Source organism: Podarcis erhardii, assembly GCF_964252035.2.
Source record: "Podarcis erhardii genome assembly, chromosome: 6".
In the NCBI taxonomy this organism is placed as follows: domain Eukaryota; kingdom Metazoa; phylum Chordata; class Lepidosauria; order Squamata; family Lacertidae; genus Podarcis; species Podarcis erhardii.
Window position 1 is genome coordinate 13,730,799 of NC_138510.1, and position 531,280 is coordinate 14,262,078.

At 43.7% G+C, this 531,280-nt stretch overlaps 12 protein-coding genes and 4 long non-coding RNA genes across 42 annotated transcripts; 9 read left to right on the forward strand and 7 right to left on the reverse strand.

The window, feature by feature from the left end:
* The first annotated feature begins 557 nt into the window (after positions 1 to 557).
* On the forward strand, positions 558 to 8,275 carry LOC309345110 (large ribosomal subunit protein uL15-like). 2 transcript variants are annotated; one of them, XM_081868169.1, is made up of 5 exons: positions 558 to 700; positions 3,407 to 3,470; positions 5,088 to 5,163; positions 6,824 to 6,998; positions 8,102 to 8,275. In XM_081868169.1, the coding sequence occupies exons 1-5, from the start codon at positions 698 to 700 to the stop codon at positions 8,228 to 8,230; spliced, it is 447 nt and encodes a 148-aa protein (XP_081724295.1). In that variant the 5' UTR covers positions 558 to 697; the 3' UTR covers positions 8,231 to 8,275. The 2 variants fall into 2 exon arrangements, with proteins under 2 accessions (XP_081724295.1, XP_081724294.1); XM_081868168.1 differs by lacking the exon at positions 558 to 700 and adding an exon at positions 1,431 to 1,481.
* A 477-nt stretch (positions 8,276 to 8,752) lies between these two features.
* On the reverse strand, positions 8,753 to 54,563 carry ZNF831 (zinc finger protein 831). 12 transcript variants are annotated; one of them, XM_081867453.1, is made up of 7 exons: positions 54,430 to 54,542; positions 46,692 to 46,773; positions 21,804 to 26,024; positions 21,045 to 21,196; positions 17,229 to 17,401; positions 13,571 to 13,656; positions 8,753 to 11,375 (listed from the first exon to the last, which is right to left on the reverse strand). In XM_081867453.1, exons 2-7 carry the CDS (start codon positions 46,734 to 46,736, stop codon positions 10,581 to 10,583), a joined length of 5,472 nt encoding a protein of 1,823 aa, XP_081723579.1. In that variant the 5' UTR covers positions 46,737 to 46,773; positions 54,430 to 54,542; the 3' UTR covers positions 8,753 to 10,580. The 12 variants fall into 12 exon arrangements, with proteins under 12 accessions (XP_081723579.1, XP_081723583.1, XP_081723578.1 ...); XM_081867457.1 differs by lacking the exon at positions 46,692 to 46,773 and adding an exon at positions 37,671 to 37,727 and having other exon boundaries at positions 54,430 to 54,531; XM_081867452.1 differs by lacking the exon at positions 54,430 to 54,542 and adding an exon at positions 48,894 to 50,905 and having other exon boundaries at positions 46,692 to 48,432.
* Positions 54,564 to 54,857: 294 nt separating this feature from the next.
* LOC309345072 (androgen-induced gene 1 protein-like) lies at positions 54,858 to 64,636 on the forward strand. 2 transcript variants are annotated; one of them, XM_081868114.1, is made up of 6 exons: positions 54,858 to 55,033; positions 55,815 to 55,958; positions 58,233 to 58,334; positions 60,172 to 60,287; positions 63,546 to 63,697; positions 64,566 to 64,636. In XM_081868114.1, the coding sequence occupies exons 1-6, from the start codon at positions 54,863 to 54,865 to the stop codon at positions 64,589 to 64,591; spliced, it is 711 nt and encodes a 236-aa protein (XP_081724240.1). In that variant the 5' UTR covers positions 54,858 to 54,862; the 3' UTR covers positions 64,592 to 64,636. The 2 variants fall into 2 exon arrangements, with proteins under 2 accessions (XP_081724240.1, XP_081724241.1); XM_081868115.1 differs by having other exon boundaries at positions 54,858 to 55,030.
* A 12,785-nt stretch (positions 64,637 to 77,421) lies between these two features.
* LOC309344995 (aurora kinase C-like) lies at positions 77,422 to 96,855 on the forward strand. Of its 5 annotated transcripts, XM_081867994.1 has the most exons (10): positions 77,422 to 77,482; positions 80,373 to 80,542; positions 85,048 to 85,117; positions 85,563 to 85,638; positions 89,100 to 89,169; positions 89,738 to 89,929; positions 91,468 to 91,606; positions 94,789 to 94,937; positions 95,125 to 95,299; positions 96,257 to 96,855. In XM_081867994.1, exons 2-10 carry the CDS (start codon positions 80,505 to 80,507, stop codon positions 96,428 to 96,430), a joined length of 1,083 nt encoding a protein of 360 aa, XP_081724120.1. In that variant the 5' UTR covers positions 77,422 to 77,482; positions 80,373 to 80,504; the 3' UTR covers positions 96,431 to 96,855. The 5 variants fall into 5 exon arrangements, with proteins under 5 accessions (XP_081724120.1, XP_081724122.1, XP_081724121.1 ...); XM_081867996.1 differs by lacking the exon at positions 80,373 to 80,542 and having other exon boundaries at positions 77,450 to 77,482; XM_081867995.1 differs by lacking the exons at positions 77,422 to 77,482; positions 80,373 to 80,542 and adding an exon at positions 83,106 to 84,832.
* A 4,174-nt stretch (positions 96,856 to 101,029) lies between these two features.
* Positions 101,030 to 112,467, forward strand: PRELID3B (PRELI domain containing 3B). Its single transcript, XM_081868152.1, has 6 exons — positions 101,030 to 101,397; positions 102,981 to 103,149; positions 104,341 to 104,430; positions 105,994 to 106,064; positions 108,979 to 109,081; positions 110,704 to 112,467. The coding sequence occupies exons 1-6, from the start codon at positions 101,366 to 101,368 to the stop codon at positions 110,821 to 110,823; spliced, it is 585 nt and encodes a 194-aa protein (XP_081724278.1). The 5' UTR covers positions 101,030 to 101,365; the 3' UTR covers positions 110,824 to 112,467.
* A 14,247-nt stretch (positions 112,468 to 126,714) lies between these two features.
* TUBB1 (tubulin beta 1 class VI) lies at positions 126,715 to 142,717 on the reverse strand. Of its 2 annotated transcripts, none has more exons than XM_081867896.1 (4): positions 142,514 to 142,717; positions 133,213 to 133,321; positions 131,827 to 131,937; positions 126,715 to 130,494 (listed from the first exon to the last, which is right to left on the reverse strand). In XM_081867896.1, the coding sequence occupies exons 3-4, from the start codon at positions 131,885 to 131,887 to the stop codon at positions 129,401 to 129,403; spliced, it is 1,155 nt and encodes a 384-aa protein (XP_081724022.1). In that variant the 5' UTR covers positions 131,888 to 131,937; positions 133,213 to 133,321; positions 142,514 to 142,717; the 3' UTR covers positions 126,715 to 129,400. The 2 variants fall into 2 exon arrangements, with proteins under 2 accessions (XP_081724022.1, XP_081724021.1); XM_081867895.1 differs by lacking the exon at positions 142,514 to 142,717 and adding an exon at positions 136,015 to 136,267.
* Positions 142,718 to 142,749: 32 nt separating this feature from the next.
* Positions 142,750 to 168,109, forward strand: CTSZ (cathepsin Z). Of its 2 annotated transcripts, XR_014157983.1 has the most exons (7): positions 156,676 to 156,861; positions 160,127 to 160,290; positions 161,555 to 161,734; positions 162,508 to 162,658; positions 164,104 to 164,266; positions 166,280 to 166,810; positions 166,848 to 168,109. XR_014157983.1 is itself a non-coding variant. In XM_081868077.1 (6 exons), the coding sequence occupies exons 1-6, from the start codon at positions 142,972 to 142,974 to the stop codon at positions 151,680 to 151,682; spliced, it is 903 nt and encodes a 300-aa protein (XP_081724203.1). In that variant the 5' UTR covers positions 142,750 to 142,971; the 3' UTR covers positions 151,683 to 154,462. The 2 variants fall into 2 exon arrangements, 1 of the variants encoding a protein (XP_081724203.1); XM_081868077.1 differs by lacking the exons at positions 156,676 to 156,861; positions 160,127 to 160,290; positions 161,555 to 161,734; ... (2 more) ...; positions 166,280 to 166,810; positions 166,848 to 168,109 and adding exons at positions 142,750 to 143,102; positions 144,546 to 144,709; positions 146,055 to 146,234; ... (1 more) ...; positions 150,236 to 150,398; positions 151,569 to 154,462.
* LOC309345161 lies at positions 154,063 to 156,549 on the reverse strand. The gene is made up of 2 exons (XR_014158034.1): positions 154,701 to 156,549; positions 154,063 to 154,668 (listed from the first exon to the last, which is right to left on the reverse strand). It is a non-coding gene; the product is annotated as an uncharacterized lncRNA (long non-coding RNA).
* On the reverse strand, positions 168,069 to 186,182 carry NELFCD (negative elongation factor complex member C/D). Its single transcript, XM_081867746.1, has 15 exons — positions 186,059 to 186,182; positions 184,554 to 184,666; positions 184,296 to 184,405; positions 183,680 to 183,789; positions 182,482 to 182,589; positions 180,512 to 180,664; positions 179,946 to 180,076; positions 178,662 to 178,827; positions 177,221 to 177,355; positions 176,403 to 176,542; positions 174,360 to 174,474; positions 172,658 to 172,753; positions 171,060 to 171,200; positions 169,742 to 169,871; positions 168,069 to 169,229 (listed from the first exon to the last, which is right to left on the reverse strand). The coding sequence occupies exons 1-15, from the start codon at positions 186,131 to 186,133 to the stop codon at positions 169,195 to 169,197; spliced, it is 1,758 nt and encodes a 585-aa protein (XP_081723872.1). The 5' UTR covers positions 186,134 to 186,182; the 3' UTR covers positions 168,069 to 169,194.
* Positions 186,183 to 203,516: 17,334 nt separating this feature from the next.
* GNAS (GNAS complex locus) lies at positions 203,517 to 369,011 on the reverse strand. Of its 6 annotated transcripts, none has more exons than XM_081867938.1 (12): positions 368,759 to 369,011; positions 295,892 to 295,964; positions 269,194 to 269,248; positions 268,989 to 269,108; positions 241,307 to 241,404; positions 215,147 to 215,201; positions 213,741 to 213,814; positions 213,233 to 213,291; positions 212,815 to 212,935; positions 211,351 to 211,481; positions 209,364 to 209,434; positions 203,517 to 207,255 (listed from the first exon to the last, which is right to left on the reverse strand). In XM_081867938.1, exons 1-12 carry the CDS (start codon positions 368,994 to 368,996, stop codon positions 207,109 to 207,111), a joined length of 1,242 nt encoding a protein of 413 aa, XP_081724064.1. In that variant the 5' UTR covers positions 368,997 to 369,011; the 3' UTR covers positions 203,517 to 207,108. The 6 variants fall into 6 exon arrangements, with proteins under 6 accessions (XP_081724064.1, XP_081724065.1, XP_081724067.1 ...); XM_081867939.1 differs by having other exon boundaries at positions 204,092 to 207,255; positions 209,364 to 209,431; XM_081867941.1 differs by lacking the exon at positions 368,759 to 369,011 and adding an exon at positions 299,936 to 300,084 and having other exon boundaries at positions 204,092 to 207,255; positions 209,364 to 209,431.
* On the forward strand, positions 222,882 to 227,669 carry LOC309345183. Its single transcript, XR_014158067.1, has 2 exons — positions 222,882 to 223,087; positions 226,881 to 227,669. It is a non-coding gene; the product is annotated as an uncharacterized lncRNA (long non-coding RNA).
* Positions 369,012 to 382,177: 13,166 nt separating the features above from the next.
* On the forward strand, positions 382,178 to 441,069 carry LOC309344776 (piezo-type mechanosensitive ion channel component 2-like). The gene is made up of 51 exons (XM_081867426.1): positions 382,178 to 382,285; positions 383,468 to 383,569; positions 383,835 to 383,877; positions 384,091 to 384,280; positions 386,231 to 386,423; positions 386,932 to 387,145; positions 389,103 to 389,265; positions 389,854 to 389,968; positions 390,470 to 390,603; positions 391,800 to 392,063; positions 392,902 to 393,013; positions 393,392 to 393,573; positions 394,927 to 395,075; positions 396,866 to 397,033; positions 397,609 to 397,650; positions 399,323 to 399,355; positions 400,815 to 400,918; positions 401,233 to 401,396; positions 402,715 to 402,891; positions 403,445 to 403,591; positions 403,869 to 404,069; positions 407,102 to 407,306; positions 407,528 to 407,629; positions 408,606 to 408,771; positions 409,638 to 409,881; positions 410,292 to 410,388; positions 412,153 to 412,315; positions 412,857 to 412,946; positions 413,977 to 414,068; positions 414,995 to 415,066; positions 416,313 to 416,425; positions 417,505 to 417,613; positions 417,967 to 418,038; positions 418,982 to 419,151; positions 420,234 to 420,403; positions 421,153 to 421,398; positions 422,819 to 423,077; positions 424,803 to 424,991; positions 426,565 to 426,736; positions 427,340 to 427,466; positions 429,171 to 429,318; positions 431,137 to 431,351; positions 432,222 to 432,380; positions 434,243 to 434,390; positions 435,273 to 435,461; positions 436,457 to 436,549; positions 436,779 to 436,948; positions 437,406 to 437,522; positions 437,813 to 437,892; positions 439,778 to 440,006; positions 440,561 to 441,069. Exons 1-51 carry the CDS (start codon positions 382,279 to 382,281, stop codon positions 440,814 to 440,816), a joined length of 7,566 nt encoding a protein of 2,521 aa, XP_081723552.1. The 5' UTR covers positions 382,178 to 382,278; the 3' UTR covers positions 440,817 to 441,069.
* A 476-nt stretch (positions 441,070 to 441,545) lies between these two features.
* NPEPL1 (aminopeptidase like 1) lies at positions 441,546 to 459,244 on the reverse strand. The gene is made up of 12 exons (XM_081867796.1): positions 459,052 to 459,244; positions 452,886 to 453,071; positions 451,594 to 451,764; positions 450,755 to 450,844; positions 449,676 to 449,757; positions 449,403 to 449,545; positions 448,317 to 448,394; positions 447,041 to 447,141; positions 446,100 to 446,223; positions 444,502 to 444,678; positions 443,991 to 444,101; positions 441,546 to 442,664 (listed from the first exon to the last, which is right to left on the reverse strand). Exons 1-12 carry the CDS (start codon positions 459,199 to 459,201, stop codon positions 442,506 to 442,508), a joined length of 1,572 nt encoding a protein of 523 aa, XP_081723922.1. The 5' UTR covers positions 459,202 to 459,244; the 3' UTR covers positions 441,546 to 442,505.
* A 9,872-nt stretch (positions 459,245 to 469,116) lies between these two features.
* Positions 469,117 to 487,930, reverse strand: STX16 (syntaxin 16). Of its 3 annotated transcripts, XM_081868046.1 has the most exons (9): positions 487,538 to 487,930; positions 480,895 to 480,906; positions 476,660 to 476,767; positions 474,941 to 475,081; positions 473,680 to 473,842; positions 473,231 to 473,322; positions 472,418 to 472,561; positions 472,045 to 472,125; positions 469,117 to 470,663 (listed from the first exon to the last, which is right to left on the reverse strand). In XM_081868046.1, exons 1-9 carry the CDS (start codon positions 487,616 to 487,618, stop codon positions 470,559 to 470,561), a joined length of 927 nt encoding a protein of 308 aa, XP_081724172.1. In that variant the 5' UTR covers positions 487,619 to 487,930; the 3' UTR covers positions 469,117 to 470,558. The 3 variants fall into 3 exon arrangements, with proteins under 3 accessions (XP_081724172.1, XP_081724171.1, XP_081724173.1); XM_081868045.1 differs by lacking the exon at positions 480,895 to 480,906 and having other exon boundaries at positions 487,484 to 487,930; XM_081868047.1 differs by lacking the exon at positions 480,895 to 480,906 and having other exon boundaries at positions 487,538 to 487,928.
* A 438-nt stretch (positions 487,931 to 488,368) lies between these two features.
* On the forward strand, positions 488,369 to 496,254 carry LOC309345206. The gene is made up of 3 exons (XR_014158093.1): positions 488,369 to 488,425; positions 489,085 to 489,215; positions 494,985 to 496,254. It is a non-coding gene; the product is annotated as an uncharacterized lncRNA (long non-coding RNA).
* A 407-nt stretch (positions 496,255 to 496,661) lies between these two features.
* Positions 496,662 to 497,505, forward strand: LOC309345209. Its single transcript, XR_014158096.1, has 2 exons — positions 496,662 to 496,984; positions 497,298 to 497,505. It is a non-coding gene; the product is annotated as an uncharacterized lncRNA (long non-coding RNA).
* The last annotated feature ends 33,775 nt before the right edge of the window (positions 497,506 to 531,280 follow it).

Consider the following 531,280-nt stretch of genomic DNA (forward strand, 5'->3'; position numbering starts at 1 on the left):
GGTTTTTTGGATGTTGGGCGATAGACCAAGCTTTTTGTAAGCTTCTGCAAAGGCATTTAGGATGATTTGGAGGTCATCCTCTGTGTGGGAACACACTAACTTGTCATCTGCATATTGAAGCTCTTTGACAGAAGTTACCTTACTCTTTGCTTTCAGCCTGCTCAGATTAAAGAGCTTTCCATCTGCTCGAAAGATGATTCATATCCCGGTGGGGACATATCTGGGAGTAAGAGCCCACTGAACACAACAGGATGCACTCATATGCAGACGTGCGCGGGGCTACGCTATGGGGGGGGGGGGAGCAAGAATTCTCAGCATCTGGGACCATGGAGCCCATAGAGAACCGAAAGACCTCCCCATGTGCCGCTCTAAACTTTCCCCCCCACCTCTACTAAAACCGCGATCTATGCAACAAGCGCTTCTGACTCTTCTCAGCTGCTATTGACGGACCGCGACGCGTTTTGTTTTTTCTTGGGACCACGTGATCAACGGAACGCCGCCGCGCGAAAGAAGCCGGCACCCAGAGTATCGCGAGACTCCCCTCTCTCATTCTCATTCTCATTCTCCGCGTGCGCGCATCGTTTACAAGGCCCATCCCCGAGGGGGGCTTTGAGACCTCGCGATAGAAGGGCTTTCCTTCCCGTCAAATCTCGCGAGAGGAGCGCTCTTTCCCTTTTATCTTCTTGGAGCCGCCAAGATGGTAGGTGGCGAGTGAGGCGCGGGCGCCGCCTGAGGAGCGGGGCCTGGTGCTCCGGCGCCTCAGAGGCCGTTTCTCCCGACGGAGGGTGGCCGCGCGGGGACTTGGCCGCCAGGGAATGGCGGCTGCCTCTCGGTGGGGGGGTGGGGGGGGGAGGTTTCTCGGGGACTTTTACCAACAGTGAACTCAAGGCCGGGCTCTGCACTCGGAGCCCCCTTCGCCCTCGGGCTGTCCTACCTCGCAGGGTTGTGGTTGGAAAGACAACATCCACGACGCGCTTCCCTGCCTCCTCCAGCTCCTCGGGACAGGCGCTTCTCCCTACGGCTTTCTTTTGAAGCCCCCCGGCCCATGGTGGGGTGGGGTGGGGTTGGGTCTTGTATGGAGCAGCCCCACCCCCAAATATCTGTTACTGACCTGCTCCTGTTACAGATAGGTAGCCGTATTGGTCTGCCATGGTCAAAACAAAATAAAAAAATTCCTTCCAGTAGCACCTTAAAGACCAACTGAGTTAGTTCTAGGTATGAGCTTTCGTGTGCATGCACACTTCTTCAGATACTTCAGAAACCTGTCTCAGTTTAAGGGATAGCTGGGGGGGGGTATGCTCTTTAGATCAGGGGCTCCTAAACTCCGGACTAACTAGAAAGTGGCTCGTGAGGTTCACTCAGGTGGCCTGCTGTATGTAGCACGCCTGTAAAAATAAAACTTCTAAATCGTACAGCATCTGCCGCAACACTTTGCCATTGCTCCAATGAGGAAAAAGACCATCATCAAGTGGTCTGACAAGGTAAAGGGACCCCTGACCATTAGGTCCAGTCGTGACCGACTCTGAAGTTGCGGCGCTCATCTCGCTTTATTGGCCGAGGGAGCCGGCGTACAGCTTCTGGATCATGTGGCCAGCATGACTAAGCCACTTCTGGTGAACCAGAGCAGTGCATGGAAATGCCGTTTACCTTCCCGTCGGAGCGGTACCTATTTATCTATTTGCATTTTGAAGTGCTTTCGAACTGCTAGGTGGGCAGGAGCAGGGACCGAGCAACAGGAGCTCACCCCGTCGTGGGGATTCGAACCGCCGAACTTCTCATCGGCAAGCCTTGGCTCTGTGGTTTAACCCACAGAGCCACCCATGTCCTGGTCTGGCAAGACCCCGCAGCAATTTTTGAGTGTTTCATGGGATAAAAATATTTGCGTAGAGGTCCAAAAGCATTTTCTTTCTGAAGGCTGCTCCAATGCCTTATGTTTCTGCTCTTTGCAATGTGACATACGTAGGTGTCCCTACTAGGCATCGGTGAACAGGTTTGCTTAGTTGACCTCTGGGGAGAGTTGCTTTACCTGCTTTTAAGAATAATAATTTATTATTTATACCCAAGCCACTCTGGGTGGCTCTCAACAGAATACTGTATTGAAAACATGATATAACATCGAACATTAAAATTTTTCCTAAACAGGGCTGCCTTCAGATGTCTTCTAAAAGTTAGTTGTTTTTCTCTTTGACATCTGATGGGAGGGCGTTCCACAGGGAGGGCGCCACTACCAAGAAGCCCCTCTGTCTGGTTCCCTGTAACTTGGCTTCTCGCAGAGAGGGAACCGCCAGAAGGCCCTCAGCACTGGACCTCACTCTCTGTGCTGAACAATGGGGGTAGAAACGCTCCTTCAGGTATACTAGGAAATATACCACATGCCAATGAGGTGCGACACAGGAAACTCACACCAAGGCAGATGGTTCAGTTGGGTATTTTTTGGTGGGCAGTGGCTCTCCAGGACTGGCAGAAATTCCCAGCCCTACCTGGAGGGGAGATGCCAGGGATTGAACTAAGAGCCATTTGTGTGTGCTCTACCATGGAGCTATGGCCCTTCCCATGTTGAGTGAGGAAGGTCTGAAGGGGCTTTTAGTCGTGTTTGCTTGATTGGGAACCCTACTTTAATCAGGAAACCAAGCTGCACATTCAAGTGAAAGGCTGCTTCAGACCTCAGCTCAACATGGGAAGGTCAGGAAATGAACAGGCAGGGCTGGTGCACGTGGGGATATTAGGGGTTGCAGAGGGTTCTACTCCCATATTCAGGTGAATGTCTGAACATGCCTATATACTATTATTGAATCCAATCGTAATAGCCTGAAAAGACCGCTGACCTGAAGGGATTTATTTTATTTATAGGTATATTTATTTTATTTTATTTACATAAGTTTTAGTGTGGCTTATCTTGCTAGCTTAGTATGGCTAGCGCTATAGCATATTGATGCATATATAGTATGGTATCCGTACTAGTATGGTGGTTAAAGTTTCAGGCTGCAGAGACCAAGGTTCAAATCCCCACGCAGCCCTGTGGCTCACAGGGTGATCTTGGGCTGATTACAGCCTAAGGTAGACACAGGAATTTTTGAGGATAAAATCAGGATAATGGTGTATATGCCATCCTAAGGTGAGAAAAAAATATGAGATTACTTATTTACTGGTAAGCACCACTTGAAGTGCATTAAACAGTCATAATACAGCAAACATTGAAATTCCAGTGTCTTCAGAAAAGGTAAATGGGAGGCACACATTAAACAGGCCTGTAAATCTGATTAAGGTTCATAAGCAACTGTTCCAAGCTGGAGATCCTCCACTGGTGTATTCCAATCATTTGTTGCTTTTTGAAACATCATGCTACATTTGTTCTTCTTTCATTGGGCACTGATATAACATGCTGTCGTATTGTCTTTTTCTCAAGCCTTCAAGACTGAGGAAGACCAGGAAACTGCGAGGTCACGTCAGCCACGGCCATGGTCGTATTGGTACGTGTAGAAGCAGCTTCCATGTATAACTGTTTTGCTACTTAAATCTATTGTTGCTTCACAGGGTTTTGGAATCTTCTCCCCTGGTTATCAGGTGACTTGAACCTAAAGGGAAAAAAGGCTTTTTGGTGTCTGACACTTGTATTTTTCCGCTTGCTCGCCCCCTTTTTAATAAAACTCCTGAGTCTAGTTGCATGGAAGTAAAGCATATGATTTATTTATTTTTATATCGCCTTTCACCCAAAGATCACAGGGCGGTTTACAATATAAAAACACAAAAATATATAGCATAATTACAAACTAAAACAATAACACTCCCCTTCACACACACTTTTTAAAAGGCCATAGATGGTTTAATTAGCCAAAAGCCTGGGAGAAATGTTTTTGCCCGGCTCCTAAAGACAGGTAACAAAGGTGTCAGGCAAGCAGAAAAGGCCTATTCTTTTGTTGCTCCCTTCTGGACCTCTGGCAGAGGATGCACACGAAGAAGGACCTCAAACGATGATCTGGGTCAGTTCATATGGGGATAGATTGTCCTTGAGGTGTTAGCTGCTAGCAAAGACTATCTTTCCATAGCTACAACCACCATGCCTTTGGGGTCCAGCTTGCACATTCCAGAATGAATACAAGCAATGGGGAAGAAGTTCCTTAGTACCTACTTTATCTCAGCCAGGGTTTCCCCTTGCTAATCTGAGGTTGAAGCTCTTTGCAGGAAAACAGGTAACAGAGAAGTTTTAATAAGTGTATTTAGCGTAGCTCTTGAGTCAGAACTGTTATGAAATGCAATATGGTTATTGTATAGAAGAAGCAGAGATAAATAGCATCAATAGTAAATATAGGATTGCTTATTAACAAGTTCTGCTTCACTCCTTGACTCAAATGGGTTTACCATACCTGGTGCCTAAACTTGCATAGGTTTCCCACATCCCTTCACGCCTTGTTCTAAGAACCCAAAATGGCATCCACTACATGGCCTCTGGAGCAGTTGTAGCCTAACCATATATTTTTAGGCAGGCATTGGGGACACTGAACAGGTAAAAGAACTACCGTCCTAAGTCCTGCTTTGGGTAACTAATTATACTTCCAGTTTGCTTAGAGCTAGTGTAGCATGAATGATGACATAACTTTAGAAAGTGGAAATTCCAAGTTTCTAGAAATGTGGTCTGGAGAAAGTAGATCTCAGTGCTTTGGTAGCCTGATAAAAAAAATTGAGCTTTTTAAAGCCATAAACTGGAAGTCGACCTTGACTGTTAAGGCCAGTAGGGGTGCAGCTAATCACACAGCAGACCTGTAGCCTGATCCTTTGCAGGTTCACTGATTCATACAAAGGCTGAACTCCTAAATGTTTACTAGAGGGAAAACACGATGGAACTTCTGAGTAAACATGTGTAAAGTTGTGCTCTAAATTCTTGGACAGTTAACTCCTCTGTGATAGTATGGGTGTGTCTGCAGGCTTAAGCTTGCCTAAATCTTGTGTTGGATTGTGGTCTTTAAGTACTGGTGATGATAAACATTTAAGCTGGCAGTGTGTGTGTGTGTGTGTGTGTTTCTGTTTCTGTGTTTCTTTGCTTTCTTTAAAGTTTTTTAAAAATATTTTTGTTTGATGTTTCTCTTTAGGTAAGCATAGAAAGCATCCTGGAGGACGTGGTAATGCTGGAGGCCTGCACCACCACAGAATAAACTTTGATAAATAGTAAGCTAGCCCTTTTTTCTTTCCTTCCCTTCATTTCTTCCCTCATCAACACCCCCCCCCCAAAAAAAAATGGCACCAAAAAATAAGTACCTATGTAGATTCAGCAGTTAAGAAATACCGTTTTCAAATACTGAACTGTGTTTAAGGAAAGTATACATGCATTTTATTGCAACAGCTGTGGAAAGCTTGAACTTTCATCACTTGTGGCTTCTCAGAGCTCTATGGAAGCCAGTAAGTACAAGTCTATATAAAGTATATTTAGTATCTGCTTTCCTAATGAATTTTATTTCAAATAGTTTTGGGGAATACAGTGGGATTCCCCCAGCCTTTCAGAGCAAATTCTTTTGGTGGAGTAGGCTGCAAGGGGAGAAGAATCCCCCCAATTTGCACAATCAGAAGTGTGCTGCAGGAGGCCAATACGATTGGATGGTCCCCCTTGTTTTGTTTAGTAAATATTAGCAAAATATGCTAAATAGGACCTCAGGTCAATACGGGGCATTAGAAAAATTTCCAAAGAAGTTACAATGATAGTTTTCAAATGTAGGAAGCTGCCCTATACAGAATCAGACCATTGGTCTGTCTAGATGAGTACCGTTGACTGACTGGCAGTGACTCTCCAAGGTTGCAGGCAGGAGTCTCCTCTAGTGTTACCTGGAGATGTCGGGGATTGAATTTAGGACCTTCTGTGTGCAAATCAGATGGTTTACCACTGAGCTACCTATGGCCCTTCCAGAAAATGAAAGTGCTCGCCCACTTTTTATTACAGTGGTACCTTGGTTGTTGAACTTAATCCGTTTGACTCCTGAAACGGTTCGAAAACCAAGGTGCAGCTTCTGATTGGCTGCAGGAGCTTCCTGCACTCAAGTGGAAGCCGCGTCGGAAGTTCTGAAAAACATTTGCAAACCAGAACGTTTCTGGGTTTGCAACATTCAGGAGCCGATATGTTTGACAACTAAGCTGTTCAGGAACCAAGGTACCGCTGTATTTGGACTTCAGGTGCACTTAGTATCATAAAACATACTGGCTCAACACAAATTTCTTTTTTAGCCTCTGGATTCTGGCTTATTTCAAATGTACACAGACATGTAGAATAGCAATAATCTATCTCTTCCAGTCCATGATATACTGTCATGCACAATCTTTTTCATGCTTTTATCTGTTCCCCTGAGAATTTGGCAAGACAATGAAGTTGCATATTTACAAATAACTGAGACTAGAGTCACATCTAGATATTGTCAGTTATCATGGTGTGCTATAGTGCTCAGAGAGTAACAACTGACTTTTATTCACGGACTGTGCTCCGCATAGTACAGTCAGCCACCAGGTTAGTAACAGAGTAAGGTTACCTCAGAGTAAGAGATGTGGGTCGGCACGAGGGTGCAGACAACAATGTCTCATGTAGAGCTTTCTCCTTTCTCAATATTTGCCTCATCTTTGTACCCTGTATTAAGAAAGCAGCTTACTTAAAAGCACTGTGAGCTCATGGCTGACCTCAGATTTGAACTAAGAATGTTTGCCTCACACCTTTTGCTCTTAACCTGTGCCAGATATTTTTGTCAGTAAACCTAGACACGGTCATCCAATAAACCCAAGTATTGTTGCTCATGGATTTAAAAATGCATCATGCAGTGATTTTTCAGTTTGTGATTTTTCTTTCTAGCCACCCTGGTTATTTTGGAAAGGTTGGTATGAGACATTACCACTTGAAGAAAAACCAGCACTTCTGTCCCACAGTCAACCTGGATAAACTGTGGACACTTGTTAGTGAGCAGACAAGGCTAAAGTATGCCAAAAATCCAGCCGGATTATCACCTGTAATTGATGTTGTGCGCTCAGTAAGTGTCAAAAACTTTTGAATGAACTTTTTATAATGATGCAGAGCTTCCCAAATGTTGCTTTTATATGTGCTTCCTATCATGTAAAAACCAAGGAAGGTCTGCATAATTTGACTACAGTAGGCCTGCCCAGACCAAATGGGAGTTTGTCAGTCTCTTGGATTTCCTACCTGTTGGCTGCATCTGGCTTGATGGGGCATAGATTGTGGAGACCAAGCTATAGGCCAGGCTTGCACAGTCTGTAGAGTGGGCATTTTTATATTTCATTTCAAAAGTGATTGCATTACTTAAATTTATTGTAGGTTTTACCGTTTGTTGGTTTGTCAGAAAGAGCTAAACCATGAGCCTGTGTTTGGATGAATGTCATACCAAACCATGGTGTTATGTAGTGTAGGGGCAAAATGACCAAGGAACGACAGTCTCCACTTTGGGAGCCTGCTTGTTTGCAATAAGCCATGGCTTGTGTCAGCGTTATGAGTGAAATAGACATATGTTGCGTATTGTAAAAATGCAGTTGTAGGATACTGGTAACCCCATAACCCTGGAGTTTGAACAGCTAATTTTCCAATTAACAAAACAAAGGCAGTGCCCATTCAATAGACTTGGCTCTTTCTATTACTCATATACTAAAAATATGGTGAGACTTCGTTGTATGTCTGTAGATACTATAATTGTATAGCCAAAGGGGGGGTGGTAAAAAGATGGAACGTTTGTCTTTCTGTCTCTTTACATTAACTACACACTTTCAAACAACTTTTGTTTTTTTACTTTAATTGCCCCATATTACCCAAATATTCTGTTGGTTGGAATGCACAGCTAAAGAATACTGAGACTCATGCTGATGGGCATAGTGAATATCATGAAGTAGCAAGCACACTTTAAACTGCACATGTTCCATTACACTGTCAAGTTTCTATTTTCTGTTTCCTCCCTTGTAGTCTCTAGTTCTACAGCTTCCCTACTAGGCACAGTTTGTTTACTTGCAATATTTCACAAAGTGTACATAATCTTATAGTTTTATTGGAACTGATCAGTGATGTTTGGTAAAAAACTTGGTACCTTCTGGGCTTGCTGACGATTCTTCTATCTTTTTATGCTTTTAGGGTTATTATAAAGTCCTGGGCAAGGGGAAACTGCCCAAACAGCCTGTAATTGTGAAAGCGAAGTTCTTCAGCAGAAAAGCAGAAGAAAAAATAAAAGCAGTTGGTGGAGCTTGTGTGCTAGTAGCATAAGGACTTCTCTATGTGCTCAGATTTAAATAAACATCATTTCAGATACCTTGTATTCTCATTTTAATAAGCTGTTGAGAAAGACTGCTAATTCGAGTGCCTGCTGGCTTGTTTACAGGAGACAAAACCTTTTCTAATGTACCATATTTACTTGAATGTATTGCACACCTTTTTTGGCCAAATTACATCACAAAAATTAGGGTGTGCATTAGATTTGATGGCGCCAGCAAATACTTTTTGGGTTTCAAGGTTTTGAAAATTGAGGCGTGCATTAGATTTGCGTAAATGCAGCATCTCCTGGCATTCTTTTCTTTCAGCAAGAAAAGGTGAGAAGGCTCAACAAACGTTGTCGACTAACCATTGTACATTATGCATCACGGCAAGATGCAAGGTTGTCATTTAAGAATAAAGGGGGCAAATTTCACATCCAGTCATGATCGTTATGCTACAGTTAACAAATGGAGCTGAATTGACTCTTATTGTCACTCTGAAAAAATACCAACATCCATGACTGGTAGTCTTCACTTGGAATTATGGTAATGTTTTAATAAGCACAAGATTTCATGACGATAGAAAGGCTATTTGCAGAGCATATGTAAAACCCACCAAGAAACACCTACTAGAAAGTTTCTAAGACGATAGTGCATACCTCTGTTACACGCCTTTCAACAGAGCATACGTAATTCTGAACTAGTTCTTCGGTAGAAGTAAAAAAAAAATTTTTTAGGTTTGGTAGGCTTTTTTTCCACCCTGCACCATTCAGTATACTAAGAATCAATACAAAGCTCTTACAATGTGGTTACCAATTTGGCAAAGTATAAAAAGTCTGCATTTACACAGTTGAAAGGAACAATAAGAAGTCTGATCATTTTTCAGCCCTACATATCTTATGGGTGTGCTGCTTTGCTTTTTATTGTTCAGTAATATGTGCCTTTCCTAGGTATGCAGACTTGGGGCCAGCAGGAATAGGTGGCCTACAGGGTTTTGTTTTTACAAATTTTCTTTTGATCAAGGAGCCAAGCAGTTCTGAGTTTCACATGAAAGATTCATTGCCTTGTAACATAGCATCAAAAAGTATTCCAAAACTGTATGAAACACTAAATATAAAACATGAATATAATACAATAGTGCAATTGCGTTCTAAAATTGGCATCAATTCAAATTAGTGTTATAACAAAATTGAGTTCAGTTTAGAAAAATTCAATTTGACCAATTGGACTTTGTACATAGAAGCTGGTGAATCTTCACTGAAGTGCGTTTTGCTGCTGCACTAGTTCAAAGACTGGACTAGCACAAAAACTGGGGGAAGGAAATGTGTTTTGGTATTTTACATTCAAGTCCTGGGGCTTAAACAAAAGAACAACAACCCTGTTGAACCTAGAAAACAACTCAAAATATTCCAATTTAAGAAACCTCAGGAAATGTTCAACACTGGTGAGCCATGTTACCAGAGCAGTGGGGGATATAAAATATTCAAATTCTATTTCAGAAGGCACAAAACACAAAGCAAAAGATGCTTGTGTTGTCTGTCACAAGGGAGCACGGAATATTTATGCAATATGGAAAAGCCGTAGGATGTCTTAAAGGTGCAGATCTCCTCATGCAAAAGTCTAGATGGAAAAACTTGCAGAAAAGCAGCAGCAGGGAAAACAACTCCAGAGTTGGTGACACTCAAGTGTCAACCCTCAAATTGCACATGGTCTCTGCCTTCTACTGTATCAACATAAGAGACTGACCAATAGCATTGAGCTTACAACAAAACTTGAAGCCAGGAGCTATGGAGATGTTGGTTTACTATGCGGGGACCAACTGCTTCCTTGCTTCATATAAAAGTATTAACACATCTAAAGAAGCCAAACTGAGGTCAGGAATGTGTTTTTTTTCCTGCACTTAAGGTGGAGGATAAAGGCAGAATGACAATTGTCTGATCCTTACAGGACTTCCTAGTGATCATGCCCCTCTATCAGGGGTGGAGAACCTCAGGTCCAGAGTCTGAATTTGGCCTTCAGGCCAGCTTTCAGGACTCTTCCCCAAGCCACTTCCATTGCCAACCCTATTCTCTGATGTCAAGTCCTTTTGGTGGGGTAGATAATGCTTCTTGCTTGCCAGGACAGAGGCGTGGATGTAGAAACCTGATTTCTGCATGACTGGAATGTCGCTTGCTGTACAGAGGTAAGAGTCGTACACCCATTTCTCTGCCCATTTAGCCTTTGCTTCCACTCACCTTTTGCATCTAGCCCTGCCAACCACTAGTATGTGGCCCCTGGAAGGTTTCCCAGGAGAGAATGTGGCCCTTTGACTGAGAAAAGGTTTCCCACTCCTGCCTTATCTTCAACAGCAGATGGGCTAGTCACTATATTTCTATAATCAGCCTGTCTTCATCATCACTGCTGCTTATGTCGTCATATTCCACGTGAGCTTGTTTGCTCATCACTTCTAAGCTTTGTTTTTTGTAGAGTTTCGATAGTGTTCCAGAGCTAGCTATGAAAGTAGAGGGGTTTTTGAAAGGAGGAAATCCAGGTTTAGAAAGCTTTCCTTGATCATTGCCTGGTTTTGTAGAGTGGATGTTCTTGTCTGTACAACTACAATGGCCAGGAGAGCTGTTGGTCTCCTGCACAAGCCCTGTACTATGTAAAGGATTACTTGAAAATGATGTACCAGTAAGCAAATTTGATCCGAACAAAGCAGGACATGGAGTTTGGAAGGTGGGGGCAAGCTGCTCTTTTAGAGATGGATATAAATCCCCACCTGTGGGTTTTTCTTTTCTTCCTGTGACATGGACAGAGGGCTCTAAGTCGGTAAAATTTTGATGCTTTGATTCTACATTATCACAGTCTGCATTTGATTCCACAAATATAGGACTAATAACCTTTGAATCCACAATGCTGTGTGAATGGCTCTTGCCTGAAACTATCAGTTCAAAGTTGCAATGCTCAATGGAAGGCCAACAATCGTCAGAAGTAAGATCTGGCTGTGGTTCTTCCTTAAATATTCCTAAGGCGTTGACATCAAAGGTGTTTGCTTTTTCCACTACTGCATCAGTGGCCAGTGTAAAGGAATATGTTGCTTTTGAAACATCTGGAACTGCAGGCATCATCTGAAGAGAGAGACTGCCCCTGGAGTGTTCATTAGCAGACCCAGGAACTTCCTACCAGAGAAGGAGATGAAATTATCAATTCATTGAATTCACTTTCAAATCCAAAGCCACTAAGTGCATTGTGTAAATTAAATAACTCATTTAATTACACTGACTGCAGCCTTACCCAGAAGTTAGTCCCGCAGAATTCTATGGTGATGACTCCCAGGTAAGTGAGGTTAGGATTGCTGTTGCTGGGCAGTATTCAGTGCACTCTTTCTGTCACTGCAGGGACATCTGGCTGTGTAATGGAACTTCCCCTCCCTCTCCTCTTTCCCCCAACTTAACTAGTTCTGGGAGTGTCCCAAACTCACTGTTATAGATGGTGTGAAGTATTCAGCAGGAGAGGAAGGGAAAGTTGCACAAATTAAAATACCGTATTTTTCGCTCTATAACATGCACCAGACCATAACACACACGTAGTTTTTAGAGGAGGAAAACAAGAAAAAAAATATTCTAAACAAAACAGTGGATGTATGATTTTTGTGGTTCATGCTGTGGCCACAAACATGTGATCTGACAGTGAGTTTGGAGTAGCTCAATGCAAAAATCCTGAGGATCCATGTGGATCCATACTTTGTAACCACGTTTTTGCACTGCGGCCCCAGGCAACACTGGGTGCGTGATTTTTTTGGTGCAAGATGTAGCCATGGACATGCTATGTGATCTGATGGTGAATTTGGGGTGACCCAGTGCAAAAATCCTGAGGATCCATGTGGATCCGTGCTTTGTAACCACGTTTTAAGTGGGGAGGGAAGGAAAAGCACTCAAGGGACAAGGAGCACGCGTGGGGTGGGTAGAGAAGGATGCTGCTAATAATGCAGAAGAGGGGTTTAAGGGGAGAAGAAGCACGCGTGGGGTGGGTGGAGAAGGATGCTGCTAATAATGAAGAAGGGGGGGTATAAGGGGAGAAGGCTCCTCTCCTCTCCCGCTTTGCTCCTTTAAAGCAAGCAGGCTCTCTGTCCCTCTCTCCTCCCCACTCAGCGGCTCTTCTCCCACTTTGCTGTTTCAAAGCGAGCCACGGAGGAGGGAAGGAAGGGGAACCATGGATCCTCTGCTCACGAATGCAGCAGATCCCCCCCGCCACCCATAGGCATTCGCTCCATAACACGCACAGACATTTCCCCTTACTTTCTAGGAGGAAAAAAGTGAGTGTTATGGTGCAAAAAATATGGTACTTGCACTAAAGTCTTATTTCTTCAAGAAGTCTACTAAGGGCCCATGCTGAAGGTTATTTTCTCACTGCAAAATGGCTTGCAGTAAGTAGGCACCTTCTGGAAAAGGAATGTCATGCAACTTGTTCTTGTAAATGGCATCTGTTTAACTTTGGGGGATGACACATTCATGAGATAAGTTTTCATATGGATAGCCATAGTGTCTGCCAAAATTCATCTTGTAATACAAATATCTTTATTGGAAATGGAAGATCACTGACCATCACAAAAGACTACCATTTCGTTTCCCCTCTTCTTGTCATAATATTAAGAAATAAGTAGTTCTGTTAGTTCAATAAGTTTTCACGGAACAAGTGAACTTTTCCCTCTCCTCTCCTTCTACACCCCCCCCCAATCTGTTCTGGAGTTCCTCCAACCCTCTGGATCAAAATTAGGGGAGGTGCATAGAGAGAAGAGGGGTACTTCCATTGCGTGATAGTTCTAGCACTAACAAGTCTATATGGCTGTCCTACACCACAGGGCCAGTTCCAAGGTTCAGGTGTTACTTTACAAGGTGCTTAACAATTTGGGTAGAGGATAACTCTAGGATCCCTGCCTGATTACTGAAGTCTTTCTTATCACTCATGGCTCAGATGCACAAATCATTTCCACCAGGAACAGTGTGTTTAGTACTGTGGGACCAATTTCATGGAACTTTCAGTTGAGGTCAGCCAAGCCCCTTCCCTACTGAAGTTCTGGTACTTACTGAAGACTTAAAAAAAAATCCAGTAGCCATTTTAATTTAAGTTTGATTTTATAGTTTCAACTGATGTTTTATTTTTTGTATTGTACTTTTAACTTGTTTGTTTAATGATTTAATTAAGTATTATTAAGTTGAGTACCGCCAAAAATATCCCATTGCTTTTTGCGAATATTAAAACTATCCAGGGGGGAATGGCTGGTTTATCAACTACTTGTCCTTTCAGCTTTCAATTAGTCCAATGTTACTTGAGTTACCAAGAGTTGAAAAGGTATTCCCAAATGACACCTTACTTCTTTCATCTGGTTCTTTTTCACAGAGGAAGCAGCTTTGTCAGTTGGGGCATAAGAAGTCTCCTGCTGTAGATTTTGGTCATTCCCTGTTTGGAAAGAAAACAGAGACACCGTGATTAACAGGCTGATTTTCATTTTCCACTTTTTCTGGGCAAACAGGTTCCAGGTGGCTTCCACTTAAGACTTGAATTCATAGTTAGTGCTATTCAGAATGCATTTGACAAATGAAATTTTACAAGCAGTTGCTTAATATTTTAAACCTTTATTTATGTAGATGTTTTTGCCACCTTAACTGCTTGTGATGTCTTGGAATACATCAATGTATTTAAACATCTCTGTGAGGCAGGCTGGGCTATCAAATTTAGTTTACCATGTCCAAAGCCAACATTTATCTGCACTTCAATGGCAACATCATCATCATCATCATCAATTAAATTTGTATACCACCCTTCATCCTGAGATCTCAGGGCTGTTCACAACTCAAAATTACAATATAAAAACACAAAATACATAATAAAAATAAGAACAAATGCAAACACAAACCAATAATCTCCCCTCCCACAACACATTTAAAAGGGCATCAGATTTCAGTCAGCCAAAGAGTTTGGTTGAAGAGGAACGAGAATTCTGAATTGCAGACCAACAGGTAAATGAAGTGGAAGCTGGGAGCAGGGAGGAGTGCAAATGTGGGTGAAAGTGTCCAGAATTAGGAACAAGGGGAGTAAAAACATGTGTCATGCTTTGAAAGGAGTTGTCACATCTGGGAATGGTACCTTTTAGCCATCACAGATGACAGATGAGTTGGAAGTCGGAGAAGGAAAAATGGAATGCCCCAAAGGAATAACACACAGAAACAAAGTAACCAGGGAACGTATGATTAAACCTATTAATACCCTTTTTTAAAACATGATGGAAATAATGGTGTAATAATTCTCAGCTCTATAGTCCATGTTTTCATACTTCCATCCATGGAAGCTGAAAGCACGTTATTGTAAAATCCATCCTGTGTAATACTGTCAGCCTTATAGTTTCAATCTAAATGATCAAGAGAAAGGCTGGGAAACAAATGCAATGCTGGATCCTTTAGCAATAGAAAAGCTGGGCCTCGTAGATACTCATCCCTTGAAAAACAGCTTACACTCCTTAGTGCAGCAATTACTAGTTCATGTCTCCAAGGAAACCGGTACCAAAGAGCTAAACAGAGATGATTAAAAAGGGAAAGATGTGGAAGCAAGGAGAATCTGTGCTGAAATGGAAACTGCCCCAAGCCTCTGCTTTAATTCAAAGACAGACAGTGTTAAGTGGGGACCCTGGGACACATGAAGTCTCACTGCTATAGAGATGGAGAGCCTGTGGCCCTCAACGTGTTGTTGAATCCCAACTCCCATCAGCTCCAGCCAGCACAGTAAATGATGAGGAATGATGGGGGTTGTAGTCCAACAGCAGGAGGAACACAGGTTCCCCATCCCTGTACTAGCACCATATGTGGCCCAATGGGAATTAAAGTACTTCTGAACTTGACTCAGAATTAATGCAAGTACATTTGTCACGGTCTTGGTATCGGTTGTCTGGTACCAGACACCTTGACATGCCATTTCAAATCTGAATACAGTGGTACCTCGCAAGACGAAATTAATTTGTTCTGCGAGTTTTTATGTCTTGCGATTTTTTCGTCTTGCGAAGCACGGACTTTGGGAAAGCTTCAAAAATCACCAAAGCCTTCAAAAACCTCAAAAAAGGCTACCACACCGCGTGCTATGAGTTGCTCCTCAAAGTGAATGCACGGTTTTAAGAAAAAGGAAACAAACTTGCAAGACAAAGGAAACAAACTTGCAAGACGTTTTCGTCTTGCGAAGCAAGCCCATAGGGAAATTTGTCTTGCAAAGCAACTCAAAAAACGAAAAACTCTTTCGTCTTGCGAGTTTTTCGTCTTAAGAGGCATTCGTCTTGCGAGGTACCACTGTACTTGTGCATCCCTTTTAAGCAGTGTAGTGTTAGTACATACAGTGACAGACCTGGCAACTTAAGACGGCATGGCCAAGAATTGGCATATTCCAAAATTTTCACCTGCATCCAAGAGCAAATGTTCTATTACATGCTTACTTGACGTAATTAAGAATGTGGCATGTAACCATTTGTGCCAGGGCTATCTTTCTTATGAGCCATGAATTAAGAGGAAAAGATAGTGAAGCTGCCATGAAAATTGCTGTGGAGGAATGTCACTTGAACATGACCATCCAATGCAGCGCTATGTAAGCCTCCCACCAGCACAACAATTTAAGCTTGCGCACTGGGCTTTTATCGCCATTGCCTGTCCCCTAAATCTATTCTAGGAGTTTCCCCAACCCTCCAAGGCTTATTTGGGAAGCGTGTAGGGAACACATGGGGAGTCCTATTGCACAAGTGAAAAATCTTGTGCTGACAGGAAGAGAGAACTAGGTATTTAGCAGGAGTCAGCATCCCTCTGTGAGCAGAGGCAGAGTGAGGTGGGTGCGGTACACCCCGGGTGCCAACCCTGAGGGGGGTGACATCGCCGCAGGCACACACACCCCCCGGATGCTCCCTACTGCTGGCACACACCCCTGGGACATGCACCACTGGCAGAGTACCCCCCGCCTCTGTCTGTGAGAGAGATTGAACTTGGACCTTCTGCATTTAAAGCAGCTACTCTCCCACTGACCTACGAGCCCTTCCCAAACACATGTAGTACACATGAATGCATGAAGCAGTAAGGAGCAGCTGCACTTGACCTGAGAATAGTCTGGGGTCAGTCACCAAGCCATCCAGCTGGACTGGAGTAATGATGTGCTTCCAGTTACTATCTCCTGGTGAGACCAGAGGGACATCACCTGGGTGTGAGTCGTGAAGGCCACTCCCCGCAAGGCCCTTTCCATCCAGCCAGGGGGTGGGGTCCAGACTCACCCAGCTCCACTAAAGAGGCTCCTGGTGAGACCAGAAGGACATCGCTATGCCTGACAACAAACCGTAACTACTGGATTATTCTGCCCCATTTTTTTGTGCCTGCCAAACAGCCGTGTCATGCTTATTCTATTCTCTTGTTAATCATGCTGTTTTAAATGTGTGTTTTATATTTGACGTCACTTAGCAATTTATTTATTTTTTGGAAATGTTTAAGATTTTTTTTTATTACTTTTGTTTGTGTTAAATATGTGTTCTGTAGTTGACCTCCTTTGTAATGTTTTATTTTGAAATCTTTAAGCTAATATTTTAGTTTTCTGTTAATTATGTTGCTTTGATTGTATACTCTATATTTGATATTCTTCTGACTGTGTTATTGGTGTTTTACTGATGTTTTAATATTCTGTCAACTGCTTTGAGATTTTTCTTAAAAATATAAAGCAGTACAGTGGTACCTTGGGTTAAGAACTTAATTGGTTCTGGAGGTCCGTTCTTAACCTGAAACTGTTCTTAACCTGAGGTACCACTTTAGCTAATGGCGCCACCTGCTGCCGCCGCTGCGTGATTTCTGTTCTCATCCTGAAGCAAAATTCTTAACCCGGGGTACTATTTCTGGGTTAGTGGAGTCTGTAACCTGAAGCGTCTGTAACCCGAAGTACCACTGTATAGAAATAAAATGAAGAAGAAGAAGAAGAGGAAGAAGGAAGAAGTCGTAGCAGTCAAGGAGAGCTAACCTTACCTTGAGAGGCTGTTGGAAGACAGGACCATTTTCCACAAGGTTCATGGCTGTCAGATGTGTGGGAATTGGGACACCTTTTGGGGGTCTCCAGGGGCCTGTTTGCTGGCCAGCGTTGCTTGCCCAGTCTGTTGGTTTTCAGCAGAATGTGTCTATGTCCATAACTCCCCTTATATCTACAAAGTAAAATATACAGGTTTATGTCTTTGGAATGCTTTATGACCTTGTTTTCCGAGGGGCACATCTCATCACAAGCATTGGAGGGCCCTTCCAGATTGGTGCTTTTTGTGCAGGTGTGTTCTGCAACATGCCACGCAATAACTGTGCATTAGTGATGGATCTACACTGGACCATCCACACATGGTTCTACTTCATTAGTCGTTCTGTGGTGCTTCTCCAATGTTACCACATTATTGCCATCTGCAGGGGAACTCCTGCACTGAAGTGCCAAAAAAAAAAAAAAAAAAAAAAGCAGAACCAGGAATTTAAAAACCCAACCCAACCATGTATGGTATAAAAAGTTACTGGATTTCAGCAGGAAGTTATGGGACATGCACAGATTGGAATGTACAGCAGTACGTTCACCCTGAAACCTAGTGGCTGAAATGGAGATTCCAGCTCTAAGCAACATTCCAGCCCCGAAAGACAACAGTTCACAGAAGCAGATCAAACAAGAGTGGGAAGCATACATCTTGTGGGTCATCAGTCTTATGCGGCTTTTGTATGAGACAACAGGTTCTTAACATTCCAGCTTTCATCTTTTAGACTCTAAAATGACTGAAAAGCAGGATAAAATATGCTTTAAATGACAAATACTGAAAAAAATTGCCTTTCCCGTTTTGTAATGAAGCCATTATTTGTTCTATAGTGCTTGCCAGTATCTTGAAATCAATAATGTCACACATGAAAGCATATCTGCAATTTAACATTAATCCAGTTAATGTCACCAAAGAGGCGATTTACCCCTGCTGAAGACTTGGCCTCAAGACCCATACGTTTTGCTTCATTATTGTAAACTGAAATCTGGTGTCCAATCGAACCCACACATAACTCTTTCTTGAACTTAGTTGCCTATGATGCCAAAAATGCCAGCTAATCTTCTACTTGGGACAAGGGTAGCCACATAACATGTGTTCTAAGTCAGTGTTTCCCAACCGGTGTTCCGCGGCACACTAGTGTGCCGCGACACGTTGCCTCGTGTGCCGCTTGGGAAACACTGCTCTAAGCGAGAGGGGACTCTGCTTAGGCTGCATCCGCCGTGCGCGAGGGAGGCGCTTCCTCTCGTGAGGGAGGCGAGAAGAAGGGAGGCGGGGCCGAGCAGGCGGATTGGCCCGGCGGTGGCCGTGACGTCACCCTGCGCGCGGCGGCAGATTCGAAACTCCTCAGGCGCAGGAGCGGCTGGAGCAGGAAGGCCGCTCTGCTTGAGAGGAAAGAGAGGGAGCCGCCGCCGCCGGGATGAAGAACACCGTTCCGCGGAGCACCGTGAAGAAGCTGCTGAGCAAGCACAAGCCGCACTTGCCTCAGGGTCTTACTGCCCACCCGCCTCTGTTTCCTTGCTGTGCTTGCTCAAACGGAACAAAGAGCAGGGAAAGCCCCTCCCCTCCAGGCAAGCAGGCAGGAGGGAGAGAGAGAGAGAGAGAGCGTGCGAGCTGGCTGGCTTGGGTGAGTAGGTGAGGGAAAACTTTTGCCTTCCTTTCCTCCCTCCCCGTTATACCCCTCTCCTGCATTCTTAGCCAGCTGCTTCTCTGCACACCCCTCTCGTGCTCCTTGTCCGTTCTGTGTTTTTCCTTCCCTCCCCACTTAAAATGTGGTTTAAAAGCATGGATCCACATGGATCCTCAGGATCTTTGCATTGGGTCACCCCAAATTCACCAACAGATCACATAGCATGTCCATGGCTACAGCCTGCCCTCCAAAAATCACGCACCCACTGTTGCCTGGGGCTGCAGTGGTGCAAAAATGTGGTTACAAAACATGGATCCACATGGATCCTCAGGATCTTTGCATTGGGTCACCCCAAATTCACCATCAGATCACATAGCATGTCCATGGCTACAGCCTGCCCCCCAAAAATCACACACCCACTGTTGCCTGGGGCTGCAATGGTGCAAAAACGTGGTTACAAAACATGGATCCACAGGGATTCTCAGGATTTTTGCATTGGGTCACCCCAAATTCACCATCAGATCACATGTCTGTGGCCACAGCATGAAGCACAAAAATGATACATCATTAATATTCACTGCCCACGGCGGCAGCCAATCGGCTGCCGCAAAGGGCGGGCCCTCACAGGTTCACTGAATAAAGTATTTTATAATTTTTCATATTTCTGTTTACTTACTATTTCATAATAAAGTAATTATAAAATACTTTATTTGTGTTTATTTGATTCCTATTAAAGAGAGTTACTTTATATATAGTCAATATAGGCACAGAGTTAATTTTTTAAACATTTTCTAATGGTGGTGTGCCTCGAGATTTTTTTCATGAAACAAGTGTGCCTTTGCCCAAAAAAGGTTGGGAAACACTGTTCTAAGTCACAATGTGGCTCCATATGTATTCTTCACTTTAAGTGTTCTTGATGATACCATCTGTTTTGTCTGAGTTCAGTCAGTTAGGATCAGAAAGCAAATTCTCGTCCAAAAACCATTTGGCCTAATTCAGTTTTCTTTTAACCATATTGCAAATGGCAAGGGTGACTTCATGCGTGGTCTAATCTGATGTTACTACAGATATGAGATTCAGGACTACACTCAGGCTAATCACATTGTGTTTTATGGCAGCTCTTATGTAACATTATACGAGCACTGCAATTAAACAGTGCTCGTCAAATTTCAGGATTTATCAGCCATGCTGAGGTATAAAAGCAGAAGATAACTTCATCTGTACTTCCTTTGGCATCTATTATTTGCTATCTCCTCTCCCACCTTCTTTGTCACCTCTCTTTCTTCTCTCTCCTTTACAATCTCAGTCATTTTGTTTTCACGGGGGAGCCAGAGAATAGTTAAAGGTAAAGGGACCCCTGACCATTAGGTCCAGTCATGGCCGACTCTGGGGTTGCGGCGCTCATCTCGCTTTATTGGCCGAGGGAGCCGGCGTACAGCTTCCGCGTCATGTGGCCAGAATGACTAAGCCGCTTCTGGCGAACCAGAGCAGTGCACGGAAACGCCATTTATCTTCCCGCCAGAGAGGTACCTATTTATCTACTTGCACTTTGACATGCTTTCGAACTGCTAGGTTGGTAGGAGCAGCGGCCAAGCAATGGGAGCTCACCCTGTCGCGGGGATTCGAACTGCCGACCTTCTGATCAGCAAGTCCTAGGCTCTGTGGTTTAACCCACAGCGCCACCCGCGTCCCAGTAGAGAATAGTTACGGAGACAAATATAATCATAAATAGCCAGGACCAGGGGCAGCCCATCCCGTTTCACCACCTGAGGCAAAATAGGAATGTACCGCCTTGTGCATGGCTCCCTTGCTTATTGGGGTTGCTGAAGCACCTCGTTTACCATGGTCTCAGGAAGCTCACAGGAACCTCTCCAGAGGTGGCAGTGGGGGAACACCCGAAGCAGCCACATCAGGAAAGACCAGCCCTGACCAGGTACAAAGTCCAGTTTTTCACATTTTAGTTGCTGTTGCAACGAGAACACCATCAATGAAACTTTTACCCACAGAGTTACACACATGCACTTTTGTTCTGAGAGAAAAAGACATCAAGAACAGTACATCTGGAGCTACCACCATGCCATGTTTGTGAATACTACATATATCCAGAGAAAATGATTTTTCTATTAGATTGAAGCTAACCCCGATATTTCTCACCGTTTTTGACTGATCTTCATTTTTTTCCTTTTACGGCTTCTCTTTCCTTTATTGGTTGAGAGTCCTCTCACTTTGTTAAGCTTTTCTTTTGCCTCTTTTGCCTCTGGAATGTCTTTTAACAGCACATCAAATCCAGTTGTTGTAAAGCACTGCTACAAATATAAAAATAAAACAAAATGGCAAGATAAATGTAATTTTTTAAACCACCAAAATTATGGAAGAATTTAACCCATATATAGAGCACTGAGAGCTCAGAGATCAGGGACGGTAGCAGCAGGTGCCCAGAGGACTCCCAAGTAGAGGGGAAGAAGTGAGCAGGCTGAGGGTATATTCCACAAGGAAAGGTGTTCATAGGAGGGTGAGATGCTGCCAGTTATGCAGGCAAGGGGTGACATAACTGGGCTCCTGAGCCCCACAGGGGTGCTGCAGAAAGAATGTAGTTGGTCAAGGGAGCCGTGGACTCAAAAAGGTTGAAAACCTCTTAGTTAGATACTACAACCCATGGAAAGCATGTCATAACTGTGACTGAGAACTCTATTAAGGTAGGAGATCACCCCCATGTTTTAAAGCATCAACCAGTGTTTGTCATGGATGGCCCCATGGCCCTTGGATATCAGAGTACGAATCAATCATACGCTGCTAGTATTAAGTACTAACAAGAAAACATCTGAGCATGCTCCTTAACCACCATTCTTCCATTTTATTCTAGGTACAATGTGACATTCCTCTATTTGGGAAGGAAGGGAGTAAAGGAATTACCTTCTCCATCTGCTGCTTCTGTGAAAAGCAAGTGAGTGGTGCTTTGGGGGTCCCAGCCGTCAAGCCTTGGCTAGCAGCCTTCTTGGTACTTTTCATTTGGCAAAAGGAAAGACTACGTTTTGACACCATGCTTTCATTTTTGCAGGTATGCAGGGAAGAATAAGCAGAATATTTCTTCTCCATCTGCTCAACAGGAAGAGGGAGGTTTCTAGATAAGCAACACCACGTTAACTGAGGCTCCGCATTTAGAGTTGGGAAGGATATATTCAAGCTCGGAACTTTCAAGTTTCCCGCACGAGAAACTGCACTTAATTGGGACAGAGTGCAGGCTTCCTTTTGTTGGGTGCAGAGCACATGGCAATAAAGCGTGTCCGAGGAATGGCAAAGGCATTTGGAACTATCGGCCGAACAGCTGGGCACATCTTGAAATCCTGGGAAAGGGTTAACAGCCGACTGCCATTCCGTGTTTTTTGTGTCTGTGTTTCCACAAAAAACTGCCCTTTCCACCAATGAAGACACAGATAGAACCGAACTGTTCCCTGAGTGTATTAACTGAAGGGCGGGACTCTGCCCTGTCATGTCCGAAGATATAAGAAACCCTCCTCTATACATAGATGTAAAGCATATTTTCCCCCCTGGCATCTGTGATGTACAAACGATCACACGTCTATCCCCTTCCTGGGGTAGCTTTTGATCACCTAAATGCTCTCCGTTATTGGCTCCTTTCCCCTCATCTTTCGTCTTCTCCTTCTGCCTGACATTCTGAAGATGGCATCTTCTGTCCAACCTAGTTGTGATGCTGGTGGTTTCTAGGATAGCTGGTGAGCAAACTACCAGAGACTTCAGCGTTGTATGTACTTCCCCTTTTAGCTCTTTTGTTCTGTTCGGATGACTCAGTTCCAATTGAAAAGGGCACAAAAATACATCTGTGGAGCTGGTTCCAACTGATCTATTGTTACTGGCAAGGGAAGAGGAGTTAGTTGACGTGCAGGGCAGTGAAATACAGGGCATTTCCTTTGACACTCCTGCTAGAATTAATGGCATGTCTGTACTATTCGCTTCTTGTGCACATTTTAGGATATACTTTGGGAGAAATTCATTTTTCTTTAGATGTGGAGCTGCTTGATCAACTACTATATGCTGTGTGTCGGGTGGTGCTGTATCTCCACTCTGATATAACATTTCTGTCCCCGTTATCATCAGACATGGGTTTTCTGTCAGTTTTTGTAAAGCAGATGAATTGCGGGTGTGCTCCTTTTTTATCCCAGCCTTGAGTTGTTCAGAAAATGAAAACGCTGGTACACTTGCTTCATCAGTGAGATTAGCAACATCACCCTTATTATTAGAAACCATTATGGGATATTTGACCGCTTCCTCATATTCCATGTTGCCACCTGATGCATTTACTCCTACTGTTCCTGTCTGCTTTTCTCCTTTAACTGAGTGACTTACTGATACTGGAGCAACCATATTAAGAAGTTTGTAATGGTCTAGCGGTTTCACAGTTCTCTCTTCTGAGCTGCTGTGACCAATACTGACTTTTAGTTTTGTATTTTCTTTGCTCTTCAGTTTATCCACTTTTAACTTTTTTCTCTCTGAGGGTAACTTTTGCAGTGCCTGCACTGGCTCACTGCTGTCACACTGGTGTGGTGCTAAGCCCCCCTGCTTAAGTTGAAAGCTTTCTTTTCCACCAGTATCTTCTCCTTTGCAGGTCAAAATATCATCATGTAATGGGGGCAAAAGTTTAATAAATTCCTCTTGTATAATTGTCTCCTCTGAGCCAGTATTATGCAAGCTAGCAGTGTTTAATGAGGTAACAGTCTCTTGATCTGTGGCTTGCTGAAGTGGGAACTTCAGTTCACAACTGGTACTTAAAGGCTGGACCTGAGTGTTGCTATTTGAGTCTTCCTCTGAAACACCCAATTCTTTGCATCTGTGTTCAAGAAGTGTTTTAGTCATATCACTGTGTTCACAATCACTGACAGTATTTGATGTTTCCATTGATTCTGCAAAGCTCCTTGAACTCTCCTGTAAGGAAACACATTGCAATATAGGACTACTGATAGAATGGCCTTTCAATTCTTCAGTATTCAGTTTTGCCGAAATGGCTACCATTGTGTTGCTTCTGCCTTCTCTTGGCAGAGTAACTCCCTCCTGACTCGTTGTTTCCTTGGCATCCAAATGGATGCTTGAAGCATCTGTCTTATTTTCCTTTGGTTTCTTGGTCATTTGACTGCTTTTCATTTTCTGGTAGATTTTCTTAAATGTCTCATCCCCATAAACCTGCCATTTTTCCTGAGAGAACATTTTAAATTTCCTTTGACTGGGTTTCTTATGCTTTGCGTTTGCTCCTTCCCCCCCAGCTCCAGGCTTTTTAGTGCCTTTCATCTCTTCCGAAGAAGATGAAGATTCAATCACGTTACTTAGCATTAAGTCATCTACTGCCACCTGCCTGACAAGTGCTCGGGGGTGGCTGTTAGGAAAGCCTGCTGTACTTGCAGCAAAGTTGTTGCTATGCAATAAACCAGAAAAACTTGTGTTTGGGGACATTCTAGCGAAAGAAGTTAATTTTGAACTATCTATTTGATCCTGTACCCTCCTAGTACTCTCAACAAAAGGCAAAGAGTTACTTCTGGTAACAGGCACGCAATCAATTGTCGTAGAGAACTGAGTGGGGACCGAGTGAAAAAACAATGGCTTTGATTTTTCCACAGGTGTGAATATAGACTTGGCTGAGAACAGAGAAAGATTCTTTTTTCTGTTTATGTCAACAGGCCGTATGTCAAAATGGAACGAGTCTTTATACGTATAAGGCATCGGCAAGTCAATGCTGCCCTGCTTGGACAGGACTGTTTTCCTGGGTCTAACATTGTCCAGTTGGGTGTCATCCACCACAGCTTTATTTTGAGATATTAGCTTTGAGATATGCTCCTCCAATTTCTTTTTCTCAAATGTTAAGGCTCCTGGTGCTTTCTCAGCCAAATCTACTTTTGAGCTATTTCCTGCTGGGTACCTGAGGTTGCTAATGGCTGTATCACTTTCTGACTCTATGCTGTGCTCACAAAGACTGTGCAGAGGGCTGGGAGACAGCATCTGCTGTTCCACACTATCAGAGCGTGACAGGTATCCCGAGTCAGTGCTTTCACATTTCTTCAGCTTGTAGTCTGGAGATCTGCTGTCCCATAGCTTCTCCGAGTACGTGGCTTGCTGCCTCTGTAGAGGACTGTGCTTACTGACAGTTGGAGACCTTTGCTCCTGGATCTTTCTTCTCTGGAGCGAATTCAATGGATCTTTCATGGTCTCTTTCTCAAGGGCATTCTGATTTAGCCCTCCATGATAATTGTCCGCTGTCATCCACTGGTTTTCAGATCCAAGGAATAAAGCATTCACTGGTGGCAAAGAAGCATCAGGAAGGTGCTTCTCCCTAGTTAACACATCAGTGGACTCCGAAATGGCTTGTTTAATCACTGTCCTTGGCTGGTCACAGTTTCTATCATTGGCTTTTGTTGTCTGGAGAGCTCCAACACTTTCAGACACCTTCTCATTCTCTTCTAATGTACTACTGTTGTCAGATTCTGAGGGCTGCCTGGCATTGTTTACATGTGTTTGGGATCTCCTATGTTTATACAGATTGCTTTGAGTTTTAAATGCAATGCCACACGTAGTACACGGAAAAGGTCTCTCACCTGTATGTGAGCGCATGTGTTTCTCAAGAACACTTGGTTTTAGGCAATCACGGCCACAATGTTTACAGAGGTACTTCCCAGCACTTTTGGATTTCCCTGGGCTTCCAAGTGGCACGCACGGAGAAGGATTTTGTGGCAAAACCGATAAACCACTAATTATATTTATTGTCCTAGGTTGCTTTTGAATGACTGCCTGAAGTTGATCTGTCCCCTCTGAATGTAAAACTGGGCTTACGATTAAAGGCATATTAGTGCTGTCTAAGTTGATACTGGTTCGGCCTGTGGGCAGTCTGTTGTTTGGATGATGACATTCTGCCTGGGTAGGTTGATAAAGTGGTATGGTAAGGGCTTTCAGATATATAGTCTGGGAGACACCTTGTTCTGGCTGAAGGACCACCGGACTCAGTGAGAGATTTGATGCTGCTGGCACTGCTTGAAGGCAAGAGAGCTGAACTGGCTGATCTTTTAGTGACGCCGGAGGACAAGGAAGTCTCTGCGCCTCCATTCTCTTTATGTTATGCAACTGTTCAATTGTCTGTAGAAGAAATAAAACAGAAGCCGTTAAATTGAAATCAACACTATGGGTTGGAAGAATTAGTTCAATTTAGATCTCATTGACAGCATTCTGAAAACTTGTCAAAATTTAAGTCCAATTGATATCAAAGAGGCCTAAGAGACAGCTGAGTCTGGATCCATCCCCCTGTTTATTTCCCACATTCTGAAGTTAGATGTCAACTGTAGCTTCTGGTCTTCTCAAAGGAATATGGGCCATTGTGGTAAAGAGAACAGTGGACTAGATGGATCTAATATTGCAGGGTTCTTCTTATGACAATTCACAGTCATTTTTTAAAGAAAGCTGAGTATTAACTTTGATATTTAATTTAGCTGTCACTGGGAAACAATGCTCTAAACATTCCTAAAAAGAAAGCCAAATGTCCTGATCCCAAAGAAAACGAACTTACAAAACTTACATTTTAATCAGCACCTGCTGGTTTAAACTACAACTGGATGAAGGCAGGCCTCAATTATCAGGAAACATGAGCCAATAGACATTCAGGGACTTGGTTTTGCTTATAAATCTGTCATGCACTGTCACTAATAAAGTAGAAAATATCAAGCTTTCACGGACCAAGGCTCAATGCAGTGCCTAAAGTGAAATTGAAATGGAAGTGGCAGAACACTAGCCGCCCCATAAAACTCATAATATTAAATACTGATGGCTGTGTGTCCTTACAAATTGGTAACACATCAGTTTTAACTATTTTAAGTAGACAAGATATATTCTAGAGTTTGACCTTAAAATTAATTTGCAACACAAATGTCAGGTTAAAGGGCAGGGCGCCTGTGTCTTTAAGAGCAGTGGAAAAGGAAAACCTTTGTCAAGCATGGAATAGAGAGGTGAGAAGCTTCTGATACTCAACTTCTATTGGAGTCGCCAATAGGAGTTTCCTCCTGTGCCAAAGGGGAGGGACGCGGGTGGCACTGTGGGTTAAACCACAGAGCCTAGGACTTGCCAATCAGAAGGTCAGCAGTTCGAATCCCCGTGACGGGGTGAACCTCTGTTGCTCGGTCCCTGCTCCTGCCAACCTAGCAGTTCGACAGCACGTCAAAGTGCAAGTAGATAAATAGGTACCGCTCCGGCGGGAAGGCAAATGGCGTTTCCATGCGCTGCTCTGGTTCTCCAGAAGCGGCTTAGTCATGCTGGCCACATGACCTGGAAGCTGTATGCTGGCTCCCTCGGCCAATAAAGCGAGATGAGCGCCGCAACCCCAGAGTCGGTCACGACTGGACCTAAAGGTCAGGGGTCTCTACCTTTACCTCACCTGTGCCAAAGACCAGCTTGGGAAGGGCTTTTCATTGAAACAGTATCAGAGGAATAATTGGTTAACACCTCCCTCCCCATAGGTTGTATCCCCAATTCTGAGAGCACCTGCCAGCTATGTGCAATTTAACACATATACATGTAACACCATGTCACTTCTGCAAGTGTACATGTAATTCTTGGCCCTAAACATGGCTACTGCACTGAAAGTTTTCACAGAACTGTTTCTGACCAACAGCCCCCTCTATCAAGACCCCCTCCAACAGTCTATCTAATATTATCTGACATTTGGCTTTTCTTCACTCAGAACTGTCTCCTGCCCCAATTATATTATCTGAGGTCTTATGCATGAGTTGCTATCTGCATTTGCTTATCATGCCCCCCCTACCCTCCAATTATTAGATTTTAAACTAACCATTATTTTGGCTTGCAAACCACTTGGGAGTGTATTGGCAGAGAAATGTAAATAAATAAATAAATAAATAAATAAATGTGCTCACACAATGGCTTCAAGCTAGCCACTATCACTGCATGCACACAACACATGTACTGGAAAAATGCATTTTAATGTGACTCCCAGCCTGAAGGATTGGCATTAATTAAAGGTCAAAGGGTCATAGTATAATACAGTGGTGCCTCGCAAGACGAAAAGAATCCGTTCCGCGAGTCTCTTCCTCTAGCGTTTTTTTCGTCTTGCGAAGCAAGCCCATTGACGGCTTAGCGGCTTAGCGCTATTAGCGGCTTATCAGCTTAGCGGATAAGCAGATAAGCGGCTTAGAGGCTTAGAAAAAGGGGGGGGAGGGGAAAAAACCCGCAGGAACTCGCAAGACATTTTCGTCTTGCGAAGCAAGCCCATAGGAAATTCGTTTTGCGAAGCACCTCCAAAACGGAAAACTTTCGTCTAGCGAGTTTTCCGTCTTGCGAGGCATTCGTCTTGCGGGGCACCACTGTATAGAATATAATATTACACACATGGTGTGAAGCAGCCATCCTCCTTGATGCCAGCAGTTCAATGTTTTCCAAAACAAGCTGATGTTATCTTGCTTTGTGGCATCCGGTGTTTTTCACATTTTTGTCTTTTTGTTGTTCTCCCTGTTCTGAAGATTCTTCTACAGGATAGACACAGTGTGCTCCTTTACATGTGGAAACTGTAGTATGGTCTACACATGCACCAGAATGAGAGGGAAGAGTGGACTGTACTGCTTCCAGCTGCAAATGGAGTATGATATTTCTGAATGTTTATATTACATTATAAAAAACCCCAACTGTGAAAACACTTAGCACAGAAATCCTTGTACGTTTTTTTTGATATCTTGTAAGTTTCAATGGGCTACTAGGCTGACAATTCATCCAATTCTCTATGTATAAAATGTAAAAAATATACTGTAAAAAAACACTACAGTATATCCGTTTGTTCATTTATTTTACTTAACAAAACTTACCATAATTCCCAAAAAATGTGTTTAACCCAAGAATGTATTTTGTTTTTTACTTTGTTATGTTTTTCTGTGTTTTTATACTGTAAACCACCCAGCAATGCTCGGTGGTTTAACATTTTGTTAAACCGATCCCTCCAGTCTCTACCATCTCGTAGATTTGATCCCAAAGTTGCCAGTCCAGCTTGGATCATCCTTTTTATCCTGCAACAACCTATAGTTTAAACTATCGTTGTCTTTCGTAATAAGTTGTACATTCTTTTATTCTAGGCACTGGTCTCTGTCCAGTTACTGATTCCCCCTAATACACTTGTGCCCTACTGTAAGTGTAATTTACCATTTAGCATAACATGACTCTTAGCTAAAGGCCCTGAATTATGAGATAAAGGCAGTAAAAGGAATTTTGTAAGATATATTATCTCTGGAATTTCTCCCTTCTCTGCAGCGCAAGTGGAGAATCTGCATGCTGAAAAAGGCCAAATGTTATTTTAAAATAAGTTTCCTTCCCTCATGATTGCTGTAAAAAAATCTGAAAAAGTGGATTGCCTATGCTTTTTCTTCAAGGTTTCTTCAGTTAAAGAAAGATGCTTTATCAGCATTTTGAATCCCAGCCAAAGTGTGCCCCAATTACATTTTAAGCTTGCACAGGCACAGACTGTACCTACATGGGAACATACAGCAAGAAGCTGAACTTGTTTCTCTTTGACAGAAGGATGCTGGGCTTATGGCCAACATACATCATTCATATACATCATTAATTCTGTAGAGCTTAAAGTTATCGGCAATGCACCCCTTAAAATCAATTGCAAAGCGTTCATTTAAACATTACCCATAAGCCCAGAATTTACTGAATAAGGGATGATTTTCTAATTGTTTGGAAAGATGAACCAAATACACCATATATGGACTGTTCAGAATATTTTTATTCAATGGGACAAAAATTCAACCTAGAAAACTTCACAAAAAAGGTTTGTTCTAAATGCACCCATTTGGTTTCCAAACATAAGGAGTTTTTCACAAAGCCAAGATGTTGCAAAACCTATAGACCAGAAATTATTTGCTACTAGGAAAATTACTAATAAGGACTTAATACAACCAAAAAGATTCTCAGGAGCTGGGTGTTAATTGGAAGGTATTTCCTGAAGAATCCAGCCAGGATGCTCTTAGGCTAACTTGGGACTGCCAGGAACACGCTTTTATTTGTTGCTTGGTCCCGCTTCAGTTCTGCAAGGAACTTATCATGGTTAGTGTGTGGAGCCATATTAAACTTGTGAATAAAATGCCTCAGGGATGTGATGTTCCCACACCAACAGCACGGGAGGTTTTGGAGCCCGGTGTGCTTGCAAAACTTGCTTGGTAGACTTTTCTTTTTTCAAGAACTACCAGGGTAGCAAGGTAGCATGAGGATTGGTGGGAGCACTGAATTTTGGCCCACTGCGTAACAAGGCACTGGGCAGCCCAGTATGAAACATTGGACTGCCATGACCCAGCTGCTTGGCCTAGCACTGCACCTCTTTAGTTCCATCATGCCTTTGCCTTTCTTGGTACTTTATTTTCTTGTCCAAGTGAATCTCTCTGTAAGGAATGTTTGGAAAACATTCACGTTTACATGCATTTTTAATTTCAGGGTTGGCACGGGGGGGGGGGGGGGACAAACAGCTGAGAAAAAGACACCCTGCTGAGACCTGAGTGTCACTCACTGATCTATTCTTCCTTGTGGTTTCTCCTTCTCCCGCCTCTGTTCCAGGCCTACCATTTGTTTATTTATTTAACCAGCCAAGCAAATGGCATCATTAAGCAACAGAGCATTTTCATTTGATCTTTCAGCCACAGTGTGCTCTGTTCTGCTGTCCTAAATTTAATCAGCAACATCTCCAGCTTTGCTCCACACTGAGACGAATTTATCTGGAAAAATCTTGCATTTGCACTTCAGAGCATACCATAATAATGCTGAATATAAAGGGCACAAGCATTCAGTGTTGGACTGGAAAGCAAACAGCAGGTTTTGAAAGCCCAACCAACACCAATTTATTTGGACTCCGCAGCACAGGGAAAGTAGAAGCTTGTGCTAAAAGTGAAAAGGCAATTTAAAATAAAAATAAAAATATATGACTTGCGTCAGACCTTTGTGTGTCAGATTTAAACGGGGGAGACCCAAATTTAAATCCTCACTCACCTATTAAGTTCCCTGGGTGACCTAAATCTATCATGAAGAAACCTATCATATTTCACATTAGGATCACTGTAGGCTCTAACTTTGAGAGCGCCATGGCAAAATGCCCGCCCTCCACAGTGGTGAGCAGAAACACCACCATCAACAGTGCAATCAGCACCAGGCTCCTGCAAGGGCACTAGCACCCCTACAATGATGGCAGGTGGTGATGCCTATCCCAATGAGGTGGTAGAACAAGGTTTGTGCACTGCGCTAGTTAAAAGAAAGGTGGGAAACAAATGTACCAAATACCCCCATCAAATGCAAGAAAATAGGATTACCTATGCACTAGTGAAAATATTTGAAGTTGTCTTGTGCTGCAAACTCTGGATAATGCACAAAAAGCACCAGTGTTTATTTCTCCAGCAATTCCAGATAAGTAGAGGGTCCTTCATGAATAAGCATAAGAGATATACCTTTGGTGAAGTTCTAGCTTAGGATGTCCACAGTCAATTCTTGGCTGCATGGAGAATTATTTTGATGTTCTTAGTAAGTGCTCTTCAGCTGTTTGACAGACAATAATAATGACTGCTCCAATGGGCCTTAGCAAATACAACCCACACAAACATTAAATGTTCAGGTGACTGGGTGGTTGTTTTCAAAAGCTAGTCCAGGCATCTTAGAGTCAGCTGAGAGATTCCTCATCTTTTGGCAATGTCTCACGTACAGAAAGCATGTTCAGTGCTTTGCACATGCATGCATGCACAATCATTCTGCTTTTTTCACATTTCTTTAAATACACACTGTGAATGGCATATTGGGAAATCTCACAGCTGAGTATCTGAATACCTCTTTAAATGCACACACTGTGAATCACATACTGAGAAATCTCACAGCTGAATATCTGAAGGCAGGAAACAACCTAACTATTTGGACAACCAGAGCTTTATATATTGACGTAGATCAGCACAAAGGTTATATGTACACTACTGCACAGTGGTAACTGTAAAAGGCAGCCATGGGTTGGAGACAAAAACACTGGGAAAAGATCTCACACCTCTGCTGAAGAACCATCTCATACTAAATTGGTGTGCAGGGATCCTAAAGTGCAGGACAATGTCTCCTTTTCTTTTTGAAAAGGAGGGGTATGAAGAAAAACAGAAGGCAGGGAGAGAGAGAAAGCGAGGGATAAGAGGGCTCATCCACACCAGCTTCTCTCATGCCTAGAAAGCATGTTTCCAAGGGGTTTTCCACTTGTACTGTGCTTTCTAGGCAAGAGTCCCAGTGGTTTTGCTTTTCCTCACCACTTTCCCTTGGAAAGGATATTTCTGTTCCACCTTAAAAGGGAGCAGGATGTTTGAGTCACAGAGTCTGCATATTTCCTGTTCACAGGATGTTTCTGTTTTGATAGAGCTGTTGTCTCTCTCTCTCTCTGTGCCTGAACACGCAAGCAGGCAGTCATGTTTTTTCTTTGTTCTGACCGACGCTGAATAAACTTCTAAATAATGCTCTCCTGCGTGCATCTTTCGCTGTGCAAATTCTGCTGATAGAGCGTGCATCAACTCTGGAATGTGGCAAGCTATTTTCTGGAGCTCGTGTCGCTAATTGCTGATACTGTATCTACTGGAGATCGATGGATCGTCCGGAGGCGACGTGGGGGCCATGATGGGCTTTATCTCCCTGGCAGTATCCCAACACTCTTTAGCAATAAATCAGAACTGACGGCAATCCACAGAAAACCCATTGCCATTTGCTCCGATTCAGAGCTAAACCGCTGGTTTTCCTGGGGGAAAGCGGTGGGGCAAACGGAAGTGTGGATAAGGACACAGAGAGACAACGGTTACATAATGGGGTGGGTGAGTTGAAAATAATGTCAATATATTTCACATCTGGCAGCCTATGTGCCCCTTTGCTTTCAGAAATTGCATGGGTAGACGAGTCTATAAAGCCCAGGACTCAGAGGAGAGTGGCTTCCTATACAATCATAGAATTGTAGAGTTGCAAGGGCACAATGGGTCATCTAGTCCAACCCTCTGCAATGCAGGAATGTCAACTAAAGCATCCACGTCAGGTGACTATCCAACCTCTTCTTAAAAACCTCCATGGAATAGGAGGAGAGTCCACCACCTTTCAAGGGACTCAGTTCCACTGTTGGACAGCTCTTACCGTCAGAATGTTCTTCCTGATGAATACAAGTTCGCACCATCATCCATGTGAGTTCTTTAGATAAGTAAAGATGTGTATCATACTCCTCTGTGTTTCCTCTTTTCCAGGCTAAACATAGCCAGCTCCTTCAACCGTTTCTCATAAGGCTTGATTTCCAGACCCTTTAAAATCTTGGGTCCCCCACCTCTGCACATTCCAGCTTGTCAGTATCCTTAAATTGTGGTGCCCAGAACTGGACAAAGTACTCCAGGTACGGTCTGATCAATGCAGAGCAAAACAGTACTATTATGTCCCTTGATCTTGCACCTCACCTGAAGAGACTCCAGCAAAAAAGGTCTGAAAAGCCCTTCATGTACATATACTGTAGTAGGCAAAATGCAACCCTCTGAATCCTTGCCAATTTTTAGTCATCTGATCCTTACTTCCTTTAGGTGATCATAGTTAAAACAAACTATGGTTCCCCAAGTTTGGACATTACAGGAAAATGAAAACTTCTGCTTCGTAACAGCTCCCCTTCGTGAATGTAAAGAAAGAGGAAATGGGAACACACGATTCTAAACCCTATGAAGATTCATCCTCATGATAAACTATGGTTTATTGTTAAGTCTGAATCCAGGCTTGCTGTCTTTCACTGCTCAAACAATGCAATGCAAAGAACCTACTGACTTTCATTTCATGTGGGACCTGTGCATTTATGGTTGCACAAAACGATGAACAAGACCTCTAGCTGTCACTAAGAGATATAAAACCTAAACATACCTTTTAGTGAGTGGCATATCCAAGTTTTACTGATACAAGCTATGGCCAGGTTCACATTTAACGCTGAGACAAACCATAGCTTAAGCATGATCAACCAAATGTCCAGGTTACAGCTGAACCTAGGGTCATTTGTCTTTACTTTGGGAACCAACTCTTTCATGCTATGCCATGGTTTGACTTTGTATTGCATTCACACCAGGTGCCTAAAATGTTCCCCTAACCTTTGAGAATTCTTGGAGTATAGATGAGGGCCCTGTAGACTTGGAGGCAAACAAATGGGCAGTGCTCTTCATTAGGAGTACAACTTTTATAAGCATCTGAAGCTTATGATTTTGGTTTTAACACTCAAACGCAGCCATAGAAAAATGAGCATTCAAAATGCATGGAGATCCACCAAGCTGGACAATAAGAACCTTTTGTATTGTACTGCAGTCATTTTCTCCTTTATGAGTACTATATCACATTTCAAAATGAAACGGGAGACTTCATGCTCTGAAACTCAATCATGCGTACTAAAAGAAAGAGCCACAGCTCAGTGGCAGAGAACATGCAAAAAGGTCTCTGGTTCAAACCCCCCCCCCCCCCGATAGCCTCAGGTAAAGCTAGAAAAAACTCTTGCCTGGAACCCTGGAGAGCAACTGCTACTTAGATTAAGGTTACCAGATTTTTTTCAAAGAATCTGAGGACACTTTTTTTAAAAAAAGAGAAAGAAAAAAGTTTTTTTAAAAAGTTTTTTTAAAAAAGTAATCTCTTCTGTGATCTCCTCTGTCGTGCAGCCTTCCTCTGGGCCCCGGCCTGCTCTCTTGGAGTGCTAGCTGCCGTGGAGTAGGTTCAGGTCGGTCCTGGGCTTGGTCACATGTCCTTGCCCTCCCGGTGCTTTCCTACCACTCCTCAGCGGTGGAGGCACAGCAAGGTCAGGGCTCCCCTCTTTTTTCTCCTTCCTCTTTCTCTCTCTTCCTTCTTCTCCTCTCCTCCTCCTCGTGTCGGCTCCGGGTTTTCCTGGCCAGGAGCGCCGCTGGGCAGTCGCCCAGGCGCTCTCGCTCCTAACTCGATTTGGGTTGCAGGGGGGAGGATCAGCGGTTCCCAGTTGACAAGCCAGGCACCCTGGTTCCCCCTCAGCTGTTGTAGTGGCAGCAGCAGTCTCAGCAGCTCGTAGCCAGACTGGTAGCGCAGTTGGTTCTGGCTGGCTTCAGGAGCTGCTTGCTGCCATGGCACCCACCATTTTGCCTCACCAGAAGTCCCCATATGATGCGTCTTGTGCCATTGAACCAATCACGCAACATTCATTCCCTAATAAATCTATAACACTTAAAATATCAATCCAGGGGCATTAAATGAAAACTGGAGACATTCCGGGGACAGATTTTGTCCGGGGACAGCTTTGTAAATCCAGGAACTGTCCCCGGGAAACAGGGACGTCTGGTAACCATAAGTTAGATGGGCCAGATCTGACTCTGGGTATAAGGCAGCTTTCTATATATTTCTATGTAAAGGCCATTTCTCAAAAACTAAGTGCTAGAGATATATGAAGTAATACTTGAGGTATTTAGGAGGGGCAAAAGTTAAATTTTGAAGTTTTGGGATATTTTAAGCACGTGTCCTGCTTTTTGTACCTAATACAGCTCTCCAGCATGTTGGGGTTCCAGCAAGTTTGTACTGCAGCATACAGTATTTCCTGAACAACAAGAAGTCGTGTGAGGTTGTTTATAGATGCCACAAAATCAGCCTAGAATAACTACATACATTGTCTTCAGGTCAGTTCTGTGCCTTGCTTCTTAATAAATATGAAGGAGCAACTGAACAAGTATAATATTGTCAAACAGATCAGCTATTCCAGTTTCTTCCCTCCAATTTCCTCCTTCACTTACAATAACTATGGTTACCATTACTGAAATCCATAGTTCGTTTCCATGCCACAGTTGGAATGTACACTTTGCAATGGGCTTGGGATTCTGGTGCACAAATTATGGTTTGTGGTAATGCTAAGCAAGCATAGTTTGTCTGATTTGGATTCAACAGTGAACAAGTTATTACAAATTAGAAAGTGAAGGAGGGGATCAGGGCATGAGTGCTAAGGCACAACACACAACCTCAATAGTAGAACCATGATACAACCAGACCACTGCAAAAACAGGGCATAAGAAGTATGTTTTGTCTTTAGTACCGTATTTACTCTAGTCTAATGCCCCACTGAATCTGATGTGCACCTTAATTTTCACAATGTCATTTGGCCAAAAAAAGTGAGCTTTAGATTCGAGTAAATACGGTACAACACAGTAAGCAATCTACGGAGCAGATATTCAAAAATAAAGTTGCAGATTTCTGAGCTAGAGTAGAAATATTTCCCCTGCTATCTATTTCAACTGCAAACAATTTTCTTCTGACATTTCCCATTTTTTGTTCGCTATTGAAATTGGTTTCATCCTCCAGTATCTTATAGCTAAAAGTTTCAGTGCAGTTGTTGACAATACATCCCAAACCTTATTAATGGACCAATTGCTGTAATATTCTCTTTTCAGGACCAATCTGTGGGCCTGATTTATGGTACTAAATAAACCATACTTCCATGAGATTATTGGGTTTGGCTGTCTCCAGCGCCTTTGCTAACAAAGCCTGGCAGCCCAGCATTCTATTTCTAAATTACCAGTAACCAAGGAAGCTCATTGTCCTTATAGCATTTGAATCTAGGTTACAGACTTTATATATCTGTAAATGTTAAAACCATTTTGAATAATTAATTAGCCTTGCCTATGATTCACCCGAGACAGCTTGTAATATCAAAATGTGCTAGAAACTGTATTTTGTTCTAGTAAAATATACATGCTTATGGAAGTTTACAAAACATGCTTCAGTCATGGGAGTGGCAAGACTTTCTATAGATACTGTAGCAAACATCTGATAACAACCTTTGCTAGTGCCACAATACAGTCCCATCAGTTCTTATTTTAACATAAAAGCATTTATCCATTACTTAACTCTTATCCTAGAGTAATAAAAGTCACTTCAGAGCATGCAATAGGATGACAGAGCAAATTATTACAATTAGTACAAAGGACTACAGAGCAGATTCTAAAGCCGTTCATTAAAAATTCAAAGCAAAGGAAATAAGAATCTCTGATTCATCTCAGTATGGAAGAAAAAAGGCATTCTTTATTTTTACTCTCCTGTTTGATCATTTGCAAAGCTGGAAATTTCAAAATCTGACCTCAGTAAAAACACCCTTTGCACAATAAGTATTAAAGCAAATATTGTTTAGAGCACTTGCCTTCTCCTTGACCAATGTTAATTCAATATGAATATTTTTCCCATACTAATTCTAGCAACAGTACTCATGAAAACTAAATTACATAAAGTATGCACGATTTAGGTTATTTTCATGGCAATTAAATTTAGATTAGTTCTTTTAAAGGAAAAAAAAATCTTATACATGTGTTCAGCATTTTCATAATAAACTGCACAAACAAGATTCTTCCTGCAAATGTGCGTAACAGGGAGTTTCAAGTTATTCTGGTCAAAATCACTTATGCTTTACAGTGCCAGAAAAGAGTTAACTGTCTTTAGCATGCATACCACACATCAACAGGCTTGCTTTTCTATAAGCACAGAAACAAACCTGGTCCATATTTCAAAGTTTCTGATGCTTGAGCAAAAAGTGCAAAATATACCAGTAATAAAAGCCCTATTTAAGGTTCCTTGTTTTGGAAAAAAAAAAGTGCTGTGTGTGTCAGAGAAAAGCAACCATCCTAACAGTCGCTGCATTAAAATACCCACAACTTAGCCCTTCTTGTTCTTTGCAGTCTCTCATCAAAGCTAAGCAGAGAAATTAACAACAAAGCTCTTGCTAACCTTTAGATGGCTAAGTCCATAGGCCAGAGGTGTGCTTCAGGTTTCTCTGGGAAAGCGCTGGAACAACAACAACAACAAAGGATTCAGAGTCTTCTTTTCAATTGTTCTGGCTCTCTTTTTTAAAATGTGAAAAAAAAAACGATGCACAGAAGGTTTGGTGGTGGGCGGTGGGCTTTGGGGTGGGGAGGGAAGAAGAGGGTGATTTCAACCCACATTTGGCGTGGGAAGAGTTTTAATGGCTCTAGCTGGTAATATGGTTTTCCTGCTACAGTGTCTGTACTACTGCAGCTCTGTGTGGGCGTAAAGAAATGACACGACTGGGTTTCAAACCATTAGAGCAACATTTGCAAACAGATTTAAAAAAAACCATCAGGTACAAATGAAAAAAAAAAATCCTTTTTTTCCACTTTAAAGATACAGCAGGACTAATACCCTTTCAATCCATCAGAACCCTCCTTCTGGTCGTGTAAAATACAAGCATCAGCTGCAGTACATAGGAATAGACTTGGTAACTTTTTCATGTAATAAATGTTGTATGGATTACTTCTGTGAGCTCTTTGTTAGGTATTTCAGAAGGCATTTCAGCCATTTGTTCCATTATGCTCTCTGTAGTCATTGCCCTATGTTCTAATTCCAATTCCAATTCCAAGCTCCAAGTGCCCTCACTTACATAGCCCAAACAGTAACAGCCCCATACAAAAGAGAGGCATCAGCAGACTGAGTGAGGGTAATCTCAAGGTTTGCATAACTGGGAGAGAGAGACCCTCCAAAGAGAGTCTAGTGGGAACTGAGTGTGCTCATGCTCATAAAGGTAAAGTTAAAGGGACCCCTGACCATTAGGTCCAGTCATGGCTGACTCTGGGGTTGCGGTGCTCATCTCGCTTTATTGGCCGAGGGAGCCAGCATACAGCTTCTGGGTCATGTGGCCAGCATGACTAAGCCGCTTCTGGAGAACCAGAACGCCGTTTACCTTCCTACCAGAGCGGTACCTATTTATCTACTTGCACTTTGACGTGCTTTCGAACTGCTAGGTTGGCAGGAGCAGGGATCGAGCAATGGGAGCTCAAACCGTCGTGGGGAATCGAACCACTGACCTTTTGATCGGCAAGTCCTAGGCTCTGTGGTTTAACCCACAGCGCCACCCGCATCCCTGCTCATAGAATGTTCATAGAATGCTGGCAATTGTGAGAGGGGGGAGGGGAGGGATGGGCAATGGAATAGCTGGAAAAGTAAGATGTCAAAAACACAGACACACAACACATATAGTGCCCCCACTCACTTTATCACAATCTAGAGAGTCTCCTACATGAAAAGGGAGGCTTCCCCCTCCTCCACCAGACATACACATACACTTTCTTTGTTGCAGGATCCCAGTGCTATGCACAGTACAAACAGTAATTTTAATTCTCTGAGTGCCTGTTCTTATGTAGCCAAAACAGTACTATCCACACAGAGAAAGGTATCAGCCAGCTTACTGGAAGAAGCTCATAGTTTACAGAAATACAAACAATATTTAGGAAAAAATATCTGCCCCCCCCCCAAAAAAAACCACAATTGAGGACTGAGCATGCCCAGTGGTCATGGAATGCTGTGGACTGGAGGGGGGCATGGAATTTGAGTATCCTTGAAGAGGGCAGGGTTTCAACCAGCGACGAACAGGGATGTTCCACACTAATACATTTTGTTGCAGGTCCCACTTGCATAAAGATAATTTTTAAAGAATGATGAAGTTTTTCCACTTGTGCACAAAAGTGAACTATACAAATATTTATTGGATAATATAAAACAATACTTTTGAAATTTGAATAAATGAAACCCTCAACACTCCTCTATGGATGCAGCAGGCAAAAATATTATTCTCCAACAAGGCCTTTGACTGATTAACATCTGATACCCTTTTAAATATATTTGTGAGAGGGGATGGGGTTTGTTTTTGTTCTTGTTTTTATTATGTATTTTATGTTGTATTTCAATGTTGTGAACCACCCTGAGATCAAAAAGAGCTACTAGCTTGTAACCACAAAGATGAAAGGAAATCAGAAACAGAAGCAACTAACAGTTCAAAAACCAAACCTGAATTTCTATGTTAAGCTCCCAGGAAATGGTGCAGAACAGGTGTAGAATAAGGACGTTATTGGGGGGAGGTAGCCTAAAACATGCAATTATGTAAATATCCTCAAAGGTCTAGATTAGAGTGTGCCCCCATCCCACAAAAAATATTTTCTCAGACTAAGAGTAGCTTCCCCAAAGTAAAGCAGCTGTGTCTACAGATAAATAATGACCTTCATAAATGAGGAATGGAGCCCATTCTTTAAACAAAAACATTTTATAGAGTTCTTCATTCAAATTTCTACTGGTGAAATGTGTATCAAGGCCATTTATAACAATTGTGAGAACATTTCAAGCGTGCAAGTCTCTGAACCCAAAGTGCAATTTACTGCCTCAGAGTTCTGAGATATTTAATCCAATATCAGGACTGCAATGATTCAACGTGATTTCAGACTGAGAGGACAGTGACTGTTCCCCCACTCAGAGGCATGTTCCTCCACTATCTTTGTTAATTGACAGTCTAACTTAATCCAACTTTCAGCAGTACACAGAGAATCATACTATTTCCATTCTGCACATGAGGAATTGTGTGTTTAAAAAAGCACCTGAAAATTCAAACGAAGCTTGAAGTGTTCAACCAAAGGTGCTAGCTTTGTACCTGGTGGGAGTTTTTTAAATGGGCAGAGATATATTTCATCATGCAGTCTCTCACTGATATATCTCAGGTGGTACAATTTCATTAAGATTATCACATGGCCTTGTCAAGTAAAAAATTAAATTTCTTCTTATGGTTCTGTTTAGCGTACAGTCATCATATTCCCTCATTTTAAAAGTCTTCTGGAAAACATTTTCTTATTATGATTACACTTTCTGGTTATTCTAAATCAATATACAACTGTTCTCTACTGCAGACGCTGTTTAAATAGCCTCTTCAACTTTATTCCTCTCAACCACTCTCCCCCCCACCCCAATTTTTCTCTTCCTCCTTCCCTTCCAGCTCCCCCATCTACATGAAATCAGGTCAAGAGCTGCACGTGACTCTTGGAACACAGGGTTGGAACACAGGGTTCCCAGCCCTGGAATAGATGAAGTTGAAACTCCACAAGATGCCTTATTATTCAAATCAACAAATCTCACATGTACTATGCTGCTAGTGTTCAGCTGCTGCACAAATAATTACCTGTCAAACTCTTTGACTGCATCAAATCAATGGATACATGCCTCTTTATCATAGCCATCAGACAGTCAGAGTTGTAATTGTATGTGGAATTTGGCATCCAAACAGGATTTAGGAATGACATAGGAATCTGCCTTATACCATAGATCCATCCAGCTCAGTACTATACAGTGACTGGTAGTGGCTCTCCATAGTTGTTTATCAATCCTTTCCAGGGAATTCTGGGAATTATAGCTCTGTGAGATGAATAGGGGTCTCTTAAAAACTCATCACCCTTAACAAGAGTCCCCAGGATTCTTTGGGGGAAAGCCATGACTGTTAAAAGGATAAAACTGTGCTTTAAACTGTGCGGATGTGGCCATATACGCCACTGGATCTAACCCTTGGAAAACATTCATCAAGCTCAGCAAGTCACAGGATAGGAAGACAGGTCCTCTTATGGATCAGTAACTGGTCAAAGAACAGGAAGCAGAGAATAGTAATAAAATCAACAGTTCTCATGATGAAAGGATGGTAAGTTTTAATAGCACTGGAACCAACAAAAGTTGTTAGCTGCCATTAAAGAGCAAATTAAAAGGGTAAAGGGACCCCTGACCATTAGGTCCAGTCGTGACCTACTCTGGGGTTGCGGCGCTCATCTCGCTTTATTGGCCGAGGGAGCTGGCGTACAGCTTCCAGGTCATGTGGGCAGCATGACTAAGCCGCTTCTGGCAAACCAGAGCAGCGCAGGCAAACGCCATTTACCTTCCCGCCAGAGCGGTACCTATTTATCTACTTGCACTTTGACATGCTTTCGAACTGCTAGGTTGGCAGGAGCAGGGACCGAGCAACGGGAGCTCACCCCGTCGTGGGGATTCGAACCGCCGACCTTCTGATTGGCAAGTCCTAGGCTCTGTGGTTTAACCCACAGCGCCACCTGTGTCCCAAAGAGCAAATTATTTTGCTACAAATATTCATTATCTTGGATTTGCTGTCAAGCTCACTAAGATTCAAGGAATCATAAATACTCACTTTCCCTCCCTTCACCCACCCCAATTTGACGAATCACTGCAATTAAATATAAGAAAGAAAATTTCAGGCTCTTGCTAACTAATCTAAAGCAACCTAATAGGTGAAGCATCTTAATTCCATTACACTGGCATCTTGAGTATTTTCACTCTCCCATTGACACACTAATAATTCTTTGAACTCCTACAGCTCATAGCACTTCATGAATAAAGGTCTCAGAGCACTTCATGAATAAAGATTAATTTTTACCACTTGTGTTCTGCACATGCATAATCGAATAATGGGTTCTTGGAAAGTAGAGTCCTTGCTATTATGTTTATAAGAGTGTTAATCTGAAAGAATAGAAACACTGTTAACTATTATTATACAAGAAAACATCATAAAATATTCCTTCCAGTAGCACCTTAGAGACTAACTTTGTTATTGGTATGAGCTTCCGTGTGCATGCACACTTCTTCAGATACCCGTGCATACACACGAGAGCTCATACCAATAACAAACTTAGTTGGTCTCTAAGGTGCTACTGGAAGGATTTTTGTTTGTTTGTTTCAACTACAGCAGACCAACACGGCTACCTACCTGTAATCATAAAATATATCCACAAAATCAGGTATTCCCATGATTATCATCAGTGTAACTTCTGGGGGGGGGGTCAGTTTTTAATTGCTCTGCAAAAATGAAGCATCTTTGTGAATCTTGCTGGAAATGAGGATATAGTTCCCTTTTGAGTTCACTTTAAAATAAATAATTGTACTTCCATTTAGAGAATTGAAAATATATTAGCAAAGAGGACTACAGAAAAACTTTCTACCAGCAAACAGATTAAACAAGTCCTGGCAAAACTGATAGTTGTGTGCATAGGATTAAAGACACAGCTAGCAAAGACACTTAACTTGCTCAAAACTGCGAAGAATTTTGCTTGGCAAAAATTCAAAGCACCATGGAAACAAATGAAGTCATTGGCACCAAATAAGCCTATCCATTCTAACATGGTTTTATGGAGAATGTATTGAAAAGATTTGGAGAAACAGTATCATTACTGTATACGGATGAACTGATCTATATTTAGCAGTGGCCAAACCTGTTCCAGGTCATGCCTATCTTGAAAAACCTAGAGCCAGTTCTCAAAAGGGAACAGCATCCATGCAATCTCTCCTGGAAGTCACAAAGATGAAGTGGTGCTCCACTGTTAACACTCCATGATCTCCAATCATGGTATGATGACAAACCAGATCCAATGGTACCAATTTAGCTGCAGTTGCACACGCAGAGGTTTCAGCTACTAAAACAGGATTGGAGACAGCACCTGTCATGTTTGGATAAGTGAATTTTTGTATAACGAGCATTTTGGATGGATGTACTATATTTTTGAATCAAAGAATGTGACAATGCTGCAGTTCCCATGGTCGCCAGTAGGTGACCATACCAAAGATGACAGAGCAGCAGGCAGGTAGGTAAGCAGTTGGCCCAGATGAACTGCAAAGGAACAGCTAAGGCAAGCCAGGGCAGCCCCTGAGCAAGCTTACTGCTCTGCTGCTGCAGCTGCATACCTCATTCCAGCAACACAGTGTCTGCCCCAGCAGCATCAGGTGTCAAGGAGGAAGAAAGTGGCAACAAAGCAGGCCTGTCACTGGAAAGCTGCCCCAGCAGGCAAGCAGCCTTGGTCATGAGGAGGTAACCAGAGGCAGGCAGGCGGATCAGTGTGCAGTGTGTTTTGCAACCCATCCTACTTTCCATCACTGCCACTGGTTGCTTTGGGAGATAAGGTATGAATGGGTAGGCCAGCAGATTGAGTGGGGAAGACAGGTGGCTGAAGCAGGATTTCCCATACCTCCTATTCTGTCTCCCCTTTGCCAATGAAACATGGAATCTCCAGTACACACATGGAATATGCCCATTCTCAACTTTCAGACAGTCCCGCATTCAGTGTAACATCTGCGACTGCTCTGGACATGAATTTATTTAGACTAGTTAGTCACTTGTTACTTGAAGGTCTGAAAACAACTTACAATATATTTAAAAACAAACATAAATAAATTATAACATTAAAATAATTCATACAAACACCTACCGTTCATTCAAACACACACAGAGCTGTGTATACACTATGTATAAACTGCAGCAAAAACATGTAGTTTTCTCATTCCCTAATCATTCATTCAATCTAGTGGACTTGTAACAGAATTGGTGCTATATGAACTGTTCCTCTGAAATCTGTCAACAGTCAGACAGCCCTATTCTGCACTAACAGAAGCATCCAAACTCTTTTCCAAGGCAGCCCCATATAAAGCACGTTGCACTAATCCAATCTTGATTAGTAGATTGTAGTCCCGTTATCACTGTAGTGCAGTTATCCCTGTCCAGACAGGGTCATGGTTGGGCCACCAGCCTAAGCTTATGGCACTCTATACCACTGAGGCTACCTGGGTCTCAAGTGACAGCAATGGATCGAGGTGAACCCACAAACTACAAACCTGATCATTCAGAGGGACATCCCCATCTAGAGCAGGCAACACAACATTCAGCTAGAGAAAGGAAAGTTAATTTAAAGTTAGCAGGAAAGTCAAACCCACCCAGGAGCATCTTGTGTTCGTAAAAACATACGAAGTCAAAACATCTAAACTGACATCAGTTAAATTCATAGATAACACTCTGTTTCATAGTGAAAACAGTCATTAGTACAGCAGGTGCATTCATGAGTTGCCCACTGTTTCACTTATATCCCTATGGTAAAGACAGGCAGCTAATTGTTCCTCAGCAACTATACTGCATTTCAAAAAAGGATCACATGTGCACACGTTCCTTGCTATGGTAACAGCACCTGCACAACAGCCTACTGTGACTAATTCCTTCCGGATGACTTCTCTTATCACATCTGCAAATCTTTTTTTCTGCATGTAGCCATTTACAGCACACAGACTTTTCATGGCAGCTAGAGTACTGTAACTCAAGAGCAAGCACAGTAATTCTGTGCTTCCTATATCACTCACCCTACTGTGCTCACTGAGCTCTTCTTTCCACTGAGGTTTAAATTTTTAATTCACAAAAATTCAGCAAACAGCAAAGCAGCCTGCAACACAATTTTTAATTACTACACATTTTTCAGTATTTTAAAACTTAAAAACTGAGACAAGGTTGAAAAGGTGATGTATACGTTTTAAATAATTGCCAATTCCATATTAATAGTGTGTGAAGTGTATGAAGAATACTGCACAAGACACAAAACTGGCACAATTCCTGCTCAGATGGCCTATATTTGCTTCATTCACAATAAGTCACAATAAATCACAGGACATTTAAAATAATGGTTTAATCATGAAAGTGCCTCCCTGCTGCCACATAGGTTCACACTGCTCCAACAAGTCATGATTGGACTGGGTTCATTTGTTCCCAACAATCCATGAGGTCAGAAAAAAACTGAACTTAAAAGAATACAATTTTGTACCTACCCACACATCTGTTTCATTTACTTCAAATGGGCTTTTAGTGCACATCCGCTAGTAGAGAACTGTGTATAAGTAAGAGAAAGATGATAGGAGAGGCCAAAATGAACTGAACAAAAATTATGATTAGTTGCTGCAAATTTAGGAAGTAGTTACTTATAGACTGAGATGTCAGTTTTAGTGGCATGGATGGAAAGGGTCTGGGAGTAGAAAGAATATGGGTTTGCACTGAGAATGGAATGGACTGACAAGAGTCTGACTTATGATTATTTCTACATATAATGTGCAAAAAGGAAAACTTACCTGAAGCACACCAAATTATGGTCAAATCTGGCCAGGATCTTGCATTCTCATTTGCTTTCTTGAAGCCCCATCCAGATGCCAAAGAGTTTAGAACTACTCTTCTCATAATATTTTCCCCCACTCTTTACTTACTATCTCAAGCGAGGCAAGAAGCCATCCCAACCCACACTATCTATGAGTGCTGCATCCTTCAACCTCAGTTTTTATGCATGTCTGTTTTTCTCAGTTGTCAGGGAAACACTACAATTTCTATTGTTGCAGCTTAGCATCTAGATCAGTATTACTACGGACAAAATGGTTTAGAAACATAAAGGCAACTCATTTAATTTCACTGTTTGACTAGAGGCCAGGAATCATTCTAACATCTATGCAATCTTCTTCCATTATTAAAGAGTTTAAAGAGCTTAAGTTCACAGAAAATTTGTTTGAATGTTTCAGTCTATATGAAGCTTTTATTTTTTTACATATAAGCAATGCTGTCTATTTTAAGCCTGTAATTTAATCCAAATAACACATATGAAAGATGTTACCATGAAACTACCTTTTCCAAAAGCAAACACATATACATTTCAGAAAGCAGATTCATTTTATTTAATAAGTAAAAATTAAGTCAGAGCTGTCTCATACTGCATACTAACTGCTAACCAAGGTGATGTATCATACAGTCATAATAATCTGACTCAGTATCAGGGAATTTTGGAAGGTTCGCTATTACAAATTCCTCCTCCCCTTTCTCCTTACTCTTGTTTAGTGATACTCTCCCTCCTTTCCTTCTTTGAAACAAACCCCAGCTTACCACTGCACCCAAACCAACAAGCCATGATTTGTTCTTGATCAGAAGCCATGGTAAAACCCTGAAGTTTCTAAGCTTATTATTATTATTATTAATTATTTGTACCCCGCCCATCTGGCGGGGTTTCCCCAGCCACTCTAGGCAACACACATTCTCCCCAACCTAACCCCCCGCTTCCGGACTGATAAGGCATGAGTGGGCTAATTGTTTCTTCCCTCCCCAACCCCAACCCCTTCAACATTCTGTACCTCTTGAAACCATCTTATTTTTGGGTGGCCCCATTTGACTTCCATGCCGATAGCAAATCCAGGTCAGAAAGGCCCATTATATCTGAAAACAGAAAACATATGCATTTTGAAATCCATTTTTAAATATAAAATTCAAGTTGCATTGTATACATTCATAGAAATACATTAATAGAAATACATATGGGAATCCCCCAAAGCACTGAAGTGTATGGTGTCATGAACAAAGATGCTTGTGCCTCACTGACTGAAAGTAGCAAGTAATTAAGATACTTCCCAATAGACTGTAAACCAAATGTACACTTACTCAAATTTACCATAACTAGGAAAGTCTAAAAATGGGTTGTTTTCATCTCTCTGAAACTGGGAGCCAGGTCTCCCAATAACAGAAGCCAGCAAAGCGAGCCAAAGCACAGATGGGAGACAATATTGGCCTGTAGGAGTTTCACCTTCATATACTTCAAGCGGCCTCTGGGCCAATTCAAAATATGCAAATGTGTGCGTCCCTTCCTAAACTGTACAATTGAGGTTGCTGGTTTGAGAATCATGTCTGAATGATCCATCAAGAAGAAATTCCCCAAACACAGAAAACTAGATGATCAGGAAGGAAGGAAGGAAGGAGGTTCAATTGCTTTTCACTTGTGTAAAAGCTTCCTTCACAGGATGACCTTTTTTTACACATTCAAACACTGTCAGAAGTGGAACAGCCAGCAGCAATGGATATTATTTCTGCATATTTAGGAACATAGGAAGTTGCCTTATACCACTGCCAGACAAGTTATCTGTCCAGTCCAGCTCCATTTTACTCTATTCAGTGGCAGAGCTTCATGCTCCGGCACTGGGGGGTGGAGAGCAGGCGGAGACGGGGCTGGCGCACGTCCTGGGGGCGTGGTGCACTGTTTGCGCCAGCTGGGGGGGCAGCTGCAATGGCACCTTGCTGGGATCGCGCTGCTGGGGCGGTGTGCTCCCCCCACACTCCTCTTCCTCCGCCAGTGACTCTATTCTGACCAGAAGTAGATCGCCAGAGTCTCAGGTAGTGATCTTTGCATTACCTATTGCCTAATCCTCAAATGGAGATATGCCAGGGTTTGAACCTGAGATCTTCTGTTTACAAAGCATGTAGCGAGTGATGGTCCCTCCCTGGTTCTTAATTTGAGGAGGAAGATTTGCAGTCAGCCAGCGACATGCATATGCTTGAAGCATACAAGCTATCTTATTATAACTGTATATATAATCAGATGAAATGTGAAACAACAAACCCTTGTAAGGATACCTATATACACATGATTGTACAGTATCTCAGTACTCAAGCATACACAATTTTACCAGGCTTGTATATGGCCATATTGTAAAAAATCTGTCACTTTTTTAGCTTTCATGTAGTTATCAGTTGTCACAGTAACACTAAGATTCTCCCTTTTGCACTCTAATGTCTAGAACTATGTTTCCATAGTTACAGAGAAACCTTAGTAATTCGGCTGAGATTTATAACAGCATTTATTTTAACTTATCACTACCAGCAATAGCTACGGTATGTTTTACAAAAGATGTCATCAACAACTTGGGGGCCAGCTGATAGCACTAGCTAAAGAATGAGGAAAGGGCAATCTTGCCTCCTCTGTTAAAGCATTGCACAGCTGAAAATTTAAAATATTAGCCATTAAAAGAACCCTGCAGGATTTGATGCGTGACTCAGCTAATTATCCCATAAAGAGAGCCCTGCAAGATCAGATCAAAGGTCTACCTAGCCCAGAATTCCATTTCCTCTTGCTCAATCCAGCCCACAAGCAGGATAATAGCTCTCTCATGCTTATGTTGTTGCTTATGAAGAAGCAGAAGAAGAGTTTGGATTTGATATCCCGCCTTTCACTCCCTTTAAGGAGTCTCAAAACGGCTAACATTCTCCTTTCCCTTCCTCCCCCACAACAAATACTCTGTGAGGTGAGTGGGGCTGAGAGACTTCAAAGAAGTGTGACTAGCCCAAGGTCACCCAGCAGCTGCATGTGGAGGAGCGGAGACCCGAACCCGGTTCCCCAGATAACGAGACTACCGCTCTTAACCACTACACCACACTGGCTCTTACGAGCAACCAGTACTCAAAGGCATGACTTTGATTCTGGAGATAGCATATGGCCCTCATGACTAAAAGCAATGGATGTGCTTAGGTTGCAACCCTATACCCAGTAATTTGCGAGAAAGCTTCACTGAACTCAGTGGCAATTGTTTTTGAAAGGTATGTATAGGGTTATACTGTTCAACATCATTTAAAAGACGGTACTGTACATAAGGTACATAAACTCCTAAAGAATCTGGCAATCCATGATAACTTCACAAGTGGCAGGGAGCGGCCCCCCAACAGCAGCACAACAAGCTGCTGCAAAATGGAGGAACTACGACTCAATGCACTTCTCAGTACAAGGAGTATTATGTCTCCTTGTTCACTCAGCTGTAGACTGAAACAAGAACTGATACCTGCATGGTATTTCTCTATGTGTCACCCAGTTGTACTTTGTGAAAGCATGTCCATACTAAAGAAGATTTACAGTTGCTCATGTATTTTATTCTGCTTGTTGCTTTCAGGACTTAAAATGTACATGGCTCAGGTATTTTATATATTGAGCAGTATAGAAATTCATACAAATAAATAAACCAACCCCAATACAACGCTCTCACACTTACCATGGCATATATACTTAGAGAAAGTGAGATCAAGAAACAACAGTGTCTTATGTCTGAAGTAATGGCTTAAGAAGATGAGGCCTTTTAGCAGGGACTTAGAAGAACTTGACAGAGATTTACAGTGACACCTCAGGTTACATACGCTTCAGGTTACAAACTCCACTAACCCAGAACTAATGCTTCAGGTTAAGAACTTTGCTTCAGGATGAGAACAGAAATCATGCTCCGGCGGCGCAGCAGCAGCAGGAAGCCCCATTAGCTAAAGTGGTGCTTCAGGTTAAGAACAGTTTCAGGTTAAGAACGGACCCCTGGAACGAATTAAGTACTTAACCCGAGGTACCACTGTATAATGTGCCAAAAATGAGCTATCTTTGTCAGCCAAATGATCAGAAATAGGTTCAGGACAAAGAAAGTATTCATTTGTACAATACAGTGGTACCTCAGGTTTCAAACTTAATTCGTTCCAGAGGTCCGTTCTTAACCCAAAACTGTTCTTAACCTGAGGTGCGCTTTTGCTAATGGGGCCTCCTGCTGCCGCCACGCTGCCAGCGTGCAATTTCCATTCTCATCCTGGGGCAAAGTTCTCAACCCAAGGTACTACTTCCAGGTTAGCGGAGTTTGTAACCCGAAGCGTTTGTAACCCAAGGTATCACTGTATATAATTAACTTACAAAATCCATTACTGTGAATCATTTAGATACCTTAAAAAAGGATTAGACTAATTTGTACAGGATAAGTTTATGTTATTAATAGGTAGATGTTCAAAAGCAGTACACATCCAATTAGTAAGAAGTTCTAAGATTATTTGGCTGGGGTAGTCACACAAAACACGGGTTCACAGCACAAAACTACGGCATCAGTTTTGGGGGAATCCTGAATTTTGGGGTCACAAGTTAATGAAGCCCTAAGGAGGCTGCAGCAAGAGAGACTGTTGCGAATATGACAAGGGCAGAACTTACAAGTCTATTAGCAAATCAACAGGAGACACTTAAGGATTTAATTAAGACCCTGCTGTGCCCTATGGAGGAGCTATTTCAGGGATTTAACACCAAGCTTGAAGCTCTGACAGAATCTACAACAATGACAAAATTACAGGCACATGTTGAAAAATGTACCCATATTCACAGCTGAAAATATGGAAATGAGAAATAAACTAACGGATTTGAATAATAGTTCTAGAAGACATAATCTTGTTTTTATTTTTTAAAGAGTAAGCTAAAAAGGGGGGCTCCACACAATTTATTGTTTCATAGCTAACAACAATACTCCCTGATTTGAAACTATATATGGGTGATTTGGAGTGTTTCTATAGAGTGCATTGCTCCAAACCACGAGACAAAAACTGCAAACTAAATGAGAGCAATTCAAATAGCCAGACTACTCTGCCACCAATTGCAAGCTCCTCTATCCAACCCAACTGTAAAAAAAACACAGCAACTAGCCCCTTTTGAGAAACAGGAGGATAATACAGAGTGATAGTTTCTGCAATCCATAAAATACTACTCCAAGACACTGTAGATTTCCACAACACAACTAATTAAAGAACAATGGGAACCAGATTCAACGCAATGGTCCATCACACTGTCAAAATCACCCCTTAACTCAATTTTGCCAGCAAAAAGGAGCTCACACTACAACTATAGATGATATTTAACTATAGGTTATATTTAAATCACTCAGTAAAACATAGGAGTAATGTACAGGTCCACCTTCTCCTGTACCATTCTGCACCTACCCTCAAACTGGTTCTTTAGCGTGCGTTTATCACCTATACAGCGTGTATACATTTGACAAGCAATGCTCACCTTTTGTGGTTTCCAGTCATTTATTTCTTCCCCGAATCCCATTTGCAGCCTCAATGTAGCATACAGGCGACTTGCTGGCCATAACATTTATATCATGGCGTGCATGTGGGTTCACTATGCTGGGAGCATCCAGCATATGCAAAGAACTGCTTGGGGCTGTGATGCTTCCTTAGCAGGCTTACACAGCAAGGGTAACCAATATGGTTGACTAAAACTTTCATTATCTCTGCTCATTGGCTATGCTGGCTGGGGCTAATGTGAGTTGGGAATGCAACAACATAAATCAACTTAAATGTAAAAAAATTGGGTAACATAGTACTAACAAGTCTAGTAAGACTCAGTGGCAGCTACACTGGCGTATTTGTTATATTGACAGCAGCAGAAATACACTTGTGTAAATTGGTAATTGACTCACTCCATTAGTAAAATCTTTAAATAATTTTAAATAGGAGAATTACATTATGCGTAATGCTCAAGGCAGGTATTATTCCATCAGCTTTGCAATAGTTGGGTATAGTTAAAGTATGAAAAATCTCAGAAAGATAAACATTTCTGGAAGTTCAGTCAGAGCGCACCATAAATATGTACAAAAATGCAATGGATTACTCATCAGAACATAGTCAGTTATACAAGAACACTAGTTAAGATTGACTATCACAAAAGTTTATGTCTGTCACCACGGAAACCAATTCTGCATTGCTATTTAGCACCCTCTAGTGTGCGGTTGTTATGTGGCATATTTCTTTTATCAGTAAGAAATCAATTAGGTAATCTGCATACCGTAACAATATTTGGGAAAAGGAACGGGTAATGAGAAGAAAAAAGAAGCCATATCAAGAGATTATTAATGCTTGATGGTTTCATACAAAATACATGTATCTGGAAGTCACGGTACACTGACTTGCATCACAGCATGTTAGCAGTTCCTGCATATAGATACAAGCCCATGTACAGTGGTGCCCCGCAAGACGAATGCCTCGCAAGACGAAAAACCCGCTAGACGAAAGGGTTTTCCGTTTTTCGAGGCGCTTCGCAAGACGAATTTCCCTATGGGCTTGCTTAGCAAGACGAAAACTTCTTGCGAGTCTTGCGAGTTTTTTCCCTTTTTTTCCCTTTTTCTAAGCCGCTAAGCCGCTAATAGCCGCTAATAGCGCTAATCCGCTAATAGGGATGCTTCGCAAGACGAAAAAACCGCTAGACGAAGAGACTCGCGGAACGGATTATTTTCGTCTTGCAAGGCACCACTGTATATTTTTAAAGATGAAAACCTAACACCAAGAATGTTCAGATAGAGCAAAAATTAGTAGTTAAATAACAAGACTCAAGATTTAATATAAAGTAAAAATCTAGTTATCCCCAGAAGTTCGAATTAAAGCTCATGATACCCTGTAGGATAATGCAAATGTCATTTGAATCAGACAAATAAAACAAATCCACCTTTCGTTACTTCTTTACAAGTTATATATTGTTTCTTATAAAAAGCTATACAATAAACAAGAGAGACAAGCAGCATGGTAGCCACAGGGACTGTATGGTTCACATCACCTTCCCTACTTTCAGTTCTTCCATATTTTCAAAATTATGAATGATGGTCCTTTAGTGAAGAATGCTAACAAGTCTTGTATATCTATTGTTCTGAAGTCAGCATTATTGTACACATCACTTTTTTCTGACTTAAACACAACAGATAATTATTTAAAGAACAAATATAGCCAGACGTTTGTGATCATAGTTAAATAAATCATAACTGTATGTGAAGAACAGCATCAAAGTAACAGAACCTGTTAAAAGCTATTTTGCAAAGTTAGTCCATTTTCAGCAAGCATCACTTATGCAGAGGTTTAGATTAGACAGATACTTGAACATTTACACCACTGAATTAAAAACTAATTGTTTTAGTTTTAAATCAAAACGATTGAGTGTGAAGAGTGTTTTAGCTATTTTGGTTCTTATAACCCCTAACATGTAAGCCATTATTTAGCAGAAATTATACTGCTATGAACATTATTTTTACAGATTGTTGACGTTATTAGACATTATTTTGAAAGGTGGGATCTACTAAACTGTGGGACAGGATAGCTAGGGCTGCTTTACAAGACAACTGCGGAAATCAGTGTGTCTCCTTCTTACAAACTGAAAAAGGCTCCCAACCATCATGAGATTTCAGCCAAGGCTTGGAACAAGCTTGTCCAGCATAACACACTCATTGCAATCAGCAGGCAGTGCAACCCACCTATCCACCTTCAATAGCATAGGATTATCATGGGCAGCAACCGCTCATCCTTTAGGTCATTGCACTAATAACCGGAGGTTTGGAATAATGCTAATTGATAATGCCTGTCATCCTTCATGAATTTGTCTAATTCCCTTTTCAAGTCACCTAAATCAGTGGGTCTAATCAATGCTTGGATGAAGGATCGTCCTAGTGTATCATCCTACACTGCCAACACTCTTATACTTGAGTGATAGGATACAAGTGTTATAAATAAGTCTTGGGGAAGTGAATACATACAGTTTATATGCTAAATACAAAATGGAATATTTAAGAAAACAAATGAAGCCCATCCCACTTCTGAGGGAAAAATGCAGATTACAAAAGCACTTTTTAAAAATCTACGGTTGATAAGTGGTATCATGTGCATCTAAAACTTGATTAGGAACAGCTGCCAAATTTGGTGCTGAGGACAGGACTGGTGAAAGCACGTTCAGCAATGAGATACCCCCTGGGTCTTCTGCAAATATACTGCACCAAGGAAGATAAAACTCAAGCCTATTTTATTGTGGTTTTAACCTTCTGTATGTTTTAAAATTACAGTTGTAAAAATTTTAGTGGTCATGATATTGTTTTGCTATCTTTTTCTGTAAACAGCTTTGATATTTTTTCCTACAATCAAACTGGTGTAGAAACTTTATTAGACAAACTTCTAGAACTCTTTAGGAGGTAGCGTGGTCCAAGTGGAAAAAAGCAGGACACTTAATAGCTGCGTTTAAAATAAAAAATTGAAAAAGGCGATTTCAGCAGGGGTACCTTGCACTGACAGCCTCTGGCGTGAGCAACCCATCCTTCCCTGCAGCTGTCAAACAGGGTCCAAATGACGACGCGCCCACCCCCGTCACAGCTCAAGCCCCGCCCACAGCATCCAGGCGAGGTCAGGACCATTTCCAATTTGGGGGCGGGGGTGAGGATCCGAGAAGCGCTGTCAGAGCGTGAAACCCAAGTCAACCCCTGCCATGGATCAAGTGTTTTGACTGCCTACCTGCCACGAAGGTTTCTCGAAGAAAACACGGGGCGAAGGAGGGGGGGGGCGGCCCTGACCACCTCACTGTGTTACCACTACCCCCACCCAAACATAAACAGGGGAAAAGACAGCGCAGTCGCTGACATGGTACGGTCCACCCTCTGTGAGGTGAGGAGGCGTCGCGAGGAGCCAGTCAGGCTCCCCTCCGTCGAGGCAGAAAGGCGCCAAAAGATGGCGGCGGGCGGCTGAGCGCCGACGACCTCCTGCAGCGCCTGCGCAGTGGGCACCATCGGCGCGAGAGGCCGCCGTTGGTGGCGCCTCGGCCTCGAGGGGCTGCGGCCCGGACCCGCCATTCCAGCCAGCGCGGGCGGATGGGCAGCCGCCGCCGCCGCCGCTTCTCCACCACATCCATACGAGTCCCCTCGCCCGGCGTAGCGCTGGCTGAGCCACAATGGCTGTGCCGCTGCGGGGCCAGCGGGCCGCGGCGCTCCTACATTTCCTCTGCTTCCTCTGGGCGGTTTTCGCCGTCAGCCAGAACGCGGGGTTTCCCAGGTCGGTCCGCAAGGAACCGGACGTCACCTACGGGGGCTCCTGGAAACACCTGACCTTCCTCAACCAGGTGGTGGTGGTGGCGGCGGCGGCTGCGAAAAGGGAACGAGGGAGAGCGGGAGGGCGCCGCGCGTGCGCAGACGGAGCGCTCCTTGGCCGCACGTGCGGGGCGGCGCGCGCGGGAAGGTGGGGGAGGGGGAGAAAGAGAGAGAGAGTTGAAATAGGTTAGGGCGGGTGAACCCGCTGAGGTAAATTTAGTTTCTTTTGTGTGTCCCTTCCCCGCGTCAGTTTTATAGCAAAAAGTGATAATTAGTTATGCATCACCCTAACTCGCATCAGTTACTCCTAAGTACGCTATGACTCGCATGCTCCGTTTATTATTGTTGTTGTTGTTTGTTGAGTCCCTGTCAGGGGAAAAGGCGGGCATAAATAAATAGATAATGATGATTTCCCCCCCAAAACGGACTCAGAGCAATTTTAACACATAAAATCTTGTTTACGTTAAGATACAATGTTGCTGAGGGAAATATAAAGGCCTTTAGATAATAGATACACTAAACCAACCAGTAATATGCTTCAAATTATTTTCCTTGGCTGAGTATGCCTAATAAACATTTAAAGCGCAGCCAATGAATTCTGGGAACTGTAGTTTGCTAAGAGTGTTGGGAATTGTAGCTCTGTGAGGAGTAAGCAAGCTACAGTTCCCAGGATTCTTTTTTCAGGGGGTGGGTGGAAGCAATGTGCTTTAAATGTATGGTGTGTGCATCCCTTGTTAAGAAACTAAACCAGAAAAGGAAAAAATACACATACTGAGCCCCATGTGTATTTCTAATAGCTTCTTTGTGATTTCATAGGTTCTACAGACAATCCTGTATCTGTTATGTGTCATATCTGATACTGTAGCTCTGTGCATGCCTTCATTAGAGAAAAGAGTATCATCACTGGTGGTGCCTCTCAGAGATTTCATCTTCTCTTCGTATGTGTTTCCTATTGGCTTAGTAAGTAACTACTGTTTCTATTATTGAAATACGTGTGTACTATAGAACAGCGCTCCTCATACCTGATGTATCCTGATGTTTGGAACTACTTCCATTATCCCTGCTGGCTAGGTCTGATGGGCGATGTTCTCCAGATTTCTAAAAGACTGTCACAAAGAGCCTGGCATGTCTAAATGAAACCAACAGCATTGATCATTCTTAAAATACAAGAAGTAACTGTTGTTGTTGTGTTGTTTTCATTTAATTATCTTGCTGCATTCCAAGGGTGCTGAGTAGATTGTCACCTGGTATATTTAAAAAGGGATGATTTCCCTCCGAATGGTTTGAATCTAAGATGAGTGTGGGGCTTTACAAATCCCATTCTTAAAACCCACCACATTATCATTTAAATCAGGAAAAACTTTGCTCTGAGAAGAAGAGCCCAGATAGTTCATTTTTAATAATTAAGCCAACAGACCTATAGAACAGTTAATGATAGCCTAGCACGAGCATTCATAGATGCCACTGGGGAAAGGCTAGTAGGTTCAAGACTCCCTCCAGGTATCTAGTTCCCAGTTTGGTACCCCCTCACCATTGAGGCTGGGAGCCTCAATAGCACCCCTCTGGAGGCTTTACCTGGGGCAGAAAAACCGGGTAAAAAGAAGCAGTAGGGAAACCTGGTTTCAGTAAGAATAGCCTGTCCAAAGCTACTATTTGCATTTCAGTGAAAGTCTGCATTGGCATCTCTGGCAACTTCAGAGAACATTTTTGGCAGGACTGCGTGGGAGAGAGAGTGTGCATAAGGGCTTGTCCACATGAGTTTACTGTTCTGTTTGCAACTGTTTGTCCATTTAATTTGCAAAGCATACATATTACTCCCAGACTACACCAATCTTGATACTTTCCCCCTGTAAATTTAGGTCTATCTGATAAGGAGATAATCCAGTAAATTGGGAAATTGGGCTTCAAGATGCTTTCCTTGGGGTCACAAAAAAATTTGTTTGTGTTTTAAGGTGGGTGCATCATTCATCACTTTCTGCTACTCCCCTTTTCACATACACTGCTTCCTCAATGTTATTTATTTATTAAGAATTTGAACAGCGGGCAGTAAAAGCAATCAATTCCATCACCATAATGCATTAATGAAAACTTTGACAGCCATATTACTGAATATTATTAAATTGTTATTGTTCATATATTATTGAAACATATATTTTCACAATTCTCTGAGTCTTTGATGGGTTCATCCTCTCATCCTGTTCATTAATAAAATCAATAAAATCAGACAAAGTTTCTTTAAAAAAAATTGTTGTTGTCCTTGTGCCTGAACTTGACTAGTTAGTTTTTTCTGACTAGTCAATATAATTATCCATGCTTCTAATGATAGGTAACAATAGATAATGAGTCCTTCCAGCATGATTGCACAACTAGCATATGCGCTGCTACAAACAAAAAAGCAAGCATTTGCTTATATGGAATTTCAATATTTTGTCTACTGAAGATTGTTGACTGTATTTTAATTTCTTTTCTAGCTGTGCTCACAACTATTTCCAGTATGCTACTGAATGTAGGGTTGTAGCCTTATCTGTGTGTGTATATTTTCTTTTGCTCCCTCAAGATTTGCACAAAACCAGAAAACTGTACATTAAACATTCTTCACCAGATATTGTACAGCTATCTGATAAGTGTGCTTTGAGAATTTACAGTTATGACTGTGCTGCTTGCTCCCCTCCCCCCCCCCACACACTTCCTGGTTGGGAAAAACTTAAAAGTTCACACCAAGCTAACTGCCAATGGGCCCTTTCAGTACTTAATTGGCATAACAAAATAAACAAATTAGAAGGTGACAAACACAGGAGGGAGCCCCTGCTGGTATGAAGGGGAAAGTCTGAAGCTGTACTTCATATACAAATGCAAATACATTTCGATGTGGAATACTCCAGTCTAATTCAAATGGGGTGAGAGGGAAAGGGATTCATGGCTAAATGATGCTCAAATGTGGACAAACACTTAAACTCACTACTTAGGTTTCCTTGCAGCTATTTATTTGCAAAACAAGAAAGCTTGAACCTTAATACAGAGTGTTTGATGCTAAGTTTTTTTATTATTTTTATCTGGAGAAATAGAAGAAAACTATATTCACAATAGTCAGGTTTTATTCACTGTAATAAGCGAGCTGCGGTAAGAAAGAAGGGGAAAGGTTAACAAATACTTTGATTTGGAAAAACATTAACTGTCTATTGTTACTATTTGTCTGAGGATACAAGTGTTAATTGTCAAATGTTTTAATGACAGTTTGTACCTGTTGCTTTCTGGAGCCTTTACGTATATGACAGAGAACTAGTGTATCCTTTACAGCTGGATGAGGTTAATCCAATTTGGCTTAATCATACTATGGTAAGTGTACACCATTTGTTTTTCAGGTATCTCTTTTGCTGTGTTCAGTTCATTTATTGTTTATCTGATCATAATATTTTGCAGAACTTAGGTATAAGGGTCAGTTCAAATGTAACAGGTGAAATGATTATTTAACATTGTGTGCATAAGCTGTGGTGAACCTTTGGGTCATGTGTTCCCATTTCCTCTTTTGGAGCATGCCAAAGATGAGATCAGAAGCACATGCTTCTAGGATTAAATTAAATGGACCACCCTGTTATGTCCAAACTACTGTGGGGCACACAGCAAGAACGCAGCCACTGAATCCTGTGGAATCTCTGCACACAGGAATTTGAATCCCCTTATACCACTTTGCAAACATATCTCTCATACATTATTTGGACTCTACAGCAAAGGGAAGGAAGGAGAGGGCACGTAGCACATCATTCAGGTAGCCCCATTTAAGATGTATAGCTCCTTATTCCCACCATAAACAGACGACATCATCCACTCACCCTTCCTCCGCTGCTAGCTGCTTCATATAACCACTGAGCCTCTTGGACTTGCCGATCGGAAGGTCGGTGGTTCGAATCCCCGCAACAGAGTGAGCTTCCATTGGTCTGTCCCAACTCCTGCCAACCTAGCAGTTCGAAAGCACGCCAGTGCAAGTAGATAAATAGGTACTGCTGTGGCAGAAAGGTAAACTGTGTTTCCATGTGCTCTGGTTTCCATCACGGTGTTCCGTTGCAGCAGAAGCGGTTTATTCATGCTGGCCACATGACCCGGAAAACTGTCTACTGACAAACACCGGCTCCCTCGGCCTGAAAGTGAGATGAGCACCGCAACCTTATCGTCGCCTTTGACTGGACTTATCTGTCCAGGGGTCCTTTACCTTTTACCTTTTATACCAGACAGCCCTTGTCTCACTTGTGCAGGCTGAGACTACTCCCTGACATTCCCCAGAGCCTGCATGAAAAGAGAGTGGTGGAGGGGTCACTACCCCCACCTACTCCACCAGTCAAAGCGAAATTGAACTACGGTGTGGGAAAGGGTTATTTTATATCCTAACTCTAAACAACAAAGTCAAAGCCTCTTTTGGACATTCTCAGGGCTAGAATAGGCTCTGAAAGCAAATGTATGTATGTGGTTGACAACCAGTCAAATGTATGTATGTGGTTGACAGTCAAATGTATGTATGTGGTTGACAACCAGTCACCCCAACAGAACTCCTGGGCCTTTGAAAGAGACAGCAGAATAATAGGTGTAGCAGGTCATGACAGCGGCAGATTTAGGGCAGTGCAGATGATTCCCCTACTGAGCTGAGGGGACTAATAACAAAGTCTAACCCATGTTTATACAGGTACCTATTCAAAGTTGGGGGGGCACCAAATTTTGTCCTCACTCAGGGTGTGATATTACGAGTGATTGCCAAAGAAGAAGACTTAGCTTGAGGAAACTGAGCTAAGGAACTGCTTGTGTCAGGGAGGAAACCACTGTGGCAAAGAATTAATAAATTTCCCAAGATGGATCAGACAGCCATAGAAAATGATGCCAGTAATTGCCAGCTGATTGAAAATTCTCTCATCTGCCACTATTTTGTAACTGCTGCTCCCCTGCATATGACAGTGGACCTCAGTCATTTTCAACCATCCTAAGTGGGCCCTACGGGTAGTAAATTTGAGAACTGCTAAGCTAGACTATAAAAATATTTACTTGGAATAAAACATGGAACAGAAGTTCAAAAAACTGTAATTTAATACAACTACTGAAAACAATACAACAAACAATAAAACTTTGTTTTGATTTGCCATATGTTTCCAGCACTTATATTTGTGTGTGTTTGTGTTTTGTTTTTTAGCATACCACCATCCTCCCACTGCTTTTCATAGAATTGTTCATTTGTGATCATAAGTATCCCCGTAGATGTAGAGGAATTTTGGGACTTTGCGCCTTTGCAGTTGTATACCTCTCATGGTAGGTATCAAGTATCTAAATAAATTTTAAAAAGCATAGGAAGCATATTGTGCATGCTGCCTATTGGAATCCGTATGTTTAATGGCTTCTTTCAAATAACTATTTTAATATATTTATCATGTTGATCTCAAGATACTTTAAACGTACAACATCATTTTATCATAAATTGTCTGATAAACTCATCTAGTATAAAACTATATGAAAATGCTTATATTCAATATTCTATTTGTTTCATACAATTAATAAAATTAGAGCAGAGCCTCCCAAATAGTTGTTGGTTTTGTCTCCTTTCTCTTAAACATACCATTTTAACAAGTTTAAAGGTCATGGCAGTGTTGGTATCTTATTAAGCAACTCTTGTTTCGTTGATATTTTATGAATGTGCCATTTAGCAGCTATTAACATTTTTGCTGTTATCAAATTTCTCAGTAAATTATGATGATCTGATCACACATCATTTTCAAAATAGCCCAAAAGAATTTGTAATTGATGCAGTGTAATTATACAGTGAAACCTCTGTTTTCGAGCATCTTGGAAGTCAAACATTTTGGCTTTCGAACGCCAAAAACCCAGAAGTAACTGCTTTGGTTTTCAAACAATTTTCGGAAGTCGAACGTGCCATTTTGAGTTTCCCTATTGTTTTGAGGCTTCTGCTTTCAGTTTTAGAACATTTTGGAAGTCGAACGGTCTTCTGGAACAGATTACATTTGAAAATCGAGGTTCCACTGTATTACATTTCTAACAATTTTTTGCTTCTTTGAACTAATTTTCTGTAATTTGTTGGAATGTTTATGCAGCCATAAAATATTGCAAGTAAATATTACACTGCTAATGCCTATTGCTCCATTACCATTTACAGTGGTGCCCCGCAAGACGAACGCCTCGCAAGACGGAAAACCCGCTAGACGAAAGGGTTTTCCGTTTTGGAGGCGCTTCGCAAGACGAATTTCCCTATGGGCTTGCTTCGCAAGACGACAGCCCATAGGGAAATCTCCGGGACAGTGGGGAAGCGCAGCTCGTCTTCCCCGCTGTCCTCGGACCTCCTCCGAAGCCTGGCGGCGGGGCGGGGACACCTCCTCCCGCCGCCGGGCTTCGGAAGGATGCCCCGATGCCGGGCGGGGAGGCGGGAACGCCTCCCCCCGCCGCCCGGCATCGGAACGATGTCCCGAAGCCGAGCGGCGGGGCGGGAAAGTCTCCCCCCGCCGCCCGGCATCGGAACGATGTCCCGAAGCCGAGCGGCGGGGCGGGAAAGTCTCCCCCCGCCGCCCGGCATCGGAACGATGTCCCGAAGCCGAGCGGCGGGGCGGGAACGCCTCCCCCCGCCGCCCGGCTTCGGGGCGGGAAAGCCTCCCCCCGCCGCCCGGCTTCGGGGTGGGAAAGCCTCCCCCCGCCGCCCGGCTTCGGGGCATCGTCCCGATGCCGGGCGGCGGGGCAGGAACGCCTCCCCCCGCCGCCTGGCTTCGGGGCATCGTCCCGATGCCGGGCGGCGGGGCGAGAAAGCCTCCCCCCGCCGCCTGGCATCGGGGCATCGTCCCGATGCCGGGCGGCGGGGCGAGAAAGCCTCCCCCCGCCGCCTGGCATCGGAACGATGTCCCGAAGCCGGGCGGCGGGGCCGCGAAGCCTGGGCGCGCTGGCAACTCTCCGCAAGGAGCGCTCCCGCTGCTTGCGGAGAGGTCCGCGAAGCCTGTCCTGGACCTCTTCTGAAGGCAGGCGGGGGGCAAAAGTCTTTGTCCCCCCTGCTTGCCTTCCCAGGGGCTTTTAAATCGCCCGGACAGCGGAGAAGTCCTCCGCTGTCCCGGGCGATTTTAAAATGCCGCCCGCCAGAAGAGGTCGGGGGAAGGCGGTTTCCATAGGAACGCATTAATTGATTTTCAATGCATTCCTATGGAAAACCGTGCATCGCAAGACGAAAAACTCGCAAGACGAAGAGACTTGCGGAACGAATTAATTTCGTCTTGCGAGGCACCACTGTATTTAATTACCATAAGCATAGTCTTATTATCATTACTTTGATCCATTTATGCAAGACCTTAAAATACCATTTCTGTGGTAGCAGGCACAGATTAATTCTAGTGTAGCCATTTAGTTAGTATTTTTGACTAGGTAAATTAATTTATCATGAGCAGCGCACAGGCAAATAGCTTTTTTAGTTTTAAATTTTGACAACAGATGCCACATGTAGCTGGTGTAAATACACAGTTCAGAAACTGCATATCATTCCTTTAGGTTCCTAAGACTAGAAGCTTGAGGGCTCAATAAAGCTGCCCTTCAGTGCCCATTACATTAGCTTCCTAAGCATGCAGTTGCTGGAGCTCTGAAGAGGGAGCTATATACTGTATTTTTCGCTCTATAGGATGTACCAGACCACAATACGCACCTAGTTTTTAGAGGGGGAAATCAAGAAAAAAAATATTGGATGGATCCCGCTCGCTGCCTTGGCTTCCTCTTTAGCCTTGCACAGCCTCTCCAGCCGGGAGAGGCTGTGCAAGGCTAAAGAAGCCAAGGCAGCCAGCGCTATCCATTTTCTATGAGGAGGGAGAAGGGACTGATTGGCTGCGTCAGTCCCTTCTCCCTCCTGGGGAAAAGCCCGCAAGAGCTGTGTGGAGCTTGTATGTGGTTCTTGGGGGCTTTTCCTGCCTGCCTCCCCCTACATTTGCTCCATAAGACGCACACACATTTTCCCTTACTTTTTAGGAGGGAAAAGGTGTGTCTTATGGAGCGAAAAATACGGTACTTGTTGCTGTCTGGTGTTTTTATGGTTCTGTGGTTGGTATGCTGATAGAGATTATAGCCATAGCTACCTCAAACCAACCTGCAAACCCATTTTTAACCATGTCAAGCATTAATTATAAACCAACTATACATGGTGGGAAGCATTACATTAGATTTCACATGCTTTATACCTCTTCTAGATGCTAAAAAGTCTTCACAAATACTTACCAAGCCCCATTTCACTCAGAAATTTCTGTTGAATAATCTTTATTTTTTAATGAAGAAAAATTAGTTGTTTTGGGAAATGAGATGATCTAGCAAAAGTAAAATACTCATAGGTCATATGGTCCTCTATTTAAATATTGCTTTCAAGTATGAATTGTACTTCTATGTTTTTAAGAAAATCCAAATTTATGCACTTAACTTACAGTTTTATATTTGAAATTATCAGCAAATATAGAATAGTTTTTCCATGCAACTTCAGAAATCAACTATCTACCTATAAAATTTATGGCTATTTGTGACTCTGTCTCCCCTTGTTTCTAGGATCATGTGGGTAAACCATGCAAGTGGGATTTGGGCATATCCAGTTTTAGGAGTGCTCAGTCCATTAGGACGGGCAATATTTATCTCCATATCTTTTCTTATAATGGTAATCTTCTACTTCGTTGGGGAGCAACTAACAAAACGCTTGTGGGGTAAGTAGGATTTTTTTGTTTGTATTTTCAGTGCTGTAGCTGGCATAAGGAATGGACTTTCCCAATATTCAATGCATAAGTGAGGAAAAGAGTCATTTAAGTTGGTTCCCCAAGAACGACTGAAGTCATAAAGTCACTTAACCTGGGAGTAGTTTCAATGTATTCAATGAACTTTTGAGATGACTTGTCTGAGACTGAGCTGTGAATGTGTTCAGTCAGATGCAAGTTCTGTTTCACTTGTAAAAAGACTATAGTGATAAATGCAATACCTCCTGGGTGCACTTCTGTGCACTGAAGGGATTCCCACAGGCATTTTGCTGAGCCTTCCCTTTCACCCCAAAGATTCTTGGCCAACCACTCTGCCACTGTACTAAATGCTTTGCAACAGCTTGACCATTTCAGACCTCATGAGGTGCTCCCACAGTACACATAGTTATCTAGAAGCCCGGCACACAAGCCACTTCCACAGTCATCTGAAATACTCTGTGCACTGAGGACTTGGAGAGAGGTATGTCACTACATAGCTGCATGTGAGGTCCAGCTGGAACTCACATTAACATGAATAGCCCAGCACCAGCAGTTACAAGTGGGGGGAAGCAGAGAACCCAGAAGAGCATAGGTTGTCAGTTAGTGGGTCAGGATGCACCTCCTGGTCTTAGCCTGAGTTGAGTCACAACATCAGCACTACCACTATACAAATATATGGTACAAAAATTAAGAAATGGTTCCCTAAATTCGTGTTAAAGGAAGTGGGTTCCAGGTCTGGAAACACAGAACACTTCTCCAGGGGAGCATTTGTGGGAGGGCTCTACATTCCCATATGTAGGAAAATATTCTAAAATTTAGTGTTCTTTTCTTTCCCTTCCAGCAAAACGTAAAAGGAAATGCACATAGAGAAGAACCTGGGAAAAGTATAAGGTCATTAAAAGTGCAAGCTCACTTATGGAACAGAGTGAAACTTTCATCAAGATAAAAGCATTCGTAAAAACCTCTTCTTAAAGATTAAGTATACTGAAAATGGCCTTTTCTCAGACACGTAATGTATAGTGCCATCAAAATAGAAAGTGGGGAAATGTACCAAATCAGAGTAACAGTGCTTTAAACAAAATTACTAACTTTGTATAAGAAAATTGGGTATATATAAGTGAATTACATGCATATTTAATACGTGCATTATACCTGGTACCTTAAGGCAGTAGGTTTTCCTTTTGTGTTTGTCGCTATCTTGTAATTGATTCCTACCAGTAGCACCTTAAAGACCAACTAAGTCAGTTCTTGGTATGAGCTTTCGTGTGCATGCACACTTCTTCAGATAACATCTGGTATCTGAAGAAGTGTGCATGCACACGAAAGCTCATACCAAGAACTGACTTAGTTGGTCTTTAAGGTGCTACTGGTAGGAATTTGTTTTGTTTTGACTATGGCAGACCAACACGGCTACCTATCTGTAATTGTAATTGATTGGTTTTGATAGGCCAGTTAAGTACAGACAGAGCATATGCACAGATAGTTGCACGTGTTTTGTTTTGTTTTATTTATTTATTTATTTATTTATTTATTTATTTAATTTAAATACCCACCCAAGAAGTGTACACAGTCAGGCAATTGTAAATGTTCTTGTGCAATTTGCTGGTTATTTGCAACTCTAGGAGATCAAAAGAAATATATAGAAGCTCTTGGTGCACCCTTAATAGCATACTGGAAGAGAAATGAAAGCAAGAGTATACCAGAAATAGTTACAAGAATAAGGGTGGGGGGAGAGGAAGTAGTGGGCATAGAAAGGGAAGTAGTAGAAAGTGGCAACTGATCCAGTCACCTCAAAACACTGAAACAAATAATCTGCAGCATCTAGTGCACCAGTGTGGAGTCTGATTTCCCACTATTGCATTATCCCCATATTGGGTAAACCCACTTTTACAGGGGGGAAGCATTGAGATTTGTGTTGTTTGACTGTGGACTGTGCAAATTAAATTGGAACGCAAACAGTTGCAAACACACAGTAGACCACGGTTACCAGATGTCCCTGGATTCACCAGTCTGTCCCCGGACAAAGTCTGTCGCCAGAATGTCCCTAGATTTTAATGTCCCCTGATTTATGCCTGGGGACTTCCAGCGAGGCAATGATGGTGGGTGCCATGGCAGTGAGCAGCACCGGAGGTCCCAGCCATGTCAAAGTTCCAGCCAGCCAATCTGCTGGTTGGGGGGGAGGCTATTTAAACCAAGGCACGAGCCAGAGAGCTTCCTTCTAGCTCGCTTCCTTGATCAATGCTCGCCCTGAAATCGCGTGGAGCCACCCGCAGAAGAGCCCGCGGTGCTCTGCTGCTGCAGGCTCTGTGCACCTGAGTTGGGGGGGGGGCAAGTGAGGCGGTGAAGAACAGGAGAAGCCTAGAAAAGAGCTGTGCTGCAGAGAGAGAGACAGACAGACAGACAGACAGAGCCTTGTGTGTGTGTTTTAATGCGTGTTTTCCCAAGCCCAGCGAGTGCCTTTACTCGATCTTTCCCCCCCCCTCTTTTTTGGGGGCGTTTCTGTGTTTGTAGATTGGCTTCTCCGCCTGCCTTGTGTCAAGGTGCACGCCTGACGACTTTGGGGTTCCCCCCCTAAAAAAGGTGAAGAACTCTGGGCAACCCTTTCCTAAAATAATAAGGCATGAAATTTAAAAAGTATCCCCAGATTCCTTGAAAAAAATCTGGTAACCATACAGTAGAGTCCAATGTGGACAAGCCCTTAGTTAAAAGGTTAAAATAAATACGGCTCTATACTGTCCTTAGTAGGGCTAATAAAGGTGAGTGGGTCTTTATATGTGTTGCATTTTAATACGTTTTGACATGTTCTGTTCCTTTCCCTGAGCCTGTGAGCAAGACCCAAATACAAATTCACATAAATAATCTTGGTGAATGTGAACTACAATCCTAAATGTTCCAAAAATACAATCCTAAACGTTCCCATAAATGTGTCAGTCTTAATCAATCATGAATCTGTATAGGACTAAGGATGCAATTTACCTCTCTTTAAATAATTATAGTATATACAAGTGGCTGTCAGGGTTGTGGCATGTAACAAGATCCAGTTGATTAAATCCAGTCTTTTCTTTCTGATGAAGGCCAGGCAACCTTTCCCTTAGAATTAATCCAGAATGAGACTTTTGAATATTTAATTTCAACAAATATCCCTTTCATCTCAGGTCTTGTGAACTAAAACCTTGGATGTGAATATGCTGAGTCGTGTAAGAGGAAAGGTCTGTCAGTGGCTGCTAGGCATTGTGGCTGTGCTCTTCGCGGTTGGAAGTAGTGTTCTTAATAGCCATTGCTGAAAACCACAGGAGAGAGAGTGCTCTTGTATTTGAGTCCTGCCTGTGGGTTTCCCACAGGCATCTGGCTCGCCACTGTGAGAACAGGATACTAGACTAGATGCACCATTGGTCTGATCCAGCAGGCTTTTCTTACTTTCTTTGCATGACTTAAATCTTTTGGACATTGTTTTTAAATGTTTTCAAGCATAGTGTCCAGAATGTACAAAGCAGGTGGAACAAACTAATTAAAGACCTACTTGCAGTGGTGGATTTAACTTCAGGGCAGCATACAGGCATAGACAGCATTCTCCTCTATGTTTGACGGTGCAGCATTTCCAGGCCTTTCAGATTATATTTCTCATTGTAAAATCTTGCTGTGTTTTTCCCCAACGGTAATAAAAATCTTCTAGCCAAATGTAGCCTATAAATCACGAAGAGCATGCAGTAGGCTGAATACTCCTAGAACTTCTATTTTGTGGTAACATATCTGAAATGTTTCAGAACTCCTGCTGAACCTGCTGCCTCCTGAGATTTAAACTAAAGGGCCCAGAGAACTTTTAGTTCCATCAAATTAAATAAGACATCACATCAAACAAAGCTTTGGTTAATATATATTATCTGTCAGAAACTCTGACCTTATATTAAGAACTCATATTTTAAAAGTCAAATGTTAGTGTTCATTTTATAATCATTGTTTTATTAAAGATTTTCTTGATTTACAAAAGTGTGTGCAATATCTCTCGTATATATTTTTTTTCATGTAATATTTTTACAAATCACTTTCATTTGTTGAGACATTGGGAAGAAAAGGGGGAAAGAGGTGGAGGGGAGGGAAAGATGGGTGGGGGCGGGGTCTGTGGCGATGTTTCTATTTTACTTAATATGTGTAGGGTTTGGTGTCTGCGTTGCTTGTGTAGGTTCTTTGCTGTTCACTTGTGTTCCTTTGGTGATGAGAGAGGTTGGGGTTGGCCTAGGGTGTGGTTGTTCATTTGTGGTTGGCTGTGGTGGTCTTTGTTTTCATGTGTGAGTGGGGTGGGTGGGTGTTTTGGATCAGGTTTTTATAATGATTTTACAATCATTAGAAGATTGAAAATAAAGTATTGATGACAGCCTTGCATGCCATTGGTCTTTTTTCTCCTTGGGTGCATTTCCAGGTGGGTTCTGCCCACCTGGAAGACCTACTTGTTCTGAACTGCCAACTCATATGGATGTATGTAATCATGCACATGGGCGTAGCCAGGATTTTTGTTGGGGGAGGCAGGACTTTTGTTAGGGGGGACAGAATAACTAAGGAGATAGTACAAGAATACTTGGCTACTTTAGATGTATTTAAGTCTCCAGGGCCAGATGAACTGCATCCAAGAGTATTAAAAGAACTGGCAGATGTGATCTCAGAACCACTGGCAGTCATCTTTGAGAATTCCTGGAGAACAGGCGAAGTCCCGGCAGACTGGAGGAGGGCAAATGTTGTCCCTATTTTCAAAAAGGGGGAAAGAGAGGACCCAAATAATTACCGCCCAGTCAGTCTGACATCAATACCAGGGAAGATTCTGGAGCAGATCATTAAGCAAACAGTCTGTGAGCACCTAGAAAGGAATGCTGTGATCACCAATAGTCAGCATGGATTTCTGAAAAATAAGTCATGTCAGACTAACCTGATCTCGTTTTTTGACAAAATTACAAGCCTGGTAGATGAAGGGAACGCAGTGGATGTAGCCTACCTTGATTTCAGCAAGGCATTTGACAAGGTGCCCCATGATATTCTTGTAAAGAAGCTGGTAAAATGCGGTCTTGACTATGCTACCACTCAGTGGATTTGTAACTGGCTGACTGACCGAACCCAAAGGGTGCTCATCAATGGTTCCTCTTCATCCTGGAGAAGAGTGACTAGTGGGGTGCCACAGGGTTCTGTCTTGGGCCCGGTCTTATTCAACATCTTTATCAACGACTGGGATGATGGACTCAAGGGCATCCTGATCAAATTTGCAGATGACACCAAACTGGGAGGGGTGGCTAACACCCCAGAGGACAGGATCACACTTCAAAACGACCTTGACAGATTAGAGAACTGGGCCAAAACAAACAAGATGAATTTTAATAGGGAGAAATGTAAAGTATTGCACTTGGGCAAAAAAAATGAGAGGCACAAATACAAGATGGGTGACACCTGGCTTGAGAGCAGTACATGTGAAAAGGATCTAGGAGTCTTGGTTGACCACAAACTTGACATGAGTCAACAGTGTGACGCGGCAGCTAAAAAAGCCAATGCAATTCTGGGCTGCATGAATAGGAGTATAGCATCTAGATCAAGGGAAGTAATAGTGCCACTGTATTCTGCTCTGGTCAGACCTCACCTGGAGTACTGTGTCCAGTTCTGGGCACCACAGTTCAAGAAGGACACTGACAAACTGGAACGTGTCCAGAGTAGGGCAACCAAAATGGTCAAAGGCCTGGAAACGATGCCTTATGAAGAACGGCTAAGGGAGCTGGGCATGTTTAGCCTGGAGAAGAGGAGGTTAAGGGGTGATATGATAGCCATGTTCAAATATATAAAAGGATGTCACATAGAGGAGGGAGAAAGGTTGTTTTCTGCTGCTCCAGAGAAGCGGACACGGAGCAATGGTTCCAAACTACAAGAAAAAAGATTCCACCTAAACATTAGGAAGAACTTCCTGACAGTAAGAGCTGTTTGACAGTGGAATTTGCTGCCAAGGAGTGTGGTGGAGTCTCCTTCTTTGGAGGTCTTTAAGCAGAGGCTTGACAACCATATGTCAGGAGTGCTCTGATGGTGTTTCCTGCTTGGCAGGGGGTTGGACTCGATGGCCCTTGTGGTCTCTTCCAACTCTATGATTCTATGATTCTATGATTGGTCAGTTAGTTATTTCTATGGTTTCACTTGATCCGGGGGGGGGCACCTGCCCCCCTTGGCTATGCCCATGATCAGACACACACATTCTCTCTCCCCCCCCCTCTTTCTGACTCTTTCTTCATCCTCACTGTACTCAAACCTCTCCCTTTTCCATTCTTCAGCTGCCTTAAGTGACAGATGTGTAGCCCTAAAATATTCTCTTGTATGAAGGTACTGTATCCAAACGTCTTCCATTGTTTAAAACTGTCATTTTCTTCTCCATCCCTTCTTTACCCAAACTTTCATTGTTTTAAGCCACCGTGTTTCCTCTCTGTGTCCCTCCTTTCTCATCCCCATGCCATAGTCAACACTGTTGTTCAACCTGCCTTCTCTTTTGCTTTCCTACCCTACCTTGACTTCATGCAAACCTAAGATAATGGCACCGCACATCTTCCAAAGGGTTGCACAATAATAGCCTTACATTTTATTTATAGGAAGAAGGGGAGGGTGTATGTGTGTGTGACAGCAACAGCAACAACTTGAAGAAACGTTGCCACTCTAAAAGCAACCTTGGCATAACCTTTGGTGGAAGAAGCAATTCACACAAATGCACTCCCTCAGCAAGGAGTCTGACTTCATAGCCCTGTATGAGATGACTGTGTGGGAATTACCTGCCTGGCCCCAAAGTAAAAACTTTTAAATTCCATTGATTTCAAAGGGGGGAAAGTGCTCACATCTCTCCTGCTTCAACCAGCTGGACTTGAAAGAGCTTAATTTGGGTGTGGATCACACCCACTATTTCATTAAATTAACTAGAAGAAAGAAAATCATACATTATTTTCAGGTAACATTTCACAGAAAATTTTACAGTGTAGGATTCTCAAATGAGCAAACAAATCTCATTTTAACACATTATTCGGATCAAAGCCACAGATTTAACACCCAGACCATTGGGACATTCTACATTCAACCCTGTTATAATGCATGGCAGTTTCAGCTCAGCATCAGGTTTTTGACATCTTGCTAATTGTTTCACGTTGTTGTCAATGATAGGCTTACCATGAAGCATTCATTGTGAAGTACTTGGTTCAGGCAGCTGGTTCTCATTTTCTTGCCTCCGTTGTCCTCCATCTCTGAATCGTGGTGTTTTGCTTTAAATGAATTCCAGTCCTGAGCAGTCATTTTGCATCAGGTATAAAAAAGTTAAGTCCAGCAGTGATTCTTGGTACAGTATTCTTCATATTAAGCATACATTACTGTTGCATGAATATTTAAGATTAATCTATCAGAAAAATGATTATAAGTACAAGGATATCCATTGTTAGAATCCAAAATGTTTTCATAAACTACATGAGTTTTGGAAGGGATATTATGACTCATTCCTGAGAGAATGAATCATTAAGAGAATGTTCCACAGCAAATATGTTGCCCTGTTACTATCAGTTAGAAATCTTTCTTCATTACAACATTCTACCATTTATCCATATATTCTCCAGCCAGGAAGGGGAAATCATTTTCCTTTAAGTGAAATCTTGTGTGATATAAACAGGGTATGAGAGAGCTAGCATGTTGAGGACATAACTACAGGTGTCAATTTTGAATTCCAGATGGGCAGGGTATAAATAATAAATTATTATTCTTAATTATTTATTTTAGCTGCATTTCACTCTATTCTTTGAGAACAGTAAACCTAGCCATTTTTGTTTTGCTTGTGACTTCTGTCTCTGAGCTTCAGGATGTTTTAGCCATACGTATACTTCAAGAATTGTGCAGGAACATCAAACTAACATTTAAGACTAACAACTCTGGATTGCTATTCACATGGTGTTCTTAGCCTAAAGTTATCTATTGTACATTGTATACATGATCTGAGAAATATACCCCACTTTCAATCATTATTTTCAACCATGTTTGATTTGCCTTTAAGCTGAAAATTCTAGCGTCTACTCCAACTATTTTTCGGTCGTGGCTTACAGGATTCAGCCTGTCAAGACTATTCACTTCACTGTTCATAGATCAGATAAAGTATATTATAGGGTTGTCAGTTGAGCACCTTCACATCCTGTTCAAATAAATATTTAGTTAAGTTGGTTGTCTCAGTGCTCTGCAATGATTATTGGCTGGCTGACACTGCTTTTTAAATAGCTTTGAAATTGCTCTTTTTTTCCTTCTATGAAGGGATGCAAACTCATCTGGCTTTAGAATAAGACACAAACGAGGCATAAGGCCATATTTATTTGATCTGCTTTAGGGAAGAAATCTGGCTGCAGAGTTTTGAAAACTTGTATGGCTGCATCCAAGTACATACTGATATCTTCCTCTGCCATGGATAGAACTAGATTGATTTTTTGATATCCAAACACCAACCTGATTTTTTGTTGTGGCAGAACACAGATGTATTCTTATTCATATCCAGTCATATAGTTTGAAATGTAGGCCTTTCTTCTATTAACAGAGAACCACTTCATAATACTATTATATATTTATATGGTTTCTTCTACATTCATATATTTAAATCAGTGGAAGTTCCTCAACTCAGGGCTTATCCACAGTCCCTTTTGTCCTGATGCTTTCCCCTGGGGAAAACTGCTCTTTAGCACTTTAAAGAGAAAATTGCTCTTTAGCAATTTGGATTTTCTCCAGGTTGACATTTGCTACAATATAGCGCCAAAGAGCAGATTTTCCCTGGGAAGGAGTGGGGCAAGTGGCAAATGGCTTGGACCTGTGCCTAGAAATTGTGGGTCAAGCAGGAAACCACTCGAACACGGGACAAGCATGTGGACGAGCCCTCAGTTGAAAGTATAATTTCATAGTAAAATTCAGAGATCAAGCAATCATCCTGATACAAAATTATCTAATTATGTGAGTCATCTGCAGTAGCTGATATATTATTTCTTGGGGCTCACACTATCACATTCTTGAGTGACAAAAATAGTCCACCCACAGATAAGAGCACATGTACTGACAAAATTACAGTATGAAATGCATACAGCCAAATAGCTTTACTCACACACTCACAACATACACACACACACTCCAGGAATTTTCCATATGTTATCAGTGGTCATTGTTTGTGCCACTGCAGCTTCATGAACTGGTGTTGGAATAGGAAGCTTTTTCAGGTCAAAGCTATCTGTGTGCTTATGTCCGCTGTTCAGTATTGGTAACTACCAAATAATATCCAGCAAGAACATGTTTAATTCATGAGCAAGAAATTTAGTGATTAAATTGTTATTGTGCAGTGCCTTCAAGGTGTATGATGCATTACAGAATAGCGTAAGCAAAAATTCAGTTTCCTGCCCCAAGGAGAATGCAGTGTACACTGGAGAGGGGCACATGGAAAGAGATGCATTCTTCTAATACTAGAATTTGGTTTCACCCAATGGTAATGATTGGCGGCAAATTCAGAACAGGCAAAAGGAAGTGCTTCTTCACAAAGCACATAATTAAGTTTTGGAAGTCACTGCACAAGGTGTGATAGCAGCCACTACACTGGATGGCTTTCAAGTGGCGGATAAGTAGCCGTGTTACTGTAGGGCCATAATGATAACTCTCACATCCTGGAAACAACAGCAGGGGAAAAGCTATTACATTCACAGCTTGCTTTACAGCTGCCGTGGGAAATATGGTGCTGAATTAGATTGATCTGATCAAGCAATGCTCTTCTTTAAATTCTTCTTTTTGAGAAGTAAGTGGCAGATTAGTATAGAATCATAGAATCATAGAGTTGGAAGAGACCACAAGGGCCATTGAGTCCAACCCCCTGCCAAGCAGGAAACACCATCAGAGCACTCCTGACATATGGTTGTCAAGCCATATGTCAGCTTCATCCCCTCCAGTGGCCTTCCTGTGGACTCTGTTGCCACAGACACCACTTTTCCGTAGCTCATTAGCGACCGAGTGATGGGCCAGCCTTAGCAGGATGGGTGCAAAGCAGAGGCCTTTGCATGCTCACCACTGGAGTGCAGCTTGCAGCAGAAGGGTGAATATTTGGAGTTTCAGCTTGCAAATGCACCTGATTAATCTCTGCAATCATTTGTAGCACAAATTGACCAGATACCACACTCCTAATTGTTTTTGTTAAAAGGGTTGTTTACTCCTCTCTCCGCTGCCCCAGGAATGAAAAGTGAAGGTTGGAATACATCCCTTAACAGTGAATTTCTGTTATTCTGGAAAAATTCTTTGAAAAAGCTGCAGCCGGTAGCATGAGTCATGCAATATGTGTGTTTCATTTCAAACATGGTGAATCACTTTTTAAATTGAAATGATGCATCTATCATGAGCAGATTTTTTTAAAAAAACACCTCCACTTAAGAAAGTTGTGTGCCATCTGCATAGGACATTTTGGTGTTCTGAAAAATGTACGGAATATAAATGCATGTGAGCACAATCTGCTGTCTTTTCATTTAATGTCTTAAAGAAGTCAGAGGCCAAATGTGAAAGAATTGGTTCACTTGAAAACATTACATCCTGGCTAGACTTAACAGATGTTGTTAATTGATGGAAACAGTTGAGTTAGTGCAATTCTGCATTCAGGTGAGCTGCTGCCTCCGGAGGCAGAGCATAGCCATCCCTGCTAGCAGCCAATGATATCTCATCCTCTTTTAAAGCCATCTGATTTGTTGGCCATCAAAGTTGATAGTTCCATCCATTCTTTTGGTCACCCTGCCTTCCACCCTACCAATGAATCATCAACAGTCACTGGCAGTAACCAAGGGGTGGGGAGCCTATGTAACCCTCCAGATCATGGGTCAGCAAACTAAGCCCCGCTGGCTGGATCAGGCCGAATTGCCTTCTAGATCCGGCCTGCGGACGGTCCAGGAATCCAGGCAACCAACATTGTGCGCTCGCTATGGCAGGCTTGGGGATCAAAAGTGAGGCAGGTGGCTGCTCAAGACAAGCCCCTTCTTCTGTTGCGTGCATGCAGCAATCTTTTCTTCTGGGGTGGGGAAGAGGGAAAGGAGCCACAGTTCGGATTTCCACCATGGAGCTGCTGGCAGTTGCAGCGGCAGGGGCTCGCCCGCCAGTGTCTGTGGCGGTGCTCCCTGCAGGGGGAAGCGGGGACCGCCTGGGTGGCTGCACTCCGAAGCAGTTCTGCGCTCTGCTGGGGAGGCCGCTTGTTAGCTACACGGTGCGAGCCATGGAAAGGTAAACAGCCGCCACCGCCTCATCTTTCCTCACACAGGGAAAAGAACATTTTTGCTTGAGTGGCACCGGCCTGACTTAGCGTGGCCAACGGCTTTTCCCTTCACCCACACATGCGCACACGCTCTCCAGGGCTGACAGGAATGGTGCGCTTACTTCCGCCCCCACCCCGCCTTACGAGAAAAATAATAACAGTCAACGTGTAAAATGCAAAGGAAGCAGTGTGGGTGTATGAGGGAACACACACCCCATCACTTTTTTCCCCAAATTGTTTTATTGAATTTTCACATTTATCACAAAAATAACATAACAAAACACACAACAAAGAAAAACACATTACACTACAATAAACTAAACACAAAGAAAAATGGTTTCTTCAAATACCTAATTCTCATTACATTGACAACTGACTTCCTCGAATCCCCGCTAACTGAATTTCATTATATCACCTATATAACAGTTCTCCAAATTCATATTTCTGATAATACCCCCAAATCACATTTGGGCAACGATGGGGTTGGTCCCAATAAGGGTTTTTGCCAAAAATGCAGGTTATAATCATGGCAACATATAGTCCAGCCCCCCCACAAGGTCTGAGGGACAGTGGACCGGCCCTCTGCTGAAAAAGTTTGCTGACCCCTGCTCCAGATCTAGTCAATATTCTGTCTCTCATCAACCCCAACCAGCGTGGTCAATGGACAGAGATGATGCAAACTACAGTCCAACCGCACCTGGGGAGTGCCAAGCTCCCCATCCTTTCAATAAACGGAAAATATTGCTCTTTCGGCCTACACGAAGAAGAGAGAACTGGGCATTTTTGAACAGGCTTTCCTTCCATAAAGGGCTAGACTCTGCCTTCAAAAGGACACACATCACTCCATCTGGGGATCATCTGCGTGCAGAATTTGAACATTAAAAATGTTTCACCACAGATGTTTCTTCCACCATATGTTCCTTACATCTACTGAAGAAAATGCAACATCTTGAAAGGATTGCAACAGCCAAACAAGTGTAATTTATTACTTTTATTTGAATTGCCTGCAACAGAAGAAAAACACGCCTACAAGAATGCAGGCTACAAAACCAACAGCTCATGATTGGCATTTTTAAAAACAATTTTAAAAATGTTGAAGCAAATGGGAAGGAAACAGATTAGACACACAGCTATGTTTTTCCAAAGCAAACTTTTCCAAAGCAAACCCATCCCAGTATTTTTATAATGACTTCTGAATCATGTTCTTTTTCACATTGTTTGATGATTGGTAATCATCATCATCATCATCTGTCCCATCTTGCCTTCCATCAGCCTTCAGAACCAACTGTTAATATTTCCTGGATAAAGACACAGATTTATATGCCGGTTTTGCATTTACACAAAATTTAAGATAAAATTGTGTGGAACTGACAAGAAGAGGAAATATTCTGATAAACTATACAGAAGTTGTTGTTGTTTAGTTGTTTAGTGCCTTACGCCTCTCAGTTTTCCTTTTTACTGTTGCAGATACACATTTTCCTATTGCAATGCCCAATACTGGAGTTATTTGAAACTTGTGTTGTTGTTGTTGTTTAGTCGTGTCCGACTCTTCGTGACCCTGTGGACCAGAGCACGCCAGGCACTCCTGTCTTCCACTGCCTCCCGCAGCTTGGTCAAACTCATGTTCGTAGCTTGGAGAACACTGTCCAACCATCTCGTCCTCTGTCGTCCCCTTCTCCTTGTGTCCTCCATCTTTCCCAACAGAAAGTTGTTAGTAAAACAGAAGTTAGTAAAACACAAACCTGCCTTTGAAAGAGCTGGTTTGCTGCTGCTGCTGCTATTAAACAAAACATTAATGTGTTTTAAAATGCCAGTGCTTCTTCTCAATTACTCAATTACACAATTACCCAAAAAACCCCCCACAAAACAGCCATCCTGCAGCAGCTAAAGATTTTTTTCCCCCAAGTATAGCCCAATTCAGCCCAATGTGTAAATAAATGTGTCTTCGGAGTGGCATTAAAAAAAAATGACCAACAGGAGTTATACAGTGGTACCTCGGGTTAAGAACTTAATTCGTTCTTAACCTGAAACTATTCTTAACCTGAGGTACCACTTTAGCTAATGGGGCCTCCCACTGCCGCACGATTTCTGTTCTCATCCTGAAGCAAAGTTCTTAACCCGAGGTACTATTTCTGGGTTAGCGGAGTCTGTAACCTGAAGCGTCTGTAACCTGAGGTACCACTGTATATTATTTACCTTCCCACCAGTGCGGTATCTATTTATCTACTTGCACTTTGAAGTGCTTTCGAACTACTAGGTTGGCAGGAGCAAGGACCGAGCAACGGGAGATCACCCTGTCGCGGGGATTCGAACTGCTGACCTTCTGATCAGCAAGCCCTAGGCTCTGTGGTTTAACCCACAGCGCCACCCGTGTCCCTGTTCTTAATCTGCCTTAGTCTATCTCAGCAGAGAGATGGCAAATCTTGATTCCCAAAGGCTCTCTCCTTCCAAAAATGTTTCCTAATATGGTTAGTTCCCATAGCAACATATTGCCTGTACTGTACTGTACTTGGATAACTACTTTAGTCCAAAACCGCTATCTATGCCTAACGAAAGATGTGCTGGACCAGGCCTGTCCATTTTGAGCCGATTACCCTTCTGCCCTTATCTCCTAACAACATAATTCACGTTCTCCTTGGCTGCTGCTCTAGTGGGGGTCTAGCTGCCTCCCTAGTCCTCACTATTATTTTCTTGTCGTGCACCAGAATAAAGATCATCTCAACTTGCAGGAACAGGATGGGAGAAGACACAGCACCTCCTGATCTACCTCTTGTCTTCCTTTTTCTAACATTGGCTGTGACAGTGCGAACTCAGCAGTTGCCAGCAGATCAGACGCTGCCCTTGGCGTAGTGAACACATTCTGACAGCCACTTAGAACAGCAGCTGGCACCTCTGTCCATGAGTGGCTCTATTCCCCAGCCCAAGCCAGAGCCAGCTGTTTCTGTTAGGTTCCACTCAAATAAAAGAGCAACTTCTGTGCAGATCGTTGGCAGCATGGAATGTGCATGCAGCTCATAACAGCAGCACAGGAACTTTACTGGGGCAAAGAAAAGACTAAATGAAAAACTCTGCCTGTCCATGATGATGCAGACCTAACTGAACCCAATGACCTCCATACGCCACTCAAGTATTGTTATGTACTGAAGTTCTCACCCTGGGCCAGCAGGGGGATAATGTAGATAGTTCAGGTCCACATATGCAAATAAGGGATCAAAAGTGACGTTCAGTGATTGGCTAGTTACAGAAAATGGTTACTGTTGCGTTCTAGTGGAGCTCTATATAAGCAGGCTGGCTGAACCCTTCAGTTCAGTTCTGTTCTGGCCTGTGAATAAACAAGAGCTGTTTGAAGAATCGCTGTGTTGTCTGATATGTTCACCCACAGCTTAACAAGAATGATCCAAAAACTGCACCAAAAATGCTTGTGAGTTTTCTCACATCTTCCTTCACATTTCTTCCGCTGCAAGTATATCTCACTTTTCAAACCGTTGTACTTGTCTGGCATGAGGTCACATAGAGCAGGTTATCTTGAACCTCTTCAAGAACCAGGACCTACTTTTAACCCAAACCTGCATTTTGGGGGACCCATTTCTTAATATTTTGCCATATTTTTGCATGGTGGTCGTGCTCCTGTTGCGACCCAGCTTGTATCAGGCTGCAGGCCACTAGTGGGTCTCAACCCACCAGATGAAGACCAGTGACATACAGTCACCCAAGGGCCCTTCCAGATATCCTTTTTATTGTGCATTCAATGTGATCTGTGCTCATGATGGTATCAAGGCAGTTATACACAGTCCTGTTTTCAATATAGCTGGCAGCTACAGAAGTTTCAGGGCAGACATACTATTTTGTTTCTAATCAGTGTCCACCAGTTACTTCCTGTTGAAATCTTGCTATTTTTCATGCCGCAAAAGTTCTAGCTTTTTAAAAAACCACTTTTGTTGCTTATAGAAGCATAGAATTACAGAGTTGAAGAGGACCATGTTGGTCATCTTGTCCAACACTGCAATGCAGGAATCTTGCCCACAACCATATTATTATTATTATTATTATTATTATTATTATTATTATTATTAATCCAGACAGAAAAGTTGTTGAGCTTTTCTTTTGGGGCCTTTTGATTTTGGGGTTCCAAATACTTTTTTTTAGTATTGCCCCCTCCCAAAATGCTGTTTTCCAGCTATTTTTATGGGGAAATGGCACTGCAAATGAGAAATGCCACAGATATTAATTAAGAAGGCAAGGGATAAGGGGGAAAGGGGAATAGTTTTAAAACGCCACGATCCCTTGCTCACCCAGATTCCATTTTAGGATTCATTCCTATCCCTACACACACAGTAAGTTCCATTGAACTCAGTAGGATTTGCTTCTGAACAGATATGCCTAGGATTGCATTGTAAATATCTGAATAATTCAGGGCTTATATTAAATGAAACAGTGGGAGGGTCAAGATAGGATCTCTTGGTTTGTTTAAATTTAAAAGCAGCCATTCTAGGAGATTAGATCAGGGCCATGACACTAAATGGGGGGCAGCTTTCCTTGCGCAGTTTCCCCAAATCTAACCTTCACACACACACCCTAAAAGCTTGCTATTTGTTCAGGGAAGTTTTTAAAATCTGTGATATTTTAGTGTATTTTTGGTTTCTATGGAAGCAGCCCAGAGTGGCTGGGGAAACCCAGCCAGATGGGCAGGGTACAAATAATAAATTATTATTATTATTACAGGACCAAAGCATGCAAGTACTCTGAATTAGTCCTAAAAATGAAAGCTCTTTATTTAAAAACAAAAATAAAAAAAGCAAATGAAATAGCAGAGGTGGAAATTAGGTGGTTCCCAAAAGGATTTCCCATGAAAGAAAAATCCAACCCCAACCCCCCCCGCATTCAACAATGTTTTTGTGTTGTTTTACTTTTAAGGGTATGTAGGATTTATTGGGACGCCGAAGCCTGTTTCGATCTAGAGCACCATAAGATACTGGCATTAGCCAATATCTGTTTTATAACTGTTATAAAACCATTCCCAGCCAACAACGTTACAAAACGAGTTGGCTAAGACTGAAGAGTCATTCTGGGCAGAATGTGGTATGATAGTTGATGAACAGCTATAAATAATGGCAAGCCACTAGTTATCAGTCCAACAGTGGCTTTCCACAATTAATTATGTTCGTCCTGCACCATTCACAGCACTGCTCTGCCCCCTGGTGGAGAACACTCCATGAGGCCACATTCAAATTAAGCCATAAATTAACACAGGATGGATACAGTTTTAGCTGAAGCCCTTTTTAAAAGGTGATTCCATCTACAATGCATACCCGTTCCATTTTTGCCCTTGAAAAACAGAAGTTGCACTTTTTCTTGTAGAGTTTCAAAAACCTGCAAAAGCTGCTGACCAGAACCAACAGAGGGCATAAAGAATTTGAGCTGTCTCAAACCAAAACAATTTTCTAACTGCAGGCCTGAGAAATTACATACTGGAATGCTGCTCTAGACCACATGTGCTGCCATGACCCTGCAACTGATTACTCTTACAAGTGAGTCCCATAGAGTTCAATTGGACTTACTCTCTAGTAAGCTTGTTCACAACTGCTTCCTTGCCTCCAGGGCCTGCCCAATGCCTTTTGGTGCCTGAGGCGAACCACAAAACCCACACCCACCATGCAACCTGACTAGGACATTTTCCATGTTTGTACAGCACCAAGCACTTGCCAGCTCCCAGCAGGGCCAGTGGTCAGGGATGACTTGACTCCCCCCACACACACACTTTGCCTAAACCTACCTCACAGGATTAATGTGGGAATTAAATTATGAGGGGCAGAATCCATGCACACCACCTTGAGCTCCAGGGATTAGAAAGTGGGGGCACATGAATGCAATAGATCCATTGTAGTCCTGTAATAGGGACGCGGGTGGTGCTGTGGGTTAAACCAGAGCCTAGGACTTGCCGATCAGAAAGTTGGTGGTTCAAATCCCTGCAATGGGGTGAGCTCCTGTTGCTCGGTCCCAGCTCCTGCCAACCTAGCAATTTGAAAGCACGTCAAAGTGCAAGTAGATAAATAGGTACCACTCCAGCAGGAAGGTAAACGGCATTTCCGTGTGCTGCTCTGGTTCGCCAGAAGCGGCTTAGTCATGCTGGCCACATGACCCGGAAGCTGTACGCTGGCTCCCTTGGCCAATAAAGCGAGATGAGCGCTGCAACCCCAGAGTCGGCCACGATTGGACCTAATGGTCAGGGGTCCCTTTACCTTCACCTTTAGTCCTGTAATATTTGAAATACGAAGTCAAGTGGAGGAGGTGACCAAGGCAAAAATCAAGGAATCAGGTGGTGGAAAGCAGAAGGCGAGAAAGTGAAAGGATGGGCAGGCAGAGGAGGAGATGGCAAGGTGGACGAGGAAGCTGCTGCCCCACTTGGACTTTATAAGGCAGGATTGTCGTAGGTACTGCGTGAAGCTGTGGCAGAAGTGGGGTAGTAGCTGGCTGCTCTCCTATAGCCCTGCTGCTCTCTGGGAGCTTGGCGAATAGGCTTGCTGATCTCATGGCACCTTGAGGACAAAGAAGGGAAGTATCTATGGCAACCCCGCCATGCAAAGCAGCATTCGGGCAGCGGCTTCCTTTTCTTCCTCAGTGCCACTTCTCTTGGGTACCGCCTGAGGCAGCTGCCGGCTCTGCTTGTCTCTTTTCTCTTGAACTGGAGGTCACACTGACACCTCACCTGGTTGTAAACTGCTTCGCAAACTTTGTTGGGTTCCTCTTTTATGTCCTTACACATTGAACAAATAAAGAATTCACGAGTGAATGCTAGGGTTGCCAACTTCACTGTCCCTGCTCTGCTGCCTTTAAGAACAACTTGACACACACAAATTTGACAGATGCAGCTTTGGAGAAAGCTCCAGCTACTTACTTTCTGTTTGTCAGGCTTTTGTTAAAGGTACGGTAGCAGGACCTGTTAAAACAATTGACAGCCCTAAGCCTGGTGGAAACTCAAGCTGTTTAGCCTTAGAAGCCTTGGCCCAGGAAAAAAAAACAAGTGGCAAATGTATTAATATCAGATCAAAGATTAGAGCCACATCTGTACACCATCAACATTTTATAGAAAAACAGTACGCCTTTTAGCTCTGCTATGTTCATCATTCATGAATTTGCCTTTTCCATACCCACCAACATTTCTCCAATGAAAATAGGGATGTCCCATTCCATAATGATAATTTTACTATTTATACCCCACACATCTTACTGGGTTGCCCCAGTCACTCTAGGCAGCTTCCAACATATGTAAAAACATAATAAAACATTAAACATTTTTTAAAGAAACTTCCCTATACAGGATTGCTTTCAGATGGCTCAGGGGTCGGATAACTCCATACCCTCCAACATTTCTCCAATGAAAATAGGGACATCCTAAGGAAAAGTGGGACATTATGGGATCAAATCAGAAACTGAGATGGCTTCTCTAAACCAGGGACATCCCTGGAAAATAGGGACACTTGGAGGGTCTGCTTTTCACATCTGTTCCACCCCATGCTAACTGATCTAATGAACCCTCTCAATTGTCCTTTGCTGTAGAACAAGCAGCAAATTTGCATGTTCACGACTTACCCAGATGGACCTTTTTAAAAAATTGCTTTCAAGAATGAGGTTTGTGATGAGTCAACAAAGATGATTAAATGCAAAGGACATTTTCCCTGTACCTTTAAAAGTTGTAGAAGGTTGGGAGGAGAGCAGAATTACAGCTGCAGTTGCCCTCCACACCCTTTTATGGCACATAAAAATTCTGTCATTTACATAACAAGTGAAATAGGGGTGGGAACCTGTGACCTCTTACTTAACAAAGTCATCACAGTCATGTTTGATTTACAGCTCTGGTAAAGAACATTCCATGCTTTGAGGCATTGCCACTGGTAGCTATATTATGAGTTTTATTTAAGGCAGGGCTGGGCAGCCCCTCCAGGTGTTGTTGGACTCCCAACTTCCCTCTGCCCTGGCCAGGTATGTCCCACAGTCAGGCACAATGGGAGCTGTAGCTTCTCCATCCCTGTACAGTGGTACCTCGTTCTGGAGGTCCGTTCTTAACCTGAAACTGTTCTTAACTTGAAGCACCACTTTAGCTAATGGGGCCTCCCGCTGCCGCCACGCCGCTGAAGCACAATTTCTGTTCTCTTCCTGAAGCAAAGTTCTTAACCCAAGGTACTATTTCTGGGTTAGCAGAGTCTGTAACCTGAAGCGTATGTAACCCAAGGTACCACTGTATTAAAGGCATTGGAGCCTTGAAACCCTATGTACCTAGTTGTTCAACTCCCAGAAACTGTGTGACTTTAAGAATTGATCTTGGCTCCAGTCTTTGCACCTGAATCCATTTGCAATGCAGAGGAGAAAGGCCTGAGCTGATAGGACAGTGACTGTAGAAAAAGCCTGCACTAAGGCTGCTACTGAAATCCTGCTTTTTTCTGGAGTCCCAAAGAACTCTGCAAATTGGTTTGGTCTATTAGGTAATGAACTATTAATATAGGAGTTGCAGGGTGGGTGGGATGCTATGCCAAGTAACCTAGCTCTGTAGATTTTAAGAGAACAAGTACTTTCTGAAGGACATTAATTTAAATATAATTGAATGCTTTCTAAATGATGCATTTTGAAAAGTTTTTAGTGCTGATATTTTGGCATAATTGCTTGTTTTATGTGATGGGTTTTCAATTACCTGGGATTAGACATCATTGCTCTAGTTCATGGGTAGGCAAACTAAGGCCCGTGGCCCCATCGCCTTCTAAATCCGGCCTGCGGAAAGTCCGGGAATCAGCGTGTTTTTACATAATTAGAAGGTGTCTTTTTATTTAAAATGCATCTCTAGGTTCTTTGTGGGGCCTGCCTGGTGTTTTTACATGAGTAGAATGTGTGCTTTTATTTAAAATGCATCTCTGGGTTACTTGTGGGGCATAGGAATTCGTTCATTTTTTTTTCTTTTTCAAAATATAGTCCGGTCCCCCACAAGGTCTGAGGGACGGGGGACTGGCCCCCCACTAAAAAGTTTGCTGACCCCCCGCTCTAGTTGAACCAGTTCCCGTTCAACAAAGAGGGTATATAAGTTGTTGGGGATATTAACCAGATTCTCACTCCCCATCCTGCCTCAGCTGATTTAAATGAGAAGGTAAATTAGTGCATTCCTGTTCCATACAACAATGCATTTCTACTCCATGCAGGTACACCTGGTGCCTTCCTTTGTTGCAATTCCCAGAGTGACAGCAGTGTTGATGCAATGCAGCAAAAAAATAAAAGTGTTATGGAGATTGGCTGTAGCTCAGTGTTAGAATAACTGCTTTGAATGTAAAAGGTCTGAGAGTCTCTCATAGGCAAAGGTGCCAGCTTCTCCAGAGGATTGAGAGGGCCCAGTGCAATATTGTATGGAGCTTGGAGCAGAGCTGAACATCCTATGAAAACTGAGAGGGGCTGGCCCACTCAAAAAATACTTGGGGGGAGGGACTGCTTCAGTCCCTAGGAGTCATCAGCTTTTCTCCCAGGTATCTCCAAGGTAGTACTGGGAAAGATTTCCCCCTGAAACCATGCAGAGACACTGCTGGTCAGTGTAGACTGGGTCTGGGCAATCTCAGGTATTTGTATGTATGGCCATCTTCTCCCCCCCCCCCATCTGACGCATATCTCTGATCTCAAGTGTAGGGCAGGTAAAGGTGTGGCTCAGATGAACAAGTGGCAGCCTTAGAGTGAACTTCTGATTGTGTCTCTGCAAGCAGGAATAGGAACTGGAATTGGCAGCACTTGTACTGAGTGGAGCTAATCCCTGCCCAAAGTGGGGCTTCCATTTAGTAGGAATTGTGGTAGCGGGGCATAAATCAAAGCCAGGGCTACAAAGGAAGATTTTGGAGTGCATTTAGAGGCTGCTTCCAGTTTTTCCTTTGAAACTGAATCACCTAATGTCATGTGACATGACATCAGGAGATTCAAAAACGGTCCTCAAAAACGTGTGTGATAATAAATTAGCAAGGCTTTATTGTAAGATGCCACAAGACTTTTTTACTTTTTCCCTGTGTAGCTCCTTCTTCCTGCATTGGAAGCCCAACATAGCCTGTTTTGACAGTCAAAGCTCAGCTCAGGAAGAAATCGTAAGTTTTTGCTCTTTGTGTCTCAGGTTCTGAGGTGTATCGGGCCTTGCCCAAGTACCAAACTTCCAACATACAGCAACCCAAATTCCAGACAAGTTGGTGCAGGGGCATCCCTACCATTTGGCAAACTGAGACAGTCCCCCACAGTGGAAATGCTGGGAGCAGGCAGAGGAAGCCCAGTGGGTATTCTTGTCTGGAGAACAGAGCTGTCTGTATGCTACACAGCCTGCCTAGCCACACCCAAACCATCCAGTTGCCTCAAGTGCAGTGGTTTATACTATCCTGTAATTAGTGCTTAAGTAAGATTCAATTGCCCCTGGGGAAGGTGTCTAAGAAGAGCCCTGCTGCATCAAGTCAAAGTCCTATCACGTCCAGCATCCTGTTTTCATAGGCAACCAGATAATCTCTTGGTTCATCCCTTTATGCTTTTATTCCTAAAACAAAGATGGCCAGCTCAGCGGTACAGCAGACACCTGTAAGAAAACAACTCAACAAAGACAAAGGAAGATTGGAGCCAAAAGGTACGTTGCTTGCCGTTTCATACTGTATGTTGTTCTGCATCTGTGTTGTTTTGACACAGAGCCGTGTGTAAGCTCTCTGGTAAGCTCTCTGGGCTGGCCTGAGATATTTTGCTGTCAGAAGTGGAATACAAATGGAACCTTCCACCAATCAGTTGTACACCAGAAGAGGGAGATGGCCTTATCGTGAGAGGCTTTCTGTTTTTTTCCATCTTAGCAGAAGTTTATGCTTCTGTCTGAGGGAAACATATTCATTAATTAAGAGGGGTAAATTAGAGTTCCTATATTTACAGTAAACTCTCTTCAGCTGGCTTTTTTTTATTATTATTATAAAGGTAAAGGTACCCCTGCCCGTATGGGCCAGTCGTGTCCGACTCTAGGGTTGTGCGCCCATCTCACTTAAGAGGCCGGGGGCCAGCGCTGTTCGGAGACACTTCCGGGTCACGTGGCTAGCGTGACGAAGCTGCTCTGGCGAGCCGGCACCAGTGCAGCACACGGAAACGCCGTTTACCTTCCCGCTATAAAGCGCTACCTATTTATCTACTTGCACTTAGGGGTGCTTTCGAACTGCTAGGTGGGCAGGAGCTGGGACCGAAAGACAGGAGCTCACCCCGCTGCGGGGATTCGAACCGCCGACCATGAGATCAGCAAGTCCTAGGCACTGAGGTTTTACCCACAGCGCCACCCACGTCCCTATCTCTTCAGCTGGCTTTTAGCTTGCTTGCACTCTTTGTTGAACCACCTGGAAGATCCCACTGATCTTCTTGAGCCACTGTTCTTGATCTCAGTTCTCAAGTGGTCTTGCAACCTGTCATTCAAGATCTTAAATAAATCCATAGCCTCAGCAGCAGAGGTAGCTGAGATAATAGCAGTATGAATAGCCTTTAAGTCATCTGTATGAAGAAGGAGAGTCAGTGCTAGATTAAGTACTGGGGTTCACTTAATACTATTGCCTACAGTCACACCTAAGTTTGCATTACAGATTGAGTTTTGGGGGAAGAATGATTAAATACTGGGCTTACTAGTACCATTGTTAAAGGTAAATGATTGCTTTCAATATTATGACCCACCTCAAACTCCATGACAAACTAATACGCAAATTGTGAGGTCGCAATATAATCTATCACACTGCTTCCATGCTTTGTAAAGTCGGTATATTCCCCAGGCCAATCTCCCTCTATCACACCATTTAATATTAGCAAGTCCCTCCACCTTACAACTTGGGCTAAACAAAGCCCTGAATAATTACATCTATGATCTTTAGACAGACGGGAGGTACCTCTGGCAAAGTAAATATCTGGTTCCAGAATCTGATTGTAATGGGTGTACAAATTTACACTGACGACTCCCATGTGTGCATTAAAATACCCTGCAATGATAAACACCGCAGTAGGATATAGGGATTTGATGGATTCTATATTTTCTAGTTCTGTCCAGATAGTATTTACAGTAGTGTTTTTGTTGTTGACAAGGTGGTATGTAGATGTTAATCAGCATTAAACATACTTTCAGAACTATAACCAAGACAGCAGTTGCAAATGGGTTGCATGAAATCATGGCTGCTGTAGTTGCATTCAACTTTGTGGAGATGAAACATGTTAGACCCCCACTAGCCCTACAACCTTTCATTGAGGGAGTGGCTGTCTATGAGTGACATTTGTATCCATTAAGCAATATGGAGACATCTTGCCATGCTTCTTGTAGCAGAACCATCAATGTCATGTCTGAAAAAGTCATTTCAGCACTTTGCAGCAGAGAATCCCATAAATGTATCTCATTGGGGGCACAATAATAAATGAAATAATGAGCAATTTGCCTTTTCATGATATTCAAAATAAGCTTCCTGAGGTAACTGCCTCATTCTGCCTGAGCTTCCTGTACCTTATGATGCAACTTCCACCTCTCATCCCAATAAGCCCCAAACTTAGTAGGAAAAGATGGCTTCCCTTGTGCTTCAAGATGAATTAGTTATTCTTTTCTTGAGGACCATGTAGGAAATTTGAGGTCCACTCTTGCATTTCTTGGCTCTGTTCCTTGTCTTCTGCTTCTTCATGTCTTCTTTAGGATATCTTTCTTCTGTCCTGCTTCCCAAGCACATGGTTAAACTATGGAATCTGCTCCCACAAGAGGCTGTGATGGCCAGCAACTTGGATAGCATTTACAAAGGAAATGACAAATTTAGGGAGGATAAGGCAATCAGCGGCTCCTAACTCTGATGACTATGTTCAATCTCCACTGTTGGAGGCAGTAAGCTTCTGAAATTCCAGTTGCTGGAAACTGCAGGAAGGGAGAGTGCTGTTGCCCTCGGGTCCTGCTTGCAGGCTTCCAATAGAAAACAAGACGCTGAAACCGATGGCCTCATCCAGCACTCCTTGTGTCCTTAGTGCTGCACTTACTAGTTCTTTCCAGAACTGGAGATCTTTCTTCTGTCTTGATTGCTTTTATAATTCTCTAATTCTCTCCTCCTTTAGTACAAAATTATGTGCCAGTACACTGATTTCCTTATTGCTCCCTTCTCTCTTAAGCTGTGTTTTACGATAGCAATCCTGTAAGCAGAGAAACAACAGTATACCTTCCAGCATATTAACAGTAATGTTTGGTTTGTCATTCTTTTGTAAAACCACTGCAGTGCAATTTAGTGTTTCCTCGGGAGGCTTAAATCACCTTGGAGCCTCTTGTACTGTTTGTGGAGGAGAAACATTTGTAATTTAGATTTTTGCATTCACTTGATAAAGCTAATTGAAACAAGAACTCCTTAGCTGCTTATGTAGAAAAACACCCTGAAAAAGGATGCTGAGTGTGAAGCAGCAAACATAGGCAACCTTTAGTCTTAGATTGCTTTTATAAAGCTATGTCACTATGTGTGTATGTGTTTTTATTGTAGGCAGAGCAACTACAAGTGGTAGTCATGGAATGGGTGGAGATCGCCACACCTTTCTGCTGATAATTTCAAACATGCTTGTTTTCTTCTTAGTGAATGATTTTGTGTCTTTCTGTTTGTAGTTATATAGAGCTTTAAGTATGATAGCGAGTTACATAAGCAAGTTTGCCCCCCGCCCAAATGGAGGAATCAAATTCTTAAATTATGCTAGTTAAGGACAAACAAAAGTGGTTCAATTATATAGTTTGAACAGCTTTTGAAAAAGTACTTGTTAAGTATACAGTGGACCCTCTAGTTACTCTGGATATGGAACTTTCAGGTTACGAACACGGCAAACCAGAAAGTGTATACTTCCAGGTTTTGCCGCACGCACATGCGCATTCAATCACGCCATGCGTGTGCGCAGAAGCAGCACCTCTGCCTACGGACTTTTCAGGATGTGGACGGACCCCTGGAATGAATTTAATTCGTATTCAGAGGGTCCACTGTACAGCAATTCAGTTACATGAAAAAGTACTTTAACTAGATCCGTAACTACTGCCCATCACATCATGCCTCTAAGTTGCTGCAATTGTTGTTGCAGAAGAAAATGCATCTCAAGAAAAAGTATCTCAAGCAAATGCCAAACATGACTCTGGTTCTCTGCTTCCCAGGTAACTATTTAAAAGTGTCTCGTGATGACTATTACACTGGAGGAATCTTCTGCCATGTTGCAGTTAAGAATGGCTTTGATACCGAATTAGAAACTAAGTGTGTGTATCTTGTACACACATTATGCTTTTTTCTGTGGTTATGTACCTTTTGTCAACCTTTGCCTTTCTTCTAGTTTCTTTACAGGTGCAATATCTTGATGGATGTTTGTTTAATCTTCTCAGTGGCATATTTGAATCATAATGCCCCTGATCAGTCATAAGAAAACTGCCTTGCATTTACGTGTCAGTCTACTCCAGCATGTCCTGCTTGGACTACCTGTGACACCTCTGCCCAAGTCTTCAGAGTTCTCCCCCTTTACATGCTACACACCTGTGCAGATGATGTGAGCATGGTTACTGAGCACATTGGCCAACTTGCCCCTGAGCACATTCACGTGGGTCCATCATCTTGGACAGCAGCAGTGCTACATCAGAGATGGGGATTATCCAGATATTATCATGCTGGTAAAGGAAATGTATGGTACTCTTGGTTTAGTAATTGATTTTAACTGCCCCCTTTGATTTACAGGAAAATGTGGGGCACCTCAGACTTTGAATTTGGCAAGCCACTTGGCAAGGGGAGATTTGGAGCAGTGTACTTGGCCCGGGAGAAAAAAACTCACTTCATCTTGGCCTTGAAAGTCATTTTCAAATCACTGCTGGAAAAATCTCAGCTAGAGCACCAGCTCAGAAGAGAAATAGAAATCTTAAGTCACCTCAGGTAAAGCAACTGAATGCAGAGGCAACTGCCTCAGAGTCAGACCATTGGATAGCCATCTGTCATGGATGCTTTAGCTGAGATTCTTACATTGTAGGGGGTTGGAGTTGGTGACCCAATGATTGGTTCATCCAGTACTATGTCTGTGTTAACTGGCAGCAGCTCAGAAGTTTCAGACAGTAGTCTTTCCTAACCCCACCCGAAGATGCTAGGCACTGATTTTTTAATGTGTCTCCTTCCCCCCCCCTTTTGTTTTAATATATCTGTGTGGTTTGGTGAGTTGGTTGGTTGTAAGTCACTTTGTGTTTCCTTGGGCAAGATAAAGCGGCTAACAAATTTAATTAATAAGCGTATTTTTCGCTCTATAGGGCGCACTTTTTCCCCTCCAAAAATGAAGGGGAAATCTGGGTGCGTCCTATGGGGCAAATGCAGGCTTTTGCTGAAGCTTGGAGAGCGAGAGGGGTCGGATGTTCAGGAAGACATCCGCAGCCTAGGCAGCCCTGCGGGAACTCCCGCAGGGCTGTCTAGGCTGCGGATAGCAGCTTGCTTCCCGGAGCGCCGGGCACGCGGAAAGCAGAGCACCCGGTGCTTCGGGAACACATCTGCAGCCTAGGCAGCCCTGTGGGAGTTCCCGCAGGGCTGTCTAGGCTGCGGATAGCAGCCTGCCGCCCAGTGCGAGGGGCGCCCTGAAGCAGAGCGCCCCTCGCACCGGGCAGACATTCCGCAGCGTGGGGAGCCCTGCAGGAGTTCCCCGCAGGGCTCCCCACACTGCAGATAGCAGCCTGCCGCCCGGCGGGCAGGGCGCGCTGAAGCAGAGCGCCCCGCGCGCCGGGCAAACATCGGCCAGCCCCACAAGCTCGGGGGACAGCAGGGAGGCACAGCGCTGCCATCCCGCTGTTCCTCGACCTGGTTTGGTTTCCCCGACCTGGTTTGGGGGGGGGAAATAAAAGGGAGGGGGAATTCCTTTATTTCCCTCCCAAAAAACTAGGTGCGTCCTATGGGACGAAAACTACGGTAAATTATCAGCATCATAACAGCTACAAGGTAGGGCCTTCTGCATGCAGTGCAGATGCTTAGCACTGAGCTAAGGAACCTTGCTATGGCCGGGCATGTTGAGGAATTATAGTCCATCAGGATCTTGAGGGCCACGCGGTCTGCATACCTGCTCTGTGCTAAATCTGTCAAAACATGGAAAGCCTCATTATCCCCTCTGAAACATTGTGTAGATGTTATGTAGTCCAAAACATCTGGAGGACACCAGGTTGGTGCACCTTAGTTACAGCTGCAATCTTATGCCCGCCACCTGCCTAAGAGTAAGCCCCACTGAACATAATGGAGATTTGCTTCCAAGGGAGCATGCACTGATTGATCCAAACACAACTTGTATCTCAATAGTATCTTCTTCCTGGATGCGGCAATTGGTTAGTACATTCATTTGTAGACCGTGTGTACTTTGTCTACCTATCACAGCCGCTTACTTCTTATGTGACCTAAACCACAGGTCCTCTCCTTTTTTCCTTTAAACAAAAAAATCTGCCTAGACACCCAAATATCTTAAGGATGTATAACTACTTCCATGACCAGACTCGGGTTTTTCTGATGTTGGAATATGCTCCAGGAGGAGAACTGTACAAGGAGCTACAGAAGAAAACACACTTTGATGACATCAGAACAGCCACTGTGAGTACAAATGCAAAGGTTACTGTTCTACACAAGGAGCTGGCTGGAGATGAAGTACAGTAATGCAAAACATAGAACATATGGCTGGTGAGCTTGGAGTAGTCAATATTTATTGGCGGGGCAGCCTTTCCCGTTTTGCCACTTGAGGATTCAGTCACCCGAGGCCGCTGCTTCAGTCCACCTCATGGGTGAGCCAACCCTGTTTGTTGGCCTAATGTGCCTCAGAGGGTGTAGATATTCCTTAAAGAAAACCTGATAGGTAAATGTATTGTGAGGAGAGCAAAGCCAAGCCCGTTTATGTGTGTCTGTCTGTGTCGTCTTCTGATTTGGTTCTACAGCTGCAAACCAACATACCGTCTATGATGTTGAAGCAGCTTTGACTGGCCCCAAACATTGTGAAATAACCAAGCCATGGCTTTCAGAGATGGAGAAGGACATTTGGGCATAAAGGATGGCATAGCCCATTGCACCAGTGCTTAAGGTCCAGCCTGTTAGCATATGGCGCTTTTATGCAACAGCAGAAGTTGCCTTTAGTGAGAGCCTTTGATTGGAGCATGCCTTTCATTGGAAGGTAATCAGATTGAGACGGAGTATAAAATAAGAAAGCTTATGCTTATTAACAGAAGGACATTCTGGAAAGGAAGGAATTCTATTTTTTAAAAAATAATATTTATTAACATTTTAAAAACTACAAAAGAAAGAAAAAGAGTTAACAAAACAATACAATACAATACAAAAACAAAAACACCACACAACACCAACACCATAATATTAAATTAACAAAACAAAATAAACACAATTTAAAACACATCCAATAATTTCAGTATCTTGTCTTTCATTCCCTTGTTTCAACGACCTCCTCACACTTCCCTTTTTGTATTCCACTTTAATTGTTTCAGCAATTCCTTTCCATCTTCCTCTGTTTTCTAACCTTATTTTTTCCCTTTAATATATATTTGTCTTAACATATTTTAACCTTATTTTCCCTTTAATACTCTAATAATCTATTTGTACTTAATTCCTTGTAACATCTCTACTAAAGCCATATAACTCCTTTCCAACATTTTTCTAACACTCATTAATTTTACAATATTTTTATAAATAGTCTTTAAACTTTTTCCAATCTTCTTCCACCAACTCTTCTCCCTGGTCTCGGATTCTGCCAGTCATATCCGCCAATTCCATATAGTCCATCAACCTGGTGATCTTCTGTCCAATGCTCTTAACTCTTTTCCAAGTCCCTTCTGCGAGTCTTCTTCATATTTATACATGAACTTTACTTTGTCTTCCACTGATCTTATTTTTATTTTCCTTCCTTTGAAGCTAAAGAGTAAATCTTGGGGAAACTCCCACCTAAAGATGATTTTATTCCTTCTCGACAGGGCAACCAAATCTCCGTAGTTAAATCTAAAATCCAAAAGGTATTTCAGAACGTCTTTCAAAATTTCCACTCTTAATTGTTGTTCTTCTAAGTTCTTCTGGTAGTTCCAACAGTCTCTTATTTTGTTCTTCTCTTTTTTCCCTCCTCTTCCAAATCCAAAGGCCCTCACAGTTTTAATCTCTTCTTGACCCAAGTCCTGGTCCCAAAAATCATCGAATTCCTGTGTGGGGAAATCTATCAAACTTTCCTTCTCTAGTTCAGGTAGGGCTCTGATCCTCAAAGTCTGATTTTCTTTAGATTCAATCATAGCAGGCATCAACTTATGGTCATCAAATTGCATCTGTAAGGCTGGGACTCACTCTCTCTCCAATTGTGTTACTTTAGGTTCAACAGCAGTAACTTTCTCCCTAGCCTTCTCCGCAGTTTGCCATGTCAAAGTAGATTCCTGTATCAATTTCTGAATAGTTTCTGTATTGGTGTTCACTTTTTGTCCCAAATTATCAATTTTGGTAGTTACCACATCCACCTTTTTGTGAAGCTGTTCCAGTGAGTCACTTATCTTACATAATAAAACCACTAAGGCCTCTTCTGTCGACATTCTCAACCGATTCAAGGTCCCCAGAATCTCACAGCTTTTTATCTTGCAGCTGGAAATTCCCCCAGCTCAACTCTTGTGACAGTTTCAAAGGCTTCCTCTAGAGGGAAACAGTTTCTATTTGTATTAGTCCTTTTAAACTCAATTCAAACAACAAAGTTAGTTTCCATTTTCTGTTACTTTTACTCCTTTTAAAACGCAGAGACAGTGGAAACAATGTTTTCCTTATTTAACTAACTGTCAGTGAATGTTCTAATCATGATCAATAAGCACTGGAAAGGAAAGAATTCTATAGTCCTAGCTAACTAACTAGTTGGAGAAACAAAAAAAGCCATACTTGCCCCTTTGCTTTCAGAAGATACATCAAGGATGGCCTCATACTCAATCCAAGTGTGAGAAATAAGTTGCAAACAGGATGCAACCTAAAATGTATCAATCTAAACTGTAAAGGATATGGCGGTTAGCAAAGAGGTTAAAAGTACAGGGCTAGTCTGGGAATCTGTAGGTCCTTTTATCTGTTCAAACTCCATACAAACCTCTTTCTGCAAGCTGAGTTGCACCCAAACTTCAGACACAGCAGACTTTAAGGTCATCCCCCTGTGACCACAGATTTAAGTTTCTTATGACTTTGATTCAGTTGAAGAAGTGGACTAAAGAGATCCCTTTTGAGAAGAGGAGGTGCACTGAATTTAATATTTACTTCCAGACCCCATTAGTAGTTCTCCAAATGAAGTTCTAGCCTAAGGATGAGAATCACCAAAAGCCACATTATCTTGGCTGGGGGGGAAGAGGTTGGAGTCTGCCTACCAGTGGTAGGTGGAGCCAAATCACAAGTGGGTGGGGTCAGAACATCATGTGCAATGGTCAAGTACCTTACGCCATGGGATGAAATACAGCCCTCCAAGCCTCTCTATTTTGCCCTTGTAACTCTCCTATGCAACACCCTATTCCAGGGATTTTTTTCTGATACTGACACAATGGTTGGCCAATCAGCGCTATGTAAACCCAACTCTTTCTACAGTGGGAAAATCATAAGTTTTCTACCCAGACTCATAGAGGAAACCTTATTGTGCATTACAGTAGCAGTGAGTGCACTTTTAATCCAGTCTCACTGCTAAATTTATGTACAGTTGCATGCAGTCTTGGTTAACAGCCAGAATTAACTTACCTATTTTTTTTTATTTTCTGCGCATCAAACATCTACAGTATATGGAAGAAATATCTGATGCTCTGATGTACTGCCATGCTCTAAAAGTGATCCATAGAGATATTAAGCCAGAAAACCTCCTGTTAGGATTAAGAGGGGAGCTGAAGTTGGCAGACTTTGGATGGTCAGTGCATGCTCCATCACTTAGGTATGTATAGATATATTTTAAGAATTCAATACTGTTGGGAAGAGTCATGTGAGCAAAATATTCACCTGCTAAATTTCTATTTGGCAACTGTGAAATGCAGAATGTGTCCTGTTAAAAGCGAACCCATTTTAAACTGGATTTCAACTGGCAATTTTAAACTGAACCCATTTATTTTTTAAAAAAATAGGAGGACAACATTCTGTGGCACTGCAGACTACCTTGCTCCAGAAATGATAGAGGGGAGTCCACACAGTGAGAATGTCGATGTGTGGTGCGTTGGTGTCCTTTGTTACGAGTGTCTTGCAGGATATGCACCATTTGAAGCACCAACACAGATGGAGACTTTCAGAAGAATAAAAGATGTATGTTCTTCTGAACAAAAAGCTTTGAGAGTAAATGGAATTTGCAATCTACAGCTTGAAACTTGGGCCCAAATGTTGATGGTTTATCCTTGAATGGGCACATTAGGTTATAGCATCAAGCTTAAGAGCCATGAGCCAGGATGGCTAACCCACAATCAAGATCTGCCCCCACCCGCCAAATCATGTGGCCTGCCAACCCTTGATGCTTTTTCCTCAAAATCTAGTCAAGAGATAACATCCTCTATTATTTAGAGCACACTTTTTAAAGGGCAGAGTGCTTAATCTTCCGATTAGGAAATAAAAGAGCCCCCAGCTGTGTTTTTACATAAGTTCTTTGATCTCAGATCTTAGCACTAAGTGCCACAGAAGATGAGCCCTCTGCCTGCTCTTGAAAGAGTAAAAGGCAGGGTTTCCTCCCACCCACAACACTGGAGTGGAAAGAAATGTGTGTGTATACCAGAGTTCTGAGAGACTTCGTGTCTGGTGTGTGTGTACTGCTTGTTTAATGAATGCCCATGCCTAGTGTGTGGCTGCTGGTACATATACATGACCCGGAAAGCTGTCTGTGGACAAAGGCAAGCTCCCTCAGCCTGAAAGCAAGATGGGTGCCACAACCTCATCATTGCCTTTGACTGGAATTAACTGTCATGGGGTCCTTTACCTTTTTTTACCTTTTATACCCTGACCATAGCCCCACAGACATGTCGCCCTTTGAGGGATGGCAGTTAACATAACCCTATTTGTAGAGGTGCTGTACAAGATACATAATTGACAAGGTCCTTGTCCAACAGTATGAGCATCTTAGGGCAAAGCTGATGTGCAGATAGGAAAGCTGCATGGGGGTGGAGAAGCAGATAAACTGGCACTAGGGTAATGCATTCAACTTTTTTTAAAAAAAGCAGAAGACACAACTAGCTTCATAAGAAAATGTAACTTAAAACATTCTTTTCTTCCAAGGTTAACTTTTCATTCCCTTCTTGGGTGTCAGATGGAGCCAAGGACCTAATATCCAAAGTACTCAACCGTACACCTTCCCTGAGGCTTCCCTTGAAAGAAATAATAGCGCACCCATGGGTTAAGACCAACTCTAGGAGAATTTTGCCACCTGTCTACAATGAAACAGAAGAGTAAATGCCTGTGTATATCCAGAAGGCTGTTGATTACTCCACATGTGCATCTGTCTTTTTAGATAGTTGGCTGCAATGTCAGACAGCAGATGAACCAGAATATCAAGCTTCTGTTTTCTGCTAAACCAGGTGTGAGAAGCCAGTGCCCCAGCAGCTGATGTTGGAATCCATCTCCTATCTTCCCTGACTGTCGGCCATACTGACTAGAGATGGGAGTTGGAGTCTAACAACATCTGGAAGGCCACAAGTTCCCATCCCTCCTAAACCACTCTTTTACAAAGAATTATTGTCACTACTTAGCTTGTAAATTTACTGTTAACTGTGGAACTTTTATGAACTGATATAATGAGGAAGAAAAAAAGCTAAACTTTGTATAATTTTAAACTTTGTATAATTTTAAAGAAATAAACACTTGCTAATGAATCTCAATCTAGCTGCAAGTTGGAAAGATGGTCCAGAGCTAATGTTTAAGTATGCAGAGCTTTCTCAGGATCACTATGTTGAAGAATTGATGTCAAAGCACATACAGTGGTACCTCGGGTTACATACGCTTCAGGTTACATACGCTTCAGGTTACAGACTCCACTAACCCAGAAATATTACCTCAGGTTAAGGACTTTGCTTCAGGATGAGAACAGAAATCGTGCTCCGGCAGCATGGCAGCAGCAGGAGGCCCCATGAGCTAAAGTGGTGCTTCAGTATAAGAACAGTTTCAGGTTAAGAACGGACCTCCGGAACGAATTAAGTACTTAACCCGAGGTACCACTGTACTTTACTGTACTGCGGCCAACTTAAGTGTTTTAGTGTTGAGAAAGCTTTCAAGCGCTCCAGAACACTTATGTCAGAATTAGATGTTCAGTTTTCAAGGAAAGGTAGAGGGTTCAAGATATAATGAAAAGGCCAAACATTTGCTTTGCAACAGTCTTAAGATGGAAGACACAAGGTGTTATGTGTATCTAGTTAGGACAGGTTGTACTAAGTGCAAAATGATTTCAGGTTCTATCAAGGGCTACTGTGATGGGACAATTGGCCACTCTTCCTTTGAAATACAAAGCCAGCAGTAAATCGGATATTTACAAAAGTGAGAAGCAAAGAATCAGAAGGAAGAACTATTGGCTACCTAAACCTAGATGTGTGTTTCAGTCATTTTCATTTTGTATGATCACCTTCTCTGGTCGAATAGGACCTAATGCTGACAGCTTTCTGCTGGGATGGTGTCTGGTCAAAAGGATGGATAGTGAAGACACCCATCTATGTTGCTCAGAGTCTTAAGATGCTGTATAGCAGGCAGAGGCATACCTAGGGGTTAGAAAACCTGGACCCCGCTGGTAGCGCAGGCCAGAGTGGATGCAAAAATTCCCTGTTAGGCATTTGAGTCCTTCCACAACACCTGGAGTGCGCGCACACACATTGCTCAGCATTCCAGTGCAAGGGATCCTAGGTACACCTCTGATACGAATGGGAAAATTCAGGCTCTCCAGCCTCACCACCCCGTTTACCAGTCCTGCTTTGCATCTTCCTTGAGTGGTTTTGCCTGCCTTGAATGTTTCATTGAACTCTGATAATGCTACTTGCTTGCCTGGGTGCAGGCTAGAGTGGAATGTGTGTATGTGTGTAGAAACTAGTGTACTACTCAAAGGTAAAATTTGCATTCACTTTTGACACCTGCCCTGTGCACCTCTGGCATGTGGTCCTTGGATGATAGTCTGGAAGGACTGCAGCACTTAGTGAAAATGGTTCTGTGTCAGTGCTCTCTACTAGATGCTAGAAGTGGCCAAGGTCAGCCATCTCTTCCTGAATATCATCTTAAAAACAAATGGTAGTTGTACTGGCCTAGTTTTTTTTTTTTTTTTAAATTGAAAAACCATATTAGGTCTAATTTATTTCTAGTTGTTTTATTTCTTAAAATTTATATACTGCTGGATTGTAGAAAAAACAATAAGAATACCACTAAAATATTTACTACCATAGTTTAAAACATACAGAAGGTTAAAACCACAATAGACTAAAAGGAATTAAAATGCCTACAAACTTTCTACAAAATAAAGGTATTACCCTAATATAGGTGCTGAAATGCATCTGAAGACTAGGAACAATTCAGACTTTGTGGCTTCAATTTCAGCCTGCTTTCCCATTCTCCTTTCTTCTACCTTTGCTTGATATTCAACCTACTAAGGAGCTCTGTACAACTCAAAAGGCTTGCTCACTATTTGATGACATTTTTAGCCTAATAAAGGCACTACCCTACTGTGGTTTTTAGAAGTTGGCAAGTTCTGTTCTGACTGCACTCCACTCTCAAGTACGTGAAGCATCTGTGGAAGAAGGCTGATGACATGCCAAATAACTCACATGAACAATGCCACCTGTGAATGCAGCCTTAGACACCAGACTTAAAAGCCAAGCAGAACGACACAATATCCCAGATCCAAAGTGCCTAGAAGAGATGATAAATAAGAAATGGAAGGCTTCTTGACCCACTACCCTTAAACCTTTCCCACAGGTAATTTCATAGGGGTTACAATAGTAAAAACATATTGTGGACATTATAAATTCTTTTCCGAAAATGTCACATTTTCCTGTTCAGTACTTGTAGCAACAGGTTACATGTAAGCATTAAAAAGTAATGTTAAAACCACCTGCCCAGAAACCGCATTACCTTGGCCTGGTAGTATACTTCCAGGGGACTATTTACCTGTGGTTGTTTAGGGCGCTGCAAAGTTGTGTTCTTCCAATAACCCCCTTTATAGCTAATTGATATATTGCAATGAGCCTACAGTATTCCAGGGCTGTCCTGTTCAAGGAAGAGTGTAGAGGATTAACTTAGCAATAAATATATATTTTTTATTGTGGCCCAATATAACTATGCACTCTGGTTTCTGTAAATATTCCAAATAAAAGCTGGTTCTTCCTCCCCACAGCCATCTATTTTTATTGTCCAAGCCACCCAGAAGTATTTGCATTCCTCAAAGCAGACTCCTTTCAAGTAACATTCCAGATGCCATAGTAATGTCATACCTGTTATTGGTAGCTGTGTTACTCTGTTGTAGTTCAAACAAGAGCGCTGCAGCACCTTAAATGCTAATGTTTTTACAGTTGCATAACCTGTGCACCAGTTAAGATGGCAAGAGGGTCATTCCACGCCAAATCACCTTATTTTAATACTCAACCGTGATCTCATGACTCAGATTTCCTTAAAAAAAAATTATGTGTAGATACCTATGAGATAACCTCAAATTAATTTTGTAAGTTTTTTTGGTCCAAAATTGGGCACAGGAGAATTTTTTTTGAAATGTCGACTTTCACGAGATTTAGGCTAATGCAATTTCTGCATCAGTTTAGAAAAATCCTCCTGTTTCTCTTATTTTTTCAACCAATTTGGCTTATTCTGGTATCAAAATGAAGCTAATTGTGGCCTCTTTCAAAATAAGATACAAAAATGGCATTAAGTGCCACAGAAAAGGGTCACTGACCATTCAAAGTGATTTTTTTGTCATTTTATTCCTGGTAGGTCTGATAAGCCATAGCTCGCAAACCACAACTAACACATACGGTATATCATACTTTTTTTGTAGAATGGGCTAACTACCAGTCATACCTCGGGATGAATACGCTTCAGGTTGAGCATTTTCGGGTTGTGCTCCGCGGCAACCTGGAAGTAACAGAACTGGAATAATATTGACTAGTTCTTTGGTTTTATCACCAACAGTGGCTTTAAAAGATTTGTCAGAAACTGAAATCTGCTCCACCAAAAGGGTTCTTTTGTCCAATGGTTTGAAGAAGTGGTTCTTTCTGGTGCCACCTACTGATAATGAATTATAATACGGTCCCTTCAGAAATTCTTCGTTTGCACCCACCTCAGCCGATGGTGTGAAAAACACCTGAATTCCCTTTATGTTTTTGGAAGCAAATTCAAATAAATCTTGTGCATTCAAAATTTGTCCCTCTACAGTTCTCTGAAGACTTGCTCTCCTAGCAAAACGCCTAATCGTTCCTCCTACTCCATTGCACATTTTTATCCAGCATACTTGGTTCTCCCCTACGCCCGACCATTTTATCCTCTGAACAATCCTGTGAGGTAGGACAGGCTGAGAGCAATTTGCTGGCTCAAGGTCACTGAGGTTTCAAACCAGGGTCATCTGCCAGACCCGACATCAAACTGACATTGCACCACTCTTGCTTCTGGGCCTATTTATTTTCCCCCGATTGGGAAACACCATTACCTGCAATTTTATTAAAAACCTCACTCCAGTCACTGTAGCACAACTTAGCCTACCTCACAGGGTGGTTGTTGTGGCCGGGGGGGGGGGTTGAAAAGCGGTGAAAGAACGTCACCTTGAGCTCCTTGAATGAAATAAACATTATTATAAACATAATAATAAATAAAGTTAAAATAAAATAAATACAGTTGGGGACATAATTGTGGTGGTGCCAGGCCTCCCCCTGCCCCATGCAGCACTGAGGACCTCAGCTAAATGGGGCAGGGGGGTCGTCATCGAGAGTCTTGCCACCGCGCAGGCGCGCGGGCGTAGAAACCGTTGGGATGGTGCGCACGCGCGCTAGTGCGGCTCGCGCCCTGCCGGCGCCCGAGGCCCCTCTCGCTCTCAAGGTAGCCGAAGGAAGGATGGCTTCAGTTCTGACGTCGCCCAGCCGGTGAATAGGACGCCGCCCTATCAGACGTTTCCCTAGGTGCTTCGCCCCTCCCACTTCCCCCCCCCATCACGGGCGGAGCAGGCGCACTTGAGAGCAGGAGGGGAACGGTCACCCGGCTCTTTTCGTCCCCTCCCCCTCCGCCTCAGTCCTTTCTCAGATCCGTCAGTCAGGCTGGGCGGGCGGGCGGCTCGGAAGGGCGTCGCGAGGCGCGGGGGGCGTCTGAAGGAAACCGAGGCTGCCGAGAGGCACCCCCCCCCCACGCCTCCATATTCCTCCTCCGGCCGCCGCAATGAAGATCTGGACCTCTGAGCACACCTTCGAGTGAGTAGCGGGCGGCAAGATGCCGCGTTAAAGCGGGGAGGGGTCGGGCGCAGCGGGAACTCGGCCTCTGAGGGGACACCCGAGGAGCATCTCCTTTGGGGCAAGGGCGGCTTTGACTTCACTTGGGGGGTGGAGAGGGGCAGGGGCGCGCTGACCTTTAAGGGGCTCCCCCTCCACCCCCTAATTATCCCACACGCACCCCCGAAACAGCTGCCTTGGGCGAGGGGGCGTCTAATAATAATAATAATAATAATAATAATAATAATAATAATAATAATAATATCTTTATTGTCATTGCCCCCTCTCGGGAACAACGAAATTACTTGGCTGCTCCATTTACCCAGGTAGGGCACTCCACTCAAAATATAATCTTTTATAATCTTTTTTAGGGGGGGTTAAGGTTCCTACTACCCCACAGAAGTGCATGCGCTTCTTCTCCCTCTCTTGCCCCCATTTCCCCAGCGTCACGAATTGTCCCCAGCTCTGTTTTGGTCACCTATGGAAACCTTTCAAATGGGGCATAAAGAAGAAGAAGGGGGGGGGATCAATTGTAGTTATTCAGGCGCTGCTGACAACCTTTTCCATCGCCAAGGTTGGTTTGAGGGTATAGTAGCAGCAGCACCCATCTCGTCCCTCTTGTCCTCTTCACCCCCCAAAAAAAATCTATTAGGGAATTTTTTTATTTTTAAAAAGCTGCAGCGATCTGGGTTTTAAGAGGAGGAATTGAAAGCAGAAAAAAAGTGGGCTCCTTTTTGTTTCTTTCACAGGTACTTCACTGGATGCTTATATCAGTGAAGCAGCATTACATCATATTTTGCAGTGCATAGTTGGTATCTTTCTTCCCATGTGGCTGCGGCTAAGCAACTGTCCTGAGGATTAGTGCAATTTTCTTGTCCACATTTTCTGTGCTGATGGTAGCCCACCACCTTCTTGGGTCTGCCATGGCCAAGTCCTCTTCTGCAGTGTTCTTATGGTGTCTCCCATTCCTTGGTGTAAGGAAATGCAGGCTGGAAAATGGGTGCTGAAGAACTGCATCAGGCGCCTCCCCCACTCTGCAAGCAGTGAAAGGCCTTCCTTTCATTCTGTGCAGGCTGCACGTGTTTAGCCATGCTCTGTTCCAGCAGTTGCTGTTTGAAAAACATGTTTTTCACCGACTGCTGCAGTTGCTAGGTTTGGCCATGTGTTGATTTTATTGAGTTTTCTTTTGCTCATTATAAAAGTCCAAGGATCCAAGCAGTATTTGGGGTTGAAATGGATTCAGGGCTGTGTCTTGATTGTCCCAGAATTTGAATGTATCTTATTTTGGAGTTGTGTCTTAGGCTTTGTAGTGCTCTTCTTTCTTTTGTGACCAACCTGATCCTTAAGCTGCTTTTAAGACTTCATTTTTGCTTATTTTTATGATGCTTTTTGCACAGTTTACATTATATAGTACTTGAAAGAGAATTCCTTGAGAATTCAGTGACAATAGTATGTGGTGAATTGGTTGGCTCAGGTTCTTAGCTAAATCTGAGACTATCTGCAGAGCTTATTCCTATGTAACTAACTGAAAAGTGCTTATCTTCGTTTTTGTTTTAATTTGACAGCCACCCTTGGGAGACAGTTACTACAGCTGCTATGCAGAAATATCCAAATCCCATGAATCCCAGCGTGGTTGGAGTAGATGTTCTGGACCGGCATGTAGATCCCAATGGAAAGTTACATAGCCACAGGTTGCTCAGTACCGAATGGGGGATGCCATCAGTTGTAAAATCAGTACGTGTCCATTCAGGATGCAGGACAAATATCTGACTTACTTTGAAATTACACCCATTTGACCTTGGTTTTTATGAAATACAGTGTAATGACCTCCTCTGAAAGTGGTATTTGGGGATCAAGTTAGCTTTGCATTTCACTCTTTCACAATACATTATTTGGATTTTCCTGAACTGTTCAGGGTACAAATTAATAATTTCTGTTGGGTTTATTTACACCATAATTACATTGTATTTAGGCCTGGAAGGAACTGGTGGCTTTGTTGAAAGGTGCTGTCCATTCATTTAGCATTTTATAATAGCAGCTGATCCATTTGATAAATATTTGTGTATATTTAATGAATAAATAAAGTGAGAGTCTATCAATCCAATAGCACTCCAAACAGTACCTCCTACAGAAGTCAGAAACTCTTTGTGTTGTCCACTTCATTTGCATTGATTGATAGCCTGAGTGTTCCTACTCACTTAAAATAAATAAATTCAGCTGGTTAAATCACTTTAATTTCAGCTAGAAAAATATTAAATATAGAAATCGCTTAACAAGTCAAGCTCCATAATACAGTGGTTTGTTGTGCTGTACATTCTAGGTACATGCAAACCAAACCGTTGACTAAGTTCTCGGTTATCGAGAAACAGGCATGATGTGACTGACCCTAGCAGCTGGTTGGTAACAAGTAAAAAAATTACCAAGACATAGCTGATGGCTGACCATCAGAACTTCACAGTAAGAGTGTTGCATAATTTTGCCATTTTCAGCATGGTTTTTCCAACTGTAGGGTGAATCCTGCATAGATAATGAGTAGAATGAATGCTAGCAATAATACCTGATTTTTTTGGGGGGGTGTTAAGTGAATGGCTCTGTTCAGATGTAAGCCCATAGTTTCCTGTTGTGAGAAAAGGACTGCATAAGCCTTAGGCTTTTTTCAGCTAGTCACAAATAAGGAAAGAGAAGAAGTGGAGAAGTGCTTTACAATTACAATAATGTTCAGGTAAAGGGGAAAAACAATACAAGGAGCAGAAATCAGATCGTAATTCAGGTACATGAAATGGAACAAGAAGCCATTGTCACTAAACTGGCAACTATTGAATATACATCTCAAGATCTGACTAGATATCTTTTTGTCCTGTCTTGTACACAAGTTGATAATGAAAATAGGCCTGAAATATATAATGCCTGATGTTTCTCTCCTAGCTTATTGGTGCTTGTAGAACAAGGACGTATGTACAAGAACACTCCATAGTTGACCCAGTAGAGAAAGTACTGGAGCTCAATTCTACTAATGTAAGTATTAATAAAACTGTTTAATCTTTATACTTTAGTTCATGCATGCAAAAATATATTGGAAGTTTTTTGTAGACTTATTTGGTAGCCTTTTATTTGAGCATATAAAACGTGCTTAGATTTTTTTGTGGAGCTGTTCTGACATTTCTTGTTCAGAAGCTGAATGAACAGGGGAGACACTTCTTAGTGGTATACACAACATGCAACTTTTCTCTCAGATGTTTTTGTGCCGTGTTATACTGACTTGTACTTATTTTGTGAATTGTCCGTATGACAGTCTTTTGTGACTCTGGCAGCATTTAGCATCAGGGATTTGTTTCCAGTTCCTGCTGCATTATATGTGATGTAATCTGAGTTGGGGGAAATGTAGTACAGTGGTGCCCCGCAAGACGAATGCCTCGCAAGACGAAAAACCCACTAGACGAAAGGGTTTTCCGTTTTTTGAGGCGCTTCGTAAGACGAATTTCCCTATGGGCTTGCTTCGCAAGAAGAAAGCCCATAGGGAAATCTCCGGGGACCTCTTTTAAATGCTGGCGGTGGGGAGCAAAGCCTTTCCCCCCCCCCTCCGGCCTTCAGAAGAGGTCCAGGAAGGCCGGCGGGGGCCGAAAGGCTTTGCTCCCCACCGCCAGCATTTTAAAAGCGGTCGGGATAGCAGGGAAGCGCTTCCCGCTATCCCAGACGGCTTTTGAAGGCAGGCGGGGGGGGGAGCAAAGACTTTCTCCCCCCACCGGCCTTCAGAAGAGGTCCTGGACCTCTTCTGAACGCCGGCGGGGGGCAAAAGTCTTTGCTCCCCCCTGCCTGCCTTCCCGGGAGAGCGGAGAAACGCAGCGCTTTTGAAGGCAGGCGGCGGGGGGAGCAAAGACTTTTGGACCTCTTCTGAAGGCCGGTGGGGGGCGAAAGTCTTTGCTCCCCCCCGCCGCCTGCCTTCAAAAGCCGTCCGGGAAAGCGGAGAAAGCGCTGCGTTTCTCCGCTCTCCCGGGAAGGCAGGCAGGGGGGAGCAAAGACTTTTGGCCCCCGCCGGCCTTCAGAAGAGGTCCAGGACCCCTTCTGAAGGCCGGTGGGGGGCGAAAGTCTTTGCTTCCCCCCCCCGCCTGCCTTCCCGGGGGCTTTAAAATCGCCCCGGGACAGCGGAGAAGTCCGCTGTCCGGGCGATCTTAAAATGCTGGTGGGCGGCAGCGCTGTCGCCCGCCAGCATTTTAAAAAAGTCCTCTGCTGTCCCGGGGTTTTTTAAAATGCTGGGGGTGGGAAGAAAAGCCCTTGTCCCCCCCCCCAGCCTTCAGAAGAGGTCCTTAGGAACGCATTGATTGATTTTCAATGCATTCCTATGGGAAACCGTGCTTCGCAAGACGAAAAACTCGCAAGACGAAAAAACTTGCGGAACGAATTACTTTCGTCTTGCGAGGCACCACTGTAATGTCTACCTTAGAGAAGACTGTTGTAATATCATGGAAACACTGTGCCCCAGCTGTAGTGGCTTCAGATGCCATAAGTGCATAGCCCTTTACATATCTTATGGAATTTTATAACAGGAAGATTTGATATATAAATTAATTTTTTTTCTAGATTTCATTTACAAATCTGGTGTCAGTAGATGAGAGATTAATCTATAAACCACATCCTGAAAAGCCAGAAAAGTAAGTAATTGATTTCTTTAGAGTTTTACTTTAAACCATGGGTGGGGAATCTATGGTCTACAAGCCTAATTAGGCCCAGCACAGGCCCCAGTTGGGCCCATGAGGCAATTTTCCCCAAGCCACACCTACTGGCTTCACTCTTGACATCATATGTGATATCAGGTAAGGTACAAGTGGAGATGTGCCTACCATTGCACAGTTCAGAATGTTAAAATTGAGCTCCCATTTTATCCCACTGGCTGGATCTGGTTCCCCATTCTTGCTCTAGACCAGTGGTTCTCAAACCTTTTTCTCTGGGCCACACTTTCAGAATAAAAATTTGCTTGCACCACACTGTTTTTTTAATTGATAAGAAATACATTGGAAAACAAAAAGAAACAACAAACAATGTGTGATTTATAACATAGAACACAACTACTTTATAATACGGTCATGGGACATCCAGAAAGTATAAAACAATGCAACTACATAGGAAATCAAATCTTTCCCAAAATATAGTAGTGATTGCCCTTTAATCTTCCTGCCGAACTTGCCATCCTCTCCTGCCACACCAGTGAGGTGCGCTGCAGCCTTTGAGAACCACTGCTCTAGACCAGGGGTGTCAAACTCAAATTCATCGGGGGCCGCATCAGCAGTTTGGTCACCCTCAAAGGGCCGGTTGTATCGGCCTAAAATATTTGAGCAGGCTGAGACCCCCGAAGTTGATGGGCTTTGAAATTTAAATGGGGTGTGTGTGGCATGTGATAAATTATGTGAAGTTCGAGCTGGTCTTTGACCAGTAATAAATTATGATGATGGTGATGTGAGGTGGGGCCTACCTGCCCCCCCCCTCAATATTTTATTCAGGCTGACATCCCTGTTATGAAAGCTGACTAAAGTCTGCCCCTGTGGTGATGTATCATAACATTGTGCAGGCCCAGTCTGAGGACCTTTACCGGACTGCGTCTTGTGGCTGGGGTTTGTCTGCGCTTTCTCTTCCTTCTCCGCCTGTTGCTGCCTCCTCCCTGTGCCAGGCGCTGGTGGTGGTGGGGAGATGTGCCGGTTGCACCCCAGTTTCTGACGGGGGCCAATGCTGCTTGCTCCTCCCTCTGCTTTGCAACACTGCAATATATCGCTACCGTATCACAACATCACTATCACAATGTTGAAAAGTTGGTATCGTCTGCTTTTAGGGGCTGAGGGGCTTACTCAGTAGGGACAGGGGCACTCCTAGGAATTTATTGGATTTCAAATTCCTGGATTTCAAATCCCATTGAGGGGGGGGGCAGGGGCGGACTTTGGTAATATGGCAACCACCCTGAGTGAGGACAAAATTTGGTCCCCCCCCCCAATAGAATAAATAGGCATCATTATCATTATTTTGTGCTCCCTTGGCTCGGGGCGGGTGAGGTGCCCGCACGGCCCCAAATCTGGTGCTGGTGGAGGAAGCACATTTCCACGACGGGCAGCTGCCCCTGTGGAAGCACATTTCCACGACGGGCAGCTGCCTCCCCATGCCCTCCGTGGCAAGCCGAGGCTGAGGGGGACGTTCGCTTGCCCAGGCGCCGGGCTCCCGTTCACTTGCTCCGGCGCGCCCGCTGCAGCCTTGCTGCCAGCAGCCGCCGGGGAAGCCGGCCGGCCGGGCTCGGTGGGGCCCGCCGGCAGAGGGTGGCGCTGCGCCTCGCCTGGGCGTGCCCTGCTGGCACGTTGTTTCCCACGCCGCCTGTCCATGCTGCGCTCCCGCCTCCATCTCGGCTTGCTCCCTCCCGTCCTCCGCCTCCGCGCCTCGCTTGCCAGACTTGCATCCCTGCCCGGCGGCGCAGCGGAGGCCGAGCATGGCGACAGCAGCGGCTGCTGGGGCGCGCGGAGGAGCGTCCGGCCGGGCAGCTCCGTTCCGCTTGCTGCTGCTGCTTGTGCTGGGCGCCTCCTGGGCAGCACGCCCGCCGGAGCGACTGCCAGAGACGCGGCAGCCCGCGGGATGAGGCGGGCAGCCTGCGGGGTCGCGCCGGCGGAGGACCTCCGGAGGCGGCCTCTCTGCTCACCACCTCCTTCGTGCTGAAATGCGACACGGCGCACAACCAGGCGATGGTGCACTGGACGGGCGAGAACAGCAGTGTGAACGGCGGCTACACGAGCCACATGACGAGTTCTCGCGGGCCGGATTCGGCCCGCGGGCCTTGTGTTTGACACCCGTGCTCTAGACATTCATTTAAATTTATAGTCTGAGGTTTGTGAGTAGGTCACATTCAAAATGACCAAAACAAGCTTTTTTTCTACCATGGTTTCTTGTAATGAATGTAATCCCATTTGCTAGGATTGCTGGCGCTGGGAGTTTTCAGTAATGGCATATTAATGTCTCTTTAGGTAGGATAAGAACCTGTTATGCTATTGTGCTACCCCTTGAGTGTTCTCCTGTTTTTCTTGTCGACTGTCTAATGTTAAAGGATATAGGTGCCTCTGCCCTAAGTGAGCCTCATTCTCATTTCCTTGTTTCCATTTTTCTCTTGATTGCTATAACTGACTTCAAACAATTACTTACCTTGAAAACTTGCAGAGCTGTGCGCGGCAATCTGGTTCCGTGGGTGTGTGTGTGTAACTGCTCAGTTCTATGGAAAGGAGGAAATGACAAAAGGTGCTGTAAGAGTGGTGGTTAGATTTCTCCCACAGATTCCCATTCTTACCATTAATGTGTACAATTGTGGGATATTGGCATTTCAGTATTCTGGAGCAAACTATTGCTTAATCTCCTCATGACCACTTCGTTTTTGTTTGCTCCAGCTCTTGTAAAACTATTTCCCCCTTTTTAAAATAGTTGATTGGTTAATAGCAGAGCACCTAACTATACTTTGATGCATCTGTGCTATTTGGGAAGATTTTACTGCAGTAACAGAAATTTGAGAAGTAAGTTGGTAAACCATTATTCTTTTTTCCTTAGAACCATTTTGACCCAAGAAGCAACAATTTGTGTGAAAGGCGTTAGTGTCAGCAGTTACCTGGAAGGACTAATGGAGAACACAATCTCTTCTAATGCTAAAAAAGTATGTAGTCAGCTTTTATGATGTGTAAAAAAGGGAGATGGAGATATTTTAGAATTCGCATGCAATGCAATGCTGTTGCAGCTGAGTGAGAACTTGCAGAATTCCTAAGTCAAATTGACTGTAAGTGTACTACATAGTTGTAGACAAAGAACCAATCACCTAGGCCCTGATAATGCAGTATGGAGATAATACTAATCTATCTTAGTTGGCTATAACTACCATGTGGAGATAGAACCAGTAGACGGTGGGGAGCATGAAGGCTCCAGCTCCATCTAGATTGAGAAGTGTGGGTTGGTTGGCTAGTTTAAAGTGTTGGGTTGACAATAGGTCTAATACATCCATGAATGTTCTAAGCCATATCAGAGACTCTGGCAAAAAAAATTAATCAGGCTTTACAGGTCAAAACCAGTACTTTAAACTGGGGTCAGAAACTAATTGGCAGCAAGTACCTTTGGGCCCTGGGACGTGGGTGGTGCTGTGGGTTAAACCACAGAGCCTAGGACTTGCCAATCAGAAGGCTGGCGGTTCGAATCCCCGCAACGGGGTGAGCTCCCGTTGCTCGGTCCCTGCTCCTGCCAACCTAGCAGTTTGAAAGCATATCAAAGTGCAAGTACATAAATAGGTACCGCTCTGGCGGGAAGGTAAACGGCATTTCCATGCGCTGCTCTGGTTCGCCAGAAGCGGCTTAGTCATGCTGGCCACACGACCCGGAAGCTGTATGCTGGCTCCCTTGGCCAATAAAGCGAGATGAGCGCCGCAACCCCAGAGTCGGTCACGACTGGACCTAATGTTCAGGAGTCCCTTTATTTTACCTTTGGGCCAGGGTTGGTATTATGTGCTGAAACCATCTTGCCCCACTGGCTGCTGAAGTCTGCCCCAGTTACAGTTTCCAAACAATCTTCATAGGCAGCCCCATGTATAATGTGTTGTAGTTAACAGTTAAATAGTTAACTGAAGTGTATATAGGTGAATTGCAGACTAAAGAGCTCTTTAGCTAGAGGTGAAAAACTCAAATTCAAAGAGCTTTTTGAGCTCTAGTGTATTTAGTGCATTGCCTCACATAGGAGTTAATCTCCCATCTTTCAAAAACCATTTAGTATGTAGCCTAAGTGAGTTCCTGCTCAGGGAATAAATCCAAAAGCCATTGGAAACTGCAGGAAGACAATATTAACTCTGCCTTGACCTGATCTGCCTGACTTATGATAAATACAGCCAAAAAATCCTCTACAAACAGGGAAGTCTTTTGAAATTGCATCTAAAACTTAAATTGCACCTGATTAAAGCATCCAGGAAGAGTGTTCCAAAGTCTGGTAGCTTCCACAAAAAAGGCCCTATTCTTTAGGTGGAAAGGCACGGAATAGAGCTGCTGTCTAATATTAGAGCAGGCAATCCTTAAGCCATGTGTGGTGTGTTTATTACAAGGCCTAGCTGGCACTAAATCATTATATATTAGGCCAGACAATTAACTTTAGGTTAGAATAAAATTGCTGTGCTTGTATTTTATTACTTCATTTATGTTAGATACATTTTTGCAATGCAAGCTAGATATATTGCATGTCTCCTCCATTTCTTGACTAGATAGGAAATTAGAACATTTTTAATCAAGCTGTGTGTGTTCTCAGGGACGTGAAGCACTAGAATGGGTGATCAACAAACTGAATGCCGAAATAGAGGAATTCACTTCTTCAGCAAGAGGAAACATGAGGTCTTCTATGGCAGCCGCAGCCTTTATGGAGAAATAAAATATAGCTATATTTGTCTATATCAGGCCTGAACATATGAAGCAAGCTGTTGTAAACTTCCTTCAAAATGGAAATATTTATTCTTCTATCTGTTGAAAAGAAAGAGGACCTGTAGATTAGATTTTTAAATTAAAAACCTGGAGAGAAGTTGCATACATTCATACATGAAGGTAATATGCAGGACTCAGTTCCATTCAACTGTATTACTTTCAGCTGAAATAATCTGAACTTTCAATTCCTGCAAACACAGGAAGTATCTTAAAGTTACAACCTATAATAGGCCTCCAATAGAACAAACTGGAAGGTTAATCTATTGTTAACCCCATCTTTGATAGAATTCAGGTTTTCCTAGACTCTGTTACTTTTGGGACCCAAATTAAGATGAATTATCCTGGGCACAGTAGCTTGGGTAGTTGGCAGAACATTGGTTATTACTTGAAATATGATTGTTTATATTAAAATGCTGCTTTGTATGCTGCTGTCATGAGTGTTGCAATTTGCTAACATGAAAAGTGTGGTACATAGCATTTTTCCCCTTACCTTAAAGCTTTGCTCTGTTTAAGAAATGCTTCATAATTTTGAAGGATTAACCAGCTAAAGATTTGTACTAGGCAAATTATGAGTTTGGCAGAAGCTGCATGATATATAACTAAGGGGGTAAATTTGTTCAGAAATCCACTATTTTAGTTTTGTAGACCGACTTCAAAAAGGTACTGTAACAGTTGCAAAATGTAATTTTGTTATATGCTCATTCTTTGGTTTTGCAGTTTCAAGAAACTGGAAGTAATATAAATATGTAAACTCTGAGACAGAAGTATTTGTTCCATTTCAAGTGTACTGTAACATTGTTAAATGAATTGCATAATGATTTATATGCTTGCTCAGCAGGACATCATGGACTATTAACATTTCTTAAATAGTAATTTGTGCTTCTGTCTCCAATAAGGAACAAAATGTGACAGGTTGCTTAATCTTGTCATTTAGTATTCTTTAATTCCATATCTAAAATAATGGTGAGATTGCAATATTCTTCCTGTTCTTCACAGGGGAATATTTCTAGAGGTGAAAGTTGAGAATGGAATACAAAACCCAAACGGAAGACTTTTTAACATGGATATTGTGTGAAATAAAAATAGCAGTGGAAACAAATGCTGTTGTAGAAGAGGGCCCATTAAAATTTCTGTATAAGGTACCATTCATATGAAGGATTGAAGAGGTAGAAGCCTATTATATTCCTGAAGATACTACACCAAGTAGTAATTGGCAGAACTAATGGTTTGCAAGTTCATTTTGCAATCTCTAATTCTGTAGATCTTCTCATTTATATATTGAGAACAGTTACAGAAGTCTGCTTGTGCATGCAATTTTCTATGCCATATAAGCATATGTCAGTAATACAGAACTAGCACTAGTTTTGAGTGCTTATTTAGATAGAAATGTATCCTTGAATCTTCTAATGGGGGAAAGCGGAAGGAAGAAAACCTGTGAATATGCCTAAGGTTACAAATGTTTACTTGCATATTTAAATTTTAAATATTTTTGTACTTTTTCTTTATTGCATTTGTAAAAGCATATCAGTTTTTTTTATATATTTGAGAATGTTCTTAACTTAATTAAAACGTTGTCAATGTTTGATATTCAAAACTGTGTTTTAATTTTGGTGCATAGTAACTGTTCTGATAAAAAAAGTCACAGCATTTAAATATTGAGTAATTATTTCAAAGCCTGTATATTTTATCTTTAATTTGCTATGATCGTTTTCATAATTTGAGAGGAATTGCAGGAACGGAGATTAGAATTCTTAGGTGTTAGGCCTGCAAAAGCCTGTGCAAACTTTACTGTCTAGAGCGGAGTTTCCTAAACTTTGGTATAACACGCTCTTTCTACTGAAGTATATGCCGAGTGTATGCAAGATTCTTATCCTTAAAAAGTCATCCCCAACCTTCTTTACCCCTTGGAAAGTGCTTATGTGCAGATCACCCCCTCTTTCTTGCATTGTAGGTGCTACTTTTTCATTTTAGGGAAGAAGAAAGCACAGCAGCAAAGAGGATGGTGTCAGAGTTGCAGCTGTGCTCAAATTAGTTTCTCTTACATGCCTTGTGATTTCCAAAATCAACAGAAGCTACCTTCTTAAAATTTACCAAAGTGTACATTTCATTAGAGCAATCAGCAATCAGTCATCACTGCAATTCCTGTCCCAGTCTTCTTGTCTCATGAGGAAAATTTTATGTTTTGGCAGTGGGGTAGCCACATGGATATGCCCTGTAAGGCAGGGGTTAATTTGGAAAGAAACAAAAGGGGGAAATGGGCAGGGGGCAAGACTGTATGGAGAATTGACAGCCACACAAGCATCTTCTGTGTTTCCTGTTATAACCTGGATACAATAGAAAATTCATGAATGGTTGCTCAGAGATAACAGGTAATTCACTCTTTATGCTAATAGCTTTAGCATAAATTTCATTGCAGAGGTGGGGGGTGGGGAGAAGAGAACCTTCATCCATGCCATGGTCCTGATCTGGATCAAAGCCCTTGTGGCTTCTATTTTAAAAAGAAAATTTGCACACCTTCAAAAATGAGGGCACCATTCTAAGCTCAGCCAATCTAATGGCAGATGGAAAGTGATAGGAGAGAGTTGTGATTCATTGCTGACGAAGTTTTGCTCTAGCACACAGATGGGGTGTGTGTAGCCCTTGAGATGTTCTTACGCTATGATTTCTGTCGTCTGTAACCATTGGCCATATTGGCTGAGGCTGATGAGATTTCGAGTCCAGCAACGTCTTTGGGGGGGCACAGGTTCTCCACCTCTGCTCCAATAGGAGCATTGCTGCCCGCAGCCTCATGATATTAACTCTGGTGTTGGCTGACTGGTGACCTCATGACTCTGCATCCAGGCCAACAATTTGCAGTCCTACTTGAGAGTAAGGGGTTCCACCAAGTAATTTGATGTCCTCATTACAATGACTTCCAAATAAAAGCTGATGTCGAAAGACAATGAGAGCAACACCCAGTCATCTCTCTGTGTTAGGGATTCTACGTGCCCTGCAGTTAATTTTAAAAGGTAAAGTGGGAGCAGGAAGAAAATATTAAGATGTCACAGGTTGGGATGGAAAATGTAGGACAGGTGATGAAGAGAGGAATCCACTTAGCTATAGAGAAGGGAGTGATAATGCATTATTGGAAGGGGAAAGAGAGGCAAAAGTTATCAGAGACTTCTCCCAAGCAGATGGTTCCTAGCAATACATTGCACTTGTTTGGAGCTTACAGCAGAAAATAAATTGCCATCAACTTCCAATGCTTCAAGGCTCTAGTGATTTTCTGAAATGTATACAATACATCCTGTTCAGTCTTTGCCAGCAGAAATGACAGAGCCACCTGCCTTTACCTATTAAGTAAGCACTGCAAGGGGAACCCTGACCTGTTTCCAGCTCAAATTGGTTGCTGGGTTTGCATTTTCCCCTCTTCCCTCCACTTCTTTTGAGCCATGCCTTCTAGATCGTAAACCTGCAGGCAAGGATTGTCTTGTTTTAATTATGTAAGCCACTCTGCAAAGAGTGGTGTACAAATGTTCTTAATAGTAATACTAAATGATGATAATAAATAATACAAGCTTCCATTGCTGTCGGTGTCCTAATTTGCAGTACTGCCTGTCCCAATTTAATGCTTCTGTGGAGAACTAACATCCTGATCTGGCAGAATGACAGCCTGGCATTGGGAAGCTGAGTTCATAAGGTTTGCAGAATGTTTGTGAACTGCATTTTACATGTATTTAAGCCTCGAAAGTATTGCTCTGTGTAACAGAAGATGCCAGAGGGCTTATTCCACCTGATTTCAATGAGTATTCTACCACTGCTCCATGCTGAGTGCTGTCCTGAAGCCTTTAGAGATTTGCTAGGCAATGACCTGTATTTAAATCAGCATGCAACAATTTCCACTCCAGGAGCTGCGGAAAGATTAGGGTCATTAAGTGGGAAGAAGTACAGAAGAGCTTTAGCAGCCCAGCTGAATATGGCTTGCCTTAGAGGGGAAAGCAAGCAAATCCACAGCTATCCAAGGTATGTACTATTCTTAAACCTCGATATATGCTTTGTATTAATGGCTGCAGTTGCATCCCATGCTTCTTCACAGCATGCAATTTTTCAGCAGATAGCTGTGCAGATGTGCTGGTTTGAGACAATTGGATGAAAAGAGCCAATGGAATATTCACCTTGTTAGAGCTGAGATTTGGTGATGTGTCTGATTCCTGTAATTATTTACCAGCTAGTATAGTATGTATATAATAAGTGATGTGTTTGGTGGGTGCTGCTTGCTCTTCTATCTTACTAAGCACGTGAGCAAGGTGACTACTTTCCAACAGCCGTTCCAAGGTTATTTCTCACCAGGAAGGAAAAGCCCTTGCAAAGATGGTTTGCCATTTGTACTCTTTCAGGTTGCTGTCAATATTAGAGCCATGATCCATTCATAAATCTCTTCCACTTAAGTTAATGGGGTCTTAAATGCCTTTTGACTTTTACTGGGTTGTGTGTTCTAGAAACGGATAAAAAAATTCACTGGCATGCATCACTTACGATAAATACAACATCACAGTGTACAGTTTAAGTGCTTTTTTGTATTATGTTCCTTTTATCTGCTGTCCTACATTTGACAAGAGGTCAGAGAAATAGTTCCACAGTCTATCACATGCTTTGCAATGCTGAATGTCTCGGGTTCAATGCTAAACATCTCTAAAGAATATTGGGTAGAAGGTGTGTAAATTACAGGCAATTGGATGGAACAATAGCAGGCACCTAGTATACTAAATTGCTTCCAAAATATAAGTTATAATTATTATTTAATAAATTTATATACCGTCCTTCATCTGAGAATCATAAGGTAGTTTACAATATAAAAACAAAGAAGAAAAAAATTAAACCTATACCCCCAACACACACAATTTAAAAGGATTGTTAATTAGCCAAAGTCCTGAGGGCAGAGAAATGTCTTCTCCTGGTGCCTATTATCATTATTATTTATTGAATTTATATAACACCCTATACCTGGAGGCCTACAGACATATGACAATGGTACTAGGTGAGTTTATCTAGGGAGAGCATTCCACAAGTGGGGAGTCACTGCAGAAAAGGCTTGTTCTCCTGTTGCCACCTCCAGACTTTTCACGGTGGAGGCTCATGAAGAAAGGCCTCAGATGATGATTGCAAGGTCCAGGTCGGTTTGTATGGAGAGAGGTGAACCTTGAGGTATTGCAGTCCTGAGCCATTGAAGGCTTTACAGGTCAAAACCAGCACTTTCAATTGGACCTGGAAACTGATTAGCAGCCAGGATTGGTGTTATATGCTCAAACAGAAATAATTGCAAAGCTTTTGCCATCAGATGATATGGCTTGACTTTTGCTGTCGTGACTGCAAAACTATTTTAACACACAAAAGCTAAATCCTTACAGTTGTCAAGGCGTCAAGGGATGGAAGGCAACTCTTAACCAGCAACAGAAGGATAGCAGGCACCTGTCTTGAGTATAAAGAGTGACCTCAGTGGGAGTTCAGTCCATGGTGATTATGTTAAATCGATTATAAATACATCTGGGCACGAGCTGTGCCAGGACAATGCAACGGTGACATCCTAGGACAAGAAATGTCACCTTAGAGTACGCAGTGTTGCCCTCTGAGATCTACCTATCTGCTGAACCACACAGATAAAGAAATCCACCTTTAAAGTGGGTTTTAAAATGGGATAGTTTATCCTGTGCCTTATTGCAGTAAAATATATTAACTCTCTTCTCTTCGTTCCTGGGAAGCTTATAGTTTCTCAACAGTTTTTATCAGGAGTTATTCGTTCAATGAGAAGCTTAGTAATAGCAGCTTTTTACTTATCATAACATTTATTTACCGCTTGATTGCAAGGGGGTGGGGGGAATCTTTAAAGATCTTTACAGAAAGATATGCTTCCCTGAAAGACAGACTGACCACCGCTCCCAATCTTTCCCTGCGATTAATAACTGCAGGGGAATACTGTGTGTGTTTAAAACAGACGACACTCTCTCAGTTCACATGGGGTAATGTGAGGCCCAGTAGGATTTACTGTACTTCACTTTGCATGTGCCGAGTCTGGGCAATAGAATATCTCCCAGAATCCTCTGCTGTACAATGGGTACCCAAGGGAGATGTTTGGGGAGAGCAAGACTCCTCCTCAAAAAGCAAACATATGTGGAAAGTGCTTTTGTAGGCAGTTTTAAAGGGTGGATGATGGTTGTTATTAATTCATTAAATTTATATACCACCCTTCATCCAAAGACCACAGGGCAGTGCACAACACACTTTATTTATTTTTATTTCATAAAATGTTTCTACAACTTGATTGCGGGGGGACCTCAAAAGTGGTTTACCAAAAGAATAAAGAATGAAATAAACAATTAAAATATATATTTATCAGAGCACTCCCCTTCTAGACCAGGCATATGCAAACTCGGCCCTCCAGATGTTTTGAGACTACAATTCCCATCATCCCTGACCACTGGTCCTGTTAGCTAGGGATGATGGGTGTTGTAGTCCCAAAACATCTGGAGGGCCGAGTTTGCCTATGCCTGTTCTAGACTCTGGATATAAGACTGAGTGAGAAATATTACTCAATTTCCCAATCTGCAACTGTTCGACCATTTTTATAAATTACAGTATTCCTTGAAATATGTATATTTATTTATTTGTTATTATGTTTTTATCATTCCCCAATGTAATAATTCCATTTCCCCCCTGTTTAAACAGTAGGAGAAATAGGATGTATCCACTTCAATAATAGTAAGATTTTTTAAAAAAAAATTATTGTTCTTGTTTAATGTTTTCCTAGCTAAAGAAAAGTTCTCAAACAAGGACAAGGCTGAAACTACACTGAATGTCTTTGGACTGCCAAATAATCTTGTGGATTTATCTTGTTCTGTAAGTTGGACCTCCTGCCCCCCTGGATCAGTCTGCTTTTGTCTGTTCTGCCTCCCTGGACCAATCCGGACTTGAGTCTTGGGCCTCCTTGGAATTTGCATCCAAATTTGTATTTTCAGATTCCCTCGACCTCTCCAGCCCTAGCTCCAGAGAGTCTTGGGATTGCTCAAGCGATACTGCTTCATCCTCCCTGGGCCTCTCTGTTTGTGCCTCCTTGTCTTCTCCAGAGCTCTCGAGTCCCTGTTCTTCACCCCCTCTGGACTCCTCCAGTATCTCATCTATTTCTCTGGACCTCTCCAGCGTTGCATCCTCAGGTTCCTGGGAGCGCTCTAGTCGAAGCTCTTCAATATCGTTGGACATTTCCAGCCTCACCTCTTCCGACTCACCACACTTTTCTAGTCTGAGCTCTACAGTCTCCATAGACCTATCCAGTTTTTCTTCTTCTGCATCGCTGGACCTTCCCACATCACCAGCCTCCCTGGATCTCTCTAGCCACGCATTCTCAGACTCAGATCTCCATTATGTATTTTCTTCACCCTCTCTGGATATTTCTGATCTTTCCTCTTCATCCTCTTCTGGTTCATTAGACCTAACTAACATCAACACTTTAACATCTCAGTACTCCTCTGATTCATCATCTTCTAGTTCCTTAGATGCTTCTGATTTTGTCTTTCCAACATCTCTGGACACTTCCAATATTTTTGTTGAAGACACTCCTTACTGCACCTCCTCTGTATCATTGGAGATTTCAAACTTCACATCTTCAGCTGAGCAGCAGCGATCCAATCTCCCTTTGGATTTGTCCAGCTGCCCTTCGTCTACAACTTTCAGTTGCTGCAATAATCTCAGTTTACCATCAACTCCAGTTTACCCTCTCTAATCTTTATGATGCAGAGCTCCACAGATTGTTTGCTTGATGTTTGGGGATTTGTAGTATAATTATTTATTTCCTTGTCCATATTTTCTGAACAAGAACAACATTATTTCAAGCATTTCATCTCCGGGAAAACTTCAGAACTACAAAGTGTACACTGAAATGGGGAAGAATTAATAATAGGGCCACCAACCTTTTATGGCAAGGCTCCTGCGTCTTCCCTGACCTTAGGGGAGGAGAAAATTCAACATCTGAATTTTAATACCTTGAGGCACAGGATCCCTTTAAAAAGGTTGACAGCTCTAAACAACAGTTTGTACAAATGTATGAAGGTGCCTTGATATAGGCACCTTATGCGATTACAATACCTACTTACAGTTTGGTTTCCTTGTGGCTATTGTTAATGTTAAGGTTCTCAACCTCATGCTTCCTTTTCATCTTGTACAATTTGAGGCTGTAATCCTATACACAATTACCCAGGAGTAAGACCTATTGCATCCAGTGAGCCTTACTTCTGACTAGACATGTAAAGGATTGCAACTTGAAAAACACAATGGAACCCCTATTTATTTCCTGAAGTATCACAATCACTTGGAATTAACCAGTGGAATGAGTTAAACTATAATAGACCATGTTTTCAGGAATATTGTCCTGTTTTTTTAAACAATGCCGGATGCAGTTCCCTCTGATTCCAAGTCAAGCCTTTGAGTGCTTGTGCAAGTGTAGCCAAAACCACACCAACCATGTACAAGACAGGGTATCAGCAGACTCCTGAGCTTGGCAGGCATACAAAAGATATTGGGATGTAAAAAATTAATTGGGGGAAAGAAGCCTCCCATTCAGCTGAATGAGGACTCAGTGTTGAAGAAATGCTGAATGACTGGGGCAGCAGGAAGGGGGAAATCCATCTGGGTGGAAGTGGAAATGGAACCGAGTGTCTGGAAAGAAAGGCACTCTGTGAGGGTAACAGATGTCTCCTAACAACTCTCAACACCTTAACAAACTACAGTTCTCAGGATTTTTTAAGGGAAGCTGTGACTGTTATAGCGGTATAGCAGTGCTTTAAATTTTAAATGTATTGTACATATGTGGCCTATTTTTCAATGTTCCAAAGCTATTTTTTAATGTTCCAAGGATTTAAGTGGGAGTTGCCCATTGAGGAAATTCAAGGTTTTAATGTAGCTAGATTTAGGCACATCTAGTCCCCCTCCACCCCATAAATTGCCAAATGGGGAGCAGGGGAAATCCCCAAATGGAAGGGCAAACCTAAAACTACCCATTGATGATGATATAGGCTGTGTACACGCCATACATTCAAAGCACATTTAAAGCACACTGCTTTCCCCAAAGAATCCTGGAAATTATCACTTACCCCTCACATAGACAATTCCCAGTAGCCTTAACTACAATTCCCAGGATTCTTTGTGGACAGTAATGTGATTTAAATGCATGGTGTGTACACCGTCTTAGCATGCTCTTTGGGCACAGAATACTGGCAGACTGTTAGAAAAAAAGAAACCGGACAGAGAGGGAATGAAATGGAGAATGGCGAGAACCCTCAACAAAAGCACTCCACACTGCAATATTATCTGCAGGACCCCACTTCCCTCATCTTTTCTCTCACAAGTCCTGTTTTAAAAGATTCTCTCTGATTTATGAAATATAACTAAATGTTGTTGACTGAATGTGTCGTGATGATACAACTAACTGACTGCTTCTGAGGCTCTGAATCTGAAGTCTTGTGTGACCCTGAAAAATGTGTACAATACTTTTATGAGTTGTAATTTTTTTTTCAATATACTGTACCACATATGCCTCATAAAAAACACAGCTTGGCTTTTAAATTATGCTTGTTTGTAGAAATTTTAATGACACATTTGAACATTTACCCACAGGTAGGGCTGAAAGAGAAGGTAAGGATTTGACAGCAAACAGGGCACTGATATAGACAAAGGCATGCCTTAGGAAAACTCCATGCTCCCATCTACAGATCACTCAGATCCACCACAATATATGTGACAGTCATGTTTGCTGCTGTTGTTATGCCAGTGTTTGCTGAAGTAAACACGTACAATGTGTAGTATGGTGCTGATAATGTCAAGGTTGCAGGTACAGTCCCCACACAGGCCAGCTGCATATTCCTGCATTGCATAGGGTTGCACTAGATTTGCTTGGGGTCACTTCCAATTCTATGAAATGGATCAGAGATATGGCTCTTTAACAGAAGCATGATGTAGTAAAAGAAAACCTTCAGCTGTTTCAGATTTCAACACACCACATGCAAACCCCTAGAGATGTGAAGGCCTTTAATCAGGCATAGGCAAACTCCGACCACTGGTCCTCTTAGCTAGGGATGGAAATTGTAGTCCCAAACATCTGGAGGGCCGGAGTTTGCCTATGCCTGCGGGATGTGTGTGGCAGGAGGAGAAAGAGGGCTTTCCCTAGGTCCTTTACATCACTGCATCTATCACACTTGGACCATCACAAAGTTAATACTGTACAGGGTTCTAGAATCAGGTAGGTAGCCGTGTTGGTCTGATGCAGTCGAAATAAATAAAAAAATTGTCCAGTAACACCTTAGAGACCAACTAAGTTTGTTCACAAAAGCTTATACCCAGAACAAACTTAGTTGGTCTCTAAGGTGCTACTGGACAATTTATTTATTTATTAATACAGGGTTGAAATGGATGCTGCCTCTAGAGGAAGTGATCAGTTGCACCTCTGACTCCAGATGCAAGACCATCTATTTTTAAAATAGAGGTGCCCTCAATCTCCAAATCAACACGCTCCGCATTGGCAACCACCGCCCTCCGAGGGAGGAGGCTTCCTGGCAACCATCTGAGAATCCCTGCTGCGTAGTAAATCTGCAACCCAGTGGACATTCAGTGTATATGGTGAACACGAGATCTCAAAGGCCCTTTCTCAGAACTGGCCAGCTAGACGCCTATGAGATGCCTACAAGGGTAAGGTTACCAGATTTTTTTTCAATGACAGCATTGTCTTTTCCCCTTTCTTGCGAGGAATAAGGGAATTTCCCTTTTAAAAAGGGAAACGTTGACAGCTATGATCCGGGGACACTTTTCAACTCCCATGGATTTTGTATGGGGACTGATTTGTAAATCCAGGGACTGATCCCGGGAAACGAGGACATCTGGTAACTTTATACAAGGGGAAAGAAAGATTTCCTCCTCATGCCACACGTCCCAGCAAGCGGAGGGAGGGGGATCAACAGGTGCAGCTTCCACAGCGCTGGGTGATCTGCCTCCCGCGCCAGCAGCCCAAGAGCCCTGATCTTATTGTGTGCCAGGAAGCCAGTGGGATCTCGCGACGGACCCGCCGTGTACTAGAACAGGAGACCAACGAACAGCCGCAGCCGATCCACCTGCCCAGCTGCAAAAGTGCGGAACCCGCTTAAGTCAGCAGCCAATGGGAGCGCCCGACGTCCCGGTGCCCCGTGCTCTGATTGGGCGCTTCCTCCTCACTGGAAATAGAACAGGAGGAGGAGGAGGAGGGGCGGGGCGTGATGCGAGCACTTGCCTTCGGTTGGCGGACGGGCTCCGGGCGGCGGCGTGCGATTGGTCGGACTGGCTTTTCCGCTTCCGGGTCTTCAGCTTCTTCCGGGTCACACCAAGGCCGGCCTGGCTGAGGGCTTGTTCGGTTGCCGACCTTGCGGCCTGAAGCGGAGCAAGCGAGCGAGTCGCGGTCCACCCGCTGGGCAGACATGGTGTCCTACTGGAGGCAAGCGGGGCTCAGGTAGGGTTGGCTGAGGCGAGCCGGGCCTCCTCTTTCCTTCCTCCTCCTCCTCTGGTGGTTCCGGGCGGCTGCGCGGTGTTTGCGTTGACTTTTGCGCGTCTCTTTCTCTCTCCTTCCAGCTACATCCGCTATTCCCAGATCTGCGCCCAGGCCGTGAGAGCAGCGCTGAAACCGCAGTTTAAAGCGGAGGCAGAGAAAACGGCGGGAGCGAACGTGAAAATAGTGAGAATAAAAAAGGAATGATGTGCAAGTGAGTAGAGATACTTGTGGGTTTGGGGGTTTCTTTGCAACGAAGCTGCGGTATCAGGTGGAGGCCTTTCTCAATCCTGGTACCCTTTTAATTGGAAGTGTCTGGAGATGCATGCAAAGCATATTAAAGGTAAAAGGACCCCTGACCATTAGGTCCAGTTGTGACCAACTCTGGGGTTGCGGCGCTCATCTCGCTTTATTGGCCAAGGGAGCCGGCGTACAGCTTCCAGGTCATGTGGCCAGCATGACTAAGCCGCTTCTGGCGAACCAGAGCAGCGCACGGAAATGCTGCTTACCTTCATGCTGGAGTGGTACCTATTTATCTACTTGCACTTCGTGCTTTCGAACTGCTAGGTTGGCAGGAGCAGGGATCGAGCAACAGGAGCTCACCCCGTCACGGGGATTCGAACCGCCGACCTTCTGGCAAGCCCTAGGCTCTGTGGTTTAACCCACAGCACCACCCACATCCCTGCAAAGCATATTACTCTACCATTAAGCTCTGGCCCTCTCTTAAAGGGGGCGTATCTTCTTGTAAAAGCACCTGGCTTTGGCAGCCTATGTTCTGAAGAGTGTCCCCTTTAACAAAAGAGGCAAGCTTCAAAATGGAAGCTTGGGAGTATTAGTCTCCCAGTGAAAAACAGACATGTGATGATGTAAATCATGAATTACATTGGTTTGTTTTGAGGTCCGTTCCATGTTTTATAAGGTGTTTTTTTTTAATGTCCTGCCTGCTTATAAACTAGTAATTGTATTATATTTTTGTTTCAATTATTGATGGTTCTTTTCATACCCCTGAAGAAAGCTTTTACTGAAGCACATTATGGAATTAAACACTTTATTTTGAGGCTTGCCTCTTTCTTGTTTCTTCATATTTGATGCTGCGTATTTTTCCTCTTCTTCCTTTAACAACTTCAAATATCCAGTCCTGTAAGCTCCTATGTGATTTATTCTCTACTAAGTAACTAAATATCATGAAGGCATGGGACTGGAAGAGGCTAAACAGTAGCCAAGGTTCTACAAGTAAGATTCATTGGTTCCCTTATGGTGTGGGTTTTCCGGGAAATCCTTAATTTGATAATTTTCATTTGGCCTGGAGATTTTTCTTATGGCCCAGAGAGTGATCTAACTTAGCAGGCTGAGTTTACTTGCTTTAGTAAACAAAGCTATACAAAGTCCCCATGCTGATGTTTTTCTTCCAGTATACCACAAGTATTTGACCTGAAATATTTGAGAGGGGAAATTGAAGCATGCTCGGTGTGATTTAAGTGTTATAGAATTGGAAGAGGCCCTGAGGATCATCTAAGGGAGGAACGGCTAAGGGAGCTGGGCATGTTTAGCCTGGAGAAGAGGAGGTTAAGGGGTGATATGATAGCCATGTTCAAATATATAAAAGGATGTCACATAGAGGAGGGAGAAAGGTTGTTTTCTGTTGCTCCAGAGAAGCGGACACGGAGCAATGGTTCCAAACTACAAGAAAGAAGATTCCACCTAAACATTAGGAAGAACTTCCTGACAGTGAGAGCTGTTCGACAGTGGAATTTGCTGCCAAGGAGTGTGGTGGAGTCTCCTTCTTTGGAGGTCTTTAAGCAGAGGCTTGACGACCATATGTCAGGAGTACTCTGATGGTGTTTCCTGCTTGGCAGGGGGTTGGACTCGATGTCCCTTGTGGTCTCTTCCAACTCTATGATTCTATGATTCTAGTCCAACCCCCTACAATGCGGGAATATGCAGCTGTCATTATCAGCACCATGTTCTAACCAACTGAGCTATACATCTGTAGACATTTTTATTGAAATACTTGTACATATGTGAAGTCAATGCTAGAGATAATTACCCAGAAAGACTTTAATTGAAGCTTTGAACATGTCGTGCTTGATTAATACTGTATTTGTAATTGGCATGCATTCATTGTTACTAATGACTTTATAAAAAGGAAAATTTATCCCAGAGAAAAAAATTACTAAGGGAAAAAATCCACCCTTACCCTAATTCTGGCTTTTCTTTTGTTCAGTCACATTTATGACAGAATGTACTACTTGTGAATTGCTTTGTTTGTATGGCAGCAACTACTAAATTTATTTCCTGATAATTTAAGTACTCTTAATTTGTTCCCTTTACACTAACTTAATAACTTGTGACTACAGCTACAGAATTAGAACCTTCAGATAGTGGACCTTATAACATTTGAAACCTCATTGCTGGCTATTTAACAGGTAGCCATTTTTTTTGTAGTCCATGTACTACCAATGTGCTGATCAGAAGGTTGGCGGTTGGAATCCGCTTGATGGGGTGAGCTCCTCGTTGCTCTGTCCCAGCTCCTGCCAACATAGCAGTTTGAAAGCACACCAGTGCAAGTAGATAAATAGGTACCGCTGCAGTGGGAAGGTAAACAGTGTTTTTGTACACTCTCACTTCCAGTGTTTTTGTACACTCTCACTTCCATTGTGCCAGAAGCAGTTTAGTCATACTGGCCACATGACTCGGAAAGCTGTCTGTGGACAAACACTGGCTGCCTTGGCCTGAAAAGCGAGATGAGCACCACACCCCATAGTCAAGTTTGACTGGACTTAACTGTTCAGGTGTCCTTTACCTTTTACACGTGGTTGAAACAATGCCAGATAAGTCCTTTGATAACTGTGAAACAGGACTGAGAACTGTTTTGCCACTTTTAGGCTATTTGGTTTTACATAGCAGTTCACATATCACTGTAGGTACATACCAGAATAGGTGTTAGACCTCAGAAGTTTGAGGAATAATATTAGTTTGGGGGCTTTCAGTTTTAATTGAAATTATATATTGTAATATGACACTTAACTGCTTGTCTTAATTGTCTTACAGGACTTGATTTATAACAGGCAAAATGAAGACTCATGAGTGTGCTTGTACACAACATAACTGCTTCCTGCTCTATGAAGGCTTGCGGTATATGTGTAAAATCACTATGCCAATAAACAGAATGTGTTGAACATGTTCTTTAATTATTTTGTTGAGCAAGAACAACCAAATACTTTGCGAACTTGTACAGCATTTTCACCTACAGTTGGGTTTTACTAGGTTATAGTAAACCTAGTGGAAATGGAATAGCCTCAGTGAATTTGGTCTTTAACAACCTAAAGTAACAAAATACAAATCAGTGTTAAAAGCAAAATAAACTAATAATAAAGTGGTTTTTTTTTCTGGAAAGCATGATTGCCTATACTTTGAAAATAAATCTGTGAGCCTCCAGGTATGCAGTGCCTTGTGACATTGCCCAGAATTTTATCTTGTGCTGACATAATTAAGGTTTCAGTTCTAACACAGCTGGAAATAAATTCCATTGAACTCATTGGGACTTCTGAGTATGCATGTGTAGAATTTCACTGTAAATGCTCTTTTAAACTGGCTGATTGCTAAATGAACTGCTGATCAAATGTGAATAAAAAGGCATTTGGAACAAGGCAATGCACAAGCTACAGAAGTTATCTCTTTACTAGAGCATCAAGTAGCTTTTCTTTGCTGAAAAACAAGCAGAAACCTTGAGCACCATCAGCTTCATCCTCAAGTTCCTTCACTGTTCATTGTCACTAAGGAACCCCACATTCAAACCCTGCTCAACACTGAAGTTCACTGCATGGTCTGCTCATAATCTCTGACTAACCTACCTCATAGGCTAGTTGTGAGGACACAATAGTGGAAGGGAAATAGCATGTTTGCCACCCTGAACTCCTTGGAGGTAAAGTGGGATAAAACTTCTCTTCCAACTGACACAAACTTTCCTAGCTAGCCAAGTGAACAACTGTTTAAGGCCTGCTCAGTAAACTTGAACACAAGGAATTGATAATTGCATTTTAAGGTTATTAACAATAAGTGAAAGGAGTTATTTCCCCTTGCATAGAAAGTTGAAATTGGATAAAAATGCAAGTTTTACCTCACTTTTTATTTGGTACTGCATAGTACTTGCAGTGAACAAATAGATATATAGTGAAAATGTTATGGTGAGTAAAATGATAGCTGAGTTAAATATTTGTTCTCTTTCACACTGGAGAAAATGTTCGCAGCTCTGCATCTCCACACCCCCCATTAGTAAAACCAGTTAAATAAAGAAATTAGACATTTTGCATAAGTATTCAAGAGAAATTTGCACAAAAAGCTCAAAACAATCCTCTGTTAATACTCGACTTTACAGCCCCAAAGCAATGAGACTGTGAAATAAAGATCCTTCATAATGTGGAGTGACTGAAAGTCTAGCTGGTACCCTCTGAATGTGTCCTGGGAAAGAATAGTATGGGTGGTAGCAAAGCTGCTTCATTCAGTGCTGCTGTTTATGCCATAGGGACTTTCTGAATAAATGTAGGTTCGTTACTAGGAATGATTTCAGAAGAGTTACCGGTAACTGTTTAGTCTTTGCAAAAAGCAAAGCAAGTTCAGTGGCATCTTTAAGGCTAACAGAAAAATTGCAGGATAATTTTACTGCAGGGAACTATTGTCTTTCCATGTGTGTTAATACTGCAATTCATTCTAAGGTGCAGTTGGCTTGTTCACATGCTACAGTGAACTCAGGTATAGGCTGACACTACATGTATACGTGTTTGTGAGAGAGTGCACTTTGTGGTTTGTAACAGCTCAGCCATTGTGAACACAGACTACACTCACTGAGAGTGAATATTTGTATGAGTATGCAGCACCAACTATTTTTGTCTGTGGATTGTTGACTTGTTGAATGTGATACACAAACACTCCTGTTGACTTCCGTATATGCATGTGTGTTATGGGTGGAAATGGAATAGCCTATTGGTCCTTGCATTTTCTGGCTTTTCTTCCATACACAAGTTTATATACACTTGCTGCCTGCAGCCATGTCACTGTTACTCAGAGGTAAGTCTCCTAGTGTGTTCAGTAGAGCTTACTCCTAATGTAAAAATGCCTAGGACTGCAGCCTTCATCAGATTCATAAAATGGTATCTGGAGTGTGCTATAAACGTGTTTCAAATCTTACAGGTTATGATAGGATTCTCAGCTGGCTTGATTAAAAGCAAGGGTACATTTAAGAATAAGCGAAGATATAGCTATTAAAACCCTATTACAATAATAGATGTTCTGTTAATATTTAAATATAATTAAAATACATGCAGGCTAACTACTACTTAAACCACATGCACCTAGTTCAAATAGATATCTGTTTGCCATTTACAGGGTAAGCCAATCTTGATCCCATGGAAGTAATTCATTCTTTGATTTCAGTGGCGAAATGAAGCCATATTAATCCTACATTAATAGTAGTGGTTGGAGTTAGGGTAGACAGACGTGTTTCTTTACACAGTACAGAGCACATTAAATTAACTGATCACAACATGGCAATAGCCAATAACTTGGGTGGAGAAATTAATAGGAGCTGAGTCTATTGATCAGGCATAGACAAACTCTGCCCTCTAGATGTTTTGGGACTACAACTCCCATCATCCCTGACCACTGGTCCTGTTAGCTAGGGATGATGGGAGTTGTCCCAAAAAATCTAGAGGCCCGGGTTTGCCTATGCCTGCTATTGATGATTGTAAACAGCCTTTGATGCTCTTCTTTTTTAGAGTCAAAAGGCAGTAAAGAAATGTGTTATACATAAATATAAATAAGTTTAGTTGGTTAACAAACAGAATGCTGGACTACGTACTTGATGTACCTTTCTGGTTTCATCAGAAATTTCATCCCTTTACATACTTCCTCATATTATAGATTGGAGGCCTGACTCTCAGTGAAATTTAAAAATAGCTGTCCAATTAACATAGCTGTAATACCACCTAAAGTGCAAGTCAGCTAAGGAGCTGCCATTTTTGTTCCTTGGAATCAAATACCATACTGCATTGTTCTGCTGTGGGGCTCAGATAGGACACATCCCTTTGGCTGCCCATCACAAAACTCCAAATACAAGGTGCGTAAGAATGCTGTTGTACTCAAGTTCACTGGTGTAGAAATATGCCCAGTAAGAACATACACTGGTCAGAATAATGAAGTATGATAGAAACAGCCATGTAAATTTGAATACCTTCCTTGGTAATTAACAAACTCATCTGACAAATGTGCATAAGAGGATGCTCACACGAGAAAGGCAAAAAATACAGTCACCCTGATCCTGCAAGATGTATGTGCCGAACATCATCAGGGTACTCATCCAGGCTCCATTAAACTAGGTTGATGTGTCTATGATGCAGACAGAGGTGTGCAACTTCCTCCAGGACCGTGGATGGTTGCATTTGACCAGAGGGGAATTGAAGCATTTTGTCTGTCCTTAACTACTTTGCTGCTGTTGGTCACCGTGTCATCCTTTGTAATTTGTTCCATCAACTGAAGCCCTGAGATATGTCCTTTGAAGCAGCATGCTGGTATAATTTCTCCCACTAGTCTAAAATGTCTTATTTGCATTAGATGCACTAATTCAGAAGAAATACTTAATTTTAAACAGATTTCAGCAGGGCTTTTTTTCCCCAGCTGGAACTCACCGGAACTCAGTTCTGACACCTCTCAGGTGGGTGCCAATTACTATTATAAGAGAACAAGGGAAGCGTTCATGGTGAGTTCCAGCACCATATTTTCTAGAAAAATAGCACTGGCTGTCAGTAGGGGGATTTTCTCAGAGAGAGAGAGAGAGATTGCAGCCAACATTGTGGCTGTGTATGCTTTGGTTCAATGCACAAAAATGGCTGCTCCTGCATTCAGTAGACTAAAAAGTTATTTTAGAAACATAGGTAAGTCCAGCCACCTCACTGACGGTAATAATCAGCATTCCTTTCAATCATCACTCTTATTTTTAAGAAGCTTCCTTTTCTTCTTCTTCTTCTTCCTGGCTTGCCTCTCCCTCTGCCTCCACCTCCACATATTCTTCTACATCGGCTGTGGCATCTTGATACTGCTGATACTCGGACACCAAGTCATTAGTGTTGCTTTCAGCTTCAGAAAATTCCATCTCATCCATTCCTTCCCCGGTATACCAGTGCAGAAACGCTTTCCTCCTGAACATGGCTGAGAACTGCTCAGACAGCCTCTTGAAGATCTCTTGTATGGCTGTGTTGTTCCCTATGAAGGTGGCTGCCATCTTGAGGCCACGGGGCGGAATATCGCACACGGCCACCTTGACATTGTTGGGGATCCACTCCACAAACTGGCTGCTGTGCTTCGTCTGCACGGCCAGCAGCTGCTCATCCACCTCCCTGGTAGACATCTGGCCTCGGAAGATGCAGGCCACCGTCAAGTAGCGGCCGTGACGCGGGTCACAGGCTGCCATCATGTTCCTTGCATCAAACATCTGTTGGGTGAGCTCTGGGACGGAGAGGGCTCTGTACTGCTGGCTGCCCCGGGCCGTAAGTGGCGCAAAGCCTGGCATGAAGAAATGTAGTCGAGGGAAAGGCACCATGTTGACGGCCAACTTCCTCAAGTCTGCATTGAGCTGGCCAGGGAAGCGGAGCGAGGTGGTGACGCCACTCATGGTGAGGGACACCAGGTGGTTGAGGTCCCCATAGGCTGGCGAGGGAAGCTTCAGCGTCCTAAAGCATATGTCGTAGAGGGCTTCATTATCGATGCAGAAGGTTTCGTCCGTGTTCTCTATCAGCTGGTGGATGGATAATATGGCGTTGTATGGTTCAACGACGGTGTCCGAAACTTTGGGGGATGGTACTACGCTGAAGGTGTTCATGATCCTGTCAGGGTATTCTTCTTTGATCTTGTTGATCAGAAGGGTGCCCATTCCAGACCCAGTCCCGCCACCAAGGGAATGGGTCAGCTGAAAGCCCTGCAGGCAGTCGCAGCCCTCACACTCGTTCCTCACGACGTCCATCACGCTTTCAATCAATTCGGCCCCTTCAGTGTAATGGCCTTTTGCCCAGTTGTTCCCGGCGCCAGAATTTCCTAGAAGAAGAGGAGTTTGGATTTGATATCCCGCTTTATCACTACCCTAAGGAGTCTCAAAGCAGCTAACATTCTCCTTTCCCTTCCTCCCCCACAACAAACACTCTGTGAGGTGAGTGGGGCTGAGAGACTTCAGAGAAGTGTGACTGGCCCAAGACTGACCCAGCAGCTGCATGTGGAGGAGCGGGGAAGCGAACCCAGTTCACCAGATTACAAGTCTACCACTCTTAACCACTACACCACACTGGCTCTCTAGAAACAATGGAAAGGGCTAACTGTAACAGAAAATGCTGCTGAAACACCAAGCACATGTTTAGTTTAAAAGTGGACATGACTAGATCTAAATATAAAGCGAAGGGATAGTAGTCTTCAATGGAGCTAAGAGTGGAGGCTGTGGTATTACGTTATTGTTCTGCATAACTTCGCAGATACTCCACTACAAACTTAATCGTGCCAGCATATTGCTTTGTTTTGTTTTGTTTGGAAAAGGAGGATCCTCGAACATGTTTGGCTTGTTATACTCTTGTTTCAAACTTTCCGTTTTTGCATTATTTTGTGGTCCTGTCTCTTTTTTTGTGGCAACCATTTTATAATATGCCGTTTTCACATGGCAGCCATTTTGTTGAGATTGGTGCCCACCCTGTTATCTTAAAATTCTGAATGTGGCCAACAGCCCCCAACTGGCTGGCGTCCCCCTGCCTTAAATGTGCTGAGAATAGCTTGTGTTTGCAGCATGCAGAAAGGCTGACATGTACTGTACTGCGTAATCTCTCTCTTTTTATATATAGAGAAAACATGCATAGGATTGGGCTGCTAGATTATATATTTAAAAAATATATATATTCTAGTTTAGAAATCTTCAGGAAATTCAGATCTAGGCTTGCCTTCATGTTATCAAGGGTTTCAAAACTTATGCTAAAGACTGACAAAATGTGCAACCGCAAACCCCAAATTGTCTTTCTAGAACAAGCTTTAGAATGAGTGTACAAAGTGGTTATTGCTAACTATTTGGAAGCTGAAGCAATCCTTTATTCTTTGCGTGAACAAGATGTGGTCAGTAAAGACATCCCACTTCTCCAGAACTCTTCTGCAATTTAAACATTTTATTTTTTTTAAAAAAAATCATCCCAAATCTTTTAGGTTTTCCCCCGTAATCATGAAACCTATAAATATTTATTTATTTTTTATAAATACAAGTGGCTTCTTAAGTGTTCTGAAGCAATGAATAGAGAGGCTAGCTCCTCAGAGGCCCATTTGATAGACAACAACTTTATTTCTTATGAGACCATCATCTATTAAATTATATCCATAATATTAATGTGGCACACATACCATGAATAAAGTTATCGGGTCGAAAGAGTGGGCCTATTTTGCTGGACCTCACGCTGTCCATTGTTCCAGGCTCCAAGTCCACCAAGATAGCACGAGGAACATACTTGTGGGCTACAGCAAAAAAGGGGGAAAGTTGAGGGTCATGATTGAGGGAAGTAGTATCTTCTGCATGTATTTCCTTCACAAATCATTTCTTTGGTGTACATATTTCATTTAGAACACTATAGCACAGAAGTGAAAAACCTGTGTCCTTGAATATATTGCCAGAGTACAACCCTCATCATCCCTACCAGTCAGGCAGCTCAGGTGGCAGATGCTGAGGTGCAGGCAAGGAACAGAACTGTGAGTGCCTCATGGCGTGCCCTGTACCCCCTATGCTGGGCTGCTGTCCTCAAGTGCACTAGAAGACACTGTCCTTTCACCAGTATTGGACTTCAGAAGGAAATCTTGCTGTGTTCAGTGGTGTTTACTCCTTAGTAAATGTGTCCAGGTTACAACTCCAGATGAATAGAAATGGCATGTAGAGTGCAATCCTATAAGTATCTACTCAGAAGTATCTACCTAGGAAAATGATGATAGGATTGCAGCACTAACCTCTTTTACATCTTATAACCAGCCTCATATAACCAACATGCTTAAGGCTATTTAATGCATGAAGGAGTTAATGCCATAGAGTAAACTGTCCTGCTAGGCTTAGCTAGGTCATTCCCCCTCACCTTGGGAGGAAGGTAAATAAGGCAGTTGTTGTATCTCACTCTACCAGAGAAGGTAAATTGTGAGGAGTCTGAGCTGGGTGCTGTACGTCAGACCACATGGCTCTTCCAAGCCACTCTTGAGATCCTATTCCAATAATTTAGGAGCTTTCACCAGCATAACTAAGTCAAGTTTCACCGCCTGAACAACTTTTTCTGAATGCTGTAGGGAAAAGCACATTTGGAGAGCTGGTAAGTAAACTATTTTTAACTTCCTAAACGTGTGGTCTTTTTCTATGCTGGGGGAAAGGGGAATTTTGGAAGGAACCTAGAAGGGCATATTTTAAAGGTCTAACAGCCTATATTTCCACATTTTACTTTGCTGCATCTTTTGTGGTTTTCAGTCTTTGCTGGCGTTCTCTCACCAATGTGTACTTGCCCCAAGCTTGGATCTTGGCATCTGGGAATGCTCCTTTTATACCTATTTTATTTTTCCTTGAACAAACCATTTCTCATATGCTTGTTTCTTACACAGTATCTGACAGTTAATACTGCAGCCTAGCCAACAGTCTTTATAAATGGTTAAGAGACTTTGTGGCAGTGAAAGATGACAAAGCTTTTTCTATTTTCATCCACTGCTATTGCTCTTGTAATCTAATTTCCCCACCCAGTTATCAACAACATATGTACTTACAATATGCTTCATTGAAATAAACATTAATTCTTTCCTGTTGCAGTGGTGAGTCTCCGCGGTAGTTTCCCGTGGTATCAATTCCATGCTCATCGCTTATGACTTCCCAGAACTGAAAGAGGAAGGTTAAAAACAGAGAATAGCAATCACATGCCAATAACAATACTGATGGGACTCTATCATAGCTGCCGACATTTCCCCTTTTTAAAGGAAAATTCCCTTATTCCGAATAGGATTCCTCGCAAGAAAAGGGAAAAGTTGACAGCTATGGACTCTATCGTATTTCCGCAATACTGGTGCCACCTTCGAAAAAGCCTGCCTCTGTGTTACCACAAGCGGATAATAAGCTTCCATGCGCTCTGGTATCCCATTGTGCCACATGTGGTTTAATCATGCTGGCCACATGACCCAGAACAGGGGTGCCAACTTTAATAAAATATTGTGGGGGCCCAGGTAAGCCCCGCCCTGCATAACTGATCACATGATGTAATGCACACACACCATTTGAATGGGAATGCTCATCAACTTTGTGGAGGCCCAGCCCACTCAAATATTTTATTGTGGGGGCTGATGCCCCCATGGCCCCTAGAAGTTGGTTCCTATGACCTGGAAAGCTGTTTGCAAACAAACGCTGGCTCCCTCGGCCTGAAAGCAGAGATGAGTGCCACACCCCATAGTAGAATTTGACTGGACTTAACTGTCCAGGGGTCCTTTACCTTACCTATTAAGTCCCTAAGTTCTGCATGTGATATATAACTATTCACTAGCATGTCTCCTTTTACTTGCTTTTTATGATGTCTAAAATCTCCCTGATGCTCTAGCCCCTTGATTGTCTTGGTAGCCCTTTCCTGAAAATTTTCCTGGCCCAGCACACACGCGACATTCTTTCTAGACAGGTGTAAACTCTGGTGTAGCCTGCACGTGCCACAATTGGCAAAAAAAAACCCCACCTAATCAAATAAGATGGTCCCATCACCTCCTGGCAAATAGAAGGGGAAGAAATGGAGGCAGTGAGAGATTTTACTTTCTTGGCCTCCATGATCACTGAAGATGGTGACAGCAGCCACGAAATTAAAAGACGCCTGCTTCTTGGAAGAAAAGCAATGACAAACCTAGACAGCATCTTAAAAAGCAGAGATATCACCTTGCCGACAAAGGTCCGTATAGTCAAAGCTATGGTTTTCCCAGTAATGATGTATGGAAGTGAGAGCTAGACCATAAAGAAGGCTGATCGCCAAAGAATTGATGCTTTTGAATTATGGTGCTGGAGGAGACTCTTGAGAGTCCCATGGACTGCAAGAAGATCAAACCTATCCATTCTTAAGGAAATCAGCCATGAGTGCTCACTGGAAGGACAGATCCTGAAGCTGAGACTCCAATACATTGGCCACCTCATGAGAAGAGAAGACTCCCTGGAAAAGACCCTGATGTTGGGAAAGATGGAGGGCACAAGGAGAAGGAGACGACAGAGGACGAGATGGTTGGATAGTGTTCTCAAAGCTACCAGCATGAGTTTGACCAAACCGCGGGAGGCAGTGGAAGACAGAAGTGCCTGGCATGCTCTGGTCCATGGGGTCACAAAGAGTCAGACACGACTAAACGACTAAACAACAACAACATGGGAAAGGTCTCCCCAGGTGATGGCAGTGTCCCACATTTTCTTCCTACACCAGGAGATATCCTTGTAGACAGAGCATGGCACGTGAGCCAGTCCTGCAACCCAGAATCGGTATGAGGCAGCAACCAGGCAGACTTTTAACTGGAAGCAACACACAAAACCAGAATAACGGGAGACATCTATCTAGCCTCCCCACTCCCCACATCCAGCCCGGCTGTCTCTTTATCTGGAACAGCAGGCATCATGCATGTGGGCACACCCTCCTCCTGAGGCCACCAGCCTTTTAAATGCCTCTTGTATTTTGTTCACAATCCATTTGTGTTTAGAATGCTTCCATTTACATGCATGTAAATAGCCTCGTTGGAACAGAGCAAAACCTCCCAGCATGTCATGGAAGACTAGCTCCGTTGTTTGTCCCCTGAACAAACATGGTATACACTCCCTCTGACTGTGTGGAGGTTGCATTTAGCTGTCATGGCTACTAACCACTGAATGAAAGACCCTTCATGTTAAATCCTCTGTTTGCTACTCCATTGAGAATTCCTAAGACCTCTGTGTGCAATCTTATGCTGCCATTTCCCACCAGCTGTAGTAACAACAAGGTTCCTCAGGGTATATAATATGTGAAACAAAAGTGCCTTGAGACCTTTGGCTGCTCATCTTACTGACATCTTACATATTTATTTATGTAATTTACATAACAAGGTTTTCTGGACCGCTTCCTGGAAACCTTAACAACACAAAGTATTTCTCCAACTCACCTTCCCCACAATGCCCTTCTGCCAAGTAAAATTGTTTGTGGACAACAGAAATATAAGCTTTAAATAATCAGGTTCTTTCACAAAGGCTGTTATCCTAAATATATGTACAAGGAAAGGAATGAACACCACTGAATCTTTGTGGATCTTTAGCGTATTAAATTGTGCTGTAAAACCTATGTTTCCTGTTTGAACTCATTGATATGCATCTAGATGAAATGGCTGGCTATCTGGTGGCAATTTGGAGTATGAGGAGATGACAGATATCTCTTACATACTTCAGGCTTGATTTTATTTTAACCAAGTTTGCCCAAGGAGGGCATTTCAGTAGCATCCCGATTCAGCCTTGTCCAAATTCGCTTTAAATCCAGTTATTAAAGGCAGCATTGCCTTGTCTCTTAGAAACATTATTAAAAACCAGTTTCCTACCTTTGATCCAATTTGGTTTCCACACTGGCCAATCTGAAGGTGCACAATTTCACGCATTTTGAACAGGATTTGGTGGGGAGAGTAGATTCCAGCTTTCCCAGATGTGCTCTGTGGAATAAGTGATCGCTCTCGTACTGTCAGCTGTAGCCGCTCTTATCATTGGCAAAATGCGGCTTGTGTAGTGAATGCTACACAAAAAAAAAACCCAACCACCCCACAGCTCCGCAAGGGAGTTCCTGGAACTCCCACCCTGCAGACTCACAAGAGTTCTGATAGGACATTGACAAGCAACTCCCTTAAAGCCTTCTCTTTAAGTGACGGGTCTGGAACATTTTTCACCGCAAGGGTTGCATTTCATAGAATCACAGAATCATAGGCTTGGAAGGGACCCTGAGGAACATCTAGTCCAACCCCCTGCAATGCAGGAATGTGCAGCTGTCCTAAACAGGGATCAAATCTGGCTCTGGAATATAGATAACGAACCACAGTTTACCTGTTATGTACTGAGTTGAATAGGATCCAAAAGGCAGCAGTCTGATTAGTCCTAGAACAATAGGATTCAGAATGCAGCCGTCTGATTGGTCCTAGAACAATAGGATCCAGAATGCAGCAGTCTGATTGGTCCACAGGAGCCACCCAATCCAGCTCCAGATGGAAGTGAATCCGCAACCTGATTGGCCTACAGGAGAATCCCGGAATTAGCCAATTGTGTGGGAACCATTGTATAAATAATGTATATAAGGCAGACATTCTGGGGGAACTTCCATTCCTCGTCACCACTATGAGCTGAATAAAGAGCATGAAATCCACTCTCTACTCAAGAGTATATTTCATTAGCAATACTTTTGAGTTTGTTTTGTTGGCTTTTGTTGCTATTGTTATGTTTTTAATGCTTGAGTTGCATTATGGTGCGACACATACACACCCACCCTCCAAAACACAAACCAGGGTAGGAGCGGCCCAGATGGATAGACTATATCAGAAGATGGGAAGCAAAGGACGGTTTGCTGATACATGAATGAAGATTATCTGGTTCACCTTCCTGCAGTGAAACACAGGCTCCTTACAGAGTAACCTACGTTGTGGCATTTCACAAACAGACATGCTGGGGTGAGGGTGGAAGGAAGCCACAGGTATCAGAATAAGTGATTGACGGTCTTGTTGAATCAAGTACTTGTTGAAAGGCAGGCTGGTTGCCCCGTGCTGCAGCTAGGTCAGCAGCAAGTGGTATTGGTGCCCATTTTGGACTGGTAGAATGGAAGGCCAACAGTAGGTGGTGCCAGAGTCAATGATAGGTGGAGGCAAATAATTCTAGTTTTATCTCCAGCTTTCTCCAGGCTCTGTGCTGCAGCGGACACCACAACAATGCTGTAGAATGGAGTGCAAGAGGCAGGGGGTGTTTAATTTTAGCGTTGCACAGGGCACTGCTGAAATTTTAGGGCCCAAAGTCCTCCACTGGTGCCACCCCCTGCCCTTTGAGTGGTTAGAAGTAAGAAGACAAGCAGATGGGGGTGGGGAGAGGAACACTCTCCAGCTGTGAACACTAAGGTTGCGCACACACTACACCTTTAATGCACATTTGAAGCATGTTCTGTCCCTCAAAGAATTATGGGCGCTGTAGTTAACCCGTCACAGAGTTACGATTCCCAGCAACCCTTAGCAAACTGCAGTCCCCAGAATTGTTTGAGGGATAGAATGTGCTTTAAAGGTAAGGTGTGTCCTCAGAGAGAGGGTCTTTGTTGGACCGTGGGAGGGAGCGGGAAATGTGCTTCTGAACCTAAGTCATATGAGCAGTTCTGCTATCAGGTGCTTCCTTTTTAAAAAACCTTTCTACAAGTTTCACCTTACAGCCTTTGTCTTCCCACACCATTTGAATGTGGTCCTGAAAACAAAGTTTCATCTAGACCAGGGGTCTGCAACCTGTGGCTCCAGAGCCGCATGTGGCTCTTTTACACCTTTGCCACTTGGACCCGTGGGAGGATACTAGCGAGGGGAGGAGGCGCAGTTTGCGCCCCGACACTCCCCACTGTGGCGGGCACTGTACTGGCTGTGATGTTGCATGGGGGCGGTGCGTGCATTAGTCACGCACCGTCCCGACGTCACCTTCCCACCCGCTGTCAGATCGGACATGAAGGTAAGAAACAATATATGCAGTGTTATATTTGTTTTAAATGTTGCAATGGTTTTGCGGCTCCCAGTTTTTTTTCTTCAGAAACGGGTCCAAGTGGCTCTTTTTGTCTTAAAGGTTGCAGACCCCTGATCTAGACCTTGGATGTTGCATCACAGATTCCAGGGAAGCCACAGCAAATATGTCTCCTTCTGATAGAGGCAAGCGTCTCTGTATCTTTGAGCGCATCAAAGCTTCCAGCAGCCTTTCTCTGTCGGAAGGGTAGAAGGAGACGCCTCTGCACACCAGCTCCACAGCACTGTGTGACAACACCATGGCGAAATTTTTGTTCCTGCCGCAGTTTGGTTAGGTGAAGAAGTTTAGCACATTTTTTATGGATACCCCAAATTGGGGCACCAAATTCTGATACAAATAGGGAAATGTGTCAATGGCTCAAGCTATAGCTGGGCTGGGGCAGGGCAGGGCAGATAGATAAAAGCAAGGCACTCGGATTAAGCATGGGCTATGCAAAATAAGTGCAGGATTAGCTCCAAGATACTGAGTGTGGTAAAGGTAAAGGGACCCCTGACCATTAGGTCCAGTTGTGACTGACTCTGGGGTTGCGGCGCTCATCTCACTTTATTGGCCGAGGGAGCCAGCGTACAGCTTCCAGGTCATGTGGCCAGCATGACTAAGCTGCTTCTGGCGAACCAGAGCAGCGCACGGAAACACTGTTTACCTTCCCGCCATTTATCTACTTGCACTTTGACGTGCCTTCGAATTGCTAGGCTGGCAAGAGCAGGGACTGAGCAACAGGAGCTCACCCCGTCACGGGGATTCGAACTACTGACCTTCTGATCAGCAAGTCCTAGGCTCTGTGGCTTAACCCAAAGCGCCACTCATGTCCCATTGCTGAGTGTTGTACACCACCCCAATATCCAAGCGGTGAGGGGACCAGGGGTTCCAGGCATTTACCCAGGGTTTGGTTTCTTTGGAATGAAGGTCAGCGAAAGCTGTGATCCCTTTAGGATAGATGGCTTTATTGATACATATATACAACATGAGTATGAGGTCAAGGGGCTCGCAGCATTAACACACCAGAACTTTCTTCCCCATCAGTTGCAGCTTTGGATCAAGCATGTCTCTGTGTCCCTGGTTTCCAGTCTGATTCCAGCTCAGCTCACACACAGAACATTGGCTATTGTTCTCCTCCCACCTAGCAGCTAGGTGGGCGGGGTGGAGGAAAGACTCACTCATTAGCCTGGAGGGCACCATCACTCAGCTGTAGCACTTGCAAACTAGCTCATTGTTTTGGGATGCTGATGAGGGCACTTAAGGGGCCAGCTAAAACCCCAGTTGTCATACAAAGAAACTTACTGGACTAGTATAGCAACCTCTTCTGAGTACAGGACCCCAGGAATGGGAAGGGCATCTTCCAGACCCCCCCCCCTCCAAAACCCACAATCTAAGAAGAAATATACACCTTTGCAGTCACTTCTCTGATAATAGTAAGAACTGTCCATGAGCTATTGTTGGTGCAAGCACTGGCTGTGTTCCAGCATTTGAAAGTGCCCCTGCTCCATCTGGAATTCAGAATCATGGCTTGTGTTTATAATGACTGGTACATCTGGACTGGTTCAACTGGAACATACAGGCTTGTCAGCAGTACAACATAATTCAGTTTGGGTGCTGTGTGGGATCGCAGGAATTAAAGGTTTAAAATTTTTATGTTTTTATTTAGTGCTCACACACAAAACATTCTTTACTCTCCCTTTTTTTTAATCCCTGTCATTTCTTAGTGGCAACCCCCTTTTGAGTAACACAAATTTTCCATATGTGGACTTTGCCCATGTGTTGCCAGCTGATAAGGAACAGGGACTTCACATCATCAAAAAACCACAGTGCGTTTAAGGATATGGCCGAAGAGGTGGTTTCGCTATATTCCCTTACACATATGTACGACTTGAGCATAAGATGGAGCGGCTCACAGCATTCACACCCCAACAGATATTGCCCCTGCTTTAGGTTTCCAGGGAAGCTCCAAGTCTCAGCTTAGGTTCGGCACAGAGCAATACATGCCTCTGTGTCTCCAGATTCCAGAATACGCCAAAACTCTCTCTCTCACTATATATTTCCCTCCCCGGCCTAATGTTCTCCATCCCAGGATGACAGAGTGGCTGGGGAAACCCAGCAAGATGAGTGAGGTATAAATAAGAAAACTGTTGTTGTTGTTCTGCCAGCAAAGGTGGATTTAAGGCAGGATGCCTGGTTCTGCCACACTGGGTGCCAAGCCTAGAGGGAGTTGCAACAATGTCATGAATTGAGCAGATCAGAAGGCGAAGGGGGCGGGTTGCTGAATTTCGACCTTGCACAGGGGGCTGCTGAAATTTGCAAGGCCAAAGTCCACCCCTGCAGCCAGGTGAGGTGGGAAAGGGCCCACCCATTTGTCTCTATGGCAACAGAATGACCTCTTTGCATAAGGTAACTAGCAAAGATATTAGCAGAGGGACCGGTTTGAATGGTTCCCCAGCCTCTTCTAGATACTAAGCAGGCCTGGCAGGGACCCAGACTATCATCCACCACAAAACTCCTAAAGATATGTATGGATGTGCCTGAAGGATCCACTCCTTCAAGGATCTACACACAGCTGAATTCTTCGTCCACAACAGGAGTGGGGAACCTTGGACCTCCAGATGTTGCTGAACTACAACTCCCATCAGCCCTAGAAAGCATGGCCAAGGGCCAGGGATGAGGGGAGTTCTGGTTCAGCAACAGCTGGTGCGTCAAGGTTGCCCATATTTGGTTCACATAAATAAAGGTAAGGGTAAAGGGACCCCTGACAATTAGGTCCAGATGTGACTGACTCTGGGGTTGCGGCGCTCATCTCGCTTTATTGGCCAAGGGAGCTGGCGTCCAGCTTCCGGGTCATGTGGCCAGCATGACTAAGCCACTTCTGGCGAACCAGAGCAGCGCACGGAAATGCCGTTTACCTTCCCGCCAGAGCGGTACCTATTTATCTACTTGCACTTTGACGTGCTTTCGAACTGCTAGGTTGGCAGGAGCAGGGACTGAGCAACGTGAGCTCACTCCGTCGCGGGGTGATCTGAACTGCCGACTTTCTGATCAGCAAGTCCTAGGCTCTGTGGTTTAACCCACAGTGCCACCCGCGTCCCGTTTGCATAAATATTCTGGTTCTAAATACAGAAGTGAATCAGATTGACAGCTGAGACTTACATCAACACCATCAACAAGCCAGTGTCCTTTATCCGCCGGCAAGAGTCTAGGGGAGCCCAGTCCACAACTTCTTATCCCATAATAAATGTGTTACGTCTTTTAAGGTGCCACAAGCAGCAGACTAAGGGTTCCCCCATCTGGAAATGGCAACATACAGCAGGAGCACCCACAAACTCTCACTGGGACAGTTATTATTTTTCCTTTATAAATAACTTCTTATTCAGCAGCGACATCGCAAAAAAGAGCACACCAAAAGAGAAGAGCAAAACAGGAAAAGGGAGAAAGAAGGAAGGAAGGAAGGAAGGAAGGGGGAAAGGAAGAAAACAAAATGAAATAAAATGAAGTAAGAGCCCTGTTCCCGACACGTTGATTACAAAATTCAAGGTAAGGTAGTAAACCTCCGGATCAAGTGCTGTGGTTGTCGTGGGGTTGTTTTAGACCTTGAAGCCCTCCGGCCCTTTAAACAGTCACGTGCATTTCTTCACATGACTGCCGGCACAACTGCTTTGCACGCAGACTGTCCCAGTTCAGTCTACAGACAGGGGTGAGTAGGACTTCCCGTCTGAAATCCACTGCCAGTCAGTGTTGACAAGCCTGACTAGATATATGGCAGCTGCGTAACTGCTGATCCCTACTCCGATTTCCCCCCCAAAAAACCCCAAACGAGTGTCATGGGCGTAGCAGTATCCCGGACATTTGACCGGTCTCCCACCCGGACACTGCTGCCGCCGCAATATTCCATATACAGTATGTCTGGAGAATTCTGGACGTATGACAGCCTGGCCACTATCCTGTGTCTGGCTCTGTCTGGCAGACTCGGAATGAAATATCTCAACAACAGTTGTTTTAACTTACACAATATGTCAAAATCTTCCTACAATTTCTGCAGTTTTAGTTAAGTGTGCTTATTTGTTCACTAGATTTAGGGGGGGGGGGTCAGCTGGCTACGCCCATGGTGTAGGGCCCTCCTCCCTTGACCCACAGTCCTCTGGGCTTCCCCTCCAGCTAAAACCGGACCCAGAAAAGCTCCCAGCTCTGCCGTTTCCAGACGTTACGTGCACGGGGAGATCCAGGCGGGAGGCGTGGCGGACCCTCCCATGAAGTCCGGCGTCTAGCGCACAGAAAGGAACCAACCGCGGGCGCGCGCAGCCTGCGTACGTGAGAACGACGGGGCCCTTTGCGCGTCCACGTCGGGCGTGCGCAGGCTCCGTCCCCCCCAGGGCTTACTCGTCGCAAGTACCGTTTCTCTGCCTTGGGCTCTAAGCTGGAGGGTGTGGCTTCCCGCAGGCGGAGGGCAGGGCGGCTCCGGCGCCCACCATGGCCCCTGCGGGGACCCTCCGGGGGGAAGCGGGGCAGCTGCGAGTCCCGAGGCTCCCCTTCTCCCTCCCACCCCGTCGGGGGAGTCGCCCGAGGGCTGCCCTCCCTCCCGCAGGGGCTGGCCTGCTGCCTCCGCCTCCGCCTCTGATTTGCGCAGCCTTGCCTCAAAAACTTCCCCTTTCGAAATTGCCGGCGCAGCTTGAGACCCGGCGGCCGCAGGGACAGCGCGAGCAGCAGCAGCAGCAGCAGCGGCCACCTCTCGGCTCCTCTCCCCAGAAGGACCCAGGAGTCCGGCGACGATGACCCCGCCTGGGCGCCGCCTCCTCCTCCTGGCGCTCGCCCTCCGGTGCGCGGCCTCCGCAGCCGGCGTCTACTTCCAGGAGGGGCAGAGCTGCCACAAGCCCATGGCGAAGAGACCTCCGGGGATCAGGTAAGGCGCCAAGCGCCCAGCGTCTTCCGAACCCGGATCTCCATCCTGCCGGCTTGGAGAGGCGCGGGCCAGGTTTGGAGGCGCTGTTGCGGCGCTTGAGGGCGCAGCAGGACGCCAAACGCGCCTTGGAGCGCCCTTATTTCGTCTGGCCTTACGTAAAGAATTGCGGGGTGGTGGTTTCCCAGCTGTCTCTGATCCTGCAGGCAGCATAGCGCTGTCACCTGTAGAGCCAAGCAAATAGCCTCCATGAATTTGTCCTATTTCCTTTCCACGGAGGTCCTGCGGTCTCCTGGTTCTGCAGCCTGTCTGTGGCTGTAACAGACAGGAGCAGTGGCGTAGCGTGGGTTGTCAGCACCCGGGGCAAGGCAAGTAATTTGCGCCCCCTAACCCGTGGATTTGCACCCCCTAACCCTAACCCTACCCCTAACCCTAACCCCCAGATGTTGCACCCGGTGCGGCCGGCCCCCCCTGCACCCCCCACACTATGCCACTGGACAGGAGATGTGGTTTAGGGCAGTACTTCCCAATTTGTGGTCCACAGACCCCAGGCAGTCCACGTCACCCACTCAGAGAGTCTGCAGCACCATTAACATAACAAAAAATACAATAGCAATATCCAAATTTTCAAAAGTAGGGGGTCCATGGCTTGGCTTTTGAAAAACGAGGGGTCTGTCGTCCTTAGCTAATTGGGAACCACTGGTGTAGGGGTTAAGTGTGTCCAACTAGTACTTGGGAGAATCTTGCTGGGTGACCTTGGTCCAAGCACAGTCTCCAGCAGAGCTGCCTCACAGGGTTGTCGTGAAGATAAAATGGAGAGAGGGGGAGCCATGGGGGCCACCTTGAGCTCTTTGGAGGAAAAGTGGGAAATAAATTAAAATTAAAATTAAAATGCCTGGGCAGGCTACACAATAATGCACGTTTGGGGTGGGGGCTTGCTTTCAATTTGGTGGGTCTCTTCTTAGAGCCCTAACTTGGGGGAAGGACCATAGATTATCTGCTTTGCAAACAGAGGGCCCCGGGTTCCAGTCGCCGGCATCTCAAGGTAGGGCTGGGAAACTGACTCCTGCCTGACCCTCTGGAGAGCTGCTGCCAGTCTGTGCAGACAGGGCTAGATGGCCTGACAGCTTCCCATGTTCCAGCTGCAAAACCTGGGAGTTGTATCTTAAATTCCACCCTGCAGCTCCCACGTCACTGCTCCAGGGTTTACTTTCTTAATGCTGTTGCTCCCATAAGGAGATGGCAAGAGGCTGCATTAAGTGCTTGAGACAGGTTAGTGTGTCTGTTTTGAGGAAGTTTGCTGCTAGCAGCTGCCGTGTGACTGCCCAGCAGAAAGTTGGAGGGAATCATGACAAAGCAGTGAAGGATTTTCTTGACAACTCTTCTCAGATAAAGGGGGAGGAAACAGTCACTTGGTTTTTCTGTCCTCTCCCCATTCTCCAACAGAACCTACCCTCGTCCCCATGAAAACATGGACATCTCAAAACTGCCCAAGAGCTGGGACTGGAGAAACATAAATGGAGTCAACTATGTGAGCACCACACGCAACCAGCATATCCCACAGTACTGTGGGTCGTGTTGGGCTCATGGCAGCACCAGCGCCTTTGCAGGTATGGAGATGCGTGGGGTGGTTGGCAGTGCATCTGGTGGGCATCCTTTATCCGTTCCCACATCCAGTACAGAGAGGGTGCTTTCAGGTGACCATCTATCATGGTGTTTGGAGCAATCAAGTATTGTGCAACATCCACGTGACGTTGCTGTCATCGGAAAGCCAGTCCATATTAAACCCCCATCCCACTTTTTAAATCCAGGTTTAATGGTTAATTGGTAACCTAGTTAATGGTTTACCATGCATTCCCCCTTCTGAGATGTTTGTCTCAATAGTGTGCGGGGAAAACAAACCATGATCACTGGCGCAATGCTGTGTCTCAACCAGGAACTCTGGTTTGTTCTGCTTCTGCAAACCACAATGAGGCAGTCAAAAATGCGCCCCCCTCCCTCTATAGATCAGCCTTCCCCAGCTTGGTACCTTCCAAATATTTTCCACTGTTTTTGACTATGCCTTCAATCAGCATATCAGACGATGATGAGGGATGATGGGTGTTGTAGTCCAAAACTCAGGGAGGTCACCCAAGTTGGGGAAGGGAAATTAAGCAGAAAAACCTGGGAAGGGGAATTGAATGGAATATTCTGGAGGGCAGCCATAGCTGACTGGCTGGAACTTTGAGGATAAACATTCCAGGCTGCAACGTTTTGTCGCAGGGCTGTTGTTCTACTGGAGCTGTCAACTTAAAATGTTCTCTGAACTATAGAATGTTGCAGGTCCCAATATATACAGGTTATATCTGGGTTCTCCAGTGTGCACCTTCAGCGTAGGTTCCCCCCCTGCCAGTACCGCCCCCACCCGCCAAAAGAGTATTCTGCGTTGCCCACAGCAAATTGGAAAAATTTCCTTATGTGCCCCCAAGCCCAAAAAACTTGTCTTACTCATGATGGCGTTATGCCTGGTAGTGGTTAAATACTGGAGATCTCTGGATACAAACCTCTTTGATCTTCAGTTTGTATATGTTTGGGGCTTAATATTAATGGAGAAATTGACTAGCGAGGTGCATTAAAGAAGAAGATGACACAAGACATTTAAGGGTTTTTCCAACAGCTGGTTTAATTTTGTTACATGCGCTTTTTTTTAAAAAAAGGAACACGCTTACAAACCACCAGAAACTCATGGGGAAGTGTGGAATGATGTTTATTATTTTTTTTAAAAAATGTAACCAAGCGTCCTTTGTTTCTTTTGTAATTTGTATCAATGGATTATGTTTGAGTTCCGCTACAGTGGGAGTGGGAAGATCCAAACATTGCTAATGTGTTTATTCTTTAAATTCGATAAAAGGTATGGTAGTTGATTTTTTTTAAAAAAAGCTGTCTTCCACCAATTGCTGGTTTGTCACCCCCCAGATCGCATCAACATAAAGAGGAAAGCTGCTTGGCCCTCTGCGTACCTGTCGGTCCAGCATGTTCTCGACTGCGCCGATGCTGGCAGCTGTCATGGGGGAGACCACAATGCAGTATGGAAGTATGCTAATGAGCACGGCATCCCAGATGAGACCTGCAACAACTACCAAGCTAAAGATCAAAGTGAGTTTATCTTACCTGCTTCTCTAGCTCAGTGGTTCTCAAACTTTTATCTCTGGGCCACACTTTCAGAATAAAAAATTGTTTGCGCCACGTCAAATTTTTTTAATTGATACAGTGGAACCTTGGTTCCTGAACTTAATCCATTCCGGGAGTCTGTTTGACTAACAAAACAGTTTGGGAACCAAGGCATGGCTTCCGATTGGCTGCAGGAGCTTCCTGCAGCCAATCAGAAGCCGCATAAGCAGCACCGGACATTTGGCTTCCAAAGAACTTTCGGGAGACGGGATGTTTGGCTCCCAAGGCGCTCGGGAACCAAGGTTCCACTGTACGCTGGAAAACAAAACAAAAAAACTCCTAGCAGCGCTTGATTTATAACTTTAGAACACAGTTCTGGGATCATGGGACATCCAGAAAGTATAAAACAATACAGCTACATAAGAATATGAATCATTCCCAAAATATAATTACAAACGAGCCTCTTACATACGTACCTTAAGTATGTTTACAGACTCAATGAAAGGTGTGCACTTGCTTTTGCCAGGTCATCTCATTTATCTTAGGTCTGGCTTGAAGCAAGCAAACTTTCATATCCTTATCAACACAGATAAGTCATTCTGTTTCCTGATCTTTCATATTTGTCAGAATTGAAAGTCCCTGTTCACAACAATATGTCGTGTAAAACTGTAGAAGATTAGTCAATTTTGAAAAGATATCTATCCATATTCTGCAAATTAAATATATATTCTGATACTTTACTATACCATACTGCACTGAAATGTTCAAAAATTTGAGTGTCCTTGAATCTTACTGCCACACCCTTTGAGAATCACTGGTCTGTCTAATCTATAATATTTATAACCTGCCTGTCAGCTGAGATTGCAAGATGAAGGTTATGATTAAAACCCACACTAAGGTACAAAATAACTGGGGATGTGTCCGTATGGAGGAAGGAAGCCTCTTCTGTCTCCTTGTGAATACTCAAGAGTAGACCCATTGAAATTAATAGATCTTAGTGGGTCTCCTCTAAATAGAACTCACCTTTGGGTACAGCCCTCTGTTTATAAGAAGACACATGGAAGACCACAAGGATAAAAATAAATTTCAGCATTTGTGCTTCCATCACCAAAGCTAATCACATGAGAAAGAGGAGGAAGGATGGCAGGGAGAAGAAAATGCATTTAATAAAAGTAGGAGGAGGAGAGGAAGAAAGAGAGAGGGACAGTCTGTGGTGTACACTTCATCAGAGGGAAACAAAGTCTGGAGAGAGATGGATTGGTTAGTACCATATTCTCCTTTTTTTAAAGCAGACTTCTCTCAGCAGTTACAATGTGCTTGTATTCAAGCAGATAGCCTGTGCAGCAAGGCAGTTTATGGCCTTCCCTTCCTATCCTTGTTCTGCTATTGAGTAAATGCAATTGCCCCTCCCCCCCATCTCTAGTAGTATTCATTCATTTATTATATTTCTTGGTGGCTTTTCTTACAGAGTATCCCAAAGCCATTAGCACTTAAAAAGAACCAAGGGTCTGGGTGGAGATAAGGATTAGCAAAGAAACTGGGAGGGTGTCACAGATAGGAAAGGTTCAGGTAGGTAGCCGTGTTGGTAGAAATATATATATATATATATATATATAAGGAAGGAAGGAAGGAAGGAAGGAAGGAAGGAAGGAAGGAAGGAAGGTGCTTGCTTCTGGACAATTTTTTTTTATTTTTTATTTTAGATAGGAAAGGGATCAGGAGAACAAAGAGTCTGCCCCTGTTTTCTGCTATCAATCCCGTCCCCTCCCAAAGTGCAGGTTGTAATTATTTCAGCCTATTCCCTTCCCTGCTTCTCTGTACAGTGGACACTCGGGTTGCGAATGTGATCCATGCGGGAGGCACATTCGCAACCCGCAGCGCCGTGTCTGCGCACACGCGGGTTGCGATTTGGTGCTTCTGCGCATGCACGAGCCAGTGTGGTATGAGAGCCAGTGTGGTGTAGTGGTTAAGAGCGGTAGTCTCGTAATCTGGGGAACCGGGTTCGCGTCTCCGCTCCTCCACATGCAGCTGCTGGGTGACTTTGGGCTAGTCACACTTCTCTGAAGTCTCTCAGCCTCACTCACCTCACAGAGTGTTTGTTGTGGGGGAGGAAGGGAAAGGAGAATGTTAGCCGATTTGAGACTCCTTTGGGTAGTGATAAAGCGGGATATCAAATCCAAACTCCTCTTCACGAGCACTGAAACCCGGAAGTAACCTGTTCCTGTACTTCTGGGTTCGGCGTCATGCACAACCTGAAGCGTCTGTGACCCAAGGTATGACTGTACTTTCCAACCTTGGGCTCCTTCCTCTTTAGTCAGTAGACCCAAAGAAGCTCCGCACTCAAGAAATATTGGGTAAGACTAATTCTAGCTATACGGTGGAATTCTCCTATCTTCAAAAGTGTTTTTCTCTCTCAACATGCCCCCCCCCCAAAAAAAAACTCCCCACCAGCTATCTCCTCCAATTTCTTCTAGTCTGCAACTTGGTCAAAAAGCACAGCATCAAAAGATGCGCCTGTTTGGGTTTTGTTTTTGTTTTTTTACACATTTCCCCTTTTCTCGCAAGCAGTGTGTCAAGGGGATATGGTGAAACCTAGGGCTGTCTTCAGCTAATGCAAATTGTTGGTGCACAGATTTCTGCTTGTGAAATAAGACTTCCTTCCCTGTCGTCCATTGTGCTTACTCTGTGCCTTCCCCAAATCTGCTCCAGGACATTGGGGGGACGATTCCTAGTACAGATTTTGGGGGTGCGTGTTGGCGGGGAGGAGAGGGGGAGCATGCTCCATTGTGCAAGGAGAACTCATTACGGTGATGGAACGTTCACTGAGCACTACGTTCGAGTCCACCCTTCATTTCATTGTTTATAGCCACTGGATAAAAGGAAAGTTTCCTTCAGTTAAATGTGCCTGTTCATTTTTCAGAATGCAAGAAGTTTAACCAATGTGGGACATGCATCACTTTTGGTCAATGCCATGCACTAAAGAATTACACGTTGTGGAAAGTTGGAGATTATGGAAGTGTCAGTGGGCGAGAGAAAATCATGGCAGAAGTCTATGCGAATGGACCCGTCAGGTATAGAAGCTAAACCTTTGTAGCCAGTGTCTAGGTAGTAACACATGAAAGCATGCAAATAATTGCAGTTATTTCAAATAGCCTATTGCAGTGGTTCAAGAAAGACCGGTGGCTCTGTTTATCTGGTTTTGGAATTTGCCACGTTTATGTTATACTTTATTAAGCCAGTGCCATTTGAGAATTGAGAACTTTCGTTACGCTTCAGAAGAGGCCGGCACATCCACCCCATACAGTTAAAGCACAGGACTTGCCCCCAAAGAATTCTGGGAACTGTAGTTCATTAAGGGTGCTGTGAATTGTAGCCCTGCGAAGAGTAAACTACCACTCCCAAGATTCTTTGGAGGAAGCTGTGTGCTTTAAATTTAGGGGGTGGGTGTGACCAGTTGATTTGTTGATTTGATACAGTGATTTGTCAAGTGATTGGACCAAGTAATTTGTCCATTGATTCAGTACATTGTCCAATTGATTTAGTGGCCTTAGGAATGCCTCAATTTGTTGATTATGTGGCAGCAGGTGACTAGCTAACAGGACAATAAGTTTTGTCCTCCTAGAAGGGATGGTAAAGGTGGAGGCTGACTTTGGGGTGCACCAGGTAGCAGCTTTGATATTACTTACAAAGCTTGTTTGTTTCACTGGCAGAAGGATTATGGCGATTATGGCTCCAACCTACCAAGGGGCAATTTAAAGTAACCTCTGCTCCTTGCCGCAGCAGCTTTCTATTTAATAATATTATTAATAATTTTATTATTTATACCCTGCCCATCTGGCTGGGTTTTGCTCACGAGATAAAGCTTGAAGCTCTTGTATCAGGTTTTGACTTTTGCGGTGCTATCTAGAGTGGACGTTGAAAGTTTCAACTTATCAATAGCATCTTAAGGCTGCTTTGATGTCATTGTTCTGTATTCTTTAAAACAGCTGTGGGATCATGGCGACTTCGAAGCTGGAAGCATACACTGGAGGAATTTATAAAGAATACGACGCCCATCCCATGATAAACCACATAATCTCCATTGCTGGCTGGGGCGTAGAAAATGGAACTGAATTCTGGATCGTCCGGAACTCTTGGGGAGAGCCATGGGTAGGCAGGACAGAGCAGCCATAAATGAGACACTACAGTGGTGCCCCGCAAGACGAATGCCTCGCAGGACAGAAAACCCGCTAGACGAAAGGGTTTTCCGTTTTGGAGGTGCTTCGCAAAACGAATTTCCTATGGGCTTGCTTTGCAAGACGAAAATGTCTTGCGAGTTCCTGCGGGTTTTTTTCCCTTTCCCCCCCTTTTTCTAAGCCGCTTATCTGCTTATCCGCTAAGCCGATAAGCCGCTAAAAGCCGCTAATAGCGCTAATCCGCTAAGCCGGCAATGGGCTTGCTTCGCACGACGAAAAAACCGCTAGACGAAGAGACTCGCGGAACGGATTAATTTCGTCTTGCAAGGCACCACTGTATATGTATGTGTGTGTGCGCACGCGCAACATCCAGAAGGCCAAATATTCACCACTCCTGCTCTAATAGGAAGGAATTCAGCCCTTCATGTTTGATTACAGCTTTCTGGCAGGCCCCAAGAGCTGCACGACTCTGTGTAGGTGCAAACCCTACATGTACAAAGATCAGGGATGTGTTTTGCAACTACTGTATAAGCAGTTGGAGTTTGGTCCAGAAATCTGCACCCGTTCCTACATGTGAGAATCTTCTTCTGAATGCTACAGGATCAGTTGCTGGAGTGTTTGGGTGCAAGACCACCAGAGCTGATAAAAACCCCAATGGATTGTGTCCATTTAGGGATCAGGAAATGGTGTGATGCCTGGCAAGCCAGAGGCATTAGAAGGGTGTTGGTGTTTTAGCAATAGACCGGGCCATTTCGGGGGGTGGATTTTGGGACTTTAGCCCACCCTCTCCTTCCCTCTGGCAGGTAAATAAATAGTTGTGTGTCTGTCGTGCCATACCTTGCATGCAAGATCCAAATATCCCACTGCACTAGGGTGCGGCTTTCCAAAGGTTGTTGGATCACAAATTCCCATCATCCTTGATCACTGGGGCTGATGGGCATCCCAACAACACCCAGAGAGCCACAGGTTGCCTAATCCTGCATTACCCCCTCCTGCATGCTCTGGGGCAGATCCAGGACAATTGCCCTTATTCCTTCCAACTTGTACACAGTCAGTTTTTGTTGGGTGAGGGTTTCCAGGGTGGCGGCGGCAGCAGGAGAAGAGTCACTTGAGCCCATGACTAATGCCGTTTCCCATCTTGCAGGGTGAGAAGGGCTGGCTCAGAATTGTTACGAGCGCCTATAAAGGAGGCAGCGGAGGGCACTATAACCTGGCTGTGGAAGAGGACTGTGCTTATGGAGACGTCATACTTTCTTGAATTCTGCAATGGATCACAGACCCCTTATTTGCACTCCTGATTTTGAAACGAAAAATATCTCCCAGCAAGATTTCCCTCCTTCTTCTCATGAAAGGGAAAGATCTATCTATATATTTGGCAATGCATGCTAATGGTGAAGTATTCGCAAAGATCAGGCTGCTTGTTTGCATATAACTTCTGCAGCAAAGGAAACTGTTGATTGCACACACGGAGAGAGAAACGGCATTTATTTCTTTTTGCTTGGAAGCTTTCCTCGGTTACGATGATGTAGGTGAAAAGGACTTTGTGGTGTATGTGACGTATGGATTCCCATTTGGCTAAAGTGGGCTGAGTCTCTGTGTTAAGCAAAATGCTGGACCTGCAAAATACCTGAATGGTGTTTCCATGCAGCCAGTGCCTAGTTTAAATCACATTGCCTCGATTTCTGGACGCAGAGTTGGGGAAGAGCTGAAGGAGGGAGAGCATAGCAGGGAAGGGGGCACAGCCTGTCATTACTCGTTGCCTTCAATGCAGGCTTACTGGTGCCCTTCCTTGCTGCGCATTGCAAGAGTTGCCTCTGTTGCTCCAGCCACTTTTGACTCTGGCCCCACCCATCATTTGTGTGTGGCCTCTGGAAGGCTGTGTATGACCACGTAGCCCTTGATTTCCAGCTCCTCCCACTGATACTTACGGTAATTCTATTCCGTGGAGAACCTCAGAATGAGGCCAGTATCCCTGATCCTTGCATTCAGGTTCTGCAAGCATGGCACATCAGACTGTGTGTAGCATTGGCATACTGGAGACGCACAGCCCAGGAAAATCTATGCATTCAGTTTCAATGCAGCCCACTATATGGGTTGGTTGCTACTGTGCATCCAGTATCACAGTTCATTTCAAAGCCCCATTAAAACCAACGGGACACAGCTTGAGTCTCATTGCCCGTCGAGTCACAGCTAAGTATTGGTGAATACAAGTCAGTGCTTTCCTTTTTTTCGGGGGTGGGGAGAAATTGTGCAGCAGTTGGGAGCAGACCAGTTGCAGAAATATATGCGAGATAATATAGGATTTTTGGCTACTGAACTGTTTACTGTGGGGGGGGGATACATGTTTTTAATAGGAAATCTGCTTTTTCCGCATTTGGGGATAATTCCTTCAGGAATGCTCACTACCGGGGGGGGGGGGGAATTGCTCAACAACAATCCTGTGAGGGAGACGAGGCGGAGGAGAATGTGACCAGCCTCAAGTCACCCAGTGAGCTTCATGCGCAAGTGTGGATTTGAACTTGGCTTGTCCCAACACCCTCTAATTTGGAAGGTGGCAACGTGATGCCTCTTGCAGCGCCCACAAAAGATAACGGAAAATATTCCTTTAAAACTCCCTCGATGAGAACCTGTTCGCTCTTGCTGCTCATCTCCTGTTTGCAGTAGCTCAGTCTTTGCGACATTGAGCATGCCCCCGTTAAACATGCCCACATTTCATGGGGTCCTAGGATTGGACACCTGCCCTCCCTCCCTTCTGTCCTGAAAGGTTCAAAGGACACCCTGAGTGAGTGTGGCAATGGCTAATGTAAAGGTAAAGGTAACCCTGACCATTAGGTCCAGTCGGGGACGACTCTGGGGTTGCCTGCTCATCTTGCTCTGTAGGCTGAGGGAGCCAGTGTTTGTCCGCAGACAGCTTCCGGATCATGTGGCTAGCATGACTGAGCCGCTTCTGGTGAACCAGAGCAGTGCACGGAAACGCCATTTACCTACCTGACGGAGTGGTACCTATTTATCTACTTGCACTTAGACGTGCTTGCGAACTGCTATGTTGGCAGGAGCAGGGACAGAGCAACGGGAGCTCACCCCATCGTGGGAATTCAAGCTGCCGACCTTCTGATCAGCAAGCCCAAGAGGCTCTGTGGTTTAGAACACAGTGCCACCCACGTCCCATGATGGCTAATGTAGGTGCCTTTAAAAAAAATAAATTGATTGGGGATGGTGAAAGGCCTGCAACATGGCTCCCCTCCCTGCACTTTTCAAAGGGGTGGTCATTTTTGTGTTGTGCCATGCCCCATGGGCACCGACGGCACTTTATCAAGATTCCAAATGTGCCCCCAGGCCCAAAGAAGTTGCTGCCCCCTGCTTTAACCTTTCCCTCTTCTGTGTACAAGGTGCTCTATAGCCTTTCCCTGTTCTGTGAGTTGCTGCAGCCGTGCCATTGTAGCCATATGCACCTCCAAAGGTAGATGCCCGTGAATAAGAGGCCGGTGCTCTTGTTTTAAGTGACAAACTTAGGGACAGTGTTTTTCTGTTGAAACATCCCAGAGATGGGAATGGAGGGGAAATAGCTAGAGGCCTGTACTACTGATATAAAAATATAGTCCATGGTCTTCTTTTTTTCAGTGTGCTATTTTTTAAAATTTTTACAAACTGTAACTAGTAACAAAATTTGTACACTCATGATGATGTTGAAAATTAAAAAGGGCACGTTTTGCACCCTCACGTGTGTACCAAACATGTATCTGACATCCTCAGGCACTAGGAGGAATCTTGCTGCAAGTCTGTAATTATATTATATTAACTTGTGTAACATACATAACCCATAAAAAACAAAAAGAGCATTACAAGATCTAGACCAAGACCAACATAGTCAGAAACAAAAATGCAAGACACAGACATCACAGAATTTTTTTCTGATACATGCAGCAATTGAAAAACTAACCTTTTACAAAGCTATATACTGGCAAACACAGCAGGGACTTCCCCTTTGTTCTCTGAAATATTTGCATAAGCAATAAAGTTCCGCCAGTCTCTCACAAACACATCTCTGTGTATTTCCTCTAGTTAGACTTAATCTGCATTTAAGTTCCTCTCCCACATTCTTCAATCAGCCTCTTCAAGATCCATCTCCAATGTGGCAAGAAGTCATATGTGCAGCTACCAATAAATATCATATGAGGGTGGGTTTATCTTCCAAGTCTGTATTATCATCTGAAAATAAATTTAGTAGAGTTAAGTTCTAGGGTCTTCCGAATACATAGCAGGTCTGTATAAACACACACGTAAACACATCCTTTGGAAGGGCTCTATATTTGCAGGTCTGTACTATGTGTTTGCAATAAAAACTCTGTTTAATAAACATGTTGCATGGCCAACACTGGACAGAACCTGACTGGGTTAGTCATAATGGTTCAACAGACAACTCAAGATTAAATAATAAAAATAGTAAATGCTGCTGGAAACTGAGGCCAGGATAGCTCAGTTGGTTAGAGCGTGGTGCTGATAATGTGAAGGTTGCAGGTTTGATCCCAGTACGGGACAGCTGCATATTCCTGCACTGCAGGGGGCTGGACTAGATGATCCTTGGGATCCCTTCCAACTCTACAATTCCAGACTCTACGCTGACTTAATTATAGGGAAAATTAGGCGCATGTTACCTACAATTGTATAGAGGCTGCAGAATACGGTTTTCTTGTGGCAGAATTTGGATTAGCTTTTGGTTATTTCACGCAGTCCTTCCAAGGAGCTCAACACACACCTAGCCCAAATGACTGCTTTTACATGTCAGCTTTCCTACAGCAGCCCCACTCCAGGGCTGCTATCCAAGGACTGCCTCTCCCCATATGGACCAACCTGGACCCTGTGACCATCATTTGTGTGCTGCCTCCATGTGAACTCTGGAAGGTGGCAACACGTGAACTGGCCTTTTCCGTGGTGGCTCCCCATTGCTTATCTTTAGGCATCAGGCAAAGATGTTCCCAAATCACCAGGCCTTGGGCCAATTAAACCATTTACAGCTGGCTCTCCAAATGAAACGTAAAATGAAAACGCATTCCTTTTGGCATAATATATACCCTTTAGTGTAGTAAACCAGAAATGAACACACAGCAAACAACGGTAGTTCGCAGCATGGGCAAAAATATTCCTGCATTGCAGGGGGTTGGACTAGATGACCCTTGGAACCCCTTCCAACTCTACAATTCTATGTACTAAGGAAACATGAGGGCATTTGTCAATTATCGCCCACACAAACTCTGGGAGCCTGACACAGATGGGTTCTGTGCTGCAAGGGCATTTGCAGAAGAATGCTTTGATTCACTGCTTGGCCCAGGGTGGATTGATAAATTTAGCACTGTTGTTAATGCTCCGGAAATACATAAATGATTGCGAAACTAAATCACCAAACGCCTCCAGCAGCAATCCCCGCCTCCCGCATAGGCGGCATATATTTAAAAGAAACACACACCGCAAATGATGTGAGCCACACCTGACCCGTCACTGGGAAGCGATTCTTGGCCCCTTTAACTACAGTTCTCAGGATTACTGTACCGGGGCGTGTGCGAGCGCTTTAAATGCATGGTGCGCAGGCAGCTGTGTCTGTTTTCTATTGCTCCCCCTCGCCTCCCAGGCACTTGCCAGGATCAAAGATGCCCATTGTCGGGTGTTTAGATCCAGAAGGACGTGCGGGTAAATTACGGTAACATGCAGCGAGCCGTGCTGCAAAAAACAAAGCAAAACGCAGACCTCGAGCCCCGGCCTTCCTGGAGTCAGTTTTTTCAAAGGCATCAGTGCGCACCGCACTATGCAATGTGCCCATGGCTCGAAACCACGGTCTGTGTGTTCTGCGCTGGAGAGGCGCTTGGGCATTCCGGGTTTGTGTGTGTTTGTTTCTTAAACTTGCCAAGTTGTAGAGTTGGGAGGGACCCCGCGGGTCATCTAGCCCAACCCCCTGCAACCCCCTGCGGGCATGACTGAGCTGATGCCAGCCGTGATTTGATGGTGCGTCTGGCGGTGATGAAAGTCCCGAGATGCGCAGGTGAACCTCCCGAGGGCGGCGGCGTTTAACTCTTTCTTCCTCCCTCGACGGCCGCTCTTATCAGATGGCCAACCCCTCGTTTCGTAACCCTGGGCGAGCCAGTCGCCCTTCCCGCGCCGGGGCGGCGCCGAAGCGGGTTATAAGGCGCGAACTGTGCCGCAGCTCCTCCACCCAACCGGCCCCGCGCCTTTCCGGCTCCCACCGCGACCCGCAGCAGCCGTCTGGCCGGCCGGGGCGCAGCTTTGGTTCGACGGAGCGGACGAGGCGCAAAGATCCGCTGTCGAGCCGGGACCATGGCCGGGCGCTGCCTCCGCCTGGCGCTTCTCCTCCTGCTGCCGCTCCTCGACGCCAAGGCCGGGCAGAGTTGCTACAAGCCGAGGATTCCCAGGCCCTACGCCGTCCGGTAAGAGCGCTCTCGTCCCTGGGAGTGGCGGGGTGGGAGCATGGATGCGCATTAGGAGGGGAGGTGGCCTGAGCATGCGAAAAGTGCATGGCCTTCGCTAAGTGTACTGAATTGGGGGAGCTACTTCTCTCCCCCGGCGATTCCCTACAGAGAGCCGTCCGCTGCAGCCCGGGATCTCCGACGGCTCTCCTTTCTGCTGCGCCAAACGAACCCGGGCGGCGGCCGGATTGTTGTGGGGAGACCCCGAGAGCGCTGCGGGGATTTGTCGCGTTCTCCCCGGGGATTTTCTTCCTCCTCCTCCTCCTCCTCCTCCTGCTGCTGCAGGCGTGGTTTCCCGGACGCCGCTGGAAAAACAACCGGCCGGCAGCAGGCGAGCTGCAACCGCGGCAGGAGCAGATCCCGGCGCCGCCCAGCAGCGCGGAGGGTCGTCCAAAGACCGCCCAAGGTCCGTGCAAATTAGTGGCACAGGCAGAAGCGGCGTGTTTGGAGGCGGAGAGGGAAAAGCTGGGCCGAGATTTTCCTGCTTGCCCCACAAGCACGGCCTTGGGGTGCGAGCTTACCTCGCAGGGCTGTTTGGAGGATGAAATTAAATTCTTGCAAGCCACCCTGAGCTGCTGAAGGAGGGTGCAAAGCTGAAAGAGATCATTTCCGGGGTGCGTACTATCATGTGCTATCTCTGCCGCTTTCTTATGGCACCTGGCAGCATAGATTTGATCTAAGGTGGGAAGAATGCACCCAATAATTCTCTCTGCAGTCTTTACAACCCTGGATAGCATTGTTTTTTCCCTGGCCGTGCAGTTCCCAAACCACACGCACAGACCATAAGTGAAGACGCTCTCCACAGTGCAATGGTAGAATGGCATCAACGGGTCCTTTGAGAGATTGTTTTTCCGGAGGATTCTCAGAAAATATAACCTCTGCTGTGCTCTCTTCACCAGGTCTTTGCTGTTCTCTCCCCAGGTTAGGTCATCTCTCAACTCCATTCCCAGAAATCGAAACACTGAGACCTGTTCCACGTACTTCCCCTCAATAATAAGTGGCTGAATATTCAATTTACATTTCCTAAAGTCCACAGTGATCTCTTTTGTTTTCTTTAAGTTAAGCAGTAACCCCCCTCCCCAAAAAATGCATTTAAAAGGCTGGAGAATATTGATCAGCCCAAGGCCTAGTAGAAGAGGAACGTTTCCGCCTGGCGCCAAAAACAACTTAAGGAACATATGCAAGAGGCTCCTTTATAATTATATTTTGGGAGTGATTCATATTCCTATGGAGCTGCGTCATGTTTTCTGGATGTCCCATGATCATCTCGTAAAGTAGTTGTGCTCTGTTATAAATCAAGCACTGCTAGGTGTTATTTTGTTTTCGTTTTCCAGTCCCGTCAATAAAAAAAAATTCCATGTGGTGTGAGCAAATTTTTATACTGAAAGTGTGACCCAGAGAAAAACATTTTGAGAACCACTGACCTGCAGGTTGGAAAATGCTGGCCTACAGGAAAGGGCAGCCCTCCCTATGAAGCGCAGTATTGAGCAGCAGAAACATTTATGAGTGCAGAAATACAGTGGTACCTCGGGTTAAGTACTTAATTCGTTCCGGAGGTCCGTTCTTAACCTGAAACTGTTCTTAACCTGAAGCACCACTTTATCTAATGGGGCCTCCTGCTGCCGCTGTGCTGCCGGAGCACAATTTCTCTTCTCATCCTGAAGCAAAGTTCTTAACCTGAGGCATTATTTCTGGGTCAGCGGAGTCTATAACCTGAAGTGTATGTAACCTGTAGCATATGTAACCTGAGGTACCACTGTAGAGGTGTACTTTTCAGAACAGATGGCATTGGAGCCTCTGCTCCAGACTCCAGTGTGCTTGTGAGGTGATGGGGGGACAGGATTATTTCCCCCCCTTTCAACACACCTTATGGCAAGGGTGGGGCTTTCTAAACCAGCTTGCGTGTTTTGTGAGTCTATCTAAAGGGCTGTCACATGAAAGGTGGAGCAACCTTGTTTTCTCCTGCCGCAGATAATGGCATCCAAACCAAATTGCTGCAAGTTACAAGAAAGGAGATTTCGACTAAACATCAGGAAGAACTCTTGGACCCTCCTTTCTCGGAGGTTTTGAAGCAGAGGTTGGATGGCCATCTGTCATGGATGCCTTTAGCTGAGATTCCTGCATTGCAGGGGGGGGGGGCTGGACTAGATGACCCTTGGATCCCTTCCAACTCTTTGATTCTGTGGGAGAAGGAGTCTCCAGATTTAGTCCTGTGAATTATAAGAAGTGGCAGGGGGACCTGCAACAAAGTAGTGCAGTGAGAAAAAAATGTCGCCTTGAGGATGCCAGCCAACCAGCCAGCCAGCCAGCAATGCCCTTTTTCAGAATTCACTCTGGTGTGGATGGGCTGCATAAAGATCCACATTCAGAGAATGAGCTTCCTGTGGGTTTATACTAAGACTGAATTCTAGTGTCTGCAGATCCCTTCCTATTTATTCACTTTTGCAAGTACAGTGGTACTTTGGGTTACAAACACTTTGGGTTACAAACTCCGCTCACCCGGAAGTAGTACCTCGGGTTGAGAACTTTACCTCAGGATGAGAACGGAAATTGCATGCCCGTGGCAGCGGGAGCCCCATTAGCTAAAGGTTAAGAATGGTTTTGGGTTAAGAACAAACCTCCAGAACGAATTAAGTTCGTAACCTGAGGTACCACTGTACTGTGGTTCCTTTTAAGTGGTTTTTTTCTGTGGTAATTTTGCAACAAGGACCAGAAAGCATGTCAAGGCCCACTTTAAGCTGCACTTCAAGAGCTGCTGTGGTCACCTGAGCGCTCTGAAGAAATGTCAGCCTTGTGGCAATCACATGATCGCCCGGGAGGAATATTAAGGTCATTTGGCCTGGATGAGTCATGCAATTGCCAAGCGAGGTAGGAGGTTGAACATAGCCTGGTTGATTTGCTGATTAGATTGTTGCTCCGGGTTCAGATCCCCCAACTCACAAACTAAGCTCACACAAATAATATTGGGAGCTGTAGTTTTTTTAAAGGGTTCTGTGAATTGTCGCTCTGTGAGAGGCAATCTACAGTTCTCAGGATTTAGGAGAAGCCGTTTGCACGCAGCCTCTCAGCCCATCTTACCTTGCGAGCTTGTTGTTGATGACAAGAGCGAGGGGCAATATATGTTGCCTTGATTTTCTCTGTAGGATATTTTCAGAAGAGGGAGAGTTTTTCAGCTTTTTCTCTCCAGGCATAGGTTAATTCACTTGCTTTCCCCCTTTGCAAACAGAACCTACCCTCGTCCTTATGAATATCTGGACACCTCAAAACTGCCCAAGAGCTGGGACTGGAGGAATATAAAAGGAGTCAACTACGTGAGTGCCACACGCAACCAGCACATCCCACAGTATTGCGGATCCTGCTGGGCTCATGGCAGCACCAGCGCTTTAGCAGGTACGGAGGTGTAAGCTGCTATTACTTCGTAGGACTTGCTTCTCTGTCCCTCTTGGCTCATTTCCCCATGACTGGTCAACAGATAATTTGTTTTGCATTAGACCATTGCTTCTTGAGATTTGTCCTGTTGGTGGGAGTACATAAAGAACAAAGGAGATTCCCATTATTGGCTCACACCATTTGCCCATCGAATCCAGTATTGCTGGCTCTGACAGAGGGGGAAGCCATGGTAGAGCACTCTTTTTTGCAATATTACTTACCTACATTGGTTGAAAAGTCAACTTTGGGGTCAAAGTGTAACTTAAACAGTTACATAGAGTTGTAGAGTTGGAAGGGACCTTGAGGGTCATCTAACCCAACCCCTTGCAAAGCAGGAGATTCCGAATAAGCATCCGGATGAACTTTGTGACAGTAAGAGCTGTTCAGTAGTGGAACAGACTCCCACGAGAGGTGGTGGACTGGAGGTTTTTACGCAGAGGTTCGATGGCCGACCCTCATGGATGCTTTAGCTGAGATTCCTTCATTGCAGGGGGTTAGATTAGAGGACCCCTGGGGTCCCTTCCAACTGTACATTCTGTGAATCTTTTGCCCAACCTGGGGCTCAAACCCACAACCCTGAGATTAAGAGTCTCATGCTTTGCCAACTGAGCTATCCAAGAGTTTGTATTGCTTTATTATAATGCTGTATTGTTTTTAACACTTGATTGGAAGCCGCCCAGAGTGGCTGGGGAAACTCAGCCAGATGGGCGGGGTATAAATAATAAACTATTATTATTATAAATTATTATTTGTTGCTTCCTTGTTTAATCCCAGCCTCCCCTTCCCTTTCCATCCTGTGTTCAGGTTTAGATTGTAATCTCTCTGGGGCAGCGGCCTGCCGCCTTGTAATCTGTCTTGTGGTGTGCACATTGATGGTGCTATACCAAAAGATAAACTGTGTTAGGATTGGGTCTCCCAATTTTCTTTTTTAAAAATTACTTTAACAGCAAGCCTATAGAGGGATGGGTTCTGAACTGAGTCTGAGCAGCAATGGTGGAGGTCTCTTCTCCCCCAGCCCCACTGTTTTCCCGAGCTTTCGCCCACCTGAAGCTGCTTTTTAACCTGCTAGGGATTTAACCTCTTCCTTTCTGTGATTCAATCCTAAAGCCCACCCCTTGAATACTTCAAAGTTAAACTATTAAGAGAGCCAGTGAGGGATTCCTCCCACGTATTATGTGGTCTGTGACATGGAATGGTGAATTATGCGTTTCTGTTTGTTTTCCAGATCGCATCAATATCAAGAGGAAAGGCATTTGGCCTTCTGCCTATCTCTCAGTCCAGAATGTGATTGACTGTGCCGACGCTGGCGGCTGCAGTGGAGGGGATGACTTGCAGGTCTGGAGTTATGCTCATGAGCACGGCATCCCCGACGAGACCTGCAACAACTACCAAGCTAAAGACCAAGGTGTGTCAGATCCTTCCTGCATGAACCTGGCTGTGAAAGAGGGAAAACATCAGCATTCTTTTTACATCAGCCTTGCTAAATAAGTCTAGATTTTACTAGCCTGCCACCCACGGCAATCCAAAGTGGAAAACTAGAGCTTGTCCTTGCCCTTGAAAACAGGATTTTTAAAAAATATCCCTTCCCTCCACTTTGCGGGATGCAGGTGGCGCTGTGGGTTAAACCACAGAGCCTAGTGCTTGCCGATCAGAAGGTCGTGGTTTGAATCCCTGCGACAGGGTGAGCTCCCGTTGCTCGGTCCCTGCTCCTGCCAACCTAGCAGTTCGAAAGCACGTCAAAGTGCAAGTAGATAAATAGGTACTGCTCCGGCGGGAAGGTAAACGGCATTTCCGTGTGCTGCTCTGGTTCGCCAGAAGCGGCTTAGTCATGCTGGCCACATGACCAGGAAGCTGTACGCTGGCTCCCTCGGCCAATAAAGCGAGATGAGTGCCGCAACCCCAGAGTCGGCCACGACTGGACCTAATGGTCAGGGGTCCTTTTACCTTTTACCACTTTGCTGGTTTTTAATAGTAATGTGTGCCTTAAATGTGATTTTTACATTTCTTTATTTTGGTTGTTAAATATTCCAGAGTGACTTGTGTTATTTGGAAAGTAGGATAGAAAAAGATGCAAATAACTAAATAACTAGGCTGCACCAGCTCTCCTGCAGCAAAATTTCATCTAGCACTTTTAGCTGCAAGATCTCTGATGTCAAATGTAGGTGCTTGTTTTTGCAGACTGCGATACGTTTAACCAGTGTGGAACGTGTGATACTTTTGGAAAATGTCATATGATAAAGAACTATACCCGCTGGAAAGTTGCTGATCATGGTACTGTCAGTGGGCGGGAAAAAATGATGGCGGAAATCTATGCAAGTGGTCCTATCAGGTAAAGCACTACAAGGTTGCATAATAAGCATGATCAAGGATGATGGGAGTTGTAGTTCATCAACAAATGGAGGGCTACAGATTTCCCCGCCTCTGTTCCTTGGCTGGTACGGATGGTATTAGTCTTTAAAAAACAAAAACCAGTGAAACAGCCTTGCAATACTGTAAAGCAAATTGGTTAGCAACTTATTCTTTGTTTTAGCCCACACAAGGTGCCAGCCCACATAAGTCTGCTTGCAAAGCGTAAAAACACAACTCAAAGCAAAACTGGAGAAGTTATATGGCAACAGATCAAAGTAATTTAAAAACACAGACCAGTTTTACTTTTATTTCTTTAATGAAGTAAAAATGGCAGTATAGATTCTAGCAGGTGCTGCGGAACCCCCCCCCCCACGCTTTCTAAAATAGCTCTCTTAATTGAAGTTAGGCCTAAATTAGGGAAGCAAAACTGCCTGAAATAAATCTGTTTTAAAAATCTACTTAAGAATTTGCTTAGGAGCCATCTAAGCCTCCCACCCGTGGTGGGAAGGAACTTCTGTAGTCTGAAAATAATGTAATTCAGCCCCCCCCCAACTTGGTGCCCTCTAGATGTTTTAGATTATAATTCCTTTCACCCCGCTGGCTGGAGCTGATGGAAGTTGCCATCCAAAACACCTGATGGGTATTGAGTTTGAAGGAGGCTGATGTAATAAGCAAAAGTGATGTTTCTTTAGTGACCCGGTTTGGTTGAAGCTCCTATTCCAGTAAACTATGGACGTATTCCCATGTTCAGAATAGCTTCCAAAATTACAATTTAATGCTTGGAAGAATCTTACTAAATGAGTAAGACTTCAGTCCTGTTTGCATTTACCTGGGAGTAGGCCCCATTGAACTTTGCGGGACTTGCATCTGAACAGACATTACCCACTGTGTTGTAAACTTCACTCTGTTTAACGTGGCCCATTAAATGTGTTTAATGTGTGCCTTTTGGCAGATTTCTGTTTACGAGCTAACTCGGCTTCTACAGTTGCAATTAGACTAGCAACAACTTCCCCATGTCGTCTTTGTGACTGGTCTTTTAAAAACCAAATGTTTTCTCTTAAACTGCAATGACCTCTATTCTGTCTGAAAGTCTCTAGCAGACCCTGACACAGCCTTTTGAGAGTCCCTCCCCATGGTGTTAGCAAGGCCCACTGAACTCAGTAGGATTGACACTGGAGTATATATGTATAGGATTGTACTGTTTATCCTATGAAAGCGCCAATTTGTCTCACGCCTGATGCCCAAACCAGTCTTTGCTCAGACCGTGCACCATTTTGCTCAACATTTTCCTGGAAGCCACATTGTTTATTTTAAAAAACCAGACTGAAAACTGTTGACCCTTGCCAGGTTTTTACCCAAAGTGGCTATTCAAAAGCTGTTGGTTTGCATTAGCATTTTTAATTGGATGTAATTTAATTTATACAGCTGTGGGATCATGGCCAGCCCGAAGCTGCACAATTACACTGGAGGACTTTATGCTGAATATCGTCTGCTGCCGTCTATAAACCATGTCGTTTCTGTCGCTGGCTGGGGTGTCGAGAACGGAACCGAGTATTGGGTTGTCCGGAACTCTTGGGGCGAGCCGTGGGTAAGCAGGAGATGAAGACCGCAAGCAACATCTCTTCACAAAGAGAGGTTGGAGAGTCCTACAGACAGGGCCTTCTCAGTGGTGGCTACCCTGATGCAGTGCAGTTGTAAACGGTGAAGGATGGCTTTGATCCCCTAAGTCAAGGATAGGAAACTGTGCCTAGGGGCCAAATGAAACCCTTCTGTCTGGCCCTCAGAACGGTCCCCAGGCCTCCCAAGCCACCCCCCCTTCCTCAGGCCACACCCTTCACCAGCCCTGCTTTCTGCTCTCCCTGGGTACTCTCGCCTGGCTCAAATCCCTGGGATTGCTCAGTTAATAAAGCATGAGACTTTAAACCCCAGGGATGTGGGTTCAAATTTGACACTGAGCAAAAAGATTCCTACATTGCAGGGGGTTGGGACTAGATGACCCTTGTGGGTCCCTTCCTACTCCACATTTCTATGAAATGTGCGCTCGAACTCTGACAATGCTTCTTGCTTGCTTGGAGGATAGAGGGAAGCAGGTGTGGAAACTAGCCTCCTGCTACACAAATTTACATTCATTGCTCCGCCCACTTTTGCATCTAGCCATGCCCACCAGTGGCTCATGGCCCTTGAAAGGTTTGCTAGAGAGGAATGTGGCCCTTGGCCGGAAAAAAATAACATTCCCTGGCCTAAGTAATAACGAGTAAGAATGTGGAGGGACGTTGGACAGAGCAAGTCTCTCACCTTCCATTATATATTGTAGTTGTGGCGCCCCCGAGGCTCTGTGCCCAGTGCGACCGAACCGCTTGCGTTCCCTAAATCGGAGCTTTTCAACCTTTATGGGTCTGCAGCTTCCTTGACCAACTACAGTCTTTCTATGGCACCCCTGTGGAGCTCAGGAGCCCGGTTCTGTCACCTCTTGCCTACAGAGCTGGCAGCCGCTCCATCCTTTTTCAAAACACCCTTGAGACTTCCCTCAGCCTCCTCTCCTCTCCCCTCTCCTTGGGATTCCTCTGGGCAGCCACTGCCGCCGCCGCCCCTGGTCTCTTAAGCTGCTTCAAAGAAAGGTGTCTCCTCACATTGCCCCACAGGGGCCTGGGAAGCACCCCTGGCCAGCCCCAGAGGCACCATTTGCCTGGGGAGCTTATAGCTGGGGCTGCTGCAATGAACAGCTATGCAAGCCTTTGGGAGGCAGAGATGCAAGAGGGCATCAGAGGAGGGTGGGAATTCAAGTAGACCTTCCCTACTTGGAGATGCTGGGAATGAACCTGGCACCTTTTGGGTGCAAAGCAGATACTTTGCCAATGAGTAGTCAGTCAAAATAGATTCATTTGATTTTTAAAAGTTGATGAGGACAATAGCTTGGATTCCTTCTGTTCTGCTCATGGATCAGTGATTTCCTGCCTTGCCACTTCCAAGCGGCAGTTCCTTCTACACCCTGTATCTACAGCTGAGCAAGGGGAGATCCTCTGGACTGATATACAGGAAAACTGGGAACTCCCCCTCCCACTTTGCATGAGAAGAACTGCTTTTGTTTTCACACAGGGCACTACTGGATTCAAGCTGATAATTGCAATAATCTCTCCAGCAAGGATACAGGCCGGTGTTCTCCTGAGCTATGGAGCAGGAAATAGGGTGTGATTTGCAGGAGTACCCAACCAACCAGAATCAGTGTGTTTTGTGGCTGGAGATGGCAGGGGCCCGTGATCCAGAGACCTGTGATTTCTGCTGCTTGTTAAGATCCCTTCTTGTACATGCACATGACAGATCTGGAAAGACAATCTGTTTCTGCCCATGCTGTTACCTGTAGGTGTTTCTGACGTGTGTTGTGCAATAAGCATTTTCAGGGCAGCACCGTAAGGTGAAAAGTTGGCTGAACATGAAGTTGTCCTGATACACCTGTGTACTTGGAGCTGTCCACGTGTTGGTCATGCTCCAAGCAATGCCTTTTGCTATGAAATCACCTTGCAATAATAAACTTTCGCCCATGCTCTTATGTGCAAACAACCATTTTCCCACATGTACTGATGCAAATTTCATCTCTTTCCAGGGCGAGAAGGGCTGGCTTAGAATCGTAACAAGTGCATATAAAGGGGGGAAAGGAGCATCCTACAACCTTGGCGTTGAAGAACAATGTGCTTACGGAGACCCAATTCTTCCTTAACTCTGCTGGAGGAGGATCTGGAAACACTTGTTCAGAAGGCAAGGACTGTCCCAGCCCACTGCTTCGCAAAGGGATGAGTTAATACTCTGCAGTGTCCATTAATCACGGAATGGTGAACCTTTATTCTTTCTTGAACTAAATCTTTCTCTTAAAAGAATTCAATGTTGTTTATGAAATGACCCAAAGAATGACATGCACTGATTGCACTGAGAGAAGCAAAGCAAACAGCTTTTATTACTTTTGCATATGGAAATTAGTTAATTTTTATCGTAATTATTTTATAGCTTTCTGGGTAGGGAGAGACTTTTTTGTTTTTGAAAAAAAATGTTAATACTGGGGAGCAGAGCTCTTAAATAACTTGAAATTAAATTCCGTATGAAATTATGCAGGTCGTAAATTTATCACTGTACAGGCATAGTGAAGATAAGATAAGATAAGATAAGATGGATAAGAGGATAAGATGATTTGAATCAGAAAAGCTTGGGAACCTGAGTGCTTCCTTGCTTTCCATAGGGCTAAGCTTTCTTGCTGCAAGTCTTAAAGAGCTGTTCAGTAACAATGATGGTATTACAGAACCAGCTGTTACGTGACAAGCGATTGATGGTCCTCCTTTCAGTCTTGCCCAAAAGTGGGCAACCTGTTATTGTCCAGTAGGTTGTTGGGTCTGCATGCCCCCCCCAATAATCCCAGATCTTTCAGGCTGATGGAAATTATGGTCCCCCATCCCTGGACAAGCTCAGGATTTGAACTCCTCCATTACAAGCTGCTGAACTGGCTGGTAAGCATTAAGGAGCAGCTTCCTAGCAGTATCAGCTCATATTGTGAACACATGGCATTCTTGTTATTACCCCACACTAACCTATCTCCTCTCCCCTGGAGCTGGGTGCGGCTTTTAAGGCTGCTTAGTGCAGGGTCACAGCTTCTTATCTTGCCTTCTGCAGCCTCCATTCTCTTTCTCATAAGCTGCAGATCAGATCAGAATCCACTAGTTGACTATGGAGGGTTGTGCTAAAACTAGCAGCAGCAGCAGCAGTAGGCTAGCACTCCTTGTGAGATTACAGCTGAGCATTGCCTCCACCCCATTCTGTTCCCCATGGCTTCTGGCACCCACTGTTTCAAGTAAGGGTAAAACAGTGGCTGCAAGCTATTTCTGCACAAGCTCCCCAGGGCGTCAGGGGAAGGCAGGCTGTGTGGTTTTGTCAACCTATGACCAAGCTCAGCAACGCCACCAGCCAATCACAGCCTGTTTTTGCTCCATATTGGGATTGGCACTAACAGGGGTTGCCGAGTGCCTTGTAAGCTAGAATTCGCAGCTAATGCAGGCTGGGTTTGGTGGCTCATAAGCTAAACAGCCTTGAGCTTTGGGTATTCAGATCCCTTCTGGATTGTAGCACACAACCTGTGATGGAGATTGTCTAGTTCAGTAGCTAAGTTTCCATGATTACACTTTGCACAGTATTTATTTATATTTAAAATATTCCTTAACCACCCTTCATTGAAAGATTCCAGGGCAGTGCACAGAAGTGTCAATGAAATTGATTTATATGCAACATATCAGTACAATACCATTTAAAACCAACAAGCAAAACCCACAAAACTTTAGAAATGTAATACATTTCGCCAAGGCATCTACCATGTCTGTGACAGTAATACCTTTAAAGAAACTGACACAACATTATTTAATAAAAGGTGAATTTAATAAAAAATATAACTTAACCTACTTTGTGTCGTTTTCCCTCTTACAAGTACAAGAAAAAATAGTGCTGTTTTGATTTTGATGCACTCAGATAACTTTAACAAGACCTATTTTTACACAGTAATGAAACTTAGCGGTTAAGGTTGAGATTTCCCCTCCAATAAGGCCAGTGATTCTTCACCAGGGTCTGGCAGTAGTATGTAAACACTGACACACAAGTAAGCTCTGCCAAGATTGTGTAAGAGTTATATATGAAGAAAGGGCTTCATAAATGGTTTCTGGAATGCAGTAGGAACCAGCAATACTGCAGCTACCTGGCAACTAACAGCTAATGGTTCATTCATAAGTGCCTGCCATTAAGTGGCTGAACACTACCATGACTTTCAGTACAAGACGCACACAAAGATATTTATAACTTGGGGAAGACAACTAATTTTGTCAATCATCCCATGCAGCAGTGGTGGGGAACCTGTGGCCCTTCAGATCTGGACTCCAACTCCCATCAGCCCTAGCCAGCAAGGCCAATGGTAACAGATGATGGGGTTTTTAGCCCAGCATCCTCTGGCAGTCAGCAGGTTCCCCATCCCTCGTTTACCTGATTGTCAAGGATCAAACTATGTGTGAGAGGTATTTACATGCTACCCTTCTAGGCACAACTATCGCTTGTGCATAAGGGTGTGGGAAGGAATCATTCCCTGTTGGAAATTATTAGCATAAGATTTAGCCCTATATGCTGCAAGACGTCAACCACACACTGGAAGAATGCATTCCCCCCAGGGAACTAAGGCTAGGAGCACTAGTGCTAGCTTTCCCCTGACATACATTCAATTCTGCTACACAAACAGCACAGGTCCTATACTTGGGAGTCACAAGCAACTGTACTCTGTCCTTCCTGATGCTTCAAGGTTTGGGGGCTGGGAAACCAATTAATTTCAGCTAAACTCTGTCCTAGTTTCAAAATTTTGGAAACCCAGCAGTGTGAAACTCCTGGTCCACATAAAACAGCAACCAACAAACTGCTCTTTCTCCCAGTTCTTTGATGCAATTTGCATTAGGTCACTCTGCAGTTCATCCACAGCAACTGTAACTGGGTGTCTCTGCTGGTTCAGTTGACCATGATGAAGTTTGATTTACAGTGAGCTTTAAAGAAAACAGATGAAATAAGACATGATGACTGCATGGCTCATTTTTTTTTATCGATTCACAAAGAAAACAGATACTGATTCATTCATTTATACGCCAATCTCTCCTTGCAAAACAGCCCTTCAGTCCCCATGCACAAACACTCAGCATCTCTGCTATCCACTCAATACACTGATAAAGCAGGAGGTTCTCATGTGTTACCAAAACTTAAGCCACAAAACATTACCTGGGCTTTAGGATGCCATGAGGCACTTTGGCGCTCAAGTTCCTCAATGCTGATTGCTAGCCCATCTATGGGTTTGCATTATAGCAGGCTACAGAAGCTTAAATTTCTGCTGGCCAGTGACATTTATTCTACACTGGTGAGCAGGCCAAGGTCCTGGAAAGGTAGATCACTGCAACACTCATGAGGAGCTTTGTTCAGAAATCCTCAGCTAAATCAACTTGTTAGCTCTGGTGAGGGCTGAATAAACTGAAATGGAAACTCAAAAGCATGGGAAACAATTTACCTATGAACTCCGTGACGGGGTCATGCTCGCCTTCAGTCTTAATCGTTCCTGCAATGCTGTCGTTCTCCAGGATCGGAAGAAAAAGCTGCACAAAGTCAGAGGTATACGGAGGAGCAATGACATCCAGCACCTGGGGAGATAATCGAGATAGCAGAAGGCTGTGGCTTACACTGTTTTAACATGTGGAAATAGACATAGTGGTTGATGCACTGTCTCCCGATCTCAGAGAGTAGTTTGTCATTTAATTTAATTAATTGCTTCTGCAATTCTGAACACAGATGACATCCACTTACAGACACAGAGTTGCATGCAGTGTAGTGTTGACTAATGTCTCATTGTTGCAACAGGACTTCTCCCCCTCTCCGCCAATCTGTTCTGGGGTTCCCCCAACCTCCCATGGAAGATTTTAGGTAGGGTGCAGGGTGTCTACCGGGGGGGGGGGGGGGAGGAGAGAGGCACATAGTGCAATGATATCTGCTTGCATGGGCAGGATGTGCTAGTTGGTTCCCATACACAGCATACAATATAGCAGTTGGTGTTTCAGGAAAGGTAGAGATAAGCAAAACGAGGACAGCATTATTCCTTCAGTTTCTGGCAACCGTGCCTTCTACCCAACAGCATGAAGTAACTGTCCCATCAACACAAGGATTTACCCTTGTGCAATGGGACCACCAATCTCTTCCCCCTCCCACAACAACAACACCCCCCCACACACCCTGAACCCTCCCCCCAAACCTCCACAGGGTTGGTGGTAAACCCAGAACAGATTTAGTGGGCGGGGGGGAGGAGAATATTCCATTGTACAAGTGTAAATTTTTGAACTGATAGGACAGTTGCTTCATGTTATACTGGACGTAAGCCCATAAGTCTAGCAGCAATAAATAGATTCCAAATCATTTCTGTATGTTTAAGTTCTATTTGTCCCTTCTACATTATCAGAACAAAACTGTCCTGAGAGCCATGTGATATTCGAAGCCTTGCTCCAAGTGCCTTGCCTTCAGAGGTTACTCGGGTGGTGACCACCAACAGCCTTTTCTGTGATGGCACTCTGGCTATATTCCCTTCTCAGAAATATAAGCTTGGCTACATTATCATTTAGGTGCTTTCCTGGCCTTTTACTGGATGACTTGACTATAGGCTTGGATCTTTTGTTTTTACTAACTCGGTTGGAAGGCTTGCTAAGGACAAAGGTGGGATACCTGTGTTGCAAATAAAATAGCCAAAAGGCCACAACATAGTCTTAAGCCTCCCAATTTAATGAGCAAGTGCAAACTAATCTGCATAAACACAGCTTTGCAGGTTCCACGTAGTCACTGACCTCAGTCACAAAGTATCTGATCAGGGAAATGTCTGTGTCCAGCTTCTCGAGACATTTCCGTATGTAGCCAACCACTGGAAGGACGTATCCTCGACTGAGCAAGTGAACCATCCTGTCCAGAAGGGTTTTTTTAAGTTCCAGCTGAAAGGACAAACAAGGCAGGACGTTTATCTTTGAAACAGCCTAAGTAAACTCTTAAGACCATGTAACTGAGGGATGTGTTCATTTTCTAGCAAAGATTCCAAGCTGCAATAACCATAGGCATTAACCATTTAAAGAAGACAAGACCTGCCTTGCTGAATGAGAAGGAGGGCTGCTCTTGCTCATGGGTCTCCTTCACACAGAGTAGCCTCTGAATGAGGATGTAGGGAAGCTTCCTTTGGCAGCCATGAGTTCCAACAGCAGGCCTGTGCCTGGAATGGAACCCCCACATCCAGCCCTCTTGATCTTGCTCTGAAGAAGGAAAGGGTTGCTGACTGCCCTCAGCACTGCCCCACTTTGTCCCACCAGGTTGTCATTTCTGAGAGTTCTGCCTTCGCTGCTCCTCCTGCCATGAGCTGCTTTTTCAGATGTCTCTGGAGAGTTTGCAAGCGGCAACAAATCGCTTCCTATGTTCCAAACACCTGCTTCTCTGAGGCAGCGTCCCGCTGAACACTGAGGTTACATTCAGCTCTCGTAACTAACGGCAGTTTGTTCCATCTATCTTCCCTGTATCTGTTCCCCTTCTGAAGCCCAGGATCACCGCTAAACTACAAGGTTGAATTCCACGAATAAGTGTTTTGTGAAATACTACTTTTTGCCTGCCCACTGACTTGCCAGTCAATGCCAGCTCAAGGCCTAAATCTATTATGCCAACAAAGTTATGTAAACTTTTATAGCCTTGGGTGAAGAAGTTACGCAACTCTTGATTTTTGGCAAAACAGACAATTGGCAAGGATATCAGCTGAGATGGGAGGTAATACTGAAAAGCCCTTACTCATGATGCATCTGTCTAGTTCTTGCCAGCTGAACCCACGTACAGGAGAATGTACAAGAACAAATTCTCTCTTTTCTTGGCCCTACAAGAAGATTATATCTTCCATCAATGAGAATATGGAGATGTAACTTTCATTTCTTAGTACAAGGATGGGGAAAGCAGTCTCCAGCTATTGCTGAACTCAAAACTTCCCTCAGCCCTAGGCAGTATTGTCTGATCAGAGATGACTGGAATAGGATTTGGCAACAGATCATTTGGAAGGGGAATGCTGCAGGGTTTTCCCATCCTCTGGTTTGTTCAGTGTCTCTTAAAAACAGAATTCTGCCCAGCAACTACAAGGCACAGTTATTTCCCACAAGAATCCTTCACTCTCTTTCCTGCAGACGCCTGCTAAATTCTGCAGAAGAGAAGAATCCCCAAGATCAGGGGCCAACAGGACAGTGTTGCCTATGCTACAAAAGTGGCATAAAGATTTGCAGCCCCTGAACACGCCCCCACCAGCAACTTCACAAAACAACATCTCCCAGGATTGCTCGGGCAACCTGCTTCAGTTCTGTAGCACACAGAAGTGAGAAAGAGAAAAAAGGCCTGAGCAAAATCTAAACCCCTGAATTTTCATCACCTGTTCCATGACATCGAGCTGAGAGTGCTCCGTCTCAAAGAGTTTGACCAGAAGCTGCAGGACCAGAGGATGAAGGAGTTGATGGCATGTACTGATCTGCAAACCAGAAGGCAAACACATAAGGTCCTCTAGACGCCTATTAAGACACACATTCTTAAAACACATTCTGGATAGCTCAGTTGGTTAGAGCGTGGTGCTGATAATGCAAAGGTTGCAGGTTTGATCCCTGTATGGGACAGCTGCATATTCCTGCATGGTTGTGGGGTTGGACTCGATGACCCTCAGGGTTCCTTCCACCTCTACAATTCTATTATTATATGAAAACATATTAACATACATCACAGCCCCTCATTCCAGAGTTCTAAGCTTCATCAACCCAGATGGATCACCTGCAAAAATTTTCACCTTCTAGCAAATACCCAACTTGGAATTCTTAAACACAGAGTCTGGGTCTACATACGCACAGCAGAAAGAGGTGGTCCAATAGGCTCTGCCACTTCAGCCTGAACACAGGGCAGCTCACTTTCAAAGCTCCCCCACACACAAAGGACTAAACTAGGATGAGGGAGGAAGAGTCTAGGCCAGATTTTTTTTTACACACTGTGGTTTGCTTTTAAAGGGCAATGTTAAGAAATGTGATCCTACCTGCTGTAGTTTGATATGCTATCCATCCTAACACCTCAAATTGCTGCAGGTGCAGACAAGATAGTAGGTCATTTCAGTACTGTTACCAGCTAGTGGCTGACTGAAGAGGTAAATGCAAGCCACTTTTCTAAGCTGTTCCTAAAATACATGCTTCCACAATGCTCATGGACGATGCTCAAGGGGTGGAAAAAATCTGGACACAGGGGATGGAAAAGGATGGGAACTGTTTGCTGAAAAGGATGCCTCTTCTCTGCTGATAGGGCTTTGCAACTGTTCTTTCAGTCATACCTTGGAAGTCAAACAGCTTAGTTCCCAAATGTTTTGGCTCCCAAACATTGCAAACCCCGAAATAATGTTCTGTTTGTGAACTATTTTTGGAAGCCGAATTTCCAATGGGGCTTCCACAGCTTCCAATTACAGCCAATCAGAAGCCATGCTTTGGTTTTCGAACGTTTTGGAAGTCAAACAGACTTCCAGAACAGATTCTGTTTGACTTCCAAGGTACAACTGTATTATTATTAGCCAATCATTTTGATGATTATGTCTACTGTTTTCTATGGTTTTTTCTCTATTATTACTGTACCACCAGCCTGGTATTTTATGATATGCTGGTCTAGAAATACCACAATAAATAAATTAAAATAAATAAATGCATGGGCCTTAACCTCCACGCAGAGCTTTCAACCTTACTGCTTCTGACAATCTTAGCCAGGGCTACGCAGTTATCCCACAATTCTGGGCAAGTGAAGAATTTGATACTGGATCAAATGTTCAGCATCCCCCAAACACCAGCTTTCACTTAAGAACAAACTAAAGCTTCTATCTTCATGGTTGGCAAAATGGGGCACCTTAACGCATACGCATGCAAAGCTGGGTGAACTTTCAACAACCAGAGGGGATTTCCAGTGGTTAAGAGGTGGAGCTTCAACGCCCTGCAAACCTCTTTGCCCCTTGCCCCCAGGACCAGCCGAAGTAAATCACACAAAACACATTATTTGTCATGTCGAATTAAATGTAGCGTGCATGTGCACAGACACACATACAGCCCTGACCTTACCTCATCCAACAGCGCCAAGTGCACTGGAGTATGATCAGTCTGAAGCTGGAAATATCGGGGCTCTGACACTGTCCAGTCGACCCATTTCAGTACCCCCATTGCTACTACTGGAAACCTAAAAGATATAGGGAAGCCATGCTAAATATCATTTAATGATTTATGTATTTACAGTATTGTCAGGGGCTCAGGAGCTGAGGCACAGGGAAGATGGGAGATGGAGAGCGAGGGGGAGGAATCCGAAGGGAGCGTAGGAGGGGACAGTGGTCCGAGGGTTTCCATGAGCCTCTCCAGCGAATTGGAAGATTCACAGAGGGGAGCGCCAGTGGCCAGGGGCAGGGGGGTCCCAAGGGGAACGCCCCAGGAGCAAGGGGGCAGCAGGGACTCCCAGAGCAGTAGTTGGAAATCAGGACCAGCTTCCCCACCAGAGCAGAGTGGGGGGGAAGAGTCCCAGGCATCGGGGCCAGTGCTTTCCCCACCAGGGAGAGGAGACGAGGCAGAGCCTACCACGCCTTCCTCGGAGAGTCGGACAATGGAAGGGAGGTCAGATCCGGCCAGTGTCACGGAAGAGGGAAGCAGTGATAGAAGTAGTGTAACGGTTAGGAGAAAGGTCACTGGGTTGGCGCGAGAAGCAAGTTCAAATGTACAGGAGCGCGGGACAGCAGAGAGTGAGGATTGGGAACCGGGTCCTAAAGCACGCCGGAGGCAGGGGGAGGAGCTAAGCGACTCGGCGTCGGAAGAGTCCAGAAAGGGCAATGCCCCAGCAGGCAGGAGGACCCAGAGGAGGAGAGAGCAGCGGAAAAGGTGGAGCAGGGCTAGGATCTTAAACTGGTGTGGAAGGGGCGGAGACTCAGACGGGACTTCGCCGATCTAGAGTTTAGACGTAGGGCTGCACGCTCTGGCTTTGAAATGGAAATTAAACTTCAATAAAGACTTTTGTACATAACATCAGCCTGGCGTTGGTCCTCTGTGAGCTGGGACCTAGAGGCAGCTCTGACAAGTATGAACTCCTATTTTAAAAAAATCACGATGGTATGCAACACAAGAGAGTAAACTCAGCAGAAGTAACCATAAAACAAGAAATTATCAATTAATACTGATTGGTTTCAAAAAGAAAATTCATCTCACAGAGGCCAATCTGTCCCGAACAAGCTACAGCTGAATGCTTTAACCTGTTGTCCATTGGAAGCTTCCCGATCTGAATGTCTGCCATGACCTCACCATTTCTCTTTTGCTGTTGCAGTCTTTCCAGTCTGACATTGACTCATGTGACCCCGAGCTGTCGGCCCAATCTGGAAAATGCCTAACCTGCAGAACAATACTGACCCCCACACAGGAAGGGGTGCTTGTTGTTTGTTCTGTGGATCAATGTTGGAAAACAGATCCTAACCTTTTAAGGAAACTGATTTGCTTTAAGCAAGGGTACTGAAAGTCTCTCCCCATGACACAGAAGCCTAGCTCAGCATTGAGCAGTATATTATGAACTAATACAATAATAAAATGATAATGATATTATTAATACTAATAGGTGGTATTCAACTCTTGCATTCAAACAGGGCGAGAATCTCCACTTGCACAACAGGACTTTGCCCCACACCTTCTCTAAATTTGTTCCAAAGGTTTGGGGGAAACTCCTAGAACAAACTTTGGGATTATGTAACAAGGGGTGGGGGGCAGAGCAGGGAAGAATGTTCTGTTGTACAAAGAGAAATCACTCACAGAACAAGGGACTCACTGCTCTGTTGGATTCCACTTAATAATAGACAAAGAAACAAACAACCAACAGGCAAGTGTCAAGGTCCAAACAGTTAGCAGCCCATGGAAATAACCTTCATCCTAAGGTTATCAACAGCTGCAGTGAACATATGTTTTTCATTTGTATTTCAATATTATTGTAAGCTGTCAAAAAATGTTATTAGCTGGCGTATAAACAATATACGGCATATAAATATCTGTACCAAGGAAAAGCACAAAACTGAAGTGTTTCCACGTTAATGCCAGCTTTACTCTCAAGCAAATTAGTCAAAATCTTCTTCCAAGATTTACCTGATGCACTGGTAGAGGGTACTCAGTTCTGCTACGAGTTCAGAGGCGCCTTTATTTTCATTGCAACAAAGATTGTGAACAGTTTCAATCGCTTTTGTGGTGGACTTGAGTTCATCTTTATTTATGCTCACTCTTTTGTTCTAAAAGTGTGATAAAATGTGGTATAGGAGACAAGAAGAATCATGAGTGTAGAACTGGCCCATGGTACAGATTGCAATTTCATCAACCTTCCTGAACAGTCAATGTTTTTGTGCTCTCTGCATGCCTTTCCTTTCACTTTACACAAACAAGATAATATCATTAAGTAACATGCAGAAGAATTTCCAATCTGATGCCATGAAGATATGCAAGGACAATTTATTGATCAAAGTGGAAGATGACCCATTTATATCCTAAGGGAAGGATCCATGAAGGCATGCAATAGTTGATGGGTCAACAGGTTCATTTGATAGCTTAAAACTGGCTCAAGCTATCAGCTGGCTACTGTCTTTCATCCTCAGTCCCCCTACCCCAAACCTGTAATATAAGGATGCTGTTCATCTGAATATAAGGATGCCAATAGAAACTCACCTTGCAGGCTTGTTGTATACTGAGATACTGTACAAAAAGCACTTTGAGCATTTTTTAAGATGCTCTGTAAAAGAAACTCAAATTGTTGTTTTTAAGATGGTTATAAGTTATCACTTCTGGCAAGACAGGAGTCAAGCTTACAGCTTTATTCTAAATTACGATGAGACGTAACACAAGCATATCCTTTATCCTGCTTTAATGCACCAGTTTACTCCTAAAGCAATAGAACAGCACTCAACTGAGCTTACCTTTTTCCATGTTTCCACAACGCTAGCTGCATATGCCAAAATATGAATATATTTGTGTTTATGGTCCTGATTGATCTTGGCACCTGGCTTAAACAGCGATAGCATGAAGAGATCCAGGAAAGCGGGAACTCTGATCTGAGAAACAGTAATACAGGACATCTGTATGAGCCAGAGTGGTGTAAAGGCTAGAGTGTCGGACTAGGACCTGGGACACCAGGATTCAAATCCCTACTCAGCCATGATTCTCACAGGGTGACCTTGGCCCAGCCACTGCCCCTCAGCCTAACCTACCTCACAGGGTTGTTGTGGAGATTAAATAAGTAAAGGGGATAAGCATGTGGGCTACCTGTGAGCTCCCTGGAGAAAAATAGCATATAAATGCAATATGGTTGTGATAAACAGATAAACAATAAAAAACATGACAAGAGGCAGCTCATGCAAAACCATGGTTTTAAGAATAACCAAACGCAGAATCTGTATCATGATGTTTCTAGTAAAGTGGATTTCGTAGACAAGGTTTAGTAAGAGTCCTAAAGCCGTAATCAAAATACCATTTCAATTAAAAATACCAAGAGAGTTGATTTTACCCAAATTACATAGTATCCCCAAACCATTGAAAAGCCTGGTCAACAGGATGGCTTAGAGTGGGGGGGAGGGCGGGGGGTGAACTTGTGGTCCCTCCAAGATGTTGTTGGACTCGCGCTCCCATCAGCTGCAGCCCAGACGGCCAACGATCTGGGAACATGGGAGTTGTACTTCAGCACCACCTGGAAGGCCACAAATTTCCCTATCCTTGGCCTAGATAATAAATAGACCGCAAACACACTTGTTTTTATTTTTGTCCTCGTTACCCAAGGCACGCTGTGTTATAGTACCAAGGATGAGGAAGGTAAACATGCCAACATCTTTTTGGAGTCAGGGAAAGCTCATAGAGCAGTTTACAACTGCAAGTCATGAATCCCTGGCTGAAACCTTGTCTCAGTCACAACTCTGAAGGTAATCTTATGCAAGCCACTGCCTCTCAGCCTCTCGACTAGTATATAGCCTACCTTAATATGGCTGTAGAAGGGGATACAATGAGACAGTGTATGTGAAGCATTGTGGACTTTGAATAACTTTCTAAATATGCTAGCAATTATTATTAGGCATTGTGCTATTAGAGGTACTAAGGGATAGTTCTCTTTTCCTTACGTTCAAAGGGTCTGTGCAATTGTTAGCAACTCAGGTGAAAAACAGCAAAGGTTAGAGAGAAAGGAGGAAAGCCAAGATGCAAAGGTGCCTTATGAGATACTTAAAAGCATGTTAATTCACAAGAAGAGGCTATAACTGAGCAGTGAAGGAGTGGGAGCAATGAGGTGTTTTACACGCTTTGCAGGCTTGATGCCACTGAAAGCGTAGCAGGAAAAAAAAAGCTTCTTCAAAAGAAGCTACTGATACTTACCAGCTCTACCGGAGGAGGATCCATGCTCGAAAACATTTTGTGCAAGACTGTGATGTCTGCTGGGTTCAACGCTCCTTTCGATAACATGGCACCAAGTGCTTGGCAGGCTCGAGGGTACGAGGCAGCCGTTCCCAGAGCTAAAGTGATCTGACTAGCATCGTGGCCTCTTGAGAATGTCAAAACCAGAACAAGAGATAATATTAGGTGATCTGTAGACTAAGAGGTGCTAGATTGCCAACAGGAGCAGACAATATTAAACAACTTCCAAGGGTGCTGAGCAGGTTAAAAGTGACCCAAAAGAACCCCATGATCAAGACACGCAGAGCAGCATCCTTCAGATTGGGTTTGGGCCCAGAAGCGCTTATCATCAAATACATCAGAGTTACTTCTCATCTAGCCCATTGCTGCATTGCATTATTAAGTTTACTTGTATAGTGGTACCTCGGTTTAAGAACAGTCCTGTTTACGAACTATTTGGTATAAGAACTCTGCAAAACCGGAGGTAGTGTTCCGGTGAGTGAACTTTACCTTGGAAGCTGAATGGTGGAAGGGCACTGGCGGCGGGAAGCCTCATTAGGGAAAGCGTGCCTCGGTTTAAAAACAACTTTGGTTTAAGAACGGACTTCCAGAATGGACTAAGTTTGTAAACTGAGGTACCATTGTACTTTGACGATTGTTTCAATTATTAATACATAGTTCACACACTATCCTGCCTTTTCCTAAGCTCCAGATCTGCTTAACCCCAGCTACTAATTGAAAACACAAGCTAAACAATCTTACAAAATGTTTGAAAGAAGTTTGGGCAGCAATGACCCTCTAGGAGTAGGCAGTTGCACAGCTGTGCATCAGTTATTAAGAATGCCTTCCTTTATGCCCTCATAATTCAAGCACAAAAGGAAAGGTCCTCCCTTGCCTATCTTAAGACACTGCTGCAGGACACTGTGGAGTCTTTCAGTTCGGAAATGCCTGCTGGTTTGTGCATGAAACACAGCTATAAGTCCTCCTATTCCCAGGAGTCAGAAGGCTTTGTGTACTCCCAATGATGCACCTAAGGCAGAAGGACTGCTCTGGGAAAAACCACAAAAACCTGTGCGCCAGGTATTCTGCCAGCTCTATGTTCTCACGCCATACTTTAATTTCAACTAACTTCCTAAAATGAACTTCACAAGTGGGTTGGACCAGGTTTCCTTTTTCACCAAGCTTACATCTAAACTGGGAGAGCACAAGGCAAGCAGAGCCACAGATAAATTAAGAAAAAGAGCTTTAAATGCAGCAAGATCTTACTTCTCGTGAGCAAACCGCTGAACCTCTTGAGCAATCCTGCGCACAGCAGAGCCACCTTGCTCTTCTTGAGATAATATGGACATTATCGCTTGGGCAAAGAGATACGTGTGTTCACCATGGCACACCATTTTCTGCAAATACACAGAGACACAGATGAGCAGCAGCTCTAGAAACGACCGGCCCTTTCAAAAGGTAGTAATAACAGTATCTTCCGATTTATGGAAGCAGAGGCAACAAAAAAAGTGGTCTGGCATGCTTAGCTGAGATGGGAATAGGAGAGAATCTTCTCTATATTATTCCAATTTTAGTGCAGCCGGAGCAAGCACAATAGCAGAGAAGCTAGGAGGACATCAAAATATTCTGGAATACAGAAGTCATTTTCTGTAGTCAGCAGGGAAATGGGAGTCTGGCCGTGCAGCTTTGGCATACTGGGAAAGGGCCCAAAAGGTGTCACTTGTCTCAGTACAATTTGTGGACGGCTCCTCACATCCTCCCCAAATCAGGGAGCTTCGGGACATCAGATGCATCATAAAAAACAAGAATTAGAGTAGGAAAAAGAGACTTACAGCAAACTCAGGTAAATTCTTCTCCAGGTTTTCTTCGCCACCATCTAGGATAGTAGCCAGAGAAGTACGCAGAACTCGAGAAAAAACTTCCAACTGCTGGCATGCTGTTGAAACGCTGGTTATCTCCCCTTGGTACCCAGCGTCAGAGATAAGCTGTAACAAAAGCATCAACAGCTGAGTCAACTGCAGCACTTGAAGGCCAAAGGGAAGTTCACGCTCTGAAGAACCTCTCATGCATGCATTTCGGCAGATACCATTACATTTTCACTGGGCTGAAGCTGAAACAAAACTGTGATCTAGTTGAGATTCCTGCATTGCAGGGGGTGGGACTAGATGACACTCAGGATCTCTTCCAACTATACAATTCTATGATTTTGGAGCCTGTGGACATATTTGCAAACTGGAGAGACTTTCATGCCCACTACATCGTCCTCTCCCGCACCCAAGCATGGACTGCAACCTAAGTCACACCCCATATAAATTTTAAGCACTATTCTACATGTGTAACAGTCATAGAGAATCCTGGGAACTATAGTTGTTAACTGTGCTGATCTCACAGAGGTACAATTCCCAGCATCCTTAACAAACTACAGCTCCCAGGATTCTTGCATGATTTTCAAAGTGGTAAATAGTGCATTAAATGTATGGTGATGATGGGACCTTAGTTTGCTGACTGCAACAGAATGCTTCTTTCAAGTCTAATGGCTGGGGAAATCCAGCCAGATGGGTGGGGTATAAATAGATAATAATAATTACCATATTTTTTGCTCTATAGGTAAAGGTAAAGGTACCCCTGCCCGTACGGGCCAGTCTTGACAGACTCTGGGGTTGTGCGCCCATCTCACTTAAGAGGCCAGGGGCCAGCGCTGTCCGAAGACACTTCCGGGTCACGTGGCCAGCGTGACATCGCTGCTCTGGCCAGAGCCAGAGCCAGAGCCGCACACGGAAACGCCGTTTACCTTCCCGCTGGTAAGCGGTCCCTATTTATCTACTTGCACCCAGAGGTGCTTTCGAACTGCTAGGTTGGCAGGCACTGGGACCGAGCAGCGGGAGCGCACCCCGCCGCAGGGATTCGAACCGCCGACTTTTCGATCGGCAAGTCCTAGGCGCTGAGGCTTTAACCCACAGCGCCACCTGCGTCCCTTTTGCTCTATAAGACTCACTTTTTCCCTCCTAAAAAGTAAGGGGAAATGTGTGTGCATCTTATGGAGCAAATGCAGTCTGCACAGCTATCCCAGAAGCCAGAACAGCAAGAGGGATTGCTGCTTTCACTGTGCAGCGATCCCTCTTGCTGTTCTGGCTTCTGAGATGCAGAATATTTTTTTTCTTGTTTTCTTCCTCCAAAAACTAGATGCGTCTTGTGGTCTGGTGCATCTTATAGAGTGAAAAATACGGTATTTATTAATTATTATTATTATTATTATTATTATTAATGCTTGCAGCACGGCTTCAAGAAAGCTCGCTGTGACAACCTTGGGTCCATCTTCGTTGACCACAAAATGTGCCAATAAAAATGAAAAAGAGTGCTAATGTGCTTGCACCTCCGATTTACAGAGGAAACAAGCCCTAATTGGTATCTTAATATCCAGCACACACCACATGCCATTTTCATCTAAAGCAGAGGAGGCTGGTCCGTCAGGGCAAGTGGGCCACCAACCTCATTTGCCCTCGCCTGGCTGCCTCCTTCCTTACAACCAGCCCTAGTGGGTGGCACTGCCTGTCAGCCTTTTCCTCCTCCTTAGCAATGCCCTTGTAGAACTCAAAAGAGAGGAAGATGGAGGCAAAAGTAGAATTAGTTGGCTCCACCTACTGTTGGCCTCCCTACTGTTCCTCATGAGCACCACCCTGCACTGATATGAAGGAGCATTCTTGCTGACAGTTTAGCCAGCAAATGGCTCTGCTTCACTCTCTTCCTGCCCCTCTTGCTCATAACATGGTTTTCCAATTGACTGAAACAGATTATTAATTACCTTGACAGTAAAGTTCAGCATGAGACAGTCTGGATGAGCTTCGGCCAGTTTGTAGAACAGATCCCGCCATGTAGTGTGCGCTATCATTTGCTCAAGCCATGCTGGCGTCTGCCAGAAAAAAACAAACAAACCCAGAGCAACAGAATGACACAGTCCTAGAGGCTGACAAAAATCAACCTGAGGCTGCAAAACAGCTTTAGAATTTCCTAAAGAAAAAGCAGTGCTGTCCAGGGGGAAATGTTGCATTTGCACCTTGGAGCTCGAATGCCTAGTCAACCACAACTTTGCTATCAGTTATCTACAAAGCAGCCAGAAAAAGTGTGAAAGACAACTTGAATGGGTTTTGGTTTTTTTTAACTGAGATTAACTGGCATTGCACAGAACGGCTCCCAAGGTCTGTGAACCCATGGCAGAAAACGACTTGTGTGTGTATAGTCAAATGTAAGCTAGTACAAAAATCCCAGGTTGGAAAAAGTAATGGATGAAGCAGCTCTAGGTAGAGTTAAGTATGTAATTATCCTGATCTGCAGTACAGTGAGACAAGGCAAGGCTCAGTGGGAGGCAAGAAAACAAAAAGGAGAACAGGCTCTGGTGCTCATTTTTTAACTTGCCTGCAGAGGTTCAACATAAATGTGGGTGTGGGTGTTTTTGTTTTGTTTTGTTTTTACAGGGGTATCTCGGGTTATAAACTTAATTCGTTCCGGAGGTCCGCTCTTAACCCGAAACCATTCTTAACCTGAAGTGCGCTTTCACTAATGGGGCCTCCCACTGCCACCAGCGCACAATTTCCGTTCTCATCCTGGGGCAAAGTTTGCAACCTGGCGCAACTACTTCCGGGTTAGCGGAGTTTGTAACCCGAGCGTTTGTAACCTGAAGCGTTTATAACCCAAGGTACCACTGTATTATGTGTTTTTATCTTGTATTTTTTATGCTATGAACGGCCCTGAGATTTATGGATGCAGCAACAAATAACATGCACAATAGCCACTGGCAGCCACAGCAGCAACCAATCAAATGTCCACCCAATGCACTACCCATGTATAAGACGGCCCCCACTTCTTAGCATTATTTTTACAAAAAAAGAACAACAACCCTAGTCTTATACACGGAAAAGTACAGTACTTGTTTGAGCTGACTATAGCCAGAAATGCCTTTGAGAACGATATCATACTTGGTAGCATTAAGTTATGTGAATTACCTCTCCTTCCTCTGTGAAAATTGAATCTGCTTTCCGAGGATCAAAGTGCTTAATCAGCAAGCTTTTCAGGTGGTTTTCCACTGTCTCCTGGACTTGAATGGGCTCAACACCTGCAATGAGAGAGATCCCTGTGTATGAATCTATGTCTGTCAAACAGAAATTCCTTCATGCTTCCTGTGACTAAACCTCGTGACAAGGGAGCGCATACTGTACACCCTCTCTCTACCAAACTTAACCAGGAGGCAATTACAATCAGAAGATGTTAATTTTACAGTACTTTGATTCTGCCGGCAAGCTTTCATATGACATATCTATTTGCATCCCAAGTGTTAGCTACTCAGTTAACTCATCCATTAAAGTGCAGCTGATTCTGAATCATAGGTCTGTTCCCTCCTCAATGATAACTCAAAGCAGTAGTCAAAATATTTTAAAGTGACTAATAGGTAGGAACGATTGGAACTTGAAGGCCCTTTAGTCATGCTTCAAAAAATGAGACAAATTTGCTACAGCAGGCATGTCTTTTTTGCATGCACCATCAGCAATTTTATAAAGGTGCTGTGCAAAAAAATTAGCAGTCACATACACCCACAAACCCCAACAATTTTTGGGAACATACCTGTTTGAATGAGCCACTCAGCCAAAAGGTTTACTGTCTGAGCTACAGCAGTATAGTTATCTGATAAGAGCTGGATCACATTCTCTGGAGAGCCACCTGCTTGGAAATACCTGTTAAAAGATGCAGGCACCACTTTGAGCCAAACTCTAAAAAACCAAGGAGTATCAAATTCCGAAGTAAATTGCCCCTTAACTGAGCCAGGTACCATTCCCATCATTCCCTCTTCCACCCTCACCACCACAATCACCCTGCCGTTACCTTTTCAAAGTATTAAATATGGAGGGCTCCATGATGTAATCTCGGGTGGAAAATTTCTGCAAACATTCCTGCTGGACACCAGCGTCATCTTCTTCACCATATTCATCATCTTGCTGTTTGAAAGTGCAGAACAACAGTTATTTCCCCCACCACACTGGATTTCTGTTATAATACACTTGTTGGCAAAGTTAGCCCACCCACCCCCCGAACTTTAAGGAATGTGTTTAGAAAAAACCAAAAAAACCCAGCAACACATATTAAACTGCTTTATCCTGTGGCTACAACGTCAACAGCCATATAGGCACAGGAACATAGGATGCTGTCTTTAATTGGGGAAGACTATTGGTCCATCTGGGTCAGTTTTACCAATGCCTAGCCAGCGTAGGGTGCACCCGACAACAAAGCTCATGGTCTGGGATGATGGGAGTTGGAGGCAAATAAACATCCAGATATTATCATGTGTAGGCTACTCCTAGTTTATGGCAGCTAGCAGTTCTCCAGAGCCTCTAGCAGGAATCTTTTGCAGTCCTATCTGGAAATGCTGGAGATGCATGCCCCTCTGGAAATGTAAAGCAATGGTGTCACATGTTAGAAACTCAGATATGAAAGCTAGGAGCTAAATGGCACCTTAAACCTAGGTTATGGGAGCAACAATAGAACGTCCAGGCGCCCCTTTTTAATGACAAGAATACAAAGCTGAAAATGAATGAACTGCAGCTAAAATATTATGTTCATTTCCCACGCGGTCTTGTAGTCCTTCCCCTAATATTCTTAAGAGTCTTTAGAAGTGGGGAGGCAGAAAAAGGTCCTCCTTTCCTTCATACTCTGCGGTTTAAATATGAAACCTAAGGTGCAGTACTGCGCCCAGAGCTCAGAAACTTCTCACCCTAATGAAACCCCCTATCGCAAAAGGCTCCTACAACGATGGGAGCTCCGAATGGTGTTCATGCAACAACAACAACAACAACAACAACAAAATGAGGAGCAACACCTCCCCCGTTGCCCTCTTGGTGCTGCTTTTGGACACTTTCATTGTGTAAATAATGTTGTCTTGTCTTGTCTTTTCCTCTTTTGATTTTTTTATTTCGTATCTTTGTTATTTCTTTATATTTTTCCTCTTTTTAAATAAATTTTCTACATAATTTTCTTTTTCTTCGTATGTAAAGAGATAGCACACAACGTTTGTATAGATATGTAAATTTTTAATCAATAAGGAATAATTAAAAATAAATAATTTACTAACTACAGCTTTCCTGAAAATAAATCGATCCCCCGGGGAGGGAGGGAGGGAGGGAGGGAGGGAGGGGGAAATAAGAGTTTCGGCTTGTGCCCAGGCTCAGAGGGGGCGGGGGATAATAAATAACAACAAGAAGGTGCAACAAGAAGGTCTTTAAGGTGCTACTGGAAGGAATTTTTTTGTTTTGACTATGGCAGACCAACACGGCTACCCATCTGTAACAAGAAGACCCTCCCCGAAAGACCTCCCTCCGCGGCCCCGCTCTCACCGCCCCTCCGTCGCCGCCGCCGTCGTCCCCCCACTCGGCGGCCGCGCTGCCTCCCAGGTAGTCGGGCTCCTCCATGGGCTCCGCTCGACCGCAGGCCGCGACCTCCGCCTCCCCGCCTCCTCCCGCCTCCCTCGAGGGGCCCTCAGGCGCCGAGGCACGAAAAGGGAAGAGAGGCCACGCGCACCGACGACTTCCGGGCTTCTTCTCACGGTTTTATTCATTCGCCGCCGCCCCGCCCCCCCCCCACCACCACAGGGCGGCTTACAGGTTTATATAGGCTACCTTTCCATTGTCGGTTACAATTCTTAGACTCTGAGTTATTCAAGCCCCTTCGCTACGGCAAGGCAGTGAGACATCGACCTCTGCTTCATTGACTAGGCAAAAGCCTTTGACTGTGTCGACCGCAGCAAACTATGGCAAGTTCTTAAAGAAATGGGAGTGCCTGATCACCTCATCTGTCTCCTGAGAAATCTCTATGTGGGACAAGAAGCTACAGTCAGAACTGGATATGGAACAACTGATTGGTTCAAAATTGGGAAAGGAGTACAGCAAGGCTGTATATTGTCTCCCTGCTTATTTAACTTATATGCAGAATTCATCATGCGAAAGGTTGGGCTGGATGAATCCCAAGCTGGAATTAAGATCGCCGGAAGAAATATCAACAACCTCAGATATGCAGTTACAGATGGGTAGCCGTGTTGGTCTGCCATAGTCAAAACAAAAAATTCCTTCCAGTAGCACCTTAAAGACCAACTAAGTCAGTTCTCAGATATGCAGATGACACAACCTTGATGGCAGAAAGTGTGGAGGAATTATTTTATTGAGGGTGAAAGAGGAGTGCAAAATATGGTCTGAAGCTCAACATAAAAAAAAAACGAAGATCATGGCCACTGGTCCCATCACCTCCTGGCAAATAGAAGGGGAAAAAATGGAGGCAGTGAGAGATTTTACTTTCTTGGGCTCCATGATCACTGCAGATGGTGACAGCAGCCACGAAATTTAAAGACGCCTGCTTCTTGGGAGAAAAGCAATGTCAAACCTAGACAGCATCTTAAAAAGCAGAGACATCACCTTGCCAACAAAGGTCTGGATAGTTAAAGCTATGGTTTTCCCAGCAGTGATGTATGGAAGTGAGAGCTGGACCATAAAGAAGGCTGATCGCCGAAGAATTGATGCTTTTGAATTATGGTGCTGGAGGAGACTCTTGAGAGTCCCAAGGACTGCAAGAAGATTCAACCTCTTCATTCTGAAGGAAATCCGCCCTGAGTGCTCACTGGAAGGACAGATCCTGAAGCTGAGGCTCCAATACTTTGGCCACCTCATGAGAAGAGAAGACTCCCTGGAAAAGACCCTGATGCTGGGAAAGATGGAGGGCACAAGGAGAAGGGGATGACAGAGGACGAGATGGTTGGACAGTGTTCTCGAAGCTACCAGCATGAGTTTGACCAAACTGCGGGAGGCAGTGGAAGACAGGAGTGCCTGGCATGCTCTGGTCCATGGGGTCACGAAGAGTCGGACACGACCAAACAACAACAAGTGGATTTAACCAAGAAGAAAATGCAGGGAGGAGGGACTACAGCCCTACTTAAAAACATATAAAAGTTTAAATGCTAACACTGGATTGAAATAAGGGGGGGGGGGAATCATTTAAAAACAAGCACAGAAAAAAATTAAAACTATATCTGTCCCTATCTACAAAAATAAAATAAATCCCCTAGGAGTTGGCTCCTATGCGCAGCCACGTTAAAGTTGTTTGCATCTTGCCCCCGCCTTCTGTAAATTGGGAGGCACTTGAAAATGGCTTCTTGATCTGAACCAGGAATAGCCCCATCCAAGACTAAGGTGGCTCCCTCTTCGATGTGTGCCTCTGTGCCTCGGCAAGGTGGTTTGTGGGTAATGGTGGGCGGAGGGGGGGAAAGACTGTAAGGATCACGTGGGACTCCAGCGCTGTCTACGGGCTTCCAGCGAGACTTCCGGGAGTAGAGCGATGCTCTCCCTCTCCGGAGTCGCCTATGATGCCATAGAGATAAGAAGCGGGTATTGCAATAGGGGACGTCAGGGATGGATGCAGCCTGGCTTTGCCTCCTGTGCAGGCGGCGTGATATGCAATGCAACGCTCCCAATTTAAAACTGGGATTTGCAATTCAATGCTCCCAATTAAAAAACGTCTGCTTCCACCCTATCTGTAAGGCTCTGGGCTTGGTTGTTTGAGGGCAGCGGGGAGGGAAATAGCGGGCGCTTCCAAGCCTACAAAGCAGGACACGAGCTCAGCATCACACAACGAAGGAAGGGTAATATTGTCTGCACTGACTTGCAGCAGCTCTCCAGGATTTTAGGTTGGAATCTTCCTTACCTGGAGATGGATGCCAGGGGCTGGACCAAGGGACCTCTCACTGCAACATACAGTGGTGCCCCGCAAGACGAATGCCTCGCTAAACGAAAAACCCGCAAGACGAAAGGGTTTTCCGATTTTTTAGCGGCTTCGCAAGACGAATTTCCCTATGGGCTTGCTTCGCAAAACGAAAGCCCATAGGGAAATCTCCGGGGACAGCGGGGAACCCTCCTCCCACCGCAAGCCCCGGGAAGAGAGGAGAAGCTGCGCGCCTTCCCCTCTGTTCCCGGACCTGTCCTGAAGGCTTGCGGTGGGAGGTCCGGGAACAGAGGAGAAGGCGCGCAGCTTCTCCTCTCTTCCCGGGGCTTGCGGTGGGAGGAGGGTTTTTCCTCCCCACCGCCAACATTCAGAAGGCTGTTCTGAAGGCTGGCGGTGGGAAGAAAAGCCCTTCTCCCGCCTCCAGCCTTCAGAAGAGTTCCCCGCAGGGCTCCCCAAGCTGCAGATGTCTGCCCCGCCCGAGGGGCGCTCTGCTTAAGAGTGCCCCTCGTGCGGGGCAGCAGGCTGCTATCCGCAGCTTGGAGAGCCCTGTGGGGAAGTCCGGCAGGGCTCCCCAAGCTGCAGATGTCTGCCCCGCCCAAGGGGCGCTCTGCTTAAGAGCGCCCCTCGTGCGGGGCAGCAGGCTGCTATCCGCAGCTTGGAGAGCCCTGTGGGGAAGTCAGGGCTCCCCAAGCTGCAGATGTCTGCCCCGCCCAAGGGGCGCTCTGCTTAAGAGCGCCCCTCGTGCGGGGCAGCAGGCTGCTATCCGCAGCTTGGAGAGCCCTGTGGGGAAGTCAGGGCTCCCCAAGCTGCAGATGTCTGCCCCGCCCGAGGGGCGCTCTGCTTAAGAGCGCCCCTCGTGCGGGGCAGCAGGCTGCTATCCGCAGCTTGGAGAGCCCTGTGAGGAAGTCCGGCAGGGCTCCCCAAGCTGCAGATGGCTGCCCCGGGCGAGGGGCGCTCTGCTTCAGAGCGTCCCTCGCACCCGGCAGCAGGCTGCTATTCGCAGCCTAGGCAGCCCTGCAGGAACTCTTCTGAAGGCTGGCGGCGGGAGAAGGGCTTTTCTTCCCACCGCCAGCCTTCAGAAGGCTGTTCTGAAGCCTGGCGGTGGGGAGAAAAGTCCTCCCCCCCCCCAGCCTTCAGAAGAGGTCCGGGGAAAGACTGTCCCCGGACCTGGTCTGAAGGCGGTCTCCCTAGGAACGCATTAATTGATTTTCAATGCATTCCTATGGGAAACCGTGCTTCGCAAGACGAAAAACTCGCAAGACGAAAAAACTTGCGGAACGAATTAATTTCGTCTTGCGAGGCACCACTGTATGCACTCATCCATGGACCCACAGCTCTCGCTTGTTGGGGGGAGAGGACCATAGCTCAATAATAATAATAATAATAATAATAATAATAATAATAATAATAATAATTTATTTATACCCCGCCCATCTGGCTGGGTTTCCCCAGCCACTCTGGGCGGCTTCCAACAAAACACTAAAATACAATAACCTATTAAACATTAAAAGCTTCCCTAAACAGAGCTGCCTTCAGATGTCTTCTAAAAGTTTGGTAGTTATTTTTCTCTTTGACATCTGGTGGGAGGGCGTTCCACAGGGCAGGCGCCACTACCAAGAAGGCCCTCTGCCTGGTTCCCTGTAACTTGGCTTCTCACAGCGAGGGAACCGCCAGAAGGCTCTCGGCGCTGGACCTCAGTGTCCGGGCAGAACGATGGGGGTAGAGACGCTCCTTCAGGTATACTGGGCCGGGGCCATTTAGGGCTTTTAAGTTCAGCACCAACACTTTGAATTGTGCTCGGAAACGTACTGGGAGCCAGTGTAAGTCTTTCAAGACTGGTGTTATGTGGTCTTGGCAGCCGCTCCCAGTCACCAGTCTAGCTGCCGCATTCTGGATTAGTTGTAGTTTCCGGGTCACCTTCAAAGGTAGCCCCACATAGAGCGCATTGCAGTAGTCCAAGCGGGAGATAACCAGAGCATGCACCACTCTCAGTGGCAGAGCATCAGCTTTGGATACAGGAGGTCTCTAATTCAATCCCTAGCATCTCCAGGTGGGGCTGGGAAAGAATGAGGCCTGAGACCCTGGAGACCCACTGCCAATCAGTGCAGACAATGCTGAACTAGATGGACCAATGGTTTGACTTGGTGTTTGGCAGCTTCCTACATTCCCCTCTTGTGCTGCCCATAAACGTATTTAGAGGCACACCACCTCTGATACAGAGGGAGTACACAGCCTTCAGGCCAAACCCTACGCCAAAGGATAAATGGACATAAGTCTGATATCAGGAATCACAAGACAGAGAAACCAGTAGGAGAAGACTTCAGTCTCCCAGGACATTCTATACAAGATCTCAAAGTTGCTGTCTTATTACAAAAGAATTTCAGAAATAGACTGGAAAGAGAAGTTGCTGAATTGCAACTTATTACCAAACTTTAAAAGCATGAAGAGACCTGATCTGAATAGGGACACTGGATTCTTACCTCATTATACATGATATAGCTATTTTTAGTCATCTCATCCCTTCCTTTTCCCCCTAAGACCAACAGGTTTACCACACCTATCAGCCAATCACCCATTCCCACCACCCTTCTGAGTAATACCCCTCCCCACCCTCTCACTATATATAAGGGTCTGGTGACTTCTGTTTCAGTGTATCTGAAGAAGTGTGTGTGCACACGAAAGCTCATACCAGTAACTAACTTAGTTGGTCTCTAAGGTGCTACTGGAAGGAATTTTTTTGTTTGTTTGTTTTGTTCATGGCTAAAAGTCAGAGAAAGCTTCCCTCATTCTAGGACTTGGTCTACCCCTCTGAAATTTAAGTTACAACAAATATAAATATTTCAGATCAAAACTGAAATAGCAGAGTACATAATAACACAGTGAAAGCACATCCATAACATTTACCTTATACAGTACACTTCTATGATTCTGTAGTTATGCTTATGTTAAATTAACAAAATATATTAAATGGTTACCTTCTGAGAATGTACATCACCCACTGATCATCTAGTCCAACCCCCTGCAATGCAGGAATCTCAGCTAAAGCATCTGAAATATACTCGGAGTTGAGAGTCGATTTCATGCTCTTTATTCAGCTCATAATGGTGAGGAGGAATGGAATTTCCCCCAGAATGTCTGCTTTATATACATTATTTACACAATGGGCCCCACGTGATTGGCTAATTCCGGGATTCTCCTGTAGGTCAATCAGGTTGCGGATTCACTTCCACCTGGATCGGGTGGCTCCTGTGGACCAATCAGACTGCTGCATTCTGGATCCTATTTTTCTAGGACCAATCAGACTGCTGCATTCTTAATCCTATTGTTCTAGGACCAATCAGACTGCTTCATTTTGGATCCTATTCAACTCAGTACATAACAACATCCATGACAGATGGCCAATTTCCCAAACTAATTATGGCTCCTCTCCTTAAAAACCACCAGCTCCACGACAACCTGACTCCAAGGTCTCCTCCGCCCCCCCCCCCCAGCACAAACTTATTTTGGGACACATGAGTGCACAATTCAAACAACAAACTTTTGGTACTTCAGTTGTACAAGTAAAGCATGAATTGGTGCAACATATTTCCTGTATGATTAATAATGAGATAACACCGGCGCAGGACCTAAGACTTTCCACACAATTCTTATTCCCCCTTTAAAATTTTAAGTTAAAATTTAAGTTAAACGTTATGGCTTCACAATGTCTCTGAGACAGGGTCTGACAGCTAAATAATGCTAACAGGTTAGTTTGTAACATCCAGATTGTTAATATTTCATTACCAAACAACATGAATGAATGGACCATGTCATAATCAAAGTGCCCAAACAGCAAGGAATATTGAAATAGCTTGTCACTTGCTCTTTGATGAAAGCTCCAAGCTTGCCTTGCACTAAACGGCAAGCCATTTCACTTCTCTGAAATTAGAGTGCAGCATATCCCGCATTCTGTTAATGCTGAAGTTTTCAAGTTTTGTCCCTCCCTGAAACACTTTCCATATTAGCCTGTCTGCAAAATAAGCATATTGGCAAAGCCTTAGTATGTAAACTCAGTTCTGTTACTGGTTTAAGTGCTGTGTTATTTTCAAAATCCATATATAAAGAGATTACAGTGGTACTTTGGGTTACATATGCTTCAGGTTACAGACTCCGCTAACCCAGAAATAGTGCTTCAGGTTAAGAACTTTGCTTCAGGATGAGAACAGAAATTGTGCTCCGGCAGCAGCAGGAGGCCCCATTAGCTAAAGTGGTGCAGGTTCAGGTTCAGAACAGTTTCAGGATAAGTACGGACCTCCGGAACAAATTAAATACTTAACCCGAGGTATGTGGAAGTCCTCAGTTGATGATTTCCATTTCTTACAATTCTCTCCTATCAGGACAATTGTTACTTAAGGTTTTGCGAACGCAGTTCGCGGTTACGCTGAAGACCGATGGCGTATTAGTTGTGATCACTGGGGTCAACTTTTACATTTCCTGCTCCTGAAAAGTACCATTTGGATTTTGTTTGGTTTTTCCTCCCAGCTGTGCCTTCTGTCTTGGATGGATTGGATCGGCTTAATAAAAACAATAAGGAGGTTGCATAATGTTGTGAAATTGAACCTGTTGTTTATTTACATATCACAGCTAGGATTTTGTCACCGTGACACTTTTATGAACTCAAATGAGACCCATACCTTTAACCCCTAATCGTTGCAGGCGAGGTATAGACTGCATCTACTACATGGGCTCATTTTCAAACTTTTCCAAGGCATCCTGGGCTTTCTTCAAAAGTTATTACAGATTCAAGAACCCTTTGTACATTCACACCCACATGGGTGACGTACAGATCTGTAGGGATATTCTTTACATCTAGAAAAGGGCATAATAATTATTATTTTTTAAAATGCAGATACGTAGTAGCGTTAGGATAAATTTAAAAGCAGATTTTGAACACTTTAAAAATCTTATAGTCTAAGGGAGGTATGCAAAAATAATTGCATTTATAGAATATTGGCTTCTGCAGCCCAGTGGTAGAAGCCATGCTTCATCTGCAAAAAGCTCCCCTATTCAATCCCTGATATCTCCAAACAGTGCTGGGGAGATCCTGTCTGAAACCCTGGAGACCAACTTCTACTCAGAGTAGACAATACTGAGAAAGATGGACCAATGGTCTGATTTGGAATAAGGCAGGTTCCTATGAGGACTAAGCTACATTAGTCAAAAAATGTTTTGAATTTGTTATAAACATGCAACACTGGATGGCTCCAGAGAACGAACAACCCCCCCCCCCCACAAAACCAACCCAAACAAAAAACAGCTAAGCGTTTTTGACATGGCTCCCCCCACCCTACTTTTAACAATTTAATTTCTGACTTACTTATAGTGGGGTTTTTCCCTGTGTTTAGATCCACCATGAATGTCAAGATACGAACATTCAAGGAGCACCCCCCCCCCCAAACTGCTTAGGTTTCTGTGAGGAGTTTGCGCTAGGTCAGTGGAGCTATTGACTAGCTGTTTCCCTTGAGTGTCTGATCCCTATGCCCTATTGCAAAAAGCTTTTGCACACCATTTGCCACACAGCAGGTGTGTGTACACAGTTTGTTTCACGCTCCCTTGGGCTCATGCAACTAGCTTCATAGTACTTTGGATCTTCACCAGAATCTGCTAAATTGTTATGTATGTTTCTGAAATTATGAAATGCAATAAAAAAGTAAAAACTTTAGAGATGTTCAGAGAAAGGCTAGCAAATACAGAAGCCATGGTAATTATGGCTACCCTGCTCACATATACCGTAAATAATATAGTGAAACTATAGGTAAAGGTAAAGGTACCCCTGCCCGTACGGGCCAGTCGTGTCCGACTCTAAGGTTGTGCACCCATCTCACTTAAGAGGCCGGGGGCCAGTGCTGTCCGGAGACACTTCCAGGTCACGTGGCCAGCGTGATGAAGCTGCTCTGGCGAGCCAGCACCAGCACAGCACACGAAAACACCGTTTACCTTCCCGCTATAAAGTGGTACCTATCTATCTACTTGCACTTAGGGGTGCTTTCGAACTGCTAGGTGGGCAGGAGCTGGGACCGAAAGACGGGAGCTCACCCCACCGCGGGGATTCGAACCGCCGACCATGCGATCGGCAAGCCCTAGGCGCTGAGGTTTTACCCACAGCGCCACCCGCGTCCCATGGTACTATGATGCATATATGGTGGAGTTGTTTAAACATCAAACAATTTTGGGAAACAATATATAACAAAATGAAAAAAAAATGTTCAGATATTCATTTAGGAAAACACCAGAAGGTTTTCTATTGGGAATAGTACGAGAAGTCTAAAGGAAGAAGACAAGACATTATATTTATACGCAACAGTAGCCGCAAGGCTATTGATTGCGAAAAATTGGAAAAGTGGTATTATACCAAGGAAAACAGAGTGGCTTGCCAAATTATTGGAGTATTACAATATATCCAAAACAATGGGAGAAATGGGAAGGATCTCAAAAGAGAAGACAGGGACTGTTAGGTGTTTAAAGGATACTTGCAAAACCATATTGAAAAATCAGAACTCCTATTAGAATAATCAAGTTCCGTTTTAAATACTGAAATACTAAATAAGATGGATAACAATGTGTAATAGAAAAAGGAGCATGAAATTAGGTTAAAGGTGTGTGAAAGAAAGTAATAGAAGTGGAAAGAAATTGCAATTGAGTAGATTGGAAGTCTAACACAAAGGTGGGGGGAGGGGTGTGGATGGTGATGGGAAAAGGAATTATCTGTGGGATTGAGTGTAGGTATGTTTGAACACTTTTAAGGATTGTATGAAATGTATGTGTGTATGCTTGTGTATTCACAATATGTGTGTATTAATGCTGAATTAGTTTAATAATAAAAACTTTTAAAAAATAGTAATAAAAAATAATATAGTGGAAGAATAAAAGTACAGAGAACTACAAGGATCAGAAGTATAGCAGGCCAGCTTTGGCAGATAGAAAAAAGATTTGGACTGTTCCATTCTCACCAACAAGTGCCCCCCCCCCTCTCCTTCACATACATTCACATGAATTATTGCAGATAAGCCATGAACTGGCAAAGATTAATAAGAAACTGGGTCAGCTATTTTGGTTAGCTAAACCTTTTCAAAAGCCTGTTTTGGGACAATGGCTAGGGTGGACCATTGTTCTGGCCCCTCAGGGTTCAGTTAGTGATAGCAAACCTGTGTATTAGTATTAGGTAAAAGGAATAACAGTGCTGCCTTTCCCCCTTTTTAGACCCCAAGGGCGGTTGAGAAATGTAGGCACTGCAATATTCTACTTTCTATTGGCTCTGCCAGAGAGCAGAAAAACACCTCCCTTCCTCCTTTGTAATCTCATGGCAGTCTAGTGATGGCAAACTCAAAAGGAATGGGGAACTCACTTTGTCCTTAAGGACTCCACATAGAACTTCATAAAAAGCTTCGAACCATCTTAACTCAGAGCCATAGAACAGCCTATTGGGCTGTAATATTTCTACATGCCCCTTGATTATCTTCAATAAATCCATGTATAAGGGCTTTGTGGATGAAATATACTTGGAGTCCTGCAGTGATTTCATGCTCTTTATGGCAGCTTGTAAAAGTGTTGAATTCCTCCCAAACCTCAGGCCTTTATATACATTATTTACACGACGAGTCCCATCTGATTGGCTGATTCTGCTTTCCCTCCTGGAGCCTGATTGGTCTTCTCCTGCAGGCTAATCAGTTGTTGCATTCTAGGATCCTACCTGCCTATTGTTCTAGGATCCAAGCTTAGTACATAACAGTGGAGCTTTGTTAATACTATCCAGAAAGAGAGAAATCTCCAGACGGAACAACCATATCTATAGGTTTTTTTCCAGGATTCTGGGAAATTTTAACAGACCATCAGTACTTCAAATTTTACAGGTGCCGTTTGGAAGCTCTGATCCCTTCATCCTCCAGTATACCTGAAGGAGCGTCTCCACCTCCATCGTTCTGCCCAGACGCTGAGGTCCAGTGCTGAGGGCCTTCTGGTGGTTCCCTCAATGTGAGAAGCCAAGTTACAGGGAACCAGGCAGGGGGCCTTCTCAGTAGTGGCACCCGCCCTGTGGAACGCCCTCCCACCAGCTGTCAAAGAGAAAAATTACTACCAAACATTTAGAAGACATCTCAAGGCATCCCTGTTTAGGGAAGCTTTTAATGTTTAATAGGTTATTGTATTTTATTGGTTTGTTGGAAGCCGCCCAGAGTGGCTGGGGAAACCCAGCCAGATGGGCAGGGTATAAATAATAATTTATTGTTTGTTTTTTAGTCGTTTAGTCGTGTCCGACTCCTCGTGACCCCATGGACCAGAGCACTCCTATCTTCCACTGCCTCCCGCAGTTTGGTCAAACTCATGCTGGTAGCTTCGAGAACACTGTCCAACCATCTCGTCCTCTGTCATCCCCTTCTCCTTGTGCCCTCAATCTTTCCCAACATCAGGGTATTTTCCAGGGAGTCTTCTCTTCTCATGAGGTGGCCAAAGTGTTGGAGCCTCTGCTTCAGGATCTGTCCTTCCAGTGAGCACTCAGGGCTGATTTCCTTCAGAATGGATACATTTGATCTTCTTGCAGTCCATGGGACTCTCAAGAGTCTCCTCCAGCACCATAATTCAAAAGCATCAATTCTTTGGCGATCAGCCTTCTTTATGGTCCAGCTCTCACTTCCATACATCACTACTGGGAAAGCCATAGCTTTAACTATCTGGACCTTTGTTGGTAAGGTGATGTCTCCGATTATTATTATTATTATTATTATTATTATTATTATTATTATCCTTTTGCAGACAGACCCTTGATGTTACAATGTAGAGATGGGAACTTGAACAAAATCCAGTCATGGGGCTGAGTGCAATAGCATTCTCCCCACTCTGGATTCCTTTTGACCCACCAAACTATAGGCAATGTATCAGCCACATCCGGCACTTGCATTTGCTTCCTGCCACTGGGACAACTACTTTTCCCATGTCAATCTATCACAAGGTGTGTGCATGTACTTTTCTGGAGCATCTCATGTTTTGCAAGCCTCTCCCATCTGCTCTCATGCATTCAGCAACCTAGGTAGAACTTAACTGAAGCATTTGTTTGCCCAGAATTTGTTTGTGCGCGTGCGCACGCAATAATAATATTTTTTATTATTTATACCCTGCCCAAAACCGAACTCAGAGCCGCTAACATCAAATGTATAACACATTAACATAAAATCAGGCAATCAATTACCGTATTTTTCGCCCTATAGGACGCACCGTCCCATAAGGCGCACCTAGTTTTTTGGGGGGAAAATAAAGGGAAAAAAATTATTTTCCCCCCCAAGCGCGGGGCTGGGGCGGGGGAAGCCCAAGCTTCCCCCGACCCCAGCCCCCAAACAGGCAGCTCTCTGCAAGCCATGGGAGCCCAGTGCTGGCTCCCGCCGCTTGCTGAGAGGTCCGCGAAGCCTGGACGCGCTGAGCTCAGCGCGCAGGGGCTTCAGCATGCAGGCAACTCTCCGCAAGCAGCGGGAGCGCTCCTGCTGCTTGCGGAGAGGTCCGCGAAGCCTGCATTCACCCCATAGGATGCACACACATTTCCCCTTCATTTTTGGAGGGGGAAAAGTGCGTCTTATAGGGCGAAAAATACGGTCAAATACATCCTAAAATCAGATCAGGATCAGAATAAAATCCAATCAGATGGCAATTTGCAGATTAGGTTTGGGGACCTTAAATGCTCACCAGGCCCAACTGTTTGTGCTGAATTTATATGAGCCTGTGAGAAAAATTGGGGGGCCGCTTTCATACAAGTTCTTATGAAAGGGGAGCGGGAGTCAGACTGAACCTGACCAAAGGCCTGGCGGAACAGCTCCGTCTTGCAGGCCCTGTGGAAAGATGTCAAATCCCCCAGGGTCCTGGTCTCTTGTGACAGAGCGTTCCACGAGGCCGGGGCCACAGCCGAGAAGGCCTTGGCCCTGGTCAAGGCCAGTCTAATCTCCTTGAGGCTTGGGACCTCCAAGATGTTATTTGTGGACCATAAGATCTTCCGTGGGGCATACCAGGAGAGCCGGTCCTGTAGGTAGGTTTGGCTGTTTAGGTTGTCTGAAAACTAGGCCTCCTGGAACCCGAACTGGCTGATTTGGGCAGAATTGAGATTCAGCAGGAAAGGGTTGCATTGATGGCAAATGGGGAGTGCATGCAGGCAGTCTGTGTGCTCTCCACCCTCCAAACCATATTTAATTTGGGTTTTAAACCCTGATTAAGCACTGTGCTAGGTCCCTGAAACAGTTTCGGGCCCAGACCCAAGTTGGTCCTAGATCATCCCAGGTCAGGTTGAAGCTGCTCCAAAGTGCCGGATCAGGAGCTCTGTGCACAGCCTTAACTAGCTACCTAATCTGATGTATTCAAGGAGAAATTTACTGTCAAGGACTCACCAACTGTTGCCCACTTTCAAGGTAACCGAGCTTGGATTAATTTAGAAGGACAAAATAATCTTAAACAAGCATCAAGTATGGGAAAATACCAGTACTTTATTTCTTAAATAATAAAAAAGGTCCTATTAAAACATTTCAATACATTTGTTGATGTGTTTATGGTTCTGAATTATTTTATTGTGCTTCTGATTTGATGTGTGGGGTTGGCCTTCAGTTTTTTTATATAAAAAAAAATTCCTGGGTGTTTCAATAAATGTTTGCATAAAACACACACGCCCTTTTTCTTTTAAGAAAAATCAACATGGCAGTAAGCACCAGAAATACACTGGCTTAATTTCAATATCCTGTAGGTAGGTTTGGCTGTTTAGGTTGTCTGAAAACTAGGCCTCCTGGAACCCGAACTGGCTGATTTGGGCAGAATTGAGATTCAGCAGGAAAGGGTTGCATTGATGGCAAATGGGGAGTGCATGCAGGCAGTCTGTGTGCTCTCCACCCTCCAAACCATATTTAATTTGGGTTTTAAACCCTGATTAAGCACTGTGCTAGGTCCCTGAAACAGTTTCGGGCCCAGACCCAAGTTGGTCCTAGATCATCCCAGGTCAGGTTGAAGCTGCTCCAAAGTGCCGGATCAGGAGCTCTGTGCACAGCCTTAACTAGCTACCTAATCTGATGTATTCAAGGAGAAATTTACTGTCAAGGACTCACCAACTGTTGCCCACTTTCAAGGTAACCGAGCTTGGATTAATTTAGAAGGACAAAATAATCTTAAACAAGCATCAAGTATGGGAAAATACCAGTACTTTATTTCTTAAATAATAAAAAAGGTCCTATTAAAACATTTCAATACATTTGTTGATGTGTTTATGGTTCTGAATTATTTTATTGTGCTTCTGATTTGATGTGTGGGGTTGGCCTTCAGTTTTTTTATATAAAAAAAAATTCCTGGGTGTTTCAATAAATGTTTGCATAAAACACACACGCCCTTTTTCTTTTAAGAAAAATCAACATGGCAGTAAGCACCAGAAATACACTGGCTTAATTTCAATATTTTTATACCCTGTTTCTGATGTAACACCCAAGTGAACCAAGGAAGGTGCACATTAAAAACATGTTTATACATGTGCCTGTTACTGGGCAAACAGTTCTAAAATATCAAACCAATTGTTCCCACCTCTGGCAAGGTCTGATCTTCCAGTGGCCTTTGTGACACCGAACTTAGAGGACAGTAAAACACTCTACAGAGGTACCTCGGTTTCAGAACAGCCCTGTTTACAAACTATTCAGTTTACGAACTCTGCAAAACCGGAAGTAGTGTCCCGGTTTGCGAACTTTACCTCGGTCTAAGAATGGAAGCTGAACGGTGGAAGGGCACAGGCGGCGGGAGGCCTCATTAGGGAAAGCGTGCCTCGGTTTAAGAATGGACTTCCAGAACGGATTAAGTTCGTAAATCGAGGAACCACTGTATGTGGCATTGCCCCGAAGAGTGTTCAGAAGCATCAACGGATGCAAAGTGCAGCCTATTACACAGGGAGTTGCTATGTGGGACATAGATTTCCACCATTCTTAACTCATTTCTAATTTGTTTCTGAGCTCCCTTGCACCAGGCTATCTCAAGAACCTCCTCCACCTACCCATTCATTCAGGTAAGTGACTTAGACCTTACTTGGTGTTTCCCTGCAATTGGAAAAGATATATGTGGGAACATAGAACAGGATCTTCACTTGTACCCAGCCCCCCCCCCCTTTGCCTTTCAACTCATGAAAACATTTTTTATTTCTAGAGGGCCTTTGGGGTGGATCAAATATGAAAGGGATATATCCCAACTTCTTCTTATTATTATTATATAAAATAACTTTAATTTAATTAAATGCCTTTTTAATTTTGGGTGTTTCTACCTTTCTTTCGACATATTTTACTGTTTGGGGATTTTATACATTTTATTAGCCACCTTGGATGCTTGTTAAACAGAAAGGAGGAATGCAAATATTGAAATGCTACTAGCAGTTCTCTTTTGGTGTGTGGCTCTGCTTGATAAATGCATTCAATAGCATTTTTTTGCTGGATTAATTCCAAGGCTTGCCGCCCAGAAACATCACTGATGCATGCACCACTGAAGTAGTATTCTTGGTAGTCCGGTACAACACTAATTTCTCCTTCCAAAACAAAGGTTTAAGAGGATCGTGCGTGCAATATGAGGTAATGCAGACATGCCCGGTCCAATGCCTCATCGAAAAGGTTTACTCAAATAGGACTTCAATTCCCTAATAAATGTGCATAGGATGGTTGCCATTCTGATTTCACATCCAAGTAGGGTCAGAATTAAGCCATGTTTGTTGGTGTGCAGAGCAGTGACGTTATCTCTGCTAAGCAGACGGTGGAAATGGCAGCAGAAACTACTATTGTAGTTTCAATCACACATAACTTGTTACAGAGGCTCAGAGTATTACGGTAACTCTGAAGAGGGAAGCACCAGAATACAATCCGCTCTAGCTCCTCAAGTTAGCTTTTGAGATTACATTGCATGGAGATCCACATGGAACCATTCCTGTCAATGCCTGCAGCATTAATTTGGCAGGAGCACCATGCAACCTGACTGGGCCAATGAACAAACACCTGTTAAAAAGACTAGCTTCTCCATGGAACATCACCAACAGATGTTTGCAAATGTTACTGTGCCTTGTTGCGCCACCCCCCAAAAACCAATTTTTCAGTGGCGACACCCCATCTGGAGAATCCTTTCATACATGGGTTAGGGAAGCATCAATACTGACATAATTCCAAGATCATTATTATTTCCCAAGGCATTTAACTGAGTGAACTGTATTCGTTATATCTTTTATCTTCTCTATTATTTTCTTACTGCCTGCTGCCACTGATGTTTTTATCTGTGGTTTCAATTTAAGGGCTTTTGTAAGCCATTTGTTTTTTTATATTTTATGGATGATTAAGATGAAAACTGTTAGGATACTGATCTGTATTATGTGGCAAGGTGAGTGCTTGATAAGTCTCTTCACTTATGTTGGAATCATAGCATTCAATGCATGCTTTGGGGTGGCAAAGAAAACACAACACAACCAGCTAGCGTGGAAGTCTGTTTTTGTCATTACTCCCACTAGTACAGAACCAATCGCCAACAGTGAAGGCCCTGATTAGAATTCCTCCAATTGCTGTGCTTATATGGGAGGTAGAACAGGATCCCAGCGTATGGAACGTTTAACCATGGAACCAGTTGCTCTCAAAAATCTGACGCGCTTATCCCATCTCTGTTGACTTCTAAAAAACCTATTACTGAATGTGTTAACAGTCTGCTTTTTAGACAGTATCACTATAACTGCATTTCAGGCTTTTAAAAACGTACTTTAAGCTTTAATGTAAATTTGATCAAATGGAGTATTTTACTTAATTTAAATGCTTGATAGCATTATTTTCCCTTTAAAAAAATATCAATGAATGGTGATTTTCCTGATTTGAAAGGCCTGATGAAATAGAGTCGTACCTCAGAAGTCGAACGGAATCCGTTCCGTAAATCCGTCCAACTTCCGAAACATTTGGAAACCGAGGCACGGCTTCTGATTGGCTGCAGGAAGCTCCTGCAGCCAACTGGAAGCAGCAGAACCCATGTTGGACGTTTGGGTTCCAAAGAACGTTCACAAACTGGGACATTCACTTATGGGTTTGCAGCATTCGACTTCTGAGGTACGCCTTTATTTTACCTTTGCGACAAAAGCTGTTGCTTTTGTATGACATTTTGGGGGGCATCGTATGAAAATAGGAACTATGTGGGATACTTTCTTTTACCACCCTCAAGGAGAAGCCATGAATCATGATCAATAACTTACCTTTATGGTGCAGAAGCCATGACCCCACGGATCTGGTTCTGAGTTGTTCCAACAACAAATAAAAACCATTAACTATCGGTACACCTATGCCATTTTGTCTTTCGTTTTTATAGCTTTACTGGAGCCATATAGGATCAGATTATGCAAAAGTGTCTCCACCCTGCCATGGATTGGGTCCAATGGCTTTGCCATGAGGAATAAACCAAGGAAAACACAAAATACCACACTATCAATGCTATGTTCCTGGGGAAGAAAACATGATCCAGAGTGTGGTGCAAGTATGGTAAAATATTTTGGGAATTAACTCAATCAGGTCTCAGTGCTCTTTCATTCTCAGAATATTCCCATTAGTATAATAAAGTGGCAAAACAGCACCACTGATTCCTGGAAACACTTAGCGCCCTAAAACTTGTTTTGCTAAATAAAAGTGTTTGGTTAGAATGTTATTTCTACAGCACAGAGTCTTGTTTTGAAAACCACACTCTCTCTACAATTTATTATTCTCATTTGTACAAAATACCTAAAGTATTCAGACTAAATGCAGGAGACCAGCATGCTGAGGGTTATGTTTTTAAATCCAAATGTTTTGGAATTAACACACTTGCAAAAGAAAACCCTCCTCAAACATTATCTTCAATTACTAATTTAAAAAACCCTGAGCTTACCCAACGAAAGAGTTGCATAACTTCAACAAATCAAAATATTTCTCCACAGTAGAGATCCTTTAAAAGGGCCAACCAAGCACGGTTAATAGCAAAAATCTATTGTGGGGGAATTTATAGACTTTCATTTTGGCTTCACAGTGGAATTTGTGACACATCTTGGTCAATAGACAGGATGCACATGTGTCCCTAAGACACTGAGTTGGCTTTATTGATAGAAGTGGTAGTAATTGTATTTCTGAGAGTCGCAATGAATACTTGGGGAAGAAAATACACATTGGTTGTAAAAAGCCAGAAATTCCTGAAGCAGGTGACAGATGCAAATCCAGAATCCTCAATCCTGATTATTATTTGAACAGGAGGCTCCAACAAATAAATAGAAAAAAAATAAAGTCCAAGGGAAAGATGAGCATTAGATTGGAATGGTTCAAACGACTGCAAAATTAAGTCAGCTAAATTAGAGACAGAAGAAAACACAGAATTAAATAGCAAGCATCAAAGCTTTATGGGGTTTTTTGTATTAAAAATAAAAACAAAACAAAGAGAAAAAGCTGTTAAAATAAGACTTGCATTTACCAGACTACCAAACTGCAAAAACTTAAAAGAGACAGACTAACAGAGGCAATACTGAGATGAAACACACACACACACACACACACACACACACACACACACACACCCCGCTCTCCATTCATTTGCAGCCAAAACTGGTTCCAAAACACTCCCTTCACCCACCCAACTTAAAAAAAGGATCTCAAACATTTCCATTCATATAAAGCTTTATAGGTGGTGTATTTTAAACGGCGTGTGTGTCCGTGTATGGCATGCACACACCCTTTGTTACATATGCTTGCTTAATCTCTTCACCAATGGAAGGGGGTCTTTGCTACTGTTTAATAAAAGGCGATGCTTTTGTTTTTCTCAGTTCGTTCTTTGCAAATAGGTTCTATCCTTCTTGATTTGTTTCTTGTATTATCTCCCCACCCTCCACCCCCCAGGTTTAAGAGGTAATAAAAATAGGTTTGGCACTAAACTTAGGTTTTTTGTTTTTTTACTTTTATAGCAAAAATTAAGGCTCACATTTTAAAGTGTGTGTGTGTGTGTTCTGCTCTATGGAATCCCATCAGGCACTAGCTAAGTCTTATACTGGCAAAGGTGTGTTTCTGGAACAGGCTTTGCAACGGATCGCAAATGCTCACAAGGCAGCTCATCTTAGTACGTTAAAACGGACCGCCTGCTAAATTTGAATTGGCTACACCGCAGGCCCAAGCTGATACCCAAAGGAGCTATTATGGGAGCCTGATGGAACTGCGGACACAGCTAGGGCTTCCTCAGTTGCTTCGCACAACTGCAGTCCCCACATCTGATGAGGCAAGCCAGCTTTTTTTTTTACAAAAAAATCAGACGGGGCTTGGCTCTCATCGGGACAATGCAGCAATGGGAAACGGGAAGAAAGTCTCAATGGCATGTTCTTGTCTTCTCCACCTCACTTTCACAGCATTGAAGTGTGTGTGTGTGTGTGTGTGTGTTTTGCAGTGAACAATGCAATTGTTTTTGTTCTACCTGGGTGAATGGTTCATACCTTTTCTGCGTATATTAAAGGAGACAGGGAATTCCCCCCCCCCACTAGAGAATTAATTACACCTGTCCTTGTCACGATCCTCAACTCCTGCGGTTCTTAACGTTAAGGTTTCTGGCACTTGTAGAAATTATTGGCCACAGCACAGCTTCTAAAGTGGGACTTCTTCCCAAGAGAGAAACTAATGTCATGTCTGGTGGGTGTAAGATAAGCTAACGTGTAAAAAAGGCAATTTAAAAAATAATCGATGTATTGGAATCTAGATTTCCCCCTCGCCCCATTTTTCAGGGTGGGGCAAAGGGGTGGCTTGAGTTAATGTAGTTGATCTAGATGTACAGCGGTAATTTTAGACTTTGTACAAATTTGTACATGTAGGTTCAGACACATGAAAAAGTAATACGCTCACAAAGACATAAAACACCTAAGTATAAAATATAAAGCGGTGTAGTTACTAAAATTACATGCTCTCTTATTGCTACAGTGATTTTTGCTCTTTGTTAAAAAAACTGTACCACATGTTGTTCTAAGCATATGATTTGCATAAATTATTCAAGTTTAAGAAAAAAAAAATCCACACTCCTCAACTTTAAGCTACTTATATAGTTAATATAAAACAAAAATTTAAAGTCTCTCTTTATTAAAAGAGAAATAAAATGTCGTTTGAAACTGAAATCGAGTGGCCAAATCCAGGGGCAAGGTAATTACGTTGCAATTATGGGAGTCTTATGCCCACGCAGAAATAGTGGCGGTGGAAAAGCATGTGACTGGCACAGAGATGGCCACCAGGCCTGTGCAATGCCTATGTGTTTGCTTTTTTTGTTCTGTTTTTGTCCTTTTGCACAAAAAAAAGACTATGAATGACAAAGACTAACATTTATAATTTGTAGCAAAATTTGGTTTATGTAGAAACAAGCCATGTTTTGCATTTGGATAGAGATTTAAATGAGTTAAAGCTAAAAATTAAAAAGCATGATGCTGCAACATCTGGTCACTTGTTGTAGACCTCACTTTTAAAGTGGTTACGTTTGCACGATTTGTAATTTTTTTTTAAATACTAAACAGTATTTTTTTTCCTCCTCCTTTTATAAACCAGAAAAAAACCCTAAACTACAGATAAATTTTCCCTACCTTGAGCAACTGCTGCAGATAGGGTTGACAAAGCTGTACAGCGCAATCAAACATACTTACATCTTAGCTCATTGCACGGGTACAGCCATAATCAAGGCACAAAGATCTTCTACAAGTTATTTTTTTTCAATAAAGTTGTACAAAATAATACATTTTACAGTCTGTACAAGAATAATAATCCAGCAGTAAAATAAAAATTGGGAAGAGAGGTTACGGGAAGGCAATAGAAGGAGAAGGGGAGAGAGAAAGAAGGGGAGATTGTGAGGACGACAGTCCAGATAATGATTTATATATATATGTATATATATATATATATATCTATATCTATATAGCAGACAGGATCATCAGTGGACAAACTGAAAAAACAGTGTGTGGTTAACTCTTTCTGCAATCACAGGCCATAATGCAGTTCATTTAGCAATGTCCCCAGTCACCAGAGGACCGCCATGGTTCAACAACACCTTTCTGAAGGTAGCAGTTGGTTTTCTACTGTCTAGATCTGCTGTAGAATTGTCAGTATTTCCGCTCAAAAGTCACATTCAGAGGCAGAGAACCAAACTCAAGCGCCTGTCCTTTCAACTTGGTCTGTGACTTGGCACCTTCTTGAGTCTGATGCAGTGAATGGATAACAAAGTTGAAATCATGGGATATAGGATTATGCCCACAACAGTGCTAATTACCTAAAGTTCTCTCTCCCATTTTTCTCTTTTGTTTGTTTGCTTTTTTAATATTTAACTTTAATCCCAAATCCTCTCAGGTGTTCCACTTTCAGGGTGTTATTTATTATTATTATTATTTTGTTAATGACAGTGTTAAGAGGAAAAAAACGCCCCCCTCCCTCCCGCTTGCAGAAATGGCCTTTTACATTTCATGGGCCGTCTCAAACTGTTCCAAGGGGGTGAAACAAGCAAGCTTAGAAGTGCTGCTATTTGTCCAGCAAGGAGAAAAGGTTGAGGGATGCAAATCAGAGGGAGATTGCAACAGTTTTTCTTCCACCCTATGTGGGCAAGGTTTTTTTTTTTCTTTTTAATAAGGAATAAGGAGTCCAAAACAGAGAAAAAGTGCTCTCCATCACAATAACTCATATTGACGAAGGTGCATACGTTGGATAATGTCCCGACAGTCATTGAAAACCCTCCGGATGTTTTCTGTATCCACTGCACAGGTGAAGTGAGGGTAGCAGTAGTGTCTTCCATCTCCACTTGCTGTGCTGATTCTCTGCAAGAGGGACAAACACAGAGTATGTATGTCAAAAGCACGAGAGGTCGTGGAACAGGGTTAATGAGAATTGTTCCTCATGGTGCCCTATCTCTTACCCCCAACACCCCCCGGCTCCAAGAATTCCATTTCCATGGCAAAATGTTGAACAAAACAGAACTATGTTGGAACAAGTGGCAGGAAAACTTAAAAGGTAAAGGTAAAGGGACCCCTGACCATTAGGTCCAGTTGCGGACGACTCTGGGGTTGCGGCGCTCATCTCGCTTTATTGGCTGAGGGAGCCGGCGTACAGCTTTCGGGTCATGTGGCCAGCATGACTAAGCCGCTTCTGGTGAACCAGAGCAGCGCACGGAAACGCCGTTTACCTTCCCACTGGAGTGGTACCTATTTATCTACTTGCACTTTGACGTGCTTTCGAACTGCTAGGTTGGCAGGAGCAGGGACCGAGCAACGGGAGCTCACCCCGTCACGGGGATTCGAACCGCCGACCTTCTGATCGGCAAGCCCTAGGCTCTGTGGTTTAACCCACAGCGCCACCTGCGTCCCTATGTTGGAACAAGTGGCAGGAAAACTTACAAAGATGCTAATTATTTGCCATTACCGAAAAGTCAGTCCGAATTCACTACAGTTCAAAATGTGCAATTTTCTTTCAAAACCTGCTAGTATCCAGGTAGAGAAAGGACACTTTCTCTAAACCAACATTCTTCTGTGTCACCAGCAATGATCACTGACACAAAATCATTATTCAGCAAAAGCAATACACCGATCCAATCGCCCTCAGGAGTGTGTCCTGGTGGTCAAAAGCAGCGTTGGACCTCCCTCCTTCCAGGCTCTGACCTCAGAGAAGTCGAGGTGATGTTGGATCGCCCCGTCCCTGCCATAATGTACACAGCCCCTGATGCTCCCGGAGGACCCCTGGTCCTTTCAGAGGCATGCTGGAGGTGGACCAAGGAAAGACACTAGTCCAAAGGATTCATTACCTTCCCAGTCCCCTGACAATGCACCAGACCCAAGGAGAAAATCACGTTAACCTGAGAATTGGCCTACTTCAATTCTATTTAGATCTCTCCCACTCAGAAAAAGCAAGAGCACTACTTTTACCATTTCTTCTGCCCTGCCAGCAAGAATCCAGAGAAGCACAGGGTAAGGTGGAAGAAATTCCTGTAGCGTCACCCCTCCACCACCTCTCTTCAAACCTTAAGACTGCACTGTAGATGTACAGTTCCAGAATGGGATTATGCTACGGATGAGCTGCACAGCTAAATCCATCCATTTCAGTCTTGCTGCAACTCGGTTGTCGGCCACTGCATCGCATTTTGTTCCCCTGCATGCATTTTGTGCACCTCGCTCCCCCTCCCAAGTAAAATACACATTTCGATATGTTCGCCAGTGAAATACATATTTGCATGCATCTTTCTGTATTAAACAAACAAGCAAGCACAAACTACATTTTACATACGGAAAATGCAGGGCAGAATCTGCAAGCGTGCCCAGGGTAGTTCTGCTGCGAAAAGCAAATGAAACAAATCCTGCCCCATACATAAGATTACATGAGGGAAAGGTGATAGCAGGGCAAGCCCAAGACTTTTGCCACTGAAAGCACACAATGAGAGGGGGAATGCACCCATATCTCCTGCAACATCACAGAAGGTGCTGGGAAACAGCCTCTAGAATTCTCCTCTGCTGCTGCTTGTAAAAAATAATAATAATGCTGCTAATCCAAGCAGCTGATCATGCAAATGAAAAAAAGACATGCAGCTCTAAATGCAGTTGCACGCGTTTGATTCGCGCAGTGAAAATGGCAAAAACAGCCTGAAAAGAGAATTAAAACTGCAAAAATGGAGTGAAAAGTTAAGGGAAAATGGACAGCAATCCCAGGAGATTTTGCTGGTTTTTAAAAGGGGTTTCCAGAGGTTTAGAGAGTTGTTTACAGGCTTTCCAGATGGTGTTCCCCACGATACACAATTTCACGTACATGCACGGTACCTGGGAACATAACCCCCACGTAAATGGGGAGTCGCCTGTACCAGAATGGATTGCATTTAAAAGCAAAGGAGGGTGCAGTCAGAGGAAGATACTCTTAGGAATACTGAGGAAAGCATACTTACAAGAAATTCATCTCTAATAAAATACTTGGCCCTTGTAACTCTAGGATCCTCACCAGGTTCCGGTATTGCTGCTCAATTTAAAAAAAAACAAGAAGAAGATTATCTTAAAATAGGAATTCATATAAATATCTTGGCTTGGATCCAAAGAAGTGAAAGGAAGCAATAGCTTAGCGCTATTGGAATGCTTCTCGAGAGTGCACAACCACAATCTCGCAGGGGTTGCATTATAGCACGAGAAACACCGTGAATACGGAAGTTATAGGATGTAGCATATAGACTCTAGTGGGCCGTAAAAGGGAATTGAAAGTACATTGTGCAAAAAATCTTGGCCAGGAGTCTGCAAAAATGGAAGGACTTTTGTAAACAGCCTTTTTGCAAGCAGAAGAGGCTTTCGGATAATGAAAGGACATCTTTGGATCCAAGCTCTTATAATTTATGCACTGTCATCCAAAACGGTCTCTCTCTCTCTCTCTCCCCCCCCCCCCGGCTTCTAAATGCTTTTGAACTATGACTCCCAACCATGTTTGCTGAGGCTGATGGGAGTTGAAGTCCAAGACATTTGGAGGGCACCAGGTTGAGAAAGGCTGATCTAAAATCTATTGGGCTGAATGCAACTAAGTTACTGCGCAGAACAGAATGGGGTAGGAGGCAGGGGGGGAGAGGAACTTCAGTTGCGCGAGTAGAAGTCATTTCACTTGCAAAATGACTTGGCTAGATGCAACCCACTATCTGGAAACTCTTCATTATAAGGTATCATTGGCATTGTTTTAACCAGATAAAGCATTCACCTTGTTTGAACTGCAACCGGCCTGATTGGAGGCGAAAGGCAGTTGTATCAAAGAAACAAAACGACATTTAATAATCGTGTACAGTTGTGCATCAAACAGGAGACAAATCTTGCATAATCTGACACTTTACAAAAAATTAATAGATTGAAAATAGCAAGCACGTGTCGTCTATCACTTAAGACTTACAGAGCAGAATTCATCACTAATGCAGAACTTCCTTCCTTCTCCTGACCCTAGAATCATAGAATCACAGAGTTGGAAGAGACCACAAGGGCCATCGAGTCCAACCCCCTGCCAAGCAGGAAACACCATCAGAGCACTCCTGACATATGGTTATCAAGCCTCTGCTTAAAGACCTCCAAAGAAGGAGACTCCACCACACTCCTTGGCAGCAAATTCCACTGTCGAACAGCTCTTACTGTCAGGAAGTTCTTCCTAATGTTTAGGTGGAATCTTCTTTCTTGTAGTTTGGAACCATTGCTCCGTGTCCGCTTCTCTGGAGCAGCAGAAAACAACCTTTCTCCCTGCTCTATGTGACATCCTTTTATATATTTGAACATGGCTATCATATCACCCCTTAACCTCCTCTTCTCCAGGCTAAACATGCCCAGCTCCCTTAGCCGTTCCTCATAAGGCATCATTTCCAGGCCTTTGACCATTTTGGTTGCCCTCCTCTGGACACGTTCCAGTTTGTCAGTGTCCTTCTTGAACTGTGGTGCCCAGAACTGGACACAGTACTCCAGGTGAGGTCTGACCAGAGCAGAATACAGTGGAACTATTACTTCCCTTGATCTAGATGCTATACTCCTATTGATGCAGCCCAGAATTGCATTGGCTTTTTTAGCTGCCTCGTCACACTGTTGGCTCATGTCAAGTTTGTCGTCAACCAAGACTCCTAGATCCTTTTCACATGTACTGCTCTCAAGCCAGGTGTCACCCATCTTGTATTTGTGCCTCTCATTTTTTTTGCCCAAGTGCAATACTTTACATTTCTCCCTGTTAAAATTCATCTTGTTTGTTTTGGCCCAGTTCTCTAATCTGTCAAGGTCGTTTTGAAGTGTGATCCTGTCCTCTGGGGTGTTAGCCACCCCTCCCAGTTTGGTGTCATCTGCAAATTTGATCATTCCCCGGTCTAAGATAACTGAATGCTAGAGAGTCTATTTTGCTATTAGGGCTGTGGAGAATGTCGAGTTTCCTACCATCATCTGGTGTAGTGTAGCGGTCGAATTCTGGAAAGTAGTCTTCAATCTTAGATTTCCCTGCCAAAACCTTCTCTGCTAGCAAATCCTGTTTGTTCAGGAAAAGAATTACTGAAATGGTCCGTAGCCACCTACAGAAAATGAAAGCCAATGTACTGTTAAAAGCTGCGGCCAAAATAAATGAAATAAAGCAGTATAAACCATGGCAACAGCATCCGTGCATTATCTGGAAACTACAGGCGGTGAACATTTTAGGTGCGTCCAACTGACACGTGATCACTGTTGCGGGGGTCCTTTTGTACCCGGATGAAAGAGAAATGAGGGAAGTAATGGGGTGGAGTGACATTCTTATATGCATGCCACTGGCGCATGGGGGGGGGGCAGGAACAGAACCCCTGTGCAAAATGCTCCCCACCTATATTCCCAAAGGTTTTCCTGCTTGCCTCAAATACTCTTCTCTCTCTCTCTCTCTCTCTCTCTCTGTCAATTTTTATTGAGATAAAATGAATATATCCATACAGTATTTGCCATTACAAGCTTACAACATATGAAAGAAAGAAAAGAAAAATGCAGGATAAGGACAAGTGTATAAAAATCAAGAAAAAAAGAAGAGAAAAAACATACGTAATTATGGAATTCCTCAACATTAAGTATTTTGTTAATGAAATGATTATTCACACAATTAGAAATAAAAAGTGCTGCAAATATTTAAAAAGACTTCTAAGTATTCTCACTGTGCTTTATCTGATATATATATATATATATATATATATATATATATATATATATATGTATGTATGTATTATACCGCACAGTTACCTGTTTCTTGTGATTTTTCATTATACCTCAGTTATATTTTATGAATTTCAAGGATCAGTCTAATTCTGCCGGGAGATTTCTGTTTACACCATAATTTTTCAAGTATTCTTTATATATTCTCCATTCCTTATAAACTCTCTGTTTTGTCTGACCTCTCTTCCTGTCATCTTTGCTAGCTGCAGGTATTCTACCATTAGATTCTGCCAATCCACTATACTGGGTATTGAATGACTCTTCCAGTTTCTTGCCACTAATATTCTGACAGCTGTTATCCCATACATGGTCAATTGTCTTTTTGATTTTACAAGTTTCTTTGGCAGCATGCTTAGGAGGAAAATTCCCGGTCTTTTTTAAAAAGTAAGTTTAAGTCGTTTTTTGAGTTCCTCGTATATATCATTCCAAAATTCACAGATTTCTATACAATTGCACCACATACTCTGGTTTCTCTTCAGATTGTATAAATCTTTCGCCTTTTACTCAAATACTCACACTTCACTAAATGATCATTTCACTAAATAAATGCATAAACTCTATTTTATATTTACACCATTTTAACACTCTACACAATATTTTTGCTGTCACAACTCAATTATAATATAGCGTTGCTAATTAAGGGTACGACTGATCAGATCTGAAGAGACGGACCTGTTGTTCCAGATACTCTTGAAAAGGTTTAATGCTTCTTGAAGCCGGTTGGTCTGATTGTCCTCTCGTATAACCATATTGTAGCTACTGCTGGCCACCACAAATATGATAGCAGTCACATCTAAAAGAAACAAAAACAAAATAATCCGTAACACCTCAAAACCTTTGCAAGCCTTCTCTGTGCTCTACTCTCTTTCTGGTGGAAAGGAATGGTAGAGCATGGGGGAGAATGTAGAAGAGGACAAAATGTAAGATCTTCTAGGCACATGTGGGAGGTCAGAATGTAAATGGAAAAGGCTTGCACGAGGGCAAAAAAGATGGGAAGGACAAAATGTAAACGGAGCTGGAGATAATATCATGTACATTGCCAAGACAAAATATTCACTATGTAGCTTGTATGATCCATTTTCAATCTTACCATTAAAACACTGGATCCATTTTCGGCGTTCATCTCTTTGCCCGCCAACATCAAACATGCTAGAAAGGAAAATAAAAGTGTGAGCGACCCATTAGAGCTTCTCTTATTTAAACTGAGTGTCTGAGCCAGCGAAGCAGTGTATTTGACACAATTGGTGAAGTGACTTTAGATCCTTCCCTCTCAAGTAGGGTCCACCAAAATAATAAATTAAAATTATGTGGAGCTCTGCAGGCTCTGACAACTTATACAAAGGCCTTAGTAGCATGTTAATCAAAAGGTACTCTTCCAATTATCACTTTTACAAGTTGAAACTTGATTAAATATTTGGTGCATGTTGTTGTAGTAGTAGAAGTAGTAAAAATACATGAATCTTTTTGCAATCCAATCTAGAGGATTCTATCCAAAATAGTTATCCCACTGTACTTACACAAGATTTTATCTAATTATCATATTATAAATATGTTTGAATAGCTTAGCTTAATCAAGTGCCATGTTTAGTTATACTTACTGGAAGTTTACTTTGTCCACCTGAAACTTGGTTTCAAATATTCCTGATGTCAGAACTCTGCATCTAAGAAGGTCCTTAAAGAAAATGTGGGGGGGAAAGGCTGGTTACTAATAAGGAGTCCCCTGCCCTCTCCCCACAATGTGGTGGGCTTGAAAAGAAAACGAGCCTGAATGACAGACAGAACAGTATTCTATTGGGGGGAGATCAGAATAAGCAGCACTATCAATGGTCGGCATTTAGGCTGAGACCCTACCTGTCTGCGGACTGTCTCGCCAGAGTGGTGCATGCTCTAGTTATCTCCTGCTTGGACTACTGCAATGTGCTCTACATGGGGCTACCTTTGAAGGTGACCTGGAAACTGCAATTAATCCAGAATGCGGCAGCTAGACTGGTGACTGGGAGTGGCCGCCGGGAACATATAACACTGGTCCTGAGAGATCTGCATTGGCTCCCAGTATGTTTCTGAGCACAGTTCAAAGTGTTGGTGCTGACCTTTAAAGCCCTAAATGGCCTTGGTCCTGTATACCTGAAGGAGCGTCTCCACCCCCATTGTTCACTGAGATCCACCGCCGAGGGCCTTCTTGGTAGTGGCGCCTGCCCTGTGGAACGCCCCCCCCCCATCAGATGTCAAGGAAATAAGCAGCTATCCTATTTTTAAAAGACATCTGAAGGCTGCCCTGTTTAGGGAAGTTTTTAATATTTAATGCTTTATTGTTTTTAACACTAGATTGGGAGCGCCGAGAATGGCTGGGGAAACTCAGCCAGATGGGCGGGGTATAAATAATAAATAAATAAATAAATAAATAAATAAATATTATTATTATTAATACTGGCATGTGAGTGAGTAAAAGGGGATTGGACACAGAAAAATAGTGAGCAAACATAGGCCTATGTGGTCCCAGACCAGTGTATGTGAAAAGCTGCTTCTCCCAGAACATCCCATGCCAGACACTTAGACCTGTGGGTGGAGATCTGTTGATGGTGGCACATGCCCCTGCGGGATGGAATCCTGCCACTCAAGCAGGTGCTTTTAGTGCTGGGGTACCAGTGCTCTGGAATTCACTTATTTCACAGCCCCAACACTGTCATATTTTTGAAAACTCCCCCCTCCCAAATTAGCCTATTTTACTTCTGCAGTTTTCAATTCTTGCTAGTTTATATTGTCCTTATGATCTGCATTATGTTTTCTATTCTATTTCTATATGCCTTTAAAAAAAAAAAGAAGAAAAAAAAGTGGCTCTGTTATTTAGCTGTACTGGTATTTTGCACTTTTATAGTCTACTGTCAGGCAGAGCTGGGTTTTATTTGACATTGTAAGGTGCTTTGTAGAGGATGTTTCCGAAACACAGAGCATAAATGTTTAAACAAATGTGCCAACTTGTTTTCTCACAAGCCGTTTTACTCACCTGGTCAGACGGTGTGTATTCATTTTGCTTGACTATGTCAATCTTGTCTAGAAAACTAGAGAAGAAAAATTATCTGCATTGGTAAAATTGCATAATAGCCGTTGCTAACATTTTTTTATAATCTACTGTTGTTTCCAGGTGTTTCTTGAGGTTTCATTAAATATTTTTATTCTTGATTTTCTTTCATATTTTGGTTTTCTTTATATGTTGGAGAAAGCACACGTTATTTTAAAAGTAAGCTGTTAAAGTAACAGGAAAATGTATTTATCAGTGTCATCCAGCAGAGGGCCAGAAACACAGCTTCCACATCACCGAGTTGTATTAAAATAGCCATGAGATCGAAGTATAAGCTATAAATAAAGCCAAACTGCAGTATTATCTCACCCCATTGTGGGTCTCCCTCACTTAGCGTAGCACACATTTTAGGATATTTCCACATGACATAGAATGATTAATTTGGTGTCTACTAAAGTAACCGCACTGATTACTTTTTTAAAAAAGTAAAGAAAAGAAAAAAAAGATGGCTGAAAGGTACACATGCAGCCTGAGATACTCGGATTCTTTAAAAAGTCTGAACGGTTTTGGTACGTGTGTTTTACATGTAACAGTCACAACTGAAGACATGCTATTTCCCTAATGATAGAGGACGGTGCTCCAGCACAGAATAAGCCGCGTATGGGGTGATTGAGTTTCTATTGCTACTTTGCATACTGGACTTGAATCATCCCTTATGGGGAGGTCTCCCACCGCGGCGACAGCCAGGAATGTGCAAAACGCAAGCTTCAGTTACTAGTGCAAATAGATAAGATGTTTGGGTTTCAAAATGGTCAGGTAGTTCCCCTGCAGACAGAAGGCAGAAATCTGGAATACCTTGTAAGTATGATCCGAAATGAAAAGAAGTAAGCAACTTCTTCTTCGTATACACCAACAACCCTTCGATTGGGGCTTAAGCAGGAGGGTGGGATTTATGTGCAGTAACGTCAGGTGTGGGGAACCTCTGCCCCCCCCCCAGATGTGGTTGGACTCCTATTCCCATGTTATGCATGCTAATAATGATGCACAACGATAATTGTAATGTTATAACTCAAGCATAGAATATTCACATACATGTGACTTAAAAAACAGCAACAAAGTAAATGGAACTCGGAAGGCAAACAAAATGAAAAATAAAAATGTATGTGTGGGGAGAAAGATGAAACCATTAAGGTTAAATAGGGCTTTATAGCTTAGGAAAGAAACTGCCTTGGTGGTTGCAATATGGGACTTCTAAAATGAGTAATTCTAGGTGCATAACCAAAGCAACAAAGTCATACTAAACACACACACACACACACGCGCGCACACACACACACACACACACACACACGAATTAATATAATTCTTTGTCTTAAGAGGAAATACTCCTTCACAAGATTTGAAATTAGCCCCTGAAACTGATAGCATCATATTATAGCGAGCAGTACCATTACTCACTTTTTAAAGGATTTCCAGAGAGAACTAAAGTCTATTGCGTGCTATTAGCTAGGATAGTTAAAATCTCACTCCTTATAATCAGAGGCAGGATTTGTTCAGATGTAATTCTAAACCACGGTTTAGTATTATGTAAGCAAGTCTACTCAAATCTTGGGCTTGTGTCTCCCCCTCCACTTGCCAGGAGGAGGTGACTGAAAACACTCTGCGTCCTGTTTTAAACAAGTTTTTGAACGATGGTTTGATCCTGACTTTTTTTTAACCAAGCAGCTGAAACTAACAAGGGCTTGGGTGTAATGTTCTAGTCATTAGAGGCTAAAATCAAAAGCAGCAACTTTCAATCTCCTCCTTTGGAACTGATCTGAGTGGGAGGAGGGGAGGGGAGCCTGGGGCGTGAGAATAATTGTATCCCAAAAGACTCACATGTGTCAATATCAGTAGAAATAATGCTGGACAGAATCAGCAGATAGGACCACTTGCCTAACCCAATTTAGTAATTCTTGGGCTCCTTATGTAGCCTGTCCCAGTGGCTCTAATGGGTCTCCATAACAAAAGATTCCTACTTACACGTGGAGATGACATTAAAATAAAGACTTGAAATCAAATTACAATTTACAATGAATTGCCTTAAAATTATGTACCATTTCAGAAGAGGGGGGAAAGGTAGGAGTCAGAGCTATACATACTCAAATTCACAGAACAAAACTGCTTTCAGTGGATTGTGTTTTGAGACAATACCACTACGTAAAAGATGGAGACATCACAGAAAACCTGGGCCATTTATCCACATACTGCCTTTCTCAGATTCACCTTAAATCTGTTTCTGACCTCTTCTTCCACAACAGCAATGTTGAACAATGAGCTTTAAAAAATCCGACTACGAACACATGTGGGGAAATTCTTTTCTTACTTCACATTCGCCTCATATTAGATGTCAAAAGCAACTTCTAAAACTTGCGATGTCTTCGTGTCTCACGTGATTAAGCAGAGTATTATATTTACCCTGTATCTGCATACTTGGTTGATAGCATTTGTTTTTTAGGGTATTACAGTGGTGCCCCGCAAGACGAATGCCTCGCAAGACGAAAAACCCGCTAGACGAAAGGGTTTTCCGTTTTTCGAGGTGCTTCGCAAGACGAATTTCCCTATGGGCTTGCTTCGCAAGACAAAAACGTCTTGCGAGTCTTTTCGCTTTTTTCTCCCTTTTTCTAAGCCACTAATAGCACTAATCCGCCAAGCCGCTAATAGGGTTGCTTCGCAAGACGAAAATACCGCAAGATGAAGAGACTCGCGGAACCGATTCTTTTCGTCTTGCGAGGCACCACTGTACACTGATATTCTTGACAACTGAATCCTTCTCTCTGTGATGTAGGAACGGAACACACTGCGGAAATACAAATTATTTCTTCTCATTTAATTGGCCAATGTGTCTTACTATCTGTTCCAACTAGCGATGGGTAGGCTCTCTACGACTCACATCAGACTGCCTCAAAATAAGGCAAGTTAATTCTCCCCAAATTAAGCAGCAGCTTGGCTGATTTCTGAACCAATCTGAAACAGTTTCCAGCTAGAGTTAACAGAGGCTTGCACTCCTCAGAACGTAAACCCCATGTAAATTGGGAGTTGCCCGTGTAACACCTTATCTGTGGGATCTACACTGACTACCAACCTGCTACTGGGCCAAGTTCTAGCTTTTCATACTAACATAAAAGGGCCTATACAGCTTGAGACCAGGCTATTCGAGAGACCACCTTTATCCCTTACATAATCTGTGGTTCACTACATTCTGCAAGTAAGTCTTTTCTTGGAATTCCTAAAATATGAAAAGCTGACTCCGTAGCAACTTGGAGCAGAGCTTTCAGTGTGATCAATCATCTTCTGTGGACCAGTGTCCCTGCTGAGGTACAACAGTCCCCCACTATCTGTAGTTACTGGAAACAACTGAAGACATTCTGGTTTTAAGCTTTTGCAGAAGATTAGGGGGCGGGGGAAAACAGCTTCTGTGTTTCTAAGGATTGCTTTTAAACCTACCTTTGGTCATTTTTAAATTTATGGTTATAAAGCAACTGGAAATGTGTATGAAAGCAGACTTATAAATTAACAAAATGTTATACATATTACACATTTCACACACACACACACACACACACACACACACACACACACGACACGACACTCTGAATTCAAGCAAGATCCCCAGTGAGTGAGATTCGCCGTAAAAGTGCACTAGCAGCAAAAATTAAAACAAATTCTCAAGTGACAGGGGATTTGGGGATGGCTGGATTAGGTTATTATTTTTATAAAGTGTGGAGGTACACCAACAAATGACAACATGCTGTGCTAAATGCATGGTAATTATTATGGACTCCAAACTGTAGTGTTTAAATCATGATGTCAATGTATATTTCAGGAGGCGGCTATGGGCACCGGAAATCATGCAAACTTAGGAGTGCAATCCGTGTTGGCCTCAGGTTTTCCACATGATATTAAAAGTTTCATTTTTACAGTAAATGCCCAGAAACGTTGTTCTTATTTCCCTACTCAATGCCATTGGTTTTGGACATGCTGACACGGTTAGAAAGCGAAAAAGAGATTTCCAAATATTGAAGCAGAAAAACACACACACCACGCAACTGTCTTGCTGTTGTTTATGCAGACTATTTTTAGGCCTGTGATTTCCTTGAAAAACACCAGTGACACAGGAGAGGCAGTACTAGAACACTTTACAGGAGATGGACTCCAATGGCTACATGCACGGTGAGTAAAAGAAGTCTGAATGCTATAAAAAATTCATTCTGCCCAAAATATAACAACCACCATTCAAAAACAGAACTCATTCAGACAGAGGAAAGCCCGACATTGTATGATAGTTGCTAGACAAGCTCACATCCTCTCCAAATGTAGTATTTATGCTTAAAAGGGGGCGGGGGGGGGGAGAGAAGAAGAGGAGCACGTATTAAGCTAAGCTCCAAGAGCCCTAACCTCTGTACAATGGCTGGGTAGGTGTCCTAAATGCCAAAGGAAGGGGCAACTATACTTTTTAGGGTTTTCAAAGAAGCAGCAATCTCCCTGAGAAACTTTCTGGATATGACACATAGAATGCTCAAATGAAATTATCAGATGAAATAAACTAGGGATCCCAGGGCACTCTAATATTATCTTGGATTGACACAGAATAGTAAACCACAATTAAAAAACCCCACCAAAGTGTTGTTTCTCTCAATCCAGCCCAGCTGGATTGTTTTCTAGGAATCAACCACCATGGTTTGCTTTTAACTTATGAACCACAGGCTTGTTTAAGCTATGGTTTTACATTGTGTATGAATTTGACAGTCTTGCTTAACCATGGTTTATCTGGGCACCCTATCTGAGATGCTCGCCAAACTATAGAGGCGTGAGACATCAGCAGTAGGAAAACAAAGTGCCCCCTCCCTTCATTCTCTTCTAGGAGAAATCTGTATGTTGCTTTAAGACTCCCTGAAGGTGAGGAATAGTGACAAGATAGCCTATTATATTGTGTGATTTAGCCTCATTTAATTTAGGATTCTGTCTTTCCACAGAAAGTAGAGGGAAAGGACAACTTATCACTAGGCACATACTTCTCTGCAGCCAAGACAGCTGATGTGAAACCAGGAGAGGTTTATATCTTGCAAAGCTTTCACAACGGCTGAGAACTAAATCTGCCTTTTACACATTTCTTTTGATACTGTAAGCATTTATTTGGTGCCTGCCTCAATTTAATTCAATGGCATAAGATGGATTGCAGGAACGTGACACCCCTTTGTATTTTTTCCCTATATATACAGTGGAAAAAATTGGGAGGGGTTGCTTCTAAGACAACTATAAATATATTTTTAAATGTCTCAAGAGTGCAAGAGCTAAAATTAAAAGCTAACCCTCTCCCCCAACATTCACCAACTTTTAGATTACAAGAGCTTCTTCTTTAGTAACTTTGGCACATGCAGGTGCTCCTGCATACCTGGCAATTACAGTTTGTGTTCATGTTTTGAGCATCTGAATCAGTGACTGAGCACTGCTGCACCAGAAAAAGACGACTATGGAAATATTAACATGCAGCTCCCAAAGCAAAAGATTCGTCCATTTACTCAACCGGAATAGAATCAAAAGGAGTCATTAAAAACATAAATAAATACAGTACTCCTGCCATTTATTAGCACTACTTGTTCTGAACGTGTTTGGGAGAAAAAAAAATCCAAGCCCCTCTCCTTTAAGTATTAATTCACTTTACATGGACTAAAAAAAGGGGGGGGCGGGGAGGGAGGGAGGGAGGGAGGGAGGGAGGGAGGAAGGAAGGAAAAAGAGTAGCAGTAATCTTGCCTTCTGAGAAATAGTCGTTTGAATATTTAGTTGGTGTGAACTAATGTGAGGTTGACATACACATATAAATTCTCAATCTCAAAAGTAAAATACTTTTTGTTTTGGGCTAATATGCCAAAATAAAAAGAATAAGAATAATCTTAAAACAAGACAATGTTTTAAGAAGAGAAAGCCAGTTGTACTTGTAACGACGTCATCTATGGGAATATGAATGATCTTTCCTTCTAGACTTCTGAAATTTCTGTATCTTTTCTCTATACCATAATGTTATGCCGGAAGTACTTCTGTACAAATTCCAAGTTTATTTTCAAACTGCACATTAAAAAAAAAAGTACTTTTGGGTTTCCCATTTTCTTTAAGCATAACAAGCATTTGAATTTCTTTTCCAAAGGGCCAATTATGTTCCTAAGTTCTTCCCTACCAAGGATCGGGGCAAATCTGCCATTTCAAGTTAAAAATGTGGTTGCGTGGTGAGTCCACAAGAGCAGAGAATGGAATTAAGAAGTCTCTTCTTAAACTTCTGGTTTTACCTCCTCACTTTAACAAGATATGCTCACATTTAATTGTCATAAAACATGCATAAGTAAAAATGTTCTTTTTCTTTATGCGAACATCAAAGAATTAACAAATTTAAAACTCACCCACTGAAAAGTAAAGTTATACTTAAAAATGTAAACTGAAACAACATGATGCCCTCCTCTCTGGACTAAATAATCCCATTTAGATTTTAAGAACCAGACAAAATTAATGTGAAAAGCAAGGAACCAAAGGCAACTTTTTCTCTGACACTATTTTAAGCACTGCAATCTATTTTTTCAACCATCTATGTATACAACAGCCCTATGAGGGAGAGGCATGTATTATATATTCATATTGCAGTGTGTGCATGAAGAAAGAGACTATGCATGCTATGACTGAAAGAATGGTTTGCTTACAGGCTTATCAGTTTATGCCTGCAGTGAGATTTGAACAGAAAACTTCCCAATTCACTGTCTTAGCCACCATACATCTATGCAAACTCTGTTTAAAATATTAGAAAGAATTATAAATTCTCAAAAAAACCCCAAAGCTGCATTTGTCTGCAGAAATAATACCGCACCTTTCAGCTCAAATGATAAAAATGATGGATGTTTCACGTTTAAAAGTGCTAACAACTGAAGTGCATATGTTAACTTCGAAAGCAGTTTCAAATAAAAGCACTGTGCTGAAATGTCCATCTCTGAATAAAGTTATATACATGAAATACATTTTGGAGTTTGTGGGAGAAACAGCAAACGTGGGTGCAACATAAAAACAGTTTTCACAACGGGATCAGCTTTAATTACAGAATAACTCCAGCCACTTGGGAGGTGGAGGAGGACGACTGGTCAAAATTTCAAACAAATAATGAAAAAGCAGTGAACTATGATTCAATATACTTTGTATCGTCTTGTGTTAATCTTTTTTTTTTTTTTTTGCAGTTCCTTATATGGCGTGTGAATTCAAAAGAGAATTTTTAAAATAAAATAAAATAATAATACAAAATGAAAACTACAGAATACGACGACCACAGCTATCTCAGAAAATTACTGTGATGCATTACATTACTTTCAGAAAGAAAATAAGAACCCTTCCTTGACAAACAAAACAAAACAAAACAGAACAAAAACCCAGCGTGGCTATGCTTTACTAGCCCTTTCTCAAATACATAATTAAAAATGCAAGCATGCAAAATGTAGTGGAGGCTGAAAGAATTGTGTTTAGTTACTGTGGGAGAGTAAGCTCTACGCCGTTCGCAAATTGCTGGGGCCCTACAGGACAGACAGACAGACAGACTGGCAGGCAGGCAGGCAAGAAGAGAAAAGGAAAGTCTATTTAAAGAAACTGTAGATGTCTTTTTTCTTTTTCTGCCTGTCTAAAGTTAGTCTGGCTTAGAGGATGCACTAACCCTCCCAATCAGTTTTACATTACAGCACAAGTCCAGAAATAGCTCCCAGCCGCCTTGGCCTCTAGCACGGTTGTCATGACAATGGAACCACAGTTCTATAAATAGATCATCAGCACCAAATCTTGTGAGACACATCTGGAATGGGGCCAGCCTAGCCCCAGCTTGACAAATAAAAATAGGCACAGGCAGTTGGAGAGGCTGGAAAGGTACAATACATCTCTCAACTTGTACACAAAGACAATCAGAGCTGGGCAGGGAAATAACTCTGATTGCTTTTTAATGCAGGATTGGTTTTATGGTAGGGTTATAAAAACACGAAGGCTACATTATTCATACAAAAGCTGCAGTTATGTGTTTACGCTGATTTTTTTCCATTCCCTCCTGCAGTCTGTGGCAAACCATGTCATTTCAAAGCTCTTAACAGTGTAATTTCTTGCCTGCCTATGAAGGAGAGAAAGCAAACTCTCTCTCTCTCACACACACACACACACACACACATGGAAAACCAGGTTGTTCTTCAAGTTTTCTTAATATTTTGGACTGGGTCCAGTACATTTCGCTGCTTGCAGGACACCAACCTCATTGTTTTAAAAGACGGCAGGGATGTGGGCGAATGGTAACAACCTTCCACGCAACAAGGGCTCCCAGGGAACCATGTTACTGTTTTGTGTTAGCACTTTTAAAAATCCAAACCCGTTAAAAGCGATTTCTGTTCTGTTTAGAAAAGAAAAGGCTCCATGTCTTCTTGCCAAATGGCAAGCGATCCATATCTGCGCTTGCTCAGGAATTATAAAATGGGAAACTAGATTTAAATTCATTTTTTGTGCCTACTTGAGATGGTTTAAAACCCAATCCGTTTGGGTGGTGAAACACACAACCTCACAACAAAGCAGATTCTTAAGCCATTTTAAGGACTCTGAAGATACTTTTAAGGACAAAAGACCTCTCAAGGAGGCTTGCAGTGTAAAGGCACATTAAAAACATTAATAAAAAGAAGTTAAACTGAAACTAAGGGCTGTATTCAACTATGTATGTGCATAGAACACTTCTGAGAGTGCAACAAAACTTCCCTTCCCTTCTCTCCCCCACATATACTCCAGAGGTTTTGGGGAATGCCTAGAACAGCTCTGGAGTTTGCACATATTGAGAGGAGCAGTTCCACTGCACTCATGGAAGTCATTCCACATGCTCAGCAATTTAGTTGGCTACAAACCCTCAACATATGCATTAGAACCACAGTACTCAATGTGGCTGACACAGATCTAGGCCTCTTTAAGCATTAAAATCCAGGTAATGAATGCACAATTCCACCCCTTTTGCCACAATCTGCACTGACTTGCGCAAGTTGGAAGACAATGAAAATGGTGATGGAGAGTGGCAGAGCTAGTGCTCTTCTCCCCATTGTCCTCTTACATGTTTACTTTCTCATATTTATGTCCGAAGAGGGGTACTACAGATGGCAAACATTTAGCACGGTGCAACATGCATAAGCTCGCCCTGTTATGCCCTGTACTCTTCCAGGTTCAAAACGGCCTGTGTGTCAGCAGACTGGCAGAAAATGGTCACCACCTGTATGACTCCTTTAACAATGAAACATCATCCAGAAAGAAGCTGGGCCTCCTGTGTGTTTATATGCACAACAGCCCAGATAACCATTAATGAAAATTAATATAATGGATATATAACCTTTAATATAAGTATTACCTTATTTTGCTTTTGCTTATCATACAAGCAGGTGGTGCTGTGGTCTAAACCACAGAGCCTAGGGCTTGCCGATCAGAAGGTTGGCGGTTTGAATCCCCATGACGGGGTGAGCTCCCGTTGTTTGGTCCCAGCTCCTGCCCACCTAGCAGTTCGAAAGCTAGTGAAAGTGAAAGTAGATAAATAGGTAGTACTCCAGCGGGAAGATAAATTTAGTTTCCGTGCACTGCTCTGGTTCGCCAGAAGCGGCTTAGTCATGCTGGCCACATGACCTAGAAGCTGTCTGCGGACAAACGCCGGCTCCCTCGGCCTATAGAGCGAGATGAGCGTGGAACCCCAGAGTCATCCGCGAGTGGACCTAATGGTCAGGGGTACCTTTACCTTATCATACAAGCAGACTTAAAAGTTAAAAGCTTGATTCATATAATTAGCCAATGAATTGTCTGTTTTGAAGAAAGTGATCAGTCAATTTATATGACATCAGTTGAAAGGGTAGAAAATGCAGTGAGATTATGCTGGCATGTAAGCTTGCCTATGTTCATGGTTGTCCAAGCTGGTTTTAGTACGGATGTGAAAATTTTATGCCTTTTGAAATTGCAATGATAAATCTTTCAGAGTTCTTCTATATAAGCTCCTTGCCATTTCTGTTATGACTTTGATTGAAAAATGGCATAACTTGCAAATGGCACTGATTCAGGTTGTGATCAACGGGAACCGTTACAATTAGGCTGCTCTTTTAGCTATTGCTGTGAAGTACTGAGCAACCCAGAATATAAAGCTTAAGAATACTTGCTGAAAACACAGCTGGGAATGTAGATGGAATGAAACTAATGCAACTGTAATAAGCATCTGAACAAGAATAAAAACTGCCCAAAAGGAACTAATACAGGCATTCAATGCAAACTGCACCATCAGCCCACAGGATTCCTTTAGGTCCCTACATGGATAGTTTCATTTTGAAAAATTGTAGAGTAAGCTTCCTACAGAGTCAAATCTATATGCAGGCCTACACGCCCCCCCCGCCCCGTGCAAAACAACCACATACACATTTTGTCTGCTTGCAATCTGAACAATGTATATTTCAGAAAGTAGCTGCTTGCATATAAATACCCTGGAAAATTTTACACTGCAACATACTGGTTACATTCAGAATTTCCATTCGTTTGTGTTGAAGCAAGGCTTACATGCCCCTGTGCCAAGGGTTTAAGGACGAAAAACCAATGCCAAGCTCTATTTAGAAAAAGAACTATACAGTTATAGCAAGCATTTTAGAGAATTTCTTCAGAGAATTTCCTCCTGCAAACAAAAGCTGTTCACTGGCTTTGCATGTGGAAAAATGCAAAAGCAGGAGAAAATCCTGTACGTCCACAATTTTATGTATGCTCTGGCAGCTGGTAGTAACCATTTAGAATAGACCAAAATGGTCCTCTGAAGGTCTTATACACTAGCTGTAAGAGGACTTCAGAAGCATTTATGCATCAACTAAAACTGCCTTTTCTGAACTTCCAGGCTACTCTCCCTCCCTCTCCTTCTCCCCCTTTGCATCAAATAGCAATGGGCATGACTCTGTCATACATTTCAGAATTGCAACTTTGAAACATCACATTTTTTGCAGCTTGTGTGTGCGCTGATACAACCAGCAGCCTTCCTCCATCCAAAAGGTCTGCTCACTTAACCAGAAAGTTGTTTAACAGATGCAAGCTCACAGCATACAGGCATGAGGCAAACTATATGAATCTGATTACCGGGCATATTTGGATTCTGGGAAGACTCCTATCAGGGGCATCAGCGCCTGGGGGCCAAGCGCTTTTGCCCCCCCTCCCATGTTTTTGGGGTATCCCTCCCCCCCATGTCCAAAAAGTGCAGAGGCCAAATTTGACAGGTGGGCAGGGCTGTCCTCCTTGAGGATACATGCTGAATGGTATTGCATGCTGCTGAGAGATAAAGGTAAATCAACGGGGCTTCACTCCCCCCCGCCAATCTCTCTCCAGATAAAGGTAATCAATCGGGGTGACCAAGGCTGATTCAGTCCAGGCCTGAAGCCAGACTAAACAATCCTTCTCATGCAGGGATGTCTGCAGTTAGACTGCCACTGCTGCCTCCCACCACAAAAAAAGAAGTGCTGCTTGTTCAATGTTTAAGCAAAGGTTTGATGGCCAATCCCTTCCAACTCTACAATTCTATGATTCTGTTATGAGCAGGGACTGCAGTGTTTTAAAGAGAATATTGGTAACACAGATGGGACAATCCATCTTGCCTTGCATTTTACACAAAAACCTTTCTTATCTTCTTTTTCAGACTTCTGTGCTTTTCAAAAAATTCCACGGAATTTTTTACTTGAGATGCAGAGAAATGCAAATGAACGTCTTGTGCAACAGGGCTTTACTGCTTCCCACTGCAACCCAACTGTGTTCACAAAAAGCTACCCCTGAAAGTGGGTACATCTGAGAAATAAGGACTTCTGTACCAATATGCAGCATGCTTCGTAAAACAGGGATAAGGAGATCGTATCTTTGCTATGCTTGGCAAATGTTCTCACCATCAAAAGATGAAAACAAAGCATTAATCTTGAAACTGTAGAGTTCTGCAGTTTCAGATGATGTCTTAAGGAAAACCAGCATAGTGTTCTCCACACACTTAACTGGGCATCAGAGTATTTAACTTCAGCATAATTAGCAATCTCTTAAATGAGGCCAAATAGCAGAGCGTGTGCAAACCACCAAAGTAATTGAAAAGGTGAAATGGACTCTAGTTGCTACAGTAACATACAAAGAACAGTTAGAGATGCTAGCCTATTTTTAGCCCTTTCTCTTTTGCCAAGAAAACGGAAGCCTGATGAAAAATAGTTTTAGTGACAGATGCAATATTTTTCACATTAAATTACTAAATATAGTATCTCTCAAGTTACATTCAAAAATGGGAAATATAGTTAATGCAACTCAGAGGACTGCATATGAGGGTATGCAGTAGACACTGTACTGGGAAAGCAACCAATGGCTATTATCATAAAGTTGGCTGCAAGCCATTTCTATCTTCTATCCATAATAAATTTATTTTGCTTGCGCCATCCTATGGCCATTCTGACCAGCTCTGTTGTCAGTTCTCTGTTGTGAATGAGGCTCTTTAGTTAAATGATGAACGTGCTGACAAATAAATAAGAAATATCTAGGCAGTGTCGGAAAATTGTGTATTTTATTTTCCATGAAAAGAACACCGCTGGCCCACAGGCAATCCTCTCTAGAAACTAAAATAGTCATATTACTACAGTACACAATTTTTCCTGACACCAAGACTGACATAAATCTTAAAATTTTAATATTTAAGGCCAATTCAGATTGTTTTTATATTAACTGATAAAATAAGGTTGTATGGACTGGTTAACATAATTACAATCTGAAAATTCTGTACATGCACAGTGAGCACTGAAGCATATAGTTGTAATTAAGATGTGCAATGATATGACTCTCCCCACACTTTCCAGTGTGTAAAGAACTACAGAAACAGAGTGCATCAGTATTATGTGCGTCTGCATACTGCTTATATGTTACATTCTGCGTATGGTACAGATCTGCTGCCCTGAAACACACGCAGAATTTCCAAATGGTACTTTTGTGTATTGGTCAGTTGTCAGCAAATCAATTATTTGCTGAAGTCATAGACAACTGTATGCTAATATATAAAATAAAAAGCAACATTATTTGAAGGCGTTTGGCAAACCCATGAAAGGAATGCAATTAGGCCCACACCACACTAAGCAAAGTAGGGCATATAAAAAGTTAACCGCGCTGCTAAAGTTAATACTCAGATCCCATGGCCATGTGCTTTTTTCTTTTTAGTAACATGCAAAGATGTACATTAATAAAATTATGAACTAGAGCATCCCATTAAATAACTAGGTACAATAAAGGCCCCATTCACTGCAGAACTGGCAAGAGGAACACAAACTATATTTCCACAGGGCTGGGCAGCACTCAGCTTCTGAGACTCCTTTGTGCAATCAGCAGACAGTTAGAATGCTGAGAATTTAATAAACTCCTTTTAAAAAAAAAAGTCTTGGAAATGCAGATATATATAGTAGACTTCCAATTTTCATGGCTGATGAATTGTTTGAACATGAAATGGTGAATATTTCTAATGCCACTCTCGGTGCACAATAGAAGCTAATTAGTACAGCTAACCGACATTCGTAGATTTATTTTTACCATGACATTGCTACCCAGTAGCAAGCAAGAATCCTAGCAGATCTTACTGGCTGGTCACCTTAAGCCTGTTTTTCCCCCATTTTTCTGGATGTCATCTCTAAAAGAAGCTGACTTGCTTGGTGTCTGGTTCTAGCAAGCTAAACAGAAACTGCATTCCATACCGACTTCAACAGTTCTGCAAACATGTAATGTCAGCATTTGTAATACATGGAGCAGTATGGTCAATTAACTCCAGTTGTCAGAAATTCAAGCACATATGGTTTATATAGCAATTGTTTTCATTTCAGAAAACAACCCGTTTCATATAGGAGTTTTAATGCATGCCTGAGTAACATGCTACAACACTTGCAGTCCAAGATGATGGAGGATGCCTTTGATATGCCCTCCTACATGACCCAGAGCTGCATCTACTTCAGTTCCCCCTGCCCACCTCACCCCCACCAACTACAGCAGCCTTGCTTTAAAAAAAAAAAGAAAGAAAAAAGCGCACTTTGCCGGATTGTTGCTTTTCGGCTTCTCATTTACACAAGCCCTTTCAAGGCAGGGGACCCTTTGCAGAGGATAAAATAACTTCAATGAGCAAGAGAAACAGAATCTATTCGGGGACAAGCACCTTCTAGATGCACATTCCAGGAAATAAGGCACTCAATGCTCACAGCTGCTTCTTGTACCCTATTTCAGGGACTTGAGTATAACCCATAAATGTGCAACTTGCTCTTCCCCACCCTCACCCTGCCACATGCAGCTTATTCGTTGTAATGTATCAACATAGAATTTTACACACCTGTTTTATATTCCTTAACAAAAACTTCCCACATCACATCACCTTTTGATAATTTAGTTATCCATTTTAAAAGATGGCTTAAAATGTCGTATTTCTAGTTGACTGGTAAGCACTTTGCACAAGCCTGCAACAACACTGCTTAGCAAACTGGCCCCATGGCAGCTGTTCTAAGGCAGTGTTGTTAGAGAAGCCTTTCCCAGCCTTGGGTTCCCAGATGTTGTTGGACTACCACTCCCATCATCCTGGACTGCTGACTATGGATGATCGGAGTGGTAGTCCAACAACACCTGGGAACCCAAGGTTGGGAAAGGCTGTGTTGGAGGAATGTACCCATGAGCCAAAACCAGCATGGCCAATTGTCAGGGATGATGTGAGTTATAGTACAAAACTTCTGGAGGGCACTAGGTTGGGGAAGGCATATGATGTACCTTGTACACAGAACTATTTGAACTAAGCAATACTTCTGGCCCTTCAATGGCAAACCCTCATGGCATAACAGGGACATGAGGAAATTCACAACCCATGCGCATCTAACTTGTGCACATTCAGTTTTATGTGCTTGGCATTTAAAAAATAAATAAATAGAAAGAGTGCGGGCATTCGGGAAAAAAGACTTTGGCAACCCACTGAACCCAGGGTGTTTATTATTATACACGATTTTGGCTTTAGGTGCTGTCCCCAGAATGTTACCCAGGGAAGTTGAGAGTCGCTTGTACAAAATATTATGTAACTGCTCAAAAACTAAACAAAGACATAATATGTTTAGTAGGTTCTAGAAGAGATACAGTGATATGAATAAGTAATGACATCTCATCGTTGTGGTTAGCATGATGGTTTTGTTGTTGCTTACTTGTATAGTCGTATCTACTGATACTCAACTTAGTGGCACAGCATCTATCAGATGGGGGAGTGTAAAATGGGCCATCCACAGACAAGGTAGGGGCTCCTGAATAAACAGGGGGTTCCCTAGATATCCAGACATATTATTTCATAAACTAAAAAAAAAGCGGGGGGGGGGGGGTGCTCTTTCAAGGACTCATTCTTACTGGTTTTCAGGGCAATTCAGCAAAATTTGCAGGGGGAGGAGGAAAGTGTAGGGAGAAGATTGGTTGTTCCAAGTCCCTAGCAACTTATAGTGTAATTGAAAACCCAATTAAAAATGCAAATTCTTAAATGTCAGCTGTTATGATTTCAGGTAGCAATTTATCTGCGTACAAATTGCTTAACACTGGCTATTCCTTTAAATTTACATAAGTCAGTCGAAATACATACATTTGATTAACTTTGTATGTTACAGAACTTGCTAGAGTCTCACGAACAAGGCTAATTTGTATTTGGTATTTCATGGAAGGTGACTGAGGTTTGAGTACTTTACCTCTGTACTGCTGACACACTTTTAGATTCCCCACAAGGGGGATCAAGTTCAGCAAAGTCACGTATTCCTGGAATTTTCCTCTTCCAAGTTTACCCATAATTATTTTCAATTTCTCGCTGACTGGAATTTCTTAAATCTATGCCAGTGACTGTATTCTAACCATATACTTGAAACAATTGCCACAGAAAATTGCTTCCTAGAGAGCAATGGACCCAAATCAGATATCTTGTGAATTCAGACCAAACATGTACATCCCCTCCTCATTTTCAGGTTATAACTATGGTTTAGCATGATGTCGGGTCTGGTGTAATCTTAGTGACCACTGACCACCACTCTGAAGAGAGAGAGAGACTAAAAATCAAGCTCAGACTCCAGGTCTACTCTCTGGTAATTGGTTAAGCAGTTTTAGACTTCAAGGGAAACCACAGCAATTGCTGACTGGAAATGGGAGGGGGCTAAGGAGTTTGAGGGACATTCCAAATTATCAAACTATGGCTAGGCAATTTTTTAAAGTGATGAACATTGACGAAAGAGCATCATTTTAAAAATAAATAAAGACATAAATAAATAATTTTCCCTTTCTACTAATTGTTTGCTTTTTAAACAGAAAACATCATTTTTAGAGTATGTTAATGAGTATTAGGGTTTTCTTGGTTTTGGTCAGTATTACAATTTACTTGTCTATCCCCTGCTTCCTACAGACTCTTCTAAAGATCTGAACATCCCACATTCGTATACAAATAATACTTGCACCAAAATCAGAACAAATCTTTATTGTTACTGTTCATGAACGGCACTGGAAGTGAACTGTATTAGCCCTACAATCGAAATGTAGATTTAAGAAAACTCTTGCCTGGTGGTTTCCTTATAGAACAAAACTTTGCCCAAGATCTGGGGAAGTTTTATCTCGCAAGCACCAGAAGCACATCTGTGTCTATTGCATGAGACTGCTAACCACTACTGGGCCAAGGGCTTTTGTGAGAAGAAAGCATTCTCCACTACATGCCACCTTTACAAATATGGAACCCTTCCATTTCTGTGTTTTAACCAGGTATTTTACAAATGTATTTTGGGAAGTTGCCTGTGTTATTCTAATACCTTTCCTTTTTCTGTTCAAGGCCTCTTTCCTGCACAACGTAATGACAAGAAGCTAACAACAGCCTGCAAAGCCTGCTAACATCATGCATCAGAAATAGCAAACCCCAGCACCAGACTAGGCTTTATTACAAAGTATTCAGAATCCGTGCCGAGTAAGCGGCAGATTTCTAAAAATAGTGTTGTCATATTTACTATGTTATTTGCTGCCTTTGAAAACAATTTTTTAAAAAAACACATTCTATTTTAGAAAACCATTTTTCTAATACTGATGGCACTATGTGAAGTCAAGGTGGGTGGGAGAGGAGGTTCAAATGTCCCCCAAAACTCCAAGTATTTTTCTATTATGTTGTTTGCATGAACTGCTCCAGGCCCCCTTTGGTTCCACGTTGCAATTCCAGCCAATCACAATACATTTGTGCAAATAGCGAAACAGGTTTGGCTACACAACAACATCACTGAGGGTGGAGAAAGCCCTCATATTGCCCTCCCTCTGAATGGACAAGGATGAGGAAATGCCTTTGTCTGTTCCCTAGGCAACTTGTCCCTCCTGCCTTTCACTACTGTGCTTAGAAATTTAGCAGCCTCTAATGAGGGATGTTTTGCAAGTCCAAATATAACAGGTATTCAGGTAAAATATCAAACCATAATCCAGTGCTAAATGCTACTTTGACTAGTATACTCCCGCTTGGAGGTGGCAATTCCTCACAGTTTGAGGCAAACCATAGTTTATATAAATATATAGTTTATAATATATATAGTTCATATAAATAAGTATAATCTGGTATCAAGAAGAAATGGAAACTTCAGTGTCACAGGCCTAGTCCTGTGGAATGCTCTTCCAATAGAGATTCAGCAAGTGCCTTGAGTATCAACTTTAAAGTGTTTGCTGAAAACTTTATCATGCCTCCAGGCTTATGTAGACAATCAAGAAAAAAATATATTCTGCTGCAACAGCCAGTGATCTGTGTTTATAGTTTTTATTGTGTATATATTTGTTATAAACTAATTTAATATTTTTCTGAAATTGGAATATGTAAGTATTTTTGAATGAATGAAGGTTTGCACTGTATTGTTTGTATTTGCTCTGTAATCTAAGGCTAAAAATCCAGTTTTGAACCAGATTTATGGGGTAAATGCAAAACATAAATGCTGGTAAATGCTGGTTTGTGTGAACTGACAATCTATAGTTTGCTTCAAACTAGGAAAGAAAACAGTAAATTGTTGTCCATGAGCAGACAGAGGATGTGAGCTTGAGGGTCATATCCTGGTTTGCTAACCAGCGTTCGAATAAACTATACCACCTATAATTTCCCAGCCTCCCCTTAACACACACACCACTTAAAAAGAAATACATTAATTTGCTTTTCAGTGCTCTGGTAAGAAGGCCAATGTCAAATCACATATTTTTATTTGTAAGATTTTTAAGAAATGTGCCTTTTTTCTAGATGTGTTATTTAGACATTTTAACACTATTTGTTTCAATACACACGTGAAGAAAGGCTTTTCTTATTGAAAGCTAGGTTTCAGATGTGGCTTAATTTCTAAATTATTTCTGGAAGGAGTGGGTCTGGAGGAATAATCCTTTGCTCAATGGAAGAGACAATTGAAAATCTTTTGCCCAAAAGTCTTACACAACTGGGCATTGCCACCACCGATATTCTTCCCATGCCTTACATCTTCTCTAACAAGTAGCTGGTAAATTCTCACTAAAGCAATGCAGATGTATAATTACACAGGTGTATGATACCATCTGTATATGATGGAACTTCTGAAGGAAGTGGAACTACCAACAGGACCCCATCTGCTCAGGTATGTAGGGAAGAAGGTGGTCTTTCAGATATCTGAGGCCTCAGTCACTTACATGAAGTCCACAAGCCTCTTTATAGAGCTACAGTTCTTAAGAGTTTCCTGGGGAGAGGGCATGACTTTGTTAATATATTTATGATAGCATGGGGCAAAGTGAAGGTGAAAAAAGCCCAACTGCCTAGGACTCTTTTAACCTACAACTTGGGCTAATTTCATGTTTATCAATGATCTGAATAAATGACTTCACAGAGGGAGCAGATGAATTAGTTCAATCGCATTTTGTTTAACTTGAATGTCAGGAGTGTACTTGTGGCCATTTTATGCACAATATTCCAACTATTTACTTTACACATGCCAAGTGACTGCCGTTTTAAGGAAACTCTAGTACCTTGGAGATAAAGGATTTAAATTCAGCCCAGTACACCAATGTGCATATATGATCAACAAATTCCAACATAAATGCTCATAGCTGAACATAGTAACTAGGAATGCAAGGTAAAAGGCAGAATCTAAATATTTACACCCTAACAAACATTTAAACAGCAAAGTAATCTTACCATCAGGTTCTGTTTCAAGCACAAGTTTGAACATAAAATCAAAGACTTAGCATGTTAAATCTCAGCTGAAATATAAAAAGGATGAATGTGGTTAAGCTTTACAAGAAGGAATCAAAATGTTTTGTTTGTAGAATTATAACTTAAGACGTCCAGAGGTTGTATAGCTCTTCACTCAAGATATGGTGACAGTTAAAAGTGGTTAATACACATGTACAGTGGTATCTCCGGTTGTGGACGGGATCTGTTCCGGAGCTCTGGTCAGATCCCAAGGTTTCAGTAACCGGAGGGACCACTTCTGCACCTGCCAGTGCGGCGAAACACTTCCGGATTTGCTGCTTTTGCAACCTGAAGTTTATGTTACCTGACGGTAACGTAAGCTGAGGTGCTATTGTACTTGGTTGTAGTGCCAAGGCCCTAAATTAAGTTTAGGATAGTTTCCTAAAGTTTAGTTAAAACTATCTATTGTGCAAAGAACTTGACTGCAAGTTTTCTAAATGCACTGCTGAGTTTCACACAAAGGACTGTGCAAGCAGATGATTAGATGTTTGTGGTCCACAAACTCATACACACCTAGAGCCACACACATACTCACAGATGCATAAACACAAAATATTTGAACAGAAAACTGAAAGAATCCCAATTTGCTTTTGCCATCTAGCTTTTCATCGGCTGCTGCTGCTGCTACATATGCACTCCCCTCTGTCTCCCGCCCTCCTACCAATGCTTCTGCTACCGTGTAAAAAAAGGATTCTGCAAAGTCTTGATTGAGAGTTGTTCCGTGTCTGCTCAGCCACTTCTTGGGTTACCACTGTGACTGCTGGCAATAAAAGGCAAGCAGTACAGTTTGCTATACCAACACCACCAGCCTCCTGAGCCACCAGCTCCTCCCTTGAAACTGCAGAAAGCAAAAAAACCCAACAACACATTGAGGCATTCTTGCAGGAAACAGCATGAGAATAAGCTCTCACACACTACTTCCAGCCCTTCCTGAAGTCGGAGGGGTGTGAAACAGCTTGCGAATGGCTTCCCTTGCCTTATTTCCTTTTCCACCCAGGTTGAAATGCAGGAAATGTTAACTGGGAGACATGCATAGAAAACCTTTGCACTAAAAACAACGAGGGCAACAAGTAGAATCACCAGGAAAATGATGAGAAATCTTGCGTGGCGAGGCCCCGGGCCCCGCAGTTCCCACAGAAATAAACACACAGACATGAATATGTTGGGTTAATGGGATAAATTAGGCCACAACTTTATTGGTTACAGATGTGAGCCGTTTGGCCTAGGCAATTGGGTGAAGCAAGACTATATCCTGACTCCTGCCTGTCTGCAGGAAGTCTCGAAAGGGTCAACCACCGATAGGGGGAGCCCTATGATACACATCAATTAAGAGCTCCCCCAGGGTCACCCATGGGGTCGTGGCATGGCCCCACCCCACGCCCAGGCTTCGGACAGGAACCACACCCCCGGATCCCTTAGTGTGGAGGGGCAGGTGCAGGCAACAACCTCCCCTCCCATAACAAGGTTTATCCAATGCCTAACTTTACAAAGTTGTGACGATTGCTACTAGGTAGGTGAAAACCAAATGGCTGGTGCCAATTTGCCAAGTGGAAAAATTCCTACCCAGCCCCAACAACCAGGTGACCGACATTAGTCAAGGAATGAAAGAAATAGGGTGAGTGGGCTGGGAGATCTACTGAAGGAAACGAATGGAGGCTGCCCGCGCTGTGGTTTAAAGGGCAAGTGGCCACGCCCCCCGGCTAACCCGATTGGTCAGCCGGGGGGCGTAACGCGACTGGGTGTCCTAATGACGTGGGTTGCATTCCTCCGCCTACTACCGGGTCACTGTGAGGTCCCGGAACTCCTCCCGCAATGCAGCCCCCCCCAAAAAGGAGAGCTGTCTTATTGCACAGGGAAGAAACTAGTTTTTGAATGTGTTAATTCAAACACATTTGAGAGACACAGGGACATGAACTAAATCAGCCATGGAACACCATCAGAATAAAACACTAGCTTTCAGTGATTAAGTGTTTTGTTGTGTTCTTGAGGTTTGAGAATGGGGATCCTTTGCCAGGTCTCACAGTCTCGAAAGGTCAGGATATGCACATTTCAGCATTACGCTTGGACACCACAGGACTCTGTTATTGAACTGTCATGTGTTTGGTCCTCTGCATACCCCTAAACCCAAGCCTGCACCACTACAATCACAAAAGTTTGATGCTACTCTAATGACACATTTTAATAAGTCTATTACATTAGGACATGTTGTCAGCAGAAGTAGGCATTCCCTTTATCTCCCCTCCTTTTATATGAGGCCTCAATCTCAGTTCCCTTTTATATGGATGGCTCCCCAGAGAATACAAAACCAGTTTTATGCCACTTTAGACCGGTTATGGATAATGTTACAACTTATATAAAGAAGTGCATTATTCCCATTTTGGGTAGTGCCAATAACATTAAAAGCTCCAAATGCGACTTCTAAAAAGAGTCTTCTTCTTTATGCTTCCCTAAAAGGATATTTAAAAGACAAGTAGTGCTGTGGCTTCCCGCCCTACTCCCAGAGCCCTCCTAGACAGCTGTGCCGATGAATCTCCCTCCCCAGTCAAGATCACACATCTTCTAAAAGCCAAAGTGAAAGTAACCAGTTTGGTAAGCCAGTTAAGGGGAAGGAAAATCACCCATTTCCCCCTCCCTCCAAGCTGCACACTTCTGCATGAGTTAGCAGGAAACACAGGAAAGCTGAATGCAAGCCGTCAGCTCAGCTTCCAAAAATGAACAAGGGTTATTCTGCACAGTAGCAGATTTAAAAGTGTACATTATGGCAAAGTGAGGGCTTTAATTAAAATTAGACTGAGACTGTAAGTCTTGGAATTCTACCTCTGCTTGAAAAAAAGGGATTTCAAAAAGTCAAAGGTTAAAAAAAAGTTATTTTCGCCTCTCTTTGTGTGTGCATTGCTGAGAGAAGAGTGCCAGCAAATTGCCATGCGGAATACCTCCTAAAGTGTTAAACATGTTTAGGACAATGCAGTCACGTGACTAAGGTATGGTCAAAGTTATGGTTCTTGGCTACATGTGAAATCAGGTACCCGTTCCCAATACTCTAGCTCACTACAATAGGTTATGGAGGAGTTACAACTCTTCACACTTACATACAGTGAGAGGTGCGGGAAAGAGAAGTCATAATGGATATTCAGATACTTATGTCAGAAAGAACACATTTTTTCAACTATTTAGACTCAATGATTTATTGACTAATCAAATTGTTCTTCTTTTCACTTACATAGACTTTGAGTGTGCTCATTAGCCAGCTTCTTAGATATAACACTTTGTTATTTTATCTCCGTGTAAAATGCTATCAAAATCATCTGAGGACATGATTATTACTGACTTTGCTGTGGGATCAATGCAGTGACTTACTCAGGAATTCAAGCAAAGCACTTTGGAATAATCACACCTACAACCCTGTGCTATGTGAGTGATGGCCAAAGAAGAAAAAGAACAGGCATGTGTATTCCAACATACTTTGCTAGAATTTATGATTGAAGCATTACATTGATCTCACGACATCAACACTATAACTACAGATTTGGTTGTAAGTTAAACATGCAAAGGACTTCAAGTTCTCCTGTGGAACTCGGGTCTATTATTTTAGAATCCGAACACACAATTATCATCTGGCCACATTCCCAAGATAATCTAGGTGCATGCTACCAGGCACATCGAAAGATGAGGTGGAAGTGAATCCCAACTCCCCATCTTATTTATGCAGAGGCTCAAGGTCTAATGCACTTTTTAAAGTCTCTGAAAGAACAAGGGTTATGACAGGTCATGGTGGGTCAGGGACTAGGTCTGTCATCTTGGCAGGCCAAAGGAGTGCAAATGAGAGCAACAAAAACTCCACTGCCAAGAGCAGGGAATGCAAAGATCAGGTTATCCCTGTACAGCAACAGCTGCTTGGTATTCATTCATCAGTGTATGCAGGAGCTCTACTTTTATAATGGATTGGCTTGGAAAGGCAACCTACCGTTACTTCTCGACACCTCTGTCTGCTCCTGAATAAACCCCATCTTCTGCCAGGATGGGAAGAACAAGAGGATCTAATTGACCTCCTCAAACATGCAGCATGTCAGCCATATTTGTGACCTAGGTCCCTAAGAAGCTGCTTGAGTCAGACTATTTGGCAATGTAGCCCAACATTATCAAATGACTGGTAGAGACGCTCCAGAGTCTTTTGAAAAAACAAAACACCTGAAGATGGCAGGTGGCGCTCACAACACACAAGAACCATCACCTGAACAAACTCTCTAGCTTGTAGCCATGCCCCTGCAAGCATATAGACACAAGCACACTTTCCAGTGCAGCAAGATCTGGAATACCCAAGACCAGAGGATGAACCTCAAAACAAAAGCTCAGAGTCAAGCAGCAGTAACTGCACTCTTTTCTGCCAAGTAGCATTCCATATTATTTCCCAGTGCCACAATTTGCAACAGTACAGTGGTACCTCTGGTTATGAACACTTCTGGTTACGAACTCTGCTAACCCGGAGGTAGCTGCTCCTGGTTGCAAACTTTGCCCCAGGGTATGAACGTAAATCGTGCGCCAGAGGCTTGCGCGCAGCAGGAGGCCCCATTAGTGAAAGCACACCTCAGGATAAGAATGGTTTCAGCTTAAGAACGGACCTCCGGAACGAATTAAGTTCATAACCAGAGGTACCACTGTAGAGTGAAACTCTGATTTTTTTTATGCACTGCTAACCATTTTTTTCTCTACCATTGTGACAACAAAATACTTTAAAAAACGGCAGTGGCTCACAAACACTGGCCTTTAGCAGCAGCCATCAACCCCTCCTGCTGCTTGGGCCCTATGAAACATGCAGAAGCCTTGTGAGAAAAGTGAAGTCCTCTCTCACTTTGTGCTGGAGTATAGAGTTAAGAAACAGCACATATATTTTCCACTGCTTGGAAGGACTTCTGCCATTTCTAGCATTCTCAAAACCCTGGAGCAAATAAGAGCTCTGGGAAAGGGATCTGTGTATCAAAGGATGTCCTGCAGGAATACAGATCTGTAATAGAAAACTACCAAAGTAGTGTATGTGGAACATGGGAAACAGTCTAATACCAGGTCAAGCTACTTATTTATCTAACCCAATGCTCTCCTCGCAGGCTGGTGATGGCTCTCAAGCAGAGGCCTTTCATATCACCCACTCTCACATCTTTTTATTTGGAAGGACTGAACTAGAGACCTTCTGCATGCAAGCAAGGGTTCTATCACTGAACTACGGTCTCTCCCAGCCTAGTGTAGCCAAATATACAATACTTTGCAAGTTAAAACTAACCCTTTTCAATTAGACTGAAATGAAATGAAATTACACTGGATTTAGATTACATTTCTTACCACTTTTTTTTTTAAGACTCTGGGCAACTTACAAATAAAATAAAAATGTATAATGCATTTAAAACACAGATATGCCAAATTACAGCAACCCATACAAATGCTAAGAACACCACCAAGGCAATTATAAATTAACTAATACCTATGAAATAAAACCAACCAACCAACCAAACCAATCAAAATGCCAATAACCATCTAGTGCCATTGGATTCTAAGAACTGTGCGAAGAAGAAAACTCGTGCATGAGGACTTTCCAGTTCCCTTCCTTACACAATCCTTCACATGACCCGAAAAACTACTCCAGAGAGTCCAAAAAGCATCCTTGACAGCACAGCATGGGGCACAGGGGTCTGCCAAAGGAGTGGGAACCTGTTCTGCTTGCACAAAGTGCCTCTGCCCAATTTTGAGCTACCTTCCAGATTTTTCAGGGGAGTTGCACAGAAGAGGGAGGAGGGGTCAAGGAAACACCTTTTCTGCAAGCTTCCTTAGGCTTCTGGTTCTCATGATGCCAGCAGAGTAACTAAAATACTGAAGTAACTAAGTAACTAAATACTGAAACTGTACAGGACAATGGTGAGCAGAAAGTATAGCTCCATGTAACATGAAAATAAAAAACATTTTTGCCCTAGCAGGGAAATTTTTTATATAAACTTTGAATGGAAGGCATGTTCTACTTTAAACATTTTCAATTCAGCAAGTAGTCCTATTCTGATCCACAACCAACTCACAAGAAGATCACCCTTAGTCCCATGCCTCTTGTTTCCAAGAAAAATAAAAGAAAAAGGTAAAAAAGGAAATAAAAAACCTTCCTGCAAAGACTACAAGTTCCTTTAGAAACTAGTTTCTGCACCACTTTCTTGTACTTGGTACTGTGGGCAAATATTATCCAATATTGAAGGAGCTCCATGCCAGCAAACCTCTGAATGGCCTAAGAAGTATCTCAAAAAAATATTTTGCAGCAGCTGGCCGATAACGTAAAATGAACACTTTTTAAACTTCTTCAGGCTAAGACAAAATAAATCCATTTGCAAATTCAGCTTTTCCACATGCAATATTGCTGGTGTTCTCTCCAAGGACACACTACACACCAGTATCCAAATAAGTAAACAGAATGTTACAGGACAGAAGGGGAAAGAAGGCTATTTATCAAGCCCACTATGTGACATTTGCCTGAAGTTTACTGTTCCTGGCAACCCTGAGATCACCGAATAAAATAATTTTCTTAACAGTTAATTGTTTTAGATGTTTTTACCTGTCTTAGAATTTTTTTTAAAAATAGTAATAATAATGTGGATGTGTTTGCTCCTTGAGCTGCTTTATTCTTCATCATCATCACAATCACCATCATCATCACCACAGAGGTCCCAGCTCAGATTTTGATATTTTTTCCAAATCATCTCCATCAATTCACAATGAAGTTATGCTTATACTTTAAACGGATGATTAAAAACAAGAAACGTTTCCTTTTCTTCTACAAGAGATTGCAATAAAATTGTAAGAGAAGTTGTACTTACTACTGTGCACAATCGATCAACTGATATTCATTAGATCTCTCGTAGCAGGCTTTCACACCTTCATCTTGCCAAAGTGTTTTTGTATGTTCATAGAACTCCTGGAAGCAAACATAAAGGGAGCAGCAAGTCAGCAGGGACAAGGCCCCCCGGAGGCAAACAAAAAAGGCAACACACTTTTACTTATTGAACAAACAACCAAATAAAACAGCAGAAGTCCTAAGAAGCTTTCTGACTACAAACATGCTGCTGCATTAACGGATATCCTCAATCTTCACTTAATTAGGTTCAGCACACAGAGCCTGCTACACATTACAAAAAGGATTAAAATACATTCAAATGTCTCAGAAAGCAAAGAATGAACATTCATATTTCCGCCAATGTAGAAGTGTGCTTCACCCAGTACGCTGAATGCTTATGTAAAGTATAGACTACTTTGCGTAGTTGCTAACATTTTTATAAAGGACGCAGAAATAATTTTTCTCTAAGAATGGGTATAATTTGCTTTAAGGAAAGCCTTTCTGTCCTTATTCAAATAATTTGCTGTATTGAAACCCAATAGAAGAATTTCATTTTAAAAAATAATACAGAAGAATGGTGCACTTGACTTGTGTATAAACTGATATATATAGTCATGCCTTGGTTTTCGAACAGCTTAGTTCATGAACAACTCAGAACAAAATGTTGCAAATCTGGAAGTAGGTGTTCCGGTTTGCAAACGTTGCCTCGGAAGCCGAACGTCCGGCGCAGCTTCCAATTGGCTGCAGGACGCTCCTGCAGCCAATTGGAAGCTGTGCCTTGGTTTCTGAAAATTTCGGAAGTTGAACGGACTTCCAGAACGCATTCTGTTTGAAAACCAAGGTACGACTGTAGTTGGGATAGTGCAATGTTGCTGGAGGTCACAGGAATGAAGATGTCACAGAAGTGCCACTCATTCAGAGTGGCGGACAGAGCTCAGCCCCAAATGATCACAGTATGCCTCATTCTCTTCAGTGTCACAGAATATTGTAAGAACCTAGAACTGTTCATTAATGGCCTTTCAACATTCTCCATCCTATTTGGGGGCAGGGAAATTGGGCAGATCATTCCACCAAATTTCTCCAAGGAGAGAGAAATTTTCCAACTGTCTCTTGGGAGTGTGCTCATCATTAGCATTAACAGTGCTTCTTTCTCCCCCTTCCTCCCCGCAAGGATTTGTAGTTTTTTGCTGTTGCTGCAAGTGGCAACAGGAGCCTGGTCACCATTTTGCACCCTACCCTGCCCCCCAAAGGAAAATTTCTCTCTCCCTGGAGAAATTTGGTGGAATGATCTGCCCAATTTCCCTGCCCCCAAACCATTTGTTAAAAATCTTGCAAAGTGGCCGTGCGTGTGTAGGGGAGAAAGAGAGAAGTGAGAGAAATTTTAATCAGAAAAATGTCTTCTGAGCATTTTCAGTTATCTTCAGAATGTACAGAACATTCTCTGACGCTGAGATTTGGGTAGCTACTTCAGACTCATGTAAAAGGCTGATGCAACAAGTCCAATTTCTTAGAATGCATCGAATATACCTTTTCAATCTTTTAAAATGTCAATGTTAACATTCTAAAGAATTTTCATTCAGGTTCAGGTTTTGAATTATGCTGTAACTCTGCACGATTGCGCGAGCTAAGCCTGACTAGCTCTTTCTTCTCCTTATTCAGATAAACTTTTGTTATGTGTTCAAATGAAGTAAAGAACCAACTTTTGTCTCAGGACCAAATATAATTTTGAGCTCACCAAAAGTTAATGAGTAGCTAATCTTTTCAGTATTTATGGGTTATACATTGTCCAAATATAGAACAGAACATTAAATAACTGGGCTTGACCAATCACTTGGGAGAATTACACAAAGGAGAGACCTTGGGAGATCTTACAGAAAAAGTATTTTGGAAACTGTCAAACTACTTAAGAGATTTCTAAAGAGCTTAGTACGAATCACTTGTGTTGACTTGTTTTGGAATCCATCTGAGTTGGTGAATACGGATGTACTGGATTTTCAGGTTCCAAATACAAGAGAGATCTCTGGAAATGAACTGAAGAAAAACGCAGAACAGTTGCATGATGTTTCGAACATCTCACTGTCCATAACCAACTTAGCAAAGGATTTGAGGAACTGAATTTTTTATCTCTGCAACAACAGCAGTCCTCTATTTAGAATTTGTTACATTCTCCGGATGGCCCAGGGAAAACATACTTTTGCTGATCTTTAACCTCCCTTTAGTGTTGTATCTGTTTTAACACTACCAAGTGCCTACTTGAACATGCAGTTGAACTTTCAAAAAGCTTTAGTCGTATCTCATGAAAAGCTCCTAAGTAAGCTTAGAGGGGAGGTCTTGTGGATCACAAATTGTTTAAGTTGCAGAAACAAAGAGTGGGAATAAATGGACATTTCCCCAAATGGTGGAGTCTTCCGAGGATTGGTATTGGGACCTATGCTTTTTAACTTGATATCTGAAGGCAGCCCTGTGTAGGGAAGTTTTTAATGTTTAATGTTGTTGTGTTTTTAATATTCAGTTGGCAGCCACCCAGAGTGGCTGGAGAAATCCAGTCAGATGGGTGGGGTATGTATGTATGTATGTATGTATGTATGTATGTATAAATAAATATTTTATTATTATTATTATTATTACTACAAGTGAGCAGTGAGGTGACATATTTGCTGATGATACTAAATAGTTCAGGGTTATTAAAACCAAAGGACTGCGAAGAGCTCCAAGAGGACTTCTCCAAACTGAGTGAATGGGCAATAAAATGAAAAATGCAATTCAATGTAAGAAAGCGATGCACATTGGGGCAAAAATTCTTCATTTTACATATATACACTTATGGGGCCTAGATTTATGGTGATGGACCAAGAATGAGACCTGGGGGTTAAAGAAGATAGTTTGATGAAGCTGTTGACCCAGCTGTGAAAAAAACAAATTCCATAATAGGGATCATTAGGAAAGGAACTGAAAATTATACTGCAGGTATCATAGTGCCATTTTATAAATCTACACGGCAATCACATTTGGAATACTGTGCACAGTTCTGGTTGACTCATTAGAAATGGAAAAGGCTCAGAAAAGGGCAACCGAAATGACTGACTAGATGACACAAGACCCCTATGGAGAAAGTTTGCCGTCTTTGGGACTTTCTACTTTAGAGAAAAGGCGAGTAAGAGGTGACATGGTAGAAGTTCATAAAATTATGCATGGCATGGGAAAAGTGCTGCAATGTTCTACCTTGAGCCTTTTCTACCCACAAGTGGCAAAGAAAAGAAAGGGAAGGAATAAGGAGGAAGCCTAGGAAATCCCATGCACTGTAGCAACAGTTTTACTTTGACCAGTACACTCTACTGGGGAATGATTCATTTAATTGACTGAGAATGAGAGCTGCAAGTTTGAGGTTCACAGCAAAATGTTTGATCCATGAGAACTTGACTTTGCTTGATGTTACCTTATAACTAACCTGAACTACACCCTACTTACACTATCTTTTTAATAGGGTTATTAACTTTCCACGTGGGATGGAAAAAGAATCCAAGTCCACACTGCTTGAACTTCTTAACTGAGAAAGCAAAACCAGGACCCACAATCAATACTAACTTTTAGATTAGTGGGCTATCAGCAAATAACTGAGAAATGAGCAACGTTAATTGTAGTTTGAGCAGGGAATGTTTCACCGAGATCACACTCCACTTCCACACTAATTTAAACACACAGTTTGGATTGGCCCCTGCCCTCTATAAAGTTGTGGCTTTACATTATTATCATCCGTTTATTAATTGCCTTCTACATACCGTATTTTTCGCCCTATAGGATGCACTTTTTTCCCCTCCAAAAATGAAGGGGAAATGTGTGTGCATCCTATGGGGCAAATGCAGGCTTCAGGAGAGCCCCACCGCCAGCCCCACAAGCTCGGGGGACAGCGGGGAGGCACAGCACGCCATCCTGCTGTCTCCCGACGTGGTTTGGAGGCTGGCGGAGGGCTTCCCCCTCCCCCAGCCGCAAGCCCCCAGAGCGATGCTGAAGTTGCCCGCAGCTTCGTTATCGCTCTGGCTCCCGTTCTGGGGCCGGGGGAAGCTCAGGCTTCCCCCGCCCCAGCCCCGCGCCTGGGGGGGAAAAAATAATTCCCCCCTTTATTCCCCCCCCCCAAATCTAGGTGCGTCCTAGGGGCCGGTGCGTCCTATAGGGTGAAAAATACGGTAACCGTCTTAAAAGTGATGTGTGATAAAAACAATTAAAGACACAAAACCGTCCACAAAACCTTTTAAAATAAAACTGAAACGGTACAAAATGATGCTTTAGCTGATATTTCTGCATTGTGGGGGGTTGGACTAGATGACCCTTGGATCCCTTCTAACCCTATGATTGTATGATTCTGTGAAAATCATGGCAAAGAGTGGGAAAGGCTGTTGCAATAAAAACGCCTTCAATTGTTTCTGGAAAGTAAAAATAGTGGGTGCCTGCTATATCTCGATAGGAATGCTATTCTACAGAACATGGGCAGCTACACTAAAAGCACTGCTCTGAGTTACTGCAGAGTGAGCTTCTAACATCTCTGGAACTTGCAGGAGAAGGTCCTCAGCTGTCTAGAGCATTATACGTTATTACTAACACCTTGAACTTGACTTGCAGCACCTCTACTCTTCCTGCAGCCACAACACATACCAGCTGAAGAGAGGATTAAGCAGGAGCATGGCACTAACTGATCAATGTCAGCTTTTGCACTTTTTACATTTGCTTTATTGCTAAAAAGAACCAGTGCAAAGTTGCAAAGGAAAAGAAAATGCAGCGTTTCAGATTTCCGACAGTTACTACTGGTAACAATAAAGGCTTCAAAAGGAAATTGGAGGAAAAGACTTGCATTTGAGACACTGACAATACTTCTCAAGTGAACTGCCAAGAAAAATGAAATAACTTCGACTAACACAAAATAGGGATTTTACAAAGCTAAGCAGCTAGCTCACTACCCAAAGTCAGCAATTTCTGGATTTTAGTTTGACCAAGGTTTAGTTAACACAGGGAGCTTATGAACAAGCCCCTGCATATACAAAGGCCTTTGAGAGGCTGCAGAAGCAGCAATTGATATAACTAGCTCCAGAATCCGTTCCAGCCTTCTCAACTGTTCACTGTCCTCATCAGTGCCTGGGTTCTTCAGCAGATAAGAGAGGAGGAGTACGTCACAGAAACTTCCATGTTTGCCCAGTCTGCTGAAGTCAAGCAGGCCTGGGAGAGTGAGGTTCCAGCAATATTGGAGGTGGTGTTCAAGAGGGCTGTAATGGGGCTCTCCAGCTGGCGGTAGAAAATGGTGAAGAGTCAGTAGCTGCTACTGCTACCCAGAAGCATATTCCTGCTCAGAGATCTCTGTGTAAGCTGGCTGGCCCCAAGTATTTCATTTATCTTTGTGGAGGTTTACTACAGTTGGTATGGAAACACCAAGCACATTATTTCTATATACTGCACACTGCCTCATACTCTGCTGGTGTTCAATAAGCACTGTGATGTAGGAGGAGAGCATGCTTCTTAAAACCCAGCTTCTGTAAGAGCTTCCCCAAGCTCAAGAAATGGCTCTGCTAGCAATACTGGCTGCTGTTCCATTCTACAAGCTTTGCAGATCAAAGAGAAAAAAACACACAAATAAATATGACCAGCAGAGGGTGCAAAGAAAGCAAAGAAGCCCACATGAAGAGGCAGGCATATTGGCCCTAGCACAGTAAGTCAACATACTGTGGGACAGCGATATCAAGCCCAAAGCCACTTCAAACGGGACAACTTTGTCCCCCCACTCCCACTTCCTGCAAACCTTTACTGGCATGGGTGCCCTTACAATCTCCTCCATTTCAATGTTCCTCCCTTCTTGCTGTACTCAAACTTCTCCCTCTTCCACTTCTCAGCTGCATAACACGAGGGAGATAAAGGATGTAGAACCCTCAATAATCCATAGTACTTTTATCATACAACAACTTTACTCAGACCTCTGACTTCACTTTTGCTCCCCTACCCTGATTTCATGCAGACCCAGGATTGTGTTGTAGCACTACAAATTCTCCGCGTAAAGGGTAAAGGGGGTCATAAAGGAACACACACACACACACACACACACACACACACACACACGTATTTGATATTCCTGGACTAAATCACTACATGCAACAGATGGGCAATGAAAAAATAAACAAGGCTCTGATCAACTTCAAGCAATTCTACATGGCTCTGATCCTGTCCCATTTCATTAATTTTGCTCTATAAGTGGATGGGTTAAAAAGCCATCCATGCCATTCCTTGTACTAGGCTTGTTACCTAGAAAGAAGCCAGACTAGCTCTTGTATGTTGGTTTCTTGTTGTCATAACATCACTTCATCCACTGGCACATTCTAATAGAGCACATGATGTAACAGCAGCAATGCAGGTTATTCCTGCAACTATATATTAGAACCTTTTAATAGAAGGACTCTCAAAATATCCTTCTGCTACCCATGAAAAACTGTGCAGCTCTGTCTACAATGCAAGAGCAGGATCTTATCAATGTGAAAAAATACTGATCCAAAAGGTCGCCAGGTCAGAGCACTGTATTTACTACCACTTTTAAACGGAGGTACAAAAATTTCTCTCCGTTATGCACTGTTCTCCACCAAAAACCAACCTTAATGTCCTTTTAGTGAACAGATCGTCGCATGAGTTGAAAGGGACCTTGTAAGGCAACTAGTCTAGCTATGAACTAACTATGAACGTGATATATTGCATTTAATCGAGTCTAATGCGCCATCGAATCTAATGCGCACCCTAATTTTTGCAAAGTAATTTTACAAAAAAAGGTGCACATAACATTCAAATAAGTAGAGTACACTGAAAAGTAATGCACGCTTCAGCTTTCACCACTCCCACCAGAGAACCTCCCCTGGCACTGACCCTGCAGCCACTTTCATTCCACGCCTGTCAACCGCTCCAGCCTCCCTTCACAGCTCATGGTCTGAGGTGGATGCCGCCGCCACGACAGCAGGGCCCAGTTGCTGCTGGAAAGAGCGGAGGGACTCAAAAGGCCTTCACCAGTTTCTCCATGGTGGCCACGCCCCCCCGACACGCAGGTGGGGAGGGCAACTCCGCCTGTGGCTGCTTGCCAGCCAGTCTCCCTCGCCCGCTCTCGGGGGACTCAAGTCACACAACAGCTGCCCAAGCTGTCGCGGCCAGCTGCTCATAGCAAAGGAGAGCTCAAGGGGGCTAGGGGAGGACGGTGTGCTCAGTCTTGCCACTGACGCCATCTTGAGAGCCATTTTAACTCGCTGGATGGCGGACTATACTCTCATTGACACAGTAAATTCAAGTATTTACTCGAATGTAATGCACCTTCGAATGTTAATGTACACCCTAATTTGTGTGAGGTAATTTGGCAAAAAGAAAAAGAAAAAAGAAGAAAAAGAAGAAAAAGAAAAAAGTGTGCATTACATCTGAGTAAATATGGCAGGACCTTACAGGAATCTCTTCCTCACTGCTCATTATGCTGTAACAATACAATACCCCGAGCCACTTAGACAACAATATTTATGCTTCCAACTTCCATCCTACCTCTGCACCTGAAAAGCCACACCCCAGAGACAGGAGATGAAGCAAAATTTGGGCGAAAGGTAGATTTTCAGCTGGTGGTAAAAGGCAATAAAAAAGCTAGATGGATTTTCCCGGGTCAGGAAGTTCCACTTCATGAGTGCCACAACATAGAAGACACTTCCCATGCCCCCACCATCTGGCACAATGGGCTAAAGGTCAGTTCTATTGACCACAGTGGGTGGGGGCCTTGAAACATGAGTCACGAAACTTTCTTTTACAGAGGAAGATCATGCATAACGACTCCAAACATACAGCCTATTGGGTTCTGTCTGGATAGATAGCTGGAGATGCGCTTTGATACGATAGCTGGAGGGCACACCAAAAGTTAGAAATGAACATGTGCTATGCTCTTCTTCCCTTTTCATGAGCTTGGGATTTTTTGAGGGGATGGGGAGATGAAATCACAAACTCCCGAGACTTAAATTAAGCCACTTTAGGATTAGACAACACTAAAACCCTCCTAGTCAAATAAATAAGGATGAGAAAGATACTTGCAAATTTCCCTACAAATGCATCCACTGCCATTGCCTGAAATATGGCTGCACATGTGTCACCGGCACACACTAGCCCAGTTGCCCCCACATACCACTGTTGTCCATTGCACACTTCCTCCACTTTACAAACCCTTATCCATCTGGCCACCTGGGTGCTATTTTTTTTTTATTTTTTTTTTACCACAAGCAGCCAAGTGAGCAGCTATTTACAAGCTTGACCTTACTGAATAATGGCTATAACAGTACTAATGACAGATTGTAAACCCCCCCATCACTCTGCTTTGTGTGTTTCAAAGAAACCTCTTTGTGCCCCTCTGTGTGTGACTGCATTTTCGATGTAAGGTCCTGCATTATTTAAGGCATGAACCACCTCCAATGGCGGCACCACAAACAAGGCCTCCCCAGCTGATCTCAGTGGGAGAAGATCTGTCAAGTACGCAGGCCCCATGCTGTTTTTAGCTTTGTATGTTAGTACTACTGAAATCTTGAATTGGGTCCAGTGGCTTAGACACAACCAGTTCAGTTCTTTAAGGACTTTCCCTCTTTCTTTTTCTAGATAGGAGGGAACATTCATTTAACCATACCTTGTACTTCACCTGCAAAGTGTGGCAAATATACCTGCTTTCACCAGAACTACACAAATCAATAACTATCTTCCTGTATAGAACACCGTGCCATCTTTGTATATTGTGATTTGCAGGGGTGGACAGGTTTTCTAGGTGCCTGCCATTAGCATTCATAAGTAATCACAAATATTCCCCAATTCTTGCTTACTCATTGGCTTACTGGGAAATTCTCATAAGTACTAAGATAACAAATGCTTCCTAATAAATGAAACAAAGCTAGCCTGCTTTAGAATAGTTTTAAGAAATAATTGAGGGGGACCTGGATACCCATCTGTAGGGAAGCGGGGGGGGGGATCCTGTTGTCTAAAATACTGGGTTTTTTAAAATTACTTTTTATTGTTTTCAAAAACTGCAAACTTTAAAACAGGGGTTGCCAACCCAGTCAACCCTGAGTCACTAGCCTTCTTCGAAAGAAAGTTATGAAGCAATGTATCTGCATTTCCTAAGTACTAAAATTGCAATTTCAGGGCTGGAAAAATGCAGTGGTCTTACAACAGAAGCACTAGCTAGCTTCAGGGAAGGTATGCCTGCTGCAAATATGCCCATATTGTACCACCTAGAAAGTTCCTTATGAGTGGATGAACGGCACTCTAAAATAAAAGCACAAGTCAGAGTTGTCATTTGAGTTTGGTGTTTACCAATTACAGCTTAAGGAAGCCAAGTCTGCTTAAAACACACAGACACACAAACACTACTGAAAGGTGTGTGCATGAGTTACACAATACTGCAGTTAAAATGAGATTCAATTTCGTTAGGACAAAGTTCAGTGCCCCATGAAACTACATGTTTCATAACAGATGTTTTAAATAGGTCATTGCCTAGTAAACCTTATGATTAAAGGTCAAAGAAAGTCAGGCTCTTCACTGAAAAAAAAAGTAATACATATATATGGATATGTATTACTCTCTCCACCCCCCCGCTACTTTCTTGTTTAGTTTTTAGAAATAAAAATAACCCCTAAAACCTAGGCTGCGAAGTCCCTTACAACCATGCTTTATAAGCTGTGGCCTCGCCGTGTTTACTTTCCTGTAAGCTCAGCAGCACTATTGCATTCCACTTATAGCTGGGGAGAGCATACCTGCTGAGGCCACAGTGGCACCACAGCAAGATCTTAAGGAAGAAGATTTTGTTCATACCAAGGCAAACTGATGCTCCAAGATCATCTTGAAACAATGCTCTTGGCTCACCCTATTATTTTTCCTGCCAGCTCAATGATGCTTATGGTACTGTATTGCAACTCTTTAGAATGTCACTGTGGGAGCTATATTGGAACACTGCACACTTGCTAACAAGCTATGCTGAATATTACATACTCTCTGTCCCATTGCAGTGAAAAGGAGGAGGAAAGAGATTTTCTGCTATCGGAGGAGACCATGGTTTGAAAGGCTGCAGTTTTCCTGGGATGATTTCTCACAGGAACGAACTAGCTAAATGTGTCAACCCAGGAAGATAAACTGCTGTTGCCCAATAAATTAAAAGTATCCATTTACTAGAGTAAGCTTACTCAAGAACCAACACAACTGGAGAATTCATAGGAAGTAACAAGGCAGTGTCTAGTAGTCACACATTATCAGACACTCCATTGTCAAATACCTTTAAGCTTTCCGTTGTCCCAGAGGTTCATTAACACAGCAGAAATAACTTCCAAAGCTGCCTGGATGCAAAACAACCTCTCTCTGTTATTTCTTTTTGAAAAAGCCAAACAGATGCTAATAGTTATGTGCACATACTTGCGCTATAACAAGTTTTGGCCCCATTGCTCATTTGTATAAGGACAAAATCTGCAGTCCTCTGTGGTGTTGCATTTTAATTGAAGCTCACACTATACAAGCCTATCATAAAGGAAATGAACATACCTAGAAACAGATAATGCTATCTGTAGTAACTGGCACATAGCACTATACAAGGGGGATTCTGGGACAGGCCAAAGGGTTTCCCACCATTATAACATTATAAAATGTTTTTATAATAGTTCGCAGGCGGCAAAATTAAGAGTATCTTCAATAATGAAAGTATTTCACTTCCTGCAGCATTTGCCGACTCGTTTGTAGCACAGTTGGCTGCACAGCCTACTAGGAGGGGGAGTTTTCCAGATGTTCCTATGTGGTTTCAACTGGAATTATGTGATGCTGCTTCAGACAACATAAAGAACAAGTAGTCTTAAGGATGCAGGCAAGATGCTTTCATTCCTCACATGTTAACAAGGCAATCCATGTTTTCTAGCACTGTGTTCAATGAATTTCTGTCCCCTTCTTAAAATCTGCTATGTACTTTCAGAAGTCCTCGGGTTCCCAGGAAAGAAGGAATACATTTCAGCCTTACATCTGTGGTGCATCAGATAAGCAGAACCCATTCATTCAATTGTTGTAACTCTCAGTCTACAGGCTTAAGAAAAAAACATTCAAGCATCCATTTGATTCCACATAGCTGTCACCTCTATTAACACTTAGCAATACTGGCCTCATGAGCGATGGGAGTTATGAACAGGGCCTCCAGCCACTTCACAGGTCACAAACGTCCTCTTTTCGTAACTTGAAAGACATCACAAAAGGCACAGAAGGAATGAAATTCTCTTCATTTATTAGCTTATGAACGTGATAATAAAAAGTAAGATTTTAAGGCAGATCTGTAATGAGAGCCAGTATATCGTCTCCCCATCAGAAGGGATAACATTCAGAAATAAGGAGCACAAGTCTGCCAGTGAAAATGACAGCCATGTGTCAGGGATATGTGTGTCTAACTGAGTGTGCCAACAAAGGTCCGTATAGTTCAAGCTATGGTTTTCCCAGTAGTGATGTATGGAAGTGAGAGCTGGACCATAAAGAAGGCTGGTCGCCGAAGAATTGATGCTTTTGAATTATGGTGCTGGAGGAGACACTTGAGAGTCCCATGGACTGCAAGAAGATCAAACCGATCCATTCTGAAGGAAATCAGCCCTGAGTGCTCACTGGAAGGACAGATCCTGAAGCTGAGACTCCAACACTTTGGCCACCTCATGAGAAGAGAAGACTCCCTGGAAAAGACCGTGGTGTTGAAAAAGATGGAGGGCACAAGGAGAAGGGGATGACAGAGGACGAGATGGTTGGATAGTGTTCTCAAAGCTACCAGCATGAGTTTGACCAAACTGCGGGAGGCAGTGGAAGACAGGAGTGCCTGGCGTGCTCTGGTCCATGGGGTCACGAAGAGTCAGACACGACTAAACGACTAAACAACAACAACTGAGGGCTTATCCACAGTTACCTTTCCCCTTGTTCTTCCCAGGTGCTTTAAAGCTCCATGCCCAAGCATCCTTCCTTTTTTGCTCTGGAGAGTTCTCCACAAAAACCTATCCTGTAAGTCAAAACAAAACAAATTCCTTCCAGTAGCACCTTAAAGACCAACTAAGTCAGTTCTTGGTATGAGCTTTCGTGTGCATGCACACTTCTTCAGATACACAGACCAACACAGATATGGCAGACCAACACGGCTACCTATCTGTATCTATCCTGTAAGGTAATTCTGGTTTCCTGTTGTTTTGCCATTTGCTCCGATTCAGCTTTAAATAGGGGGGTTTGGTGGGGGGAACTCAACAACAAAAAGGGTGGGGGGTTGTGCCTGGTAAGTGCAGAGGAAAGGCAAGTGCAGCTAAGCTATGGCATCAATAGTATAGGTATTAAATGTCATTATAACTAACTATAAACTCACTCCCCCCCCCTCCCGGTAATGTGTAATACAACTTTAAACTTGTTCCCTAGATTCATGATGCCATGGGTAGGCAAACTAAGGCCCGGGGGCCGGATTTGGCCCAATCGCCTTCTAAATCTGGCCCACGGACGGTCTGAGAATCAGCGTGTTTTTACATTGGTTCTCCAGCAGATTGTGTTTCGGGCGTTTGAAAACCAAGGCACCGCTTCTGATTTGCTGCAGGAGCATGCTGCAGCCAATCAGAAGCCGTGCTGGATGTTCGCTTCCAAAAAAATCATTCAAAAATCGGAACACTCACTTCAGGGTTTTGATTATTCAGGAGCCAATTTGTTCGGGAGCCAAGGCATTTGAGATCCAAGGTATGACTGTACTCTCAATATTCTAATCAATTTTATATTAAAACTATTTTAATATGCATCAATATTAGGTATCTATTTTCAGATCTACCATATCCATTGCAGGGAGCATACAGGGAAAACAAATCAGTTTATGAAATGTACTGTGGATCAATTAATCAGATATAAATTCCATATATCACGTGAATCATTAATTTTGTATACAGTATATTAAAAGGGCTAAGTGTGCCAGAAATGTTCATTTCAGGAAAGCCTTTCTTTAAAATGTCCATACAAATTTCTGCAATGTTTGGATAAAAATCCTTAATATAGCTCAATATTTTTTCAAATGCTTTTTTAAAGGCATAACACTAAAGCATAATAAAACTTAACTTTCTCCTCAGAGGTCAAAAGGGATTGCATCTTAGGTGGCTACTAATGCTAACTGGCGTAAGTCTGGCTTGTTGCAGCAAGTGAAACAAGTAATCCAATATTCTACTGAGTAATGTGGTCATTCATATTATTACACACCCCGAACTACCAAATATATATTGAACATTATAATACTGAACACATACTCGTATGAGATCAGATCAAAGCCATTATGACTGAATTTACTTGCAAATAGGAAAAAGGTACATGGGAAATCTTGGATGGGGGGGAGCGGTGAAAAGGAGGAGTTCTGCAGGGAAACCAACCCACAGATAGAACATTGTACGCAAAAGTAATATTTAGCTGAAAAGTAGATGTAAAATACTATTAATAGGACAGCTGAAGCTGAGATGGATGAGAATCAAAGGGTTCAACTTGTGTTATTTTCATTTTTTAAAAAAATCCTCAAGATTTTATCCAAACTCGCCTACTCACATTTGTTTCTCGAGAGCTATTCTAAGCATGCATTGCTCAAAGAACGGTTTGTATAAAGAGGACAAAGTGCATGTGCAATTTGGAAGGTAGGAATCGAAGGGGGAGAGAGAAAACGATACACAGAAGCAAGGAGCTAGGAAAAGGCCTGCTCTCTTGTGCTTCCTGCAACTTCATGAATGTTTTACCCTTGCTGGTTCAACGAGCAAAGAGGAAACGAAGGAACAATTATAACCAGGACTTTCTATTTCCTAATGATAACGAAGACCCAAAGAGAATTAATATATTTCTTTCGAAGTTTACGGCAGTTGCTTAGCTCCCAATATATTGCTTCCCTGCCCTTGTTTACAGAGTTCAGTACTATTGCAGACTGGTCACAGCGCATGGGAAGTCTGCAAGCTGAGTTTTCTGAGGCATGAAACTACCCCAGGCTACATACATTGTATGTACCCACATCTATAGGTGGCTAGCATTAATTTCGCTGTCACATACATGTGGCAAGCTAATCCTTGTAATTTAACTGCACAACTCCAAATGTTTGCCTTCACGCAAGTGCTTTACTACCTTTCCCCCAAAGTATTTAAGCTACATCTAAGATGCTTTGTGTTCTCTATAGTCACATCCTAAGAAACTGGTTTCCCTGTGGTGGCGACTACAAAGGCTTCAGTTACTGCAGCTGAAATGGTGATGTTAAAAGTGTGGCAGCTGAGACAGACAGAGCCTTACAATTCTACCCTGCCTGCTAATGAAGTTACGTTATACAGTGGTGCCTCGCAAGACGAAAAGAATCCGTTCCGCGAGTCTCTTCGTCTAGCGTTTTTTCGTCTTGCGAAGCAAGCCCACTGACGGCTTAGCGGATTAGCGCTATTAGCGGCTTATCGGCTTAGTGGATAAGCAGATAAGCGGCTTAGAAAAAGGGGGGGGGGACGCAGGAACTCGCAAGACATTTTCGTCTTGCGAAGCAAGCCCATAGGAAATTCGTTTTGCGAAGCACCTCCAAAACGTAAAACTCTTTTGTCTAGTGAGTTTTCCGTCTTGCGAGGCATTCGTCTTGCGGGGCACCACTGTACTCTGGTCAGGGTGTTGTATCAGAAAAATGGAACAGCAACTTGGTAAGGGATGCTTCTACAATTTGATGCCCGCCCCCAGTAGTCTGACACATTCTCACATCTATTTCATCTGGCCCTTAAGAGCAAAGTGTAGCCGGCCAATAGCCAGCTCTGTTCCAACTCCCCTTGACTCCTTAGTGACAGTCAAGGAAGCACCTTGAACATGAGGAAATCTGAGTTTTTATGCTGCTAAGTCCTATCCTCCTTTTTGTCTGTAAGAAGTTTTGCCTTAAAAGTTCTCTGTACAACCCTGCTACCAGTCTGAAACAGCTCTGCAGCATACAGACCCAAAGGTGAGACCACCACAGAGGTTTGCTAGTCAAAATGGCAGATACTGTGTTCTAAAATGATTTACATACTATGCCATCCACACAGATGACTCACTAATTAACAACGCACATACTCAGTTGGCTAGAGAATGGTGCTGATAATGCCAAGGTTGCAGGTTCAATCCCTGTATGGGAAGCTGCATATTCCTGCATTGCAGGGGGTTGGAGTAGATGATCTTCAGGGTACTTTCCAACTCTAAAGTTCTATGTTTCTAAGACAGACTATGGGGGAGAAAAAGGGAGAGGCAAGGAATGAAAGGGGTGCAAGTGCAGTTATGTGAACTTAGGCTTTCTTCTAGCTGTGAATCAGCACTAAAGCAGTGTTAGAAATTAGCAGGGCGCCAGGTGCATTTTGCGCCTAAAGATTCTCCATTTGCGAGCACCTCCAATTGTCTGGGTGCCATTTTTTTGCGCCTGGCTGACACTCAAGGTGTACTGAAATGGATGTGCTTTCTAAGTATATGTTAAGAATAGACAATATGTTAAGGACTTTAACAATAAAGAGTAGTTTTGAAAACTGAAGTATGGTATCTATCTTTTTATTGTAAACATGTATTATCAATTTCTGCTAAAAATCTGATATTAAGAATGTGTTGCTTACATGAATTGTGTATTAATTCATGCTTATCAAAATAATAAATAAAAAGTGTTGCCGACCCCCCGCCCCAACCCATAAAGACTAGACATTCTGTTTCGGCGCCAACAACCCAGGTCCCAGAAGCCATTTGGCTCCCAGCTTTTCTATCCCGGTTTCTAACACTGCACTAAAAGGTCATAGAATCACAGAAGTGTAGAGTTGGAAGGGACCCCCGAGGCTGAGGATCACCTAGTTCGGTGGTGGCCAAACTTAGCCCTCCAGCTGTTTTTGGACTACAACTCCCATCATCCCTAGCTAACAGGGATGATGGGAATTGTAGTGCCAAAATAGCTGGAGGGCCAGGTTTGACCACCACTGATCTAGTCCAACCCCCTGCAATACAGAAATCTTTTGTCCAACGTGGGACTCAAACCCACAACCCAGAGATTAAGAGTCTCATGCTGTACTGACTGAGCTATCACACCTAAACAAAGCAGAGAAAACCCAATGATGTGAAAATTCCCCTTTCCTCCTAATCATGGTAATTAAAAAATGGGCGTATATTTTACAAAACAGCTCAACGGTGTATTCTGATAATGAAGATCCTGCCACGCGCCTATTTCTTCTTCACTGCTTTTAAGGTTGTGAAGTAGATACTGGCCTGCCAACAGTCTGAAATTTTTATATGCTCATTGCCAACAGCTTTAAAGCCAGCAGCCTTAGTTATGTCCTGTACCAGCATGGCTACTTAGAGGAAGCAAATGAGGAACTGTGCTGTGCTGCTTGTGCCCCAGCCTTCATTTCAACTGGAAACTGCCATTACTAGCCAGACCGTTTGAATGATTCAACACAAAAGGTGAGGCTATACATCCAGTTCTGCAGGTGCTGTCATATTTATTTAGCAGCTAAATGAGAGGCTTTTTTTAGAAACAGGAAGTGTGTTCAGTGAGTGAGCCAGCCAACCAACCTAGCACTGCATAAAAAAGCAACACTGTTATGCAGACTTTCTAGATCTCTAACAGGCCCTTCCTTATTTCATCCCTGCGCACAAAAACAAGACAGCCTTCCCTGCTTTAAGTCTCTCAGCTGTGTATGTGTGTCTTATAAACAATGTAGGCTGAAGCAAATCTATTTTATAAAATGTGCGGGGCGCATATATCTATATCTCTATCTACACACACACACACACACACACACACACACACACACACAGTATATATCTTTATGTAACTAAGCCAATATGTTCTTTACTACCAGCTTCAGGTTATAAGTTAATTTAAAAGACTTTCAATCAAAGCAAGCCAATAGTTTGACAAAATATTATGAGAATGTAATCAGTCAAAGCTAAGCAGTTTTAAAGCCTACTTTTTTTTCCAGCAGGAGAATCAAATACCTCCTTAGTGCTCTCCCATTGAGTTCAGAGGGACGAAGTAAATTAGTTGAGACTTTGGAGCAGGCAGATCTAGGAGAGAATAATCCTCTCCCAGGCATAAAGTTGGTACACACTAGTTGAACCCTCTACATGAGCATTAAACAAAAAATAAAAATTGGAGCCTTATGAAATGGGCTCACCTCACAAAAATGATGAAATTGTTGGGTATAATGAAGTCTGACTTGGAACTTATTACAAGCAATGGCTCAAGTTCAGGATGTAACTAAAATTTCTGTCACCTTTCTGAAATACCATAAAATTATATTTTAAAAGGCTGATAAAACGTTAAGGAAGGTTGGTTAGAACTGAAACAGGGACTGGAGAATAGCAAAACCACAAAATTTGAATGTCTTATTATGAAGACTAGGTCGGAAGATTTAAATAAAAAGTGTGTAAGAGAAAAATCTAGCCAATGATGGACTACAACACTGGATAAAATAATAGTACCAATTAAAAACATAATTAATTTTAGGGAATTTATACCCGTCCTTCATCAAAAGGCAGCCCCCAAAGTGGATTACATACACATTTGAAGTAAAATATAAGCTTAAAGGCAAACAGAATACTTAAATACTTTAAGAATACTTAAAGGCAAACAGAACAGACAAATTTAAAAGGCCCCAAGGGAATAAAAGTTTTTCCAAACTTCAAAAGAACAACAGAACAGCAGTCAGACAGGTCTTCCTGGAGAAGGAGTTTCACAAGCAGGCCAACAAAGCCCCCAAAATCACTCTTTTTGGCCCTACCTCTGAAGGTGAAAGGACCGGGGGGGGGGGGGGATAATGAAGAAGTCAGGGGAAATCATTCCCTCAAACAGCAAAATGGGTAGCTATCTGCCAACCAGTAAGACAACATAAAGCGAACATTCTGTATACTTAGAGCAGTACTAGTTTGGTCTTCCCCTCAACCCACAAAGGAGGTACATCCCACACATATGTTAGAGATCGCATGTACTGCTATGAAGGTGCAAGTCTTCACTCTGCCTGGTGGCATCTCTCTGCCACCCTAATCGCTATAGAACACACATAATCATGGGATTTCTAGCCTTGAGAACTCCTTAATTTGAACACAGCCCTGAATAAAAAGCAGCAAAAACAAAAACACACAACATACACACATCCCTGAATTTTTTTCAGGCTACAATTCTCCTTCAAAATTAAAACTGCTAGAGACAAAGTTAATCAGACTAAAACCAAGAGTAAAACAAAGGATAGGAGGAGAGAAAGAAACAGAAACATGTTATTCATGCATTGCAGGGGGTTGGGCTAGATGACCCTCGGGTCCCTTCCAACTCCACCATTCTATGATTCTATTTTTTGAAGGAATGTGAAGCTTAGTTAGGCCTTGCCTACAGTATGCAGTCAAGCTGATGGGGCTGAACCACTTAGGACTGTAGGTAGGTAGATTACATTTCTACAAATGTTCCAAATTCTCCCAAGCAGCAAATAAGAACAGACTAGAAACTTCCTCCTTTATGTGCTTGTTTTCTACTTTTTTGGAGGGGGGGTATTATTGGGTTATTGATTTATTTTATATACTATACTGTGAGTTTTATGTGAACTGCCCAGAGACCTCTGGGTATAGAGCAGTATATAAATTCAATAAATAATAAAATAAAATAATAATAATTGAAAGCAGAAATTATTCACCAGATAAGCAAATCTTGTATTTCCCACAATGCTAGAACTATATACTAAACAAAAAATAAAGTACATCTCTCTGTGAAGAACTCTATGTGCAAGTCTTGAATGGACAACATTGCACTTACCACTTAGGTCCCCGAGTCCATTTCCTTGTTCTGGAAAAGACTCACCTCATCAGAGTCTGGTATGTCTAACGTTTACCTTGCACATACCAGGGGCTATCTGTGTGAATGCAAGGGGCTATCTGTGTGAGTGTGATTCAAAAGCTTCCACATGCTGGGCCTATGAAGAAACCCCTTAAGGCAAGCTCCCTCATATGTGGCCTCGTCCTTCCCATCACCTACTATTTGATATTTAATTCCGAGCCCCACTTTTGTGCCAGGGCCAGCTCTCTTCCTTTCGCCATCCTAACGTTTTGAGATGGAGTTTATGGTGTGTTTTTTAAAGGGGGTTCCTGTCTGATCTGGGATGCACACTTCCAGCTCAGCTGTGCAAATATCCAGTTGGGTTGGATGAGCCAAGGGGCTGTAAGAAGTGTGGCTCCCAACACACCATCCCTTGCAAAAGAGATTTACTCTTAAAACCCTGACCATAAGATCAAGACCAAAATCTAGCAGGTGTGCGCACACCCAAAATACAGAGCTCCTGTTTAGTTTTTGTTGTTTCTAAAAGTTCAGTCACAACAAAGCATTAAGAACATAGCTATACAGCTTAACTTAAATACTTTAGTGAAAGGATTAACATCCGTTTTGTTATCATGCTGGTTGTTTTTTTTTTAAAGAATATGTAGAATCCTTTTTTCAGCATTCTGATAATGATTTCTTCAGTTCCAATACCAAATAAACTATACAAGCAATGGAACTGCTTTTCTTTTTGCAAATTGTTCTGACAATTTCTGACAATTTGTTATTTTATACATTAGCACTCTGTACCAAATGCTTCTTTTCTCAGTCTTCTACCGATGAAGTTGTTATTTCTTCCAGTTTTTGAGCACAGGGGAGCACCTTCTAATCTTAGCAGCAGTAGGAATTCTGTGCATGCAATAGGATGGAACTGAAGTGAATGGGAAAGGTTTACACATATAGGAACTCCAGGCATAAAAGGGACTGTGCGTGTGTTCAAGGTTCTCTAGATTCCAAATTGAAAGAAGCTGCCATTTATACTGTGATTTTGTAAATCCAGCCAGTTGGACTATTGAAATGAACAGGGCTCCACACTTCTCACTTGAGTCCACAAATTGTGGCTGAAGTAATGCTGAACAGTTTGAATTATATAACCCTCAACTAGTCTAACAGGTTCTGTTTACGCAGCAATGAAAGGCAAATGAATTCAAGACAGAGACCAGACCCCACTTGGGCAACTGATCATATTTGGGGGTTTTTATTTCAGAGAATGATAAGCTTAAAAATATACATCTGATATGTATTTAGCATTTACACATACTATACCTAAGGACCTGTGAAATACAACAGCCTTGTAGAGAAATTATTGTACTACAAAGTTATTTTACCAAGGAGCTCATTAATGTTTCATATTTCTTGTTTCAGAATTAAATATTGAACACTGTCAACACCACAGCATTTCAAAGATACACATGTTTAAAAGAGCAAACTCCAAGACAGGTACTTAGTCTTCAGGTTGGAACTACATTTTCACAACCATTTCTCTGCTGCTAATTGTGAGAGCATTTTTCTGAACTGAGTGGCAGGGACCAACATGGTGTTTTTTGAATGCTAAATAGAAGCATGTTGCTAGACAAACAGAACCCTCCCCAGTAACTTTTATGCTGATGTGATATTGTCAAAAAAGCACAATAAATCTACCAAAATGAAAGTTAACACCCCCTGTAATAGCCAGGGTTATTCAAGAACAGTATTTTGTTCCATCTGCTTTCTGTATTATTCCGGGTTTTACCTCTTTTAGACTGTTTTAAACCTTTTAAGTGTAACCCAAGAATATGTTGAGCTGAGTCTCCACTGTTAGGAAAGCTAACTTTGCCAGCACCCACACAGGAAACTTTTCAGCAATAAAAGGAGGGGAATCTGGTGTAGCAAGGCTCCTCCCTCCCTCGGTTCTTGCAGTTAGAACAACTGCTGCAGCTGCTGCAAAGAAGAACATAGCACTATGGGCTATTCAGTATTATTATTTAAAGGAGAAAGTGCTGCTTGCCTTTACAAGCCCTTCATGGCCTTCAATCTGACCACCTTGGTTCTACAGCATCCAATCCTCATTTGCAAAATACAAAATTTCGAACTTTTTGCTGACAGCTCTCTCTCTCTCTCTCTCTCTCTCTCTCTCTCTCTCTCTCTCACACACACACACACACAGAGAGAGAGAGAGAGAGAGAGAGAGAGAGAGAGAGAGAGAGACTCACTCACCAGTTCTCACTGGTTACAAGGGATATTCAATTATTACAAAAAGATGTTGCTGTCATTTATTAAACATTTGCATTCCTTATTGTTATTTAGCAAGTCACAGCTAATACAAAACCCAAAGCACTTGACTTCAGGAAGTTTAGTAATCCATTACCATATGTACTCAATCTTTAACTATTTTGCATCACTAAACACCAGAATCATCTAAATAGAAGGTCATGCTGAACACCACAGTGTGTCAGGTACAAATTTATGTTCAGCTTACAATTTTGTGCATTGCTATGTAGTATAAACCACATCCTTACTTAAACCCCAGTATCACAGTGTGCATGCATTTCAAACTTGGGTTCTCTCTCTTCTGTCTCGCTTTGAGATGGCCTCAAAACTAGTGTACAAAATCCAGGAGGACAGGTTGAGAAACTGAGACCACGTTATCCAATTCCCACTGTTATGTTTTCTAAAGAAAAGTCAGGTTCAGCATTGTGCAAGCTGTCATCAACATGCTTTCAGAGAGGATGGTATAAGCATGCATTTCACTCAGCTACGGACACAAACACTTCCATGGGTATCTGATAAAACAGTGGTTTGTAATGGCATGTGACTTGCACACTCAACAGAAACCGTATTTGTTGCACACTATATACTGTTTATTTGATTGCTTGAATTTCAGTATATAGTGAAGACATAATCTGCTGTACTGTAAAACTTTACAATACGCTAGGATAAAGGTTATCTCCAACTACTCACTGTATTCGGGAAGAGAAATCTATATAAAGTTATAAAGTCATCAATTTTCTCTGAGGAGAGCTCATTTCAATTAATGTGTCCAGGGATTTAAAAGTACAGAGATATTCTTAGGTACCTTACACATAATTAATACACAAGTTCGGTTTTTTCAGTACCAGAGGAATACAACTGATACTTAAATGAGCCCAGGTGCGACTACTGTTTGTATACTCCAGAGACACACATCAGAGGGCAGCCTGATAGCTTGTACAAGCTGTAGTGGGAATGGCATTATACCACAGCAGCACTGCTGCAAAAATAATGTCTCCTGCCTTGACTCTGCCACCATTTTGTCACCCCCCGACCGGGATTTGGGTCACTGGGGCAGCAGCAAAATATTCCCATACTGTGAATGGTTTTCTTGAGTAGACACTGTGCCTACCAGCTATAAAAAAACAAGAGCTGTTGCAGTTCACAGCAAGCATGGAAGGAAGGAGGCAGTAATCCATAATGTAGCAACCGGATCATTCCTGTGATAGGTTCTTTTTAGTTTCTTGGTAAGGACATCCATGGGATGCGGGTGGCGCTGTGGGTTAAACCACAGAGCCAAATGGGTTGCCGATCAGAAGGTCGGCGGTTCGAATCCCCGCAACAGGGTGAGCTCCCGTTCTTCGGTCCCTGCTCCTGGCAACCTAGCAGTTCAAAAGCACGTCAAAGTGCAAGTAGATAAATAGGCACTGCTCCGGTGGGAAGGTAAACGGCATTTCCGTGCACTGCTATGGTTTGCCAAAAGCGGCTTAGTCATGCTGGCCACATGACCCGAAGCTGTTCGCTGGCTCCCTTGGCCAGTAAAGCGAGATGAGCACCGCAACCTCAGAGTTGGTCACGACTGGACCTAATGGTCAGGGGTCCCTTTACCTTTACAACTGTCCCATCAATGCAAGGATCTATGCTTGTGAAATGGGGCTTTCTCCCCTCTTTCTCCCCAGTGCCACCAACAAATTAATTATGGATGGTTAGGGGAAACTCAGAACAGATTTAGGATATGTATGTAATGGTAAGGGGTCCCTCTACCTTTAAGGACATCCGTCAGAGGCAACAAACTGCCCAACAGCTGATATTACTCTGCTAAACCCTTACATGCATGCAGGAGGAAGCTACATTCATTCTAACCTGGAAATGGGTAGTGCCAACTGGACTTGCTAATTAATTTCTAACTACTGAAGATTATTAACCACGACTTCCTGTGAAGCTCTTGCCCAGTTGGAAGACTCTGCCTCTGGTCTCTATCAGTTATGCAGTGATGGCAAAGCTATCAGAAGTTTCTTGTCAGAAAGCCAGATGGTAGCAATTTATGGGCTACAAATGCCAACCGCTGAACTTCCTTGCGAACAAAAAAAGTGTGAGAAAAATTGTTCCAAATATTTCACGTGGCTGCTTCCAGAAACAAAGTTCTGTAGCACAGCTATATAGCGAAGTTCACCAACAGCAGGAACTTCAAAACTGTTAATACGATTATAATTAAGTGAACTATGCAACCTTATCACAGGAATCCACATTAACGTCATTATATTTCATAACTAAAAGCACCTGAAAATGCATTTCATGGTAAAAAGATACAAGACTAGTAGGCAGGAAGCAAAATCCTGTATCTTCAGCTGCTTTTGGCATATGTAGAAAATGGCAAATACTAAGGCAAAGTTCAATTTTAATTCTGAAATAGGGCTCAAACGAAATATTACTGGAGGTATGCAACTAGGACTGAATATTAAATACTGACTCAGAACTAATGCAATGGCCAGTATCTCTTGCGTCTCTCTCTGTTGCTATTTTATCACAGTTGCTGGTTACTTTTTTTCTTGCCTTTCCTCTGAGGAGCGTGAGGCAATTTCCAGTCCTCCTCTTCCATTTTATTCTCACAACCCAAGTTAGCAGGGTTGCCATATTTTGAACAATGGATTGCTATGATTGCTCTGCCCATGAAAAAGAGGATGAGTCTGGAAAAAGAGGACACATGGCAACCCTAGGAAGACAGTGACTGGACAAGGTGGAACCTCATGGCTGATCTGAACCTTCCATTCCCAGGTCCTAGTATGGCACTCTAATTTTATTGGAACTACAGCAAGCCAAACATCCGGCCACATGAAAGCAAAATTCAAATTATGCAGTAACACTTAGGATAGAAAGCCTGATAAATAACAAACAGTGCCAGTAACTAAGACTGGGGTATCTTGGTAAGCAGCATCTGTCTAGAAAGCCCTCATCATCATTTCTGGAAGCCAAGTTACAGAGCTCAGATGGAATGCACACATGCTCACTCACTTTCATGAATACTGGCTGCATATTTCTGTAAAGCACATTCAAACTACAATCTGGGTTGCTAGGAACGGCAACTGTGTCAAGGATAAACTACAGAGCCCAGGATTCTCTGAGGGAGAGAATGTGCTTCGAATGTGCTTTAATAGGCACAATATGTACAAGGTCACTTTCTTAGCCAGTGCATACGCCTGTAACCCTTTTATCAAACACTGGCCTCTCCAAAAGACAGCAGTATGCTGTTCACAGGCTTACCCTACAATACAGAAGTACTGAGTATTGAGTAGCCTTCATGCAACTCCTTAAAAGGTCCTTTGTGCTGCTAGTGTTCTGGAAATCACAGGTTCTTTTAAAATATAAGACAAATTTCTTGTTTCTAACTCTGAAGGTGGCAGAAAAGATGGTGCATTCAATGGTTCCAAAGTATTCTTCAGAGCAAAATAAGTAATATGCAAGTAAATTCTGCTCATGGTGATCTATGCTTGTTGTGGTGAGCAAGCACTCTAAATCATTCAGTGATGCAAGATCAAAATGAGGATTTTCACTTAGTGAGAATTATTCAGATGGTCTCTTTAGTGCAAGTAGTGGAGTAGGAGAGCTGAAAATAATGCCAAAATATTTCGCATCTGGTAAACAATGCACACCTCTGGTTTCAGATAGTACATGGGTAGGTGAGTCTAAAAAGCCCAGATCACAAATTTTCACAGCCCTCGAGTGGCTTTGGGGGATCCAAAAATGAAGGGGAAATGTGTGTGCATCCTATGGGGCGAATGCAGGCTTTCGCTGAAGCCTGGGGAGCGAGAGGGGTCAGTGCGCACCGACCCCTCTTGCTCTCCAGGCTTCGCGCACCTCTCCGCAAGCAGCGGGAGCCCAGCACTGGGCTCCCGCTGTTTGCGGAGAGTTGCCTGCATACTGAAGCCTGCCCGCGCTGAGCTCAGCGCCTCCAGGCTTCGCAGAGAGTTGCCTGCATGCTGAACCTGCGCTCGCTGAGCTCAGCGTGTCCAGCCTTCGCGCACCTCTCCGCAAGCAGTGGGAGCCAGCACTGGGCTCCCACTGCTTGCAGAGAGCTGCCTGTTTGGGGGCTGGGGTCGGGGGAAGCTCGGGCTTCCCCCGCCCCAGCCCCGCACCTGGGGGAAAAATAATTCCTCCCCCCTTTATTCCCCCCCCAAAAAAAACTAGGTGCGCCTTATGGGACGGTGCGTCCTATAGGGCGAAAAATACGCTATTTAGTGGGGACGCGGGTAGCGCTGTGGTCTAAACCACTGAGCCTCTTGGGCTTGCCGATCAGAAGGTCGCGGTTCGAATCCCTACAACGGGGTGAGCTCCCGTTGCTCGGTCCCAGCTCCTGCCAACCTAGCAGTTCGAAAGCACACCAAAAAAAGTGCGAGTAGATAAAGAGGTACCACTTCGGCAGGAAGGTAAATGGCAGCTCCGTGTGCTGCTCTGGTTTCGGTGTTCCGTTGCGCCAGAAGCGGCTTAGTCATGCTGGCCACATGACCTGGAAAAACTGTCTGCAGACTAATGCCAGTTCCCTTGGCCTGTAAAGCGAGATGAGTGCCACAACTCCAGAGTCGTCTGTGACTGGACTTAACTGTCAGGAGTCCTTTACCTTTTTAAAATGTATTTAGTATTAACTCTAGAAGTGTATACTTGATTCTGACTGAACTGGGGAATGGCTGGGGAAACCCAGCCAGATGGGCAGGGTAAAAATAATAAAATTATTATTATTACTATTAAACTAAGCCTCCTAGACCACAGCCACTAGAGGGCCAGGAAAATTTGTGTCCTGGCCTTTTTAGACCCCTCTACCCATGTACTATCTGAAACCAACATTGGCTGCCAGATGTGATTTCCCCCTCAGCTCTCCTACTCCACTAAAGAGGCAAAAAATACAGCTGATCACAAACAGGAGAGATAGGGAATTCATGCTTAGACAGAAAGCATATTAGTATTGAGCTGTGCCCAGCTGATTGTTCATATCTTCTTATCTCTTATCCTTATTTATAAGGAATTTGAGAGTAAAATTTTAAGGAGTCTAACTCCTATACATATATGCACAGCCAGAAAACTAAAGTTTGTTTTCTGGTAATAAATCACAATGTGAAGCGATGATTTGTTATTGAGTTACAAATTGTCACTTGTTTTAACTATGGTTTCACGATAACTCAGAACGAAACAACTTTCCTTAACCATGGTTTGTTTGGCGACCTAATACTCACCAAGCTACACAGGCACAAGCAGCTGAAAAAAACCCAAAACTGTTCACCAGACTGCCCCCCCCCAAGATGTCCTCACTCTTAAATCTGCCTGACAACAAGCTCTCTCTTCCCCATTCTCCCAATTCCTCCATGACAAGTTGCCTCTCACAAGTTAGACCCAGTTGCTCTGCAAGGAGAGGGGGAATTTTTTTTAATGATCATTTATGTCAACTGACTAATTAATATACACTTGGCTATCCTGACTGCTAAACCTACTTACAGCAAAAATAATTAACTCTTCACAGGAACAAAACACCCATCTTTCAATACAACACAAAAAGATACTAGCAGAAAACCTGTAAAAGTCAATCACTCCATTAGAGAAGTAGAATAGAGCTAAGGAATTTGATTATTGAGAGTGCACTTGGTGTTTCTGTGATGCAGGTGGGGTGGGGGAAAATTAGCTTGACTCAGGGCATAACAGGAATGGCTGAAAACTTATGAGAAGATTTCCCTGGCCTGTTTGCACAACCAGGAGCTAGTAACAAGGTGAGGCAATGCCAGTACCGGATGTCAGGCAGGCAGCAAAGAGTAGACAGGAGTAAGTAAGCTTTGGAGAAGCAAACTATGGTTTGTTTGCTCGTCTAGGAGACAGCAAGCTACAGCTTAAGAGTTATGTACAAACACAGCCAATATTTTAAACTGCTTTACAATAATAACAACATATGATAGCTGAACTTAGGTCCAGTTTCAAATCTCAGCTTATCCATGGATTTCTTGAGCAGCTCTAAACATGTCCCTAACTCTGAGTCCGCAGCATAAGATTTCATCAATTTAGTTGCCTATTTCTCAATACTAAGTGTATACGCGAAATAAGTATTTCAAACTACTACTACTAAGAAAATCAGCACCTGTCACTTGGTGGCACAAAACATGTTTACAAAATCAAGGGCCACAGAGAAATCGACTAGGATTTTGCCTGATTGCATTTACTGCGTATTAACGGCATGGCCCATCCACTTTAAATGTACTCCTGAACTTCATTTACCATACTGCTTTTAACTCCACTGGAGACAAATATATATATATTGCACTTCACTTTCCAATGTCCAACCAACACCGCCCTGACTATAGGCTGATTATGATTTCTATAAGTATACAGAAGGGAAAGTAGCTCATATGATGCCTCAACACTGTTATATCAGTAACTTGGCCAACCGACTCATGAATATTTGGGATCATAATAGAGAACTATATGCATTGGGAAACTCACTTCACTGCACTCTATCCTTGCAAGAAATCAGCACTGATAAGAAATGAAAACTAAAAACCAATGCAACGTAAGCCTGTTGCAAATAAGAATTTATACTTACTGGTGGGAAGTCAAAATCTATCTGGCTTGCTAAGTTTAATATATAGTCAATTCGAAACTGATTCTCTGGATTGGCTAGTTCAACTGGAGGTGCCAGGTTTCCCATTGCTGTCACTATTGTCTGTAGGAAAAGAGATAAAATGTTATCAGAAAGTGACGGGTTAAAATTTTAGTTCAAAGCAACCAGGAAAAGCTTGTAGACTTACCTCTATAGCTTCTTTAATATTGTTTTTAATATCCTGAATTTTCATTTTTTTCTCCCTGTAACCAAGTAAATAACAAATTAAATTTCTAGATCATGGAGAGATAGCTTTGAAGAGGAAAACAAAAGTCAAAGAACTTCTATCAAGAAAAATAATCTTCAATAAATCATCTAGCCAGCCAGCTGCTAGACACCAAATCTAAGTTTGGCGGGGAGCGGGATATAAAAGAGTTGAAGAATGGATTCTGATTTCAAACGCATGTTTCTTGTAATATATCTGAAACAACCTAACAAAGTTGCATTGTCTTAAGATTAATCAGAAACTCCAGGGATAAGTTCCTAAACAGGGACTCCACACTTGTTCAACTGACAAAAACACACACATTGGCCTAGTTCACATGTAAGCCAAACTATGACAGAGTGTGAATGAGTAAATGTGCTGGTGGTTATTTAGAAAATTGCAGCTGCTTCACTTTGCCCCTGATGCTGCTGCCGAGCTGCCAGGAGCTTAAGACAAAATTTGGTGTGTGCCAACCTGAGCTCATGGTCTGTCTCACCCCAAGTCAATGAAGGGCATTTGTTATTGACATATTGCTCCTAGTTTGTTTGGGGAAGACAAAACATGAACCTGGGTTTGCACATAATGCTAAGCCAAACCATGGTTTAGCTCAGGGTGGTCCAACACACGGCCCATGAACTGCAAGTTCCAAAGGAAAGTCACTCCTCGCAACGGCCATTCTCTTCCATTTTCATCTTCATGTTCTTTCTACAAATCCAATTGAAAGGGGCGACACTGGCTATGTGGGGTTGGTCCCACAGAGGAAATCCTCTCTCTCAATTGGTTTGTGCTGGGGTGACAACTAACGGGTGAGAAGAGTGGGTGGCCCCTTGATGGGCGGAGGCAAGCAGAGATTGGCTAAGGCCTGGGCAGTGGGGACTGGGGGGGGGGGTTCCATAAGCATCCCAGTTATGCGGCACAAGCCATCCCAGTATTGGTTTTCCATACAACTCCCCTCCGAGTAAGAGAAGAAATTCTCTCAATCTTGTAGGAGAGTTTGGGACAGAGAAAATTATCACTGGCTCCCACACAGACAGATGAAAAGTTTCTTCATGTAGTCAGGCAGGCTCTTTGAGATCATTTCTGGTTGTACCAATGCAAAATTATTGTATACAGTAAGAAGCTACAAATAATTATTGCCAGCAATAAAATATCAGGAGCAAATAAAAATGCGCTCTGCTCTAAACATTTCTGCTACGGTAGCTTGCAGGAGTAGAAAAAGCGTGTAGAAATACTTCTCTTCAAATATTCACATTCCAAAAAGTGAAACCAAAAGGTTATTCTGCAACTAGATTTCCTAGTCTCTAGAAGTATCTGAGTATGGGATGAAGGCATCTTAAACCTAGTGCATATTCATGGAAATGCACACAAATGGATACTAAAGATGTCTAGAGCATGATATGGCACATCACATTTGCTTTGAATTATTAAGAATGAACATGTATTATAGAACTCTTGGGTGTTTCCTAGTACAACATTCTTTTAGATCCTGTGATCAATCCAGACTGTGGCTGGGTTACTCTTAAAAAAAGAAAAAAGCCAGTGTATTGTTTTGCCTATAGCCCTCACAATACTAAAACAGAATGGAGAGCCCATCAGCCCCAACCAGAATAGCCTATGATAGGTGATGATGGGAGCTGTAATCTAGCCACACGTTCACCATTCCTGGATTAAATGTTACTGACTTGTATTTATTTTATAATTAGAATCAGTTCCTTTCACGATTCAATTTTTTTTTAAAAAAATATATGGTCAAAATACTAACTCACTTAACTTCAGAAGCCAGGTTATTGCACTGTAAAGGAGTTTAATGGCAACGTACGATGGCAAGGAGGATACTTCCATGAAAGAATACGGGTGTCAAAAGTACTGAAAGGTATTCCTATTTCTACCTTATTTTTAATCAAACTAGTGCACAGACTGCAGGAAACAGTTTAACAAACACAAGTGCAAGACTGATAAAATTTACTTACATTCACACTAATGAGTGTGTGCAACCACTTTCTGGAGGAAAGAAAAACCGATCTGCAGCTTCAAAAGTGGAAAAAGCTAAGAACTAAAGAACTTGCACTGACACACAAATGCTATAAGATCTGGTGAAATCCTAAATAGCTAAGCCTAGTACATTCTGTTCCCAGAGTGTCCATTCAGATGCCTCTGGGAAGTCCACCAGCAGGACATGAGTGCAACATGAGTTCCCCAGCTACTGAAAAGGCATATTCTTTTGCAAACTGAATCTGTATAGTATGTACCTAGGCCAAAAACTAGCTGCCTAACTCTTAAGCCTCCAGCTGCTGCGTTATCATCGAAGAGCTGCAACTATTGTTATTGAGGCGGAGGAAGAACCAGACCTACAGAGATGTCAATCATCACAACTAGGGTGAAGGAAGCAGAAGGCAACATGGCACAAAGATAGCCATTATATACAGTGAAAGAAGCTGAACTCACAAGTAGATTAGATGAAATATGCATATATCTGGTTACCCTTGTCACCTTGAAAATACTAAAATTCAGGACCAAAATTGCATTCTGGAGACACCATGTCATTATGAAAGAGGAAATACTTGCTGTCATCCCCCAAAGCTAATAAGTGTTCTACACAGTATACATTCTTTAGGTGGCTGGGAATTCCCGTAAAAAGTAGGGATTGTATGGAGTCTTTAGGCCTAGACTGCTTCCTTCCAAGGCACCCCTCTATCAGGAGCTCCTTATTGTTTTACTTTGGGTTCAGCATTTAGCTTAATGGTAATTCAACTCTTTAGTTTAGAAACATATTTTGCCCTGATTATTAAGCACCCTCTTTTCTGCTGATCTATTACAAAGAGTATTTCCCAGTACTTAAAGTGATGGCTCTTAATTCAGAACATAATGCTAACTCTCCTGACAAATCCAGGGGAGTAAGCAAACATGTTCAATATTATTATCTGAAGGCTAAAACGTTCTTAATATTAAAGTATCATTTATCTGAACTAACCTTGGTTTACAAGCTTGTAGTTTATCTGGAGAGAGCTTAACCTCAAGTCCAGATTTGAATGACATGCTGAGCATAGTACAGCGGCAAGTGGGAGCAAAGCTGCTGTGTATTCCTTCTAAGCCAAAGTTTTGCTTAATAGGATGTATTATTGTGTGATCTGTTCAGTATTATGGATTAAAACCACCGTTCTACAAAGGCCACCCTGCATCTCCCTATAGACCTCAGTGCATGATACCCACCAATCCAAAAACATCAAGAGAGCAACCCTATAACCTGAGAGTAATCCTCACTGAACTCAGTCAGACTTACTTCTAAGTAGACATATACAGGATTATGCTGTTAATTATGCTTTTCCTTCACCACCATGGTCCCAATAATATTCCTATTAATTGACAATGGTCTGTTTTGAAGCCTATACACCTTGATTATATAACAATCTATTATTTTGTAGTCACTTTTATGCTTAAACATAACCCTTTGAGAAGCATACATTCTCCTTAGCGTGGCTAGAAAGAAAAGTCAATACAACATTCCACACCAGCCAAAAGACGTTATGTGCAGTACCTGTCAAAATTAAAAAGGTTTTCCGGCTGCTCTTTCTTAGTTTGCTGAATTTATGAAACTATTCTCCACTTTCTTAACCCATTTGAAAGAAAGTAATTTTAATTGTGCTCTCCCAACTTTCATTTACTTCATTGGATTTAGCACATCAAATCATACCTAAAGACCTTGGCCCTCATATGAGGCTAAGACTTGGTCTGAGCCTACAAAAGTCTAGTAATGGAATAAATTGTCTTGCAGTGCAAGTTTTACTGAAGGTCTTTGTTGGACAACTAAAAATTCTATTGTAATGAAGACACCAGTAATTTTTCTAGTCGGTAATGCTATCATATGGATGTGAAGCTTGCCCAATACACAGTGCAAAGAGGCATGCTCAAAAACAGCTGTGTGCTTTTTGAACCCCAATTATTATTAATAATGAGTGCATAACACTAGGTGCAAATCTATCCAACAATTCACTACCTACACCCTTGCTATGATGAGTAGTATCAACTCTCAAAAGCAGGAATGCCTAACGTGTGGCACTCCAACTCCAGCCAGCATTGTCAATGGTTAAGGATAATAGGAGCTTTAAGGTGGCTCAATTCGAGGCATGTACGACACAAAAAGCAGCAGTTACATGGAGCCAGTGGTGATTCTTGAGCAGAGTGTCATACGCTCCCAGCTATTACCTGGCCCTGTTAGAAGACTTTGCATCCAAAGATATGTAACAAAGTTCAAATGTTTAGTGGACTTCCAAGTTACTGATAAGCCAATTAAGTGATGATGTATTTCAAAGTGGTGCAAAATTCCTGCAATTGACAAGCTGCTAGGTAGTCATCATTGTCTTTAACACAGGAGCACTCAAGTCCCTATTTCTGTCTGTGTTACCATGGCCCTATGGCATGTTCGGTAAACAAAGAGTCTTATTACAGCAATGAACGTATAACTTCATTTTGTAATATTTACTAAGTGTACATTTTTCCATGACAATGATGCCCCATGTTTCCTACATCAAGAGTTCAACCAATAACCTGTCCAAATCAGTAACAATGATAAATTGAACTACTTTATACAAGTGTAGAAAATCTTTAGTTGCTGACTTAAGCAATGTACAACCGAGGAAACACTGGTTGAAATTCAACGTAGCACTAAGTGGGGTGTGAGTGTGTGAAACGAACTCTGCTCACAAAACAGAACCTTCCCCATTCTTCTTCCCTTGTGCGTTCCCCCAAACCTGCTTTGGGCTTCCCCTCAACCATTTATAGCAGATTTTGAGGGCATGGAGGTGCAGTGTAGGAGATGGAGTCCTTTTATGTAAGTGGACCTTATCCTGTTCAAGCAGTAACTTAGTTGAATCTTACTCACTATTCTTAAAATTATTACTGTTCAAAAACATTGCCAGATTGTGCTTCCATCCTTCTAAATTAGGAAGGGACCACTAAGATAAAATGTTTTAAAATATAAAGTTTATTCTTTTTAAGTCACCAACATCTCTTTTTACACAAAGCATTTAAGGGTGGCTACAGACACACAAGGCTTGTGGTTTGCCCCAATTTGAGCAGAAATACAAAACTTGATATACAGTTCAGAAGAAATCTGTTCCACAGGTTTTAAGGGGGAAAGAGGGCATGCACAGCGCTGCTTAGCTGAGCTTTGTGATAATCCAAACCCAACCCTTCCTGCAAAACCAATTTTCAACTTTTAAAATTTATTTTGCTGGTCTTGTTTTTTAAAAAAGGCTGAACATTTGATCAGAGAAATATGCAAGGTACTTTAAAAGTAACAACAGACAGCCCAACTTATTGATTGGGAGGGGGTTAGAAAGGGGGGAGTTCATCTAAAAGCAGAAAACCTGGCACTGTCCATGGACACAGCTGTATGTATCCTAGAAACTGCTTGATTTTAATACTAGGCAAAATGGCAAGAAATGAACTATAAGAGTCACATTTATCCAGTAGTTTATATTCTTATCTCAGACATTTCCATACACTTTTATGTATCACTCAATCTTTCTTTAATTCAAGTTCTGAGGTGCAGCCACATAAACTTATTTTAAACGCTTTCCAAAGAATGCTTTGACCCAACTGAGCCCTAGAATAAACTTCAATCCCACTGGGACCATGCAAGTTGTTACAATTGTGATCAGACTCTTGTTTTGACTGTTTTAGAAGGACTAAAAAGAAGCCTTCGTCAGTTTGTCAGGAAGGTCAGTGAAGTTTCTTTGAGACACCAGAGAAAAACAAGTTACAATTCCAAATAGCTTCAAAAAAGAAGTTGCATTTAAGCTGTGTCAAAGATCACAGCATTAAAACTTCCTTGATATCCAAGAGTCAAAATCAAGATAAATGCATGTTTGCTTTAAGAGCTTTTATCATGAAAATTCTAAAAACCTGCTGCGTCTGATAAAACTATTCCCAAGAGGCAAGCTGCAGTCAAATCCCATTAGCTGTCATACTGGAAGTGAAATGTCCCGCACTTCAACAATGATCCATTTAAAACAGGGAGGAGAAACGTTTTCGGTCCATTCCCTTCTGAGAGCCACATGCCCGCGGTAGGTGAGGCCAAAGACAAATGTGGGCAGAGCAAGAAATCTAAGTTTTACTTTTGTATAAGCTAATTTCTACACACACCATTCTATTCTTCATGCAGTCAAGCAAAAGGCATTATTTGAGCTTAAGGACGTGTGCCAACCTAGTAAAAAGAATTTAGGGTGTGTCTAGGAGAATCTCAAGTCTCAACCCTTGGAAGCATTGAAAGGCTATATTCAGCTCCGAAGTCTGAAGTTCCCTACCCCCGAGAAGTTATGGGGTTCAGCAACACATGCACACAGAAACATGCAGCACGCTCATTTCTTTTTTACCCTTTTGAGAGCCCCAAAATAGAATTCATCTGTGGACATCGATTTAGAACACGAAATGCAGTAATTTGTAGACAACAATTTGAGTGTGTCAAGCACTTCAAAATTCTTAATTCACCCTTTTAACATCCTGGTCAGGACATAAAAGTATGCCTCTCCCAGCCCCTTACCTTAACTATAGTTCAGGCTGAACAAGGTTCCCATTTTAACTAAGGTTTGAAACCAAGGTTTTAAAGACTTGCGCCTGGAGCAAACCAACAGGTTTAGCATACGTCATGGCTTAATGGCTATGAAATCGATTAATGTGTCCTCCACTACTCTAGCCCTATTGCAGAGATCCTCTTGTGTTAGAACAATGATCCTATCAATCAGGTATGAATGAATCAGGTATGAATTTATGTTAATCTTCTCAATGAGGGGCAGAAAGAGTTGAATATGTGTCACCGTCACTTAAAATAAATGCATACAAGGTTGAAAAATGTACAAGTTATGACTGATAAAAATCACTGAAGTTACAGAACCTACACCTCTTGCTCCCAGTCATCCTGCCTTTACAATATGCTCCCTTTCCAAATCCTACCTCAAACAAACTGTCATAGATTCAGGTAGGTAGCCATGTTGGTCTGACTGAGTCGAAATAAAAAAATTAAAAAATGAGACCAACTAAGTTTGTTCTGGGTATAAGCCTTCTTGTGCTTAGTTGGTCTCTAAGGTGCTGGACAATTTTTAAATTTATTTATTTATTTAAACATGTCATATAATCTTAACTTTCATTTTTTTCAAGTACAATTTACAGAACAAAAGAAGTGGGCACACAGGCCTACTTTGCTTTTAAACACCCCAACAAAATGGTTTGCAAAATGTATTACATTTTTAAATACAAAGAGCTAGGTGCCACCTTGTCTTTACTCTGGTAAATAGCAGGTGAGCGAGAGACAGACCCAGTTCCCACGTAATACTAAGTATCATGTACAATAGCTTCAAACAATAGCCACAGTGAACCTCAGGTATATGTACTCAACCCTACCCCCAAGTTTTGTGCACCAGGAAATGAGAAGCATCTGCTTTCAGTTTTAACTACCCACAATTCCTAATGATGTCTGAACTTGCGGAACTGTGGTTAGTTTTTAAATATAGTCTGAGAAGGATCCGAAACTGAGTAACTACCCAACAAAATATTTCCAAAGAATCTAGCTTTTCAAACTTGATCTTAGTCAAGAAGTCTGTATGTGTTCTAATTTTGAAATTGTTCAAAAAACAAATATGGAAAATTCACTACTATGTTAATTATTGTAACCTCAATTTTACTAGGAAAGGGCACATATCAAACCTGCATGTTTTTGTTTTTTTTAAAGAATTTTATTTAACCTCTGCAGTAAATCATCGCCTATTCTAACATAGCCTCTCAGGGAGTCAGATCAGAATAGCATCCATTTGTGGGTGGTGTAGGGATTATGTTAATACAATTTTAAGGCAGAAATGCACCCTATTAATGTGTTTATTTCTTTAAATTTAATATTTCTACAAACATATAAATATCCTACTGAAGTGCATAACAGAAACAGAAAACAAATCATAACGTTCTTAAGATTCTACAGACCACCCAACCAGCAATGTTGTCAAAGACAGTTTGAGGTTTTTTGCTAAGTGTGAATACTCTTCTCTTCTGTCTGTTCCGCACTGTGCCACCTTATCCACAAGAACTACTGTGGAAACAGACACCTAAATGGCCAGACATAACCTTTTACAAACAGACCACAATCCCCAAAGCACAAGTGCCTTTTAAGCGTTACCCTACTAATTTCAATTAAGGAAAAACCCTCCGTTATAAATTCCAGATGCGTAAAAGTAGGAATGAAGAAGGATTTCAGAACAGGTGTTGTGTGCGTGTCTATGTTCGAAAATTCCCTAGCCAATACAAAACAAACCCACCAACCTCCCCATTTCATCTCAGCTGATAAATGTCATTTCATCTGCCCTTTTTCTCACTCCCTCCTATTTCCATACTTAATTTGTGAAAGGCTGGCTGGAATCAGGGGTGGGTACTAGGAGAAGGCAGCAGCAAAGTCAAAGCCTGCAATTCTTGCAGACGTGAACTATGGATGCTGTGGGGTTAAAAAAAATATATATCCTTACATTTATTGCCTAAGTTTATTCCTTTTTTACTCACTGACCAACAGGAATTAAACAAGAAAAAAAAAAAAAACCACAGCAAAATCAAAATAACACCACAAAACTACATTTTCCAAAGTTAAGCTGAGGGTGACTTCATTTAAGTCAGGCGTCAGCAAACGTTTTCAGCAGGGGGCCGGTCCACTGTCCCTCAGACCTTGTTGGGGGCTGGACTCTCTCTCTCTCTCTCTCTCTCTATATATATATATATTTGGGGGGGAACAAATTCCTATGCCCCACAAATAACCTAGAGATGCATTTTAAATAAAAGGACATATTCCACTCATGTAAAAACACCAGGCAGGCCCCACAAATAACCCAGAGATGCATTTTAAATAAAAGGACATATTCCACTCATGTAAAAATACGCTGATTCCTGGACCATCCATGGGCCAGATTTAGAAGGTGATTGGGCCGGATCCGGCCCCCGGGCGTTCCTTTGGCTACCCATGATCTAAGTCATTTCTCACGTTGCATGAATAAATTCTGGCCACACTCGGGAGCCTACACTGCTGACACTGGGAAGAGTAGTTCTTTACGCCACCTGACTCATTCCTTGTGAACAATGGAGGGTTTAAGCATGGAGGGAGCTGAGAATTTGACTCTCAGAGGCAACTTCCCCCTCCCCAACGCAATTTATTAATATTGAGGGAAATGGGTGTATGGTAGAGGCTAGAAATGTTACAGGAACTTTTCTGAACTGTGGTTTTTTTTTAGTTTTGGGGAATTCTCAGGAAAAGCCCCCCCCCCCCAATTGGACAGCTTTTGCACATCTTGACTTAAAAGCCCTCTGTGATCAAAACTCTTTGGCCTCAGACCTTTCTGCTGGAAATTGCTTCCTATTATGAATTGCTTTCCTTTGTATATGGACTCCTCTTTTTAGTGAAACACAAAATTACTCCAATTCTATTTGTTCATATGAACCACTGACATAATATTTTTCTGTTTTGCAGGCAAAACTTGCGGACAAAATCCAGGATGGTGATTCACGAATGCCAGTGTGATAAAACTGGGACATTCTGATCTAAAATCCCAAAATAATCTCAACTTACTTTGTGGTCATTAGTGATAACATACATATTATGTACTTAAGCAACTGGTTCTATGGAGGCTATGATTTTGTACTACTTCATATTTTGTACTTTGTTTGGTCAACTGAAATAACCCTATGAAAAACTTTAGATAGCAGTGTAATGGCTTCTGATTATTCAAAATGCAGCCTCCCCTTAAAGTTCTCACCTGGTATTTATTTACATTTAATTCCATTTTTTTTAAAGAAAGTTACCTGACCAATTAATATTCACTACCAATTAATGTAGGATTTTTAACTGAGAAACAAAGCCAATTCGAGTCACTTTATAAATGACTGATGAGACATGAACAAATCCCATTTCATATGCAAGCTTGCATCCATCTGCTATATAAATACAGGATCCTGATTAGTTTCAGCAAAAGCAATGGTCATTTAATAAAATGTGCATCAATCCTAGCAAACCTGGGCCACACTAAGTTGTACAGAGATGTGACTCAGCATTCCATAACCCTTATTCTCTTTACACATTTGGAAACCATTTAGGTTCTGAATATTCAATTCCCTGTGGACATTTACTTGAAATGTCAGCGTATATGCAAGGAACTTCCAGACCACAGTAGTGACCACAATAGATGCCTAACTATATCCACCTCACTGCACATCACCTAGCTGTCACCATTTTTCAACAGCCTTGGGGAATATTTGGCATAAAGGCTGCTAACATGAAGAGTTAATTTAAGAAAAATTTCAAGCAGAACGCTACAGTGCAATCTCATAACTATTAAAAGTTACTAAAACACGTATAGCTTACATGGGTTCAAGATAATGTGCAGAAATAAGTCTTTAAGGCAGAAAATTAAATCTCATGCATTGCAAAAACAGCCAGTATTGCATTGGTCCCACCAAACAAAACACACTCAATGTTCCATTAAGCATCCATTATTGCGGTCTGAAAAGCTAGTAAAATCCTCTTTCTGCCCTGTCTCTACCCATCACTCATTGGGTTCCGCTCTAGATCCTGTCCTGGCACCACTCCTAATCTAAATTCCACAGTGGCCCAGCTCAGATCTACCATCATCCCCACTCCCTAGCCAAGGGTGCTAATGTTTCAAGAATCAAATTTGGCAACTTTAAGATAACCTTGGTTTCATATATATTCAAATCTCATATCTAAATTTGTGACATTATCAGTATTTTGCATAAACATGGAGAAGTTCCTCATCAACTTTGCTAGCTGAACTGTCAACTGATGCAAAAGATTACTTAAAATCACACACACAAACACGGTACAATACAACGTAAGAAAATGAAATTATAGCCTGTGCATGCATTACATTTTGTTTCTGTACCAGTAAGTGTGTTGTCCATTTACTTCTAGGGAGCTGAAAACCCACATTTAAAACAGTGACTTGAATAAATTCACTGGAAGAAAACAGTTCAAACCGTGCTACTTAAATTTAAGTGGAGTTCTGAAACAGATGTGGCGAAGACAATACCCTCCAGACTCCAACTCTCATCAGCCCTAGCCAGCATGACCAATGGTGGCCAGGGATGATGGTAGCTAATCCTTTCACTTTTTTGATATGGCTTTATACCGATAAGGCAAGAGACGCGGGTGGTGCTGTGGTCTAAACCACAGAGCCTCTGGGGCTTGCTTTACCTATACAGTGGTACCTCGGGTTACAGATGCTTCAGGTTACATACGCTTCAGGTTACAGACTCCGTTAACCCAGAAATAGTGCCTTGGGTTAAGAACTTTGCTTCAGGATGAGAACAGAAATCGTGCTCCGGCGGCGCGACGGCAGTGGGAGGCCCCATTAGCTAAAGTGGTGCTTCAGGTTAAGAACAGTTTCAGGTTAAGAATGGACCTCCGGAACCAATTAAGTACTTAACCCGAGGTACCACTGTATACCAATAAAACACACACTACTCATTTGTTACACATTCATGCCCTATCAACTTCAACCTTGTGACTGATGACGTTGATGATTTTAAAAAAGGTATTTCATATTTATAAATTCGGATGGACTAATTGATGGAGTAACCCAGTTGAAACTACTAATGTAAGCTGCTCTACTTTGACTGCTGCAAAAGGCTGAGGTCAGTATAAAACTGTTTCCACTTAATTTTCCAGTTAAGATATGATGGTTATGGTGTGACGTACGCACAACTTGCTGGAGGCATTCTGCTGGCAAGATCGCACCTCTTGGGAAATGTTCAAGGTAACTATTTGACTTAACTGCGTATTTATTACTGAATGCCCACTATTAAAACAGAGTGCGGAAAAGGCAGCAGGGCAGTTTTTCACCTCAGGCCACCCAACTTAATACGTAGCTGGTCATTAATATAAAATAAAATAATTACTGGAAAGCATTGTATTAGCCTGTGCTTGAGTACCTTACTGCATTTTAAAAAGATACAAGTCTAGGTTTTTGTAACAGAAAACTCATCTTGGGATCAACAGAAATTATGAGAATAATAAATATTTACATATAGGCCAAGGAGTATAGACAAGCTGAAATTTATATCTTACTTTTAAAATGTCTGGTTATTTAAGACAATGGCCCACAATCCAGAGTAGCGTATGAATAGTGATTTTGTGTTGTTCCTGTTCAGCACACAGGACCCAAAAGATGTTTACTTCCATAAAGCAGCTTTGAGGCAGAGGACTGATATAAAAACCATTTCTTGAGTTATGTGCATTTCAGAAGTTTGCAATCTTGCCACATATTTGATCCCATTAAAAAGTTATCTAAACCATTTTTGTACTGCATCTGTCTCCTTCGGGCAAAACAAAACAGATTTTTCTTCTAGAGACAATCTCTGGAGGATGCAGGTGGAAAAGAGGAAGGTGAAACTTCACTGAGGGACAGAAATTCATTTGCACAACACTCGATTCCACCCTAATTTTCCTCTTTAATGATATTAAGTAATTAAATATTACATAATCTGTATATGGATTGTATTAAGTAATCTGTGTAAAACCTGTAAATATCCATATTGGTCCTATAGGTAATATCTAAACTCAATTAATGTTTCTACCAGATACATTAGTTAATACATTAGCCTACAATCAAAAGCATTTTATTTTCATCTAATGCTCTAGTCTCCTCAGTAATTGAACAATAACTCAATACTCCACCTATCATGGCATTTTTGTCTGTTTTGTGTGGGTGAGGCAGGACCAAAGCAGAGTGTAGTAGAAAGAGCAACACTGGAAAGAATAAAAGATAGAAATGTGTCTAGTGTGCAGATGCAGATATTCCCACTTCACCTATGCTTCACCTCACAAGGTGTCTTTTTTTATTGCTCTGTAAGCTACTCCTGGAGCTTTTTTCAATTTAAGAAAGGGATAAAAAATACTTTAGACAAATAAATCAATAGACTGAACATGAGAAAGACCCTATGCGGGAATACTTTAAACATATTCCCTCTATAGGAGGAGGAGGAACGAATGCAGAAGATATGCAGAGTGGCAAAGATAGGCAAGGCCTGATTGTAAAAATGGCAGTGTAAGTAATTATTTGGTTTTTAAAATTAACAAGGTTTCATAATCAGATCCGCACCACTGTTTATACATATATTAAGTATGAGCCCCTTTCTGCAGATTCAGATAAATGATATAAATCACCTTGATTAAAAATCAATCCACCATGAATAAAATTATTTAACACTACCAGCAGGAATGAAGAGAAGGCATCAAGTGAAGATTTCTCAGGAAGGACTTCCAATTCTTAGGCGTTTACCACTAAGTAGGACATCTCTCTAGTTTGTGAAGTCGAGTATGGGCAAATAAGAACCTGTACCTTGTGGGTAGTTTTGTCTTTTCTTCCTTCTGTTTCACCCTGCAGCTGAGGCTGACACAGGGGTCTCAGTGAAGACCACAGCAAGACGCTCTTCAGATACTCCCATCAACATCTGCCATACATTGGGTTAACATTTTCATAGGGCTATCTACTATAACCCTAAGGTCTCATTTGCGGTCAGTCACTGCCAGTTCAGACCCCATGGGTGCATTTTTGACATTAAGATTCCCTTCCCCTCAATGTGCATCAATCTACACTTCCTTACACAGTGGACGCTCGGGTTGCAAACGTGATCTGTGCAGGATGCATGTTCGCAACCCACGTCTGCACAAGCACCGGTTGCAATTTAGTGATTCTGCGCACGCACAGCCGTCGAAACCCAGAAGTAACCCATTCCAGTAATTCTGGGTTTTGGCGGTATGTAACCCGAAAAAACACAACCTGAAGCAGCTGTAACCCGAGGTATGACTGTACTGAATTGCATTTGCAATTTTACTGCCCATTCTCAGTCGGGAGAGATTCTTTTGGTGTGCTTCACAATCTCTTTTTGTTTCAATGACCCTGAACAATCCAGGCCACCTCACTGCTTACCACTAACTCTAAATTGTTTATGAAGAAGCACAGGTTCCCATACTGATCCTTTGGGTAGCACACTTTCTGCATCTCTCTTCCAGAGATCCTTACTCTCTGCTACTTAACCAATTCCTGATCCACAAGAGGACCTCTTATCTTATCCCTTGACTGTTAAGACTACACACGAGCCTTTGCTGAGGTACCTTGTTGAAAGTCCAAATACACTATGTCAACCAGATCACTTCTATAAACGTGCTTGGCTAACATTCTCAAAGAACTCTTAATAGATATATGAGATGGGACTTGCACTAGCAGAATCAACGCTGGCTCTACTTAAGCAAGGCTTATTATTCTATGTACTTGGCTACTTTATCTTTAATAATACTTTCCACCAGTTTTCCTGGGACAGAGGTTAAGCTAGCTAACTGGCTTGTAATTTCCAGGATTCCCATCCCCCAGCTTTTTACCCCCAGGCTACACCTTGGTTACTTTCCAATCCTCAGGTACAGAGGCTGATATTTGTTAGAAGATCAACAATGTCACATTTGAGTTCTTTGAGAATTCTTGGGTGGTGGCATATGCCCCTGGCAATTTGTCAGTTTTTATTTTGTCTATTAGGAACTTCATCTCTCATCATCAGCACTATTTATCTATGAATCTCATCCTTGGAGGGGAATGCAGCCCCATAGCAAAACAAAAATGACTGGTACCTCTGGGATGAACTGAACCACCCACTGCCAACACAACCATCTTGCCTGTATTGGGTTTCTTTTTGTTATCCCTCATCCAGTTTCATTAATGGTTCCTAGCATCTTATTAGAATATCTGGAGCTATTTTGAGATGAAAACGACAAATGAAGCTGGAGTCAGACGCCACACTATTCCCAAATCTCTGAGCTGTATGAAATCACTGGTATTGCCAATGTTGAACTCAACAGCTTTTAAGCTGATGTCAAAGCATCAAAGGCACATGAACACATAAAACAACGGAAGTTTTGCATGTAAGATGAATTAGAAATACGAGGAGTCATTATTGGCCCAAATAAAGAAATACACAAACCACATATCCATATTTCTATGCCTTCTGGCAAAGATGTGTACTAAATTAAGCATATAAACAACTTTATAACACCCTTCACTGAAAAGGAAAAATGGCTCTTTCTTTAATCATCATGCAATTTTTTTGTCTTTGATGACAAAAACATATAACATAAGCACCAAACATCAGTATCAGCCATTTTCATAAATCAGTTCAGAATGGTGGACTTAAAGTTTCCAGGCAGTAGTATCTCATCTGGAGTCTTAAGAAAGAGGCAGGCGTCTAGTATAAGTGTATAAACAATATACTGTATTAATTCCAATTAGATACCAGGGAAGGTGGGAAACTGCTTGGCAACCACCTTTAACCAAAAAAAAATTAAAAAAATATTACCTTACTTGGAAGATACCAACTTGTAAGCTCACAAAGGACAAATGGGAAATACACCGAACTTGAATTTTAGATAGATTTTTAAAAAAATACTTCTGTGTGCTGGTGCACTTAATGTCATTTTTTTAAACAAAGACCTTGTGCTAATTTTTGTTACATTGCTAGACTCAAAGACATGTCTAGGGACACTATTGACTGTCTCACAAGTCAAAATTCCTCACTTAGACTGTATCATTATTTATGTGTCTTGGGAGTCTTGAAGGATGCAGCAGGCACAGATAATTATCTTATGGAGTCTTGACTACAGATAGGAGCAAGCAGAATTGGCCTATTTAATCGCCCCCTGGAGAATATAGCAAGTGAAAGGTAGTTAATTTATCATTATTCTGATTTTGATCTCACCACAAATTCCCAAAACTAGAATATCTGTTCAATCTAACGTGACTAGTAAGACAGCCTTATCACTAGTGAACGCTAGTGGTCTTACTTTGCATAATTGGGGCTCCACACAGAAATGTCACAGAAAGCTACAAGGCTGCCTTCTATCAAGTCAAGATTATGTCTACAGTGACTGGCAGCAGGCCTCCGTGGTTTCATACCACAGCATTTCTCAGCCCTAGCTGGAGATGCCAGTGCCTGAGCCTGGAACCTTGCCCATGTGAACCATGCGTTCTACCACTGTATTAAGCAACTATGGACCATCTACACAGACCTACTGCTAAACCTTGCATTTCATGGCTTTCTGGTTCCATTGCTTCCAAGCTCTCCCTCTCCCTGCATGTGTCAACTGAGGATAACACTTCTGTGCATCAACAAAGTGAACTTTAGTCCATGAGAGTTGATGCCTCACTGTTTGTTTGTCTTTAAAGTCTCTCTATTGGCTTTACTGGTCAGACTACACCACTTGAAGAGTTATCTAAAAAAGGCGCATTTTAAGTCATTACGAGCCATAAGCAGATGCAGCCAAAGTTACTATACATTAATGTATAGTATATACTATACTATACATTAAATGGAAATAAACTCTGCCAAGCCGTAAACCTATGACAACTTAAGCAATGAAGCCCACAAAACACAAAGTTAAACCATTTCTGTCCTCCATGACAAGTGCCATAAATTTGAGCTGCAACATGTGGTAGTAAATAGAGGTATTTATAGCCCAATTCATGTACTATTTCTTAAAATAGATGCTACAGATAATATATATTTTTTGAAGGCATCTGTGTACATAACATATTACAGAGGTAATATAAACAAGGGACAAGCCCAGGGTTTGTCAAAAAACGTTTAGCCGCGGGCCGGTCCACCGTCCCTCAGACCTTGTGGCGGGCCGGAGAAGCAGCACGGGGTGGGGTGGGGGAGCTGGAAGGAGAGGCAAGGGGGGCCAGCGGCTGCGCTTACTTTCCCAGGGGCGCGATCCACAGCGCATTTCCTCTCCATGGGTTTGAGCAGTTCTTCAGGTGCTGAACAAGCGGCCTTGAAACGATTGCGGCTTACTTGTGAGTAAGCGTGTCTTTAGGGGTCTTAGTGTCCGTGCATCCAATGGCAGGGCAGGGTACGGCTATGCACCGAGACGTGGCGCCTCCTGGCAGCGCAGGTGGAAGCTGGCAGGGAAGGGAAAGCAGACCTCTGGTGCTGGCGAGGCGGGAGCAGCCGGAGCCAGTGGTATGCACTGCCTCGCCTCCTTGCAAGGGGAGGAAGAGGCCAAGCAGTGGTGGCTCTGCCAATCAGATGCCGCACCTGCTTTACCTCAGTGCGATGACGTCTCTGCCAATCAAACAGCGCTGAGATAAACCAGGCACAGCAATTGAGTGGCAGAGCTGCCGCCACTCAACCTCTTCCTCCTGTCGCCATCGCTGGGAGTCTCGGTTTCACGGCGGGTTGTAGCTTTGCGGCGTGGGCTGGATTTACGACCCAGGTGCGCCTGATCCGGCCAGCAGAGCATAGTTTGCTGACCCCTGGACAAGCCCCTCTCATGGGCAGGGGACAGGGGAGAGCATAAACCAGAGCAGAGGGGCAAAGAGGGACAAATGCTAAGAAACAGACCCAGCATTTATTTGTATTTAAACTTCATTTCAGTTGGGCATGAAGAGTAAGGGATTATTTTAAAGGCATAACAGATCCACTAAATCGTGCTTTGCGCCGAATCGTGACCCGCGCATGTGCAGACGCGGTGCTACGGGTTGCGAACGTGCCTCCCGCATGGATCATGTTTGCAACCCAAGGTTCCAATGTACGAATATACAGTAACCTGAAAGCTTGACCTTTCAGTTATTCCTCAAAAAGCATGCATTCTTAGCACACTTGCTTAATACGCTCTTCCCCATGAAGTGAGACCAACATAATCTCTGGTACTGAACACTTCCTTCATCATCACAGACAACAATGCCTTAACTAGGAAATTTTGCTTTAAATAAAAAAATAAAATAAAAAATCACGATTTCCTTTATACTGGATACCACTACACAACATGGTAATCATCCAGTTTAGATGTTACTTTCTATGTTAACAGTTAACTCATTCACTGTAGCTGAATACTGACAATGGTCTGGTCCAGACCTTCTTATCCTTTGGTGATACTGTAATCTCAAAATCAGAAACTTTCACTTCCATTTTCAATTAGCCATGGATTAATCATTATGTCCAAACCCTAAACTGTGGTTAGTATTAACTACAGTTTAGAAAAACAGTTAACTTCAAACTGATTTATGAAGTTGCCTTGTTTCCCTGAACCATAGTTCAGACTAACCACAGTTTGTCCAGGTTCAGACTTAACAAAATGTATTAAGTCAAAAAATAGAAGCGAAAGCTTCCAGTCTGCTCCTTGTGACCATGCCAGAGGAGAGGTAATCAGATGAACGTGAGGTGCATGGGGGCAAAAACCACAGGCCTCACCAATACTTTCCCAAGCTGGCCCCCACAAGGCTCCCATACACCACCTATTCCAATAAGGACCGAGGGATGTAAAGACGGAGGAAAGTGAGATGAAGGGAGAAGTAGTGGAGGCGAGGAGAACAGCAGAGAAACAGGGACAAGACACGGTACCAGTTTGTGAAGCTGTCGTTTTCACTAAATATAGTTAAGATTAACTACGGTTTAAGGTTTGGTCAACATGGTAAACACGGTTAATCTAAAACAGAAGTGGAAGCTTTCAATCTCCTGAAAGGGGAAGAGAAATGTGTAAACTGAAGAGGAGAGTCATATTCTCTAAACGATGGTTTAGAATACAGCTATTATTTTTGCACTGGATCTCTTCCATACTGCACTTATTTCCCTATTTCTACCCTAGTCACTTTGAGTTCTTCCATTACGCATGTACAAATTCCCTACATATTTGCCATATGCAGCATGGCACAATTCATGTCTGTATCATACTGCTTGAAAGAAAAGTAATCAGTAACAACTCCCTATCTGAGTGGAAATTTGTCGTTAATAATTTTTTTAAGCAAGCAAATGTAAAAACTATTCAAAATTTATTTTAATAAAATTAAATTATTTGGGCTTTAAAATATTTAGACCATACAACCATTTTTAAAAAGTACATAAATGTTTCAGGTTGTATACCATCTCTCATTTAGACTATGTTTAGAAAAAGAAATGAAATGGAATTTTGTAAAAGTAGATACACACTTTTTTTCCTGGCTTAACTATTCAGGGGCTACCATAATTGAACAATGTAAAACAGGAACTGACAGCTTTGTATACTTGGAGATCACAACAGTGTAATGTGAAAATCAAAATCAGCATAAAAACACCAGCAGTCAGATTTTTTTTGATTTTTTTTTAACATGAAGCCCCTGAAAAAGGATACAATAATAGACAGGTCTTACAGCTTGAAAGGTGAGCCGTGATGGGGCCAGTTGGACTTCCTTTGGCGGAGTATCTATTTCCTTAGGGCCACCACAGAAACAGCCCTGGCTTACTTGTCATATTTCAGACATAAGGAGCATTATCACAATGGATTGCCAATGGCCAAGACTAATCTTACAATTTATAAAGCAGGAAGCAGTAGAACTTTTTGTTTTATCATCCCTTCAGAAAATTTGACTACCATGGGCCAAATAAAATTGGGCCACATTTCACTTCAGTGAAAACTTAGCTATAAAACCATGCCAATTAAGCCCTACAACCAGCTCTCTTAACGGAAAAGCAAGTTATAGAATTTTTCAGAAGTGAAATGATTGACCATTGCAATAGGATAAAAGGTTACAATCTGGACGAATGGAAGATGCTGTATTCATCCCAAGTCCTAAATTTGCCATTTTTACATACAGAAGTTTGGCAAAACCATTAATCTCTGCAGGTCGTGATACATATCTGAGCTCCAAGCTTTCAACTATCCTGACAGATGAGCATGTATCTAAAGCCAGCAAGAATAGCCTTTTTGGCATTCTATCTTCACTGAGACTACATCTGAACTCAGTATTCCAGATCAAACCTAGGAGTTTTTTTGTCTCTTAAAAGGAAAAGCGATATACCTGAGAATTACCGGAGTTCATCAGAAGCTGTAGCACAACAACAAAAGCAAATACTAGCTTGGCCTCTGGATTTACTTTCATCATAATTTAATAAGCAACAATTCAATATCTGTTGGACGAAAATGGATAGTTACGTTTTACCAGCTTCATTCTCCTATTAATGAATGAAGCATGCACTCTTAACAAACACAACTAGAGTTGGGGAAATCTAGTGACTGAGAATGAGTCACTAGGATAATCTACAAATAAAGGAACAGGTTAGAGACATACATGCTTTTTAAACCACTCTGATTTTTCTATTTCAGTGTGCACTTTAACCTCTTTAAGCCTGACAAAATAACACTGCCCAAAGTGAATAGACTGCCCAAGTGTAGAACTAATCTGTTTTACAAAATGTCATCGAATCTTTTAATAACAATGGTGTTCTCAACAAACAACTGATAGCATTCTTGCCCATCCTTCCCTTATGGAATCTCAGTCCCTGAAGTTCTCAAATTCTCACCACATTATTCTACTGCTCTTCTCAAATAAATATTTTCCAATTCTTTAACATAAAACTATCTTACTTTAAATTTAAACACCTTGCTTCTTGCCCTAATATCTTGTATTCTCTAGGAAAGGGGGTCACACATATCAAAGATACAACAGAATGAATGTGGCAAATGACAATTGGTCATTCACTCAGGCTTAAGATCAAGCAATTCAACAGAAGAGGGATTGAAAAAGTTTGCTATTGGAACTCTAACAAACGGGGGGAAATGTGTGATTTTAAAGGGTGGGGTGGAATCCCTGTAAGTATATGGAGTTGAATTCAACTAATTATACTTGGAGGAGACTGAAATCAATGGGCATGGATAATTTAAGTCCACTGATTTCAGTGGATCTATCCCAGATATAACATACCTGGATTCAACCCATAATGCTGTTCTACTTCTTTCCAACATTAGGCAATAACCATGCCGAAAAGAGAGGACCTATAACCTATCTACCAATTTGAGCTCCTCCTTCTTGAACTGTGGCCCTCAAAACTACCATTCAGTGTTGGCATGGGCCTGAACCACCCTGAACATATGTCTCCTTTTGTGAATGGCTGGCAATAGCAGCATACATTCATTTACCTAGTCACTCTTCAAATGTTACCTCAAATGCATGGATTACAGACACATTTCCCTCTCCATAATATACTTGCATCCTAATCTCGCCAAATGAGAAAACCCCCCACTTAACTCACACATCTTCACTTTAGCAACTGACATGCACCCTTCCTCTTTTCCCATGGTTACAACTTCCTGTCCCTATTGTCTACCATAACTTAAATATCCACAAACTTTTCCTTCCCCACTGCCAAGGGCAGTTATATAACAAGTGATATATATATATGTTATATAATGTGATGTTAGATATCCAAGGATGGTAAATGAGGATATACTTGCATGGAGTTATTTACTTCTAAGCTATTTCTGCAAATTTTCCCTGGAAAATGGCATCTTGTCTGTCAGTTTCTTAAACCCAACTGAATTTCACGATCATAGATGAAATTTCTTGTTGTCAAAGGGCAACATCTCAAAACCACTCACTAACCATTCATTGCTTCTTCTGTTTTCCCAAGCATAGCTTGAAAAAGACATCCTGGGAATTTCATTGGCTGTAAAAGTATCACGTGGGGCAAGGAAAGAGAAGGAGGCAGGCTCTACAGGTATGCAGATTGCAGAGACTGGTAGGGCCATGTGAGAACTGGGAGGTGAACGCTTTTTGAGAGGTTAGGGTACAGTCTAATTTTACAGGTACTTACAAGTTTTGGAAAAATGTAATGGTCAGCCCACTGATCAGGCAAGATGCTAAACTTAGCAAGTGCCTCTGCATACATCATGCCAGCACAAGTTGTAATTGGGTGTGAAATGCCTAGGTCTCTTTTGAAAAACAGCTGCAAAAATATTCAAATCTAATCCTGAAATCTATGCATTTTGTTCAATTACTTTAAGAGCAACACTGACTGAAATGGGTAGGTTTTGAGTACTGCAAATGAATCACACTGAAGCAAGGAAAAATTGCCAGACTTTCTCCAGACTACCCATGTCAAACAGCAACCAACAAATGGCATTTAAGAATGCATCAGTTCTTCCTCCACAGCCCAATCAAAGCTATTGTCATGGACAACTTGAAACATGACAGAATCTAGACAGACTCTCTAAAAGGCAAACCATACCCTTCCTTCTATCAATAGCCCAAACTTTGGTTCACTAACCCTAAGATCATAACATCTTTAGATATACCCCTTCTATGCAGATTACTTTGGGGGCTGAACTGCAAATAACATTTCTATAAATAGCAAAATCCAAGACAAGGGTCAAATGAATTGTTATGGACTGACAAACAAACAACAAAAACAAAAACCAGCAACACATTAGGGTAGTAAATACAGGTATAGAAAAGGCACTAATTCCACAGCCTTTTATGTATAATGCAGGGGATCCTACCCTTTGGAATTGTCATGAGATCATTTGAATGTGAACAGTCTTTAAGGACTACTTATTAGGGCTGGGTGATATATCAATATATTGTCCAAAACCGGTTTGAAGTTCACACCATGATAACTGTTTCATAATATTTGACCTCACAAAATATTGTTAATCACAAGGTGTGTGAGGGCTAGGCAATATCTGGTTTTCAACATCATGATATATCACTAGCTAAACATTGCAATGTTATTACCAGCAAAGCATAATACTCATCACCATACTTTGGATTGTCCTGAATACCACCATTTGGTAGCAAAGTCCCAAACCAAAACTCTTGTTTGGATGCATTTTGGCTTGCCTGCTGATGAAAGTGACCATGAGGTGATTGATATTATCATCATTTATCAGTTTTAGACCCTTAAGTAGTAGCAGTTGCCGGGACATTGTCCTGTTTGCCTTTGCATAGTTCCTTCCATATTTCAGATATCGTGATATATCTAGACATCATGATGTTTAGCTGGTGATATATCACAATACTGAAAACCAGATATTGCCCAGGCTTACCACTTATATGAACCTAGGAGAAAGCACACTGGAATAATAATTTTTGAAGCTTGGATACTTAAGCAACAGCTGCATTCTAGTAAAAAATAGGACACTAATTTAGGCTTTCAAACACCCTGGCATAGGAACAGACACCCTGGCAGTTTATTTCATTATTGTTGTTATATTTCTATTCAGATTTCTCACTAAGGCTTTTTTGGGGAACCAAGGATGCCATTCTGAACACAGATTGCTTAAATCCCACTTTCGTAAAGCCGCCTAAATGTATAGGTGTACACTGAGTAAACTGATCAAGAGCCATAGATTCTCCAATGACAAGGGGAAGGAATCTGGATCCTAAACTAAGAGACCACAGTAATTTCCATTGTCTTCATGATCCATCATCAAACATGGCATCCTCTTAACAATGTTGTTCCACGTACCGGATCTGAACAAGAACATTGTGAGGAATATTCTCAGATTTCGCTCCCCAGTTTTATTATCCCATTCCTTTCAAGTTGCACCAAAAGCCCAAACTGTTCACTAACATACGCTAACTCTGATTTCTACTATGAGGAAACCAATTCTGAAGAGTTTCTTTCCCCAAAATTTTAAGGGTCCAAAAGTCAAGTAATATGACATACGACTTCCTACTACCATTCCAACAACCTCTCACTCTATCATGTACACATACATCCAGGCACCGCATCACATATGGTTAAGTACAGAAACGGTAGTACATTTTTGGTGGGCTAACTGCAATTAGCACTAATTGGCTAAATTTTGGAGCAGCTTGTTAAGGTCCAAGAACCAGCTGTAACTGAAACACTACAAATAATACATTGAACTAACACTAAATCTATACTACATTAAAATCCTATTATCCAAGTGATAATAGGTAAGTATTGAGGCCTGAGTAACTTTTCTGAACATGAGAGAGCGCCTCTTACTCGTCCATACTGACATACTTCTAAATGAGTTTCAGTTAAGCAATATTTTATTATTAATTTATTATTTATTTTCTTTTATTTCGTTTTCTACCTATCCTTTTACAGCAAGCCTTCAAAAGATGGCATACAACAGAAATTCAATTCCCGCCATCTCCAGTTAGGGTTTGTTTAGAGCTGGCTTGTCCAACTTCCAAGAGACTGCGATCCCACTATAAAAAAAATTGGCGGTGATCTACCTTGACCAAAGTTGTAGCGCTTTTTTTGGAGGGGAGTGCAAGCTACCACAGGCATTCCGCGATCTACCAGTTCATCACAATCTACCTGTTGGCCATCCCTGGTTTAGAGCAACATGAATGAAGAGGAAAAAGCCGCAGTGTGCCTCAGGTTCTCCTTTTTACTTAACCAAAGTTTGTTGTGTGGGTCTGAACTGGCAAACTGCAGTTAACATTAAATTAAATCAGATACTGAAGATGGCTTGTAAAAACTAACCACGGTTAAGCTCAACCACAGTTCCAGGTTCAGATAACATGGTCAGCAGTGGCAAATGGTTTTACATTTTGTCTGTTATGATATAGCAGTAGAAAATAATCAAAAGCTGACGCAAAAGTATGTGAACTACTTCTCCTGGATGAATGGGAGAAGAAGTGAGGAAAACCAAAGCTCACTCCTACTCATTCATGTTGTCCTAACCAATGTTTACCATGACATACACATGCTGTAGAGTGAGGGGTAGATGGGGTTCGTCAACCTGGGATGGTAGCTCATCTAGAAGGAAAACTGATCCTAAACCTCCACTGCCTTATGGGACATCTTTGGGGGAAGAAAAGGCTAAGGAGTAAATCCTAAACAAATCTGAAATGGAGTCCCTAAGGCAGCTGGATGGTGCCTTGTACACCTCCTTCCAGCAGCTCCTGTTGCCAAAAGTATTGCTCTGCTTTCCTTTGGACCACATCAGCAAGGCCGAGAGGAGGGTCTTGTCGCCTGGGCAGCCCAGGACCTCCATACACACTGCCCAGACTTACGCCCCGGGGAGTTCACTTCGGTGACTTCACCCCCAGAGGCACACTCCACTGTCTCTTGAGACAGATGGATGCCAATACATATGCTAGGACTTCAGGCTGCCTTTGCTGAATTCTCAAACAAAAATATTTCTGAAATAGAAATAAATGTTCAAAACTTCCTTATTATAAAACAAATCAGATTATTGAAGGCAACTAAGTATGAACCAAAAGCAGAAGAGCTACATATCAAAATCTCGTGACTGAAGAAGTCTTTCCACATTGGTGTGCAGGTAGTATAATTTTCTTCTGAACTAACAGGTGGATCCAGGTCCAATATTATTCACAAGGCTACCCCAATGAATCTGTTATAAATTACACTATAGTTACTACTGTTTTTCTACTAGCCACTAACTGGTGGGATGTGAAGCTACAGCACTGAATACTTGTAGCACTAGTGAAAAAGATGAATTCCAGGATGGGGTTGATTAGAAAAGAGAATGAAAATAAGTCTGTCACTATTCTAAAGCCTTTATTAGCTATAAATCTAGAGTGATCTGGAATATTATGTTCCATTCTGATCACCCATTCTTCTAGAAGGAAATAGCAGTCAGAACAGATGCAAGGCAATCAAGAGCACCTACCTGGCAACAAAAAAGTGAGAGCATTTGGGGATTTTAACCTTAGAAAAGAAAAACACTGGGGGGGGGGTAGGGAGAATATGATAAACAATTGTATTGACATTAATTTTTTCTCTCCCACTTCCCTAACTTGGAGTGACCAAAACAAACTGGGCATTGATTCAGGGTAGATAGAAGTACTTCTTCACAAACACACAATATATTTATGGAATTGCTGCCACAATATAAATGAGAGGTTGCCAATTAGCTTAACTTGCTTTAAAAGGGAATTAGACAAATTCACAGGCAAATATCTCAATGACGATTAGCTAAAAAGAACCACCTTGTTCAGAAGCTGAGTACTGTGGGAGGGGGTAGAGAAAGCAAGGAACTACCATGGCAGTCCAAAACTGTTTTTCAATTGTCTGCACCACTTCAGTTTCAAGACGATTTTGCTATGCAGTACCTTTTGTCCCAGATGGGAGCAGATATTTGGGTCCTGCCCAGATACTACCCCAAAAAGTGACTTAGGGTATTATTGTGGAATACTGTAATGATAGTAGAATTCTGAAAAAAGATAGTAAGCCTTGAAATTCCAATTAAGAAATATGTACTTAAGACTGGGTCATACATCTTTCTCCGCAAACAATGGAATGCCAAACCAGGATATTAATTAAAGAATTCTTAAGTTGAATAGGTTTTGCTTGACAGGGAACAATGCTTGGCCCATCCAAAGTGACAATGAAACAGAGAGAGAACCAAAAGCTTATTTTATTTCAAATCTGGAAACCAAAACAGCAATCATAAAAGTCTGTCAGTGGCCTTAAACATAAAACCAGTATGTAATCAATTTCCTGAAGCAACCCTTAATACTTCTTCATAAAGTGCATTCAGTTTACTTTGAAAGAAAACACTGAGCCTACTTCAGAAGAAGTTAGATGTCAGCCATATTGTGAGAGAAACTGCAGCAAAACTTCGCCTTCATAAACCTGACAAATGAAACCTTGATGCAATCAGTTAAGAGCAGGCTCCCTCACATATTTGAAAAGTTCAATCACCATACTCTCAAACTAAACACTACCCTTTCCCCCTAAAAAGACAATAAATCCTCAAGGAGCCACATTCAATTACTCCAGAACTCACAAATATACTTATAATCAATCATGCACATAACTTCAAATAATGTGGTAGGAATATAGATGCACTTACTCTGCATTAAATCCATTCACATGCAAGATCCGCATTTGTTTGACAATTGTGCTTTTACCAGATTCACCAGCACCTAAAAACAAAAAAAAGGAAATCAATTTCAGAAGGAAGCAGAATAAATTCTGGGGCACATGAGTCGCTTCAAGAGGCAAAATCCATGAACCTAGGTTACTCACCGCAAGACTGAAAACTGAAAGGAAAAAAAGCAGTAATTGCCACTGGAAACTGTAGCTGCAGCTAAAAATAAATGTCCAGCTGAAGTCATGTGTCGGAGCTGAAGCATGAAATATTTCACTATCCATTTTTCCCCCAGTTGTCTACATCAAACAAGCAGAATGGGGAAACTAAGGCAGAGGCAAGTTTAGTATTCTGAAGGGAAACGGGAGTTGCCTCAAACGACTACCGGTACTTCAAAGGGGAGGGGGAGAGAACAGAGCAAAGCCAATTGTGTCTGTAAAACCCCAATGTCTTTAATCACACCATCAGCCAGTTCAACACACTGAAACAGAGAACATGGTGCCATTTGAAAAAGGAGAACCCCTGCCACCATTCTGCTACAGTGATGCCTAAGAGCCCCCTCCTGCTCCCCACCTCTCATCTGCATCCTGCAAGCAGCTTCCCATCACCTCCACATGCTCTACACCCCACGCACATACCCACCAAGCTGCACATCAAGTCTGCATTTTGAAAATACCATCTTGTTCACTCCCATGAGAAGACGTCCTTCATTCTGCACCCTACAACTAACCCTTCTCTTTTCTCCCACTCCACACACAAGAAAGCCCCTTTTCTCCCCATCCAGTCAGCATGTTGCACCCACTCAGTCTGCACAGTGAAGGGCTTGAACCATGAAATCTGACGGAGATATTCAGGCACTCCAGCCACTAGCTTTCAATATTTCTATATAAAAGCTGGCGTTTTCTCTTCCCCCTTTGCAGGAAATCAAGTCCTGCCATGGTGATGCAGACACACAGATGCTCTAGCATCTTTGGGTAGTTTATTTCCATATACAGCTCTCACAAGCCCCAGAAAAAGAGAAATTTAGGAGACCTAAGCAAGGCAGGGATCATGAAGGCATCATTTGCGTTTCTTCAATGCCAGGCTTTCCCCGGTACTCAATGACAGCACAAGCCTCCATTTTGAGTCTCGTACACAAAACTAAATTTCAGCAGCTATATATCAAAGTATATTTTTCTGGGGAAGTCTATCCTGTCTCCCTTCTCTTTCATGTTTTCAAATTCCACAGCAACCTAACTCCTTCCTTCACTCCAACACACTATTAAAACTACTTAATCTCTGAACATTTTAATGCCAGACATGAAATCTTCACTCCCACCCCATTCTTTATAAATATTGGTGGAAAACAGGTTCAAAAAGATTTCACCAGGACAGATAAATAACTGCATATAGCACTCGCCAGTCACAGAGCTGTAATAGGTCAAAAATAAACAAAAATCTATCATACCAAGCATAAAGAGAGCTCATCAAAAGTGAGGGTGTTTTCCCCGACCTTCCACCATGAAGATGAGGGACAGCTAAAACTATCAACCCCGCAAGACTTAAGCAAATACCAATTTAAATTCCTACCCTATTCCTGAAATTCCCAGCAGCTATCTATAACTATTGTATTTTCTCTCATACTGTGTTTTTCATTAAAAAAGAAACACTAAACAGTTATCACTGATATGTCAGTCAAATGCATACATTTGAGAAACCACACTAAGGACTTCTAAGAGTCCTATGAACAAGCTTTTAAGATGAAATGTGTTTTTTCCATTGCATTATTCTTAACATGTTCACCACATAACACATCATTACTAGTACTGTGTACTTGTGCTTTCATTTCTGGATTTTATAGTACTTACACTACTACACCACAGATTTCTTGTCATTCTCTGTATGACTTAAGGACTGCATGTAACTACAGTTTTTAAGCCACCACATCTGGGCAAATCAAATTTAAGACACATAAGGAACCCATGTTTTAATTATGAAGAGCCAAGCTATTTTCTAACTACTCGAAGCTTAAACAAATGCATATAAATGTCTATAAGCTTCTGTTCTGGATATTTAAGCTGCAAAACTGATTTCCACATCAGTTTTAAATACAAGTTACATGGGATTGAGCACAACTGATTTAAACAGATTTACTTCCAACTATGCATTCTTAAGATCGCACACATCGGGCAAACATTAAATCAGGTATTTTCCTCAAATATATATGCCAGAAGGGACCTGGATAATCACTTCAATGCAGAAAATGTTGCTATAATTATTCAACTTGTATTTTAGACCTCTTCCTTTCTTGAAATCAATGACTTAAAGGCTCTCTTCACTCAACAGCTCACTGAGTCCCATGTTCACTATTCCAATCACCAACACTACCTAAAAATATGGATCATAGCAAACTAGGTTCTCCTCTAAAAAAAATACAGGCCATTCAAAAGCAATACTCCAGTACCATTAGATACTACAATGTCACACAAACTGCGTGTCTGAAAACAGAATATTCATTTTATGTTAGCTTGAGGTCTTTGGGAAGTGTTATAAACCAAGGGTGTATCTGCTGGAAAAAACACACCAAACAAATAGGCCAGCATTTGGTATTAATATATATGGAGCCAAAAATGCTCATTCCCCAGCCGTATTTCCCCAATGTTAATGATAACAATAAATGTGACAAAGGGAAGGACGCAAGTCCATCACAGTATTAAAAATAAACCTTTCCTTCCGCTTCCTTCAGAAGTCTCCTTTTCTGAGTCCACATTAAGCCCCCCTTTCCTTCCAAGTCCCCAGAGAAGCACCTTAGCCCACCGCCACCCCATTTATCCAGAATACACCCCACCTCCAACTCAACAGAATACTGCAAAGCCCCACTCACCTCCACACACTTCCTGTAAGGATTTGTGCATGTATAGCGTTCCCAAACGGGGAAAAGGGTGAGGCTGGATTCTTTTCATACTCCCTGTCGCCCATCCGCTACTATCATCCACTTCAGTCTCCCCACCAAGGGCCCACACACAGCAACTGCGACCCCCTTAACTGAAGTGCCGAGCATCCTATGACCTGCAGCCCCCACCCCCCCAAAAACCCCTCTACCTGTACAGGCCCCCACATTACATTCTATGAAAGTGACATTCCACTTAAAACATCACTGACAGCCGCCTCAACCAGTAACAGTTTCAAAAGACCAGTGTCTTTTCAACAGTGGTTTGTGCCCTCTTCTCCATGCAGCAGTTACCTATGAAGTACAGGGTGGGGGGAGCAGAAACAGGAGGTGGTGAATCATGTTTGGGGGGCAAACCAGTCTAAAAAGGCCACAGATGTATGTTACCTATCTGTCACCTTAGTAATAATAAGGTAAATCCTAGGAGTAGGGTGAGCTACCAGTTACAACTTATCCACTTTGGGGGGGTCCCAAACAGTGGGGGGGGGAGGGAGGTTTAGAGGAAAAGGGCCAACCAGCGTTGTCATCCACCCCAAGGGGTTTCCTTGCTCACCAAGGAACACACCCGTGTCCATGAAACGTATGAAAAGGAGCAGAAAGGATCGGGACCCTTTCGAGTGCCTAGCTGGCTCCCCTCCCCCCTGGCCAAAAACCAAAACACCCCTCCCCACTGAAAACACCCCCCCCCAAGCGTGGCTGCAGTACGAGCAGCCAGCGGCTGAGGGCCCGAGGCCTACTCTCTCCCAGGCCCCTTCTCCCTCGCCGCCAACCCCTGGAGACCCGCTTCCTTTTCCCTTCCTGCCAAGCCGGGGGAGGCTTCCCCGAGAAGCCCGCGGGGAAGGCAGGCAGGCGAGCGAGCAGGCGGCCTGGCTGGCAGGCAGGCAGGCAGGGCCCCACCTCTCCCTCCTGCTGCCCAGTCACTGCTGGGCCCCGTTATTGCCACCCGTTACCCAGGGAGACCCGGGCCTCGAGAAAGACGTCCGCGCTTCCTTCCCGCGCCCCCGGGTAGGCGGCGGGGGGGGGGGCGCGCTTGGCCTCCTCAACCCCCACCCCCCCCCGCCCAAGAGAGAGACGCCCTCCCCCCCGCTCGCCCTTACCCAGCAAGAGGAGCCGGTGCGTGGCCCTATAGACCTGCTTGTCCTTCTGCAGCTGCTTCTCGATTTTCTTGTTGGCCTCCCGCTGCGCCTTCTCCTCGTTGCGCTGGTCCTCAGTCTTGCTGTTCCCTAAGCAGCCCATCTTGGGGGGGGCGGAATGGAAAGGGGGGGAAGGGAAGGGGTGGGGGTGGGGAGGAAAGGCCGGGGGTTGGGGGGCGCAAAGGAGGGGGCACCCGCAGCCGAGAGATACAGAGAGAGAGAGAGGAAAAGGGAGTGGGGCAGGAAGCAACCGGGTCTGGCTGGAGAGAAGGCGGCTGTGTGTATCTCGGGGGGGGGAGCCTCTCTCCTTCCCCCCCTTTTTTATTCTTTTACTCGCAGCTGCCGCTGTCTAAAGACATGGAGGGAGCGGAGTGCGGAGCCTACTACGGGGTTGGTTGGGGGGGGGGGAAGAGGAGGGGAGGGGAGGGGTTGGGGGGGGAAGAGAGCGATGACTTTGCTGCTGCTCAAGCCGGGCCTCCAACCTCTTTTCTCCCCCACACCTCGACCAGATCCTCTCGCAATGCAGATCCGGAGAAAAAGGGAAAAAAAGGGGGGGGGGGTTAGGAATAGAAGAAGACGGGGGTGTAGGGAACGGAGGGAGATTGGCAGTCACGAAAAAAGAAAAAAAAGGGGGGGAACCACACTGGCGCGCGGGGGGGGGAGAGAGAAATTCTCCGCAGGATCACGGGTTAAAAAAGCTGCCTCCTTCCTCCTTCTCTCCCCCCCCCCCTTTTTCCAACCCCTGCAGCAGTAAAATAATAACAATAATTGGGTCTTTAAAAAAATATTTCCAGCTTCCACGCCACCTCCAATGGTGGGGGAGGGCGAAATGAGAATATTAAGAGACGTCTCTGTTTCTATATATAATATTATATATATAATCCTCCAGGTCCAAGGCGGCGGCGGCGGCGGCGGCGGCGGCAGAGCAGCTTCCAAGCAGAGAAACCTCCCCAAATCCTGGGCACGGAGAAAATCTAGAATTGTCTCTCTTCCTCGCTCCTCTTTTTTCTTCTTCTTCTTCTTTCCCCTCCCGTCCCTTCCCTCCCTCTCCCTTTGCTTCTTTTTCTTCTTCTTCTTCTTCTTTCGCCTTCCTCGCTCGCTCTTCTTCCTGCCTTCTCCTTTTGCAACGCGCGCGCGCACACACACACGCCGCCTCCCTCTCCCCAAAAGGGCGCAGCGCCCGAAGGGGGTCAAAGCCAACCCTTCGGCTGCTGGCTGGCCAAACGAGTCCCCGCTTTCCTTTCCTGGGTTGGCTTGCGGGGAGAGAGAGGGAAATAGTATCTCTCTCCCCTCCTTTCCCCCTCGATATTCCGCGGCGGCGGCCGCTGTTGTCGTTTCTTCCTCCGCCTTAATGGTGGTTGCCGAGATCCGAGGCCCTCTTCGTTTTTCCCCTCCCTCCCTCCCTCGCTTTCGCTGCTCTCTTTCTCTCTCCCTCCCCGCTTTTCCCGTTCGGTTTCCAGACTGCCGAATCCCCTTTGGCTTCCCCTTGCAAACGTGGGGAGCAAAGGGAAGAAGGGAGGAGAAACGAGAGAGGGGGGGGGGGAAGCAAGTGGGATCTCCTCCCCAGTAAACGAAAATAACTCTCCCGATGAGGAGCTTTTATTTATTTACGTCCTTCCCTCCTCCTCTCTTTTTATTGCCTCCCCCATTTTATCTCCCCTCCTCTCTCCCCTTGCATTTATTATTATTATGATTATTATTAGGATTGCGATGGTGGTTGTTATTTTACTGTTGCCTTCGACAGAGGAAGGGAAAGGCGAGAGAGGCAGAGACGGGGTGGGGCAAGGCGAACTCACACGGAACCATGGGAACTCAACCATTCACATGATCCCCAAACGTCAGGAGTTAACTGCCTTGGAGGCGCCCTCTTCAAACACCCACCGGGAGAGAGGGGCGCGCAGATCCGCGGCAGCGGCTGCCCTCCTTGCAATGCCGACTCCTTCCTTTCTTGACACGCCCAGGGCTTGCGCGCTGTGTGAGTGCGCGCGCGTGTGTTTTAAATTTAGCTTCCCGCGGGGCGGGGGGAGTTCCTTCTGGCTGCTCTTTTTTTTTTTTTTTGCGGAGGGAACCTCAGTTTCCTTTTTGTTCACCAACGCCCCCTCTCTCTGCGGAATTAGGATCCCGAGCACGACGCGGACTTTGTACAAAATAGGATTAAACAACGGCCCCCCAAAAAGGCTTCGGGGGTAGGCGAAAGCACCGGGTGAAATGGCAGATCTTTAACTTTTGGAAATGCGTAACCAAAAATGCCTTCAAATAATTTAAAATGCGGCGCGGAGGGGGGGGGCGTGTTGATCAAATGCTGCGAGCCCTTGAGCCACGATGGGGTTCCTGGGCAATTAAAGCAAATTAATAGCTGTAATTAAAAGGGAGAGGAAGTCCTTGCTGGTCATGCATAGGGATCATGGGTCAGATGGGTTGAAGAGAAGCGGGGCGGTGAAGTAGCGGCAGTGGCACCTGTAGGCAGCGTGAGGAAGAAGAAACGAGGGGCCAAGGGAGGGAGAAATGAGGCAAGACACGTGTCAGGCACTGGGCGCAGTTTTGGGGAAGGAAAAATGCTTCTGCCACATGCGCGAGATTTCTGCCCCTGGATTTTCCGTGCTGATTAAGCTGGCATTGCATTTTGACGTGCCACATGGAAGATGCAGGGCAGAGTGTTAACTCCTGCTATTCTCACCCTATTCTTAACCTCTGGTCGTTAGCTGCTTTGAGCTAATATTTATAATTTGCAACGCTTTATGTTATTGTTTTATAGCAACGTTTTGCATTGTTTTTGACTGCTGCTGGTGTGACATTTTCTTCCTATCAGTTGTAATTTGAACAAAAAATTAATAGGCTGTGGAGCTGCCTCAGGAAGGCTAGGAGGGACAAGCCGTCTACAAATGCTGAGATGAATATGTCTGCAGTACTGTTCAGGTTATCTACCGGCCTGTGAATTCCTTTGATGAGCAAGAAAACTCATTCCACTGCCACGGTTGTGATCTAATGTTCAATAGAAGGTTAGTAGGGCAGCCTAAACTGACTAGTTGCAAGGCAAGGTGTCGGTGAAGGCTTGATTTAATGCCAGGGACTTATACAGTATGTTTAATGCAACCAGCTCCTTTTTTTTGTTCAGAACTCTGTACTGAATGCAACTGTCTAACAATATGAGCCTATTTTTCAAACTAAGGCTACAGTCCTTTACAGGTGAGTAACTTTTCTAACTGCATTTTAATTCCCAGCTTTCGCTTGAAACCTATTTTTGAGTTATTGCAAAAGTGTGTTTTGCATCTTTCCTATCCAGTTCCCATATAATAAGTAGATGGAGGTAGCATATATGATCTTCAAACGTAATGGCTAAGAGTGTGAGTCGTAAACGGAGAGTTCCCAACTTCCCAGTCCCTCCTCAGCTGTGAAATCATTAGGTGGTATTCAGTAGGCACCTGATTTGTCAAATAGAGCTTCTGATCTGCAATGTGAAAATAGTAATACTGGCCTACCTTGGAGGGTTTTATTTATATTTATTTAAAAGTTTCTGTTCTATCCTTCAACCTCATACAAGCCCTCAAGCTGACAAAACAACCCTAAAACATAAGGAAGGCACCTAAAACCGGACCCATAACCACAACAGAGAGCAGCAACTTTCTGTTACCTGGATCATCTCGTAAAAAATGCCTCAGGGAAAGAGACTTTTGAACAACAAATATGTTGTTTTTAAGGCAAGGGTTGCTGATGCTGTGCCACTATGTCCACCAGTAACTTCTATGGTACCTGTGAAAGGCCTCTAAATATCCCCTCAAAACTCCACAACGTGTGAAAAATGGTGTGCTCTTCCTGATCGGTTCCAGATGACACTGGTTTGGCCTATGCAGCCCCACAACAGCCATTTTGTGGCTGTGCCCAGCCGGCTACACAATGCTAAATAATCATGTATCACTCATTCACACACATAAACACATACACTGCTCTTCATTGTATATATGCTCTCCCTTCACACACATATAGTTTGTAGTAAGCAGGAAAAACGGGGGGGGGGAGGGGGGGTCTTCTTTTGGCTTGGAGAACCAGCGAAATTAGAACCCTCCTTTGTAGGGTAACAATATCATCATGAACTGCTTCCCCCTGGATAATGCAAACACCAGAAATCTTATATGTGCAAAGGAAGAGGATTAGTTTTGTTCAAGTTTTATATTGCCCTTTGTCTCCTTTCGAAAACGAAAACAACCCAAGTCCTTGTGGATAAGATTCTGGCCAGTCTTGCAGATATGGAGGGAATGGAGAGTTGCCAGCTCATACCACTTTAGAAAGGAAGGAAAAGTTGCCCGCCACCTTGGGGCTATTTTTAATTCTTGGCCAGCAGACCTTTCCAGAGGTCTTTTTGTTTTAATAAAAAGGACATTAAAAAAGACATTTAACTACTTTTAAAAAAAAGTTAAATTAGTATTTTCTGACCCTTAATACAGTTGCAGCACTAGCCTCTCCAAGTCTGATTGGATTAAAAATAATTTGTATTTAAGGGAGAGGGATATTACTAGTTCTTTTTTTAAAAAGGAAAGAAACAGAACAGAAACCAAGATCAACCTAGGTTGACCATGCCTGACATTTTTACTATATGCGGCAGGGCAACACAATGTTGAAATATTTCAGTTAATTGAGGTCAGAAGGTAGAGCGTTTCTTTGATTGGCCTAAGTCACCTGGTCTCAGCCATCTGCCTCAGGCATCAGGTTTTGTACCCGCAAACATAAGCGGAATAACATTTATAGCACATATCCTGCTGCACTGTTTCTCCACTGGCCCTCACCATTGAGCCAGGGGTCACTTTCACTGCCACAACTTCCAAGTGTCTCCTCACTTTGCCTAACCACCTTCCTGACTCTACAATTCCATGATTCTGTGCTCAGATGACTCTCAATGTGAACACTGGTGATCGGTAGGGGTGTTGATGTCCTACACATCATTTCCGTGCTTAAGCTCTGCAGCAGCTGACACAAAACCTCAAAATTGCTGACCTTCACCCCCTATACCCATGATCCTTAATGACTATCGCAGGACAAAGTGTAAATTCGGTGTACGTACAGTTTACACACTAATCTTGCCATTAATTATATGTCGCAAAAGTGAAGTCGAAGCCAGCCTGTTATGGCCCTCACTCAGTGAGGTACAAATAAGGCATAAATGCAAAGCAAAGAACTTGGAAAGTTTACAGGAATATAGTTTTTCCCTTTTAAACAAATAATAATAATAATAATAAAATACAGAAATGGAAAGTAGGGGCGGGGAGCTGCAGTCTTTGAAATGTTCTTAGTTGCTAGCCGTAAGAAGTCTGGCTTCACTTTTTAAAATGAGCTGTATTTTCTCACTGGCCAAACTGTTGATGTTCTAGATGGTTCGTGAACATTCTCAGGAAATAAAAGAGTCTGCACAGGGCATGTAGGGACAGCCCCCCCCCCCCCCGCTTTATGGATTTTATCACACCTACTGAGGTTAAGGCGATGCTTATTCAGAATGGTCTTTCCACCATGCCCATGCATCTGTTCCACCACTGCCATAGCACCACCTCTGAGGAACAGAAGTCCGAAGGCAAAGTGGTAGTTTCCTGAGCTGTAACTTGCTTTTTAAAAAAAATTTCTGCCAACGTTGCCACAGCGATGGCAGCAACACCCTCACCAGAGGCATACATCTCTCACGTTTGTCAATTACAATATTTAGACACTTCCTGTCACCTGGGCACCGAAGGCTGTGTACGATAATATATATAAAAAAATACAAATGCTATTTAAAATGCAGTAAAATAAACCATCAGACGGAGAATAAAAAAATATCCTTGAAATTCCGGAACAGCTCACCCATCAGCAGCCAGCAAAAGCCATGGTAAATAAATAAATAAGTTTTCCACGTGTGCTGGAATTGTACCACTGTTGGTCGGCGTGTGTCTTATTTCTCAGGAGAGACCGTTCCAGAGAGAGGGTGCCACTGCAGAGAAGGCCCTCTTTACAGTAACCTGCATCCTTATCAATACCATCAATGTAATCCCTGTTTTCATATCACTCAGTCATTTATTCAAAATATTTCTGTCTTGCCTTTGCTGAATCCCTGTTCTGCCCCAACTCCGCAATGTGTTTGTCATATTGCCCCCTAGTTTCCGCATTTAGAACTGTTTTTAAATTTCTTGTAGATGCTGAGCATCATGCATAGACTTACTACTGTATTCCTATATACCGTAGTACAGTATATTTAATCCTCTTTAGACTATTTTGCAGAAGGAAGAAAAGCCACCCATTTGAGCTGTCTTCTCTGGAGTTGCAATCAGGATTGCCTGGCCTTGCATTGTATTTTTACCTCACCCATGCCCATCTCTTTTATCTTAGTCAAGATTCAACAATCCATAAATCCTTCTTCTGTCGCTAAGCATTTGATTGCCTGCATTTATAAACTGCTTGCTGTTCAACTTTAGTAAACTTATTACAGATGAATTTTCATGAAAAGGTGGATTGTGTGAGAATTTAGTTGACTGGATAGACAGCTTAGAAGAAGGCGGGACATAGCTCATTGGGACAGCATCTACCTTCTATCCAGAAGGTCTCAGGTTCAGCCCTTGGCCTCTCCAGACAAGATTGGGACAGACCCTGCCTGACACACTAGAACGCTGCTGCCAACCAGTGTAGAAAATATTGAGCTATATGGACCATTGGTTTGACTCGGTAGAGAGCAGCTTTCAATGTGTTGGTCATCAGCTGGTGGCCAGATCTAAGGTGGGTCATAACAGCAGCACTACCACCAAACAAATATATAGTAAAAATAAATAAATTAAAATGATTCACCAACATGCAAATTGGGGCTAATGATGGGCCCAAGGTATGAACATTTTGAAGACTTGTGGCCTAATGTGTTGAGGTCTGAACAACTTATGGTAGCATAGCCAAGACACAATCAACACACTTAAAAAAATGTCTAGATCCAAAACACCCAGCTTCTTCCCATTCCTTCTCAACAATACCAGAAAAATTGTGGATTCATATACGGGCAGAAACATAAAAAAGAATAATCTATTATGGTATCAGCAAATGCCACCTGATAAGTTGCCATATGTCCTCTTTTTCTAGGACACGTCCTCTCATGGTTATGTAAAATGGGAGTCGTCATAGCGATCCATAGTTAAAAGTAGAAGTCTGCAAATGTGTCCTCTTTTTTGCTCTTCAAAATATGGCAGCCCTACACACTGTTAGGTGACATTATTGGAACACACCAATGGAGTAGTTTTGTCATCCAGCTTTACGATGGGGCAATCTCAAAAGCTCACTAAGATTTAAATTCAGACAAGTAGCTTGAACACAATTTCCTCTAATGTAGACAAAGCTTAGACAGTATTATGTGCTTTGTAGAAAAGGAAACTTGGCAAAACAGATATCATAATATATACTGACAACTGAGTCATTGTTAGGAAAGTGATTGCCTTTGCATGTGATGGCATTGAATTCCATGCCAGATTTGAATTAACCTTGTGTTGAAATGGTCAGGACAAGCTGTGCACCTGCCCCAGGTGCAGAATAAAAATTCTGAGTATTCCCGTAATATTCTATGCTCGTTCCCCGAGGTTGCACAGCAGCCGGGCAGATGTATTAAAAACACTAACCTCTGTTACTACACTGCTCATTGGCTTTCCGCAGAACCTGCGTCTGTACTGTTACATGGAAGGAAAATACATTTTCAGGAGAGTTTCTCAAAGCTACATGATCACACATATTTAAACTAGCAGACCCCCCCACCCCCAATTCCTCTTCAAAATGGCAGGGCACTGATAAATATTTGTTAACATGCAAAGCTTGCAATCCTAAATACACAAGGGAGAAAGCCCTATTGGTCATGGTGGGATTTACTTTAAAGTAAACATGTCTAGACCTGCACTGTAAATCATGTTAATTAATAGTCAAGACATGTTAACAGTTGCACAGGGAGCAAATATTTGGTAAGGGGAGCTAGATTTAGCAAGGTGCGTATGGTTGCTTCTGGTTACTTTAGTAGTTTTAACTGCGTGGGTAACACCTCTGTATCTGTGTATGCCATGATGATGATAAATTCAGAAGGTCCAGATAGTATAGAATGCACTGGTTAGACTCTTAGCCGACAACATGCGAGACCTCTAAAACATCTGCACTGGCTGCTCATATTCAACTGATCCATGTTTTGGGTTCTCTTATTGACATACAAAGCTCTGAACAACTTGGGTCCAGGATAGACTAAGGACTGCCTTATATCCCAGCTTGGTCAGTGAGATCCTCTGGAAGAGCACTCTTAGCTGTCTCCCATATTACAGACTGGCCTGAACTAGACATTGGCCATTAGTGTGGCGAGTCCCATACTACCATTAAAGTTTCATAAGGCACCCTCATTGTTAACATGTCTTGAACACTCGTGGGGGTTTTTTTATGCCTACTTGGTTTGATTCTTAAAAAATGACTATCCAGTTATTTGAACAATCATTTTGTCTTGTTTTCAGGCTGTTTTGCTTTATTGTATTCATATTTACTGCTGTACAGCACCTCAATGTTTTATGATACAAGATGTCAGTATAGAAACACTGTTACAAATAAATGAATAAATAAAACTTAGTACAGGATCTGGAACGAATTCCCACTAGAGCTGCATGATGCTACACTCTGTTACTTTCCCTAATCAAAAACCACCTTTTCAGCAATACCTTTGTCATATTTCAGGGATGGGGCACCTGAGTGCCTCCAGATGTTGTTAGACTCCAACTCCCATCAGCCTCAGCCAGCAGAGCCAGTCGCCAGGAATGATGGGAGTCGTAGTTCTTTAGGAAAGCAACAGGTTCTTTTAGTGTGTATGTTTGTGTACAGACCCATTTATTTCTGTTCCAGACTGGCTGCCAATCATTTCAATTGTGCAATCACATATTCTATAGTGAAATATTTCGGGGTGGTTGTTGTTTGAGTTTTTAGTCACCAATCGGAGGAGTTGTTTTGGTTGTTTTCTAATACGAGCATCAACATCTCTTGGCCCCTCTCTGATCCCCGTCCCCTCCAAAAAAAGACATAAGGAAGTGGCTCCTCGTTGCGTGGGCGACCCATCTTTTAGAAGCCAGGCCCTCCTATAGCCCAATAGTTAAGAGAGGCTAAACCCTGGCTCAGATCCCTGTCTGGACTATCTCATGTTTTTTATAACTTCTCCTGGCCTCTAACAGAGACAAATAAGAAAAGACTGCACTGCGATCATTCCTAATGAAACTTTGCCACCATCGTGCTTTTAGCCTCCTATATAATAGCAGTTCCATACGCCTTTTTAACCTTATTGGCTCAAAGTCCGCTAATAAAGCTCAAAATTTTAACTTGTTTATTTAAAAAAACAAAAACCAACACACTAACAGTAGAACTCTGATCTGTAAATTGATGAGCATTAGCTGGAGGAAAACAGTGCAGCTATTTTTACATCTGAAATGCCTTTTGTCAAAATAAAATAGGCAGGGGGAGTTACACTGATGTATCCCAGATGAGGATCTGGCACTAGGTCTAGTGCTGGAGTTAGCAAAATTGATGCTAAAATGTTATTTTAGGAACAGTACTCCTTCATCTCTTTTAGGACAGTGTATGTATTTGCCAGAATCTGACAGAATACATTCTAGATGGTAGTATATGGAGAATGCTGGCATTCACACGTGAATGCTAACAATCCAAGTTTAATTTCGCAAATGTTCAAAAGCTCGTAGATACACACCAGTGAAGCTTGACATTCACATTCAGTTTCAACAGACCGTAAACATCAAATATAGAACGGGGTTATCAAGACAGCCGCAGCAGAGGGAAAATGCCATACAAATGCATGCAAATTGTACCTTTTAAAATAAGAGTATAACAAAATCCACGAATATATCAGAAATAGTGAAAAATGTCAAAGATTTTGACTTTGAACTCATCTTCCCTTTAAATAATTGTGGCCCAGTTTTCATGCCAACAGCAAAGAGCTTGGCTATATTTTCTGTAATCTTAGGGTTGGAGTCTGTCGTTAAAATTGAAACGTAGAATTCATCTGACTTCCCAAGTGTAGAGGAAGTGCAGGGGAGATAAATCATGATCTTATATCCTTATAAAAATTATAGCATGGGCAAACATGGGCTAATGTTTCAACTGAGTTGCTTTCACAAGGACAAACTCTCAAGTAGTAAACTGGCCTTCTATAACAGCTGATGGGAAAGCATTGAACCTTGCTATTTAAAATACTCCCCTGTATCTAGGAATATTTAATGTTGATAATACATGGAGGGTTGATAGTCACTACTAGGTTGCGGATTGAGTCACACTGGTGACAAAACCCCGTTTGTCAGAGTCAATACATGTCGCAAGTTAAGATCTAAAAGTCTCTCTGAATGCAGCCAGTCGCTTTTCCTAAGCCAAATAGCAGACTGTAGGGTAGTAAATAGTTAATGGAGTTCACTTGGTTATTAACAAAGAGGAAACCTAATTATCAAGCAAAGCCAGGGATGATGTTGTTGTGTAGTTGTTTAGTCGTGTCCGACTCTTCGTGACCCCATGGACCAGAGCCAGGAATAGATAGCCCAAATCTACTAAGGATACATATAGGCGAAGCCAATCACCATTTGCCTGGGACCACACTATTGGTTCCAAAGAATGAATGTCCAGTTTGGAAGACTACACTGGTGACAAAACGTATTTCTCAAAAAAGTGGTTTGCTCTGTGAACCCAGACTCATGGTTTGTCTCCTCCAAATAAATCATGTCCACTAAGCCAATAACAAACCTTGGGTTAAAGCTTGTGGTTTGTTTAAATGTAAAGGGACCCCTGACCATTAGGTCCAGTCATGGCCAACTCTGGGGTTGTAGCGCTCATCTCGCTTTATTGGCCGAGGGAGCCGGCGTACAGCTTCGGGTCATGTGGCCAGCATGACTAAGCCGCTTCTGGCAAAACCAGAGCAGCACACGGAAACACCGTTTACCTTCCCGCTGGAGCAGTACCTATTTATCTACTTGCACTTTGATGTGCTTTTGAACTGCTAGGTTGGCAGGAGCTGGGACCGAGCAACGGGAGCTCACCCCGTCGCGGGGATTCGAACCGCTGACCTTCTGATCGGCAAGTCCTAGGCTCTGTGGTTGCAAGACAAACTCCAAGTCTTGGCTCAGATGTAACACTAAGCTAAATCATGACTTAGCTCTGAGAAATGCAGAAGGAGGAGGACAGGGGAAAGAGCAGAGCAGCCAGTTTTCCGAATGTGCACCAGCACACTTGGTTTTTCATACTAACCTGTAGTTTGCCTTAGGTTTGTGTGCAAACCAAGCCATTATCTGTCTTAGGTGAAATAGTTCTAGCCGAAAGCAGGCTGCACACACATATAACTGCTTGCAAGTATTTCTCCCCGTGAAACAAGTGGTTAGCTCTAGGCTGGGGGAGGGGGAAGTTAGCCGAGTAGATTTAGAAGGGGATATTAAGCTTTAAGAAGTTTACAAAACATTAGTAATCTGCCACAGAAGTACTTTACCTAGTACAACCTTACACAGAAGAAGAAAAATAAACGTGGTATATGGGACAGACCCAGTCCGTATCAATGACATTTACTGAAATGAGTAGGGAAATTTAATGAATAATGACCCAAACTCATGTACTTCACAATATGGTCAATAAATAAGTCACTGGGATAAGGAACAAACCTTGCCTTGCATACAGACCAAATCAAACTCCTGGGTTTTAATGGGTTGCTGATTTGGGGGGAAAGACCTTTCGCACAAACATGGTTCTAGAGAAGTGGCCACAGCCTCAGGAAAGCCATCCATCATTACAGAATTCAAAATGGATTGGAAAAAGTACAGCTGCCCATTGTCTCTAAACACACACACACACACACACACACACACACACACGTTTTTTGTCCCCCTTCCCCTCTGGCCTAACAGGTTTTGCAGGTTTCATCCGCTTTCATTGTAAAAAAAGAGACATGTTGTAAATAATTCTTTTGTATATATTCCCTCACTTCCAAATTCCCAACCATTCATTTCCCCTGTTCTGAAACAAGCTGACCAAGTTTGCTCTTGCACACTTCCTGGGATTTATTTATTTTTGTTAAAAAAAGATGTTGTGCACACTGGTGAAGAACTACCTGTGTACTTGCCCAGTTTGAAAAACACAGCCGTGGAGAGTGCCTATGTAATAACCAAGGGTTTGGGACATGCACACACCAAACAGATCCACCCTATCAAGGACCTCTCACAAATGTGGAGAGAAAATGGTTTAGGAATCAAAGGCAGAAGACTTAAGCTGCTCATCTGTAGACACCCTTGCACCAATGTGTGCACAAAAAGAACAGACCTGAGTGTAGGAAAGTTTTGCTTCTGTAGGAAAGTTTTTGCTTCTGCACAAACCATTCTGGGATGATGAGAAAATGTCGTTTATTCCAACCCAACACCTGAGCTACCTATTGTGCGAGAGATAATCCCACCACCACCATATGGGCACAGCCTAGGTCTCTTGATCCATCCTGTTCGTTACTCTATTTTACTATACACTGAGAACGAAATTAGCGGTTCCCAATAACGGACAAACACACACACACATCAAAAAAGCAAGGAACTAGAAATGGGTGGCAGAGGTGCTGTGATTTCTACCAACTTGAAAATCCCACGGTTTGTTATTTATTTACTTTAAGGAGCAGGCTGAAAATAGCCAGTGAAAATATATAAATTCCACAAAGACTTTATGAAAAAGCACAAAGCATGTTGTATGTGATTCACTTGGCAAGCAGCGCGCAAACACACACACACACACACACACACACACACACACACACACCAACGTTCCAGTCCGCTAACTAGTTAGATCTAACATCCTTTTAAATTTGCCCTTCAATATCAATATTATTTTTGTTTAATCTGTTGCCTATTCCAGTCCAAAGCTTATTATGAACTTTCAACCAACCCAATCCTGATGCATTAACATAAAAGCACATTCGGCCACTGCTGAGCTGGCTGGACAGGTCTGGACTTTCTAATCCCTTCATAACTTACTTCTCCTGACAATGCTTACCTTGTGCTTTAGCTGGGCCATCTGTTTCCATTACTTCAGTCCACACAGATGCTTGTCTCCCAACTATGCCCTTCAACTCTCTGCATGTCGGAACTGATTCGCAAATAGGATTTCTGTGCAACTGACAAAAATTCAGACCACAGAGATCCACAAATATTAGCATGAGTTCTAATGCCGGCCAACTAGTGCAGACCTTCCAATTCTCCCTATTTTCCAGGGACAGTCCTGGATTTACAGAAGCCATCCCGGTTTCTGATTTGATCCTGGAATGTCCCTCTTTTCCTTAGGACACCCTTATGTTGAAGGGTATGGAGTTATGTGACCCCCAAGCCAAGGAGACAAGTAACTATACAACCTATGGAAGGCATCTGAAGGCAGCCCTGTATAGGGAAGTTTTCTAATGTTTAATTATGTTTTTATATATGCTGGAAGCCGACCAGAGTGACTGGGGCAACCCAGTCAGATGGGCGAGGCATAAATGTTGTTTTTGTTGTTATGGAATAAGATGTCCCCATATTCATCAGATAAATGTTGGAGCTAGCTGTCTGCTAGTGTTACTCCTTTCTCTAGTCCAGTAACATGTCTGAGTGGTCACAACAAATGGAAATAATGCATTTGTTACTTTCTCCAATCGTCTGAGGTGGGTTGGAGAACTCTTGGGTCAGGGTTTAACATACAAAGACTTTACTGCTACAGCTTTTAAGCAATGCTCCTGAAAGGCCTATGTGAAACGATCCTGGGCTTGCAAAGATGAGGGGAAATTATGTGGGCTTTGGATACCCACACATTTTTCCAGGGATGATTATTAGACTGTTCAAATACTGAGGAGATCCCAAGGATTGGCCAAAACCAAATCAAGTCATTAGTATCTGCTAATTAGGGATGTATTTCCTATAAAACTGAAAGCATAAGAAATAGAATGAAAATTGCATTTGTGTGATGATATTATACTTCCTGGTTACCTAGAGAATCTGGAAAAAAATAAGAGAGACATAGGTAAGATGATACCACGAGTGTAAGACGTAAGGAGAGGAGCCAGTGAGGCAAAATGGAGATTTCACGAGAGAGCAAAATTTACAGCAAGGTCCAGGGGCCTGCAATTTGCTATATCCAAACTTAAATTGATAGCATTATATATACGTATATATATAAAAGTACTGTGGTTACTTTTTTATACACCTTATAATAAACTACACAGTAATGTAATGGCCAAACAATGACCTTTTGTTTTTATGCAAAGGGTTTTGTTTGTTTGTTTTTGTTTGCACGGGCCCATTTTAAGTGTTTGACAGTTGTCGCTCCAGCACATGTCAGAGATGGGGTTCTCTTGAGAAAGAAATCACAGGCAGTGTACCATTTGTGGGTGGGGGCTGGCTCCCCCTGTGTGGAAGATAAACAACTCTTAAATCCTCACAAAGTAATTTGAAGGAAAAGTAATGCTGTCAAATATTTGCCTATGCCTTGCCTCTGTTTCTAACCCTGCATTGTTATCGCAAAGTTTTCCAGATATAACTCTCTCTTGAATAGCCCTTGCTGTATTCAAGATTCTCTTATCCAGCGTTTTGCCACACCTCTTACAAGCCAGCCTTCTCTGTAATCAATAGGTACAAGAGAAACAGGCACTTATATAATGCGTGAAGGGGTAGGAAAAACAACTTTGCAAAAACTGTTCTCTCCGGAGACTTTTTTCTTGCGTTGCAGCCATCTTCAGCTTCTCCGAGAAATTTTAAGATTATTTGGATTTCTCTTCCTGTTGTCTTCTCTGATTATGATTTCTTTTGAGTTAATTAAGCACCAACAAAAAAAAAAGCACTTAAAAAAGAAAGAAAAAAGAATGTTCCTGCTTGTACAGAGAACACAAAACAAGCCAGCTCCAAGAGCTAAAAATAGACTGTTCCATTCGGAATGCAAACTATTCAGTCTTCAAAACTATTTATACAGTGCGAATTAATTGCAGATGGTCAATTCGTATAGCAAGGTCCCTGCAACCGATACAAAAATGCTACTACCTTCCGACTGGAAGCAGGTAAAAAATGCATTAGGTAGGGGGATGTAATAAGGGATAATATGTAGCTTGTTTTTAAGCCTTTGTGGGAGGAAAATGCAGTTTGCAAAATAACCATTTGCTTTGGCTCACTCTCAAAAGTTTTAAAAGATGTACGTTCTTTTTTTTACCCTGCGCTGAGTTGCTGCTGAGTTCATAGAGAACGAAGCGAGATATGCCGTATTTGGTGTAAATAATCCAGGCAGTTTAGATCATCTGGATAATTGTTTTTGAACTGAGCTTTCAAACAGCTTTTAGAAATATTTGTTACCAGCTCCGCACGTTAATTTAAAAGTATTTTTTAAATGAGGTTTCCGTCTTTATATATAAATACTGATATTAAGCAAATCTGTTAAATGTCCCTTTGATCTAAATTGCACACTTTCTGGTTAGTGTTCAGCTCAAACGAGCAATAAACCAGGAGATAACAAAATGCAGGATAATCACAGAAACGAGGCAAGTTTTGTGAGGGTTGAGCCAGCCGGTAGACAACTTTCTGCAAGAGATCAGCTCCTCTGCAGGTTTCTAAGCTTGACGTTCAGCTTTGTAAGTGACTTTCAGTTGTCAAGTCATGACAACACCTCACAAATTGGGGCGGAAAAGAAGAAATATGGAAATCAGTAGGGGGCTCCTTCCTGTTACTGTTCTGAACATAGCGTTTAGAGTTAATGCAGATATTTAAGGAATCCAACAGAGAGAGCAATACAGGTTAAGGTGCATGTCAGCATTCTAGTGAAATCAACAGGATTTAAGCTTGCAGGAAATGCTTTAGATGCCACCAAGGCAATTTGCAGGCCGGGGGGGGGGGGGCTGCTAACTCTACATTGACCACCCTGTATTGACACTACTGCAAATAGTGGGAGGATGTGTGGTAGCTTTTTGCCTCATCAGGCTCCCATCAGGAATACGGGCCCGTACACTAGTCTGAGAAACTCGTCCGTTACTGCAGAGTGCCAGAGAGTCCAGCTTATAGCTGTAGACCTGCGAGTCTGCACCCAGCAGCCCACCCTCACAAAAGACTTGTTCACACATTAGAAGAAGAAGAAGAAGAGTTTGGATTTGATATCCCGCCTTTCACTCCCTTTAAGGAGTCTCAAAGCGGCTAACATTCTCCTTTCCCTTCCTCCCCCACAACAAACACTCTGTGAGATGAGTGGGGCTGAGAGACTTCAGAGAAGTGTGAGTGGCCCAAGGTCACCCAGCAGCTGCATGTGGAGGAGCGGGGAAGTGAACCCGGTTCACCAGATTACGAGATTACCGCTCTTAAACACTACACCACACTGGGTCTACATTACGCTGAACATAGGTGCAAACCATCTGTGCATTTGTACAAGGGCTGGTGCGAAAGAGTATACACTTATTGATTTGTACAGCTTACTGATTTTGGCCATCTGTCGTGGATGCTTTAGCTGACATTCCTGCATTGCAGGGGGTTGGACTAGATGACCCTTGGGGTCCCTTCCCGCTGTGTGGTTTTGTGATTCTATAACTATTGTGTATGCAGGTACACTATCTGTACACTCACTGAACATTACATATGAATAACTGTACATGTTTACAGCTCAACTATTTGTAAATACAAATTGTGTACTCACTGAAGGTACGGGAATGTGTGAATAGCCCTAAAGTCACATTGACTTCAGTGGAAATACCTAACCGTTTCCAGATTGCATGCATTTACGTATTAGCAGTGGTTTTTTTCTGGGGGGACGCAGGGGTACACATACCCCTAAACATTTTGTGAATCTAAGTTTGGCCTCATTTAGGGACGGTGTTTCAATATGAGTGGGAAAATGAGAGTATGCTTAAACTTTTTTTTTTTTTTTTTTTTTTGCAAAACAAGCAGTGTGTATTAGTTTCATAATCCATGTGGCTTGAGCTTTAAAATAATAGCCAGATCACGGAAAGTAGCTTCTACATACACCTTATTTAAAGTTATACCTTTTCCCATAAATAACAGTTGGTGTGTTGTGCTCAAGAAGAAACTGGCTATTACTCCCAGTCTCACAATAGTTCAGTTCTGGTTCTTTTGTTTTTCTGATTTTATCAAGTGTTCCAGGCATTTTCTTGCTGTGCGACTTGGATAAAAAAAGTATTGTCTGTCTGGGAATGTAAAAATCTAATAACCAATTGCAAGTTTAAGAACACTAAAAATGAAATGGAGAGTCTCGTCACCCTCCTTGCTTGCTACCAGTTATTCCTTCGCCCTTCCTCTTTGAATACATTCATTATTTCTATTGCTGTTTATTTCAAAACGATGTAAACAACGGGGTGGTGGTAGAAACAGCACATCACTGGGATAAACAAATTTCTAAACTGAATCGAGTCCAGATTAGTCCACGGCATATTTTAGCGGTATCAAAGCCTGTTCTCTGCTGGAAAACAATGCAGTTGTTTCCAGGGAGCCCAAAGAATGCCAAGGAAAAGAAACCGAACCTGCAAGTCCCCCGCCTCAAATCCTACTGTGTATCTCCTTTGTGGCTGCATAATTATTACATTCTCCCGTTGTTCTTTCGCAGCTTCCTTGAGGAATGCTGTGCTAAGTGTTCAGACAGGAGGGAGGAAGGTGGCGGCAGAGAGAAGGGATTTTGCCAACGAGATTTCAAAGAGACATTGCAAGAAGGCACTGGGACAGCCTTTGATAAGCATGCTGATATCACAGTAATAAACATTAATGGGGGGTCTGCTTAGAGGTGTTAAGCACATCATGCATTTGGAATGCTTCCCAAAGCAGCTGCCCACATTGGAAAGTGTTTATTAGACCCTCGGTTTATGCATCCTCATAATAGTTCCCATTCTTTCAGCTGGTTAGGAGGCATTCCTGCCACAGCAACAATAATAAGTATACGTACGGCACCCCAGTTTCCTTCCAGTTCACCTTATTTCAATTAAGAAATGCAGCTCCCAAGGTCACCAGACTTTCCCACCCCATAAGAAGAATATTTGTCAATTTTGTAGAAGATGAAGTTGGAACTGAATTGGAAGTTGGAACTGTGTGGAATTGTTCCACACACAAAAATTATTCCCCAAAATATCCTCCTCAAGTGAAAATATGATTGAGATAATAATAATAATAATAATAATAATAATAATAATAATAATAATAATTTATTATTTATACCCCGCCCATCTGGCTGGGTCTCCCCAGCCACTCTGGGCGGCTTCCATAGAAACCAAAAATACAGTAAAATATCACATGTTAAAAACTTCCCTGAACAGGGCTGCCTTAAGATGTCTTCTGAATGTCAGGTAGTTGTTTATCGCTTTGACATCTGCTGGAAGGGCGTTCCACAGGGCAGGCACCACTACCGAGAAGGCCCTCTGCCTGGTTCCCTGTAGCTTTCAGGTATACTGGACCAAGGCCGTTTAGGGCTTTAAAGGTCAGCACCAACACTTTGAATTGTGCTCGGAAACGTACTGGGAGCCAATGTAGGTCCTTCAAGACCGGTGTTATATGGTCTCGGCGGCCGCCCCCAGTCACCAGTCTAGCTGCCGCATTCTGGATTAGTTGTAGTTTCCGAGTCACCTTCAAAGGTAGCCCCACGTAGAGCACATTGCAGTAGTCCTAGCGGGAGATAACCAGAGCATGCACCACTCTGGCGAGACAGTCTGCAGGCAGATAGGGTCTCAGCCTACGTACCAGATGGAGCTGGTAAACAGCTGCCCTGGATACAGATTTGACCTGTGCCTCCATGGACAGCTGTGAGTCCAAAATGACTCCCAGGCTGTGCACCTGGTCCTTCAGGGGCACAGTTACCCCATTCAGGACCAGGGAATCCTCCACACCTGCCCGCCTCCTGTCCCCCAAAAACAGTACTTCTGTCTTGTCAGGATTCAACCTCAATCTGTTAACCGCCATCCATCCTCCAACCGCCTCCAGACACTCCAGAGATTTAATTCGCAAGCATTTTGATCCATCAGCAAAGCCTTTGGTGGTAGTGCTTGTAATAATAATAATAATAATAATAATAATAATAATGGTCCGTTTTTCCTCCCAAAGGAGTCAAGTGCAGCAACATTGTACTACATCCTGACATATTAGCCCTTGGTTGGGGATATATTATTATTATTATTATTATTATTATTTTCAAGCTATTTTTTCCCTTTTAAAGCACATGTGATAAGGTAACAGCATAATAATTAGGGCAGTCAGCTGATTAAGATGGAAATCCTACACATTCTACATCGAAGAAAACCCCACATTATTCAGTGGGGCTTACTCTCTAGTAAATATGTTCAGGACTGCAACCATAGCTGATTAATCACCTTTCCCTTTTAAACAGTTGATTAACTGACCGAAGTTAAATAAAATGGCGTTATCGCCAAAACACCAATAAGAGGTGTCTGCTTCAGAACATAATTGTGCCCTTATCTTTCAGCCTCACCAATTCAAATTTGACTTTCTCCATTAAAACTGCTGCCCACAATTAATCAACCTCAGCTTGTGGCCCAAGTAGCAACAACTATCACTCTTTCTAATTTGTATGGAACTTTGCAGCAAAAGCGGGGAGGGAAGGGGGAAAAGGCCTGTGGAGTTTTCAATCTCAGGATTGGCAAGGCTGGCAATCAGTTCTGCCATTGTAGAGCAGTTAGTGACCAGAAGGCTATATAGTGATAGATCTGAGTGATTTGCAGTAGATCAGCAAGGATTCTGACTCCTAATTATTTTAACAACAGCAGCATGGAAAAAAAGGCTCTCCTTTCTCCCTTCCACACCAGGCTGCTGAGACAAATAAAGCGTAGCCCGGCCAGGACTGGATTTGTGTGTGGCAAGACTGCGAGCTCGGTTCCTGCGCGCTTCATTTATTTATCTTACTTGCAGTTTTATCTACTGCTTCAAAATCAAAAGTGACCGAAGCGGCGTGCAATAAAATAAAACCATTATCCTGGAGCAGCCTTCAGCCTGCCTTCTGGCAGCCAAAAATCAGTAACAGTCCGGTTTTGCTCCACCTTTCCCTTTCAACACATGCTTATTATGGAGGGAGCACCTGTCAAGTGATATGGCTGCAGCCCATATTCAGTGTACACCTGGACTCACTTTTTGTCTCCCACCAATAAGTTGCTTGTTGTTCTTGCAGCTTTCTCACATTTTGTAAGGAAGGGGGACCAGAAGCTCAACTCTGGGCCTAGAACTCCGACCTGCCCTCCTCCTGGTTTTCTCCTGGGAATCATCGCCGTATCTGGTCACAGTGGCGGCGCCAGCATTGGCCCCCATCCGTTAGCACCTCGTACGACAGAGGGCCAGTGACCCTGGTGACTGTGGCGGGTACCCATGCTGGGCCTGCCCCAAAATTCTTTGCGTACGCTGGGTCCTGAGGAGGAATGAAAGTCCCCTCAAAGTATCTGCTTTATATACATTATGTACACAATGGGTCCCACGTGATTGGCTAATTCCAGGATTCTCCTGTAGGCCAATCAGGTTGTGGATTCACTTCCATCTGGAGCTGGATTGGGTGGCTCCTGCAGACCAATCATACTGCTGCATTGTTCTAGGACCAATCAGACTGCTGCATTCTGAATCCTATTGTTCTAGGACCAATCAGACTGCTGCATTTTGGATCCTATTGTTCTAGGACCAATCAGACTGCTGCATTGTGAATCCTATTCAACTCAGTACATAACAAGCTCTGTGCATACGTTTTGAATAAGGCTTCCAGAATAAGGGAAACTGTGGCCCTCCAGGCGTTGCCAAACTACAACTCCCCTCTGCTTTGACTAATGACCATGCTAGGTGTGCAATGTTGGCATCAGAACCTGCCGCCCTCAGGCAGCTTCTGGGACCCAGCACATCCCACCACAGATGGCAGTCCTGGGGCCCCAACACAGGCATGCAAGTCAATATTTTATGAATATCCTCCATCTCTTTCTTTCCTCCTCTGTATAAGAGCTTTATCCAAGAAAATAAAGAGTATCGGAGCAAAGTAGATTGGCCAACCTTTTTTTCTTTGGCCCTGCACTTTCTGCAGGCACAAAGCGGAAAGTTTCACTTGCTGAGCTCGTTGCTGTTGAAGACGCAGGAGCAGGGTCAAAACAGAAGTTCGCAACTTTAGACCAGCTTCATTTTTTTTTTTAATTTACTTATCAGCCAGCGGCAGTATACTGATATCAGTGAAAAACCAAGTTAATCCAAGGGCAGCATTCAACAGAAAGAATGGAAAAGCATCTCAGCACTTACGAACCTTTGGAATACATGCTGGGCCAGTACTAAGAGATCAGACATGATATGTGTTCATTGCAATGAGAGGAGGGCGAAAAAAGAGTTTGCCCAGGCCCTCAGCTTGTATATAAAGTCTCACAGAGCATTTGAGGTGTGCACCTGTTAGAATCCACTAATCAAGTACAAAACTCCTCTAAGGGGAAGTTCACTATCTTGTTGCAATGATCAAAATCTTCCTTCCTTTACTAAGCACCCATTAGAGAAATGGCAACTCCAACCGCTTGTTTAAGCAAAGAGCGGAAAGGTAGCATTGCAGGGATTAAGGAGGGAGAAAAAGGTCGTCTGAAATGGCTCTGTAAACTCTGGTTAGCGTCCACCACAGCTAGCCTTACAGAATCATACAAGAGTTGGAAGGGACCCCTGAGGGTCATCAAGTCCAACCCCCCAGCATTGCAATAATCTCCACTAAAGCATCCATGACAGATGGTCATCCAACCTCTGCTTAAGCACCTCCGTGGAAGGAGAGTCCACAACCTCCCGAGGGAGGCCTTTCCACTATCAAACAGCTCTTGCTGTCAGAAAGTCATTCCAGATGTTTAGCTGGACATCTTTAGTGCACATAAGATGCTGGTGATTAAAGGCAGCAAGAGAAGAGGTAGGGAACCACCCCAGAGGGCAAAGGCTCCTGATTCTGAAGCCATAGTTTGCAGACTTCAAAAGCACTATACAAATGCATGGTATTGTTGCATGCCTTTTGTGGGGGTCCCCGGACGTTTAACGGTCTATTGATCCCTGTGCCACCACGTCCCCACTGCCACCAACCTGTTTTGTTGCTGTTTAGTCGTTTAGTCGTGTCCGACTCTTCGTGACCCCCTGACCAGAGCACGCCAGGCACTCCTGTCTTCCACTGCCTCCCGCAGTTTGGTCAAACTCATGCTGGTAGCTTCGAGAACACGGTCCAACCATCTCGTCCTCTGTTGTCCCCTTCTCCTTGTGCCCTCCATCTTTCCCAACATCAGGGTCTTTTCCAGGGAGTCTTCTCTTCTCATGAGGTGGCCAAAGTATTGGAGCCTCAGCTTCACGATCTGTCCTTCCAGTGAGCACTCAGGGCTGATTTCCTTAAGAATGGATACGTTTGATCTTCTTGCAGTCCACGGGACTCTCAAGAGTCTCCTCCAGCACCATAATTCAAAAGCATCAATTCTTCGGCGATCAGCCTTCTTGATGGTCCAGCTCTCACTTCCATACATCACTACTGGGAAAACCATGGCTTTAACTACAGTGGTGCCTCGCAAGACGAAAAGAATCCGCTCCGCGATTCTCTGCGTCTAGCGGTTTTTTCGTCTTGCGAAGCAAGCCCATTGACAGCTTAGCGGATTAGCGCTATTAGCGGTCTAGCGGCTTTTAGCGATCAGCTGTTAAGCGGCTTATCAGCGGAACAGCTGATAAGCGGCTTAGCGGCTTAGGAAAGGGGGGGAGCGAAAAAACCCCGCAGGAACTCGCAATATTTTTTCGTCTCGCGAAGCAACTCCATAGAGAAATTCGTTTAGCGAAGCGCCTCCAAAACGGAAAACCCTTTCATCTAGCGGGTTTTCCGTCTTGCGAGGCGTTCGTCTTGCGGGGCACCACTGTATACGGACCTTTGTTGGTAAGGTCCTGTTACTCTCTGGTAAAACACTGAGTCCAGACAGTTGTTAAAAGTGAACCAAAAAAACCACAACCAAGTTTATTTTACAAACATTAACAAGTTTATGGTTTCTCAGATAATATTGCTGTCAGGATCTTAACTTTAGTTTCTTTACTGGCCTATACCTTCCTAATACCTTCTGACTTACTATCTCAACTGTTTGACTGACTCCTCTTAACAAATTCTCTCCCTCTCTAACACCAGACTAGCCTAGCCCACAGACTTATCTTCTTCTTCTAACTCCAGACTGTCTTCTCAACCACCCTAACTCTAACTCTCCCCCCCCCCAAAAAACCTCTGTGCTTAAAACCTTAAAGGTAAAGGGACCCCTGACCATTAGGTCCAGTCGTGGCCGACTCTGGGGTTGCGGCGCTCATCTCGCTTTATTGGCCGAGGGAGCCGGCGTACAGCTTTCAGGTCATGTGGCCAGCATGACTAAGATGCTTCTGGTGAACCAGAGCAGAGCACGGAAACGCCGTTTACCTTCCCGCCGGAGCGGTACCTATTTATCTTTGACGTGCTTTCAAACTGCTAGGATGGCAGGAGCAGGGACCAAGCAATGGGAGCTCACCCTGTCGCGGGGATTCGAACCGCCAACCTTCTGATCAGCAAGTCCTAGGCTCTGTGGTTTAACCCACAGCGCCACCCACATCCCTGGCTTAAAACCTTATACACAGTTAACTCCGCCCCTTGGGTTCCCATTGGTTAGTCATTTTACAATTAGTTAACCCTTTCCTTACGAACCCAGTATGATGTCACACACCTAGGATTGCAAACGCCACACTCCCCAATATCCAAGTGGCACAAGACTCCAGGGGTTCCTGGCACTTACCCAGGGTTTGGTTTCCTTGGAGTGAGGGACAGCGCAGACTGTGGAATCTTTATGATATATGGCATATTTACACATATACGCAACCTGAGCCTAGGATGGAGGGGCTCACAGCATTAACACCTCCAAAGAGTCTTGTTTCTCCCATAGCCACAGCCTTGTATTCCAACAGAAATTAGGCATGGCTCTGTCTCCCAGCTGCCCAGCCTGCAGCCTTGCTTCTACCTTCTAGCTGCTCCCTCTGGCCTTTGTCTTGTTAACTACCAGCGAGTTGAGGGAGGGGGACCTACCCATCTTTCATCTGGCACAGAGCCACTTCCTTTGTGACCTTAATGACCCCTACTTAGAGGGCTATAACCTCACTGGGAAGTTAGCCTGGCTATTCCAGGGATTGAATCCATGCTGAATCCAGGAATTAGAAGGGGGCTCAAGCATACAGTTTACCCCTTCGACCACCCAAAAAACCTCATAACACTAGGGGTTTTTTATTGTATTATTATTGGATTATAATTGCAGCTGCCACAGACCTACTGGAAAATCAGAGTTTTGTGTTACCATATTTCATATTTACCAGCGTCTGCAGACAAAGGAATTTCGCCATATACAAAACATAGCATTGGGCTCTGCCCTTGGAAAAGGACAAAACCAAAACAGCCGGGAAGAGACAGCCTGGGCAATGTTGAAAGGGCACTGCGGGGCCGGAGGGAGGGCAGGGAGAGGAAAGGAAGGGAACAGGGCAATACAAGAAAGCATTGAAGGTACCAAAGGTGAAGACATCCCAGGAGACTCTGGTAACTAGGCTCCGAAAGGTCCTTGAGTTTACCTGAACTCTGCAACTCGGGAGTTCACCTGCCAGGACTCATAAACATTATGGCGGTGATAAGGCCGAGTTGGTAGCGTGCCAGCAGGACCCAGGTTCAAGTCTAGAAGCTGGCGAGAGGTTTCTAATGCTGACTCTGCAACACAATGCACAGGGCTTTACTCTCAAAGAAGAACAGGTAACGTGTTTTTATGAGTCCACAATAAAAACTCCATCCATGCTTTGCTTAAGCGCAGGGGTGCTGGCCACATGACCCGGAAGCTGTACGCCGGCTCCCTCGGCCATTAAAGCGAGATGAGCGTCGCAACCCCAGAGTTGGTCACAACTGGATCTAATGGTTAGGGGTCCCTTTACCTTTACTCCGGGACATATACTGCCACGGGAGCCAGATTAAATCAACCGGCAGGCAGGATTAGGCCCCCAAAATGGACTTTGGGCATGCCTGGCTTAAGGAGTGAGCCACTGGTCTGCGTTTCTGAAAGTCATAAAAGTATCACTTGATGAAAGAAGAGTTTGGATTTGATATCCCGCCTTTCACTCCCTTTAAGGAATCTCAAAGCGGCTAACATTCTCCTTTCCTTTCCTCCCCCACAACAAACACTCTGTGAGGTGAGTGGGGCTGAGAGACTTCAAAGAAGTGTGACTGGCCCAAGGTCACCCAGCAGCTGCATGTGGAGGAGTGGAGACGCGAACCCGGTTCCCCAGATTATGAGACTACCGCTCTTAACCACTACACCACACTGGCTCTCACAATACCAATACCAGCAAGCAATACCAGCTCCTTCTAACCTAACCCAAACTCATAGAATCATGGAATCGTAGAGTTTGAAGGGACCACAATGGTCATCTAGTCCAACCCCCTGCCATGCAGGAATCTTTCGCCCGCTGTGGGGCTCGAACCCACAACCCTGAGAGTAAGAGCCTCATGCTCTACCGACTGAGCTTTTGCTTATGTTTTGCTATAGGATGTGACATATGCTCGTAGTAGTAGTACAGCAAAAAGGAAAAGCTCGTTCCTTCTTCTCGAGATGACGATTTACTGTTTGGAGGGGCACGTAAAGCAATAGTGTTCCAGCACAAACATGCAACCGTTACTCATTCATTATTACCTTCATTGCTATTAGTATTATTTATTGCATTTATATGGCTGCCCATAAATAAAATGCTCCTCGCAGCTTAAAAAGCAAAGGCATTTAGAAAAGCTTTAAGAATATAGACTTACCAGCTTTAAATAAAAGGGAGAGCCTTACAAAGTTCACACAGAAGCATAATATTGCTTACTTTAACTCGCCTGTGGAAACAACTCAGGGGCTATTAAGAAGAAAAAGGATAACAACAAGAAGATTGAAAGATGGGACTGGTGAACACTAAAAGCAGCAGAAAGATGAGATGATTGGAACCCTACTGAACTCGAAGCATGGGAAGCCCCAACAAAAATTTATAATTTGGCAAAATGTTTGGACTTTATGATATGTATTGGTATAGTTTGGAATGGTTAATATGATATGATTGGATTGTTAAATGGAAACCTTAATAAAAATTATTAAAAATAATAATAGGAAAGCTTTGAGAATATAAGAGAGTAGCTAGTCATTGGCCTCATCCAGTAGGCTCTTCTTATGTTCTTTGGGCAGACCCACGCCATACCTTTAAAGCACATCCAATGCACATTTAAAGCACACGAATACTGGGAGCTGTAGTTTCCATCCTTGCAGAGCTACAGTTCCCAGCACTCTTAACAAACGACAGTCTCCAGGATGCTTTGAGGATCTCTGATCCTGTGCTTTAATTTACATCTGGGCTTTATCTGTATGGTGTGGATCTGCCCTAAGGCTACTGGATCCAACATTTACTCAGATCTCTTGTAAAAAAGTGAAATGTGCATTCAAAAGCTTTCTCTCTTTCTGTCTCTCTGCAAGTGAAGGGGAGAGAAATGACCAGAGAGGGTGGTGCCCATGGCCTTTGCTTATAAATCCAAATGTGCCCCAGGCATAAAAAGGTATCGGGCACTAGGAGATCTCCCTAAGCATTGCTTATGCGCAGGCAAAAATAGGAGGGGAGATGTTACATTGCAGAGGCACACTAGAAAAGCTTTCATTCCAGTTGTTTGTTGGGAATTTTAATTTATATAAGCCACCCCATGAGGCCTACATTCTAAGAGGCAACCTAAAAAAACCCTCTTTATAAATAGATACTTTCCAGTATGGAGATAAACATGAGAACAAAATGAAGCTAATTTATGTCTGTATTTATTATTATTACAGTATTATTATTATTATTATTATTATTATTATTATTATTACTAGTGATTGGTTTGTGTTTTTTGTTCTTGTTTTTAGATTGTGTATTGTATTTTGTGCTTTTGTATTGTATTTTTTTGTTGTGAACCGCCTTGAGATCTGCGGATGAAAGGCGGCATACAAATTTAATAGATAGATAAATATTGTTATTACTTATTAAATGTGTATATTGCCTTTCATCTGAAGATCCTAGGCCAGCTGACAACAGAACTTAATTCGTTCTGGAGGTCCGTTCCTAACCTGAAACTGTTCTTAACCTGAAGCCCCACTTTAGCTAATGGGGCCTGCTGCTGCCGCTGAGCCACCGGAGCACGATTTCTGTTCTCATCCTGAAGCAAAGTTCTTAACCTGAGGTAATATTTCTGGGTTAGCGGAGTCTGTAACCTGAAGCGTATGTAACCTGAAGCGTATGTAACCCGAGGTACCACTGTAATAAAGTTCCCAAATGAAGATCTGAGGGAATTTTGCAAAGAGGGTTGTCAACACAGCCGTCTCAAGTCCAGCACACGAAACCTGGAACTGATGAGACACTTTCATTTTTAGTGCAGCTGTTATCAGCCCTGGACAAAGTGCAAGAAGGAATTTCAGCCCCCTAGAAAAATACACAAATGCTCAATTGCAAAAAAAAAAGCAGCTTGTTGCTTTTCCCCATTCCAAACTCGCCACTAAAGGGACTGCCGCTCTGTTCAAATTACCAACGTGCAGAAAGCACAGAAGCCCGTGTGAGTAAATGTTTCAACAAGCTGGGAAAGTGCTGTTGAGCGCACTACTCACGTTGTGAAATTGATGCAAGTTTGTTACAAGTGTGGGCAAAATTATAGCAACTCCTGTAAGACATGTGTAGACAGACACACACTCCAACTCCACTTGCAGGTGCTCAAACCATCCTTTTAAAACACATGCCTGGAGAGGCAACTATCAAATGCAAGGGTACTCAACATGGCGCCCTCCAGATACTGCAAGACTACAGCTGCCATAATTTCTGAGCTTTGGGCCATACTGGCTAATGGTGTTGGCAGCTGTGGTACAAAATATCTGGAGGGCACCACGTTGGGGAGGCAACAAATCCCTTCTTTGTGAGGCAGAAGGTCCCATGTGCTCTGCCATCCCACCCCAAAGCTGCAAGTCAGGCTCTGTTCCCAAAATGCAGGGGAGTCCCCCCACCCCCCAGTCCAGAAGACTCCAGGACACATGGCCAATTAACTGCCTCAAACTTTCCTCAAAGGAGATTGTGTCTTTTGAGCCCGACATTTTACGGGATTATTTTAAAAGCCAAAAAATAGTTTTGTTTGCTTTTTAGACCAAAAGCTGAAGAGAAGGAATTAAAAAAAGAATGAAGGAACAGAAATGGCAGGTCTATTAATAGAGAGCTGGCTGCATCTGTAACTCTGAAACCATGACCTGCCATCGCTCCCTAAAAGAGTCAATATTTTGCAAAATATGAATATTGTTAAATGCTCAGCGTTGACATTTCCTGGTCTCTGCTAATTCTCCTTCACTGTATACTTTAAACCTCCTTACTGGAATTTCCCCTAGCACCTTGCTCTTCCTCCTAGAGTTTCTATGACAGTAGCTACTGCACTATCTCCAAATCAGATGCCCACCCCTTGATTCATTCCCCAACCCCAGACCTTTCATCTGCAATGTTCCACCCTTTCCCCAGCTTACAAGAAAGCTGTAAGTTCACAGTTGTGATCCATATTCTCCCCAAAGCATCACACAATTATGTATAGACATGGACTTTCTATATAGGGCCCCTACAGATTATGTCTTTTTTATTGTGCACACGATGGTGTTGAAACAGTTACACACAATGCTACTTTCAATAGTTTGCAGCTGCAGAAGTGGATGTAATATGTTGCTTCCAATCGGCAAATGTCCTGTAGCTTCCTGCTGAAACCCTGTAACTTATTATATTGCAGATGTTGCAGGGGTTGCCTGTTTGTTGTCCCATTTACGCTGGGCTATGGTTGAGGTGGGGACTGTAGTGTAGGTGGGTTCCCACAAGGCAAAAGCCTTTATTGAACTAACAGAACTGGACAACAGGGGCAAAGCAACTGCTTATATACATTTCTGAAGGCCTGGGCCACTCCCACTCCCAACATGATTGGCTCTCTAAACTATCAGGCTGCGAATCATAACTCAGAGTTTAAGGGCCAATGGCAGAGGCCCAAATCCTGAAATGTTCTGTGATTGGATATCATGTATCGAATCAGAACACAGGGGCTCAGAATCCTTAGTCCAGACTCAAGCTCAGGCAAACACAGACCACTGAATACATAACAGGGACCATCTGGCTCACACGCTTACCAGTGCTTCAAGAGAAACTTACCAACGGCATCAGTAATGGCAGAGAAGTTTCTCTGAAAGACAGCTTACACGTCCAGTGCAGATTTCCTTTCAAACAGGGATGGGGAGCCTGTAGTCCTTCGCAGGACTCCATCCCCCCAGCTAGCATGGTGAACTGAGGATGGAAATTTTAGACCAATGACATCTGGAGGGCCACACGTTCCTCATTGCTGCTTTACAATGTGCAGCTGCAGGAACATGTTGGGCTTGTGGGCCACTCTGGTCAGGGAGAGGCCCAACACGCCTCAACAATGTGCATTGTAGAACATGTACCAGAATCCTTTGCAGTAAACCAGGCATCCGTGTTGGGTGTCTTTCAGTAGATGAGCTGATGTGGAAAGAAATAGGAGTATAGCATCTAGATCAAGGGAAGTAATAGTGCCACTGTATTCTGCTCTGGTCAGACCTCACCTGGAGTACTGTGTCCAGTTCTGGGCACCACAGTTCAAGAAGGACACTGACAAACTGGAACGTGTCCAGAGGAGGGCAACCAAAATGGTCAAAGGCCTGGAAACGATGCCTTATGAGGAACGGCTAAGGGAGCTGGGCATGTTTAGCCTGGAGAAGAGGAGGTTAAGGGGTGATATGATAGCCATGTTCAAATATATAAAAGGATGTCACATAGAGGAGGGAGAAAGGTTGTTTTCTGCTGCTCCAGAGAAGCGGACACGCTTGGATCCAAACTACAAGCAATGGATCCAAACTACAAGAAAAAAGATTCCACCTAAACATTAGGAAGAACTTCCTGACAGTAAGAGCTGTTCAACAGTGGAATTTGCTGCCAAGGAGTGTGGTGGAGTCTCCTTCTTTGGAGGTCTTTAAGCAGAGGTTTGACAACCATATGTCAGGAGTGCTCTGATGGTGTTTCCTGCTTGGCAGGGGGTTGGACTCGATGGCCCTTGTGGTCTCTTCCAACTCTATGATTCTATGATTACCCTAAAAGGTAGAATGGCTGAAAAGACCTGACAGGGTATGTTGGGTCTGTACCAGGGGACTTGGGTTCTACAAACCCACCCTCACTCATGAAGTGCAGCGGGCCAGTCACTATTTCTCAGCCTGACCCAACTTACAGGGTTGTTAGAAGCACCAAAAGATGGGGGGGCATACATATTTTGGGGAGGAAAGATGGGATATGAAATGGAGAAATAAATAGGAGCCAGGGAACATGTGACACAGCATCAATACAAAAGAACCAAGGGACATAACAAAACAGGAGGCTGAGAGTTCAAGCTGGACTAGAGGTAGAAAGCAAGCCATGCTTTTTTTTGAAAACTTTGGTCTGAAGCGAAGAACTCTCCCATTCTCTACTCCTGGGCTACTCAGCCAGCCTTCCATCAAAGAACTGTTTTTACTGCAACCCCAAATCAATGCATAAACACCAGGATAGCCACTAACAGCACCACAAGGTACTTCTGAACACTTCTGGCTCAGAAGCCGTGCAGGCGCCAGGCAGGCCAACGACAGCAAACCGAGCGTATTAAATTCTTTCAGGAGAGGCAGCCTCGGTACTGTTTCACTGAGCTCGCTCGATACATCCTGATTTTCTGACAGAGGGTTGTGTTATTCACAAGGCTGTCAGGCTCACCCCAGCTTGGCCTGACATAAACCACACGGAAGACAATGCCTGGCTCCGCTGGGGTGCTGATCCAGCAGAGAACATCACGACCAAGAACCAGGAGTGACTAAGGTACCTGAGCCCTGGGTCTCTTGCATGGGGCCAAGGGATGGGTGAATCTGTCCATTTCAGTTTCTCTCCCCTTTTTTTTTTTTAGTTCTCCCCGTTTTCACACCGGTTTGCAATTAAAGAAAAGAAATCGTCCTTATGAAAACGAATCAGCATTTTGGTGTGAATTTCTCCTAACACACACATTTTGGTATGCAATTTCCCCAATACAGGCAGCTTGTTTTGCACAGCAATTTCCCCTACTCTAATTCAGTTTTGTATGCTGTTTCCACCAGCATGTATATTTTCTGCACATTTCCCCATACTCTATGCACTTTGGTGCAAACTGCTGTGCTGGAGAACCCCACTGCAAAATTCAGAGAAGCGTGGATTTTGAAGGATGGTCCTGTTTTGGTCTTCGTACTGTTTCAAAAAGTGCAAATTAGGCAGGTTTGCCTTTAAATGCAAAATGAATTGTATTTCTCCCCATTGTTAACCTTAAGGATTTTTTATTTTTTTAATAACACCTTTTGTACTGGTTGGTTGAGCACACTGTAAATTTTATCTTGAATTTTTATGTCATGGCCTGATCTGAGATCTACGGATGGAGGGCGGTATAAAAATTTAATAAATAATGTAATAGTAATAAATTCCACTGCTGTTGGGTCCCTTGCTATCAGCCATCTTAATTTTCCCAGAAGTAAATATCTGTCCTAGGCCTGTGCCCTAAAGGTTCCTCCAGATTATCCATTTATTCAGCATTCACTAGCACAAAACTTGCACAGTGTTCGGGCTATGTCCAGTCTTTATTGAGAATTCATTCGACCCACACTTGCCAGTAGATTTCCCCATCACTTTCCTAACAGCAAAAATCTAAAACTCAACACACACTCGAAAAACCAGTTAAATAAATAAACAAACCATGGGCATACATTTACACTACTTGCAACCCAAAACTCTTTGGGATCCATTTCAAACTTCTTTTTCGAATTGTCTCCAGTACCTCTCAGGAAATTCTTTGGTGCTTTACATACACATACACTAAAGATTTAAATTGAGTAGAACTATATTTAAAAGGGACTCATGAAATTGAAAACATTCAGGTCCCGTTATCTGAAATTCGGGGCAGATGTAAACCAAGATGTTCGCAGTTCAGTCTGACACTACAGCTTTAATAACCAGCGCACTGTGCCAAAACGCTCGTTCTACTGATTTTGAGATCAATGTTACTCATGGAATAAAATAAACATCCATGCCAAATGACAAAAAATTAACTGCTCTGTTTTATTGTTATTTCCACTGATTCAGTAGGTTTAAGGAGAAAAATGTAAAGTGCTTTTCTTTTCAGTTTGCCAAAGCATGGAGAGTTTTTAACAGCCACAAGCCAACACCGAGAATATATGCACAACTTTCCTTATCCTTCTATACAAAGAAGAAGAATTATCTCCCTTCTCAGCCTTCAATGATTCTAATTTTCCGACGTCTCTCATTAAGCCACTGTTTCCAAAACTTGTTTGATATGGAGAAGACAAAGACTTGCCTTTATTGTTGCTGGCAGTAAGGAGCACTGGACAGGAGAGAGGGCTGTTCAATTTATCTGCCCACCCCACTCCCAGTTGCCTTGCCAGGCAGGATGGATCGGAGCTGATTCTTGAGGAGGAGAGTGGAAAAAAGCTGCAGATAAGTGACTTGAATCCCAGCCCACATACTCCAATAAGAGCACCACTGCAATGTAGTGGGTATCACTCGTGCCCTGATGACACCTTGCTCCAAAACTCCTAATGGCCACTCCCAATGTCTTCATACATAGCAATGTGGCACAAGAACAGAGAGGCACTCATCCAATGCTGTCTTCTGGAACTGTCCCTGTAAATACCACTGGAACCACTGCAGAACAGTGCCCCCGAAACCCATCTCCCGTAGATGGTCCTGGAGGATGCAATGGTCAATGATATTGAAAGCTGATGAGATATCTAGTAAGAGAAACAGGTTACCCTCCCTCTCTTCACTCTCAGGACAGAGGTCATCCATCAGGGTGACCAAGGCAGACCAAGGGTCCAAAGTGCACATGGTTGAGCGCATACTCACAAGCAACCTGTCAACGCCAGCAAGTTGCAAAAATGGAAACTGTTCCAACAAAACATTATTATTATTATTATTATTATTATTATTATTATTATTATTATTATTTCAATTTATATGCTATCTTTCATCAAAAGATCTCAGGGAGGTGTACAGTGGTACCTCAGGTTACATATGCTTCAGGTTACAGACTCCGCTAACCCAGAAATAGTGCTTCAGGTTAAGAACTTTGCTTCAGGATGAGAACAGAAATCGTGCTCCGGCAGCACAGCAGCAGCGGGAGGCCCCATTAGCTAAAGTGGTGCTTCAGGTTAAGAACAGTTTCAGGTTAAGTACAGACCCCCGGAACGAATTAAGTACTTAACCCGAGGTACCACTGTACAACATTAGAAACACATTACAAAACATCAATGATAAAAACATAATAATAAAAACATAGTATACTGACAGACAGCCTAATGGTAAAATAATTATAATAAAAACAGTCCTCTCCCCAACATTTTCACAGGCCATAGATTATTTAATAGCCAAAGGCCTGGATAAAGAGGAATGTTTTTGCCTGGCATCTAAAGACATGTAATGATGGTCCCAGGTGAGCCTCTCTGGGGACAGCATTCTGCAGTCGGGGAGCCCATTCCCTTGGAGGCACATAGAGAAGCATTGGAAACCTCAGTTGGGACTACCTCAATCACGGCATCTAGTTAGTTATGGAGGTAAACAATTTTATTCTCCAAGTGTCCAGCAAGCAACTCTCGAGGTGTCCTGAAGAGCTTGGTTGGCCTATTTCTCGAGGATGAAATGGAAGCAGCAAAGTCAGCCTTCTTTGCTGCTCTCACCATCCCACAGTAGGCATCCTTATGTGTTCTAGCATGTGTTTGGTCATCTTTGAGGTGGGATTTCTGCCAGCTGTGCTCTAGCCTTCGTCTGGCTTATTTCACTGCATGCAGCTTCCCATGATATGAGGCAGCTGAATGTGCTCAACAGTGTTGGAGAGGGTGCTCAGGAGCAATCATATCTATAGCCCTCCACATCTCATTGCTCCATAGTGAGATGAGTGCCTTGGCAAGACTATCAGTTCTCTCCACCAGAAAATCCCTCCGAGCATTCAGGAATCAATTGGAGTCCATAAGTCTCTGGGGGCAGGTCATCCTAATGCCCTCCCCACTTGCAGGTGAGACCATTAGCCCAGACTTCACCAGGAAGTAGTCTGACAATGACAAAAGGGTCATAGACACACCCATTATTTCCTGACCATATACCTCTTTACCAGGAGCAAGGACCAAATCAATGATATGTCCTGCATTATGGAATGGCTCAGTTACCACTTGACATAGCTCCATGGTTGTCGTGGAGGCCACAGAACCCCTAGCCAGACCAGTGAGAGCAGTCTCAGCATGAATATTTAAATCCCCCAAGACAATAGTCCTAAGGTTCTTCAACAACATGCCAGAGACGGCCTCCACCAGCTTGGTCAGGGAGGTTACCTGGGCAGCAGGGTGCTTGAGAGACCAGCAGCATCTCCAGATTGCCTCTTTGGCACAACATCAGGTTAACGTCCTCAAGGCCAGCCCCAAAATATTAAAGTATCCTGGTGAACATATATCACAGACCGCAGTAACACATAGAACATGGCCCTCCAGTCTGTGCTGATGCTGCAGAAAAGTACCTGATTGGAAAAAGCTGGGAAAGAGCCACACACCCTGGTCTTGGTGATAGATCAGCTCCCTCTTCCAATATCAAATTGTGGGTGAGCAAGGTCTTTTTATGAACTGAACTGACATTCAGTAACGTAACAGTCAGACTGGTATTTGAGCAACCAGGAACCAGCAGCTCCAAGGATGGAGAAAGGGGAACCATGTGGAAGAACACAATATCTTAGGATGGAATCATCTCTCCATAGGGCCACAACCTTCTCCACCCCATCAAGCATTGAGATAGAAGAGGTACTTCCATCCCTATCTAACCCCGCATTTCCCAGACACATATTGAAGACACAAACACTCTCACAAAGCCAGATATTCGGTACCGGTAGGTCTTCTACCAAATAATGCCAAGAAACTGGAAGGCACCTAGTGCACGTCAATATTGGGGTTAACCCACCCCTAGTTCTCACCAGAGACAATAGGGATGATGGGAGTTGTAGTCCAACAACACCTGGAGGGTGAGATTGGGGAAGGCTGGCATGCCACATCAGAAGGAAAACTGTTATTTGGGGAACAAGTTGCGGTTATCCTACAATAAAAAATAAACAAACTGAGAGAGACTATGATATATGGACCTCAGGCAGAGGAGAGCTGAAAAGAAGAGAGCCTGGATTTTGTTTTACAATCAGGCTTGCTTTCAACCCCTTTTGCATTTTGTTCCACAATGTTTTCCAACTAATCTCCACAACCGTAAAAAAGGATAGAAATTTAATGGGTGTCTGAAATGAAAATTGGCATTTTCAGGATTCCGGATTTCAGATTTCTGTGCACTTCCCACTGTTGTAGCAACCTTGGTATTTTCCTTCTTTAAATATGGCTTTTGTTTTGTTTTGAACCTTGCAGACAACTTCTTTCTTTAAAAAAGAAGACGACGATGAAAAAGAAGAAGACTGGCCTGGTTCTCACAGCGATGCTTATTGTTCGATGAACTCAACAACATCAAGCGTTGACTTTTATGTATGAAGAGGCCAGCAGCCGAAGAAAGTGTGGTGTTATCTTTCCTCAATCTTGCTCGAAACCTCAACCCAAACCACAAAGAAAATGGTGTTCTGCCCAGGGCTTCATTTCATTCCAGCATACAGCCCAGTATTGACCTGTTGTCTATACTTCAATGCAGTCCTGAAATATTTGAAGAAAAATGCCTCTGAGCATTTGCAGAAGGAATTTCCCTCCCTACTGAGCAACTTCCTCACACCCTCAGGAATAAAAACAGCCCTTACATCATCGAAGCATGAAGTTAAAAAAATGGCAACAGCCCTGCTTGGTTGGTCTAAACCATTAGGGAACTTCTAAGAAGCCATCCATGGCAAATAGCCACTGACAGATCTCTCCTCTGTTAACTGGTCCAGTGTCCACAAGACAAGAATAAATGAATTTTAAAAAGCATAAGGTGAAAGGAAAATGGCAGGGGCAACAGCTTATTCTAATGCTAACTTCAGGAAAGCCCGTAGTTCAGTGGTAGAGTGTGTTGGTTTCTATTTCCCTCACTGAGCAGCAACTGCAGTCACAAGACATTGTTTTGCATTCCACAGTCAGAGTTACTGTTGGATTCCCACGGGAATGAGAGACTGGATGTGACGTTCACTGGTTTCCTGTTTTTCACTGTTCTCTCAGTGTTCTTTATTTCCGAGAGGAGTTGCTTCTCTGCTCTCACAGAGGCAAGATGCATGTTTGTATTCTCTCTGCTTATCATTCTGCTGTGTGACGACGCTCTGCTTGGGCTCAAGATAAGATGAGCCTGTATCAGCTTCAGATGGGCCGAAACTGGTCAAAATCTCACATTTTTGGTTATGGGCCCAGCACGCTTCCGTGTGGTCTCTATGCAAAAGGTCCCAGGTCCCAGTCTCCAGTGTATCCTGGTAGGGCAAGGAAGGACTGCCTGAAATCCTTGCGAATTCCTGCCAGTCTGTGTTGGGAATACTGAGCCCAAACCAGCTTGCTGGAATGAAGCAGCTTCTTTCTCTTCCTTACCATACACCTACTGAAGTGATAATGCCGACACTCTGGGTAGCATCTCTCTTACTTACATTTATCAGTGGAATGAGCTACTGAAGAACCACAAGTAGGACTTCCATACCACCACCCAGACAAAGGGCTGCACCCAGAGAGCAGCCTTATTCAGGTGTTCTACTTCTGTGTTTAATATAAACACATTTATCAGAAGAGTGAGGCTGCGAGCATTAGCTGTGCCTGAACCATGTCTCGGTCTCACTCCACAAGTTGAAGAAGTGTTAGAAATTAGCCAGGCGCCAGGAGCATTTTGTGGGTCCAGTTGCAACCACATGGAGATCTCTGGGTGCCCAGTTGGCAACTAGGGGGAAGCAAAATGCCACTTTAGAGAGAGGATCTGAAATATTTCCGTTGAAGTTTGAATTAGTTTTATTCTGGATTGTTTTATGTGATGTTTTGATGTGTTGTGATTTGCTTTGAGATTTGTTCTGCTTTAATTCACGGCTGGATTAACAGACATACACGTGTCATCCAAGATGCTGAACAAAAGCATTGACCGAAGTAACAAACTATCCGTGCTCCTTAATAAAGAAAAAATAACGAGCAAGCAGTTTTCTTATAAAACTGGTGGATGTCTTAGCTGAGAGAGGGAGAGAGAAGGTCTTTTTCTGTTTGTTCTTTGCACAGTTTTCTCATCAGCACATTTTACAATTGTGGGGCACTATAAGTAGATTCAATATGCATGTCATAGAAAAGATGTTGCAAAATGAAATCCAGAACCTCACATAGAATTCCCCAAGGATAGGTGAGTATGGAAGGGGAAGAATGTCTAATTCTTTGGAAACCTGTAATTTGCCCTGACTCACAGGCTGCAAAATTCTTCACACTTACTTGGGAGTAAGGCTCACTGGACAAAATGAGACTTACTGCCGAGTAAACATCTACAGGATTGGGCTGAATAACAAATATATTTTTTAAGACGATGACTCATTTTATTTTTGTGTAAGTGCCATAAATATATTAATTTTTTGTACATGACTCTCTGTTTCCTCAACAATAACAGTAGCTACTTAAAAAAAAAGTTTGAACAAGTTTGTTCAAAAAAAGTCTGAATGATATTTTCTGGAGCAGCCCTGGTACCATTAAATAGGTTCAGATGTGTATACAGATGTAGTCTGCAAATAATTACAGGTGTGCAAAATGTTGTTCAGGTGCCCATTAAATAGTCATTTATTCTTAATATGAGTTGATTATTAAATGAGCAGAAAGACTCACAGCTCACAGCCACCCATCCCTTTCTTTTGCTTCGTGTGCCAAGGGGGAAAGAATATGATATCTTTCCATAATAGCAATTATATTTTCTCTCTTTCCCTTTCCTTCTTTTTAACAAAGGAATGTTCAGCTTGGATTCATCAACGTAAATCTCTGCATTTTATTAGCAAGAACTGAATGCAGGAGTTCCAAGGGGCTGCTTGCTGCAATTTAATAAAAATAACATACATAATTGTGTATGTTCTTCCTCCTGAATATAAAAATACAACCCACCCCCAACCCCATTTAGTCTGCATGTAATGAAATGATTTACTGGTCTTTGTATGTATAACTTTTTAAAAAAATCTATGGAAACAAGCATAGGAATCTACAGTTCTCTTCGAAAGCAAAAGTAAAAAAGAAATAATCATGCAACTAATAATCAAATAATTAAGCTCTTTAAATGCCGACACTCGCTACTTCATCCTTCTGTCTTAAAGCTGCATTCTTAGGCATACTAACCTGGAAGCAAGTTCATCTGGGATTAGGTTTTAGCAATACAATACAGTTTTAAAATCCAGTGAATATTAAGCATTGCTAACAGGAATGCCTTTGAAGGGGGAGAGAACCCTCTCTTCATTTTCGTTTGTTTTTCAACCCAAACCACAGCACTATGAACATTTTAAGAATATTCCTAGGAATATGTTGTCTGGAATTTCTCACACACTCCCTTGTTGTTTATTATTACATCAGGCTGGGAAAAGTTCTTATTGCTCGAGAAACCCTAGAAACGAAATAAGATGCCAGGACTCAAACATCTCAGGAAAGACCTGCGGGTCTCAGTAAATAGGAAAGAAAAGAGTTATGAGCACAGTAATTCAGAGGCGGTGGGGGTGGTGTTTCTCTGTTCTCTCTGTTCTCCAAAGCTGTCATTATATTGTTTTATTTTCTAGCTGAAGTGTTCGGGGTGGCTTAGGAAGCGGGATGCCTTGAAAAGTCAACATGGAGACGAAACGAAACGCAAAACTTCCAAGTTGTTTAAATGCCTCCCAAACTGGGGGTCTGGAAGGCAGTTGCCATGCTCAAGATATTACTTGTGCAAAACTTAGGAAGTAGAAGCCCCCCCCAAACCCCAAAAGCAATTTCTCACCCCCTTTACCGAGCTGCTACATAATTGGGAGCGTGTCTATTTGCCCGAGCCCTGCATGTTTTTGCCTCACTTATCTAGCCCAGTCAAAATAAGCACCCGGTTTGCCTCCTAAACTGGGGGGAAAGAGGGGAGGGAGACAGTCAGTTCTCTGCAAATCTCTGCCAAGATGTAGTGACAGCCCTTTCCCCAAGCCTCTTAACAACCCCCCCTTCTCCCCCCACCAAGCTTGCCTTATCAAGTTTCCTCACTTCTAATTCCACCCATATCTCACTTAAAAAATAATAAGATTACTCTTCTGTGATTGACTGTTCCCTCTCCCTATAAGGGAGGGGGCCGGTCAACCCTGTTATTCTAAAAGGGGGTTTCAACAAGGTCTCTCTGCCATTTTCTAACTGCCCAGTAGACTGGCTTCAGAAACTTAGAGGTAGTGCTGAAACTTTCATTCCCTCTCTTCCACACGCAAGCAGATCTGCTTTCTTCTCTGCACCCCCTTAAATACACAGGGTTGCGGGGTTTTTTTCTTTCCCATCTCCTTTTCAAAATCAGAAGATGGAGAAGGTTCAAGGTTTCCCTCAGAAATCCGCTCTGCAAACCAAATCCTGCAAAAGATTTACTACCATTCCCCTTCTTATTCTCCCGCAGTTGAAATGTTGGGAGAAGGGAAATGATATTCCAAGCTGGTCCTAATAAAAGCCAAGAAAATATTTAAAAGCAATTCTTCTTTTTTAAAAATAAATAAATAAAATAAAAAATAAAGTAACAACCCCCAAGAGTATCTGAAATGTACTATCAGTAAGTAGCATCTTTCCCGGCACGAAGATCTAAAGTAGAACAAAACCGACCAAACCTATCTGTATATCCCCTTCAGTAGCTCAAAAACAAATTAAACCAAAGTAGACGGGATGGGGGAGGAAGAAAAGATTTCTTTCTTTTTAAGCCTCAACTTTTCTCCCTGCCGTGTACAATGCCTCAATTGAGCCTGTTTAATTTGACAGAAAGGGGGTTCTTGCCTTTGGGAGGGAGGGGAGCCCCCCTCCTACAGCAGGACCATGGATGAGGACAGGACTGGATCAGAAGGAAAAGCGTTCCCTGGGGAGTTTCACAAAAGTACCACACATTTATTTTCAACAGCTGCTATTTTTAAACCAGCTCTTGCTATTTTTAGAAACACCAGCGGGGTGTGTGTGTGTGCTTTTTCTATTTAACAACTGCTGAACTCTGACCTCACCCAGGCAACTCGCTGTTCCTCTTCTCCCTCTCCCACATAAACTCTCTCAGTCACGCACCCCTCCCTCCTGTCCCCCCCCTAAAAAAACACCTCTCCCTTTTCTTCTAATCCGTTTCTCACATGGCAGGCCTCCCTGGTATCCCACAGCACCTTGGCTTAACTCAGCCTTCACCAAACTGAAGCCCTCGGGGCATTTTGGGACTACAACTCCCATCAGCCTCAGTCCAAAAGACGTGGAGGGTGCCAGCTTGGCGAGGCCTGACTTAACTCTCAACCACAGAATTGTAGAGTTGGAAGGGACCGCCAGGGCCATCTAGTCCAACCCCTTGTGATGTAGGAATCTTTTGCCCAACCTGGGGCTCGAACCCACAACCCAGAGATCTAGAGTCTCTTCCTCTCTCGACTCTCCCTCGCATAATGTCTGCATAGACACTGCGAGGACATTGCTTTCCCCCAAAGAATGCTGGGTAGTAGTATCAGTCACAGAGCTACAATTCCCAGCACCTTTAAGGATTATTTGGGGGGGGGGGAATTCTGTCCTTCGAAGGCATGTTGTGTACACAGCCCCTCCCAGCCCCTCAACAATACATACTAGCTGCTCTCTCTTTCTTGGACATTCATGCATACTTTCCTTACAATGCCTCGGCCAAACAAACCACAATTCCAGTTCCACCCCCTCAGAAATACTTTCCCCACACCTAAACATCGCTTTCCTCTGCCACGTCAGAATCCGTTCAGCCTCAGGAATGGAAACGAGCCCCCTTGAAAAAAGGGGTGTTCGTCTCCCCACATATAGTGCCAATAGGTGAAGCCGGATTTCTTAAATCCAGTTTAGGCAGGGATGGATTCCCCACCCCCCAGAAACCTGGTCACCCAGCTGCCTAAATAGCAGCATTAGCAGCAGCAACAACAACAACAACAACAACTGTGTTTTCTACTTGCGAGGCTGAAGGGCTGAAGGTTTAGCAGCCAAGCACCTCGCTTGGAATGAAGAAGGGCCCAGGCTCCCTCTCTGGCTGGGAAATATCCCCCTTCCTGAAAACATAGAATCACAGAATTGTAGAGTTGGAAGGGACCTCAAAGGTTATCTGGTCCAACCCCTCCAATGCAGGAATCCTGCCCACAGGTGGGCTCAAACCACCAGTCTTCGGGTTAACAGCTAGACGCACTTGCCCACTGCACGATGTACAGAGCTACTGCTGCCTGTTGTTCTAGAACTGCTGGACTAGACAGGCCAATGGTCTAGGTCCAGCTGGGTCCATACATTTAGAAGAAATGTGCTAAGAGGAAGGCACGCTTGGCAAATCCACACCGTGATCAACTCCCACCTGGAAACCAATGTCCCCACTGTGGAAGGACGTGTAGATCCAGAATTGGCCTCCACAGTCACTTATGGATTCATTGTTAAAACTGTGTTTATGGAAGACAATCTTACTCGGCTATGAGTGATAGAAGAAGAAGAAGAAGAAGAAGAAGAAGAAGACATTTAGAGCAGGTGTGGCATATGTTTAGAGAATCCTGGGTGCTAAGGGTGCTTGGAATTGTAGCTCTGTGAGGAGTAGACTATAGTTCCCAGGATTTTGTGGGGAAAGTCACCCATGGCACGAATGCCATCTATGTTTCTCGTCGCGTTGTGTATGTTACTTGAAGCTCAGCGGTGCAGAGAAAGCAAATGTAGAGACATTTGTAATCTGAAGGAGAACTTCCACGGTAAAATTTCTAATACCAAGACTAAGCAAGAACTGGGTGCATGCAAATATAAATGCAAATCGGGACTCACTTTGTTTTTTTCTCCCAAAGCTTGAGCCAAGGGCTTCCATTTTCGCTGTGCCAGATAGACATATCAGCCAGCAATTCAAATGCCAAAACTCAGTAGCATGACTTTCCCCTTCCACATGCTTCAGAAAGGGCAGCTGCCTTATTTCAAGTGTTAAAGCATGCATCTATATTCAATTTGTTGTGCAAACGCAAAATTCAATTCAAAATGCATTTATCCAGTGCTCTTTTCCTGGGGGGATGCAGGGGTACACATACCCCTAAACATTTTGTGAATCTTTGTACTTTTGTCCATTTACTGTATTTCTTTCCCCCGATTTGAAATATAAAATTGTGATTTTCTTGAGTCAAAATGAGAGTACCCCTAAACTTTTTTTTATAAAAAAAGCACTGCATTTATCTCTCTTTTTATAAAAGCAGAATTTTTAAAAAATTAGATGCAAAAAAAAAAAACAAACACAAATTTCTATACTGCTAAATCTAGAAGGACTTATTCTCAAAGCATTGAAAAAAATCTCAAAATGTTTAAAAATTGCTCCACGGAGAATGGGATGAGTGGGTTAGTGATGTTACTGACCTAGAGCTAATCAGGGCTGTTTGCAGCCAACTTCAGCTAGAAACAAATAGAACCAATTTTCTCCCAAGGCCAATTTCAGAGCAAGGGCTAAGCATCTAAATGGGAAAAAAGGATCCACTTGCTTTCACACTGAGTTTACTGATCAAATTTGGTCCAAGAAATACCAGTTGCCTTGGGGCAGCTGCCTGTGGGCGTTCAGTTGCTGGCCCCTAATCTAGATTAATAGGCACAAAACAGGAGGCACCGAACCCTTCTCTCCTGCTTTAGAACTATTGACTCTCCATCTTTTCCCTCTTTCCCTTCTACTCACCAGTTTCACACTCTCCCTTTCTCCATCTTCCCCCACCCCAAGCTAGCCCCTTCTACTCCCCTCTCACAAACAGAACTCCCCCCTTCCCTTGGAGGTTTGTTGTTGTTGTTGTTTTAAAAACCCCAGAAACTAAATAAATTCCACCTTGCATCAGAGTTGGCAAGCTACTTTCTCCAAACAATACAGGAAAAACAAACCGTCCCCTTTTCCCCACCCTGCACCGCCCCAGGCCACTTGCGGGCTTAGGATGGGGAAGTTGTGCAGGGTGCAAAGTCCTCTTTTGATCACCCAACAAATCTCCTTTCACTCCAGCTTTCATCCTTCCCTCCGAGTGCATTCCTGCCAAGAAGGGGGACGGGAGGGAAATGAAGCAAACAAACACCACTGTTGCTACGTTTTGCACTTTATACCCTTTTATATTTACAATCCTCTCTTGGGCTAAAAATAGCAACTCATGATCCATTTATAACTGGCCGGACATGCCCTGGAGCGGGCTGGGCAATGGGGAAGGGGAGAGCTCCCTTGCGTTCCATCTACCTGAGCTCACACTGCATTTAAAGGGGCCACCCAGCCACCCTCGGCCCCGATTCCCTTCTGCTGAAGCAACGCTTCCTGCTGGATTTTATAGGACTGAAGGTGGGTCCTCTCGTGGAGAGACTCGCCTATGAGGAAAGACGACAGCGTTTGGGACTTTTCTGAGAAAAGATGAGAACGAGGTGACAGGGCAGAAGTTCATAAAATTACACAGGGCACAGAAAAAGCGAGCCGAGAAAGTTTTTCTCCATCTTTCATAACACCAGAATTTGGGGTCATTCACTGAGTGCTGGAAAATTCAGGGCAGATTAAAGAAAGTACAGTCGTACCTTGGATCCCAAACACCTTGCAAGTCGAACGTTTTGGCTCCCGGAAGTGAGTGTTCCGGTTTGTGAACGTTCTTTGGAACCTGAACGTCCGACGCAGCTTCCGATTGGCTGCAGGAGCTTCAATTGGAAGCCGCGCCTTGGTTTCCGAACGTTTTGGATGTCAAACGGACTTCCGGAACGGATTCTGTTCAACTTCCAAGGTACCACCATACTCCTTCGGGCAGTGACTGGTTAAACGATGGAAACTCACTGCCACTGGAGACAGTGATGGGCACCAGCCTAAATGCCTTTTAGAAAGGATTAGACAAATTTGTGGAGGAGAGAGCCATCAAGGGCTCCTAGCCAAGATGGCTATGCTGTGCTTCAACAGGCACCAGTCAGTCTTGACAGGTAATGGAGTGCCCCTCTGGGGGTGAAGTCAAATCGCTATGTAAGTAGCACCGAAGTGACCTCCCCGAGGTGCAAGCCTGGGCAGTGTGTATGGGGGCCCTGGGCTGCCGGATGACAAGACCCCGCTCTCAGCTACGCTGATGTGGTCCGAGGAAAGCAGAGCAATACGTGTGGCACCACCTTGGCTACAGGAGTTGCTGGAAGGAGGCAACTCCGATATTCCTGTAGGCCAAGGAAGGGGAACCCCTGACCCTCCAGATATTTTTGGACTACAACTCTCATCAGGTGCAGCCAGCATAGCCAATGGCCAGGGATGATGGGAGATGTAGTCTTTGGAGGGCCAGAGGTTCTCCGCCCTTGCTATAGGCTGTTTTCAGAAGAAGTGGAAGAGACAGACAGTACTAAGGAGCTACTAACTCGGGAACGCTATCATCAAGAGGGTGAGCAAATGCAGACACAGGGAAACGTCAGGCGGAACACAACAAAAAAGTGTGAGTGGCTCACACTTCCTTTACACCACCCATGTGCATCCCATCCAACGCCCCGAGATGCACAGATCTCCCTTGATCTCCAAAGAAGCGCCAATGTGCATTCTGGGAGCACCTTAATCGTTGATCGTGTTGCAATGACAATGCAACTTGTGAACGAACACGTCTGTCTTCACCAGCCCTGTGCCTTCCAGATACCTTGGGCTACAATTCCTACCAGCCCCCAGCCATGGTTTAGAGCATGGTATTTTGAGATCCAACTACAGCCGTACCTTGGAAGTTGAACGGAATCCGTTCCAGATGTCCGTATAGTTTGACTTCCAAAACATTCAGAAACCAAAGCGCTGCTTCTGATTGGCTGCAGCAAGCTCCTGCAGCCAATCGGAAGCCGTGGAAGCCCCGTCGGACATCCGGGTTCCAAAGAACGTTTGCAAACCAGAACACTCACTTCCGGGTTTGCGGCGTTCAGGAGCCAAAACGTCTGAGTACCAAGGCGTTCAGGATCCAACTGTTGTCCAAAAGGGTTGCTTCTACCAAGGAAGATTTCCCAAAGCACATACACCGCACTCTGTGATTTAAAAAAAGGGCCCTTACCTGCTGGTGCATTCTTGTAGCAGGATGTTCCAAACCTAAAATCGATGTGTGTGTCGCACACAAACACACACGTGTCCACACAGTTTCCCCACACAGAAGTGACCCCAGATGCTTGCGTCGTCATGTGGCAAAGCCGCATCCCAAGCAGATTAATTAAAACGGGAACACCTTCCTTCTCTGAAAGCTAACGGCAACTAGTTGAGTCAGGGGCTGCATTATAACCTGCGCTTAATTGGCACAAACAGCAAACACCAATTAGTTGCAGGTCACCTGGAGTGCTCAGGCCTATTTTTAGCCCTGAAATGCGGGAGCTTGTCTAAACCGTTTTGGAATATTTTACCATGGAATTAAGGGTGATGGGGTGACTGGATGTGAACATGAGCTTTTCAGTCTTGGCTGGGCACGTTAAGTCAAGTGACAAACAGCTACCAGTGCACACACCCACACATATCAAATTGGTCTTAATCCTCACACTGCAGTTTAAGATTGTTGTACACCCACTGTTCTCATAATTTGTTTTTTTTTTTTTAATTGTGGGTTTTATTATGGGGTTCAATAGCAACTTAACATTTTATAGAACAAAATACTGTGCATTTTACCTCTTTCTGGCCCACCCTTGGCCAGCTCTCTGGGGGCTGAGCGCCATACCAGTGGCTAATTGTGAGTGTGCACACACCTTTCCCTCCCTCTGCAGTTGATCTGTGGTGGTCTGCTAAGGGATGGGGTTGGCCACGCTTCCTGTTCATGAGATGCTCAGTTTGATAAGTGGGGCGGAGGCAGTTCACATCTCCACCAAGGTGCTAGGCGGGCAGGTAGGTTTAAACATCTCCATCCATCCCAACACCATGCCTGCTTTAATATTCTCCAATTGCCATCAGAATCAGGCAGGTGCTGTAGATAAAATTGACAGGAGAGGGAGCAAATCAAGCAATGGCTCAGAGGCTAGCATCCCTGTTATGTAACACTTTGCTTGCTTGGAATGCTTTCACACCGCTTTATAATCCTGAGAAGCGCTCAAAGTGGCTTATAAAACCACTCCTTTTGCAACCAATACTTCAGATACCTAATCCCAGGAATCCTTAACAACAACAACAACCCTGTAAGGGAGGACAGAATTGCACACAGAATTGCCTGAAGATGATAGCCGCCTAGGCAAGATTCGAACCCAAAAATTCCCAGCTTGGCCACTACAAGCGAGCTCTTTTTGGCTTGATGTCGATACAACTCTGCCAAACTCTAAACCATGGTTAGAAGATCAGAAGACGGCTAGAGGCTCTGGGGGCTCCCTCTCCTCTCCAGCTCAAATCCCCACTCCCTGCTCTGTTCATCCTTCTCCGTGGTTAAAGGCTTCACTCGTGCCAAGGCTAAACCATGGTTAAAGGTAAAAGTAAAGGTACCCCTGCCCGTACGGGCCAGTCGTGACCGACTCTAGGGTTGCGTGCTCATCTCACTCTAGAGGCCGGGAGCCAGCGCTGTCTGGAGACACTTCCGGGTCATGTGGCCAGCGTGACAAAGCTGCTCCGGCGAACCGGCACCAGAGCAGCACACGGAAACGCCGTTTACCTTCCCGCTATAAAGTGGTACCTATTTATCTACTTGCACCCAGGGGTGCTTTCAAACTGCTAGGTGGGCAGGAGCTGGGACCGAACGACGGGAGCTCACCGCGCCGCGGGGATTCGAACCGCCGACCATGCGATCGGCAAGTCCTAGGCACTGAGGTTTTACCCACAGCGCCACCCGCGTCCCAGGGCCATTGATGTAAGCAGGTTCTTAATCATTTCTGCAGTGCTGACGAAGCTTTGCTTCTAGCATAAACCAAGCTGGTTTGACTCTAGGCTTGGCCATAAAGAAGCAGACAGAAGAACGCTGCAGGCCGGAAATCACAAGGCAGAAGGAAGGGTCTGCTATACATGGGAGAGATGGGATGCTGGCTCTGGGTAACAGGAGGAATGCTTGCAATGCGTCGGGGTGAACAACCCCACTCAAAATGCCCGGAAGGCAGCAGGTAAACAAGCAGTAGGCAGCAAAGGAAGACAGGTAATCACTGGTGGTGCTAAGCTGATCGAAAGAGGAACTTTTACCTGGTTGGGGCTCTCTGCTTTTTTTTCTTGAAGACAAATAGCAACACAAAATAAACACATTTTTCTTCCCGTTTATCCCTATCCCCTCCTGCAACCTCCAGTTTCTTCTGTTGTCTCTTCTGTGCCGGCTGGGGCTCCTGGCAGACAAAGCCAAAACATCTGGAGGGCATCAGGTTGCCAAAGGCAACACAGAAACACACAAACTATCCCAGCAGATAAACGCCTAGAAGGCTGATCACCGAAGAATTGATGCTTTTGAATTATGGAGCTGGAGAAGACTCTTGTGAGTCCCATGGACTGCAAGAAGAACAAACCTATCCATTCTTAAGGAAATCAGCCCTGAGTGCTCACTGGAAGGACAGATCCTGAAGCTGAGGCTCCAATACATTGGCCACCTCATGAGAAGAGAAGACTCCCTGGAAAAGACCCTGATGTTGGGGAAGATGGAGGGCACAAGGAGAAGGGGACGACAGAAGACAAGATGGTTGGACAATGTTCTCGAAGCCACCAGCATGAGCTTGACCAAACTGCGGGAGGCAGTGGAAGACAGGAGTGCCTGCCGTGCTTTGGTCCATGGGGTCACAAAGAGTCGGACACGACTAAATGACTAAACAACAACAACAACTATGTAAGTTTAACTACAGCAAATCTGCAACTTACACAGGGTTTACGTTCCGCAGATCGCTCCTAAAGCCAAAATCGCCAATAGACCAAATGCGTTAGGTTCAATGGCCAGGGGGATTGCCAGAGTCATTTTTCCCATTTATTTATTTATTTATTTATTTATTTATTTATTTATTTATTTATTTATTTATCGTCATACATGCAAAGCTGAATGTGCACAAGTTAAATGAATGTAAGCAACTGTACTTTGAAATGAATAATGGGGCATCTTGATCCCATAAGCACATATTTGGGGGGTGGGGGGGAGGAAGAAACAATTCTCTCCCTCTCTCATAATTTCACATGCGGATCATCAGCCCAGCGTGAACTTCTTCTCCGTGAGCTCTCCCTGAGGTTTTTATTTTCTTGTAGCAGCTCGTGAGAGACATTCAACTGTCCCGACACTTGGTGGCACTGCTGCAATACTTATAATTACTCCTTCTGAGGAACGGTTGGTCTGGTCAGCTTCTGCTGAGGAATGCTATTTTGTCCTGAGCTATCTATAGTCCACTCTTGCAAACAGCCATCAGCAGTCCTGTTTTCCTGCACAGCGGCCCAGCTCCTGCTCCAAACAAGGAAGAGATGTTTGGCTGCCCAGCACAAAAACATTCAAGGCTGTGACACGTTATCATCCCATAATATTTGCATGAAGAAATGATAAATTGAAGGGACAGCGAAAAACACTCTGCTCATATCTGGGTTTACAGAAGAAAGCTCTCCCTGTACTTTTCTTTTTTGCAACCCTCCTCTATGTTTGGAATGTACCGTTAATTGCAGGAAATAATGAACCGTAATGGCAGGAATTAAAGAACCCCCTGTAATACAGAGATTTCGGTGTCATCTTCTGACGATTGGCTGATTGCATTTGGATCCCCCCTTCTTGTCCAATGAGCTCAGGTCAGTGTACATGGTTCACGCATCCTCCCTTAAATCCCAAAACAACCCTGTGAGGGAGGTCAGGCTGAGAGGCAGTGACTGGCCCAAGGTCACCCGGTGAGCTTCATGGCCTAGCGGGGTTTTGAACCCTGGTCTGTCGGGTCCTAGTGCAGCACTCTAACCACTATGCCACACTTCCTCTCCTGCTCCTCTTTCACTAGAGTGTACCCCATTTGCTAGCAGTAATTCACTTATATGAGAGACTTCAGCAGAGCACTCTTGGCAGGGAGGCAGCAAACCTGCCCCTAGGGGCCCAGTATCCAGAGTAAGTATCACTGGGCCCACAACCCAAGAGTGAGATACTTAATTCGTTCTGGAGGTCTGTTCTTAACCTGAAACTGTTCTTAACCTGAGGTACCACTTTAGCTAATGGGGCCTCCCGCTGCCACCACACGATTTCTGTTCTCATCCTGAAGCAAAGTTCTTAACCCGAGGTACTATTTCTGGGTTAGCTGGTCCGTAACCTGAAGCGTCTGTCACCTGAAGTGTCTGTAACCCAAGGTACCACTGTAGAGAGGAGGAGGGGGGGGACAATACCTGTCCACCTGTTCTCCGTGAGCCTGCGAGCGCTCTGGGCCGCTACATAGATTGCAACAGCAACAGGTGGGTCAGAATGCCACCACAAATGTCTCTAGCGATGCCTTAACAACAGACATGCAGGGGAAATCTGCGGCCCTGCACTGGACTACAAATCCCAACATCCCTGACCAGTGAATCCCATCAGGGACTGACAGGAGCTGTTGTCCAACAACATCTGGAAGTAGACAGCTCCCCATTTGTACCCTACACTCCAGAGGGGTGTTAGAGGCAGAGTAAACATGCCACATTGGGGGGGGGAGACCCCACTTCCATAGGTACACTATAGGTAAAACTAGTCTAAGCACCCATTCCCCCTCCCCAGTGACTATGAAAAATGTGGTACTACAGTGGTACTTCGGGTTATAGACGCTTCAGGTTACAGACTCCGCTAACCCTGAAACAATACCTCGGGTTAAGAACTTTGCTTCAGGATGAGAACAGAAATCGTGCAGCGGCGCGGCAGCAGCGCGGCAGCAGCGGGAGGCCCCATTAGCTAAAGTGGTGCTTCAGGTTAAGAACAGTTCCAGGTTAAGAACGGACCTCCGGAACGAATTAAGTACTTAACCCGAGGTACCACTGTATTTTAGCAGAGCACCTCATCAAGCTATAATTCCCAGGATTCCTTGTGGGAGAATGCATGGCATTGAAGTGCAAGGCCAATATAATTTTGGTATGTAAATGAAGTGGAGGCCCGCCCTGCTTTCCTGGTTCCAGGGATCCTTGGCTGCAGCTGTTAGTTCAGACGCTATTTGATCAATATGCCTAAAGACATACTTGCAGCAGCACTGTGTAGTGGTTAGTGTGTTGGACTAGGGCATGGAAGAGAAGGGTTCAAATCCCAGCTCAGCAACAAAGCTCACTGGGTGACCTTGAGCCAGCCACAGTTTCTGGGCCTAGCCTACCTCATAGGGTTGTTGTAAGGTTAAAACGGAGAGGGAGAGAACTATATACACTGGCTTGAACACCTCGGAGGAAAGGAGAAGTCAGACTGCATGCCTTTATCTGCACTGCGTGGCATTCACCCAGAGATCATCTGACCATAAATCCAAACACTATTTTCACAAGGAAAAGGTTCAATATTTATCGCAGGTTTTAAAAAGAAATATATTAGCATTGTTATGATTACAATCAGAGCAGGACCGAACGCCAACCTTAAAAAGTTTATTTGGCTTTTACAATCGATAATAAAAGTTTTAAAACGGCAGCCGAGGAGGCACTCTGCAAGGAGGCCCAGTGGAAAATTTGATGCTATCTGAGAATAATCCACCAAACAAAAATGACTTGTGTTTTATAGCCACTCAAACAGAAATGAAAAAAGGGGATTCTCACAAAATTAACAGAGGAGAGGATTCATTCCCCTAGACTAGAAGATGGAATTCCCCCCCCCCAAAAAAAAAATACAGTGGGCAAATGATTTGCCACACCCCAGCCTGCTCTGTTACGTGTCAGCAAGGCAAGGACTCAGCAGAGCATTACCGAAACTGGGATATTCAGGACTGGGAAGAGGAGGTGAAGAAGGAACAGGGTTTAGTGAGTGGGAAGAGGCTGTGACAGAGGGCAGTCCAGACTCAGAGGCTAGAGAGGAGGGGAGCCAGGAGGTGGAGATATGAAAACAGCAGAGGAGAGAATGGTTGCAACACAGATGCAGTCTCCGATCGCTTGGGGGAAACCCTGGAGAGGAGGGGACTTAGGCTGCTGAGGACTTTCGTTCCTCGCAACTGCCTCATTGGGAAGAGTTGCTGTTTTTTGTTTCTGTGAATACAGAGTTAACTTCATTGACACAGTGGGTTTTTCCCCCCCACCACTGACCTACACCTGACTCCGGCTCCTGACACAACATCAAGGTGGCCTTGGTGGGAGGTGAGCTAGACTTGGTCCCTGTGCCAAATGCAGGCTGGCCCAGGTCTGAATTGGGAAAGATGCTTTGAGTGGAGGCCCCTCCCTGAACGGACTTGCTGTACACCCACCTTGTCCAGTCGCTGCTGGCCATTAACAACCCAGGAAACTGCCTTAGGCTGGTCTATCTTCTAGCCCAACATTGTCTACAGTGACTGGCAGAAGCTTTGCACTGTTTCAGGCAGAAATCTTTCTCAGCCTTACCTGGAGATGCCAGGGACTGAGCCTGGGACCTTCTACATGCCAAGCAGATGTTCCTCCACTGAGCTACAGCTCTTTCCACTTATTTGGGAAAAGAAGGAGAGACCATGGCAGCTACTATATCTCCCAGAGAGAAGACATCCTAAAGGTGATGGGTCTTCCTTTTTACTGATGTCCCTTGGCGAAGAAATGGCAAGCGGCAATGCCAGGAGGCTCCAGGGACGGGCACTGAGCCCCACACTGGGTTGTGAACATTGCCAGGTGCCCAATGATGCCAACTTCTAATGCTGCCCCTGACACAGGCTGCACATGCACCTGTACATTTAAGGCACATTTAAAGTACCGTATTTTTCGCTCTATAAGACGCACCAGACCAAAAACCATAGTTTTTGGAGGAGGAAAACAAGAAAAATAATATTCTGAATCCCAGAAGCCAGAACAACAAGAGGGATCGCTGCGCAGCGAACCCTCTTGCTGTTCTGGCTTCTGGGATAGCTGTGCAGCCTGCATTCACTCCATAAGACGCACACACATTTCCCCTTACTTTTTAGGAGGGAAAAAGTGAGTCTTATAGAGCAAAAAATACGGTACATCTCTTTCCCCCCCAGCCACCCAAAAAAACCTGTCATTTACCCTTCACAGAGCTACAATTCCTGGCTACAGAAATTAACAGGCTACAATTCCCCGGATTCTTGGTGCTTTACATCTAAGGTGTGTGCACAGCTACACACACACACACACACAGAGAGAGAGAGAGAGAGAGAGAGAGAGAGAGAGAGACGCACACACTCTTTGCTTTGGCATGCCTTGCAAGGAAACCCGTTCCACAAATTCAGCTCCCTTCATGAACCTCTTTCGCCTCATGGCTGGCAGTTTGGAAATCCGTTGCCCCCCTCAAAGGCTGGATTTTTCACAGGGTCCTCATTTTGCTAATCACCACCTCCCAGCCAAGTTGACGGGAGGCCTTTCTGGCAACCCCTTTCTGTCTCAGGTCTGTGTTCTTCCGGAAAATGGCACCGTATCCTGAAGACCAAGAAGAACAGACTTGTCTGCGGCGCTGCAGATGTTGCTGGACTACCATCAGCCCTAGACAACATGCATGGGATGCTAGGAGTTGTTGTTCATTGGGAGTTGTAGTTCAGCCCATGAACTGTGATGATCTCAAGAGCCTTTGGCAAGGTCAAGGGGAGGGAGACATTTTTACGGCTGTGCAGAAGACTCGGGTGTACATCCTTTGACTGAGGCGGAACTGCAACTTCTGTTTGCCCCAAAGTAAACAGAGACTCCTTTTAGGAACTCATCAATGCATTGCTCTTATTCACCCCTTTGCTCTGGTTCACTGCCTTATTCAAAAGGTTGCCCGTAGGGGGAATCCGAGATCTTATGAAGTGTCATGATTTGAGAAATGTGTGGCGAATTGATTTGAGACAAGATTTGCATCGCTTTGGGCTACAGTTGTCAAAAATGAACCACCGCAAGGCGGGTTTGTATGGGCTCCAGGAGCAGGGGCAAGGGCAGAGGAATAAGAATGCTTTGTTCCTGGGGAATAATGTCAACCACAAGGGTATCAGTAATACAAACTGAGCACAGTCTGACTTATATATTCTTTTTCCTATAATTTCTTGGCTAGTCAATCATTTATGGATTTTTTTCCTTCTTCAACACAAGCAGGACATAGCTCAGTCGGCAGAGCATGAGACTCAAATCTCAGGATCGTGGGTTCCAGCCCCACGTTGGGCAAAAGATTCCTGCATTGCAGGGGGTTGGCTTGATGACCCTTGTGATCCCTTCCAACTCTACAATTCTTTGGTGCCATTTTTACACCCCAAAACCAGGACATGTCGTATGGCAAGCCTAACTCTTAGTCTCACTGCATTTCCCTTTTTTTCTGCACTTGGCCAGCTCCCCAAATCTGACCCCCCCCATTTCATTTAAATCAGACTGTCCAACTGCTAAATACCTTGCTCCTTTAAGTTTGTGCAACAGAACCCCTCTCCTCCACCCTGGGCACCCACTAAATCTGTTCTGGGGGTTCCCCCAATCCTCCACAGAAGATCTGAAGAGGCCATTGGGCTCATGCAGGAAACAAGGGGAAGTTTCCTTGTGCAAGCCTTTGTCCTTGCATAACAGGCTTGTGGGTGAACTTTATCTTGCCCTCTCATGGTTATGTGGAGTTCAGTACAGAGTTACCTAAGGTTAAGTACTTAATTCGTTCTGGAGGTCCGTTCTTAACCTGAAACTGTACTTAACCTGAGGTGCCACTTTAGCTAATGGGGCCTCCCGCTGCCCCCGCGCCCCGGAGCACGATTTCTGTTCTCATCCTGAAGCAGAGTTCTTAACCCGAGGTACTATTTCTGGGTTAGCGGAGTCTGTAACCTGAAGCATATGTAACCTGAAGCGTATGTAACCCAAGGTACCACTGTACTATTGATTTGCCAGTGCGTCTCTGCATGCACTAACTATGCAATATTTTGAGGGAGCAGTGGAAGATTTGAGGTGCACAATAAGGCATATTCTAAATGATTAGGCTGCTGTTCACGGAACAAGTTGGGAAAACGAAAGGAGAAGTAATCTGACTCCCAGCCACGCCATATTATTGCCACCACATTGTTATAGTCAGAAGCTACCAAATATCACAAGGGAAAATGCCGGATCCCATAGCAGGTTTTACCCAGCTAATTCAGATCTGCCGTGATTTGCAATCGGGAAGGAATGCAAAAGGCAGCCATCCACCCTCCTTCCTGCAAATGCAATTCTGGGTTCCAAATAACATGACCTCCTGCTAGAAAGGGAAAAGTTCGCCTGTGAGAAAAGGTTTACTCGGGATTCCTTCCAATGTTTCACAAAGTGAGCTGATTTGGAAGTCTTTGGATATCACCATAATCCACTCCCCAGCAACTTCATGCAGCCAAAGGAGGGGCAGGATTAGGGCAAAGGAGATAAGGAGGTGGAAAGTGAACCTAGTAATGGCAATCTATGCCAGTCTCCAAATAATGTTGTTGTTGTTGTTGTTATACTTCTTTTTTTCTGCCTTTTTTCCAGACTCAACAAGGCTAAAAATAAAATTAAGCCTCCCATGAATAAAACACAGGAAGCTGGGGGGGGGGGAATAGTTTCAAAATAATTCAGCTACAATTGAATGAAAATGCTATTAAAGCAAAGCTATTAAAACCTTGATAGTAAAATCAGCACAGCATTCTAAGAAGCCCTTTCCTTTAAAAATAGTGAGTTCCCAAAAGCAGAATAATAATAATAATTTATTATTTATACGCCGCCCATCTGGCTGGGCTTCCCCAGCCACTCTGGGCGGCTTCCATAGAAACCAAAAATACAGTAAAATATCACACGTTAAAAACTTCCCTGAACAGGGCTGCCTTAAGATGTCTTCTGAATGTCAGGTAGTTGTTTATCGCTTTGACATCTGCTGGAAGGGCGTTCCACAGGGCAGGTGCCACTACCGAGAAGGCCCTCTGCCTGGTTCCCTGTAGCTTTGCTTCTCGCGCGATAAAAGTCTTCACCTGCCAGAGGGAGGACAACCAAAAGGGAACCAGTCTAGCCTCTCTAGGAAGGGAGTTCCAACGTCTGGGAGCAGCCACCAAAAAGGCCCTCTCCTATGTCCCCATCAAATATGCCTGTGGTGAGGGTATCGGGACTGAGAGAAGAGGCTCACGCAAAGATCTCAAAGCCTGGGCAGGTTCATATGGGAGAACTGTAGTTTTTGCTTGGTTTGTAGACGGCCGCCCTTGTGTGTCTGCCATGCCTCTCAATGAACACAGAAAAGGGGTTGTGGTTAGGCTGCTAGTTAGATGAGCTAGATATGTCAAAGAATTGTGGAGTTTCAGAGTTTGATGGAATCTTGAAGATCATTCCCTCCAACCTGTTGCTCAGTGCAGCATCCGCAATGCTGGATTCATTTACAGGATCCCTGACAGATGGCCCACCAACATCTGTGTAAATAGCTCCAGCGAAGCAGAATTGGCCACCTCCTGAGGCAAGCTGTTCCACTGTTGAACAACCCTTACCTTTAGGAAGTTTGATAAAATTGCATCTTACATAGTTGCTGCTCCACTAGAATTAATGGAAATGTATTGGCGCTGGAGCAGTTCATGGCTAGTCCATCATTAGCTTTTCAGCAACAGGAAAGGAAATCAACCACACAAGTATTATGTAAAGCGATTTTTCTTCCTGCGTAAGCACACATTTACTCTGCATGAGAAAGGGAGGATTCAGTTACAAAAAAAATGACTGAGCACCCCCCAACTATACGCTCCAGTCCCTTTTCTGTTCTCAAACCTAACTCTGCTCAGCAAGGTTCGGGTTCTTGTTGAGCGTCTTCTTAGAGAACTTCCTTGGAAAGACATGGAACTTGGTCCCAGGCATGGAGTCAAAGTAAACATTTAAGACACATGCCCTGCATAATTTTCAGGATGGAGCAGTGTTGAAGTGTACTTAAGAGGGCGAAGGCAGGAGAAGTGACTTTTGTGCTGTTGTAACGTGGTGCAAAGAGCTAGTCTACAGACAAGGAAGTTTATATTTCAAATAATATTTTTAACTGCATGTGGCAGAGTACAGAACTTATCAGGTTGCTTTTCTTTCCTAAGCCGACACAGTAGCCGCATGAATTGAGATGTACATGAAACCACTCGCAGAATTTCCCTTTTCCACAAAGCTCTTCTAAATTTATCTATTCATAATATATTTCTTTGTTTCTTGGTTTATTTAACATTTTGCAGCTGCCCTTCCCCCAAAGATTCAAGGGCAGTGTGTAGAAAATTATGAAAACGATTAATACGGTGTATAAATACAATGCATTTAAGCAAACAAAAAACAGAGCAAAGAGCAAAAAATAATAATTGTGTGTTTCTTAGTGCCTTTTAAAAATTAGGTTTTCTTTATATACACAAACAAAAACAAATTATTGAAATGCTAAAGTAAAAAGTAAACCTGTGTTTCAAAAACTTCCTGTTGCGTTTCCCTTTAAACTTTTCTCTCTATATAATAAAAATGTAAGGATATCACCGTGCAGCCCCCAGAGGATTTGTAACGCCTCATTACAATCCTGGGTTTGCATGAAGTCATGGTGGGCTGGGGGAGCAAAAGTGAACCCAGGTTACACAACAATAGAGGCCATAGCATGGGCGGGACATTGAGAGGGGAAAGGTGGGGGGTTAAAACAACGGTGGAAGTTTGAAGAAAGTGCCTTCATTGTATGAATGTACTATGGAATGTTTGAGGGCTCCGCATTCTTGATCTCTCTCATATGAGGCAGTTTAGGAATAGAAAAGGGGAAAAACTGAATCCAGTGAGAATGGAGATTCACTGATAGGAAAAAGTTCCTGTTTTAAACAAGAGCAGAAGTTTAAGTAAAGTGGACTTAGACGAGGAAAAAAAAAAATTGTGGATTTAATCCACAGCAGAACCCATTAAAATAGGCTTCAAACATTTTTTTAATTCCAGTTTTGTTGTTGCATATTTCCCAGTCCTGCTATGTGACTCTAACCTGGGTTGACAGATTGTCTACCTCTAGTTTGGCTATTGGGCAAGCAGATGTTAAACCGACAAACTCAGAAGCCATATATTAAACCATTATGGTTGCACAGCAACAAGTAACAACCCAATCCGCTCATTACAATTGTGGGTGGCTCAGGGAGAATATATTTCAGCTGAACAAAGAACAAGGAAGAAATGGCTGGCGGATTGTGCCACACAAATGTTGAGGTAACGTGCAAACCAATAGCTGTGACCCTTGATCCTTGGACTGATCTAGCAGCACTCTATAAACAAAAAATGCTCTAAAAAAATGCCTTATTCTAAAAGCAGGTTCTGGAATTCACTGCTAGCATTCTGCCACCCATTGCCATCAATATGGGGATGTCCAAAATTAAGGAAGAGTTACCAGCAATATCACATTTATTTTATAATGTAGAATGCTGCAGTCTGGCTTTTGGATGAAGCATCTCTGTATCAACATACAGTGGTACCTCTGGTTGTGAACGGGATCCATTCCGGAGGCCCGTTTGCAACATGAGCAGAACGCAACCCGCATCTGTGCATGCGCAGGTCACAATTTGCTGCGCATGCGTGTAATGTCATTTTGCACGTTTGCACATGCGCGAGCGGCAAAACCTGGAAATAACCCTTTCCGGTACTTCCGGGTTGCCGCAGTACACAACCTGAAAACACGCAACCTGAAGCAAACGTAACATGAGGTATGACTGTACTGGCTGCCCGTATGTTGCTGAACTAAATTCAAGGTACTACTGTTAGTGTAGAGAGCTAGCCCTAAACAACCCAGGACTACGTTAACCTGAAGGACTCCCTTGTCAGATCAGATTATACAGCAGCTAGATCCTTGTGATCATCTGGGGAAGCCCTCCTGACCGTCTGACAGTTATCACATATTGATTCAGTTTCTACACAAAGGAAGGCGTTTAGTGCAAATTAAGGTTTCTAGTGTAATGGAACAAGTATTCTAGAAGACTGTTCTCAGTCTCGCTGAAATCACAGGCACCCACAACTCTGCCGAAAACTTGTCTGTTTCGCCAAGCGTTTTTAGAGAATTAATTTGATTCAGTGTTGGGTCATTTGTTCGGTATTTTACAGTTGCATAACTTTACGATGTCTTATGAGTTTGGGGCTTTGTGTTTTTTTAATGACTTGGCAATTTAGAAATGCTCTTATGAGTAAATAAATGAATAAATAAGGAAGCTACTTTTCTGGGCACTGCCCATCTTTTTTAAAAAAGCTCACAGTACAAAAAAGAAATAAGCAATGAAATACAGCATAAACCATGCAAAAATAACAAAACTCATCCAATATCTGCTTCTTTGCATAGGAACTGACCTGGACCCTGCAATCATCATCTGATGCCCTTCTTCGTATGGCTCCCCCATGAGAGGTCCAGAGGGCAGCAAGGCGAGAACAGGCCTTTCCTGTGGCAGCTCTCTATTTGTGGAATGCTCCCTTGCTGTGGGTTAAACCACAGAGCCTAGGGCTTGCTGATCAGAAGGTCGGCGGTTCGAATCCCCGCGACGGGGTGAGCTCCCGTTGCTCGGTCCCTGCTCCTGCCCACCTAGCAGTTCGAAAGCACGTCAAAGTGCAAGTAGATAAATAGGTACCGATCCGACGGGAAGGTAAAAGGCATTTCCGTGTGCTGCTCTGGTTCACCAGAAGTGTCTTAGTCATGCTGGCCACATGACCCAGAAGCTGTGCGCCGGCTCCCTCGGCCAATAAAACGAGATGAGCACCGCAACCCCAGAGTTGGTCACGACTGGACCTAATGGTCAGGGGTCCCTTTACCTTTACCTATTGTGTGTTTCATCCTAGTGCTAAAGGTAGGACACTGAGAGGCCCAGCCAAATTGGTCTTCCTAATGACCCCCATGGGGGTGGCCAAGGTACAGAGAGGGGCAAGAGCTCTCTTAAGGTACTCCAGGTACGTCACAGAAATCTAAATGGCAAATTAATCAACCTCACCCTTGTTGCTTTTATTTCAAAAAAAATATTTAAAGGTTGCACTTCCCCCCAAGTACAGGAACAGAGAAAGGCAGCTTATGTCGACTCAACTAGCCCATCTAGCTCAGCACTGTCTTTACTGACTAGCAGCTGCACTCCAGGGTTTCAATAAATTATTATTATTATTATTATTATTATTATTATTATTATTATTATAGATGAGTGGGGCATTCCCAGCCCTAACTGGAGATGGCAGGGATTGAACCTGTGACCTTGTGCACATGAGAAGCAGATGCTCTGCCACTGAGCTATGGGCCTTAATGTTAGAACTATGCAAATACCCTTCATGGCACATCTTTCGTTAGATAGAGTCCTAGAGTCCTATTCTGAGCTTTCCCAGCTTTGGGAAGAAGGCTCTAAGACCCTGTCACACGGGCTCCTGTTTACCTGCCTTTGGGAGGGCAGGGAGAAGACTGGGTGAACATCAAATTTTGGCCTTGCACAGGACGTCATAGTACCCAAGTCTGTCACTCGTGATGGGATCTGGAGTCCAACTGCCAGGCCACAGGCTCCCCATCCCAGTTTTAGAAGCTTAAGCATTTTCATGCAAACTAATCTATTCTAATTGCCCTATTTTTGTCCCATCTCTACTAAATGCTCCTCATTTGGCAGAGCAAACACACAATTGCCCGCAATGCTCCAAATTTAGAACACGCCGACTCACCGTAGACGTATATAATGACCTCGCTTTTCATTTCTGATCCATTTCCTCATAGTTCTCAGCTCTGCTTTGGACAGACTAGGCAGGACTGTGGGTCCCAAACTCATTGCCAATAAAAAGGACCACAAAGAACCCACATTACAAATCTTTTCCTTTTTTAAAGTGGTTTCATAAGTGCAAGAAAGCACTGTTGTGAAAGCTGCTCCTTTTCTGAACCACCAGGAGACCCCAATCACAGTGAAGTAGGAAGGAGGGCAACCTGCAACACTGAGAAACTGTGCGGGCAAAGGTGGCAGCAATGTGGCAGAGCAGCTGCCTTGCAAGCCGGAAGTGTCAGGTTCAAGCCAGGTGAGACTGGGAGGCAGCCATGCCAGAAATCCCAGAGAGCCATTGCTACTCAGTGTGGACAGTGCTGAGTTACACAGAAAACAATGGTCTGAGTCAGAATAAGGGTTCCTATGTTTCCACACAAGAGGCTGATCTCCTTGATTTGCCTTGTGTGCATTCTTATTCCAATTGTCCTCTATTGACTGGGGTTTCTTACTTGAGTTACGACTTATGCACCTGATCTTGAGTCACGACTTATGGAGTTTGGATTTGATATCCCGCCTTTCACTCCCTTTAAGGAGTCTCAAAGCGGCTAACAATCTCCTTTCCCTTCCTCCTCCACAACAAACACTCTGTGAAGTGAGTGGGGCTGAGAGACTTCAGAGAAGTGTGACTGGCCCAAGGTCACCCAGCAGCTGCATGTGGAGGAGCGAGGAAGCGAACCCGGTTCACCAGATTATGAGTCCACCGCTCTTAACCACTACACCACACTGACCTATGCACCTGATCCACCCTTGGAACACTGATGAAAGGCGGCCTTCTTATTTAAGTGATTGATGTGTGCTGTGTGTGGTTGTGTGTGTGTACAGTCATACCTTGGATCCCAAACGCCTTGGTACTCGGACATTTTGGCCCTCAAATGCTGCAAACCTGGAATTGAGTGTTCCAGTTTGCAAACATTCTATAGAACCCGAACGTCTGACAGGGCTTCCACGGCTTCCGATTGGCCGCAGGAGCTTCCTGCAGCCAATCAGAAGCCGCGCTTTGGTTTCTGAACGTTTTGGAAGTCGAACCGACTTCCGGAACGGATTCCATTCAACTTCCAAGGTATGAATGTACTATGATTTTGGCGGAAAGGAAAGGAAAATAAAGACATATTTTCCACTCAGTAAAACACAGGGAGCTATTGCTCTGGGTGAGCACACTCTGATTGCAATGACTTAGGGCTCATCCACACTTTCCTTTGATCCATATTCATTGAAATTTGTATCAATCTCTTATCCCAGGTCTGAAAACTCTTCTTTTTCTTTTTGCTCTGCTGCTTGCTCCAGTGAAAACCCAATATTAACTACCATATCAGGTTTTAAAAGATCCAGGGGAAACCCGAAGGGAGTCCCTAAACCTCTCTCAAAATATCTCCTGAATGGCATTCCTTGAATTTTCCCCCAGATCTGTGTTGTCTGCTTTCACCTCCTCGCCTTCTTTCTTTCTTTGCCTACCCCTCAAGGATCATTTTGCAGTTTTCTTTTCAACTTCTGAGAAGGGCACGTCTGGTTCTCAGAAGGAAAGATTCTTAAATCATTACACTGAACTGGCATTCTAATCTGAGAAAGCACAGAACTGGCACTGACCCTAAACCAGGGGGAAGCAAGCTATGAGCTCAGTTAGTACAGTACAGCATGAGATTCTTAATCTCAGAGTTGTGGCTTTGAGCCCAACATTGGGCAAAAGATTCCTGCACTGCAGGGGGTTGGACAAGATGACCCTCGTGGTTCCTTCCAATTCTACGATTCCCTCTGGATGTCTTTGGACCCCAGCTCTCATCCCCCCTGACCTGTGGCTACTGATTTTCAGCGTGCTTTCCAAAGTCACTCCCCAAATGACCCGAGACAGCTCAGCAATCTGATGATGCTGATAAGACACAAGAGCCACTTATTTCTTTTTAATTAGCTATGTGGATCCCACAGAGCAGGGAATTGCCAGATGGAGCGAAGAAGAAGAAGAAGAAGAAGAAGAAGAAGAAGAAGAAGAAGAAGAAGAAACCGAGGAAGAATTTCAAACCACAGACGGGTTTAAGTAAATAGAAACGAATTGTTTCAAAAAAGCTCCAAATGTAAACCACATTCCCATCGTGCAACTCAGACCCCTCAGAGTTCCTTACAAGTTAGCTTCTTAAGTCGATTACAGAATTCAGTCCACAGATGTGGCTTTTTAAGCAGGGAGAGAATAACATGGAAGGAGCAGGAAGGAGCATGCATGAACTGGGCTGATAACACATGACTAATCCATTCCTAAAATGCGTTCCTAAAACGCATTCCTAAAAAGTTAAGGGCCATTCTTCATGCTGGTAGCACTGAACCAGAATATTTCTGAAGAAGCAGCCCTGGCTGAACACACTGAAACTATTGGACAAGATGTGTCTGAATCATAAGAACATGAGAACAGAGCCTTGCTGGGTCAGACAGATGACCTGTCTAGACCAGCATTCTCACACATACTGGTAAATCAGGGAAAGCTACAAGCTGCATTTTATGGATCGCTCAAATGAGTTGATCTGAGCTACATAAACACAAGCCCACACATTCTTCTGCTTTTTATTACAGAAGAAAACACAGTGAGGAGTAATTTCAACATGCTTGGTCTCCTCCTCGTTTGGCTTCCCCTTTTCTGTACTTCCCTTTCGGATTTCCCTCGAAGCTAGATTAATCCAAATAATGCTTAGCATTTAGAATGACATTTTCCCGAGTTCTCAGAACACTTCACCAAGCATTATCTCAGCAACCTTTTATGGCAGCTTTACAACGCGGGACGCTGCTGTGGCCCCCACATTGCAGAAGTGGGAGGGGTGCTCTGAGGCTGAGGGAAGTTGCTTGCCATTTATAAAGAGCTCCTGCCTGAGGTACAAACTACGGCTTTTTGGCTCAGTGTCTGCACTCAACCTCAATACCAGTTCCTCTTCCGGGCATATTAATGGCTTTATCAAAGAGTCACTCCACAAGGGGTACATTCACACATGGGAAATACTGAATTAGATTTCCTGGCTACAATGCTAGTATTTCCGTCCTGTTTGCTAACATTTCTTTCATATTGCAGTACGGAGCTGTGGCTTTTTTTACCAATACAGTGGTACCTCAGGTTAAGTACTTAATTCGTTCCGGAGGGTCCGTACTTAACCTGAAACTGTTCTTAACCTGAAGCACCACTTTAGCTAATGGGGCCTCCTGCTGCCGCCGCGCCGCCAGAGCACAATTTCTGTTCTCATTCTGAAGCAAAGTTCTTAACCTGAAGCACTATTTCTGGGTTAGCAGAGTCTGTAACCTGAAGCGTATGTAACCTGAAACATATGTAACCCGAGGTACCACTGTATTACCAGCGTGTCACACTAAATTTCATTCACACCAGTGGCCAACGATGAACATCACTGAGCAGCATCACTACTTTCCCACTCTTTTTGCACATGCACACTTCTGATCCCTCATGAAAACAGCAAGGAAAAAATTGTATACCACTCCAAATTTCATCAATTTGCTCCTGTGATTTTCTGGTTCACGGAGTTGCAAACGGATTATTTCTGGAACCAGTTAACACAGAAACGAGTGCTAAAGATTTTTGTCATTTTTAAAATTTATACTGGTATGTTATGTATTATGTGTATTTGTGTTTGCATTTTTCAATGCTCTGTATTTTGATGTTTTGAATGTCCGCACAGCTCACTGTGGGAAAGTGGCATACAAATCAACTGAATCAATTCCACTATATCCCACTAGATTTCTGCAAGTAGCTTTTATATCGCCACTCCCTGGGCTCTGAGACTTCTCCTCTTGGGGGTTCCACAGCTGGTTCTCTTCTGTGTCCAACCATCCATGACATGATGCTGGCTGGTCTTCAACTCTGAATCTAACTTGCATTAGAAATGCTGAATGCTCAATGGTATATGTATATCTGAAATAAACATATTATCCTTGATAATTGTCCTGCAGAACCACAGGTTCCCCACTCCAGCATTAGTGCCAAAGTCAAAAGCCATCGTGATTTTGCTGAGTGCCAAGAGCCAGTGCAGTTCAGCACTTAGAACGTTGGACTACAACTGGGGAGATTACGGTTCAAAACTCCACCCAACCATGAAGCTCACTGGGTGATTGTGGAACAATCCTTCTTGCTCAGCCTAACCTACCTTACAAGGCTGTTGTGAGCATAAAATGAAGAGATTCAGCACCCTGGCCTTTGTAGTACAGAAATATACCGTATTTTTCGCTCTATAGGACGCACTTTTCCCCCTTCAAAAATGAAGGGGAAATGTGTGTGCGTCCTATGGAGCGAAGATGCCATAGCCCCACGACCCTCTCCCAGCTGGAGAGGTGAAGCGCGGCTATGGCAGCAGCCTCTCCGCTGCGCCTTTCCGCTGCTCCCTGACCTGCTCTTTGGGGCTGGTGGTGGGCTTCCCCCGCCAGCCCCAAAGAGCAGGTCAAAAGGAACCTGAAGCCTGGAGAGTGAGAGGGGTCGGTGCACACCGACCTCTCTCGCTCTCCAGGCTTCCAAGGTAGCCGCCTGAATGGCACCTTGTTTTAGAGCGGGAAAACAAGAGGGGGAAAATTCTCCCCCTCTCTGCGCAGCGCCTCCTGCCGCTTCGCTGAAGGGGCGCTGGGCAGAGAGGGGGAGAATTTTTTTTTCTTGTTCTCCCCCCTCTAAAACAAGGTGCGTCCTATTGTCCGGTGTGTCCTATGGTGCGAAAAATACAGTAAAGACCATACAGAAATGGAAAGACCGCCTCTTCTCATATGAACCTACCCGGAACCTGAGATAATCTTCTCAGGCCCTTCTTCATATGCGTCCTCCTCAAGAGGTCCAGAGGGTGGCAACACAAGAGCAGGGCCTTCTCTGCAGTGGCTCCCCGTCTGTGGAATGCTCTCCCCAGGGACGTTTGCCTGGTGCCTTCATTATACACCTTTAGGCACCAGGCAAAAACATTCCTTTTTAACCAGGCCTTTGGCTGCTTGACCTGATGGACATCCTATACCCTTTTAAAATGTGGCTCTTGTTTGGAAGGAAGGTTGGCTCTTGTTAGAAGATAACTAGAGCAGGAGAAACCTGAAATGTGTACGGCCACCAGGGTTTGGTTGGCAAAATAAGAGAAGTGAGAAAGGTAAAGATAGGACAGAGGAGTGAGACAGTCATAATGCTCCGTCCCGAGGAAGGGAGGGCAAGGAGAAGTGGTCTCCTGCGTTTCACTGTGGCCTGCAGGTGGAAAGCCGCAGCCGAGTCTGGGGTTTCTGGTAACTCTTGCAAAGAGTTTGGAATCATAGTGCTTTAAATATATGGGGTGAATATATACCCTTGTTTTATAGAGCTTTCTGGAAGGGCCAGTGGCAGCCCACGGCAAAACAGCCAGTTGCAACCGAGAAGCAAAGAATGTTCCACGCATGGGACAGGGGGTCTGCATCGGCACTGTGTTGCACAGCAGAGGTTCTAGCAAAACTTTAAGTAGCTGTAAGGTTCCTCAGAAGGGACAACCGTGCAGGGTAATTCAAAAGTGGTAGGGTAATCTTCTGGTGTCAGTGGTGAGCAGAGCCAGAGGCTAAGCTAAGTGGAGAAACATATGCAATCTTTCATCTGCACAGAAGGCTAGTCTGCTCTTTTCCTCCATCCAGGCATGCAAAGACAAATTCCAGCCAGGCAAAAGCACTAGCTCAGCTGGTAGGGCATGAATCTCTTAATCTCAGGGTTGTGGGTTAGAACCCCACAACCTCTTCACACTTCCTAATCGACACACTTCCTAATCGAGAGGAGGACGCCATTTTCCTTTGCCACGTTCCCAGTAACCCTTTTGATTCAGAAGCAGGCATGCCAAATAAGCCTAACTTTACCAAACAAAACCTGAATGGAAGAAAGACACCTTGTTCCACGAAGCTATGGACAGGCCTCTGGAATTTATTGGACGACCGTTCCCATCACCCTCGCTACCAAGGCCCATGATCAGCACAGCGCAAAGAACACAATTCACAATCCCATCTATTATCCTTTTTAGCATCTCAAAATACATTATCTTGATTTTTAATCTTATTTTTTTGCCAAGACAGCCTTAAGCTCGCAATATTTTTAGCTGCTATCCTGAATCAGCTGATACCTTGTGGCAGTCATCCCCGCCGCATTCCAGACAGGGCATCATAAAACGAACCTGTGCCCCCAGGCCTCAGCCACCATCACGACTCCATGATCTCCAGCTTCCCCCCGATATGTAAGCAGCCTATCAGCGAACGGAGGATCCCTGGCAAAACAGGACTTTCCTCCCTTTTCCTTCCTCCGCATGTACACTTCCCAAAATCTGCTCCAGTGGGTTGAGGGGAGCCCCAAGAACAGATTTAGGGGCACATGGGGTAGAAAAGGGGAGGACATTCTGCTGCACAAGTGGAAATCCATGCAATGATAGGATCAGCGTTAGAAATGATAGGATCAGCGTTTTGCGACCGGCGTGGGTCCAATTGTGACCACATGGAGATCTCTGGAAGCCAGGTTGGTGACTGACATCTCCACCTGGCTGGCCCCTCCAGCTTTCTCAAGCAGGTAAGCAGAAGAGTTTATTTATCGCATTTCTATTCCACTTCTTTCTCCAAGGAGCACATGGTTCATCCCCCCATCCTCGGTTAATCCCTATAACAACCCTGTGAGGTAGGTTAAGAGGCTGTGGCTAGTCAGACACTCTATTCACTACACCGCACTGGCTTCCTAGAGTACTTCAGCTATGGGGCAGCTACGTATATCTGTCTTTTCAGTGCCAGGTAAAGACCTTCCTCTTCTCCTAGTCCTTGGATGGTTATTTTGTATGTTCTGCTGAGAATTTTACTGGTTTGCTTTTATACAGTTGGAGAGAGACCCAGCATGGTGTAGTGGTTAGAGACACGGGAGTAGGAGAGCAGCGTTCAAACCCTACTCAGTTGTGAAGCTCACTAGGTAACCCCTATTTGGGGAAAGACTGAATTAGACCCACTTACTATATATAGACACCCCCTCTCATTGCTTTGATTTGCTGGCACGCCTAACTAGAGCATGTTTCTCTTGCAAACACTCAAAACTTCTTTCTTTCTTTTTTGCAAAAAATAGTTAAAGCTATGGTTTTCCCAGTAGTGATGTATGGAAGTGAGAGCTGGAGCATAAAGAAGGCTGATCGCCGAAGAATTGATGCTTTTGAATTATGGTGCTGGAGGAAACTCTTGAGAGTCCCATGGACTGCAAGAAGATCAAACCTATCCATTCTGAAGGAAATCAGCCCTGAGTGCTCACTGGAAGGACAGATCATGAAGCTGAGGCTCCAATACTTTGGCCACCTCATGAGAAGAGAAGACTCCCTGGAAAAGACCCTGATGTTGGGAAAGATAGAGGGCACAAGGAGAAGGGGACGACAGAGGACGAGATGGTTGGACAGCGTTCTCTAAGCTACCAACATGAGTTTGACCAAACTGCGGGAGGCAGTGGAAGACAGGAGTGCCTGGCGTGCTCTGGTCCATGGGGTCATGAAGAATCAGACACGACTAAACGACTAAACAACAACAACTAATATAGTTTATAGCAGGGATGAAAATGAATACAATGCACAGACTTCAGCAATGTGGATTTGGGGCAGTGATCCTTAATGTGGGAATATGGTTGCAATATGTACACAGAAATGCCCCGATTTTCATCGCAGGGCCTGCGATTCTGGTTGTGAATATTACAGCACTCTCTTATTCTGGAAACCCCCAGAACTAAACCTGTATCATAAAAAAATAAATAATTGCAGCTTCCTCCCACTTATCAAACCACACCAACCGTGAATCAGCCTTTGTTTCTGTCTGGGAAATAATGAAAGCGATTAAGCTTAATTCCCCTTCTTGTAGGCAACTGTTGTGGTTCAGAACACATTAAATACTAAATGTAAAATTAGTACAAAGTGCTTTATAATATTCCACCCCCCCTTATCCTTTGTCTCAACAACGATATCATATCCTGAGTTGTAGACGCCACAGCTTCACCCCCAGCCACATAAACCTACTAATACAAGTTTGTGGCATCTGTGGGTTTAACAACAACAACAACAACAACAACAACAACAACAACAACCATATAGACACCCCCTCTCAGTGCTCTGATTTGCCAGCACACCTAACTAGAGCATGTTTCTCATGCAAACACTCAAAACTCTTCTTTCTTTTTTTGCAAAAGGAGAGTCAATAGGAAAGTGTTTCTTGGCTCTCAGTTTAAGCCCATTACAGAAAAAGACAGAGAAAACTCAGGTTTTTAAAAGCAGCAACAACTACAGTCATCCTCGCATATCTGTCATCATCCGGCTACGTTGCTAAATCCAGCTTTTAAAATATATATATATATATATGCAGAGATTACTAATCATTTGAAGACGGGGGGGGGGGGGAATAACCATGTTGCAACAGCGGACCATCTGGCTCCAAACTTTCAGCCACAAGGAGAAGACAGCTCCTTCGGGATCTATGCATTGATCTTGGGGTTGAGGGGGTTTTTTGGGGGGCGGGGGTTTAAAGACTAGCAGCAGCACTAACTCCACGTCGACCACAACAAAAGACAAGAGCAACAACAGCAACCCAAAGGACTTTTTGCACAAAACCTCCAAGCCAGAACTTTTCTGCCAAACGGCGCCGAAGGGGTGGCTGGGGGAGGCGGGGAGGAACCCAAACACAACAGATTAGGAGTGTGAAACCCAAATACAGACCGTAGAGGGAGCTTGCTGCCGCCGCTTATGAACACAGCCTTTCAAAGCTCGGACACGCCAAGCGAGGGAACAAGACGCCGATTCTCTTGCAAAAAAACAGAAAGCAGGCAAGCGGCTTGCTGCTGGCAGACACCACATTTGCAGCCTTGCAGGGGAAAATAAAAAATCTCGCCCACCGCGGCCCGCAGACAGACAGACAGACAGACAGACAGACACAGGCACGTTGGCCCCGCCAAGCCCCCCCGAACTTACCCAACAAAAGCAGCCGGTGCGTCTGCTTGTATTGCCTCTTCTCGGCTTTGAGCGACTTGTCGATGCTTTTGCTCCTCTTGATGTCCGCTTTCTCTTTGGCCTTGATGTCCTGCTTCAGCTTGACCGCTATCGCCGCCGGACCCTCGCCGCCGCGGTCCACCACCTCCACTTCCACGTTGCCGTAGGAGGGGATGGGCAGGTGGTCCCCGCCGGGCCGGAGGCTGTAGCACATCCCCATGCTGCTGGAGGAGCAGGAAGAAGAGGACGGGGGGGGGCGGACCCGGGAGACCCCCGGACCGGACACGATGCGCGGTGCGCGCGCCCCGAGCCGAGGGATGGGACTGGAAGGCGGGGGGGGGGGCGGGGGAGGCTGGGTGAGTTCTCTCCCCTCCTCCTCCTCCTCCTCCTCCTCCTCCTCCTCCCTTTCTCACTCCTACGGTGTTTTTCTTTAAAATGACCCAGGCCAACTCTGGGTGGGCTTCCCTCCGGGGGAATCCGGAGCTCCCCTTTCCTGGGGTGGAACCGTCTCGTCGGAACTCAAGGGCGCATTTTCTCCTGCTCCGGGTTCATCTTTTGCCCCCGTCCAGTAATTACACGTGACTGAGACGCGTTTACCGTAATCTCCAGAAAACCCGAAGGCGCGGAAGTCACTTCCTTCTGCCCCGACACTTGTCTTTTGGTTGGCTCGCTTTGGGACGTCTCCAGCTCCTCCTCCTCCTCCTCGGGGCCGCTAGCGCAATTTCTTCATCTTTTCCTTCCCGGAGAATTGCACAAACGACACAGTTGTCGTTGCTGCTGCTGCTTTGAAATAGGGGAGGAAAAGGGTTTTTGATTTTTTTTTTTTAAAGCAACCCCAAGGAAGGATGGAATAATTTGGCCACGCCGGTAGGTTCCTGTGGTTCCAGCGACGGAGTCCCGTTTAAATCAATGGGATTTCGGGGCGGGGGCGGGGAATCGCTTTGGCAGGATTAAACAAGATTACGGGACACACTTAACACACCATCCCGTTTCCCACAAAATCTCTCCCCCCCCCCTTCCCCAGTTAGTGACACACCCGTGGCCAGGGATGGTTAGGACCTGCAGAGGCCCCGAGCGCTGGAAAGATGATGGTGCCCACCCATATGAAATTCAGAATTGAAAGCAATACTAAACCGTAACACAATTTAAAAAAAAAAATTAAATAAGACATGCATTTCTTGCGGTATATGACATAATCTGGGTTGTTGTTGTTGTTTTTTTTTTGCATTGCTTCCATCTGCGTTAGTAGGACGCCCCCTGGTTGGGTGGGGAGAAGTAATAAAAATAGAACAGAAAAATGGGGAAGACTGTGGAATGTAAGGAAGTCTAAGAAAGTTCTGATTTTTCCCATGAGATTACTGCAATGCTGTGTGTGTGTGTGTGTGTGTGTGTGTGTGTGTGTGTGTATAATTGTTTCAAAATAAAATTCGCGTTTGCAGAGGGTGGGTGGGTGTGTCCCTGCTTTGCTTGGTCAGCCCATTGGGCGGGGTGCTATTTATTTATTTATCCAAAATCCACAGTAGGGAGATTCCTTCTAATGAGGAACTAGTGAGCCTGTGTTCCTTCAGCTGTGCTTGGATTCCCAGCTCCCAGCAGTCCAGGCCAGCATGCCTAATGGTCAAGGGTGCTGGGAACTGTAGTCCAGCAGTATTGGAAGGGCCACGGGGTCCCCTCCCCCCCCCTGCGTTATTTGGGGTACTGCCTCTAGGGGAGTATTTTGAGGGAGGGATTCGATAAAATTGGATTAAAGTGTTCTGTCGCCCTCTAGTGCAAAAAACACGCAAACCATTTTTCAAAAGAAACAAGATTTTGCAGTTTGGAAAGTGATGGGGGAAATCATTGAAAATGTGGAATGAACAGATGAGTAGTGGGGCAATGCACAAACACAATCAGATTCTGATGGATACTCATTGTCGCACAACCTCCCTGCAAACAAATAAGTACAAAATGACTGGCTGTAGTCTAACCTCTGCATAAGATTTGTGTAAACAAATCAGGATTAATCCTCGATGATAGGTTGTCTGGAGGAGCCGGAGGCCCAAGCAAAATGTCACAAAATAGTGAGCCCAAGTCCTCCTGAACTATTCGTCAAACTAGGCCTATGAAAGACAACAATGTTGCTTTGAAGTCACAGTTGTCCTTATGTCAGTTTGTGTGTCTGTTTAGCCAGAATGGGAACTTTTTACAAATTACTTTAAAAGGCAACAAAATGAATTGGACTCCTTGGCAGGTTTTGAATAAACACACACAAATTTATTGATTGTTAACATAGTAAATAGATAATATAAGGATTTATACAATTTTACAGTATGCAGAGAATAATGAGAAATAAGAGAGGGGAGCTGAGGGCAGTCTCGGGGGGGAGGGGGTTGATGGGGAGGCGGGGGGAAAGGGGGGGAAATAATGATTATGATATGTTTTGAAATTTTGAAATTGTTAATTTTTTAAAAAAAAAAAAGAAAGACAATGTTGCTTCCGTTGCATCATATTACATTTCATGTCACTTTTTTGTTGGGATGTGAATAAATGCTAGGAGAGGATATATTTATTAGATATTATCCTTCCTTCCTCATGTTTGTGAGTTCAGCAAAGTGCCATCCCTTTGCAGCTTAAAAGGGAAGCTTAGATAGGCTAGTTTTAGCCTTTTAATCAATCCAGGATGCTTTAAGGGAGAATGGGTTTTCCTGTCCCCCTTTTCTCTCCCTTAAAACAACGATCACAGAAATGGTCTTGTTAAAGATAAAAATAGCATTTACTCACTCAGAATACTTGTTGCAGAGTAAGAGATGCAGCAGCTTTGTTCAGACAGACTTAAAATGGCCACTCAGTTACAAAGGCATACCTAAGTCTAGCTTAAAATCTGAGCTCCGTGCTCAGGCTAAGCAGATGTCCTCACATTGCTGGCAGAGCAGAAAGAGGCGGAAAGACTACGAAGGTGTCTCCAGGCAGGTAGGAGAATGTATAGCTACTCAGGGTACATTGGCAGTGTCTAGCAAGCTTACAGGAAAATTCTGTGACCTTCAGCTCCTATCATGTGCCTATGTTGGTTTCACTGCACTTTTAATATCCCACCTTTTTGAATTGCCCTGGCTCCTGCTCGATGAAGAATTCAAACTCAGGTTACAGTTTCCACCCAAACCTTTAATGCTCAGATCGGTGCAATGTGCAGGCAAAACGTTGGTCAAAAGCACAGCGGGTGCTACAAGCAAAGATGCAGTTGACCCAACAATGACCCTTGCAACCCCTGGGCAGAACTCAGCCCAGCAAGCAGTCCCGATCCTTACTTAGACTGAGCAAGCAACCTACCACTTTTCCATGGCGTCTGAACCAGTCATGTCTGTTGATGCCTGCACTGGGTGACGGAGGAGTCATTACTGCCTTCTCAGGGGCCAGTGGGGCAGGAAGAGTAACAGCACACAACTGGCAAGGTGGAACGGGACATGTTTTTTACCAATTCCTATCAGGAGATGCTGGGGATTGAACTGGAGATCGTCTGCCTGAAAAACAGATGTCCTGCCATTGAGCTTATGACCCATTCTCTGACACTTTGGATGATAGTGGTTATCTGGGGCCAATCCAGCTGCTCTCCCAATGTCCGAGTCCTGGCAGCTGCTGGAGGTCAGAGTCCAACAGTGGAAGTTTGACAGTGGAATTTGCTGCCAAGGAATGTGGTGGAGTCTCCTTCTTTGGAGGTCTTTAAGCAGAGGCTTGACAACCATATGTCAGGAGTGCTCTGATGGTGTTTCCTGCTTGGCAGGGGGTTGGACTCGATGGCCCTTGTGGTCTCTTCCAACTCTATGATTCTGTGATTCTATGATTCATGCTATGTGTCACCCTTAATAAGAACCAGAAAGAAGGGATCTAAACATGGAGAGAAACTATGGAGGTCAGACATTATTAATAGCTCTTTCTCCTTTCCTTTTCTCTTTCTTTGGGCTTTGGAGAGCACTAGAAGATGAGTGAGGTTATATTTAGTGTCCCGTAAATTTGCCAAGGCACATTATGCAATAGAAGGGAGTGCTTTACTCCCTGCATAGAGAAAAAAAGCGCTTGATTAGATATTGGTGAGGTGGGGAACAGGAACCTGTGTAAAGGAACTGGTTTTGGAATTGGTTTTCCTAGTCCGTGAATGATGGGTGTTTGAGACTTGCAGACTCCCGGACAACAATTGCCAGTAGATGCTTGACAAGCCTTTGCTGCTCTCTAGTCCCACAGCAGAGCTGATGTTTGGGGATCAACTTCCTGCCAACACATTAGCAGGTGCTGCTAATGTGGAAGCAGTTAACAAGGCTGAACTTTCTAAACTACGTGTATTTAAAGAAAAGCAGCAGTGTATTCACAGGTCTTTGCAGACGTAATTAAAATTTATACATCCTGCAGTTTACTTACCTTAACACTCATGACGATAGTTGTATGACCTGACATTTATTCCACTTCCTCATGTGGAAGCACTCCCATTTTGCACCTTCAGCATAATAATGCCTGTTTTACAAACAGCAGAAACTTTCTTCCTATTAGAAACCAGTGAGAAGAATCAGACCGATAAAGGTAAAGGGACCCCTGACCATTAGGTCCAGTCGTGACCAACTCTGGGGTTGCGGCGCTCATCTCACTTTATTGGCCGAGGGAGCCAGTGTACAGCTTCTGGGTCATGTGGCCAGCATGACTAAGCCACTTCTGGTGAACCAGAGCAGCGCCCGAAACCCTGTTTACCTTCCCGCCAGAGCGGTACCTATTTATCTACACGCACTTTGATGTGCTTTTGAACTGCTAGGTTGGCAGGAGCAGGGACCGAGCAACGGGAGCTCACCCCGTCACGGAGATTCGAACCGCCGACCTTCTGATCAGCAAGTCCTAGGCTCTGTGGCTTAACCCACAGCGCCACCCACGTCCCTTTAGACAGATGTTACTTGCGCTAAATTAAAGGCCTGGGTATCAAATCTACAAGGACCATTTCTCAGTGTGTCATCTAAACCCAGACTTGCAGTTTGTCTCTTGCTCCCAACAAGCCACAAGCTGTAACCAAGGTTTGGTTCTTGGTTTACTGCTCTTGGTTTGACGGGGAGAGACAAACGAGTTCAGACATGATGCTAAACCAAACCATCTAATCCAATCCAAATCTTCATTACAGTCATAGATCAGCAGAAGATACCACTAAACTACAGTGGAACCTCGTGTTACGCACTGTCCTCCTTGCGAACGCTTCGGGTTACGAGCTCCGCTAACCTGGAAGTAGATGTTCCTGGTTGCGAACTTCACCCCGGGATGCGAGCGAAAGTCGCACGGCAGCAGTGGGAGGCACCATTAGTGAAAGCATGCCTCCGGTTATGAATGGTTTCGGCTTAAGAATGGACCTCCGGAACGAATTAAGTGCATAACGGGAGGTACCACTGTATGGCAAACAACAAACCGGAAACACAAACCAGTCCTATTTTCTGTTTCCTATTTTGGTCAAACAGAGCATAACGGTGATCTGATCACCCCATTGATATTCAGAGGTGTCTTACCAATGAAGCTCCGTTTAGCCATCCTGGCTTTTGATCCAGAAATTCAATAGCTGGTTTTTAAATATATATATTTTCAACATGCAGACACAGTGATGGAAGAAAGTTTCACCTGCTGAGATTGTTCTGCCTTATGCAGGTTTTTAAAGGCACAGGAAGGCAGTTTCAGTTGTAGCCATTATGTTAAGGTGAGACCATCTTAAGTTAAAAATTCTAGCCTCATCCTGTCCCCTTCTCCCCCACCGCCCCCAACTCGAGCTCAGGTATTTCCTGTCTCTCCAGCAGCTCCAGCTTTCCTTCCCTACAGACAAAGTGGCGTGTGTTGTCAGGAACCATACTGTGGTCCCTTTAATAATCTCGGGTTGCCATGGGACTCCTGATATAAACAGGACAGGTTTTCAAAGATAATACTCTGCATAAATGAGGAGCTATGTTCTGTGTGTGAGCATAAGCACCCTCAGATGCATTTCTTTTTAAAAATAACTCCCTGCTGGATATTTTTAGTAGGTGAGATCCTCTGAACCGTTCCTGAACACCCAGATCAATTCTGTCCAATGTGAATTTCCCCCCTCCCCTCTCCTCCATTTCTGCATTCACTTCTTCCTGTTTGCCTAAGGGGGAAACTTCTCTCAGAGGGATGTATCCAGAAAGCCAGATACTCTCTTTGCCCTTTGTTATCAATTCTTTCTTCCCTGAGTTATCCAGTAAAGGTGGTGGAGGAGGAGGAGGAGGAGGAGGAAGAAGAAGAGGGAATAAGAACCGCAGGCAATTTTCCTGACCGATGAGCAACTGCCCAAGAATAGAAACAGATCATAAAAAAGTCTTGTCTAAGGCTGGAAAGCATTCCAGTGATCCTTCGTTAGTATTACTGTAATATGTATAGTAATTGTTCTGAAATAAATGAGGAAGGGTACTGGAAGAAGCAAAGATCACAAGTGTTGAAGCAATGATTCTTCAACATCAACTTCGTTGGACTGGTCATGTTGTGGGGATGCCTGATTATTGTCTTCCAAAGCAACTACTCTATTCTGAACTTAAAAATGGAAAGCGTAATCCTGGTGGTCAACAAAAGAGGTTTAAAGATTGTCTCAAGGCAAATTTTTAAAAATGTAGTATAAACACCAACAATTGGGTAACACTTGCCTGCAAGTGTTCCAATTGGAGAACAGCCTTGACCAAAGGTGTCATGGGCTTTGAAGACACTTGAACTCAGGACACAAGGGAGAAATGTGCTAAAAGGAAGGCACGCTTGGCAAATCCACACCATGATCAACTCCCTCCCAGAAACCAATGTCCCCACTGTGGAAGGACGTGTGGATCCAGAATTGGCCTCCACAGTCACTTATGGACACATTGTTAAAACCGTGTTTATGGAAGACAATCTCACTCGGCTCGAGTGATCGACAAAGAAGAAGAAGACTATGTAATTGTTCTGAAATAAATGAGGAAGGGGAGAATCATGTATGCCACCTTGAGCACCTTGGATAAAAGGTGGAATATAAATTAAACAAACAAACAAACAGAAGTTAAATACAGTTATAAATAAATAAATGGTATCGATGTTCCTTAAGGGCCAGTCTCACAATCCTGTCTATTTAGTGTGAATGCTCCAAAGAGTACACGATGTCTGTTCCGAAAGATCACTGACATGGAAATATCTACCTTGGCAGCAAAAGTTTCGGTGGAAAGCATCTTTCGATAAAGGAAATGCATATTTAAAAATACCCATCAGCAAAACAGTGCAAGTCATCACATTCACCCTTTGTCAGCCTGAGAAGTATAGCACTTAGGATGTAATTGATATGGAAGGAAAAAGCACATTTCGAAATGGAAAATGAGGGTGCTGGTAATAGCAGCAGATAGAAAGACAGCAAGACAAAGGAGAGGGCGATTTAACTGTCTCTGCGGGGGGAGAGCAAGGGCTTCAGCACTTAGGGGTGGGGTGGGGGAAAATCCAGCTCATTTCACATTTTAATACGAAGATACTTAATTTGCAGTTTCTGAAACAATGTGTTGGACCAAAACACAGCTATACTTCAAGAAACAGTTCTCACAAAATTAGCTGTACAGTTCTCCAGTCAAATAATGTGTGTGTGAGTACATACATTAGTGAAAATAAAATACAGAAAGGCATTATCTTGGGCAAAATTGTGTGCAGAAATTAGGGAAAATGCACCCCAAAATGCTGACTGGTTCTTGTGAGGATGCAGAAATGTGATGAACTGAACTTAAGAACAGAAAAATGAGAAAGCGAGAGAAGCAAAAATTGACCGATTTAGCCATCCTTCACTACACTCCTTCACTGAGAAATAGAAGCAGGCAACTGAGAGCCTGAAATGCAATTCTGAGCATTACTGGTGCCTCCCCAGGCTCAGAAGATGACAATGTGGGGATTCAGCATCAGCAAAGGTAAAGTAATGTGCCTTTTCTACCTTTGTGTTGATCATCTACCGCAGGTCTGGGGAGGAGAATATGTAGCTCCCATACGTTGTTGGGTTCCAACTCCCATCAGCCCCAGCTACAGCCAATGGTCAGGGATGATGAGAACTGTAGTCTAGCAATGTCTTGAGGGTTGCAACTTCCCCTTTCTTGCACTAAGTGCACATGACAGGAGCCAGAAGGAGGGCAAACACATTGCTTTCGCCATCCTGTCATTCTCCTCTGTTTTCTGACCTTAGGAGTGACATGTGGCAGCCTGGGATACCTCCACCCCTCACTGGGCTTAGGATACAGAGGGCTCATCCACACTTCTGTTTGCCCCACACCTAGAAAGCACGGGGTTGTGTGGTTTGCCACAGGTCTTGGCGGTTTTGCCTTTGCCTCATCACTTTCCCCTGGAAAACTCGCTCTCTAGTGCTTAATTTGAACAGACAGCAATCTGTGGGAAACCCAACTGCTGTTTGTTCCGATTAAGCACAAAACCATGGGCTTCCCCAGGGAGGGCAAACAGGCATGTGGATGAACCCTGTGTGTTGAATTACCATTGCAAGAGATGAGATGTTAGAGGTTGTATTCAACCTAGCTTTTACTCAATAGGTTCGCCAGAAGTGGCTTAGTCATGCTGGCCACATGACCCGGAAGCTGCACGCTGGCTCCCTCAGCCAATAAAGCAAGATGAGCGCCGCAACCCCAGAGTCAGCCACAACTGGACCTAATGGTCAGGGGTACCTTTACCTCAATATCAGAAAACATCAGAAACACTTGCCTGCGAGTGCTCCAATTGGAGAACAGCCTTTACCAAAGGTGTCATGGACTGTGAAGACACACAAACTCAGGACGCAAGGGAGAAATGTGCAAAGAGGAAGGCACGCTTGGTAAATCCACACCGTGATCAACTCCCGCTCAGAAACCAATGTCCCCACTCTGGAAGGATGTATGGAATCCAGAATTGGCCTCCACGGTCACTTACGGATTCATTGTTAAAACCGTGTTTATGGAAGACAATCTTACTCAGCTACGAGTGATCACCAAAGAAGAAGATCAGAAAACATACTTTAAAAGATTGCTGGAAAATGTCTTCACTAGGTACTGGAAAGTCAACAGGATGCGGGGGAGGGGCCTGTTCTCATCTGGGAGGGAGTTTCAGAGAATTGGGTCCACAATACTGAACACACAGCTCCAGGTGCATATAAACTGAGCATCTGTACCCTGGGAGATTCTCCCAGAGAAATCAGAGATAGGGCAGGGGAGATGCAAGGAATTGATCAGTTCTTAGGGTATCCTGGATTAAGGGCTTGTAAATTAATGCAAGAACCTTGAACTTGTCCTGGCAACATATGGACAGCCCGTGCAAGCTTTTAAGCACTGGATGAATGTCCTGTCAACTGTGCCATTTATTTGTTTATTAAATTTAGATACCGCTCTTCATCCGAGGAGCGTAGGATGGTTTACAGCAGGCTTCCTCAACCTTGGCCTTCCAGATGTTTTGAGACTACAGTTCCCATCATCCCTGACCACTGGTCCTGCTAGCTAGGGGTCATGGGAGTTATAGGCCAAAGACACCTGGAGGGCCGAGGTTGAGGAAGCCTGGTTTACAGTATAAAAAGACAAAAACACATATCGTAACATGACATAACACAACATAACAACAGAAGAACAGATAAATCAATACACAACACACCCCGCATTCCGTATAAAAGTGCAAAGATTGCTTAATTCAGGCATAGGCAGACTCCGGCCCTCCAGCACTGGTCCTGTTAGCTGGGGATAATGGGAATTGTAGTCCCAAACATCTGGAGGGCCGGAGTTTGCCTATGCCTGGCTTAATTAGCCAAAGGCCTGGGAGAAGAGGAATGCTTTGCCTGCAGCTAAAGATATGTAATGAAGAGTACGCTGAAATGGTAAAACTACCAGGAAGAATTAGAAATCAGGAAGAATCAATTTTTAATAAAGAATGGGGAAAATATATACAGTAATTTATTTGAAAAACTATTGTAAATAATTAGCAGGATTGATTTAAAACTTATGGTTAAAAATTTGAACTAAGGAATAATTAAGGATTTTTAAATAACTAGAATTATAAAGGAGATGGAGGAGAAAAAAATATAACATAAGGATCCATAATGGAGGGGAGGGAAGTCAAAGGGGGTTGAGAGAGAGAGAGAGAGAGAGAGAGAGAGAAAGAAAAAGATAGGTAGATAGTTTTCTATTTTTATTTGATGTTTGTAAAATGAAAATTCAAAATAATTTTTTTAAAAAATAAAAAAATGTAATGAAAGTGCCATATAACACTCCCAGGGGAGAGCATTTGACAAACAGGGAGCCACTGCAGAAAAGACCCTGTTCTTGTGTTGTCACCCTCCAGACCTCTCATGGAGCAGACACACAAAAAGGGGCTTCAGGTGATGACTGCAAGGTCTGGGGCAGTTCATAAGGGTAAGGGTGGTCCTTGAGTTATTGTGGTTGTGAGCCATTTAAGGCTTTACGTACACTTACCAGGGACGATTGTTAACATATTTTGCATCAGATTAACATTTATGAAGTGGATGGAGACTTTCAACAAACAACCTCATCACGTGCCAGCAAGACCCTTCATGGTTTGCAACTAAAACACAGCTTGGAACTAAAGCTTTGTGATCATTCCTGAGAGTTATACATTCAGTGGCTAAAGGAGTTTCACACCGAAGGAAAAAGCAACAACAGATCAAATTGTTGGGAGATTGGAGAAATTCCTAACTGCTGATTGAAGGCTGATTCTGTTCTGATGGGTTACCTGGATCTGGGAAACAGACGAGTAAGGGAAACTTGGGGAAGAAAAGGAGATTGATGCCTGAAAGCCAAGCACCAGCCTACTTGTTCAGCTGCAAAGGAAAATTAGGATTCAAGTGGGGGGGGGGGAGAAAACCCAGGCAGATCAATACTTCCCATTTTACAGAACATGAAGATTACTGGAGATTCACCAGTTTTCGTATTACTTTTTGTAAAAAATTAATACAGAGCCATTGATTGGTAGGCTGACCATATTTGGAATGAGAGTTTAAAAGCTTGGCGCAGTTTCCTTTAGCCATTGGGTCAGAAGGCTGGGGCAGTAACTGCAACCTACTTCGCTGATATCCCCGTCCTGATGCTGGACAGAGGAGACCATGGCAAATAGTTTAGCCTGTGCGTTAATTTTCAGATTAGGTCTGTCACTCCCCTTGGCAGCAGGTAAGACATTTCCACTTATGCCTTAAAGACTTTATGTTGCATCGTGTTTATAAGGGAAATAAGAGAGTGCAAGGAAATGAAATTTCACTAATTCAGCGGACTTGCATCAGGAATGAAACTGACCAACTTAGGTCAGTTGGATGCAATTCAACCAACTGCACACAATCCACCCAAAGGTGAGCAGTTTTTAAACTGATGCAAAAGCACGTACTTAAGTCTCTCCCGCAGAAATCAGTGAGAGTTAAAAGTGCTCAGCTTTGTCTGGACTGCATCCATTTCATTAATTAAATTGATATTGTAGTTTTGAGTTGCTTGCTTTGTAATTATTTGCAGAGGGGAGATTTATTTATTTTCAATCACTGTAGTTCACACATTTATGGGATGTGGCTTCTTGTGCTTTAAAAGTTTCTGATAGCCGATGTGTAAGAATGTCTAGAGGATTAAATGTTTCGGAGAAGAACATTCTATGGTGTTACATTGGATCCAGAAACCGTAGTTGTCGGCTAGCCAGGGCTGTAGGGCTGCTGCTATCCAAGCAGAAGGTCCCATTGAACGGCTTTTGTGCTCTGCTGCCGCCGCAAAATAGAACCCTGCTATACGTAGCTGCTATGGCATTAAAATAAATAACTAAACAAATCATATCAATTGGACTCATGTATTCCTTTGGAAAGAAATCAGACACGCTATTTTACAGAAAAATTGCACAGCCATTTTAGCAGGAGGAAGTAGGTGTGCTGCTTTATATGTTAGGTGAGCAAGCAATTCATAATGTCATGCTGGGCTAAGACAAACAGGACATCAGACAATTGCTGCTGTTGCTGCATTCCTATATAGACTTACCTGGAACTAAGGGCTCTCTGGACTTCCTTTTGCACTGGGCTTCCCAGGCACAGCTCCACACTTTATAGCTCTGCATCTGAGCAGTTTATTTTTGTCCTGACACTTCCCCGAGGAAAACCTGCATTTTACTGCTGAACCGGTGGAAACAGCAATCTGCAGAATGAGCCAGTCTCACTGTGTTCAATGGGATTTACTCACATGTAAAGCATTAAGTTGCAGCCTTGCAAAAAGTTGTAGCCAATGTTTAAAGGCCCAGCAAGCTCCAGACATACTGTTTGGGATGGACTCTTAAACTCAGTGTTGGTGCTTCAAGGCTCATGTTGGGCAAAAGCGCTCAGAGAGGGGCCATCGTTCAGTGGTAGACAGACCTGTGGAGAGGGGCGGGAAGCCAAGTACACTTGCCCCTTGCCTCAGAGGGCTAAGCTGGCTGGGAGCCCCCACCGGGGACTAGCCGCTTTTTGATTTGAGTTTATAACTTTATTCCAACAATACTCCCGACCCAGGCCTCAGGGAAGCTCTGCATGGCTCTTTTGGTAGAGCACATGGCTCTACCAACATTCCTTCAATGAAAATAGGGATGTCCTGTTCCATTATTATTATTATTATTATTATTATTATTATTATTATTATTATTACTACAGTTGTAATAATAACTTAATTTGTTCGGGAGATCCGTTCTTAATCTGAAACTGTTCTTAACCTGAGTACCACTTTAGCTAATGGGGCCGCCTGCTGCCACAACACGATTTCTGTTCTCATCCTGAAGCAAAGTTCTTAACCCGAGGTACTATATCTGGGTTAGCGGAGTCTGTAACCTGAAGCGTCTGTAACCTGAAGTGTCTGTAACCCGAGGTACCACTGTATTATTATTTATACCCTGCCCATCTGACTGGGTTGCTCCAGCTGCCCTGGGCAGCTTCCAACATATATTAAAAAACATTATAAAACATTATAAAACTTTCCTATACAGGGCTACCATCAGATGTCTTCTAAATTTGCATAGTTACTTATCTCCTTGGCTCAGGGATCGCATAACTCCATACCCTCCAACATCTCTCCAATGAAAATAGGGACGTCCTAAGGGAAAGGGGGACATTCCGGGATCAAATCAGAAACCAGGATGGCTTCAGAAAATCTGGGACTGTCCCTGGAAAATAGGGACACTTGGAGGGTCTGCAAGGCTGGCATTCAGAAGGTCTCATGTTCAGTTTCTGGCACTTCCAGTTAAAAGGATTAGATAGCAAGAGATGGGCAGATTTCTGCCTGAGATCCCAGAGAGCCATTCCTACTCAAATATTGAGCTAGATGTACAAACAGCCTGACCTGGAACAAGGAACCTTCCCATTTATTAAATGGTAAGCTGGAGGCTTTCTCGCATCTCATGCTGAGGATTTTCTTATGTAACGCTCGGTTGTTTCCCTAGCTATAGGTTTCAGATACAATGGGCTTTCTGTGGTCTATCTCTTCTTCTTGCTGCTCCTGCCACTGTTCCCCAAACCAAATGCTGTCACCATGAAAGGTAGGCAAATTGCTGAAAGTTTCAGATCAAGGGTGGGGAGCTAAGTGCTAATTGTTGGTGTTATCTACTGAAGTTCTCACCCTGGGCCAGCAGGGGGATACTGTAGATAGTTTTTACTCAGGTCCCCATATGCAAATAAGGGATCGAAAGTGACGTTCAGTGATTGGATAGTTACAGAAAGTTGTTACAGTTACGTTGTACTGGAGCTCTATATAAGTAGGCTGACTGAACCCTTCAGTTCAGTTCTGTTCTGGCCTGTGAATAAACAAGAGCTGTTTGAAGAACCACTGTGTTGTCTGATATGTTCACCCACAACTTAACAGTTAACAGGCAGTTTGAAGGCCCTCATTGCACTCCCTTCCTGGGGTTATTGATCTTTAAACCCAGTACTATTTTTCTAGAAAAAGAGGTGCCGGAACTCGCCATGAAGGCCTCCCTTCTTCTCTTATAATGGCAATGGCGCCCACCTGAGAGGTGCCAGAACTGAGTTCCAGCGAGTTCCAGCTGAAAAATAGCCCTGTTTAAACCATTATTATTATTATTATTATTATTATTATTATTTATTAGATTTGTATATACCCACATGTCTCAGGGCGGTTCACAATATAAAAACACAAAATACATAATCAAAAAACAAACAAACCAAGAATACTTGTTCCAGACAGACAGCTCTTCAAAGAGAGGACATCTTCAATCAGAGGACTGTACTCCATGAAGTAGGGACACAGCCACGCTAGTGGGGCCAACACAAAACTTTTTGATGCCCTCCCTCCATTTCCACATACAGAGGCGTACCAGAGTGGCATTTGAATTTTGCTTGAGCACTGATGATAGGACAGAATTCTCTACCTCCCCTGAGAAGAAAGATCTAGCTTAGAGGGTGCACACACAGCTCTGCCCACCCTCAACATTTTGCTGCCACTCTTGGTACCCCAGTGTCTGCCACCTGAGGTGGCCACTTCACTCTGCCTAACGGGAGGACCGGCCTGTACCCTAAGAACTTGCAAAAGTTCCTGGAGTGGAGTTCCATACCCTCCAACATTTCTCCGTTTCCCCTCAAAAAATGCCACCAGAAAAGGCAGAGGTGTGGGGTCTCAAAGGTATAGCCAGTTTAAATTTTTCTATGCTCTCTCTTTTGGTGGTGGGGTCCATGAAAATAAAGTCTACATTTTTATTTTTCAGGGTCCACCGGGCAGATGCTTAGCGCGATCACCTACACTAGCTTCATTTTCCTTGCGGTTCAAGCAGCTTTTCAGATTGTTTTCCATTACCTACCACCTAATGGTAATGTCTGCTCAACATCATATAGGAATGATTCAAGATGCTATTGCAATATTCTGCCCATCTGTAATTCCCAGCAACTGGGAAGTTAGGTTTTTGCATTTTACATTTTCCTGTGTTGAATTGTGTTCCCCATTTTAATACCCATTCACCCAGTTTAGATTAGAGAGATGCTTTTGTTTCTACCACCCTGAACAATGTGCTATCATCAGCAAACTTGACCACCCCACTGAGTCTATAACTATGGTTCTTTTCCTTTTTAAAAAAGATTTCTTATGGGAGAAAGTGCTGTGCCACTTTGGTTTTCCGAGGTAAGACTTAATTTTTATCTTACGTTTTCATTTTTATGCATTGCATATTGATTAACTATTGTACACCATGTTGGAGGAACATTGTGGATGGGGGCATGTTTCCCCAAAGTGATATCTAAGCAAGATATGGAGCACTGAATGTGTGGCAGATTCAGGGAACTTTGCCCTTCTTGAATGCAAAGCCTTTAACCCTATGCACCTTCTTTTCTTTAGGTTTAGCCATCTCAATGCTTGGAACATCATTTGTCTTTTGGCTCCCGATATTGGAATGTTTCTCACCAGTCTCACAATCACACAACTTTGCAAGAAGATGGTCAAGCTTCTCAACCGAAAAGCCCAGCTTCATCCAAGGAACCAAGACCTGTTTCCTTGCAATGAAGAAGAAGAGATGGAAGGGGAAATGGTAATTATGTAGACCTGCGTTCAAATTTCTTGGCCTTGTAGCATATGAATAAGGATTGCAAGGGGGAAGAACAAGTGCTTTCCCTTTTTATTATTAGTTTGAGTTATTATGTAATATGAGAAACAAAACCCAGCAGAAACATACATAATATATAAATGCATTTACACAACACATTAAATGCATAAATGAATTATGGGCTAGATTAAGCATACCACTCTTCAAATATTTCATTACTGAGCTAACAATAGACCAAGGTTTAAACAATTTAAATAGTTCACTCTATCTGGTTAGTGGGGGGAATTTGCATGGATTATCTGCTTAGTGGGAGAAACCCTAACGATATACATATGTTCTTAAGCTAAATTTCAGAAAAGGGCAACCAGAATGATTCAGGGTTAGGAGAAATTCACCTACGGAGAAAAATTATAATATTTGGGACTTTTTGGTTTAGAAAAAAGACAAGTAAGGGGGGATGTGATAGAGGTGCAAAAGAAAGTGGATAAGGGTGCATATTTTCCTCCCTCTTTCGTAATTCTGGAACAATGCTGAATGTTAGAAGATTCAGGGCAGACGAAAGACAGAACGTCTTCACGCAGCACATGGTAAATTTGCTCTCACCTGATAGTTTGGCGGGCTTTAAAAAGAGGATTAGGTAAAATATATGGAGGATAATGTTTTTGATGGCTACTAGGAATCAAGGAAGGGACGCGGGTGGCGCTGTGGGTAAAACCTCAGTGCCTAGGACTTGCTGATTGTATGGTCGGCGGTTCGAATCCCCACGGCGGGGTGAGCTCCCGTCGTTTGGTCCCAGCTCCTGCCCACCTAGCAGTTCGAAAGCACTCTTAAGTGCAAGTAGATAAATAGGTACCGCTTTATAGCAGGAAGGTAAACACCGTTTCCGTGTGTGGCGCTGGTGCTGGCTCGCCAGATGCAGCTTGTCACGCTGGCCACGTGACCCGGAAGTGTCTTCGGACGGCGCCAGCTCCCGGCCTCTTGAGCGAGATGAGCGCGCAACCCGTAGGGGCAGGGGTACCTTAGGAATGAAGGAACTGCCTACACTGCCAGAGGCTGAACATTTTCCAGTTCCTGGGAATCACATGTGGGGAGATAGGGGTCACCAATCCTCTTGCATACATCAGGTTCGCCAGTGGGAGAACAGGATGCTAGACTATCTAGTCTTTGGTCTGCTCCAGCAGGACTATGTTATTAGATTATAGTACATTTCCTCTCCTCACACTACCTATTTCTGGATCACATCAGCTGCTGGATGTATTGAAACAAAGGGATTGTTACTAGGAGAGGACATAGAAGGGTGTCTCCCACATATGGTCGACCACTGGGAGAACAGAATGCTGGGCTAGATAGACCTGCAGGGATCTTCTTAAGCTCCCGAGTTATGATGTGTGCTTTCCTTTATCCCTCTCAGTAGGGACAACCAGTTGGAATGCATTAATCTTGCACGATGAGCCGCAGACTGAGAAATATTTAATGATGGATTATTTGCACTGACTTCCAGGCTTTGTATTCTGAGCTTTCATATCTTTGTCTTCAGTGAGGTTGCTCATTCATTAGGCTGAAGCGTGACATAAACCGGGTTGCAAAAGACTCAGGATGAGCTTATCTCTCTTCTAGCAAACGCCTTCATCTATTTAGGGACATCGAACACTTTGGCAGTTTGAAGAACAACCGTGATAACTAGGTGAAACAGCATTGTGGGCTCACCATGCTTTTGTTCCAAGTGAAACGTCGAAGGGATTGCTAGAGTATCAGAACAATATCCATGCTGCAGGACAAAACACTTACATTATGATGTCTCAGAACCAGAGACATTATTAGCGGGCAGTCAAGTGGGCCCAACTCCCAAGATTTTTGCTCTGGGCCCCAGATCTCTACTGACTGAGCTATCCCAGCTATGAATTGATTCTTATTTCATTGTTTCTGGATCTGCAGGAATCTGAAGCAGAAACTGACAATACTGATGACGAGGAAATGGAAGGTTCACCTGGGCAGGATAATCTGGAGAATGGCCAACAAAGATTCCTTCTGAAACTCACTTTGTTCCTAGCGGCCTTGAGGATCCTTTGTGAAGGTCTATTCAGCAGTGCTGGAAAAGTGGCCGTCGTGCTTCTGTTGGGCTTAGCAGGTAGAAACGTTCTGCACTATTTTACTGTGTGTTTCATGACTGACAGCTGAATGGCTGAACTGGACTCTACTGAGGGGGGGGGGAGTAATGCAAGGTGATGTGTGCCAGTCTCCACCTGTGACATTTCCCTCTCTGATGGGCCATTCACATGTGCAAGTTGTCTCTCAAGAGTTCTCCAATGCATGCATGCTCCTCTAGTAATATTCTCTGGTTTTTATCAACAAATGTTTAATATGTGAGAGGGACTGCAGCTTCCTGTTCTAAACTGTCGTAAGTCTGCCAGAGACAAAGGATGCATACATTTAAAGCATATGACTTCCCCTAAAGAATCCCAAGAACTATAGTTTACCCCTCATAGAACTGAAATTCCCTCCCACCCCTTAACAGATGACATTGCCCATGATTCTTTTGGGAGAATTACAGGCACTTTAAATGCATGCTGCATACGCAGCCAAACCCAGTTTTCCATGCATACCTGAAATTTTGCATTTGGTTTCTTTATCCATAGGCATCATCCTACCTTCGGCGACTTCTGCAGTTTATTTCTTCATCTTCCTAGGTCTGTGCTCCTGGTGGTCTTGCCATCGGCCAATCAGCCCAGTTGCCTTCAACACTTTGTGTGTTTTGGCTGCAATATTCAGTGCAGGGCACCTAGGTGCTTTTTACCTGTACCAGCTTCCGTACGTCCAGGACCTGGTTCCTCCTGAAGACATTTATGCCAGGTAAAAAGATCAAACTCACACGCTGAAGAAGATGGTATGTAAGAGAAAGCACAGCAGACCTTGGTTCCGGTTCAGAACTGAGGATTATATGCACTAGTGTTCCCTCCAGTTATAACCAATCAAAAAAAATAAGAGCCCTCCTGGATTAAACCGTCAAGTCCAGCATCATGTTCTCTATTTTTTTAAAAAAATAATATTTATTGGTATTTCAAAAAGTTACAAGAATAAAAAAGAAAGAAAAAGACAAACAGAAAATACAAAATACAAAAAAATAAATAAAAAACAATTAAAAACAAATCCATCTTTCCATATCTTATCTATCATTTGCTTGTTTCCTTGACCTCCTCACACCTCCCTTTTTTGTATTCTAGTTCATTAGTTGTTTCAGCAAATCCTTTCCTTCTTTGCTTTTTCTTACTAATTTATCTTAATATATTGTAACTTTACATTCTGACCTGTTAACAATCCATTTTTACTTAATCCTAACATTACTGCTAAAACCACATAGCTTCATTCCAGCATCCTTCTAACATTCCTTAATTTTACAACAGCATCATGTTCTCACAGGTGGTTATGGGAAACTCAGAGCACAACAGCACTCTTGCTACTTGTGCCTCTCAGAAACTAGTACACAGGGCCATGCTGCCTCTGACGATGGAGATAGAACATAGGCTTATCTGCCATGATTCTCCCTCCCCCTGCATCTCCCCACTCCCCACATTGTTCGAAAGGGTCCCCCAGCCCCCTGGAACAGATTAGGGGGCAGCTGCAAGGAAAAGGTGGAATCAGCATAGATGTCTTCTAAAAGTCTGGTAGTTGTTCTTCTCTTTGACATCTGGTGGGAGCGCGTTCCACAAGGCGGGTGCCACTACCGAGAAGGCCCTCTGCCTGGTTCCCCGTAACTTGGCTTCTCACAGCGAGGGAACCGCCAGAAGGCCCTCGGCGCTAGACCTCAGTGTCCGGACAGGACAATGGGGGTGGAGACGCTCCTTCAGGTATACTGGACCGAGGCCATTTAGGGCCCTAAAGGTCAGCACCAACACTTTGAATTGTGCTCGGAAACGTACTGGGAGCCAGTGTAAGTCTTTCAAGACTGGTGTTACATGGTCCCGGCAGCCACTCCCAGTCACCATTCTAGCTGCTGCATTCTGGATTAGTTGTAGTTTCCAGGTCGCCTTCAAAGGTAGCCCCACGTAGAGCGCATTGCAGTAGTCCAAGCGGGAGATAACTAGAGCATGCACCACTCTGGCAAGACAGTTTGCGGGCAGATAGGGTCTCAGCCTGCATATCAGATGGACCTGTAAACAGCTGTCCTGGACACAGCATAAATAATTTCCCTCCCTATTTTGCTGGTGGAAGCCTCCCTCTGCTGGATCAAAATGCCTTTCAATTTGATCAGATCCTTCCATTCAAGCACCAATGGCAGCAGTTCCTGCACCCTGCCTGTGGAACGCCCTCCCGTCATCAGATGTTAAGGTAATGAACAACTATCTGATTTTTAGAAAACATCTGAAGGCAGCCCTGTATCGGGAGGTGTTTAATGTTTGAGGTTTTACTATGTTTTTATATGTACTGTAAGCTGCCCAGAGTGGCTGGGGAAATCCAGCCAAATGGGTGGGGTACAAATATATTATTATTATTATTATTATTATTATTATTATTATTATTATTATTATTTTCCAGTGAAATTAAAGTTCTGCCTGGGGTCTTGATCTATATGATGCCCCATTCACACAAGCGATGCTGCACTTATTTGGTGATGATCAGGGGTGCCCATCAAGTGGGGGGGGCTGCCCCTTCAGATATTTTATGGGGGGGGGGACCAAAGGGACCTCAGCCCCTAGGAGTTGGCTGCTACAGGTAAATTAGTCTTTCTTTAGCATTATTGTTTTTCCTCTCCTGTTTCCACAAAGATCAAGTAGCAGCAAGCTCTTCACCATTTTCTCCATTTCTCTAGGGTCCTGGGCTTAGTGCCACTTATTAAGACAAACATCACTGCGCCCTGGAAGCTCCAGGTTCATCCCCAGCTCAGCTGGCCGGTGGCTCTGAATCCTCTTGCCCTTCTTGTCCTCTATTACACTCTGGTCATGATGCTCCAGCGATGGGCTCTGCCTCCTAAGGTATGGGATAGAGTCAAATACGACATGCATTGCCAGCTGTATCTCTCGAGGTCTGGAATGCCTGTCTGTTTTCTGATTGGATTTTGGCTGTATATTGATGCTTTTGTTGGATGGACCAGTTTTTCTCCAGCCCATGTCAATTTCACATGTATTTAATCATGACTCAATTCCATCCCATTTTGGGAGGTGGATTTAGGGAAGCACGACCAGTTTGGTTGCACTGGGTGCAGAACCTCGGGGACGCCTCAGGGAGTTGCTGCTATTTAGAATGGAGCGTGAGAGGGTGCTGAACTTTAGCATCACACTGGGCGCCGCTGAAAGTCCACCACTGCCATTTCCACATTAATACGTGTGTCTGCACTTGTGTGTGTGGCTATGGGGGCCATCGTGTAGAGATCCAGCACTACTGTCCCACTGGTCCCTGATATGACAAAATGTGATGCATTTCCTGTTCAAAGTAAGTGGTACCTCTGGAAATTCTCCCCACTTGGGATCATGGTATTCATGCAACTTTGAGCCCGGACTTTGTGAAACCTCTGTTGTACAAAATCAAAATTTTCAACCTTTTTTTCCTTTACCCCTACTCAGGAGGTTTATGTGACAAATGGAAGCTTTCAGAGTACTCTCCTTTTGCAGCGTCAAAGTCATCGTAGCTGTGATGTGAATGCCTACATCAATGAAGGACACAACCTTTCCTTCTCAGGTATATTTCCCTGTGCGATGGCTCCTTTGTAAGGCTTTATTCAATGTATGGTCACTTTTAAATGTGTAAAATGCTTTAATCCTTGTTGTAAACCACCTTGGTAGGCATATTGACTGAAGTACATTACAGAAGCCTAACTGCTCTTATTCTTCTTAATTTTTTTCATCTTTACTTTTCTCTTATTCTTCTTTCTAAGAACAACAAACAACAACAACAACTCTTTGTTATTATCAAGGGATACAGTTATAGCCTAGAATCTCAGCCTGCCCCTTGATGTTATTTTAGCCATTGCATTTTTCAAAACCGTATTTTCCAAGGGAAAAGGGGCACGGTGCTGTATGGGTCATTTATAGGGGGAAATGGGCAGGTAAGAGAGATGTGTGCTTAAATATAACACTGCAAAGTCTCCAAAACTTTATTAACTGATGCCAGACACTGGTGTGTGTGTTGTTGTTGTTTTGGTTAATTTACCCTTTGCTAAAATTTTTGCATTTCTTGCAGATGAGACATGCTCTGAAAATGTATCAGAAACTGATGGTGAACAGGGCACTGAAGGAAATAGGCCTAGTACCTTTTTAGCATTGGCACGATTCCTTATGAATCAGAGCTACATCACTGCATTGATTGTCATGATGGTAAGATACAGATACAGTAGTCCCACATTATCACTTAAAAAAAAAAAAGGATTTGTGGTGCTACGGTGAGAGAGCACTTTAATCTAACTCTGCAAACCTAAATTTCCAATATGCGCATGAATCTGTCCTGGAAAGTACTGTAGTCTGAAGGCACCCTTAGTCAAAGACATGTATGTAGCAATTTCAGAGTTATAGCTCCACATATCTTCAGATACAGTGGTGCCTTGCAAGATGAAATTAATCCGTTCCGTGAGGCTCTTTGTATAGCGGTTTTTTCGTCTTGCGAAGCAAGCCCATTGACAGCTTAGCGGATTAGCGCTATTAGCGGTTTAGCGGCTTTTAGCGGATCAGCTGATAAGCAGCTTAGGGCTTAGGAAAAGGGGGAAAAAAGGGGGGAAACCCTGCAGGAACTCGCAAGACATTTTCGTCTTGCGAAGCAAGCCCATAGGGAAATTCGTTTTGCGAAGCGCCTCCAAAACAGAAAACCCTTTCGTCTAGCGGGTTTTCCGTCTTGCGAGGCGTTCGTCTTGCGGGGCACCACTGTATCAGTATTAACATGCAAGTATGTACAGCTAATTTTTATTTATTAGGGCACAGGGTCCCTGGCCCTGATCTAGATAGCTTAGAAGAAGTGTGCCTTAATTTATACTTCTTCTACAGTTTTAGGAGTTCATATTTGTTCATTTGTGGATTACCGTATTTTTCGCTCCATAAAACGCACTTTTTTCCTCCTAAAAAGTAAGGGGAAATGTGAGTGCATCTTATGGAGTGAATGGCGCTGCGCAGAGAGGGAGAGCTGCACAGCGCCCCTTCAGCGAAGCACCTCAACTGTGAAGCAGGAGGAGGAACGGAGCCCCGCTTGCTGTTCTGGCTTCTGCCTTAGCCGCGCACAGCCTCTCCCGGACAGGGGGAGCCTTCATCCCGCTGCCCTGAAGAGGCTTTGCGCGGCTATCCCAGAAGCCAGAACAGCAAGAGGCTACCCCAGAAGCCAGATCCCTCTTGCTGTTCTGGCTTCTAGGATTCAGAATATTATTTTTTCTTGTTTTCCTCCTCCAAAAACTAGGTGCGCCTTATGGTCTGGTGCGTCTTATAGAGCAAAAAATACGGTACATGATGTTTGGGACCGCAGTATTACCCAAATATATCTCTCTCTGTGTGCATCCATCTGTTTGTCCTTCTTATGTATGCATTTCCAGGTTTGGAGCATCACTTATATCAGCTGGCTGACTTTTGTTCTGCTGATTTGGTCTTGTGTCCTTTGGATGTTGCGCAACCGTCGCCTCTACGCCTTGAAGAGCTCACCTTTCCTTGTTGCCTATGGAAATATCTTGGTGGTCCTCAATTTCTTTGCAGGCCTGCACGTTTCCCAGGAGGAACTGTTTCCTAGAGTTTCAGCCTCGTTGCTTGTGGACTTGGATTTGAAGCCTTATTCGCTGCCCTGTGTCCACCTAGGAGTCAAGGTGAGCTTCCTTCAGTTCTGGGTTCTACTTTCAGGCTGCGATCCTAAGCACACGTACCAGGCAATAAGTCAGGACGGGGATAAGATGGAGATAGTAGCCAGGTTTCTGCAACACACCATGAGGATCCGTGAATGTTATGCAACATTAACTTAAGTGTTAGATGCTGTTTTTTGCTAAGCGATTTTATTGTACCGAACCTTATTGGAATCTTGCCTATATGCCAAAAAAGATTTGAGAATTGAATTGCATGAGAATGTAGCTGCGTGTGTGGGACTTTGGAAAGTTGTGCAGATCACTGCTGATTTATTCATTAATTAATGTATAGTGCTACCTCGGTTTCAGAACAGTCCTGTTTATGAACTATTCAGTTTATAAACTCCACAAAACCGGAAGTAGTGGTTTGCGAACTTTATCTCGGTCTAAGAACCGAATCCGCATGGTGGAAGGGCACCGGCAGTGGAAGGCCTCATTAGGCAAAGCACGCCTCGGTTTAAGAACGGTTTCAGTTTAAGAACAGACTTCTGGAACGGATTGAGTTTGTAAACTGAGGTACCACTGTATACAGTATGCGTGTTATACTGAGCGGTTTACAAGCCCGCCCACCCTTTTGCGTGTGGCGGCATTGTGGGACGGAGGACAACGACACAAGTGTTAAAATGTAAACATCCATAATTGAAGTAGGCAATAAAGCAATCCCATTGACAGCATTAAAATAGGAACATCCACGATAAAACTATGCAATAAAAGAATTCCATTAAGCTGTCTAGAGTTGGCTCAGTTGTGTGGGGTGGTGTTGGTGGTTGTTGTTATTAAAATGTCGGTGTGATTTTTATTGCAGATTTTATATCTGTTTACCTTCTGGCTGTTGCTAAAGCAGTATATGATGATGAAGCAAAGGCAGAGAAAAGAGGAAGAATCGCTCAAGGGAGTGAGAGTTGATGGGGAGGCTGGTAAGAAGATATAATACTCAGTAAAGTTAGCCCTGAACTACTACTGTTATTAATATGTATTTTTAAAGGTGGGTTTTGCCATCTGTACTCAGTCCAGGAGGAACCCCAGGAAAATTAGTTCAGAAGAGCAAATGGGCGGCAAAGGTGATTAATAAGGAAGCAAGGGTTTTGTCTGCTTCTAAGCACGGAGCAATTCCTGACACCATGTTTGTTGAGCATTCCCCTTGAGTTGCAACCTGGAAGGTGACAGGCAAGCATAATAAGTGAGAAGGAAAAACGGTTTTTTGAGGGAGAGGAGTAGTTTTATTTTAAAGTATGCTTGTGAACGATTCGGCAATATTGATGACGCTTCTGAATGATTCTCCACTTCTCTTGCAGAAACGGACAATCCGCAAAACCTTCTTTTGGGCATCCTTGGTTCTGCACTGCAGGGGATGCTTGTAAAATACTGGATTTACATCTGCTCTGTCATGTTCTTTATTGTCAGCTTCAATGGCAAAGTGGCCCTGTACAAAATTCTTTACATTGTGCTTTTTCTGCTTTGTGTGGCTTTGTACCAGGTAAGCAAACCTGGAAATCGGAGACATTTGCACTCCTGCTTTTTCCTATTAGAAAATTGCAGCAGCGGTTTATGAGCTCTTTGTCATCTGTCAGTTGTCAGTTTAGTTAGTTTAGGCTATTTGTGAAATACAGTGCTTCTCAGAACTTGAAGCAGGAGTAGGGAGCCTTTTCGAGCATGGAGTCTGCATGCACTTGTGGGCAACCTTCTGGGGTTAGACTAGATGACCCCCAGGGTCCCTTCCAACTATAAATCTATGAACTCTCTCTCTCTCTGAACAGTTTAAACATAGTTCCAATATGGATGCAGACTGGGATAAAGATACCCACTTTCTTTCTTTATGAATTTCAATTTTGTACATTTCAATAATACTACAATTATTTTAACATTTCAAAACTTGACTTCCTTTCCCTCTTTCTGCAGTTCCTTAAATTCATTTTTTATATTTTCTGCAAATTCCAAATTAACTTACTCATTTATTCATCTACTTTAAATATATACTCGTATAAAACTCCAGGTTATTAAAATAATCCTGCAGGGCAAAATAATCCTGCCAATGTTCTTATCTGTTTACAGTTTATTTGTAAATATTAAATAAACCATTTTCATTCTTTTATAAAAAGTTTGTTATCTTGTTTTCTTATTTTTCCGGTAAGTTCCGCCATTTCTGCAGATTCCTTTCTTCTTTCCATTTTTGGGCAAGTAACATTCTTGCCACTGTACATGAATAAATTTCTATATAGTTTGGGTAGTTCTGTCCCTATAATTCTCTCTCTCTCTCTCTCTCTCTCTCTCACACACACACACACACACACAGTGGTACCTCGGGTTACAGATGTTTCAGGTTACAGACTCCGCTAACCCAGAAATATTACCTCGGGTTAAAAACTTTGCTACAGGATGAGAACCGAAATCACGCGGTGGCAGCAGGAGGCCCTATTAGCTAAAGTAGTGTCTTAGGTTAAGAACAGTTTCAGGTTAAGAACGGACCTCTGGAATGAATTAAGTTCTTAACCCGAGTTACCACTATATATATATATCTATATATATGCATTATTCTAAACATCTTTTTCAATTCATTATATATCATTTCCCAGTAAGCTTTAAACTTACTACAAGAGCACTAGAAGATACCCACTTTCATCCATTTGGCCCAGATTATTATGATGTTTTCATTACTTTCTGTGGTTTGGGGTCGAATTTTGTTTTCAGAATGGGGCGGAGGAACACTGAGTGCTTTGCAGTTCAGGTTGACTTGCCCAGCCCACACCTGTTATACAAATGCATTTCTAAAATGCCTACCATACTGTGTTCAGAACCAGTACAGTAAAGGTATGTGGAAATGTGGTTTCAGGTTCATTATGAGATGTGGAGAAGAATCCTGAAGAGTTTCTGGCTCACCACTGTTTTTTATTCAATGGTGGTGCTCATTGCTATCTATGCCTACCAATTTGAGATGGTGTCAGCGTTTTTCCTAAACACCTTGGCGATATCAGAGGAGAGGTAAGGGCTTTGTTTTATTTATTTACTGTGGTCTCTGTGGCTGACTGGGGATTTGAAGCTGGGTTTCCAAGTCTTTTGTTTCTGACATGGTAACAGCATCACCACACTGGCTCTCATATAAAATATTCAAATCCAAATTTTACCTTGAAATTCGTTATAGCATCTCTGGTCTATTGTGCAATAGTAAAAAATAATAATTAAAAATGTAGATTTTTGCTGCTGTTGAATTAAGTTAGCACTGCCAGCTTGCTGTGACTCTGATGTTCTTCCCTGGGTTATCTGCCTAAAGAGCTCTCTTTCTGGCTCTTTATAAGAGGGTTAATTCTGCCCCCTGTTGGCTGAACCTGTCTCTTTCTCAGGAGGAAGGATTTGGGCAACCAAATTGGGTCATTTTGGTGCTACCTCTGCAACAGGAACTAATCAGCACAGATGGTTGTCTGTGTGTGAGAGAGAGGGGCTTAAAATACCAGGAAACACACAGAAAAATTTCCTGCAGAGACCTGGGATTGTGAGCTGTGCAATTTGAACATAATTTTCAGAATTTGCCATATCAAACATTATTTACCCGTGGAGTACCAGAGCAGTAGAACTATTCCTAATGAAAAGGGGTGGGGGAGCCCCTCACATCTAAACTAGTGAATATTGTTTGCTGGGTAAATTTAGGGACTGAATTATTATTATTAATGATTATATCAGTTATTCAATTTATTAGTCCCTTGCTATGCAACAGTGTCTCTAAGCAGCTTACAAAACTTTGAAACGTAAAGCACGACGTAGAATTGAAAAGGAAAGAAAAAAGAACAATGCTTTGCAATATCCGTAAAACAGAACCAAGAAAACAGCTGCAAAACCATATCGTCCAGTGTATCATCATAAACTGTCAAATGCCTTGCAGAAGAAATACGTTTTTACCTGGAACCAAAAGGATGACAATGGTGGCACTAGGTGGATCTCACTGGAATGGCTGGGTAGCTTGAGTAGGGAAAATGCTAAAAGAAATGGAAAATGGAGCAGAAATTGCTGATGTTCACTTATTCATTCCATGTCCAGAAGGGAAATCAATCCAGGGAATGCAATTATTATTCACTGTTGTTGCTGATTTTATTCTGCAAATGCTACATAAGTGATCTCATTTCCCCCTCCTTGCACTGCATTTCACTCGCATTGAAACAAACAGCCCCAACATTGAAATTAATGGTGTGGTGTAAGGTAATGACAAAGGGACACGGGTGGCGCTGTGGGTTAAACCACAGAGCCTAGGACTTGCCGATCAGAAGGTCGGCGGTTCAAATCCCCACGACTGGGTGAGCTCCTGTTGCTCGGTCCCCGCTCCTGCCAACCTAGCAGTTCGAAAACACATCAAAGTGCAAGTAGATAAATAGGTACTGCTCTGGCGGGAAGGTAAACGGCATTTCCATGCGCTGCTTTGGTTTGCCAGAAGCGGCTTAGTCAAGCCAGCACCCTTGGCCAATAAAGCGAGATGAGTGCCGCAACCCCAGAGTCGGTCACAACTGGACCTAATGGTCAGGGGTCCCTTTACCTTACCTTTAAGGTAATGATACTGGAATTAACTGCAAAATTTGATTACATAAAATTCCACCTCAGCAGGCGGTGAGACAAATAACATAGTTTTTGCCAGAAGCCAAATTGCAGCAGAACAGAAACAGCATCGCATGGTACAAACACAGGGCAGAATCGAAGTCATTGCCTTCTTAACACTGAGAACCTATTGTGTGAATTACCTCCCAGTGGGTTGTGATGGGTGGATCTCTCTCCTTTCCCCTTGACAGATTAAAAGACCTGGGTCTTGAGCGGTTCAGCACAATTGAGTTGTTTGCACGGATTCTGCTCCCTGGCGCTTTCCTTCTGGCTTGCATCTTGCAGCTTCATTACTTCCACGAAGACTTCCTGAAGGCCACAGATCTGGCTAATATTTGCATCAGGCCACTCTCCGGAAGGTGCTATGCATGATCCATGAGTTCATGTTCTACAATGACAAATAATTGTGCATTTGTGTGTGTGATTGTGCAGCTTACATTTGGAAATGTGTGTGTGTGTGTGTGTGTGTGTGTGTGTGTGTGTGTCCCATCCACCACCAAAGAACATGTAGGCAACATCTGCACCAGATATTTAAAGCACATGGCTTTCCCCCAGAGAATCTTGAGAACTGTAGTTTACCCCTACAGAGCTACAGCCCTCAGTAACCTTAACAAACTACAGTTCCCATGATTCTTTGGGAGAAGTCACGTGCTTTAAATGTGCATTGAATGTGATTTAAATGACCATGGAAAGCAATAATTCCACTCTATTTTGTGCTGGCCAGAGCACATCTGGAGTACTACATCCAGCATCTTATTTTGTTTTTAATTCATTGTCACAGCACTTGGGTAGAGTAGAGGTCTAATATTCCTATGATACTGCTGGTGAGACAGAGAATGTTTTTTGTTTAAAAAGCAAAATACTCTTCAGTCGTGTAGTGCTAGCCTGCAGCAGCTGGAGTAAAGTATTGAGGTTATGTTTTGTTTCTCCCCAGTGACAGCAACACTGAGACGCGTGTGCATTTCCTGGCTAATATGTGAGTTGGCTTTCTCGCGTTAATCTTTTTAATGCTTTCCCTTGTAATCTGCTTCATATGTCTAATATAAAGGGGGGGGCAGGGTGAAGCTGAATACAGCAAGGAGATTAAAGAACATCAAACAGTGGACGGCTGAAATTTTATATGTAAGGGGGCAATTATGAGGAAGGAAAGAGCAGAAAACAGAGGAACAATCTGAACGAAATAACTAAGATTTCTAATTTCCCATCTCCTTAAATTTTGGCAAACATCAGCTGTGGGGGAGCCCCAGTACAGATCAGCACTGGGACACCAAGAAAGCTCACTGGCCCTCAGTGAAAATCCCCTCCCCTAATGCTATTTGCTCCATTAGGGAAAACCTAAGTGTGATCTGGTGTGATTTCTCAATTGATCCAGGTTAGGATTCCATTTCCCCAAACCACTACTATTTTGAAGAATTTCTGCCTTGAGTCTTCTGCCCCAACACTTATTCTGTGATAACTGCCTGTTATCTCATTATAGGCTGGCTGGGTGAAATCACATAGGACTCAGCTACGCAGCTGCAAATAAAATGTTTTAGGTGTGTTGTAAAGTGCATTTGTACAAATGTGACATAAGATGGCGATGGTGAGCTATGGCAAATTCAATATATTTTTCAAAAGCGTTTTCACAACGTTTTTTATATGTGTCTAGATTCCACCATAGTGTCACTGTCAGCCACCCAGGTTGATATGCTGGCAAATGCCAGTCCCAGGAGAATTCTAGTCTACTTGAACAGCCTGTTGTTTGCTCATCGTTTTCACAAAGCCAAGACATTGCAAAGCCTATAGACCGGAAATTATTTACCACTTGGAAAATTAGTAAGAAGAACTTTGCACAAAGTTCCTGAGAATCTTTTTGGCTGTATTAATTGGAAAACATTTCCTGGAACAATTCAGCCAGGATGAAGCTCTTAGGCTATCTTGGGACTGCCAGAGATGCTCCTTCTTTTATTTGTTGACCAAACTGGCTGGGCTTGATGGGAACATCTGCATAAGTAGGAAGCAGCTGGGCTGGCCCTATATGAGATGAGAGCAGATGCCCTTCTCCCTACCCAATGTCATGGTGTATAGTACCCAAGGCAGGTGAAGTTGTTTTTTTAAAAAAAGAAATATAGTGGTACCTCAGGTTAAGTACTTAATTCGTTCCGGAGGTTTGTACTTAACCTGAAACTGTTCTTAACCTGAAGCACCACTTTAGCTAATGGGGCCTCCCGCTGCCGCTGCTGCACGATTTCTGTTCTCATCCTGAAGCAAAGTTCTTAACCTGAGGTACTATTTCTGGGTTAGCAGAGTCTGTAACCTGAAGCGTATGTAACCTGAAGCGTATGTAACCCGAGGTACCACTGTATAATAGTTTAGTATTATCATTGTACAAAACGGGAATGCTCACAAATAATTTTATAAGATTACAGTAAATTAAAAACACCACATAGCTGTGCACTGGCTTAATATTTATCGTTCCAAAACTGAAGAGGAGGAATTCAAGACTGCACTCTTCCAATTGTTCCTTCTGCACGAGCATTTCAGCCCTACCAGATGGAATCTGTGCACTGTTCTGTGGGTTCTTCTGGCTCCCTGCCCATCCAGTTTCAAGTCTTTGGGGTTTATAATGCAATTCTTGATACTGTGTTTTTGTTCCCCCGTATTTTCAGGCTTAAGGAACACATCCTGAAGCTGCAAAGTAGGTAAGCTTGAAAAGAGGGACGTGGTGAATAGAAACGTATTTGAATTTGTTTGACCTTCTAAGTCTTTTTTTTTTTTTTGTATATTTTTTATTAGGAATTTCAACATAACAAATTTATCAAAGACATATCATCCTCATTTTTCCCTCCCCCCTCCCCAAAAAGGAACCCCCCCCCGGACTTCCCTCAGCTCCTCTCTCTGGTTTTTCAGCACATGCTATTCTCTGCATGTTATAAAATTGTAAATATCCTTAATTTATCTATCTATATATTACCAATTAAAAAATTGTGTATGTTTATTCAAAACATGCCAAGGAGTCCAGTTCATTTTGTTGTTTCTTTAAATACTTTGTAAAGAGTTCCCATTCTTCTTTAAAATCACAGTTGTCCTTATCACGTATTTTGTGTGTCAATTTCACCAATTCTGCATAGTCCATCAATTTCTCTTGCCACAGTTCTTTAGTTGGGATTTCTTCATTCTTCCATCCTTGTGCTCTTAAGACTCTTGCCGCCATTGTCGCATACATGAAGATGTTTTTCAATTTCCTTGGCAGGTCTTTTCCTACAATCCCTAGCAAAAAAGCTTCAGGTTTTTTTACAAATGTTAATTGGAACATTTTCTTCAACTCATTATATATCATGACCTTCTAAGTCTTTTGATGCAGAGAAGATCATGACATGTTGCCTGAATCTCATAAAGGAGTTGGAATGTGAATTGAGAGCATATACTGGAACAACATTTGCACAGATAAACACAGGCCTCCTTGCACTAGGCTGTCAGGGGTTTAGACTGAGCAGAGGCACCCCTCCACTCAACTCTCCTGACTAAGTGGGTCTCCTACTGTGGTAACTTATCCCTTCCTCCATCCGCCTATTGAATTTGTAGGTGGGCTGGACTGAGCTGGAATAGGATCTGCTGGATTCCAATCTAGCCTCGCAGCAGCAGGCCCAATCTGGACCCGATTTCTATGGCATCCTGGAGCTGGCACCAGAACTGAACCCAATTGTCCTGCCCCCCTTGGTTGCCAGCACGACTGGACTGTGAATGCAACAGTGTCACCACCACTCCACAAAGCCCCATGCATAGGTGGTGTTAGGATTGCAGCCTTACTAAGAGGATTTTAGTCTATCTGCACTGAAGGGGTACACGTTGTAAGGCATATTCATGTGCACACCCCCATTTTTTGCAAAATCAGCAATGCATTATCTCATTCTTCATGCCTAACTGGAGCTGGACTGGAGCAACTATAGTTAGGCTGGTATCCTCAGGTATAGCCATACATCAAGCTTGCGTAAATTATGACCAGGCCATACGTAGTTTGCCAGACATATTTTGGCTCATCGTGTTGGGTGAACCAGACCAGTGTGTTGCTAAAATCTAGGCCTACTCAATAACATAAGCAAAGCCACGCTGGCCATGCAATAACGATAGCTTTTTGCTGTTTTCCTATGTTTTCCACAGGCTGGCTGCTGAACAGCTACAAGATGACATTGAAGAGGGACTGGAGAAGCCTGAGAACTCAGCAGTAGGTGAAAACATGGGGAAGTGCCACCAGGCGAAACTGGGTAATGATGAACAGCTAGCTCCTGTGCTGAAAGTATAACTAAGCATGGAAACAAGCCCGCCATTTTGGTTTATGCTAGTAAATACAGCCTGCTTCTTGCAAGCATAGATGCGTTCCAGGTTGCTCCTCCGCCAGTCCTTGTATTGTTAAAGCGGAACTGAGAGCATCACCTTCACCAGATTAAACTCATTATGGGAAGCCATAGCAGCAGATTGCCATGCTCTTCCTTCAGCCCTCCTCTTTGCAAATCACACTTTGCTTCTCCGTCTATTGTTTATCTCCATCTAAAGTTACCCCCCCCCCCAATTTCCTTAGTGGAAAAGATGAACAAATGGACAGAAGTGGTTGACAGTGTGGTGCCTCATCTCCTGAAGCTCCTGGCAACGATTCGAGCAATGCAGGCGTTTGCTTGGCGATTTCTAGAGCTCCACATCCTGAAGATTCTGTCCACTTGGATTATCTGGATCACTGTACACGAGGTCAGCTAATAACTATCATTCTTGCCTCAAAGCCTGTAGGGAGACCCAGAAAGCAGAGTGACAATCCAGGCAAGTAGGTCTGGACCATGGACAGCTCTGAATGGAGTTGGAACAAGCTCCTGAGCTTGGACCCAAGAGCAGCAGGCTAGGATATTGCTCCAGCAAAGGTCTGGAGCCAACTGAAATTTAATTAAGCTGCAGACAGATCAGGTTTTTAGCTCCTCTGCTGGAGAAACCTTTAACAAGCAAGAGAGTGATGCTTGACTATTCAGGTGCTGACTTTGCAGAGCTAGTGGTCCTGAAGCCATGGAGCCGGTAGCAGTACTGGTGCCAAGGGTCTTTGTTTCCTGCCAGTGGGTCCACGCAGTCCTGGCCTTGCCACCAAACTGCCCTGTCCCAATGCCATCCAGGTGATTTGCAGTGATGCCTGTTTTGGGAAGGCAGCTTCGAGGCTGTGCCATATGACACAGGGCTTCCTAATTTGATGTACCAAGGAATGGACAGGCCCATCAAAGTTTGGTCCATCCCAGTTCTTCATGGGAATGGGACTAAGTCTGCCCCAACTCCTTTCCATGCAGATTCTTTGAAATCTCTGTGAAAACACACAGATCTTTTTAAAAGTACTTGCGAGTTGGTGCAAGCGCTCAGAGGCAGCTCTGAAACGCATGTGCATGGCTGTGGATTGTGAAGTAGACCCACAATCTGATCTGGGTCATGATCCACCCAGATCAAATCATCTGAGCCTACTTTGGAATCTGAATTTGATGTCCCTGTCCATACATGACCTTACTGATCCTTGTTCAGACAAAATGTTAGCACCCACTTTTTCCATAACTGCAATGTATTCAGAAATAGACTGGAAAGAGAAGCTGCTGAATTGCAACTTATTACCAAACTTAAAACCATGGAGAGACCTGGTCTGAACAAAGACATTGGATTCTTATCTCATTATACATGACAAAGCCATTTTTCACCTTCTCACCCCTTGCTTTTTCCTGTAAGACCTATTGCAGTCGTTAAGAGTTGTCAACAGGCTCATCACAGCTATCTGCCAATCACCCATTCCCACCACCCTTCTGAGCAATACCCCTCCCCACCTTCTCACTATATAGAAGGGTCTGGTAACTTCTGTTTCAGTGTATCTGAAGAAGTGTGCATGCACACGAAAGCTCATACCTAGAACTAACTTAGTTGGTCTTTAAGGTGCTACTGGAAGGAATTTTTTGTTTATGTATTAAAATGTTTGTTGCAAAGTGACTTCAGTCGTTGTTGGTTCTGTTGGTAAAACCAACGTTTTACTTTTTACGTTGGTTCACAGGTGTCTTTGATGAACTACCCTTTCTTCATCCTCTGGGCATTTGCCCTTCCATATTCCAAGCTCTGCCCACACGCCTCCAGGATCTGTACGTTTTGGTCCTGCGTGATAGTCTTCTGTAAAATGGCATACCAGCTGAAATTTGTCAAGCCTCTGACATATTCTTCAAACTGCACACAGGTCTGCTTGCTACATACCAAGGACCCAAACTTCTGAAGAATTTTCTGTGCTTGCTTGTGATTTCCTTAGAGCAGGGCTGGGGAATCTCCAACTCACCTCCAAACTTGGCCTGCCTGAAGGTCCATTTTGGCTCGCAAGGCCATTCCCCACTCACCTGCCCATCAGCTGATGTCACTTAGATAGGGCTGCCATACAGCCAGATTTTCCTAGACATTACTGGGATTTCAAAGGTGGAATTGGTGTCTGGGGGGAATTTCTGAAAGGTGGAGCTTTGTCCTGGATCTTAGGCAAGTCAATAAAAAAAAATAAATCACATTTTGGGGGCGTTTTGGTGAAAAAAACCCCATCAACTTTTGGGGTTCCTGATATGTCCTGGTTTTCGGGTCTAAAAATGGTGGCAAATTGGCAAAATGGGGGTTTGTGCTGGTGGGTTTCTAAAAGAAAGTTCAACAATCTTGGGGTCTTCCTAAAAAGTTCAGCATCTTTCGGGGTGTCCTGGTTTTTACTCTTTGAAATATGACAACCCTACACTTAGAAATGCTTGTCTCCTCAGGGGCTTCATTCAAATATGACTTATTATCACTACACCAACATGAATGAATTACTGGAAAAGTCATTGTTGTACAAGGCCCCTGTTGACCCAGCGCATTGGTTTGGCGGGCTATTGAAGTGCAATGACAATGTTCTTCCATGTCTAAAGGTATGAATCTTGTTTAAACACTTGTGTTAGGGTAAGTAAACACTTAGATATTACAGTCATTTCAAAAACACTTGATTATGTGCGAGTCATACATACGAAGGCTGGCCCTGCTACTGGGTAGAGTGGATATTTGTCCAGACCCTTGGTTTGTGTCAGCCACCAACCAACTCACATTCAGTGTGGTATAAGGAATAATCTAGCTGTGGGTGGGGCAGGCATTGTTCCTGTTGTTTCCTGGGTATTCTTGTGAAGCGTTCTTCTTTCTTTCATTTTGTAGAATCACCTCACCATCCTGGTTCTTATGGCTCTAGAGGCCACAGTGCATCGCCACCAGCTTTTTTACCGAATTCAGAGCCAGCTGATGCCGCCTCCCACGGGGAGCGTTTTTTATGACGTGGCCCGGGAGAATCTGGATGATGGGCTCCTGAGTTGCATCAAATACTTTGCCAATTACAGTTTCTACAAGTTTGGACTAGAGGTAAAAAATGATTACCAAGTGAGGAGCTGGGTAGGGAGGCTGGAGGTCAAAAGAGGTTTGGTTTAGAGAGGGACACGTTTCAGTGCGACATCTGAGAGCCAAGCAGGAAGCTAAGGCAAAGCTTTTCCTCACATTGCTTGATATGTACCCAGTTTCATGAACGGGGAGAGAAAGCAATTTGTGTCGCCCACATGCAAATGAAGGAAGTCCTGTGAGAACTGGACAGTGCAGATGGTGAACTGGCAGCCATGGCTATCACCACAGAGGCACTTTTACTTAATACACATCTGCACAGAGACATTTAGCAGTGTGAACTGGCCCACAGACCAGGTGCTTCTGTGTAAGCCTCCCCCCCCCCCCCCCGGTGGTACAGATGCCATTGGCTCACTCGTTTTTATATTTCTTTCACACACAAAAATGTCATTTACTGCTTTAAAGAGTATTTTTCATAATTGCAGTCAAGGAAAGAAAGCACTCGACTATTCTTGAGAAGTGAGGTGATGTTCCTCTGAAGCTGTTGCTTTCAGCCTGCTCCCACCTTCCTTTTGGAAAAATGTGATTTGTGATTTTAAAATAAATTTGAAGTCACCCTTCCACTACAGGTTCAGCAGAAACAAACCTGGGTCAAACTATTTAGCACTGTCAACTCATGTGATCCAAAAGTGTGGTTCTTGATGTGGTTGGTACTGATATGGAATCCTCCCTCCTTGCCTGAGAATTTTTCAGCCGTTATTGGTTTGGAAAATATGCCTCCCCTTCCTTCCTTCCTTCCTCCCTCCCTCCCTCCCTCCCTCCCTCCCCTCCCCCCCTTACACAATCTCTTCCCACCTTGGATCAAATCTATGCTTCCAGGTGTCATAAGAAAGCTGCAGAGATAGTGCAGGATAGTGCACACCCCGGAAATGATCTCTTTCAGCTTCTGCCTTCTGGAAGAAGGTACAGGGGTTATAAAGACTAGGACTAGCTGCCTGAGAAACAGTTTCTATCCAAGTGCGATTTTGGTTTTAAACGCAGTGTAAGGTAGTCTCTGTGGGAGTATATTGTGTTTAATTATGAGGTATCAGAGTTTTTAGGGGGGTAACCAGGCTAGGATAGGTGGGATAGCAGGCTTGTTGGTTTTTGAATGTGATGTAGATTTTTTTTCAATTTTGTTGCTCTGTATGGGACAATGGCAATAAAGATTATCGTATCGTATTGTAAAAATAAATCTACTTGAGAACTTCCTCAACTTTTAAACTTTTCTTTTTTTAAGAAGAAATAGCAACACATTAAAAGCAGCTGTGAAAAGTTGGTTGCTTCCCTTCCTTAAGCAGCTCCAAGCAGCAGCACTTCCGGGCTTTGCAGAAAGGAAGGGCACCACAACTAAACATCTGCCAGGTAGTGCTTTAAGAGAAAGATCGATGACCCCTGAAAATTCACCAGAGGTGTGGCCTGGCTGGGATGAGCTGATTACTACTGTGCAAGCTCCTAGGCCTCATTAGCCCCCCCCCAAGTCAGCTTATTGTACATAAGCAGCAGAAGTCAAGATACACACATGCCGTTTAGATTCCTGCGCCATTTTGTTGTGCCGACCCCCTTCTTTGCCACCCTCACTTTTCATTAAGAATGAAACAAGAGCCTTCCTGAATGAGGCCCAAGGCTCATCTGTCCCAGTATCCTGTTCTCACAGTGGCCAACCAGTTGCCTATGGCAAGCTTGCAGTCAGAACCTGAGTGCAACATCGCTCTCTCCACACTAGTGATTCCCAGCAACAGACATTTGGAGACATACAGTGTTTTACATCAGACGTCTTTCATAGCCATCCTGGTTGGTTAGAGATTAAAACACTAACCCAGACCTTAGGATGCAATTACTCCCTCCCCCAGGCGCATTTTCTTCCGCAGAAATTATACCAGACTACACTATTGTTGGGACGCGGGTGGTGCTGTGGGTTAAACCACAGAGCCTAGGGTTTGCTGATCAGAAGGTCAGCGGTTTGAATCCCCGCGATGGGGTGAGCCCCTGTTGCTCGGTCCCTGCTCCTGCCAAGCTAGCAGTTCGAAAGCACGTCAAAGTGCAAGTAGATAAATAGGTACCACTCCAGCGGGAAGATAAATTGCGTTTCCGTGCGCTGCTCTGGTTCACCAGAAGAGGCTTAGTCACGCTGGCCACACGACCCGGAAGCTGTACACCGGCTCCCTCAGCTAGTAAAGCGAGATGAGCACCGCAACCCCAGAGTAGTCCGTGACTGGACCTAATGGTCAGGAGTCCCTTTACCCTTACCTTTACACTATTGTTACCAGCACAGTTATAAACGACGCCCCTGAATTTCAGACCTTCCTTGTGTCCCTGTTTTCCAGGGACAGTCCTAGGTTTACAGAAGCCGTGCTGGTTTCTGATTTGATGCCAGAATGTCCCGTTTTCCTTTAGGACGTACCTATTTTCATTGGAGAAATGTTGGAAAATATGGTAGATTTTCCCGGTTTTCATTGGAGAAATGTGAAAGTTGTAGAACTTCCAAACCAAGGAGATAAGTAACTGTTTATATATATTCGAATCTGCTCAGAGGGCTAGGGAAACCCAAACATATGGTCAGGGTAATAATAATAATAATAATAATAATAATAATAATAATAATGGAATAGATAAATATGTTGATATGCATAGATTAAATATGTAAAAATGAACCAATTAAAAGTAAGACTAACAATGGATAGATAACAAACAGGATAATGTCACAATGTAAAATATACGTTAATTCATAAGAAGTCAAGTTGTGGTAAAGTCACATGGGTGTATTTTATTGTCTTCATTATTTCAATGTACACAGGGTTTGCCTCTGTTGATTTGTAATTGTAAAACAGGTATTCTTTTGTGAAGAATAAACAGACATAAATAAATAAATAAATAAATAAATAAATAAATAAATAAATATTTTTATTGAAGAAATGTTGGAGAGTATGGGATTTCAGCTTGCCAATTAGTTTCCTTTCTGAGCACAGGAAGCACATGAAAAACACCTGAGCACGCCCCCCCCCCTTCTGCTCTTTCAGATCTGCTTTGTGGTTGCCATCAATGTGATTAGGCAGCGTATGGACTTCTATGCCCTCATCCATGCCAGCTGGCTGATTTACCTGTTGAGCCACCGGCGGAGGAAAGCCATGGCTGAAGCCTGGCCCAAATACTGCTGCTTCCTTGCCAGCATCGCAGCCTTCCAGTATCTCCTCTGCATTGGTCTCCCACCCGCTTTATGCCAAGGTACATGCAGAACGGTGTGTTCTAGCAGGTAGCAGGGCAAGTACATTCGGAGGGGGGCGTGTCGTCTAATTTAGGATGAGCAAAAGGGCGACTCTGCCGTCTGCTGGATAGCCAAAGTTTTGCCTCTTGGCAGTTCCCTGTGAATCAAATGTGCCCAGACACTAAGCTCGGAAATTAGTTTAAGATGCTTTGTGTAAAGCAGATAATCTCTTTACTGGCAGATTATCCGTGGAGAACCTCTCACTGGCTGCTCCATTCAAATCTGATTAAGTGGCTGTATCTGCCCGATTTTGCCAAGAGGCCGGATGCTAGTTTTCTCCTTTGTAAGTATAATCTGTAAAGTCATGGGACACCTGTTTAACAGGCGTTAATAGCTGTTTCTTCCAGAGGAGGAAACATCTAAATTGTGGCATGATGTAGTTTGTCAGGTAACATGGGAAAACTTGAAAAGCCAGGTGGGTTAATAGCAAACTGGGACACGGGTGGCGTTTTGGGTTAAACCACAGAGCCTAGGACTTGCTGATCAGAAGGTCGGTGGTTCGAATCCCCGCGACGGGGTAAGCTCCCATTGTTTGGTCCCAGCTCCTGCCAACCTAGCAGTTCGAAAGCACATCAAAGTGCAAATAGATAAATAGGTACCACTCCGGTGGGAAGGTAAACACCGTTTCCATGCGCTGCTCTGGTTCGCCAGAAGCAGCTTAGTCATGCTGGCCACATGACCCAGAAGCTGTACGCCGGCTCCCTCAGCCAATAAAGTGAAATGAGCGCCGCAACCCTAGAGTCGGCCATGACTGGACCTAATGGTCAGGGGTCCCTTTACCCTATATACTGAGCTGGCCCATTGGTTCATGTTGTCAAATGTGGCCCTCCAAAGTTCTCTGTGTGGCCCTTGGGACTCTCTCCACACCACACTCCCACCTCAGCCACACTTCCTCTTTCCAGACCTTTTGGGTGTTTTTGCCTGCTTGTCCTTGAACTATGATAATGTCCTTTGCTTGCCGAGATGTAGGACAGAGATGGGTGTTTGTGCGGAGAAACCAGCTTACTGTACAAAGCCTATGAAGCGGTCCATAAATTTGTTTAATCCTGCCGCTGCTACTGCTACCGTTTGCTCTGTCGTCCAAACCTGCGCGATGGTTTGTTTCAAACAAACCATGAGCAGTAAGCCAAAAATAAGCCAAGAACAAACCTTCTTTTAAACTTTTTTTTTTTTTTTTAATGCTTACAATTAAAAAGCAGGGAGAAAATATTCCAAATAAATCAAATCTCTTTCCTCGCCTCCTTTCTCCCCCCTTGCAGATGACTTCCTGCTTCTGCTCGCTGCCTCTCTCCAGTGGCAGGTGTTTGAAGATGAGAATAAGCTGGTTGTGAGGATGCAGGCGGGAGACAATGTAGAGATCAGCCACAGCCTCGACCCAGCTGGGCTAAGCGAGTACAGTCTGGTACCAAACTTTATCCACTGCAGGCAAGAAACTGTATTTGGGGCCTAGGAGTTTGTGTGCTCTCTCTCTCTCTCTTTCTTTCTTTCTCTCTCTCTCTCTGTGTGTGTGTGTGTGTGAGAGAGAGAGAGATTGCTCCATAAAGAAAATAATAATAATAATTTATTATTTATACCCCGCCCATCTGGTTGAGTTTCCCCAGCCACTCTGTGTTAAAAACAGTACAGCATTAAATATTAAAAACATCCCTGAACAGGGCTGCCTTCAGATGACTTTTAAAGATAAGATAGCTGCTTATTTCATTCACATCTGAAGGGAGGGTGTTCCACAGGGTGGGCGCCATTACCAACTTGTCCATTAGGAGAAGTCCAAGTGACACTTGTGTGAAGATATGAGAGCCACGTAACAGAAATGCTTGCTCATGATAACATAGCCCCCTCCAGACTGGTAGCTTTCCCCTAGGCATATTATGCAACATATCACTGATGCAATAATAGTGTGTTGGTGTGGATTTATACTGGATCATCGATCCGCTCTGAAATAATGACCATCTGGATGTGCAGGCTGGTCCATTAGGACAAGTGGATCTCTGCTCTCCAAGCTCCTAATTACTTACAACCAGTCCAGAAGGTGGCACTGGCTGTCAGCTTCCTGAGTGTCGCCCTTGCAAAATTCAGTAGGGAGCAGGATGGGGGCAAAACAAGAAGAGTTAGTTGGCTCCACCTACTATTGGTTCTGGCTTCACCTACCATTAGCTCTGGCTCCCCCTAGTGGTAGCCTCCCTACCTTCTACCCTATCAGCTCCATTGAGCGCCAACCAATTGGGCACCTGGAAATGCCCCCGTGTCACAGCAATGCCATTTGTGATTTGTTCATCTCTTGTTTCCTTCAGGTCTTATCTGGATTTGGTGAAAGTGATTTTGTTCAGATACCACTTTTGGTTTGTCCTTTGCCTGATTTTTATGACCGGGACAACAAGGATCAACATCTTCTGTGTGGGCTACCTCCTGGCCTGTTTCTACTTCATGCGTTTTGGGCAAAGCCTCCAGCTGAAGCCAGTCAAAGACATACTCAGACTGTGGGACTATCTGATCGCGTACACAGCTTTGGTTATAGCCGCAAAGAACCTCCTTGCCGTATGTATTTGTCAAGCTAGCAGAGGTTGAGCAGAATTATCACCTTACCTGTAGTCATTGTCCCATAATGGAATGTGATCTCGGTTGCTCCAGTAAGCCACCTCAGGGATAGGTACAAGTGCAATTGCATGTTTATTTAGATGAGGAAATAATGCACAAGGATGACTCCTGATTAACCTGAGATGTTGCTCATACTATCTTTTATTGTTTGATGCTTTGGTGTGTTCTTTTATACTTTGTTGGAAGTTGCCCAGAGTGGCTGGGACAACCCAGCCAGATTGGAGGGTTACAAGAAATAAATCATCAACATCATCTCACAGTATTGGTTTGAAAGGGCCAGTCTGGGGCTTAGAGGAATGCATTAGATTCCCCCTGAACTGTCATCTTTTTTCCCTCCTCTTTGCCCACAGATTGGAGCATGTGCATATCTTAGTAAATTACAAACAAACCATTGTTGGCTAATTCAGACCTTTGGTATGTTCTGCACAATACCGGGATATGACGTAGGTAAGTAGGATGCGGAAAGAGAGATCCTCTGGCATTTCAACTTAAATCAAACACTTCGGATGAGAAACAGTTTTCTTCTACCTTTTCTTTTTCGTAAAAAAAATCTTATTTCTCTCTCTCTCTCTCTCTCTCTCTCACACACACACACACACACACTTTACAGATTTTAATATAGACCATAAATTACTTTATCCATTGACTTTCTGTCCTCCCCTTTCACGGTTTCCATATTTATCCTTGAATGCTGCATATTTCACATATATTATTCAATACATCCATTTAAACCTATTTATCTTAATCACTAATGCTGTTGCTCAATATTTCAAGTCCTCATGTTTTCATCTTGCTGTAGTAGCTCTTCAAATACTCAATAAAGCATCTCTGGCCCTCAATGAATTTTTCGTCATTTTGGTCTCTAATCTTTGCTATTAATCTTGCCAGTTCTACATACTCCATCATTTTTAAAAGCCATTCTTCCTTTGTTGGAACCACTTCTTCTTTCCATCTTTAGGCATAAAGTATCAGTGCTGCTGTCATTATATACAGTGGTACCTTGGTTTAAGAACAGTCCTGTTTATGAACTATTCGGTTTACAAACTCCGCAAAACCGGAAGTAGTGTCCCAGTTTGCAAACTTTACCTCGGTCTAAGAACGAAATCCCAATGGTGGAAGGGCACCGGCGGTGGGAGGTGTCATTAGGGAAACCGCGGCTCAGTTTACGAATGGTTTCGGTTTAAGAACGGACTTCTGGAACAGATTAAGTTCGTAAACCGAGGTACCTCTGTACATAAATAAATTAACCAACTCTTTTGGTACATCATTAAATATAATTCCTAAAAATAAAAGCTTTGGGTTTCTTGGGAATTATCAACTTGAACATCTTTTAAATCTCATCATATATCATTTCCCAATAGTCCTTAGCTTTTTTGAAAGTCCACCACATATGGAAAAATGTTCCTTCTGTCATTTTGCACTTCCAACACAGACCTGACTTAGTTTTGTATATTTTGGCTAACTTATTTGGTGTTAAATACCATCTACTGTATAAATCATCTTCATATAGTTTTCTCTTAAAGTGTAACAAGCTGTACTTGTTAGATTACTCTTCCACAACTTCTCCCATTAAGACAGTTATATATTATGTCCCTCATCTCTTGCCTGATTTCTCTTACTTTTTCTATCATGTTGAACACCCGGCTATAATGAAAGTGTGAGCTAATGTTTAGATTTTTGCATGCATTTTTACCTAATATACATATTTTTGCAAGCAATTATCTCTAATATAATGGACTGTTTTTATTAATATATTTATTTTTATGTACACTTTCCCTGATATATGTACTTTTATACACATCATTTGCTTAGAGAACTGCACTGCAAAATTCAGAGAAGTGCAGATTTCAATGCATAGCTGCATTTCATTTTGTGTGTGTGTGTGTGTCTGTGTGTGTGTGTTTAAATGCAGATTAGATACTTGCATAAATAGACAACCTGACCTGTGCTCCACATTGCTTGTATGCCAAATTCCCCATTGATGATCATCAGTGAACTTCAACTACGGACAATGACACAAAGATCTGAAATTGAAGCTAGAATTTGCTTCTTTCCCAGCAGTTATTGACCATGTTTTGTCATCCCTACAAAATCAAAGGGTTGTCCCTGGCCTCCACATTGAATAGCATAATTAGAACAATAAGGAAACTGCATGAACCACTCACATCCTGGCCACCTGGAGAATATGTTGTGTGTTTTCCTCTTATCTAGACCCACCTGAGGATGAAATATGCGAACTGCCTGAGAAGGAAGCAGGAATAACCTGGGATGCGATATGTTTCACTTTCCTGCTAATCCAGCGTAGAATTTTTACTAGCTACTACTACCTCTATGTTGTTGCAGATCTTAAGGCTGCCAAGACCTTGGCCTTCAGGTATGTGGCAAAGATGTATGAAGTCCGAACAAGATTGCAGATTGTTATTGAAACAGGAGATGGAATCAATGCTACAGACTGAAGACCAATTCGCACAACCAAGTTGGTAGGATGAATAAGCCATCTGGGTGGAACTGGGCTGTTGAAGAGTCAGTTGACCTAGATTGCTCCTTTGCTGTGAGATGTAAGCCTTTCTTATAAGTTACTGGAGTAGTGTGATTTGTGGCCTCCTTGTGCCTAGATCCTATGCTGCTTAAACAACATGACTTTGGTAGGAAGCAATCAGACATGTTAGGCAACTGATGGGGTTGCATCTCTCTCAACCATATTGGTTGTCAAAACCACATGATTCCTTTCTTACATGGGTTTCTGGAGCAGTATGGGTTCCTACCACTGAAGAATAGCTCCCATGCTAGGAAAGTAAGATTAGATTTCTTCCTTCAGAAATAAGAAACATGAAGTTGGCTTTTCTTACCAGTTTGCATCCAAATGTGACCTATAAGGTAGATAAGATGGTTTCGAAATTGTCTCATACATGCAGAGGAGCCGAGCTGTTTGAAGTAAAGCTTAAAAAGGTGGTGGAACTCAGGGTGGAAGAAGAGAGAAAATCAATGCAAACCATGAAGAAGCAGTAAGTCTTGCAACCTCAACATTTATTGACAGAATTGTATAACAATTGCCTCAGAAGTGGTTGGGAAGGCAACTTCAACATATTTCTGTTTCTTTTCTGAACCTCTAAAATACAGTCCGAGTATTAAAATGAGCTAGTGAAACAGAGAGATGGTTGAATAATAGTACTTAAAAAGGACAGCATCTTGGACAGATATTGAAATTGAATGAAATTGACTTGCAGTGTGGTCTGTGTGTAGTATGAACTTAGCTGCTCGGGGCATCTCTGGGAAGGTACACATTTATCAGTGATAATAATAATAATAATAATAATAATAATAATAATAATAATAATATATTATTTATACCCCGCCCATCTGGCTGGGCCTCCCCAGCCACTCTGGGCGGCTTCCATAGAAACCAAAGATACAGTAAAATATCACACGTTAAAAACTTCCCTGAACAGGGCTGCCTTAAGATATCTTCTGAATGTCAGGTAGTTGTTTATCGCTTTGACATCTGCTGGATGGGCGTTCCACAGGGCGGGCGCCACTACCGAGAAGGCCCTCTGCCTGGTTCCCTGTAGCTTTGCTTCTCGCAGAGAGGGAACTGCCAGAAGGCCCTCGGCGCTGGACCTCAGCGTCCGGGCAGAACGATGGGGGTGGAGACGCTCCTTCAGGTATACTGGACCGAGGCCGTTCTGGATATATGGATATATATATGGATATATGGGCCCTGCTTCTGGTCTCTGTGGGTCATAATGCTGGTCACAAGAGTTGTTGGTTTTTTTAAAAAATCCCCCTCCACCATTATCTCTGTGAAAGAGATGAAGGGCACTTAAAGGTGCAGGATGGGAGCTGGTGATCTCTTCTCTAATAAATGCCACGCCCCCAAGTAATAGGCAAGTCTTGATTGTAGTACATAGTAAGCCCATTCAGGGTGTAGCATATGAGAATGTCTGCTTGCTGCTGTGTTCGGAAGCAAGCTCTGTGAATGACTTGCAGAGGACCAAAAGCAAAGGCAGTGTTTGTTTTTCTGTGGGGAATCTATAGGCTGGAGCTGATCAAACCAAAGAGAAATCTCACCACCTTGGAGAAATGGGTGCCAGAAGCTGTGCAGGAGTCTGAAAAAGCAGAGGATTCAGGTGGAAAACATTTGTTTTGTTTTTAAATGGCATGTACAGTGGTGCCTCGCAAGACGAAAAGAATCCGTTCCGCAAGTCTCTTCGTCTAGCGGTCTTTTCGTCTTGCGAAGCAAGCCCATTGACGGCTTAGCGGATTAGCGCTATTAGCGGTTTAGCGGCTTTTAGCGGCTTATCGGCTTATCGGATAAGAGGCTTAGCGGCTTAGAAAAAGCGGGGGGAGGGGAAAAAACCCGCAGGAACTCGCAAGACATTTTCGTCTTGCGAAGCAAGCCCATAGGAAATTCGTTTTGCGAAGCACCTCCAAAACAGAAAATTCTTTCGTCTAGCGAGTTTTCCGTCTTGCGAGGCATTCGTCTTGCGGGGCACCACTGTATCTTGCAATGTAACTTATTAGAAAATGATAAATGGCTGCTTAATGGTTTCCAGTGCATTTCTTCATCACTTTCCTCATTGCAGAAAGTCCATTGGGGGGGGGAGGGGCAGGTTTCAGGTCATGGTGCAAGATCTCCAATTCCACTTTAATTGCACGACCTAAATTTGATGGCATGTAGGATTGAGCTACACCCCAAAACAGTGGCAGTCCGGAAGCAATAAAAGTTTGCATAATGTGTTGTTTGTTGGCTAGCCTTAGGAAGAGGCAATGAGCTATGGAAGGAGGTCAATGAAGGAAATTTTATGGAGCCCCTTCTGCCTTCTGCAGTTGCCCACACACTTTGAAGTCTGTCTTTGTAATCAAGTGGCTTAGAAACTATACAGAAAGGAGGATTTCCATTCTTGAGTTTGATCTCTTTTCAGAAACGCTGGAGGCAGACCTCTTATGTTGCCTTCTCTTCATGAATCATGTGTGGGGCTGCAGGGCATGCTTTAACTGCCTGTCCATGGGAACATTTTATTGAGTAGTTTTTTTTTTCTGGGCTCTTTTGCAGAGGATGATGCTAACAAGAAGGAAAATGAAGGCAAAAAGACATGGTGGCAACCATGGGTCACTCACACTTCAAGTAAATCTCTTGTGTTTACAATGCCTCCCTTAGTGTGACACCATGCAGCTGGAGTTTTCTATTCAAAAATCACTGTTCGACCAATATTTTACCCCAGGATTGGAGATCCTGTGGGCCTTCGAATGTCATTGGACTACAACTCCATTCATCCCTGATCATTGGTCATGCTGGCTGGGAAAGATGGGAAGTGGAGTCCAACAACACTCGCAAGGCCATAACTTTCCTATCCAGGCTGTACGTTGCTTCGTTGACTACTCCAGGGATTGCAAAATCCAAAGAATTAATGGGTTAGATCAGAACAACGTTGGCTTGATCAAGAAGAAAATGCTGATTAGCTGGGAAGCAGATTTATTTATTTATTTATTTATTTAAGCAGTATGCAAAACCCACAGGGTTTCCCCAGTAGCTAACATTCAAAGATATACTGCCTTTGAACCTGAAGATTCCATTTAGCTCTCTTGGTTAAAAATGGCCAATAGACCTTTCTTCTATTAATGGGTCTACTCCCCTTTTAGAACCAGTGGCCAGCCTGACATCTTGTTGCAGTCAGTTCCATATGTAGGCCATTGCATCCCAGAGATTGACATGCAGCTACAGATTAAATAAAATTAAAATCAACATGTCGGCATGCATTGACATTTCCTCATTATTCTTCAGCCCCAAAGGGGCTGGTCTTAGGAAAGGTCTTAGAACTATTCTGAAAGGTCCTCTGACCTGCACAGTGGTGGTTCTGCAGTGCAATAGTTACCCATTAACACTCAGATGGTTGAGGTGTGGACTTCTGTCATCTTCTTGGCTGGGTGGAAGAGGAAGTTCTAATATGTTTTAGTGGCTGCAACGAAAAGAAAAACCACTTTGAAACTTTTAAAAGCACCCAAGCAGTGTACAAATTTTATGGAATAAGTATGAAACCAGGGGTGGGTAGGTTTGAAACCAGGGGGGTGAATTGATGCACGGTGGCAAGTATAGATAGGTAGCCATGTTGGTCTGCCATAGTCAAAACAAAACAAATTTCTTCCAGTAGCACCTTAAAGACCAACTAAGTCAGTTCTTGGTATGAGCTTTCGTGTGTATCTGAAGAAGTGTGCATGCACACGAAAGCTCATACCAAGAACTGACTTAGTTGGTCTTTAAGGTGCTACTGGAAGGAATTTGTTTTGGTGGCAAGTATGTGGAACTCTGTGCACAGAGTTACACAAGACTTTTCAAGTTCTCAGCTGTGTCTGCTTCCTACATTAAATTTCAGTGATTCGAAGTGGGAGCTATTACCTCTTTGAGACAGATAGCGAGGAAGAAGAGGAACAGGGGCCCACTGAAAAGAGTGAGAAGGAATCTCTGAAGAAGAAAACAGCATTTCAGGTGTGTGATAATTCTTCCAGAAGAGCAAAAAGAGCTGGTTTGAGGTCCGGGAGACAGAACTTCGGGAATAAGGGCAAAGGGAATCATCCTGCCAATGGGAAGTGTGGACTGTGAGGATGAAATTCATTCATAAAAAGCAAAGGTAGTCCCACTTATCCAGAACAACCCCCCCCCACTCAAATCCAAAGCTGGGTGCAACACAAAATATTGGCAAGCTTTTGAGTGGCCCAGAAGTCTTCATTAGTCAGGATGTTACACAAAACAGGGAGGGAGAAGGGTGGATGGGAGAAATAAATGCAAAAAGTGTTGAATATTGTAGCCGTCCTGCATCTGCAATCCCTTCCCTATGGCAAAGACGCATAATTAAGATTAGGACTTCGTTGCACCTAGTATTTTATTATATGTACTCAGTCCCAGACAGAAACTCTTTGCACCTCTGCTCTGCTCAGCAAAGCATGGTCAACATAGGAGAGACTGGGACAGGGCAAACAGGAACCGAGCAGGAAGAGCAAAGAATCTGTGCTGCATTTTGGATCTTTGAAGGGGATGCAGGGAAGGTGCCATAGACCATTGTGGCAACTGCAGGTGCTCCTGTCCTAGATTTCTAAAAACGTAAAGGGACCCCTGACCATTAAGTCCAGTTGTGGCCAACTCTGGGGTTGCGGCACTCATCTCACTTTATTGGCCGAGGGAGCCAGCGTACAGCTTCCAGGTCATGTGGCCAGCATGACTAAGCCGCTTCTGGCAAACCAAAGCAGCACATGGAAATGCCGTTTACCTTCCCGCCGGAGCGGTACCTGTTTATCTACTTGCACTTTGACATGCTTTCGAACTGCTAGGTTGGCAGGAGCAGGGACCGAGCAAAGGGAGCTCACCCCGTCGCGGGGATTCGAACCGCCAACCATCTGATCGGCAAGCCCTAGGCTCTGTGGTTTGACCCACAGCGCCACCTGCGTCACTGTCCTAGATTTCTACCTCAAAGTTAAATCCAGGCAGAAATGATGTAGTTTGATGGACTCTCCCCTTGCCTCACTCACACCCTAAAGAACTGTTGAATCACAAGCTTCACTTTTTTGCAGCTTGCCTATGAAGCCTGGATGACCAGTTCAAAGTCAGCTCTAAAGATGAGGGAACTTGATGAAATCAGGGACCAAGGGAAGGAGCAGCAGCAGCAGCGCCAATTGGCAGGTAGTGGAAATGATCCTTGTAAACCGCTTTAGAAGCCACCTTGGCAATTCAGCAGTATACAAATAAATATGTGTTATAATAATGACAGGCAGATACCCTAAACATGAGGTACAGTCTCACCTGGGCTTTACAACTTCAGACTGGAGGGCTGTGTGTGTGTCACATTTTTTATGTTTCCACACTTTCAAAAAATTCCTGCATGTGGAAAGCTAGATTCCTCTTCCCCTTGCATCTTTCTCAGTAAATTTCCAATGGCAAAAACTGGAATTTCTGTGTCACACACCACGGAAGGCGTAGAGTTGGGTTCACAGTTCTGGGATGCATTTCCAATGTGTTGTTCTGCTGTGCTTCAGCCAACGGGAAAATGGAATCCTGGGAAGGAAATCTGGAGAAGTCAGCCCCAGAAGAGGACTTGGATGAGCCAGGTGATTAATTCCTCTGCCTATCTACCTAGGAAATATTTGGCATGCTGTTGCTGAGGAGGGAAAGGAGGAGTCAGAGCTTCAATATGGCACTGGCAAATTAATCTTAATCAAATGGTGATGGTTCTTGTAAATTGCCCAGTGTTTTTCTGTTGATGACAACTTTCATCGGGGACTGTAGCTCAGCGGTACAGAGCATCTGTTCATGCACATGTGTATAAGTGTTGATAATTATCAGGATTCCTGCAAACGTGGAGGGGAAATTTAACTCTTTCCTGTGGCCCTGAGGAAAATCCCTTCTCTTTATAATACAATAAAATAGCAGTGCGTGCAGACCTTCAAAAACTAAGGTTCACTGTAAATGCAGCTGACCCCCTTGGAAAACAAGGCATATCTCTGTTTGTGGTGTTTTTATTTATATAGACTTGTTATAATTTCCATTATACCCAAAGTCTGGAATGTATCACTGATGTCTCTGCCTGCCCCCTTTGCCTTTATATTTCTTACCTGTTTTCTGTGATGATTTTGTTCTAAGCTTGATTTTGCATTTTAATTTAAATAAAAACAAAACATCAGTAAATACTGGTTGGTTAAAAAGGAAGAAAACATAATATTGCAAAGTCCTGTCTAAACAATACTGTTTTCAGAAGACATCTGAAAGAAGGCAGAGATGGGATGAGACTCAGATAGTAATCATTGGTATGAGGGAATAGAATTGTTAGAAAGTTGTCCTCATTTTCAGCTGTGAAATGAGGAAGAGTAGAGATTTCTCAAGTAAAAAATAAAACAAAGCATTTGCACTGCCAAACAAGCCATCTCCAATCTTGGGAAAACTTCAGATGCTGCAGTTGATGCAGAAAATGGGGGTGAAGTTTCAGGCGTACAAAAGATATTTTGGGTTGCGTCAAGGCCCTTGGTGATTCTTACATGGGCTTTCTCTTCTCAGCAGAAAACATCGTTCAAAGAGCAACCAACATTGTTAAGTTCACTTGGGTTTTTATCCAAGCGTTGCTGGATGACACCACAGAGGCACTGAATTCCCTTTGTAAAGATAACCTGGATGTAGCAAATGTGCTGAGGATAGAAAAATGCATGATTTGGCGGGAGATTCAGAAGGTAAGCTCTCCGGACCTTGACACTGTTTCCCGGTTTAGAAAAGCAAGCAGGAGCAGATCAAGTCGGAAGAGTACAGCATACAGATTCTGGATCGCATCCTTAAGTCCCACCCACTGAATTAGTTTCTTAGCTTCCAGGGTGTTATGTACTGAGTTGAATAGGATCCAAAATGCAGAGTCTGATTGGTCCTAGAACAATAGGATCCAAAATGCAGCAGTCTGATTGGTCCTAGAACAATGCAGCAGTATGATTGGTCCGCAGGAGCCACCCAATCCAGCTCCAGATGGAATTGAATCTGCAACCTGATTGGCCTACAGGAGAATCCCGGAATTAGCCAATCACGTGCAGCCCATTGTGTAAATAATGTATATAAAGCAGATACTGTGGGGGAACTTCCATTCCTCCTCACCACTATGAGCTGAATAAAGAGCATGAAATCCACTCCTGACTCCGAGTATATTTTGCAGGGTCTGGTTGGAATGTCCTCTGATGAACTGAAATCTCCAAAGCAAACAATTCAGAATATAGTAACAGCTTTTATAGAGTGTTGTATCCAAACAGGGGTGCAAATCAGGGGTACCTGCAGGGGCCCAGGTAAGCCCTTCCCCACATCATCAATCACATTACACTAAACACACACACACACACACACACACACACACACACACACACACACCATTTGAATGGTAATGCTCATCAACTTTGCAGGCCCCCAGCCCTTTCAAATCTTTTATTGGGGGGACTGAAGCCCCCTTGGCCCCTAGGAGTTGGCTCTTATGTCTCCAATTCTTCACATGCTGAATCCTGCTCATGCAATAGGTCTTCCTCTTCCTCTGGGGCAGATTTTGTGTGTGTGCACAGGGAGAGGTAAATTCCATTGTGCAAGCAGAAGCGTACTGTGTTAGCGGAACAGCAGCGTTGGCTACAATACTAAGTCATTCTAAAACCCAAGGTCTTTATGCAAAACCTGAATTGCTGTTTGCTCTGAATGAGCTCTTAAGAGCAGTTTTCCCCAGGTGAAAGCAGCAGGGCAAGAGGAAGAATGGGTAAGCCCTAACTAACTAACATTTTTTTCTTTTAAGGGAAAAGTGGCCTCAGCAGACATTGTCCTTCAGTATTATAACCTGGAGAAAACTCAACCAGATGATGGAAAAAGTGAAGCTGAAACAACAGAGATGAATGAAAGTAAGAACAGGTCACCCCAATGCCCGCTTGGAGAGTATGTGGACCCATCCCTCGTGCAGCTCCGCAGGTGAATAGTAACTTGTTGCCGACTGTTGGAAATGCCCAACAAATTCCCTTGCTGTGACTTTTCCTTTATTCATTTCTCTTTATTCAGCAAGAGTGTAGAGAGAAGTCTTTAGTTGTGAACTCTGAGGGCTGGAACTCTGTAAGGGGGATGTTGTTGTTTAGTTGTTTAGTCGTGTCCGACTCTTCATGACCCCATGGACCAGAGCACGCCAGGCACTCCTGTCTTCCACTGCCTCCCGCAGTTTGGTCAAACTCATGTTAGTAGCTTTGAGAACACTGTCCAACCATCTCGTCCTCTGTGGTCCCCTTCTCCTTGTGCCCTCCATCTTTCCCAACATCAGGGTCTTTTCCAGAGAGTCTTCTCTTCTCATGAGGTGGCCAAAGTACTGGAGCCTCAGCTTCAGGATCTGTCCTTCCAGTGAGCACTCAGGGCTGATTTCCTTCAGAATGGAGAGGTTTGATCTTCTTGCAGTCCACGGGACTCTCAAGAGTCTCCTCCAGCTCCATAATTCAAAAGCATAAATTTTTCGGCGATCAGCCTTCTTTATGGTCCAGCTCTCACTTCCACACATCACTACTGGGAAAAACATAGCTTTAGGGTCTCCTAACAACGCTCAGCACCCTTGACAAACTAGAGTTTCCAGGAGGGAAGCCATTGCTGTTTAAAGTGGTGTAAGAGTGCTTTAAATGTCTAGTGCAGGTGGGACCTTACTGACTTGGATGTTGATGATTTCTGCCTTTGGGGAGCAGGAGATCCAGCGATGCTTCCAGGGGTGTGACTGGAAATGAGAAGGTGGAAGAAGGGAGCCACAATGGGCCCCACCCGCAAGGGCTCACTTCAGCATCTTCCTGTACAGAATTTCCCAGCTGGGGCTCCTCTTCATCAGTAATGGAAGGATCTACACATTCCCTATTTGTGAGAAGTGAAGAATCAGGTGCATTGCCATCGAGCAATGTTCCTGCTACAATGACAGCCAGTGAATGGCTCCTGAACAGGCAAGAAGCTTATTGCAATTAAGCATCAACTAATTGAGTATACTGGAGCGGTGGGGAACCTGTGGCTATCCAGATTTTGCTAGATTTGCAACTAGGGACGGGGAAATTTCAGCTCAGTTTGTGTTTAAAAAGGGAAACCTGCCTAATTTGCACTTCCTGAAGCATTTCACGAACTGAAATGCAGCTGCAACTCACATCGGTTGTGCAAAGCAGTTCTTCAGCCAAGTAATGTGTAAAAAACCAAATGTGTGTGCTAGGGGAAAGCATGAATAAAAATGCATGTGTCAGTGAAAATAGCATGCAAAAGTACTTCATATTAGGGGACATTGCTTCCAGAAATGTGGATTGGGCAAACCCCGTTCCCAAGATCGTAAATGATTTGCTTTATCTAGTGCATGCTCTTTGTTAATGTGGGATTTGAGCTTTTAAATATTTTGTGCCATGTAATAACTACAATATGATAAATGAACAGGTATATATATACCTTCATGAATAATTTATATCCGTCTTCTCCAACCTGGCGCCTTTGATATCATAGAATCGTAGAATTGTAGAGTTGGAAGGGACCTCGAGGGTCATCCAGTCCAACCCCCTGCTATGCAGGAATCTTGGCTAAAGCATCCATGGCAGATGGCCACCCAACCTCTGCTTAAAAACCACCACTGAAAGAGAGTCTACCACCTTCCAAAGGAGTCCTTTCCACTGTTGAGCAGCTCTTACTGTCAGAAAGTTCTTCCTGATGTGCATTCAGAAGCTCCTTTCTTGTTACTGGCCTCAGTCCAGTATATCTGAAGGAGCGTCTCCGCCCCAATCATTCTGCCTGAGGTCCAGTGCTGAGAGCCTCCTGGTGGTTCCCTCACTGCGAGAAGTGAGGTTACAGGGAACCAGGCAGAGGGCCTTCTCGGTAGTGGCACCCACCCTGCGGAACACTCTCCCACCAGATGTCAGAGAGAACAACTACCAACCTTTTAGAAGACACCTGAAGGCAGCCCTGTTTAGGGAAGCTTTTAATGTTTGATGTATTACTGTATTTTAATATTTGGTTGGAAGCCACCCAGAGTGGCTGGGGAGGCCCAGCCAGATGGGCGGGGTATAAATAAATTATTATTTGAATCCATCAGTTTGGGTCCTACCATCTGCAGCAGGAGCAAACAAGCTTGTTCCATCCTCCATATGATTCCCCTTTAGATATTTGAAGATGGCTATCAAATATTTTGGAGTACAACTCCTATGAGCCCCAGCCAGGATAGCTGATAGCAGCTGCAGGCCAAGACACCAGGTTGGGGAAATCTGTTTTATATTCTTCCCCAGTCTAATCTAACTGCGCAACTAGTTCTAAAATGTACAAGCCAGTGGACATGCCTTTTTCAACAAATGGAAATAATCTACATTTCATTTTTTGTCTGTTTATGTCATACAGGGTATTTCATGACAATGAGCTGGAGCAGTCAGATAAGTTCTACCAGAGCCTTCCCAGGCCCCTGAAGCTGGGAGTTGCTTTGTACAATGCTATGGTGTCTAAGTCAGAAATGCTGTGTTATTTTGTGATCATTCTAAACCACATGGTCTCCGCATCCATCCTCACTTTGGTTCTACCTATCCTGATATTTCTGTGGGCCATGCTGTCTATTCCAAGGCCTACAAAATTCTTCTGGATGACAGCCATCATTTACACTGAGGTGAGTGTTCAGTAGGTCCTGCATATATGGCTGAGTGATATTCTCATCTGTGTGTTGTTCTGCTAGTCTTCCTAGAAGTTTTAGCCTCTGACTTGGGAACCCAACTGCAGATATTAATATTGTGCAGCTTGAAGTCATAGGGTGAATAAAAACCGGGTCATCTTAGAATAAAAATTGTCCAGACTAAAATATGTTTCCAAAGCTTTACTAACACAACTTTATTCAAACAGAGCATAAAATAATAATAATGATACATCCAAATAGTTGCATAAAATCATGTGCTTGTCCATGCACAGGTCCAGCTTCTTAAAAATATCAAATTACTCCAAACAGTCCTGAAATCAAGTGTATTTCTCTCCAGACATAGACTCCATTAGCCTGCATTCCAGCCTGAGGCTGTTTTCTCCAGGACAGACTCATTTGCACACCATTTTTCTCTGGTGACTGAGAACAAAGGGCCACTCCTTCAAAATGGAGATTTGCAACTGAATAACCGTACCATGTGATCTAAGGTTAAATACTACATAAGAAAGTAGCAGATAAACATTCTAAGTTAATTATCAACCCATTAGACACTCAGAGAGCTCTTCTTAGCTTCAATTGAATTTCAATGGAACAGAGTCATTTTCCATTTCAATGTACAATTAAACAATTATACTTAACAATTTTTTCCTCCATTGAAGAGCTACTTGTTGCAACTAGGAACAAAGGATATTATAGGACAGCACAAGGAACCTTTTTGAGCCTCAGGCTCATCATCCTTTGGTGTCCACTTTCCAAGAGATTCATGTCAGCAGTGGTTGGGACCAAAAATGGGGGCTAGGCCATGCTTCTGGGGGTCAATTGTGGTTCTCTAAGCATCTCTGTCTGGCCCTCTGTACTAAGATAATATTTACATTTGTTGCTCTACCCACTAGCTCCTACCATCACTGGTATGTTGTCCAGAAGCAAATTCAGCATTTGTGCTTTCAGAGGTTCCCCTTTCCTGATATATAGGAGAGGATGGCAACCTGGCAACCCACTCTGCCACATAAGGGAGGATGGGAAACCTTATTCCAACCCTCTTCCTCAATCTAGGCACCTTGATTGATGGGACCCAGGTGCTTGGGCTTTTGTATCCCTGCTGAAGGCATTGGGAAATAAATTTGTTTAAGGGCATCCAGCATGCCCTGTGTCAAACAGATAGAGCAGAAACTTATATATCACAGCTGAATCCAGGAGGAGGAGGAGGAGGAGGAGGAGGAGGAGGAGGAGGAGGAGGAGAAGAAGAAGAAGAAGAAGAAGAAGAAGAAGAAGAAGAAGAAGAGTAGTAGTAGTTTGGATTTGATATCCCGCCTTTCACTCCCTTTAAGGAGTCTCAAAGCAGCTAACAATCTCCTTTTCCCTTCCTTCCCCACAACAAACACTCTGTGAGGTGAGTGAGGCTGAGAGATTTCAGAGAGTGTGACTAGCAGCTGCATGTGGAGGAGCGGGGACACGAACCCGGTTCACCAGATTACGAGTCCACTACTCTTAACCACTACACCACACTGGCAAGGGCACATGTTGAACATGTTATCTGGGCCTCATACAATTTCTGCGGAACTTTTCTGGAAATGAAATTGTCAAATAAATGGGATAAATGCAGGGGGTCGATTTCTCATAATCAAATTGGATTGTGTTCCCAGCCCTTTGCCTGTGGAATCCAGCATCTTTGAGGACTGTGCACTTTCCTTTCCTTGCCAGGTAACAGTTGTGGTCAAATACTTTTCTCAGTTTGGATTCTTTCCTTGGACCACCAAGGCCTATTGTGGGGTCTACGCAGAAGAGCCGCTTGCTTTGCCCAATATTGCTGGGATCGAGAAGAAGGATGGCTACGTACACTTTGATCTGGTTCAACTGCTGGCCTTGTTCTTCCACAGGTATATCCTGAAGGTAACACTATCCATTCTTTTATGGAGCTATTTTAGAGCACGGACTCTTTATTCAAGGGAGGATTCATCATAAGTAGGGATGGGCAAAATTCATCAGTTTTTATTTCTCTCGGCTTCTCATTTTCCAGTCTTAAATTCAGTGGTTCACATTTCTATATTATTACAGTCTTACCTTGGTTGTCAAACGCATTGGTACTTGGATGTTTTAGCTCCCAAACATCGCAAACCCAGAAGTGAGTGTTCCAGTTTGCAAACGTTCTTTGGAACCCAAACGTCTGATGGGGCCTCCATAGCTTCCGATTGGCTGCAGGAGCTTTCTGCAGCCAATTGAAAGCCGCAACTTGGTTTCCAAATGTTTTGGAAGTTGAAAGGACTTCCAGAACGGATTCTGTTCGACTTCCAAGGTAGCACTGTAGTATTATCTTGCCACTTATGTTTATTTCCATTGAAAGGTTGGATTCTGATGGCAGCATGGGTAGGCAAGGGGGCTATCCAAACCCAAGATCCACTTGGATGAGTGGATCTCCTGGCTCAATCAGAGATACGCCAGTGTAACTCCCTCATCCCAGCTCAGCTGACTGTATCAATACTGGCAGATCGTACTGTTAGGATGCATTCCCTGTGTTGCAGTCATGGGATTGTTTTTATCACATGATGGTGTATGTTTTCATTCCACATTGTGGGAAGTGACGGAGACAGGATATTTTATTACTGTGTTTCCGTGATGTAGGATTTTTGTCCTTTGTTCTTTCTCTTTGCTGTCTGATGCTGAAGAGGAAGGAGCTGAGTTACGATGCTCTAAGTGTGTATATGTAAATAAACGTAGTTTAGCCAAATTGCTGCGCTACTGAGCCTGAATGCTGACTGGCTATACTCTACTGATCCTGAAGTGTGCTGATGCCTCTTGGTATCAGTCACTGTGATATTCGGGCTGGAGAAAGATTTTGAATCTCCCAAAAGAATGACCAGGAGGGAGAGAACATGCCAGTCTGGCAGACTCCTACTCATGTGTAGGACCTCCTGACACTTACGCTGGCATGAGCCCTGAAATATTGGTGTTCTTGGGGATCCTCCCTGCTAACCTAAGAGGGTTGTTGTTGTTGTTGTTGTTGTGGGGATGAACCTTGAATACTTCAGAGGAAAGGTAGGATACAAAAGTAATACAGTGGTACCTCAGGTTAAGAACTTAATTCGTTCCAGAGGTGTGTTAACCTGAAACTGTTCTTAACCTGAGGTACCACTTTAGCTAATGGGGCCTCCTCCTGCTGCCGCGCCGCTGGAGCCTGATTTCTGGTCTTATCCTGAAGCAAAGTTCTTAACCTGAAGCACTATTTCTGGGTTCACTAACCCAGAATGTGTAACCTGAAGCGTATGTAACCTGAAGAGTATGTAACCCGAGGTACCACTGTAATAAATAAACATTGAGACACCTCCAGAGAGGACTCTGTTGAGGGGCCTCAGGCCTCAGTCTCAAGCAACTCTCTGCTAATCTCTCTGTCACCGTCTCTTGCTTCCTCAAGCAGTCCGTGGTCCCTGTGTTTCACTGATGTGTTTCACTGTACTGCATTCTACAGTGCTATGGACTTTGGGATTCCAAAGGTGTCAGTATACCAGACGCTAAAGAAAAGAACCTGGCAGGGAGGCAAAAGAAGAAAAGGCACAGGGGCCATCTGAAGGAACGTCCATCTGGATCGGGAGGAAACTATTCTTCTAGATACCTAAGTCCCTCCAGGAGTGTTAATGAAGGTAGTTGTGTTCTGTGTTATATAAATCAAACACTGCTTGAGTTGTTTCTTTTGGTTTCCCCATGCATTTCTTATCAGTAAAAAAATTTGGTGAGCAAAATTTTATTCCAAAAGTGTGGCCAAGAGGAAAAAGTTTGGAAAAAAATACTGAGCTAATGGACTCTAGATGAGGCAACTTTCTATGTTCTTGGGCTCTTTCAATGGATTGTTTGTGTCTGTTGTGTTCCTGCTCCACCTCCTCCTCCTCCTTTTACGGCTGATTGGCCATCCACCCTTTTCTTCCCTGTTTCTCTGAACTTCTTTTACACATACGAAACAGAAAACTTGACCTCCCTGTGTTCATTAAACTGTTGCGGTGCCAGCATTTGGGAGGGTGGGGACCTCTGGGGGAGAAATTGGCAGAAGAGCTTCCATTTTAATATTATGCAGAGGTCACTGGAAGTGATGCGGCACGGATAACGTGACTGAGTTGGTGGCGGATCAAGTGTTTTGTGTTTTGCGGACGGACCCCACATGAGTTGGTGAGAGCCTAAAATGAGGTATTGCTCTTGTGAAACGAATGCTTCCCAGATAGAGAGCTGTGATTAACTTTCCTTTTTGGCAGACAAAACTCTGGAGGAAGCCAAGAAGAAATGGAGCCTTTTCAGGAAAAAAACCACTGGCGGGAAGAGACTTACTAAAGCAGCAATGAAACGGCAGATGATGAAGGCAAAGAAGCTGCTGGTTAAAATGTAAATTGGGATTTTATTTTTATTTTTAAAAAATCTATTTAAAAAGTGAGATGTTGCAACATGAATGAACAGAGCTGGGGGCAAGATGGTGGGTGGGTGGGAATACGGGTGTCATCAATGGACCTTCCACTCCCTGTAATAGACTGTGCTGCTGACATCTGTGTGTTAATGGTGGCTGGTGCCCTTTGGGATGTGTAGAGCCAGGAGGTCAACAGTAGGTGGCGCCAGAGCCAATGTGAGGCAAAGCTATGCAGTGGCTGCAACTGTCAATTGTGGTTCTCTCAGTTTCTCATTTTCCTAGTCATGAATTCAGTTGTCCACATTTCTGCAGCAATCTGCAACATTTAGCTTTTTAAAAAAAGAAATCCTTGTGAAAATTCATCAGCGTTATAGTGCAAATTTCCTGTTTAATACTTTTGTATTCAATGTTGACATAGGAAGACATTTTCCCAGGCAGTGTTCCCTAATATAATGCACTCTGCGGGTGTGGCATCCATGAGTATATACATTTTTATTTATATACTTCCCCTTGTATATGTGCACTTCCCCTTGTATATGTGCACTTCGGTTCCCCTTGTATATGTGCACATTGCAAAATTTGGAGTAGTGTGACTTTCACAGGACAGCTGCGCTTCGGTTCACATATTGGTTGAGGAAGTGTAATGGGGCTTTCCACCCCCGACCCAGTGCCTGCAAAATTGGCTCAGGGGGTGGGAGAGCCCCCAGAACAGGGAACAAAGGGAAGAGTAGGGGGAGGTTTGTTCCATCTGCAAAGCTGCAATGTCCGCACAGATGAATGATTGGAACAGCACAATGTTAAATTCCACGTAGTTGGTTATATTTAAAAGGCTATCTTTCGGTACTCTGTGAATGTTGTTGTTGTTTAGTCATTTAGTCGTGTCCGACTCTTCGTGACCCCATGGACCAGAGCACGCCAGTGTCTTCCACTGCCTCCCGCAGTTTGGTCAAACTCATGCTGGTAGCTTCGAGAACACTATCCAGCCATCTTGTCCTCTGTCGTCCCCTTCTCCTTGTGCCCTCCATCTTTCCCAACATCAGGGTCTTTTCCAGGGAGTCTTCTCCTCTCATGAGGTGGCCAAAGTATTGGAGCCTCAGCTTCAGGATCTGTCCTTCCAGTGAGCACTCAGGGCTGATTTCCTTCAGAATGGAGAGGTTTGATCTTCTTGCAGTCCATGGGACTCTCAAGAGTCTCTGTGAATACGGGTATTTAGAGACGAAGCAGGTCCAAAAAGTTTGTGAAAGTGCTTGACATGCTTTCTCTTGGGAATATTTGTGACTAAAGGATTCTCCTTTCAGCCCTAGAGCTTTATGGGTGTGTGACACTGCGGTCACAGCAACAACGCTGTACTTCTAAAGCCCGCTCGTAGCACTATAAGAGTCACGACTTCACCTCAATGCAATTTGTTAAGGGTGCTGTTAGGACTTCCTTAACAAGATGCATTTCTGAAGATTTTTGCGTGGTGCGGGGAGCCCTTAAAGTGGTAGAAGAGAGATTTTAAAAGTATGCTATGGATGTGACCAGGTTCTTATGAGCTACGGTGGATGATTCACGAATAAAGCCGAACTCTTTGTTGCTAGACATGCGGCATACATTCCACTGAGCTTTCAGAAAGTAAGTGACCCTTTTGAAAAACACGACTCTCCTTTTCAACTGGACTAACCTAGATAAATTTTCACTTGCAGCGCTCTTCAGATATACCGGCCCATAAGGCAATTCTTCTACGACATTATTCATCCAGAGTGCAGCCTAATCTGTGACGTTTATGCACTCATGTTCCTGGTTGATGTGATTAATTTTATTATTGTCATCTTTGGCTACTGGGCTTTCGGTGTAAGTATCAGCTCGCCTTGCTAATTACTAAAGCAACAGGTGCCTTGAATGTTTGCCAATTGGCTTGAAGCCACTCCTCCACAATGCCTGATGTGTAGGAGTTATTTGTTGTATTTATTTATTTCCTAAAATTTACACGCCACTTGATTGTAATTTTTTTTTTAAAAAAACCCAAACAAACCTCAAAGCAGTTTACCAAAAGATAAAGCCATAAAATTAAGAAAGATTTGCAGCAATAGTTTAAAACATGCAGAAAGTCAAAATTCACATCATTTTTTTTTCTAGGTAGGCTTGTCTAAACAAGAATGTTTTTAAGTAAAGGTAAAGGGACCCCTGACCGTTAGGTCCAGTCGTGGCCAACTCTTGGGTTGTGGCGCTCATCCCGCTATATCGGCCGAGGGAGCCGGCGTACAGCTTCCAGGTCATGTGGCCAGCATGACTAAGCCGCTTCTGGTGAACCAGAGCAGTGCACGGAAACACCATTTACCTTTCCGCAGGAGCGGTACCTATTTATCTACTTGCACTTTGACGTGCTTTTGAACTGCTAAGTTGGCAGGAGCAGGGACCGAGCAACGGGAGCTCACCCCGTCGCGGGGATTCGAACCGCCCACCTTCTGATCGGCAAGTCCTAGGCTTGGTGGTTTAACCCATAGTGCCACCCGCGTCCCTAGAATGTTTTTAGCGGGTGCTAAATACAGTGAAGGTGCCTTCTCGATATCAATAGGCAGGAAGTTCAAAAATTTCTTTAGCTGCCACACTAAAGTTCTGTGATCGTTCATACTCAAAAGCACTTTGTTATTGCTTTTCATGTTCCCGAACCAAGGAGGTATTTGACACCATACTCTTAAGGAGGCTTGAATCTGTTCTGCTAATCTGTTTGAAAGTGTGGAAGCTATAGTGGGGTAGGAGAGCGGAAAATGATGCCAATATATTTCACATCTGCCAAGCAATGTGCCCCTTTGGTTTCAGATAGTATATGGGTAGACGAGTCTAAAAAGCCTGGGACACAAATTTTCACGGCCCTCTAGTGGCTATGGGGACTCATTTACTAGAAGTGATGTACCGTGGTACCTCGGGTTACATACGCTTCAGGTTACATACGCTTCAGGTTACAGACTCCGCTAACACAGAAATAGTGCTTCAGGTTAAGAACTTTGCTTCAGGATGAGAACAGAAATCATGCAGCAGCAGCGGGAGGCCCCATTAGCTAAAGTGGTGCTTCAGGTTAAGAACAGTTTCAGGTTAAGTACGGACCCCCGGAACAAATTAAGTACTTAACCCGAGGTACCACTGTATTTAGTGATAACTCTGGAAATGTATATACATACAGTCATACCTTGGAAGTCGAACAGCTTAGTTCCCAAACGTTTTGGCTCCCGAACCTCGCAAACCCAGAAGTGTCTGTTCCAGTTTGCAAACTATTTTTGAAAGCCAAACATCCAACGGGGCTGCGTGCTTTGGTATTCTAACATTTTGGTAGTTGAACGGACTTCCAGAACGGATTCCGTTCGACTTCCAAGGTACAGCTGTACTTGATTCTGACCAAACTCAGCCTCCTGATGTATATTCTCCCCTTGACTTTGTGGTTATGACTTGCGTCTGTTTTAGTTATGTCCTGTAAGTATTGGATTGGACAAGAAAATAGAGGATTTTTTTAAAATTTCACAACTTTGCTATAGTAGCAAAGTAGTTTATAAATTCAATAAACAATAATAGCTTTGTAGTGTTGATCTGCCCATAGACTCTGACTGGAAGTCTAGGCTTGTTCCTTTTCTTCACACCTGCATGTTATCAACGTATGCTTTTAATTTGTTTCAGAAACACTCGGCAGCCGCCGACATCACAGAGTCCCTTTCAGAAGACCAGGTGCCTGAAGCTTTCCTGGTGATGCTGTTGGTGCAATTTGGGACGATGATAGTTGACCGTGCCATCTACCTGAGAAAGAGCATGTTTGGGAAATGTGTTTTTCAGGTGTTACTTGTCTTTGGCATCCATTTTTGGATGTTCTTCATCTTGCCTGGAGTAACGGAAAGGTATGACAATGAAAGATGCCAGAGAATTCCAACAAAAACAGAAACTAGAGCAGAAATTGCTAATAATAGAATCATAGAGTTGTAGAGTTCAAACGGGCCCAGAGGGTCGTGCAAGAATCTCAACTAAAGCATCCATGTTTGCTTATTTGTCCCATGTCCAGATCAGAAATCAACCCAGCAAATGAGATCAGTATTCACTGCTATTGCTGCTTTCATTTCACAAATGATATGTAGATAATTTCATCTCCACCCCCTATTTGCATTGCATTTCCTTTGAATTGCAATGAATGTGTTGCTGCTTAGTCCTTCCCCTTCACACATAAGACACACACACAGCCGATGTTTACTACTTTTTCAAGATGTCTCTGCATGCTCAGCCTAGACTGCAATTGGGAATGCTTTAGAATTCTGCTGGAAAGGGAAATGGGAGTAGAATTTGGCACAATTTGCATATTTGGCCAAGATCAGGGATGGAAATCGTGTGATCAGATATAAGTGGTATTGGCCATTGTTCTGTTTTTATAGCCTGTGAACGTTACCAAAGTTACCGCACTATTTTCTGCATTGTTTTTGAGGTTTCCTTTACATTGAAATGCATTGAAATTAAGTATGCAATCAATTACATTTGGGGCATAGCGGATAGCAAGATGCATAAGGTAGGTGTCAGCGGAAGCCGGACTGTAGCAGTACGGAAGCAGCGCTGACTGCGGCAAGCACAGCACGGGGTGGAAATCTCTTCCTCCTTACATCCCTAGCTGCTGCGTTTGCCTGTGGAGTTCAAAGAGGGCCATGTACTGAGAGAAATCTTTCTTCTAACTAGTCATAGTTGTTAAAGATGGAGATTGGAACATCTCTCTTGTTTACTTGCAGGAGGTTTAACAGGAATCCGGTGGCTCAGCTGTGGTATTTGGTCAAGTGTGTCTATTTTGGTTTGTCGGCTTATCAGATCAAATGCGGTTACCCCGAACGGGTCTTGGGCAATGTTCTGACTAAGAGCTACAATTGCATAAACCTCTTCTTATTCCAAGGGTAAGCAGCACTTTTATAAAGGAGGGCAGAGAAACCTAATAATATCCCCATGAAACGCGAGCCATTATGTTAACAAGCCAATCACAAAAGCAAGAAAGAACGGCTGACAGGGGGGGAAAGGGGGCGGTGGGTGGGTGGAAATCTCCAGGTGCTTGAAGGAAGATTTATTGCAGGCCTGTGCTGGAACAAATAATTCCTCAGGGGTTCTATAAATATAGAAATAGCATACATAGGAAACAGAATTGTAAGGTAAAAGAGGTCCTTAGAGTCTCACACTGAGTTACTTGAAACAAAATTATCAATTTACTATATTTTGTGTAAGAAATTTTATTTTTATTATTATATTAGTTGCTTTTTTGCCACAGCCCCTCAAATAAACACAAACATTCAATAAACTAACATTTATAAAAATCGAAAAAGCAATTATTTTTTTAGAAAAAAACTAGATTGAAACATCTCACCCACGTAAAAAGGCCATAGCCTGACGAAGTAGGAATGTTTTTGCCTGGTGCCTAAAGTTACGTAATGGTAAAAATTAGGAAAAAACTTTCGTTGTAATAATTGTTACAAGTTTTTTCAGAGTAATGTAACCTGCTTAGAGGGCAGGAAGGTAGGAGGCAGATGCTGGCTTGAGATATCTCCTGAAGTTGTGTGTTCCAGCAGCTGCTTGGCTGTAAACATTATTGGGTGGCCTTAGGCAAGTTGGGATTCCTCCATTCCTGCATAGAAGAGGCTGGAATGAGAAGTGTGAAGCAGTTTGCACATTAGAAAGGAGGGGAGCAGGTTGTGTATCACACACACACACACACACACACACACACACACACAATATCTGCCTAGTGTTTCCATGTGCAGCGTTTGCTTGGTGCCTCTAATCTTGGAGGTGGCATATAGCTATGCTTACTAGTCTCTACCGATATCCTTGCCCTCCACAAGTTGGTCCAAACGCCTTTTAGAGCCCCTCTCTCAATTTGGCCACCACTAGGCTACAGCAGATGCACAATGGTCTTAATCGCCCCATTGACTAGGACACAGTTGGGCTTTTATGCAATGCCAAAGGGTTTCCCTGACTTCTGAAGTGGGTATAATATGTAGGGGAAAGCGCTGTGCTCCTTCCTGGATTGTTTGTCAACTTTGGGTCCCCACCCTGCACTCGGATCTCACCTGTGGCTCCTAGAAGCTGTCAGTGTACCGTAGCGGCCACACCCCGGGAAACGGCTTCGACTGGTTGGCTAAACCAGGTGAGGGTAGCAGATGAGTCACAAATCCTCAGTGAGTTAGGGTAGGGACAAAGCTCTAGTGGATTAAGTGGACGAGACGAAGAGTGGGTACAACGGTCAAGGAGGTGGTTTCTGCATGTGCTGTGGAGGGAAGAGAGGGGCAGATGGGGCTCATCAACCTGGGAAGGTAGTCCTCCTGGAGAAGGAAAACTCTGGTCCTTAACCTCTGCTACCTTCTGAGATACCTTCAGGAGAAGAAGAAAACCCTTCAGGAATCCAGAGTGGAGTCCCTAAGACAGTTGGATGGTTCCTTGTATACCACCTTCTGGCAACTCCTGCAGCCAAGCTGGTTTCAGTCCCGGAGAGGTCACTTCAGTGCTGCTAAGACAGCAAAAGCAATGCAGGAGGCAGCAGTTATGAGTTACTGGTCTCTACAGCCACAGCAGGTGCCGTGATTCTCCAACTGAGGACTTCACACTCCATTGTCTCTCGAGACAGATGGATGCCAACAAAAGGGCATCAGAGTTCGAGAATATGTATCACTCTTACAATACTGGGGAAGCCTTTTTTTGTAGACAGGCTTTGACTGTTTTGGGTCCTTATTGCCCCATTAACTAGCCACCTTTCTCCTCCTCTGTGCAGCTTTCGCCTGATACCGTTTTTGACAGAACTGAGGGCTGCCATGGACTGGGTTTGGACCGACACCACACTCAGCCTCTCCAGCTGGATCTGTGTGGAGGATATCTATGCTAACATTTTCATCCTGAAATGTTGGAGAGAATCTGAGAAAGTGAGTCCTGTTGCTTAAGGTTTACCATTAGCCCCGCCAATCAAGATGACTCTGGGTGGTCTATCAGGAGCAATGACTGGGGTGAATCTCTTGTCTGGCTGCACAAGTCAACAAGTTTAAGTGTGCCTAACTCTGTGGTGGAATGTGGCCTACACTTCTCTGCTCATATTTTGAAAATGCATGTGGCCCACAGTAACTCCCTCTCACAAAAACACATGTAAAAGGACATTGAATGTGAACCAGCCCAAGCCAAAGAGAAATGCTTTTGTCTGGCACCTAAAGATATGAGGCAAGGTGAGCTGACCGCCTCAGGTGGCAGGATTCAAAGGGTCAGCACATCCCAGTGTAGATAATTATTTCCTCCTTGTTCCTGGTATAGATTATCACTCCCTCCCTTTTCCCTGGTGGAGAGGGAGGTGTTAGAAGCCAGTGTGGTGTAGTGGTTAAGAGCGGTAGACTTGTAATCTGGTGAACCGGGTTCGCGTCTCCGCTCCTCCACATGTAGCTGCTGGGTGACCTTGGGCCAGTCACACTTCTCTGAAGTCTCTCAGCCCCACTCACCTCACAGAGTGTTTGTTGTGGAGGAGGAAAGGAAAGGAGAACGTTAGCCGCTTTGAGACTACTTCGGGTAGTGATAAAGCGGGATATCAAATCTAAACTCTTATTATTATTATTTTGTGATTTGCCTCAAGCGCCAAAAGGCTGGCCCTGAGTGGAATATATGTAGGATAGTCAAATATGCAAATTAAGCAAATGCTTGGAATTCTGTTTTTCAGAATGCTGAGTTTGTCCTACCTTGATGCACAGATTGGAGGGGTTTAAAAAAAAAAAAAATATCAGTGGAGTATACACACAGCTTTGTTCCCATTCTCCATTTTGCAGAAATACCCCCAGCCTCCTGGGCAGAAGAAGAAATTGCTTGTGAAATACGGGATGGGAGGCTTCATTGTCTTTGTGCTCATCTGCATTGTGTGGTTCCCACTGCTTCTTATGTCACTGGTCAAATCAGTGGCAGGAGTAACTAACCAGCCTTTGGGCGTCTCTGTCAAAATTACCATCAGCGGTTATGAGGTAGGTCCGCAGGAGGTGGAGGGTCAATTTATAATTAAGACTGGGGATAAGTAATTCTGATGAGTACTGGAACATTTCCACCATCCAAAGCTGTTGCTTTAACACTACAAAAAAAATAGAGTGGAGTTATATCTCAATGATCCCTAACATCTCCAGTTAAAGGGTTGTGTTTAACAGTGCCAGTCTGCTTGTAGGGACGCGGGTGGCTCTGTGGTCTAAACCACTGAGTCTCTTGGGCTTGCTGATCGGAAGGTCGGCGGTTTGAATCCTCGCAACGGGGTGAGCTCCCATTGCTCTGTCCCAGCTTCTGCCAACCTAGCAGTTTGAAAGCACACCCGTGCAAGTAGATAAATAGGTACCACTGCAGCGGGAAGGTAAATGGCATTTCCGTGCACGAAGGGTTCCGTCCCAGTATCTCGTTGCACCAGAAGCGTTTTAGTCATGCTGGCCACATGGCCTGGAAAGCTGTCTGTGGACAAACAGCAGCTCCCTCGGCCTAAAAGCAAAATGAGCGCCACAACCCCATAATCACTTTTGACTGGACTTAACCGTCCAGGGGTCCTTTACCTTTTACCTTTTAGTTTATAGCAAGTGTCAACGCCAACCAACCTGGTTCTTCCCTAATCCGGAGCTGCCAACGCCCTCTTCTTCAGATTCCTGTAGGAAATGCCCACTTTATTTCCCATTGGAACTCCCATTCTTTCAGAGTCGCATGCTATTATCCTCTGGGCTCACCTATGGATCTGTGTTGCTGTATGATGTTTCAAAGTGATTGTTCTGCTGATGCTGCTGTGAACCGTGCTGCTACAGAGTTTGAATTATGGGTGCTGAAATGCAACTAATCCAGAGCTGTAGAGCTTGTGGGTTGGTTAGCATCAGCCTGTGACTAGTGTGTAAAACTGACCTTTGGGTCTGAACCAGCTAAGGTGTGATGAGGTACGTCTGTATAGTGGAGCTGAGGTTTGTAACACAGGATTTCATCCTCTTTCTCCTAGTCTTTGTTTACCATGAGTGCTCAGCAGCAGAATCTGGTCCCTTTCACTCATGCAGCGTATAATGAACTCACCACTCAATATGCCCTCCATCCTGTAAGTATATTTTATTGTGCACAAGGAAACCTCCTGCAGAAAATATTGCCATCCTTTTCTCTTTCTCTCCAACAATAGCTGGTGAGACCCAATTTGAATTAAAACTGGATTTGAATGGTATCTTTACTGGATTGCCAAAAGCAGGTTAGATAGGAATTTAGCTCAAGAAGTTTCTCTGTCTTGCTTGGAACAACAGCAAACAAACCAAAAACATTTGTGTTTTCTTCAGTCTGCCATGCAATTTATAGTCAACTATAGCCCAGAGGACGTCATCGTTGCTAAAATAAAAGGCAATGCCAGCTTGCTGTGGAGCATCAGCCCTGCAAGTCGGAAAGCTATGATTGCAGAACTCTCCAATTCCTCCGCAATCTACATCAACTTCCACTGGACTCTTCTCAGGTTTTTATCTTTTTAATAGTAAGTGTATTCTGTGTATGTGTGTACAACCACCCCTCTTGCAGGTTTTCCACTGGTATTTGGTTGGGTACAGTGAGAACAGAATGCTGGGTTAGATCCAGCAGGCTTTTCTCGTGTCCTTACTCACTGGTGTGGAGTAGCGGCGGCACCTCTCTCTTTTGCTGCCCATGGCTGCCACGTTGTTGTTGTTGTTACTAAGGAACTAACTGAAACCTGCTCTGTTTAGTGACCTCACACCCAACCCTCCAAGTCCCATCCTTTCTGCGACACTTTGTCAAGTAGATCTTCCAGAGGAAGCCATCTCTTGGCAAACCCGTTTTGTTGTCTGTTTCATAATAGGCACATAGCGCAAGAGGAGAATCTCTCTCTTCCATAACGCCTGCCCTGAAGAACTTCTAAATCATCCCTTAACCTTTTCTTCCTATCCTTATTGAATCAGGAATGCCTCTCTCGTGAAGAATATTGAAGCATCCGGCATACACACGATGCGCTATGAAGACAAGAGGATTCGGGAGCAAATCGTCGAAATGCTACGTGGGACCAGAATGGAAGGCGTGTTAGTGTTATGTTTTTCTCCTGATTCTTTCGGTGGTCGTTAGCGCTTCCTTCTACAGTATGTGTCCCTCAGCATGTGGTATTCGGTAGCATATGGCTCCTGTATGTGGGGTCTCCACTTGGCTACCATAGCTATGGATTAGACCTTCCTCCTCCATGGATTTGTATAATATCTTGGAAGCTGTGTGGGGTATATGTGAAAAATGAACACGTGTTCATCTGGAAAGGAGACCTTTAGCATTCACCAAGGTTTTGCTTTGCTTTTGTTCTGCTCCCCCACCCCCATTTTAGTCTGCTTCCTGGTGTCCTTCCAAGGTATCTGAGAGCAGCTGGCGGAGCAGAAGCTAAAATGGCCCATCGGCTGCAAGTGGGTAAGTGGACAAAAGTGGAGGAAAAACCTGCCTGCTTGAAGATGAGAGGAGGCCAGAGTTGCAGAGTTTTGCTGTAGGAAGGCAAACCCAAAAGATGCATGTGGTATCGTATGAGCAAAAAGCTACTGTCTTATTGTTCCAGACACCTGGAAATGTGCTGTCTTTGGGTCAAACTAGCAAAAGGAGCACATGGGTGCCGTTTCCTCCCCCACACCCTCACCCCAAATTCTTTTCACCCAGCTGCCACTATCATGGCAAAGCTCCAAACAGTCACCCATACCATCTTCTTTTCTCACGAATGGCTCTGAACCCATGCAGGGACCAGAAGCGCTTTGGGAAATTAAAAATGGCAGGTGGGGCTGCTCTAATTGAAGCAAAGGGTTTTTTTTAAAAAAAGAAACAAACAAACCCCAAAGGTGTCAGAGACTACTGGCTAATGAGGCGCGGCTGTTTTGGGGCCCAGGGGTTGTGGGGTTCCCTGGTTGGATATAAACTTCAGATGTGCAGTGGGTTCTGTGCTCCTGATTTGAGTGCCTCTTTTGTTTTCAAAACTAGACGCCCATATAGCTGTTCTCTATATAGACCAAGGGTACCCAATGCCACTCCTTGACCATTGGCCATTCTGGCTGGGGCTGATGGGAGTTGCTGAGCATCGTGTTGACTACTCCTGGTTTAGACCCATGGAGCTTCTGCTTTCATTGCTGATTCTTCACAATGTCTTGCTGAAGACTCAGGGAACATACCGTATTTTTCGCTCTATGATGCACTTTTTCCCTTCCAAAAATTAAGGGGAAATGTGTGTGCATCTTATGGAGTGAATGCAGGCTCCTTAGCTTCAGCGATAGCAACGCGAAGCCTCCGAAGTGCAGAGGGAGCGCTCACTCCGTGCTCCGGAGGCTTTGCGTTGCTTTTGCTGAAGCCTGGAGAGCGAGACTCTCCTGGCTTCAGCAAAAGCAACCCAAAGCCTCCGGAGTGCAGCGGGAACTCCCGCTGCACTCCGAAGGCTTCAGGTTGCCTTCATTGAAGCCTGAAGTCTCTGGAGCGCAGCAGGAGCCCCCGCTGCACACCGGAGGCTTCGGGTTCCTTTTGCTGAAGCCAGGAGAGCGAGAGGGATTGGTGCGCACCGACCCCTCTCGCTCTCCAGGCTTCAGGGATAGCCGCCTGAATCCAGAGGCTTCGGGTTGCTTCGCTGGAGCCCCTTCGCAGCGCCCCTTCAGTGAAGCGGGAGGAGAAATGGAAGGGGCCCCGTTTCTCCTGCTGCTTCGCTGAAGGGGCGCAGAGCAGAGAGGGGGAGAATTTTTTCTTCTTGTTCTCCCCCTCTAAAACAAGGTGCGTCCTATGGTCGGGTGCGTCCTATAGAGCGAAAAAGACGGCACTCCTCTAAAGCCAATGAACTACTCCTTAGCACTCTTTTGCCGCTTCCACCTCAGTTTTAAAAAGCATTTCCTTCTTTGTGTGTGGCTAAAGTGGGGTTCTAGTTCTCCCTGGGGATTTTGAGTATGGCATCAGAAAGTGGAAGTGTTGGCAAGGACACTTGTTAAATGTTAGGGTAGGAGAAAGTGACTGCACTCCTCGCTCCTGTTAGCCTGGAAGAGCCACAGCTTAGTGGTAGAGCATCTGTTCTGAATGCAGAAGGGACCCTCAGTTCAGGCTCGGGCACCTCCAGGTAGGTTTGTGTATTTCCCATCAGAAACCCTGGAGAGCCACTGCCAATCATGGGCAATACTGAACCGGGTGGACAAATGGTTTGACTTGGTGTGGGGGCATCTTCCTGTGTTGCAGCTGTGCAAAGCGCCCACAGCTATGTGTGTTGTCCTGTGAGTTGGGAGAAAGGCAGAGGTCCCACGGTCAGCTCACCCCCACCCCATAATTCTCATTTCCGCAGCTCATTCCAATGCGCCAAAGGACGTAGACAAGATGGCCTTCTTCAGAAATATCACCATCGAACTGCAGCAGCTGCCTGCCAAGGAGTCCTTAAGCCATGTTCCCGAATGGTGGGTTGTTAAAGAGCAGAGGCCCTGCTGTTTGGGTAATGGATGCAGTAAGAATATGGAACTCTTCATCTTCAACGACAAGGTCAGCCCTCCTAGCCTGGGATTTCTGGCAGCTCATGGGTAAGGATGTCAAATTGGAACCTGTTATTTCTGGGGCAGCAATTGAGATTTGGATTAAGGTGGCGGCTTGGGGAGACCTGAGAGAAATCTTTCCCCGCTGTGCTGCCTTGAAAAATGCAGAACAGGCAGCCAATCGCTGGCAGGAATTCAGTATTGCACTGTTGAATGTTCTGTCAGTGCAAACATCTCAGCTTGCCACATAGAAGAGCCTTCCCTCTTCCTTCCACCCTTGCCAGTGTGCTGTTCTGGGGTTTTATTCTGAACCCCCAGAATAAATTTCTGGGGTACACAAGGCAAGAAGAGGGGAAGAAAAGCTCATTACGCAAGTGGAAGTCCTTGTGCAGGGCTTCAGCTGATGGGATTACTAGAGTCAGTTTTGCCCATGAAGCATGAGACTCTTCAATCTCAGGGCCATGGGTTTTGAGCCCTACATTGGGCTAAGCACTGCAAGGGGTTGGACTAGATGACCCCTGAGGTCCCTTCCAATTCTATGAGTCTATGAAAACTCAAATAACACCCTGAACATCATCACCATCTCTCTCTCCCCCCTACAGCATTGTAGGCCTCTACATGTCTTTTGTTCTGGTCATCGGAAAGTTCATCCGAGAGCTTTTCAACGGCATCTCGCGCTCCATCATGTTTGAAGAGCTGCCCAACGTGGACCGCATCCTGAAACTCTGCACAGATATCTTCCTGGCTCGGGAGGCCGGGGAGCTGGAGTTGGAGGAGCAGCTGTTTGCCAAGCTCATCTTCCTCTACAGATCTCCTGAAACAATGATTAAATGGACCAGGGAACCCAGGGAAGACTAAAGCTGGGGTGTGTGTGTGTGGAGTCACAACAATGCATTGTTTCGGAAGGGAAATGTTGGGTGGGGTGCAACTGCAAAGGGACATGGCAGAAGATACTGAATTAAGAGGTGTAGAGGGGACTGATTCATTAGCTCAATCTGATGCAAGGCAGAAGTGTAAGCTTTTTATGTATGCTGTTTACTACCCGATGTGTAAGAGCAGGGATTATGTTGCACACAGCACGGGACTCTAAAGCCACAGGGTGTGGTTTTTTTGGGGGGGGGGGAGTGGAGATTAGATATCGTAATACTTTCAGCAATTTGCTTCCTTTCTCCACTCTGCAAATGTACCCTCATAAAATAAAAGTGCGGCATGCTGGGCATTCCTCTTCCTGTGAGATGACCAGACGGTTATGTGCATGTATGACAAGTTGGCTGTGACAAGGCGCAGTGAATGGGATATGCTGCTCAGGCCCTGAAAATGAATACGTGAACCGCCCATGCTGCATCGAGCCACGGTTCTTGCCTAGTCCTGTGCCCAGCAAGATGCCCCACGGTAGCTCGAGAGAGAGAGCAGTCTCCCATGGCCTGCCCTCAACACCTGGCCATGAGAGCGCCATTGCCCAATTCCACGTAGCTGCCATGACTCATAGCCAGTTTTGCCCTGCATGTACTTCTTGCACTCTTTGTGTCACCTACACGCATTTGCAGAAAGAAACGGCGCAGATATCTTGATTCAATAAGCTTACACTTGTGTTGAGAGTAGGAAGGGTTTTATTCTAGGTTGCCTCCCATTAACACTTTTATTCTAAACGTCGATGAAGTTTGTCAGCAGAAGGGTGTTAAGAACCGTCGTGGAGAAATGCACCGGCCCACTTATAGGGTCGTATCCGTAATGATCAGCGAAAGATGTAACATGCATGAATGGTAGCTTAGGAATATTATTATTATTATTGAAAAGCTGCCTTAGAAAACAAGGCCTCCCTTATGCCGAAATGCTGCTAAGTGAATAATGCAGAGCCTCGAAGTGGCTTAATCCCAGCGGTTGCAACCCTGCAAACTGAAGTGGAGCCTGTTATGCTGTTGGGCATGGCAGCTGCAGTTCCTTCCGGCGTAGCAGTCCTGACCTGGGGGCAAGCAGGATTTCAGGTATGCCTCCCAGCAGGTGAAAAACAAACCAGAGAAAAAGGCCAGGAGGAACAGCAGCTGCTTCATCCCCTGCAGCGTCAGGAGATTTAAAGGGACGCACCTGGTGTTTGACTCCCAAGGTGGTAAACCCTATGTTCCTCCAAACCCCACGACACTATTGAATTCTGTAAAGCAGAGGGGTTGAGAAATAAAACCTGCAGAACTAACTCGGAAGGCTCTATTGGCATCAAGAGGTGAAGCTGTTGCAGTAATAGGCTCAGGTACTTTTTGAAAGGGACGTGGGGGAATAGACATCCCTGGCCCCTTCTCCAGAAAGACTGGAAGCAGCAAAGTCACCAGGTTTGGTAGGAAAACCCCAAGCGCATTAAAAAAACAAAAACACCCAACCCAACAGAATACAGCCTTTTGCCAGAGTGAGATGGGAGAATCAAATGTGAGCAACTTGTTTTCGTTTTCTCGGTCATTTCTGACACGTGGGTGCTTTTGTGGTTTGGAAAACCCTTCAGTGCAAAGTGAGGTAATTCCAGAATGCCCTCTCTCCAAAGGGGGAGGAGAGCGGGCATTAAACCAAGCGGCGCCTCTTGGAATCTCTCTCCATATCTTCCAACGGGGAGTCCCCATTGCAGCCCAGCGGAGAAACCATGTTCAGGAGAGGGTCTTCGGAGGCACGGCCAAACAGGGAGAGCAACAAAGCGACGCCGTAGCCTGTGGCTCGTTCACCCTAGGAGCAAAAGCAGGGAGAGGCGAGTCTCAGCACTGAATGCGGGAGAAACACTGAAGGCAAATGCTTGGAATGCTGCCTGTGAGGGCTTGTGTGTTGTTTAGGCGAAATAATAAATAATAATAATAATAATAATAATAATAATAATAATAATAATAAATAATAATAATAATAATAATAATAATAATAATAATAATAATAAAGCTGAATGGAAAGAGGCACACAAATTAAGTCACTCTGCAGCATCCGAAGGCTATAATCCTATACCTAATTAACTGGGAATAAGACCCACTGAACTCAATAGGACATACTGTGTATTTATAATTTGCTAGAAGTTGCCCAGAGTGGCTGGGACAACCCAGTCAGATGGGCACAACAACAACAACAACAAAGTATGTACAGGGATCCCCTATCAAACAAGTTGCTTTTTAATGCATCTACGGCCAATGCTTTTACTAGTATATTCTGCTATTTACATAAAGCTAAGAAATGAAGAGAGAAAAAATCCAACACACCGTGAGCAGTAACACAACGAAGTGCTGCGAGCACAAGGACTTTTGAGGGCACAATGGAACTCCTCCCTAACCATGTGCCCCCCAAACTGTTCTAGGTCCCCCCCCCCCAAACCTCCAGAGCAGATGTGGGGAAGGGGGTGTGCAGTGAAAGCAGAAGAAGGGGACGTTCTGTTTTGCAACAACACTTTACGGTGGTGGAAGTACTTCGTTGGATACTGCTCTGTAGTTACATTGCCTGAATACCACAACCTGTTTAAATCACACAAAACCTGCATGTATCTGCTGCTTTTGTTTCATTGATTTTGCTGCTCCCAGGAAAGGGCAAGGATCTCCCCCGGGTGTCCAGTGGCCTCTCTTGATCTCTAGAACTTGTACTAATGCTGTGATTTGGCGTATTGCACTTATGGAAGTTAAATCCCATTGAACTCAGTGGGACTTCTGACAAAATATTTGCAAGACTAGACTTTCAAACCTTTCCTTTGACTTCTGAGGTTTCACCAGGCAGTATCTACCCATTTTCAACCTCCTCTATAAAGGCTAGCCATTTGCTTTGAAAAAGATCTAAGATTCTCAAAACACTGAGTTGTTTTTTATTTTCTATTTTTTTTGCTTGCGCATAACTAGAGGACTGGCTTATTACTGCACTGCAGAAGACAAGATCCCACTCCACAAAGACTCAAAGCTTTCATTTTACTTATTTAAAACATTTCTGAATCACTGGCAATGTTGGCTCCATCTCATTTTGTGTGGCTGCGGTGAGGATATACCAGCCTTTGACTTAAGAGAACGGAATCAATCATACGCAACTCACCGCATGGACCGGGGCAGCAATGTCTATGTGGACCCAGACACCAGGCCAGTCAAACCCAATGTGTGAAGCAATGAAGAGTCCAGCGCAAGAGCTTGGGGAGTTATCTCGGTCCTGGAGAAAACAGCAGAAAAGAGGCTGGATTTAGTAAGAAGCATTTTCAGAAGCCTGTCTACAGATAATGATGCTCAGTTGCATTTCTAGAGAAGGTAGGCAGAAGCAAAGCAGTTCTACATAGCAGCACTTTTGATCTGATGGTGATGATGATAAAATGATAATGATAATGATAATGATAATGATAATAATAATAATAATAATAATAATAATAATAATACCCCGCCCATCTGGTTGGGTTTCCCCAGCCACTCTGGGCGGCTACCAACAGAACACTAAAAACAGAATAAAACTTCAAACATTAAAAACTTCCCTAAACAGTGCAGAAAGTGCCTCACAGGCATTGTACTCAGCGTAGGCATAAAATAGTAACCGATAATAGTAAATCTGATAAACCTACTGCCACAGAGTTCTTCATGTCAGCCACAGCAGAGGTAAATTCACTAAAATGGAGCTCAGGGCAATAGACAAGAGGGTGAACCAGATCTCCACAGTTTCGGCCCGCCTTGACACAGGCTCTTTCCCACTCTTCGTTGTTGGTGAGGACAGCAGCGTGGTATTTCCCCGTGGCAATTCCCTGAAAGGTGACAAGAAGGAGAATGTGAAACCCAAGAAGAGGCAGGCCATCTCTGCCTATAGTCTGAAGTGCTACACAGTAGATGGGACTCATGGATTGCTTCTGCGATGCCATCTCCTGATGCCATGGGCTGGCTGGAGGAATGCCAAGAAGCATGTGTGAGGGAAGTGGTGGTTGTGAGAAGACGACGAGTGGTCAGAGGGAGGAAGCCTAGGAAGCTGAAGAGGGAGCAGGGTTTACTGAGCAGGGAAGGTCTGTGGCAGAGAGGTGGATAGCAGGAGAAGAGGAGGCCAAGAGGCAGAGACGAGTCAGGCTGGTGAAAAAACCAAGCTGTCTCCTCATCCTGCTGCGACAAGCTCCCCTCTGCTCTGGTCTCCAAGTACCAGAAGAGGTACGAAGAGGGAGGTGCAAAGGCCGGACGGCGGAGTCTCGGGTTGCTTGGGAAGGACCCAAGGGAGGAGGAGACTTAGGCACCTTTGGTCCCCACAACTGCCTCAAAAGGGCAAGACCTACTGAGAAAAGAGCTGTTGTGCTCCTTAGGCCTGGCACTCCTGAACAGACCTTGTTTCTTCTAATAAAGAGTTGGCTTCACTTATTCCATGGGATTTATTGCTGACACCTGCTCCTGTCGCCCACATGACAAAGACTGGTGTCCTACAAGCCATTTCCTCCTCTGCTTGATAGCAGATGCTTTGGGCGGCAGGGAAGGGAAAAAAGAAATGAGGGGGGGGGGAAGGACCACACCAGTAGCAGCTTGTGCCCACTGGGACTGTAGGGAAGAAGGCAGAGAAGCTCACAGTAGGTGGAGTCAGAGCCAAACAAATCTAATTTTGCCCCATTGTCCTCCCTACTGGGTTCTACGAGGGCAACACTGCGACTGAGGAGGAAGCTGACAGGCAAGTTATACCTCCTGGACTGGTTGCAAGCAAGAAAGCAGGCAGGTGGAGGTTGCCTAGGGGCCAGGAGAGGTTGGTGGGGCAGTGCCACCTCTGTCTTCCCCAGACAGCACTCATAACTTGCTTGTAGCATTCCCTATTTACTCAACTGCCTTCCCTTCCTCCCCTGCTGCTGCTCCTCAGCCAGCAAGAAGGACAGCTGAGTTATCCCAAGCCAAGAAGATGGGGAAGCAGAAGGAGACAACAGAAAGGCACACACGCTGCAGAGACTTTCCTCCACATGCACCTGCAGCGGTTTTCCTGAAGGTTCTGCACCTGAGAGGGCTGTGAAGACATGTCACTGTCTCCTTCTGTAACTGCTATCTAAAGCAGTGGTTTTCAAGCTCTTTCTCCAGGGAACTCTCGGGTCACTCTGAAGCTTACCAGACTCTGGTAAGAAGGCACCCAGCATGCCGCCCTGGGGAGAATTGTTCCAAAGCGGGGAGCTATCACAGAGAAAGCCTGTTTTGTTTTCACTCAAAGTACCTGAGCGCCAGTGAGAGTAGCCATATCCAAAATAATGTCGGCACAAAGGTCTTTGCAAGCGTAGGCAACTCCATCAGCGAGCACCAGCCTGCCCTCAGCATCAGTGTTGTTGATTTCCACAGTTCTGGAGAAAGAGTGGGGTAATAGTAATAATAATAATAATAATAATAATAATAATAATAATATTAATAATAATGTGGCAATGTTTAAGGGTTATCTGTTCATTTAATCTAGTTAGGGAATCTAGTTAGGCGCCTTAATGTAGAAAAGCTAAAACAGCAAGCTAAAACAACAATAAGAAATGTTACAAAAAATACACAAGAAAAACATTAATTGAAGTTTACCAATTAAAATACAGTCATACCTTGGGAGTCAAACGGAATCCGTTCGACTTCCAAAACATTAAAAAAACCAAAGCACGGCTTCTGATTGGATGCAGGACGCTCCTGAAGCCAATTGGAAGCTGCAGAAGCCCTGTCGGATGTTCGGCTTCCAAAAGAACGTTCAAAAACCGAAACACTCACTTCCGGGTTTCGACCACTCGGGAGCCAATTTGTTCGGAAGCCAAGGCGTTCGAGATCCAAGTTATGACTGTATACTGATGGAAATGCCTTCTGCCACACTTCCTCACTCTCATCTATGGCTCAAATGAACTCGCAGATCAGTCCCAATCATGGGGACTAGAAACCTTCCCACAAATGAAAGTGGAGATTCTGAGAAGCTGATTCACGAGTGCCAATATTGCAACCTGTGCTTTTTCTGTACCGTCTGCAATTGTGGCCTAGACACCTATCCCTGTTCATGCTTAGTAATCTCCCTGAGCCAATGAAATCCTCCAAGGACCAGGTGTGCTGCCCCAGCTGTGCAGGAGGAGAATTCCCACAGTAAGCACTAGCCAGCAGCTAGGTAGGTTAAGGGCAGAGGGAATAAATAAATCTTACTTTCCGGAGTAAAGAACATGGATATCATCCGGCCTTGTTGCATTTGGTCCGACAGAATTCTCAGCCAAGCAAAAAACAGCATGAAGATTGTCTTTAAAGCCCTATTGCAGTAAGGAGGAAAGAAGAGCTGTGAAATGAAGGGAGAGCCTAACCTGCAAAACAAATTAAAGCCAACAGGAGAGAAACCATGCCACACATTTTTATTTATTGCGAACAAAATCTCTGATACAGCTCCACGCAAGAAAAATGCCTTTTAAAGCAGCAGCAGCAGCCTTGGGAAATGTTAATTTAGCATTTGAGTGCCTCCCACCAGATTTATTGGCTGCCCGGCTGCCACATTAAATGAGATGCTTTCAGAGCCCTGGATACTATCGCCGGGTAGAGAAGTCCGCCAGCAAGATTCATAGCACTATAGCGAGAGTGAAATTTCTTTGGCCTTTTCCGTTTTAAAAGAACACCCATCAGTTTGTCACAATATTCCAAGGCGTGGCGTTTTTATTGTCTCCCCTCCCACCTTCCATGCATATAACTGTGCAATGCCCACAATAGACTGCATTTTGTACAGGGGCCTAGCCTGCCTTTAGGCATGCCTGGTATTTGTTTCTGAGTCCGGGTGAGGAATCTAGGAATGCCAAACCTGGAGAGGGGAGCAACACCCCAACATCAATTTGTAGTGCCATAACAGAAGGGTGAGCCACCATTCATGGGGAATAAGGGGAAACTTCTAAAAGTCAGATAGTTGTTTATTTCCTTGACATCTGGTGGGAAGGCGTTCCACAGGGCTGGCACGATTACGGAGAAGAGTCGCTGCCTGTTTCCTTGTAACCTGACATCTTGCAATGCCAGTTGGAGCTGGATCTCAGGGTTCGGGCTGAGCAATGGGGGTGGAGATACTCCTTCAGGGCCGAGGCAGTTTAGAGTTTTAAAGGTGAATTTAAAAACCAAGTTTCCCATCCCTGGTGCAAACAACACTGAACTAAATGGATATATAGGGCCAAAGGTCAGGCGAGGAATCAGGCTGAGCAGTGACCTTGAGGCCAAGAACAATTTAGCAAGTTTCACAGCAATGAAAACTCCGGTCCTGAGGGGGGTTTGTTTGCTGGATGAACTTCAAGGAATACACTCCCATTCTAGCGGGCATCGCATTCTTGAATCCTCCAAAATAAGGAACGGCCGTGATGTTACATCACTGGTTGGCCACTGAACCACCAAGGCTCGACTGCATGGCTAAAACAGGCATTACAGCCTTGGATAAAAACTGCTCAGTTTCACTCACTTGTTTTACGGTGGCTTTGAAGGCGCCCAAAATAGCAGCAGCTCCACCACAATCTCGCTTCATCCCAGGCATTGTTGTCTAGACAAATGTAAACGCAAAGAAATTCATTTATGCAGAAAGCTTTGGTGCTGAAAGAGCCATGCTGAGGTGATTACAGCGCAACACTGCAGTGTAGACCTCACTGAGTAAACTCCATTGAGTTCGACAGAACTTCCTCTCTATTAAGTGTGTACTGACTGGATTGCAGGCTTTATCTGTTAAGTCTTTAAACATACACACACACAACCCTCCAAGTGAATTTATGCCATAAACTGTATTCATCCTTTGCTTACTCATGCCTCTCCTTCCCCATCTAAATTTAGAATGATTGTAATCTCTGTGCGGCAGAGACCTGCTTCTTCTTGGCTTCCACAACTCTGTGTAGGAGTAATTATGTGCCCTGATGGCATTATACAGATAACAAACACTGCCTCACCTTTAAGCTCCACTTAGCCATTCAGGGAGTGCCCAACTAGTGAAGAGGCTTCTCAGAATGCACTAGGCCAGCCCAACATTTATTACTGTATTTTTCGCCCTATAGGACGCACTTTTCCCCCTCCAAAAATGAAGGGGAAATGTGTGTGCGTCCTATGGGGCGAATGCAGGTTTTCGCTGAAGCCTGGAGAGTGAGAGGGGTTGGTGCGCACTGAACCCTCTCGCTCTCCAGGCTTCAGGAAGCTCTCCGCAAGCCTTGGGAGCCCGTGGGAGTTCCCGCCGGGCTCCAACGGCTTGCGGAGAGCTGCCTGCAGCCCGAAACCTGGGGAGCACAGAGGAGCGCGCCCTGGGCAGCTCTCCGCAAGCCGTGGGAGCCCGGCGCAACTTCCTGCCGGGCTCCCACGGCTTGCGGATAGCAGCCTGTTCTGGGGGCTGGGGTCGGGCGAAGCTCCATGTGTGATGGAGATCACACATGCGTAAACAGTCTGGGCTTGTGGCTAGGCAGGCACCTTCACACATACCGAACACACAAGTGAGGCATCAGTACACACTGAATTTTGATGTGTGTGAGTGAGTATGTGCAGCTGCTGCTGTGTCTCCAGACACGCTCACCTTTCCTTTGATGCTGAGTCCTCCAGTGTCGTAAACAATGCCCTTCCCAACCCAGGCGATGGTTTGTGTGGCACCTTCCGGGGTGTGGCTCAGCATGGCTAGAGCCGGTGGGTGCACGGCTGCTTTGCCAACGCCATAAATACCTGGGGACAGAGGTAGAGGCAAGAGAGCTGGGAAAATGATCTGAATTGCCCATGGGTAATATCTTAACCACATACAAGATTTTACCATATGGGGAAGTGGGGAGGGGGAAATGGCTTCGGTTTGACTGACCTCCAAATCCTTTCTCCTTCAATTCTGCATTTCGAATAATGGTTGGAACAATCCCCAGGTCCTTTCCGACTTTTCTGATTTCCTTCAAGGAAGGAAGACACCAGAGTCACATCGCAACACCTTTAAACACTGTGCTTCTTAAACTCAAAAGTCAGAATCCAAGGCCCAAATCCAAGGGACCAGGATGCAACAACCACTCGCCTGGACCCTGCAATGACCTCCCAGGACACCAAAACCATTGTCAGTGGCTCTCCTCCCGGTTGCCTCACCTTCTGAGGCAAGGGGACCAGTGACTGGGGAAAGGGCCTTATTGGTGGTGGGTCCCCATTTATAAAAACTTTGTCTGTGCTGTGCTTCACCTAGCACAAACTTCCATGTCTTTTTGCTGCCAAATGAAGACCTTTTCTAAAAAAGATTCTTTCTAGCCTTCAAAACCTTCCAAGCTGCTGTTGATTTGCTTGTAAATTTGCTGGTAAGAATTGTCCCCCTCACCAGCTCTAAGGTTGTGGGGGGGGGAGGGAGCGGAGCATCAGGGATTTTATGGCAGATGTGCGAGTGAGGCAAAATTCACCTGCCCTGTGAAAAATTAATCCAGTCTTTACAGGGCGTCTTTCCATCCCCACCAAAACTTGCAAACATCGATGGGTTATATCAGCACAGCAATAAAAAGCATTCCTGGACATTTTGAACGTCGCTGTCCTCAGGTAGTCAGGAATGAGGTAAGGCCCTTTGTTGTTTCTACGTGAAATCTGTCTGAAGATGCCCTTCAAAAGAGGGCCTGCGTGGGACCAATTTCGGTGGTGGTGGTGCTGTAACCCTTGCATATTCTTTCCTGGATGTCACCCACCCAAGCCTACAAGCAAAACCTAGATCATTTAGTCCTACTGATTTATGGGCCTCTATTAAAGCCACCTGGTTCAAAATGGCAAACCATTCGTCATCAAATGCCAAGTGACAAGTCAGCCGCCTCCCTGAGCATCGTGGACAAAATACAGCTTCGCTACAGTGAAATCCTGGACATAAGCTTCCCAAATTCAGCGGACTGTTCATGCTAACCCTGTTAAAAGGTTATCACCAACCTCCAGGAAGCTGTCGGTGTTCATTTCATTACATGGGGTGTCTACGATCCGAGCTGCCAGCCTTATACCTTCTGCAGCGCTTTCCAGACACTAGAATTCATACAAGAAAGAGTGTCAAGAGTGTCTATGCATCACAACATTCAGCTTTGCTTTTCATCTGCACTGCTCAGAGACTTTCCGGGTGTCAGGAAAATTCAACAAGTGTCATGGAAGTCTGTAGTGTAGACCAGAGACTACTTGTGAAGGATTGAGCTTAGCAAATCTAATCACTCACTTCTACACAGGAGAAAGTAGCACCACAAATTCCTATTCATTTTTATCACTGTAAGCAAACCTAGGAGCTTGTAGCTTTCTTTCTTTTGAAGTACATAAAATTTCACCTACATTTCAATTTTAACACACTTTCTTGTCTGCAAATTGCCTGTTGTGTTCTATGAAATCCAGCTAAAGTAAAACCAGCCATGCAACTGGGGGGAAATAAGCCTTTAACATTAACCCAAAGTATGTGGCACTCACATCGCCGTATTATTTTTGTGTCAAAAAGTATAATTTAACTTAAAAATCATTGTAAACTGTAAAAACTGTTAGTAGGATTGGAATAACACTTGTAGTTTAATGGTGAATTTTGGATGTAACAGAGATGTAAAAGATCTGGATCATTATAAAAGATGCAGGAAGAAATGATTAACAATAGGACCCACAAAGGGGAGGAGGGAAGTCCAGGAGAGCCAATGGAATCTTGTCTTTATGTTGTATGTTGGATATGTGATTGTAAAACTGTAAACTGAAAAACCAAATAAATATTTTTTAAATTTTAATTTTTTTAACCGGCAGCTTACTTTAAGCGTCTCCACCTCCACAGGGCCATTGTTCTGCCCAACCAGGAAAAATTCCACTATCACACTTTTCTTCTCTGTGCGTCTAGAGGCACTGGATCGCTGTGTGAACAGCGGGAAAGCTCTTGCTATAGCACAGGCTGAGGCAAAGACCTCCGAGCGCTCGCAGACCATCTGAAAGGGAAACAGAAAATCAAATGCGTGCCAGAAACCTGAGAAGGGGCTGAGGGCTGAAAGAATATATCAGGCATAGGCAAACTCGGCCCTCCAGATGTTCTGGGACTACAATTCCCATCATCCCTGACCACTGGTCCTGTTAGCTAGGGATGATGGGAGTTGTAGTCCCTAAACATCTGGAGGGTCGAGTTTGCCTATGCCTGGAATATATGGAGCTCAGCACAGATATAGGGCGCTCAGATATCTGTCCATACTTCTAAGAGCAGAGGTCTCCAAACGTCTCCATATTGAGTTATGCTGGGCTTGCTTCCAATTAAGCGGGTGTGACATAGCACAGGAACCTGTGAAACTCCAGGTGTTGTGAAGCTACAATCCCGACCATTGCCTTTGCCTTTGCTGAGGCTGATGGGAGTTGGGAGTCCAATGACACCTAAAAGGCTAAAGATTTTCCCTCCCTAGAATATAGGACTGTGGCCTAAGAGTTCTAAAAATGACCTGTACAGAGATGCTGGTTTGGAGCTCAGGACATCTTGCCTCCTTTTTAAGAAATTAAACACTGGTGGGAGACTTGAAACTCAGAAGTTGGCAATAATTTTCTTGATTGGTTTGTTTTATTTTCATTTCATAGAACTTACACACCACTTGATTCCAAAAAAAGATCCCTCAAAGAGATTTAGAAAAAAAGTACAACAATAAATTTATAAATTCAGACAGCAACCATTTTAGGCACGTCCAATATGTGTGCAACAGCACATGCACCGAACCCAGAAATGACCCCCAAATGTCACAAAAACCTCACAAGAAGGGGCGGAATGGGGGGTTCGTAGGGTTTCCCAATAGCGTTTCAAATATATGCGATTTCACTTAAATGCACAGTGCCTTGGAATGTAACCCCTGGGTAAATTACGAGTTGCCTGTATGAAAAACTGAATCATTTAAGACCAATGTATACCCAAAGGCATCAACTGCTTCCACAAGAAATGAATCACAAATCTGCAAGTGCAGATCAAGGTGTTTCAAGGTTCTTCCAGGAGCAAACGTGACATTTAAATCAGCCCCTTTGCATTTTAAGCGCTTGCAGATATTTTAAAGCCATTTCCCTGCTCACTTTCACTTACAAGGATGCATCTGTTGGTCCCTCCCGGGAGACAGTTCCGAACGAGGCGTGTGAGGAACTGGGCAGCCGACGGGCTGTTGTGTCTGCTGACCCGGGAAGGTAAAGCAGCTATAGTAGCATAGTTCAGGTAGAGAGGGCAGCTGTCGGTCGGGTTTGGGTTCAGGGTGCTTAGCGCAGCTTGCCATAACTGAGGAAAAGGAAACAATGAGAGAGATTGGAGACCCTTCTTCAGAAGATGCACCACCAGTTCATAGTTTTTTTCAGTTGTACCCCTTTAGCCTGGCAAACGACTCACCACAGTGGTGAGGGATATGCAGCAGCCATGATGCAGTGATGCAAAACCCCCAGACCGCATGATCACAGCGTGACCCGATTCGAATCCACTGCTAAGTCCAAACCATGTCTTAGCGCAAACCTGTTTTCTCCTGCAGAGACTGACCACTCTACTCCTCGGTCCTCTTGCTGCTGCGCTGCTGCGAGCCAAGCCATGGTTTGGTTTAGTGCGTCGTCCAAACTGTTGCTTAGCACACAACGGCAACAGGAGGTGCAAAGAGTCTGCACACTCACACATGTGCACTAAACCATGGTCTGGCTTATCGTTACCTGTGAGCTGACATTGGCTTAGGGGCGTCTCCACCAATACATCAAGAAGGAAAGAGAGCTCGTGGTATTTCAGATTTTTACCATGCTTCTTTCAAAATGGCAAAACAAATAATATGCATTAATAAGGGCCTTGTATGGCTTACCCCTGTTAAAGAAACTCAGTAAAACAAGGCTGGGCAGACCTGCATTAGGAACCCCGGGCGGGGGTGGGGGTGGTGGGGGTTTGTAGGTAATGGTGGTGTACATCTACTAGCCTAGATGGGCCAAAAATTATCACTCAGGGTGCTTCCAGATTGGTGTTTATTGTGGAATGAGTTCCCCCTCCCCATGCATGCATATTTTTCACAATGCCCACACTATGTCATTAGCATCAAAACATCAGTCTACATATTCCCTGCTTAATCTGGGTTTACCCTCTCCAGGAAAAAATCCAAACACAACAACCACCCCAAACCAACAACGTGTTGACAATGACCCATTTACAATATCACGCTCCCATCTGAAAGCACCTTCAATATTGTAATATTTATTGTAACTGCCTGGCAACTTTTGCTGGTCTCCTCAAAACAGATCTTCAGTTATGAGCAAATTGCAATGGGATTGGGGTAGTTGTTGCAGTGTGGAGACAAGTAAAATGTGCCTTTCTCCAAATGGACAGGCTGGCTCAATCTTCATAGGTTTCTTGTTTCTTCTGTCACAATTTGGACTGTAATCTCCATTTTGGGACAAAGTCCAAGGCAGACCTTATGGCAACAACATCCCACCTAATTTCTGTTCTTGAAAAAGAACACACACCCCTTTGCCACCCCAGCTGCTGCTTTGTTTAACATCTTGGCCAATGAAGAGTTCTGGATCACTTGAAAACTGACTCAGTATTTTGTGGCAATTTGGCTGATCCTGAGAAAGGCATTGCCCAACTGTGGATTCCAGCCCATAATCTCTCATTACAGGGAGAGGACAAGAGATTCATTAATCAGCAGCAAAAATCTTTCAGCTTGGTCACCCACTTTTTCAAAGGAGCAAACTGCACAAGGTACCAAATTCAATCACTAAATGGCCCTGGTTTGTGCCAAAACCATTTTTATTCCAATATCTTAAACTGGGCTGAAAAGACAATATATATTTTTTATTATTATAAAAGTTTTGCAGAAGCCCCAGACTGTTGTTTGGGCTTCTTGGTCTAAAGTACAAGGCTGAGTCCAGATAAAAGATCCAAGATATGGCTATCAGCAGACATTCCCTCCTCTCCACTGTCTACATTTTGGAAGCAAACCAGACGAGGAATAGGCTTCTGTGGATTTAAATGGCTGAGGGCACTAGAAACGGGAATGGCTTTGGTTTGCACCAAAATGGAAAGTTCAGCAGCTCAGTTTTTCAGTATTAGCCATCGTTAGACTTCAATTCCATCGTTTACACAACAAGGGAGATAGAAGTAAGGTAGGCGTACCTAATAAAATGCAGACATCTGGGAAAGAGTTGATTCCATGGAGGTGCTGTGTTCAGATAAATTCCCCCCTCCAAAATGCAATCAAAGAATATGTGAGGCGAGTCGCTGGGTCACAATGGATAGTCTGCACATTTTCACCTCTACATCAGGTGAGCTGGTCCTACCTTCTGCACATTTGGCACACTGGGATAGCTCAGTCGGTAGAGCATGAGACTCTTAATTGCAAGGTTGTGGGTTCGAGTCCCACGTTGGGCAAGAGATTCCTGCATTGCAGAGCGTTGGCCGAGATGACCCTTGTGGTCCCAACTCTACAACGCTATGATTCTATGATAGGCACGCGCCAATCAAGGTGTGTAGAACTCAAAAACACAAGGGGGATTTGAGCTCTATGCCCATTCATTGGTACATGCGGAAGGGCCTTAGCTCTGTGTTAGAGCAACTGCTTTGAGTGCAGAAAGCTCCAGGACCAATTTCAGACATCTCCAAGTAGTTATGGGGAAGATAAGGTACCCCTGCCCGTACGGGCCAGTCGTGTCCGACTCTAGGGTTGTGCGCCCATCTCACTTAAGAGGCCGGGGGCCAGCGCTGTCTGGAGACACGTCCGGGTCACGTGGCCAGCATGACGAAGCTGCTCTGGCGAGCCAGCACCAGCGCAGCACACGGAAACGCCGTTTACCTTCCCGCTATAAAGCGGTACCTATTTATCTACTTGCACTTAGGGGTGCTTTTGAACTGCTAGGTGGGCAGGAGCTGGGACCGAAAGACGGGAGCTCACCCCGCCGCGGGGATTCGAACCGCCGACCAAGCCCTAGGCGCTGAGGTTTTACCCACAGCGCCACCCGCGTCCCTATGGGGAAGATCAGTGTTTGAGATTAGCCAGGCACCAGGCACATTTTCCACCTGGCTATCAGCTATTTGCAGTCAAGTGAGGATGACTGGGAACCAGGAAAGCGCCTGACATCTTCACCATCTGGAAGGGCAAGCCTAAGGATCATTGGATCTTGACTGTTTTCACACACTAATTCCACATCCTGTAGAATTCTATCAGTTATACTTTATCTGCACAATCAGAATGAATTTCACGAACCAAAATACCGGTACTTTTTTCTGTGCAGCCTGAGCAGGAGCAGTGAACAAAATTGTAGTTAATTGTTGTAGCTTCTCTTCACTAACCCCACCCCAGTGCCCTGCTCACAGTTGTGAAGAATACTCTTTATGTTATGAATGGTCCGTGTCACCATTAAGGAAGAGAGGTCGGAATAGGCCAATATTTATGTGGGCTGTCCCTGGATCAAGTGACTTTTCTTCTTTAAGTTCTCAAAGTTCTTAACCTAGATCAAGGTAGTCACCTGAACTAGCCCAATGTTTAACTGAGAATCAATCAATCAATCAATCAATCAATCAGTCCATCACTTGAAAAATATAACTTTCGAGCAATCTTGCCCCCAAAATGGCAACTAGACAGTTTTGGCGACTGTAACTTTGGTTTAAGGAGCCATTTGGTGCCTAGCTTATATATCTGAGTTTCTAACATTGCCTGGATAGCTGCTGCAGAAGTCAGGGTAAATAATACTGAGCTAGGCCGAAGCCTCTTCCCAGGTATGCCAGATACACCAATGTGTGGTGTATTGGGGGGGGGGAGGAATGTGCCCAAAAGGTGTATCAGCCACAGGGTACAAAAAAGGGCAAGCAAGACAAATTAAAATGCTTTATCTGCCCATATAGCTTTACATTTCCTGATGCAGCAGGAAGGAGATCCGAATCCGCAAAAGTTTGTGTCATAATAAAGGAATGGGGAGACTGCTGCTGTTCCAGCTGTTGTTGCTGTATGTCTCCCATTATCCCTCACTGGTAGCCATGCTGGCTGGGATTACTGGGAGAAAGCCCAACAACAGCTGGGGGGACGGACGCTTTAAGCACTTACTGTTTCCCATCTTTGCTAAACATGTCAAAGAAAACAGGTAACAAGCCTCGCACCTATGCAGCGAAGAAAAAGGAGCACAAAAAGGAGCAAAAAGCAAAGTGAAATAAGAGTTACAAAACACTCACATAATGGGGACGTGGCGTCTCTAAATAACAAAGTCAAAGCAATGCCCGATAAATCCGTCTGGTTTTTGTTGACCTCGAAGCGCACAGAAGCCTCCAGCCAGCTTCTCAACCCCCGCAACTAATTGCTCAAATTCTGTCAAGTGACCTTAAGGCCTGTGTTTTGACTTCCCGGACAGTTAATAAATCAACAAATCTGGGACCCACGCAGACAAGTTACCAGTAAGCTTTGCAAAGTATATTTAAATCGCTGCTGTGCCGAGTTGATATAATGCACAGATCTTTTAAAAGAAAAGTCTCCTTCCTCTCTCCAACTTCTGTTGCCCATGCTTGTTGCAAAAAGCCAGAATGGAAGTTAAAGAGGATTAAAGGAGACCCTTGAGTATTTCCCAGACTTTTAGGGTTCTTAATGGGCCACAAGTCTTTCTGGGTTTTTGGGGGGGGCGGGTTCTATTTTACCCAGTATTGTCTGCACTGACTGGGTGCATTCCCAGCTGTACCTGGAGAGGGCAGGGATTGAAGCTGGGGCGTTCTGCATGCAAAGCAGATCTCCACAACTGAGCTATGGCTCAAACGTTAGCACAGCTGTCTGCATTTGTCCTTAGGCAATCACTGAAGCCCTTTTTTAAGGGAAGATCTTCTGTTTTTGCTCTCCTGTGCTGCATAGAGGAGCTTCCATTGATCTCAACTCCTCTCCATCTGAATTCCATGCTGTGTTACACTTACTCCCTCCTTAAGGGAACCTAGAACAGGCAATAAGTGGGTGTCACTTTCCTAAATATCTAAATATGCACCCATGCACCAAATCCAAGCATTTGTAACATAGCTGGTCTTTAAAAGCAAAACTCAAAATCAACTAGTTTGGGTAGGTTAACCATCTAGGCGAAAAAGGAAAAACTAAAAACTTAAAAGGGTTTGAAGCTGTGATCCTAGGCATACTTACCTGGGAGTAAGTGAACTTAAAAAGGGATTTGCCTCTAAGCAAGAAAGGGATAAGGGACACGGGTGGCACTGTGGGTTAAACCACAGAGCCTAGGGCTTGCCGATCAGAAGGTCGGCGGTTCGAATCCCCGCAACAGGGTGAGCTCCCATTACTCGGTCCCTGCTCCTGCCGACCTAGCAGTTCAAAAGCACCTCAAAGTGCAAGTAGATAAATAGGTACCGCTCTGGCGGGAAGGTAAACGGCGTTTCCATGCGCTGCTCTGGTTCGCCAGAAGCGGCTTAGTCATGCTAGCCACATGACCCAGAAACTGTACACTGGCTCCCTTGGCCAATAAAACGAGATGAGCACCGCAACCCCAGAGTTGGCCACGACTGGACCTAATGGTCAGGGGTCCCTTTACCTTTAAGAGAGGGCTACAAGGCTACCATCTGAAAGAAAGTCCCCTTGGACTCAGTAAGGCTTACTTTGCAGAAACACGGGCAGGGCTGTACAGCTGTCTACTGAGAATAAACTTAACTTGCAAACTAAATCAAATAAACAAATAAATCAAGGAGGGAGGTGGGTTCGAGATGAGAGCACTGCATTTCTGCTTCTTCCAGGGGGGAACAATTTCCTCCCCCTCCCCTTTCATGGGAATCTCATGGGAACAAACTCATTTGGGGAGGACAGAGCACTCAGCAGCTTAACAGATAGGGAAAAAAATTACCTGGGGCGGAGCTTCAGCACGTGGGAATGAAAGGATGAGAGGTGGCTCTTTTGTATAATAATAATAATAATAATAATAATAATAATGATAATAATAATAATAATAGCAAGTTCCGTCCTCCCTCTCCACCCCCTCCCTTCCAGCAAGGCGCTATCTAACCGACAGGAGAAATATGGTAAATCCAGCCCACCCCACCGCTGCTTGCGGAGCTCTCTCCAGCCCAGCCCAGCCCAGGCCTGGGGGAAGAGAGAGGAAGCGTTTCCCGAGGCACCCGGGCAAGAGGAAACGGGAAAAGGAGATTTCTATTAATTATCAGGAGAGCTTCAGTTTGCTCCATGGGTCGGGGGGGGGGGGCTCCCTGCAGCAGCATGTCCCCTCCCTGCCCAGCCCGCCTGCCCCGGGCGAGCCCGGCGCGCCTTTACCTCCTCGGTGACCCTGGGCTGCAGCTTCCCCCGCAGCTGGGCCCAGGGCAGGCGGTGCAGGTTCTGCAGCTGGCCCAGCACGAGCAAAGGGCGGCTCTGCGGGTCCGCCTCGCCGGCGCTGGCCTGGAACTCCAGCTGCACGTTCGCCATCTTCCTGCCCGCAGCGGAGGAGGAGGAGGAGGCGGCGGCGGCAGCAGCGTCTCAGCTCTCGCTCCGGCTCCTCCCCGGCGAAGGCAGCGCGCCCGCCTCCTCCGGCCGGGCAAGGAACGGCAGCGTCGCCGCGTCGAGCCTCCCTGGAGCAGGGCACGCTACCCGCGAATAGCGCTTGCCGCTAGAGGGGGAAAGCGCCCTCCGGTCAGGTATCAAGGAGGTGAAAGGGACACGCAACTTTTGGAAGACATCTGAAGGCGGCCCTGTATCAGGAAGCGAATTTTTTAATTTTTTTTAAAAAAATAATAATTTTGTTTTATTATTTATACCCTGCCCTTCCCGGTTCAGAAAACCGGGCTCAGGGCAGCTAGCAACAAACTTAAAACACTTAATTGATGCAACAAAAACAGCATAGAATACTGTATAAAACATGAACAACAATAAATTCAGAATTCAAAAATCAATTTAGGGGGGAAATCCATCCAATAAAGATTAGATGATCACGTTTTATTATGTTTTTATATGTGCTGGAGGAGTGGCTGGGGAAACCCAGCCCGATGGGCGGGGTATAAATAATAAAATTATTATTATTATTATTAAATTGCCTTGGGGCCCGCTGCCCTCAAGCTTCCCGGGTTTGCTCTGGTTTGCCCCAAACTGGCGTGGGACCTTTGGATCATGGAATCGTAGAATGGTATAGCTGGAAGGGACCCTATGGGCCATGTAGTCCAACCCCCCGTAATGTAGGAATTGCAACACGCAGCCCCCATCCAATTTGAAACCGGGCCAGACCCTGCTTAGCTTTGGAAGTGTGCTAGCAGGTGTCTTGCTTACATCGTGGACACCTTGATTTATTTGCAGTTTGCAGACCTGCTTAGTCCAGCATCCTGTTCTCACAGTGGCCTGTGGGAAACTAGGGAGCAGAACATGAGTGCAAGACCAGCTATCCCCTCTGGTGGTTTCAAGCAACTGGTAGAAGCGTTGTTGGACATAGACATGCATGGTCAGTCTCCACCAAAAGCCTTATCTGTGAATTTGTCCAATTCTCTTTTAAAGCCATCCAAGTTGGTGGCCATCACCGCCCCCTGGAGGAGCAAACTCCACGGTTAACAACAACAACAACAACAACAACAATAATATATTATTTATACCCCACCCATCTGGCTGAGTTTCCACAGCCACTCTGGGCGGCTCCCAATCAAATGTTAAAAACAGTACAGCATTAAATATTAAAAACTTCCCGAAACAGAGCTGTCTTTTAAAGATAGGATAGCTTGCTTATTTCCTTCACATCTGAAGGGAGGGTGTTCCACAGGGTGGGCGCCACTACCGAGAAGGCCCTCTGTCTGGTTCCCTGTAACCTCACTTCTCGCAATGAGGGAACCGCCAGAAGGACCTTGGCGCTGGACCTCAGTGTCTGGGCTGAACGATGGCGGCAGAGACGCTCCTTCAGGTATACAGGACCAAGGCCATTTAGGGCTTTAAAGGTCAGCACCAACACTTTGAATTGTGCTCGGAAACGTACTGGGAGCCAATGTAGGTCTTTCAAGACTGGTGTTATGTGGTCTTGGCGGCCACTCCCAGTCACCAGTCTAGCTGCCGCATTCTGGATTAATTGCAGTTTCTGGGTCACCTTCAAAAGTAGCCCCACGTAGAGTGCATTGCAGTAGTCCAAGCGGGAGATAACTAGAGCATGCACCACTCTGGCGAGACAGTCTGCAGGCAGGTAGGGTCTTAGCCTACGTACCAGGTGGAGCTGGTAGACGGCCGCCCTGGACACAGAATTACCGTAACCTGTGCCTCCATGGACAGCTGTGAGTCCAAAATGACTCCCAGGCTGCGCACCTGGTCCTTCAGGGGCACAATTACCCCATTCAGGACCAGGGAATCCCTCACACCCGCCTGCCCTATCCCCCCAAAACATTACTTCTGTCTTGACAGGATTCAACCTCAATCTGTTAGCCGCCATCCATCCTCCAACCGCCTCCAGGCATTCACACAGGACCGTCACCGCCTTCACTGGTTCTGATTTAAAGGAGAGGTAGAGCTGGGTGTCATCTGCATGCCCAAACCCTATGACCCAGCCCAAACCCTATGACTATGCACTGCATTGGAGCCAGTGTGGTGTAGTGGTTAAGAGCGGTAGTCTCGTAATCCTGGGGAACCGGGTTCGCGTCTCCGCTCCTCCACATGCAGCTGCTGGGTGACCTTGGGCCAGTCACACTTCTGTGAAGTCTCTCAGCCCCACTCACCTCACAGAGTGTTTGTTGTGGGGGAGGAAGGGAAAGGAGAATGTTAGCCGCTTTGAGACTCCTTAAAGGGAGTGAAAGGCGGGATATCAAATCCAAACTCTTCTTCTTCTTCTTCTTCATAAAGAAGCACTTTCTTTTATCTGACCTGAACCTTCCACCCTTCAGCTTCCTCAGATGTTCATGAGTTCTAGTGTTACGAAAGAGGGAGGAAAGCATTCTTCTGTCCGCTTTCTCCAATATGAGGATCTGTTGAGGGCCTTTGCATCATTGTCAGGCGCAGAGGTTGCTCGCAAGAACTGCTTTGCCGTAGTGGACCCAGAGGCCCATTTAGTTCATTCAGAGGCCTCTGCAAAGCTGATGATCTTGCATGAAAGTGGCAGAAACACCCACTTTCCTCATGCATTCAGGGTTTTGTTAACCCTGCCCTCAATTATCTGTGCTTTTCCTTTTGCAAAGATGTTAATAGGAAACATGCAGGCAACAAACAGTCCACTCAATTACTAGATTTAAATTTTTGTCCCAGTCTTCCTCCAAGCTCAGAGCACACACCCTTTTTAAAATCCACGTGACAAGCCTTTAAGGTAGGCTGTTGTTGTTTAGTCATTTAGTCGTGTCCGACTCTTCGTGACCCCATGGACCAGAGCACGCCAGGCACTTCTGTCTTCAGGATCTGTCCTTCCAGTGAGCACTCAGGGCTGATTTGCTTCAGAATGGATAGGTTTGATCTTCTTGCAGTCCATGGGACTCCCAAGAGTCTCCTCCAGCACCATAATTCAAAAGCATCAATTCTTCGGCGTAAGGTAGGCTAGCCTGAGCTTTATGGCTGAGTGAAGGTGGATGTCCCTGGTCTAATGCCCACCCTATCTTGTTCCAGAGACCAGTGCTTTGGTCAAGAGAGAGTAAAGGCACTAGGATAACTGACCATTCACTTAGGTCAGGCTTCCTCAACCTCGGCCCTCCAGATGCTTTGACTACAATTCCCATAATCCCTGACCACTGGTCCTGCTAGCTAAGGATCATGGGAGTTGTAGGCCAAAAACATCTGGAGGGCTGAGGTTGAGGAAGTCTGACTTAGGTTCTAGTAATTGAATGAATTATTTTGCTGCATTGACTTCTTAAGATTTCTCCTCTAACCACTGCACCGCTCTTCACCACTAAATACAAGATGCAGTCAACTTCCTTCTGTGTGCTATATAGGGTATATTCCTTCTTTCACTTTTTTTTTCCTACGTGGAAAGGAGAAAGAGCAGTCGTCTGTCTCATGAGACAGCATGGATAGGAGGCTACAAAGATGTCATGAGGACTAAAAGTTAATTGCCTGAACTTTTTGTAGTTGAGAGATGCATTGCCTCTAGCTGCAGAAGTCATGTTTGTTTATAGTCAGTCCAGAGTGAAAAGGCATATATGCAAGACATACTAGGGCAGGATGGTGTAAGAACCAGTTCCCAAGGAATCAAGAAAACATCTGAAACTATTGCACTCCTGTTAGACCACAGAGGCTTTGGGCTCACACCTGTTGACAGGAGCAGCTCCGTAGTGTTTTCTGCACTGTTAGGAGCAGCAGTTTGGGAGAAAATCCAAACTAGCAAGATGCTAAGTGGAATGATGTTTAAGACAGGCAGAAACCAAGCAGATTGGGGGAAATTTAACGTATGGATCCTATAAGCTCTTTATAAGAGAGCTTCCTCTGTCCAAGACGTTTGCGAGCCACTAATCTGAGAGGATTTTCAAGGCAATTCAACACCTTGCACACCACACTGGAGATTTGATGGTTTATTCATACATTACAAATTGTTTCACAGAAGTGGAAGAAAATATACTGTACATAGTTGGGCAAGACGTGAGGTCCCTTCTGTTATATATGGCATAGATTCAGGCGGCAGTTACAGTATACGGCCATGACAACAATCAACACTGGCTTCTGCTGGAGTTTGTACACAGTGGGGCATTGAAGAACAGAGTCTTCCCAGTAATGTTGCCGCCTCATTGTTTCTTGTAGGGTGAGCCACAGAACTGAACATTCACTTTGCATGCAAAGATTGAAATGCGAAAAAGCCTGAGAGTATTCTTAAGTTATATACAGGATTTTGTACAGGCTAGGTTTCTCTCTTTACTGTAAAAGGATCCGGGCAAGCTTTGTACAAAGCACTGCAACCTGTCTGAGGAATATTTCCTGTACAAGGTTAGTACATAAGCTTCCCTAACACTGGGAAAAAGTTTTGGCCGTGCAGAGCTCCAAGTGTGGTTCTGGGATCAGGATGAAAATGAGAGTGAGGTCACAAGAGAGCTGTGAAAGAAAGTATGCCTGAAACAGACAAAAATGGCCCATATCTGCTCTAAGCTAGGATGCTTTCCCTTAATGTTATGAAAACAAAATTAAACAAGCCTTAAAATGTAAGGGATGCTTCATATACACAGGTCTTCTATAGTATTCGGTGACTATTATTTCTTCGTTAAATAAAGTACCGTATTTTTTGCTCTATAAGACTCACTTTTTCCCTCCTAAAAAGTAAGGGGAAATGTGTGTGCGTCTTATGGAGCGAATGCAGGCTGCGCAGCTATCCCAGAAGCCAGAACAGCAAGAGGGATTGCTGCTTTCGCTGCGCAGCAATCCCTCTTGGTGTTCTGGCTTCTGAGATTCAGAATATTTTTTTTCTTGTTTTCCTCCTCCAAAAACTAGGTCTTCTTGTGGTCTGGTGAGTCTTATAGAGCAAAAAATACGGTATATGGCAATTCTGTCCTTCACGGAGGCACAAATCTAAGCAAGTTTAAGATGTATAGTTTTTAATATATATATTAAATGCCTGGAAGAACATCTAGCAGAGGTTCTCAAACCTTGCCCTGATAAGCACCAGTAAATGGGGCTCTTCCCATTTTATCCTCTCTCAATGTTAAAAAGAGGCAGACCCAGCAGATGACATTTATTTAGGTTGAAAACTGATGTAACATTGTAAACATGGCAGACATAATTTGAAATCACTTGCTCTGCCCTAAGAGCACATTTTCCTCCCTGCAACCTCTTAAAAATTATACCATGAAAAGACCAGTTGTGATGGGCATCTATTGGCCAGCGTTTATTACATCAACAACATATCATCTCTCTGAAACTTCAGAGCAATTTTGAAACTCTTTAAAAGAAGTTTGATTTGTTTTAATGATAAGAGTGAAGGACATATATACATACATGTAAGCACATATCATTTAATGATTAGGGAATATGTGATCCTGACCTCACCATTTTTAGATATAAAAACTGTATAGTTTCTTCTTCTTCAAAGAACAATATTGTTCAAGCATAGCCAAGAAGGAGATACATGAAACGTTGCAGAAGTTTAGAGAAAACATCCTATAAAAGTTTATGATGTCCCCTTAACTGTACAAAGGTCCACAAAAAAGAGGCACAGCCACGATCAGGCATGACAATCACTGTCAAATCTCTGCCAATTCATTTGTTAATCTTAGACTTCACTGTTGTCTCCCTGGTCTTTTCCACCCATCCACTGTGAACTATAAGCCTACTGTACTTGTCTGACCCATGTCACACTTGTGTTACGGTACCTAGAACACGGCTGGCATGGAAGAAAGCATGTTAAAAGCAGTAGAAAATGACTTCGACAATGTTACTGAATTTCAATAAATAAATAATATTAAATAGAACTTTATTCCTCTCGGACTACAGTCATCTGACACAGAAACTATGATGGATGAACAGAAGGAACCTCAGGTCTGAAACCCCTTTGGAATGTACATTATCTTACATTTGAGTCCTCAGAAATTGTCCCAATCAAGTTAATGGTTCTCAGAGCAATTGAGGATTTGTGTTAACCTTCAGAAAACAGAGTGCACTAGACATTTACAAATGGGTAAAGTACAATATACAAATAGAACCTCAGAAGGATTTCCCAACAGTCTTGGGAAGCTCTGCTGGATGAAGATAAGATTTTGTTCTAGTGTCTTGAGAGATATGCCTACGCAGGGCTGTGTCTTCACGAAAACAAGTAAGTCCCACACACATTAAAATCCTGCATCCACAAAGCATTAATTTTTCCTTACAATTAGGATGCCCTCCTTCTCCCCACACCTGATCTGCCTTGCTTTATCCACAACCATCTTGGGGGAGGGGGAGAACCATTTTAAATATTAGTAACTTTGCTCAAGATTTCTCCCATATGATTTACTTTTTTACCCCCTTCCTAGCTTCTAGAGACTGTTATTTTTTAAAAAAAGGAAGAAAGAATCTCTGAGTGCTTGGTTTGCATTTTAGGCACTATATATGAAACTGAAGTTCAGCAAAATTTGCAGCCATTTCCTTTGTATGATTTATTTTGCGCCAGATACGGCATTTCTTTTTTTTTTTAAATCCCACATTTTTAGGTAGGACTGGTATGCTAACACTAATAAAGCCTTTATCAGATGCTCCCCACCTGGGATTTGTTCTGTGACTAAGTGGACAAGAAGGAGTTGCTGTAAAACAGATTGTCGCAAAAGGTGCCCAGATGTGAGACTTCATATTATAACCATGAAATGATAAGACTCAAAAAGCACTTGTACAGCTCTAGGTATACTAAAAGCACTGAGTTGCATTCAACCAATTATTAATTTTAAGTTAGCAATGCCTGTTAATTTAAACAAATTTGCTCTGAGTAGGCCTGTTGTTAGCTTGCATCATTCTTCACAGGGTTCTTTGAGGATGGCAGTGAAATAGATTTAAAACTGCTACCGCCAAAATAAGCTTGCTGCCCACTTTTTCCTGTCTGTATTTATAAGCAGAAGGCTTTTGAATTTTAAGCCAGGCAGATGAATTAAAAGCAGTATGCAATAATACATGCCATTTGCCAGCTATTGTCGCGACAGCGTTTCATGTATTATTCTGCAACCCCGTCAGTGTTTGGATTTGAGGAACATTTCAGCAATTCCTGGCTGCCTTTCAGAGTTTGGAAACAGTGAGTCTAAAGTACATGCAGTTGCACTGGTTCACGTTCATCTGCTGTTAGCTTAGTCCTCATTCTCTCTGCATTGTCAAAGCTTAGAGACTGTACATTTCTTGAAGCAGAAAGCTATTCGTTTATTCCGTAAGCCAGCAGCCACATCGTGCGTGGGAAAACAACAGTCCGAAAGGCCAAATGCACCTCTGTCTGGCCCTTGGAACTACCCCTGGGAAATACCTCTCACTGCCTTGCTTCACATTCAAGTGCTTTTGTAATTGAATACGGATAATGCCTTTTGCTTGCCTGGGTGGAGAATAAACTAGCCAACTGTACAAAGGTTAAAATTTACATTTGTGCCCTTGCCTCTTACTGCACCCACTGTTGACATATGGCCCTGGCAAAGTTGCCCAATAGGAAGCAGAGCTCTCAAGCAGAAAAAAAGAAGATTATTCGCCCCTAATATACATGAACGCTGCTATATAAAATGGTAATCTTATCAATGCTGGCACAGTGGGTCACATTATGGAGAACCTTTGTACAGGCAGACACTAGATGTGTTCTAGGGTTCGCACTGACCGTAGCAAAAGTTTATGGACCATTTCAACACCGTCATGTCAAATTTGGGCAAAGGAAAAAAAATGAAGGAACCAGGAAGGATGAGAAAGCGTTATGTTGGACTGTTCATGATTTTAATTTAATTCATAGGTTGTAAACCTGTGTCCTGGCTACACCAATTCATCTAAGACTGATATGGCTAGGGTTGCCATATTTCAAAACACAGAAGTTTTTGAGCTATTTTTTAAGGAAATTTGCCAAAAACTACACTGTCAACATGGGTTGCCATATGTCTGGATTTTCCCAGACATTTCAGCGATTTCCACCTGGACACTGTTTCTGATGACCAAATCCTGCTTATGTCCGGGAAATTCCGGGTGTATGGCAATCCTAGATAAGGCTTCAGCTAAACAAAAATCCCCACCTACAGAAAACTAAGCATCGAAGAGAAAGGTGCAAATATTGCCTTCTCCCTAGTTTCTAGCTTTCTATTTGTGGGGATTTTTTTGTTTTATAGAAAGAAGCATTCAATCGTCTGAGCCACCCCCTATCTCCTATGGTTAGAAGTGGTATAGTCCAGACAGAGAATCAAAGATGGAAGAGTTCAAAGCACTCTGCAGTTAAACGTCCTGTTCAATCAACCTAATAGTTCCTCATAATCCAGGGTTGTCACAGGGTTCTATCCTGGGCCCGTTGTTGTTCAACATCTTTATAAATGACTTGGATGAAGGAATTGAGATGATGCTCATCATATTTGCAGATAACCCCAAACTCGGAGGGGTAGCTAATGCCGCAGAAGATAGAATTGGGATCATTAGGTCATTAAGATGACCTTAGCAGATTGGAGAACTGGGCCAAAATGAATTAAACAGGGACAAAGGTAAGGGTGTACACATAGGCAGGAATTTAAGATGGGGGACAAGGATCTAGAGCTCTTAGTGCACCACAAGCTTTATGAGTCAATAGTGTGATGCAGCAGCAGCACCAAAAAGAAAGCTATTCCAGGTTGCATCAACAGTAGTGCCCAGAGCAAGGGAAGTCACAGTACCGCTCTATTCTGCCTTGGTTAGACCACACCTGGAATACTGTGTCCAATTATGCACACCACAATTTAGGAAGGATGTGGATAAGCTGGAATGTGTGTATAGGAGGCTGACCAAGATGATCAAGGGTCTGGAAAACAAGCCTTATGAGGAATGGTTGAAGGAGCTGGGTATATTTAACCTGGAGAAGAGGAGACTAAGAGGAGAGACTATGATAGCCATCTTCAAATATCTCAAGGGCTGTCACATGGAAGATGGAGCAAGCTTGTTTTCTCCTGCTCCAGAGGGTAGAACCTGAACCAACGGATTCAAGTTACAAGAAAGGGGATTCCTACTCAACATGATGAAGAATTTTCTAACAGTAAGAACTGTCCAACAGTGGAACCGTCTCCCTCGGGAGGTGGCGGGCTCTCCTTCTTGGGAGGTTTTTAAGCGGTAGGTCTGGTACAGCTGCAACAACACCCAGCTATGAAAGCATCAACACGTTCCTGCAAGGTGGGCAAACTAGCTATTCACTGATGCAATTCTAGTTCCCAGCGTTTTGTGCTGTCATGTCAATATATTGAATAGTCCGAAAGGCAGGAAGTACAGGCCTTGACAGCAGCCACCATTCATCACCAGTGCCATGCTCTTTAGTTATACTGCTCCATCATGAAGATGTAGCTCATTAAGACTGGGCTCATTTTATAGTCCTATATGATGATCTGTACGAGTAGGAGAGATCTGAAAGTGCTGACTTGAACACAATCCACCGGGATAAGCCCCACTGACATAGGGAGCAGCATGAGATCACAACACTGGTATCCTGCACCTCTTCATTTCAGATACCATATTTTTCGCACTATAAGACGCACCAGAGCACAAGAAGACCTAGTTTTTAGAGGAGGAAAGCAAGAAAAAATATATTCTCAGAACAGAAAGAGGGATCGCTACGAAGTGAAAGCAGCATTCCCTCTTGCTGTTCTGGCTTCTGGGATAGCTGTGCAGCCTGCATTCGCTCCATAAGACGCACACACATTTCCCCTTACTTTTTAGGAGGGGAAAAGTGAGTCTTATAGAGCACAAAATACGGTAATTTTTTCCAGGAGCCATTCCTAGGGGGGCATTATCCTCTGTTCTAACCAGCAGGCTGAATCCTGGTGTGGATCAAGGCAAGAGTCCCTTTATTGTTTCCATCGTTCTACAAAGAAATCTGAGTGGTGCAAAAAGCTGGAGGAAAGGTGAGGTGCAGAGGGCACAGACAAGATCACAGTGACTGCAAAACACTGGCAGAGATGCAACCCCACAAGCTTTAAATAAATTATTCACAAAAGGAATGGTATCTTTTAAAAAACAACAACAACAAAGGAATGAAGCAAAGGCACCTAAAATTGCCCAGCACTTTTAGGATCCAGTTAAAACTGCTAAAAAATGCTCCCTTAGCAGAGCTGCCATCTGCATTAGAGGAACCAGCGTAGTAGTACGGCATTTTAAATCACAGCTGTTGACCCCCGTTTCTCTTGAGGCTTTTCCACAGCCCAACAGAGGACAAAAGTTCTTCTATTCAGATTCATGATTCCGATATATGCCTTGGTTAGCTTATTTCATCTGATTTAAGCTACAGGTTTGAAAGACCACCATCCCTTTTCCAATTCAGTATCTGGAAGTAGGGGATGAAGGCTGTCACCACGGATGCTCACATGATAGTGGATAAAGATTTGGGGTCAGGGGAAAGGAGGAGGAGAAAAGCAAAAGATTTCCTTCCAGCTGTGGCCTTAATATTCAAATATTCCAATAACAACAGTGCATAAATCAGTTTAGGGGAAGGACATGTGTCGGGGCAAGGCAGGGACAGAAGAAGCACATTCTGGATTATTTGAAGCCAAGAAAATAATTTAAAATTTCTGTAGCACTCATTATAGTTGGGGTGTTATATTTACACTGCTAAATACCACTCAAGTCACATGATATGAATTATCTGCTGTTTTAAAAAGTGTTTCACTTTCACTAAGTCTACACAGGTCTTAAATCTGGAGGAAAACTAGTTAAAATCAAACACTTCTTACGTTTAAGGCAGTTTTACCACCAACCCATAGTTTTTGGTATTGTGTCCAAAAATAAACCTAGGCAGCTCACAAAAACCTAAGATGAACCGTAACATAAATGCTGGCAAACAACACTATGGGGTTCTCAATACAACTAAATTATGATGCTTTTCTGAAACATTTCAGTCCGCAACTTAATTTTAAAGATGCATTTTAAGTGTTCTACATCCTGGATAAATAACCGGGTGCCTAGTTTGGGAGCATTTCTCAAAATTCTCAATAATTTTTGCCTGCATTTTTGCAAACCACTACCTGCGCAGTCATTTAGCATGTAAAACAGAAAGGGTTTTTGTTTCCCGCCCAGAAACATTGCACAGACCTTGCACCACTAGGGCTTCTACATTCATTCAAAAGGCAGCTTTCCAGAGTGAGAGGCTCAACCACTTGTATCAGTAAGAAACAAATAAAACAAAAAAGGGGGGGAGGAAAAGCACAACACCCCCACCTCCCAAAACGTACAAACACAGAGAAAGGAAAACATCACAGGAGTGCTACCTAGCGAAATTTGACAGCAATGAGAACAATGATAAGGACAACTACTATTACAAACAAAATGACAATGACAAGCATCTTCCGATTCTTCTTTTGGTATTGCTCAGCCTGTGGATAAAAGAAAAGAGAATTCAGTGCACTGATCCTGGAAAAAACCAAAAACAACAGAGCAAATTTAATGTAGATTCCTCCATGTAGATACTGCAATTATTTTGAACTTGCTTTCAACATCAGGGGTAATGTAAGCCATCACTCAAATGTATCATCTGTAACTCATGCTAGCGAGATGTACATACTGAAGAACAAAAACAAACGAACAAACCTGGCAGTTTTACCCAACAGTCATTATCTTGCTGACTTTACAACATGGTCCTACTCAGACTTTACGTTGACTTGACATGTTTTATTATACAAGAACTGTGTTATAAGGAAAGAGGGCTTTTTTTGGTTTTTGTTTCAATGGGACTTACTTCTGGGTAAGCATGCATGGGATTGCAGCCTAAATATATTCTGATTATATAGTGAAGTTTGCATCCCAGGTCTGATGGACCACATTTTTCATTCCACTATCTGATCCCAGCACAACCTACACGATGGTTACTCCATGTTTATCCTTGCAACACGCCTAGCTCAGGCTGAGACAATTCAAGCTGACAAAAGTAAATAAATGGAGAGAGGATCCATTTTGCAAAACAGGCTTCCTCAAGAGTTGCAGGTGGTGCAAGCGCTATCGAAAAGTCGTAACTTAACTTGCAGGACTGACTGATATGTCACATTAAGCCATAGCTTAAAACCAACCATGGTTTAATGTTGCTGCGTTCCTCCTATAATGCCAGGAAACAACCCACAGCCCTGGCTTGTTGTGATGTCTGGACACAGGCTCAAAGTTTTCCACTTATTGCTTCTTTTTTGCTTGAAGAAAATAATAATAATAATAATAATAATAATAATAATAATAATAATAAATTATTTATACCCCGCCCTCTCAGGGTGGCTAACACCAGTAAAATTACAGTAAAAACATAATGGGAAAAAACCAATTTAAAATACAGATTAAAATGCAATTTAAAATGCAGCCTCATTTTAAAAGCTACAAGCTTTTAAAAGATTCAGACCCTGTCTCATTTCCCTGTAGGCACAATGGCCGCAGGTACACAGAAGGAGAGAAATGAGAACTTTTCAACAGTAAGCACCAGTATTCACATTAAGCCATAGTTTGTTACCAAGTATGGTTTGATGTGACATGCGAACCAGCTTGCTACGTTGCCAGCGTCTGAAAGCTAGGTGTTCAGTTGCGGCCAGGAGCCAGCTGTGAAATCACTCACTTTAAGCTGATTGCATCCTGTTCGCCTAAACTACCTGTTGAAATCCCATGAAAAACAGACTGCCATAGAAAGAGACACGTTGCCTTAAGTTTCTACCTGGTCTTTCATGACCATTCCTAGACAGAATCAGTATTGACGGAGATTGGAAGACACTTTGTGCTTACCTTATGTAGCTGTTTCAACCCTTCTTCTGTTTTAACACATGATTGTTCAACATTGTAGTCAATCCTATCCAGAACTGTACCCTGAAAAGAGGAACGCACGCTCATTATTAAAGGGATATTGTACAAGAAATCAAAGGATGGTGGCTGGCAAAATTTTGGTTGGGCACAATATTTAAACTTTCTGTTTTCATCACAATAAAGCTTGTGCTGCAGGTATTTAGGAAAGTATGTCGTTACACAGAGTGGCATTGTCTCCTCCTCTACAGAAAAATACACCTGTCGCTCTGTGCACATCTATGGGCAGGGAAGGAGCTTCCATGCAAGGGAGCTTCATATGATGCAAGTAACATAGCAGAACCTTAGAGACACATACCTGTTCCACTATCATGGATCCCAAGTCCCTAAAAATTTCATTGAGATCAGAAATGGACTGTACAATTTGTCGGATTTCTCGCTCCCGCTCTTCCACCAACACTGTGTTTTGTTCCACTAATACTAGCTGGTCATCTGTAAAGCCCTTATTTAAAAGAAAAGAAAAGATATTGAGTGTAAATAGTTGCTAATATCTCACAATTTTACAAATACCAAAAGCAAGAGGGAGGGTGTGATATCTAACCTAACTCAATCGTCTTTGACTAATTTTTGACCCCAACCTACAACATATCACCAAACTTTTTTTTTTTAAAAAAACCATACATGTTCATTCTCTTTTTCTTAAAATAAATAAATAAAATTGCAGTGGTGGTATTGGCGCAATCCCGCTTAGGCCCAGGTGTGACTCACTCGTGGGTCCCGACTAAGAAACCAGTAGAAACACAATGGTTTAAAAATCCAGAGCAAGCACATTTTTCCCTCTCAGAACCTTTGGCAGAAAGGCTGGCAAAAGATCTCAGTTCCCTGGGGCTGATGGGAGGTGTAGTACAGCAACATCTGGGCGTGCCAAGGTTCTCCACACTTGCTATACTAGGATGGCCTGGTTGTTACAAATGGCAACTCATTAACTTAAATCTCTTTCCCCACCACCAAATTCAGGGACACACAGAAAGATCAACTTCCAAACAGATATCGGATTGCCATTCATTTGTTTTTAGAAACAACAATGCTCCATTTGTTCTACCTGATGAAAATTAAAATACGGCCTTTTCAAAAACAATCATTATTCATCTTTAACAGTTCCTGCACTTACCCGATCGTATAGTGTTGTGTCCTCACCATCATCCATAAGGGGAACTGAAGTGTCAAAGAAATGTTTGGATCTTTCTTCTCGATTCTTCATACCTGCAGGAGCAAGAAAAAAAACCTGTGACTATAAATGATGCATTTATTAAAGCATACTCGGCATTGCTTAACAAATGCAGACTTTGGTAGGTTGAGAAATTACCCGTCCCTGTTCCCCAAAACTGAAACAGAAGTGGTGACTGTGTTTTACAAATAAATAAATATTTCTCATCTGCTTCCTCCCAGAGCCCCAAGAAAATAGCCATAATCTAACCAACCCAATCAGGCTTATTAGTGCTAATTACCTAATGAACATAGCGCCTAGTAGGAACGGAGCAAAATTAATCTAGCCCAGTGTCAAACTGTTAACACCATCTATCAAGGGTGCTCTGCAAGCAAATGGCACAAGCTCCTTACGTTTGAGATAGTCAGACTGCCCGTGCCTAAAGCTGGTGGACAGGTCCTGAAGGGACTGCGCTAAAGAAGACACAACGTTCTTCAGAAGCTGCCGCTCTTGGTCTGTGCAGCTTCGAGACTTGCTGTGTAATGTCTGGACTGCTCGCTGACACCTGTGGAACAACTTGTGGGGGGAGACAGAAGAGAAGAAATTTCTAGTAGCAGAAGAGCCCTTCTATTTGCGCAATTCTAAAAAAAAAAAAAACCAATTAAGAAATTAGCGTTCTAACTGAAATATTATTATTCAGCTATCACTTACAGAGTTGTATGAATGTGCAAATATTTTAATGGCTGGACCTAATCTATCCTTACAGTAAATTGTGTGTGCTAAGTCCCTGGTTATTCCCATTGTACAATGGTAGAAATGAAGTGGCTGGGAATGTCTGCCTAAATCAAAGAGATCTGTTTGGTTCTCTTGAAGTTGCTTGCCTGCATTTATCAGGTGCCTTCTCCACAAAAAGCTACTCAAGACACATCACTTTAAAACAAAACAAGATCACCATATCAAACTCCTGGATAAAAACATTACTCGCCCAGACCTTCCAAAGCCATTAAACCCATGCTAACGTTGAGCAGCAAAAACACTTTACAAAAACTAGAAATAACAAAGTCAATCACCAGAATCAGCTCAATATTAGGAAAGGATTTCCAGAGCGGAAATCTCTTTGCAAACTGACAAGAACCAACCAGAAAACAGGTTGGAAAGAAAGCTTCCTTAAACGTAAATTCCATAAAGGGATGGCCGGATTGAATGAGAACTTGTTCTCTTTCACCTAAGCAATTAATGGTTCAGAGGAGCATAAAGCCTTCTCTGCAGATCTCAGGCAGGAGGAACATCAGGTGAACTCAGATCACTATTTGCCACACGATAAACTTATCATGGTGCAGTAACCACTTAGGTGTTTTGTGCAAATAAATATTTTAAGTGAAGTTGTTGTACAGCTTTTGCTAATTTCCCTAAGCAAGAACGATTTGATTGATTAAATTTGTCAGTTGCTTTATCTTGCCCAGGGCAAATCAAAGCCACTCGTAACCCACTTCAAGAGCTCAATGAAACTATTTCAAGGAAGGTAAACATAACAAATAAATTTAACAAATAAAGCAACCTACCCTCTGAGATGCAGTAGCAATTTCAGTCACTGCCTGATCGAAAAATGAAAACACTAGCACAAGAACTGAAACAGATACTCATTTATGAAAAGAGAACCCCCCTCATGGGCACCTGTGTAATTTCTTGGGTAGTTATTTCTATTGCGTGCTCTTCTTCACTGCTATCATCCAGAGTTGGCCTGTTTAAATGCTTGTCATGCAGACTGGCTAATTCTTTCATCTTCTGTTTTACCCTGGAGACCTCATACCGGATCTAAAAGAGCAATAGAAATTAGGGCAAATTTAGTACGGTTCTGAACAACAGCAGATAAAAATAGATAAAATCATATTTGCTATCCATAGAGAAATCACTCCATTTTTGCCTTGTGCACACAAGCATTCTCTTAGCAACCTTGCAGGCATGATGCTTCAATTCAATGACCAGAGGAAAGCAAGTCTGGCTTGAGTTTAGACCAGGGGTGGGCAACATAAGGCCCATGGGCCGGATGTGGCCCAATCGTCTTCTAAATCCGGCCTGCGGATGGTCCGGGAATCAGCGTGTTTTTACATGAGTAGAATGAGTGCTTTTATTTTAAAATGCATCTTTGGGTTATTTGTGGGGCATAGGAATTCATTCATTTCCCCTCCCAAAAATATAGTCTGGCCCGCCACATGGTCTGAGGGACAGTGGATCAGCCCACAGCTGAAAAAGGTTGCTGGCCCCTGGTTTAGACCATTCCCCCTCCATATAATTGGTGGGCGGGTGTGTTTGTGTGTGAGAGATGTCAAGGGCTATATTTGGCGACAACTAGTCCTACTTACTTCATGGTCAAGTGACTGCATCATTCCAACCTGAACTCAAGGTGTGTGTGTGTGTGTGTGTGTGTGTGTGTGTGTGTGTGTAAGATAGCCACAGCCAAGCCAGCCCCCAGCCCCTCTAGGATTAGGAGGTCAAGGCTTTCAGATCCAAGAGAATCATTTCCAGCAAGCTCAACTCTGAGATCTAGAAACAGAAATCAAAGCAGGACTATGCAGGTGAACTAGTAAAACAGTTTTCAACAACTACCATTAAGTTCCAGGCAAACAGAATGCCGTAAGATATCTTGAGGGGGTGACAACATCTGCTGCCCCTAAGAAATGGAAGCCACAGTATAGAGGACAGTCTTCTGCAAAGCAGCTAGGTGCATTTTTTTAGCACACAAAACCTCCCACTCTCCTTTAAATTTTAAGCTTGTTTGTATGCCTGTTAACTTGTGGAAGTTACCCGTTGTTACTTACAAGACCAGGCACCTGATGGTACTTTATCGGAGGCAAAGATTTCCCCAAAACTTTTAGTAGTACAATTGCCTATAGTTTTAAGTTGTTCTCTGACCCTGAAAGCATCTTGGGAAAGCAAAGCAAATGGCTCCACTTGTTCAAAACTTTTCTGTATTTTTTTTGAAAGGAAAAAAAAAATCATTTTGCTGGCTTCCTCACTGGCAACACAAAGCACACCTCCCTTGCTAAGCATTCATGATGTGAAATAATCATCACTAATGCTGATTTGGTGGTTTTACAATCTGGTTGCAATATGTTCCTACTTCAAGGGTGGTATTCAACTAGTAGACCTACTGAAATTAATGGACCGACTTAGTCACAGACATGAATTTTCAATGGGTCTACTCCAAGTAAAATTTAACTGAACACCACCCCATGTCTTTTCAATAACTGTGGATTTCTTTTGTGTTTTGCCCTGAACAATGGAAGAGCTATATATAAATTAAGTGAAGAAACAGATATTAAGAAAACTTTACTGCCGCTTTCCCAGAAAGACAGCTGCACGTTAAGTTGCACCCGTGGCATGTAAACTCACTTCTTCCACTCCATCAATCCATTTTGGAGGTAGCCTCTTAGTTACACAGATAGCTGCTTCAGGGTCTAAACTGATCCCCGACACCAGTGCCATGCGGTCATCTGCGAGCTGTAGAAAGTATACAAAGAATGGTTAGTTTATCAGATTACAACCCAGAGTAAAAGACCAAGATCGCTTAACTTTAGGCAAAGGTGTTTCTGGGAACTCGCAGGCTTCTTGAACTCTTAGCAGTGGTTATTCAAGAAGAAAGCCAGTTATGGCAGACAAAGTTTCCTTGGCCACCTTGCCCATCATTACTGATCATTCCCCTGCAGTTCAGATTTACAGAGAAAAGCTGGGTGTGTTCTTGGACACGTTCTCCATTCATGCAAGACCTAAAAACCCTGGCCAGCATTTTTATGAACCAAGTGTGCACCTCAGATATATTCCTTTCCCCCAGAACTGTTCCTCTGCAGTTAACAGAGGCAAGCAAAGGGTTTCTCAGTAGACAAACTGGTGTGGGAAGGGTTCTCCGACGTTACAGTGAAAACCTACCACTTTACAGTAAGGATTCTGGCTCTGTACTTAAAACATTTAAACCTCTTATGAGCCAGCCATCGCATTCATAGCTTTTGCAAATTATCAACTCCCAAACAGTCAATACATGACCCTTCCCGAGTAAAGGACCCTGCATAAAAAGAAGCCAACTTCTTTATATAAAATAAAGATCTACCCAAAACAAAAGTTGTGTGTGGTTAGGAGACTGGGACAAACAGGAAACAGCATTCAAAGGGTGGAAAGGCTTGTCCCATCAGCTAACCAACATCCACTCTTGGCCACCTATTGTCAGTTTAATGCCACAAAGGGCTACTGAAGCAAAACCAATGAAAATAAAAAGGATATGGGTTTTCTTTTTAAGTACCACCTTCCTGGTTATACATAGGTACTCTGTAATAAAGGAATGCAAGCTTAACACATTCAAGAAGGTTCTGAAGGCTGCCATTGAGAAGGGCTGGTATCTCAGTGGTTAGAGCATCTGCCTTGTGTTCCTTGAAGGCCCCAGGTCTGATTTCCATGTAGATCTGGGAAAGCGCCTGGTCTGCTATCCTAGACAGCTGCTACCCTAGACAGAGATTATACTGAGCTGGGTGGACCAGCGGTCTGACGCAGCTTCCTGGGCTCCCAAGACTGGGAGCTACTAAAAGGAAAGCTTTGTCTCGGTGTTTTCTTTTCAAAGATGTTATGTCCTCATTCTAAAGATATGCATCTCTCTAACAATTGGCAGAGAGTTTGCTTGGATATGCCCAGTGGGCAACATAGTCCTGGCAGCTCTGTTTAAGGACACCCTTCCCCAGCCCAAATCAAAGATCTTTTGTAAGTGTTGCCTACATTGCTCTACCTAGCCTGGCTAAAGCCAAGAATTTTAAGTATGCAATCGATCTAATTTGCGCATTTTGAAACCCACCTCAAGCCTTCGAGATGGTGCAGGCCTGAAGTCCAATTCTCAGTAAATAGTCATAGTGGAGGAAATTGAAGCAGAGGGAAAGAGGGAAACCCTACCTTAAGCTCATAAAGAAGCAACAGGCCTAAGAACAGAACTTCACTATCCGTGTCTGCGATATAATTCTGAGGCACTGCCTTTCCAGCTAAATCCTGTCTACTTCCTCTCGCTAGGCATGGCTGGCTGTAGGTCGCTCCTGGCAAAGTAACAAATGGAAAGGCATTGTTCCTTCAGGAAGCTATACAAAAGATGGGGAATTTTGCTTTTAAAATTAAAGGAAGTGCCGGATTAAGATATCCTCAAGCAAATATGGTGCTTGACATATCACTTTAAAACTGTAAATTAGAAACATCTCATTTTGGTGGGAGGGGAGTCTAGGAAACATTTTCACAGAACTCGGCTGCTGAAAGTGATTTCACAAAAAGCAAATACTGTGTGCAGTTCACAGCTCACAACAGCACCATTAGCTTTAATGCCAAGTGAGACTTGTGTCTTCCAATTTATCGACTTAAAACTTAAGAGGCGTTGTACAAAAACTCGACTCAGAGTTTCTTTCATTCCCAAATGAAAACACCAATTGGACATTATTTTTAAACTCTGTTCGCATGCTGTACTTTTAGAAACCATCAAGGGAATGCTGGGGAACAGGGGTGATTTCTACTCTACATTTTCCTTTCACAAGGGAAGCGATGGCTTCAATCCTAGAAAAAATGCTTAAGCTGAGCAGGTGTGACTCTGCATGGAAGAATGGACTCAGAGCTCCACTGGGAAGAGGGGTCAAAGGAAGAATGAACACTCTAAGCCTAAGATAATAATGCAGAAGTCAAGTCTCAGGCACACTTGGTACTACCTGTGTTATTTTGTTTTCCCCTTCACATATTTAAATGTGAACACCTGAATAAGCATGTCTGCAGCTCCCAACCCCTGGTGAATCTTTACCTGGATTTCTTTCTTTAATCTCAATAATATTTCCACTTACCTTTGGGGAGGTGGGTAGGGAGAGTAAGCATTGCAAAGAGGCCAGTAACAATGAGTTAATTCTGCCCAGAGGTTGCCAGGGCTCCCATCTCAAAGTGGAAGCACCGCAGCTAGTTGTATAATCTCTGGGAGGTGAAGGGAGCAGTTGACAGTTTTCTGACTGGGTTGTGCTGAATCTCAGGCCATGGGGCAGATCCGCAAAATGAAGCAGCATGCTTACAGAAAACATCCTGGGACAGTGCAGGCATCACCCTTCTGCACATGCTATTTCTTCCCCTGCAGCAAAACCAATACCTAGAAAACCCGTTTCCCACATCCTTGGGCCTTAAAGGATCTTTGATATAACTTATTTGGGTGCTATAGTACATTGTCCTTTCTTGAAAATAATAGCAAGAGAGAAGGCAAAAAACAAAACAAAACAAAACAAAACAAAACAAAACAAAACAAAACAAACACAACAACCCTTGGAACTCAGCCCATTATCTCACTCTTGATATTCTGGCTGAGGCAGCCTCTCTCTCCCAAAAACCTGCTAGATCCAGCTTTCACAATTTTCCTTGTAAATGGTTTTGGCTGCTTCATTTACAGTGTTTTAAATTGTGCTTATTGTTCCTCCACAGTATAATGTAAACTGCTTTGTGAGGCTTGCCTGAAAAGCAGTATAGGTGACAGCTGCATATTCCTGCATTGCAAGGGGTTGGACTAGATGATTCTCAGGGTTCTTCCAACTCTACAATTCTATGATTCTATATAGATTTTTAACTAAACAAATGACAAAGCACCCGCGTGGGGTCTTTACAAATACAGTGTTGTACAGTGGCCAGAGCAGGACTGGGGTGCCTGTGGTCCCCCAGGTGTTATTTTGGACCACAACTCCCATCAGCCATGGCCATTTACCATGGTGGATGGAGCTGCTGGCAGCTAGCAGCCCAACAACATCTGGAGGGTCACAGGCTCCCTATCCTTTGGCTAAAGTGTTGAGACAGAGATGGAAATTTAATTCCAAACCCATCCATGAAGCAAACCGGGTGACCTTGAGTGAGTGAGTCACTTTCTTTCAGCCTAAGGTACATCACTGAGCTGTTGCAAGGAGAAAATGCAAGCAAACCCTGACCACTGACAGGACAGAGATGTGAAACAAACAGAATAGATTTGACTATCTGTGCTATCCTAAGCAAGTCCTACTAAGTCCAATGGGGCAACCCAGACAAATGGGAGGCATATAAATAATAAGTGATATTATTATAACAACTTAATAGAAAATGTGCTTAGGGTTGCAGCCTAAGATATACTGAGTGACCCTCAGTCAGCTTCCCTCCCCCCCGCCCCATTGGCCTTAGAAGTTTCTTGATATGAATTTCTATCTGCGGTGGCAATCTATGTTTGAAACCTATCACAACTTCAGATCTGACTCAAAAGCAGCCCAGTTCATCGTATTACTCAAGTGTTATGATAAATTTGTGTCTGGTTTTTTGGGGGTGGGTGGGGGTGTTGTGACTCAATGGTTTTCTCCTCTCCTCTCCATATTCAATCTAAATATGAATGTGGGCTTGACCACTTCAGCATTCATGGGGGGGGGGGAATCATTTCAGTTATATGGAAGTAAAGCATGCAAGCTAGCTGCAAAGCATCAAAGATACAGCCCCACTACCAAAGCAGCCTTTCATGCTGCCCTACAGTAACCCAGGTCCGATAGCCCCCAGTTAGACTGGTATAAGGCAACTTCCTTTGACATTTTCCATGAACGAAGAGCAGCATTAGACAAAGTGGACTATACCTCATCCAGCTCCTGTGGTGGATTGTAGGTCCCATCAGCCCCATCCATATAGGGACAGCAAAAGTGTAAGAGAGGGAAACAAAAGAACAGGACAGAGCACAGGGTACAGTCAGTTGAAGAAACAAAGGAATTTTATTGATCAACATTGCCAGTTTATCAGTGCAACAAAACAGTTTTTCTAAAAGCAGTTTCAGCTTTTAAGTGGACTAGCATTTAGCTTTGTGGATAGGTCCGTATTTCCCCTTTTCAAATCTTTTCAAATCAATTTTCTTGATCTGCAAAAAAATACACATTTTTAAAACCTTACATAACTAGCTTTAAAAAAAAAAAAAGTAAATAAAAATTAAACGCAGGTTGGAACCCAGGTCCAGTGCAAACTGTGACTGGTAACAACAGTCATGTATTCTACTCTAAACTAATTCACAGAATCTGAGAGTTTGGTGGGTATCTACACATTCCAATTTAATTAATTGCAAACTGTGGTTACCGGGCATGGCAGTGGTAACATTTAGCAGCCATGAGATGGTAGCTGAAGGGAACCCACTGAGTATTATGCACAGAGAAACATTTCAATGAACAAGGCTTGTGCCTATGCAGCCTCCTTGCATGTAAAAATCCCCCGAGCTCCGACTGGATTTCTGAACAGAGGAGGCTCAAGAAATTATGTGTGGGTAATCCATTCAAGAAAGACAGGCATTATTCACAGAACATTGCTTGGCTATAAACTGTTCTTTCAAAACTGGCTGCAACCTGGAAAATTCCGTTTACATTTGACACAGGCCATCCTACATCTCCAGCTTAGTGCTATGCTAAATCTTCCTCACCTGCTAAGCCCAGTGAGGCCTCAACCTTGCCTTGCAGCAGCTAAGGAAGGGGGTGCATGATAGGACAAAGCTGAAGGTGTGGTGATAACACCCCACCCCACGGCATAAGGAGAATGAAAGAGGAAAAGAAGTCTCTGGGTTGGAACCTGGAAAGCCCATTAGAAACATATGTTTGGCACATGTTTAAAGGCAAGTGCCCTGGCCAGGAGAAAGTGAAATAGCAGGCGTTGGGCAAAGGAACCTCTTTAGCCACGGACTTTGGGTACATTCCAGCTTTCTCACAGTATTTTACTTTTTATCAATTACGTTATTAATGGCTATCTCTTAACAAATAAATCCTGCATTGGGCTAGTGAATTAGAAGTTGGCTAGTGCATTTCGGCCGTGAATTTTATCCCCATGAACTATAGCAGCCTTCCCCAACCTTGTATTTTGCACTACAACTACCACCAGCCCCCAGTCAGCACTTGGGGGGCACCAGGGTTGTGAAAGGCTGAACTACAGTCAGGGATTTTTATCTTTGCATTATTATTATTTTTGGTCAGCATGTCTAGCTTTAGAAATAAAGTGTTACAGTCAGGTTAAAAGGCTGGTCATATCACCTAGTTTGGCTATTCAGAAGGATTTAAATATACGGTCGTACCTCGGCTTCTGAGTGCCTTGGGAGTTGAACGTTCCAGCTCCCAAACGATTGAAAACTGGAAGTGAGTGTTACCGTTTTCGAACGTTCTTTTGGAAGCCAAATGTCCGATGGGGCTTCTGCGACTTACAATTGGTTACAGAAGCCACGCTTTGGAAGTCGAACGTTTCGGAAGTCGAACGGACTTCCAGAACGGATTCTGTTTGACTTCCGAGGTACGACTGTAAACTCACAACAGGAACAGACAACAGCATTTACAAAAGGAAAAGAATGCAGGGTGAGCATTTCTGTTAGGAATATAGCCAACAAGAGACAGGCAGGCTTCTTCTGTATTGCAAGCCCCTTGCTCAGAGCCCTGCTCAGTGCTTTGCAGTGACCAGCTGATCAAGCAAGTCCTGTGTGACACTCTGAAATCCTGAAAAAAGGGGGACGTCAAGCACCTATCAACTATGTCACTATGACATCAGGTGATTGACGGATGGGTAGAACTGCCCACCTACCAAATTTGGCATGTGATGGATTGGGGAGATAAGGATCCGATCCGCTGGCCAACTCTCATTTCCTACCCCTTCTGTGCACCCACAGGTGGTAAGTTCCTCTTACTTAGTTCAAATTGAGCAAAGGAACAACAGCTGGCTTTGACATTATTTGAACCAGGGCCTAAAACAACATTTATTTTCTACCCACATTAGCACACAGTTTGCAAATATGATGCTCTTTTATACTTAACTAACCATTTTTTATTCTATTACCCTTTTGGACAGAACCTGCATTTGACCAGGCACTTACTTATTATTATTATCATTATTACTTACTATTATTAGTTTGAGACTTTACAAATCAGAATTAAAACTGCAGATGCCCATGAAATTATAATTATAATCTGGACAAACAATTGGGAAGAAATGGCAGGGCAGTGCCAAAGTAAAGCACATTGGAACTACCCTGCCAGATGTGACCTTTGCCATTGGAAAAAAATTAATTTAAAATGGTATAAATTTGATTTCACAAGTTGCTGGTTACAAAGCAAACTATTTACACAGTTGAGTCAATGGAATGGGAAGAGTTGAAATTTAAGTCTGAAGAACTGCCTATTCATACAGAAAGTGCATTAATGCAAAAGATGTATTTACTGCAGGCCTTTTTAAAGATAGATGGATTTTCTGGATCAAATAGGAAATGAATACAGAACACAACTGATCTGGTTTGTGTTGGTTACCAGCCAGAAAAATCTGCTTATTTTACAGTAAGGAATATGGAAATGCCAATTGAGCCTTTTGGTTTAACAGAGTTAAAGAACTGTTCATACAGGGATATTTTATTCATATTAATAGTGACTGTCTTTTTAAAAGAAGAAAACCTTTCTTACTGTGTTTTTAATAGTGATTATTCCACATGTAATTTCAAACAGCAATGGCAAATGTTCCATGATCTGGACTCAAGTTTTTAAGTATATATAACTTGATCTTTTAATGTGCATGCAGTGTTGCACTCCCCACGAACACAACGGCCTTTGAAACTTCTATTACAGAATCCCACAATGGCACATGCTGTAAACTGCAGGAGAGAAGAGACCACATGTATTTCCCCAATAACCAGTAATCTGCCTCTTTCTTTAGAGCAGCCTTCTCAACCTTGTGCCCCCAGATGTTGTTGGACTACAAATCCCATCATCCCTAGCCAGCAGAGCCAGCAGTCAGAGATGACAGGGATTGTAGAACACCACCTGGGGGCCCAAGGTTGGGAAGTGATACTTTACAAGCTCCCCGGAAAACATTTGTGTCGAGAAGTAGAAACCCATCTGTAGATCATCAAGCTTGACAACAGGCACACATGTAAGGAAACTGGGATTGGCCAACTCCTTCCCCTGTGTGTGCAAAATGCACACAAGTGTGATTGTCAGACATGATGATCTATGGATGCCATGCTACACAGATGTGCTTTCACATAGGAAATGTATAACATGGGAAGTAGATCTTGCTCCACTCCAATCTCTTCTCCAGTATGAATGAAACAGACCACATGCCATACAATATGGCTCTTAGCTTGTGGCTCGTTCATTCGTTCATTCATTCTTCCTCCTTTTTAGAAGGGCCCTGGACTCCACATACATTTTAGTTTTCAGATAATGTGATTTCAGTAATGCCTGCGAGAGACACAGCTGCCCACGGTAGACAGTTAAAAGAGAGGTGTATAGCAATTTACCTACTGCAGCCACCCTGGTTAAATGTGGAAAAGTGGGAACAAAGAGGATGACGGTCTCCTAAAATGGAGCACTAAAATGGAGTCTCAATAGGAGACAGGATGCTTAACTTTTCTGCACCTCTGCTCAATCCAAATTCCCCACAGAAAGGTTTGGTATTGCTCATCCCAGTCCCAGATTATCTGAATGCTTACTTCCTTATGATACTGTATGCTTAAGACCTTCCAAGAAGTCTCTGTGCCTCAGCATTATCTGAGGTTAATTTGGTGAGTACATGGACAGGGGCTTATTCGCAGTAGCCAACACGTTTTGGAAAGGCTCCCTTACGTCTCTCTTTTTAACAAATTATTATTCTCATTCCTTTTCATCAGAGTTCCATTCTTCCAACTGTTATATATTTACCAGCTCCTTAACTACCGAGCATTAATTTTGATTTGACTTTTATTTTGTTGCATTATGTGTTTTTCTTATCTTATCAGCTACCAGCCTTTGGCTTAAAAAGCAGCATGCAAATCAACATTAACATGATCTGATAGGAGCAGGAGTCCAATTCTGACCACTTGGGCGAAGTGCATTGCAAAAATAGGGGGGAGGGGTGTCTCGCCTTCAGGTACAAAGGAAGAGACATTATAAGAGGGCTTAAAACTCTTAAGAGGGGCTGCCAAAAGAATTTAGTAATAACCAAGTTAATCATTTTTTTTACATTGGCTGTAATAAATTACATAGGAATCAGGCAGTTTCCCCCCATTCTAACATACAGCCTTCAAAATAAAGCATTCCCATGTGGTATAACATAGCAGTTATTTACACAAAAGTACTTGAGCACCAGGGAAATGGTAATTAGGATCTTTTATTATCTATCCAAACCCACAATAGGCACTTTCTTTTAAATTACAAGACTCTCCAAATGTCTGAAGAAGCCTATATAATTTTGTGCAAATCAGCTGGTAAGATGTCAATTTGCCTGTACTTCAAAGTATTGTTTAAAGGTATAAATTACTGTACTGGTGTTTTCTTTTACACACATTTCTAACGTGAGGATACATTTTATCTCTGGCCTAAGAAAAACAGAGCTGGAGGACAACAGAAAACTATGACTGCAATCCTATACCCACTTTCCTGGGAGCAAGCCCCACTGAACTCACTGGGGCTTACTTTTGAGTGGGCATGCATAGGAAGGACTGCACTGTAACTAGGTAATAGTCTAACAACATAGAACCTGAATGCAGTTTTCAACTAATTTTCAACGTGTAGAGAAACACTTGCACACCAGTTGAACACTCAGCAGTTGCATAGCACAAAACAGAACAGTACAAGATATTGTTCCTTGCACTGGTGCCTCAGAGATCAGTGTAAATTAAGCTTATTTTTCACTCACTAAAGGAGAATACAATTGGGGGAAACAGGAGAGGACAACAATTTAATGTTTTATGAATGAAATGGTAGTGGTGTAATAATGAAGCATAATACTGTAGCAGTAAGCTGAAAAGTAAGCAAAATCAATCGACAGAGAGGTGACTGATATGAAAACACAACACAACACAACACACACACACACACACAGGGAAAGAAAAGACAGACAGACAGACAGACATTATAGTGGCATGTGTACTTATGAGGAGCAAAATCCCTAACCTATCGTAATTTCAGCACCAAGTTGGTACCTAAAGATTTAATTCAGAATAAAATAAATGATTTTATTCTGACATCTAGGAATATCTTCCTATCACATTTTACCAAATTAATTGTAACATAAAGATGGAGAAGGGAAAGTTGACAAAAAAAAAGAAGAAACGGATATTGGGATATATGATAGCAATTGGTTTTTTTAATAGGTTGTCTGTTCAACTTCAGAGTGCTTTAGAAAAACAGCAAGGATACTCTTTCCCCTTTAACAGAACAGGACATTGAACCAGAGTAACTTGCTCAAGAACACTCAGCAGATCAAAAGAAAGTGTAGGCATGCATTGGGAGATTCAAGGCTACACCCACTTTTAATTGCCACATTTATCTATCTAAATCAGTTCAAGTGACAAGAAACAATTCAGAAGGAGGGACTGCAGAAAGGGGCTAGCTTAATTGTTAATTCTCATAGACTTCCATGGAACAAAAACAGCTGAGACACAGAACGGGAATCTCAGCAGAGTATCTAAGTGAACAACTTTATTTCCTCCCACAAGTGAATGATTGCCATACTCCTTATTATGAGGGGGGGAAATGTACAGTACTCAAGGGGAACACTGCAGAATTGGATGTCCAGAACTTGGATGGCTGGGTCAAATGTCGGGGAATTCTATGTGTGCCCAGGACAAAATAAAAATTATTCAACTGGACATCTTCCAAGAACATTAGCAAGACAAAAGAAATTGGAGGCTGCCATGTCAAATAATCCCATATGAAGCTTTCAAAACTGCTTAAAGAAGACTTAAGTAAAATCAGACATGTTCCAAGTCTGCAATTTGACAGGAAAACAGGGAAAGAAAAACATTCACTTCTGCGTCTAAAAGCACAATAAAAATTGACTAGCTGTGACTGGCTGCAGTTCCTTGCTGAACATACACTGGGAGCAAACCTAGTTTTTCTGCTTGCAAGGTGTTAACCGACCTACCATTAGAAAACTCCCTTTGCTACAACAGTTGTTTTTAATGCAAGCACACCAGTTTCGGAACAGGGTAGTTCCTTAAAAGCCAGGGTGCCCCTCAAAGCATGCAAATCCTAACAGTGGACATTGAACTGGGAGCGGGGGAGCAAACACATTTCTTTATATACATATAGAGGATACAGGCGAGTAAGAGAGGTTGAGGAAAGAAAGGGGGGAAAGAAGACACAAGGATGGCATGCTTGCCGCCTGACAGCCCTACAACGCAGCTGGCACTTAAGAAACAGCGAAATGTGGGATACAGTAGGACGAAGGGAGACTCACCGCAGCAGCCATGCTACGTGAAGTCAGAGGGCTGGAGGAGCCGTAACTACTCACTTGCTCGGCCAGCAGCTGCCGGCTTTGGATCGCGTTGTTCCGCAACAACAAGAAGGCGTCTGTTAAACGCCGGGTGGCCATGGCTTTCTAAACCCCCCTAGGGGGAAAACACCACGCGCACACCCGGGTGGGGGGGGGGGGACACCTATCCACTGGGCCCTCTAGGCTCCTCAGGGGCCCCGATCCCAACTCCGGCCCTCTCCTAGCTTCCCCTCGGGACGGAGCCCATTCAAAATCCTGCGGGGGGGGGGCGGAGAGCTTGAAACGCTCCCGGGACTCAAAGCCCCTCACTCGGTTTCCTCGGGGCACCTGCAAATTTCCGAGGAGGAGCCGCCCTTGCTTCCCCTCATGGGGACCCCGACCCCCCACCCCAGTCTTGCTGAGGGTCACCTTTCCTGAGGCCGCCTCCCTCCCCCCCCCGGAATCCCCCCCCGCCGCCCAAAGGGCGCCTCGCCCCCCAACAGCTCCCGGGGCGGACCCAGGACCAGCCCCCGGAAGGCTCTTCCTCTCCCCACCCGCCGCCAGGAACGGGGAAGGATCCTAGCCCCGGCCCCCTCCAGCCCCCCACATCGTTTCCCTATCCGGACCCGGATGGAACCCCGCCGCCAGCCGCGGCTCACTTCCGCATCGTGCAACGGGGACACGCTTCCCCCGCGCCTCCAGGAAGCGGCGCTCGAAAGTTCCGGCCGCGCGCCGGGCTCCTGAGGGAGGGAGGGGGGGGGGAAGGAGGGAGAGCGGGGGAGCGGCGCCGGCCAAAGAGCTCGCGGTCGTAATGGTTCGCAAACAAAACTTCCGGTTCCCGACGGTTTTCTTCGTCAGGTAGCCGGCTAGGCGACTCGTGGGGCGAGAAGTCGGAGTGCGGGTTGTGGATGGCGCAGGCGGCAGAGCGTGAGACTCTTTAATGTGAGGGTCGTAAGTTCGAGACCCGTGAACTCCGGGTATAGGGCGGTGTATAAATTCAAATAATAATAATAATAATAATATTCCTGTATTGCAGCGGGTTGGACTATAGATGAGTGGAGTCCCTTGTGTGGAGGGATTGCTATGGTCGGAAGCTGGCTGAAGTCTAGTGGTGGAACTTATGGAAGCTGGGCAGATGTTGGTGGGTGGAAGCTGGTGGAGCTCTCCCTGGTGCAATGCCCGCAGCAAAGTGGTGCCTGTGGATATGCAAGCGGGTTCCAGTTCACCTTCAGAAAAGCCGGTCAATAGGAACAACTGGTGGATATTTGTGGACTGAATCTGGGGACATGAATGTGGATGAATGGGGGGAGCAAATGAGGCCCCACTGGTGACCTTCATGGATGTTGACTGCTGCTTGTTCATGAACAAGAGGTTTCGAATGTGGCCACGGAGAAATGGTGTTTGCATATGCTTGCACGTGACGCGTAAAAGGTGAAAAGGGGTTGTGCACGTGCGTGATGAAACCCATGGAAGTTGGCAGGCTGAGTTTAGTGGAAGATGGGCGGGGTATAAATAAGAAAATTATTAAATTATTATGAAGTCTGTGGTGATGCTGCTGGAGAGCCTTTCCTATTCATTGTCTCTAGGTCTGAAGCCAAGAGAGATTTTGCCAAGACCAGCCCATGGAAAGCGATGGTGAGAACTGCAGGGCTAAAGCAGGGCTGCTTGTGTTTCTAAATACCTCTACCGGTAGTGGCCATTCTGTCTTCAAAGGCAGGTAATGGGATACGACGCACCTGAATTGGTATCATGACACATGAAGGCTGGGCTGAGTGACAAATAAATAGGAAATAAAATATAAATCATTGCTGAGGTGCCCCCATTTCCTTCTCACATGAACACACAGCGATGCTGTTGCAGCTTAATAACAACAGGGAACAATATCCAGTACCACAGAAAATATACAAAGCGACCACACTAGACACGTGCATGCATGCATCCCCACATACACTCTCTCTCACACACTTCGAATATACATCTCTTTGTCTTTCTCAGTCCAGGTGCATCTCACAAACCACACATACACACAGATAACAAATTCAAAACTTTCTCAAAAGTCCACATCTCCCTCTTTCACATATATGGGCATCTGCAGGAATTTTTCAGGCACAGGGCTGGGCTGGGGGGGGGGCGGAGAGGGGCATGGAGAGAGTGGAGCTGGCTAATTTCTCAAAAAAAAAAATTGGGAGAGGAATGGTATACAGTATACGTATGTTTCACTTCACAAGATTCCAGAAATGCTAGAAACTTTTTTTGTTTTCAAATGAAAGCTGGGAATTATGGCTCCTGGAGATTTTTGCCTCTTTGATTAGTCCCAAACATAGTTTGTTGGTGCCCTAGGAAGGTGTTTGCAGGTGCCATGGCACCCTTGAGTGCTGGGTCGGCGATCCCTGCTGTAGTTCCTTAGGGCCAGGCAACTGTGTTGCTGTTGCTGTTTAGTCGTTTAGTCATGTCCGACTCTTCGTGACCCCATGGACCAGGCACCCCTGTCTTCCACTGCCTCCTGCAGTTTGGTTAAACTCATGCTGGTAGCTTCGAGAACACTATCCAACCATCTCGTCCTCTGTCATCCCCTTCTCCTTGTGCCCTCCATCTTTCCCAACATCAGGGTCTTTTCCAGGGAGTCTTCTCTTCTCAGGAGGTGGCCAAAGTACTGGAGCCTCAGCTTCAGGATCTGTCCTTCCAGTGAGCACTCAGGGCTGATTTTCTTCAGAATGGAGAGGTTTGATCTTCTTGCAGTCCATGGGACTCTCAAGGGTCTCCTCCAGCATCAGAATTCAAAAGCATCAATTCTTCGGTGATCAGCCCTCTTTATGGTCCAGCTCTCCCTTCCACACAACACTACTGGGAAAACCATAGCTTTAACTATCCGGACCTTTATTGGCAAGGTGATGTCTCTGCTTTTTAAGATGCTGCCAGGCAACTATAGGCCAGAATAAATGCATGTATGCTGCTGTTTTGATAAAAAAAAGAGAGGTGCTGGAACACATACGCTGATAAAAATGTCACGGGAGCCAGCACAAAATGGCTGCCTGACCAGCAGCAAAAGAAGAGTACTGTCACAAAAAAGTCCTCCCTGTGTGTGTGTGTGTGTGTGTGTGTGTGTGTGTGTTTGCATGTATGTATGTATGCCTCGTTACTTCACAAGTCTGTCTTTCCTTTGGCTTGTTTGCAGCACAGACATGACTGTAGATGGTGCTATGCAATAATGAGTAGAGAACACAGGCCTCAGTATTAACAACACATATTCTGGGAGGCTATATAAAAACCAGAGAGAAGATTGTGGCTTGCGTGTTGCTTAGCATGCGTTGACTTAACCTCACCAGGCACATCAGATTGATGTGATCTGCAGCTCTGTGTGGGGCCGCTACCCTTGGGCCTGTTGGGGAAGCTCTGTGGGGTGTGCAAAATGCTGCTATTGGGTTTGGGGACAAGCACAGATTGTCTCCGACAAGAGCCATACAAGCAGTAGTGGCGGCCCAATTCTGTGGCGCTCCCTGCAGAGCTGAGGCTTCCTCTCTGTTGACAAAGACCTTTCTTTTTCAGCAGTCCTTTGAAGCAAGTTGTGCTTTAACTTTCTTACTTGTGGTTTTCATTTATTTTTAAACACTGTACAGTACTGTGATTTTACAGTGGTACTTTGGGTTACAGACGCTTCAGGTTACAGACTCCGCTAACCCAGAAATAGTACCTTGGGTTAAGAACTTTGCTTCAGGATGAGAACAGAAATTGTGCCCCGGCGGCGGCGGCAGCAGGAGGCCCCATTAGCTAAAGTGGTGCTTCAGGTTAAGAACAGCTTCAGGTTAAGAACGGACCTCCAGAACGAATTAAGTTCTTCAGCTAGATCGGCCGATCTAACCGGAAGAGTCCGCGACCAGAAGGAGGAGGAACACCACGGAGAATGGAAGAAATTTAATGATTATTTAGTTAAATTTGTTAAGCTAAAATAACTGGAAATAGCGTCCAGATACTTAAAGGGCTTAGGATTGTATCTATGTTAACTGATAAAATAATATGTTTAATACAAGAAGGAGAAGATTTAAAGATGTTAATGTTTAATTTAAAGGGTATTAAAATTGGGATTTGGAAAATCGTTATAAGGATATGCAATGAAATTCAACTAAGGGGAAACGAGGAAGTCATTTTACAAAGTAAATAACTGTTATTTTCAATAAGGATATGATTTATGTTTGTTATGTTTTGTTTGTTTTATGTTTTTGTTTGTCATTGATATTGTAAAAACTAATAATTTTTTTGCAAAAAAATAAAAAAAGAACGAATTAAGTTCTTAACCCGAGGTACCACTGTACTGGTAAATGCGTCTCTCTGCATAAGGGTTGCAGCAGTTTCTAACACACACAGGGCCAAAGCATTTTAGGGCTTTTTAGGCTAACACTAGCACCATGAATTGTAACTTGAAAGAGCAAGTCACCCATGCTAGGAGACAGGCTGCCAAGTCTCTGCCTTTGGAACAGTCACAGAGGGCAGTCCCATGTGGGGCACATGCAGTAGTCTAGCTTTGAGGGTGCAAAGGCATGAATGCTAGCTTCCCTGCCTCAGTGACACGTGGCAGGATGTAAGTGATGAATTTTAAGTAGGAAAGGTAGGCCAGTTGCCAGTGAAGTTATACTCTTTGCGTCAGTGAGAAGAATAGGCTTAAACTCCTGTGCTCCCTCTGTTTGCTTCCTTTGATCCTGCTGTCTTAATTAATAACTCTGACATCCGCGTTCTCTCAGAAGATCTATCTCTCTGCATCTGAATGTTTCTCCCTGCCAGCTAAATGAAACAAGTTGATTCATAAAGCAGTTAATGCACTCGAATGTGGTCTGATGTTCTTTCCAGCAATAACAGCTCTAATCGAGGAAGGATCTCTTTTCAGGCACTTGAGCAACAACTGCTTTAAAGATGTCTTTCCAAAGAAATTAATAGCCATTGCGCATTTAAAAGTAAAAATAACCAGTGAAATAACAAAGATATTTTTAAAGTTCAGAAACACTGCATAATGTATATTTTCTTCTTGGAACTTTAGTGGAAAGAAATAGCCTGACTCTGCTTTATATTAAATATCATTTCATCATTAATCATCTTCAGGGGAGAGTGATGGAAAAAATGGGCCACTGATTGGTGGCACTTCCCCCTGTGAGCAGCAGGGGGCAGGCAAAAGTAGCTCTCCAACTTGTTCGTTCTGCAAGCTTTTTATAGTAAAGCTAACAGATTCGTTTGTCTGGTGCATCACCAATATTCTCATTCCTGCCTAACGTGATGAATTGATTTTCAACAGGGTTTAACTTGCCTAGTAGGAACTAAAATTTGAAACATATTTATACAGATTTGAGTTAGCTATACAAGAGGGGAAAGTAAGAAACAGTGTGACCTCCTTATGCATGCCTGCTCAAAAGAAAGCTCCATTGAATTAGATGGAGCTTTTCCTTCAGATAAGTGTGTAGAGCAGCCGTGGGGAACCTGTGGCTTTCCAGATGTCCTTGAATCATAACTCCCACCTTTCCTGACCGCAGGCCATGCTGGCTGGGGCTGAGGGGAGCTGGAAGGCCGCACGACCCCCGCTGCTGGTGTATATAGGATCCCAGCCAAAATGAGGTAAACTTGAGTAAAATATGGCGGACAGCAGAGTGAATGGCTGCAATAAAAATGGCAGGGTTATTAATGGCAGGGTTTAGTCAAGATTCTGTCACAGCTTCAGAAATTCGGGGTGAGGTAGCCAGGGTGAGAAAATCAAGGCCACGCTCGCACATTCCTTTAAAGCACTATGATACTGCTTTAAACAGTCATGGCTTCCCTAACGAAGAATCCTGGGACCTGTAGTTTGTTCGGGGCAATGAGAGTTCTTAAGAGACCTCCTTTCTCCTCCCATCGCTATCCAATTCTCAGACTGGATTAACCATCAATCCTTCTTCACGGGAAACACAGTGTAGCTCTGTGAGGGCTCGGGGTTCCCGATCCCTACCTAGCCCGTTCACGCAAATTCTCCCCATGTAAACCAACCCAGACTCAGCATCCATCATCAGAGGCCCTTCTTTGTGTACCATGTCATTACCAAAGAGGCAGGTTTAGTCGTTGTTTGAAGACTATCCCTGCCTCCGGGTCTGGTCTTGACCGGATGGATACTGGAATCAACAAGGGAAACCCACATGACCTGAAGGTGTTGCTGTGTAATGCTAGGTCAATGATTCAGAAGAACACTGCCATCCATGACTTGATCATGGATGGAGGATTTGACCTGGCATGTGTAACAGAGACTTGGTTGGGTGAAGCAGATGGGCCTGTCTTAGCTGCTGCTTGTCCACCAGGTTTCTCTTACGCACAGCAACCCCGGTCATGTGGGTGTGGAGGGGGGGGGGTACAGTGAATTTTAGGAAGTCACTAGCTTGCATTAGGTGTCCTACTGGGAAGACCCAGTTCTCTGAGTGCATGTTCTGGAAGTTGGGCAATAGGGGCAGTACAGGATTCCTTTTGGTGTACCGACCTCCCCGCTGCACCAAGGATTCCCTGCCCAAGCTGCTTCAGGTCGTGGCGGATGTTCTCCTGGAGACAGCTAGTTTGGTTGTCCCAGGGGATTTTAACATCTATGCCGACACGACCTTACAAGGGGCCGCTCGGGACTTTGTGGAAAGCATGGCCTCCATGGGGCTGTCCCTGAATAAGTTTGGCCCAACTCATAGTCATGGGCTTGCCTTAGACCTGGTGTTCACCTCTAGTGACGTGGGTGATCTGACACTAAGTAAAAGTGAAACAAAAGAAGTGCCATGGTCAGATCACTTCCTGGTGCAACTGGACTTCTCCGCAACCCTTCCCCTCTGCAGGGAGGGATTTTAAATAAAAATACAAACAGGACTCCTGTGCTTGCAGAATGCTGGGCTGGTTGGGTCTACGCGTTAGACAGCCTCGTGTGTCTCTCAACATTCCCTTCTCCAGCTGGATCTCTCCTGCCAAGATGCAGCTTTGCGTAATTGCATATCTGACTTGTCTGAGAGGAGCCTAGTAGCTAGAAAGATCAGGGATTAATTAGTTACATGATGTCACTGCGCATTAAAGGGAACCAGAGCACGTTGGGAGGGGATGCTTTAAAAAAGTGCTTGTTATGACTGATTGAAGTCAGGTGCCAAGAGGCTGCTCTGGCTGAAGAAAGCAGAATGCCAAAACTCCCTCTGTCTGCAGGAGATTCCTGCTTTGAATGCAGCCGCTCTGAACTTAAAAAGCAAACCACATTTCCAGAAATGAAACAGGAGGGTGCAGGATGCGAGAGTGAGGTTTAAAGATACTGTGGCCGCCTCATTAGGTTTTTCTGCTCTCTCTGGTCACTTCTCCAGCACCCGTTTACTGAGCACTCTTCCTGAGTCGTTTGCAGGGAGATTAGACAGTGTTGGCTATTTAACAAGCATCCATACAGATTGTTTGCAGGGAGGTTAGACGACGCTGCACCAAAGCAAGAGTTATCTCATGTTTTCCTGTCGCTTTCCTTCTTGAGAAAAGCCTGATCTTTTAGGTTTTGTTGTGCAAGACTTCTCAAATCAGCTATTATTGCACAACCTGAATTTGGTGGTACACAATTTGGATCCCACCCTGAAATAAATAGCAACAATCGGAAAGCCTGGTTTCCCTTGGATCGGCACTTGCATATCGCCAAAAGAAAGAAGAAATGCATTACCAAAAAGAGGGGGCAGGATTTGCATATCATTTCCCTTTTCTGATTTAGAAATAATTGTCGTAATTTAAGTAGAAACACAGTGCATTTCGCCATAGTAGGGAAGAGTGTGTCCAGATGACCTTTGGGTACCTAACTGCTCGGTCTGTTGTCCAGCTGCAGGTATAACCATTGATGGGCAACTTTGAGGCCCCTCCTGCTCTCCTTTCGTAGGGTTCTTTATTTTAAAATTGGACTTAAGACTGGGCAGCCCTTCCAAAAGAGGCCTGTCCTCTGTAATGTAGGGCACATGGTCACCCTCTAGAATGTATGACTTGTGGGAGCCATCACACATCAGGAGAAATGCATGGGACAAGCTTTCAAGTGGTCCGTCCCCCGTCCCCCCCATTTTCTCCCATTTCCTTGATTCTCAACCGAAGCAGCTGTAAGTTTTGCTTTGTTTCCGTGATTGGATATGTGCTGATTTGGGCTGGCAAATAAGTAAGTAAAGTAAAGTTTACTTCAGGCAGAAGTAAACAAGCCACTCTAACCTCTCCCTGTAGGCCAAGGGTTTCATAACCATATTCTAATATTATCTTGCCATTAATGATTTGGCTGTGAGTTGGTTGTAGGGCAGGGGATGGTTGACTTTGGCCAATCTAAATGGTCACTGCCGATTGCACTATATTGTGTCATCTGACTTACGAGGTGAGAGGTGACAGAGTGACATTAAGTGAAGGATTTGTCTGCCAATATGGCGACACTTGTTTCTAGGCCAGGGTGGAAAATATGATCTTTTCCTGTCCACGGGTTAAGTGGCAATGATTTGTGGGTCTCTGAGTAATGGGGGGGGGGGAAGAACGGCATGATAAATACTTCTGTGGTTCAAGAATTCAGGCTTCTCCCTCTTGGCCATCAACTGAAAGCATCACTGCTGGTTTGAGGGAAAAAACTCAAGAAGCTACAGGATCAATATGGATTGTGGTTAACATTGTGTGTATGTGGATTCAAACATTTAAAGCAATTTCACATCACTTTAAACAGCCATGGCATCTCCCAAAGGATCTTGGGAATTGTAGTTTGCAAAAGTTGTTCAGAGTTGCTAGGAGCACTCTTGCAGGGCTGTAATTCTCAAGAGTTCTCTTCGAAGGGGGACTGATGGATAAACCACTCTAGAAATTGTAGCGCTGTGAGAGAAATATTGGTCTAACAACTCCCAGCACCCCTTACAAAGATCAGTTCCCAGGATTCTTCAGGGGGAAGCCATGAAGAGTGTTATGTACTGAAGTTCTCACCCTGGGCCAGCAGAGGGATACTGTTATGCAAATGAAGGATCGAAAGTGACATTCAGTGATTGGATAGTTTTAGAAAGTTGCAACAGTTACAATTGTTCTGGAGCTCTATATAAGCAGGCTGACTGAGCTCCTCAGTTCAGTTCTGTTCTGGCCTCTGAAATAAACAAGAGCTGTTTGCAGAATCGCTGTGTCGTCTGATATGTTCGCCCACAACTTAACAAAGAGATTAAACAAACTGAGGATTGGTCTCTAGTTCTATGAACAGCAGGGCTGGCTGAAGACATTTTGCTAGCTGAAGTGAAGGTGAAGATGGTGCTCTTCCCCTTACCATTGTTGTAATCGTTAAGAGTGAATTTCTGTTTATTATTTTCCAACACAAAATTTTACTGGGTACTATTATATTCCATTGGAAGCTCCTGCAGCCAATCAGAAGCCACAGAAGCAGACGTTCGGGTTCCAAAAGAACGTTCGCAGACCAGAACAATCACTTCTGGGCTTGCGGCGTTCGGGAGCCAAAACATCCAAGTTCCAGGGCGTTCGACAACCAAGGTACGACTGTATTTCCTGCTGTAAACCGCCTTGTGTATAGTAATCTAGAAAGGCACTATATAAGTAAAAAGTGAAATGAAATTCCCTGGACAGACGGGAGTAGAGACTGGCACAAAATCTTACTTCGACCCCGGTGACAAAGGGGCAGAGTTAGTATCATGTCTGAAAGTCTTGAGTCTCCCATGGATGTTGTCCTGGGATAAAGCCACGTGTCATTCCACACAACCGCACTTTATTGTGGCTGCCAATCAGAAAAGCATCTCAAGTCACAGCCACAGAACAAAGTAATCACAAGCATGTCTTTTCTTCGCAGGCGCTAAATAAATAAGCGAAAATCAGAATGTTAGCTGGGAGGAGCGGCATTCCTGCCTGCAGCATCGAAAAGAGATTCTGGCTGTTTACACAGAGCAGAGGTGTCACATAGCAGCTGTTTGCTGTGAAGACCTGAGAACTTAATCTCCCATGTGCAATTAAAACCTTCAGAAGAGAGAGGCAGGTGTAAACGCCTCCGACATTGCTCATTCCAGGCTTGTTTGACATGCACTTTCAGGAGCATGCTTGTCGAGGCAGTGTTGCGGTACGAAAAGGGGCGTGTAGCCCGTGCAAAGAGAGGAGCAGGGGTGTGCCGACTCTCGAGTAGCTGGTAGAAGATTACTAATAATAATAATACAGTGGTACCTCAGGTTAAGTACTTAATTGGTTCCGGAGGTCCGTACTTAACCTGAATCACCACTTTAGCTAATGGGGCCTCCTGCATGCCGCTGTGCCACCGGACCACGATTTCTGTTCTCATCCTGAAGCAAAGTTCTTAACCCAAGGTAACATTTCTGGGTTAGCAGAGTCTGTAACCTGAAGCGTATGTAACCTGAAGTGTATGTAACCCGAGGTACTACTGTAATAATAATAATAATAATAATAATAATAATAATAATAATAATAATGTATTTATACCCCACCCATCTGCCTGGGTTTCCCCAGCCACTCTGGGCTGCTCGCAATCGAATACTAAAAACACAATACAGCATTAAACATTAAAAACTTCCCTATACAGGGCTGCCTTCAGCTGTCTTTTAAAAGTAGGATAGTTGCTTTTTTCCTTGACATCTGATGGGAGGGCATTCCACAGGGCGGGCGCCACCACCGAGAAGGCCCTCTGCCTGGTTCCCTGTAACCTCACTTCTCACAGTGAGGGAACCGCCAGAAGGCCCTCGGAGCTGGACCTCAGTGTTCGAGATGAACAATGGGGGTGGAGACACTACTTCAGGTATACAGAACCGAGGCCCTTTATATCCAAAACGTTATATCCACAGGAATGCCGGAAGCTGACATATACTTACTCAGGCCATTCCCCAGTACCTGCTACAGTGGTACCTCGGTTTACGAACTTAATCCGTTCCGGATGTCCGTTCTTAAACTGAAACCGTTCTTAAACTGGCATTTCAGAGGCATTCCCTTCATCCTCCCCCTCCCCAGCTCCCATTGTTGCTGTGGCATCTAGTTAAAGTGCCATTAGGCTTCATGCGCCTGAGCGGGCAAACTGGTTTAAGAGCCTCTGGTCTACATAATCATACTGAATCGTGTGCCTTATCGCTCTGAATCACTCCCGTGAACTTGTAGGTCCTACTTTGCTCCACGGGAAAGGCAGCTTGCCTTTGTAACACAATTTATGACACCATGCTTCACAGGACTGTTCTCACCCTCCTACTCACTACCTTCCGGCAGGACTATTTGACACAGGCCAATGCGTTTCTCTCCTTATGCGCACTGGGAAAAACAGATTTGTTGGGCTGCTGGTGGGCCATCCATAGCCAATGGGCTGTTTCAGACTTTGTGGGCCGATGCTGCCCTGGACAAACTCCAGGCATGCAGAATCTGATTTTGCTTTTTTGCTAGATCCCTGAGATTAAGATATACCTGGAGCTTGGTGCGAAGTACCGTATTTTTCGCACCATAGGGCGCACTGGACCATAGGGCGCACCCAGTTTTTAGGGGGGGAAATCAAGGAAAAAAATATTGGATGGATCCCGCTCGCTGCTTTGGCTTCCCCCTTAGCCCCGTGCAGCCTCTCCCTCCTGGGAGAGGCTGCGTGGGGCTAAAGAATCCATAGCTCCGTGCAGCCTCTCCTTGCGGAGGGGTTGCGCGCAGCTATGGAGCAAGCCAAGGCAGGGGGCAGGATGGATCCCGCTCGCTGCTTTGGCTTCCCCTCCCAGGAGATGCTGCGCGGGGCTAAAGAATCCATAGCTCCGTGCAGCCTCTCCTTGTGGAGGGGTTGCACGCAGCTATGGAAGAAAGCAAGGCAGCGAGCGGGATGGATCCCGCTCGCTGCTTTGGCTTCCCCTTTAGCCCCGTGCAGCCTCTCCTTGCCGGGAGACGCTGCGCAGGGCTAAAGAAGCCATAGCCCGTGGAGCCTCTCCCTGCCGGAGGGGTTGCGCGCGGCTATGGCAGAAGCCTGCATTCGCTCCATAGGACGCACACACATTTCTCCTCAATTTTTGGAGGGGGAAAAACTGCGTCCAATAGAGCGAAAAATACGGTACATACACTTAGAATGGAAGAATTGTGCACCCAGCAGTTTAAGTTCCAGAACTGAATGGATCTCAGAGTCTTCCACAAACAGATGCCCTATCCACACCTTTTCTTCATTTCGGCCGTATAACTTAGGGAGGTAGAGTCATTTATTTTATTTTTTGTGGCCGACTTTATGAAACAGCTGGGAGTCAGAAAGCCTGACTGAGCAGCAGAACAGAAACTCACAGCAGGATGACTTTGTGAGATGGGCAAGTCTGATAAATCCCTATGGCTACCTTTTTTATTTTTTTTTTACGTTTGCAGGGTATATCTCTCTCTCCTGATGGCTTGCAATCTTAGGTTCTCTCAAAGCTGGATAAATCATGTCCTGGGCCCCCTGATAAAATCATTACCAGGGAACTGAATTGCTTCTGTGGTTGCATGCTTCCTTTTCCTGAAATGCCATTAAGAGGATCAAGTGCATTTGTGTTTATTCAAGAGGGTTTCCTAGCAGGTTTCTGATGTAAGAGAGAAAATGGTAGAGGAGTAGGAAGGTGGGGGGAGAAGCGAGAAGCTGATTCGGGGTGGTAAGTTGCAAAGAAAAACTGGAACCCTAACCCTTCTCCCCACAGCCCACATGTGCACTTACAAGCCTTTAGTGGTACAAGCATACTCTTGAGGTAAGGTAAAGGGACCCCTAACCATTAGGTCCAGTCGTGGCCGACTCTGGGGTTGCGGCGCTCATCTCTCTTTATTGGCCGAGGGAGCCAGCATACAGCTTCCGGGTCATGTGGCCAGCATGACTAAGCCGCTTCTGGCAAACCAGAGCAGCGCACGGAAATGCCGTTTACCTTCCCGCTGGAGCAGTACCTATTTATCTACTTGCACTTTGACTTACTTTCGAACTGCTAGGTTGGCAGGAGCTGGCACTGAACAATGGGAGCCCACCCCGTCACGGGGATTCAAACCGCCGACCTTCTGATTGGCAAGCCCTAGGCTCTGTGGTTTAACCCACAGCGGTATGGCTAGGATAAATGGAAGGCACTTCCTGCTAGGTTGTATAACAGCACCAGCTCCTTCTCCTTTCTAAACTTTGATGCTCTGGGCTGAACTTTTATTCTGGAAGCTTCCACAGAACTCAGCAGATCTGGAGCAGGCTCATGCAAGGGCAGCTGGGTATACTTGCCCTAGACCTTGGAGGGCTAAGTTGGTCAGGGTGTCCCCACCAGGGACCAGCTACTTTATTCTAACAAGGCCCTGGGCCTCGGACAAGATCTACACTGCAGGGTTTGAAATTAGCAGGGCGCCAGGCGCATTTTGAGCCTAAAGATTATCCATTTGCAAACTCCTCAAAAAGTCTGGGTGCCATTTTTTTGCACTTGGCTGACACTCAAGGATTACTGAAATGCATGTGCTTTGAAGCCTCGAAGTAGATGTTAAGGATAGACAATATGTTAGGGCATTTAACAATGAAGAGTAGAGTGTTTTGAAGGCTGAAGTATGGTACCAATATGGTTATTGTAAACAGGGGGTGGGAGAGCCTTTTTCCAGACCGAGGCCCACATTGCCCTAGGAGCAACCTCCTAGGGGCCACATGTCAGTGGTGGAGGACAGAAGTGAAAGTGGGTGGAGCTACACAGATCATGTGATCTTTGTACAGCAGGCTCCATCCCAACCAGACAAATGTGAAAGCATTCTTTGCACACATCTCCTCAACCCTGAAGCTGGAACAGAAGCTGCAAGAGCAATATGATAGGTGAGATCGCTGTGGAGCAATATGATAGGTGAGATCGCTGTGGAGGAAGGAAAGCTCCAAAGGGCAAGAGGACGGGTTGGGGTTGCCATCATCCCCTCTCCCCTGCCTCAGAGGGAAATGCAGCCGGCACAAGACAAATCCAATCCTTTGGCTGTTCAGCTATTGGCATGGAAAAAGGCAAAGAAGCAGAAATAGAACCCGCATCTCCCACTTGAACCACTGTGCACAGCAACACTCTGACAGTCTCTGGAGCACATGCAAGAGAAACTCACAAGGGCATTTTTTCAGTCTCTCAGGGGCCTTAACCCAGTTTCACCTCTCAGTTTCTCATTTTTCCACTCTTGTTCTCCACATTTAACTAACAAACAGCTGGATAGCTTGGTAGGGTTAAAGTGTGGTGCTGATGACACCCAGGTTTGACTCCCTTATGGGACAGCTGCAGGATGTCGGACTAGATAATCCTCAGGCTCTCTTGCAACTCTACAATTCTATGATTCTGTGAAACAAACCTATCCTTTATATTGCGCGTTCATGTTGATTTGTGTTCTTAAAGCTGTGGGGGGCAGTCACACTACAGTGGTACCTCCGGTTGCGGACAGGATCCGTTCCGGAGGTCTGGTCAGATCCCGAGGTTTCCGCAACCTGAGGACCGCTTCTGCGCATGTGCATATGGCAAAACTAAGTAAAATACTTCTGGGTTTGCTGCTTTCTCATCCCAAAGTTTATGTAACCAGAGGGTTACGTAACCGGAGGTACTACTGTATTTCAATACAATTTGCAGCTGCAAAAGTTTTGGGGTGCTCGCATGGGTTCATTTCCTGTCAGTGCATGTACTGCAGCTCCTTGCTGAAACTGTTATGTACTGAAGTTCTCACCCTGGTCCAGCAGGGGGATACTGTAGATAGTTTTCACTCAGGTCCACATATGCAAATAAGGGATTGAAAGTGACGTTCAGTGATGGGAAAGTTACGGAAAGTTGTTACAGTTGCGTTGTAGTGGAGCTCTATATAAGCAGGATGGCTGAACCCTTCAGTTCAGTTCTGTTCTGGCCTCTGAATAAACAAGAGCTGTTTGAAGAATCGTCTGATATGTTCACCCACAACTTAACAGAAACCCTACAACTTTTTATGCCACAAATGCTCTGGTTTACTTTTTGTTGGCTATAGGACCCCCAGCCAGCAATAACAGGGAATTGTCGAGGAAGCATCGCAGAACAAACTAAAGGAGAACGAATCCACCACAAATGCACTATTATTGTGCTGCAGAAGACAACTCACAATAAAGCATCAGTCTGGAGGGCCCTAAACCGCTGGCCTCAAGGACAAAGCAGTCTCGCTTAATTTCAACTTGAGTCTGCAAAGAATAGCATCAGTTCTCTGCAGTTACAGGAGCTTTAGTTTCCTTGGCTAGTTTTTTTTTGGCTGCTAGATTTCTCTTTATCGCTTCCCCAACTAGTCTTAGGATCTTGTAGCAGCCTCCTCCAGAAAGATTAGGGGAGTATTTAAGGAAGAAAATGGCCTCCGATTCCATTAGCAGCAGCAGCTTTCCTTTTAACTTAATTCTACGTTCTGGACTTTGTTTATGGAAGTTGCCATTAATTATGTTTTTCATCAGTCACTGCGCTGAGATGGCTAATGGCCCGGTACACCTAATTAGTCCTTTATGTATGATAAGGTTTCACCATGTCTGTAGTTAGCAGGGAAAGGCCGATATCTCTTGCGGGGCCGTCTTGCGACTGGGGCTGCCCAGGGTCTCCTGGTATGTGTCAGATTGTGTTACCGATCTGTTCCGCGGCTGTTTCCAACATGTGGGCAGCTGTAGGCTGCAATTACCAGGACGTGATGATAATGGCAAGGGCCAAAAGCGGGCGTCTCATGTCGTTCGGAACATTCTGCGGAAAGGGTGAAACATTCAAGATGCCTCGCAGGACCCCTTTGAAGGCGGCAGGGGCAGAGGCTGGATGAGGAATGCCATTTTATTTATTCCTTTGAGGGATGTGAAGAGAGGGGAATTTGCTCTGGCTTAGCAATCGTTCCGTGGCATCAGGGCTGGTGGCGGGGAGCTGCACACAGGCAGACAGGCAGATAGACTCTGAGCAACGTTCTTGGTCTGCAATGTCATCTGAGTCCTGGAATGAGGTCAAGAGAGTGGGGCTGCCCTTGATGACCGCAGAACCCAGATGTCTGCTTTTGGCACAGCCATGGATCATATCACAGTGGTACCTCGGGTTACATACGCTTCAGGTTACAGACTCCGCTAACCCAGAAATAGTGCTTCAGGTTAAGAACTTTGCTTCAGGATGAGAACAGAAATCAGGCTCTGGCGGCGCGGCAGCAGCAGGAGGCCCCATTAGCTAAAGTGGTGCTTCAGGTTAAGAACAGTTTCAGGTTAAGTACGGACCTCCGGAACGAATTAAGTACTTAACCTGAGGTACTACTGTATATGTTAGGGGAGGGAATTTTTTTCCCTTCAGGGCAACCAAGGTGGGAGGAGCCAGAGGCAAAACTGGGCAAAGCATTAATATAACATTTAGCTTTGTACATTGGGCTAGTTTCTACTCTCTCTCTCTCTCTCTCTCTCTCTCTCTCTGTCCAGGCAAGGAAGAGAGAGTATGTCACGGACTAGTTGGATGAAGATCAGTGGTGGGAGGAACCAGCTGGGGAACCCCCAAGGGAAGAAGGCTCAGAGCCTGGGGATTGGTGGTGGGACAATGATGAGTGGTCAGAGGACTGGGAAGAGGAGGTGTCAGAAGCTGAAAAGGTAAAGGCGCTGAGTGGGCTGGGAGACTCTCTGGCAGAGAGAGGTCCTGAAGCTGAAGCAGGAGAGTGGGATGAGGGAGACCAAAAGGCAAGATGAGCCAGGCTGGTGAAGAGCCATGGGCACCCACCTCCCTCCTGCTGTGACAAGCTCCCCTCCCCTATTGTCTCACAGAACTAGAAGAGGCATGCAAAGGGTGGAGGTGAGGTTGACTTCACACAGGTGCAGTCTCCGATTGCACGAAAAAAGCCCTGGAGAAGAGGCAGGGACTTTTAGTCTTGGCCACTGATATTCATGGAGGAAGAACACCAGGAATGAACTGCTCTGCTCATTAGGCATGACACACAGCCAGGTCTGTGCAGGCCGTGTTTTTGCTGATGGAAGAGCTAACTCCATCTTTGAACTGTGTGATCAGGAAGAGCTTTCTGATGGTGAGAGTTGTTTGACAGTGGGACGGACTCTCTTAGAAGGTGGCGGAGTCTCCTTCCTTGGAGGTTTATAAGCAGAGGTTGGATGGTCATCTGTCATGGATGCTTTAGCTGAGATTCCTGCATTGCAGGGGGTTGGACTAGATGAGCCTTAGGCTCCCTTCCAACTCTACAGTTCTATTATAAAGCTGGCACTGTAGAACCTCACAGATAGGCAGTGCAGGCACTTGACAGCATGAGGTCAGCTGAGGAACAGTGAAACAAATGTGCTTTCTGAAGGAGCTCCTTATAAGGTAGATTGGCAGCAGTCATTTGCCTTTTCAGAGCATGGAATATGGCAATATAGTAAAATGCATATGAAATGCACATTGAGCCCCGTTGTTCATCTGGGCCTCGATCCAGCTCACTGGCTAGCATCTAGCAATACCCTAACATACCAGGCTAGGAAGATAGACAGTGGACAAAAGGCGGGGAAATGAAAGAGGTTATAGACTTGCCAGTCTTTGAAGAATGAAGTTCTGTGCTGTGTTACCCGCTGGTATCTAGCTATGAAAACACTCATTTCATCACAGCCAACACAATAAATTCAGACTCGCAAGCCAACGTCTAGATGGGTTTAAATCATCTCCCTATCTCCTAATGGCATTTATACCTTCCACTTGATGATGAGGGTTATCTTGCTGTTTGGAAATCGCAGCCTACAACTGTTGGGCGACATTATCTTCAGACTCAGGAGGAGATTAATTGCTCGGATTTCCCAACCAATCTCGAAAAACGTACTGGCACCCGTTCAAGCTTTCAGATTCCAGCTGCCTTTGCCGACTTCTTTTACCCAAACGCCGCCTCCTATACAGTAGGGGAGGAATAGCAGATGGCGGGTGATTGATAACAATGCCACAATCCTGCAGAGGGTTTCTGTTGACATCACAAAGGCAAATGGAAGCAGCTTGAGCTCCTCCAGAGGATTTTCCTTTCCTTTTCTTGGATTTGGCACGAATTAGCTAGCCACTCCTTTGTCCTTTCTCAGTTTCTGTGCCGGGCTCCCCCACTCAAATTCCAAGCTCCTTCGAGAGAAACAAACATCTATAAAGCCACACTGTTCATTGTTGTACTCGAGCTGCTGTTTACATTTTGATGCATGAGAGGCCAAGAACGTCGGAGGCTATCTCCAAGCGGTCAAAACAAGCCTGGAATGATTACCCAACAAAAACAATGTCAGCCCATGTTCCCCTTTCTGCTCTGATTAATCCGTCCCGATATGACATCAGTAAAAAAAATGAGATCTTGGCCAAATCTCCGGAGTGTGCTAAAGAAGTATCCAGGGCCTTGCTGAGGGAGGGGATTTGCAAGAGGCAATGGTGACAACAATGCAGTGGTCCCTCCATACCCTAGCAAAAAAAAATATAATGGGGATTTAACTGCAAATCTAAACATGGTTTTGATTCGATTGCAAGCAGAAGAAAACAAAAACAAAACAAAAAAAGTGGGCCTTGCCCCTTCCAGATGTCCTTTCTATTGTGTATTCATGTTGATTTTTTGTTATCAGAACAGATATACACAATCCTGTAGATACATGTTATCCTGCCTTCGTGTTTGTGCCTGCAAAGGATTTGGGGTGGGCATACTGCTTCATTTCTGATTGACGCATGTCCTGCAACTTCCTGCTGAAATGCTGTGAACCTTTTAAGCCACAAATATTCTGAGGTTGTTGTTTTCCTGTCCTGCTTTTCTTGTGATATGGCACGAAAGTGCCCCTTCAGACAGCAATGTAGTGCAAGAACAGTGGGGTAGCACCAAAGAACAGCTAGTAAACCAGAATAATGTGTGGATGAGTCAGTATAAATCCAAACTAATGTGCATCCTGACTGAAGCAGAGGAGAATTGTAATCCAAAACATCTGGAAAGCACCACATTGATGAAGTCTGTTCTAGAATCTAGATTTTATTCTTTTATATCTGTAAAACAAATCTTTCCCCAAAGCATTTGGGATTCCCTGCAACAATCTCAACCACAGAGACTGCCCATTTATGCACTTTTCCATTTGCACCTTTGCATCATTTAAATAATTTATACTACCATTCTGCCAACATCCATAATACATACATGGCAAAAAGGTACTCTTTTTAAATACGTAGTCCTTTCAAAACTTACTAAACCCAAAAGTGGTTCCCTTGGTGCCGGCTTTCTTAATTTGCTACCCTCCAGAGCTGGACCATAAAGAAGGCTGATTGCCGAAGAACTGATGCTTTTGAATTTTGGTGCTGGAGGAGACTCTTGAGAGTCCCATGGACTGCAAGAAGATCAAACCTATCCATTCTTAAGGAAATCAGCCCTGAGTGCTCACTGGAAGGACAGATCCTGAAGCTGAGGCTCCAATACTTTGGCCACCACATGAGAAGAGAAGACTCCCTGGAAAAGACCCGGTTGTTGGGAAAGCTTGAGGGCACAAGGAGAAGGGGACGACAGAGGACGAGATAGTTGGACAGTGTTCTCGAAGCTACCAGCATGAGTTTGACCAAACTGCAGGAGACAGTGGAAGACAGGAGTGCCTGGCGTTCTCTGGTCCATGGGGTCACGAAGAGTTGGAAATGACTAAACAACAACAAGATGTTTCTGGAACAAGCCAAGATAATAACTCAAATTCAAACCATGGTTTAATATCCTGGCTTGTTCCAAAGCTTCTAACCATAGTTTCCTGGTTTGAATGATATGGGAAATTAGAGCTCACATAAGGCTCCTTGCTTTCTTCACTTGCTGTCAGAGAAGGGAGGGGCAAACAGGCTGCTTGCATGGCTAACAGGCTCATTCATATCTTGCCTTAATAAGCTGACATATGTTTGAATACAATCTCTGTCTTGCAAGAAGACTTGTCATTTTGTAAATTAATTATTAAGCATTTTAGTATTTTACCATCAGCTTAATTTAAGACAGTGTATCTTCTGCTGGCTTTGCATAGTTATGATTATTCTGCCTAACTTGGATTATTTTCTGCCTTTTTCTTGGCTGAGCACACATCTCGTTTGTAATTTAGCCTGTCCAAAAAAATGTATATATTGTTGAAAGATCAATCTTTCCTTATTCCCTGTGTATTTATTTGCATTGCCTTTTCTGGAGAGTTTTCTAGATGCACACTTTAAAGCTTAATTTTTTTAAAAAAACAACAACACACAGAAATTTCTCAGGACCTCAGAATCTAAGAGCACCGGCAGCAAAAACACAATCAGTTCAATATTCATTTCTCTGCTGTGATGAAATGACATAACTGATGCAATGCACATAATTAATCATACATTTTGTTGTTGCTACATTATTCAACACTGTTTATTTCAGTGCAAAGGGAACACACTGCAAAGGTGTGGGTGGGAATGAAATAAATCACTGTTTGCAGGCTGAAATTGCCAAATTACTTTTATGATTTAGAAACTCCATCGCATTGCAGAGCTTTTATGCTAGCTTGTCTAAATGCATTCCCCCTCATCTCTACTGTTTGCAAGGTTTCAAAAAAATCCCCTTCCAGAACAGATTCTGTTCCTGTAGTAAGAAAACACCAGATACATTACACCACATAATTTTGGATTGCCCTCTTCTCGACGCCCATCACAGAGATCTCCTAGTGACTCCCTTACAGCTCAAAATATTGATTTGCAAAGAGTCTGTAATCCAATATTTGTTGAGGGATGATTCTCCCGAAATGACCGAGATTGTTTTGGGGTATTTAGCTGAGATCTTCAAAGCTAAATCTAAAGTTGCCTGATTTATTCATTGGTGGTTATCTAGTCTTTTATATATTGTATGTGTTTGGATTATCAATGTACTTGGATGACTTTGTATGATTTTATTATTTTACGGTTTTAACTTATGCCAATAAAGACTAGTTACAAGTTTCAAATCCAGTAGTGATGTATGGAAGTGAGAGCTGGACCATAAAGAAGGCTGATCGCCGAAGAATTGATGCTTTTGAATTCTGGTGCTGAAGGAGACTCTTGAGAGTCCCATGGACTGCAAGAAGATCAAACCTATCCATTCTTAAGGAAATCAGCCCTGAGTGCTCACTGGAAGGACAGATCCTGAAGCTGAGACTCCAACACTTTGGCTACCTCATGAGAAGAGAAGACTCCCTGGAAAAGACCCTGATGCTGGGAAAGATGGAGGGCACAAGGAGAAGGGGATGACGGAGGACGAGATGGTTGGATAGTGTTCTCGAAGCTACCAGCATGAGTTTGACCAAACTGCGGGAGGCAGTGGAAGACAGGAGTGCCTGGCGTGCTCTGGTCCATGGGGTCACGAAGAGTCGGACACGACTAAATGACTAAACAACAACAACAACATAAGTTTCAAATAAGTGTAGTATTGGGCACTGCAAATTGCACACATCATAGGAAAATGTGTATCTGCTTCAGTAAAAAGGAAAACTGAGAGGTGTAAGGCAGTCTCCCCACCCTGCTGTCTGAGACTGGTATTTACATCCCCTCTCCATACATCTGCCTTCCATACTGTGCTGCATAAGTAAAGAAAAGTCTTCAACAAGAGGAGGCGGGAATGCAAGTGTTTATCTTATGGGGCAGTGAGCACGAGGTCGCTGGCAATTCCTGAATATCATCAAGGCTGCTCCTTTTTCATGCTAGATTCCTCCATGCTAGATTCCTTGGAACAGCTCTGAGGTGGCGCCCCAGTCGTCAGATGGTCACCACCTGAGTCACAGTCATGAAAAGCAGCACTGTTCAGAAAAGCATTGTGGCAGCAGGGCTAGACTTGGCAAAGCCTGATACTTCTGCATGGCATTGCGAAGAGCGCTGTCAGAGCTGGGGGGGCCTGGAGGTGAGCCAGGAAGCAGCCAAGCAGGAACGCCAAGCATTCGGAGAGCTGCACCTGAGTAACAAGTTATTCAGACTAAGTAGATGGACCTCCATCAACAGCTTTATAGGACTTGCTGGAAACCCATCTAGTGGACAGCGCCAGCGCCGGCTCTACTATTAGGACGAGTGAGGCAACTGCCTCAGGTGGCAGATCCTGACAGCCCCCATGGCAAAAAATGGAACACTGACCCTCCAACCGCTGTCTACACACAGCTAGCCCCACACCCTACATGCTTTCAATCCTAGGTAGAACTAGTCATCTGGGCATCCCAGGACCTCCATACACACTGCCCCGGAGAAGTCACTTGGATGCTGCAAATGCAGCAAAAACCATGTGGGAGGCAGTGGTTAGGAGTTATAAGCTCAACTTGATTGGCATAAGGCAGTGGTTTTGAGTCAGTGTGCCCTGGCACCCTGGGGTGCCTTGAATGCTGGTCAGAGGTGCCACGGGCAACACTGGCCTCTGTCCCTTTCCCCTCCCCTCCCTCCTCTGATGCCCCCTCATGTCTCTGCCTCCCAAAGGCTTGCATAGCTGTTCATTGCAGCAGCCCCAGCTACAAGCTCCCCAGGCGAATGGTGCCTCTGGGGCTGGCCAGGGGGTGCTGGTTGCTAGGAGCTGAGGTGACTCAGAGTGAGCAAGCAAGTGGGTGAGGGACTTCAGCTGGCCAGTCTGCCAGTCCTTGCTGTTGGGAACAGATGGGAAAGTGGGAGGCTAGGCAGGCAGGCAGGCACCGTGCTGGCCTTTCTTGTGCTTGCTGTGTGCAAGGCATGCCAGGGAGCTGAGTGCCCGGTATTGAAGGGGAGCCTGTCCACCATGCAGGCCCAGCAGCATCCTCTGCTGTCACTGCTGCCTCCCAAGGTGAGGTGCTGGCCTCACATTCACCTTTGGCCAGTTTCTGTTGGACCACTAAGGCTGGGGCATCCTCTTCCCAGGCCACTGTGGGGCAGTGTGAAGAGGCACCTCTCTTTGGGGGCAGCGGGGGCATCTCAGAGACCAGCAGTGGCTGCCCAGAGGACTCCCAAGGAGAGGGGAGAGGAGGCTAAGAGAACACTCCACAAGGGAGGGCTTTTGAAAAAAAGGGGGGACGCTGCAAGCTCTGCAGGCAAAGGGGTGACATAACTGGGCTCCTGAGCCCCACAAGGGTGCCACAGAAAGAATGTAGTTAGTCAAGGGAGCCGTGGACTCAAAAGGGTTGGAAACCTCTGGCGTAAAGTACAGTGGTGCCTCGCAAGACGAAAATAGTCCGTTCCGCGAGTCTCTTCGTCTAGCGTTTTTTTCGTCTTGCGAAGCGACCCTATTAGCGGCTTAGCGGATTAGCGCTATTAAAAGCTTAGCGGCTTAGAAAAAGGGGGGAAAGCGAAAAAAATCGCAAGACTCGCAAGACATTTTCGTCTTGCGAAGCAAGCCCATAGGGAAATTCGTCTTGCGAAGCGCATCGAAAAACGGAAAACCCTTTCGTCTAGCGGGTTTTTCGTCTTGCGAGGCATTCGTCTTGCGGGGCACCACTGTATGAGTGCTACAGGTAATATCAACAATTTTACTATTTGTACCCCACCAATCTGACTGTGTTGCCCAGCCACTCTGTGTGGCTTCCAGCTTACACAGAAATGTAATAAAACATCAAACATTAAAAAACCCCTCCCCTCTACAGGGCTGCCTTCAGATATCTTCTAAAGATTGTATAGTTACTTATCTCCTTGACATCCCTCCTTGATATCCCCAGGGAGGTTATTCCCCAGGGAGGGCGCCACTGCCAAGAAGGCGCTCTCTCTGGTTCCCTGTAACTTCACTTCTTGCAGTGAGAGAACCAGCAGAAGACCCTTGGAGCTGGACCTCAGTGTCTGGGGGGGGGGGCTGTTTGTGGAGATGCTCCTTCAGGTATACTGGGCCGAGGCTGTTTAGGGCTTTAAAAGTCAGTACCAACACTTTGAATTGTGCTTGGGAATGTACTGGGTTGCCTCTGTCAGTGGGAAAGATAATTTTGTCTCACTGGTTAGCTACTGCCTTAAGCCAGGCAGCCTTGGTCAATAAAGTGCTGAGACGCCACGGTCCACCTGCTTCAATGTGTGCTTGGAGCTCAGAGTATCACTTGACAAGCAGACTGAACTTCTGCATGAGACAAAAACATAAAATAAAATAAACCCTCTTGCAGGGCCGTCTTAAGCAAATCCGTGGTGCAAAGCAAACTCCGGTGCCCCCTCCTTTCCCAGAGTTTTTTAGGGAGGACAGCGCTGCCAGTGGGGCTGGAGGAGGTGGGCAGCGGCTGGAGGAGCCCCTCTGGCAGGGAAGAGGCAGAGGCTGGACACGATGCCTTCTGGCTCAGCTGGCCGCTTTGTGCCATGGTGGCCATGGCAGAGGGTGGCTCTGGGCGCAGTGCTGCTTCAGCGCGGCATGGCGGAGGCCAGCAAGGGAGGTGAGCTGATGCTGGGAGGCACTGTGTCCAGCCTCCGTCTCTTTCCTGGCACCCTCCAGGACTTGGCGCCCTCCAGGACTTGGTGCCCTCCAGAACTTGGCGCCCTGGCGTCCCGCGCCACTAGCCTCTATGGGTAAGACGTCTCTGCCCTCTTGTGCCAAGCAAGCTGGAACGTCAGAACCATGTGTTCTGGGCTGCCCACCAATCTGTTGCAGGTCAATGACAGCCAGTCCAGGGAGTGGCACTGTTACTTTTTATGATATTTCATGACAGTTATATACCACTTGATTGTAATGAAACCTCAAAATAGTTTACAAAAAGAGTAAAACTTTGCATTGCATAGTTTCACAAAGTTTCAAAGGATGGCTGTGTTTCGGTTCTCAGATTGCTTCAGAAAATATGAATTTTGTGGTTTGAACTGAATGAAATTTCTTTCCCATCCCTATCTGGAAGTGTTCTGAGTCCACACAAGCTTATGTCATAATAACTTGGTTAGTCTTTGAGGTGCTACAAGTGTCTTTTTCCTTCCCTTCTTTCTTTGTGCTGCAACAGACTCGGGCACGTCTACCGCACTGGAAACTGTCCTGCAGATGACCTTATGAGTCCATCTGTCCTGAAGGAGATTGGCAGAACTTTGAGAGAATATTTATCTATGTGCTCTTGGCTCAACACCTGCACTGGGTGCTAATCCAAACAATAAAATCTTTTGCAAAAGATTCCGAATCCATGCTTCCAAACTCTTAGCAGGTGGCTGTATATTTGAATAAATTCATCTCATTCCTGGAATGGACTTCTCTCAAGTGGCCCATCAGGCTAAATCCAACTTGTTAAACCTGGAGGGCACTGATCCATAAACCTATTGCGGTGGCCCAATTAATACCGGGAAAGGCTTGTGACTGCCAAGCCAGGGCACCTGAGACTGAGGGAGGCGAAAGGAGAGCAAAACGAAAAGGAATGGGTAGCCTGGTGGAAACATCCCATTGTTGAAGTGATTTTGAAGGCTCCTGTCGAAGCAATTGCCGTGTTTATTGTGATTGTTATATCACATGGGCACAGAGTGGTCCTCTGCGTTTTCACCAGGACCACCCAGGAGCTGCGTGGGTTCGGTTACTGGATTAGCAAAATGGAGTAAGTAGCACATAGCCGTTTTGCATGCCGTTCAAAAATAATATGGCAACGGCGAGCAAGCCACAGGGAGACCGCCGGGAGCTGAAGTGCATTTTCCACTCGCGGCCAGTTCTGCCCTAGTTTGCAGCAAAAATTAAGTCTCCATATGCCAGGAATGGTTCCCAAAAGAATGCCATCTTTGCAGGGTTTCCGCCTCACATATTCTACAATCCAGGTTGGGCCTGGGATGAGGAAGTAGCTGCGATCAGGCTAGGTTGGAGGGAGTGCCCATAATTGAAAACACAGAAGAGGAAAGAGGAAATGAGCTTCGATTTCCAGGCCAGAGATCCTTTCTTCGTTCATAATCCAAGACCCACTGTTCCGCTACTGAGAACATTCAGAGGACCATCCATTTCCATTACCTTGGGTGTCTTATTAACAAAAAACAACAGCAGCTACTGCTATCACCATCAACAACAACACTACAAGAATGGGAGTTGTTTGGGTCATGGCGGTTTTGAGGCATTGCCCGGGGATTGGAATGTGGCAAGGAGATTGAAAGTTGGGGAATGGTAGAGATGGGGGGGGGGGTATAAAATCATTTTGAAAACTCATAAGATGATGTCGAAATGTGGATAACTCAATTCAAGGTTGGAAAAATGAGGAAATGAAATTGGCAGAGGAGCCCATCTCTACTACCCGACTATTTCATCAGCTTCCTGAACAATGGGCAGACACCCTGAATTGACTCGTTGCCAGTCAACAGCCAGGGCTCAGGAATGGGAGATCATTCTTTCTGGACAATAGTGGAATTGCCTAGAAAGGGGGCAATTAAAGGTGCTTAAAGCTCCCCTCTTCAATGGGGCATAGAGTAGTATGTGCATCTAACATAGTGGCTCAAGCTGCAATCCTAACTTATGAGTGTTTAGGTAAAGGTAAAGGGACCTCTGACCATTAGGTCCAGTTGTGACCGACTCTGGGGTTGCGGCACTCATCTTGCTTCATGTGGCCAGCATGACTAAGCCGCTTCTGGCGAACCAGAGCAGCACACGGAAACACTGTTTTCCTTCCCGCCACAGCGGTACCTATTTATCTACTTGCACTTCGTGCTTTCGAACTGCTAGGTTGGCAGGAGCAGGGACCGAGCAACAGGAGCTCACCCCATCGCAGGGATTCGAATTGCCGACCTTCTGATCAGCAAGTCCTAGGCTCTGTGGTTTAACCCACAGCGCCACCCGCATCCCATGTGAATGTTTACTCAGAAGTAAAATAATAATAATAATAATAATAATAATAATAATAATAATAGATAAAATAAAATTAGTAGCACCTTAGAGACCAACTAAGTTTGTTCTGGGTATAAGCTTTCGTGTGCATGCACACTTCTTCAAATACCTTTTTTTTTATTTATTTCGACTGCATCAGACCAGCATGGCTACCTACCTGAATCTACTCAGAAGGAAGTCATTTTGCACTCAGTTAGGCTTACTCCCTTGTAAGCGTGCACAGGATTATAGCCTGTTTCAAGGAACATTTAGACCATTCTTGTGATGCTCCAGTTTGGAAACCAATAGATTAAACTAACCAATGTATTTTAAGGTTATTAATGTGAAGGGGAAGTTCTTCCCTGTGACCTTTCACCTCCCTAACTTGTTTGTTATTATTTTTGCATCTCCCAGGCATGTTTTTTGCTTGGGAGTGAGCCCCTCTTAACTCATTTGTATGCATTTATTACTCAGACATGTTTAGGTACATCGTCAATCAGAGGAGCGCTGCCTGGTGCAGAAGCTCCCTTCTCCGACTGACAACCGCAGTTAGTTAGGGCTTGTGGTATGTGTGGCAGCCCCCTTGCCAAGTCTCCACAGCTGGACAATTTAAACAAAGCTCATTTATGAATCGGCTGAAGGAGTGGGAGGAAATTCCCCAGCAAAGTCTGTACACAGCCCACTGAACACAGACGGGAGTTCTAGTTCTCTTTGAGAGAAAATCAACGGGAAAGGGGAGAGGCAGCAAAACAACAGAGGGCACAGATATGTGCAGAATAGGGAGCCCAGAGATGCATTGTGAAAAAGCAGGATTTGCAGCACCACAGAAGAGGTTGGGGGAAAAGAATGGTCAATTTCTGCTCTTCTGGTGGCTTTCAATCTGGCTTGAACAGCCCTTGAACAGAAGACACTTTTGAACAGAAGACTGTCTTCTGGCAGCCCTTGAAGATAGAGGACTGACCTCTATAGAAGGGCTGCCTTGAAAATTGGCTCACCCTAAATTGAAGGACTGTGGTCAGGTCAAGTGTGTGCCTGCTCATATTGTGTAGTCTTGAACATGCCATACATTTAAAGCCCATGACTTTCCCTAAAGAATCATGGCAGCCAAAGATTGTTAAGTGTGCTTAAGGGAATTGTCGCTCTGTGGGGAGTAAAGTAAAGTACAGCTCCCACCAGGATTCTTTGAGGGAAGTAATTTGGCCAGCGGCGTGCGGTCAGTGGACTAGAGTAGTCTCCTAAATGTTCCCCTGATGCCTCCTTCCCAAAACCCAGGAAGCTTCTGCCTGGCTTTGGGAGGAAGGCATGATGCTCTGACAGGTCCAAGAGCCCTCCCACCACCTTCCCAAAGCCAGACAGGCTTTGGGAAGGAGCCAAGAGGGTTCCCGCGTTCAGCCACAGCCCTGGCCATAGGCGCCGACTCCATGGGGCTTGAGGGGGCCCGAGCCCCCTCAAAAATTCGTTTGGGGGGGCTCCGCCCCCCCAATAATCTCCGGCGCCCCTCCAGCAGAGCGCCATCGCCGCCCCTCCCCCAGCCCAAAATGCACAGGGAGGGGCGGGCTGCATGCCTCCTGCCCTCCCTCCCGAGCAAAAGCTCCACCCAATTTCCTTTGGAGCTGATTAATAGGCGCAGCACGCTCTCCCCTATTCGCTCACGAGGAGGCGGCGCCACTTTATTTGCATATTCATGAGCTTATTTATTATTCATGAGCTTTCCCGGGCCCCCCCAATATTTTTTATAAGTCCGCGTCCCTGGCCCTGGCATCTCCTTCCCAAAGCCTGGAAACCTTCTGCTCAGCTTGGGGAGGGAGGCGCAGTGCTCGTGCATGCGATGTCACACCCCGCCCCCCCATGCGGCCCTGCCTGTTAAGTTGTGGGTGAACATCTCAGAAGACACAGCGATTCTTCAAACAGCTCTTGTTTATTCACAGGCCAGAACTGAACTGAACTGAAGGGTTCAGCCAGCTTGCTTATATAGAGCTCCACTAGAACGCAACAGTAACCACTTTCTATAACTATCCAATCACTGAAAGTCACTTTTGATCCCTTATTTGCATATGTGGACCTGAACTATCTACAGTATCCCCCTGCTGGTCCAGGGTGAGAACTTGCCCAATCACCCTCGCAAGCTGTCACCTCTGGCCCTAACTGTTCCCCTACGAAAAAATTATCCACACACCACTGAATGTGGCTTAAAGGTGTTTTCAATGTACGTGTTTCTAAGCTTGGTTCCCCAGCACCTACCAATGTTAACTGGTGAAATGGAACAAGGGCAGGAATACATATAATGTTTTTGTAAACTGCTTGATCTTACAATATAAACTTTGACTTTTTTAAAAAAAAAAGTTTGAAGCTTTTAAAAAAACGATATCATGTCAAAGGGTCAGGGATGTTACATATCAAGCATGAAGTGGAGTGAGTGGGGCTCAAACTGGGCATTCTGCCCACTCTGCCCAGTTCCCCAGAACTGGAATTGAAAAGCAGGCAAGGTAAAGGACCCCTGGACAGTTAAGTCCAGTCAAACTTGGCTTTAGGATTCGACGCTCATCTCGCTTCAGGCTGAAGGAGCCAGCATTTCTCCGCAGACAGCTTTCTGGGTCATGTGGCCGGCATGACTAAACTGCTTCTGGTGCAACGGGACACTGTGATGGTAGAGCCCACAGAAGCTCTGTTTACCTTCCCGCCACAGCGGTACCTGTTTATCTACTTGTGCTGGTGTGCTTTAGAACTGCTAGGTTGGCAGGAGCTGGGACAGAGCAATGGGAGCTCACTCCGTCGCACGGACTTGAACTGCTGACCTTCCAATCGGCAAGCCCAAGAGGCTCATTGGTTTAGACCACAGCGCCACGCACTCCGGAATTGAAAAGCATGGTACATCTGGCAATGCTGGTAGTGCTTGGCCACGATAGCTAGAAGCCGTACCTTGAAAGCACATGGATTGCTCTGCTCAAGATTTTTGAGAAGTTCATGATGTGAATTTCTAAAGCAGTTGTTTCTGAACTGATGGCATGCACATGCACTTTTATTAAGAGCGCTGTCTTACAATGAAGAAAAGGAAAATGTGAGGCTGTGCTTTCCCCCCTGCACTCCTTGGGAGTATGAAACCCTTTTAAAAGAAAGAAAGGGAAAAAAGGATTGAAACTGCCCCGGGTGTAGAGGACGATCAATCGTAAGCAAGTAGCAGAGTCAATGGCTTCCAGTTCTGAAAGGCTGCTATTCTGACATGGCGGAAATTATGTCAGATGAAAATCACATTTCTAAGATTAATGACTAAATGGCAGAATACTGTGTGCTGGGGGAGCAATTTATTTCTCATATAAAGAATAATACAGATGTGTAACCGAGAACCAGGCAGAATCACATGGGAGGCATGTGTTGCTGGAGGAGCTATATAACACTTCATAATTTTATTTTTGACGAAGGGCTCGTTCTCCCGTTTGTTTGTTGCCGTTTGTTGGTTATTGTGAGTCACATGACTTGCGAATGAAAATTGGACACGCCAAGGCATGCGTGACCGCTAGCAGAATTTCAGCCGGCCTTTACTGAGATTTGGCTTTTAAAAAAGAATAATAACTGCAGAAGCAAACATCTAACTTTGCAATTTGAACTTGAACATGCAAGAAAGGCACATAAAAGGCATGTCGTTGCATTTTTTCAGTGTACAGTACTACCACACAGACTGATATGGCATTTTAAAAATAATTACAGTCATATTTAAATATAAGCCGTGCAACTTTTAATGGGCAACGCTCCAGATAGAGCCATGCAATTATTACACTTTTTATTAGATGAACTGTGCACCATTTCATTGGTTAATTGACCAGTTAAAAATAATGTGAACCCTGAATACAGTTTAATTAAAATAGCAGTTTCTCTTTACGAAACAGATCACTTAAATTGTTCTTTGGAAGTTTGCTTAAAACGTAGAACCTATGTCAAGAAAAAGCATGCAGATTACTTGCAGGATGACTTACGCACCGAATCTCTTTTCAAATGGGTTTGGCCAGTAGCAAGCCACATTTCCAAACTAAATTTTAACGGTTTAATGAATTGATTATATATTTTTTTAAAATAATATTTATTAAAGTTTCAACAATTACAGAAATAAAAGATAAACATACCACATTAAACAAAAACAAAACAACACACCACACCACAATATAAAAAAGAGGAAAGAAAAAAAAAACGAAAAAAAACCAGAGAAATAAAACCCGTTAAACAAAAACAAAAATGCAAAAAAGAAAAATACATCAGATCTCCTCATTACCATTCTTTCATTAGCTTATTTCCTTGACCTCCTCACACCTCCCTTTTTTGTATTCTAGGTCTATTATCTATTTCAGCAAATCCTTTCCCTCTTTTAAAATTTTTGTCCTGTAAATTGTCTTGATATAATGTAGCTTTACTTTTCCTCCTTTCACCAGTTAACAGTCAGTTATTCCCAAATCCTTTATATCTTTCCTGCTAAAATCATATGATATTGTTCCAACATCCTTCTAACAGATATTAATTTTACAGTGTTTCTGTAAATAGTATTTTCCACTTTTTGTTCTGTAATTTATCTTAATATAATGTAACTTTACTTTCTCTCCTTTCACAGTCTTTACTTTACTTTACTTTACTTTACTTTCTCTCCTTTCACAGTCTATTTTTTCCTAAACCCTTATAACATTTCTGCTAAAACCACTTAACTTCATTCCAACATCCTTCTAACATTCATTAATTTTACAATGTTTCTGTAGATAGTCTTTAAATTTCCTCCAATCTTCCTCCACCGACTCTTCTCCCTGGTCTCGGATTCTGCCAGTCATTTCCGCCAGTTCCATGTAGTCCATCACCTTCATCTGCCAATGAATTGATTATAATGAATGCCACACACGCATCCTGCCAAGAGGCAGTTTGCTGGAGGGAAGAAAGGAGTGGTGACTGGGCATTTTGCTTCTTTGTTCCCTGGGGCGCGATGAGTCTTCCTTGTTTTCCCTTCTCTCATCTGCTAGGGAAGATCAGCAGAAAGTGAACAAAACAGGAAGATCCCAGCCTACAATCACTTCTACGCTTTGCCAAGGAACGGCACCTGGTGAGAATATGTTGTTGTTGTTGTTGTTGTTGTTGTTGTTGTTGTTGTTGTTGTTGTTGTTGTAACGTGCCTCTGATGGTGTTGAGGACTATCCTCAACTGGAGGATGGAGAAACCGGAGAGGCAGGTAACAACTTCAAGCGCTCCTTGGCATTAAAAAGAAGGGGATGAGCGATTGCTCAGCAATAGAACATCTGCTTGCAGGCAGAAAATTGCAAGTTCAATCCCTGGTGCCCCTGGTAGGTCTTGGGAATGAGACCCCTTCCTGAACCCCAGAGACCTGCTGCCGGTCAGTGCAGTCAGTTCTGAATTAGATGGACCAATGTTCTGACTCGTTATAGGAAGATGGCTCAGATATGACCATCCATTATGAGTGTAATGTAGGTTTAGTCAATGTGACACCCTGTAGATGTTCTCCAGGTCTCACCATCAGTGGCCGTTGGCTAGGCTGGCTGGGGCAGAAGCGAATTGGAGTTCAACAACATCTAGAGGCCAGCACACTGACTTTCCCTGATTTAACCAGTTCTGAATGTCAGTTTAGGCTGAGCAAGTAGCAGTCGCTGCAGGCATTCTTTTCAAGTGCTCCACTAAAAATGAGAAAAAGAAGGCGCAGAATTGCATTGTGTTTCCATATGGTAATGATCCGCGGGTAAAAGTTTAGAAACAATTATAGGCAGAGAACCAGGCAGAAGGCCTTTTCGGTAGTGGCATCCATTCTGTGGAACACCCTCCTATCAGATGTCAAGGAAATAAACAACTATCTGACCTAAACGGCCTCAGTCCAGTATATCTGAAGGAGCGTCTCCACCCCCATCGTTCTGCCCAGACGCTGGGGTCCAGCGCCGAGGGCCTTCTGGTGGTTCCCTCATTGCGAGAAGCCAAGTTACAGGGAACCAGGCAGAGGGCCTTCTCGGTAGTGGCGCCCGCCCTGTGGAACGCCCTCCCATCAGATGTCAAAGCGATAAACAACTACCCGACATTCAGAAGACATCTTAAGGCAGCCCTGTTCAGGGAAGTTTTTAACGTGTGATATTTCAGTGTATTTTTGGTTTCTATGGAAGCTGCCCAGAGTGGCTGGGGAAACCCAGCCAGATGGGCGAGGTACAAATAAATTATTATTATTATTATTATTATTATTATTATTATTATTATTATTATCTGAAGGCAACCCTGTATCAGGAAGTTTTTACCATCTAATGTTTTACCATTTTTAATGTGTTGTAAGCTGCCCAGAGTGGCTGGGGAAACCCAGCCAGATGGGCGGGGTATAAATAATGAAATTATTACTATTATTATTAAAATAGAAATAAACTCCAACTCACCATAGTGACGGAGGGCCATCCTTATTGACACTGCTGTGGTATTTTGCTATTTAAACTTTTGTTCTTGAAAACAAACAAACTATAAATGGACACTTAAAAAGTTAATCAGATTGTGATTGACCTCTGAATGCTTCCTACCAGACACAACCTTCTGTCTTTTTTTTGCCAGAAGCAAACCCTAGGATTTACAGGCAAACCTAAAATGAGAAAATAGTATTGGTGTTACAGAAGTAACATTGAATCCTAGGACTCTTCCCTTGATGGAGTGAGCTTCCATTGCTCTGTCCCAGCTTCTGCCAACCTAGCAGTTTGAAAGCACAGCAGTACAAGTAGATAAATAGGTACCACTGTGGTGGGAAAGTAAATGGCATTTTCATGCACTGAGGGTTCCATCACGATGTCCCATTGTGCCAGAAGTGGTTTAGTCATGCTGGCCACATGGCCCGGAAGGCTGTCTGTGGACAAACACCGGCTCCCTCAGCCTGAAAAGCGAGATGAGTGTCACAGCCCATAGTCACCTTTGACTGGACTTAACTATCCAGGAATCCTTTACCTTTAGCTTACCTAGTGGCCCACGTGGTCCAGAATCCTGTTCTCATAGTGGCCAACCAGATGCCTATGGGAAACCTGCATGAAGGATCTGGAGCACTCTCCTTTCCTGAAGTTGCTAGCAACTAGCATTATTGCCTTTGATGACTCGGGTGACAGAGCACTTTGTTGTTGTTGTTTAGTCGTTTAGTGGTGTCCGACTCTTTGTGACCCCATGGACCAGAGCACGCCAGGCACTCCTGTCTTCCACTGCCTCCCACAGTTTGGTCAAACTCATGCTGGTAGCTTCGAGAACACTGTCCAACCATCTTGTCCTCTGTCGTCCCCTTCTCCTTGTGCCCTCTATCTTTCCCAACATCAGGGTCTTTTGCAGGGAGTCTTCTCTTCTCATGAGGTGGCCAAAGTATTGGAGCCTCAGCTTCATGATCTGTCCTTCCAGTGAGCACTCAGGGCTGATTTCCTTCAGAATGGAGAGGTTTGATCTTCTTGCAGTCCATGGGACTCTCAAGAGTCTCCTCCAGCACCATAATTCAAAAGCATCAATTCTTCGGCGATCAGACTTCTTTATGGTCCAGCTCTCACTTCCGTACATCACTACTGGGAAAACCATAGCTTTTACTATATGGACCTTTGTTGGCAAGGTGATGTCTCTGCTTTTTAAGATGCTGTCTAGGTTTGTCATTGCTTTTCTCCCAAGAAACAGGCGTCTTTTAATTTCGTGGCCTCTGTCACCATCTGCAGTGATCATGGATCCCAAGAAAGTAAAATCTCTCACTGCCTCCATTTCTTCCCCTTCTATTTGCCAGGAGGTGATGGGACCAGTGGCCATGATCTTCGGTTTTTTGATGTTGAGCTTCATACCATATTTTGCGCTCTCCTCTTTCACCGTCATTAAAAGGTTCTTTAATTCCTCCTCACTTTCTGCCATCAGGGTTGTGTCATCTGCATATCTGAGGTTGTTGATATTTCTTCCAGCAATCTTAATTCCAGTTTGGGATTCATCCAGCCCCGCCTTTCGCATGATGAATTCTGCATAGAAGTTAAATAAGCAGGGAGACAATATACAGCCTTGCCGTACTCCTTTCCCACTTTAATCCACTTTAAATGTAGAAACCTAGCTCTGGTATGCAGTTATTCCCTGCTGCAAAATACTGGTGATCTGGAGGCACCCCTCCAATATGCAGCACCTGAGGAAAAATAAACCCTTTTGATTGTAACTGTTAGGGTTTGCTTTTTCTTTATTCTTTCCAATTTGGGCCATTCCTGGACTGAGCATTCCTCCCATATGAATAATAAACCAGTTCCTGGAGCATTTCTGGTCCACAAAGGGCTGTTACTTTTGCGGCTGCTTCTCCTTCTCACATTTCCATTGTTCCAGATTTTCAAAGGAGTCAGCCAGGTGGAATTGGAAAAATAAAAGAATATGGGATTTGCAAAGATTATATGCATTTCTGTGTGGTTGAACGAACGCTGTTATGGTCTGTTTAAGCTAAAGCATGAATTCAGAATTCATGACCACTGTAAGAACAGAATGCTGTGTTAAGTATAATTAAGTATATTAGGTATTATATTAAGTAATTAAGTATAATTAAGTATAATTAATTCACACTGAAATGCCTAAATGCGCATTACTGAAGGCTTTAACATGGGGAAATTTCACTGAAGTATTCTAAGTGGTCTCTGAACTCCTTGATGGGTTGATAATAAACTATTGTTGTTTTCTGCTACCTAACAAGGAGTGTTTAACCTTAGATCAGGGTACAAAGGTATTTGGGTGCAAATCTCCATTTTGAAGGGAGTTGCCTATGTTCTCAGGCTCTGTGCGAGTAAGGATGTGTAAGTGGCTCTCCAGGAAAACAGCTCCAGGCAAAATGGAGGCTGTAAGGAGAGTGAGACCTTTGATTATAGGTCTATTCAGAATTATCTTTTATTTCTCAGAAGATGAACCTGTGGACTTGTATCAAATATTGTATGGAATTATATGGACGTATCTTTGATGTTTTTGTTCTGTTTTGAAGAAAGTTTTGTAAGTAAAGTTTTTTGATAATATCTAATGGGTCTGGACAATGCTCTATTTCATAAGGAGTCAGTTTCTATGCACCCAGTAGCTTCAAACTGTGCAATGTTAATAGCAATATGCTGGACTGTTGTTGTTTAGTCATTTAGTCGTGTCCAACTCTTCGTGACCCCATGGACCAGAGCACGCCAGGCACTCCTGTCTTCCACTGCCTCCTGCAGTTTGGTCAAACTCATGTTAGTAGCTTCAAGAACACTATCCAACCATCTCGTCCTCTGTCTTTCCCTTCTCCTTGTGCCCTCCATCTTTGCCAACATCAGGGTCTTTTCCAGGGAGTCTTCTCTTCTCATGAGGTGGCCAAAGTATTGGAGTCTCAGCTTCACGATCTGTCCTTCCAGTGAGCACTCAGGGCTGATTTCCTTAAGAATGGATAGGTTTGATCTTCTTGCAGTCCATGGGATTCTCAAGAATCTCCTCCAGGACCATAATTCAAAAGCATCAATTCTTCGGTGATCAGCCTTCTTTATGGTCCAGCTCTCACTTCCATACATCACTACTGGGAAAACCATGGCTTTAACTATATGGACCTTTGTCGGCAAGGTGATGTCTCTGCTTTTTAAGATGCTGTCTAGGTTTGTCATTGCATGCTGGACTAATGTGCCATTGGCCTGATCCACCAGGTTCTTCTTATGTTCTTAGGTGTTCTACCTGACATTCAGAAGACATCTTAAGGCCTAAGGCCTGTTCAGGGAAGTTTTTAATATTTAACGCTGTACTGTTTTTAACACTTCATTGGGAGCCGCCCAGAGTGGCTGGGGAAACTCAGCCAGATGGGCGGGGTATAAATAATAAATTATTATTATTGTTATTGTTATTGTTGTTGTTATTATTATTATTATTATTATTATTATTATTATTATTATTATTTATGATGCCTGCTTAGCTGAAATGCTACCCATCATCAGATCATCTACAGGTGGGTTACAAGAAAACGCCAAAGTTAACATAAGATAACTAAAATGTACTATACAAATGAACTGCAAAATCAGCTATAAAAAATATATGTAATAAAGAGAACCCTAAGCAGCAGCAGAACTAGGACTAACATCATAAAAGTCCTCACAAACAGGTGGCTATTTACCTGGAGTCGAAATGTAAACAATGTTGGCATCTATAGCAATTCCTCTGCATTGCATATTGAAATTTTTGCTTATAGAGCTGCATGTATTACATTATATTTTCCATGACAATAAGGAAGCGAGAAAATAACTACTGTTTATGGAATTTACATAGCAGTCGTATGTTCCCCAGAATGCCCTCGCTGAATCCTCCTGTTCCTAGCCATACCAAAATGACTTCTTTGTTTGTTAGGTGAAGATGTCATCGCAATATAAAATACCCAATGGTTCACCAAGATGTCATATTCAGAATATTGTTTTAAATGTGTTCTGCCCTTCGTATCTCCTTTCATAATTTGCGGTCTGAACATTCGTTTGGAACATGCAATGACCAGAATATCACATTATCTCTTTCGTTTCTTGCCTGCACCTTTTGCAGTGGGATTACATCACTCTGTTTTACTGGGAAATGCCTAATTGAATAGACAGATTATTAGATTAAAAATGCGTTGGGGTAGAAGACCATCTTTCAGTTACTTATTTGCACAGAGCTAGTGTTTTGTGACTCTAAGACCAAAAGAAACTTGAATGAATTAGATTAATCGTGTTTAGATTCAATTAAGATAGGACTACAAGAGACACATATTTCATTTGTGTATACATTAGTGCAAACATGGGGAATTGCCTATCTCTTCCCAACCCCAGTCTGAGCCCTGTCAATCAAGTTGCATATTAAAATTGTTCAAAATGGTGTTCTTGGTGTCTGTTTCTATTGGGTGGGGACCCTCAGGAGTGGGGGTCCTTTGACAGTGCACCTCTGAACTTGTCCTGAGGATCTCCACTCCATAGCTGTCAAGCATCCCTTATTTGGTGGGACAGTCCCTTATCTCAGCACCATGTGCCGCTGCTGTCCCTTATTGATGATGTCCCTTAAATTTCCTGGGTTTCAAAGGAAGCAGCTCCTCTCCCTCCCTCCCTGCCGGCCAGGGAGGAGGGAGGCTCCAACTGTGTTGCTTGGCTGCGTTGCTCACCCAATAAGGAGTCTAAGAACGACTGGGGGGGGTGGAGCTTGCATGCCTTGTGCCAATCAAATTGGCCGCGTTGCCTGGGGACTCGCCTTTGCTCAGCGCTTCCCAGCGGAGAGGTGACGGTGGTTTTCCTTGCTGCATCCCCTTTGCCGGGTTGCTGTGTTGTGGGAACTACCACTTGAGGCTTCATTTGGCTGCTGGTTGACTAAAATCCCTTATTTTGGCTGCTGATCCCTTATTTTCAAGACTGTTGGTCCCTTATTTTCAAATCTGTAAGTTGACAGCTATGCCCCACTCCTGTTTGTGCTCCATCATTGCTGTAGTCATATACTGAAGTCTGTGGCTGTTTTTAAAACAGCAGTTCTTATCATAATATGTAATCATTTTGCCTGTTTTTACATGTTTTAACACATGTTTTAAATACATTCTCATTTCATTTTTAACTGTATTGTTTTATCACTGATGTGGGCTCATTTGAGAGGAAGGGCTGGATGTAAATTTAATAAATAAATGGTTATATGCAGTATTTATATTTGAGGGGGTTTTTAAAAGCAGTTTTAAAGCAGTTTGAGCTGTACTGTATATGTAAGGACCCAGCTACTTGATGTTTCAAAGATGGTTGAGTATTTCTTCATATCATTTCTCCTGGCTGGTATTTCATATTAGTAAACTGAAATTATAGCAATAAAAACAAAACCCATCATTAAATAAACAAATATAAATAACTCACCAAAGTGTGGGGGGTAGTGGAAAGGGGGAAGGTGGCATTTTTTCTAACTCTACCAAGCTGGAAAGACACATGTTGCCCTCTGAATTTCCACAGGAGGGAGAAGTCATTAGCGAACCCATGAAAGACAGCAAGCAGATGATTGTGAAAAAAAAAAGATATTTGTGCCATTACTTCAGTGCCGCTGTATTTAAAGTTTCGAGTTGCCAGTGTTTACACAGCGTGTTTGGCTGGCGCTGTGGAACGGTTGTTGGCGAAAAGCAGACAGAGCCAGAAGCTGGTCCAGACGCTTCGAAAACCAAGCAAGAGTGTGGGTGGCTGAGGTGGAAACAGAGGTGAAATTAAGGATGCAGTTACTTAGTTTTAATTCATTTTAGGGAAATTCTCTGAAGGTAATCATTCTCCCATATGAACATGCCTGTCAGTTGAGGTCATCGGCAGGATCTGTTCTCTGTCCTCCAGATGTTAGGCAGGAGTCTACAAGAAGCGGGGACTTTTTTGTGCTGGCACCCAAGCAATGCTAAACCCTACCCAGACAGTGTCCCTGAGGGAGTTGGGAGAGAAATTCAATTCAGTTTGGGTTTTAATGCGAACCCACCTAACACGCACCTTCCAAAACAATACACAAACCAAAATGCAATTGTATCTTGAAATTCACACTTTCCCTGAATTTTGTGATGCAGCTTCCCAAGCAAAAGTTCTGTGTATCTGGGGGACATGCATTCGGAAATGCATACGTGAGTGGGATGAACATATGGAAAAGGGGAACCATTTGCAAAAATGTGTACATCTGGCAAACCCGCATACAAAAATGAACAGATTCATGCCAAAACCCTGGTATATCTTGTGGGAACATTTAAAAAAAAAAAAAAAAATATCACCAACCGAAGCAGAAATGTGGAGAACTGAATTTAAGATTGGAAAAATGAGAAACTGGGAGAAAGCAAAATTAGCAGGTTTGTTCACCTCTAGTGCTCAGCATCTTCTCTGCTATCTCACAGGCACCAGGCAAAGTATGCTCTGTCCTTTTCTGTCTTCAGGGGTTTTTAATATTGCAAATCCTTTTGATTATGAGCACAAAAAACACAAAAAGAGCAATAGCTGAAACCCACAGCTGCTCACTGGACTGGTTGCATGTAAGAAGGCAGGCAGGTGTGGGCAGCCTGGGACTGAAAGGGCTGTGGTCCATGTCCCCGATCATGGAATCATAAAACTGTAGAGTTGGAAGGGACGCCAAGGGTAATCTAGTCCAGCCCCCAGGAATGCAGGAATCCTGCCTGCAGCTGTCCCTGGGTAGGCTCGAACCACTAACCTTCTGGTTAACAGCCAGATGCACTGACCTATTGTGCCATTGGGAATGGGCCAGCCTTCACCGCTCTAATCATGATGATATACGATATACGATATCTTTATTGTCATTGTCCCATACAGAACAATGAAACTGGAAATCTACATAAAACATTCAAAAACCCCTAAAAACTCTGAAAACCCATTTTAAAATACAATATACTATAGAGTATGGTCTGAAGCTCAACATCAAAAAAACGACGATCATGGCCACTGGGCCCATCACCTCCTGGCAAATAGAAGGGGAAGAAATGGAGGCAGTGAGAGATTTTACTTTCTTGGGCTCCATGATCACTGCAGATGGTGACAGCAGTCACAAAATTAAAAGATGCCTGCTCCTTGGGAGAAAGGCGATGGCAAACCTAGGCAGCATCTTAAAAAGCAGAGACATCACCTTACCAACAAAGGTCTGTATAGTTAAAAACCATGGTTTTCCCAGTAGTGACGTTTGGAAGTGAGAGCTGGACCATAAAGAAGGCTGATCGCCGAAGAACTGATGCTTCTGAATTATGGTGCTGGAGGAGACTCTTGAGACTCTTGCATGGACTGCAAGAAGATCAAACGTATCCATTCTTAAGGAAATCAGCCCTCAGTGCTCACTGGAAGGACAGATCGCGAAGCTGAGGCTCCAATACTTTGGCTACCTCATGAGAAGAGAAGACTCCCTGGAAAAGACCCTGATGTTGGGAAAGATGGAGGGCACAAGGAGAAGGGGACGACAGAGGATGAGATGGTTGGACAGTGTTCTCGAAGCTACAAACATGAGTCTGACCAAACTGCTGAAGGCAGTGGAAGACAGGAGTCTCTGGCGTGCTCTGGTCCATGGGGTCACGAAGAGTCGGACATGACTAAATGACTAAACAACATACTATAGAGACTCCTTATGCTGCGTTTAGAACCAGAATTGCATTTGCGTCAAAACTGTTTCTCAGGCGGCTAGTCCTGGTCTTTATAACCCTATACAGTGATACCTCGGGTTACATACGCTTCAAGTTACATACGCTTCAGGTTACACACTCCTCTAACTCAGAAATAGGGCTTCAGGTTAAGAACTTTGCTTCAGGATAAGAACAGAAATCAGGCTCCAGTGGTGCGGCGGCAGCAGGAGGCCCCATTTGCTAAAGTGGTGGTTCAGGTTAAGAACAGCTTCAGGTTAAGAATGGACCTCCAGAACGAATTAAGTACTTAATCCGAGGTACCACTGTACCTTTTTCCAGAGGGCAGAAGCTGAAAGAGATCATTTCCGGGGAGCATACTATCCTGCGCTATCTCTGGAGCTTTCTTATGGCACCTGACAGCATAGACAGCATAGACAAAGTTCAAGGAGTCCGTACAAGAATCCCATCAGCGTTACGATTACCAACAAAGTTGACAAGCCATCTTTCCATTCAGTTATTAACAAATGAAGTGATTCATCATGCAAATCAGTGCATACTACTAACCCTGGTGGAGCAAGCTTTGGTCTTTCGCAGCGTTGGAATATAGCATTCAAGGGGCAGAGGGGAGTTCAGAAACATTCCTGAGCATGGGCATGTCCATTTCTGGAACTCGCCAGAGAAACAGATCCAGCCTGTTTAGACAGAGCACTCAATGCTATGGAAAGACCAGACACGTTTTCTCTCTATTTTTTCTGTTCTGCGTTTGTGCCATACAAGGTCATTTGTGTCTATATTTGGCGGACTGGAGTATATTTATGCATCTTTGCCTATTTTTTTTTTTTAAGAAATAATTTAAAAAATATACAAACCAATACATTGGGTCTAAAAGAGCTGTCAACAACCTGGTGCCCTCTAAATGTTGTGAACTATAACCCCCCCATGAGCCCCTGCTGGCTGAGGTTGGTGGGAGTCCAAAACAGGAGGAGGGCCCCAAGTTGATCAGGGCTGCTCAAAGGCATAATTTGGGGGCCCATTTTAACTACTTTTCCTTTCAGAAAAGTTCCATCATTATTGTCACACCATCAGTTTATTACCATATTTTTCAGTCTATTAGACGCACCGGACAATTGGACGCACCTAGTTTTTAGGGGAGGAAAACAAGAAATAAGAAAGGAGCGCAAAGCATCCTGAGGTAAGAGGGAGCACTCCTCCGTCTTTGCTCAGGAGGCTTTGCAGGGCTACCCCTGAAGCCAGGAGAGCAAGCGGGATCTGTGTGCACCGATCCCTCTTGCCCTCCTGGCTTCAGCGAAAGCAAGCCTACTGGCTTTCCTCCCTCTTTAAAGGGAGCGCGGCTCTTGGGGGCTTTTCTGGGAGGTGGGGGAAGGGACAGAGCTGCGTGATCCCGCTGGCTGTCCTGGCTTCTTGTTTAGCCGCACACAGCCTCTCCGGCCTGGAGAGGCTGTGCGTGGCTATGGCATAAGCCAAGACAGCCAGCGGGATGCATCCCACATGCTGTCCCGGCTTCCTCTTTAGCCACGTGCAGCCTCTGGCAAGGGGAGCCTTCATCCCCTGCCCGGGAGAGACTGAGCGCGGCTAAGGCTCCCCCAAGAGCCGTGCTCCCTCTAAAGAGTGCGTGGAGTGTGTGTGTGGCTCTTGGGGGCTTTTCCCCAAGGAAGGAGAAGGGCAGCCCTTCTCCCTCCTTGGGAAAAGCCCCCAAGAGCCGCACACACGCTCCACACGGCTCTTTAAAGGGAGCACTGACAGAGCCTCCCACCTGCATTCGCTCCATAAGATGCACACACATTTCCCCTTACTTTTTAGGAGGAGAAAAGTGCGTCTTATAGAGCGAAAAATACGGTACTTACTGCTTTTATTGCACCACTGGTGCACATGGTGCTTAGCACAAGAGGATCCATGTTCCTTTTACACTCTGTAATTCCAAAAACAAAGAAGGGGTGGGAGTGGAGGAAAGGGATACGAGGGAGGGAAAATGCCACAGTTTTTAAGAAAAGCCCATCAGCCAGTTTGTAGCCCCGTCCTAACAACTATTTCCTTAAATTCATCAAAATGACTTCTTCCTCAAACTTCCCCTCACCTGCAGAAATTTGCTGTGTCTTTAGGGTGTATGGCGCAGACTCCTTCCCCTTTTCTACAGTTAATGCTTAGCAGATTTCAACAAGTCTGCCCGGCTCTGTGTGTGAAAAAAAAAGTACAGTTTTAAGTAGTGACAAATAGAAAGCACATGCTTATTATACAACTACATTACACAACTGCTGAGCAGCTTTTATGTCATCTGCACTTAAAACAACAGACTTGTGGAGGCTTGTGCTGTTGTGTGTGTCAGTATTAGAAAGCTGAGTTGGACTGAGTAGGAATCCTAGTCGTTTGGAGTTTTGCTGCACCTATTTACCTGTTGCATTTTTATCCCACCCTTCCTCTTCAAGGAGCTCAGTGCTGCGTGTGTGTGTGTGTGTGTGTGTGTGTGAGAGAGAGAGAGAGAGAGAGAGAGAGAGAGAGAGAGAGAGAGAACCCACAATTTACACAGGAATTATGTTCCAGGGATCAGGCCTAAAGCCAAAATTGCCTATAGCCAAAACACAATTGGTTCAATAGCGGGTGGGATTGTCAAAATCATTTCCCCCCCTTTCCATCTCTTTTCAATTCTGTTTAAATTTTTTGCCATGCACGTAGAGCTGAACACACACAAGTTAAATGCTCATAAATAGCGGGATTACTGTTCAATTTCAAAACAAAAACAAAGAAAAGCAGCTTTTAAAACTTCCAAAAACAAAACAAAACAATTGCCATGGAAAACTTCTAAAAGAAGTTACAGACATAGTGGTACCTCGGGTTAAGAACTTAATTCGTTCTGGAGGTCCGCTCTTAACCTGAAACTGTTCGTAACCTGAGGTACCACTTCAGCTAATGGGGCCTCCCGCTGCTGCCATGCCGCAGCCACACGATTTCTGTTCTCATCCTGAAGCAAAGTTCTTAACCCGAGGTACTACTTCCGGGTTAGCAGAGTCTGTAACCTGAAGCGTCTGTAACCTGATGCATCTGTAACCTGAAGCGTCTCTAACCCGAGGTACCACTGTAAAAACATTCCAAGGGCAATTGCCATTACAAAAATGTTTCTATCCAATGAT

Excerpts from the sequence above, each read along its gene's own strand:
- LOC309345110 (XM_081868168.1), top strand. The coding sequence starts at position 1,446 with ATGAGGAAAAAGACCATCATCAAGTGGTCTGACAAG. Across the intron at positions 5,164-6,823 it reads AGAATAAACTTTGATAAATA|CCACCCTGGTTATTTTGGAA; the intron begins GTAAGCTAGCCC and ends TTTTCTTTCTAG. Across the intron at positions 6,999-8,101 it reads TAATTGATGTTGTGCGCTCA|GGTTATTATAAAGTCCTGGG; the intron begins GTAAGTGTCAAA and ends TTATGCTTTTAG.
- ZNF831 (XM_081867447.1), bottom strand. The coding sequence starts at position 54,332 with ATGGTCCTGACCTCGCCTGGATGCTGTGGGCGGGGCTTGAGCTGTGAC. Across the intron at positions 21,197-21,803 it reads AGAAGCAGCAGATGGAGAAG|CAGTGCTTTACAACAACTGG; the intron begins GTAATTCCTTTA and ends TTATATTTGTAG. Across the intron at positions 11,376-13,570 it reads AAAAGAACCAGATGAAAGAA|GAAGTTCCTGGGTCTGCTAA; the intron begins GTAAGGTGTCAT and ends CTTCTCTGGTAG.
- LOC309345072 (XM_081868114.1), top strand. The coding sequence starts at position 54,863 with ATGGCTGTGCCGCTGCGGGGCCAGCGGGCCGCGGCGCTCCTACATTTC. Across the intron at positions 55,959-58,232 it reads ATGTGTTTCCTATTGGCTTA|TTTGTACCTGTTGCTTTCTG; the intron begins GTAAGTAACTAC and ends TTTTAATGACAG. Across the intron at positions 63,698-64,565 it reads ACTAACAAAACGCTTGTGGG|CAAAACGTAAAAGGAAATGC; the intron begins GTAAGTAGGATT and ends TTTCCCTTCCAG.
- LOC309344995 (XM_081867992.1), top strand. The coding sequence starts at position 84,929 with ATGTCATGTGACATGACATCAGGAGATTCAAAAACGGTCCTCAAAAAC. Across the intron at positions 85,118-85,562 it reads GCTCAGCTCAGGAAGAAATC|ATGGCCAGCTCAGCGGTACA; the intron begins GTAAGTTTTTGC and ends CCTAAAACAAAG. Across the intron at positions 89,170-89,737 it reads TCTGGTTCTCTGCTTCCCAG|GAAAATGTGGGGCACCTCAG; the intron begins GTAACTATTTAA and ends TTTGATTTACAG.
- PRELID3B (XM_081868152.1), top strand. The coding sequence starts at position 101,366 with ATGAAGATCTGGACCTCTGAGCACACCTTCGA. Across the intron at positions 101,398-102,980 it reads ACCTCTGAGCACACCTTCGA|CCACCCTTGGGAGACAGTTA; the intron begins GTGAGTAGCGGG and ends TTAATTTGACAG. Across the intron at positions 109,082-110,703 it reads TCTCTTCTAATGCTAAAAAA|GGACGTGAAGCACTAGAATG; the intron begins GTATGTAGTCAG and ends GTGTGTTCTCAG.
- TUBB1 (XM_081867895.1), bottom strand. The coding sequence starts at position 136,071 with ATGCGTGAAATTGTGCACCTTCAGATTGGCCAGTGTGGAAACCAAATT. Across the intron at positions 133,322-136,014 it reads GAAACCAAATTGGATCAAAG|TTCTGGGAAGTCATAAGCGA; the intron begins GTAGGAAACTGG and ends TTCCTCTTTCAG. Across the intron at positions 131,938-133,212 it reads TTATTTCAATGAAGCATATT|CCCACAAGTATGTTCCTCGT; the intron begins GTAAGTACATAT and ends TTTTTGCTGTAG.
- CTSZ (XM_081868077.1), top strand. The coding sequence starts at position 142,972 with ATGACCCCGCCTGGGCGCCGCCTCCTCCTCCTGGCGCTCGCCCTCCGG. Across the intron at positions 143,103-144,545 it reads AAGAGACCTCCGGGGATCAG|AACCTACCCTCGTCCCCATG; the intron begins GTAAGGCGCCAA and ends ATTCTCCAACAG. Across the intron at positions 146,235-149,169 it reads CTACCAAGCTAAAGATCAAA|AATGCAAGAAGTTTAACCAA; the intron begins GTGAGTTTATCT and ends TTCATTTTTCAG.
- NELFCD (XM_081867746.1), bottom strand. The coding sequence starts at position 186,133 with ATGGAGGAGCCCGACTACCTGGGAGGCAGCGCGGCCGCCGAGTGGGGG. Across the intron at positions 174,475-176,402 it reads ACCCTCTACCAGTGCATCAG|GTTTCCAGTAGTAGCAATGG; the intron begins GTAAATCTTGGA and ends TATATCTTTTAG. Across the intron at positions 169,230-169,741 it reads CCCCGTCACGGAGTTCATAG|CTCACTGTAAATCAAACTTC; the intron begins GTAAATTGTTTC and ends TTTTCTTTAAAG.
- GNAS (XM_081867938.1), bottom strand. The coding sequence starts at position 368,996 with ATGGGGATGTGCTACAGCCTCCGGCCCGGCGGGGACCACCTGCCCATC. Across the intron at positions 269,249-295,891 it reads GTGAATGGATTTAATGCAGA|GGAGAAAAAAATGAAAATTC; the intron begins GTAAGTGCATCT and ends ACTTGGTTACAG. Across the intron at positions 215,202-241,306 it reads TTGATCGATTGTGCACAGTA|TTTTCTAGACAAGATTGACA; the intron begins GTAAGTACAACT and ends TTTCTTCTCTAG.
- LOC309344776 (XM_081867426.1), top strand. Across the intron at positions 419,152-420,233 it reads TTTGGCGGGAGATTCAGAAG|GGAAAAGTGGCCTCAGCAGA; the intron begins GTAAGCTCTCCG and ends TTTTCTTTTAAG. Across the intron at positions 436,949-437,405 it reads TTCCACTGGACTCTTCTCAG|GAATGCCTCTCTCGTGAAGA; the intron begins GTTTTTATCTTT and ends TTATTGAATCAG.
- NPEPL1 (XM_081867796.1), bottom strand. The coding sequence starts at position 459,201 with ATGGCGAACGTGCAGCTGGAGTTCCAGGCCAGCGCCGGCGAGGCGGAC. Across the intron at positions 444,679-446,099 it reads CTACTCTCACTGGCGCTCAG|GGAATTGCCACGGGGAAATA; the intron begins GTACTTTGAGTG and ends GTCACCTTTCAG. Across the intron at positions 442,665-443,990 it reads TTGCTGCCCCGGTCCATGCG|GGTGAACGAGCCACAGGCTA; the intron begins GTGAGTTGCGTA and ends TTTTGCTCCTAG.
- STX16 (XM_081868045.1), bottom strand. The coding sequence starts at position 487,618 with ATGGCCACCCGGCGTTTAACAGACGCCTTCTTGTTGTTGCGGAACAAC. Across the intron at positions 476,768-487,483 it reads CACGTAGCATGGCTGCTGCG|CTCGCAGATGACCGCATGGC; the intron begins GTGAGTCTCCCT and ends TACTTTCTACAG. Across the intron at positions 473,843-474,940 it reads CTACCCAAGAAATTACACAG|TTGTTCCACAGGTGTCAGCG; the intron begins GTGCCCATGAGG and ends TCCCCCCACAAG.